This window comes from Oryzias latipes, chromosome 5 (assembly GCF_053564925.1).
Source record: "Oryzias latipes strain Hd-rR chromosome 5, Olatipes_Hd-rR_3.1".
Lineage (NCBI taxonomy): Eukaryota > Metazoa > Chordata > Actinopteri > Beloniformes > Adrianichthyidae > Oryzias > Oryzias latipes.
The window spans coordinates 34,151,119-34,727,834 of record NC_136241.1 but is presented as its reverse complement, the minus strand read 5'-3'; the positions used below and the strand labels follow the sequence as shown (position 1 = coordinate 34,727,834).

General features: G+C 41.3%; 6 protein-coding genes and 4 long non-coding RNA genes across 34 annotated transcripts in view; 5 read left to right on the top strand and 5 right to left on the bottom strand.

The window, feature by feature from the left end:
* arhgef10la (Rho guanine nucleotide exchange factor (GEF) 10-like a) overlaps nucleotides 1-10,362 on the top strand; it is a 176,789-nt gene extending 166,427 nt beyond the window's left edge. For all 11 annotated transcript variants that reach the window (XM_078947785.1, XM_023955304.2, XM_023955303.2 and 8 more), the window contains 3 exons: nucleotides 261-432; nucleotides 7,888-8,010; nucleotides 9,049-10,362. In XM_078947785.1, the coding sequence (XP_078803911.1) occupies nucleotides 261-432; nucleotides 7,888-8,010; nucleotides 9,049-9,593 (840 nt within the window). In that variant the 3' untranslated portion in view covers nucleotides 9,594-10,362. The remainder of the gene's footprint in view (nucleotides 1-260; nucleotides 433-7,887; nucleotides 8,011-9,048) is intronic.
* A 14,696-nt stretch (nucleotides 10,363-25,058) lies between these two features.
* On the top strand, nucleotides 25,059-40,766 carry LOC144992231 (uncharacterized). 11 transcript variants are annotated; one of them, XM_078947797.1, is made up of 6 exons: nucleotides 25,059-25,189; nucleotides 25,454-25,523; nucleotides 39,846-39,882; nucleotides 40,101-40,164; nucleotides 40,241-40,295; nucleotides 40,396-40,724. In XM_078947797.1, the coding sequence occupies exons 2-6, from the start codon at nucleotides 25,512-25,514 to the stop codon at nucleotides 40,495-40,497; spliced, it is 270 nt and encodes an 89-aa protein (XP_078803923.1). In that variant the 5' UTR covers nucleotides 25,059-25,189; nucleotides 25,454-25,511; the 3' UTR covers nucleotides 40,498-40,724. The 11 variants fall into 11 exon arrangements, 3 of the variants coding, with proteins under 3 accessions (XP_078803923.1, XP_078803922.1, XP_078803921.1); XM_078947796.1 differs by having other exon boundaries at nucleotides 25,062-25,177; XR_013656120.1 differs by lacking the exons at nucleotides 25,059-25,189; nucleotides 25,454-25,523 and adding exons at nucleotides 29,824-29,959; nucleotides 39,282-39,562 and having other exon boundaries at nucleotides 40,396-40,725.
* A 54,096-nt stretch (nucleotides 40,767-94,862) lies between these two features.
* On the bottom strand, nucleotides 94,863-99,310 carry LOC144992228 (uncharacterized). Of its 3 annotated transcripts, none has more exons than XR_013656111.1 (7): nucleotides 99,172-99,310; nucleotides 98,099-98,181; nucleotides 97,718-97,811; nucleotides 97,263-97,374; nucleotides 95,690-95,717; nucleotides 95,454-95,573; nucleotides 94,863-95,019 (listed from the first exon to the last, which is right to left on the bottom strand). It is a non-coding gene; the product is annotated as an uncharacterized LOC144992228 (long non-coding RNA). The 3 variants fall into 3 exon arrangements; XR_013656112.1 differs by having other exon boundaries at nucleotides 95,454-95,553; XR_013656110.1 differs by lacking the exons at nucleotides 94,863-95,019; nucleotides 95,454-95,573 and having other exon boundaries at nucleotides 95,576-95,717.
* A 35,718-nt stretch (nucleotides 99,311-135,028) lies between these two features.
* Nucleotides 135,029-137,579, bottom strand: LOC110015087 (uncharacterized). Its single transcript, XR_002290150.3, has 3 exons — nucleotides 137,497-137,579; nucleotides 136,789-136,898; nucleotides 135,029-136,653 (listed from the first exon to the last, which is right to left on the bottom strand). It is a non-coding gene; the product is annotated as an uncharacterized LOC110015087 (long non-coding RNA).
* A 62,809-nt stretch (nucleotides 137,580-200,388) lies between these two features.
* Nucleotides 200,389-462,595, top strand: igsf21a (immunoglobin superfamily, member 21a). Its single transcript, XM_078947780.1, has 10 exons — nucleotides 200,389-200,837; nucleotides 271,726-271,838; nucleotides 329,559-329,680; nucleotides 348,671-348,789; nucleotides 384,595-384,710; nucleotides 436,303-436,783; nucleotides 443,624-443,709; nucleotides 447,288-447,480; nucleotides 451,490-451,522; nucleotides 461,367-462,595. The coding sequence occupies exons 1-10, from the start codon at nucleotides 200,699-200,701 to the stop codon at nucleotides 461,441-461,443; spliced, it is 1,479 nt and encodes a 492-aa protein (XP_078803906.1). The 5' UTR covers nucleotides 200,389-200,698; the 3' UTR covers nucleotides 461,444-462,595.
* LOC111947480 (uncharacterized) lies at nucleotides 336,780-338,390 on the bottom strand. The gene is made up of 3 exons (XR_002873330.2): nucleotides 338,183-338,390; nucleotides 337,929-338,085; nucleotides 336,780-336,918 (listed from the first exon to the last, which is right to left on the bottom strand). It is a non-coding gene; the product is annotated as an uncharacterized LOC111947480 (long non-coding RNA).
* LOC144992227 (uncharacterized) lies at nucleotides 443,617-451,356 on the bottom strand. The gene is made up of 2 exons (XR_013656109.1): nucleotides 451,218-451,356; nucleotides 443,617-443,739 (listed from the first exon to the last, which is right to left on the bottom strand). It is a non-coding gene; the product is annotated as an uncharacterized LOC144992227 (long non-coding RNA).
* Nucleotides 462,596-464,022: 1,427 nt separating the features above from the next.
* klhdc7a (kelch domain containing 7A) lies at nucleotides 464,023-467,718 on the top strand. The gene has a single exon (XM_011475669.4). The coding sequence runs from the start codon at nucleotides 464,597-464,599 to the stop codon at nucleotides 466,856-466,858; it is 2,262 nt and encodes a 753-aa protein (XP_011473971.1). The 5' UTR covers nucleotides 464,023-464,596; the 3' UTR covers nucleotides 466,859-467,718.
* Nucleotides 467,719-474,008: 6,290 nt separating this feature from the next.
* Nucleotides 474,009-481,538, top strand: dhrs3b (dehydrogenase/reductase (SDR family) member 3b). Its single transcript, XM_004069312.5, has 6 exons — nucleotides 474,009-474,693; nucleotides 478,648-478,791; nucleotides 479,390-479,509; nucleotides 479,890-480,128; nucleotides 480,895-481,020; nucleotides 481,114-481,538. Exons 1-6 carry the CDS (start codon nucleotides 474,451-474,453, stop codon nucleotides 481,196-481,198), a joined length of 957 nt encoding a protein of 318 aa, XP_004069360.1. The 5' UTR covers nucleotides 474,009-474,450; the 3' UTR covers nucleotides 481,199-481,538.
* A 16,903-nt stretch (nucleotides 481,539-498,441) lies between these two features.
* Nucleotides 498,442-534,924, bottom strand: lrrc38b (leucine rich repeat containing 38b). 3 transcript variants are annotated; one of them, XM_020703612.3, is made up of 4 exons: nucleotides 534,764-534,924; nucleotides 534,534-534,625; nucleotides 533,384-534,021; nucleotides 509,595-513,959 (listed from the first exon to the last, which is right to left on the bottom strand). In XM_020703612.3, the coding sequence occupies exons 2-4, from the start codon at nucleotides 534,587-534,589 to the stop codon at nucleotides 513,712-513,714; spliced, it is 942 nt and encodes a 313-aa protein (XP_020559271.1). In that variant the 5' UTR covers nucleotides 534,590-534,625; nucleotides 534,764-534,924; the 3' UTR covers nucleotides 509,595-513,711. The 3 variants fall into 3 exon arrangements, with proteins under 3 accessions (XP_020559273.1, XP_020559271.1, XP_020559270.1); XM_020703614.3 differs by lacking the exon at nucleotides 509,595-513,959 and adding an exon at nucleotides 498,442-498,894 and having other exon boundaries at nucleotides 534,534-534,921; XM_020703611.3 differs by having other exon boundaries at nucleotides 534,534-534,919.
* Between the last annotated feature and the right edge of the window lie 41,792 nt (nucleotides 534,925-576,716).

Genomic DNA, 576,716 nt, shown 5'->3' with positions numbered 1-576,716 from the left:
TCATTAGAAATTCACCGCTGAGTTGTGGGCGGGACTGTTTGCACGGAGTAAGATCCATGTATGTCTTTGGAATCTGATTTGAATGAAGAAAAAAGAAATGCCGTTTTAAGTTTAATTCTTTTTTATACAGATCCTCCATTGTGAGAAAAAATGCCACAGAAACATGTTCAAAACACCTTTTTCCATTGGCGTGCGTCTTTCAGATGATACAAATGTGAGCACTGTGAACCTCTTCCAACAGCGTTCTTCTTCTTTGGCAGAAATCTGAAGTCCATTCAGACCCGGCCGTCAGCGTGGCTCACATGGCTTGTGCGGGTGGAGGGGTGTGGATGGCGTTCTCAGAGGGATCCTCCATCCGTCTCTTCCACACCGAAACTCTGGAGCTGCTGCAGGAAATCAACATTTCCACGCGCTCATCGCTGCTGAACGCCGGTACACACCCACACACACACACACACACACACACGCCTGTGCACAGGCTGACCTCCACATCCACAGGTCCCAGCTTTTGCGTCCAAACTTGTTGTGGTTTGACTTTTACACGATATGTGAACATTTTCTGATGCTCCTCTCAACAAGACAGTTTAGTTACTCTGGTTCAGAATTCCTGGGAATTCTGTGCGCAGGTTTGTGACGTTAACAAGAGTGAGTGTGCAGAGGAAAAGCAATGTTCACGTTCTTCCAGTTTCCTGGAGCTTCCTTATCTCGTTTCCACAAAACGCAGGAAATAAAAAGATCACTGTAAAAGGAATTCAGCCTGGTCAAACCCTTCTTTTGTCTTCTGCTTTTGTTTGCCAACTGCTGTTTGTGGGTTAAAATAGGAAAACGCTTTTATCATTTCCATTTTGCTAACTTTTCAGAAAAAAGTTTGCTTCTGGTTTTGACGGACAGCAGGTCTTTGTGTCGCTCTGCAGGTGTTGGACTTCATGAGCTGACCCAAGTAATGAAGCATCTTTTCAAAACCATAAGACAGACAGGCGAAAAGCCCAAATAATTAAAAATAAAAAAACAACAGGTGAGAAAAGTGATAAAAATGAAGGGAAAAAAGGAGTTTATTCAGCAGCTGTAAACCGACAGTTTGGAGATTTTCCTTATTAGGGTTAAATGTTTTGGCTTTTTTTTAAAGCAAATTGATTTGGTGCTTTTTCCTTCTTTTATTATCTGTTTTTTTCTGAGTGAATATTAAGCTTTAGAAAGCATCAGGTTGTCAGAAGAACCGTGTGCAGGTTTTTTTTTACAGCATAAACCTTAAAATCGGTTGTGGGGCAGTTCCAGCGTGTCGAAGGTGGGGTCAGGCGGTGACCTATTAGCTCATTTATCATACACACAGTGGTAGTGCAAATGTATTTACTGAGATTCTTCTATTCAGAGCCTTTTTTGGAATGTATTAAAAAAGGCTACATTAATGAATAAAGATAATAATGCTTAAAACACATTTTTCAGACGTTAAAGGCTTTGGGATCAAAGTTTTTCCCTTTTATTGGAGCTAAAACGTTAGGCAGAAGAAGCTTTGCATCCATTCTGGAGGAGGTGGTGCCACAGAGGTCACATTACCCCACAACCAGGGCTCTCCTTTCAAATATGCCGCATATTTAAGGGAGGGGGGGCTTTGGCCCCGGGGGGAATTAGAGCGTTTAAAAAAAAAAAAAGTGTGACTAAGCCGATGCCTTCAGGGTCCACCAAAAGAGGAGGATCTTTGACTTAAGTTGTGATTTGTTTGGCACACAGGAGGAAAGAGGATCCCCTGACACTCAAAGCAAAGATACCCAACGTGCAATTTTTATAGCTTCCTTCCATCACTGCACGGCTCTACGCTCTCTTAGGTTTCTCCTTGACTTATGCCGGGGCACGCCGTAATGATATAGCCCCTAATCCTCTCCCCTGTCATCTGATTTGTATTCAGCGGGGAATTGCAGCTGCAGTAAACAACAGAAAACTTCCTGGGACAGAAGAAACGGCCGATCCGTTCTCCACTAATGTCTTTAACAGGTCCTTAAAAAATAAGTCAAACAGATTCCAAAATAAAATCCTTGGTGGGAAAGTGTACGGAGACACTTTTCCTTGTAGACTTCCTGTTTTTGGAGTGAGAACGGGCTCCCATCATAACTCCACACTGCAGGGTGTGAAGAAAATTTGGAAAAGCAGGATAGCTGGAGGGGCAGTTCTACCTGCTTAATCCTAAATGCCTCTGCAAGCCCCCCTCTTAAAAACAAAGCTGGGTGCCCACATGCTTTGCCTCAACTCCAGATTTTCCGGTAACATTAAAGTGGGCGTCCGTGACTTTTTTCTCACAAACTGTAGTTCAGATGGACTCACGGTGGAGGCAGAGACAGCTTTAGCGTGCAGGTAACCTCCAACCGCGGCCTCCGTGGTTCCTTTTGTGCTCGGCATCCGCTTCCTGCTCCGGATGAGTCATCCCTGCAAAGTGTAAGGAATTAATTAATGGCACCGTTGAGCCATTCACGCAAATCATCATAATCCGAGCATGACACACAACAAACGTAAGTACGGCTCCACGTGTAAATAAGCATCCCGTTGGTTGTGTTCACATCAACGTTGGAGTAATTCAATTATGCTGCCATGGATATTATGGTAAATGGCTCTAAATATATCCAGGCAACTCCGGGAGCAAAAACCGGAGGGACCACTGAAGAAATGTAGGAACAAATCCATCCAAAACAACGTTTTTTTGTTTGTTTGTTTCGGTTTGTTTTTTACCCCTTTGCTGGCTACAAAGAAAGATTAATAAGAGTCTGTGGCTGTGTCCCAATTCCTTCCCTACTCACTATTTAGTCTGTTCGCCATTCTATAGAGCTGTCTGAATCTACTATTCCAAAATTGGGAGCCCTAGAAATTTCCCAAAAGTCTTTGCGAAAAACCAGTGTGCATCAATGCTCACTAGATCTGCGAATATAGTATAGTAGTAATATGTAGTATAAGTAGTGAGCACGATGTCCAAATAGCTTTTTAAGTTCAGGGCACTATATAGCTTTTTAGTAATTAGGGGTTAGGGCGGAAATTCAGACACAGCCTGTGATTATCCTCCACCTTCACCAACGCAGAACGCCGAAAAGACAAAAGACCCGTACGGTTGCAGCGAGTCTTTGGGTGGTCTTTGGGTGGTCTTTGGGTGGTCTTTGGGTGGTCTTTGGGTGGTCTTTGGGTGGTCTTTAGGTGGTCTTTAGCTGGTCTTTGGGTGGTCTTTGGGTGGTCTTTAGGTGGTCTTTAGGTGGTCTTTGGGTGGTCTTTGGGTGGTCTTTGGGTGGTCTTTAGGTGGTCTTTAGGTGGTCTTTAGGTGGTCTTTAGCTGGTCTTTGGGTGGTCTTTGGGTGGTCTTTAGGTGGTCTTTAGGTGGTCTTTGGGTGGTCTTTGGGTGGTCTTTAGGTGGTCTTTAGCTGGTCTTTAGCTGGTCTTTGGGTGGTCTTTGGGTGGTCTTTAGGTGGTCTTTAGGTGGTCTTTAGGTGGTCTTTGGGTGGTCTTTGGGTGGTCTTTGGGTGGTCTTTAGGTGGTCTTTAGGTGGTCTTTGGGTGGTCTTTGGGTGGTCTTTAGGTGGTCTTTAGCTGGTCTTTAGCTGGTCTTTGGGTGGTCTTTGGGTGGTCTTTGGGTGGTCTTTGGGTGGTCTTTGGGTGGTCTTTGGGTGGTCTTTAGCTGGTCTTTGGGTGGTCTTTGGGTGGTCTTTAGGTGGTCTTTGGGTGGTCTTTGGGTGGTCTTTGGGTGGTCTTTAGGTGGTCTTTAGGTGGTCTTTAGGTGGTCTTTAGCTGGTCTTTGGGTGGTCTTTGGGTGGTCTTTAGGTGGTCTTTGGGTGGTCTTTGGGTGGTCTTTGGGTGGTCTTTGGGTGGTCTTTGGGTGGTCTTTGGCTGGTCTTTGGGTGGTCTTTGGGTGGTCTTTAGGTGGTCTTTAGGTGGTCTTTGGGTGGTCTTTGGGTGGTCTTTGGGTGGTCTTTAGGTGGTCTTTAGGTGGTCTTTAGGTGGTCTTTAGCTGGTCTTTGGGTGGTCTTTAGCTGGTCTTTAGCTGGTCTTTGGGTGGTCTTTGGGTGGTCTTTAGGTGGTCTTTAGGTGGTCTTTAGGTGGTCTTTGGGTGGTCTTTGGGTGGTCTTTGGGTGGTCTTTAGGTGGTCTTTGGGTGGTCTTTGGGTGGTCTTTAGGTGGTCTTTAGCTGGTCTTTAGCTGGTCTTTGGGTGGTCTTTGGGTGGTCTTTGGGTGGTCTTTGGGTGGTCTTTAGGTGGTCTTTAGCTGGTCTTTGGGTGGTCTTTGGGTGGTCTTTAGGTGGTCTTTAGGTGGTCTTTGGGTGGTCTTTGGGTGGTCTTTGGGTGGTCTTTAGGTGGTCTTTAGGTGGTCTTTAGGTGGTCTTTAGCTGGTCTTTGGGTGGTCTTTGGGTGGTCTTTAGGTGGTCTTTGGGTGGTCTTTGGGTGGTCTTTGGGTGGTCTTTGGGTGGTCTTTGGCTGGTCTTTGGGTGGTCTTTGGGTGGTCTTTAGGTGGTCTTTAGGTGGTCTTTGGGTGGTCTTTGGGTGGTCTTTAGGTGGTCTTTAGGTGGTCTTTAGGTGGTCTTTGGGTGGTCTTTGGGTGGTCTTTAGGTGGTCTTTGGGTGGTCTTTGGGTGGTCTTTGGGTGGTCTTTAGCTGGTCTTTAGCTGGTCTTTAGCTGGTCTTTGGGTGGTCTTTGGGTGGTCTTTGGGTGGTCTTTAGGTGGTCTTTAGGTGGTCTTTAGCTGGTCTTTGGGTGGTCTTTGGGTGGTCTTTAGGTGGTCTTTGGGTGGTCTTTGGGTGGTCTTTGGGTGGTCTTTAGGTGGTCTTTAGGTGGTCTTTAGCTGGTCTTTGGGTGGTCTTTGGGTGGTCTTTAGGTGGTCTTTAGGTGGTCTTTGGGTGGTCTTTGGGTGGTCTTTGGGTGGTCTTTGGGTGGTCTTTGGGTGGTCTTTGGGTGGTCTTTAGCTGGTCTTTGGGTGGTCTTTGGGTGGTCTTTGGGTGGTCTTTAGGTGGAGACTGTTGGTGGTTAGAAGCCAAACCACAACCAAGCATCGCTCTAGGTGGAGACCTGGGTGGAAGAAGGCCAGCCAAGCCAAGCATCTAGAGTGCAGAGAGACAAGAATTCATGAATTTCAAAGCAAGAGAAGGTCTTTTTCAGACCAATGAGTGATCACTTTGTGTCCAAGTGGGAAGAAATTCCACAGAATTGAGCAGTAACACCTGAACGTGTCTCTGCTGATGTTTACTAATGACACGGCCAAGGATTGGCTGTGGAAGATCAGAAGACAACCTGTCATTAAACCTGGTTGGAAGGTCAGCGCTCCGTGCTTTTAGCCATCAGATCATCTGCAGGATGAGCTTAGATGAACTGGACCAAACACTCTGCTGGTCTGTCAGCACCTGAAGGTCCTCCAGCTGCGCGTCAGCTGATAAAACTTCCACTCCGAGGCTGACAGTCTCCTAAATCTTCAACGACTGTAGTTGCAGGCATGTTGGGGAGATTATGCGCTGACGTGACTGATTTTCCTATTTTATCCACAGATTGTGGAGGTCTTCACTACCACAAACCTACACGCTGCAGCTTTAGGCGCCGTGCTTTCACATTCAACCGTTTTCTTTGGGTTGTGGATCGCTCTTGTAATAGAAATCACCCAGTGGCCCTTTTGTCTGCATCAGGCATAGAATATTCAGTGTAATTCAGCGTTTCTTCATGGGCGTGTAACCTTGCACAGTTTTACATGAACTACGTGCAGAGAGCAATGGTACCTGACTGTGTGCAGGATTTATCCATTGCATGATGAGCAGAAAGACACATTTTCTGTCAGTAAATGAAAGATGCACGGTGACAGAAACAATGAAGATATTGCATTTTTAAACTCCTTCCCAGAATGATCCACGGGTGTCTTCACGCCTGAGCCAATGTGAAGCAACAAAACAGGAAGAGAAGTCCAATTGGAATCACGTGTGCACGAACAGACGTCAGAAACCTCTGAAGGTTTCAGAAAAAGGCTGTGAGTCCACTTCTGAATGAATCCGAGCTGTTTTTACCGGGGAGGAAAACGTTCAGATGAATTATAAGGGTTACAGCGAGTCGGTGCACGGCTGTCAGAAAAGCAGTGATTTGTTTTTTTAACTTCAGTCTTTTTGCATGCAACAGAATTTTGGAGAAGTTGTGGTTCTCAGTGGAAATGTGAGAAAGCCAAGAAAAAAAGCCCGTTTTGAAAGTATCTCTTATCATTCCAAAGCAGTACGGCTGCATGTCGGCTCAGATGCTTTAAACGCCTTTAAACTAAAGTCTGCACCCCAAACCCCGGGCTGCAGACCGGTACTGGTCCGTGGGACAGTTGGTACTGGGCCACAGAGAAAAAAAAAAAAAAACCTTTTTACAGTTTTATCTAAAGTCGGATTCTGGAGGAAGTTTTATTTGGGAAAACTCCTGGATTCTCTCCGTCACTTCTGACTCATTCTTGACGCGTGCCAAGTCGCTCGGTCGTAAATCCATCCGCTACTTTCCTAAAGGCCGTGTCGCACAGCCACTATATACGCACATTTGTGCATGTTGCAGGGATGAAAATTGGTCATACGTGAACATACGTAGAACAAGTGAGAAACGTTGTGTTGCCTTTACGTGAAACTTTCAGAGCGGGATCAGAAATTAACCATGTTAAAAGAACAAAAGAAGTACGGATAAACCACGCAAAGAACACGTAAACCAATGCAGAACATGAACCGTGCGTGAATATTGTGCTGGTTTTATGCAATTCATCAGTGAATCTGCAGTGATTGTTACATAACCTGATATGTGTGTCGTATACGTAAATAAAAGTAATCCGTCGGTGCGTGTAGACTTCCTCCTTTGGAGTGAGAAGGGCGGTAGGGTGTGAAGAAGAATATTTGGGACTGGGGGATGGTTGCCAGTGCCAGGATTGCTGGGGGGGCAGTTCTTCCTTCTAGGTAAAATATGCACAACCCGCCAAAAATTCTGAGCAGTTTAAATCTGAATTCACAAAAAGACCTGTCGGCAAAAACCCTCGACGGACGAACGCAAGAAACACGTATGAAGTACGTTGATCATGAAAGACCAAAATTTCATACGTGGAAAATGCGCAAAAGGTAGGTAGCATAGCGTAGCGTAGCTGTGTGACATGACCTTAAAGCGGCCGGGCAAACCGCTAAATAAAAACCTCCGAGCTAGCAAAGTCAACCCAAAACAAACATGATGTTTTGGCAGAAAAGAGTCAGTAAGGAAACAGAAGAAGGGCCGCCTTTCACTTCAAAATAAAACCAGGAGTTTCATTTATTGTGACAGTTGGTTCCACAGACCATAATAATAATGCAGATTATTCAACAACCGCCTTTGTAATGTTACAGGGATGCTGCTAATAAAGTGGAGGCTACATACAATTGGTTAGTGTGGAAATAATGTCTAACATTAAACCGATTTATGGTCTAAAAAGATTGAAGACCACTGCTCTCAACTACCATTTAGGCTTTTTCTAGCATTTGTCTTCTTATTCTCATCAAGCTGCACCCGTTTCTCCATGCAGTAACTGTGCAGAGACATGAAGCTGCTGCACCGGTGGGGTTTGTAATGATGAACCTGCAGGGCGCTGTGACGGAAACAGGGGGGCCTGCCGGCTCCCTCCAGCAGCAACGGGGTTCACACGTCTGCAGGAGCTTGTCAACCAAACCCCTTTCTTCTTGTGTTCTGCATTTAACTGGGTCAAGTGGGTCAGCGGTGAGCAGACGGATCTGCAATCTCCCAAAATACCAAGAAGTTTGTCAGGAAATTACAGCAAACTGTGGTGATCAGGAAGGAAACCTTTTTGCTGTAAAATTAGCCAGAAAGTCACTGTGGGTCGCTGCAGGTTGTTGTTTCCTTTTGTTCGCTAACACGGAAAATGAATGTCGTCCTGAAATGTTCTGCAGGTCAGAAGAACACCCGGGTCACCAGCCTCCTTATTTGTCAGGGGCTTCTATGGGTCGGGACAGCCCAAGGCGCAATCATCACCCTCCCAGTCCCCAAATTGGAGGGGATCCCCAAAATTACAGGTATGGAAAATGAACCTTTTTGTTATATTGCTCTTTATTTCAGGTTTATTTCAAAGAAGCAGTCTTAAAAGACAAGAATGAGTGACATCGCATATTTTCCACACTATAGAGTCATTTAGTGGTTTCCTCCTCCAAAGGGGGAACAAGAGAAAAGGTTTGAGAACCACTGGAGTGATTGTAAGGCGCACCGTCAATGAATGGTCTATTTTTTGAAGGTGTGGCGTCTATGAGGCCCAACGAACTTTAAGTCAAAGTCAAAGTCAAAGTCAGGTTTATTTGTCAATTTCCTCACATGTGCTTGACATACAAAGGAATCGAAATTACGTTTCTCACTGTCCCGTGCGTAGACATGAACAACAGTAAAGTGCAGATGCACAACAAAGAAACAGGCCTAATCTCTAAGTAATGATAAATAATAAAATGTGAAAACAATAAATATGTGAAAATAAGGTGCAGGTTGTTTAAAGCGACGTGAGCCAACTGTGTGCATTTACAGGTAGTGTACACTAGTTGTAGGTAAAGTAGTTGGTAGGAATAAATGTTATTTACATGTGCAGTTGCATATGCAGAGGTAGTTATTTGTCTCAGTTCAGTGTTAAGTGGAGACGTTAAGACGCATTAAGCGAGACAAAAGAGTCAGACGTCATTAAGTGCATTCACGGAGACTGTAGAACTTGTTTGTAACATGCTACACGCTAGTGTATTCCAAATACCTGGAACTCCCACCCTGACCAGACTGAAACAAACGTTACCACGACAACGCTAACAACCAACCTAGTGACACACAGTCTGACACCGCTACACTTTAGCCCCGTTGGAAGTGTTGTGTAGATTTGTTTTCTCAGTCCAAGTCTTCCTGTTGGATCATCAGGACTCATCCGTCTCTCGGCCTTCCTGGTTTGTTTTACATCTTTATCGTCGCTTTACAACCAGCAGCACCGATCAGTGCGTCATTGCAGGAGCTGTCAGGGTTTTGCTGAAACTGGAACTGACAACGACCGGATGTTCGTTGACCTTTTGGAGTTGTTCTCTTCACAGGAAAAGGGATGATCTCCGTGAACGCTCACTGCGGACCCGTCGACTTCCTTGTGGCCACGTCCAGCACGCTTTCTCCCGAGCTGCTGAAGAGGGACTCCTTCGGGGAGAGCCCAGACTCCGCCTGCGGTGGGGAGGAGCGCAGCAGCGACACCTCCTCCCAGGAGTCCCTGCAACGGTCCTACCAAGGGGAGGAGAAAGGCAAAGGGCGTGGCGTTCTGCTGCAGTACAAGCTGCGGTCCACGTCCGGCCTGCCCGGGTGGCCCTTAACGGGGCAGAGCGACGGGGCGTCCCAGTCCTCGCTGGAGTCTCTGGAGCACAGCGTGGAGGACGGCTCCATCTACGGGCTCAGCGACGACCCAGACACGTGGGTCCGGGGCCGGTCCTGTGAGAGGGACGGGGCCCGCAGAGACCGGGTGACTTCTGCTGCCGTCATATCCGGAGGAAAGGGCTTTCGCCGACTGAAGGGGGGGGCTACAGGTACCAGGACGGGTGGAGACTGTCTAGAAAATATTCTGATGGTGTGGCAGCTCCCTCTTACTGTATGATGCAGACTTCCTTCACCTTGAATGACCTCCTCCAAAAAGTCAAGGGATTGAAGTAGATGATGAGGCGGCGACGGCGCTGTGGCGGAGCTCGTCGCCGTGTCATTCGCCCCGGGGGAAAAGGAAGCGCAGGCATGCTGTTTGTGACAGGCGCTGTCAGCTCAAAGGATGCTCAGGATGGCGTGTCATCATCCTGCCGGGGGGGGGGGGGGGGGGGGGGGGGGGGGGCAAAGGTCGCCACAGACGCGTTCGTGTCATATTTCTCACCGGGTCCCCCTCCCTGCCTTGGCTAAGACTGATATGCCTCATGTGCAGCATTTCCATCTGCAGGTAGCGTCTGATTCAGGCTGCATCACAGCGCAGGTTCATCCTTTTCGCCCTGAAATCCCATCAAATGTGAATGTTTGGTGCTGCACTTCAACGTCCTGCTGTGGCTTTTGGGCTCAGATTAATGCAGATTTAATGCAAAAACCAATTAATTTGGGATCTCCATTTGCCGCCTTAAGTTGGTGTAATTATTTCAGATGCATCCGATCAAATGAGATTCTAGAGCAGCATCGTTCTAAACGCCAGAGATGGGCGTCATTATTCATCCTCATCTGTCAGCGAGATAGAAGAAAAACACTCACAGACTTGTTAATACTCAGCTCGCATTAGCTGGAACCCCCAGTCAGCAATCTGAAGCTTGATTTGAGTCAATGATATATTTACAGTTCAGCTGCTGGCGGTTTGAGGCAGGAAGAGAAATACGGAAGAAACCAAGAGATGAGTCTGACCCTGAATTTGCGCCGGTATCGCCGGTCCGTCTGCGTTGCGTGAGGAGTCCGTCTCACGACCATCGCTCCATTTTCATTGACTCCATTGCGTCCCATGTCCGTCCCCACCTCCCACCTGGATCCTGGAGGAGTGGTTTGTTCTGTCGCCTCCGGGTCAAGTAGTTCGTCCCGCTCTCTCCGCTCATCCAACTCTTAAACGATCGAACGCCGCGCCCCCTCCCTCCTGACTGAGTCCTTGTAAAATACATGTTTTGTGTCAAACAGGATGCTACATTTTTGAACCTCCACAGTTGAACTTTCAGCGTCGATGGCGCTGTTCTCCGCTGTGTCAACACGTTTTACTCTAAAGTTTTATTTTTAAATCCGGACCTGTTTTTTGCCGTGAAATTGACGCGCCAACGGAAACTCCTGCGTAAAGCATGCGTTGCGGTGCGGAGGGACGTACGTGGACCTGCAGACGTGGCGGAGGCGACGTGAACATTCTGATTGATTAATGAACGTAAACCTAACAAAGACGCACCACAGACGCACCGCAGACGGACCGCAGACGCACCGCAGACGGACCGCAGACGCACCGCAGACGCACCGCAGACGGACCGCAGACAGACCGGTGGATTTGCTATTTACAAAGCATTTTGCATCAGAAAGGAGTTTAACCTGCTTTACTGACATGATCGGTTCAGTGAAGAGCACGAAAGCCGTAGTCACATGCACACATATGGGGGTGTTGACTGCTGGATTTGGGTTGTCCGTGGGGGGGTCATAGAGAGGAGTGGCAGATGAGTCTTTTAGCATGGCCACCTTAAGGCACATTGTGAAAATGGAACGTCCCATTGTTGCTCCACGCGCTGAAGACGGTGTTCTTACGCCAAACTCTAGCTGTTGGCTCCTTATTGAATGCACACGAATGCACACTCGTCTCATTTCCCCGATTTCCTCAATTCAGGCTGCAGGAAGGAGCGTGCACGTATCACGTGAACGGCACTGGCAAACCCCCCCACAGACCGTCCGTTTCCACCCATAAGGTAATTGTGACTATGGCCTAAAGCTACGATTACACGGAAAACCAGGATCTGGAAGGCGCTTTTGAAGGATGGAGGCGGTGCAAAACGTCAGCAGTTTTTCTTTCTCAGCTCTATTCCGATGAATGAAAGACGTTTCATTCCAGCCGGGCACAAACTGCAATTGTTTACATCAAACTGTCGGTATTTTCATGACTTAAAAAGGACGCCGTCCAAACGTCACCCCCACATCGGAGTCCCTGATTGGTCAAAGCTCCACTGGTTTAACTTTTAACAGTCAGTTGAAAGTCTTAACCGCGCCGTGGTCTGTGTGAACATAGCATAATGTATGTGCATATATAATTATTAACAAGTATATATAAGGATGCATAAGTTTACACGTTTAATATCTCCTAAAATACAACTTAACATTGATGAGGGTTCAGTTTATTTACCGTCTACTTACTGTTCAGTGTTTGTATGGGACATGACCGGTGGTACTGCCGTTACCTTCAAAGAGTGAAACGCTTTTATTGCACAGGAAGGACAGAGCAGCGCTTGTTAAACCTGTTAATACGGCTGCAGAGCAGAGATCCGGCGGTACGAAGGGACTTAGCAACCGCGCTCTAAAGGAAGAACAACCGCTCAACTTTCCACAAAGCTCCGTGGGTTTAGGAAACACTGGAGTCATGGTCACACCGGATTCTGGCTGTCTCAATCCCTTTTTGTTTTGTTGTTGATAAATTGACTTTTTTTTTCTGACTGACACTGAGTTCACTTTACTTTTGTCTCTTTTCCCTCAACAAGTGCAGCCCAGAAACAATCACCTTTAAAAACACATTTTTCTATCGCTGCTGTTCTGTAAAGCAGGTTAGAAGACCTCCACTTTGAGAAAGAAAAAAAAAAAAGGACTCGGCGCTGCCGGAGTCACAAAGCCTTATTTTCGGTTGCCATGGCGACTGTTCTTTTTGACACCGAGCGGTGACGAGGCAGTCAGGAAATTTGGCAGGAAACCCAACAGGACTTTTTCTATTGTGTGGCTGGTTCTCTAAACCTGCAGCTACCTTCCCCCACCTGTGAGGGATGAATGGATGCGCCAGTGTGAGTCGCCGGCCCCAAGTACGCTCACCTGATGTCTTCACTGCAAACGTATAGAATCATCTGTTCCATTTCAGAAGCTCATTCACCAGCACGAATGGGTTTGCTCGCAAAGCGCATTTATGTGTCTTCTCCATGCACTGAATGTTAACACTCAAGGAGAAAAGCTGTGTTACTACTGGAGCTGTTAGTCTTCCTAATAAAGTTGTTCTCCGTTTTGTCAGGGGGGACTGTGACTCATTACTGCCTTATAGAAACTGTACGTTCAGAGTCGTTTGAATCGATTGCTGGACGTCTGCAGCGCGCGGGAACAGCTGGGATGTGACAGCGCAGCGAGGACGAGTGACGGTGGAAGAAACGCTGCAAGCATCCATCACAGCACAAAGACTTTGACCCACTCCACGCGCTGAAGTCAGCTGCTGGAGTGCGTGCACGTTGTCACCGTGCAGTCTGAAACGGCTTCAGAGGAAGGAAACGACTGAGGCGTCCGTATGCAGAGGGACATCCGTTCATTTAAGGGGCTGCAAACTTCCATTTCTAACTAACTGCAACCCAGCTGGAGCCACAAAGTCTGACTTCACCCTTTAGAAACACAAAATGAACATTTATGCAACGCCATGTCGCACAGCCACGACCTTCATTTTTGTGCATTTTCCACGTGAAACATGCGTCGTATACGTAATTCACAAGTGTTTCTTGTTTGGTGATCGGTCGATGTGCACAGATGTCTCTCGAGGGTTTTGGCAGACGGGTCTTTACTTGAATTCGGTTTTAAGATGTTTAATATTTTTGGTTGGTTGAGAATTATTTCATTTATGGATACTTTACGTTGTTAAATACGCAGTCATACGTACGACGGAGTTTTAGGGCCACGGCGAGGAAAAAAAATTCTGGCCAACATGACGAGATTAAAGTCGTCATGTCGACTTTAATCTCGTCATGACGAGAAAAAACTCGACACAAAGTTTCGAGAAAAAACTCGTCGTGTCGAGATAAAAGTCGAAATAATGTTTCGAGATTAAAGTCACAATGTTGCGCGAGAGAAGTGAAGCTGAGTCTTTCAGGAGTATTCAGTGTTATGGCTAATGTTAGTGAGCTAGTGGCTTTGTATTTAAGAGTTTACGACAGAGTTTTATGGCCACAAAAAAAAGTAATTTTATTAGGAGATAAAAACTCGTAAATTTACGGGAAAAAGTCATAGATTAACAAGGAGAAAACCCCGAAGTTGTCCGTTTATCGGAGCCTAGCTTGAAGATGAAATATGTGGAGCCTTTTGTGAAGCTTTATTTCCGGATTATAGGTTTAAAACAGAGATTCTGAGTCTTTTGGCGACTCAAAATCAGATTATTTTCAGTGTAGCCGTCTTTCCGGAGTTCGGTGTCGGTAAAACGGACTTTCATATGTAAAATAAGGAGCTCAGAGACACGTTTGGGTGTAGAGGACCGCTGCAGCCTTTATTCTCCTTTTCATTCACATAACCTGAAGTTCATCTGTCACATTACGTCATGAACCTGTCATCCGATCACCAATGCGGAAGTAAACAGTGTTACAAACGCCCACTCCTGCAGATGAAGCGACCCGTTTGATCATTAAAAAACAAAGATGAATGAAAATAGTCTGTTATATTAGCATTACAACGTTGAAAAAGGGAAAGTGCTTCTCCTCCTCAGACGGAAGCATCACACAAACATAGAGATCTTGTCTTTGGTGGAGGAAGAAAGGATTCAAGCAAACAGCTGCAGGGACAACCGATGGCTTCATCATCGGGCTGCAGTGATCCTGCAAACCAACCATCAATAAATACAACTTTAATAACTTGTAAATCAATCAAATTAGCCTCCAGACATTTGGAATGTTATCAATAAACATTCAGCTCACCTGTTCAACTGAGTTTAGTCGGTCTGCTCTGCATGCTGCTCACTTCCACAATAATCTCGTAAATTTACAAGTTTTTTTGCGACTTTAATCTTTAAACTTTATTTCGACTTTTATCTCGACAAGACGAGTTTTTTCTCGAAACTTTGTGTCGAGTTTTTTCTCGTCATGACGAGATTAAAGTCGACATGACGACTTTAATCTCGTCACGTTGGCCAGAATTTTTTTTCCTCACCGTGGCCCTAAAACTCCGTCGTACATGCGCCATTTTTCTGAGATGCATACACAAATTTTTGGTTTTCCACGACCGTCTCACACATGTCTAACAGACTTTTTTACGCATGTACCACAGATGTATGTCTGTTCCATCAGAATCAGAGATACTTTATTGATCCCACATGTGGGAAATTTGTTTGTCACCATAGCAACTGACAGCAGAGGGAAAAAAAGACTTAGAATTAAATAAAAAAGCAAGAACAAGAAAATGTAGCATAAATACAAACATCAAGGTATTATCATTTAAAAAGCTATTTACAGAACAGTGCAAGTAAAAAGATGTGCAAAAGAAATGTGCAAAATAGAAAACAACTAAATAAAGAGATTATGAAAAATGTGCAAAGGTTATCTTCTGCATTGTGTGTTGTTGTACAGGGTTATTGCATTGGGTATGAATGATTTTTGGTACCGGGCGGTTCTGGAGCAGAGCTGTCTGAGCCTCCTAGAGAAGGAGCTCCGCTGTTTGTCCAGAAGAGGGTGGAGAGGATGCTCTGGGTTGTCCATGATTGAAAGGAGTCTGTTCAGGGACCTCCTCTCCATCACTGCTTCAAATGATTCCTGTTTGCAGTCAATGACAGAACCCGCCTTCCTGATCAGCTGTTCAGTCTGTTGGTGTCACTGACTGCAATGCTGCCCCCCCAGCAGACCACGGAGGAGAACAAGGTGCTGGCCCCCACAGACTGGTAGAAGATCCCAGCATCTTGCTGCACACTTTAAATGACCTCAGCTTCCTTAGGAAGTAGAGTCTGCTGCAGGCCTTCTTGTACACAGCAGTGCGGTGGCTCCTCCAGCTCAGTCTGCTGTCGATAGTCACACCCAGATATTTATACTCCTCGACCGCTTCCACATCCTTGCCCAGGATGCAGAGGGGTTGTAAGACTGTCCTTTTCCTCCGGAAGTCGATCACCATCTCCCTGGTCCATACGTTGGTTTACGTGTTTTTTGCGTGGTTTATTCGTACTTCGTTTGTGGCTTTAACTTGGTTCATTTCTTATACATCTGTGGTGAACGTTTCACGTAAAGTCCACAACTTTTCTCACTTTTTCAACGTCTCACAGTTTTCATCCGTGGAAAATAAAGGCTGTGCGACACGGCCTTTATGGTACTATTGTGATTAGTATCAATGAAATATGTTTATTTATGCATAAAAGACAATAATCATTAACAGAATTTATTAAAGTTTAAAACCAAGTTAGAGGTATGACTTCCTTTCAAAGTAAAAGACACCCTGGACCAAATAGGATCATGTCAATGCAGCTAATGTTATAAAAGGCAGTGTGATGTCAACAGTATATCTATATACAGTATATAGATATTAACTGTTTATTTTATAGTTGTTGGTGCTTCTCAGCCAGAAATGAGTAAATCTAACAAATTTTAACTAAATCATAGATAATTAAGTGACCCTAATGTTTTTTTTTAGATCATCTGATGCAGTTAAAGTATGTCCATTAAGAGACGATCCACCTTAAGGTCTGCTGTGCCTCAATTGATTTTCTGAGGTCTGTGGCGCTTGGAAATCTGTCCAATTGTTCCACCTTATGAAACTACGATGAATTGTTGGGGCATCATGGGTAATGTAGTCAGGAGCCTGAGTGGAGCAAAGTTTGACTTTCTGACTGTTTTGATTTTCTTGATAAGTCGTATAATCTGAAGAAAATGTTACTTTTTAAGCTCGTGGCTCAGGATGCGCGCCGCTGGGTCAGATGTTTTCTCATTCCTTTATTTTGATCCTTTTGTGAGGATTTTCTGTCTCTTTCTCCACCATCGAACCAAACAATCACCCAGTTGGAAACATGCCAGTTTCTCTTGTCCAATCCTTGTGGCACAGCCTTCGACCTCAAACTATTATTTATAGTCTCCTCTTCCTCCAAACTCCACGTGGAGAAACCCGACCACACAAAGGTTTCCCCGTGAGGCTGACAGTGTCAGAGAGGGGGGCAAAGGGGGCTTCAGCAGGGCAGCAAATTAGCATCAAACGCCTAAACTAACTGTAAATGACGAGCGAGACAAGAAAGGAGAGTTCAGGTGTGACTCCGGCGTGTGACCGATGCCTTCAGAGACTGTAGGATCTTCGGGATCCGCTGAACCGATCCTCTGTGGAGGACTTTAATGAGGCCTTTGTTTACTTCAGCTGCTCCTTCTGACTCCCCTAAAGTTTGCCTCATTAGCCGCCGATACAGACATCCAGCTACAGGACGGGGATTACACATCACCTGATAATCCAGTTAAAAGTGAGGATGTGATGCTGATTTAATAACAGCTCCTCCGTGCGCCGGGGTCAGCGGAACGCCAAATCCTGGCCCAGAAGCAAAATGATTAAAAACACAGCGGCCGAAGCTCTCCTCGGAGCTCTGCACCGACCCGACCTAAACAATAAAAGCTGTTCTGCTCCTCTAATGGGAATCCACCAAACCTTTCTGTGGACATTTTCTGATAATTAAACCCGCTCCTGCAAAGAGCCCCGGTATCTCAAAGCCCAGCTTTGCGCCCCTGCAGCCGGCGGCGTCACTCGCTGCGTCTCAGGTAGATTTTGCATGGCTCGGTCAAGGCTAAACTGGAGCGGATGGAGCGTTGCAGTTTGAAGGTCTCCTCCTTTATCTGCCAATTCCTGGAAGCCGGGCCTATTTGCATTGCTTTTCATTTCCACGGGCTCGGTGGTGAGGATGATAAAGAACGAGGAGCGCACTGTTCAAACCTTTAACAAAGCAGGCAGCAGCTCCTGATTTGCATGAAAAAAATAGATGGACACAGCCCCCCCTCCCACCATCATCACCGCTCGGGGCGGATGCTTGTTCTGTGTCGCCCCTAAAGGACAGGCTGGGCCCACGGTGACAGCTACACATACGGGTTTCAACTTAAATGGGCATAACGTTCCGTATTAATGATGGTTGTGCAGCTTTGGACCATCAGCGGCGAGCGGCCTCCCACATGGCCAGTCAGCGCTGAGCCTCATCAAGTTCTCATTAAGTGAAGTTACACCTGCCTCTCACAGCATCCATGCCGCTGCACACTTATGTTTTATTTAAAAAACTTTTAATCGCCTGAAGCATTCATTCAATTTTTATCACTGTACATTTGTCCCCACAGAGATGGGTCACCTCAGCCGGCTGACAGCTTCACTGTGGTTTACAGCTATTATGTTTCAGTCTGATCAGACTACAAGTTAGGGATGTTACTATTTACCAGAGCTTTTCCTGTTTGGTCTGGACTTTAATGAAATATGTAAAATGTTCAATTTTACATGACTAACAACAAATGAGGAAAAGTATTACATTTTCTTTACTTTGATGTTTATGACCCCCAAAATTAGGAGTGATGGTAAAAATAGACCCAAGTAACAAACAACCGTGTCAATAGCGGGTATTTCCGTCACTCGCTGCAATGACAGCTCGTCCACGAGTGCGTCATGCGGTTCTACCTGGTCACTTGGGGGTCCGATCATCCAGTCTCTGCTTCAGCTGGACCCTGGTCCTGCTCTATGGGGTTCAGGTCAGGGGTCACTGCTGGCCAAACCATATGAGGCCACGCCCACTTCCTGAAGTCCAGCTGTGACAGTTCTGGCACCACGTGGTGGAGCGTTATGATCCATGAACAGGACGTTGGGGTGTTCTGGTGGAATGATGATGGTTCTGTGAGGTCAGAACCTGCAGTGACTGGACCATAGAACTTGGTGGTGCCGGTCCAGATTGTTGCTCCTCCTCCACTAAAGCCAACGCTGGGGAACACGTCAGCTTATCGCTGACGACCATCATTTATGTGTCATCAGTGGACAGGATGGTAGACCATTGCTGCATTCTGAAGGTCACATGGTGTTTAACCCTTGTGCTATCCAATGACCCCCCCCCCCCCCTTCCATTGACGTGTTCTCCCTACCATGACAAAGGTGGATAAAGGTGTAAAGATTTCATGTAATCCATGGACACCAGTGAAGATCACAAATCATTGAAGAAAAAAGGTTCAGAGCACTGTCTAGTGGGTCTAGATGACCCAACTCCCAATGGTAAAGTGCCTAGGATAGCACAAGGGTTAAACAAGCTCTGAGCTCAGAGGTCCTTGGGTTCTGATCGTGGTTGTGGTCTGTCACTGGCTGGGCTCCTGTTCTGGGTCTGTCACAAGGTTTAATTTAGTTTAATTTAATTTAGTTTAGTTTAGTTTAGTTTAGTTTAGTTTAGTTTAGTTTAGTTTAGTTTAGTTTAATTTAGTTTAGTTTAGTTTAGTTTAGTTTAGTTTAGTTTAGTTTAGTTTAGTTTAGTTTAGTTTTCCACAATGTGTCAAACGCAACAAAACCCCTCACAGTACAGAATGTGGAAAACATGGACATCCCCGAAGCAGCTGCTTTTTGTTAGGGGTCCAGCATTTCAGGTCTGACAGTAGTTCTGGGTCTTGATCCAAGTCTGCTGATGACACTTTGAGACGAGTTCACCTGCACACCTGACGGCCTACCACCAACCTGCAGGCGCTGTGGTCAGGTGGTGCTGCCTGTCCGCTCAGCGGCGTTGTCTTCATGACTGTTTGAATGGTCACCTTGGAATGACTCACTGACTAAATCGGCTTTTTAGACCCACAGAATGTTGACTTGAAGCCACATTGAAAGCTTTTTCTGTACGTTTCTCTTTGCGTCTCGCGGTGAATCAAGTCATTTCATTTTTGGCAATATATTTCGTAAATTCAATATTGATTTTCATTGTTTCGCGGATGACACTCAGCTCTATCTGTCCAGTAAACCCAACTCTTGTATTCCACCTGCCTCCCTCTCCTCCTGCCTGTCTGAAATAAAAACCTGGTTCACCCTAAACTTCCTCAAACTTAACAGTGATAAAACCGAATTACTCCTCGTAGGTTCCAAATCCACCCTTTCCAAAGTTTCTAATTTTAACATTTCCATCGATTCCTCTCCAGTTTTCCCCTCCCCTCAAGTAAAGAGTCTGGGTGTCATCCTTGACAGTACATTATCATTTCAATCCCACATCAATAGCATTACTCGGTCAGCCTACTATCATCTACGTAATATTAATCGTCTCCGCCCCTCCCTCACCATCCACTCCGCCTCCATTTTAGTTCATAGTCTGGTCACTTCTCGTCTCGACTATTGCAATGCTCTTCTCTTTGGTCTTCCCAACAAAACTCTAAATAAGCTTCAATTGGTCCAGAATTCAGCTGCCCGCATCATCACCAGAACCCCCTCCTTCCATCACATCACTCCCGTTCTCCAGCAGCTGCACTGGCTTCCAGTAGCCTTTAGGATTAAGTTCAAGCTCCTTCTCTACACTTTCAAAGCCCTCCATAGCCTGGCTCCCTCCTATCTCTCTAATCTCCTCCATGTTAACACTCCCTCTCGCTCTCTTCGGTCTTCTTCCTCCCTTCAGCTCTCTGTCCCTCCGGCCCGTATGGTCACCATGGGGAGCCGTGCCTTCAGTCGCTGTGCTCCCAAACTCTGGAACTCTCTCCCCCCAGACCTCCGTAACACTGACTCCTTTCTGATATTTAAATCCAGACTCAAAACCTTTCTGTTTAAGCTTGCATTTCCGGAACACAGTTTCTCATTTTCTGTCAGCTGATTTTATTAATGAATCCAATTTATTTATTGTTTTTTACTTGTGATTTTATTGTGTTTTACCTCTAGCTTTGTACAGTGACCTTGGGTGTTTTGAAAGGCGCTTTTAAATAAAATGTATTATTATTATTATTATTATTATTTCCATGCCAACATTTCTCTGACTAAATGAAAGTATCTGCATTCAGGTCCAGGTTTTCTCTCTTTTCCTGTTGAGTTTGGATGTCAGCCAGGCAGCATTTCAGAGGTAAATAATCTGCTGAGCGTGGCAGTCATTTGGGTTTCTTTTCACCACGGTGGCAAAAATGAAACTTGAAACCTCTTGTCTTCTCTTCCACTGCTTATCTGTGTGATATGCTGATGCGACGCTGCATTGGCTGCATCGCAGGAATGGTAGAGTTACCCTGCAGAATTTATGTCTGCGCTGTTGATTGTAACGATTGCTTTAACCTCCTGGTGTCTGGCCTTTTGACACACGGCTCTTCAGTCGGGTGTTTTCCTTGCCTCTCGTTCTTTCCTCACAGTCTCTGCTTCTCACTTGGACATCGTTTCTCTCCTCCTTTCTGTACCCTCACATGCCTCCTGTGGCCAGAAGTACATTCGTTTGTCACGTCACATATACAGTCTTTTTCAAACGGCATTTATTTCATCTGCTTCCGATTCACGATTTCAATACGGAAATACTCTAATGCAGTTTTGGGTGAGTTTTCACTGAGACGTGTTCTGATCTGACTCTCACAGCAGTTTCCTTTTGCCTGAAGCTGGGAGAAATATGGGCAAAAAGCAAAATGCAAGCTAAATATTCTTCAGCCTTTCAGTTTTGTTCAGAGAGAAGAAGTCTTTCACCTTCGGAAACATGCAAAGCGGGTCCAGAGAGTTCCAGAGGAACCACACGTCTGCGGTGGAAACTTTGTGGAGGTGCACGTTTTGTTCGACACAGAATGATTTGCATACACTGGATTTCTTCTCACTCTTCTGCATTATTTGGGATGTCTTTTCATGGGGAAACGTCAGGATGCTCAGTTAACTGAAGGCTTGCTAACGTGAAAATGAACAAGTATGCAGCTCCTGCACTGCTGCAGGTGGAGCTTGCTGCCCCCACACAACAGGAACAGATGCTGTGGTCCATTTTTCTGCAGCATCTCCCCTCACAGCAAAAACGTGCACTTCAAGAAAGGAAAAAGACCTTTTTGTTGCAAGAAAAATTCTGTTATTTTCTGTCTTGCAAGAAAAACAATCTTATCAAAGAAAATGTTTGAAAGCAAAATAATCTTAGTTTTAGAAAACACGTTCTAGTTAGTGACGAGTTTTTGTTTTAAAGAGGAATTCTTGGTAAGACCTTTTTGTTTACTCTACTCGCAGTATTTTTTCCTTCTTCTCTGTTTGTGTGTTTTACTTCATGTGTGTATTGTTTGATTTTCAGAATCCAGGATTAGTGATTTCTTCTGTCTCAGCGTCACAGCAGGTGAAGCTGGGAGAGTAAAATAGGTCAGGATGGATGGAGGTGAATCAGAAAAGAGGGCTGCTTTTATTCTGATATACAATCACTGGGATTTAAAATCTGCTTTAGTTGATTTCTCACTTCTTTGTTTTTTCTTGAGCACATCCAATTTCCTGGTCAGTCAGTGGGCCTCCAACACTTCCTTGTTTGACTTCCTGTGACGAGTTTTCCCACCGCAGTTCACCTTAAGGAGGCTGGAGCATCGCATTACAAAGCAGCCTTTCCTGCAGCCTCCTTCCCATCCCCACCAGGATCATAGAAAATGAAAGAGAAGCCAGCAAATCTACGAGGAAGCCAATGTCCAGTCAGGTTCTGCTTTTCTAACCCTCACAGAGAAGCAGTGGTTCAAAGAAGAACCTGCGTGTTGCATCAAATACAAAGACTTTTCCAAAAGTAATTTTCTGAAAGACGTGCCAGTGGTGTCTGCAGCAGCTCCAGCCAACACTGAGGACATGTCAATCAGGAGGCAAGTCTTGATGAAGCCATCACCTCAGGGAGAAGTTTGTGTGGCAAGTGCAAACAGAAGGAGAGTGGAAGAGGAGGCAGGTGAGAGTGTCTCCTGTATGAGTCGATACCACTTCATTTGAAATTTGTTTCCAGTTCTTCTCTTTTTCCTCCTTTGACCTCTGGTTTGGTTTACGCATCAGAAAAACTCAAGCGGGTTTTGATTCGGACAAACTTAGATTTTTTACTAAAACAAAAAAAAATGAGAACAATCTTTGGATTTATGGTTAAAATTTCAGAATGGAAACTGTCCAACAACAAACTTACTGAATTCAACTTTTAGCATTAGTAACATATTAGATACAAGCTTTTCCGAGACCCCATATCTTGTTACAATGAACAAAATTTTCCAAAACAATCAATTGTATAGAACTCGATCCATGTCTTCTGCCCTGTAGTTTATTATCGTTCCACCAGGGGGCAGTAGAAGGGCTCTTCCCACTCTTTTCAATATGGCCGCTTCCATGAAATCTTCACAGCGGAGTGTTAGGGCCACACAAATATATATATATCTATTTAATAAATCTACGACTTCAAATATTGTAAATCTAAGACTTTTTTCTCGTAAATGACAAGATTAAATTGGAGGTGAGCTTACAGAGCATCAATGGAACAGGTGAGATGAATGTTTATTGACAAGGTTCCAAATGTTTGGGAGCTCATTTGTTTGATTTACGGTTTATTAATGTTTTATTCATTACTGGGGGGTTTGCAGGATCTCTGCAGCCGTTGATGAAGACATCGGTATCCCTGCGGCTGGAAGGGTTCTGTGGTTTTGTTCGGGTCGTGTTCTGAGTGGCCCTCAGTCACACTGGTTCCAGGTTCATCATGATCCACAGCTGTCATCATTTTAGTTTCTTGCCCTCAGCCTATTGAAGTGTCTGGTTTTCAGGTCATCTACTCTGTTCTGTTTGTCACTTGCCTGTTGCACCCAGGGTTTTTTATCATATTTCAGTATATTTCTTAAATGTTTTTTTCTGTCAACAGGCCCAATCTCCCGCCACTTTGGGTCCTTCACCTCCAGGTCCTGACAATGGCTGTCCACTTCCAATCTTTACTTCCCCCACGAAAGACAAGATCACCTCCAGGTCTGTGTTTCCGTTTCCTTTTCCCTGAAACGACATGGGAAAAAAGCAAAGTTCAAGCCCAGTTTTCTCCATTTTTAACGTTCAGACTGTTTTAATTCCTCTTTGGGGTTCCTTGTGCGCCTGACAGTTACATGACGTAAGGGGACGGATGGACATGTGGGTATGTGAATGGAAAGGGCAGAATAAAGTAGCGGTCCTCTTCACCCAAACATTTCTCCGAGCTCCCTATTTTACAGACGAAACTCTGTATTACCAACACCGAACCCCCTAAAGCCGGCTACACCGACGAGAATTTGGTTTGGAGACGGTAAAAGGTTCAGAATTTCTTTGTTTTTGAAACCAATCCAGAAATAAAGCTTCACATATTTCAGCTCCAATAAACAGACACCTTTGGTGTTTTTCCTCATAGATTTTGTAAATTTACGATTTTTAAACATGTAAATTTACGAGAAAAAAGTCATAAATTTAGCCTGACTTTTAAAGTCGTAAATATACGACTTTATCCTCTCAATTTAACAGTTATGACTTTTTTTCACGTAAATTTAGAACTTTAAAGTCGTAACAAAAAAAAACGTGTTTTTGAAAGCTGGCCCTGATACTCCATCATAAAACTCAGACACGTTTGGCGGGAAAAGTTTAGCTGATTTTCTAAACTTTATGGTGAGAAAAACATATCAATTGTTCAGTTTTTTTATGACTACTCTCTCTATCTTTATCGAAAGAATGCTAAATTAGTTAATATAAAATTCTCTACAGTCCAGTTACACCGTGTTAAAAATGTGTGGATCAAATTTGAGACAGCAGGATAATAAGGTGTTTTTTCCTCAACGCTCATGTCAATATTTTAGCATCTTAAACTAACCAAACCTTACTAAATAAAATGGAAATAGAAACAGCATGGACAAAATAAAGCCTTCTTCCACTGTGACCTTCACTCATATATTTTTTTGGGAACTCTTCCTCCACTGATGACAACATTAAAGACGCTTCTTCCTTCTTTTTGCTCCGAGCACGGCTTAAAGCTCCACCAGGTCTGAGTCCAATTATTCCACACCTTTGAGTCTTAATTCCCTTGAAGTTCAATCAAGCCCTCTTTACCCTTAATTGCTGCTTTTTATATCAGGAATTAGTTGAAGAAATTAATTTGGTTTTCCTGATATGTTGGAGAAAAGCTGCAGGAGGACAAGTGAGCTTTGATGGTTTCATCAAGCAGGAGGAGAAAGCGGCCTCCAACATGAACACTACTCACCATAAATTGGATGTGGCAAACAGTGTTTGTTTCACTTCACAGATTTGGTCAGGTGATAGACCATGACCAGAACCTAAGGACCTTTGACCTCAGACATGGTTAAGCAAACGGCCGGTTTACCAGATGGGAGGGGGTTTCCAGACTAACCACTTGTCTCCAAGACCAGGTGCAGGTGACTCCACCAAAACCAAAAAGCGGCAATATTTGCAGAACAAGACCATGTGACCTTGAGGATGCAGCAATGGTCTACCGTCTTGTCCACTGATGACACATAAATGATGGTCGTCAGCGTTGCTGGAGAAGGTGATGTGAGCGATACGGTGAGGTCAACGCGTTCCCCAGCGTTGGCTTTAGTGGAGGAGGAGCAACAGTCTGGACAAGCATTAGCAGTCAGAGCAAAATCCATTTTGTTCTTGTAGATGGTCCAGTCACTGCAGGTTCTGACCTCACAGAACCATCATCATTCCACCAGAACACCCCGACGTCCTGTTCATGGATGATAACGCTCCACCACGTGGTGCCAGAACTGTCACAGCTGGACTTCAGGAAGTGGGCGTGGCCTCATATGGTTTGGGTAGCAGTGACCCCTGACCTGAACCCCATAGAGCAGGACTGGGACCAGCTGAAGCAGAGACTGGATGATTGGACCCCCAAGTGACCAGGTAGAACCGCATGTCAGTGCTTGTTTTTTGGGGTGATCTTTATAATTGTCTTTTTTTGGGGATAATAAATATCAAACTAATGAAAATGGAGTTTCTTCCCATTCGTTATTAATAATGTTAAAGCAATATGTATTTTAATTAAAATGTACACCAAATAGTAGTGATGTAAATATCCCTTACTTATTGTATCTGATCATCTTCATAAGGAGGGCTCTGGTTCTCTCCATAAGAGCTCCATCTGATCTGGTTCCTCTGCTTTTTGTTGTGCATTTAAAGCGTGGAGGCTGAAGGTGGAGCAGTTAATGGAGCACCGGCTGAGACTGTCTGTCTGCACATGTTCAGACAGGTGAGTGTAAAATGACACCGTGTTGTAATTCACCGTTTAATGGAGAAAGCTGAGGGTGCGTTGCCTAGCAACATGTGCGGTTCAGTGTAAGAAATCTGCAGAGTCTCTTTTTGCTCCATTAGAAGTATATTTGGCTTAGTGGCTTTGGCTGCATTAGAGTCGATGCATCTTTGAGGCGGTTCTCGCTGCTTTTACAGCAGCATTAGTGGCTGATTGAGTTTATGCTGCAGCTTCAACTGATTACAATAACTAGAGAAACATTCAAAGGTTGGAAATATGCATCAACAGACCAGCACCCGTATCTGACCAGAGGTATTAGGAAGCTAAAACGTGACAGACAGTCATGTTCTTTTCTCCAGTGATACTCGCTAGAGACCAGTGAGAGCAGAGAGTCCACATTTAGGCACAGCCTGCCCCTGTAAAGACATGCATTGATCCATCATGATGCTATTAGCCTCGGCTAAGGCTGTTTAACCGACAACTAACAAGCTAACTGTTTCATCTTCATGACAGTGGCACCCCCACCCCCTGAGTGTGCAGAAACGAAACGGCCGGCTTTTAAACCAGCGGATGTGTTATTGACCTTTTGCACCGGCTGCTGGGCATTCGCCCTGCGACGGGGAGATTATTGGATGGATTCCATGTTTTGGTCATACCACAGCCTCTGGGGGGGTTGAATTTATCAAATGGCTGTGGAGCGCAGCCGCGACTCATGTTCACCACCGCCTCGGGGGACGAAAAGACATTGTTTGGGGGACAGTGTGGCTCCTCTGCTCAGGTAATTGGTGTTCCAACACATGAAGTTCCTGGACAAGGCAGCAGAGGTGGATCCCACACCACGGCACTTTTGACCCTTAGCCCTCGTAGTGAGAATATTTTGATTCATCAACAACTTTTGAACACTTGTGTTCCGGAGATCCTGTCCACTGCAGTACCTGGATGGGGTTCTCAAAGTTGGGATTCCATCTTGACCTCATAAAAAGTCTAATCTACGGGATTTCAATTTAAAGCCAATTTGTGTACAACTGGTTTCGTTTTTGTGGACAAATATAGGCGTTCTGTGTTTTGGAATGAGACTGGATTGTCTTTGGAGGTCGATCCCAAATATCTTCACTGGTAACAGACACCATGAGTGAGGGCCTGAGGACTGACGTGTCCCAAACGGGCAGACAGTTGTTACTGAAGCCGATCTATCAACAAGCAAAGAAAAAGCTTCTGTGTTTGAACAACAAGCTTGACATTTTCAAAAGGATCCGGACTTTAGGAAGCTCAAGTCAGCAGACGGCTCGGTTTGCCCTGCAGGGATAACCGAAGAGCGATTACCAGAACAGAAACACATCATCACTTGAGTCTTAGCTGGAGGGTCTTTGAACCCCCATTTGGTCGTTTTGTTTTGCTGTTATCAGAACATGAAAATGTTCTTTATCAAAGCTTGAAATTAATTAAAAACAACGTCAGACACAACAAAACAACAAATGATTTATTACACTTTCATCATTTTACAAAAGCCCAACCAGAATGCTGAGTGTGTGTAAATTACAGAAAGTACAGCTGCTTGGGAAGTGCTGTGGATGCAGGACAGCCTCGTTTCGCAGCATCTTTTAGAATTTGATTTGTGTGTTTTGGTTGCGTCACACAGCTTATAGCGTTTGTGCAACAGCGTGAAATGTGAAGTCGGAGTGGCTTTGCAAGAAGCTGCTCAACCTTGTTGCCCCCAAGCTTTCTCATGGATGGCTGCCTGAGGACATGTACAAGCGTTTGCTGGCCTCGGCCTCCACTCTTAAGACTCGCCCAGCCCTCTACATTACACACTGTAAATAGCAAAGACCTTGGATCTGGGCCATGTTGACTTTAGCGCACACTAAGTTCTTGCCGCAGACTCTCCGTGTTCTTCTTTGGCTTTTCTCTCAGACTGTAGAGCGGGTGTCTTTCTTGTTTGACCATATGACTGATCACCTGGATCAGGTGTGTTTGTTCAGAAGAAGCAGCAAAGGGGGAAAATGAAGGAGGACACTGGCCCTTGTGGACTGGAGGTTAAGTCTCCTCTGATGACTGACGGTCTAAAGTACAAGGAGAACCTGGGGCAAAGTGAACAGCCACACCCCCAAACGATGACATCATTTTGATTTTGATTTGAAATGGTTTTTTTCAAGCAATCAAATAGAAATAATACACAAAAGCAAGACAATCATCAGTTATACATTCATACAGTAACTAATCAAACTTAGGATAAATAGGCATATTAATAAATATTGCTTGAAAGGGAGTGGAAGGAAGCAAACTTATATAATCCCACCCCGTTATACTATAACCATTTTATTACATGATTTATCATTATCCGGTTCCTAGCTTTTATCGGAGAGAATTAAGAATCGTAAAGTAGTCAATAAAGCACATGACACAGATGAATTACTTAATTATTATGTAAAAATAACTATTTCAGAAATCAATATTGCAAATTCAAATCAGTTATCTACAATATATGCAGATTATGTTACTTCTAAAAGTCATTCATATGATTAAAATATAATGCTATATCAGTAAAGTAGACACGACACTGTTTCAGAGATTTTCATAGCAAAATTTCATCAAGTATCAAAAGTTAAAAACATGTGCAAAATTATGTTACATTAGGAAAGATTTTTGAATCAATTTATCAATTTTTGAAGCAAGTGAAGTAACATCATTAACATCGATCAATTTAACCATTTTCAATAATTGATTAATCATTTGTTTTACTATTTTTTTTTTAATTTTTATTTTATTTTATAATAAAGTAATGCTGTAAGGGAAAAAATAAAAAAAGGGTCCATAAGCTGTCGACTGTCCAAGGTTGGAATTTCATCTTCTGCTGATTGTCAGCCGTTCTTCTGGGTACAAACAGAGTTTATAGTTCGTTTTGATGTTGTGTCTGCAGACATTAGATTAAGGTCATTATCCTTCTTCAGCTGCTATCAGCGGCGGTGAAAGTTGAGGTCAAGTTGTCTGCAGGTCAAAACTCTCTGCTGAGAATCAGGTTACGTCACACATTCGGAGAAAGCGATGAATCAAGGCGTCATATTTCTTGAAATTATTTGGCTCTTTGATTTATTATTGCATGTAGGTTCAGACGACCGTAATAAGACACTTCTCAAAGTCTTTCATGGTGTTCACAACCAGAACCTTGGACCGGTCCGGTGGACCGAGAGGTTTGACGTAAATCCTGCAGCTTTTAACCCAAGTGTTCTCAATCTGCTTCTGCTTCCTGAGTAGCCGTGCATGTTTGGCGATTTCAGCATTCCTTCTGGTCAGATGCTTGTTCAGATAAACAGTAGATCCTTTCAGATTTTTACATTGATTCATCAGAGCTAGCTTGTGTTTTTGATTCACAAACCTGATGAGGATCGCTGGTTTATCCGTCTCCTTTCTCCTGGGGAGCGGGTGGCAGTTCTCGATGGTGTTGAGATCCAGGGAAATCCCTTTAGACGTGAGAAATGTTTCGATTTGGTGTTCCAGAGACTCTGCACCGATCTCCGATTCAGAACTGCTAGCAATGCTAGCGCTATTAGCATTAGCAATGCTAGCTCCTGCTGCAATTCGCTTTGCCCGAGGTTTGATCGGCACTCCAGTGAGAATGACATTATTCATCCTGACTTGTTGTTCCACATCGTCCAGTCTTTTCTCCAGAATGTCGACCCGGTTTTCTCGTTGCTCGTTTTGAGCCCGAAATCTTCGGAAGTCTTCCATCAGTTCAATCAGCTAGCTTAGCATTCACTTGTTCCATAAAGGGATACAGCGTAGCTTTGATATCATCAAGAATCTTTTTAAGGTCTTCATATTCCTGGCTTTTCTTGGGGGCCATGGTCAGCTCTCTTTTTGGAGAAAATCAACTTTTTAAGTAATTTGAAGATATTTGTATAGCCGCCGTGAGCTGCCACGCGTGCGTTGTAACCCGGAACCATAACCATAAATCATAGCGGACAAAGCTGTAAAAATATTAAATGGGGTAAATATCGAAAAGCAATGTAAGAATCCACTAAGGAAGCAATTTTAGAACTTTTTGGGGATATCTAGTGGAGGTTTTGAACTTATTATGGGATGCCCACATGACCTATGGTGTAAACCTTGGCGGCCATTTTCTGGCAAAATCTGAGATTTGGTGATTTTCACGTTTTGCTGCTATATGATAGAGGTTCAAGCAATTTTAATTACATTTCACACACATGACGCCACCTTGAGTCTAGAACTGCCCCTGTGGTTTCGTTGACCTTTAGTACCAGATGATAGTCAGAGTGAGACATCTGTCGTTTCTGTTAAGTTTCGATTTTAAATTTTTGTCAGAGTGAGTGCTCTCACCATGCGTTCTCAAGTTTGATGGAGCACATTTTCACGGAGATGCGGCCATGTTCGTGCTGAGCTGGCTCTGTGCGTGCGAGCGTTGGGAATTTTCCGTCTTTGTAAGTTGATTATACATTTTTTTATGTTTCTTAGGAAGTTGTTTAGCTGTTTCTTGTGCAGTTTAAAGTGTTTCTTACAAGCTGTGAATTAGCATTTGGCCTGTCATACCTTCTTATGGAAAGCTAATGATTGTCTGTGAACACATTTTTTCTGTTTTATTTCAGTTACAAATAATAATATGAGTATTGTTCGAGATGAAGAGAAATTAAAGAAGCAACTCAAACCAAACTAGGAAGTACTCGTATTTGTTCGCTGGCTGTCTAGCAGCATCAAATCACATGTTGTGAGGACAGTACACATCTAGACCCACTAGACAGTGCTCTGAACCTTTTTTCTTCAATGATTTGTGATCTTCACTGGTGTCCATGGATTACATGAAATCTTTCCACCTTTATCCACCTTTGTCATGGTAGGAGAACACGTCAATGTGAAGGTGGGGTCATCAGGTAGCACAAGGGCTAAGCGACAAAAACATAGAAGTGGTTGCTATGGAGATAAAACCAACAGAAGAGCAGACATTTTGAATAAAAGTGGCTTTGACATCAATTTGTCACATGCGGCTCTAAATAGCCTCAATCACAAGTGGACAGGCGGGGGTAGAGGGGTGGGTGGCAAGGGCAATGGGGTGCTGTGAGGGCAGTGGCAGGTAGCACCTTTGGGTCATGCAACACCACTTGCGACTTTCATTCAAATATAAGTTCCACACCAGAAAAGTGGGGCCTCAGTATAAATATAACAAATCTTGACAACTAACAAAAAACCAGGCCAGCTATCGTTATGTAACAAACCCCCCCTAGTGGTTGTTTGGTTAACTAAAACAGGAAGTTGCCTCTTGATTGTGGCCAATGTTCTGCCATGGAAAAGGTAAGGGATAGCATCCAATGAGGTGTCCACTATCAGATATTTATGGACTTTGCAGTAGTAACTGTCCAACGTAAAGTATTATCCCTCTTTATAGCATGGTCACTTACAGAAGGAAACTAAAATCTATATATATTATTAGTACTTTAATCTTTTATTTTCAAGGTTTCAATTTGTTTTTACAAGAAGCGGACTATTTGATGCGTGACACGTTGTCATGGTAATGGATACAGAGCCTGTACCTGGTTCTGTTGCTGCTGGTGTATGGGGAGTGACAAACAGTGTGAATATTTAATTGCAAATGAGCTTGGGTCTCCTCTTCAGCACCTTTTCAACCTAAGCCTGAATGTGGGACATGTTCCATCCCTCTGGAAGACCTCGTGTATTGTTCCTCTCCCCAAAGTCAAGCATCCTAAATAAAACAAGGACAATTGGACTGTAGGACTGACCTCATACGTGATGAAGACCCATGAGAGGTTAGTGCTTCAGCAGCTGAAGCCACAGGGCCAGTTCGCATACAGGGAGAGATTAGGGGTGGATGACGCAATCCTCTTCTTGCTACACCGCACCTATTCCCACCTGGATGAAGGAGGCGGCGCTGTAAGAATGCTTTTCTTTGATTTCTCCTGTGCATTTAACACAATAGATCCTCACCTGCTGCAGGAGAAACTCACCAGGATGACTGTGCAACCATTCTTGGTGTCCTGGATCATTGACTACCTAACAAACAGGCAGCAATATGTCCTAATGGGGGGATCTGTCTCCAGGACCCTCAGCTGCAATGTAGGAGCACCACAGGGGACAGTGCTGTCTCCTCTTCTTTTCACGCTGTATACGTCCGACTTCCGCTATAACACCTGGACCTACCACATGCAGAAGTTCTCAGACGATACAGCTATTGTGGCCTACATCAAAGGAGAAGAGGAGAAGGAGTACAGGCGGCTGATGGAGGACTTTGAGGCCTGGTGCGGGGAGAATAAGCTGCAGCTGAACATCCAAAAGACCAAGGAGATGGTTCTGGATTTCAGAAGGAAAGCCCGAACACCTCAGCCCGTGCACCTACAGAGGGAGAGAGCGTACGGATGGTACAGACCTACAAGTACCTGGGGGTTGTGTTGGACCACAAGCTGGACTGTACTACCAACAATTCATGACTTTAGCATTTATTTCACTGAGGCCGTCTGTGCTCAGCTCAGCAGGGACTCTTACTGACTGCTTCCTCTGCAGCTTATGCCTGCACTTTTCTGAAGCTTTCAGGAAAGTCAGATCGGATCGCATCTACTTTATCACCCAAGCATTCGCCCAAAAGGCTTCCATGGTCTGAAAGGTTTAACACCCACATGCGGTTCAGACCATCTGAAAGTACGTCATGTTGTATGCAGCCATAGAGTGGGCCTGTCATCCTCCTTTCCATCCGTCTCCTGCCCTTGTGTCGGTTTCAGGCTGACTCCATTTACATAACACCCTTTCAAGGTTGGCAGCCAATTAGAATGACATTCTGTGGCAGTGACAATGAAAAGACCCAAAACACTTTAACTGAGTGCTTTTTGTACCAGCAAACATTGAAGTGATGAAGCATAACATACGTGTATATACATGTGTTTTTAGTCTACAAGTGGTTTGTTTTTGTTAAGACGGGAATCTACTTGTTTTTCTTTTTGCGTTATGTAGGTTTTATCTTTACTTTTAGCACAAAAGAGACGTGTCAAAGGGCGGTAAACTCTTCTTCAATCTAGTTTAGAAGGACACTTTGTTCTGAGGTGATAAAGCATCTGTTCTTTCTCCAAGTACACAAACTTTTTTCTTCTTCAGAACAACATAGAAGTGCTTTTGCGTTTTAAGAGCATCATTTCAATCATTTTAACAGTTCAGACATCAGTGTTTTGGAGATTATGTTGTGAGTCTGTGTGAATTATTTATATATATATTTTTAACAAATGGAATTGGTTTTCTGTTTTTATTCCTTATTTGAGATAGCTGTCAAAAAAGAGGAAAATAACGTGTCGACACAGTGAATTTCTTCTCAGGTTGAGGTGACAGGCTAAGTTGTTCCTGTGTCTTTTGAAGCTGAGACTGACGAAACAAACCGCTAATTTTCTTCTGTCGTCGTGTAAAAGAACAAAACCTCAAAAAAAGAAATGCTGGAGTCAAAAAAAACAATAATTTAAAAATGAAAAACAAATATTTAGAACTCGTACGGGTTTGAGATCAGGTCAGTGGTGGGGCTTTATGGGCAATAAAAGTTAGAAAAAATAAATAAAAGTTCAACATGGATATGAGAACAGTGCTTTTGACTGAGATTGGTTCATATTGTGCAAAGTGGCAAGAAACTGTCTTGAAAATTGTCAAAAAACTGTACACAAACATTTTCTCTCTACTGGTTCAATGGGCGTCTATGACCTTGATTTGCCTGCAGGTCGCCTGCGTGTCCCGTACAGGTTTGACCATTTTTCCCCCGCAGACAGTCTGTATCCACCAGTAAAAGCAGTTTGGACGAGGGGTTCACAGGAAGCAGTGTTTTAGAAACCGCAGATCATCACCAGAGCTTCCTTTGAATTTTGAATCAACAGAAGACGAGCAAGAAGAAAAGCTTCGATTTTGCATTTCTTTAAAAAAAATAGTTAATAGGAAAGCATTTTTCTCCTGAAAAACAGAACTTTATTAGACTGGTGCCTGATTGTGCAACAGCTAATAAAATGTATGAAGTTTCCTGTTTGATATTATTGCTAGTATTGTCTTTGAACGCTGAACATTCATTCATTAATAAACAAAGCGTAACCCTTGTTCTATCCTAGGCACTTGAACATTGGGAGTTGGGTCATCTAGACCCACTAGACAGTGCTCTGAACCTTTTTTCTTCAATGATTTGTGATCTTCACTGGTGTCCATGGATTACATGAAATCTTTCCACCTTTATCCACCTTCCTCACATCACGTCAATGTGAGGGTGGGGTCATCTGGACCCCAGAGGATAGCACAAGGTTTAATTATACTTTTGAGTTTTCTTCTTGTTGCATATCTGGGAATTTCATGTTTCTTCAAATTTACAGTTACATGTTTTTATTTTCCTAAACAAGTGGAAGCAAGAACATTTAAACTTTCCATTTTTCCTCTTAAACATTAGTAGGTCAAAAGTGGAATTTGTCGAATTGTGTCCAAATGATGCAGTTTGCGTTAATGCAAAATCTCTATTTCATTTTTGTAAACAGACCCCTGGGTTTTATGCATGTATAGTTTCCAAAAATGCAAAGCTCGTCATGATGCCAACACTGACCTCATTTGCGTTTTGACTTCAGCTCAGCACAGCAGAGATCTCAAACTACCAAAACAAAGGCTGCATTTCTTCACTGATCGACTGCAAAAGGTTTGGTGAAAAATCTGTCCTAGCTCCACATAAAAATATAAGTTATTGTAACCACTTGTCTGTGTAGCTGCTCTCTGCCCTCAGAGGGAGATCTGCAGATTATTAAGCAGCAGTACAGTCACCTCAGTCCAAGAAAGGAAATGGGCAATTACCCAGAATGCTGTTCCTGCTTAGGACCTGTGATTTGGCACCAGTCCTATCACTTAGTCATTGTGGCTGCAAGCTGTAGACCTTTAACACTAATAGGCTGGCATGTGTGAGCCTCTCTAAAGCAAGAACAGTCTTTTCTGTTTGGGTCCGTGTGTGAAGCCCAAACTGCTGAAATGTCACCTGACTCCAAACCTGCTCCAGCTCCTTTTTAAATAGTTTGTTCATTTCACCTGTAACCTGTCGCGACACACATACCATAAAGAGTGGGAATTCTTTACTGACCGTTTATTATATGAAACTATAGACAATAGGACACACTTGAGAACTTCTGGGTTTGGCGGATGAGTGACTAGATGCAGGCGTCTGCTCCGAACTTTTATAACTTTTATTAGTCAAATCACTAATTATCTGACCCCTCTCAGTAGCGTGTTGTCGTCACAACTCAACGAGGACATTTTACTGTGAGTATGTCTCGAAAAAAACAGAAGAGACGAGGAAAAAGAGGAAGACAGTAGTGCTGTCGTTTTCATCGCGGTGCCAACGGCTAAGCTAGCAGATACCAAAGCGGAGCTGCTGGCTGAAATGAACCCTTGTGCTATCCTCTGACCCCCACCCTTGCATTGACGTGTTCTCCCTACCATGACAAAGGTGGATAAAGGTGGAAAGATTTCATGTAATCCATGGACACCAGTGAAGATCACAAATCATTGAAGAAAAAAAGGTTCAGCGCACTGCCTAGTGGGTCTAGATGACCCAACTCCCAACGTTAACGTGCCTAGGATAGCACAAGGGTTTAAGACACCTACACCAAGTATGAAGCAAAATTGATAACCTTGATTAACGTGTCGTCCAACTGGAAAGAGCAGTAGACTGTACCGCATCTTCGGGCTACCTGAAGACGCCTAAAGCTCTACCCCCACTGCCTTCATCTCACAGCTACTTTTTGAAATGCTTGGTTCAGTTATTTTGACAAATCTCCCCCAGACCCATTGCCAAGCCGAAGCCTTCAGAGAGACCACGGCATGTCCTCGTTTGTTTTCACCGTTTCCAGACACATTTGTTGATAAATGCACTTGCATATTTGATCATGTATATGCTAATGCATATAAATTAATGGTTAAATGCTGTTTGTCATGCTAACTTTGAGACGTTTTCTGTGTGCATCTGTAAGAAGAATGCTTTGACAAAAGACTGGTTTTTGCAGGAAACAGCTGGTTTTAGGTAAATATACCAGTTTGTTTCAGACAGGTTTGGTTTGTTTGTTTGCATTGAAATTGTAATTTGAATTCAAATTTTTGGGAGAAAAATAGCAATTCGCCGCAGATCACCAGACAGAGAAGGTAGTAGGATGTGATTTTATTAAAATATATAATACCCTTCAAAATGTTTTTGTGCTCGGTTGAAGCTGATGCAGAAATGACTTCACAGAGCCACTCAGACTCAAATCTCCTCTTTACCTCCCACAGAGCCACATTCCTGCAATCATGCTCCTCTCCATGATATTTCTTTTTGCAGAAATGTTTTCGTGGACTTGCACTTATCTTAAACTGTCTGTCACTTCAGCTTTATGCACACTATCACAGTTTATAGTGCCAAGAATTATGTCTTTGCTCCACAATCTTATCTATCAGTTTGCTATTTTTTGCACAACACAGCCCCCTCGCCGTAAACTGTCTGCTTGATTACACACCAACCAGACCTTTTCTGCGCAGCTGTGATTGCTCCGTATTTCAAACTGTCTCAGATTGGTAACAACAGAAGTGACAGAATGCTTAAAAGATTATCTTTATAGTTCTGCCAACTTTAAATGCTTTGCTGTGCTCCTCTCAATGCAAAATATGACAGGTACTTGGTAGCCACTGATAAAATGTCATGTTTACTTACATCCGCTTTTCTGCAGCCGGGATTCTAAGGTTCAAGTAAAATGCCTCTGTGAAATATTTGGTTATTTTTCAGGATATTTTAACACTATCATCTTCATATCTGCCTCTTATGATTTTTAAAAGAATAACGATATATTTCAAATCTTACACAAATATATACTGTAGTTGAAGAATTTAACCATAGACAACTGCAGCTCTTGGATAACATCAATGCTTCTGTACCTGACCGTGTACCTCCTCTCTACTGCTGTACCTGACTGTGTACCTCCTCTCTACCGCTGTACCTGACCGTGTACCTCCTCTCTACTGCTGTACCTGACCGTGTACCTCCTCTCTACTGCTGTACCTGAGCGTGTACCTCCTCTCTACTGCTGTACCTGAGCGTGTACCTCCTCTCTACTGCTGTACCTGAGCGTGTACCTCCTCTCTACCGCTGTACCTGACTGTGTACCTCCTCTCTACCGCTGTACCTGACTGTGTACCTCCTCTCTATTGCAGTACCTGACCGTGTACCTCCTCTCTACCGCTGTACCTGACTGTGTACCTCCTCTCTACAGCTGTACCTGACTGTGTACCTCCTCTGTACTTCTGTACCTGACCGTGTACCTCCTCTCTACCGCTGTACCTGACCGTGTACCTCCTCTCCACTGCTGTACCTGACCGTGTACCTCATCTCTATTCAATTCATTTTTTTTCTTTACCGTTTTTCCCTTTCGGGGTCACTGGGCTGCCGGAGCCTATCCTGGCCACTATTCAATTCAATTTAATTTTATTTGTATAGCCCAAAATCACAACAACAGTCGTCTCGATGGGCCTCGTAAAAAGTGAAACATGAACTCAAAAGGATCATGAATACATAGAGTTAAAAGAGGAAAATACTAAAATGAACTAACAAACTGACTAAGCTATACTGGCATCTCTGCCCTTAGACCCCCCTTCGCGGTAAGGAAAAACTCCTGAAAAAAAAACAGATTCCGGAAAAATGAAGAAACCTCAGGGGTGCCCACATGAAGGAGGGATCCTCCCCCAGGACGGACAGGCGATTTACCAGAACCCTTAGAGAAGAATTAACTTATCTAACACTACAACTACATATACAAAAACAAAAACAAAGTCCAGCACACGAGCTTCATCCAGCTGTGGTTGGGGGGACAGTCAGGGGCGCGAGTCGAGCCGGAGACAGGAACCACAGCCAGGTGTAGGAGCAGGAGCAGAGACGAGGTAAACGGTCAGGAACAGGAGCACGGATGAACCAACTGGAGTCTGGAAGCACTCCCACTCCCCAGGAGGGGAGAGGGAAAGAGGGACAATACTTGAATCACTGCACCAAACAGAGGCATGGAGAACTAAATGATGAATAATGATCAAGAATAGAGGAGAGGAAGGGTAGAAGTAGATGAGAAAAGAGGACAGAACCCCAGTGCACCATAGTTACCCCAGCTTCAACTTCTAGCAGCCTAAAAAAAAATTGTTATTGTTATTAATTTTAATTTAAACACATTAACATTAAGTTAAATAATCTCTAAATACTAACTAGTCTGATATATATATATATATATATATATATATATATATATATATATATATATATATATATATATATATATATATATATATAATAGCATGTCCAAAGAGGAATGTTTTCAGTCTAACTTTGAATGTAGAAACTAAGTCGGCCTGCGTTCTGAACAATCTGGAGACTTCTTAAGGAACTCTTAGGACACGCTGCTAACAAGGAGTTACAGTAATCCAGGCTTGACGTAACAAATGCATGGATGAGTTTTTCAGCATCACTCTTAGAAAGTATATTTCTGATCTTAGCAATATTCCGCAGGTGAAAAAAGGCAGTTCTACACGCCTGAGATATGAGAGCCTTAAATGATAAATCCTGGTCAAATAAAACCCCAAGGTTTCTAACTGTGGAATTGGGGGCTATACTTACACCATCCAGGGAGACTATCTGAGCAGACAGAGCATCTCTGAGGTTTTTAGGACCAAGTATAATGACCTCAGTTTTTTCTGGGTTCAAGAGGAGGTAATTAATTGTCATCCAGGTCTTGATGTCTCTGATGCAGGCGTTCAGTTTCTCTATATTGTCATTCTGGTCAGGTTTAATAGATAAATACAACTGCCTGTCCGTCCTAGGGGAGGATCCCTCCTTCATGTGGGCACCCCTGAGGTTTCTTCGTTTTTTCCGGAATCCGTTTATTTTAATAGTCCTTCCTTACAGAGAAGGAGGGTCTAAGGGCATTGATGACTAGTTTAGTTTAGTCTGTTTAGTATTTTCCTATTGAATTCTATGTATTCATCATGCTTATGATTTTATGTTCACTTTACAATTACCAGTACGAAGCCCATTGAGATGACTGTTGTTGGGATTTTGGGCTATATAAATGAAATTGAATTGAATTAAATTTGTGTTTGAGCCTAAATGTTTCCTGTTGTCACCAAAGCGTCATTTACCTGGGGGAGGAAATTGAGACGCAGCTTTAATTTACAATGATGACCTTAGCCAGAGGGAGCAGACACAAACGCAAAATATTTACAGTTTGTTTACAGTGACCTAAAGGTCATCAGCTGAAGACGGGTCAGGCTGTGGCGTCTGCGCAAATTAATGTGAGACTTCGTCATTGTTTACGCACTGAACTCCTCCACAGACTCAGTTATTAACATGTCCGAATTTATTATTATCATTATTTATAATTCCAGCTTTTAACAACCAAAGAATTCAAAATGTGTAAAAGCAGAATTGATTGTGTCAGACTTAGCAGGTGTAGCTGTTATTGTGGCCATAAAACCACATAAACCCATCATGTCTTGCTCTTCATTTACTGTCTGGCTCTGCAAAGACATTTGTGGAACATTTGCTCCCCATAGCGGATCTGGTCCACATCAAGTCTTCTAGTCTGGAGTTTGAAAGAAAACAAATGCTACAGTACCAAACAACCATTTTAAGGTGGTGTTCATACAGAACGTGATTCCTGATTAGGTATTGCCAGCGACATCTCTGGTGCCAAAGGGTTAAATTTTTATTCTTCTTTCGCCGTCTTTTGGGACATACAGGAGCTCTCCAGGCAGACCGGTCTTGGGCGAGTCCTTCCAGCCGTCCCCATGTTTTCTCCTCACTCTTGACCCCTGCTTCCAGCTTTCTGCGCCGCGTCTTCCTTGGGGATTCCATGTCAGCGCCTGCAATGTAGTGCTGGATGCAGGTTTTTCAGGGTGTGGCCGATCCATCGCCATCGTCTGTTGGAGACGTCTTCCTCGCTGGTTGCCGTCCTCTCCCATAACTCTTGGTTGCTGATGATGTTGGGCCTTCAGGATTCTACTGGGACAGGGGTTAAAGGGTTAAAGTACATTACGTAAATACATAAACATGCACAGTATACACAGAGAAACAAAAGAAGCAGTCCGTTAGATTGTTAAAAATCCTAAACAAAGTTAACATATGACACAACAGCATGTGTCAAACTTGCCTCAAAGTGAAGCCAATTAGAAAAGATTTAGAGTTTTAGTTCAAAAGCTCCACCATAGATGAGGCCTCCAAAGATGACATACAACAAATACAACACATCCAACATGCTTGATCCCAACAGCATCTCTGATAGTTTCTCTGTATTTCTTTATTAGGGGAATGCACTTGATGACAAAAGTCCACCAGTTGAAGGTAACAAACATTATCTTAACTCTGCAGCTGAATTTTTAGATTTGATATTTGATCATTTTCATGTTTGTGGAGACTTTGTTGAACTTAAGGGAATATTGTGTAAAAAGGGATTTGTTGATATACTTTGTTGAGGGTTCATAGATAAAGGCTGAAAGTGTTGTTAAGCATTGGTTATTTGATTTTTTTTTTTTTTTTATATTTCTTTGTCATAATTTCAGATAAAACAGAAGCCGTTGGGATTGAGAGGGGAACGTCAAATTCCCGGGTTCTGCTTTGTGTTCGGTTAGCCGTTTGCTTCTTGCTATCACAAGCACGCCTCACCTTAACAGAACTCAGATTTATCCGTTTTTTCCTGCAGGCCGGCCAAGAAGATTTCACTTCTTCCACCTGAAAGGCTCAGAGCTGCCTTGGATGTAAGTTAAGGGATTCAGAATCAATGTCATCCAGCTTTAAAGCTGATTTGAGTGCAGAAGCTGCTCCGGGAAGTTTCAGTGTCTGCCGTGTTGTTTCTAGGATGAAATGATGAAATGCCAAATGCGCCGGCGCACGCATCTCCAATCTATACCAGAAACAGCATTATGGATGAGGAATGAGATGATGGGCTGTCTGTCCTGAACAGCTTCCACAGTCCTGTAACGCAGAAGCATCCAGGTCTCCGTGCGACGGATGACGGTTTCATTTCTCCCCTATTACCTTTATGGTTTTGGGTTTTGTTGCATCAAATCTATTTCCTCTTCAGCACATAGTCAGCACTGACGGTGTTGGACCCAAAATGCAGGAGCTCAGAGCAGGGAGCTTGTGGCCCGCCCAACACATGTTGTGTATTTGTTTTTTTTTGTCTGCTACTGAATAGCAACGATTTGAATAAAAAAAATACTCAGAAATGAAATGTTGGGCTTAATTTAGTTATATATATATATACCGTATGTCCTTAATCATCAGAAAAATGCTACAAGAACACATTACAAATACCCAAGACACTATTTTCAGGGAAGCAGCTAAATGAAAGACTTAAAATGTCTCAACCATTGACTGCACATGAGATTTGGACTGAGTAACTCCGCCCCCCTGGGATTTAAACCAGGAAGTGGCTCCAAGAACAAAAAGTCCCACAGACTTCCATAGAGAAATAAACAGCTGTTCCTCTGTCATTCTATTGGTGAGAATAACCGTTCTAGCTCTAAAATGTTCTTGATAATCCTTATTTTTTCATGATATTTTTACAGTAGTCCAAGTTACTGAAATTATAATCTGACCAGTCAATGGATACTTTTGATACTTTCTTCTGAGTTTTTCTTTAAAACATACAGTAAAGAGCTTGAGTTACTTCGAGAGTTCATGCAAGTGCAGCAGCTGTCTTTATGTGGCGTTGCCAGATTGGGCAAAAAACAGCCCAATTTGTGCAGGAAACTACGGTGGCCGAGAACCGCCATTGCAGCAACAAAAAAAGGAGCAAAACTAAAAAACTACTAGCAAATAATAAAAGCAACTAAAGAAAGGAGCAAAAAAAAAAAAAAAAAACTACCATCAAATAAAAAAAGCAGCAACTAAAAAAAGGAGCAAAAAAAATAAATAAATGCAAAAAAGTGATGCATCTAGAAGAACGGCTGCAAATTATTTTTTTCAACTTTATTGTGCAAAACAGAAGAACAATACAAAACACAATTTTACAAAGTAAACTTCAGATATGCCAGGGGAGCATATTAAGTGCATTTTAAATAAAGAAAGCCACGATGAAAGTGACATCACCGCGGAACTGACACCGCAACAGATCCAGGATCAGTTTGGAGGATCGGTTTGGCGAAAGAACACCAGAAGTGGATTGGCTTTTCCCACACCGCTGCTGAAAGGAGGAATACGCAAAAAGGAGGAATACGGAAAACGAACAAGTAAGTGAAATTGTTGGTGTTTAAATGTTACTATGTGTAATTTTGACGCTATTTGGTTTTAGCTCCGGGTTTATTCTGGTTATAGGCTTGCTAGCTGTGTGAACGTGATTCGTGGGCATATTTGCTGAAAGTGTTTGATTAATGTGATATGTGTGTGTAATTTTAGCGTAATTTGGTTTTAGTCCCAGGTTTTCTTCTGGTTATGGTTAGCCCCGCTAGTTGCGTTCATGCCGAACGCGATTCGCAGGCAAATTTGAATCTACCGCCTCTCTTGCCATAGTTACATTTTTTTTTATTTAGTTTTTTCTTGGCTGCGGAGCAAAGTCTCTGCTAGCCGCCTGTCCAAAAATGTGTTTCAGAGCTTGTAGTACCAGTTATTAGCTGCAGCCACATGTGTGCTAAAAACATGAGCTGAAAGCTCCTCCCACACAAGTGGCATCAGCTAGTAACTAGTACTACAAGCTCTGAAACACATTTTTGGACAGGCGGCTAGCAGAGACTTTGCTCCCCGGCCAAAAAAAAAACAACCAAAAAACGTTTCTATCCTGTGTTTTATAACACATTTAATGACCAAAAAAGCTGTGTATTTCCAAAATTGTTCTATAATACAACATTTCAAGAAAAAAGTATCAATATCTGTGATACTAGCCCAGTAATTATTCGGATCCATACCCAAATTTCCAGTATCGCCCATCCCTACCAATTAGGTGCCTCAATAAGAGTAGGTGACTAGTTGGCATAGAAACATTGGCTTGACTGCTTACCGATGACACGTCTCCAACGTGGCGTATTAGGAAAAAATTGTGACACATTTGACTTCAAGTGGTTGAAGCTGGAAGTTAACTAGCTTCCAGATCCAGTCTCTGGTTTAACCGTCAGCCGTGTGTTTCCCTCCTCTTGTATGTGAGAAGCATAAAGAGACACAAACGTTTCATTAGTGTTTGGTTTATTCACCGAAGCACGGATGACATTAGAAACTCAGACAGAAGAAGATTTTACATTGCATCATTTTGTACTGTGGTGTGTGTGTTTGTTTGTGTGTGTGTGTGGGGGGGAGGGGGCTATCTTAACATTGTCTGGGTTTTATACAAAATATTTGTGTAATTTATTTTGTTTAAAAGTTGATCATGTTTTTATGGCTAGCAGCAGTTGGAACAGTTATAGAAATAAAGTTTTATTTGTTTTAATTTTACTTAGATCCTATAGATCCTGTGGATCCTATATATCTTATAGATTTTGTAGATCCTGTAAATCCTAGAGCTTTTATAGATCCGGTGGAATCTATAGATTGTATAGATCTTATAGATCCTATAGATCCTATAGATTTCATAGATCCTGTGGAACCTATAGATCTTACAGATCCCGTGGATCCTATAGATCTTATAGATCCCATAGATCTTATAGATAGTTTGGATCCTATAGATCTTATAGATCCTGTAAATCTTAGAGCTTTTATAGATCCTGTGGAATCTATAGATTGTATAGATCTTATAGATCCTGTTGATCCTATAGATCGTATAGATCCTATAGATATAATAGATCCTGTGGATCCTATAGATCTTACAGATCCCATGGATCCTATAGATCTTATAGATCCCATAGATCTTATAGATAGTGTGGATCCTTTACATTTTATAGACCTTGTGGATCCTATAGATCTTATAGATCCCATAGATCTTATCCCTTGTGCTATCCTAGGCACTTTACCATTGGGAGTGGGGTCATCTAGACCCACTAGACAGTGCTCTGAACCTTTTTTCTTCAATGATTTGTGATCCTCACTGGTGTCCATTGATTACATGAAATATTTCCACCTTTATTCACCTTTGTCATGGTAGGGAGAACATCTCAATGGAAGGGGGGGTCATCTATGATAGCACAAGGGTTAGAGATAGTGTGGATCCTTTACATTTTATAGATCTTGTGGATCCTATAGATCTTATAGATCCTGTGAATCCGATAGATCCTGTGGATCCTATAGATCTTATAGATCCTGTGCTGCAGAGGCACTACAGTGGAGCTGATCTGCATACTTACCCCCCCAGATGGTGCAGTGTCAGGGTCCGGTCACTTCACTTATGCGTGATTTGTGGATTTACACTTGAGAGTTTAGTACCTGACTTGCTGTTTTGAATTTTTCATTAAGGGGGGAGGGGGGGTGAGACTGGAATGGGTAAAGCAGACGGCGTTGTGATTCACACTCACTGCACGCCGACAGCAGCGCCCTTGTTAAAGCGCTGCTTTAGGTGACAGAAGCGAGGAAGTTCCCGCTGCCTTATTGCCGCCGCTGCTTTATTTGTTAAACACTACTGCCTGTTTGAGAGGCCTTTACAGGAAGGCCCCACTGTTTTATAAGGTAAAAGATCCCCCCCTTACAAAAAACTAAACACCCACAGAACCACCACACACTTCGCTCATAGATTTCCTTAACTTTGTCCAGAAAAACCTTCCTTTAGGATCCGCGTATCAGAAAATTGGAAAATAAAAGTCTCTGTGCATGAAGGGGGGTTTGGATTCATTTTAATTTTAATTTTACCCAACAGTTAAACTTTAGATTACTCAAAGGTCAGCTCATTTGGATCAGTGTTATCACTGATTTCCACTCATCTCTTTTTCTGCCCTGCTGGATTTAAGCTATTTAAAACACAATTATGTTTCTGTTAATTAGCCCACATGGATAAGGCTTAAGATTCATTATTAAAGCGCTAAAAAAAACAAAAAACATTTTTGTTTCCATTGTTTTATATAATCCATTTTAGAAATGTTTGTCTATTGTTCAGGTTCTATAATCAGATGCAGCTCAGATCTTAAGTACGGTGGCCCTGAAGTCTAAATCACACCAAAAAAAAAAATCGTAATAATGATCACAACAACAGTTAAAAAACAAAACAAAAAAACAACATAACACTTGACAAATTATAACAAAATTCCTGAAACTAAAACACAGTTAAAGATATTCTAAATAAAAATGAAACATTTCAGAAAAAATAATTTCAAAAATCAAAATTAAATCTTAAAAAATAAAAATAAAAATTATGGGTTGTCTCTGATTAGATGATGACATTTGTCCATAATTTCCAACAAAAGTTATTTGCCATGAGGTGATGTTTGTTCTGCTCCACACCGATTAGAAAACTTTTATAAGAAAACAAACAACTTGTTTTGGGTTTTCTGGAATTTCACTAATTATTTATTTATTTTTTATAATTTGTTCTGCCTCTCTGATGGAGGCTGAAGACAGTCGAGCAGTGAAGGGCTGTTTATTCCAAAGATTTGGTGAAACTTCGTTATGTAACCCTTGTGCTATCCTAGGCACTTTAACATTGCGAGTTGGGTCATCTGGACCCACTAGACAGAGCTCTGAACCTTTTTTCTTCAATGATTTGTGATCTTCACTGGTGTCCATGGATTACATGAAATCTTTCCACCTTTATCCACCTTTGTCATGGTAGGGAGAACACGTCAATGGAAGGGGGGGTCATCTAAGATAGCACAAGGGATATTAAAAAAACAGATCTTTATTTCTGTGAAAGTTCAAAGTGTTGACTCTCCTTTCAGACTTTTATTTTGAAATTTCCTCTGAGAATTATTCAAATAATCTGAAATTGAAGCGGAATAAACTCATCTTCCAGGCGGTTGCCTTCCTGTAGGAGACACAAGAATCCCTTTATTGTTGTTGATGTGAAAACCAAATTAAAGTAGCGACTCCTTGTTCCAGCACAACAGACTAATACATGAATGAAACCCAGTTTAATTTAGACACTGTTCTCAGTTGTCCAGTGATGGGGGTGGGGTGGGGTGGGGTGGGGTTCAGCCGATGGTGCAGCTGAGGATCTTCTGGAGGTTTTTTTCCCCCACAGCTGCTGCTCAGCTGGGAACAAAACCAATCAGCAGCCTTCACCTCCTCCTTAAATCCCATCTTTCTCTGCTGCTGGACCGCACCGGCGCACCTCCCACCCCTCCTGGATGGGATGGAGCTGTGCTCCTGCCCCCAGAACGAGTTCTGTTTGCACGTAAACAAAGGTCAGGCTCAGTAAAACGATGTTCTGAGGTTTGGAAAGGCTTCCTCACGCTTCCAGTTTGACTGAGGTAAAATAGTCAGAATTACTTTCATGTCATCTGATTTTAATCACTGTGTTACAACCACAGATTAAGGTCTGGGGGTCCTCCCCCAAGACATTTTCAGCTGAATCCCTGGTTCTGCAAATAATTAAAGACCCACTTAGAAAAAAAAAAACTTCCTGGTTTTGGTGTTTGTAACCCTTGTGTTATCTTAGATGACCCCCCCCCCCCCCCCCCCTTCCATTGAGGTGTTCTCCCTACCATGACAAAGGTGGATAAAGGTGGAAAGATTTCATGTAATCTATGGAAACCAGTGAAGATCACAAATCATTGAAGAAAAAAGGTTCAGAGCACTGTCTAGTGGGTCTAGATGACCCAACTCCCAATGTAAAAGTCCCTAGGATAGCACAAGGGTTAAAATGTTCTTGTGGCATTTTTCTGATAATCGAAGAGATTTAGAAAGAAAATGAATATTAAAATTCTATTTCTGTTTTCAAATTGTTGTGAATCAGGAGGAGATGAAAAAATGCAGTTTGAAAAAGCTTGTGGTTATTAATTTGATTGTGATGCATCCATTGTCAGACAAACAGATCCATGTCCGTCTTTGTTTTTCACGTCTGAACTGGAATCTGGATCCAACCTGTACGGCTGGATACAGCTTTGACATGGCCTGCCATTTTTACCGCAAGCTAAAGTTGGGTTGAGGGTGTGAGGGGCTGTTAGCTAGCAGGAAAGTGTGTACACAGATGGATGATTGGAAGTGGGGGCAGGCTTACTCCCTTTCAACAATCCTACACACAACTCTGAGGTGATTCTGTGAAAAACTTTGTCATAGAAGACGACCCAGGTTTTTGGATTTTGCCTAAAAGCGGCATCATGATAATAAAAAGACGACTTTGACGATAGATCCAAAGATGATCAGAGTGGGACTGAAATGACTGAAGGTGTTCATAGAAGGTCTTAGAACAACAAACAAAAAAACAGGGACGATTTGGAAACTGCCCAACAGTTTAATGTTATAACATACAGAAAACTCCAACCACTGCTGTGTTTGTTGGTTTTCTTTTCATAAACATGACAGAAACAGAAAAATAACAGAAATTCTAAACCTAGTCAGAATTTACCAGCAGCTCCATTTCTAGGAAATTTTCTGTAAATTGGGTCAAAGGGTTGCATATCTTTTCAATTCCTTCCTTTCAGCACATCCTTGATGAAAAAAGAGAATAAGGGAAACAGAAAGGTCTAAACTCAAATCATAATCCTACATTATTTAACATTTCCCTGAGAAAAAAAAACGTCATACAAGCTAATTTAACTGAGAAAAAAGAAAAAAAGCATCAGTGCTTGCACTGAGTTCTTACAACCCTTCAGATGTTTTTCTCATCTAAAAAGGTCTGAACATTTCCCATAATTCCCAGGATTTGTCCAAAGGAATCATAACATTTAACTCTTGTGCTATCTTAGATGACCCCACCCTTCCATTGACGTGTTCTCCCTACCATGACAAAGGTGGATGAAGGTGGAAAGATTTCATGTAATCCATGGACACCAGTGAAGATCACAAATCATTGAAGAAAAAAGGTTCAGAGCACTGTCTAGTGGGTCTAGATGACCCAACTCCCAATGTTAAAATGCCTAGGATAGCACAAGGGTTAAGTCAAGGCTTGAAAAAAAAAGTTTGGATTCAACCTTCAAATTCTATTTGAAAAGACCTTTTAGATTCACAAAGAAGCATCAGTCCAGTGTTGTTTAAAAGAAACGTGTGTGTTTTCTTTCAAGATGTATTCTGGTGCCCTTTTAGCACCTAAATACCATCAGCCTGGCTGACACAGTAACCTTTAATGGCTGTTTCTAAATGGCAAAAGTTCAGAAAAGTAAAAGCGTCACAGAGCAGTTTCACTAATAAATGCTGTATTTAGAGCATTAGAGACCTGGGGTTTGTTCACAAATACCACCAAGAGCAACGCTTACCATCAAGCAAATTACTTTTGTCAAAAATATTTCTTGACCTGTTGGATGATTCAGACCTCTGCTAATTAATCAGCTGGCTCAGAATCAATCCTCTAGTTCGCGGCAGAAATGGATCATGAGGATCTTCCATGAGGAGATGAATTGAAGTGGACAGTGGAGACAGCCAGGCAGGAAAGCCACAAGCTGTGTCTGGTCCATTCCGGTCCGTTCAATCTGGAAAAGGGCCGCTGACGTGCGCTTGAAGAGCCGGACAGCTTCAGTCACGCTAACGGAGCTTCAGCAGATTGTTCTTTTCTATTGTTGGATCATTATGACAGCTGTGTTCCCAGGCTGTTCGCACCGAGCCTGACTGACAGGCCGAGTGCCGGGGAGCTGACAGGCTGAGCCCGTCCACGGGCAGATACAGATGTCACATGCAGCACTAGTCCATTTTGCAGCTGTGAGTGGAGACCGGGGTGGTCATCAGCAGCAGAGGGGCAGGGGACACCCGGGCTGGTTTCCAAAAAAAAAAAGACACTCAAGCGTCTGTGTCGTTTTCAAGCAGCCAAATGTCTCGGAGTCTTCACTGTCCGTGCTGCTGATGGGTAACGCTTTAGTCCCGAATGTCCTTACGGGGTGACACGGGTGAGTGAACGAAGGTCAAACCTGGTTACACAGGTGACCTGCAGGAAATATCAAGGCTGTAGACCGCCCAGGGAACCCGTAGAGTTGAAATGTTGGTGCACGCTTTCTCCTACGCTCATGCTGCGGGCGACGGGTCGTAGTGAACACTTATAAAACACGTAAGGTGAAAGTAGGTGAGATGCAGGCGTGCCGTACAGACTTTTCTTTTTTTGACCCTCCACCCAACGAGCCGTTAGTGCTCCACCCATGACACGTGTGCTTCATGCTGCAGCCTAACTGCTCAAAATGAGGAAATTGGACATTCAGATTGTAGTTTGTGTGGACTTCATGTGCGTCCTCCAGGCATCACGTGCACACCCCGTGTGCACGGTCAGTACTCTGACGTTATAACAACCAGAGTGTGGAGTAAGGGCGCCGTACGACAGCATCATGAGAACGTGTAACTTTCATTAGTCTTACAAATACTTCTCGATACATGTACCACATGCACGACAATGGTACATTCCATTTTTATGACGGTCTCTTGAGGTGGCCATACGAGTCTCAGGGGAACTGAATGACACACTGGTTGCTGGAGACACCTAAATAAAACACGCACTTTGACACACCATAAATGTTCGTCCGTTCACGTGATCAACGCGCATCCGCTGATTCTGACGCAGAGAAAATACGCTTTTCTCCATGACAGTCTGCGGACTTACGTCGATGGCGTGAACACTTCATTACTGTAAAGTGTGTACATCAATGCAACGCTGCTTTTTCTCCGTTTACTCTTAAAGAGTAACGATGGTGGAAGGCTAAAGCTCCAGCGTTAAAGGGCTCCGGACACCCCTAAAAACCCATGTGTGTCAACCCCCCCGTACAGGTGCTTGTGACTATAAGCTAGTAGAAGTTTTTTTTCTTTTACAGGTGGTCCATAAATGACGTGGAACAAAGAAGCTGTAAAACTGCCTCAGATAAACTAGATGTGACTAAAGTTCAGCATCTTTCTGGGGTTGGATAAAAAAAGACAAAAAGCTGTTCAGACCAGATCAACCCTGATTCTGGATGAAGAATGAGTACAGTGCTTTCCCAAAAAAGCGTTGGGGAAGAAGTCTATTGTTTGATGGAAAAAAAAGATGCTTGGAGAAGAAAGCGGCTCCATTCACTAAAGCATGCTGCTGATGATATAGAGACCTTCTCCATGTGGATAGCATGCGATGCCCCGAGGCTTCGGCTAAAAACCCCTTGAACCCGTGGGTGAAGAGCAGAACTGGGAAACCCATTTAACTAAACAGATTAAACGGTTAATCTGTGCGAAACACCTGATGCAAAATGCTCCGCGACACCGGCAAGTTGCCCGTTCCTCTGGGAGGATATAAACTCACTTCTCTGAAGCTGCAGTGCTTAAATAATTGAACACATAAAAGACTGCGTGAGGGATGGGTTGACTGAAAATCAATGGGATGTCCACAGCCTCGTACGTCTCTTTTCGCAGGGTTGGCACTGGCACGTCTGTGAAACGCTGCAATAGGTTCTCCTGCAGAGACCCTCTCAGGTGTCCGGCACAGGCAAACCTTCACCATAACGTCACCAAAGTCTGTCTTTAGGGTGTTTGAGTTGTTAGGGTTAAGTTAAGGAATAAAAAAAATGCACTTTCATGGCATCAAAAGAGAGGACACAGCACAATCCTCTCAGAAGTGCTGGACGAAATTTGACTCAATTATGAAGGACAAACCAAACAAAGATGAAGAATAATAGGAAAAATAAAGACACATATTCACAACATTGAAACTGGTTTAAAAATTCTCCCGAGTGCTCTCATACTCTGTGGCTGTTCAGAGTTCATCATGGCGACGGCTCGGGGAATGAGGCCGTCTTTGAGGCGGAGGATTTTGACGTAGATTTTACTCGCCCACTTCCTGCCCCTGGACCTGCATCTCTCCTAGAAAGAGGGGTGGTTGGGACCAATAATCCTCTCCACACACCTGTCGGTTCTCTGCAGTCGGTCCCCGTCGTGTCTGCGGATCCAGACCAGACCGTGATGGACGAGGTCAGGATGGATTATAGCAGAGCACCAGATGGTCAGCAGCTCCTGAGAGAGAGAAAAAGATAGACATCATTGCACAAAAAAAAGAAACTCTTCGCAACAAAAAAAGAAAACAAGTAAAGGAATCAAATTCCAAAAAAACATCAGTGCGGGTGTAAAGTGTTACAACTAAACTTAACTCTCAACCTAGCCACCAAAAGTCTCTTAATCTCTACAGTTCTGCAGTTCCGTCAGGTCCAACAGAAAAAAAAAAGGAGACAAATGTAATGAATATAAATAAGGTTCAGCTGACATTACAAAAGGGGTTTTTACAAATACACACCAAGTGTGTCAGAAGATTCACAACCCCCTGTTGTAAGAGTAAAATATGTCCAACACAAGAGGCCTTCAGCTCATATCTGTGTGCTCAGCTGTTGGACAGGACAAGTTAAAAAATAAAGAACCTCTACAGTTCTGAGAGGGTTTAGCTCCAAGTGGTTCTGGTAGCACCAGAGGTCTCGCCACCGTCTTGAATGAGTCCAATGATGATGGAGTCGTCCTTTCAACAAACTTTTACAAATTAAATAATTCAATTCAGGAGAGCATCATTTACATCCTTTCCAAATGTTGTTTTCTTTTGAAACTGAGGTTAAACCTTCCAAGTATCTGGGCCTGATATGACCCGCACATCTGCAGCAGCCGTTGGGTCAGAGCCCCCCCACTTAGAGGAACGGGTGGTGAAGAATAAGGCTGCAGACCAACAGGTGTAAATCAAGTTTGACTAAAGTTTGTGATTTTGGATGATCACATTTTTACAGAGAATTATCCTGTTTTGCAGAAACACCAAAAGGCATTTAGGCGTATCTTCTGAGCTTTAAAGGTTCCACGCCGTCAAAGCGCCGAGGCAAGCATTTCCATCTGAACAATGGTTGTAGTCATTTAAACGATGAGACAGAAACATCCTCCGTCTGACGGAGACACGACTCTGTGATTCACAGATGGGCTGATCTGACGAAGCTTTACGAGGGACACAAAAGCACAAGGCTTTCCTCTTAAAAAAAAACCTTTTCTGTATAATTAAAACTACACTGCAAATTTGGTTTACTCCAGGGATTTCATGTTGACATTACACCACATGCTCATATAAACACTCTGGATTCTGATTCAGCCAGCAGCTCAGTGAGAGCGCCATGGATCCATCTGCCATATTGATTATGTCAGCTGCAGTTTGTGCTTGTAGCTTTGCATCAATAATCCAGAAAACACTGTCTTTAAAATGGAAATTTTGCTTTAACTTAAAAAAACCCATCCTAATCATGATTAAAGTGATCTAAATAAATAATCATTAATGGACAGATATGATTTGTAATTAAACTACTAGCTGCTGGGTCTCTCCTCCCATAAAAACCTCTCGACACTGAGATCCGTAAAATTTGTCAAAGGTTTTGGCACAAGTTCTGTTTGAGTTTGGTCAGGTGCCATATTGCTGTCATTTCCCCTTTTAAAGATGATGAAAATGCTGTTTTTATTGTTGTTAACATATGTAAGTCAAATTAAGTTTAACATTGTATTGCTGAGTATTTCTTTATTCAAATCATTGTAATCCAGGAGCAGATGGAAAAATGCTATATGAAAATAGAGGGCGGGGCCACAAGCTCCCTGCTCTGCCCCATTTTAATGCATCCACTGAAACCATGAATGTTAGCTTGAGGTGTGAGGGGCTGTAAGCTGGGGATGGTCCTGCCTACTGTCACACAGACACATTTTGCGCTTATTGCACGGATGGAAATTGGTCATGCCGGAATATTCGTTGAAAAAGTGGTCTGTAGAAGAAATTTTCAAAGATGGATCACGAATAAACTACGTCAGAACCATAAAAGAAGTATGCATAAACCATGCAAAGAACACGGAAATCATCGTAGAACATAAACTATGCGTAGATATTGTGCTGTTCATTTTCATCAGTGATTTGTGGGTCAGTTACGTAATTCTAACCTGACGTGTGTGCCGTATACGTGCTATAAAAATGATACATTGGTGGTGCACGCGTGAAAAGTGCTGTAACCCTTGTGCTATCCTAGATGACCCCACCCTTACATTGACGTGTTCTCCCTACCATGACAAAGGTGGATAAAGGTGGAAAGATTTCCTGTAATCCATGGACACCAGTGAAGATCACAAATCATTGAAGAAAAAAGGTTCAGAGCACTGTCTAGTGGGTCTAGATGACCCAACTCCCAACGTTAAAGTGCCTGGGACAGCACAAGGGTGCGTGGCATGCTCGTGGAAAGCCACGACCAGTCCACAATTGCGTAAGATTTACACAATAATTGCGTATAAATTAGGTAAAATAAGCATAAACTGTGTTATTCTCAACTGACCCCAAATTTGGAACAGCTCCAAACCGAAGTCACGTAAAAACCAGTCGGCAGAAACCCTCGGCGGACATCTGTGCACACGCAAGAAACACTTATGAATGATGTATATCACGTATGAAACATGCAAGACTGAAATACCATTACAGTCAGACAACTCAGGCAGTAAAGGAGATTTATTCCATATTTCTTTTGGTTTGTTTTATGCATCTGAACGGAGCCTTATGCCAAAGACCTCCACGGAAAACTTTAGGCATTGAACTACCCCTAAGGCAGCTCACAGGTGGGAAGCCAGGGAGGGGGGTGGGGTGATGAACGCAGAGCTCGCGGAAATGAAAGACGAGGATTGGACCCCACCTGGAACTTAAGTAGGACGCTGAACAGGTGAGTTGATTAGACTGAACCACCCACGGGGAGGAGTAACCGGGTAAACGCACTGCTAGAGTTGCCTGCCTGAAATACTCCCAAGGTCGTTCACATGTGGAAAATACGCAAAATGTACGTCGTGGCTGTGAAACAGGGCTTCATAGCACAGTGATATGAACTCCTGCTGCTTTGTGGAACAGGGTGAGGTTCAGGTGTGAATCCCCACACATTAGGAGGGGCAGCTGATGTGATTACAAAAACCTTGGTAAAGGCTGCAAAAAAAATAAATCTCTGTAATTTCTCACGTCTGACTAAGAAAGTAGTTCTCAGTGGTGTTAAAAGGTCTTTAATTATCCCGACCAACCTCTTTATGACAGATTCATGTTAGTTTAAGTAACATAATCAAAAGATAAGTAAGTTCACACAAAAAAGTCAATACATGTTTTATTTAGTTGAATCAGTAAAGGGAAATTTAATCTGGATTAATTATAATCTTAATGTGAGGATGAAGGAAAAAAGATCTCTTGGCAAATAAGTGATTAACAGTTTTCTTTAAGTAGACATCAAAGCAGCCACAGACAAAAGCAGAACAGCAAAAGCAGGTTTCAGAAGAATGCTTTAAAGGAAACAAGAGGTCATCTAAAGGCTGGCAGAGTCTGCTGGAATCCACGGATGCTGCTGCACGCTGCAGAGTCCTTGGAGAGCATCATTAATGTAATTCCAGTTGACCTTTTGATCTTGTTGCGGAGAGCTGCGCTCTCATTCGGCGTGTTCTCATCTGTTTTGTGCTGGGTAATTGTGTTTTATCTGTTGCGCTGCTCTCAGACCAGATCTTGTCACGCTCAGCGGCTGCTCTGCTCTCAAAGAGGGCTTTTGGCTAAATCGGAGCTGGTGTCCATCATGTAGGGTCATACCATCTCACCCACAGATGAAGACCCATCTAAAATCAGACCAACACAAATAAGATGAAGGGCATGTTGGTCTGGTCCACATGCTGGAATCAACCTCCAACCACCGTTGGACGACATTACAGCCCCTCCTCACAGAGGAGAAACGCATTTCTTTACGTGGGCGGGGTCTGAAGCACAGAAATTTACATTTAAATGTAAGTTATGCCTGTTTGATAACTAACTCAACTAAACCTTTTGTAAACTAAAGCGAATGTTTTTATGTTTTTGGCAGATACGCGCTAACATAGATAACAGGTACATATCGATGACGTAATGGAGCCGTAGTAACGTCCGAATTTGAAAACACTGTTTTTCCATATCTCTCTGCTTGGAGGGATAAATGTAGAGATAAGGGAGAAGCCTTGGGAATATAGGGAAGCGATTTAGACTCAGCCCAGGTCTGTCCTGCTGTACGTAGCTGAACCATGAAGAACAACAAAGACCTCCATCAAGAGATCGCAGACATTCGTCAACTCCTGCCTAACAAGAATCCTGAAGATCCACTGGCCAGAAACTGTCAGCAACAAAGGAGAACGATGAATATACACACCAGTGGAAGAAGAGACCAGAAGGAGAAGATCGGATCTCAGCCTCCCCCTGAGGAAACCGACATTCAGCGTCATCCGTCAGAAGTAGAACAAATGAGGAAGATGAGGAGAAGGGCAGAGGTCCAGCAGACCAGTTACACCTGGAAGATCACCCAGGAAGCGGTTAGGCTCTGGGCCGATGACGTCTCATGTTCGGAGTTCCAGGTCCTATTGGCGCTGATGGCGGTTAGAGGCCAGCATCGCTCTTGGTGGAGAACGGGGTGGAGGAGGAAAGCCATTCATCATTCATGGTTAAGGCAAAAGTGTCCGTTATATGATTAAGAAGAAAGGCGGGCTTTTTAGCTATTGGTTTAAAGTGAAGGTCTGATGAATGCAGGCATGTAAAGTGACTCACTCATTGAAAATGTGCCAAAGCCTCACAAATAAACTGAATTGAAATTGAATTTTACAGAAATCTGATTGTCAGCCTGAGAAAAAATGAGCGCCAAGACTTTAGCTCGATTTAATTCCATATTTCTAAGAAGGTACTTCTGTGTATTTTGGTGTTAATTGTTCTCACCTGTTGTGGAAAAACACAATAAAAACAGCATTGCAGGTAAAGAACAAGGAGTACAAGTTAAGAAAAATGTATTTCAAAGCGTTTTTTCACAGTGTTGCGGTTCCTACAATGACACTGATTGGTGTGAAGCTCCGAGGCCCGCCTGTTGTCTTATTTACACTTCGTCAAACGATGTTAATCAGATTTCATTGTCTTTTTTTACACAGAGACACCCTCTGCTCCCCTGAAACTGAAGAGCCTCCCTAAATAACAAATCTCAATTTGACCTGTGGACAAAGGTGCTATTATCCACTTGATTATGTGGCAAATGAGAAGACTGTGTGATGAGAAGCTCTGTCACTCTTCTTTTTCTCTCCATTGTTTTGTCAAACATGTTGTCTCTTCGTCTAAATAGCACAAAAGGATCTGATTAACATAATTACAGTGCAAGACACAAACCCCTCTAGTGGCATTCATTAATAAAACATAATGTTGTACATGTATATGAAGGAATGAGATGGAATAACCAAGTGGGCTGTTCAAGCGGTGATTAGTGATTCTGCCTCGTAATAGACATGTTCTACACATTTTCCTGATATTTTTCAGCAGTTTAATGATTTCTGCCTGAAATTTGGAATTGGTCGATCACATGACAGCAGCTCCATGCAGCATGACTCAAGTTGACTCAGAAAGGCAGTTTTTTATTTATTTATACAAAGGGTTTACAGAAGGAAACATCCTGTCAGGAACAGAAGTAGTGTTAAAATGACTGAGCTAAGACGACATATTTGGAGATAAGTGAACACAAGTCATTTAAAGAAAACCTGCAGAAAGTTTCTGGTTTGATATGTAAATTCAGAAGCAGTTTATTGCATAACAAAAGTGAGTGTATACACCAAAAGGCACATATGGATTTACTGTTTCCTCTAATCCTAACTTGCTAATGGACTGGCACTAAAGCGTGAGGGCCCAGTCTGTAGCCCTTGTGCTATCTTAGATGACCCCCCCCCCCCCCCTCCATTGAGGTGTTCTCCCTACCATGACAAAGGTGGATAAAGGTGGAAAGATTTCATGTAATCCATGGACACCAGTGAAGATCACAAATCATTGAATCATTGAAGAAAAAAGGTTCAGAGATTAAAGATTAAAATACAGGCGATTTAGACAAGAAGATACGATACGGTATAATACAATAAGATAAGATTAAAGATGGTGCACAAGCCCTTCACCTTCTGCCCGTTAAGTATATCCATACATGCTTACACAAACTTCTCCAACCTTATTTTCTAAGCTTAACGGTGCTGGGTTGCATCCAGGAGATGATCTTGGACCTTCAGGATCTTTATTCCAACCTGATGAAGCAAACGACGGAGTTGCAGTTCACAATCGATGAATGACGAACGCAAAAAACTGTTAGGGATCAAGTTAAACACGCAAAATTTCTTTTCATGGATATATATTGAGTGTCTTTCTGCACTGGAAACTCCTTCAGTAACCATAATCTTACATCTCTTCCTCATGTCACCAACAGTGGGACGGTTAAACAATCCAGACAGTTCTGCCTCCTTTACGACAGACCAGGCTGTTTAATCAACGGGTGTGTGCAAAATGTACATAGTGGCTGTGTGACACGCCCTTAACCCTTGTTCTATCTTAGATGACCCCCCCCCCCTTCCATTGTCCTGTTCTCCCTACCATGACAAAGGTGGATAAAGGTGGAAAGATTTCATGTAATCCATGGACACCAGTGAAGATCACAAATCATTGAAGAAAAAAGGTTCAGAGCACTGTCTAGTGGGTCTAGATGACCCAACTCCCAATGTTAAAGTGCCTAGGATAGCAAAAGGGTTAACTGGAAACAAAAGTAAATTACTGAACTTAATGCTTCCTTATAAAAGATTAATTAAAACTCCTTCTGCAGCAATCAAAATCATACCAGTATTGTAAGTCAAATCAAGTCAACTTCTCCCTACAACTCTAATGCTACTGGGTGTCCTTTCAGGGGCAGCTTTGGGCAAAATGAGGAAGAACAAAACAGGTAAAAGACCACCTATCCTTGGACTATCCTCCCTCTGAAAGGTGTTCACAGCATCACGATCCGCATGGAATCCTGCAGATCCGTTAGCTCAAACCACTTTGGAAGTTGAAGTCACCTCACATGGAGGTAGAGGATGAAGCATATTACTGCCTCCTTGAGAAGTGAGCTCTTTTTCAGATGACTCAGTATAGACCACAGGCTCCATGTGAGCCTTCCCCTTTGAGAGAATAGCTTTAGAGATCACGCTAATAGTTCAGAACTTGATGAAAGGGACCTCATAATGGCACAATAGTCTCATAATGATTCAAATTAGGGGCCTCCGTCTCACATTGTACCGTCCGTTTTAACTGCGGGCTTAGCATCCATCTGTAAGTGATTCATAACAGCTCTTTATGAGTCACCAAGCCCCAAAAGACCGTGTGTAATAAGGACAGCTGAGGAGAATAAAAGTGTTTGATCACACACCAGTCCCCTGGTATGGCAGTCTAATCCAATAAAGGATCCTTTAGGAGGTCACACAAAAAAACTTCAGGCGAGTCACGGGGAAGAGCGAAAAATATGGATATTTATTTCCTTTATTGGCCATCGCAGCTCTACAGAGGCAGATATGTCATTCTTATAACTGGTAAGGAATTGAGTTTTATTGACATACAGCATGAATTGCCTTCAGGGCCGTTCTGATGTGTGAATTCTGTATGATGTAATGAGCAGCAAGGATCGCCAAGTCTTAGCCAATAAACAGGCTTTCCTATTGTAGCCTGCTTTACAACAGCTCCTCCAGGTTTCCTTGAGTCACCGTTAAATGGACTGCCAAACGAAGGGAGTCGTGAACCTGGCGGTGGGCTTCAGTCCCTCGGAAAAACGTCATTACGTGGAACAGGTTTCTCTGCTGGGGAGGGGGACTCCTGTGGTGATCTACACGCTCACATTAGCCCCTGACAAGAAAAGGTTGTTTTTGATGAAGCACTTTGCTGACTTCACCGGGATATTTACACAGCCGCTGGTGGAGGGCAGTAAATAAGTAGTGGTCAACCCCAAAGGCGCCAGACTTTTTTTCCTGCACTGAAGAGGGACAATTGAGATGATAATTGTGGTTCTCTCCTCCACCTAATCGTAATCACAGCTTTGGACCTCTTCTGGAATGTCTTCAATAAACGGATGACATTTGAGCGTAGTTTCGCTAAAAGGTTACTCGTTTCCCTCCTTAGCTATTCTTACTTCAGCCGCTCCAGTCAGACTTCACATTCAAGATGCTGCGGAAAACAAGAACGTGGTAATCATAGGCTCAGCGATTGGACGGTGTCATCTGTGCCGTGTTTATAGGTCAAAAGGTTCTTTTTTTTCCATCAGCTGAATTTCAGAGCACACTCATTTGAATTTTTTTGCCTCATCTCAAAAATGCAACAGATTTACTTTTACAAACCATGAGCAGCAAACGCCTCCAGCCTGATGAAAACATGTAAAATGCAAAGCAGGAACCAAGCATCTAATCATTAATATCGCCCATGCTGTCAGAGAGCGTAAGACTTGCATCATCGTATTGCTTTCTAGAGAGATTTTTCTTTGACAGGAGTGCAAAAGGAGAACTGCAGCACAAACAAATGGGAGAAACACAAAAGATGGAAAAAGCAGGGGAATGATTCTAATTTACACAGGACAATTGTCAAAGGAAGCCTGACAAAAGACACAAAAACACACATTTGTGGTATTTTTTCTCATCATTTAAAGTTTTCCCTAAAATTACACCAATAATCTTCCCTTTTTCTCGAGTCTTTCACTTGTATTTTTTATTTCCGGTGAAGTTTTGAACATAGAAAAGAACTTTTTCCTAAAAATGCACCATCAAACGAGGTTTTCTGAAGACCAGGGAGGATTGTGTAAAACCCCCATTGATCCATATTCACATTTGTGGACAAACAAAACAAAAAAACACACTTATGCACTCACTTTGCTTTTGGTAATAATCTAGTTAATCATTCTCATGTTTAGGATGCAGATGATTTAAAAACTGAGCTGATCCAATGCCTTTAACCCTTGTGCTATCTTGACACCCCCCCCCCCCCCCCCCCTTTTCCATTGACGTGTTCTCCCTACCATGACAAAGGTGGATAAAGGTGGAAAGATTTCATGTAATCCATGGACACCAGTGAAGATCACAAATCATTGAAGAAAAAAGGTTCAGAGCACTGTCTAGTGGGTCTAAATGACCCAACTCCCAATGTTAAAGAGCCTAGGATAGAACAAGGATTACGGGCTAAAGTATCTTGAGACCTTTAAAATAGTAGGAACCTCTCGCTACCTGATCTGTAATGGTTACCCTATCGACCCCTGTACGAGTGCACTGAATGCGTCTCCGCTAAAGTATGTCTTCAGATGTTAGTAACAATAATAACCATAAAAAATGTGTATAATAATCAAAAAACGTCATTTTAATGTTGACAAAAGAAAAAAGAAATGTTAGGAACCAGGACTTCACGATTGTCACTGTGCTTGTGCAAAATGCTGCCGCATGGCTAGGTCTACCCAGTGCGTGTCCAGCATGTGCCAATGTTTTCTTCGGCTGCGTTTGTCAGCAGTTTACTCCCAAGTGTAGGCAGGTACCGCCACCTAACGTGCACATTATTAACTCAGTTAACACATTATTGCACGTAATATTATTCTACAGTGTTGCGTTTAGGGGACTTTTTTTTTGTAATTCAGTCGGGTGAAACTCTCCGCTGGGAAGGAAAACATCAGTTCGTGTGATCACACAGTTATTTGTGCAGGATGGAGCTGCTGACATTTGTGTGAACACAAAGTTATTTGTTGTTTAAAGGGTTGTGAAGGAGGCAAAACTGTTGGGAAAAGCAACAGGAGCTAATCAAAGTGTTTATCTGTCACAATGTTGGTGACAAGAGGAAGTGATGTCAGATTCACGCATGCGGGCTACAATCCGGTTTCTAGTACAGATCAGGCAGCGACAGGGACTCAAAACAGAAAGTGACTAAAAAAATTCCCCTGAAAGGACAAACTTCAGAGCACAAACCTCATCGTTTTGGTCATTTCTTTCCTTTTTCAAATAATGTAAATATTGTATTGTTATCTGTAAAAAAATGAAGGGATTGCAGTTTAACATAAAAATATATCGTTATTAAAATATCTAGTTGGAGGATTTATAGTGAACAAAAAAAGCAGTTTGTGTGGTGCTCACTGAGAAGGTCAACAAAAAGCAGGAATGAAGCCATTTTTCTGCAAATATTTGTAGTTTTGATGGATTGGAAGGTATTTATTAATTTACCTTGTGCTGGTTGTGTGTGATGGAAAAAGCCAGATTATTATCACAAATGACGTGTGTGTTGTTGTACATTTGAAGAGACTAATTTCTGTTTATAACCTTGTGTTTCAAAGTTAGAGTGTTTTAATTTGCTTCAGTCTGCATCTTCATAAGTCTTTGCTTCTGAATTCTTTTTGAGACTTGATAAATTCTTCAGCTGTTTTCAGGTTCCATGACTCCCTTTCTGTGGAAAGTTCAATGTTAGATTATTTTCTGTTGAACTTTGTTAAAAGAAGTTTGATTTGTTGATGCAGATTTTCTGTCTTCCTCCTTTTTTGTGGACTTTTCTCTTCTTGTTTTCTTTATAACTGATTTTTTTGGGTGCCTCTGCACATTTTATTCTGTCCAGCCGTGTCTTAAAAATTGTCTTCATATTTTTCAGAGTTCATGGATGGAAATGTCTCTCAGAAATGTTGGCAGGAACTGACATTTTCTCTCCTCATCAAGACTTTAAGCTTCTGGGACTCATCTTCTTTCAGCATTTGGACACTCGACCTTCAGTGAAGGTAAAAGGAACACATTGTTTGTGGCATCAATAAGAATGTGAAAAAACCTTCACTAACAGGAACACACTTCACATTTTCTTAGCCGGACAGATTGAAAAACTGAGCTTTTGCATTCCTCATGCAACAAAATTTCAGAAAATCTTTTGTCGTTCCTGACCTAATATTCCAAATTTTGTATTTTGCTTGATGACCAAAATAATGTGAACATTTGAGTGAGCATACTCTGGGATTTTCTTTGTATAACTACAGTTTTAATGGCACATTGCCAAAGTGGCAAACTGGACTCGTTGTTTGAGACTTAATTCAGGTGAAGCAGGTTTACAGGATAACATCAGAATGAGCCGTTTTGGCTGCCATTGTCTTTGGGGGACTTTTTTTAACCAGACAAAATTCTATTTGGATATTTCATACATTACTGTTACGTCGACTCCATGCAAACATTTCAGAGGAAAAACTGCGGTAGAATATTTCAACGTCTACCTGTGTAAGAATTAAAAACTCTTTATCCATTTTTGATCACAGTACGACATAATTTGTGCTAAAAGAAAATCTTTTGCATTTTATTTTTGTCTTTTTTTCTACAAAAAGTTCAGTTGCCTTTTTTTTGTGTGTGATACGGACGCTGCCATGATGTCATCAGCCCGAGTCTGTCTGAGTCAACGTTTCCATGGCAACCACTCTCTCCAATCAGGAGTGAGCTTGAGGGAAGGCCACACCCCCTGCCACTTGAAAGTGGGCTACACAAAGTCTGTCAAACATTTTGAACGTTGGACCTGGGGGCCAACAGGCTCCACCTACTTTACTGAGGCCTCTGATTGTTCAGTTTTTTAGCTTAATCATGAAAAGACGCGGCTGTCGGGCAGGGATGACGTCATTACGAAATCGTGTGACAGCTGGGCGGCCACATGGTGGTGTCAGCGGCGGGCCATTCTGCCTGTCACTCGACTGCCAACCACCTGACCTTGAAGCTTAAGGTCAACCACTGACCGTAGAAAAATCGTCTGGTTGCTGTAAAATTGTAACTTTTTTTTTAAAACTTCCCCCACTGTGGTGTAAAAAATGCGACCGCCGCCTCCCGAGGACAAATTCAGCCACTTGCCGAGTTAGCTGAAAAACGTTCATTTAGGTTACATTTTGGGATAGATGACCCGAAGCATTAAGTACTGACAGAGAGTGGAATATACCTCCATGGTTTGTGTGACTTGGCATCTACAGAAAACTTGTAGGACACATTTTCTCCATTTTCTCTATGTGTTAAATATCTGCCCATAAAGACGAGGAAGGTTCCAGAGGCTTAACTGCATTCTCCAGAGGGACAATGATCCTGAGCCAAAGTTTCCTCAGAAGATTAGACGCTGTATGCTTGCCATCCAGCAGATGTAATTGGGTGCTTAAAAAGTTAATAACTTTTTTTTCAATAAAAGTGCTTGTCAGCTTTTTGGAACATCACATGTAATCTGTGACCGGGGCCCCCAACGCTTGCATGCTAATAGAAGCTATAGGGATTTAATTAAACCATTTTCCTTCCTTTCACCATTTTTGACTTCACATTTCATATGCATTCTAGCTTAATTTCTCAGACGGAATGATCTGAATAATGCCTTCGCATAAACGGGTCTGAATTTAATTAAAAGAGCCTGTTTGTCTTCCAAAATCAACATTCTCCTCTCGGAGTTAAAAAAAAAGGGTTTTGCAAGCCCAAACGGGGTGAGAGAAAAAGAAAATAGAGTTGTTGTCTGGAGGATTACTATCTGTTTTTAAAAGGGAGGGAAGTGACAATTACATAAATCACCAACATTTGGCTTTACATTTTCTCCCAAAGCAATAAATACATAATTGCTGCTGTTGGTTCTTTGTACGGGGAAATGCGATGCTTCTGAGCGGATGGCTCAGGGCTGATGACAGACCACCCTAAGGTTTGCTTTCAGCAGAGTGTAATTGAGAAATAAAAATCCAAATCAGATTTTTCAGAAAATGAAAAATTGATTCTTCATCGTGCATGCCGTGTTTTGGGAGCTGTAAGTATATGATAGGCCAATTGTTGGAAATCTAAGCATATTTATATGGTACTTTAAAAAAAAGTCATTACACAGTTTTTTTGTTTTGTTGTTCTAATAAACCAGCAAAATACATTGCTGTAAATAGAGGATGAAGGTTGGGGGAGGGGGTTATTCATGAATAATTGGAAAGTTTTACTCTAACATTTTCTGACGGAATCAAGAGCACGCCACATGTGAAGGCGGCTTCTCCTCCACTTGTTACTCAGAGTCACAGTGAAGTGTTGAGATGATGGCCTGCTAGCAAACACTCCAGAGCTCCTCTGGGTCCCTCCATGACAAAGCCTTCCAGAACTCAGCAACATCTGAGCACAGCAGGAAGTGCTTTGTTCCGTATTCATCCACCTGATAAACAGCAATAATCACCGTAATAACGTCTGCTCGAGGGCACTTGGGAGCCAGGGAGGATGGTAAGGGGCACAGATGTGGGGGGGTGTTGTTAATCTGAGTGGCTGTGTGGAGTTTAGGGGGACGGGAAGGGTGGGCCATGGCTGCTCAAACTGAGATAAGGATGTCTCCCCGCCACTGGTTACCACAGCATCAGGCCCCTTCCCACAAAACTGGCCAAGCCGCTCCCTCCCCCAGCCAAGGATTTTTGTCCGCCTGTGATAAGATGCTCCTGAGCCTTGCAAAAAGCGCAGGTATTAGCCCGGCCCGGTCGACACAAAGGAATGCGGCAGAATGGCGTGAAGGGCGGAAGAGGCTGAGCGCCGGCTAAAGCCAGCCACCATTCTGTGAGAACAGATAAGTGCTGCTCTGACAAGAGCCTCAGACAATAGGGGGGGACGGTCAGTGGCACCTCTGCCGGAGCAGATAAAGACGAGCTCACCACACACAGAGCCCACCGGTGGCACCACCAGTTCACCTGCAAGGGCAAGAACCGATTAGAATCAGTGATTTATCTCTCAATTAAGCTCAGTTTGTGTTAAGTATAAAAGTTTACGAGTAAAAACCTTCAGATTTTTAAGATGAAGCTGTAAAATCATGTTGTTACCAGAAAAGTGAGCCGTTGCTTGTTCTCCGCTCCCTGTTCTGTGGCAAACCCAATCAACAGAACCCGACTATTGAACTACGACTATTGGAAATGGAAGAATTATTGACTGCATATAAGAATGTTGGGGAAAAAAGATATCTTTAAAACACCGAATTCTTCTACGTAGTGTTGTTGTGTGTGTGCTAAGGGTATCGTTAAGTATTCGTAGGGCTAATTGAAGTTGCACGCTTACGACGTACGCACCAACGAGCTCCTTAAACAGTCCACAGGATTTGAGTCGGTGGGCAAAAAGAAACATCCGTGAGACACACCTGTGTCACCTACTTCAGCCTTACGGTTTGTATACATGTTCATGTGAGGTTTAAGGATCAAGGGGTTTATTGCCATGTGTACATGTAAGACAAGTACATAGGAATGTTTCTTTGGCACCTCTCAAGTCAGGGTGAACACAGTAAGACAATAAAATAACAATGCTAACAAGGTTCATAAATAAGATGAACAAAATTTAAGAAAGACAGGAGCAGAGTAAAAACTGACCTGTCACTATGCTGCAGCATAAACGTAGAAAAAAAAATGAACTTTTGATCTTTATGGTTTCATTAAGCGGTCTACAGCCTTGATATTTCATGTGGGTCACCTGCCTGTCCCGTACACGTTTGACCATTTTTCACCCGCAGAAAGCCTGTATCCACCCGTACGGACAGTTAGGACCAAAGCTTTAGATGTCTCCTTTGTCTACACCGTTATCCCTTACACTATATTGTGTCACGTTTTAAGGATAAATGCAGAATGTCGTAACCCTTGTGCTATCTTAGATGACCAACCCCCTCACATTGACGTGTTCTCCCTACCATGACAAAGGTGGATAAAGGTGGAAAGATTTCATGTAATCCATGGACACCAGTGAAGATCACAAATCATTGAAGAAAAAAGGTTCAGAGCACTGTCTAGTGGGTCTAGATGACCCAACTTCCAACGTTAACGTGCCTAGGATAGAACAAGGGTTAATAGTTGCAAAGAGTCAATTTCTCAGGAATCCTGGGAAGGCTTTCCTGTTGACAGAAATGCTGGGCGTGTCACGCTCAGCCGCCACATCCTGCCACATCCTTTACCAGAGGTCAGCCGTGGTATTCATCAACTCGCTGGAATTCTGCCGTCCAGGCAGGAGACAGAGAGCTCACACTGAGAAACAGTCATTGCAGAAACTTCAGGGGACATGATGGAGTTGGGTCAGTCGTCAACCAAATGACAAATCCCGGAGAAACCCCAGACCCCCCCCCCGAAGCACACGCCAAAAAGGCAAAGACTCTGCAGTGCGGGTGACGGCGTGCTGCACACGCCAAACTTTTGTCAGCATTTTTAAAGACGTTAGCCTCTTTGCTTCCTGTTTGCTGCAAAAAACCTTTGATCCTAAAAAACACCAGAGTGAAAAAACGTTGGCTGTGCGACGCTCCTAACCTATGGGATGGTACAGTTCAGGGATTTTGTCCTAATAATGCTCTCAAAGATCACAATCAAGAGATTCTACAGCTGAAAGATTCTTTAGTTGATAAAAATAACTTGTTTGCAGTGAAATTCAAACTGAAATCATTGTGAGAATGAGAGGAGTAAACTATGGGAAAAGGGACCAGAAGAAACAACTGTCCAGGAATACACAAGTCCAGTCCCTCCTCATGAAAACATAAAACTGGAAAACTTTGGGAAAAATGTTGTGAAACTACACAAAGACAACGTTTCTGATTAATGTGTGAAACCTGAGAAGAGACAGTTCTCTACATTTTTTTTGACCCACAAAGACGTTTTTGCACAGGTTCCCCCCTCAGCAGTCCTAAGAAAACACGGGCAAACACGGCATGAATTTGTATATCCTGCTTCCGAGTGTCTTTAGATTTCTTTTTCTATTTGTTTTAACAGAGTTGTCCCCTAAGAGCGCTGAAAAGAAAAGCAAGAATTGATGTTTAATTGCAAGCTACTAAGCCACTTCAGAGCCTGATCAGCACAGCAATGTCCAACTTCCACAGGTTTATCTGCAGTCACTGTTCATCATTTGTGTCCGTTTGGATTAGACAGCAGAAATTCAGTCCTGTTTATTTATGAAGCAGTAATTCCAACAGAGAAGGTCTCACGGTGCTAATCAGACAATAAATCAAGGAAATGTCATAATCCCAGTCATTTCAAACATTTCAATCTAAATCATTAGCTCCACTAGCTCCTTGTTGCTGATGGTTTCCAGCCTGCGGATCATCAGGATTCTTTTTAGACAGGAATTGATGAACGCTTGTGATCTCATGATGGTGGTTTTTGTTGTTCTCCATGTTCAAGATAATTTAAGATACTTCATCCGTCCCGCAATGGGGAAATTCCAGTGTTGCAGCATTACAGAGAGATAATGAGCAGGATGAGTATGTAATGATGAAAAAAAAGTCTACATGTGTGTCACATATTTACATAAACTTACAGCTAGATAAAATTAGGAATAGCACCAGGGTTCACATTAATGTAGTTAAAATTGCTTAACATATTTTAAAGTGACAGTGAATGAGACAGCAAATTATGAAATTTCCAGTGAGTTCATTGGGAGAAGCTCTGGTTATAGTCCCACGGCAGCAGGTCTGAATGACCTACGTACGGTGACCACTGTCGACTGACTAGAGCTAGCACTGTGTCACATCGGGGGTGGGCGTCGTACTCCGTCCTCTTTTCTCCCACCTTCTGCACTGGGTCACCCCAGAGTGGAGTTGGCCGCTCTGCAGGACAGACGGGAATGTCTTAGTGCGTGTTGTGATGAAGTGGAATCTCCGGATGTTCTTGATGTAATGCAGGTTTCCGTTGCAGGTTTTTACATCGACGTTCGTTCCTCCCTGTTGGTTCACCACTCTGCCAAGATCAGTGAGGCTCTTTCAATGGTTAGAGATGCTGCTGTGTGTCAGGTGTCGTTTGAGACGTTTATTAGTTAAGTTACTAAAATCAGGAAATCTCACGAATCTCACAAAGGCTACTGTAGCAAATATTAACATTGATGTTCTCAGGTGTTCAAAAACATTTTTGCCTCACTGTAAAAAAAACTCACAGGTTTTTGGATTTTGACTAAAAACGGCATAATCATGATTAAAAGCCAACTGGAAACGCTTTGAAATAGATCCAAAGATAATTGGAGTGGGACTTTTAAAAATGTCATCTGTGTTTTCCATCTCGCATTCTTTCACAAATGTGTTGTGGTTTTCTTTTTGAAAGTCTTTTCTCAGAGTTCTGAATGTCTTAGTTAAGTTACTAAAATCAGGAAATCTCACGAATCCTTTAAGAGTAGAAATGTAGTATTTTTCCATCTATTCTCAGACATTATTTGGAAAGTTTTTCTGTTTTCAGGGATTGCAGTTTCTGTGTCTGATGTTAGAACTGGTTTCCAATGAGACAAAGTAGATGTAAAAGAAACTGCAAAAAGAAACTTAAATCTCCAAATATGAGTTTGGACGTAAAGCTGATGTGAAAGTGGTTCGCGCTCTCAGCCAGGCCACAGTTTGTCAAAACTGTACTTTCTTTTAAGCGTCTTATTGAGGTCATTGCTGGTCTTTCAAAGACCAAGGCGAAGAGAGAAAAAAGTAAATTACACAGAAATGAAGAGTAATTGTGACTTCCTCCGCCTGCTTGATCCTCAGTGAATATCCAATTTTAAGAATTAAATTATCAGACTCGGTGAAGTGGTCAGTGCGCTGAAGGAGCCAGTATCTGAGGGACCAGCTGCTCTGTTTGGGTGCAGGGAAAGTTTGATTCATACTTTGCTCTGTTTCCATCCTTAAATGGACAGACTGGAGCTAATTTCAAATACTTTCTAATTACAGAGACGCTTTCGTAAAGGCAGCGAAACATAAGCTCTGGCCTCCATCCAGTGGAAATGATTCTGTGGCATAAATAGAGTCAAACAGACACTAATCTTTTTTTCTTAATTCCCTTCACCACAGAGCCACAGTTCAGAGGTCACCTAATCCTTTTCTTCAAATCGGGAATGGTTGCAATGAAACAATGATGGTGAAATCTGGACATGTCTCCCATCATCGAATGATGAACCACTTTCCCGTCAAGTATTCTAAAAATCTAATTTGGCCGGTTGAAATGGAATAACGCGCTGACCATTGGAAAGCAGAAGATGTAGAACCTGCCACTTGATCCGTCCTCAGGAAGAGCTGGGATGTACTTACAGAAATGGCGTTATGTCTGGAGCTGAGCTGAGCTGGATCTCAGCCATCAACCTCTTTTTCACAAAGTTGTGAAAGTGCAAACTTTTAATCTCAACTTTATTGTCATCATTCATGCCAGTCTGAAACTTCTTCAGATGAACTGTGAGACGGTATCTAAAAGGTGCATGGTTTTACATACAGTCAGGCAAATAAGTATTTGAACCCTGCAACCTCTCCTACATATAAACCATGGAGGGCTCTGACATTTTCATTTTAGCTGCATGTCCACTGTGAGAGACATCATCTGAAAAACTCTGGAAATCACTTGGCATGATTCTTGTAACCCTTGTGCTATCCTAGGCACTTTACCATTGGGAGTTGGGTCATCTAGACCCACTAGACAGTGCTCTGAACCTTTTTTCTTCAATGATTTGTGATCTTCACTGGTGTCCATGGATTACATGAAATCTTTCCACCTTTATCCACCTTTGTCATGGTAGGGAGAACACGTCAATGGAAGGGGGGGGGTGTCATCTGGACCCCATAGGATAGCACAAGGGTTAAATAATTAACGTGTATGCTACTGCTACCACTAAGTATTTGAACCCCTGTCTAACAGCGAGAATTTAGACCCTCAAAGATCTGTTAATTCGCCATGAAATAGTCCACCTCCTCTCCAATTATCATCCTAAACTAGAAGCACCTGTGTGAGGTGGTTAGCTGCATAAAGACACATGTCCACCCTACACAATCAGTAAGACTCCATACATGGTCAAGACCAAAAAACTGTCCAAAGACACCAGAGACAACATTGTAGACCTCCACAAGGCTGGAAAGGGCCATGGGGCAATTGCCAAGCAGCTAGGTGACCAGGGTCTGCTGGCTGTTAAGAGAACCCGTTTAAAGACTAAAGGAGACAGAGCCTTTGCCACGGTGGCCCCATCCCTCTGGAACTCTCTTCCACTCAGCCTCAGATCTGTGGACTCAGTGTTTTCTTTTAAAAAGCAGCTAAAAACATATCTTTTTAAAATAGCCTTTTCTTAATTTCTTTTTAACATGTGTTTTTACTGTGTTTTACTGTTGTTTTATCGTGTTGTACTGTGAAGCACTTTGTGATTTTTATCTGGAAAGGTGCTATACAAATAAAGTTTATTATTATTATTAGGTGAAAGAAGCTCCACTGTTGGAGAAATTCTTAGAAAATGGAAGAAGCCAAACATGACTGTCAAGTTCCATTGGACTGGGGCTCCATGCAAGATCTCCTGGTGGCGTCTCAGTGATCCTAAGAAAGGTGAGGACCCAGACCAGAACTACAGGGGATGAGCTGGCCAATGACCTAAAAAGAGCTGAGACCGCGTTTAACAAGGTTACTGTTGTAAGATGTCATGGTTTGAAATCATGCATGGGACAGAAGGTTCCCCTGCTCAAACCAGCACATTTCCAGGCCCGTCTAAAGATAGCCAATGACCATTTGGATGATCCAGAGGATCATGGGAGAAAGTCATGTGCTCAGGTGAGATAAAAATAGAATTATTTGTTCTGAATTCCACTCGGCGTGTTTGGAGGCGCGTGGACTTGGGATGACTGTATTGTAATAAAGAGAGAATGACTGGGGCATGTGTAGCCAGATTTTGGGAGACAACCTCCTTAACTCAGTCAAAGCATTGAAGATGGGCCATGGTTGGGTCTTCCAACATGACAATGACCCGAAGCACACAGCCAGGAGAACCAAGGAGTGAGTTCTGGAGTGGCCTAGCCAGTCTCCAGACCTCAACCCAATAAAAAATCTTTGGAGGGAGCTCAAACTCATACTGATCTAGAGGAGATCTGTGAGGAGGAGTGGGCCAAAATCCCTCCTGCAGTGTGTCCACACCTGGTGAAAAACTACAGGAAACATTTGACCTGTGGAATTCCAAACAAAGGCTACTGTAGCAAATATTAACATTGATGTTCTCAGGTGTTCAAAAACATTTTTGCCTCACTGTAAAAAAAACTCACAGGTTTTTGGATTTTGACTAAAAACGGCATAATCATGATTAAAAGCCAACTGGAAACGCTTTGAAATAGATCCAAAGATAATTGGAGTGGGACTTTTAAAAATGTCATCTGTGTTTTCCATCTCGCATTCTTTCACAAATGTGTTGTGGTTTTCTTTTTGAAAGTCTTTTCTCAGAGTTCTGAATGTCTTCCAACTGTCAGAGCAGCCAAACTGGAGCTTAAGTGTCGACACAAAAGCTAAACGGTGACCTCTGTCAAAATGAAAGGTCACCAGCCCGTGTGCTCCTTCCCTGAAGGCGTCCTGTCAGCAGCTATCACAAACAGCATTAACCCAGCTTGGTGGCACTCCTGTGGAAATCCCAGCAGTAATTTTCACCATCTAAATGAGCTGCCATTCTCTTGTCATCGTTGGCTCTAACTGATTCTCAGACACTAATCTCCTAAGCAGATATTCTAAGAGAAACGGCCACAGAAACACAGAAAAAACCCAAAGAGGCCAAATCTCCAGGAATGATTCCTTACAAAATTACATTTAGGTCATTAGATTCTCCAAAAGTTTGAGACTCCTGACATGAATGATAATGTTTATCATTTTATGCTGGCTGTATTTGACATTTGGACATAATCTGCATGAACTGTGGATTTTTCCATGTTCAGCACAGACATGCGGCGGACAGCGATGGCCGTATTCAGCTGTCATTCATCTTTTATGCATGGTCTGCTCTACTCTGTTGCTTGTTCCTAACTTCTTTAACAGTTTAAAATGTCCAATTACACAGTTGGGTGGCCATTATGACTACATAAGCAAGTGGAATGACTGAGCCTTTGAAATTGCTTTTCCCTGTAAAATAATCTTAAATCCAAATAGCATTATGCAAATCGTGACGAATATTAAGACAAAGAAAAGAAGTGCTGATTGGCTCCTAGCTTTACCATCTATGACGTTTGATTTCTCATGGCTAAAAAACGGTTTATTTCCAGGAAACAAAATGTGTCTAAGAAAAGTTAAATGCAGCTGGAAACCTAAACTTTGGCTTTTTTCTTTCTTTTTCCTCAATAATCATTCAAGCGTTCTGTGGAGCTCATTTTGGTCGCCACATCTCGCTCAGGGGTTCATTCATCACGCTCCACATCTGTGCCACGTGTGATTGATGCACGCGTTTGATGGCAGCCATCTGCAAAAACCAACAATGGGGGTGTTCTTGAACGTCGCCTTTACTTTTTGTTCTGCCACGTTTTGCTTGCACAAGCAGCCCCCACTCCCCCCCTCCCCTCACTACACGCCCGGATCATCTTTTTGGCTAAAGTAAAAAAGGAGGACAGCTCTTTTAGCTTATAGCTCTTTTCTCTGTAGCAGGTCATCAAAGTAGGCCATCAGCTACGTTCACGCCAAACACGATTCGCCAACAGGGGCGTCCAGTTTCAATGTAAAGTCAATGTACAGACGCCTCGATTGGTACTACGCCATGACAAGCATCAGTGCGCCACGGCGGTCTAGCAGCAGTGTGTTAACAGAGTTCAGAGTCAACTTTATTGGCAAAATGCAGTGCAAATACTAATAATTTAGCTTCGGTGTCTCATGCACTCATGTGCAAACAAGTTAAAGTATAAACTGGTGTAAAAAAGTAAAACTAAACAAAAAATATGTCGAAACAGATAAATACACTCAATCTGTTTGGGTGTGAACACAGGATCAGGGGTCACGGTGTTAGCACCTCCCAACATCCATAACCTAAATCTAAAATTCACCAGTGCTCAAAATAAAAAGTTAGTACATCCTTCCCAATGCATAAATCCTGCTAATTTTTGGATCATGAAAAAAAAGAAGTTATAAAGTTTTGATAGAAATTTCTACTAAGTTATCAGGAGACTTTGTGTTCTAGATGTTTAGTTTCAAATGAGTTCATTTGTTTAACTAAATGCCATAAGAACTGAAGCTGAAAGATTGTTGTTTGACTGATGATCTGAGTTGATAAAAATAAAGTATGCCGAATGTTTTAAACCTTTTAGCACCATGCTGGGTATTTATGGTCAAATAAGAGACCCTGAACCAAACCGATCTGTTGTTTCTGTTTTTATTCTGCAGTTCACCGTTTTTGCTGTCTTTGGGATGTCTGCTTGTTAGTGGTTCAAACATGGATTCTAACAGTAAAAATGGAAACATTTTTGTAAAGATTTGTGGTCAAACATCTGTGGAGACTGGATCCCCGCATGTGCAGGCCATGAGGGCGAACAGCTTGATGAGTGGAAATAGGATTTAGTGCATAAGCAGTTTTAAACAGGAACCTGCAGTTTGTCACGAGGCCTCAGGTTTTGATGGAAAATATTTTAGTTTCATTAAGGGAGACTGGAAGAGTTGATGCTACTAAATGATGTAAAGAGCTTTGCGGTTTCTTTGAAATCAGTTCTGATCAACAACATTAACCCTTGTGCTATCCTAGGCACTTTACCATTGGGAGTTGGGTCATCTAGACCCACTAGACAGTGCTCTGAACCTTTTTTCTTCAATGATTTGTGATCATTACATGAAATCTTTCCACCTTTATCCACCTTTGTCATGGTAGGGAGAAAACGTCAGTGTAAGGGGGGGTGTCATAGGATAGCACAAGGGTTAAAGCGATGATTGCTGTTCTGCTCTGAGATCTCTGGATCTCACTTTTACAATCTGCCTATTGCTCATATTTCTCTGTGCTGCATGTTTTGACACACACTGTTAGCCCACCTCACATTAGTGTACAACAGTGCGAGCCATTCGGGCTGAGCGCGTGTTCGCTCATTTCCATTTTCTCATTTGTGTTACTTTTGTTTTCGCTAATTACACAAAGCTTTTGGGGACTTGCTGATAATGTGGTGTCAGCTGTCACTGACAGAACCTGCTTTCCCTTTTTTATTACTGCCATATTATTCAATTATTCCATTTTTGCATGCATCTCCTGCTAAGGTCACACAGAGGTGGATTTATCTCTACTATTAGTCTGTGTGCAGCTTGTTTAGAGCCGCTGTGACTCCTCTCACCTATCCTGTTATCAAATTACATTGAAGCGTTGACACGTTTGTCTGAGTTCTATTAATGAAGGAAACAAGTGTTCCTCAATTAAGGGTCTCATTAGAGGCGTTTGATAAGCTCCCATGGGGATGGCGGGAAAAAAAACCCTCATTAAGTCCAGAATTTGGACATAAGCTCCAACACTGATTGTCACATTACCAGAGTCTGACAGATCTGAAGGCTGGAATATGGCCAAACATGTCGATGCAGCAGTGTGATGTGGCAGCTGCTAGAGAAAGGGAGCATAGACTTTGTGCAGAGCATAGTAAACTCACCCTCCTTGACCTTTCCCAACAGGGGCGCTTGACTAAAACAAATGATGAGCATCTGCTTTGGAGTCAACCGAAGTGGCAGAGAGACACAAACTCATCAGGCTTCCTGGATCAGCGGTGGATTTTACTCTTTGTCCTCCAGACCCCTTATGGCATGTCCTAACCCAATACAGAGCAAAATACACCACACGCTTTAATTCTGACCTTGGTCGGAGGATTCTTTGGTTGTTCAGAAAATATGTAGAGGCAAACAGAGCAGGGCAAGGCCAAAACCCAATCACATTAATCTTCTGTTTGTATCTTCTGCCTTCCTGAATAAATAAACTCTCACTCAGAAAAACAACATGTTGAAAAGGTGAAGTGACCTTCATAATCTTTCTTATTTTTATTCCATCTAATTCCGACGTTGTGTATTTGGCAAAGCTGCAGAAGGCATTTCCAGAGGGAAGAATGTCAAACAGAAAGTGCAAATCTTGCAGATGTGGATTGGTGATTTGTTGATTTGTGGGAAAAAGTCATTTCTCTTGAATTAAAAAACAGACGGAGATGCAGAAACATGAAAGGGAGGAATTGGAAAAAGGTTTCCTCCCTGTTTGTTACTAAAAGCTCATTTATAATCAAACATCTGCTATCCCTCTCACGATGTTTCCGATTGGAGTTGACACCGAATCACTTTACCAATATGACTGTGACATGGTATATGTAGTGTTGGGTAAATAACTTTTAAAGGGTAATTTATAACTTCAGTTGTACTTAAAGGGCAGCATGGTGGCGCAGTGGTTAGCGCTCTTGCCTCACAGCAAGAAGGCCCCCGGTTCAAGTCCCGGCTGGGGGACGTGAAAAACACAACATCAATGGGGGACCTTTCTGTGTGGAGTTTGCATGTTCTCCCCGTGCATGCATGGGTTTTCTCCGGGATCTCCAACTTCCTCCCACCGTCCAAAAACATGCTACATAGGTTGATTGGCAACTCTAAATTGTCCATAGGTGTGAGAGTGAATGGATGTGTGATTGAGGATATCTACCCTGCAACAGACTGGCGACCAGTCCAGGGCATCCCTTGCCTACACCCAAGTGGCTGGGATAAGCTCTGGCAACCCCGTGACCCCGAAAGGGAATAAAACGGTTAAAAAGATGAATGAAATGAGTTGTAGTTAAACTACATTACTCATTTCCTAATTTAAAAAGTAATTCCCTACGCATTACTTTTTTCCACTCACATACAAATTCGTAACCCTTGTGCTATCTTAGATGACCCCCCCCTTCCATTGACGTGTTCTCCCTACTGTCACGGTTTTAGGTTCTTCCTGTTTTATTTTGTAGCATTTCCTGTTTTGTTGTTTCTAGTTTTACCTTTCCCCATCAGTCCTGAGTGTTTCCACCTGTGTCTTGTTTCCTTCTATGTATTCAAGTCTTGTCTTTCCCTTTCTCCTGTGCTGGTCCATATTATGTCTTACCCCGAGTTCCTGTGTGGTACGTGTTTCAAGTTTTGAGTTTTGCCTGCCTGTAGCAGTGGATTTGTTTTGTAGTTTTTGGTTTATTTATTAAAGCTCCGTCTTCCCTGAAAACTCCTGCCTCCTCCTCTCTGCACCTGGGTACTTCCTCATCCTCCCCCCGTAACATTATAGACCAGCCAAATCAGTACCCAGCAGAGAGGATCTGTTTCTGGTGGACCCCTGAATGGTCCCAGATCCCCTCCTCTTTTTTCGATGGGAGTCGTCTGGCCGTGAGAGGCAGCCGTCATCGCAGTCGCCGCCGTCCTCATCGTAAGTCCTCTCCTGTTTCCTGGATGGAGCCAGACGTTCTTCGGCATCAGTCCTTCCTGGACCCTCTGGACGAGGATCTGTGGCTCTGGGAGGACTTTTACGGGGAGGATGAGGGGTTCGAGACCCAGTGGGCCTTGGACTGTCCCCAGCTCCCTGCCTCCTTCTTCGACTGGAGTCGGCTGGCTGTGAGGGGGGGACGCCGTCACCGCCGCCCTACTCGACACCCTGTCTCAGCTCTGGAGGTGGTCCCCGAGACACCCCGACCCATCCCTGCTCCCAGGAGGGTCCTAGACGGGGTGGTGCTGGACAGTGGGGTGCCGGACGCTCCCAGGAGGGTCCCGGACGCACCCCGACCTGTTCCTGCTCCCAGGACGGTGCCGGACGCACCCCGACCTGTCCCCGCTTCCAGGAAGGTCCTGGACAGTGGGGTGGCGGACAGGAAGTTGCTGCATGCACCCCAACCCCTTCCTGCACCAGACGCCTGGCCCGAGCCCCCTGCACCGGATGCCTGGCCCGAGCCCCCTGCACCGGACCCTGAACCCGAGCCCCCTGCTGGGGGGTCATCTAAGATGGCACAAGGGTTAAGTACCTTTACGGCTAATGTTTTTAGCACATATTAGCCTAATGCTAACCCGTCTTTCAGGTTTTGTGGCAAAGAAAAAAGCACTGACCGCACGGATTTACAAAACATATGAGCGAGCAGACGCTTCATAATAATCATGACAGTAATAAAAGCACATTTAGGAGATAGTCTCCTGCAGCTTCGCGCTGATTTTGCTGTTGGATGACAGCCTGAACCCCATCAACAGCTATAGCAGATTTGGCCATGCTAAACGTTTGCTGGTTGGACCAACACACTCAGCGGATAAAAGTACCTTACAGGATTGAATAAACTTGACCTGTAGGACCCCTATTTTACAACAACACCTTCAGATTGGCTGCTCTTTCAAACACATTTAATAAACTGTATCTTATAATTCGAAAAGTTGATCTATTTCAACCTGTTTTATATTTTCGTATTTTGAGCCTAGCTTCCCTTCAAAAAAAAGAAAATTTCTCCACTCATGAAACTTACTTAATATGAATAATACATATTTAATAAAGAAAGAAACATTATGAAATTATTCTTTTTTGACACTGTCTGCTCTTGCTCTGCTTCCTTTTGCATGAACTTTATGCTTAAGAAAAAAGTAGAATTTAAGTCAAGTTTCCACAAAACATTGGTTTCATAATTCACCTTTGTGGGTAATTTTAAAGACTAATTCAAGTCTATATTGAAAAGAGCAGCAGAACACAGACAAAGCAGCAGATAACCAGGATTAGACATATGTAATTATAATTGTATTGCTACAGTGAGTGAGCATATTCATGAATATCAAAATTCCTTAACAAAGAACCTTTTCTTTGACATCATGGCTGTTCGTTCCGTCTGTTCTTTGACAATTTAAGCTGCAGAAAAACAAGTGAAGCCGTTGAAAATCTTAAGTTGAGGGTGTTGCCCATAATAATATTAATAAAAAAAACACAATTTTGTCTCATGTAGGAGGAAAAAAAAAAATCAAATTTTTATTGAAACTAAAGTGAACTAAGGATTTTTAAGAAATATATATATTTTTGCTTTATTAAGTCTTAATTTTCTTTGCAGTTGAGATTTCTGCAGCCATATCCAACAACAGAAAGCCTCTTCCTTATTTTCCTGCCTTTCTTAATCAAACCAGGTCAGTGGCATCCATATGTACACTAAAATATATTTGTAAAATTAAAAAGAACTGGGACAAAACTGAGTGTGGCAATGTCGTTTAATTAATTCATTATTAGGCTTTTTAAGCAGCAAAATAAATAGGACAACTACTGTAATCAACAAGAAATGATCAAATAAAGGCTAACAAAGTGGCAAGGCAAGTTTATTTGTATAGCACAATTCGTACACAAAGTAATTCAAGGTGCTTCGGAGTAACCAAACAAGAACTAAAACCCAGGAGCAACATGAGGAAGGATAGACTACAGGGATGGAAAGTAGAGCAAAACCAGGCTTCAACAGGGTCCAGGCCGAGGCAGACAGCAGCAGGAGGCTAAGGAACGCACCCCACCCACACACCCCGCTGAAGCAGGGGATTCTGGGAGCTTTTAGAAACTCCCTACCAGCCGGGTGATCTGTGGAGGGAGAAGCCTCAATCAGCTCTGCGAGAGGCGGATTCGGCAGCAAAGGTGAAGCTGGACCTCTGCAGGAGCTGAAAACACAAAACACACACACAGGATTAGGGTCATGCAGGGTCATGCAGAGCTCCCCCACTCCCCCTCCTTGTTGCTATTTGTGTGCACGCTGTCCTGTAGCTTACAGCCCCTCACACCCCCAACCTCTAGCATTATGACAACTAAACGGCGAATAATATTGGAGCTATCCAGCTGCATTTAGCTGAGCTGCCACAAGAACATGTTAATTTTCATCCGAGTAGAAATAGTAGAAACTCAGGAAATGGCTGTAATGTTTCAGAACAATAATAGACTGAAAATCTCACACATTCAATAACGGTTGAATGCAGGAATAGCACGCAGCGTAATTAACTGTGTAACTGAATTTCAGAGGTAAAAATAAATAAAAATGCCACAAAGTGACCACAGCTGCCGGTGTTTTACTGTGTTTTTACAGGGAAATTTAAGGGCAGCAAACAGCAGTCAAGGCAAAGCTAGCAGACTGTTGACACAAGTGAAGCCTCACAAAGAGAAGAAAAGAAAAGGAAGTTGGGTTTAATTAATCCGTCTCTGCTATTGACCCGCTTTCATATGTAGCTCTGTCGCTATTTAACATAAACAATGGGAGGAAAAGGCAACATGACTGCACAAACAGCTAAGTGACTGACTTCTGCTGAGGCTGATTAAGTGGGAGTATAATTAGCACACACATTAGTGATTTTGCCAGTCGTCGGGGCATCAATCTAATTCATTTAATAACACTTGACGCTGCTGCAGCAGTTATCAGCCCTTTCATTCAGGCGCTGTAAATTTTCCTTCTCCAGAATATGCGGTAATAAATATTTATCCGTCTCTTCTTTCCCCCCGCAGGATTCGGGTGGAAGACGGCAGCGGTTGGTTCCTTTAAACTCACTAACAGGTGGCAAAAGGAGGAGAGACTGCGACAGTAAATGAAGTTACCCAACATTAATTTAGCCATAAGTCAAACCGGCGCTCAGATTCTCAGCTCACCCAGGATCCTCTGTATTTCTGCAGTCAGCTCTGCACCGTCTCCATTGACTGTAGTCCATGCATTTAAATAGGATATTAAACTGGCTGTATCGCATATTCTGTTGGTTACTGGTACGGTCTTAAATCTTTTTTTAGTGCAGAGATACAAATTTCGTATGTATTATCTGATGTGGTGTTCTCATCATATGTCAGTGAAATATTGCTTTTCTTTTTTAGTAAAAAGTTTCAGTCATGTAAAACACAATCCTGTGGTATTTTGCTCCCTGTGGATGTTTGAAAAGCAGCTTGTTAATTGAAATAATGGCTGCTTTCTCTAAACTAATCCAGGACGTTTTGTCTGTACTGTTACTGTACATCTGTGTGTATGTCATTCCGGATAGTCAAACTTAGCCTTTTAATGTTAAAATGGCCTGCCATATGTGTGTGTCCTTGGATATCATTAGTCAGTCGTCATAGTGCATTTGTTGTGTGTTGTACAACAGCCTCGGGGTCATACCCTTCACTTGTCTGGTAAAAATATCCAGACTGTAATTTGACTGCAAGGAAAACAGGAAGTCACACACAGGCGCCGCACAGCTGGCAAAGAATGGTGGCGGAGGGGCATTTTCTTCGTTTATTAAAACTGAACACAAACATTCATGAATGTACTTAAATCTGATGTTTTCCTGTTTCTACTTATTTCTTTATTATGGTATCTTCCGCAATTTGTCAACCATTCAACTATTCAAATGTTCAGTTTTTTCCAGCTATAACTTCTGGTCCTTCAAATCCTTGAACTTTTCCAGATATTCCAGGATTATATGGATTATTTGTCCTGTCCACAGTACCTGCTTGGTGGTGTGATGGCATGACATGTACGCTGTGCTGCACAACTTCACTGGTTTGATACCTTGTGCTCACATTTTCTCACGAACATATATTTTTTGTTATTTTGCTATTTTCACTTCATTTATGGTCAACTTTGATCATTTCTTTCTTTATTTCTTTTTTTGGGCCAATTATGACCCTTTAAGTTTCATTTTCATTCAGCAATACAGCATTCAACCCTGCTGTTTCATCTGGAAATGCAGCTCCTTCTAGTTTTTGTTTGTGAAAATATGAACTGAAACATAAACAGATAAAAGGAGGTAAAAGGAAATGTCTTTCAGAAAAGTTTGACTAATTGAGGCTTGAAGAATGGCTGAGGACATCGTCGTACTTGCTGGTGTCTGGAAAAGAAGAAACCAATGTCAGTGGAGGAAGAGGTTTGGACTGGCCACAGCCTGAGCTCCACCCATCAGCCCTGGAATCCACAGAGGAAGAGAAAATGAGGAAGATGAGGAGAAGGCAGATGTCAAGCAGACTGGTCACACCTGAGGGAGCTGGAAAGGATCGCCAAGGACAGAAGACAATGGCGGGGAGCAGTTGGTGGCCCAACCAGGGATCCAAGGACTAACTAACGACGTTATCAAGCCTCCAATCTACTGTTCCTGGATCTGACTTCAACAGGGAAGCATCAAATGTTTCTCCAAGGAGAAAGAAGGGACTTCTTCTTGGTTTTTGGGAAACTGAAAGCTAGTAACACAAAATAACCCAAATACAAGGACCAAAACCCGACGCATAATTTTTCAATCATCATTTTTCGTCTGCTCCTGATTCACAAGAATTTAACTCTTGTGCTATCTTAGATGACCCCCCCCCCCCTTCCATTGACGTGTTCTCCCTACCATGACAAAGGTGGATAAAGGTGGAAAGATTTCATATAATCCATGGACACCAGTGAAGATCACAAATCATTGAAGAAAAAAGGTTCAGAGCACTGTCTAGTGGGTCTAGATGACCCAACTCCCAATGGTAAAGTGCCTATAGGATAGCACAAGGGTTACATAAAGAAATGGAATTTTAAGCTTTACATATGTCCTCCATTATCAGAAAACGTCTACAAGAACATGGTAAAAGCAGAAGGTGAAACAGAAGATCACGGACTGAAACAGCGTAAAGTTTTGGGAAAGCAGGTAAAGTCGTCTGAAGGTTTCCATCAGCCACCTGCTGCCTTTGCTTTGTCCACTCAAGTGTTTAGGCTTTCAGCTTATTCTTCCCCCTGATGGGGGGAAATATCTGTAGTGGTACACAAGGAGAATTTAAAAACACGTTCAATCAAAAGCTTTGTGAACAAGTGTCTGTTCAAACTTTGTTGCACTTAATCTCCATGAGCAATGTACCAGAAATGAGCTGTTCTGCATTTGCATAATGAAAGTTTCAGTTCAACCTTTCCTTTGATCTGGTGTCTTAACTATAAACTACAATTACTGTAGGCATGAAAATTCCAGAAAAATCAATCTTTTTCCTTTGTAGCTGAAAAATGATCATTACCTAGCAGGGAAGTGAAAGGTCTGCTTTTAGAGATTTAAATGATTATTTCCTGCGGAAGCGTGTCTTGCTTATTTTTTTCCCCGAAAAGAAAATCATACCTGGAAAGAAGCGGAATCCAGGTTAACCATTTAATTATTCACGTTTCATCCGTCAGAAACCCAAGCCCAGATTTTATTGCTTTTTTTTGGGATCCGTGATGACAGAAATATTAGTTTAGGCAAGGAGTGAGGGCAGGCCTAAAATCTGAGCACAAGCTCAGAAAATTGGCAGGAACCTCTTATTGTGCACAAATGAGAGGAGCCATCCTTTGCTTTCAAAGATGTGGCAGAGCCTGGAGGAGGAACAGGTCTATATGCCCTCACCCCGGCTTTCTTAATGCTTAATCAGCCTCCCGCTGAGCCAAACTCCGCTAACACAGACGCTGTCACGCTGGGCCGTAAAGAGTCGGCCTGACTGTATTAAGTTTGTCATTGACATTTAATAAAAATCTCAGGCTTCATTTAGTGGCAGCTGGACATGCTGACTGAGGCCTGCATTTCTTTATGTAAATGAAGAGCATGTGTGGTTAATGGGTGATTTATTCTTTGCTGGATTTGATCAGACAGAAGATGGTTAAAGGTAACCCGACGTCCCCGAGGCCGCAGGGTTTGTGGGAAACGTGACACATGGACGCACCCTGAAAGTGGTGGACTTCTACTTCATGAAGAGCACAAGTCTTTCAGGGAAACTGCTTGGCTTTGATAGAGCAAATGCTCAGATGCCAGACTCATCATCCATCCAGGAAACAAACGCACAAGAACAGTCTCACAAAGAGACAGATCGTAAAGGTCTGAACTCACTACATCAGCTAAATAACTACTTTACAGAAAAAAAGTCATCATTTCACTAATAAATACACGTATTCCATTAAAAATATTAGTGCAGCAGGAAAACAAGAAGCAATCAATTTTCAGGTTATTCCAGGCCCTTTTTGAGCTTTTTTATTTTTATTACCTTATGATTTACTTTAATAATGTATCTTTAAAACTGTTATTTTGTGACACTGCTATGGATAAATCCCTTTAGCACAACCCCAGCTTCTATTTTGGTAACACTTTATATTAAGATTCCTTAACAAGCTTTGTTAACGCATTAACAAACATAATAATAGAATTTTTAGGGTGTTAGTAAGACATTTATTAGTACAATAAGTCTAATAAGGTTTATGAAATTCCTTAGTTAACACATTTACAAGCATTAATATTAGGATGGTTTTAAAATGCCAATGATGCATTTATTGGGTTTGTAGATACACAACAAATTTGTCAGTGTTAACCCTTGTGCTATCCTATGACCCCCCCTTGCAATGACGTGTTCTCCCTACCATGACAAAGGTGGATAAAGGTGGAAAGATTTCATGTAATCCATGGACACCAGTGAAGATCACAAATCATTGAAGAAAAAAGGTTCAGAGCACTGTCTAGTGGGTCTAGATGACCCACCTCTCAATGTTAAAGTGCCTAGGATAGAACAAGGGTTAATTAGTGACTAATCCAGAAGGTGAGGAAGAACAGCTAGCAGTCAAACTCAGTTACAATACTGTTGGTCTTGTCCAAACGTAAAATTAAATTAAATTAAATAATATATTTAATATATTTAATATTTAATAAATACATATAAATATAAAATTAACTTTGTTAACAGTTTATTAAACTAGTTTATTAACTTTTTCCTTATTAGCCATGATGCTACCGTCATCCGACACTGGTCCATGTGTTCTTTTGTGTTTTTTATTTGTCTAAATTAAATTATTATATTTCTTTTACAGAAAGATTTTTGTCTGTTTAGTCTGTTTTAAGTTAAAAAGTTCTTTTTACAAGCTGTATGCTTTGTGGTTGTTTGTGGTAAAAGCATTCCACACTTTAGATGAGGTGCTGCAAAACATTTAATAAACTGTTAAAGTTAATTAATACATTTTTTAGCTTGTAAACAGTTTAGTAATATGGACTTTGAAGACAATAGTCTGACTTTAGATGTTAATAAATCTTATTAACATTTTCAGGTATTTGTAAGACATCTATAATGCTAATAAATATCTTGATAGCATCTGACACATTAATAAAGCCTATTAATTTGTTAAGTTAGTTAATAAAACGTTTTAAGCTTATGAACACTTAAGCTTGTGTGAGACATCTATAATTCTAATAAATGTCTTACTAGAACCCCAAACAATAATAATACTTCTGAATTTGTTAACAAAGGTTGTTAATAAATCATAATAAGCTTATTAACACTAAAACACTGAAACATTTGTTTTGTATCTATAATGCCAATAAACGTATCATTAGCATCTTAAAACCATCCTAATAATAATGCTTGTAAATGTGTTAACTAAGTAATTTAATAAACCTTATTAGACTTATTGTACTAATAAATGTCTTACTAACACCCTAAAAATTCTATTATGTTTGTTAATGTGTTAACAAAGCTTGTTAAGGAATCTTAATATAAAGTGTTACGCTTTTTTTAAACAGACATTATTCATCAAATTCCACAATAATTCCACAATGAGCCTGAAACTGTCCAAAAAACTAAGATTTTGAAAATTTTACAGTTAAAATGACAAACATTTACATCAAACTGTTTTGTTTTTCTTGTTTTACAAGAAAGGTCAAATGTTTAGAGACAAAATAAAAATGTCTAAATTTAAAAATGAGGCAAAGACAAGGTGAACAATGTGAAAAATATCTAATAACCACTAAACTACAATATTCTACGACGTTCTTCTATTCATTTTAGGGGGTGTTACATCTAAATGACCCAATCGTTGTTGTGTTAAGCCAAAAATGTCTACGTTAAAAACTCTTTGAAACCTTTACGATAGATTTTAAATCAAAACTGGTGTGTTTGTGTGTGTTGATATCACCCCATTATTTTCAACAGCTGATGTGGCCAATGAGGGTTCGGCTACTAAATGACAGACTCAAATTAAGCAGCCGGCTTTGACCTTTGGGCTATCCTATGACCCCCCCCCCCCCCCCCCCCCCCCTTCCATTGACGTGTTCTCCCTACCATGACAAAGGTGGATAAAGGTGGAAAGATTTCATGTAATCCATGGACACCAGTGAAGATCACAAATCATTGAAGAAAAAAGGTTCAGAGCTCTGTCTAGTGGGTCTAGATGACCCAACTCCCAATGTTAACGTGCCTAGGATAGCACAAGGGTTAAAATGTACAAAGAATGTCAATGCTATCGTCATTTCCAGCATCTTTTCTGCTCTCTCTCCATTTGCAGCTCCAGAAGCGAGGAGGGGTTAAAGAACAGCATGTTTTGGCTCAGACACACTTTCTTTGGAAAAGCCCGCCCTGCAGAAATCCTCCTGGATAAACAGCTGAGCGGAGCATCGTGAGGTTAGCAAGGATCCAGAAAAAAAATACTCTGATGGTTCAGTGTCGTCGACTCAAATCAGATTTTTTACTGGCACAATATTAAAGTAATATCCCCTCTCCACATCTGTGATTTAGGAATGTCTAATTCTTTGTCTTGATCTTATTTTTTGGATTCCAGGTTGTGTTATTGAAGTGAAACTGCTTTTCTTTGTGTTTTGATTTTTATCCATCACACCCTGAACATTCTCTGTTGGAACTGCTGCCTTCAGGCAGAAGATACAGGGCAATTAAAACAAGGACAAACGGTTTAAAAAACAGCTTTTATCCAAGAGCCATCGTGGCCTTTAACGCTGTTAAATAAGGTTAATTTATTAACGGAAGCGTGCAATAGCTGGACAAGGTGTAACCTACTGATGTTTTCTATTATCTTATTTCGCAATTTTAGTTTTTATTTATTATGACCTTTTTATTCCACCAAATAATTGCACTGTTATGTCGTTGTACAACGTACAGTATAAAGATATTTCTATTTCTATGAACATTTACATTTAAAGAACCCGGACTGAACCATGTTTGGTAAAATCGTGTGGTTTGTCATCAGGTTCACAGCCTGTTGTGTGTTTGTCTGCAGGATAATCCAACACTGCCAAGCAGATTTCCATGGAATTTTCTGGAAAAAAGTAGAGTAAACCACCAGCATTTTGATTTTAGTTAGCTAAATATGTAAAGTCCACCATAGATTTAACTGCACAACAGGAACTGTTAAGTTAATGGCTGATAAACTTTTACTTTTGAATTTTTTTTTTTACAGATATTTTAATACGAAATAAAAAAAGCTTAATTGTTTTCAACTAATTATTTTTTTCTTCAAATGTCCCTATTTGTTCAGCGTTAGTTTATTCAGGGATTCTAGATTCATCTTCGCCCTCATGAGAGGCGATCCATCAGTATACATTGTTCCACCTTTGTGTTACAGGTCTTCTTGTTCAGGCTCTGGAGCTGGCCTCATAGGAGCCTTCAGCGCTCCCTTCTCATTTAATCACGTCCGTGTGATGTACTGGCTGAGAGCTACATTTCGCCCAGCTTCCCTAATCTGATGGCAAATAAGGGTGACATCAATCTCAGCGTGTCAGAAAAAGTAATGGCCACACTCCCTCTTCTCTGTTTGGTCTACATTGATGCAAGACAGCTATTCAGCCTCAACTCCCCTCTCATCCTTTCTTTACTTTTTCCATTCATCACAGGAAGCCCCAGCAGATGAGGACGTTTAACACGGACCGTGCATGCTGAAGTGCACACTGCGCCCTCAAAGAGGAGCTTCTCAGACTCTTGCCACAGGGGTATTTACGGCTGTGATAAACACCTTTAGCCTCCGTCACGCTGCATAACCCCCCCGTACAGGCGCTGAGGGTTTTTGGGTTGTCCGGACCCGAGTGGGGTCATAGAGAAGAGCGGCTGCATCTTACAGTCCCACTCCGATCATCAACGGATCTATTTCCAAAGTTAACCCGGTGGTTTTTTAATTATGATTATGTAGTTTTTGCCAAAATCCAAAAACCTGTGCCGTTTTCTAGGCCTGCCCAGGTATTTTTTAGTCTGCTCCTGATTCCCAATGACTTAAATAAAGATGTACTCAGAAATGTCATTTTAAGCTTAATTGTCTTTATAAATGTCCTCCATCCATCCACAAAATCATGTTAAGAGCACCAAAAAACAATTTTCATTGGAGCAGGACTTTATCCCGTGTGCAATCATAGATGACCCCCCCCTTCCATTGACGTGTTCTCCCTACCATGACAAAGGTGGATAAAGGTGGAAAGATTTCATGTCATCCATGGACACCAGTGAAGATCACAAATCATTGAAGAAAAAAGGTTCAGAGCACTGTCTAGTGGGTCTAGATGACCCAACTCCCAACGTTAAAGTGCCTAGGATAGCAGAAAGGTTACGTGGATCGCAGGTGTGTCTTGTGGTTGTGCAGAGGCTCATACAGCCACCTCCAAGTACGCCATGAAAAATTGGAACATACCATTGTTGCGCGTGTAGGAGGTGTATCCTGTGGTATTCACAAGACTAATGGAAGTTCGACGCGCTTATGTCGTACAGATGATGCTGTCGTGTGGTCTCTATACACTGCACTCTAGTCGCTAGTGAGGTGCACGTGCTGGCCGTGTGCACGGGATGTACACGTGATCCATAAGTGCCTGTAGCACGCTAGTAACCCTTGTGCTTATGCTTCTCTCTATGGTTTCACTGAGCGTCGAGCACCTTCATATTTTGTGCAAGTTTGACCGTTTTCCCCCCACAGACAGCCGTATCCACCCATAAGGACAGCTGTGTCTAAGCCTTTGATTGAACCTCTAAGTTTTGAGAAGACATTTCCAGACATTTGGATGAGTAAACTTTCCTGCTGTATCTGAAACACTGCATGTGCCCCTAACCAGGTCCTGTAAGGTTTTCCCGCTCTGACCCGTCCACCTTTACATCAGGTTTCTGGTTTCTGCAGAGCTTCTTAGGAAAGCAACAGAGTCCGATGAGCTGGAGCGCTGCAACGAGCAAAGACGCGGGAAACCTGTGGATCAGCTGCTTCAGGCATCAACATCTTCATCGGGTGTTTTTCCTCTCAGAGCTGACCCCATGGGTGCACGCCTCGTTGTTTCTGCATCTGCGATGCACAAGCAGAGATGTTCTAACGTCAAATCCTGAAGAACGCCTCTGAAATTAAAAACATAAAGTGTTTGCAACGCGTGCAGAGAATGGAAGCACTGCAAAAGTTTCTTAAACGTTTGTAAAAGCATGCACACATATTGTGCAGTTGATTTGAAATATGGTGCAGCATAAACTTCACATCAATTACTGTTGTCTTCACAGTTGTATTCACTGATGAGTGCTAATTTAATAACAGAGCAGGGAGAAAAAAAACATTCTGGGCTAACAGAAGCACTTTTCTGCTTCTCTGGATTTGCTATGAAATGTCTGACAACTGTGTTGATTACAAATCAGTCTGAGTAAATTCACGCTAGGACGGGCTTTAAAACCCTGTCACACACAACAAGCAGAGAGAAGAAGGGATGGGGAGCGGTGCAGAGACTGCTCCTTCTCTGAAGCCCTTTGAGAAAATGCAGCAGCTTCTGCAGCTCAGAAGAGAATGAAAACACAAACGCACAACAAGAGGAGGCTTCCTGTGCTATGACCCACAATTAGTCATCACGGCGATGCACAAGAGCGACTCGTCCCAGGAAAAGTCCAGACCTTTCTCCCACTGTGAGATGACTCCATTTCCACAAATTGAAAGTGAAGCTTTTCGATCCACCCGCCAATGAAGCCACAGTCCAGGCACGAAGAGGAATTATGTTCTTTGCCATCTGAAACAGGGGGGTGTGATGCTGTGAATGCAGAGCAGAGCGAAAAGGACCCGGACCCCCCCTCTTCTAAAGTTAATGCAGCAAACATTCCCCAAATTCTCCTAAATGTTATTGACAGACAGGGCTAATTAAACGAAATGAATTCAGTTTAGGAATCTAAATGAAGATCTCAGACGTCGTGTGGGATTGTTTCACACCACAGTCTATTTATACGCCATAAATCTATGCCACGTGTGTGTGTGTGTGTGTGTTCTTTACAGTGGCATTTAAAATTCATAAATGCATGTAGATGCATTAGCTCAAGGCTGCCTTCAGTGTATAAATGCCACTGGTAAATGTGAAACGTTGCCAGTTCATTAGAGGCCTGCCTGGGGTTAGTGCAGCGCCGTGTTCTAATATTGCAGAAAAACAGATTAAAATTGTTGTGTCCTATTTTTAAAATACACAAGCAGGCCAACTGTAAGTGAGCAGCGGTTAATTTCATTCAACAGAGGAACGGCGATGGGCCTTCTGCTCATCATAGATCACGGGGGGGGGGGTCAAATTTAGGATAGAACAAGGATAGAACAAGGATTAAAGGGTCGGGGGGGGGGGGGGGGGGGGGGGGTTGGGGGTGTCCAAAGTTTATTGCAAAAAGCAGAAATGTTGTTCCGTGGATGGTAACCAACAGGTTTGGACCATCCATCACATTTCGGTTTCTTTTCTTCATTTTGTCGTTTTTTCCAGCCCAGAAGATGAAGAATGACATAAAGAATCTCTGAACCTGTAAAATTATGAAACTTTTTTTGCTGATTTTAACAAAACAATGAACTTTTTTTTTTTTTTAATATTCCTGATGTGCAACACAAACCCAAAGTTGACTTGTAACGAACTGTCCCTTTAAAAACAAGTGACAACTTAAATCAGGATGGATTACCTAAGAGAAGTCCTTCTTTTGTTAGTTTTTGCTTTTTTTCTGCTAAATGTAATCAGTTCCTTCAAATAGAAACTAGAAGACATTTGGTAGATATGAGAATTGGCAGTGAAGTCATTGGTTGGAATTAAAGCAGGTTAAATTCAGGCAATTAAAACAAAACAGACAAACAAACATGTTGTTTGCATGATATAGGGCTCTTTACGGGGTTCATAAGACAATGGATTTAGTGAAACTTTGGAATTTTGATGTTGGAGGCTTCTGCTTCAGATGTTTTAGTAAATAAAACCAGAAAATAATCTTGTAATTTAATAATTTATTGTTCATTAGTCATAAAAAGATGTTCACATAGTGTGAGTCTATGCACATTTAGGAAATAAAGTATTTATTATAACAAAACATTCTTAATAAACAACGTTTCAATAGGTTTTTACTATATGGATTATTTAGAATGCTGTCAATGTTTGTCTAGCTCATTAGGGATGTTAAAGTCCTTCTTTTTCTTTTTAGTAAATTGTTGCCTAAATAAAAAAATGTGACGTTGGTTTGCGTTTGCATCAGAGCAGCTTCTCCTGCTCCATTGTTCTCTTCTCTCAGTCGCCTTTTTAGACAATTTTTTTTTGCTGCTTTGAGAACAAAAAGTCCACAGAAAAACACTTGGAAATAAAAAAGTGGTGAAAAACAGGTCAACATCACTTTTATTGTTATTTTCTACATGAATTCAACAGTAAAACTAATCTGTGTCAGAACAAATGATGCTGTAATAACTTCTAAATGTATTGGAGATCATGTAAAAAGTGTTCCTTCATGAAATAACATAACCTTCACCATCTGTAATCTCAGCACTGATCTCAGGTAGATATTCAGGTATGTTCTGTCTCCACCGTTTCCCTTTTCTTGTACAGAAAAGATGAGTGACTTGAGTGTGAGTCTGATGTCATCCATAGAAGATGGTTTACTTTCGACTTCAATCAAATGAAGTCAGTCTGGTTGCCGTTTTTTCGCGATACGGATGCCGCCTTGTTGGAGCCAGACATCGTCAAAAAGCAGTGTTTGGTCTGAGTCTGTCTGAGTCGCCGTTTCTATGGCAACCACTCTGGCTAATCAGGAATGAGCTTGTTGGAAGGCCATATTCCCACCACTTAGGAGAGGCTTAGGAGAATTTGTCAATTAAACCTTAGTACTGAGGGCCAGCAGGCTCCACCTACTTTTACTGAGGCATCTGATTGGTCAGTTTATAACTTAAACCACAAAAAAATTAAAAAAGATAAAATGATCAAGAAGATGTTAAAAAAAGGTATCGGATCCAGAACGGTTCTTCTTACCAATAGAATGACTGAGTAACATCTGTTTGTTTCTCTATAGACCTCTATGGATTTTTGGCTTTTTGGAGCCACTTCCTGTTTGGAATGCCAGGGGGGCGGGGCCACTCAGTCCAGTTCTCAGATACAATCAATGGAGAGGACTAAAAAACCTTTGAGGTAATCCAGGGGTCCCCCAAATCCAGGCCTGGAGGGCCGGTGTCCTGGACGTTTGCCAAGCAACCTGCCATTGAAGCTCCTTAAACACACCTGATCCAGGTAATCAGCAGCAAATGAGGCAGGGTTTCCGGAAAACAGCAGGACCCCTCAAGGCCTGGATTTGGGGACCCCTGATGTAATCTATTAATCACTCATGAGAACACCATAACCATAGTCTGGACTTTCTTGGATCATATTAATAAAGATGTTTTTTGCTTTAAGAACTCAGCGGTTTATAAATGAACCGCATTGTATTTGTTTGGACTTCCAGCCTTATCTTATCACAAAAGACATCAGCCTGTTTTCTCTGCTTCCCCTTAATGTGTTTGGAGGTGGTAACCTTTAGCAGCTGGATGTGCTGCAGCGCTGCTGGACACCAGCATGCAGTGCAGAGCAGAAGATCTCCGTCCTCAATTCAGCTGGTTCTGTTCATCTGGATCGATCGTTTGACTGTGTGGATTAGACACAAACAATCCTTATGCTGGGAGTTCAAATAGAAATACCAGATTGGTAAAAATGTGACTCTTTCCCGGGTCCCTGTCGCGGATGATGTTCCCCGATAAAGACGGCGCCGTGATATAAAACGTGCAGGTGGTGAACAAACATCCTGTGGTGAAAATTCTTGACATAAATGTGGAAAAATACAAACATATTAAGAGTGAGCCTGCAGTCCAAGCCTTCCGTCTCGCCTTTTCTCTAAAAAAACAAAACAAACAGTGGGTGCAGCATATGTACAACCTCAGGCTATTTTCATAAATAAAGCACAGTTTTAATATGTTTGCCTTTCACTCTGTTCATCTGTTGGTGTTTCTCAGGAAAACAAGAATGACTATACTAATTTAGTTAAATACGTCCCAAGGCAAAATGTGTGGAAAACAAGCAAACGTATTACCTAAACCTGATAAGGTCAGTTCTATTTTAGAAAAGCATAGTGTAATATTTGGGCAACAGCATCACTGCCGTGACATGCAGCATAATTAACACTTTCAACCATTTTGATTACGTTGAGATTCTTTTCTCCCCAAATGCGCTGATTGCATTAAAAATGTCTGTTTTCTGATGATAATGATGGCAAAGGGGGAAACAAATTATGAACTTCAGTTTTGTTCGGAGGCCAAATGGGGAGAAAAATTAACATTTTAATGACAGCCGTGAACGACTTTCTTACATTTTCCACACTATCCGGCACACCGGATCATGAGGAAGGCCCTGTTCCATGCAGAGACTTGTCACTGGTCTTGCCATTCAGAATAATAGTCCATGGAGCTCCACTCTGTCCACTTCTGGAGATCAAAACGAACGGCAACCCTCGGTTCTGTCCTGATTTTCACAAGCTGAACGCTGTTCCAGTACTTGACGCTCATCCACTCCCACTTATTGATGATTGGGCCTGTCACCATGCCGGATCTTGTCTGACTGAACGTGCTTCTCACCTTTCAGCTTTCCCTCGTCTGAGCTGGAATCTGGATCTAAACTCTACGGCTGGATAGTCAACGCCGTTTTTGATGCACTGCTAATGTTAGGTTGAGGGTGTGAAGCGCTTTAAGCTTGCTTGTTAACAGAGAGCTCTCAGTTATGGGCGATCGGAAAAGGGGTTGCACTGCCCCAACAATCCTGCCCACAACTCAGAGGTAAATTTCTGATGAACTCCCGCCCCCCACAAGAAGACAGAAGTCAGAATCTCCCTCTACAACAAGCATGTTTTAGGAAAATTGAGAAATGTGGTTTGTTCAGCTTCGTTTTGGGTTGTAAATAATGAAACAACAATAAACTAACGCCTTTCTTCGTTGGTACTTCTTGCAAATTAGATCCTGGATTTAAAAAATAATGAATCCGGTTTTCCTCCTAATTGTTGTTTGAAACAATCCAACACAGTTTTAGTCTGTTTGGATTCTCACAATCATCCATCTATTGTCTGTGGCGATTCCGACTTCATGCATAACTGACCACAGTAAGTCACGCTGATTGCATTTTAACGCTGCGTTTGTGACAAAAACAGAGGCCTTGATGATCTGCCGTTGGCGCCCAGCGGTGACACTTATTTCGGCCGGTGTGGAGACGAGTCCATCTGTGTGTGTCTTCTTTCATCTTCTTGTCTTCACTTTGCTGGAGGAAGAGTCTGACTAACCCTCCAACTCATCCACCATGAGTCTCCACCAAGATGACGTCCCTTAACCAAGACAGCCGAGCAGAATCTGAAGCAGCAGCTCGTTCTTACTCAAACAGATGAAACAGGCCCACACGCAGCACTGTCCTTAATCACGAGGTTACAATAATGAGATGTGATCCCTGCTAGCGCTTTACTCTGTATTGACAATAGCAGTTCTGTAGGGGGTTCTCAGGGTTGTCAATCAATATGACTCTGATTACTTTGGCGGGGTAAATGTCTGCTGGCGTTTAGGAGCTGTCTTTCCTTTGGTAATGAAGAAAACTCCTTCACCGATAATGGCTGCAACATCCCCTAACGACCATTATTAAAAACTCGTTCAGCGTGTTCAACTTTCAGGAACAAACACCTCAAACACTTTTGCTGTATTTGGTGGAAACAGGTGGTTTCCGGCAAACGCCTTCTTTCTTTTTCTGACCAACTTTTCTTCCTGTGTGGTCAAAGTGCAGAACGTGCTTCGCAGCTCGATGAGGGGAATTGTTCAGAGGCCTCATGAGGTCATGGATGTCCCAGGGTTTTAATGCTAGTCAGAAGCTTGCACTCCAAAAACCGACAAAGCTTTCATTACCGCAGCTCTGCATGGATAGAGATGGACAAACCGCCTCTCACATAGGTGCAAAAACGGGGGTAAGAGGTGGAACGTCCAGACTAGGATTGAGAGCCAGCTGATGGGTTTTTGCAATAATCTTTGCTGTAACTTCTACTCTCTGAGCTCTGGGTCTGGGGTCCTGATGTTACTGGAGAGGTTTTCTTCCAGCACATTTAATGGTTGAACCACTCATCAGATTTTTAGCAGAATTTTGACCATTTGGAGATTTAAAATGTTCAAAATGTATGGTAAAAACATGGCTTTAAGCCAGCTTTGACTCCCAAATGTTTTTTGATGTACAAAACAAGGAGGAATACTGTTTCTACCATAACAATATTGGTGCAAAAAAGCAAAGGACTTGGACTAACAGGTCATGTGAAAAATATTATTTTCAAAACAAATTAAAAAACATTGAATACAAGTAGAACTTGTTTGGTTTGATAAAATAATTAATGTTAGGAAAACATTTAATATTGAAAATAGCAACAAACCTTCACATTTAAGACCCCACTCCGATAAAAAGTGTGTTTTTAACATGTTCTTGTGGCATTTTTATGGAGTTAATTCAGTCTCAATAATCAGAAATGCACACAACCAGTTTTACAAATGCACACGCTCCGATTCACAAATGTCATTTTATGCAAACGTGAAAAATAAATTCGGAAATACACACCCTGTGTTTCACAAACACACAGATTGTGTTTCACAAATGCACACTAAATGTTTTACAAATGCACAATAAGTGTTTCTCACAAATGTGCACACTGTGTTTCACAAAAAACATTTTAGAAATTCACAATAAATGTATCAGAAATACACAGTAGGTGCTTCACAAACATGATTTTTAGTTACACATGTGATGTGAACTCACAGATCATTCGAACTGCAGAATGTGCATTCAAAATCCCGTTCTCGTTTGTGAATCTCCCCGTGTGTGTGAGAGATTTTTCTACGGTGAATATTGAGACTCATCTGACGGAGCGGGTCAACTAATCTCACCATTGGCTAGTGAATCTGTCAATCAAACTCATCGGGAAAGCAGGCGGGTTCGCTTTTAGCCAATCGAATGGCCCCTTACACTTTCTCTACGCTTTCTGCGGGTGGCAAAAGCCCCGCCCATATTTGATTCTGTACCAGTCGGTCGTTAGCGTGTTAGCCTTAGCATGGCTTGTCGGTTTATTGCCTTCGGTTGTCAAAATTTACTGGCTTGCGCAACTTTTCAGTGGACCTGGTAGCAAGGCAACAGTGGTTGAATGCAGTTGTCTTAGAATCCATCGAACTCTGTACTGGTCATGAGATTTAAAATGAATGTTTCACTCGGGATTGTTTGTACGTTATTCTCTTAGCTTTCATGCTAGCGTCATTTCAACACTCAGACACGGTTTTGATCATATGAAGGTGGAGGAGAAAAACCTGCAACTTCCACAGTAGGTTCTGTGGAGAAACTGGCATCACTTTGCTCCGTACCACATGGGACTACATTACCTCAAGTTCATCTCACTGTCAATCACAGATACCCAATACACCTCCCCTGCTCAGCCCGAAGTCACTTTGCTTGACCTTAATTTTATTTTTTTAATAACTCAAATGTCATTGATTTTATATTGTAACCATATACATATACACCTCTTGGCCAGGTCACCCTTGCAAAAAAGATCCTCATCTCTCTGGGTTTTATAGCTGGTTAAATACTAAACAACAAAAGATGGTCATAGAACAACAAAGTGCAAACATTCACCCTTTATTGCAGAGTAAAATTCAGAGAAAACATGGACAAATTAAAACATCAAAATTTAAGCAAATGTGGAATCTCTACTGATTTGAATTTTATTTAAACTGGAACTAATTTTCATAACTTCCTTACATACAATGAAGTCCCTTGAACAATACAACAGTATTGATTTGAACTCTGTCTTGCTCCCCTCAGTCTCTCTTCTTCTGTATGTAATTATGTCGCCTAAATTAAGTTCTAAACACACTGGACAGTAAAGATGTAGGTCCACTCCCAAACGGTCTGAATTCCACAATGGATTGATGTCGTCTTGCAGTTCCAACAATTGTGGACCCAGAAGAGGACTGTCCCATACCGGGACATTGATCCCAGGATGAGGTTCAGTCATGGATCCACTCTCCTCCCATTCAATCTCTGGAACCAGCATACCCTGACAAAAAAAAAAAAAAAAAAAAGATACTGTTTATGAACAGCACTGTTTTTTTTGTGTTTTAGATTATGTAGGAACAGTGACCGACTAATAATAACTTATATTGTTGCTGGCAGGCAGACCTCATATCTCCATAACTGTTTATAATTTGCAAATAAGTGAACCTTAACAAAGTAGTGACATTAGTACATCTGATGGCTCATAAGGCCATGCATTGTGATGCATTTTGAACTTGCAGATGTGCTATTCTTCCTACAAACAAACAACTTAGGGAAATTGTTTGCACCACACAACAATAATCCTTTTCATTCATTTTCGATGAAAATTCACTGTAGTCATTATGATTTCATGATACTCTTCTTGATACTTTCCACTTTAGTCAAACTGCACACAAATCAGTTGTCCAGTACAGTGAGATTAAATAAAGCATTTACCCGGGGATCAGAAACAGGGTTCTGGGTCAAGCCCAACTGCCACAGCTGATTTGGTGTCATGCTTTGCTCCGTCCTGATTGGATGGCTGTCCCACGCGTCACTAAAGACATCCAAACTGGCCTGAATGCGTGGTAGAAAAATGTAATGGCAGCAGAATACGTGATGTGACTGATATTGAGCAAGTCTTGGTCCTCAGGAGAGTGCAGGATGTTGTAATATAAACCAGTAACACTCACGAAGACATCACACCAGAGGAGCTCAATCCTGTATTTGAAAAAAAGCAAAAATAAATATTATATTGTCAGATTTATTTTTAATACATCATTCACTTTTATGTATCAGGGCTCCAGACTAACTTTTTTCACTAGGAGCATAGTGGCCCCTAACTGAAAATTTTAGGGGCACAACCAGAAAATTTAGGGGCGCATACCGTAAATCAACATTCTAACCAAATCTACTAATTTCCACTGTATTACAAATAAATACTTTAATAATAGATGCAGAAATTACAATGTGCTGTTTCTAATTCAGTGTCATATTTTATTCTGCACTTTTGAAGATGCAACATGAAGGTAAACTGACATCACCATCGCTGTCACGACAGTACAACTAAGTAAAAATAGTAAAAAAAATACCATACTTTTAGAATAAAAAAAAGTTTTTAGTAACAAGTGATTACCGTAGTAACCTTTCGTAATTTCACAGTTTCAAACAATACTTAAATGTATGTAAATATTAGAGGATGGAAATTCATGTTGGTGACACCAAATAGGTTCAGCCAAGATGCACAATAAGCGTGTTTGAGATCACCCAGATGGACGCAACACTGCACAGATCACCTGGTGTGTGACGTATATTTTTGTTTTTGCTCCAACATCACCTGTCAATCAAAACAAAAATATCACGAGAAAGGGGTGAGAGCAAGACACCAATCAGAGCGAACGCAGCTGGAAATTTAGTATTGAACTGACTAAAAGCTGCCCTACAGACTAAAAAACAATGCATTATGGGACATGCGTCCTGATGGGTTTTTTGTAGTTCACTGATCAATTAAAATAATTTAAAATACCAACTGATTAAAAAAAGGCTACATCCATTACAAAACATTAAAATAATTATAAAAGATGTAATATCACAGCTCATACTTAGGGGGAGAGGCATATTAAAACGAAATTGAATGTTAAGGACAACTCCTAATTCCTGGTCTCTTTCAGTCTCGCTGCAGCTTCGATTTCATGCGAGTTTGAGACCCCTGCTGTACACTCTGTCACTGGTACACTAGCTGCAGGTCGGAAGAACGAATCAATAGTTCGCTTGCTCATAGCTCAGACGCACATATCAGGTTGTGATGATATTTGTCTCCGTTTCCTTCCCACGGATGTTTACGCGCGCTCGATTATCTCTAGGCCCCGCCCCTCCACATATTTTAGCCACTTGCAGTGACTTTCCCTATTCTTCTCACACGCATTGGCCGCCTCAGGCATCACTCAATGAAACGCGAGTGTGTGCTCGCGTGTGCTCCAGTCTCATGAGTATTCGCGCGAGTGTGTGTGTCTGCCTGCGTGCGTGTGCGCTCGCGTCTCATTGATGATTTCATCTCTCATTTCATCGATCATTGACGTGCTCCTTTCATGTTTAATGTATAAAAAATACGGAGGGTGGAGGAGGCAAATTTACTGGTAGCACATGTGCGACTGGGTGTAAAATTCAGTCGCACACTCTCAAATTTTGGTCGCAAAATGCGACCAAATGGACGCAGTCTGGAGCCCTGTGTATATATTAAAGCTTCTAAAACTAGGTTCAACTCACCGTTGATTGTGTGTACACTTTTCCCACAATGAAGCCGTTTGTGTCAGTTGTACGTACTGTGAGCATCAACTCGGCTATGCCCACATTTTCTCCTCCGTGATCTCCTCTCACCCTGACAATAACATGAAAATCATGTCTCAAACACATAATTACAAATGCATCGCCAATACGGTACACATCAGTTTAAAATGTAATGTTCTTATGTATGATGCCAATAAGTAGAATTTCTAGGTTAAAAAAATTGCAGGAGTGGGTTACATGTATCACTGGGGAAAAAAATGAGGTGAGAGAGACTGTTAAGGGGGGGTAAAATGTTATTCATGAGGGGAAAGTTTTAGAGTTGCCTTTGTTTTCAGAGGAGTCTAAAAAAAGTAATTTTATTTTTGTACAAATAACCAAGTACTTATACTGCCTGATATGTGAATAAAATATTTCTTTATGAATGACATGAATACCTCAGAGGAAAGCCATAAACGTTCACAGCGTCACTGAAGAAGGCCAAGTGGGTGTCTGCACAGTTGTTGTCTGCTATCTTCTCAGGTACAAGATCTATGGAATACAAGTACAAATACTTTCAACTGACAGATGTTTACAGCGGCAAAAATGCTAAATTCCCAATTGACAGGTAAAACAGTAATACAATAGGATGATAAAATATGAAATAGAATAGAATAGAAAGGTATTTAATAATCCCTGAGGAAATTTTTTTTAAAATGGCCATCTTAAAAAAACACATAAACACACATGCATTACAAATAGAAATATCACAAAATAAAAAGATTGATAAAAAAAGGTAAATAATTGGAAAATCAGTGGGTAAAATTAAAAGAAATTACTTGTAAGATGCCCTGCCAGAGAGTTGTATTGCCTGATGGCACGAGGAACAAAAGATTGTCACGCTGTCACGCTTCAGTAATTCCTAGAGAATAAATAAAAACACAACAAACATGGATTAGATCATTTAGCTGTCTGATCTTAAATTACATAATTTTCAAATATATGAAAGGGGAATTTTTTAAAACACTCTTGCTATGATTACTTGAGCTTGTAGTAAAGAACACCTTTAAAAAAAATCAGAGACAAGACACTGATCACAGGAAGCCTGTGTGTAATACTTACAGTAACTTCTACTCTAATCACTGTTGACAGCTGATTTCTCCCATCCACCCTTTCTGTGACTACTTATCGACTACAAAACAGCCTAAAAACATAATGTTTGGGATTCTTGTCATTACGTCATTGGAAGTAAAGATACGGGGAATTTAGTGGCTGTCACTCTGACACAATCTCACAGGGCTTTTCAGCACAATACGGGTTCTAACGTTAGAAACTTAATGAGGCTTCTTTTATTCATCAGTGGATTCATGTCTGTTATATTTAAAAAATGCCGTTTTCATGAATGTCATATGAATTAACTTTGTTGCACAGTCCACCCCGTCTTAAAGTCTGGGTTGTGAAAATGCTGTGTCTAACTTTAACCCGGATCGCGTTTACATAAAGGCAGCACACGGAACAGCTAACTAGTTAGCATAGCATAGCATCAGTGTTTAAACAAATCGCCGTCTCCAAATCAATACTTTTTATTAAACTTTCTTTGCTGCTGTAAATCCGGCATTCTTTTCCCCTTAGTTCCTTATGAATCATGTTAAGAACCTACAGATCATTGGCTATAGACGCTAGCTTGAACCGACACCGGCTTGAACTTCACTCACAGGCAGCCACAACTTGCACAGGCTAAGCAAAACAAAGCTAAGCTAATTTGCGGTGGGGGTACTCTGCAAACGACTCGGCTGCAGTGTTCATAAAGCATTCACACATGTCACTTGGCAAAGGAGAACGCTTCAACTTAGTATTCAATAACATTACAGGACGTACAACGAGGGAATGATCAAATAAATGCATTACTTACGGGCTGAGACTGATCCAGTTCAGAAGACCTCTCCGCCATGTTTGCCGCCCGCGTCCTCCCAACTGCTGTGCTGAACAGCTCCCTCCCTCGTCACTTTGAAAGTGAGGAGTGTAAGGGGCCATTCGATTGGCTAAAAGCGAACCCGCCTGCTTTGCCAATGAGTTTGATTGACAGATTCACTAGCCAATGGTGAGATTAGTCGACCCGCTCCGTCAGATGAGTCTCAATATTCACCGTAGAAAAATCTCTCACACACACGGGGAGATTCACAAACGAGAACGGGATTTTGAATGCACATTCTGCAGTTCGAATGATCTGTGAGTTCACATCACATGTGTACCTAAAAATCATGTTTGTGAAGCACTTACTGTGCATTTCTGATACATTTATTGTGAATTTCTAAAATGTTTTTGTGAAAAACAGTGTGCACATTTGTGAGAAACACTTATTGTGCATTTGTAAAACATTTAGTGTGCATGTGTGAAACACAATCTGTGTGTTTGTGAAACACAGGGTGTGTATTTCCGAATTTATTTTTCACGTTTGCATAAAATGACATTTGTGAATCGGAGCGTGTGCATTTGTAAAACCGGTTGTGTGCATTTCTGATTATTGAGACTGAATTAACTCCATACATTTTCCCCCCACAAAATATCCAGTTGAAGTGCTGCAACAATCATATAAAAGTTAATCCAGTTAGACTTCTTGAAACAAAAGCATTTACCAATGAAGCTTCTGCTTATAAATATTAAATGCAGCTTTTTAAAGAAATTGCTTGAAAAACAATGTTTTCAAAATCAAGACTCAACAAGATATTTAAGATTTATTGTCTTCAAACAAATCATTACATCTTATTAGAAAGATCCTAATAATAGTTTAATAAATGTATTATTAGTATTTAAACTAGACAACAATAGTCAGCGAGTTTTTTTTAAATTTGCTGTTTGCATGCTGAATCACAGAACTATGACTTTTTCAGAAATGAATGAAATTGCTGGTGTTAATTAAGATAAAATGTTTCTTAGTGGTTTGAATTATTCCTTATAGAAAAATCCTCAACCGCACAGACTTCAGATATTATTGAGGCCGGGGTATGTTCAGAATACGTCAATATTTTATTCTCTAGGATTTGCAAAGAGATCCCATCAAACTGATCACCAACATTTACTATTTTTCATGCATCAAACTCCAAAAAAACACAAACTCCTAATCAGAAGGAGCACAATTGCTGCATCAACCTCTAATCTTTTTCTAAATTATCCTTTAATTTAACTATAATGTCTGAAAGTTTCTTTTCCCAATCAAGGCTGTTTTAAAAGCTTTAAAACTTTTCACTTTTTGCCAAAAAACATGTTTGAGATTGGCAGGTTTGTGAAAAATGTGCAAGAAACACCAGTTTCATGAGAAACTGAACATGCATAACGAGTCACACACACACAACTATAGCTGAATAATATACTGTTAAAACATCATAGTTCTACAGAAAAAGAGGACTAATGAGAAAATAGTCTTACTCAGATATGATCTTTTAGGAAGGGACATTAGGTGATAATGACAGAACGATCACCTCACTGTCATTGGCGGCCTCCAGACCTGAAAACTCAATAGGAAATTTGAATATAATTAAGCAGAAAATTGCAGCATTATGTCTGAAATTAAAATTTTAATAAATGAAGCAGGCTGGGCAAATGGCCTTTCGACGAGAGCCAAATAAATCTGTCCAGTTTTTTTGAAAATCACATATCAACACATGTTACCAAATAACCAGAACAGAGGAGAAAAAAGAATCCTAAAGACAAGCTGACCACTTTACCGCTCCAAAAACACACCAACAAATGTTCATCTAAACATGTGACAAATTTTAAATGTTTTAAATTTAAGACACAAAAAACAGAGCATCATGTGTTTGTTTTTTTAAACAATTCTTTTAATTAGTATTTTGCATTACAAATCGGGGGATACTTAGGTACAGATTATCACAGTGCAGAAAACATAACCCCTCCCTCTCAAAATACTGTACCACTCATTCAGACTGCATTTACATTAGAAACTATAAATTTTCAAGAGAAATCGTTTAAATGCAGTTTTCCAAAAGTGCATAGAACAGGGGGAATAACAAAATGGCATTACTGGGCTCTAATTTCTCCATATAATGTAAGGAGGGATTCCAGGTGGCATAGAGATCTTGTGTAGAACCCATCGAGAAAATATGAATTCTCTCCAAAACCAAATAGTGCGAGAGATTTTTGATCCACACCTTAAAAGCGGTAGGACATTACCAGCAATCAAGGTCCCACAGATGCATTATAGTTTGTCCTCTGTGGTTGAGATTAAGATGATGTAGATCTACACCAACTATTGCAGGAAGATTTTAGACTTTGTAGAACTTAGTGTGTCATTTTAATGCACAAACTTCATTACTTTAGGTCAAACTTGTCCTTTTTTTTCCACTTGTGATCCGACTTAAGTCCCAGTTTTGTATCAGTCGAACTAAATGTTCTTTAATGACCATCTAAAAAAGTTGTTTTGGGATAAATTGTTCCTGTTTTAAGACTTGGGTTGTGTCCGAATCTTCAGCGCCCTAGAAATATCCCAGAAGTCTCAGCAAAAACGAGTGTGCCTCAATGCCAAAGCCCGCAGTCTAACATTTGTCAGAAAAACCATTCTACCCTTTTTGTTTTTTCTGTAGTTCAACTTATTCAAGTTGTAAACCGATCAATCAGATGCCTCAATGAAAGTAGGCGGAGCCTGTTGGCCCCCATATGGTCAACTTTCTAATTCACAGATTTCATGTAGCCCACTTTCAAGTGGCAGCAGTGTGGCCTTCCAATGCGCTCTCTCCTGATTGGTGAGGGTGGTTGCCATAGAAACCTGGGCCAGTTATCGCTTACTGACGAAGTCTGGCGCCAACACGGCGGCGTCCGTATCACATTATAATGGCGACCAAATGTACTTCCATTGGTTGCAGCAGTGAGTTAAAAAATGTTTGAGTGATGTCATTCAGTCCGGTTCTCTCATACAGGTAATGATTGATGCTCATTAAATCGGCAAATCTAGACCATGATGCATTGCGTTTGCATTGCTGTTAAAAAAATGTAAAATAAAGTAGTGAGAATGTGACTGTATAGCAATAAAATCCAGGGCACCGGCTCGTCCCGCATTATGTCTTTTAGCGGTTAAGTGGTGATGGAGTTTGCACAAAGCGCTGATTTACAGCCTTTGTAATAAAGTGTTTTTTATACTTTAGAGAGCACAAAATTCAATGAGTTAAATCAAATCTATCAGGCATTTAAAGGTTGTGCTTGTGAGAAACCTTTACAAACAGAAGTCTCTTAAATAAACAGGGCTTCTTACATCGTCTTCTTTTGCCTGTGAAATGCTGTCAGAATGAGTAATGCACCACAGAGTCCAGCCAAAAGAATCCACAGCTTTGTTACTTTAAAATGATCAAGTTGTCCCCAGAAACTGAGGATAACCTCTTTCTGGCTGATCAGAAAACAAGACTTTGAATAGAATTTGCTCCAGAGATCACATTCCTCGTCTTTTCTGCTTTTTCTTCCGGTTAAACGTCATATTATTTAAATTTCCTCTCCTCACATGTCAGGCCTTTTATTACGGTGCTCCATTTTTCCTAAATACCTAATTTATTCCCCGCGGAGCACTTGGATCTCAGACAGCCAGCTTTCCTTTGGTCTCTGGAGTTTAGGGAAGGAGACGCTGAGCTTTAGGTGACAGACTCATGCTAACAGGCGTCGCTGCCTTTTATTCAGAGATGGTTTTTAATGAACGCTGGGACCAAAACACCAGAGCTACAGCTTTCAACATGACACACCAAAGTGTGGACATAAGGTTTAAAAAGAATATTGTGACTAATTTAGATTTTTTTTAAAAAGACAATAAAACCAACATTGTTCATTTTGCATTAGCTGGTACTGAAGTTTAAGCTACTTTTCATTCACTACATACTATAACATACTAGTTATAACAGTGAAAAATCATAAACAAAAAAATGGAAGGAGTTTTGTTCTACTTTTAAGTTTAAACATCTTTTCACACTTAACACAAGACAAACCTATCTCACTAGAAACCTTTGAAAGATTTAATGACCCGTTTAAGACGTGAATCTGGAATTCTGGAATATGTGATCATGAAAACATTTTTTTACAGCCAGTATCTCTAATAAAGCTGTAATGCGCGTTTGTAGTTGAATCCAACCACAGACACAAATACAGTGTATAGAAAAATATTTATTGTCCAAAAGGTTTCTGGCTGACTGGGGGCGGCTGGGGGCGGCTGCCCATGAGAACCAACAATCTGGCCGAGGCTAGAGGTCCATCTGAAGCATATAAAGAGAGTAGCTGATGAGGAGCAGGTGTAGGGTCAGCACAAGGCTTACGAACACCAAAACTATGATACCTGAACGGAACGTCGACAAGAACCTAGAAAGGAACAAAGAAATCAGAGGAGGAAGATGCTGACAAAGAAGAGGCCGTGGTAATTGGAAATGGAATAGAGATCTCTGGATAGGCTTCAAACAAGCAAACAAAACACAAACAAGCTTCAGCCAAACCTTTACTTCCTTCATTGGAGAATTGTTTTAATGCGTTGTACAGAAATTTCCCCAAACATTTTCCTTTTAAAAAAGGCTACCAAATGCCATGTTGATCTGGTAAATAAGATGCACTGACATGAAAATGAGCTTTAAGGGCCATGTTTAATGATACACCATGTCAGATATGTATCAGGAACTGTCACCATATGGTGCTGTGGTTCCCATATGGATCAAAACAGCCAAAGGTTTTTATCCCTTTTGGAGACATTAGCTGATCTCATGACATATCAAGCATTTACTATTCAAAAAAAACTCTTTATTTTTCCAAAATGTCAGATTTAGCAAAGCCTGGAAGAAAATGGAAAAGCCCATTGCTTGGACATTGTGAAGACTGCTGGGAGGACAGAAGAAAATGAAAAATGCCAACTTTTAGTTTATGAGATTTTGTCATTCAGAGGAAACAAATAAATAATAGACAATGTGGATTCATAAGCTGGGGGCATAAACTGAAGAGCAATAATGAAGGTGAGCTCTTCTGCTCATAACTGAAATATCTGCAAGAGAAAAATATCCAATGACAATGTTAATATCCTATCTGTGATTATATCATGAAGAAATTACATCAATTCAGGGTCCTGTTTTAAGACAAATACGCTAGTTTTTCCCTTCAAGAAGGCAAATGTGCTGGAGATCCACACTTCAACATTTTTCCATTTCTTGTTTACTTAGTTTGTGTCAACCGTCTACCGTGTTTCCGTACTATAAGGCTCACCGTCAATGAAGGATCCCTTTTGAGCACAGAACCATACGGCTGTTTTCAGACTGGACACATTTGGTTTGTTTAACCCTTGCTCTATCCTAGGCACTTTAACATTGGGAGTTGGGTCATCCAGACCCACTAGACAGTGCTCTGAACCTTTTTTCTTCAATGATTTGTGATCTTCACTGGTGTCCATGGATTACATGAAATCTTTCCACCTTTATCCACCTTTGTCATGGTAGGGAGAACACGTCAATGGTCATCTTGACCCCATAGGATAGCACAAGGGTTAAAGTGAGCCAGAGTTTTATTTCCCCAGATAATCCAGAACAAATCTTTAGTGTGAATACACCCAAGCGCACCAAGCAGTCCGGAACCGTCCTTGGACCCATCTTTCCAGGTGGTCTCGGTTCGTTTCCAATCATACTGAGCTGTGGCTCGCTCTGAGTTTCCTCAATCCGAATAGGCTCCGTGTTCAGGGCAGAAAAACAGGACAAAAACGGACATTGCATTATGGGATGTAGACAGAGTAGAAATGTAGCAGCTCACTAAATTCACTGAAATGTGGTCAGATGAATTCAGGCTTTTCAAAATAACTTTTAACGTGATATACATTGCTTTTCACTGTTTTCCCGAAAAACTGTTTGTCATAAACTCTCATCAGTGTACCTTCTTAGCTGACATCTCCTCAGTAACGGTCTTGCAGCACGCCTCCACTGTACCAAAATAAAAAGTGTTGTACCTGCCTTTGACGTTCAACATTGATCAGCGAAATATGAGGTATGAATAAGTGAACTATCCCAACAAGGACTGCAAAGCGCAGGACTTCTGCCTCTCCTTGCTTTGCCCCACCCTTGTAATTCCTGACCAATGAGTGAAGAGATCTTTAGTCACATGCTTTTGTTTACAAACTTTGACCTGGAACAAAAATCTCCAATTGATGGCAGCCTGAATACAGACCAAAAGCGAGGTTCAGGACTTGATCTGGACCAAATGCAGCGGTCCGGACCACCAGATTTTTCTGCTCTGAATACGCAGCAACAACCACTTTCAATGAAAAGTGTATAAACACATTTAATGCACGTTTTGGGCTCTCGTGTTGCTATGCAAGTTAAACCAGTTGAACTTTGACTAATCAGGGACAGGCTGTGACGTATGGATGGCGTCCCTTTCACTTCACTGAAGTGCCAACTGCTGTGACAATACCTGTAACTCCCAACCTTGTTTGCAACACGTAAACAGACTGATATCGCTGAAAAAAACCTTACCACCACTATGCTAGCATACAGCTACATGTCAGCCGCATTAGCAGAGCTAGCGTAATCACAATAACTTTCAACTTTGTTTGCAACTCGCAAAAAAAAAGTGACAATTTGACAAAGAGCAGTGCAACTCTCAAAATTGCTTCAACTTTAGTAAACACTACCAGGATTAATTATTATAAAAAGCGCTCAGGATTATAAGGCATTCTTTTGTTGTTTTTTAAAACCCTTGTGCTATCCTAGGCATTTTAACGTTGGGAGTGGGTCATCTAGACCCACTAGACAGTGCTCTGAACCTTTTTTCTTCAATGATTTGTGATCTTCACTGGTGTCCATGGATTACATGAAATCTTTCCACCTTTATCCACCTTTGTCATGGTAGGAAGAACACGTCAATGTAAGGGGGGGGGGGGGGGGGGGTCATCTAAGATAGCACAAGGGTTAAACAGCTTGTAAGGCCGTCTTAGAGTGCGGAAAATACAATCATTTGCCCCCAGGACTGTCAGAGTCCAACATTCCTGCTCTGTTCTTCCCAACTCTGTGTTCTGTTGTTGCTCTGCTAAGACTTTTGTGTTAAATACTTTTTTGATAAAAGCGCATCCAACCAATTAAAAATACCGGATTTGATCAAATAGTTCCCTGTTCCCAGAATTCATAGCATTGAGAGATCTGAAGAATAAACCATGAATTCTAGCAAAGCGATGGATCCTCCTCATTGTGTAGCTGACACAGAGTGAGCGACACATACTGAATATACCGGCTTACTGAGAGTCTTCTCGCCGCTCTACCTTCAAGTTACAGTGAAGAATAACAAGCTTTTCCTGGATGTATGTGGCTCATTACATTTAAGCCTGGGGAGAGTAATCTGTGAGATTACAAATAAGAGGTCCCTGCTGCTGGAAGGCAGGATCTGTGTGTTTCTTGCATGGGGAGATGGAATTTGGCAAGCTGCTGTCAAGCCAGTGGATCAAAGTCCTTCTCCCTCTGCAGTGGCTCATCACAACAATAGAAAATGAGAGGAGCAGGGAGAACAGGAGGGAGGCAGAGATCTTGGAGGAAGGCAGCTTACGCCACTCATGGTTGGGCTCACCGAGCGCACTCGCTTCCCATTTCAGATCCAAGGCCCACACTGAGCATGGCTCAATAAAACACTCCGTTCAGCAGCAGAGACGGGGTACTGTCAGTTTCAGGATATACCAATGCATTGTGAAAGTGACACATGAGAATGAACAACATCTCTTTGTAATATGTGAGCAAACGTTTGAAAAGGCTGTTTTTAGAAGCTGAAGAAACACTTTTTAAGCAAACTGTGATGTTGCTCAGGATGTGGATCATAAATGTTATTAAAGAAGAAAACATGGCAGCATATCAGCAATGTTTGGCTGAATTCAATTAATTTATTTAAAACCGAGTTTGGGATTTCTCATGTTTTATTTGGGGCAGCCGTAGTGCAGCGGTAGGGCGGTCGACCCATGATCGTAGGATTGCAGGTTCGATTCCCACCTTGCACGCCCATGAGTCAAAGTGTTCTTGGGCAAGACACTGAACCCCACCTTGCCTCTGGTGGCAGGCGGGCGCCAGTGCTTGAATGTGCGTGTGTGACTGGATGTCTGTGACTGTAAAGCACTTTTTCCTTGTAGGTAGAAAAGCACTATATAAGTATACGTTTGCCATATATCTCTCTTCTGGCCTTTGTTGGGTTTAGGAGTTCTTGCTGTCGACGCATTTAAAATAACCAGAAACGACAAAAAGCACAAATTTATTCTTACATTTATAACTATTTGTTTCATATATCACACGTGCATTTCTGAGACCACTGTCTCAGCATGATCCAAACTTTACAGCAAAACCCCAGTTTTCTGCCCTGCAGTGCAACATCCTTCCACTAGGGGCAGTAGAAGCGACTTTCCTGCTCATTTCAAAATAGCTGCTTCCATAAAATCTCTAAAACACTTGTCTGGAAAGGTTTTGCTAACTTCCTAAAACTTTATTTAGAGGAAACTCGTCTATTATTACCTGATTGTTTAAATGGGAAGGAAATGTCAACTTGTTGTATTGAAAGAATGCAAGGTTGGAGGAAAATTAATTCTTTATAATGCAGTTCCACCATGTTCAGAATGTGTGGACAGCGGCTAAACAAGATGCATTTTTTCCTGAACACTCAGGTCAATATGTTTGCAGACTAATATTGTTGTGAGCAAAAACGTACCGAATCTCTAAACGGATCATGATTGAGACAAGATTGCGCATTGAATAAATTATATTGCTTTTTTTGTGGATTTCATCAAAAGGTTTAAAAAAAGTCTTAATTGTAAAAAAAACAAACAACAAAAATACATTTTCTGTCATTTCTGTGATGAAGTGGGCTATACAGGGTTAACTCTGTCTTTACGGGGCTGTTGCCGGTGACATGAAAAACCACAGACACTTCATAAAAACGTGGCTCTTTGAGCATTTCTGCAAATTAATGTAATTTCCACAGTTTGTGAAGCAGAGAAAAGCACAGAAGAGTTGCACGTCTCTGTAAAGCTGCTTTTCTCTGCTTTAGAATCCACTGGAATCACAGTAATAATTGAAAAAGTAAAGTAGTTCAATAAACAAGGAGCAAAAGCTTCAGTGTTGATGGGTTAGCACAACATTCAGGATTGTTTCGTTAGACTCACACGCAACATTCCCATGTCCAGAGAAAAATCAAAAACAGAAATCTTGTCTTAACATATACCAAAGGTTTGAGAAAAATAAAAAAACAATTCATTCTTTTAATTTATTTTACTATGTTTACGCTTTTATGACATGTATTTGGTATAATAAACGAAGCTAAATGATCTCCTCTGCATCCTCCACGCTCGTGTCTTCCTTCTCTACATCCATTAGTTTTCTTCTGGACTTCTGTCCTTGCATCTCCAACCTCACATCTTTTTACCAACACCATGTTTTCTTTCCTTGCATTTATCTGCTACATTTTTTCATTTGTAGTTGTAGAGTTAGATACGTTTTAGAGTAGAGTTCTGGTACATCGCCTGTCCGTCCTGGGGGAGGATCCCTTCTTCATGTGGACACCCCTGAGATTTCTGCTTTTTTTTAGGAGTTCTTCCTTACCGTGAAAGACCGTCTAAGGGCAGGAATGTCCAGTTTAGTTTAGTCTGTTTAGTTTAGTTATTACCAAATGAGTTGTAGACCTGATTTTAAGTTTTTTAAAATTAGTGAAGCCCGTTGAGACAACTGTTTTGTAATATTGGGCATTATAAATGCAACAGATTTGAATTGAATTATCTCCAGAACATCGACCACGATTTGTTCCTCTGATGGATTCGTGCCTTCTCCATCCTGGTCGCTCCCGAAAAGAACCTCAACATCTTCAGACTTTTAGAAAGAGACAGGAGGCAGAGCTGGGCATCTGTTGCCGGTAATCACATATTAACAATTATCTGTGTCGAGTCAGTGATACGTTAAAGTCCTTTTGTGTATTTTTGCAATTAAATGCATCTGAATTCATCATTACTTTTTGCAATCAGCAACACAATCATCGTAACACAGAGTATGTTGTGCCCTCATCACCCACCAGCCTTTGTGGCCCCAGATGTTATTTTTAATAGTAATCACAGTCATTTCTTCTGTAGCTCACCAGCAGCGCTCACCTTTTGTCTTATTGATACCATTTTAGCGCATTGATCTCGTCCAAACGACCTTCACTTGCTGTTGGAAGTACATCTTGGGGAAGGAGATCAGTGAGTTACTGTCTCAATTTCTCGCCTCCATCTCAAAGGCAGAGGAGGTGACTGATGATTGAGCCTTTTTGAAACAGGTATTCAAAGTCTGGGAAAAAATAGAGCAAAAAACAAAAAAAAAGTCTCCTTCAAAAAAGTTAAATGCATGGCAGTCTGACTAAACAAAAGCAGCATTTCTTTATAAAAAAAATAAAAGATACAGGTGATTAGAAAAAAAAAGGTCCATCGTTAACTTCAACATTCTGTTTATGTCTGAACTTTTTTCCCGTTACATTTAAAAGAAAATCTTCAGTTTATTTTTCCCGTTCGAGGTGATGCTAAATTATGTGGATTCTTGGATTTAATGATGCTGTCATGGTGCCTCTGTCAGACCCCCCCCCCCCTCTCTGCTCTGATCCTGATCACCACCAGCTGTGGATCCTCAACTTTGTAATGTTTTTTTACAGTTTACATGTTTTGCAGACCGCATGTTTTTTACACTTTTGCAGCTGTATTTATTTAATACTTATTTCTTTATTTAATAAGAATCTCATTTTTGATAATAATTTTTCATAATAATTTTAGTAATATTTTTAATTATCTAATATAAATGTAATTTGTGATGTCCTTTATTGATGTTATATTATATAGATTATTTCTGAATGTCGTGTTGATGCCACAGATAAATGAAATTTCCCCATTGTGGGATTAATAAAGTCATCTAATAAAGTCATCTATCTATCATCAACCTCCAGCTCTTCTAAAGGAGATCCAGTGCCAGCATTCATCGCCAGTTCGTTGCTCCTCTACGGTGCTTAGTCTGGTCGCTCTTGTACTTTGCTTATGAAAGTTTGTCTCACGCTAATCTCATGTTTACGCCTGGCCTGCAGGAATCACATACCACGAGGATCCACCTGGTTTCCATTATCAGAGCTACTTCCACGCCACGGTGACCTTCATACTGACCGTTCATCTCGCCAAGTCCTTCCAGCAAGTTCTCTGCCGATACCCTCCAGCCACGCCACAGCCCAACACTTCAATCATCATCGTCCCCCCCTTTCACGGGACTCCAAATCTAAAGCCATCATCGGATCTACGTCCTGGAAAAAATAAACCTTTGAAATTCCCTGCTCATTCTCCTGTGATCCTTCCGGGTTCCAGCGTCTCGGTCTCGGTTTTCGAAATATAACAGTCAAAGAACCTGACCCACAAAGAGCAAAAAGAAAAGAAACCTCGAAAAACGTGTAAAAAGTTCCCCTTCAACATCTGCCATTGCAATTTAACCATTTAATATCAGAGCTGCCGCCAACGGCTGGAAATCAGCCCCACACTGAACCGCCGTAACTCAACCGATTATTCAATTAAACGAAATTCCAAGGGATTCTGACGCTGAGAAAAGCTTCAGAATCCGATTGCATGAATTTTAACATTAATGTTTTTTATTTCAGGTAGTTTATTATCATTTTTATCATTCTTGTAAAGGAGCCTATCTAGAGACAAATGCTACAAATGAGCTTCTACTAAAAGCGTTATGATACGGGCACGAGACTGCTGTTTTGTTGTATGTCTATATTTTCATATCTGTGCCTTTTCAATAAATAAATTCAACTTTGATTCAATGGTCAAAGCGTTATGGTTATTCAAAGTGCGTCAACACCAGAGCTAAAGCTCCAGTCAAAGGGTTAAAGTGTGGCTCCAGCCATGCACAGTGACAACAGAGTATTTCTGCCTCATGTTTTCCCAGAACGGCTCCAGAGACCCGTCACATGATGAGCAATGGTCTGCTGTTGCTGTGGGCTCTCATAGGTTGCGTTTCTCATTATCTGCTGTGAGTACGGAAGTCAAAAACATTGATTTGATTTTAAGGTTCAGCTGTGAACAGTAGAATCTGTGATTCAAAAAATTTCCTGACATCTCATCTGGCTAATGTTGAATTTTAAACATTCCCGTTTCTATGTGGACAGAAACAAATCACGAGTTGTTTCGTGTGGACTCAGATGCTCATACTTGGAGCCTCTTGGGCTTCTCCCCTATACTAAACCTCCTGTTCATGGCTGTTTTTGTGTATGGCGTGGTTTTGTGTATTGTGTGTGCTATGGCTCCACCCTATATCAAAGACCTCATAGCCTCTTATCCATCCAATCAGAACACTTCACTCACTAAATGCAGGACTGCTTGTGGTTCCTAGAATTAGTCAAAGTACGGTTGGAGGTAGAGCGTTTAGCCACCAAGCCCCTGTTTTATGGAATAAACTCCCAGCTCATGGAAGAGAGGCCGACTCAGTTTCTACATTCAAAGTTAGACTGAAAACATTCCTCTTTGGACAGGATTATTGTCAGACTAGCTAGTATTCAGAGATTATTTAACTTAAAGTTAATATTTTTGAATTAAACTAAATAACAATTAGTTGTTAGTAGACTGCTAGAAGTTGAAGCTACTTCTCCTCTCCCCTATTCATCATTTATCACACTGAGCTCTGACTCAAGTTAGATTGCGCAATCCCATTCAGACTGTGTTGATTGAGCATTTGCTAAACATATACTAAATACGTTCTGCTTTGTTCAAATGTTTTTATACTTTGTTGACATTTTTATTGCATGCACTCACTTTCCACATGCTAATAAAAGCTGTATTCATAGAATTTATTGTTCTCAGGGGTGGATCAACTCAGCGTTTTTGGCTACGACTGTTATTAAGCAAAAAACTAAAAATGCACTGAAAACAGGGATGAAATAAAACAGAGAGTAAAGTTCAGAATCAGCAAATAGACATAAAGTCTAACGTGACTTTCCGTTGAAAAACAAAAAACAAACGTAAAAACCTTTGTGTGAGTATTTTGTGGCCACAATTGCTGCAAATAATACAGCAGATAGAGAAGGGGGATCTTAGGCTAAACAGCGAGAGGTCACAGCAACCCAAAGTTGATGTTTCTCATGAACAGTGGAAGAGATGCTCGTGGGCACAAATAGATAAAGTGGACCAAAGATTGCAAAGCCAATTTCATGTGTGCTACAGTGCCTGGAAGGGCGCGCTGCGTGTCGGCCTTTTCCTCCAAGAAAAGGAATAAAAGCAGAAAAAAATCCACTGAATGAGCGCGGAGCAACATGAAGGCAGCATTCGGGATTTTTCTCAAGAGCACATTAAGTAAGAAGGGTTATTTGGTGAAAAAGGGTTTATCTGCATTATCAGTAATTTTCTTTTGTAGAGATGAAAAGTTGAACACTTGGATGTTTTCAACTGACCTGAAAACACCCATAATGCTAAAAAAGATGCAAGAGAAACTGGGATTTTAGGGGGAAAAAAAATCATAAGTTTTTGATCCACGGTTGATATTTTGCCCAGCATAAGACACAGACATTTATCAAACACATAATGTTGCTGTTATTATTAAAGTCCGTTCAGTTTCCAACGTTTTGTCTTTTAGAAAAGATCAAGTCAACGCCTATAACAACAGAATAGGCCAAATGTTTTTCCCTGGTGGCAACGCACAACGTTATTAAATGAATTTGATCGTCTGAAAAAGTCAACAAACTTTACTCAAATGTTGAGCTCCACGTCTGAGGGATATTTCTTTATAATACGTTGATATAATGCAGTATGATACACAATTATGTGTATAGATATACATTTGTTTTAAAAATAAAAGAGAGTTTTTGGTTACTAAGCTAAACTTCATTATAACTATTTGATCTTGATGATTAAATGACTGACTTTTATGTTTTGATCTTCTTCTGTTAATTGAAAACTTTTTTTTTCTGTAAAATTCTATTGGTTTTATGACATCACTTTATTTTCTACGTTTTGATTATCTTTCTTGTACAATAATGTTCTTTTTTATGTGTAAAATAAATCAAATCTAATCCAAAGTAATTTATAAAGAAGTTGACACAGTGAGAAGGATGGGCTCCAATATATAGATTAAATTAAAATGATAAAGCTCTAAAATACTTGTTTTCTTACCATTTATACCTATTTTTGCTAAATAACAAATGTAAAGCATAAATGACTGGTTTGTTGTAAATGAGCCTTGAGGATTATGAGGCTCATCCAGAGAAAACTTTTCAAACAAGATAAAAGAAGAAGAGCAAGTTTTTAAAATGTTCAGGCGCACAGGAAATGAGCCTGCTATCATTGAGCGATGAAAGATGAATTGTTTTGGGTTTCAATAATAAAAGATAAAGAAGGACTCCTGTGCTGCCTCCCATTTCAGCTTCTGAAAAAGCATGCCGTTCGTTTTGTCCTCTGAACAAATGGGAACTCATCATCTATGAGGAAACTCATAACCCACAGAAAAGAACATCAGAAAACTCGGCTCCAACTGTTTGGCGCCGGAGGGGCTGTACCCGCCGTCCTCACAAGCTGGTCCTTTCAGCGAGTGGGGGAGCAGGAGCTCCAGAAAGGCCTTTCATTATTCAAAGGTGCCTCTGCGTTTACCGCATGGATCCGTCACCGATGGAAAGGTCGGGTCATGCCGGGCTTCCAGGAGAACTGCTGCTTAGAGAGCTCGCGTCACGCGTTCTTCATGAAAAAAAGAAAGCAGACGTCTGTTCTCTTAGCTTCTGATGAGCTTTTATTTGCATAAAATTCTCTTTTAAGCAGAAAAGCAGCAGTGATAACTTTGACACCAATCAACCAGAAGCAGTTCAATTCTGACTTGAGAAGCAGAAAATGGTTTTAGGACCAGACTTTGTAGAGATTGATGATTTTGAGTTGAATGATCTTGTTTTTTTCATGTTCTGTCGTTTTGTTTTTCATTGCTTTACATTTTTGATAGTTTAGTCCTTAAGGTCTACAAACCCAAATGTTTTGAATACTCATAAAAACAAGACTTTAGAACTGTCGTTCTTCGTCTTTGGAACTTTTTATTCGTCGCTGCGTCCGATCAACTTGTTTGAGTGTTTGATAAAAACGTTTCCATTCAGAATAGTTGTTGTTGATCTCAGTCTATCGTGGATTTTAATTTATCTTCACTTCACTTTTAATCTGACTGTGGTGACTTTTAATTTGACTCACTTTGGGATGTTTTTCCGTGAAAAATTATGTTTAAATAAAAATGTACCTAACTTCTTTTGTAAAATTTGACTGATTGAAATTTCTTTTCTTCTATGATCCAAGTCTCCTGCTTCTTCATCGTTTTCTGACGGGTAGACCTAATCAAGCTAGAGCTTGTCAGGTTTTTTATGTCTGATCTACTGCATATGAAATTTTGTTAAATCAAATTCAATTAAATCAAACTTTATTTATGAAAAAGCACTTCTCATACATTGCGCAACTCGAAGTGCTTTAACATTTAGAACAAAAAGAAAACAACACAATATCAGAGTAAAAACCCAACCCACCCTTCTCCCTTTCAACTCCTCTGCGTTAACACTTGTGACCTATGACCCCACACACAATGAATACTGATGAAAGTAACTACTAAAAGAAATGTAAGGCTTGGCTCTGCTGTGAAGGACAGTATTTGGGAATCTTTTCATACCAGGAGCAGCTCAGCTGTGGGAACATCGTCGCAGTGCCCCCCCACACCGGGACAGCAGGGGGTCCAATTCACAGCCGTGAGGCTGCAATGTGAAGTTCCAGCTGCCCCAGCAAGGGCGACATCCACGGCAACAACCACCGACCAAGCCGGCAAGCCCTGGCAGAAAAGATCCGCGAAAAGAAACACTGGGGCTAAAATTATGATAAGATGCTATAATTAAAGACATAAGATGTATATAAAAACATAAAAGGAGAATAAGATTCATAAAATGACATTAAAACACATAAAATGAAATATACAAAATAATAATATATACAATAATCACTCACATTTGGTAAGTGATATATCAATACAAAAAAAAGTGAAAGACATTAAAGATCCTCTTTAAAGATTTTCAAAAATGAGAACTGAATAAACACCAATCAGGTTTCAGACCCAAACAGGAATTCCTTCTTTAACCCTTTTTCCAGTGATGCCTGATGTGGTCAATCAGAGACTTTCCTAAAAATAACCTATTTTATGTTGACCATCTCAGTTTCATTCGGCATCTACTGGAATGCAAAACTATTTTTCTTCATGACTGGAATTCATTCTTTTTGAACACCTTTACTCTGCAACTGTTCACGCAAAAACCAAAAAATAATAATAATTCAAGTGGATTTTGAAGCAGAGAAAGGGGGGCATTTGGGAGGATGGAGGGGTGTAAATGTCCTTAATTAAACACTTTGAATTTTTAATCAGTAATTTTTTAACTTTAAGGTTAACATACTTTTTGCTTCAGCATGAATGAAAAGCAGTAAACCGAAAAATAAAGTTTGAAGCTTACAGTAGTGATTTTGTTTACTCAATCAACGTAAATCAGCTGATTCTGCACAGAAAAGCGGCTTTCATAGCATCTTTGAAACCATTAAGCAACACACTAACATCAATGAAATGTACCACAACGTAACAGAAAGGGTTGCACATCGGTCTAAAGCTGCTTTTGCAGAACTCAGTCACACAAGGATGGCATGAAGGTGATACGGTAGTAAAAAGCGTTACTTAGGTGAGATCTGCAGTTTTAAAGGGTTCATTCAATGTTCTCTCTTTGCCAGGGGGCATAGAGGTCACCACTAGATGTTCAGTTTAAGTCTCAAAACGTTCTCCGTTTTTGGTTTCATCACAACCAAACTTTGGTTTAAGGAGGAGAGGAACGAACATGAAGAAGAATCAAACACAAGACGATGAGCCAGGTATGAAAGTTATGGATAAAGAAAGGAGAAAAATGGGTAAAAGACTCCATTAGAGTAAAGAAATATGAGGAAAGTAAGATGCTACAGAATTGTAGAGGTATTTAGTGGATCTGAATCAGTGACGTGCGGTGAGGTTAATGGCTGGTGAGGCACTGACGTCATCAGTCAGATTTACAAACATATGAACCATGAATATAAATAACTGAGTAACTTATTCACCATTTGATTGACAACAGTTAACGTTTTGTTTAAAATATAATTTCAACATGTTTTTTTTTTCATATACAAACTGCAGCATAGAAAAAAGCACAAACGTTATTATCGTCTTACCTTTAGTTGTAAATAAAGTCCATACGCCGCTCCTTCTGAAGAAAATGACTTGCCGCTTGCTATCACTTCTTCTAGTATTTTTAGCGTCATAATCTCAGGGCTCACCGGCGCCCCCTAACACGAGGCACGAGAACTGCAACATGAGGCACGAGAATGTCTGGCCTCACCCAGCGGCTTTTTCGCCGTCGTTTAGCGCTCAGCACAAGAAACACGTCCCTCACATACAGTTATTTATAAAAACAAGCACTGTGCATCATATACATCTGCTAAATTATTTAAACTCAGCTCATATAGTACAAGTGATTGAACCGACATACAGAGAGACAGCAGTACCGTCTGACTGCATAGGTATTGCGCAATCCAAGGTGAGGCTCAGCGGGCTGATGCCTCATCGCAGGTCACTTAGTATCTGAACGGCAAATGCGGAAATTCAGCGATTTTGAAAAGAAAAAACACCCAAAAATGGTACATTTAAATGGAAAATGACCGCAAAGCACAACTTACTGATTAAATATAATAATTGAATTTATTTTTTCTCTTTTCTTCCCATAATGACAGGTGAGGCTGTGCCTCACCTGCCTCTCCTGACTGCACGTCACTGATCTGAATCCAGAAGAAGTTGCTTAGCTTCGAGTAAGTGGAGCAAATTGGGGTTTAGTGCATCTTTTCCTTCAGAGTTACAGACTGGACTCATCTGAAACCAGAAGAGACCGGTACTTGCTAGAGCTGTCAGCGGGACACCAGCCTGCAGATCAAAGTTCACCATCATTCGTTTCCGTTACTGCAATTCTATGCCATTTTAATTCTATAGCTTAAAATCACAACCGCAGTGATCTCAATGGGCTTCGTCAACACTTTGAATCCAGAAACAGACGCTGAACAGAAGCAGACAAACGCCTCAAAGACCCACTTTCCCCACAGTCCTTTGGTCACACCCCACCCTCACAGAACTCATCTTAACCCGTCTGTAAGGCGGTTTGTGATAGTCGGGCCACATGTAGCTCACAAAGTGCCGGCTGTAATGCAAGCGAGGCTAGGCTCACTGGCTTCTGGGTCATGTCTGGCCCGTAATGCTTCCCCGGCTGAACCAAAGGTTCCAAAAATAGCAGAGATTAGGCCGGTGGAGGACAGATGTTCGTACATGAATATGTAAAAGTGTAAGAAAGGCAGCTTTCTCTGAGTACAAGCATCATGAGGAAAGAAGCTCATGAGGCAGACAAAGCAGAGGAGATGGGATGAATGAAGCCCAACACAAAGACTCGACGCCTTCAATCCTTCTGTTCCTGTGTTTGGAAGGTCACATATTTTTTAGACTTCATCCAATGCAAGCAGATGATGCAGTTTGCATTTCTGATGAAGGAACATGCAAAAGATGAATCTGTTCTATCAATTTATTTCATTTGTGAGCGAGAGTCACGAGCAGATGGTTGTGTGTTCAGGTGCAGGTGTGACACCAGGTTATGACTCATACAGGGTTACAGGTGGCCTCTACTCTATACTGTTTCAATGGCATAGTTTTAGTGATTAATTACAGTACAAGTCAAAAAGATAAATTCTGCTCAGGGTCTCTGGAAAGAAGCACCACTTCTGTGGTTCAGCCTTATTGAAACTCCAGGATTTTGATTTGTTTGCTTAAAGAAAACGATATCAGAACCTGATCAATAAATGATGGACCTCCAGCTGCGTGTCCTACTCTACAGTCTGGGCATGTCATGTCAGAAAACCTGAAGGATTCCTTGTCTTTGTCTAATCCCAGATTGACCCAATGAAGCTGGAATTAAACTAAGAGTCAGGACAACACACCATCTGCTCCAATCGCTTTTCTTTTCTTCTGCTTAAGATTGATTTTCATCACATGTTGCCCTCTGCCTGCTTTTATTTTGAAATGACCTGCCTCACTTCTCTAGTTCTGTTCTGGATCGGATGTTTTTGTGTTTTTGTTCCAGTTTATTTTTTATTTTTTTGCTTTCATAATGTCCCTCAGCAGTTGGGGTTTTACTGCAAACATTCTGTTTCCAGTTCAACTTTAAGTTCTGGCTATGAAAGGAGCTGAAAGCTAAAGTACTCAAGAAACATAGTTCTCATGGGAGCCATTCACATGGGTTGAGTTTACTTATTGTGAGTCCACAAACGAGGATTAAGAGGAGAATCATAACCGATTCACTGCAAAGAAGAAACACAAAATATGAAAAACACAAAGATGTTTGCATTCCCACCGCCCTGAGGGACCAGAATGGATCCAGGTGGGTCCAGTTATTCCACATGATGGTCGGTGGCTTTGAAACTTTGATCATCGGGTCAAAGTTTAGTCAACAAGCTTTACGGTTAACAGCAACTCCGCCCACTTCCTTTTTTTTTTTCTAACAATCACACATAATTTCATGATTTCAAAACAAATACAAGGGGGGGGGGGCTATGCAGGTTTGCTTCCTCTCAGTCCTTTTTAAGCAATAAATTCAACAATTTGACAGATTTAATAATCATTGCATATGTTTCAGGTTAGTGGAAGTATGTGTATTTATTATTATGAGTAAGTAGAATAGCATCATTTACATGAGTGGATGTACATGTATGTGTATCTACTTTGACTTTCTGTCAGTCATGACTAATTATCTTGTCATTACTTGAAATAAACCCATTCCAAATAAACAAAAATAAAAATATAATTATTTTTGTATAAAAGGAAGACTCAGTGACGTGCAGTCAGGAGAGGCAGGTGAGGCTGTGCCTCACCTGTCATTATGGGAAGAAAAGAGAAAAATAAATTCAATTATTATTATATTTAAGTTCAGTAATTTGTGCTTTGCAGTCATTTTCCATTTAAATGTATAATTTTTGGGTGTTTTTTCTTTTCAAAATCGCTGAATTTCCGCATTTGCCGTTCAGATACTAAGAAGTGACGTGCGATGAGGCACCAGCCCGCTGAGCCTCACCTTGGATTGCGCAATACCTATGCAGTCAGTCGGTACTGCTGTCTCTCTGTATGTCGGTTCAATCACTTGTACTATATGAGCTGAGTTTACATAATTTAACAGACGTATATGATGTACAGTGTTTGTTTTTATAAATAACTGTGAGGGACGTGTTTCTTGTGCTGAACGCTAAACGCCGGCAAAAAAGCAACTGGGTGAGGCCAGAAGTCCCCGTGCCTCAAGTTAGGGGGCGCCGATGAGCCCTGAGATTATGACGCTAAAAATAATAGAAGAAGTGATAGCAAGCGGCAAGTCATTTTCTTCAGAAGGAGCGGCATATGGGCTTTATTTACAAGTAAAGGTAAGATGATAATAAGGTTTGTGCTTTTTTCTATGCTGCAGTTTGTATATGAAAAAACATGTTGAAATGATATTTTAAACAAAACACGTTAACTGTTGTCAATTAAATGGTGAATAAGTTACTCAGTATGGTTCATATGTTTGTAAATCTGATTGATGACGTCAGTGCCTCACCAGCCATTAACCTCACCGCACGTCACTGGGAAGACTGAACTGAATTTTAGCAACACACAAAAATGTATAAAAGCTAGAACTTTAAAAAAAAACTGTATATACCTTTATGATGAAGAAGTGCATCTTCTGTCTTACGGAGAATAAGGATTTTGTTTCTGTTTTTGTTATTATTTGTTCCCCTCCTTTTACAAAGTCTTTTTTTTTTTTTTTGGCCAGCTTCCCACTCCATCGATTGTTTGGCTGGTTATGAATTTTTCTTGCTCCGGCTAATCACTGCGTCTCTCAGACTTCATGGTTTTAGTTTTTCTACCACAGGTCAGGTTAAATTACTTGGAAAACAAACGAGATGTTCCCCTGCGTTCATGTCCAGCCCTGAACCACAGACTGTGGGAGTGGGTGGGAAAAGGGGGGGTTGAAGGATTGATTGCATACATGTGCAACTTCTCAGGAAAATCAATGTTATGACCGCAAACGGAGGGCTGGCTTCACAATAGATGCCACCCTCCTCTGAACGGAGCCGAGAGCTGATTTTCTCATCAGTTTGACAGTCGCTCTGCAGACGTCTCAGCTTTTCTTCCAAACTCTCTGGATGCTCGATCCGCCTCAGTAGAGCTGAGTCAAAGTGGTGTTATTGAGGAGGGTAGCTCGAACATCTTCTGTCGAGCTCCAAGACGTCCAAGAAATCTCAATAAGTCACTTTAATAAAGAATTATTGGAATTACAGCTAATATTTATTGCGTTTTTAACCCTTGTGTTATCCTAGACACCTTAACATTGGGAGTTGGGTCATCTAGACCCACTAGACAGTGCTCTGAACCTTTTTTCTTCAATGATTTGTGATCTTCACTGGTGTCCATGGATTACATGAAATCTTTCCACCTTTATCCACCTTTGTCATGGTAGGGAGAACACGTCAGTGTGAGGTCATAGGATATAGGACAAGGGTTAACAAAACAAAGGATTAGTCTTCGTGGTTTACGTTTCACCGTTCTTATCTGTGTAGATTCATAAGGATTTGACTCGTAAAAAGCAGAGATGGAACAAAAACACAAATCTGATGTTTTCCAGGAGCAAACTTTATGTCCTTTGGCCTCCTGTCCTTCCAGAGAGCAGCTAATAAAGTTTTAAAACAAGCAAACGCTGTCATGGTGACTCAGTGAACAAAGCGAACAACCTGCCAGTCTGCTCCTAACTGACAGTTTTATTTATTTGGATTTTCAGAGGTTAACCTCACGGAAATTAAAACCAGGCAGCGACCAACGAGCTTTACACCAATTGCTGGCCATAATTGCTTTTTTTGAAGGATCAAAAGAATGTTGGTCTTTGAATGAAAATGAATCTTCTTAGCGGTGGCAGCACTTTTGAAAATGTTAATCGACAGTGCAAACCCCATGGGAGGATAGTTCCACACAGGCGTTTGAGCAAAATCGACAAAGACAGGTCAGAAAAGAAAGAATACGCTTGAAAAAACATTTGGAAACACGTCTTATTACACTAGAAAAAACATACATTTAAGCAAAACATTTTTGATTATTTGTACCACCAAGTCCAATCCCACATTTCTGAAAAAAAGGGGTTTTGAAAAGATCCCGCAGAATTCAGCTCAACCCTACGGTGGCCCTGAAGTACAAATCACATCAGAGAAGCTGAGAAATCAAAACTTCAGTCCGCAATAAAAAACAAAAACAAATAAAAAAGTAAATAAAAATGAAAAGCTTTGTAACACAAATAATTTCCAGAAATCACAGGGAAATGTTAACAAAAATGAAACAAAATAGGAAATCAGAAAAATAGGCAGCTATGGAAGTATAGTGCATTCAATAAAAAACACAAACAAACGGGTGATCTTTGTACTCGTGTTTGGTGTAGTAAAAGAAATAAAGAAATGAACAATGAGTTTTGAACTTTGAATGACTTAACTTGTTTTTTGTTTTGAAACAAATATATATTATTTTGGAAATAGTTTTTGTTTCTCGATATGTATTTTGCTGTAACCTTTTCTGAATTTCACCCTTTTTTTTGGCCATAATTTCTTTCAGGACCAGCTGTAGTCTTAAAGCAAGAGGATAAGGACACGTCTAAACCTCGCATCACTCTGAGAAAGAGTGATGATGTAAGGGATTTCTGTGGAGTTTGTCCTAAAAAGAATGAATACATGAGATATCTTTGAGTGAGTTCCTGCTATTTTTTGTCTGGGGACTTTCATTGACGATGCCTGCCTCTGCAGCTTCACATGCAGCAACGTCACGGCAAACCTCAAAGCTCAGACAAGATGGATGGAAAAACGCTGTCACTCCTTATCTGGAAACTTTTGCTTCCTTAAATGTTTAGGTTTTCGTTTCTTGAATTTTGTTTTGATTTCTAAAATATATAAATTTTTTATTTTTTGTGTTCTTACATAAATCAATATATTTTCCTAATTTGTTGAGTGATTTATCAATGTGATTGGCACTTCAAGGCCACCGTACTGCCAAGCTAATATAACACATCTTTCTTGTTACAATACAGTAAATCAATTAATAGGTTCATTTTTTGAAACAGGTTTATTTTTTTTGAAAAGACCCATCTGATTCACAGAAATCTGTTGAAAGACTAACCTATAAAAACCAGAACTGCAACTCCAAATAATCCACAATGGATTCCTTCAAGAGCTCCGAGCTAAACGGTTCACTCGCCTTCAGAGTTTGTCCATCTAAGCATTATCAAAAATCCTTCCAGCCTCTAAGACTTTGGAGGAAAAAAAGAGGAGAAAATCCCACAAACAACATGCTCAGCTGACTGGGACAAGAGTTTCCAACCCACGACGTGGAAGTGGGCCGTCTAGACAAGGCAGACATTAGAAAAGACAAACAGACAAGCCACAAACTCCAATTTTAATGATGAATGCACACAGACAAGTTGGGATTAGCATCTTTGCGAAGTGGTTCATTTAGATTTGATTCTATATTTCTGTCAGAGTTTGTGATTAAACTAAAATAAGGAAGAAAAAAAACAGAGACAGGCGACAAAAACAAGAAGATTTGATGAAATAAAGAGAAAACCATGAAAACAAACACGACAACCTAAAATCTGTGAAATGAAAACAAAATCAAGAGGAGGTTAGAAACCAGCATCTGACCAGGCTGAGGTATAAATAATCAACAGGTGATTAGGTTTTATTGCTGGGGCGTGTCTTGAACTAAAACTATAGATCAAAAGTTAAACCCAAAAGCTGCTGCCACACACCCTAAGCCCCGCCCCCAGAAACTCAAACATACGTAGAAACAAACATATTATTTATGTAACTGTAGTAATTAGATGAGTAAATACAGAAGATAGCAAGAATGCATAAAAACAGTAGGGTAAATAACTGAAATATGTGCAAACAATAATTGTAAAATGTATAAATCTTCTATATCCACAAATAAACTAAAGGAAATTAATAAAAACAAACAGTTATTTATTATGCTTTTTTTTAATTTATATTAGGTAAAATAAGTACATTTTTACACAGTTGAGGACAGGATTAAGGTCAACATCAAGAAAGAAGCTTTCAACAGTTTAATGCACAAGAGTTTTATTGGCTTTATGACATGATTGTTGTTTAAGGCGTCTTACCTTCAATAGTTTCAAAGAGACCCGATTCCACTTCCTCCTCATTAAACACCAGAGCAAGTATTCAGTTCAATAAATTCTACCTTTTATTATCCGTGTCATGTCGGCCCAATACCTCTGCTCAGTCGTTATGTGGGATAGGGAATCCCATGAGCTGCAACTACGTTTACTAATTGCTTCAGATTTAAGGCTAATGATTCGAGCTTTAGCTCTGGAGACGAGTCAAATCCAGTTTATTCACTTGCTGCTGGAATCTTAGTTACTCGTGGCGCTGGTGGAAAGAGTTCATGTGGTTTAAAACAGTATAGGCTCAATGTACATTACATCTGCTTAAAGTCAAAAGTACATTTTCTCATGCCAATATAACAACAACGCATTAGAACATTAATCAAAGTCTGTCAGTGGAAGGAAACAGAAAACAAGTTTAATAGGAAAAAAAATGAATTCACTGCAATCCAGACAAAACAAGTAAAGCTGAAATATTTCTTCTATTTATTCACTGCTGGATTTTTCAGACGTTAAATTCCCTCTCCGATCGTCTTCTGATCTATTGTCAAAGCGTTTCCAGTGGTATTTGAATTATGATTATGCTGTTTTTAGACAATTCAGTGCAGTTTGGAGCTTTATTTTCTTTTCTGTATGTCCTCCGCCATCAGAAAAAGGCCACAAGAAGATGTTCAATGCAATTCAATTCAATTCAATTCAATTTAATTCAATTTATTTGTGCAACCCAAAATCACAACAACAGTCGTCTTGATGGGCTTTGTGCAGATAAATGTAGGGTAAAACATAAAATCCACAGGATCATAACACACACAATTCAATAAAAAGATTCTAAACTGAACTAACTAAACTAAGCTGGACATCTCTGCCCTTAGACCCCCCTCCTCTGTGAGGAAAAACTCCTAAAATAAACGGATTCTGGAAAAAAACAAAGAAACCTCAGGGGTGTCCACATGAAGGAGGGATCCTCCCCCAGGACGGACGTGTTAAAAACACCAAACACCAAATTTAGAGCGGGTCTTAAAAAACTACACAACAGACACATCAGAAAATTCTACTTATGATATCCTGAATCAAACTGCAAAGAATCAATGTGAGCAATTCATTAGAAAAATAAATTCCTGATCCTTGTTCAAGGACTTTAAAAAAAAAATCTAACTTAAAGCATTTGAGGCTCTTTTCGTCATAAAAAACTCGTTTTGACATATTTTAAACCAGGATGCATTTTTTAATGTTTATGTACGGTTTCTTTGTTTTGTGGGCACAATAATATGTTTATGTACAAACTATTCATTTAATGAGCAAAAGAAGACAATAGTTTGTTGGTAAAAAATATCTTATTAAATAAAGTGATTTTTCGTTAACAAAAATGTTTTTGCAACAGAGAATGATCAGCAGCTCATAAAGAAAAGTTTAAACAGATTTTTTTTTAAAAACAGGTAAAATAAAAACAAAAGGACTTAGAAGAATCTGTTTTTTTAGATAAACTGAGCCAAACTTCCCATGGAGGTCTATTTGGACATCAATGTTGTTAAAAACGAATGTATTTTCTTTTTTGTCGTCTGTTTCAGATTTGCTTTAGGTTCGTCCGTCTGTGGCTGCCTGTGAAACTGTGGACGTGGGTTTGATCGCATTGCCAATATTGTTTGATGGGAGGATTGCTGATGCAGTGTGTGAGACACAAAGAGAGAAAATCTTTTATTTTCACCTCCATTTATAGCAAACACAAAAAGGCGTGAATGCAATGTTTATTTACGTTCTACCTTTGTTCTTTTCCGGATTGGAAAGCAAAATCGTTCCTCCGCTTCCCGTGTTGTAGAGACGCATCCTTCCATCAAAAGAGACTTTTCTTTGTTCTTTTGTGCTTCACAAACCTGGACTTGAAGATGTGAAGCAATCTGATTTAGTTTGTGAAAGTGTGAAACGGCAGCGCACAAACTGTGTTTGGGAAGAAGAAACAGAGTCGGCCTAAAAGTTTAGTTACAGGAGAAAGACGGACCAAAGAAAAAATGGACAAGCGGCAGCACACGAGCCAAACAGATAATCCAAAAAGACCAAAACAGGCAAAACCTGGAATGACGTGAAACAATATTAACTCGGCTGGAACAGGATTAGCAGTCGGTAAGAACCAAAGCTGAGGCGGAGAGGAAATACAGACGAAAGAAAACGCAAAAGCCAGAAGTAGACGGGTGGATTCAGACTGGACACACTTGGTTTGCTCTAGCCTGAACCAGAGTTTGTTTCCTCAGATGATGTAGAAGAATTTTTCTGTCTGAATACAGAACCAGGAACCGCTCTCTGACCCATCTTTTCAGGCGGTCTCTATTCATTTCCAATTGGACTGAGCATCGGTTCTGTCCGACATTCCTCAGTCTGAATACGCTCCATGCTCAGAGCAGAACTATGGACCAAAATGGCCACCGTAGCCAATCATAAGGCAGTGTAAATGCAGTAGCGGAGCAACAATGAGACACAGAAACTCACTGAAATGTGGGCGGATCAAAACAACTTTTAACGTGATCCACATTGGTTCTCACCGTTTTCCCGAAAATACATCCGTCATAAACAGGGAAGCGCGGAGGCATCCGTGCTAGGCTAGCGGCTAGTCCTCACCGGCCAACTATCCCAACAATCACGCTGGCCAACGTACGATCTCTGGACAATAAACTGGACTATATCCGCCTGCTACGCACATCGTCCAAGACTGCGAGTGAGTGCTGCGTCTTTGTCTTTGTGGAAACGTGGCTAACGGACAACGTCCCGGACTGTACCATCCAGCTAGCCGGGTTAGCATGCTTCCGGGCCGACAGGATGCTCGTCGAGGGGGGCAAGACCCGCGGTGGAGGACTGTGTGTTTACATCAGCGATGCTTGGTGCCGGAATGCCAGAGTGGTCTACCAACACTGCTCCGCCCTGGCTGAGTTTATGATCGTTAAATGCCGGCCATTCTACCTGCCGAGAGAATTTAGCTCCATACTGCTGGTAGCAGCATACATCCCTCCCAGCTCCACCACCAACAGGAGTGAGGCTCTGTATGAACTACACCAGCACATCAGCGAGCAGCAGACAGCACACCCTGATGCCTTCCTCATCCTGGCCGGGGACTTCAACCATGCAAACCCCAAGAGCGTGTTTCCACAACTCCATGGACATATCAACTTCCCCACAAGAGGTAAAAACATCTTGGACAATGTTTACACCGCACACAAAGGAGCCTACAAAGCCCTTCCCCTCCCCCACCTGGGCGCCTCAGACCACACCACTGTCATGCTAATGCCAGCATACAGGCCAAAGGTGAAAGCCGTCAGACCAGCTGAAAAGGTGGTTCGGGTGTGGCCTGAGGGATCTACTGAGGCTCTACAGGACTGCTTTGCCACCACTGACTGGAGTATATTCAAACAAGCAGCCACCTATAATGACATCACTGATCTCCAGGAGTACACAGAGACTGTCACATCCTACATGAGGAAGTGCATGGACGATGTCACAGTCACCAAAACCATCACCCTTCGAGCCAACCAAAAGCCATGGCTGACAGGAGACGTCCACAGACTCTGGAGGGAACGGAATGCTGCCTTCAGAGCTGGGAATGAAGCTGGTCTGAGAACAGCCAGGGCCAACCTGTCACGAGGCATCAGGGTGGCCAAGAGGGAGCACTCCAGGAAGGTGGCTGACCGATTCAGCGACAGTGGTGACACCAGGAACCTGTGGCGGGGCATCCAGACCATCACGGATTACAAGCCCGCCCCACAGGCCTGCGACTACTCTACCCCTCTGCTGGACCAGCTAAATACCTTCTTTGCCCGCTTTGAGGCAGACAACAGCATCCCGGCACAGAAGACTCCTCCCCCTCCCAGTGACCTAGTGCTGATGCTATCACGTGACAGCGTGAGGCGCTCACTGGGAAGGATTAAGCCACAGAGAGCCCCAGGACCTGACAACATTCCTGGCTGTGTCCTGAGGAACTGTGCTGATGAGCTGACAGATGTCATCACCGACATCTTCAACCTCTCACTGAGCCAGGCTGTTGTCCCCTCATGCTTCAAAGCCACCACCATCATCCCGGTCCCAAAGAAGTCCTCTCCCTCCTGCTACAATGACTACCGCCCGATCGCTCTCACCCCCATTCTCATGAAGTGCTTTGAGCGGCTGGTCATGCAGCACATCAAGTCTACCCTCCCCCCCACTCTGGACCCCTACCAGTTTGCATATCGGTCAAACCGTTCGACCGATGATGCCATCTCAACAGCCCTCCACTCAGCCCTCACTCACCTGGAAACAAAAGACTCTCATGTCAGAATGCTATTCATTGACTTCAGCTCCGCCTTCAATACAGTCATCCCCCAGCAGCTCATCCACAAGCTAGACCAGCTAGGACTCAACACCTCCCTGTGTAACTGGCTGCTGGACTTTCTGACAGGGAGACCACAGGCAGTTCGTGTCGGCAACAACACCTCCAGCACCATTACAATTAACACAGGGGTCCCCCAAGGATGTGTGCTGAGCCCCCTTCTCTTCACTCTGCTGACTCACGACTGCACCCCAACATCAAGCTCCAACCTCTTTATCAAGTTTGCGGATGACACAACGGTGGTGGGTCTCATCAACAACAACGATGAGACCCCCTACAGGAGGGAGGTGAGCAGGCTGGCTCTGTGGTACAAAGAAAATAATCTCCACCTGAATGTGGAGAAGACAAAGGAGATGGTTGTGGACTTCAGGAGAACTCCCACCCAGCACGCTCCACTGATCGTCAATGGTGCTGCTGTGGAAAGGGTGAGCTGCACCAAGTTCCTGGGGGTGCACATCTCCGACGACCTGTCTTGGAACCAAAACACTGCGTCACTGGCCAAGAAATCCCAACAACGCCTGTACTTCCTCCGCAAACTGAAGAGGGCCAGAGCTCCTCCCCCCATCATGCAGACCTTCTAAAGGGGGGCCATCGAGAGCATCCTGACCAGCTGCATCACCGTGTGGTACGGAGCCTGCAACGCGTCCTGCCGGAAGACTCTGCAGCACATTGTGAGAACAGCTGAGAAGATCGTTGGTGTCCCTCTTATTGGCCTCTCAGACATTTACCGCTCCCCCCTCACCCGCAAAGCCATCAGGATTGCAGGGGACCCCTCACACCCATCCCAGAGACACTTCAACCTGCTGCCATCAGGGAGGAGGCTGCAAAGTCTGCAGGCCAGAACCAGCAGACTAAAAGACAGTTTCCTCCATCAGGCGATAAGGACACTCAACTCCCTCCCTGCCCTCCCCCCTCTGGCCCCTCCACTCCGTCCTACAAGCCCACACTGAAAACTTTCACAACAGTTCAGACCACCACCTTCACCAAAGACTGCCGTCACTAACTCATCCACTTACTGTTCTCAGCACTGTTGTCACTTTAAACTGCCACTTTAACCATCTCATTGCTCCCTGCACTGTTTAGACTACTGTTATTCTTCTTATTTTGCTGTCTTTTTATCTATTTTTTAAGTCGTTTATTTATTTATTTTTTATATCCTGCTTGCACTGTGGGGTGAGAGGAAAGCAATTTCATCTGTGCTGTATGTCTTTATGGATGCAGTACATTTGACAATAAAGCCGACTTTGACTTTGACTTTGACTTATCAGCATCCCTCCTTAGCCATTGTCTCCATAGTAACGCCTTGCAGCAGGACTCTGCTGTACCAAAGTAAAAAGTGTCAGACATTCAGAATTGATCAGCGAAACAAAGTTTGAATCAGTGAACTATCCCAACAAGGATTACAAAGCAAAAGATTTCTGTCTCTTGTTGATTTGCTGCGCCCTCGTAACTCCTGACCAATGAGAGAAGAGATCTTTCGTCATGTGGTTTGTTCCAGGACAGGAAAGTCAACTTGATGGGAGTCTGAATGCAGACCAAGCACAAGGTTCAGAACTCAGATAGGGCCTACTTAAGCAGACTCGGACTTTTCCAGTCTGAATCCACCCTAAAAAAGGAGGAAAAGTCAAACTGAGCTTCAGCCAACATGTCAGTCTCAGGTCCATCCAGAAAGCTGCAATACGTATGACCGCATGAATGTCTTTGTGGATTTAAAAGACAGAAGAAGACTTTGTTCTGATGGTTGCTGTGCTCACATCGCTTTATACACAGGGAGAGAGATTTAGGCGAGTTTGGTCAAACATTTCATCTGGCATTTGCAATCAGACGTTGATTTACAAACCAACATAAATACATCCATCCATGCACACATTCAGCCCAGATACGCATTAGTTTAGCAGTGAATGCTCTGTCAGTGTGTGAAAACTGCTGAGATACGTTTCCTTAATGAAAATGCGTAAAATCCAGTGTAATTTCTCCCAGTAGCATCAAAGTTTCACTGCTGCTTTTTTGTAAAATGTTAAAGATCCAACTTTATTTAAAACCAATTTTGCAAAGGCAAAAGTTTTGCTCAAATCTTTTATACATCAACAGTTGCATGACATTTACATTATGGTTGATTATGAAACAAAATTCAGAATTTATGAAAGTATTATTACCACACATAAACTATTCTATGACACACTGGTCTTTTTTGTTTCATGCAGATGCGACGTTAAAGTCTGGCTACACGTGTCAAATGCTTCACAACCCTGAACCCTTTCAACACAAACTGGTTCATTTAGGTTCACAAAGCTTTGGTTTCTCCATCACTACCGAGCAAAGCAGGCTTGAACTCAAAACACCACACATTAAGGCAGCCTGCAGCAGAACTCCCATTTAAAGGCTGCCTGCATATGTTCTGGTCCAATCAGGGTGCACACCTGTCCAGCAACACACCTGCAATCAATTCACACAGACAGACACACACAGATCCACACAAAATAGTGAGCTTCCACTCTGACACAGGAACAAAGCACACAAAACAGAATAATAAGAATACGAATGCTCCCCAAAGCCTTTACACACAAAAATCTAGAATAATCAACGTGACATTACAGCTGGATCATATCTTTGGATCAGGAAAGTCCCAAATGACTGAAATAAGGACTAAGAATCCAGTCGGAGGACTCATTGTTTGAGTCCATTTCTTAGCTAGTTATGGTTTCACCAAACACATCCATCGCTGCTACATTTGATAAGAAATCCCATCAGAAACACCAAACAAATACTTAGATTCATAAAAATGTATCACAGTACATCGGTTGATGTTCAATGTACAGGTCAGAAAAAAGAATAAAAACAAATCATAAATAAAAATGTATCTGATTTCAGATCAGTTTAATATTTTAACAGCCTCTCAAACATGAAGTTATGAGTTTTTTTTCCATCAACTAACCATAAATGTCATTTATTGACTGACATGCACAGTTACAGCCCAAACTTTGGAATATATTGTAAATTTTGTTCTGTTTTAAACTATTTGAACTTTTCTGACCTGACGGCGCATCTATGGCTGCATTAAAAAACATTGTTACAGATGTCTTAGATGGACTAAATTAACTAAATCCCATTGATAACGCGTGTTCAGAAAATCCAAAAAAGTATATATTTTTTAGCTGTTGCATCATAGTAAATTAATTTATTTACTTGGATATGTATATTTACTCCAGGTACAACTTAGAAACTTAGGAAAAACACACAAAACCGTCAGGGTCATTCTAAACATAAAACATAATGTAAACAACAAACAAACATAAAGCCTGTATTGCTGATATGTACATTTAGATACAGAGCCTTTTTATACTTATTTAAATCTTTTTTGTATGTTTTTTTTATATGTATATGTATAATGTAAAAGGGGAGGAGAAACATGTTTTCTTCATCCTGTTTCCTTCAATTTACCTGATAAATCAAATTGAAATAAACATATCTATATACATAAACAAACACATATATGAATCAAACCCGGGTTTCCTGTATGACAGTCCTGCACCTTACCCACTGAGCTACCCAGCCACTATTATATGCACATATATACAACTATATATATGTATATGTATTATTAATGCTAAGGCAAACTGTTTTTATTATTCATATTTAAAATCCATCCCCTCCACAATCTCACATGCATTTTTGTGACAATTGTGTCAGAAAAAGCTACAGTTGTTTTTACTAAAAGATGTAATAAAAGTTAGAAGATTTAAAAACTGGTTAGTGTGTTTGTTGTGGTTTCAAGATGTTAAGAGGAGAGACTCGTGCGCCGAGAAGCTGTCTCTTTAACCCAATGCATCATTGAAGATGTAGTGCAAAAATCCGCCAAACGCAGAGACTAGCGTCTCTGAGCTTCATTGTTTTGTTCACTTGTTCAACGGTCTGACACCGGATTCAGTGGAAAGCTACACCGCTAAAGAAGAGCTTTAGCTGCTATTTTTGTTGGAACTGAGAGACTTTACGAGCAAAATCGGGACAAGGATGGTGAGATGTAATTATGGAAGCATCTCTTTGAGCGCTGCAGTGTGAAGCGCTGCTCCTCTGATGTCATCAGGAACACGAGCAAAGAACTTTTTACACCCATATAAAGTCATTAAAGCATCAAACGCTTAAACGTTCAATAAAGCAAAATATTCAAAGACTGGTGCACAGAATACAATGCAATTGAAATATTTCATTTAAATTCTTCACTCCCCTTTTTTAGGTCTGACTGTCAGCCGTGGCTGTTACATCAGTCAGGATATTACCTGGGGGGGGGATTGAGGAGAAAAACAGATTTCATATGTGACAGGTCTTATCTGTCCTTCACTAAACACATTTGCAGGTAGGGAAGGGTATGCTAGATTAGTCCGTGCATCATGCGGAAGATGAGCGACAAGGGCGGGTGCCGCGCTAGATAAAAATGAGGGAAATTTCACTTAGAGTTTGGAGGGAAGCTGCAGAAACTCACCCGCCGACGCCGGCAGACGGCTTCTACCCGACCGACCCGCCTACCCGGCCTGTAGTGAAGTGTTGGTGCAAAAACACGCCAAGGTTTAGGAAAAACCTGCTCACAGTGGCACAGCATCAAAGTTGACACCCCCACTGGTCCATGCCCCCCACCCCCAAATTCTGATGGCAGATTGGACTCCTGCAAAGCATCTTCAGCACAAAAGGAAAACTTCCTCTTTTGAGCACTTTGGCAGAAAGGACGAAGCATTTGAATTCCAGATGGGACAACAGAGTCCTGAAATACTGAAGAGGCTACTTGTTCACTTCAACAACTCCAGTAACTGTCTGTGGCAGACTGCCAAGATGCTGCAGCAGAGCCGGCGGAGATGGTCACATGACCTAGACAGATCCACCACAGCAGAGGTGAAGGTCTGCAGGTTTAAATAGAACTCTCTATTTTGATTTATAAAGCTCCTGTCGTGTCATCAGCTCGTATCACTGTCACTCTGTGAGTGATGAGAAAAAGCCTTGGAGCGGTTTTTTGGGAAACATGCTAGGTTTTATTTCAGTCCTATGGCCATCGGTGGCTACACTGAGTCAAAGTAGAATTTTATTCTGGAAAAGTCACCGGGGTTGAAGCAACATTGGTCACCCCCCTTTGCCAGCAAGCAGCGGATGTCCTCCTGGCACCCTACCCGCCAATTTTAACCACACCTTAGACATTTAGGGTCCCTTGGTGGGGAGGGTGAGGGGACGTCACTGTGAGTAATCAGGAGATGTCCCCTCAGTGCCCTACCCGCCAATTTTAACTGCACCCCCCTTAGCACACACACCCCTCCCCCCTCAATATATACATTCCAACATAAACACACACACATGCACACACACACCCTCTCAAACGCACATACACGCACACACATTTTGCAAGGAAGGTGGGACCTAGGACCATCTGTCCCCTGCCTCTTCCCTGGTGGGGGGTACGGGCCCCTTTGCAACGGCGGCCGTGTCCCCGGGGTGCCGGCTTCCTGGGCCCGGCGGTGCTCTCTCCGCGCGGCGGGGGGGTTCACATTACATCTGAGCCGGGAGTGTCCGTGTCCCTGGGGGGTGGGTTCTGGTCCTTGCTCCTGGGCGCTGGGCCCCGCCATATTTCCAACTGTGGCCGAGCCTGGTCGGGCCATATTTACAACACCCCTTGTGGGCCCTCTTTTTTTTTCCCCGGGGTTCCCCCCCTCTTGGGCGGGGGCGGCGGGCCCCTGCCCCGCTCCTCCCTGGACCAGCCGCGGGCCGGGCGGATGGCTGCCTGGAGCGCGGAGCGGGTCTCCCTTGGGGGGTCCTGGCTCGTACCTGGGGTTGGGGCGGGGGGATGCCCGGAACTCCTGGGTGGTGGTGGGGTGCTCGTCTGGGGCTGTGGGCGTCCGACTCCGGTGGGGCCCTGCGTTGGGTTCTCCCGGCGCGGCGGGGGGGCTGCTCTCCTGGTTGGGCTGGGGCGGCGCTCTCTCTCCCTCCGTGCTTCCCTGCTCTCTGGCTCTGGGGGCCTTGCGGCGGTCCGGCTGGCCCTGGCCTGGGTGGCGGGCTTGGTCGCCCGGGCGGCGGTTGTTCCCTGCCGGTTCCCGTGTGGCGTTGGGGGGATTCCGGCTGCCGCTGCTGCTGCGGTGGGGGTCTTGGGGTGGGGATGGCTGGGCACTCTCCCTCCTTCTTTCCACGTTCCACCATCCATTTTAGAGGAACATAAACACTCACCTGAGCACAGGTGTTAGCTCACCTTTGCACTTACAGTTTGCATGACTGAATGACTGAAATATTTCACACTAGTTGGTTTTAAGGCATAAGTATGCGTGTGAACACTATCTGTTTTGTATATATGTCGACAGGTGGACATTTTTTGCAGCTAGCAGGTGTGTTTATAACATTTGAGTGTGTGTGTGGACAGGCTCCGCCCTTATTGCACTACATTTGAACGTTACCATAATGATTAACAACCAGTAAACTTGTTGCTTTATGCTGCTTCATGGTCTTATCCCCCTTCCCCTCCTATTATCACCCCCTACCCCCCCTCTCTCTATCGTCCCTCTCTCTTCTTCCCCTCTTTCCTTTTCCGTCCGGTCCAACACCAAAGATTTTCAGACATGATTGAAATTAATAAAGTTTGGCCTCAATTACAAAAGGGGTTTATCCAGACATACCTTTGGTTTGTCTGAAGATTAATAACCCCTCTTGTTAGAATAAAATATGTCCAACACAAGAGGCCCTCAGCTCTCATCTGTCTGCCCAGCTGTTGGACAGGACAAGTTAAAAAAAAAAAAAAAAAAAAAAAAAAAAAAAAAAAAAAAAACATTGGTCACCCCCCTTTGAAAACTGGATTTTGGTGGTTTAGGTCCGCGCTGAGATTTTGTTTTCATGACCTACAGCCTCTCACGCAGAATGAGTGGAGTGACTAAGCATTATGAAACCCAATAACTGCTTTAGGCCTGGAGCAGTTTCTGTGATCCATTATGCTGACAGCCTTCCACATCACACATTTGTGTTTACTTTGTGTAGTTAAAGCTAAAAGTGCTGCAAAACAAATGATCTGAACAAAGGGATGCTTAATCAGGGGCCATGTTATGGATGACGTTTTGACATTTTTAATATACACAACCCTTAGTCATCAGTGTTATTAATGCTGTGAAGATGGATGGGCGCTGTCAGATGTTAAGGTTGTCTCAAAGACTGACGTAGGTGAGACGCAGACACACAGCATGTCTGTATAATAACCCATTTCTGATGGAACCACTATTCAGTGCTGAAGAAACAAGAGGTCTGTTGGTCTAAGTGGCTGAGAGACACTAGGCTGGTAAAATGAGGTCTATTAGACGTCTTTGGTGATTCATCATGTAGATGAGCTTGTTTATTTGTCTGTCTTTATTTTGGGGATTTCTCAGAGACCCACTCAGTAGAAAATTGTGTATTTGCTGTTTTCCGCATGTTCTTGGAGCATTTTTAGAATGATTGAGGACACTTGCACAGAATATTTAACATGAAAATTGCATTTCTTAGTATTTTCTTATTCAAATCATTGTGAATCACAAGCTTCCTTTCTGATCATCCACCTGTGGACAAATGGATCCAGTACGCCTTTGTTTTCGTCATCCGAGCTGGAATCTGAATCTAAACTGCACGGCTGGATGGATCTGATATCGCTCACCTTTTTGTTGCACCAGCCATGTGAGGTTGGGGGTGTGAGGGGCTGTAAGCCAGTGGGAGAGAGAGTAAACCTGGGCTGCTCATTCCTGGTCCTCCAGATCTACCACCCTGCCATTTTTCCAGCTCTCCACGCACTGCTTCCTCTCGATTACCTGGACCAGGTGTGTTCAGAGCCATCTGACTGAGCTAAGCAGCAGCTAGCACGGTTGTAGATCTGGAAAACGGGCAGGGTTGTAGATCTTTAGGACCGGGATTGAGCCCTAGTGTAAACTGGTGGATGACATGAATTTGGGGCAGCCTTACTCTGCACTATCATCCCTGCCCACAACTCAGAGGTAAATTTCTAATTTTTCTAATTAACATAGCTCCTGCCGCTCTGCAGAAGCTATGTTCTAGAAAAAGACAGGTTTTTTGATTTTGGTTAAAAACAGCATCAAAATTATGAAAGGGACTTTTAGAAGCAACGGTTCATTTCAGTAGCAAACATTATGTTTTTCTTTTTTTACCACCTCCTTCATAGCAATAACCATCCACTCAAAAACCTGACTTGTGCATTTCTATTTCAAGGAATCCGCCATTTCCCAGGTGACTTTCCAGATAACAGCAGCACAGAGAGCCTGCCATTTCAAACAGGCAGGGCCGTCCTGCCTCTTGGCATCTAATTACTGACACAAATCATCCAGAGGTGATGCATGCTCATTTGAGATTTGCATATAATTGATGATAACACTATATATATGTACCATGGGGTGCTGATGCTCTTACAAGATGTCTGCATTGGGGAAAAAATGATTTGAGGAGATTGTTAGCATAAATCAGGCGGAGCTCATGCAGCTTTATCTCCTACAACAGCATTGACTTGGGTTCATTCAAGGTTCATCCAGCCGTTATAATGTGGTAATATTGTGTTATGAAATGGATTTTGTAAAAGTTTAATACACACTTTAATAAACACTCTGTTTTCGTGCACTTTTGGCGTCCAGGAATCCCGGTTTCAGCAGCTGACGCACAGCTGATGTTGAAATATTTAGTTCCTTCAACTGGAAGGTAAACATCTCAGGGTTTGAGTTATCTGCTCACATGATTGGAAGGAAACCGCTTTTCAACACAAGTATTATTGATCTAGAAACAAGGTGAGCGAGAAAAGCAGAATTAAAAGCTTTGTGTAGCGCAAACATTTCTAATGACGGAATGATTAGAGATGATTTGTATGCAATCTGAATTACTATAAAAATGATGAGTGCATGGATACCTCACCAGCAGAGTAAACAACATCCTGTCAAAGTTCTTCCTGGGGTTTATCCATTTTGAAGGTGTCCACATGGCGTCTTTGATTCAAATATTTGTGCTCTGTCGCTTAGTCGTTTCTAAATCAATGACACAAAGAAAAGGACAACAGTGTCAACTGGACGAGGTTGTGGTGCGTCCGGGACCACCACTGGACGAGGTTGTGGTGCGTCCGGGACCACCACTGGACGAGGTTGTGGTGCGTCCGGGACCACCACTGGACGAGGTTGTGGTGCGTCCGGGACCACCACTGGACGAGGTTGTGGTGCGTCCGGGACCACCACTGGACGAGGTTGTGGTGCGTCCGGGACCACTACAGGACGAGGACGGGGACGGTGGCGGCGACGACGACGACCCCCCCTCAGAACACGACGGCTCCCAGTAAAGTCCAGGTGGCTCCCACTCCAGGCATACGAGGCAAACTGGGCCTGGTCAAAAACCCAGTAAGACCTCGTACGCTCGGCTTCCTGGCAGTAGGCCTCTAGCAGCCGCATGTCCCGCTCTGCTGGGTCCAGAAAACATGGCTGGTCCATTCTGTCACGGCGTGAGGGTGGCTAGAGAGCCGGTAGGACCCAGATGCAGAGGCGAAGGCACGAGGATCAGGGACTAGTGGTTTTAATACGCAAAACAAACAAAAGCGCTGCAGAGCAGGTTCACAGAACAAAAACAAAAACTTACTTGGCGTGGCATGAAACATGGACGAGGCAAGAAACAGGAACATGGACTAGACAGGCCAGGATGACATGAACACCATAACAGAGTTAATGGACCAGCACAGAAGGAAGGCAGAGACAAGACTTAAATACAGACAGGGCAGACAAGACACAGGTGAACATGATCAGGGCAGATGGGGACCAAAGGAAGTAAAACTCAAGAAACATGACAAGACAGGAAACCTTTCAAAATAAAACAGGAAACAGAACCAAACAAGACAGAACAAGAACTAAAGCAAAAACCAAGACAAAACAAACTCAAACCATGACAAACAGGAGAACATTCATCTGAGATGATTGCTTATTTCATGTGGCACTGAGGACTTTGGACTCCCTTTCATGTTTGAACTTTCTGTTTTGCGGGATGGCTTTTATGATCCATTAAACCGTTTTCACAGTGGCTACTTTTGGAACAAATAAATGTGGTCAGAGATGTGAGATTGTTTTGTCCCAATCTTCAAAAGGTTTAGTCTGGAAGAACATTGGACACTTTAAGCTTCTCCTAAGATCTACCATTTGATCTGAAGTGGCCAAAAGCAGATTAAAAGACCTGTTAATGATGGATGCGTTCTGGTCCGAGTCCCTGACCTTCCGTGCGTGACAGTGATGCGGCATCAGGACTTCACCACGAGACTCTGAAGAACAAGAGGCTTTCATTTATTTACTGATAAAACTCACCAGAGAGGCTTGTGATCCATCACCATGATCTGCAAACCTTCCCAAGATGCACTGCTTTCAATGTTATCTGAGGGCTGAAAAGAAGAGCCTGACTCATTCTTTACTGTAAAATCTGAACAGCTTGTTTTAAACTTAAGGTTTTGCAGCTTGACTAACAAAATGAGCAAATGACTAATACGCTTCTGAGTGTAGGAATGCCAAACAAGAGCTAAATGTGTGGTCACTAAACCGTCTGAGGGTCCAGAATGTTTATTAGAAACCAGAGTGTGGAAATCAGTTGTTCTGCCCCAAGCAGACACAGACTTCTACATGGATTCCTCCTGACACAATCCACTGTCCTTCGTTTTCCACAGCCTGAACTGATCTGAAACCATCAGTCTTTACTCATATGCACCTGTACAGGTGCTGCGGGTTTTGGGGTTGTCTAGGTCCGTGGAAGTTGTGTGAAGTGTTCATACAGATAATGGAAGCTATACGCATGTTTTGACATACGGGTGATGCTGTAGTACGTGCCCTTACACCGTACCACAGTAAGGTGCGAGTACTGGTTCCTAAATGACCGCATGCAAATGAATGATCTGGGTCTCTGCGACGCGTGGCGCTCATGTCACCCAAGCACTAAAGGGTTCACCTTTTTTTCTCCAGTTCACTATTCACACTCCCGTTTAGACTATTTATTAATCAGTAACTCTCTTTTAAAAAATATTCAAAGCTCCAATATCCATCCAATTATTATCAGTGATCATGCACCAGTCTCTGTAAACATTTCTAGGGAAAAATCCACACCCTCTGGTACAACCTGGAGGTTTAATACGTCTCTGTTAAAGGACCAGGAATTTCTTGAATTCTTTAAAAAAGAGTGGGCAACCTTCTTAGACTTCAACAATACTCCAGACATCCCACCGTGCGTTCTTTGGGAAGCAGCAAAGGCAGTCATGAGAGGGAAAATCATTTCTTATTCAACGCACAAAAAACGCAAAGAGAAAGCAGATTTATTAGAATTAGAAAATAAAATCAAAACCCTGGAGACTGCTTATGCTGCTTCTGCACAGGAACACATTCTGGGAGATCTGAAAAATTTAAAGCTGCAGTTAAATGACATCATTAATAAACAAACACAATTTCAAATACAAAGGCTACGACTTGAAAGATTTGAAAACTCTAATAAATCTGGCAAATTTCTGGCTAATCAGCTTAAAATTAACAGAGAAAAATCATCAATCACCTCTATTATGGACCAAACAGGAAATGTCACCCATGACCCGGTCAAAATTAATAACGAATTTGAAAACTTTTATAAAAACCTGTACACACCGCAGATCAATCCGTCAGAGCAAAGTATTGACTCATTTCTTAATAATGTAAACCTACCCAGGCTAAATGAGGATCAAATCACAAACTTAGATTCTCCGCTCTTGCCGTCTGAACTTCATGAAGCTCTGTTACTTATGCCCAATGGTAAAGCACCAGGGCCTGATGGCTTTCCTGCTGAGTTTTATAAAGAATTCTGGGAACAACTGGCACCAACATTTTATAAAACGGTCACATCTATTAATGAGAGCCAATCAATGCCACCTAACATGAACTCAGCCAACATAATTCTTCTTCTAAAACCAGACAAAGATCCCACTAGTCCTTCAAGCTATCGCCCCATTTCTTTAATCAATGCAGATGTAAAAATTATCTGCAAAGCACTAGCACAGAGAATAGAAAAAATCACTCCTCACATAATTCACTTCGACCAGACTGGATTCATCAAAGGCAGACACTCGGATGATAATGTCCGTAGACTAGTTAATATAATAGACTTTGCCACCATTAAAAAACAGGAAATGACGGTACTATCGCTGGATGCTGAAAAAGCCTTTGACAGAGTTAATTGGAAGTTCCTTATTGCTGCCCTCCATAAGTTTGGTTTTGGAGAAGCATTCATCAATTGGATCAAAATATTATATCACAACCCCAATGCATCAGTTAGAACTAATAAACAGACTTCAAACAGGTTTTTTATTGGAAGAGGAACCAGACAGGGCTGCCCACTCTCTCCTTCTCTTTTTGCTATATTCATTGAGCCTTTAGCTGCAGCAATAAGACAGAATGAGAGCATTATAGGAATAAAAACCAAACACAGCCATCATAAAATTAGTCTTTATGCGGATGACATATTACTGTTTTTAAGGAATTTACATTCTGTAAATGAAACAGCAATGATCATAAATGAATTCTCCTCCATATCAGACTATTCCATTAATTGGAATAAGTCTGTTTTATTACCACTCAACAGGAATATGGAACAAAGACTCACAATTCCAGTTAAAACAGGAAATATCAAATATCTGGGTATCTACTTTTCCCCCAAACTATCAGAACTGGTGCAGCTAAACCACACCCCATTACTGAAAAGCATACAGGACGATCTAACACGCTGGACCAACCTGCCTCTGTCCCTTATGGGCAAGGTAGCCACGGTTAAAATGAAAATCTTACCCAAGGTTAATTATCTCTTCTCAATGATTCCCACACAACCGCCATTAAAATGGTTCAAAACATTAGACTCATCCATATCAAGCTTTCTATGGAACAACAAACCTGCAAGAATTAGTCTAAAAACTTTAAAATCTGCAAAAAGCTGTGGAGGATTAGAACTACCTAATTTCCACAAATACTTTCTTGCAAATAGATTACAATATATCTTAAAATGGTTAAAAAATAATCCAGAAACCAACTCATGGTTAGACTTGGAACAGGTGTTATGTGGAAAGATCAACCTGTCACAGCTACCATTTATTAGCCAAACAGTTAAAAAACAGGATTGTTTCAAAAGCATTAATATAAATGCCACCTTAACAGCCTGGTGGGAATTTCTCAAAATATCAAAATCATCAATTCAACCGTGCAAAATGACACCCATCTGGAACAACCCGGACATCCTTATTAACAAAAAAATGATTCACTTCCCAGCTTGGCAAGCAGGGGGCATAAAACAACTAGAGCACGTAATTATTGATAGAAGATTCATAACCCCCCAGGAACTTCAAGACAAACATGGAATATATAACTTCTTGGAATATCAGCAACTTAAATCAAGTATTACTAAAAAGTATAAAATTAAAGACGACGATTTAAAGCTACCAGATGTAGTTACCACTCTGATTAATTTTTCAATGAATAGAACTCTCTCCAAAATATACAAACTTTTATGTAATTTAGATAACAATATTGCCCTTCCAACAAAAAAATGGGATGCAGATTTGAGCATCAGCACAGATGAAAGCTTCTGGTCAGAACTTTGTCTAAACACCTTTAAACTGACAAAAAGTCCAAATCTGCAGCTAATCCATCTCAAAACTCTTCACAGAATTTACTACACTGGACAGAGGATGTTCAAGATGGGTCTCAGTAACTCAGACATTTGCGAGCACTGTGATAATAATCTACCCGACAGCTACATGCACGCACTGTGGTTCTGCACTCCTGTCAGGGCTCTCTGGCAGCAGGTATGTGCCGATTTATCAGTCTGGCTTAAGGTTTCAATCACTGCCTCACCGTCACTTTGTGTGCTTGGTGACATGAGTGCCATCGATATAGAAGAAGGATTAGCATCTATCATTTTCATAACTCTTTGTATTGCCAAAAAAACTATTTTAATAAATTGGAAAAACAAGAAAAATATAAACATAAGTCAACACAGAAATCTGCTGTTTGATCATATCAGCTTGGAAAAAATGTCAGCCCAAAGCTCAAGTAACTTTGAAAGAATTCAGTCTCTCTGGTCTCCTGTGGTTGACTCCATGACTTAGGGGGTGGAGGGCCTGGTCGTCGCTGCTCCTTGCCCTTCTGCCGTGGTTTGGGGTGGGGGTCGGGGCTTCCGGTGCCTGGCGGGGGCGGTGGGGGGCTCCGTTGGTCGGGGGGTCGGGTCCGGTGCCTGGGTGGGGCGGGCTGGGGCGCTGCGTGGTCCTCTGGGCTTGGGTGTGGGGGTGCGTGGTGGGGGGGTGGGGTGGTGGTCTGGCTTGGCTTGGGGGGGTGGTCCCTTTGCCTGTACTGGGGGGGGTTGGCGGGGGGCCCTGCTCGGGTGGGGGGGGCCCAGCGGCGCCGGATGGGCTGCCCATCTGCACCTGGGGCTGGGATCGGCCCTTCCCTGGCTCTGGGACGGGACGGGACAACCCTCTCGGGGCCCCCGGTCGCTCTGGGTGTCACCCGCTTCGGCTGCGGGGTCTTGGGTGGGGTGGGGTGGGGGGCTTGTCGGCCCTGTCCTGTGGGGGGGCGTTCTGGGGGGGAGGGGGGGCCCATTATTAGTACGGGTCGGGGGGGCTAGCGGGTCGGGGTCTCCGCTGAGGCAATCAGTGGTTGCCTCGGCCGGTTGGCCTCCTCGGTCCCGTCGAGGCCTGACCAGAGCTCTTCTAGGGCCGGCGTCTGGGGGTGGGGGCCTGGGCTTGCTCCGGGGGGGGGGCGACGCTTTCTGGCTCCTCTCTCTCTGTGTGGGGTGGGTGGTGCCGGGCCTGGGGTGTCGGCGCCTCCGGGGGTGGGCCCCTGGGCTGGGTGGCCCTGGCCCCTTTGCTGGGGGTGGGCTGGGGGACGGCTGTTTGACCACCGGGGGACAGTCTACCAGCTGTCCCCAACTTACCCCCTTCCTTATATAACCTCATATTAGGGTGAGGGGGTGGGGGGTTTAGCCTGCGATGCGCCTTGGGGGGGGGCTACTTGGGAGTGGCCCCCCTCCTATGGTTGCCGTATGGAGTGGGCCCCCCCTCTTTCGGTTTTATTTGCACCTTAGACACGTAGGGTCCTTGGTAGGGGGGGTGCTTGGACATCACTGCCAGCAAGCAGCAGATGTCCTCCTGGCACCCTACCCGCCAATTTTAACCGCACCTTAGACATTTAGGGCCCCTTGGTGTGGAGGGTGAGGGGACATCACTGTGAGTAATCAGGAGATGTCCCCTTAGTGCCCTACTCGCCAATTTTAACTGCACCCCCCTTAGTACACACACCCCTCCCCCTTCAATATATACATTCAAACATAAACACACACACATGCACACAAACACCCTCTCAAACACCCATACACGCACACACATTTTACAAGGAAGGTGGGACCTGGGTCCATCTGTCCCCTACCCCGTCCCTGGTGGGGGGTGTGGGCCCCTTGGCGATGGCGGCCGTGTCCCTTGGGTGCCGGCTCCCTGGGCCCGGCGGTGCTCTCTCCGCACGGTGGGGGGGTTCATATTACACCTGAGCCGGGGGTGTTCGTGTCCCTGGGGGGTGGGTCCTGGTCCTTGCCCCTGGGCGCTGGGCCCCGCCAAACTTCCAACATGGCCGAGCCTGGTCGGGCCATATTTATAACATCCCTTATGGGCCGCCCTTTTTTCCCCGGGGTTCCCCCCTCCTGGGCGGGGGCGGCGGGCCCCTGCCTTGCTCCTACCTGGACCAACCGTGGGCCGGGTGGGTGGCTGCCTGGAGTGCGGAGCGGGTCTCCCTTGGGGGGTCCTGGCTCGTACCTGGGGTCGGGGCGGGGGGATGCCCGGAACTCCTGGGTGGTGGTGGGGTGCTCGTCTGGGGCTGTGGGCGTCCCTCTCCGGTGGGGCCCTGCGTTGGGCTCTTCCGGCGCGGCGGGGGGCTGCTTTCCTGGCTGGGCTGGGGCGGCGCTCTCTTTCCCTCTGCGCCTCCCTGCTCTCTGGCTCTGGGGGCCTCGCGGCGGTCCTGCTGGCCCTGGCCTGGGTGGCGGTCTTGGTCGCCCGGGGGGCGGTTGTTCCCTGCCTGTTCCCGTGTGGCGCTGGGGGAATTCCGGCTGCCGCTGCTGCTGCGGCGGGGGTATGGGTGTGGGGGTGGCTGGGCGCTCCTCCTCCTTCTTTTCACATTCCACCATCCATTTTAGAAGAACATAAACACTCACCTGAGCACAGGTGTTAGCTCACCTTTGCACTAATAGTTTGCATGATTGAATGAATGAAAGATTTCACACTAGTTGGTTTAAAGGCATAAGTATGCGTTCGTGAACACTATCTTTTGTGTGCATGTTGACATGTGGACATTTCTGCGGCTAGCAGGTGTGTTGATAATATTTGAGTGTGTGTGAACAGGCCCCGCCCTTTTTGTACTACATTTGAACCGTACCGTAACGATAAACAACCAGTAAACCTGCCTGCTCTATGCTGCTTCATGGTCTTACCCCCCTTCCCCTCCTATTATCACCCTCCTACCACCCCCTCTCTCTAACGTCCCTCTCTCTTGTTCCCCTCTTTCCTTTTCCGTCCGGTCCAACACCAAAGATTTTCAAACATGATTGAAATTAATAAAGTTTGGCCTCAATTACAAAAGGGGTTTATTCAGACATACCTTTGGTTTGTCTGAAGATGAATAACCCCTCTTGTTAGAATAAAATATGTCCAACACAAGAGGCCCTCAGCTCTCATCTGTTTGCCTAGCTGTTGGACAGGACAAGTTAAAAAAAAAAAAAAAAAAAAAAAATGTAGTTTGCAGTGAGCAGTAGGTCAGTGACAGTATTCCATGATTTGGGTCCATGATATCTTAAGGGAAATTTTTTCACAAGTTCTTTTGTTCACACCGACCTGTCGCCCGCAGCATGCCCGTAGAAAAATGTGCGGGTTAATCAAAGGGTCTACGATCATGATATTTTGTGCGTGTCGCCTGCGTGTCCCGTACAAGTTTGACTATTTTTCACCTGCAGACAGCCTGTATCGACCCGTAAGGACTTTTCTGACTGAGACTCTCACCTTGAACTAACCTTGTTTAACCCAAAACCTGACAGGTCACCTTCAAACTACCTTCTGTCAGACGTTCTCCTTCCATCAGCTCCAACCTGGTACAGACCCAAACTACCAGCTTCAGAGAAAACCAGCCAACATGTTTGTGAGGAGCACACTCAGCAGGTCGTTTTATCTGGACCTGGAAGTGTTCATTCCTGAAGGTGTTCTGCTTCCCTGGAGCTCATCGGAACTCTGATGAAGAAACACGTGAAGCTCACTTCACTCAGCTTAAAGCTATATGGACTTACAGGTGAACTAAAGACAGGAAGTGAAGTCAGGGCATCGTTTATAAGTTAACAAACTGAGAATTGCTAAGTCCAAACATCTAAAATGTTAGTTTTAGAGTTCGCTGCTCTATCAAAGAGAATTTTACTGGATCATTTCTGTCTGACTGAATCTTTATGCAACAAACATCATTCGGAAAAACGATTGAAAATACTAATAATATAAAAAAAAAACTTTTCTATTTTTCTTTTGAGTACACAAAGGTGTCCTTTATTTACACACTTTTAGGAAATTAACAAATGTGTTTATGTTCTAACAAGTATTATAAAGCTTCAAGAACATTGGAGGATTGCATTATTATAACTGCTAATCTTGATTAGAGAGTTTTAGTAATTACAAATCCACTTTCTCTGTGTAAATTCAAAGAAATTAACTTTTTTCAGAAATAAAAAGTAAACCTATTTACATAAAACCTGAGCAGATATTTCATTCAGTCTGTTTAGACCCTGTGAGGTTGGGTGACTAATTACTTTTCTCTTTCCTTCTGGTTCTGTGTTGCTTCACAAACATGAAGGTTAAAGACATTTACCTATTTACCCCAAGCTGTCTTTGCAAAGTATTAAAAGACAGAGTGGATATTAACCAAAATATGTCTTTGCTCTGCAAATATGAATTGTTATAACTTAGTTATGTAGTTGCATGTGTCTACTTAACTTTTGTCTGTTGACTGGAATTTGATGATACAATCAGCACCACAGTTCAGCGAGGAAGAACCGCTGTGGAGAGCAATGGCATTCATACATAGACATTGTTCATTTTCCACTAGGTAGAGGCCAAGTTTGTTTGTGTTGGAACGACTATAATCATAAGCTCAGAGTTAAACGGGCATCTCAGTGCAGCGGCAGCACCATGGTACCTAAATCATGTAATTACTGCTCCCCTGTAATCCAGGTATACAGTTTGTTCTTCTGCCAAGGCGAAAGATGAAGTGTCAGTTTTACCTCTTTTGTTGTTTGTTTCCAAACATTTTTAACTCAGTTCTTGGTGAAACGCTGAAATGATGAACCTCACAAGTCCACTTGGTCCTGTCACCACGAGTTAAACTGGACGGCCAGGATCCACTTGTAGTCATTCCTTAACCCTTGTGCTATCTTAGATGACCCCCCCCCCCCCCCCTTCCATTGACGTGTTCTCCCTACCATGACAAAGGTGGATAAAGGTGGAAAGATTTAATGTAATCCATGGACACCAGTGAAGATCACAAATCATTGTCTCTGTCAAGTGGGTCCAGATGACCCAACTCTCAATATTAAAGTGCCAAGGATAGCACAGGGGTTAAATGCAGACCTAAAATATCCTCATTTCTTGACCAAAAAGGGGTTTTTGTTCCATTTTGGTAAAATATAAATGTTGACTATGGGAAGAACCTTTGTGACAAAATTACCCCTCTTTACAGGTGGATCCCACTGTCTGCAGGTGAAAAGTGGTCAAACCCGTACAGGACATTCAGGTGACCCGCTCAAAATATGAGGTCGTCCACCGCTTGGTGAGGTTGTAAAAAGAAAATGTTCATGCAGCCATGCTGGGGGGACAGGTTGTAGTGGGCACTTGAAGTAGATGAGACGCAGATATCTCATTCGAATTTTTCCTTTTTTCAACCCCCCCTCCAAATCCAGCGGACTGTCCAAGGAGCCAGTTAGTGCTGATCATGTCTGGAGTTTATTCAGTCTCAATAATCAGAAATGCACAGAACCTGTTTCACCTGTTGCTTGGAAACAAGCAAGGCCAATTGTGTTTCACAGATTTGTGTTGCACATTTGCATAGAATAACAGTTGTGAATCAGAGCTTGTGTATTTGTGAAACAGGTTGTGTGCATTTGTGATTATTGAGACTGAATTAACTCCATATTCACGTGATACGTGCATGCTACTTGCTGCAGCATGACAGAGTGTGGTTTGTGTGAATACCCTATAGGTATGAATGCATAACATGCACACCACGTGCGTGCAGCATTTGCACATCACTAACGAGGGAGTAGTGGAAGGACATTGTACGACAGCAACACCCGTACCTCATAAGTCTCACCACACACGTGACAATGGCATGTTCCATTTTCATGGCCTCCCCTGAGGTAGCCGTACGGGCCTTAACAACCGTCGCTCCTCTTCACGCTACGTTCACACCGGGCATATGAAGCACGTTCTTAAAATCGCTCCACGCAAATTCTTGAAGATGTGTTTCACACTGGACAAGCAGGGAGGGGCTTCTTTCCCTTTTGGTACTATTTGCCAAAACATGTTCGCCACCTGCAGTTGGATGAGGCTTGGTGAGAAATATTAAAGGGGTGCAAATGTGGTGAATCACAATAAATAGCTGTAGTAGAATCATCCCTTTGTGTTTGTTCCTAGCAACGGTTACAGTTGGACTTTTTTGTCTGGTGTGTTTGTGCATCGGCTCAGACGTGGCGGTTTGACCAGCGGGCGCTGCAGCAGAGCCGCTCCGGCGGGAAACAGGGACATGAATGATGGGCACAGCGTGGAAGCTGTCAGATCATAGACATCATATCATTGTCTTGTCAACAGTTTCTCTTACATCTCTCTACAGGTATAACGCAGCTCTGCTGATGGATTGATCAGGAAGTGAAAGGTATGATTGTTTAAAATGGAATAAAAAAAGAAAATCGAGCTGATACTGCTTTAAATTAAATCCAGCTGATACATATTAAGACACATTCATACTTAACGTTTCTGCCTACGCTTGTAGGTTGGGATTAATTTTTTTCAGTTTTCCTGGATTTATTCAACCAGATCAACCTGTTTGAGGCAAGTTGTTAATCAAATCAACCCATATTAAACACATTTTTTGGCTATTTTTACACCCAGGTTTTTAACACAGCATGAGACTCTGATCCGCTCTGCTGTACGTTTTATTGTTTTCTTTTGCTTTTGTTTGCTGTTTTTACATTTGATGACATTTATACTTTTACTTTGTGTTTTTAATTGTTTTCTTAGCTTTTAATGTATAGCCCGTTATTTGGCTGCGGCAGCGGCGGAGCAAGTATTGTGTCTTGGGGGGGGGGGGGGGGGGGGCAGAAGATTTTTTGGCTATCAAAGTTTAGAATAAACAAAAACACCAAACAAATGTCTCCATACAAAAGGATAACACATATATTTAAAAAAATACATAAACAACCACCAACAAGAGCTACAAGTGAAGCAAAAAGGCTTCAGGGTGAACCAAGGCCACAATAACAAACAAAACCCCACCCAACTGAAATCTTGTTTTCCTACCTGTACAAAAGAAAAGGGAAAATCAGTGACAAACACTAACCTCCCTAAGCTAATAAAAACTGGAGAAAACATGTAATAAAGAAAATGGCAGTTCACCCCTACAGCATCACATAAGATAACTACAAACCAAAAGACTATACAGATTAGGCACGGACAAAACTACGAAAAACTACAAAACAAAGTGCAACACAAACTAAACAAGTGGTTCAGTCCAAAACAAAATGGAGAAGAGGGCCAAGCTGCAATGGAGACTGTTGCTGCAATGGAGACTGTTGCTGCAATGGAGACTGTTGCTGCAATGGAGACTGTTGCTGCAATGGAGACTGATGCTGCAGTGGAGACTGATGCTGCAATGGAGACTGTTGCTGCAATGGAGACTGTTGCTGCAATGGAGACTGTTGCTGCAGTGGAGACTGTTGCTGCAGTGGAGACTGTTGCTGCAGTGGAGACTGTTGCTGCAATGGAGACTGTTGCTGCAATGGAGACTGATGCTGCAATGGAGACTGTTGCTGCAATGGAGACTGTTGCTGCAATGGAGACTGATGCTGCAATGGAGACTGTTGCTGCAATGGAGACTGTTGCTGCAATGGAGACTGTTGCTGCAATGGAGACTGATGCTGCAGTGGAGACTGATGCTGCAATGGAGACTGTTGCTGCAATGGAGACTGTTGCTGCAATGGAGACTGTTGCTGCAATGGAGACTGATGCTGCAATGGAGACTGATGCTGCAGTGGAGACTGTTGCTGCAATGGAGACTGTTGCTGCAATGGAGACTGTTGCTGCAATGGAGACTGATGCTGCAGTGGAGACTGATGCTGCAATGGAGACTGATGCTGCAATGGAGACTGTTGCTGCAATGGAGACTGTTGCTGCAAGGCTCCCTTCTCATGGTCTGGAGGTCCAAGTGGTGCCTTTAAGGGTGCCTCCACCAGCTCTGGTCCAGTTGGAGGCCACACCCTTTCCAGCACACCTGAAAATAATTACACAGACATACAAACAAAAGACCCACAGAAGTCCCACTCTGATTCAAATAAAATACACAAAACAAACAGAACCAAACAAAACCAAATACGGCCACAGCCTTAACATATTGCTTAAATGAGCTTGAATTGATGATTTCCTAATTTTGGTCAATAATTATACTAGTTATGAATCAAAAATTGATAGAAATAGAAGAAATCTGGAAAACTTCACCTGCACTGTTCAGTTCCAGGTATTTCTCTCTGAGTCACACTGGTTGAGGTTTTGCCTAAAGACTTCCTGGATCCATTTTAGGTCAGGATCCAATAGGATCATTCAAAGTTAACTGACATTGACCATGAATCACATCGTCAGCCACAAATGATGATATGAATCGAACTGTTAGAATGAATCATTACACCCATATGTGCTCCACGTGATACACCTAAGTCTGCCAGTCACGTCGGCTGAGTATATTCAGGAATAACACCAACCACCATGAGGATAGTTTATCCAAAATTTAACATGATGGTTTAAAAAGCTTTTTAGCTTTGAAAATGTTGGTTTTAAAAAAAACACAACCAGAGTTATGACGCATAACTATGAAAACTCTTGGAATAAATCAGCAAAACTTTGCATGTGGTTTAGTGGAGCTGTTTTTTTTCTTCCAATTTTTCACTTGGTTTTGTCAGTTTTTGGATGCATGCCTTTCTATTTTGTCTCTATATCTTTGTCATAAAACAAAAAAAACCAAAAACTGTTGAATCTCAATTTATCACTTATCACTCAATTCATTAAAATAATAAAATAATCCCTGTAGTTAAGAAGTGCTGGGGTTGTTTTCTAAAACGATTAAAAGATTAAATGATTATATTGTAATGAATGGGAAGGTGTGTACAAACTTTTGGTCTGTACTGTATATATAAGTTATCCGAGCAAAAATTAAAGTAGTAAAAAAAATACTGTGGAGTAAAAAGGCTTAACACATTATTTTACTAAATTGATTATTTTTATCTCTTAAAGTTGTGAGTAAAAACTGATTTGTGCTAATTATTCCCAAGAAAAACAAACAACAATATGATAACAGCTTGTTCTGGTCGGGTTCAATTGAGGAGAAACATCAGGTAATCAAAGCTTCAGCTTGATTGTTAAGAAAACAAACTATAAAATCTGGTCTTTGAGTTGGTCTTGCTTGTAATTATTGTGATTGACAAGCCTTTGTGAAAGTTGTGATTGCTCAAAGGAAAGCAAGATAAAATCAACAAAAGCCATTTTCTCCTTTTATCGAGCAAAATAAAGATTCACTTCTGCGAGCAATTTCAGCTGAGGCAGAAATTCTGTCATGTTTGCAGAGGCAGGCAAACCTGCTGAAGGGAGCAACGGGTCCGAACGACCTGTAATGACGAACATCGTCAACGAAATCAGACTGTGTTCATTGTATACAATAAGAAGCAAATAAAGACGGGGTGAAGGTAGAGACTTGTGATGTCATCCCAGTCGCTGTGGTGTTGGAGCGTCGGCAGCAACAACACTCACAGTTATGAGACCGTCAGCGACAGAAATGCCGCCGCCCGTTTAGATGAAACCCAGAAAATGGATGTACACAGGAAAATGCAAATGTAGCAGTCTTAGAAATGTGATTAAAAACTGCACATGCAGCCTTCCCATATTGCGGAGGGAAATGAAAAATCGGCAAAAGAAACAACACAAACCTGGATGAATCTGGCGGTGATATGAATGTTCTCTGTCAACGGGAAAACAAAGTGGATTTCATGATAAATTACATTAGTGTCGTCTGTGCTTCATTCCACCAGGAGTGAGTGTAAGGTTCTATGTCCTCAAACACTGTTTGGTTTGATTAAATGAGGAATTTGTTGATTTTATTGCTACTGTAAAGGGGTTTCTATACTGTCTGTTGGATGTTTTGGGGCTTTTTTGAGCAATAGACTCTGTATTTGTGTTTTTTTTTTAGGGTTTTAACCTCTTGAGACCCGAGCTCTTGTTTGATATGGCTTTTTCTATTTCTTGGTCACAGGGCCCCAGGTAATCAGAATTAACCACCGTGGTAATAAAAGCATGTGATGTCCTCGCATGTGAACACCAGGTCTCAAGAGGTTAAAGAAACTGATCAAAGTTGGGAACAAATATAAAAGCTCTTGATGTGTCGAGCTGAATTTCCCTGGAAGTCCCACAGGAGGGAGAGCCAGCTGCTGACGGTGGGGCTTCAACCTCCGGTGACTCATTGATTTCCTTTTGCATTTAACCGTTTTTTCCGTCGGGATGTGGTTGAGAAGTCTTTTTCTCCTTTTCATTGTTTTTCTCGTTGGCGCTGAGCAGACAGCTTCAGTTCAGTTAGGACGCTGGACCTGTGTAATTACTGCCCAGGGCAAGTCTTTGCCTCCACACTCCCGTCTCATCTCCAGAGTGATGAAAGCTGCAGGGGGATCACCGATGTAACAGGTCATTACTCATAAAAGTCAGATGGGCAGTGTGCTGTGAAAACGGGTAACAAGACTAACAGCGTGTTTTAATAAAAGAACAAGTAATACTTATCTGAGACACTGAAAAGCTCATTATGATGCTGCTTAAGGATCGTTTAAGAACATTAAAGTCGCACGTTTTCATCTATAACTGCTCAGTTCTGGTTTGGTTTTGTCACGATAAATAGCTTTGTAGCTAACTCTGGTGCATCTGCAGCAGTGCTTTTAATGTGCAATGTCCCTATCGAATGAATACAAAGTAAATCAATGCAATGATCAAATGAAGGGTCATCTGAGATGTTTCCCTCTGAAACATGAAAAGCCACAAACCTGTGGTCGTCTTCTCCTTTTTCTTTGAAAATAAAGTACAGAAGAGAAGATTTATGGGTGCTTTAAAATGTTGAACCAAAATGTTTTTTTAATGTAAAAAAATAAAGAGGAAAAAAAATGATAGACCAAAAACCAATATTGGAAAAAAATCAACAGAGCAATTTTTAAAGGCCCCCGTCGAGCCTTTTTTCTCAGCGTTCCCAGTGGTCTTTTTGTTTTAATCATGATTATGCCGTTTTTTTTTCCCCCAAAAAAACCCATCTCTGTCGTTTTCGAGGACATCCTTTCTTCCAGCTTCCCCCTCTCCCTGCATTCAGCCCTCCAAGCGGTGAGATTTGGAAAAATTTGTATCTTAAAATCCAGACATTACTACCCCTTCGATGACATCATCAATACTTGCCGGTCATCTAAGTTAGAGCGTAGCTGCCAGCACTCAGAAGATTCCTAACATCGGTTTTAGAGCTTTAAAAACTGCAATGCAAAAATGTAAATGCAAACTTTTTTTTTAACTTGTTTTGTCCAACAGCTGAATAATTAATGGGAGCTGAATGCCTCTTTTGATGGACACATTTTACTTTTTCAACAACGTAAATGTAAACTTCTGTACTTGAAGAAATGTGTTTCTCCTCCGCACCACAAGCACGACGCGGATCACCCTACTGCTGGAGGGATCTCCAGCCCTAAGTCCATACGACCAGCCCGTAACCCCTGTGCTATCCTACGCACTGTACCATTGGGAGTGGGGTCATCTAGACCCAATAGACAGTGCTCTGAACCTTTTTTCTTCTATGATTTGTGATCTTCACTGGTGTCCATGGATTACATGAAATCTTTCCACCTGTATACACCTTTGTCATGGTAGGGAGAACACGTCAATGGAAGGGGGGGGGTCATCTAAGATAGCACAAGGGTTAAAAAAACAGCACTACAGCTCCAAATGGATTCAGCCGTACATGGATCCAGTCGTCTACCAGTGAACGCATCAGATTGGAGTGGAGCAGGGAGCTTGCAGATTATCTACGTCACAAATTCAATCTTTTTCAAACTGCAATGTTTTCCTCTGCTCCTGATTCACAGTGATTTCAATAAAAAAAATTCAGAAATGCAATTTAATCTTAATTTTCTTTGTTTATGTCTCCATCATCAGAAAAAGTTTAAAAAACACCGGGAACACAAATTTCATCAGATTGGTATGCATGTCCAATATTTGCAATGCTCTTTTAAAAGTACTGCTGTCATTTAATGAAGTTTGGGTCAGCTGAAGTTTCTATGTAAATACTATAGATACCATTCACATCAACACATTTTGTATTTGACTGCATAGCACATGTGATGCACCAAAGGTTTGGGGCCTCTTGTACCCAAAGGATAAAAACGTCTTGTTCCACACATGGCCGAGGTTTGTACCCTGATTCCCTTCTACAGAATGCGGCGTGCATGCCAACCTTGGCAAAAACGGCACATCAATAACACATACATCCTCTTCCTGGTTCAGGCAGGCTCCAGGGTGGATCTTCAGCCTCTGCTGCTTGTATTCGTCTGGTTTTCACTATTAAACTAGTGTCATGGTTTTACATTATCCTCTTATTATAAACGCATATGACATAAAACAAAACATAAAGGTTTCAATAAAAAAAAAAAGATTCAGGTTGGGTTTTAATACATTTTGCAAAGCTTTTAAAAGTGTAAATGTCCCTGTCCCTCTACTGTATTACATCAGACACTTGGCTGAACTTAAATCACACACATTTGTGTTTTTACGATTGCCAAAACCTCCATATAACCTGCTCAAATATTCATAACCTCTAAAAGACAAAGACAGAGGTGGCATGCAATACACACATTAAATTATGCGCTACCCTGTTAAAATATTTGTATTATCTTGTTTCATAAATAAATTGCATCATCTGTCACATTCCATAAAGGGATGAATTCACACAGCTCATCAGCCATCTAGGTTACACCGCTGATTGAGTCATGATGGATGCTTAGGTTCACATCAGTAAATTACCTACTGGGTGCTCGTTTTTCGAAAATAAAAGAGCCCTCTCAACTGGTTCCAGGCGTTTCCTCAAAACTGGGCAAAGTGGCTGATGAAAATAATCAAATGATGAATCTTTTTGACGGAAAAGATAAAGCAAAGAATGAAGAACATTTGTCCCTACAAGTACTTCCTTTGGTTAACCCTTGTGCTATCTTAGATGACCCCCTGTGACGGAGCGCCTCTAGATGCAGCCCCCTGCGCACACGCACACACACACACACAAGCATACCCACGTAGTTTTTCCAGTCCTAATAACCTAGACTATATAAGAGGGAGAGGTTAGTTGCCGCGGGCGGGCGATGAGGGAAGACATGAATGTGCTCCTCTCCTGTGTAATGCTGTTGAACGTATGTAAAATTTCACTGAGGATTATTGCACTTGGGGAATTGTGGAGGTAAATAAACCAGTTGCAATTGGAACACAACTGCCTGGATCTGTGAAACACCCATCCTCATCACACCCCCCCTTACAGTGACGTGTTCTCCCTACCATGACAAAGGTGGATAAAGGTGGAAAGATTTCATGTAATCCATGGACACCAGAGAAGATCACAAATCATTGAAGAAAAAAGGTTCAGAGCACTGTCTAGTGGGTCTAGATGACCCAACTCCCAATGTTAAAGTGCCTTGGATAGCACAAGGGTTACAGTAAAGAAACAAAACGTAAAGTCTTTGTCCCAGCTGCACATTTTCCTACGGGCATGCTGCAGGATAACGGTCGTAGTAAACACTAGACCACATGTAAGGTTGAAAACGCAGACATGTTATACCGATTTTTACTTTTTTCAACCCCCCCCAACAAGGAACCCACTAGTGCTGTTCACGTGATCCGTGCATGCAGCCTGACTGCTAGGAATGAGGAAAATAGACAATCAGGGTGTAGTTTGTGTGGACATGCTACGGCTGTCCTACTTACATATTACGTGTGTGAAGCATATGTATGCGGACAGTGAGGAGCCAGTACTGGTACCACGACTCGAGTGTGGCGTAAGGACACCGTACGACAGCAACACCCGCACAATACAACAATACAACTAATAGTCTTACCACAAACACAACAACGGTACGTTCCATTTTCATGATGTCTATTAAGAATAAGAGAACTGCACGACACACATGCGCCCCCCTTAAGATGCAACCGCTCTTCTCTACGACCCTCCACGGTCCCGGACAACCCAAAAACCCACAGCATCAAACGGGTTGACCTTCTGTACAGGTGACTAAGGCTTATGGAGCTTAATGAGGAACAAGTCGTCTTGTTTTGCTTTTTTAATACACACAATACACACATTGGACAAATAATAAGAATGAGACATTTCTTCATGTTTGACTGTATGACTTTAAGAATAAACTGAATTGTAAACGACTGAATTTGAGAGTTTTAAGTGGCCACATTACCTAAAATCTAAAGGACCTGCAAATCTTTAAATGCTGCAAGTGTGAACAAAAACATCTCACCGTCTTCCTGTAGCCCTCCCATCAGTGAACACGCTCCAGTCATGAACAAAACACAGTTTCTGTTTACCTGAACACAACGTCTCACAGTTTAAGACATGGTCCATGGTCTTCTTTAGCATCCATACTTGTCTTTATCCTCGCATCAGATGTTTACCTTCAAAAGGACATGAAGCTAAAAACATTAGTCAGAACAAATATTTAATTTAAAATATAGATTTCTTCGCTCTCTTGTGATGATGCAACACAAAGCAGCCACCCAAACCATGCTTCCTCCACCACATCAACAGCTTAAGCGCTAAATGCTCCATTTCTTCTGTTCTAAAAAGGTTGGTTTGCTGTTTTAAACCTTCTATTGTCCTTCCAGTCACATTAACAGAAGATTATCCATGATTTCTCGAAGCTGAAGTGTTGCTGTGTGACTGGAGAACATCCCGGACCTGTCAGGTCGTTACAGTGGGTCCGATCAATTCCAGAGAAATCAGTTTGTCTTTTGTGATGGTTGTGGTTCAATGAGCACACAGTGACAATCGGCTTCACTAACAAGTTCCTGCAGCTATCAGCGTAATGAATGATTTTAGTAATTTGTAAATTGTGTTGCTGATTTCTTGTTGATTACAACCATTACTGCTCACTGTGAATAAAATGGCTCATTGGAGGAAAATCTACTGCTCTTCGACCTGGATTTGACTGATGGTGAACTTGTGGAGTTTTCCACTAAGCCATGTGAGGGAAGCTTCTCTCATTCACAGGTTCTGCTCTTTCCCATAACCCTCCTTCTGTTTCTGATGGTTTTCTTGTTTTTTTGCTGACACAGGACAGCTTTAAAATGAAATTACAGGTGAAGTAGTAATACTGCATGTTCCCGATCCACCTCAGCTTTCTCCAAAAGCATATTCCTTTAAATGAAGCTCTGGAATTGAATATATTGTTCAGCTTCTTTGATTCCTTCTCTCACGTAATTAAAAACAAATCTAAAGGATAAACCTGACTTGTTTATTGAGAAGACTGCTTCTTTTTTTTCTATCTTTTAACCAATTTCTCCATCTTGTTACAGATTTCTTTACATTAAATACTATGGGTATTACCCTGAAAAATGTTTAATGATTTTCACAAATATATTACACAAAATTAGTTGAAATATGTGCTTTTTCCTCACTGAAATACACCAAAGGGTTGGGGGGGTTTCTTCTATCTTTTTTTAGGAATGATCATAAACAAGGGTGGCTCAGGGGTGTAGAGGTTAGCACTCTTCCCTCACAACAAGACGGCATGTAGGAGCTAAACCACAGTGTTAGCTCCTACATGAGGGGGGAGGGAGATCAGCTAATCCTGACATTAAAATAAAACGTCAACATCTTTATAGTTTTCATATTTTTGTAACAGAACTCAAATAATAATAGGATATTGGGTATAACTGAGATAAAATGAGGATCCGTTTTGCTGACACTACAGGACACCCACCTCTCCCAACAGACAATGGAACCGAAAGGGGAGAGGGAAAGCCAGCGGCAAACAATAAAAGGGAAAAACCAGCGAAGAAGAACAAATGAAGGAGGGGCTACCAACCCATCACTGAAGACAGGGGTAAAGAAACGTAGGGACAACCAATACTTTGTGTGATAAAAACAAGAAGACAGGTCTTTACCGTTACATTTGCATGTTCTCCTCATGCATGTACGGTTTTCTTTAGAATCAGTGGAGGTTCTTGTTCATCCAGGTGACGTGGTCTTGATGTTCAGGCATGGAATCTGGACGTTCTCCCTTTAAAAAAGCTTCACCGTCGATGAAGCCATTTGAAGGAAGCGTTTCAAAGCAAGAAAACTTTAAATCCAGACGTCACGACTCAACTTGAAGATGTGCCTCAGATGATAGATGGTGATTTGAAATAGCGACTCGTCGCATTTCGGGCAGACACTCGGCAGAATTGCAGGTTACTCCCCTATAGGGCGGGTCAGTTAATTAACCCACCTGCTGAGCGTCCTATTTAAGTCAGGTGTACAATTGTTCATTCTCTCTTACCTTCAGCGCTCATTCCTTGCCCCTCCCTCCTCCCCGGCTTCCACCTGTGGGCTCCGTTACGGGGGTTGTTACCCGAAAGTGTAAGGAAAAAATAATTGTCTCAAGGAATTGAACGGAGCCTTATGCCAAAACGAAGTTGTGAATCAAATTGTGAATGTCAACCTAAAGATGTTGTGAAATAAATATTCTTCTGCAAGAGTTGTCTGACTGAAATGTTCCCGGTCCTCAATCAGACTGGTCACCTGGCCAGGGTGAACCCCGCCTTCAGTCACAGGGATGAACCCCAGCAGCCCTGCGACTGAACAGCAGATAGAAAATAGACAAATTATGAATGTGGAACACGACCGACACAAACAAGCATCAAAAAGTTTGACCAACTTGTTAATCATCCAATCATCTGCATTTTTGATATAATTTTAAAATCAGCTGTCCTTTTGCCACAAGTGGTGCCATTGAAATGATTACTACATTGTTCTTCTGATTTGCTTCACCTTTACGGCAGATTCCCATGTTTGTGTGGAGTGCAGTGAAACCAGAAACTGAAATTCAGATGCTGTCATGAGCACTTCTCCCATCTTTAATCTTTAATGCCATTAAAATTTCAGCTTCTTTTGGAAAGGAATGTGGGGGGTTGCTTTTTCATAATTAACCATGCAACAACTCAATGTTCAATAAAAGAAAGAAACTGGACAAATACCACAACAGTCCCAGCCAAAACACATTTCCCATCATCCATCTGTTGACGCGCTCTACCTCTAGTCTACATCCCTCACAACCCCAGGCTAACTTTACTGGAGCAACATAAATGGCGAGTAAAGTTGTAAGTATTCCGCTGTACAGTCCTGATCCAGATTCCAGCTCAAACAAGGAAAGCAAAGACGTTCATGGGTCTTTTTGTCTGCAGCTGGATGCATCAGAATGAAGCGGGGAATCATCACTACAAGCTTTTCAAACGGCCAACAACGAGAAACTGTTAAAAACACCAAATTCAGAGTTTTTAAAGTTTAAAAAAAAAAAAATCCCTTTGTATTCAGGATAAAAAAAATAAGTTTTAAAGATTTCAAATACATGTCCAGTATTTTTATTGCTCTGTCATATACATAAATACATTTTCACCACACATGAAAAAACAAAACAACCATTTTCATTGGAGTGGGTCTTTAACTATCCAGTTACTATTGTGGTTAGTAGTTCCTGGGTAACAAGGAACCCAGTGACACTATTGCACCTTTTTCCCCACAACAGCTGTGCTTTGTTTTTATATACATCTGGAGCTGAAATGATGGTTAGGATGGTCAGAAGGTCAACCTATTGGTCAAAATGTCTTTAGTGTCCCCAAGACATCTAATGAAATCTTGCCCTTTACTTTTTGAACCTGTGGTTTTCTGTTGGTACATTCTCTTGTGTATTTCCGATTATGTAATTAGACCCTTCATGCTGACATAAAGACGTCTGGGCCGTCGGAACAAAACTCAAGCAGACATTGTGGAAATTGCTTCTTTTATTTATTCAGTGTTTTTTTCAAAGTGTTTTCATATTTGGTGGTTGTAGAAAATATAAATTTGCGTTTTTGTTTCACTTTCTTCTGTTTTAGGTACAGTTGGGTTTCCTGGTGGTGGTGGTGGTGTGTGTGTGTGTGTGTGTGTGTGGTAGGGGGGGGGGGGGGGGGGGTTACAGGACACTTTCCAGAAAAAAACAAGAATTCTGTTTTTATGATCAAATCTATATAATTGTTTTATATTTAATTCTTCAGGGCTCAAAAGTTCCAAGCAAACTAAACATATTTTTATTATTGACTCACTAAAATTTAAGAGTATTTGGCTTCAAGGTGAACCAATGAGCTTCCTCCTCCTGCCCAACGAAAACTTAAAACACTAATGTTACACAGCATTTGTCTTTTAGTTTTTTTTTTTAGTTTTAGTCACGCACAACATGAACAAAGAGGGACTCTGACACATCTGAGTTCTGCGGTTTTGGAGATAAGATCCACAGAGTCTGAACAGTCCAAAGTTCAAAGCTGCTCGTCATTTATCGTGTTTTTGAAGCAATTTCCAGTTAATCGAGTTAGAAAATCAGTGACACTCAATATAATGCAGCTAAAAGCAACTGTTTCCTGGTTAATATTTTGACCTAATGTTACTTCATTTCCATCTAATACAATTAAAAAAATTTTTTTGATGCTGGTGTGTCATTTTCTGCCCTTGGTTTGACTTCATCTTTCTACACATTGATGCTCAAACAGGATGGGGGCTGTTCTTCTCATGCTTCCCTGTTTTAGGTTCGCTTAGGAAGAAAATGATGGACAGCAGGTGAGAATCCGCTGTTTTTCAGGAGCCAAAGAGCTGACAGTTAGTTAAGGACACCATCTTTCCTACTGTAAGATAAAGATTCATTTCAAGAAGCTGATTGAAAAATGTAAACTATTTTTTGCAAACTACTGACAATACTTGCTGTTTATTTTCTTTTAATGATATTTTGTTTAAAGATTCCTTCATTTTTATTTTTCAGTTTTACAAATTCAAAGCGAATGAAAGATATGCTGAAAGACATTTTAACTCATCCATAAATGACCAAAAAGTCATGTTAACATTTTAAAGTTTCCACTTTTTATTTTTACTAATTGCGATTCAGTTTTTTTTGTCACATTCAACATTAACTTTCTAATAAAGAAAAATTGTTCAAATAACAGTTAAGCTTATTAATTTATATAAATAATGCAGTTCAAAGTGGTATTTTTTCATTTCTACTGGCAATTCACCCGTTTGTATCTCTGATGAAAACCCCCAAAAATCTGTTTATTAATTTTATCCGTAAAGGTCTGGAGACATTACAAACTGTCTTTTTTTCTCCAGCTTCTCAATTCACTCTAAAAATTGACCTTTAAAAATGTTCTTAAGGTGCCACCGCTTCATGCTTATTTTTTTATTACAACCCCAGCTTCCTTTAATTGATTTTTAAATTTATTCTACACAATATTTTCATAATAGACCTGAAGCAGAACAAAATAACTGAAATTTTGAAATGTAAATTTTTTCCTGCAAAATTCACATCAACATGTTTTTTATATTTTACAACAAAGATCAAGTGTAAAAAAACACGAAAATGTAAAAAAAATCCCCACAAAAAAACAAAGACAAACTAAAGATAGCTCCAAAACCGATTTCAAATCTTCCAAACATTTATTCTAAGGGATGTCACGATTACCTTTAGTCATGTTTTAACCAAAAATTTAAAAGCTAATCTTCTCTTTGAGGCTTTTACGCTGAATTTAGACTGAAAAGGATCCTACTGGCAGGTCAGCGTCATTCTTACGTCATTGTTCACGGCCCACGTCATTCTGACTTCTGAGACTTAACTGAGAGGGAAACTTCACCGTTGTCGATACAATAAAGACATTCCAACCTTTCTTTTGGTTTTAAAAGAGCAGAATCTTTGTCTCCTACTTCTGCACGTCTTAAAGTTCTCACCTGAACTGCTGGAAAGTTTCAGCTGAAAGAAAAAAGCCCTGAATTCAGAACAAAAATCACGGCTTCCATCTCCCATCTCATGTTTTGGAAAGGATTTCTTTTCAAACCGTCTCGGCTCTGAACTGCTGCCACCGACTTCTCTGCGAGTTTGTTTGTACTGCAGGTTCTGGCACATTACTCACTCGGAGAGTAAAGGCTATCCCAAATCTCCATTTCTCTCATTTCTCTGCCTTTGACCAGGAAATCGATCTTAGCGTGCCATCTTGAAGGATTTCTCAGTTCCTAAAATGCATCTGGAATAGAGAGACACACGCTGGAGCAACTTCAACAGATGCTCATCTAAGAGGAATCAGAAAGTAATATTTAAATATAAAAGTCAAAACATCAAACTGAAGCACATTTTAAAGGAAGAGTATAAGATTCTTGTAATTTTAATGAAGCCTTGATATTTTTTCCTTAACCTCTGGAGACCCGAGCTCTTGTCTGATATGCCTTTTTTTATTTCTTGGTCACAGGTAATCAGAATTAACTACAGTGGTAATAAAACCCATAATGGGATGTCCTCGTGTGCGGACGCCTGGTCTCAAGAGGTTGAAATCTATTTTCCAAGATCTTAAGAGATCCTACCATCGTCTTTTTATTTATAGCTACGTCAATTCAAACTTGCAAATATTGCTAAAGTTTGTTCAATGTTAAGAAAAATCAAGTTAAACTGGACTGGATCGTTTTGTTTGGATAAATGAAACAGCAAAATAGCAAAAAAATGAGTAATGTGAAATGTATGGGGTAGAATCGGAATCAGCTAAAGTGAATAAAAAAATCAGATTGTAAATTTTTAAAATTCGATTCAATTCAATATTATTTATACAGCCCGACAATACAACATAGTTGTCTCAATGGGCTTCATACAAAGTAAATAGAAACATTGAAAGTAGCTTTAAGCCTTGTGCTATCTTAGATGACCCCCTCCTCCATTGACGTGTTCTCCCTACCATGACAAAGGTGGATAAAGGTGGAAAGATTTCATGTAATCCATGGACACCAGTGAAGATCACAAATCATTGAAGAACAAAGGTTCAGAGCACTGTCTAGTGGGTCTAGATGACCCAACTCCCAACGTTAACGTGCCTAGGATAGAACAAGGGTTACACTTGAAATTATACACTTAAAAGAAATATTGAAAACTTGCAAAATAAACTTCCAATTTTCAATATTTCTTTCAAATTTGGAATGTGTACTTCCAAGTTTAAAGTCCACCTTTGCTCAAAGTTTCTATTGTTACCAACTAGTGTTCAGGCCAGATCCGGTCCAAAAACGACATAATCATAAATAATAGACCTCTGTTAAGATCAGAATGAGACTCTAATGGGCTTTGACCTGTGGGCAAAAATGTATTAATTAATAAATAAAAAACGGGCCTCTTTGGTTACGTTCATATCAGGCTCAAAAACATTTGTTCAAGGAACCCCTATGTGAACTATGTGAACAAACGCGCTTTGGGTTTCCGTGTTCAAACTTCACGTGTTCACGCATCGTAACACAAGCTTTTAGGCTCTACGTACAAAAAGCGCGGCTATTGAACTGGCATTGAACGTCAAACTTTGACCAATCAGGGACTCAGTCACGGAAATACCAACAGTTTGAAAATTGATCATGGAGGAGAATTGGATAATATGACGTCAAGTCTTTCATATTGTCAGGTGTCGGGGTCGCCCCCGCACACCTGCTTGAGGATCCGGTCTCTCACAACTGTTCAGCATCCAATCAGTGAACCTATTTTTAGTTTTAGTCCATCTCGCCCTCCAGCCTTTGTCGGTTCGTCTGCTTCCATGACGGATTTACCCGACCAAAGCCAAGGCCTACGCCAAAGCTCATGTCAAAGCTCACGCCAAAGCCTACGCCACAGAATCCAAGCATCAGCCGCAGAACCAGAGCAGATGTCAAAGAACCAAAGTCAACGGCGAAGAACCAAAACCAACACCAAAGAACCTAAGCCATACCTCTCTTCCTCATTCAATAACTCTCACAACTCCAAACTAAATCCCTGACTGCTTTTTTGGGTCCTGCTTACCCCAAACCTAACACACATATCGGAACAGAGCTGTGAAAGAAAACGCCTGGAGCAGGATTAACCACATTTACACCACTTTGACATTTTGCACCAAGACTCTTCCAACTGAATGTACATTTGCTAGTGCTGAGTAGTGACAGGTCAGTGTGCACGTTCTTGTATGTGCAACACGTGCGGGGTGTGAACATAGCATTAGAAATGTTACCCCATTGGTAGATTTTCTAGATATAAGCACAAATACTCTACAATGGGGTAAAAAAAAAGGTTTTTCTTATTTTTTTTCTTCTTATTTCTTTTTTCCAAAGATTGCTGCAACATTATTATCTTACATTTAATGTTTATCCAAATGGTGAAGCACTGCCTGGTGTTGCTCTGACTACAATAGAAGCAGTGAGGCGTGTCCCGGGTCGCCAGCGCTGAACCGAAGTATGAGATTAAGGAGGTGTCTCCGATACGCTCGGAGCCACATCCGGTTCTAATTTTTTGGCAAGAGCTAATAAATGCGTCAGCTGCATTGTTTGGAATGCGGCTGGGCTCTCCTAATGACAGTCGGTGGCAATTCAACCTCCGGTAGCTCTGTAATCAAGCCGTTGATTTTCGGGTCTTGTGTTGGATGCTGCTGCTTCATGTGTGAGGGTGTAATGAAGGCCTGCTTCCCCTGTCAGCACCAGCGTTAAATGTTTGGTTGTGCACAAATGATCAGCTAGCTGTGCAGTCATTACCTCGTCCTAATAGGCACATCTTGTTTACGTTTCTGACTGCAATTAGTTTGAATCTGAAAGCATTTTATGAGTGCCAGAAAGGAGCATCATGCTAAAGCTAAACAGGGAAGACCAAACGCCGTGATGCTCCGATCCCCGCTGCCTCTCAGAACAATGATGCAAACAATGTGGTCAATAAAGCCTAAGCACAGGTCAAAGTGTCAAGATGGCGTTTCTTCAGGACTGAATACGCAGAGTGGCGCTGTTCAAGCTGCTGAAAGTCGCTTCCATTTATCCAAACACTGATGCCGAGTTGTCCCACTTTCATGGATGGCCTTAATCTCTGCCCTTAGCTGAAGCAGATTAATCTCCACAGTGCTGCATTATCCCCTGTTTTACAGTGAGACACAAGCAGAGCTCCCCACATCTCCTCCTCTTTATACGCAAACATCATATCTGATGCCTTTTGACATTGATCTGGAGCTGAGAAATAACAAAAAAAATTATTCAGAACTTTACATGTATAAGCTTTATTCATCCACTAATGACAACCCATCTATATTCCATAAATATTTCATTAGGTTCAGGGTCACGGGGCGGTGGAGCCTATCCCAGCTGTCGCTGACGGAGAGATGCTGTGTTTGGTGGACAGGTCAGCCACCGATCACTCTGAATGGGAAGAAAGTGACGACTGAGCAAATACACTGGATCAAATTTGTATCCCAAAACAAGTTAAAACTTTAGAGAAAAAGGTTTTACTCGTTACGAGAGAAAAAATCAGCAAATTAGAAAAAAGTCTTTAAAATCCTTCGATCTTCTGCTTTTTTAACCTGTTCACTGCAAAAACGGACAATTGATGCTGCGGTTGCAAATACAACGGCCACCAGGTGATACTAGGCATAAGTGCAATCTTCGAGATTAGCTGCTGCCGCCCGATTTTTTTGAAAATCGTTGGCGTGTTCATGAATGTAGACGGCAGCAGTCAGGCATGTATGGCAGCCTGATTACGGGCCGGCAGCGGCTTTGCTTGGACGACGTGTAAATGTCTTTGGACGGTCCATATCAACTTCTACGGGGGTGAAGATAAAAGCGGGCCGTTCTGGACCACTGGTCATTCAACTCAGATTTTGAGCACAGATTATTATCTCATCAATTTACATTTTTTTAGACAACATGCAAAACAGTATCATCTGCCACAGGTCTCAGAGTCGCTGTGGTTCTATCAATGCCATCATGAGTTTTGTGCAGCATCAACGCCGCCTCTCAGCTTGGACGCACGGTGGCCGGGATCACCAGATTGGCGTCCGGTCATCCCCGCGCCCCCGGTCTGTGTCCAAAGCTCTCATCGAGTGTCCGCCCGGCTACTGTACAATTTCCAATAATATAATGAAAAATATCTGTAAGAAAAAGACATTGGGGATGTACTAAAATAAATAGATATCAATCATTCTAACAAAAACTGTTTTAAAGATAAATTACAGAGTAAAATGTAATGTAGAAAGAAAAGCTGAAAAAGGCTCTTTAATATTGAGGGTTAATTTTGTCTCAAGTATTGAAATTAGATATAAACATTCATATTTAGGTCTATTGTTCTGGTAAGTGGAAATATTATGCCTTGAAGTATGTGCGTCTATGTGGCCTAATTTCCTTAAATTGCCTTAAAGGAAAGCTTTCTGAGCACTCAAAAGAATTATGCACACGTCACTTCTGACCTGACAGTTTTTACCTTTTCACATTGTTATAATGTTAATTTTTTTATTTCTTTGTTATTGTTTAAACTTTATGTTTCTCTTGGGATATTGGCTTTTGGCCCAGATCTCCTTTAAAAAAGAGATCTCATCTCAATTGGATTTCCTAATAAAATACAGGTTAAGTAAAAAAATAAACTAAAATACATTTATTACTAAAAATATATTTACAATTTCCCACCAACATACCTGTTTTAAGAATTACAACAGTCCAACTGTTCTCATTTGTAGACCATAATGATCTTAAAGTAACACTAGAATTGTACATAATCATTCTGTAAATGTTTACCTTCAAACTTCTCTCCTGCGGTTGTTAAATGCATTTGTATTGCTATGAATAAAAAGAGCCTAAAATGAAGCAAGTCTGTTTTTGGGAAACAAAACTGTCACAAATTAAGCTTTTGTTTTGAAGATTGCGTTACAAAAAGCATGTTTCATTTAAAAATTGCTTAAAATAAGATTTTTTCAAGATAAAATGAATAATAAGATAAATAAGATATTCAATGTTAACTGTCTTAAAAAAGTCATTGCTTCTTACTGAGGAGTTAGTTAATTTGATCTTCTATAAAATGTCTACACATATTTAGACTAGAAACTAGTTTGGTGAGGTCTGTTGTTATTGCAGTATATCTACTCATTTTTCAAGGAACATTTTATTTGTTTTGTGATCCAATAAACTGATAATGTGGTGTTTATGTGCAACTTTCTGGCAATTTCTCCAAACTGGAGACAAAATGACCCAGCCAAGATGTTGGCTGGAAATCAGACTGGCGGTCTGCAGATGAACGCTGTTGACCACGTTAAGCCACAGCCATAGTTAATGCCCTTAATGCACTCTTTACCTTGACACTTTCATTGAGTATTCAAACCACAAAGTGCATGTCAAGCTGGCTAATTAAAGGTACCGAGTGATAAATATTTACCACATTGCGTCTCAGGGCCAAAGGCGGTGGACGTCAAATTCCTGCTGCTCTCTGACAAGTACTTTCTATTAATTATCCTTATAATTTATAAGCCAGGAAGTGTTTGATGTGCCGTGACCAAATATCGTAATAATGATGGAGCGCAGAGGATGGCAGCCCACTGGAAATCATTATTTATGATGAGACTGGAGGTTCCACTCTCATCAGCCACTCCCTGCTCTCCCTCGGCCCCGAAACAACCAGAAGCAAACAAAAGCATGTTGCCTTGTCACAGGCGTTTCATGTCAGACGCTTTCCTCTCATATACATTAAAGCAGAAATGTTGCTCACAGCTATTTTGTTGCTTTACTGTTGAATCAACCTCTGCTGAGATGAGTGAAGCCTGCAGGCCTCTGGATGTTCTTCCAGATACTCCAAAATGCTGATTTACTTTTCTCGTGTTATCTTGCTGTATGTTGGAAGGCTGCAATCATAACCAATCACTGGAGGTTACTTGATACAACTGCAAAGGATTGTGGGAGATATTCATCTTGTTCCTCGCCACAGAAGTGTAGTTCAGTGTTCCCTTTTCTGCATCACCTGATTCTGATCTTTCACAGTAGTTGGCTTGTAAATCACCTTTAGCAGCCGCGTTATCATAGCCTGACCTCACACTTACTTCATTATTTTAATCTTATTAAAATATAGAAAGCGTTTGTCATTTTCCTTTTTTTAAAATATTGAAAACGTTTTTGCTCTGGAAAAAAGATTTTCTTATCAAAAAATGTTTAAAAAAATTTAGGATTTTGTCTTGTTAGAAGTGAAAAAAATCTGCCAATGGTTGGAGCAGAATTTGTTTGGTAAGATTTTTTAACATGAGTCGTGATGTCCTGCCCTTTTAAAACTAAATAAAATCCTAAAATTAGCTATAAACACTCATATTCTGGCCTAATGCTCTGATAATTGGACAGTTCAGGTCATTAAATAAGTGTGTTTTAATCAAAAACGTTGAAAGGCAATAATGCCTGATGAGGTGTCAATAATCATAAATTAATAGACGAAGGAGGCCAGATCGCTTTGGACGATTGCTTCCACAGAGTGTATCATTTTCTGATACTGGACAACTTGAAGGGGATGGTCACTTAAAGAAAAAAAAATTATTATTTGTTTATTACTTTAATCTAGTTTACCTTAAGTTTAAATCATTTTTCAGGAGAAGTGGACTGTCTGTTACACACTCTGCGACACGTTGTCATGGTAATGCTTACCAAACCCGCACTGACCTCAGTGTTATGGCCTCGAAACCAGTCTCAGTCTGGGTAAAATGATCACAAAGGGGCAATAACTGATGAAACACCAGAAAGTTGAGGAACACAGGCTCCTCAGCCTCCTACTCTGCTCTGTCCTCCTCTGACTTAACCCCTGTGCTATCTTAGATGACCCCCCCCCCCCCCTTCCATTGAGGTGTTCTCCCTACCATGACAAAGGTGGATAAAGGTGGAAAGATTTCATGTAATCCATGGACACCAGTGAAGATCACAAATCATTGAAGAAAAAAGGTTCAGAGCACTGTCTAGTGGGTCTAGATGACCCAACATTAAAGTGCCTAGGATAGCACAAGGATTAAAACAAGTTGTTACATCTTACTGAGAAGTTGTAGGTCATCTAGTTTTTCTGGTGTCATTCCAGAACTAAGCTAAACAAAACTACTTGGTGAGGTTTTTGCTGTCCACGTAATGTGACGACTTAGTGGAAGTCTTAATTGATCTCACAGGTACACGGAATATATCTGCAATGAAAAATGCTGACAGATGGTAATGTGATGTCATTGCGTTACGACTTTGCAGCTAATTCAAATGCAAGCTTACACAATAACACTGTGGTGGCTCATTCAATGCAAAGGGAAGAAGGCAGGCATTGAAAGCACAGCAAGGCACACATACAGAGCGGCTATGCATTACCAGGAAGCTTATTTCTGAGACGATGCTATTTGACCATTTGCATTTGCATCACTGTTATTCAATCACAGGATTCTGCAGATAACAGGATCACATCGAATAAAAAGCCCATACTCATGACAGGGAAGTGTGCAGAAGGGTCTCTGGTAGCTGAATTGACTGGAATTGCTTTCACACCTTCCCACGCTGCAGAATTTGCATCATTTTTTGGATGATGTTATTTCACTACTTTAGTATTGATTATGCATGCAGTGTTGGAAAAACTCAGACCCTAAATATGACACTCAGAATATTCTAACATATTTGTGTTCATCAAAATGCAAGTTGCGTGCTCCAACTTCACCGCACAAAGGTCAGACCCGGAATTCTTAACGGACATCAACCACCCTCGCCCTCACAGAAGAGGTTATTCTTAAATTTATGAGAGAAACCGCATCGAGAGGCGGATCAAACACTTTCGGCATCTTTGGTTGACGGCTTTCTGCTTATGCTTCTCACATAATACTGGATGCCTTAAGGTGGAGTCATCGGTGCACCGATCAAGTATTTATGTTCCATTTCACTTTATTATCTTAATTTTTAGGTTTTCAACATGCTGACACTTTGAGGTTATGCTCACACGCTGGATTTGGAATAAAAGTTGAAACGTTCAGATATATCCAGGTGGTCTTTTAGCTGCACCTTGTAACCCTTAAAATAACCTTTTCCATATTTTATTATTAAGGTGATATAAGGTTTTCAGGAAGGAAAACATATCAACAATAAGTAACTTTTAATAAGTAACTGCAATTTAATTTTAATTTGGTTGGTTTTGGGGGATTTCTGGACCAAAATGAAGGAAATGTCCACGTCACCAGGTAACCTCCAGATAACTTATCAAACAAGTAACTCTTTGATGTCCAACTTTGCAGCAAAAATAAATATACTTACAGATGATTCTTGAAAACCTTTTTTTAAACTTTCTGATTTTAATTTGTATTCATGAAGACTCTGCTGGGGTAAATAATTATTTTTTTATATTTGACCTTTCACCTGGGGTCGTGGTCTTTCACCTGTTAGATAGATGTGAAATCCTTAGCTATACAACAACCATCCTGGACATTTTCTAACAGCTGTTCAGCTTGTTTGTCCACCTGAACCACCAGCATTTCAGAAAGGGGAGTGTTTTTGGGTTCTGTGATGTTATGTTGAGTTTACGCTGAAGATCCTGCAGCTAAAAATCTCCTCCATCTCCATCCATCTCATAGTCACCAGTGGTAACTCATCCATCCGTTCATTTCCTGAACTCGTTTTATTCTCTTTTGTAGTCATGGGGTTGCTGGAGAATATCCAGATACTGAAGTGTTGACTGATTGATTACTTGGTTTATTTCAAGCACTGATTGAAGACAATACAATACAAACAATCACACACTATGTAGAGTTCAGCAGTCTATTACAGGGCCTGGTAGTAATCCGTCTACGTGACGGTGTACAAACAAGTTTAACTTCGGTGGTAAATGCGTCTTTTAGACATACATAGAACGGTCGTGGAAAGCCACAACATTTGTGTATCCATCTTGAAAACAATCCGGCACAATTGCACGAAACTTACGTAATAATTGGCTACAAACTACGTAAAATATGCATAAACCGTGTCATTCTGAATTCACTTAAAGACCCGTCGGCCGGATTCCTCGACGGACATCTTCGCACATCGATGAATGGTGATCGCAACGTATATCATGAGCATGAGCCACCAAAGACCGACGTTTCATACGTGGAAAATGTTCAAAATGTGTCTGTGTGACACATTCTTTAAGGCAAGGAAGTGGACGACCAGTTTGGCTTTAAAGCTCTCCAAGAGGGAGGCTGATGTTATCTTTTCAGAAATATCTGTTCTGGTCAAACTGCAATTGCCGGCTTTGGTGGTGTTCAGAAATAGCAGGACAGGACAAGGGCACGTTATCTTTTCCCATGTATTCCTCTTTAGCCTCATGTCATAGGTTTTAAAGCATCCCTCACCAGTGGCAGACGATGAAGACACTCATCCCCCGAGGAGCTCCCAGCCTTCCTGCCCTGCGAATGAGTGAATCCCAAACACTGCTGAAGGACACATCCCCATTTTGTTCCAGCCACAGGACCGTTGCTGTCACTAGGCTGAGAGATAACTGGCTTACCGGCCCTGTCCTTTATATGAATGTCAGAGTGTTTATGCAGGGGCCGTGACACTCCAGGATGATCCACTGCGGTCTGCTCCTCACACTCCCCCAGTGTTTAACTGCCCCAGAAGAGCTGGTGCTCATATAATTCACCGCTCTAATTGTTATGTCACTGCCCGCATACATTTGAAGGGGAAAAAAAAAAAAGTGTTTTCCCTAAAGGAAACAACGATGGGTTTTCTTTGTCAATTATGATAAAGAGTTCCTTTTATGGAGTCTTCTCAGATGTTTTTAGCCATAAAGTTTGATATTTCATGGAACTCACAAATAGGTGACGCACTAAAACAAACAATGATGGGATCAAATAAATAAAATACCTCATTTTTCTTTCTATAAAAAAAGAAAAACATGATATTACAGTTGTGCGTGTCCTAGTTTACCTGACAGAAAGCAGGGCAAACAGAGGGGCATCACACAAAGTCGTGTGCCTCATGAATTTACTGATTGCTTAATTGATTGCTCACAAATTTATTTTTGAAACCAAACACTGTGACAGAAAGTTGCGTGGATTCTCTTTCACCCTTTAACGTAATGCTGTCGCTGGCGACAACAAAATAACACTCGTTCTTTGAACGTATGCAACTTTAAGGTGAAACCCGGTTCATCTGGGTTTTTTTCCGTCGATTGCTTTAATGCTCCAGTAAAGTGCCGCATATCAAGGCGCCTATTCACCACTTCCTAATTCCTTGGTATCACATTAATTGTGTAACAGTTGAAGAATTAAAGTCACTTAAAGAACGTCAACAGTGGAGCTTTAGCTCTAGTTTTAAAGGGTTAAATGAGATAAACGCCTGGACTCCCCCACCCCTATGGAGGGAGTCAGTGCCCCTCTTTATGCAGTTGTCACAGGAGGGGGGTCCCTGGGCTCCCCCCCATCAGATCCAGACATCAACCCCAAGTATCTTAATAGCATTAATTGATATATTTCTTTTGTTCCCTATTTTCATGTTTATTTATGAACCAGTTATACAATAGTCCTTTTAGGAGGTTACTTTAGCTTGGACCCCCCTTTGAAGCTTTCCATGGTATTTGTGTATTTTTACTTTATTTCGAGGGAATTTTGGTGTTTTTGGTAGAATAGGCCAGAGTTAGTCAAGGACCCCCAATGCACTTAGTTTTAGGATCGAGTCCAGGTTAGGACTAGAAACCGAAGACGAGGGGGTTAGGGAAGACCCTCAAGGGTGAAAGAACATCCTCTCATTGATGGATGATCTGTACCTAACCTGTAATCCAGTCCCTCTCAAATCAGCGTCTTTGGTCCTGAGTCCAGTCTGGGTGACACTTCAGGACCGGAACTTGAACCGAGTCCCACCTGCAGTCACCGTTTTGGTGTTTAAAAATGTTCTGCCTGCAGCCTGGGAATTGAAGATGAATGGTTCTACCAGTTTCTCCCACATATTTCTTCCAGGCGATGACAAAAACACATTTGATGGATGAGACATGTTGCTCAGATTGGTAATCTGGAGACCTACAATGTTTTTGAGTTTGTATTCCAGTAGAGTTGTTTGAAATCTTGACTTTGGTGTTTGTAGCCCTGATTGACATGAGGTCTGACCTTTGACCCTACCAGATAACCTTTAAGATTTTGTGTTCTGGCGGGTTGTTCATGACATTTGGAAAATAGTTTTTCATTTAGTTTCCCAGTTTGACAGGATTCTACAAAGGTTGTGAACAGAAGGATGGAGGCCTGGATGGGTCAAACCAGCCAAACTCTTTTTCACCAGAATTGATCAGTGTGCATAACCAGACCTGCACTACAGCAGCTAGTATAAACTGCTTAAGCAGCTTAAAATTCACACAAAGAATTAAAGGATGAATATATTATGTTGCAACCACCAGAGGTTCATACGTCAAACCCAAAGGGAAAACTAAGTATACGGGCACTGCTGTTAAAAAGTGATGTCACTGCAGTGCTGCGGCTTTAGAATCACTATTATTCTCTGACATGAACATTTCATTGATTGGATTTGACAGAAAACAAGTCAAAAATTTGGATGTTGACCAATATTCAATTACAATTCAAACACATTTTTACTTATTTTGGAAGAAAGAGGCTAAAAAGCCAAATGAAGTTGGAATTTTTAGCTTCCCACCTGACTAAAAATGTTCACAGGACGAGACCTTGACAACATGCTGGAGGGATTAATGACGATGGAAATGAGAGCTCCCACACTCCAGTGCCACTGGTTAGCATAATCCCACTAGTGGTTCCAGCTCCCATTCCAAGAGTCATTTTTTTTGTCAGGTTTCAGATTATTGGTGTTCTGAAGCAGCTAAAGAGACGGAGTCAACCAAGAGTGAACAGCGGGACACAAAGATTGTAATATTCTATTGAGAGGGGTTCAGAGGAGGCAGAGTTTATTCATGGTAAGTGGAAATGGAAAATATCCTGACTTCAGCTGACCCTTCTGTCGAGTAATAAATATTTCAGGATGCAGCTCCTCTGGGTCATTTGGAAACTATGCAGGAATTTATACTTCTTGTGACATTTATAAAACTTTGGTGGAGTCGCTGAAGTCCAATGTCAAAAAGGGCGACCATGGCCTTTAAAAGTTGATGTTTTTTCACGTTTGATGGAAGGTACATTTAACACAAATCTAACGCATGATATGCCGATATCATGTGTGCATACCTCAAAGGTACCTGGTCTAAAAATGTGTCACAACGTTACCTCTGGAGATTATTGCAGTGAGTGAACCCGCCGCAAATGGCATCTTTCAGTTTGAGAGCCCACCTTGAAGTAATCCAATTTAAGGCTTTAGCTACACTGTGCACAACAGTATTCACTCAAACTAATCCATACCACACCCACGTGCCTTTGCACAACTTGGGTGATGCACGCTCACGGATACTGTCACACTGTCACACGCCACACTGCACGCCGACACACACACCGGGGTGCAATCTCTCAAAAGACAGCCTGACATCACAAGAAACTCAACAAAACGTTGTTCGGATTTCTTTATCCCACTCTGATTGCCTTTAAGAAGAAACTTTTACATTGTCAGATGTAAACAAAATAACTGTTGAGCATTCGAACAACAGAAAATGTCATTTTATCCTATGTTTCTTTTTTTCCTCTGTGCGCATAGTTGGTAAACAAGTATGAGGTGTGTCTTTTCTGAGCAAGAGCGCGGCAGGATAAGAATCTGTACATGACTCACGAAGGAAAAAGGAGCGTGACAGTCTCTGGGGCGCCGTACCCCATCTTCAGCATCAGCGTTGCCTCGGGGCAAAACGGATGAGAGCGGGAGACTTGACGAGTACAAAGGAAGCTAAGAGGCACTAAGTAAATAGTCAAGGTTAGATTTTAAACACCAAGTATTTGAATGTTGGGGAGGTGCTGATGAAAGCTTTCCTCTGACCACGATTAAAGTCCTGCGTTCTCCGTTTTGCATGCTTGCCCGCCCTAAAGGGGCCTCATAAAGGACCCCAATTACAGGCTTTCCAAAATAGTGGGTGTAAAATCTAGAGACAAGTTATACTTACAGTCACACTGACAGTTGTCAAAGGGAGCATATGAAAGAGAGATTGTGCAAACTTGATGACTATTAATTTCTCGGCACTTCCATTATTTTTCTAACTTCAATAGAAATCTTGTAACGGCACATTGAACGTCACTGAAAAGGCACCGAGTCGACGATGAAATGCCTTTAATGTTGAGATGGATCAGCCAATTAGCCATTGTATCTCGCTGTGTGCTATTCAAATTCAGTGAAGTGAAATCAGAGTGGAGTGCGCCGGAAGAACACTGTCATTTATTGCTGCAGCCCACCTCACTCACCATCCTGCAGCGAGGTTCATCCGCTCACGTCTCAGACTCTGTCAGAAATAAAGCAGAAGTGGAGGTTGGACGTCAAACATTTCTCACAGAGTTTAATGAAAATTGGTTAAAAGATCAAATGTTAGCAGATTTTACAAGATAATTTCTCAATCTCCGCGTGCTTCAGAACCATGAGCCCCTTTCGGAGACTGAAAATTGAGGCATTTCTTTCTACACTTTCTTTGGATGTTACAGTCAGATAAGCATGCAGTGAAGAAAAGAGCCTGTTTGAAGTCCCACATCAGAGCACTCTTTCCTTGGTGCTTAAGCTCAAACTGCTAATGGTCAGGAGATAAGAACGTGCAGCTGATTTGTACAATTAACCTCCAAAAAGGTCACTTAAATTATCTCCAAAAAGCTTTTATAAAATGTAATTAGCCTCATGTGTTTGTGTGTTCTTTACAAACCTTCTCCCTCTCAGTCACCAAGCTTCAGGGTTTGGCATTTGAACACAGGCCCTGGAAGTCACTGACTAATTAGTTCCTGAGGATGGAGCAATCCATCTTTCTCGGGGAGTGATATGTCCACTCCTGCAGCTGTGGTCAGTGCACTTCAAATTAAAATGTCTCCAACTCCGGAAAGAGGAACTATCGCCGCGAGCAGCAGACATCCGGGTCCAAGCAAACAGCCAGCGTTTGAACTCCCAGTATTTGTTGACCTCTCTGCGCACTTGAAGCTGCAAGATGCGCAGAAATTATTTGCATGCGTCTCTGGTGAGTTTGGGAGAATCATTTGCTCGCATTTCTCAGGTAAGCATGAAAGAGAGGCCCTGATTGACCTCACTGCCTACAGGGGCTGGTTTTTCATGTCGCTAAAATGGTTGAAAGATGTCATCCGGTTGTTTGCATCATCACCGTCAGGCAGTTTAATTGGAAGAATTCAATGTTTACTAGGCAACAGTTTGGATGTGTAGACAGGTTTGATAATCAGCATTTCTCTAACTCTGTTGGAATTTCTTGCATTTTCTAAAATGAACATGAATTCTGCCAAACTTCCAGTATTGGAGAGAAATTCAATGAACAATTTACATTTCAAAACATAAACTTCAATAAAGAGCAAATTAAAGAAACAAATAAAGTTGGCTTTAGAAATTAACATTTTTAAAAGGTCAAAGAGTGCTGGGTTGTTTTTTTAAAAGGACAGATGAAAAGTCAAGTCTGAAAGGTCTTCTTACGTTTGAATCATACAGAACCAGAACTAATGTGAAGTTGTTTTTCTGTTTTTGGAGTTTAGTTAGGAAATTAAATATAATACTGAAAAACAGATTTAGGTCACGATTAAAAATGTCAAATATTTGGTCGATACAAGTGAAATGTATGTATTCATGTATGTGCGTCCCAGAATATGAATCATCTGTTCTAACAGGATTTGTGTCTTTACTCTAACAGACGTCTACATTCAGTTAGGATTAGTCATAATAGAGCAATTGCCATGAACACTGCCAAAGGTCATATTTTTCTAAACTTCTTCCAGGAGAAGCAAACACACGGTGATGAGCAGATACCTTTGCAGTTCAAGTGGAAATAAAGACGGACTTGCATCTGAATTCTAGAGGAAACGCCAGAGTTTACTCATTTAAGTTTCAGGAAGGATTTTATTTTGAAAAACACAAAGCAGATTGCTGCTGGATGACCCTGCTCTTTTGTCATTATGCTGCTCTTGCTGTTGGCGTCTGGCTAAGTGTCAGAAACTATCATTGTTCAACCCATAATGCTAATAAACGTCATTCACCTTCTAAATTAACTAACTTTCTCCAATTTTAAACTTTGTCTTAAGTAAAAACGTCTGCAAAACTGCAAACAAACCAACAGGGTTGTTTTTCTGCATGAGTTCAGAAGCGCATTTGTTTATGGTAATAACAAATAAAAGCTACATTAGTAAAGGCACATGTTAATTAAGCTATATTTATGCTTTCATCCAAGCTCCATGATTTCCTGCAAAGCAGAAAAATACTGTTCATCCATTAAATATAGACAAATAACGACGCTTATGATGCGTGTTTAATTCTTTTTTAACAACATAAAATGTCTTTTGTTTGCTATAAACAATCAGTGACTCAATAAAACAAATGTTTCATTAATTCCAATAAAACGTGTTTTCTTTGAATGCAGCAGCAGACCAACACTGTCTGTGGTGAAAGCCAAACAAATGAGACTGAAGGCAAAGCAATGACCTGACTCACAGGGTGGGGGGTCCTCCAGGGTTACAGAGACTGGGTGTGGGCTGTTTGACTAACTTCTAGTTCACAAAGTGAAATTTGACTGACAAGAAAAAAAGTGAGAATGAGAAAATCATTTTTGATGAACTGAAAGAAAAATGACCAGGACTTGGAGTTCAAGTTTTAAATGAGGGGACAATGCAGGACGCAACAGTTTTGAATCAAACCCGCACCGTTTCCAAGTTTGAATCAAAGCCAGAAGAACAACGAGCTGCAGTTCCTACAATGACCACTGCAGGCTGGTTTCCACAAGTTCACCCCAAGAATCACCTCATCTGCAGCCTGGGGTCACATTTTCATGTGTGCTATTTTTTTACATTTTTATTGATTACATTTCTTTTCTTTATCCTGGCGCAGTGGTAGGGTGGTCGACCTCTGATCGGAAGATTTCAGGTTCAATTCCAGCCTTGCCCGCCATGTGTTGAAGCGACAGTGCTCGGCAGCGGAGCCGCCACCAGTGTGTGAACGGGACTGTGACTGTTGGGTCTTCAAGGCAGGTAGAAAAGCGATATACAAGTACACGCCATTTACCATTTACCAACCTTTTGACATCAGAGATTCACCTCCAGTGTATACATTCTTTACACTCTCTTCAGCCGTTCCTGTAATCGACGTAACTCCAGTGGATTCTGAAGTGAGGAGAAGTGGCTTTGCGCTGATATGCAACACATTGCATCGGTGCAAAGCCGATAGAAATGCTGCTACTCCAGAATCTGCTGATTCGCGTTGAAGATTTACGGTTTAATCAAAGAGCGTGTTTTATTTAGGTCTTGTTGGTGACATAACCCGGCGTTAAAGGGTTAAACAGTAGTTTTTATTTTGTTAGAGCTCAAAGTGGTACAACTGTTCACGTTCATATACAAAATTAAATGAAATTAATGTCTTCAGTTTAAAAAAAAATTCCATTCAATCTGTAGGAAAACTCATAAATTCGCTGAATTTACAGACATCACAACATGAAGGTCAGAAAACTGAAACATTGTGCTTTTGATGAAATGTGTATGCTTTCCAGAAGTAGTTTTTCTAACATTTTTGTTGATAATTATCAATGTAACATCATTTTTCATGGCTTTAAAAACCGAGGCATGGCTGATTCTGTGCATCTCACTTTTTTTGAGCCCTGACTTCATCTCAGAATCTAAATGATTAATAAATGTAAACATGTTTGTAATTGGTCCAACACTAAGACAAGAATGTTATTTGGTAATCAAGCTATAATGTAGCCTAAGAAGCGGTTGTGCGTGTCGAATGAAATGTTTCGATTGGGATGGGCGGTGGGTGTAGAGCGAGTGTGTGTGCGGCGCCTGAAAGCACAACCATCCAGAAACAAGAACCGCATCTTAGTGCTGCAACACTGTCTATGTTTTCTCAGACATCAACAAATAAACAACACATTTTTACATTTGTGACAATCTAGTCACTGGATCCACTGTGAACATTCTCCTTTCACCATCAGTCGCACGCCTCAAATTCTGTTTGATTGCCTCATAAATATTCAGAAGACGGGTCAGGATGGTCACGTTGATGCAATAAAGTATTTTTGTTGACTCTGCTGCATCAGTATTCTAAAAAGCCGGTTAGAATTAAGGTCAAAAGCGAGTGACGGACATCTGCCTCCTGGATTAAGTTGCAGCTGTTTTTTTTTTATAAACTGTTGATGGTAAATTCCTTCACCATGGCAGATATTGAAAACAGTTTCTCTAATGTTCAAACGCCACAAACATGACAAAAAAACAACAACTGCAAACACTCCAATGAAAACGTAGAGCTTTAGATCTCCAGTTGTGAGTGTAAACAATCCTTTACCTTTTGGTGATCAGCATTAACCAGCTTCTCCACTTTGGTCTTTAGGACAACCTAAACTGTTAATACACTTTAAAATGTATTTATCAAATGAAAGACATTACGGGAATTAAGGTCACTACAGTGTACATTTTCCCAAAAATGATCATAAAGGAAGAAATAGAATTGTTCTGTAACTAACAATGAAAAATGTTCTTATCAAGATTTAAGATTTATTTATTTGTCTTTGACATTAATAAGCAATGAAATTGCATTTAGAGCATCAACAATCACCCTAGTTATTTCCAAAATGTGAAGGAAAGCTCCCATTTACCAAATAAATCCCCAATGAATAAATAACCAAAGTGCGACATCAGTACAAAAACATAGCAAGGACTAAACAGTGGACACAGGTGTTGTAGTCAATAGCAGCTTGATGGTAATGTGCAGCAATGCAAAGTCCAGTTTACAGTTATTTTTGAGGTGGATATGGTTATTCTGGAAAGGTGTGGAGTACAGTAAGTGCATTCTGTTGAGAATTGCTGCAATGCAATTCAGTTCACAGTTATTGTAGAGGAGGAAATAGCAATTACTATCCACAGGTAAAGGGCCTTTTTTGATTAGGAAAGTTTGATTTTGTTTAAAATAAGGAACATTTTTAAACGTTCCCATTTGTTTTAGTCACAACGCCTCACTGCTCTACTCTTTGTAGTGATACAACACGTAAGATTTCATACGATACATACAGATTGCGTTTGCATGGAATATTCAATACTGATTACTGCTCATTTTTCATTGGGGAATCTTTTTTCTTAAGCACAAGTTCTCCTAAAAAAATCAAATACCACCCAACACAGGCCAGATAACTTTATTGGGCAAGGTTCAAAAGACCAAACTTAACAAATGTATCAAGATAAATATGAATGAATAAGAATGTAAAAAGAATAAAAAAAGTGCACACTGTCTTTTTGGCTTCAGATTGGTGTTTATGAAGAGCGACATATGAGCATTTTCAGGTTTGAGACAACAGCGCTTCCATTTCTTCTGCCCTAGAAAACAGCCTCTCCGATGGAACAGATGTAGCAACAGTTCCCAGACATTTCTGCCCCCTGATCTTTTCTTCCACCAAAGCAAAGGCTCCTCAATCTTCGGGATCACGTTTGCTTCCACGTCTCAGATGCATGCATTAAAATGCACAGTGTTTCCTGTACGATTGCTCTCAGAAGCCAAAACCTGAGTGTCAAATTCGTGCCACAGTCCTCCCTGGGAAACTGAAAAGGGCATCAAGTGCAACTCACGACTCTTCTGGTTGTTTGAACAGTTTCATATGCAGTAAGCTGTTCAAAAACCCGGGGGTAACTCGCCTGTTACCCAGAGATACCCAGACAAGACACACCCCTCTTTTGTTTATTAATTAGTAAACAATACTTTGGCAAAGTACTCGATTTCAAAACTGGTGATGTGTTGTAAGTAATACTTTATACCTCAGTAAGGATAATTCCATCACTAACTCTTCTCGCTGGATAGTCCACTTGCATTCAAACAGCAGTGAACTGCACCAGGATTCTCTTGCAAGTAGGCCAAGGCAATGCCTTGGTACTGAAAAAAACAACTCTGATGCGAGTAGTATAGTCTGCATTTTACTGATAGTTATATTAAACTAATATTAAGGTCAACATCTTTCAGGTTTTGTAATGAAGACTGTTGTCTGTGAGTTGTATTACAAGCCGTGCTGTGTGTATGATCACATGTAGGTCGACTGTGATTTTTCCTAAATTTCCACCTTCCTTTTCCCTGAATTTTGTCTGTAAGGATCCAAATAAATTGAACAGAGCTCAGAGTTACATCAGCTTTGCGGATAATTGTTTCACCTTGAATTTTAGGCTACATTCATAATCCAGCATCACTTAAAAAATAATAATTTTGAGAGGATCTCAGTTTGCAGCTAAGAGCTTTTTAGGATGTTACGAACTGAATCTTCTTTGCTTTTCAGCTGCCCCCTATAGAGGATGCGACCGTGAATCATCCTCCTACATCTGCATCCTCTCCACACACACCAACCATCCTCAGGTTCTTCTCTACATCCGTGAACCTCCACTTTGGTCTAACTCCACATCACAGGTCTTAAACACCAGGCCTCAAGGACCAGTTTGCAACCATTTTGCCTTTGAAGCCTCTTATTGACTTAACACACCTGATCAAGGTAATCGGCGGCAGATCAGGCAGGATTTCTGGAAAACCAGCCTGGAGTCTGAGACCTCTGCTCGAAACCTCTTTCCTGGTAGCTCTGACCCTGCAATGATCTCCAGAACATCCTGATCCCAAAGAGAACCTCGACATCTTCATCTCTGTTGCCTCCAGCTCTGCTTCCTGTCTCTAAATCAACAACATGGCTGTTTTTCACCACAGTCTGCTACACCTTCCTTTGCTGACACTCTGTTGTCACACATCACGTGTGAAACTTTCCTCCACCTGTTCCAGCATGTTTGCGCCTCCTCACCTCTTTGCTCTGCTGACCCCAAACTTTCAAAATGTTGGTTTGAACTCCCTTATCTGAGTTTTTGAGCTTGGATAATTTGATGGAAAAATGTTTTTGACTTTTATTTTCAGTTGTAAGAAGTTCTTTAATAAAAGTTTCCAATCACCAAAGGCCTTCAAGGATGGATCCTATAAATCAGATCTTTTTCCAAATTTGCCAATGTAACACTGCAAAAACAGGCTCCTCAGAACTAAGTCACTGATTCTCAACCCATCAGCAGATTGGTTTAAAATATGCACACAAAAAAAACAAAAAAACACATTAAAGTAGGAAAAATGGTCATATGCCAAACTCCTATTTTAAGACATAAATGTTGGTCACTAAAACATGTTTTTTCAATGTTTTTTTTACTTTTCTAAAACACAGTGTTTGCAGTGAATGGCGCATAAATGAAACACTGACAACAAATTATATTTTTGGTCTAACAATGATTTTTTTTTTTTTAAAGCTGACAAATATCTTGCTGTGAGAAATGTTCCTTCAAACCTGCAAACGATTCCTGACATGTCTCTGCTGAGGCCAATTTTTCCAGGCACTCATCACTGCTGACAAGAAGAAGCCCACAGACTTTTCAACCCAGAAAATCTTCACTGCTTTGTCTGACCAGGATGGCGTTATCCTGTCAAAATGTCTGAGACTCTGAGCTTTGTCTCTTATAACTTCACAATAGAGATGTTTTACTTTTATTCAGTCAATTTTTTTTACTTTATCACTAAGTTGGTGTCCAGGTTTTGTCTGAATGCCATGTAACAGAAGTAGTCATGCAAACTGAGATCCTTTGACCAACTTTAAATGTCAATATTTCTTTCCTCCTGTATAACCCTTGTGCTATCCAAGGCACGTTAACATTGGGAGGTGGGTCATGTAGACCCACTAGACAGTGCTCTGAACCTTTTTTCTTCAATGATTTGTGATCTTCACTGGTGTCCATGGATTACATGAAATCTTTCCACCTTTATCCACCTTTGTCATGGTAGGGAGAACACGTCAATGGACGGGGGGGTCATCTAAGACAACACAAGAGTTAAATATCAATTTGATATACAAATGAGCCTGGCTGGAGGAGGAAATGCAGTTCTGCCCATCAATTTTTGAAAATGGACTTAAATTGTAAAGTATTTGGTCTTTAAACTCCAGCTGCTAATCGACAGAGAAAATACTTTTACAAATTCTTCATCACAGATGCTGCAGCCGCTGAATGTAGACATTTTGAAAAGAAGTCGTTTTTCTATGCAAGCATCAAATGCTTGTTTTTGTGTACAAGTAAACTGCAGTAAAATGTCAAGTACAACAAAAGAAACTCTTGTATAATTTATTTCAGTCAGACAGCAGCGAAAACAGATTTTAAGCTCATAAAAAGGACTTAGTGGAAGGACCATTACTATGCAGACTATTTTAGTTTTTTTCCATTTTTCTAAATCTAACTCATGTGAAAAACTATAAGCGGGAAAATAAACTAAAACCCTTAATTACCAATGATTAAAACCAATCCAATATTTGGATAGAAATGTGTTTTTAAATTCAATATTTTAGCATTTTCTGTAGATTTACCGTCTCAACCAAAAACACATTCACAAAGTTTAGCTAACAAGCACCACTTGGCTCCGAACTGCATTGGTCTCAGCCTGGGGTAAAAAGTACCAAAGAAAGCGAATAATAACAAGTTTCAGTCCACCCCTCAATGTGTTTATGAAGCTGCTGATGTAAGCTGTTTACTTTTGACTAGTTCAGGGCACCAAAGCATGCTTAATGCGTGGAACTCACAAAAAAGATGCTCATCTGGAAAAAAAAAAAAAATGGAATTTTATCCTGAGCATTTATAGCAGCTGGATTTGAAAAGAGAAGCTGCAGACAAAATGTGTGCAACCTTTGTGGCTTCCCTTCTCTCGAGCATGCAGTTTTTATCATACGTGTGTGACATTAGCCACGCACGTTTCTCTTTCGGCTTTTCCCATCAGGGGTCGCCACAGCGAACAAGTCGCATGGGAAACTTGGCAATGTTTTACGCCGGATGCCCTTCCTGACGCAACCTTCTCAAACCGGGCTTGGAACCGGCAGAGGTAGAGAAGGGAACAGGGAGCAGCCTGGAGTCGAACCCGGGTTTCACGGACGGAAGGTGCCGCAAACCAGCACGAGCTAAACTAGCTCCCCCGACATTAGCCACGCACATTCTAAGCAAAGCCACTTCAGGGGATTTTCTCTTTCAGTGAGTCATGTGGGGCCAACAGCTCCAGGAAAAACGAGTAACTGACAAAGATGTTTTATTTCTCCGCATCAGCATGAGCAGCAAATTAAGTGAAATTGTGCAGCTAAAGCACGTCTACAGCTGGTTCCAACCTGGTCAAACCCGCGAGCCTGATCTCGTCCCATTTTAAGAAGTCACCCCTAATCTGTGGTGATGGTTCAGGCGCACTGCAACGTGTTCCCCACTGGCAGACTTCTGATTCGTCCCCCGTGCATAACATCCATGCAATTCTGCTCCTGACAGATATGTGCTGTAATCTCTTTGAAAATGAGCATTTGCAACATTTAAAAACCTCAAAGCTGCAGATCGGAGACGTCTGACAGAGAAAATGACAGCAGAGTGCAGCGTCATAGATAGATGCTCTTTCAACTGTGCCTTTTTCATTTTTAATACAAACAATTAGCCTCTGCAGATCTAGTCAACATATTTTATTTTTTATTTTTGAAGTGTTGATTGCATATGGTAATATAGCTTAACTTAGATAAAGAAGATCAAAAGGTAAAGGACTACCTAAGAACTTTTTTGGTGTTATATGTATTCTTTTATTCAAACAAATGATATGACATGAAAATTTCTAATAATGTTGCAAAACGAATATGGATTTGCCCCCCTACCCCCAATGACACAAAACAAAACCTGTTTGTTCCTTTAACGCTTATGCTATCTTAAATGACCCCCCCCCCTTCCATTGAGGTGTTCTCCCTACCATGACAAAGGTGGATAAGGTGGAAAGATTTCATGCAATCCATGGACACCAGTGAAGATCACAAATCATTGAAGAAAAAAGGTTCAGAGCACTGTCTAGTGGGTCTAGATGACCCAACTCCCAATGGTAAAGTGCCTAGGATAGCACAAGGGTTACATTAAAGTTTGTCCCATCAGTTCTCACCTTGATGTGTGAAATCTGTTCTTCACATTTCAGGGGGGTTGGGGGGTGGCAGTGAGCTACAGACACATTTGGCGGTTTAACCCCCCAATTTAACCCAAGCAGAGAAACTCTAGGTCCAATTTAATTTTCAGAGTGTTTGGTATGGCTAGCATGGATTTGAACCCTTGACTGTATATGAGACTTGGACTGAGTGGCCCATCCCCCTTGGCGTTCCAAACAGGAAGTACCTGCTGGCTCCAAAAAAAGCCAAACTCCTACAGACTTCTATAGAGAAATAGACAGCTGTTACTCTGTCATTCTATTGGTCAGAAAAACCACGTCCAACAATCAAATGTTTGACAGATTTTTTGTAGCCTGCTTTCAAGTGGTAGGGGTGTGGCCTTTCCAACAAGCTCACCACTGATTGGTAAGCTTGACTCAGCTTACGATGACTCAGACCGACTTGGACCAATCACTGCTTACTAACGATGTCTGGCTCCAACACAGCGTATCGCGACAAAAATGGCAACCGGACTGACTTTTTTGGTTGGAACAGGAAGTAAAACCATTTCCTATGGGTGACGTCACACTCAGTCCAGTGCTCAGTTACAGTCAATGATTTGAACCCACAACCTCCTATAGTCTCAGGGCGGACGCTCCACCACTAGGCCAATGACAGCAGTCCCTTCTTTTCTGTGGATTTTCCTCAAATCTCATTCAGTCGTGTCTATGAATGACGTTAACCCTGGTGTTATTCTATGGGATCAAGACAACCATCGACGTGTTCTCCCTACCATGACAAAGGTGGATAAAGGTGGAAAGATTTCATGTAATCCATGGACACCAGTGAAGATCACAAATCATTGAAGAAAAGAGGTTCAGAGCACTGTCTAGTGGGTCTAGATGACCCAACTCCCAATGTAAAAGTGCCTAGGATAGCACAAGGGTTAAGGTAATATTTCTAATATCTTCAACCAAAGTTGTTATTTAGATCTCTTAAGTTGTTTTTATGACAACTGCATAAAGCTGCATAAGACCCCCCCCTCCCCTTTTTATATCTCTGATCCTTCCTGATATAGTTTCACGTGTTGGAAGCCCCCACACAAAGCATTGGACTTTTTGATCAAAGATAAATCCAGATGTTATGCATCTGTACATTTTGAGTTTGCGACTATTTTTGTTGACATTTCCTGGGACACTCATATGAGGCATTTTGGAAACTTTGTATTTTTTTATTGCTGTGCCGTTGCATTAAACTTACCAGCGTTAAATGGAAAAAAATGAAGAATTAGCCAAAGGTTTTTTGTTGTTTCTCATCTTCTTTTGGGGAACACTCCATCAGTGAAGACGTGTTTTGTTTTTGTCATCTCGTTCCTCGTGCAGAAACTTCTATACAAAAAAAAAGCTTCACAACACTCGACCTTCAAGAGGTGCAGTTTTCTTGTAACACACTGTTCTTTCTCAGCTTATAAAACCCTGAGACTCCAACAAGAACAATGCAATTAAAATCTTAAAAAAAACAGCAATGACAAGAAAGCAGCTAAAAAAACATTTTGAAAGAAAAAAACTACACTTCAGAGACAAGAGCTCACTTAGAGACTCTGATGCAGAGACACAAGGAAGGTGAAGACGTTGAGGTTCTCTTTGTGAGGATGGATGAGGAATGAATCCATCAGACGACCAGATCATGGTGGATGTTCTGGAGAGAAATGCAGTTTGGACACGTGGAGAGGAGGAACAGCGACGATGTTAGGAAAAGGATGCAGAAGTTGGAGCTAGCAGGAAAGAGGAAAACCAAAGTGGAGGTGGAGAAGAAGGACATGATGGTGTGAGGATGGAAAGAACAGGATTAGATGGAGGTGAAGGATTTACTGTGGAGACCCCTGAAGCGGCCAAAAAGAGAGACTTCAGATACAGACTTAACGAATGAGAGTGGAACCTCGATTTACACCGCCTGATGCTGATCTACATGCGCTGCTTCTCATGTGAACCCCTCCAGGGAAGAATGACGTATACATCCTATAGGAGAATATTTACAGTTCATGATGTTGAACAGTTGAAGACACAACGACATGTAAAAACAGTCTTTCCTGCCAAAGAGATTTGACCGCTTTTTTAATCACTGTTTGAGCCTCCTGAGGTCCAGGTTTAAACAAAGATCTTGTTCTGGATAAGGTAATACTGAATGTTAAGTGAAGTAATAAGCAGGAACATTATTGTTTATTTATTAAGGAGAATTCTATAGGACGGACAGAATAATGAACGTCACAATGTGGATGTTTGTGTTGGGGGAGGTCACAAAAAGTAATTCATTTGCATAAAACCATCAGGTGGGTTCTCCCATGAGCACTAAAATGTGTGATGGTGGAAAAAAGACAGACCATGTTGGATTCAATCCTTTGACAATGGTTTTATGTACAACCTTCCTCGTGTGTTAGCTTTCTGCTGGCATGCCTGCATGGGTCGGTTTTGACCCGCATCCTAAATCAGTTGTAAAGGAAAATCTTTTACTGAGGGACACTACAACACACCTTTGTATTTATTTATTTATCAATATTATTACCAATAGTAACGTATACTGTGGTGTATCTTTGAGAAAAGGACAATAAAGAAATAACGAACAACTGAACAAATAAATAAATATTTATATGGGTAAACAACAATCAATTCATTTTGTTGAGATAAAGATGATGGACAAATTCAAAAAGCCTTGAAGCGATAAACAAATTCTATTTTAGTACCTTTATGCTTTTTAAAACTAAAACTTGGTCAATGCAGACCGACTCCAAGACAAGAAAAGGTTAATTTAAATAATTTAGGATGTTAATCATTGGTTTTTCTGGGGAAAAAATGAAAAAGTACAGCATGGGATCTTTTAAAAATGGATTCCATCAAACAATAAAACATTTCTTCTTGCTTTTCCTGCTGCAGCTCCTCTGTTCACTGTCCTTGTGTGTGTTTCTTCCTACAATATCGCACAAATATCCTCTTGACAGTTTAATGCTTGGAAGCGGGCGAGTCTTGTCTAGCATTAGTCCCCTCATGAATTCCCACATGATTGCACCACTGCTGTTTGCAGGTGTCTGACAGAGTAACAAACACAGAGGTCGCATCAATGGTCTGTGTGCACAACATGCACAATTGATTCATGTCATCTTGTTAGATGGTCCCTGTGACAGACCAATTTAAGTCCTGTATGCAGTTCCACACTGCAAACATTACTGCCACATGAAGAGATGGAAGCAGGCCAGATTCCTGGAATCCAAACTTTGTGCAGGTTCAATGACGACCAAAAACAAAACAACATTTACCAGCTTTAAAATGAAAGTAACATTTTCTACAGACTTTTTTGCACTGATTAGTACTTTACCAGTTGGATTTTTATGCTAAATCATATATTATCATATATTATATTATATGATATATATATCTCATTAGCATGATCAAACATGTCCTTAAACATTCGAAGGATAGAACTTGATTTCTGTTTTGTCCTGTAGTTCATCATCATTCCACTAGGGGCAGTAGAAGGACTTTTCCTGCTCATTTATAAAAAAGTTGTTTCCGTTAAATCTCAAAAACACTTTTGGTGGAAAAAGTTTTGCTTTTTTTTTTTTACTTTATGGTGAAAAAACAACTTACACATTATTCATATTTTGATGACTATTTGCTGCATTAAAAGTATTCAAAATTTGTTGGTAATACATTTGTTTTAATCTAGTTACACCATGTTAAAATGGGTGGATCAAATTTGAGACAGTGGGTAAATAAGCTGCTTTTTTCCTTTGAATGTAAAAGTTTTGTGAGCAAAAACCAAATCCTTAAACAAATCATAATCAATACCATCTATATCTGATAAAAAAAAACTCTGTTATAATGTTGGAGTCTTGAGTTTGTAAGTATCTAATATATGCTTTCCAGGTTAGTTTTTCATCAATTATGACCCCAAGAAATTTATTTTCATAAATTATTTCAAGTTTCACCCCATTTATGTGCATGTCAATGTTAATATTTTTACCATTATGGTGACCAAATAACATCATTTTTGTTTCACTTAAATTTAGTGAAAGTTTATTAGTGCTTCATTACTCCTTCAGCATGAGGCTGTTGCACCCACAGTGCAAGAAGGAGCGGGTCATTCCTCCCCACAGCCATCAGACTGAACAACACTGTGTTAAAGTGACACTCCACGGTCCCGTGGGTGTTTTTCTTTCTTTCTTTCACCCACTTATTCATTTTCTTTTGTTGCAGCTGTTGCTGTTTTTCAATTGTTTTTTGTTACTGAACCGTTGTTTGTTTTGGTGTGTACTTTATCACCTACTTAGTTTTGTATTAAAAAAAAAGAAAGAATGTTATTTACAGGTGATCAGATGTTTTTTAAACTTTTGCAGCTGTATTTATTTGAGATTTATTTATTTATTTAATCTATTTACATCAAAACACAGCTTCGGTTTTTCCATCTCCTTCTTGCTGCAGATCATCCCCATCACCAAAAACATTTGTGTCGTCAGCACATCAAACTAACCGTAATTTATTAGAAACCTTAAATAAATCATTTATTTATAAAATAAATAATATTGGTCCCCGAACCGACCACTGAGGGACACCACAAACAATGTCCAAACATCAGGAAAAAGCACTTTCAACCTTTATAAACTGCTTTCTGTTGCTTAAAATACCTTCTGATCCAGTCTAACACTAACCCCCTAATGCCCCATCGTTCCAGTTTATTAATGAATATACAGTGGCTAACTGTGTCGAAAGATTTTTTTTAAATCAATAAAAACCCAGATTACATGTTTTTCATCATCAATTTGCATTTGTTATATTTTCTATAACATTCATCAGGGCCAGTGATGTTGATGGATTTGACCTGAACCCATACTGTCCTTCGTTCAGTTTCTTGTGCTTTTCAATGAAAGAGTTCAATCTAGTTATAAACATTATTTCTAGTATCTTTGATAACTGTGGTAACATAGAAACTGGCCTATAGTTTGTGAAGTGATGCTTGTTCCCGGTTTTGTACAATGGTATAACTTTTGCTATTTTCATTTGATTAGGAAATGAACCTGTTTGGAATGATAAATTAAAAATATATTCTAATGGTTTCAGGATTTCATTGACCACTGTTTTCCCCAAAGCCATATCAATGCTGTTAATTAATACTTGGACTTCCTTTCCAAATGTTCCTGAATCTGGAAGGTTTATGTTTTTCTAATTCAGGTCCCACGTCTACAAAAAAATCATTAAATATTTTAGCAATATCCTCCATTTAAACTATTTCTTTGTCCTTACTAATGAAGTACTTTGGATAAGAGTCTTCCTTGTTACCCTTTGTTTAAATAATAGTTAGTATGCCCCATGTTTTTTTGATAGTACTTCTGTTTTCCTCTAAAAGTTTTCTATAATATTCCTTCTTATATGTTCTTATGATTTGCGTTAATTTCTTTTTTTATTTTTTATATTTAATTTCTGTCTCTTTGGTTCGCTTTTTAAGTAGTTTTTTATAAAGGGTATTCTTTCTTCATATGCATTTTGCAGTCCTTTTGTAATACATGCAACCCATTAACCGTTTTATTTTCAATGTCATTGGAAAATATATCATCAATTAATGTTGCACAACTTGCAGTTATCCTACTTGATTTTGTCATTCTTGGAAATAAGCTAATGCTGTACATGGTATTAATAAATTCCTCAATGTTAAAATCCCCACATACAAAAATTACCTTATTTTTATCCACAAACATATCCATATTTTAGCCAGGTGTTCTGTAAATACAACTGACAACTATGTATTTTTTAGTTTCTTAAGAGATTTCGCTTGTTAAACATTCAGGCATATTGTCAACAACAGCTGTCATGCTACTCACTACTCTGAAATGCAGAGTTTGATCCACATATAGAGCAACTCCTCCACCGCCTTTGTTTAGTCTATTACAGTATCTGAGTTCATAACCCTCCAAATTAAAGTTTTCAACTCCCTTCTCTGCATTGAACCACGTTTCTGAAATTCCTATCCCACTAAATCGTTGTGAAAAATTACACAAGTATTCCTTAATGTTGTCAACATTTGCATACATGCTCCTGCTATTGAAATGAACAAGGGAAAAATTATCTTCACATTTAATGTTCAAGTTATAATGCTCATCGGTGTAGTAAGTGCAATAATCTGTGATGGCAGAGAAGAAATGGTTGATTGGGTCAATGTCATATTCCATGTCCTGTAAATTGTGATCAGTGTAATTCCATCCTTAAACAGTCAGAATGAGAACTTCTGTTTTGTGTTCTTGGTGTTGACGGTTGTGGTTGTATTGACATTTGTTCTGAGGAATAGTGCAGTGTCAGTGTGTAACCTAATTTTCCAGAAGCTTCAGAAATATTAGATGACATTTAGTATTTGTCCAGATCCTTGACGTCCCTGATCAAAACCACCTTAGCTTCCTCTGGGTTCCCGTTCAGCTTGATGAACACTTTCCAGTTAGTCATCCAGTTGCTTTGTATTTTTCCGCTTTTCTTCAGGTAATGTGCTTGTTTAGCGATGTCAGCATTGTGTTTTGTAAGATGCTCGTTTATATAAACGTCTGTTCATCTCAGCTTTCTGCCTTGTTTCAGCAGAGCAGTCTTTTGCTTTCTGTTGACAAAGCTCATAATAATGGCTGGTTTATCTTTCGCACTTTTTCTAGGCAAAGTATGGCAAACCTCGACGCCGTCACAGTCCAGTTGGATTCTTTTCTCCCGTAGAAAACCCACAACCTGTTGCTCCACGGAGCTGATGTCTTGTTCATCGGGCTCCCCGTCTCTGTTGGCGGTCACAGCTCTGGCGTATGATCTGGGTTTGACGCTCAGGGTGCTGATAACCACGTCATTCATCCGCATACTGTTCCAGCTCCATCACCCTTCTTTCCAGAAAGGCAATCCGCTGGTCTTGCTCTTGTTTCTGGACCCGCCAAACTTTCATCTCCTCAATGAAGTCCAGAATGCCTTCTGAAGTGTTATTGTATCAATGAAGACCAACAATAACTTATAGAGGGACCTCGCACTTTATTCACTTCCAACTTCTTAGCCATACATGAAGAACTAAGGCTCAGGTGAAAAGGCAAACTCTGTATCACTCCGCGTAGGGAACTATATTCATAGTATGTGAGACATATCACAACATCCCCTCTGTTTAGCTCAAATCTATATCACAAACAAAATAAAGTGAATATGCTAACCCTCAGATCACTGTAACAATAACAATAGCACATTCTGTGTCATGTTAATAGAAATTAGAAACATACATTCCCATTTGTCTTGAGCATCATTTTTTTTTTTTTTTTTACATCCGTTAGGGTCTGGAAAACAGCATAATAACAATACGAAGTAAAGAATCAACAGTTTTGATTTTTCCTCTTGTTTATAGATCAAAGTCCTTGTACCGAGATGGTTTGTTTATAACTCTACCAGATCGTGTGCAGGTCGGTGGTGGACTGTTCTGTCTTTCATAGTTTGTGGTTGTTGTGCATGGGGTTTCAGTGATGGTCTCTGCAGAGTCATTGCAATCCTCTTGATGCTGGGTTTGTTGTGGTGCCTCTGCAATTTGGTTCCTCCTTTCGTTGATCTGTATATGTGGTTTAAAGAGTTCTCTTAGGTGACTCCTGCAGCGTCTGATTTGATTTCCGTTGGGTGTTTGGACAATGTAGCTTCTTGGCTCGGTGCTCTTTTCCACTACAGTTGCTGGGTGCCACGTTCCCCTTTCTTTATTTAACACAGTCACATGTTGTCCTGGTTGGAGAGGTGGTAGCTCCTTACGACTGTTTCTGTCGTGGTGTTCTTTCATATTTGCAGTTCGTTGTTCTAGGTGCAGTCTGTGTTCTTCTTTGCCAGGATCTGTTCGACTTGGTAGCAGGGTGGTGACAGGTCTCCCAAAAATCAGTTCTGCAGGTGATGGTAGTTTACTGTCGATTGGTGTTGCTCTGATCTGTAATAGTGCCATTTGTAGATTTCCACCATATTTCAGTGTCTTCTTGACGATGGATTTGATGTGTCGTACATGTCTCTCGATGAATCCGTTACTTTTCGGGTAGTGAGGAGAGCTGGTGATGTGTTTGACTCCCCACTCCTTTGTGAACCGTTTGAAAGCTTCTCCTGTGTATTGTGTCCCGTTGTCCGTCAGTATTTCATCTGGACGTCCAAATAATGACACATACGCTTGTATTTTTTGTGCAACTGCATGACTTGATGTTGTGTGCATCTCATCCACCATAGGGAACTTGGAGTATCTGTCCACAGTTAATAAGTAGTGGCGACCATTCACCTCAAATAGATCTGATGCGAGTGATTGCCACGGCTTTGTTGGTACCTTATGTGGTTGAAGAGGTTCCTTTGGGTTTGCATCCTGGTATTCAATACACACTGAGCAGGATCTGCACATCTTCTCAATGTCGTCGTTCATTTTGATCCAGTATACGCTTTCTCTTGCGAGGCGACGTGTTTTCTCAATTCCTTGATGACTGGAATGCAGTTGTTTTAGAATGCTCTCCGTCATAGAGTCGGGAATCAGCACTTGTCTGCCTTTGAATATGACTCCTGTTTCTATGCCAAGTTCATCTCTGAAGGCCCAGAAGGCACGAAGATGTTTTGGTAAGTCCTGTATTTTTTCTGGCCATCCTTGAAGAATCACCTCCTTTAGTGCACTGAGTTTGAGATCCTTGCTTGTTTCTGCTCGAAGGGTGTTCTGTTTGTCAGGTGAGAAGTTAATTAGTGCTATGGTGTACATTTCAGGGTCTTCCGGTTCAAAAATCAGTCCGTCTATACGTTCATCCAGCTCTATTTCACTGCTGTTCTCTGGGTTGGGTAATCGACTTAGGGTGTCTGCGAGGACCATCTGTGGTCCAGGACGGTACATGACCTCGAAATTGTACCCCTGAACTTGGACTAGCATTCGTTGTAACCTTGGTGGAGCCGCGTGTAGTGGTTTTCTGCATATGGTTACAAGTGGCTTGTGATCTGTGATCACTATGAATCCTTTTCCGTACAGATATGTGTGGTATCGTTGTATTCCATAGACAATAGCAAGCATTTCTCGCTCAATGTTGCTATATCTGGACTGAGTATCTGTTAGTGTTTTGGATCCAAAAGCTATAGGTTGGTTATTTTGCACAAGGGCAACACCTAGGCCTTTCTGAGACGCATCCACTTCAAGTGTTATAGTCAAGCTGGGATCGTAGTATTTCAAACATGCGTCCTCAGTGATCATTGTTTTAAGGTCATCAAAGCAATTTTGGTAGTTTGTGTCCCATACCCATGGTGTGTCGTTCTTCAGTAGTCCTCTCAGGGTGTGTGCTTTGTCTGCGAACCTTGGTATGTAGGGAGACAGGTAGGATAGCATCCCAATGAATCTGTGTAACTCATCTTTGTTTTGTGGTGTTGGCATCTTTTGGATGTCTCTGACTTTGGCTGGGTCAGGTCGAATACCATTGGCGGTGTACTGGTTACCAAAAAATGAGATTTGGTTCTGTTTAATGTTACATTTTTCACTGTTGAACACCAAACCTGTGTTTGCAGCACGCTCCATCAGGTTGATTAGGTTCCTATCATGTTCCTCTTCATTTTTTCCATATACTGCAATGTCATCTGCGATGCTGACCACACCTTGCAATCCTTCCAGGATCTGGTCCATCTTTGCCTGAAAGATATCCTGAGACACACTGAGTCCAAATGGTAGACGCTTCCAGCAGTACCTGCCAAATGGAGTGCGAAATGTTGTTAACAGTTGTGAATCTTCATCCAAATGTATAGACCAGTATCCTGCCTTAGCGTCAAGCTTGCTAAATACTTTTGCGTTTGCAAATTTTGGATTTAATTCCTCAACTGTTGGAATCCTGTGCGGGCATCTTTTTAAACTGTCGTTTAGTTTTTTAGGGTCTAGACATATCCGTAGACTACTATCTTTCTTGGTACTGTATGCTAGACTGGAGCACCAATCTGTGTGCACTTCCACTTTGCAGATCACGTCCTGTTCCACAAGATTATCGAGTTCTTTTTTGAGCTTGTCTTTTATGTGAATACTGCATTTGCGTGGTGGGTCTTGAAATGGTTCAGCACCCTCTTTTAGCAGGAGTTTTGCAGTCCCACTGAAGTTACCAAGCTTATCAAACTGGTTTGCATAAGCCTTCTTTAAATCTTCTATGGTGTTTATGTGGAGCAATGGATTGGCTTTTTTAGGTTTTGTTGTGGTCTGGCTCTTGTTTTCTTTGTTAGCTGCTTTGCTGACATTAGCAATAGAGTCCACGTTCACAGTTACCAGGTTGAGTGCTTCGCATGTGGGCAGTCCAACTATTGCTGGACCTGGTACATCCACAACATAAAACATGGCGTTAATCCACTCTGAGTGCTTCCATTGACATGGGATGTTTATTTTCCCATAGCATCGGATCCTGTGTCCGCTGTAGGCTGACAGTTTTGCATGGCTCTTTTGGAGTCTGTTCATCGCCTGTCTGTTTCTGCCGTACATTTGTCTGTATGTACGCAGTGGCAAGGTATTCCCTGATGCACCTGTGTCAATTTTTAAACGAAGTGTGTGTTTCTGGCCAGGTACGTCAGGTGGTTTTATATTTAGGATTGTATAAGCCTCTTCTCTTGGCATTTTTGCATCAATGCTGTGCATACATTTTTCGCTGACCGTGACAGAGTGAAACTCTCTTTGATATGGGTCATCTTCACTTGAGTCTGTGGTTTGTATGGCATCTATTTTTCCTTTGTTTGGCTTTTTACGGTCATTCTTGTATGACTGGCTCAGATAACTTTTTTTGTGGTATCTGCCCATTGACTGTGGATGAGATTTATCTCGCCAGTGTTGGTTGGTATATTCTGTTTTTTTCTGTTGCTTTCTGTTTCTGCAGCATTTAGCCCAGTGTCCTGTGTATCCACATAGGTGACATATATCATTAAAAGCAGGACATTGTTGTGGCTTATGATCTGATCCACATCTTTGGCACAGCCTTCCCCTTCCTTTAATAATAGCATCCACTCTTTCCTTTTGCTCTGTTTTGCATACCTCAAGTTGGTGAAGTTGGAGATTTCCTGCTGTGAGAGCTTCATGTTTTCGTCCTTCAGTCAGGACTTCGGCCAGAGAACACCCTTGAGGCTTGCTGTAGAGCTCATTTCTGAAAGCTTCATGCGGCGTGCTGGCTATGATCAGCTCAATCAGGCGTTCATGGAGTTCTTCATCTGTGAATTGACATTTTAGTGCAAGAGTTCTTGCTCTGTTTATAAAATCATCAATACTCTCGCCTGCTTTCTGTCTATATTGCATAAGATGTAGTCTGTGAATTCTGAAGTTGACATCCAACTTTAATTGTCCTTCAAAAAACTTCCACAGATTTGCCGGGACTTGTTTTTCAGCCGGACTTAGTCCGCTAGCATTTAGCCTCTTTAGCCCCTCATCTCCGATGCCTCGGCATATTTTCCTGGCTTGTTTTACTTCATCTGAGATCTCCTCATCCTCTAGGTACAGGCACATTTTTTGCTTGAACAATGAAATTGCCTCACCCAGGTCCGGGTCGGACCAGTTCATAGTAGGAAGATGCGACGCCATCTCGAACCAACAGGCTACACGTGCAGTTAGCTAGCAGCAGCACGTCACTTATCCACGGACAAGTTGTCGCTTCGGTTCGCGTCGGGGAAATTCTTCTCCTCTCTCGTCTTTTTTTTTTTCAATCTCTGTTTTCCGCTGCCACCATGAAGTGTTATTGTATCAATGAAGACCAACAATAACTTATAGAGGGACCTCGCACTTTATTCACTTCCAACTTCTTAGCCATACATGAAGAACTAAGGCTCAGGTGAAAAGGCAAACTCTGTATCACTCCGCGTAGGGAACTATATTCATAGTATGTGAGACATATCACAACACCTTCTTGTTGCATCTTGACAGCAGAAATTTTCTCTGCAAGGAAATCAATCGATTTCTTTCGGTCACTGCCTTTTTCCGCTGTCTGGGATTTTTTGGGACCCATTTTCGTCCGGCTCTGGTGGACGCCGCGCCGGGCTCTGGTGGACGCCGCGCCGGGCTCTGGTGAGTGCCGCGCTGCGATCGTCACACTTTTTTTGTTGAGGAACTGCTCCAGACCTTGCCTCAAGAGACTGGGGAGGTCTTAAAGTGGTTAAAGCCAAAGCAGGTTACTTTTTATTCATTACGCTGAGTCAAGAACCTCCAGAGTGTCAGGGATGGTGATTGAATAAGACTCAGATGCAGGAGATAAATCAACAGACTGGATAAAAGAAACTCAAATTTGGAAAAAAACTAAAGCCTGAAACATGAAAAAAAAAATTGGAAAAAACGGTTCTGAAAGAAAACTATAAACTTAAATAGATTTAAGGAAACAGATTTGGGTATCAGCTTCTCCCTGGTGTGCTTATCCCTTGTGCTATGGGGTCCAGATGACCCGATCCTCACATTGACGTGTTATTCCTACCATGACAAAGGTGGATAAAGGTGGAAAGATTTCATGTAATCCATGGACACCAGTGAAGATCACAAATCATCGAAGAAAAAAGGTTCAGCGCATTGTCTAGTGGGTCTAGATGACCCAACTCCCAATGTTAAAGTGCTTAGGATAGCACAAGGGTTTTGCTACATGAGGAAGAGCAGAGACAAAAAAACTAAACATTATCTGGACAACACGACAGGATTGACCAAAAAACACAAGAAAAAAAAAAACGAACTAAATCCTCAAAGCTGACAGAGGGAGGGATCTGTCTAAGTCTTTGCTGGATGTCCATGTGGATCCAGGACATGATGAGTGTTTGACTGATGCAAACCTGCTGATACTTAATACAGACTTTAACACACTCATTAGCACCACAGTTCATTATAGCATTGTTGTATTTGTGTAGAGCAAATATAGATTTGACTTGGGCTGGTTTCTCCAACAACTGACTTCTGTAAAAAAAATCTGAGAAACAATTTTCATGTCAAACAAAGGCTGGACTGAATTAACCTACATGCACACGGTTGGATAATACGGTGACTGGAGCAGACCCAAACTCACCAGCAAATAGCTGTGGGCGTGTCCTGCAGGAAAAAAACCCGAGTCCGATGGATCCAAACCCACCACGCCCTTTCTCGTAAACCGAGATGAGGGGGCGTCCCTACAACCACCCACTTGGGATGCTCCTGAAACCACAGGTTTGTCTAGCAGACCACACCCACAGCAATCAGCTGACAGCGACATGCTGGTGGATAAGCTTGTGAGACTGATGACCAACAATGAAATCATCACATTGTTTCAAATGTATTTGGCAAAAGAATCAAAATCCACTCATTGTTTTAATCCGCTTTATCACGGGGCTGCCAGAGCCTAACTTGGCTACTGTTGGGCGAAGGGGGGGTACACCCTGGACAGGTAAAGGCCTTGACCTTTTCATGTCAGATCGACTAGTGGTTCACAAATTCAGCAGGTCTGAGATCTAAAAGAAGCAATTTCCTGTAGAACTGAGTCTGAACCAAAGAGGGGAAAACGGCTTTTAGCTGCCCTGCAGGTGGAAGTCGTACCATGGAAAAAAATCACATGACTCACCACCTGTTTGTGTTTCCAAGTCCAAACCTACAATGTTGCCCTGTTCTGTCAAAAATACTTTATTCTTATTGTTTCATTTTATGTCATTACATTTAGCTTTCCTTCTCTTGTATGCTACAGAAATCTACTTTCTTAAAATACATTACAAATCTGTTCTTCAAGATAACTTCTCTTAATATAAGAGAAGAGAATCTGCCAATAGAACCAGCATAGTTTCTCCTGGTGAGATTTCTTAAAGTAAACTGCAAAGTCTAAGAAAAAAAAGATTCTTAAAATTAACTTTAAACATTCATGGTTATTGTAAAAATTGTTTTAAAATAAGCGTGAATTGTTAAAGTTTCCTATTTTTAAAGATATTTATATAAATATACATGCTTACTTTTTTTTCTTAGACTATCGTTATTTCTAGACTTTCAAGACTAGAATGACACATTTTAGGGTAGCTGTCAAAAATATTTATGTAAATCGTAAATAAAAAAGTAGTTTCATTAGAGATATGACTTGAAATGTTTTTAAGATCAAAGGCCTCAAGATCTTTTGTCTTTCAACAAGTCGTTACATCTTCTCAAAAGTGTACTAAAGTTTCTATTCAGGTAGAGCTGTGTTGCCTTTTTATTTATCAATCTAGATAGAAAAGTACAATAATGTGTTCTCAGTAATCTTCTACCTCCTTTTTTCCCTATAGTATCATTCTAAGTTTGACACTTTCTTGCAATATTTAGCAAAATAATGTTTTGCTGGAGGTTGAGCCTTTGGGCTAACGTTGTCAACCACATCTCTCGCTTTCCTTCATCTTCAGCGTCAAATGTAAACCAACAAATAGAAGATTTTGTTGGATATCTAACCAAGTGGTCCATCAGCCTGCTAAAGAATAACTGAACCAGCACAACCAAGATGCTGCCATGACCCAGTGAAAGTCCTGACATTAACAAGGACGTCTTGTTGGCAGAGCAGATGGTTCACAAACGTCAAACATCTGGAGGAACTTTGTAGAGAACTGTTGGTCTCTCATGAGACTTTGGAAGATCAGATGAAGCGTTGAACTGTCTTGCTTCACCTTTGAAATAAATGTATCAGTTTGAAAAGACAAACGTTAGCTGGGTATGAACAATATTTTAGCGTTTCAAAGAAAAAAGTTACCTTCTTGATTTAAAAAGTGAAAGGTTTCCATGGACCCCCCCCCCTCCTTTTGGCTAATGGTTTGGATACCATATGGGCTGCAACATGTTCAGCTCTGTTACCCTAATAAATTGTTGTTGACACTGCCCTCTAGAGACTTGGAATAGGGCATTAGTACTGCAGGCCTTAACCAAGAAAGCATCCTCTTCACCCTGACAGGAGTGAAGGGCAGCATCGTGAGAGAATTACTGCCGCAGCAATTACACAGACTTATAGAAGCTAGAGTGAGTATATCAAGGGCACTTTTTCCTATTCATTTTAATTGTCTTGTTCAAATCATTACCGAGTTTGTTGCTGCGTTGTGTGGCAAAGGTTAGCAAAAGCGTGTGGACCACCAAGCTGCTGTCTTCAAGAAAACTGCTTTCCTGAAGCTCATGTATTAGTAAAGGTCTTCCCGGTTCAGTGCTACATGAATCAATACCGGTATATGGTTGTAATATATGCAGTCAGCTTAGCAGAAAATGGAAAACCAATGGCTATATTCAAAAAAATGCATCTTTTTGAAGGTTGATCTGGTGGGTGTCTTCCTTTATTACCAATAGTCTGAACTGAAAAGTCAGGGACTGCACTTCAACAGACCTTTTCATTCACAGCTCTATTCCAATAAATGACAGGCTTGGTCTCATATGGGAACACATTCATTTTTCCTCCATGATCAATTTTTAAACAGTTGGCACTTTGGCGAACTAAAAAGGACGCTACCCACACATCACTACCAAATCGGAGTCCCTGAATGGTCAAAGTTCGATCTGGTTTAGCGCGCTTTCAATGGCCGCGCATTTAAGATCATGAAAACGGTAGTTCCTTTTCATTTCTTCTGTTAATTTTTGCTTCTCATGCCCATTAAAAAAATCTAACCAAAATAAAACTCCGTACTACAAATCACCCAGGTTGGGATGTTTTTTTTATCCTCTGAGGTTAACAAGGGACTAACTTTTTACTAGGTTACTTTTAATCTAGTACAAAACAAAAAAAAAAAAAAAAAAAACACAAAAACAAAAATCATGAATTGACTTCAAATGAAACCACCATAACCCAAAAATGAGTATTGCTCCAAAAAGTAACCCAAAAATATGTCCCAACATACAGTATAGCCTAAGAATTGGGTGTTTTAAGAGTGCAGGCAGGTTGCATTTCCCTGTTATAGATGGGGTTTAAATAGAAGTATGAGGATATAAATGTATTTAGTGAGTTATTGTTTTACACAAGTGGACAAAAAGAAAAAAAACAGAAAAAAACATGGGATTGATTGTCTGAGTCCAGGAAGGATTAAGGAAAATAGTGTGACATAAAAGTGTTATCAGGAATAACAGTGCGTCTGTCGGGTAGGGTGGGGGTGAGGGTGAGGGAGGAGGAACGGGGAGGGAGAGAGAGAGAGACGTTTCCATCCGAACCGATCCGTTTCTGCAGAGCCCGTCGCTTCTTGCTTTGGTGCGGCTCGCTATTGTTCCAAACTGTGGGAGGGAACCGGGAAAAGAGGGAAAGAAAGAAGAAAGAAAAGGTTCCAGCTTCTTCCTGACGCGCATCCATATTTGGATGCTCCGCATCCGCCGCTCTCGGCGCCTCCTTCCCGGTCAACTTCTCCCGGTTTCTCCTCCTGGACTTGAAGTGCGTGATGAATAGTTTGGGGGCACCCTCCGTCCGCGCGCCTCTGGAATGGTGGGGATTACACCGTCTGGCGCTGGGGAGCCTGTGAACGCAAATGGAGTTTGGGATTTACTGCCAAATAAGGGAAAGATGACCGTCTTCTCGTTGTGCTTGCTCCTGTGCGCGGATCTGCTGGATTTCGCCGTCGGTAAGTCTGCGCCCGCGCGTCCTTTCTGACGCGGTCGTATCACCTGCGTGAAGTCCTGACAAACGTACGCGCCACCTGTGAAATGGAGGGGGGGGGGGGGTGTTGGTGGGTGACAGTGAATAAAAGCCGTGAAGTGGGCATTAACAGGACAGCCGCGGCGCGCGTGCTTGTGCCAACTTTCCTCCTCTGCGCCATCCAAGTGTCAGGATGGCGCCCGCGCGGAGCGGCGCTTCCGTGAATCAAGTTGGAGTCAAAAAGCCCGCGTGAGGACATGATGGCCCACTTCTGCTAAGTCTGAATACGCCTGCTGGATCACGAGCATCACGCGTGACAGTTCTGAGCCCCGCGCAAGTGGATGCGGCGGCGCCGCGCGCTCCGTCCTCCGCGCATCAGATCGAGTCTCTGAGTTCAGCTGATAAGTCGCTTCCTTCATGAACATCAAAGTGCCCCCCCCCTCTCCTGCAGATTCCCGCTGCGTGACGGTGGGGGCACATCAGTGTCGCGCGCTTTTGTCCTCCGCCGACGCGCGCGCGGATGGAGGATTAAAATCAGCGGTGGTCTCATTTGGTGAAGTCATTGATTCCAATCAGCGCACAAAGGCTGCTTTGTGAACAATGAGGAGATCGGGCTTCCTCCGCCTGATCTGCTGCTTCTGGATGAATGCAGGAGGCTGCTCCATCAGGCTTTGCTAAGCCCGCTTAAATCAGTGCGTTCTGTGTGACACCGCCTCCCAGACCTGTTGTTCTGATGGCAGAATCCCATCCCTGCATGCTGACATTCATCCGTTTGTGCTCTTCAGGAGTCTGCAGGACCTCTCTCTCTCTCACGCACTCATACTGATATTGGGGGGGGGGGGGGGGTGTGAGAGACTCCTGGAACAGCAGAGAACACTTCTATTAGAATGATAACCAGGTAACCTGTGCTGGATGAGGTGTTCAAGTGCTTGTGACCTTCACTGACCCAGCCAGGAAAGCAGCATCTTTGGCTGAATCATAATGTTATAAGAAAAGATGCCTCTGCAGACTTGCTAGCTCAGATTCCGAGCCTTCTCTGTGTAGGCTCATTAGATCTAAATGTAAAAGCATGTATGCCAATCGCTGTAAAAATGAGTCTGCTCATGTTTACTTGTCTCTTCAAGGACTGGCTTAAACTGGATTCAGATGTCTCATTTTCCAAAGTGCGTGTCTTCAGCTGGAGTTTGTGAAGAGCCGCTGTCAATGACTCCACTCTCAGTCTCAGAATGTCATGCATTCTTAATTTTCCCATCAAGTCGCGTTAGAGGCCTTTTTGAAGAGCGGCGGAGCTCCTCACTTTAAGATGAAGCTAGTTGGATGCTGCCAGTTTCAGGCCACGAGCCATTACTGCCTCTGACATGGGCTCCTTCTGAGGAGGCGCTGGCTCCTCTCCATGTTTACTGGAGTTTCACACACAAGTCGGCTTTAAGAGAGCAAACCCCTCTTTGGCTTTTGCTTTAAAGAGTCGCATGCAGACAAAGAGCCGGTCTCGCATAGTTTTAACATTCATGGGCTTTGACAGGAGGAGAAACTTGCACGAGTCTCAAAAATTCAACTTTATTTATAGAACACGTTTCCTGTTCCAGAACACCTCAAAGTGGTTTTTCATTGGCACATCCCATCAGAGGTCCCCACAGCGAATCATCTTACACTGATTCATATAGGTGGTCTGGCAGAGATGAAGAACACCCTTCCTAACACAGCCCTGTATTGTCACCGGGCTGGGGACTGGCACAGGGAGAACCAGACCTGGGCTTCCTTGTGGCTACATCTAGGCAGTAAAGCATTAAAGGTCTGGATGAAGCTTCTTGCCCACCCTGGGAATCAAACCCTGAGCAGTGCTTTACATACAATAAATGAGTGATAAAAAGTACCCATAGTACCCATAATAAAAGCCTCCCAACACACGAAGTACCAGACAGAGAAAACAGTCCTTGGGACCACCAGCAGACTTGGACCTGAGAAGAGGGTCATAAACTAACAATGAAGGTCCAATTTTCATCAAGACATTTATTTTCTAATAAAAGGATCTTAAAATCGACCCTGAAGCTGACTGCGACTGTTCCTCTAAGGATTGGACATTTTACTTCTTAAAATAACAAGAATTTCCCTAATTAGTGTCATTTTTTGGGATGCATGTGGTGAGAACTGCCTTGCACCGCATGACCATTCTGTCTCTTGCTGCAAAAACATTAGAATTTAGTCTGAAACTCCCACCCGGACAGGAAAGTGGTCGACCAAGAATTATTATTTCAAAAAAGAAAAGTTTTCTCAAACAAAGATTATTTGGTTGTTGAAAAACTTTCCTGATAACATTTTGATTTTTCCCAGTGAGAAAATTAGACATTTTTCTTAAAACGAGACACATTTGCCCAAGCTGCCAGAGAAGATTCAGCATTTAGCCCTGCTCAGATTCTACACAGTTGTGCCCAACAATGTTAGAAACAGTGAAGCAGTCACGCGCTGCCAGTTCTGTTGTCAGGAATCTTCATAAACGTGTCAAACATTACTTTTTTGAAAGACATATACATGTATCTGTGTACTTTCTGGAGCAGAATCGTTTCGGAGTCAAGCGTGGTGAAGAGTATAGACCTACATTATACATTATGTACATTATTCATTTATACATTTGTTCTATCTTTGTCCGCATCTTCTGTGTGAGGAGAAGAATTGATTTTGTGGAGCTCCAATGAGACGACCTCTTCCTCAGACTGAACCTCATTTTCATTTTTATTCAGTCGAAGCTTTTTATGATTAGTTCTTGAGTTTTCTCACTTCAGTGCATTTTGAAAGACAGTAGAAACCATAGCATCTCAGATCAATTCAGGGTCTATTTCCCAATAAATCAAAGTTTCAGTGGACTCAGTGTTATTTTTCTAATGCAGTTTTTTGCTGACAGAAAATTTTTCCGCTTAACAGCAGCTGTTTGAAAATGACAGACGTCTTTTGTGGCGTCTTCTGGTCAAAGTGGGACCAGGAGCTTGAGAAAATTGCTTCCCGCCATTCGCCACGGCAGAAACGGGCCGGTCTGTGCTGAGTCTGAGAGTTTTGAGGAAACTGTCAAAAGGGCCAAAACAACGTTATGGACTCAAACCACTTAGGGATTCAGTTGTATTGGCATTCTGAGCAACACGGCGCGTCCAGGTTAAACATTGATCTGAAATTCTGAAAGTCACGCAGACTTTAAAGTGACTTCTTCATGTGGAAAAGTCTGCAAAATATGAAAAAAGTCAATCTACCTTTTTTATTTATTTATGATTTTTTTTAAATTAAATCATTTTTCAACATCTTCATGCAGTAATTGTACATTTTTAGTGAAAAGTGATGGATGTTTTGAGCTGTTCTATTTAAATAATTGAAAGAGTTAAAATATTGCTCACTTTCAACCATTTGGAGCATTAAAAAAATGCCATTTTTGTGGGTACGAATAAAACGTACTCTATTTAAGTGAACTAGAGGTATACTTAGTCTAATCTAATCTGAGAAGTGAGGCGGCAGTTGAAGTTTACTTTATATATCATAAACTTTATATGTTCCACTTTAGTCTAATTATTCAGTTAGTATAATTAAACTACACGTACATGGTCATATGTGCTATACTTATAACCAAATATACTTAGTAAAAAACTAAAAAAAAGGAATGTAGGCCTTTTATCTTTAAGACAGTGAAAAACCTTTGAAGGAAATTGGGAATTTATTGAAAGTCAAATGTTTATCTGCTGAAAAGCCCGTTTTCTTGGAATATTTCTTAGTTGTACAGATTTTAGCAGCACATATAAAAATCCCTCCTATTTATCTCATTTACAAGGAAAGGAAGCCTTTATGAGATCTTGGTTCACTGAACTTCAAAGATTTCTTTAAGAGATTAAATAGAAATAAATATCCTAGACTATACTGATTAGGAAATTGAATGAATTTATTCAGATTGCTGCTTTTAAAACACTTTCCTTTAGTTCATTATTTTAACTTATCTCTGGAGGCAGAATATTTGCTCAAATCTCTAAACACGTTTTCATTTCGGATCAGGTTTAAAAATGTCATTCGAATGAAAAGTGAGTTTCTTTGAGCTCCAATCTGCTGAGCCATGGCTTGTGAGATGTTTGGCCTCACACTGCAGAGCTGTAGGTTGGTTTGCAGATGGTTTATAATAGCGGTGTTGACAGAATAAACAGACACTAGATCTGTGTCATATTTCATGGGCAATGTGGCTGTCTGCCACTGCTGGCTGCTTTGGACTCGGAGGATGGAGGAAGAGATATGGGCTGGAATATGGCTGTTGGTTCTAACAATAACCCCTCTGCGCATCAGGCTGCAGCCCTCAGCAATTACATAAAGTGATTATCCGCAGATCCAGAAGCCATTTTTATCTGCAGTTGTCTGTCAATGCTGCTGTTTACAGCCTTCCTCAAAAGTTGCAGTTTGAGCATCTATGGTGATTCTGTAAAAGTGCAACAAAATTAAAGACTCTTTCCACCAAGAAAAAAGGCTTTTGACAAATGTACCAAGTTGTGTTGGCTGTGTGTTTTTGTTCACAAAGGCTAAGCATCCAAACACAAAATCCTACAATTCTTTACAGCAGAAAGTGTCCTGCTATTACACAAACATCATTATGTATTCCTCTGCCATCTCAGATACAAAGAGTCGTCATTCGATACAAAACAAAGTCATTGCAACCTAATAATTCAAGAAAAGACGGCGACCTAAGCATGGCTTTCTTGTAGATTACAGTTTTACATTCCTGCTCTATAGAAGGGATAAAAGAGGAAGGTCTTACAGAGTTACGCTTAATAGATTGGAGTTTTTCAAATAAGTGTTATGATGGACAAAACCTGGGATGGCAACGTTTTTCCTCGCTTCCATTTGGCACACGTTGGTTAGACGGCGTTCTGACCCTGTGATGTCACAGCTTCTGTGAAAAGCCGAGCAGAAAGAGGAGGAGGAGGAGGCTGTCCTGCAGGCGGCGTGGGTGGTTGTCCGAGCATCTATTAGCAGAGATCCCAGGGTTCAGGGATGTCATGACCTGCAGAGGAACCTGCTCAGGTGAATGACACCTCTGAGTAAGTCTGAGCTCCTCCCACAACAGAGCTGAGGGTGTTCTGAACAGAACCATCCCCAAACCTTCATTAAAAGGAAAAATGGAACCTTTGACTGGTATAAATAGTATTTACAGTACACACAATCGTTGGGAGAAGCAATCCTCTCCTTCACTGATCATCAAGGATTAAAATAAGAGGGTTTCTTCTTTTCTGTTTTCTCCTCTCTTTTGTCCAGGCCTGTTTTACCCTGAAATCTCATTTAAGGTAATAAAAGAGTCACATCAAAACTTCAAACATGATGGTGACCTAGAAATGACAGCTTTTGTTGGAGTCTTTCAGGCAGCTTTGCACACGAAGCCTGTGGTGCAAAAACTGAAATACATTTCAAAGAAAAACCACAAGGACCTGAAGTCGTCTTTGTGGTTTCGTTTAGCACCTGCAGGACTTCAAGCCAGAGGTTTATTTTATTCCTACAAACGGTGTGTGCATGCAGGATCCAACGATAGAAAAGAAATAAAGGAGGTTTAATGTGGACTGGAACACTAAAAGGCTGCAGCAGCTCCCAGAAGTGAAAGCTGAAGGAATCTGCTGAGGACTGTTAGTTCCACTCAGCTTTTCCCGCCGTGTTGGTAGATCAGGAGGAAAGCAGGCCAGAAATTGATTAACTGATAGATTGGAGCAAAGTCTTTAGATTTAGCAGAGTTTTTGCAAACACACAACTTTGCCCTCTGGGTTAAGGTCAAGAGTGTTTAGAGAAGAAACTTTCTGTTTTGTTGTTCATAAATATGAATATAAGTTCTTATAAATCATTGAAAAAGAGCATTTGCTTTGCTGTTTTGTTTATTTTTAAATTTTAGTTATTATCCAGGTTTCTCGGGCTGTTTGCCATTTGATTGATTTTTGACTTAAGAAAACTGCCAACCAGAGACAAGACTGGCACCCCTCACCTGGGTTTGAAGCAGCCATAAGGATTCAAAATGATTGAATAGATGGATGGAATGTGCCAGAGGTCCACTGCAACTATTGTCCAGCTTTAAAAAGTTAAAAACCTCTAAAATAACATGTTTTTCCCACATTAGAAGTGAAATAAATCTGCCAAAAGAGCTAGCAGAATGTGTCGTGGTCAGATTTCTTAATACCCTGTGATGTCCTTCCCAAAACGATAATTAAACCTTAAAGTTAACTACAAACACTCATATTTAGCTTATTATATGTCCAATAATAAGCATTTATTGCTCAAAATAGTTTTATATCCTAAAACTATATGAACTTTAGCTCTCCAAAATTTCCAATTTTAGTACTAAAGTCCAATTATCTATATTTCTAAACCATATTCATCCTAAAGTACAGTAATTAAAAGGTTTCACATACATTTGTCTTATACATAATATTTAAATTTTATGATTCAAATAAAACGTTCTAGTTTTGCCAGCTCTAAGACAGGTTAGCAGGCGATGAAGAATCACCAGCTGAGGTGAATCCCAAGACTTTTTTAGCACATGGTGGAAAAAACACGAAACCAAAACCAGGAAGGGCGAGGAATGAGGCACAGAAAAGGTGGTCCTTAAATACTGTGTCTAATCATAAACGTGCAGGCAGCTGAGACAAAATGAGACCAAAATAATAGTCAAACAAGAAAATTCAGACAAATCTGTTGTGTTTCCTAAAAAAAGACCTCTCACTATCACAACTAAAACTTCTGCTTAAAAAAGAATTTAAAAAAAAGATGCATCATTAGATATTGCATAAAATAACAAGCTCAAGTTCATCAGAACATTCAAGATTTATTATGCAAGTTGTTAGATCTTCCTGAAAAGTTACTAGAAAGTTTTGTTTTGACTAATATTTCCATTCAAGATTCAACGTCTTTGTTTAAATGGCAGGGGCAATAACCCCAATGACCCCAACAATAACGCCACGGGTGGTCCGCAAGCAGCCTCGCACAGGGCAGTAAAATGCAAGAACCCACAAGGACACACAATAATAGATAAAAGAATAATCAAAATAGGATATTTAAAGTACAGATTTTGTGTTTTGAAGGTACAGCAGTGAAAAGTACAGCTGTTTGTTCTGTCAGTCCACACTTTACTGCCTTCAGTGGAACGTCTTCTGAGGCAGAAGCCAAAGCTGAATGAAAAAATTAAAGTCAATACCAGAAATGCTTTTTCATTTTCAAAATGAAGCTGCGTTTGTTGACTCAAACTGCTTTTTCTTTTTCGCCTTCAACACCGCTCATTCTGTCAATTAAAATGACAAAGAAAATGGTATTTGACATTTCATTTTCAAAAAGGTTGTTTAGTATATGTGTAGCAAAATTCAGTTAGAAATGTCAAATTTATTAAAATGGATGAACAGAAATACTTTTTCATTTTCACAATGTAACGTCATCAAATGATTCAAAAATAAAATTAAAAATCCATCCTTCAAAATAGTTTTCATTTTCTACTTAAAAACCACTTATTCTGAGTCATAATTAAAATGAAAATGCAAAGAGAGGATTGTATTTTGGTTTTCACATCCAGCCTGCGAAAGGTGTAGCAAAAGTCAATTCCACTCAGCATCTCGCTGTTCTTCATTTAAGCAGTATTGTTTGTGATTAAGAAAAGCATCAAAATGCTTCAGGAGAGACGTTCAAACAGCTTCTCAGCCTCTCTTCTGGATGAGGAGATGTGGATGTAGGCTGGCTTGTGTGGGAGTTTGAGGCGGCTAAGTGTGATTCCCACAGCAGCTGCTGGTTCTCAGACCAAAAACAGGAGAAAAGCTCTGCTCAGCCCCCCCAAAAAAGAAACACAGACTCGTTTTTCATTCTCATTTTGGCCATCAGCATTGAGCGGTTGTTGGAGTATTATTTTAGCTCAAAATGTTTCCTCAACTGAAGCGTTATCCCATTTTTCTATTATTCTTATTTCAACATGGAGAGCTTGGAGATAATTTTTCAGAAAGTAGCAGGCGGCATATGCAGGGACGTCCTGACAGGCTTTATCAGCAGTTTTGCTTTATTCTCTGCTTTCCACTTGCTGTTAATATGGATTATGCAAGTTTGCTTATCCTGTAAAACATGGCTGCTGAGTAACAACAACTGCCACTGTGTCCCGCATTACTGTACAAAGTACAAACTGTGTGAACTGCTTGGTATATAATACGTGACATTTATCTATGTATGCAAGCTTCATTAGAATGAAGCTCCAGCTTCCACAAACTCCGTGTCTCACAGCCTGGCAACGCTTTTTTCTTTTTCTTGGAGTTTTCTTGGAGGACCTGACGAAAACGATATTACTCAAAGTCACAGTGACCTCTGCTTGAAAAACATAAAAAGAGAAAAAATCTTTTTGTATCACAGTATGTACAGTATGTCAAGGTTATCTTGAAAAAATGAGGGGAGTCGGCAAGACATGCACGGGGAATAAATTACACCAAGTCGGAGATAAAATGGGTCACCGGGGACAATGGTTAAATTAAATGTATCCTGTCAGAAGTGCTCTCTTTATCAAGAAATACCGTTGTAATTTATGTAAGCTTATGCTTATTTAAACAAGGGGAAAAATAGTCGAATCTGATATATTTCAATTGAAAGCTTTGACATGTCGGGATGTCATTTATCAAAAATAGCATCTTTCTCAGATGAGCGATAGATGCTGCACCGCAGCCTCCGGTGAACTTGTTACCACAACGGATGGGCTGTAATGAACAAACAATGGTGCACAAAAATCTAACTAACAGACCTGCAAGCTGAGTCCAAAGGATTTAGCATCCGGCTTTGAGCGGCAGAAAGCTCTGGGATTTCACCTGTAATGTAAGCTGAACTTTTGTTTGGGTCTTGGCATCGCCAGCTGTGCCTTCACTCGCCGTGTTCTTATCTGTGTGACACACCGCTAAGTATGATTCCATGTTATGTTGGCGTTCCAACACCAGATTGTGTCGTGCACAGCTGGTGGTTTGTTTCTTTTAGGCCCTAAAAATGCAGAATTCTTCAGTCCTGGATGGTTTAAAGTTACACAGTATGTACTTTGATATACATATGCCATGTCTTCACATGTTTGTCGATGGCCTGCTGCTGCTCAATATTTGATCAAAGATCCACTCTGATCATCATCTGATCTATTTTAGTCCTATAATCAGGATTATGCCGTTTTAACCCAAAATAAAAAAGAGAACGGTGCTGTTTTCTAGGACATAGTTGTGGGCACCTTCAAATTAAGGCGTGACCATTGCTGTGGAACAGCCCCATCCCCTCTTCCCCTCACCATTGCTGAGAGCTCTCTGTTTACACACTGTCCCCGCTGGCTTACAGCCCCCCACACCCCCAACCTAACGTTACTGGTGCAACAAAAATGGCCATCAGAGCCATCCAGTTTAGATCCAGATTCCAGCTCAGGCGAGGAAAACAAAGACGTTCATGGATCCATTTGTCTGCAGGTGGATGCATCAGAAAGGGGCGGAGCAGGAAGCTTGCGGCCCCTCCCATTGATTTTTATGTCGTCACAAATACAATCTTTTACAAACTGCATTTTTTCGTCTGCTGCTGATTCCCAACAATTTGAATAAAGAAATAAGTACAGATGCATTTTTTTAAATTTTCTTTACAAATGACCTCCATCAACAGAAAAACGCCACAAGAACATGTTAAAAACACCAGAAACACCTTTTATATTGGCGTTCGTCCTTGTTTGCTTCAGTGTTTTTTTAAGGTTGTGGGCTTTCATGACTTTCTTTAGGTCAACTAAAATCATTCAGTTTGTCTGGCCATTGCCAGGTAGAAAAACAATTTAGTTTATAATTTCCTTTTTTTTTTACATCTTTGTTTAGATAAGTATTGATTTGCTACTTTGGGATTTTCTGTGCTATAGACAGCCTATTCGCATTTCAGCAGCTGCCATACCGTTTTTTTGTTTTTTCCAAATCAAACATGGAGAAATTGTTTTCTTATGGTAGTAATAATCATTATCAATAATATTAGCTGAAGTCTGCCACTTTAAAGTTGTAAGAATATCTATTTCCTCCATGTTAGGTTGAATTTACTTACATTTATCTCGTTTTAAAGAACAGATTCTGAATAAGGGACATGTCAATTTCAATGTGTAGGTTTTTGTCTTCTATAAATATTTTTTCTCCTGCTGCAAGCCCTCAATGAAATTGCTGATTACAGCAAAGCTAAGCTGTAAAAAAAATGCCAATAAGCTGCAGAAAAAGGAGTCAGTGGGAACGCAGGAAGACGAGGAGGGAGGCCGTAATCTGCAGACCGGCGTCACTCAGGCTGATCCCGTAAAACGGAAACACGGGTGGATCGTTTGGGGCTTTGTTGTTTGTTGTTTTTAAGACAAAAGATTTTTTTCTCCTTCCTTGCGTGCCAACTTTGTCTAAATGATCTTTCCTGAAACTCCGCTGCCAAGCTCAGAGAGAAGGCTTGGGTTGTCTGACATCAAAAATATGGTGAAAATGTCGCAGTCATGGGAGCCGGTATCAGCAGAACGGCGTTCCTGTCTTCCTCTGACATCTGTCATTTCTGATAAGACTATCTGGAAACCTTTGATCCACTGCAAAACTTATCATGCAAGTTCTGAGAATTGAATCTCCTGAACTCCACATGAATGACACCAACATCAGCCATTGTAGTGACGCCGGCATCATCGCCGGCTTTATGTAATTATTGTGTTTCAAAGACGATATTGTGCGGCGGTTTCATCTCTGAAATGATTACGCTCATGTTTTGCGAGTTTGATCCCTCTAAATGTTTATATGAAAGGAAAATTGAGATGATGTAATTTATTCCTGCTTTATAAAACTGTCAGTATTCATTTGACTTTACTGGGGAGCGCGGCGGATGCTGGTCTGCAGCTCTCTGGAAGGTGGCGGGAAGTATTGTCAGGACGCAGCGGTAATGACCCGGCGCTTTGGTTGCTGTTGATGTTATGCTTGGAAGAATGATCATGGAAGAAAGTGATTCATCAGAGGAGGAGGTGGGAGTTCCAGCTTTTTCTCTGTTGAGACATAAAATTCTGCTTAAATTTACGAGCGCCGATGCTTCACCTTTACTTCACATTTGCTGCATTACTGCAGAGTGCAGCTTCTGTTCTTCAAGGTCTTCAGACCTTTAGAAAGTTTGCCATTAAAAACTTGACTTTTCCCTATTTAGTAGCTCAAAAACACAAAAACTTGTATAAAAATCATGAGAGACTTGCTTCGAAGACCTTCAGATTGTTCCTTTTACTTTAGCGCCTAAGTGCTAAATGAAAATGTTTTTCTTTATGTGACAATAATTAGTCCAAACTAGCTTGAAACTGTATTGAAGCTAAAATGCATCCTGTCATTTTAGAAATTCATAGTTTTTGACATTTAATCCATTAAGATTGAACTCTATGATTTTTGTGATAAAGATATACTTAATTATGGAAAAAGGGCAGAAATTCAAAGATTGTTAATAACAAAAGACAAACTTAAACGCATTTTTAAGTATGGGCCAACTTTAGCTTTAATGCCACTGATGTATAGAAAAGACTATGCAGCAGTTTTTTTTCTATTCCCGCAGAATCAGTAAATCATGATGGTTTTTAGTATCATCAGCTCTGTACTTTACTTCTACTTGAGACATTCATCACCTCCACTGTCAGAGTTTAGGGCTTGATGGACCCGTGGGCAGAAAACCAGAAACTAGTTGGCCTAAAAAAGTTAGTTTAATGAGCTGCAACAAATAACTGAAAATACATTTAAAAAAAAGAGCTAAAACATCACAAACAGAACATGAAAAAAGGAGAAAAAAGAAACGCAAGGACGGAAACTGAAACTATGAGTTTAACCCTTTAGCTATCTTAGATGACCCCCCCTTCCATTGACGTGTTCTCCCCACCATGACAAAGGTGGATAAAGGTGGAAAGATTTCATGTAATCCATGGACACCAGTGAAGATCACAAATCATTGAAGAAAAAAGGTTCAGAGCACTGTCTAGTGGGTCTAGATGACCCAACTCCCAACGCTGAAAGGATAGCACAAGGGTTACATATGCTGAAGAAAAAGCAGCTGTCAGAACAGATATTAGAGAGGTATATAAATAAATAAATATATATATATATAGTATGTAGTATGAAGTTTATATGATGAATTTTCTGCATTTATATTATGTTCTGTGGGAACAACTGTCACAATAGATCCACATTTGGAGTAAAGACTTTTGTTTTTGTCTCTTAAATGCAGATTTTCTTTTATTTCTTGAGTTTCCTCTTTTCTGCCAAATCCGTATGTTTTTTGTTGACTTTGCTAGCTTGGCGGTTTCAGTTTAGCGGTCAGAGCAGCCGCTTCGAATGTGGTGGAGAGAATCCAGGAGTTTTTTAAAATAAAACTTGATGCCGGGGGTGCTCCTGGCCTGGTGGGGGGGGGGTGGCCTGACCCTCCCATGGTCTGGCTGGCCGGGGTTGGGGAGGATCTGGTTCCTCTTTTGAACACACGGTTCACTCTGGCAGCATGCATGTATCTCCACCATCACGTGCACGTGCACATGCACACTGCCACACTGCCCCCTGTCTGCTTCATCCCCCCTTCCTAACCCACAGTGTATTGATGGACAGATGTCTTCCACTCATCTTTGTGTCAGAATTTCACCTTTGATGTAATATTTGTCTTTCCAGCAGATCTGGTATAATTGTTACAGCTTAAAATAATATCTTATTCAAATCAGTGCTTGTATCCCCCACTTTCTCCACCGCTCTTCCTTTTATTCTCTTCCACCCCCCCTCTCCCTCCCCACACACACTAAATGTAACAAATAAATAAAAAATAATCAAAACAAAAAGGGGTTAATACAAATCTACACTTTGGTTTTCAGAAGTTACATAACCTCTTTTTGTGATAGTAAAACCTGTCCAACACAAAAAGCCTTCAGCTCTAATCTGTTTGCTCAGCTGTTGGACAGAACAAGTTAAAAAAGAAAGAAAAAAGAATCAGAACGGAGAATAAATTGTTTTATTTTATGTTCTCTGCGACCCGATACCAGCTGTCCATCAGACCGGTACCAGTATGAATGAAAGCGTTTTAAGTTTATATTTTATTGTTGATTCTACTCTATCGTGTTTCATAAACGCTTATCGTTTAAATCAGTGTTGATTTGTCTTCTATTTCCAGCCCCTTGTGTTTTGTTGATTAAAGATGTTCCACAAATAAAGTCTATAATCAAATAGTCAGTAAATAATAAGTTTAAATATTAAAACCATCCCAATGTTTATCCATATATACATTTTTTTTCCATTGCAGTGCTATTACTGGTCTTCAGAGCCTTAAAACGGCTTTCAGTTGTAAAAGTTAAGGTGTAAAAAACGGCATTTGCTGCTTACAAAGCTCCGCTGTATGCAAAGTCAGCAGCGACACATGGATCTTTAGAATGAAAAGGTTTTGATCCTATACGGCTGGGAGAGACTGACAGTGTAAATCCTGGGCTTCCAGTTGTATAATGCAGCAATGTATTTTTTATGAGGACTTTCTACACATTCACTGTCATCCATTCTCTTATGCTAATAACAGAAAAGTCAAGAAAAGCTTTTTTAGAAAACTTCCAAGCTCTAAAAAAGGACAAAAGAGGAGGGTTTTCATAAAACGTTTTGTTTAGCCACAGCGTTCACATCTGAACATGTGTGTTTACATTAAAAGGCGTGGATTTTCAGGGACAAAACAAAATGTTTGCTTCTGATTTGATGTTTTAATATCAGAGGCCTGAAGAGTTGAATCCAAACTTGAATAAATGTGCAGGGAAATGACGCTAATGTCTTTGTTTTCTATATGGAGTGAACTTGTCGAGCTTGCAAAAAGTGTTTTACATCGGATGGTAAATGTTTTGGAGGCACCTGCTCGGTGAATGGGCCAGCGAAGTTGGAAGTGAATTGCTTTCCTGTCATTTCAGCAGTTTGATTTACTCAGCCTCTCTGCTCAGTCTCCTCTTGTGACTGTCTCTTCTAAGGGGAATCAAATGTAAGAGAAAGCTCACATTAGTTCTCGTCACAGCTGGCTGCACATTGGGCCACAGTCTGCAGGATAGTGAGACCTCCATCATGTCCTACTAACACTGAGGGAAGGGAAATGTCAGCGTTGGGATGCTTTGCAATTGCAAATTCAGTAGAGTATATTATCAGTTTTGTTTGCCATTTCATGCAATCCCACACCCAATAAATAATACGAGTGCCTGGCCTCAATCTTTAACACGTACGGCAGCAGAAATGGGAAAAAATTCGGCTCAGCTTGACTGCACAAAGATTGGGTTAAATGTCTGCGATATCAGCTGCTGAACACCTGATGCCGCAGAAGCAAAGCAGATGTTATGCAATTAAAAAGCAGCTCTACATGCATCCGCTTTTTTCATTCTGAAAACAAAGAGCATGACACTACAGAGCTCCGTTCTTTTTCTTTTTTTCTTCCATCAATTACAGAAAATGAAGTGTCATTATATTTTTTTATACGCGATCCCCTTCTCCTGTCTTTGCAGCCCCATTGAGATTTTCCGAATTGAAAGGATTTTTTCCACATCTGTCACTCTCCTCCAAGACATTTTTCCATCCCCTATTCCCGCGCTTCCCTCTGACTGAGCCGCACTTAAAGCCGTGAGCGTTCAGGAAAATAATCACAGAATGAAAAGCCGGCGGAATCGAGCCATTTTTAGATTTGGGTTATGCATAGCTCGTATTTTTAAATCTTGCCATCTGAGGCGACATAGCTTTTGATATTAATCCTGTTGTTGAAGCTCCGCCCACGAGAGAAAACACCAGCTGATGGAGAGATTAATCCATACAGAGATTTGTCACAAAACTCGTATTCTTTTGTTTACGATCAGGAACTCATGAGACATGAAGTAAAAATAACAGCAGCTAGAGACCTGAAGAATACTGGGTGTTGCTGAATCCACGTTTACTATTTTAAATCCTGCTCTCCACAGACAACGAGACCTTTGTGAGAAGGTCTGTTGATATTACTGAGAAAAAAACTGCAGTTTATGAAGTAAACTTCTGTTTGGCTCAAAGAATTAAAAGACACATCGTAGCATTGGGCGGCATTTTTACACCACTTTTAATAAACGCCATGTTCTGATCTAAGTGACAAAAGAGCTTTTTTGATATTAAAAAAAGCTGCAGTTGGTAACTAGTTAAAAGTCAGATGTCACCGTCAGGTAAGCAGGTGAGAACCCAGAAACAGGAAAGAAACTTACGTGAAAATGGAACAAAGGATCACAAATTAATCACAAAAAAATAAAAAATAAACGCAAACAAAAATACCCACACAGAGTGGGTAAAAGGCATGAAACCAGAACTGTTATGTTCAAAGATTCAGGCACACCCACTCTGATGCATGTTGGGTTTTTGAAATGTTCTTTTTTCTGATGCTGGACGTATAGAAAGAAAATTAGGATTAAAACTGCATTTTGGAGTATTTCTTTATTCAAATCATTGTGAATCAGGAGGACAGGAAAAAACGGTTTTGAAAAAAGGGCGTGGCGGTGACGTGAGTGCTAGAACCGGCACAAGCTCCCAGCTCCGCCCCATTCTGATGCGTCCACCTGCAGACAAATAGATGACCAAGCGTCTCCCTCATCCGAGCTGGAAACTGGATCTAAACTGGGCGGCTGGATCGATATGACATCCCTCAACATTTTTGTTGAACTGGTGTAGGAGGTTGAAGTTGTGAGGAGCTGTAAGCTAGAGAGAGTGTCAACAGAGGAGCAGGCTCACTCGTGCCAATCGTCCCGCCCACAACTCAGAGGCAAATGTCTGATGAACTCCTGCCGCTCTGCAGAAACTATGTCTCTAGAAAACAACACAGGTTTTTCATTTTGGCTAAAAACGGCATCATCGTAATTAAAAGACCACTTTTGCAAATCGATCTAAAGATGATCGGCGTCTTCAAGCTTATGCAAAATGCTTAGTGAGCGTTGTAATATGATTTATCATCGCAATGACTAAAATGTTAAAAATACTCTAATAGGTGGTTTGAACCTCTTCAAAACAAACCAACATTTTTTTTCTTTTCAGTCTTCATGAATCCCCAGTTTAGAGAAAAAAAAACCAAAAGGACTCAGTCAGTTTTTTATTTCCTCATTCATGACGTTTTCCTTGGACGAGAGTTCTGCTGAATTCTTCAGGAGTTTGTAATGTTTGTCAAAACAACATTCTTATCGTTCCTGTTCTGCAAATTTCTAAAAGGCGTGATCAGAGGTGAACAGGATTACACGATGTGACCAAAGCGAGCTTTCACGGCTCGGGAAGGATGGATAAATCCTGCAGTAGATTAAAAGCCGAGAGGCTGTTGAGGACACAAGTGGTGATGGGATGAAAGAAAAAAAATGAAGTGGGTTGTAATTATGGAGAGAGAAGTAGATGCACCGACTTTACTTCTACTTTTCCGTGTTTTATTAAAACAACTATGACTTCAGGAGCTTTGCTTTTTGAGGTTCTTATTCATTTTTTTAATCAAGGTTAATGAGTGAAATGCTGTGTAGTTTCCCCTTTAAGCAATTTAACTATTATTAATATTTTTTGCAAACAAGAAAATAGGTAAGATTCAGTGCTACCATCCTGCAAAACAAAGCAAGACTTAATACTTTAAACATAAAATTAAAGATTGAGAATTTCTACCCGACAGTGTTGCATTGTGTCAGGAAAACGTGCGTCCTCTGTGGAAATCAGCCCCCCGTCACAGAGTGGGTTTCTGTCCAGCCGTCCTCCGGCGGTCCACAACAGGAACAGAGATGCTCAGCGTTGCAGGATGTTTTATTAATGACACGCTCTTTAATACAGGCCCCTGTCTGTGAGTGATGGTTTCCAAGACCTTTTTTTATGTTGGAGCATCATTACTGTAAGAAATGACTGTAGTCTTCACAGCAGAGTCTCTTCATCTTTGTTTATCTGTGAAGAAGCAGGCAGCTCATACCCATGGCAGCTGCTAATGTGGCTGGAGTCTTTTAGTTTATTTCATTTAGAAACTATGGTTTTCCTGTCCTTTAACAAAGCACCTGTGTGAGGAAATATGCTCTGAAATATGGAGCCAGGCTACATAATTCACAATACTAGTAAATTGTTCACTGTTAACTCTAAAAAGTGAAAGTGTGTTTTAGATTCAGGGAACAGCGGCATTTCAAAGTAAACTGACAAGCAGAGAAAAATGAATATGTAATTTTGCAGCTGCAGAAAATGCGTGCCTGTCACCCGAGCTGCAGCTTGGCTTGTAATTAGGGAAAGGCACATCCTTCCTTTTCTTACACATCCAATAACGTTGGATAAAAATTTGATAAATGTGGCTGATTATGCTCTGGAAGTTTTGCATAGGTCAGTTTTCCTCATTAAATCCTTCAGTTCTCCAGAGAATGACGATTGAATCAAAGCTCTGGTGGAGGTTCTATCACTGTGATGAAGAAATATTACTTTTTTTTTGTATTTGATTAATCTTAAACCCTAATAAAAGCAGATCAAAAATACCTCAACTTTCATCAAAAAGACATTTCTTTGTAATAAATCCAAAAAGAAGAATGTAATATCACCTTGGAGACTAATCGCTTTTTCGGGTGGGGGGGTTTGGTGTTGTGCATGGTTACCTTGGTTTTCCATCGTGTTCATCTATGAAAGTGCTGCAGCGTCCTTCCTTCACCGATGGAACAACATTACAGGAATTGCAACAAAAGTCTCTGCATTTGAATGTTGTATTAAATGGATGTTCTTTTGGTGATGCGCCATTCAAATTCAATGTCCGTTCGTAATGTTTTGTTTCCAGTTAACACTTGTGCTATCCTAGGCACTTTAACATTGGGAGTGGGGTCATCCAGACCCACTAGACAGAGCTCTGAACCTTTTTTCTTCAATGATTTGTGATCTTCACTGGTGTCCATGGATTACATGAAATCTTTCCACCTTCATCCACCTTTGTCATGGTAGGGAGAACACGTCAATGGAAGGGGGGGGGGTCATAGGATAGCACAAGGGTTAAATATATTTTGCATCATCACACAGTAGGTGAGGTCTACCATAAGCAATAAGCAAACTGGTCCAAGGTCAGGGTGAAGGCATGCAACTGTTGCAGGTTCAATGTCAGCAGGATATTCTGAAAACTAGTTCAGAAAACTTCATGAACCCTAGTAGAACGTTGGATCTCGGGCTGAGGAAGAGGCAGCTGCAGATTGGGTCATCTTCTCTAAAACCGCCAAATAACGCCCCTGCCTCGATGGAGGGGATGCCCTTGACCTTGCAGCACTTTTATTCCCAAGTGCGATCACAGATACGACGACGCCTGCAGCCAAGTCTATCCTGAAGTCATTCCCACTTTGCTTTTTAGCCAGAGTTTTTATTTTATTTTAAAATGCATGATAACCGTAACCTCTTCTCTGAAGACAGTTCTTTTTTAGAAAACTGAAATAAATTTGAATTTTTTTAACAACTACTTCCCGTAACACCTAAACTATATTTAAATAAATAACTATGATTTATATTGTTAAGCACAGTTGGCATGAAATAATATATTGAATATTCAATTGTATATTTGTTTCAATCGACTAAGGTAACTTTATGACTACAAAATATATATATGTTTTCCATCCGTTATCCTGCTCTTCTTCACCTGTTCCTTTCCATTCCAAAAGGTTGCAATCACGTTCTTTCGTTTTGAATCCAAGGGCAGCGTTGCAAAAAGCTACACCAAACAAGAAAGCAGCAACATCATTCTGTGAGCTCGGACTTACAGGGGAGCCGGTTATTAAAAATAGTCGTGCATTTTGTGGTACAAGGACCAAATTTGGCATAGATGCACCTCAGGATCCCCTCTTTCAGAAAAGCACGTTAGCCAAGAGAAAATACGAATAAAAATATACATATAAACAAGTTTAAAGTCTGCATTTTGTGCATGAACAACCCATATTGTTGAGAGTGGGGCAAAAAGACTATTTGTGGAGTAATTGTGCGAATGGCTGCAAGCTTTACAAATGGCCGCCATTTGGGATTTTTCTTGTGGCTAATGTTTTTTTTCCCTGAAAGTGGGTATCCTATGATACATCTTTGCCAAATTTGGTGCAAAATGTATGGTTTGTCTGAAAAATCATGAACTCAGTAACAGCTCTGCTGCTCCATAGTTCATGATGAGCGCTTATAGCTCAAAAGCAGCCATCTGCTCAGGGCTCCTTTTATTTCTTATTTTCAAAAAAACTAGTATTAAAGGTGTTTCTCAAGAAAGATGGTTCTTAAAAAAACAAGAATTATCTTCTAAAAGCATCTCAGTAAAGTGGTGGAAGAGAGTCCAGCCTGGGACTGGGAGATTGTGGGTTCAGTTCCTCTGTAAAGTCAAACCGTCTTCTTGTCTGGCACTTATCATCACGGTTTGGATTGAAAGGTCAAATCTCCAAATGATTCCCAAGTGTTTCCTAAAGGCAGACCGTAGGTCAAGAGCAGAGAGGTTTGTGACAGCTCTGCCAAATCCATGATGATGTTTGGTTTTTGCAGCATTAATACATCTTCTGATTATGTCCAACTTCCCTATGACATGCCGTCTCAGGTGCTGACTTTAAGCTGCGCTGATTACAAAGCTGGAAGCCTTTTTTTCCTTTGAGCCAAGTGGAAACCGTGGGCCCGATTTCCAAGGGAAGTATTGAAACAGGAATTGAAAAAGCCAGAGGGATAATAGAGTAGCCGCCGTTATTTTATAAACCATTTAAAGAAATGATGTGCATCGATGATATAGAACATGTTTCCTTGCAGTAAAAAATGCAAACTGGCTCCAGCTTTTTACTCAGTGAATTCACAAGGAAAGCAGAACACTTGAAGCCGTCTCTCTGCTTAAACATCCAAGCAGTTTCTTTCCTGGAGTCCAGGAGAGTCTCGTGCTACACACTTGTGTTCAGTTGGTGTCATTGATGGCGCTTGTTCAGACACTTGTAGATCCTATGGCTCTAAAAGTCTAGGATGCTTGTGTGGAACCTTGAACTTGTGATTGTTTGAGTAAGTCAGTAATTACAGGTTCAGCAGAAGAGATTTTGAAGCACAGGAAGAGTTCTTTGGGTCTTCAGTTGCAAAAAGATGTTTCTTCATTCCCTTAATGCTAATTTTTTTCAAACTACATACCATTCACCCAAGAAGTTTTTTTTTCTCTTGCATAGTCATGAATTCCATTGAATCATGATTAGGCGAATAAACATGATGAGTCATTCAAAGATATGGTAAAGCTTGTGAACAATACTTTCTTTACAGGAGATACATTCACATTTCTGCCACGGCACTAGCACCCATCATCATCGATCAAAGGAGGACGTCTTATTCAGGCTATGGAGTGTCGAGCTCCTTACACCTGGGAGGGGCTACGGATGAAGCCATCTTGGGAAATGATGGTTGGTGATTTTTCAGAGGAGCTGTGGATATTCCACATGAAACACTCAACATTTGATGGAGCTGTGACGCTGTGGGATCTCTGGTGGCGCCCGCTGTGCAGCGACCAAGGCAGCCAGTTCCTACCAAAAGCGCATCGCCATCTGGTTGTTGGTCTCTTGACTCATTTAATTTTAATACAGTGTTTTCATTGCAGTTTTTTGCAGTTATGTTAATTTTGATATGCCTCAAAAACTAGCTCCTTCAAGGGCAAAAACATTTTTTTTTATAAATTCGACTTTTTCCAAATTGTTGCGTTTCAATTAGGTGAAATTATCATCGCAAATCCAATTTACGCAATTTCATAGTCAATGGAAACCCAGCTACTGTCTTGTGCTGTCATTTTTATATACAGATAAATCCCAGCGTTGTCAGTACAGTGCGTTTTACTATTTATCTTTTTTTATCCGATGCACCATCTCTCTGTGGGTGGGGCTTATGTGGATATAAGTTACACATGTTTTTCTTTTTTAATTAATAATTCAATCCAAACGCTGTGAGACTGTAAACGTTCATAAAATCCATGTTCTGGTGTGTCCAGACACTCCTGTGATGAATGAAGTCACTGGCAGAGAGCAGGGTGTGGAGAAGCTGCAGACTATTTGATATTCAGAGGGCTTGTCTTCCTCAGTGCTAAATGTCCTTGCAGTTTAGTCACTATGGAGCTGACAAAAATGACAACAAAGCTTGAAATAGTCTAAAATCTCACTAATAATTTTTCTTTATGCTTGAGTGCTTCACCTCCTTCATGCGGGATATTGCATTTGGTTCCATTTAGAACTAAATCTAAGTGACCTAAAACAGATTCTGCTGTTTTAATCTTCCACTACACTGTGTATGTAATGAAGGTTTACTTTCACTTCCCTATTGTGTTGTTACGCTGAACATCTGTAAGAAATTGACACCAATAAGTCAAAATACAATTAATCTGAAATACTGAGAACCCTTTCTTGCCAAAGGACCAGTGTTCGGCGTTGTAGTGCGCCCTCACAGCACAATACTCTTTTGGGTTTGTGCCCGCCGAAGCGGCCCTCCATCACCACATGTATTTCTGCTTTGAACAGAACCCAGACAGAAGCAACAACTTGCCAAGTGTTCTGCAGCCAAGAGTCAATCAATAGAGATTTACAGAGGAACTTTTCACAGCCACCAAAGCATGACATATTTACTGTCGCCTGACTTACAGATCTTAGTGTCCAGCTATGCTGTTGTATCTTCAGTCATCATCCGCTCTTATATCGTACCTCAACAGCAAAGTGGGATGTCCAGTTTTCTGTTTTAAGTCACATTTTTTATTTTGAAGAATTGTTTTTGGGGGGAAACAAAGTTGCAAATCCGACTCCGGGTTCCTCCCATCATCCAAATACATGCTTCACAGGTTAATTGCTTACTCTAAATTGTTCTTATGTGTGACTGCAAGTGAGTACGGGTGCATGACTGTAACCCTGTGACAGACTGGTGACTGGTCCAGGGTGTACCCCGCCTTCTGTCAGCCCAGTGACCCTGAAAGGATCCAGCAGGTTAAGAAAATGGATGGATGGATGGAAGCTGCAAATCTTCTTTACTTTAGAAATCAATTATTGAAGTAAATAAGTAGTGGTCATACCTGGATCATTTTAGTTTGGTCATATAAGATAAAAGGATGTAAAAAGGGTTATTTGCAGAGTCTAATTTGTTAAGTTGTTGTAAAAAGAAAAAACATATATGACCTCACATGACCTGGGAGCTCGAGGGTCCTCTGATCACCAGGCAGACAAGACAAGTAAGGTTAATGGCCGACGAAGTATGCATTATCCCTTTTTAACGCACGTCGTGGCGGAGGACGGTTGCTTCCGCGAAGTGCATTAAAAAGGGATGATGCATACTTCTTCGGCCATTAACCCGCTTATACCGTGGTCACTTACAAAAGAAATAAATAGTAACCCGTCTTTAGTCCTTAATTCTTGTTTTTTTTCCAATAGCTTCTCTCACAAAAAGCGAACTATTTGTTATGTGCACCATGTAACAAATAATTTGCGTCGCGCCGCACCACAGCTGCGATATAAAGCGATATATACATATGCTGATCTTTCCGATGGGTTGAATAAAGCATCAGTTCAGAGAGAACGTTCACCTCTTTCTGCTTGTTTTTGTCCAAAGGATGAAGCAAAAGGTTGTTTTAAAGAAGCCGGGGCAGTGATACAAAACATTTAAGCTAGCTGACCAGAACTTCTTTGTTCAAGGTGCGGCTATCCTGTGGTATATCACTTTTAAATGCACACCCAGCAGCCAATCATAATCGAGTATTCACCCGGACCCTGGTAAGAACAGAGGAAAGCCGTTGTGGTGGATGTGGCAGTGCCAAGCGATGGGAACATCAGGAAGAAGGAACATGAGAAACTGGAGAAATACCAGGGACTCAGAGAAGAACTGGAGAAAGCCTGGAAAGTGAAGGTGACAGTGGTGCCTGTGGTAATTGGAGCACTCGGGGCAGTAACCCCCAAGCTGGAGGAGTGGCTAGAGCAGGTCCAGGCCCAACAACATGCAGAGGGCGGGTCGGGATAAGGACCAGGACAAGTTGCTATCATTTCAGATTTTCACTTCATATTGTTGTATCCTAAAATGCTCAAAAATAGACATTTGAGGTTGGCTTAAAAGGACCCAAAAGCAATGGCGGTGAGCACATTAGCTCCGCCTCTCTACTCTGCTGTTTCAGAGTGTCTGATTCATTCAGCGCAACATTCAGGACTGTGTGATGATGCTGCAGACTGTTTTTCACAACTAGACTGGATCTCAGTGAGCTTTTTGAATTCTCCTTAATAATGTTTGTATTTACATAAAGGTGGGAGTTCATTTTGTGAGAGTTTAAATAAATGTGTTTAAGAATATCTAAAGACTAACTGCGTGCCCTCAAATTGAGCTAAGCTCTGATCCGAGCAGATCCCTGGAAAAGCCTCAGACATCTCATCCAGAACAGTGCAGTGGTAGGAGGAGCTCAGATACTCAGCTAAGGACCCTCAGGGTCTCAAAAGCTCTGGTGGAGGACCTGAGCTTGGTGGAAAAACCATCCGAGGAGGGTTAAAGGGGAAATTATATTTATATTTTGAAATACCTTCAGTGTTCTGCTTAGTCTTTTACCAATTTGTGGTCAAGCCAGAATGTATGGGCATATTTAATAAACATTTTAGAACAGACTTCAAAAGTTTCCACTATGTAAATTGAAAAAAGCTGTTAATAGATTACCCACAAATCTAAAAAATAGAAGAAATAATGCTCTAAACAAAAATACATGGCAAATCTGATTACAAATCCAAAAGACATTTGAAAAGTGTTTAAATTATTTCTCCAAACTATCTTACTGATAATATAAATATAGAATGTAAATACTAATGAATATTTGATAAGTGATCAGCTTTGGTAGATTGTTTTTCCTGGGAACTGTGGGCGTAACACAAATTCCTGAGTTACGGGGAGAAGATTGAGATGAAAATTTAACAGGATTAATATGAATGAGGCAGGAAGTCACGGCAAAGACTTTATTTTGGATTTATTAGTTTGTAAAAAAATAACCCACCAAGATAGACTGATGTCATTCAGGGCACAGAGAAGATAATTTACTGCAATTATCAGAACACAGTATTGATAGAACTCCCAAAAGTGAGAGTTTAGCGTGCAGCAAAGGACTCCTATAGTCACTTCTGTAAACGTGACAGCAGAGAACAGCAGAGAAGCTGGAGTGCACGCTATGGCCCACAATAATTGTCCACTAAGAGCTACTTTTATTTTGGCATCTCCTACCAGCTGAAAAATCAATTAGCCCCCCCCCCAAATACTGTGCTGCCAAACAGAGCCCAAAGAGGGTGAGATGTGTGCAGCATTTTGTTGTGAGCTCATGAGACCCAGAATGCATACCAATTATGTTTGCACTGTGGAAGGGAGCGTCTGTATCTGTACATTTACGTCTTCACAGCCTCAAGTTTGCTTTTCTTCATTAGAAGAACTTAAATACCACAGACTGTGCTTTGTTTTCTAATGAAACCAAACGCCCATTAAAACTAATACGAGCCTCATAATGTTTGGTTACGTTTGGATGAGGAGCCTTGCCAAGCTAAAAGCATTAGCTACTTCAGATATTTTAGTAATGTCATTGAAAAAAAAGCTAAAATGTTGGATCTTTGAGGGAAAAATGTGCCGTTTCTCACAATGGCTTCCCAGCGTGATCAGCGCTTAGCAAGTAAAGTAGAATTGCAATTCATGTAATTGCATGATTTGTCAGTGAGTAGGTCTTGTCCTGCAATAAACTGTGAGGCATGGAAAAAGCTTTCATAATTCATAAGCGATGATTTGTCATGCATGTCGGGTCCACATTAACCAGGAGGGTGTCGTTATCTGCGCCTGAATCCGTCTCAAGACACCTCTTTGATTTTCTCTGAATGGACATGGACAGAATTATTCCACTTTCACTTCTATTTTCACTCCATTGCTATCAAAATTGTTTTCTTTGTACTTTTGGTTTGAAGTACTTTTCTGCTACAAACTCATTTACACAGTACCACTCCTATGAAGAGGCTCTCATGAAGAGAATCGTTTGCTCCCATTGTGCTGGTAACTTTTTGTAGAAACATGTAGCCGAACAATTGTTCCATCGGCCCACAGAAATTGAATAAAAAATACACGTTGATTGTACGGATGTACATTTAATTTTAATTTATCGTATCATTTACAGCTACTGTTTGATGTGCAGTGTTCCCTCATTTATTGCAAGAGTTATGTTCGCATATGACGCAGTTTTTATTTAAAAAGCCCTGATAAACAAAATCTACAAAGAAATCATCTTTATTTTTCTACTAGATGTTTAAAATCTGATCATATGTTGGTCTGTTGTAAAAGGGTTTCCAGCGGTACTTGAATTATGATGATTCCGTTTGTTTGAAAACATAGTTCCTGCAGAGCGGCAGATCTTCATTAGAAATAAACCTCTAAAGTGGATGTGAAGCTGTTTGGCGAGCTGCATGTACTCTTTTTTTTTATTTTTTGGGGGGGGGTTAACATATCCAAAAGTTGACTTTTACAAAACAATCGGTTTTGTTCTGTCCACATTTTATAAAACATATTTGTCTGAATTTAACTTGAGAATGAAAGTTTTTCCATACTGTAAATGCTGAGTAATAGTGATCCACTCCTCTATTGTTGTTGGTTTCTGTTTATGCCATCTTTTTTACTTGCTGCCAGCAGGATGTGTAGTTTTTTTTTGTCCATATTGTTCCGTCCACAGTCCAGTTACAAATGGGGGACCTTTCTGTGTGGACTCCGACATCCTCCCACCGTCCAAAATCATGCTTCATAGGTTCATTGGTCACTCTAAACTGTCCACAGGTGTGAATGTGAGAGTGCGTGGGTGTGTGAATGTGGCTCTGCAACAGACTGGTGACCTGTCCAGGATGTCCCCTGCCTTCACCAGCGAGTGGGTGGGATAGGCTCCAGCAGCCCCGAAAAGAACAAAACTGGTTTAGAAGATGAATGATTGTACATGGAAAATCAATAATAAACGTGTTCTGCAGATGTTTGTGAACTCCATCCCAGTGTTTTTGAAGAACTTAACAGTTCCACAAATTCATGTCCACTGCTCTGAGACCGTTTTTGACCTGCAGGGATAAAACATCTCATGATGTTTTCCCAACAGAATTCTCGCTAAGAACTGGACCCGGTTGTGACCCATTGCACCTTACATGACCTTCCCATTTTTTCTGTATGGAAATAAATGACACGCTGGAGGATTGACAAATGGTCTACAGCCAATCAGGACTAAATGTGCTGTAATAATAAAAAAAGACAAAAAATCTGTGAAACGGTGAGAGCACAAAAGATGACCTGCGATATTGCAATTGACCCTCTGCACTGTTGTTTTCTTATTGAAAACACTCCTTTATCACACTGGTCCACCTTATATTAGTTTTATATGACGATATATATCAGTTGCAAATTATTTACAAATTACTTTGTAAATAAGTGCATCTTTTTTTAAATAAAAGATGGACTGACCTAAGAGCGCTTTATGTGACAATGACAAAAACAATGATTCAGTTATTGACTTACATTTTTTGTTTGACACTGGACATTTCAAGCTGTGGAGTTCGTTCTTCAGGTTTCTGCAAACATAAATAAATGAATGGACAGCTGTTCCATTCACTGATTCTTTACCCGAACCGGTCAATGGGTCAGGCTGGGACTCCTTTTGCTTCGCAGCAGTCGTTTCTGGGAGCCTGATGTGCTTTTGTGGAGAATCCAATTGTCCATCTTAAGAAAATGTGGGAATTTTTTTGTAAAAGCTTCTCAAACTTCCACGTATTTTTCAGTACATGTGTGTGAATGACTTTATCAGAGGATCATAGCAGGGCCTGAACTTCTGTCGGACAACAGTCTGCATGCTCTGGCTTTGTCTTTCGCTCCCAGCACACATTTCATTCATAAAAGATCAGTGATAGCGCTTTGTTTGACATCAGCACATGTCTGTTGTTTGATGGTTCATCTCAAATGTCTCCAAACCCAGAAAAGTCAACAGCGCTTCTGAACACGCACAATAGCAGGCTTTGTTTTGGAACTGCGCAGCTCTCAGTGCAGCTGCATATTCCATCAATGAACCGGGCGTCTCTAAAGGAACGTCTGGCCCATACGGTGTTATTCATTTTTAAGCGATTCTGTTGTTTTAGTTTGTAGGGAGTGGTGGTAGATCAATAATTCCCTGTCTAACCATGCGCCTGTGCCCTTTACATAATCAGTCTCTCCACATTTAATTGATATTTTAATTCAGCATTGAGGGAGGGAAAATCCCCAAGGATACAGTTCTTTTACCATCAAAGCCGTATTTTACTCCTTTTTTAATTCTGTAATTTTTATTATATATATATTATAAACTATTTTTACTGAAACATTTTATATGTGTATGTTAATGTATATGGGATACATATGTATATAACTATTTTAGTTTTTTTTTACTTTTTAAAATCATAGTAAAAGACTAACTTGTTTGGATTGACAGCATCTATATTTTTTATAACCCTATTTGTCTTTTAGTGCTTAAAATTCGTTTTTTCTTTTTAAAGCCTGCATCGAAGATTTGTATATTTCACAAAAGTATTACTAGTAAAATAAAACAATAATTTTAAAAATTATTATTTTTTAACTTATCTATAGTATTTAGTTTGGCTCTGTATAGACAAAGACAGCTTCATCCTCTCAGTTCACCCGATGAACTCAGCCATGCAGTTTGAAACCACAGCAGTTTTTCTTATTTTTCTTATTTTACACATTTTTTAGCTTTGTCTTGCACATGACACCATCAGCCACCAGAGTTACAATTCTTTTCAGTGCATTCATACTTGACCACTAAATTGAACCGGACCCCAAAGAGCACCCCTGTACTTTTGAAATAGGAATCAGTAAATTTCACATCCTGCCACTGAAATCAGATTTAATACTCTGCACATTTAAGGCAAAGAAAAGGATTTGTCATTTGGTTTACTGTGTCGTAATGAATTACTTCACTTCCATGCAACTAGCTAGTATTGGTTGTTTTATGACTGTTTTTAGTTTGCTTTTAAATTAAAATATGTATATGAAAAAGGGTTGAATTTAAAATATCCTGCATTCGCTGTCAGAAAACTCACAACTTCAGTTTATAAACTTTGATGTTTACCAAAAGTTAACCATGACAAAACCTGAGAAGAAACAACACCGTGATAAAGCAGCCGACCTGAAGACCAGACGCTCATTTAAACTGAGGCTCATTAACACAAGTCAAGACAGCTGTCAATAATTGATGACCTCAGCCTGGTGTGACTGACAGGAAACTCTGAAACACGGAGCAAAGACCAAGGAAATATCACCTCAACATAATCTAAACTAGAGCAAACAATCCTCACATTCACAGTGGAAGATTCATTTTTCTTAAACTATAAATCTTATCGTGTTTTAGCAGAAACATAGGAGCAAACCTGAAAACCCTACAAACACAGTGAAAGTAGTTTGAGCAACATTAAAACAAATGAATGATTCATAATAACACTGGAAGAACAAAGCATACAATGTAAACAAGACACAGTGATTTATTATGGTATTCATTTGTTCTCTGCAGATTATTTACTCATCACAACATGAATCTTTATCCCCCACTTAATCTTTCAACCTCCTTTTTCATCAATTTATTGCATCTCCTCTCTCCATACTAGATCTTATGGTAAACTGGTGTAAAAGAAAAGGGCAATCGCAGGAATCTCAGAATATCTTTTGGCCAAGATTAAGACATATTTCTCTAAAGCACAATGTTTAATGGCTCATAATTGAAGTCAGCCACTGAAAATGAATGAGATAGACATTTTATTCTAATTAACGTGCCTAATGGGTTTTCCCATAAAACCAAGCCCTCCTCCAAACATGCATGCAGAAGCTGCCTCTTTCCCCCCTCATATTTTCAGGTCCATAATGCACACACTAATCCACGGAGATTGACAGTAATCATTAGATTAATGAAAGCATATAGCTGATACAAGCCTTCATCCTGGCAGGTGCCACATGGATAAAACTGTCGGAGACAATCTGACAGCAGAAGTCAATAATTCAGTGGATTTTATCATTCATACCTTCAAAGTTCAGCGGTGGGATGAACTTTTCCATCTGCAAATATTTACTTTTCTTGAGCTGGCACAGACGCAGATAGCGTTTGTGGTTTTGACCCTCAGTTAATGAACAGACACTGCTAAGACGCTGGCCTTCTACACATGAACAATTTATATTTACAGAGGTGTTATCAACCCGTGTGCTGAAGGCGTAAACATGCCGTTCATTTATTATGCAAGCTGCCAGGCTGAGCTGTGCGTCTGAGTGTGTGCACACGCTGAACGTTGATGTGAACTCCACTTTTCAGGTGAAGGGGGTTTTTAAACAAACATCCCAGAATAATATGTCAAAGACAGATAAAGTAACTCTTTATCTCCACGTGAGATTTATTCAGCTTCTTCTCCACATGCTGCAGAATAGTTAGCCTGAAAAAAAATTACCTTTAGTTCTTTTTAACCTTTGTCAAAGTTAAATTTAAAATGTACTATTTCTTTTAAATATTTATTTTACTGATTAATGTAAAGTGTAATTTACTACACAAATAAACCAAAGACCCACTCCGATGAAAATTGTGTTTTTGGTGCTTTTAATTTGTTGTTGTGACATTTTTCTCCTAATGGAGGACATAGATAAATGAAATGAAGATTAAAATTACATTCCTGAGTATTTCTTTATTTCAATTGTTGTGAATCAAGAGCCGACAAAAAAATGCCATTTGAAAAAGATCGTATTGGTGACATAGAAAATACGCTGCATTTGTCTGCATTCACTTGCAGACAAATAGATCCATGAACTTCTTTGTTTTCCCCGTCTGAGCTTGTATGTCGTTTTTTGCATTGGTATTGTAAGGTTGGGGGTGTGAGGGGCTGTAAGCTAGCAGGAGATTGTGTAAACAGAGAGCTCTCAGCAACAGGAAGGGTAAGGGGTGCACTTGCTCTACACCATTGGTTCTTCCAAAAACTCAGAGGTGAAATTCTAATGAACTCCTGCTGCTCTGCAGAAAGTATGTCCTAGAAAACGACACAAGTTTTTGTATTTTGGCTAAAGATGGCATCATAATGAAAAGACCACTGGGAACACTTTGACAATAGATAAGAAGATGATCAGAGTGGGACTTTGAGGGGTGGCTAAAACAATATGCTGTTGCTTTTTCACCCCACTTATGCAACGACAGTGTCACATTGTGTTTCCGTTACGCATGGAACACAAGCTTTCTTGAAATTCTAGAAATGTAGAAAAAATGCAATTCTGCGATCACACTTTTTCCATTTAATCATAATTATACGAAAAAACACAAACCAACTCACGCGATAAGTCCTTCAAGAACATGGCGACGCATGTGAACAATACTTTGATTGACAGCAGATGTATTCACATTTCTGCCACGGCACTAGCGCTCATCATCATCGATCAAAGGAGACGCTTACGTCTTATTCAGGCTATGGAGCGGGGAGCTCCGTACATCTGGGAGGGGCTACAGATGAAGCCATTTTGAGAAATGATGGTTGGTGGTTTTACAGAGGAGCTGTGGATCCAGCAATTCCACATGACACGCTCAACTTTTGATGAGCTGTGACGCTGTGGGACCTCTGGTGGCGCCCCCTGTGCAGCGACCAAGGCCGCCAGTTCTTAACAAGAAGCGCATCGTCATCCGGTTGTCACTCACGTGACTTATTTAATTTGAAAAAAGCTTGTTTCCGTTACAGTTTTGCAAATGTGTCAATTTTGATATGCATCAAGCGCAATAACGGTCCAATTTGCCAAATTTCCTAGTCAATGGAAGCGTAGCTACTGTTGTGAAAACAGACATGGTCCCAGCATTGGACCACTTCCAGCACTTGCTCTGTAGCCGTCCGTACTGGTGGTCTTATGAAACTAATGGAACTAGAAGCCATCCATCTCTGAGGTTCTTGTTCTCTACAGCAAATGGAGCTCATCAAGAAACACATTTATTAATGAGCTGCTGAGTTTCCGTGAAGACATTTTTAAATTAGGTGTTGAGAATTGAGACTTGAGCTGGAGACGAAGTCATGTGTCCCTAATGACCATGTCTGAACTTTTACTGACAAATGTAATCTATCAGTTACACTGTGCTGAACATCTACCATAGCCTTACTTTCATGTACATTTCTACTATAGAAAGACCAGGCTTTCCCTGTGGTCAATGTAAAACAATGGAACCACATTTAAAAACTCCCCATTGATCAACTTCTATGATCACACTTTTTCTGTTCTGAGATTTGAGCAACTTTCTGATTTTGTAATAGATTTTTTCAAATCTCTTTATACTTTCTTCACTTTGTTTAAAGTAGGATTTTCCATCCGGGCTTTTATTTTCCAAACTTGCTGAATCCCTTTCAGGGTCATGGGTTTGCTCGAGCCAATCCAAATGTTGAGCCAAGGCTAGGTACACCCTAACAGACTGACAGCCTGTTGCAGAGCTATATATTTTTGTAAAATCTTAACTTGCTTTGATGTATCTTTGTATTTTACAGTAATTTTCCATCTTTTATTGTTTGAAACCAAATCAATAAAGATAAACAAAACAGTTAGTTCACCGTGTAGCTTTACATCTTCAGTAGATGTGTTGTGTGTTTGGAAGTAAATTAAGCGGTAAATATTCTATAGGTTAATTAAACCATCACGGGTTGCATGCTGCCATGCTTTCAAATAAACAAGCTTAATGTGGTTGAAGTTTCTCTAAAGACAGTTTTTGATTTGATTTGAAATGGTTTATTTCAAGCAATCAAGTAAAAATAATACACAAAAACAATACAATCAGCAGTCATACATTCATACAAAGACGTATCAAACTTAGGATAATTAGACATAAAATTAAATATTGCTTGAAAGGAAGTGGAACGAATCAAATTTATTTAATCCCACCACTGTTCTATTGTAACTATTTTATTACATGATTTATCATTATCCCGTTCATAACTTTTATCAGACAGAATTAAGAATCCTTAGGTATCAATAAAGCACATGACAAAGATCAACTACTTAATTATTATGTAAAAATAGACATTACTGTTTTAGAAATCAACATAGCAATTGCAATTCAGTTGTCTAAAACAGTGTTTTTCAACCTTTTTAGAGCCACGGCATACTTTAACCTTGACAAAAATCCCGCGGCTCACCAGCATCTAAAAAAAAAAAAAAAGGAGAAACTCATAGCCTGTATTGATCTACAGCCCCTCCATGATGTCACATGCATTTTTGTGATAATTGTGGCAGAAAAAGCTGAAAGCTGCAGTTGTTTTTACTAAAAGATGTAATAAAAGTTAAGTTAAAAGATTTAAAAACTGTTTGATGTGTGTTCGTTGTGGTTTCAAGACGTTTAACAAGGACTCATTTTACGCTTAGACGCTGTCACTTTAACCCAATGCATCATGGGAGATGTAGTGTGAAAACAGCCGCCGAACACAGACAGACTAGCGTCGCTGAGCTTCATTGTTTTGTTCTCTTGTTCCACGGTCTGATACTGGATTCTGTGGAAAGCTACACCGCTAAAGACGAGCTTTAGCTGGTATTTTTGTTGGAACTGAGAGACTTTATGAGCAGAATCAGAACAAGGAAGTGAAGACTTTAACCACTTCTGATTGGTCAGACTGATGACGTGTGATTAAGCCTCCAAGAATGATTGGTGGAGACAGTTAAAGGGGCGGGACTATTCAGAAAACAGTTATACCTGCGTTTAAATCGCTGTACCGTCTTTCTTATCAAAATATCTTTAATAGAATCAAATAAACACGAAGAAAAAGTATTTTATGATCTTTCATATTCTAACTACTCAGTGTTTTATCAGGGCCTGTTTGGATGAACAAAGAGCTGATTTCCTGGAGATGGAAATGTAAATCAGTGAATGAGGGCAAGTTCCCACGGCACACTAGTGTGCTGCGGCACACTGGTTGAAAAACACTGGTCTAAAATATATGCAGATTATATTTATTAGAAAAATGATGCACATAGCTAAAAAATAACACTATATCAGTAAAATAGACATAACACTGTTTCAAAAATCTTCATAGCAAAAATTGATCAAGTATGAAAAGTTAATAATATGTGCAAATTATGTTTCATTAGGAAAAATCATGAATCAATTTTTTTGGAGCAATTGAAGTTATATCATTAGAAATCAATCAATTTAACCATCTTCAATAATTGATTAAGCAATTTTTATAATAAGGCAATGCTGTGAAATAAATTAAAAAATAAGAAAATAGGATCCATATTCTGTCAATTGTCCAAGGTTGGTATCCCATCTTCTGCTGATTAACATTTGCTTCATTTTCTTCCTGGTGAATTTCACTCAGCACCTGAGATGGATGGATCCATCTCTGGCAAGAGAAAAGCTCAGCTCTGGTTTATGAAAACAAAAGAAAGGTCTGGTCTTCTTTTTGAGAATTTGAGCAACTTCTGGAACATAACCAGCTTCTTTGACTTTAGGCTGTAGACAACATCACAGCACTGATACTGCACTTCCCGAGTGCTTAAAAAGATCCACATCAACTCAGGAAAAACCTTAGTCTTGAAGTTGCCTCTGGTACAGTGGATCATGAAATCCTTCTTGACAGATTGAACTGGATGGGATTAGCTTCTCTACAAGTGAAGGGATATATTATTTCCATCTGTGATCATGAATCTGAGGGAATCTCCATGTCATACGGCGTGCATCAGGGTTCGGTTCTTGGGCCTTTGCTGTTCCGCTGTGTTCTTACTGAGTCAGATCATTCCCCCTTATGAAAGGGTTACTGCCTGACGAGTTGTCCATAATCAAATATTAATGGACGACCCATGAACCCTGAGTTTGAGAAGCCAGTTGCTTCTGCTAATTCTATTATTTTTCTAAAAATTGACACATTGAATGACATTATCCCGCTTATACCATGGCCACTCTTAAAAAAATAAATATGTAATCAATTATTAGTACTTTAATCTTGTTATTTAATCATTTTACACAATACGTGGACGATTTGCTAAGTTGTGTGATGCGCTGTCATGGTTTGAACTGCAGCAGGACGTGTTGACCATGTCCACATGCAGGTGCTGTCATGTAATTGGCTTTTTAGGAATTTGCGTTAGTGAGCAGTTGGACAGGTGTACTTAATTATTTGTCCAGTGACTGTAATACTGAATCTCAGAGATTTGAAGCTGGTTTATCCCTTCATCTCCTGTAGGTTGGATGTATGTATCAGTCTTCTGACCGCACTTCCAAAAAACTGTCATTATAAACCTGCATCTCTACAGAACGCTGCTGCCAGGATTTGAACCCAAACCAAGAGAACTAACTAAATCATTCCTGCTGCTTCCAGCTTCCAGCTCCCAGCTACATGTGAGATCTTTTTTAAAGAGCTGCTGCTAGTTTATAAATCCCTTAATGGTGTGGGACCCCAACACTTGTCAGATGTGCTTGTGGTTCACAAACCCAGCAGGGCTGTAAGATCTGTAGGAAGCAATTAGCTGGTAGAACCTGGAGTCACAACCCAACAGGGTGAAGCTGCTTCCAGCAGCTCCCAGGAGGCAGCTTCCTGATGAATGCGCTTCATATGTTCAAGTCCAAACTCTTTTTTGCTTCTTTTGTTCTAATATTAAATACTGCAGTGATTAATGCAACGATTTCATACTCAGGTTTTTTCAATTTTCTTTTTAAATATTTAAGTTTTTATGTGGGTTTTGCTTTATCTCTTTTTCTTACATTGAGCCACATGACTTGTGTGGGCCACTGACCAGAACAGTCATTTCAGATTTAATTTTGAAATTAAGCAATTCAAAAAGTAATAGGCCAGTAATAAGCCCTTTCAAGGTAAAATTAGGCTCTAAAATGTTGTAATTAAAATGACCTCCATGGTTGTTAGAATGGCCTAAAGCTATACTCCACTTTTTGACTCTCTGTCTCTGTTTTACTTTCCAGCCTTTTGGATGAGAGCAAATATTTGAATAAAAAACTGATGTAAAAGATGACATATCTGTTTATGCTACAAGTAATAAGTAATAACTGTTTCTGCCGGTACCGATTACAGAAAAGAGGGCAATTCATTCTTAACCCAGCTCAATGCAAAAATGTCTTTTCATGTAGAAATTCTAAACTTCTGTTTTATTTTTTTCTACTTCTACCAACATTGACATTATTATTATACAAATTGGAACATCTAACTTCTACTTACAGGAAAATGTCATCTTAGTTTGTGAATATGTTCCAACTTTACCAAATATGTAAGAAAAGCTAGAAAAGTTCTTTCAAATAACTTGATTGGGGAAAATGATATGTTATCGTATCTCGGGAGCTAGTAAAGAAACTGTCAGGGAGGGGTTTACTGTCAAAGACTGTTCCTAACTGCAGTGAACAGAGGGGTTTCATGGGTTACTTCCTCCAATCATCTGCTTCTGATGGCCGTAGCAACCAGTGACCTCTGACCTCTGCAGGGGGCGTTTGATGATCGCTGACAGGATGCGAAGCAGGCTTCTGAATTTTAGTTCTTAGTCAGACAAACTGCTGTAAATGGTTTATTGACGTATAATTATGAAGCGCTTTACAGTTCACCCACGCACACACATATTCATACGCAAACATTGGCACCGACCACCAGGAGGAATGTGGGGCTCCTGCCCAAGGACACCCCCCACCCCAACACATTCTCACCCCAACTGGTGATAGAAGAAGGGACCCCCCCCATGTCACAACTTGTCCTTTATTGATATGCTGAAAATAAGAGATCCTGAAAATGCTGGTGATTGATTTATGTTTTGAACCATAAACATAATTACACTGTTATTTCATTTTTGACATATCAACAAAAAATGTTGGCTATTTTAAGTGAAAACCATGTTTCCAATGCTAAAAAATACTGTTTTTCTTTTCTTTGTTATTATTATTATTATTATTATTATTATTATTATTATTATTATTATTGTTATTAAGGCAGAAGTCAGAATCTGTGAACACATTCGAACTTTACCAAACTCATTCAATGGAAACAGGCAGTTCGTTGAAAAAGCATCTACATGCGGCGCAGAGGGGGGGGGGGTCCCTGTCTATGCGTCCCTATACAAAGAGTGAGAACGTGTAGCCCGCCCTGGATTATGACTAAATCTTAATTGGAGGCTACATTAACATCGTGAGGGACTTCATGGTCGCTTTGCTGAATTCTCCACTTCTCCTCTCACTGGTCATAAGTCTGTCTGGATTGTGTTTTTGTGTTTTTGTCACCTTGTCGGAGCATCTGTTCCCCACACGACTGATGTCCGTGTGATTACAGCTCCTGTTTATCCCACCTGTCTACTGTTTGTACTGTGCTTTTCTGGATTTAGAGTTGCTGTCAGAGCCTTTAGTTTGGAGGAAAAAAGTTCTCCAAAACGTCATTCAGAGGCAGGTGTCTTTTTATGATTCAGTGTAGTCAAATAAAAAAAGAATGCAACAAACATACTTGCTATGTATGTATTTAGATAAATCTACCAACGTACTTTCTTTTCGATTGTAGCACAGAGGATGCGGTTCTGACATGACATCAGAACTGGCAAAAAACAATATATATATATATATATATATATATATATATATATATATATATATATATATTGTTTATATATATATATATATTAATAAAAATAATTGACAAATGTGTAGGATAAAATGTGAAAGTTTTTTTTAATATCCAGCAATAGTCAGAGGACTTTCAGCAAACAGCTTCTACTAAAGTTTAGAAAACTGAACTGGAAGGAAGGAAGGGAAGCAGAGTCGACCTTAATCCAAAGTGGTTTCATAGATTTCCATAGATTTTCATTAGAATTGTTTGGAACAGACTCAGCAAAGGTTATTGTGTAATTTGTTTTTCTATTGGCCCTGACATTTCCAAAAAAGCTAATAATAAGACAGTCCTTGACATACTACCTTCTAACTTACTTTCCAAAGTAAATTAAGTTCTAAAACAAAGAAAAAAACCTAAAAGATTTCATTTGAACTGGCCTCAGAATTCATTTAGTCCTCATTTGATTTCCAAGTCTGTTCATAAATCTGTGTGTGTGTGTGTGGGTTTGGGATGTAACTCATATCTTGAAAGCCACAGAATCAACCGGACTTTTTCCCATAACTACTGTGACAACTGCAGGGCTTCAGAGTTACCTGCAGGTGGGGGTTAAGTGTCTTGCTCAAGGATACTTCCTCACTTCAGGACAATGATCTCGCTTACGCCCTTCAGCTGGAAGATGAGGTTGTTAGTAACTTGTGTGTGCATGCAGAAAGCATCATTATTTTATTGCTTGCAGAAAATAAAACATTAATCAGGGTTATGGAAAAAACAATTCTGCTTTTAAATAAATCCAAAAACAGTCAAAAATGAGGCTAAGTCAAATAATTAATTAATATCAAATCAGTCTTTGTTTTGAAAACCAATGTTGTTTTCTCAGAATCATGGATCTATTTTCTTTAATTGTTTTTCTTTATTTATCCATTGCTTCCAGTAATTTTTAAATGTAAGAATTTAATCAATTTAATTTTTTGATGCAAGTTGCAGTTCTGTTCAGTTTCTGTCACCAGGTATCTACAAAGTGTCATTATCACCAAATTCAATTGGTTTTGATTGAAAATTGAACAGTTTTACACGTTTCAATCCAAACACAAACAAAATCCAGCAATGAATTTGTAGAATAAGTTTGATTCAGTCTTTTTGCAGATACCTGGCCCTTATTTCAAAGCTTAAGGTTGATTAAGCAAACGTTCATCTTAAAAATAAAGAGAAAGAACAAAGAACATTTAGTGTGCCTGTATTTGCACATTGAATGATCAGGAGCCACTCTAACCTTGAATAACATTGCTTTCATTTATGATTATTTTTTTATTAAGTCCATTTGGGTTTTCCAGGTTTAGTCTTTCAGACTTGTTGATCAGCCTCTACAAATAACAGAGTCTCATGGTCCGATGATCTCAGAAATCAGAGAGGAGGCCTCTTGGTAAAAAGAAACCTCCTTCTTCTCATTTTTTTATTTCACTTTCACAGGATTTTAGCATTAGCTTTTATTTTTCTTCATAAATTGAGTCAAACAAACATCTGTTTTATATTTTCCTGACAGATTTGAAGCCTCACATAGAATTATGAATGCAGTGTTCCAAATATCAGTAAAAAAAAAAGTAAATAATTCACTGGAGTTCTTCAAATAGTCCCAGAAAAGACCAAGTATCCCACAAGTCTCTCTGTTTGCAGCGCGTGTCACATGCTGCATTGTGGCTTCTCATTAAGGGAAAAAAGCTGGCTGGCTGTCACGGTTGACACAGGTATTGCATGCACACCAGCACTGAATTCATGCCTGTGTTGGCACCTCGTCTTTGCTGTGACTGCCACCAAGTCTGGCTTGTCTTCCTTCCGCATGGCGTCGTGAGGCATCTGTGCGATGCGCTGACTTAAGAATGATCACATGTCTGTGGATCTCTGGCTGTCATGTCGGGATGCGATGGTTCCTGCACAACGGCAGACTACAGAGGAAGCCCTTTCTGATGATTGACTGATATGTTTTCTACTGTTTTCCATGTAGAACTTTCCGCGCTCCAGACTTTTGACTCTGGTTTGAGTGGGGTTTTTTTTCTGAATCAGGACCAACAAGACTTTTTACCACACAAAATGCACAGGAATGACTAAAACTCGAGTCCCAACTGCCTTTAGAGGTGGATATTGGCCGTCTGCAGGTGAAAAATATGCAAACCTGTACAGTGAATGCAGGTGTAGGAGTCCAGTGCTGTTCGTGTGATGAGTATGCGCTCTCTGCATTCAGCCTGACCTAGAAATGAGGAAATTAGAAAAGTGTAGTTTGTGTGGATATCCTACCAATGACAGTGCGGCGTAAGGACACTGTACGACATCATCACCCGTACATCCTAAATGCATAAAACTCCGATAGGCCTTACAAATACTTCACGCACGGCAACTTTCATGACACTACTTAAACCTGAAGGAAACTGCAACACACACCTGCGCTCCTCTTAGGATGCAGCCGCTCCTCTCCATGACCTTCCACTCACCCGGACAACCCCAAAACCGCAGCACCCATACCGATCAACGCCCGCATGGGTGCATGTGACCATGTCTTAAATTGTTCCGTTTTAGTGCTAAATTAACAGAATTGGTTTTAAATGGCCTTTCCTGCTGCTCCAAACGCAAAGTGAATGCCGATTTTACAGCGAAGTTGGCGTGCGCCATGGACCCATGTGTCTCCTGCAGCGGCTGCCCAGAGTGGTAGTGTCCGTTGCATGTTTTCCATTAAGTACCTTTCAGAACAGGCGCTCATAATGGACCTCTGGATAGATATTGAAAAAGCCATTGATTTTCCAATGAATCCTGACCAACTGCATAATTGTTTCCGGCCGACTGATCTGCAAACACGGAGTATGCATATGCCATTTTTGATAGTGGCAGTTAGTGAGTTGAGCTTCACTGATCTGTTATCCCTTCATTACATTCATTTGCCTGTTGAAAGTAAACTGTGTGCACGCCAGAGCAGGTCTGATGGCATTTTAAAGGCATCAAAAAGGAATAAATTAAGAGAACAAAATGGAAAGAGCTCTCTGTGACCTCGTGATAAGGGGAACGCTGACATGATGGTATTTATTGTTTTTTGGAGTGTGCATTCAAACTAATCACAATTAAGATATTTCAGTTTCGCAGGATCAAATGCCAAATACTTCAGCCTTTACCTTTAGGCCATGAGCTTTGTTGCCAGAATCAGGATGGAGCAGAGTCTTCACTGACAAGAGCAACTTGCAGTTGTTAATTGTTGCATTGGTATGTAATGTGTTACAGGCGTTTGGTCTAAATGATGATTGCTCCATCATATGAGTCACGAGCAGCAAGGATGGAAGGTTAATCCATCACTGAGTTCAACTAACTCTTCTGTATTTTCTGCTGCTTTTGATTAATCCAATGCCTGTCCTACTAAAAATGTATCCCTGAATTTAAAGTTTACATCTGACTTCAGGCTTTCTGTATCAAAGAAAATAATATTCTTAATCTGATTCAACATAATTCTGGATGCTAGACCAAAGAAGGCAAACAGAATGATAAAACTATGAATTCAGGGCGAGCTCGTCTTGCCTTTATCAAGATTTTTTCCAGTTAATACCATAAATGGTCCTTAGAATCAAGCAGGTAATGTAACACATTATAAATGCCACCACACATGTAAGGCAAGACATTTTCATCATCTGCTTCCTGACGGTATAGTTTGTTAACCGTGTATCCGGCACAGAGGTGGACAAAAATAATTTATTCCACACATTTTGAAAGAGTTCTTGGTGATGCTGCCTAATTTATTGAGTTAAAAATATCATCCGTATAGTTGAGAGTCCTAAACTTTCATTAAACAAGCTGTAAGTCTTCTATTGCAGTATCATGTGGACTCTAAGCTTCCGGCCACGTCCACTTTGGGCATTTGTGGCACGTCCAAGAACGCGCTGAGCATAGGGTTTTGTTTAGCAAATGGTGTTCCCACAGGTTTGTCGCTACCTGATGCTAGCGCCTGTACACACAATCGGAAGAGTCTTGGTGCAAAAGGATGAAGCGGTGCAAATCTGGTGAATCATATGTGAAAGACTTGGTGTCATATAATTCTAGAGGGGCACAAACCCTGATTGTTAATTTCTCCTTCAGGATCAACTTTCAAAAGGTTGGTACTTCTGTGTTTTGAAAAGGGAGCTTACCATATAAGTCACTACCAAATCCGAGTCCCTGATTGGTCAAAGTGAAACGCTCCTTCAATCACTTCTGTGTTTGTGCAAATCTCTCGCGCCCAAAACACGCATTTACGTACGTTTACATGGACTTTCCATTGCAAGCAGTTGCTCCATCGAGTGCTTCCGAGTCCCGTTTGATTATAGCATCAGTCATCCGTACCTGTATGGGGTTTGGCCCGTTCCTGACCAGTGACTTAGAGGCCGAATCCAAATTCTTCCCTACCTCAACATTTAGCCCTACGAGTGGAGAGTTACGGTAAAATAGCATCTTAAAAATGTAGATGATACTACCACTTGATGACATCATCAATAACCATGAGCTACGTTAGTGCGTAGCTGCCAGTGCTTGGAAAATACAAAAAAGTTTTGTTTTTTTTAACTTTTGAAAGTCATGCAAAAACAAAATGTCATTAATTACATTTAAATGTAAACTTTTATGCTTTAGAGCACTCCCACGTGAAGAAATGCATTTCTCACTGGACAGAGGATGTAAGATGGGTCTCAGTAACTCAGACATTTGTCAGCACTGTGACAGTAATCTACTCGACAATTACATGCACGCACTGTGGTTCTGCACACCTGTCCAGGCTCTCTGGCAGCAGGTATGTGCCGATCTATCAGTCTGGCTCAAGGTTTCAATCACGGCTTCACCGTCACTTTGTGTGCTTGGTGACATGAGTGCCATCGATGTAGAAGGAGGATTAGCATCTATCATTTTCATAACTCTTTGCATTGCTAAAAAAACTATTTTAGAAAATTGGAAAAACAAGAAAAATATAAATATAAGTCAATATTGTTTGATCATATCAGCTTGGAAAAAATGTCAGCCCAAAGTTTAAGTAACTTTGAAAGAATTCAGTCTCTCTGGTCTCCCATAGCTAACTCCATGACTTAGGGGGTGGGGGGCCTGGGCATCACTGCTACTTGTCTGCCCACTGTGGTTGGGGGTGGGGGTCGGTGCCCGGGCGGTGGGGACTCTGTCGGTCAGGGGGGTCGGGTTAAAATGTTAGCTGGGGGACGGTTGTCTCATCACCCGGGGACAGTCTACCAGCTGTCCTCCATTGAACCTCTTCCTCATATAGCCTGCGATGCACCAAGGGGGGAGGAGTCACTTGGCAGTGGTCCCCCACTCCTGGTTGTCGAATGGGAACGGCCCCCCCCTCTTGGTTTTAATTGCACCTTGGACATTTAAGGCCCCTTGGTGGGGAGGGTGATGGGACATCGCTGTGAGTAATTAGGAGATGTCCTTTCAGTGCCCTACCCGCCAATTTTAATTGCACCACTTTAGTACACACACCCTTTACCCCTCAAAAATATGCTCTCCAACACACATACACGCACGCACACACACATGCTTTCAAACACAAACACATACATTATACAAGGAAGGTGGGACCTCGGACCATCCGTCCCCTACCCCATCCCTGGTGGGGGGTAAGTTAAAAAAAAAAAAAGAAATGCATTTCTCCTCTGTGGGAACACGGGTCACCTTCCCAGTGGAGGGATAGTCAGGCCCAAGTTGCCACATCTCCCCCTTAAAACAAGTTCGGACACCACCACAGCTCCAAATGCCCTACAGTTGGGGCCAAAGGGAAGAGGGTTGGGGGCCTAACTCATCTAAAGCCATGTCAAAATCTGAAAACATCAAGAAGGACAGCTACTTCTGGTTTCAGCAGAATGAACTCAACTTTTTCACACGTTTCAATGTAAAGGTGCATAATATTATGAAGGGCTGTGAAGTTGTGTTTACCTCATTTAAAAAAAAAATGGTCAAAACATTTACCCCTTACTGTTAAACTTACGAAAACATTATTGGAAAAAAAAAAGTATATTATTTTCCCCCCTTTTTTTTGGTTCTATACATTACATGTCGATGAAGGTTCTCATTTATCCAGTTCATGTTGTCCTAAAGTTCATTCACAGCATCTGGACCTCAAATCTTCTTCTCTGACCCACTCCACCACTCATCAGTCATACATCACATGCATTTGCAGTCTCACTCTGGATTCATCTTCACAAAGCTGATCAGCTGCTGATCAGCTGCTGATCAGCTGATCAAAAGCGTATCGACACTTTGAAGAAACGTTCAAACGTCCAGCTGAAGCAGCAAAACGACCGTCTCCATATCACGGTTAAATTGGAGAAGGGGGCTTGGATGCAGAACTCTTCGTTCCGTGTGAAATCTTACTTTTCGCATTAGTAGCACGCATTTTAAGGATTTAGATATTACCTTAACAGCACATTTTACTTGTAGGGTATTAGAACAGGAGAGAATGGAGGACAGATGAGATTGTCTGGAAACAATGACTGAAGTGTTAAATATTTGTCTAATTTCTTTGAAGCAGATCTGTTAGATTGTGTGTTTTTGTCACTTATAGTTTACCTTTAAGTCTTCATTTTTTCCTTGAGAAACGGATGCTGATGACGAGTCTGCGGACTCCTGCCTGGTTAGAATCCTGTGGGACGACCACAATGTGAAAGCCTCAGTGTTATGATTGGATGTTGGGAAACAGGGAACCACGGGCGAAAATTCAATTACAGAGAAAAGCTCAAAGTATGGAAGAAAAGATGAGAACTGTCAGATCGAATAATAAGATTTCACTCAGTAAAATAATTAAGACAAGCTCCACCTAAAACCCGCATATTATTATTTATTTTATTCTCATCATTTTGATCAGCGCTATGTTTGTCAATCTACAGATACAAATTCTGCAGTTCATGAACTCGACACTTTATTCCCATAAAGTGCAGCAGCAGAATACGGCACCAGTTTGAACAGGAGGCACACAAAAACCGTTTGGTAAAGCGAGAAAACCACAGATTCAGACTTCCAGGCTAAGTAACTCTTTTATTCAACATTTAAAACTTAAAGCTAGTGTCTCTGTTTTATTTATTTATTAACGTGAACAACAACCTACAAAGACATTTTAACAGGAACATAATTTTATTATGCATTATACAAAGCGGGCTGCCAAGGGACTGTCTACAAAGTGCAATTACTTGGAAAAAGTGTTTTAAAAAAATAATCTCTGAAAGACAACCTAAACGAATAAATGTTAACCTCAAAATGATGTCGTCATTAATACTCATCATCATATTCATGCTACAACAACAATTTTGGAAGAAACTCATTTTTAGGAAGTTTTAGTGGAGATAAAATGCTCAACCGTTGTGAAGATACTAAAGCTACAGTCACTTTCTCACATGACTAGTTATCTACCTTATAAAAGTGTTCTGTTTAACTGTTAATGATAAAATAAGGTAAATAAAAGAAAAAATGAAGGAAAAACCTGGATCTGTTTATAAAATATTTCCTTTTTTTATGTTTATCGGATAGCGACTCGGTATCGGCAGAGACTCACTACCACATGACTTGGAACCGGATCGAGGCCAAAAACCTGATCGTGACAAATCCTTAATTCACTCCTTTATGGAAGACAAAATTCAAAACTCACAGCAAACACCTCAAACAGAAAAAAATAGGAAACAATGAGCTCCATACTTTTGCTCTCTTGATCTCAGGCTGGTGTAGAAATAAATGGAACCAGTTTCTTTTGCAGCAGACAAAAAAAAACAACATATTTTCTTTTGCAGGAGGCTTTCATCGATGCTGCTTTTTAACCATGACAACGGCATTTTGGATAATGACCTGAACGATGTCATTAGGGTTTCTCGTGCGGCGTTGAAGAACTCAGCTGAAGAAACGCTTTTGTGCCAAAACAAAAGTGGGGATGAGGATGTTAAGAGCCGTCACCTCCTGCATCTATTCATCTGGTCTGCCACTCAGAGGCCTTTTGCTGCTCATTAGAGCTCTACATATCTTTTAATGGGAAGGCAGAGTGGCGTTGGTCATGGGGTGGAGACACCCAGCGGTCATTTTATTTTTTTGTCAAGGTGACCTGAGTAGTTAATGGAAGTGTATCACTCACCACACATGAGATCCTTTATTACTGTGTCTCTTCTAACTGACTGTTTGCAGTCTGTGGCTCTACCTGGGCATCTTTCTCTCTGCCTTCAACCTTCTGTTTGTCATTCACTCAGCCGCATTAGCTCCTGCGTCTCCTTCACCGGAGCAGCGGCGCTCGTTGAAGCTCTCCCTGTTGTGAATAACGCGCATCAACTGCAGAGGTCAAATGGAATGGGTTTTGCAAGATAATGACCGAAGTGACGGTACCTGGGTGCGACCAGATTGTGGCGTGTCTTATCCTGTCATAAAACGACAGGGGAGGAGCTCAGCGGATGCTCGCCGCGTCCTTTAACGTGAAAGTCAGGAAAGCAATGTCAAAATGTTTTCATCAGCCGCTCCGCACGCCTTCCCGTCCGACGCCACTGCCTCCGTCATTTTCTTCTTCATCCGAGTAGGAAAAAAAAGCGCAGTTCATCCATAGGTTAGACGTTTATGTGCATCATTTACACGGTAAAGCTGTGACTGACAGGCAGCCAGAGTGGACCGCAGTGTCATCATCGGCGCAAAGCTAATATGCATTGCAGCAGCCTTCTCGTCATTGAGCGCCTTTCATACCTCTGCCCTGCAGGAATGTGTTATTTTTGCTTTTCCAGCTCTTTTCCTAAATTTTCAACTCCATCGTTTCACATCCTACCTCTGCGCTTAACCCTTGTGCTATCCTATGACCCCCCCCTTCCATTGAGGTGTTCTCCCTACCATGACAAAGGTGGATAAAGGTGGAAAGATTTCATGTAATCCATGGACACCAGTGAAGATCACAAATCATTGAAGAAAAAAGGTTCAGAGCACTGACTAGTGGGTCTAGATGACCCAACTCCCAATGTTAAAGTGCCTAGGATAGCACAAGGGTTAGGATCCCCAAAGAACAGCCCAGGGTAACAGAATTGGGGGCAAATCTCTGTCTTCCTCCCCTTTGTTGCTCTAAACACTGGATTTCGGGTCAAATTGCATCGACAGTTAATGAGCTGTTGCCAGATTATAACAGACAGCTCCCAAAATGATCTTTTAAAACCCACAAGTCAATGAGATATGTTTATTCCAAGTGAGCAACGCTCGAGGGGGGGCAGAATACCGTCTGTCAACAGGAGAAGGGGGGTCAACATTGATTAATAATTGGAGGATAAATCAAATAAACAAATGTGAGGAATTGCAGGACTTCTTCAGACTTCTTCCAATGAAGATTTTGCATGAAACGCTTTGATGGTATTGTAGATACTTTTTAAAGTACTTACTGGTACTTTTTGTTTACTTCTGTTACGACCAGCTTTGGAGATTCAGACTACCTTAGTAAAAATGAAATGAGAAACACATTTAATTCTTTGAGCATAAAGCTGCAGTGCATCAAGCAGCACGACTGCACAGCTGCAAACTGTCACCAAAATCACTATCAGAACAAAACATGGCTGCTTTAGGATTTCATGGTGAAGCAGTCGTCTCTTCTCCAACATGATCGCAAGAAAGAGCAGACTCTGGCATGCTTAGTCAACCATCTGAGAGCAAATCTGAATGGACACAAGTTTGTAATTTAAATGTTCCACAGACAAAAGATGCTATTTGCATATTCAATACTTTATCAAGGTAGAAAAGTAAAAATATACAGCATTTCTTTTACTTCAGGTATTATCCTCCAGCCAAGAACTGTTTGGTTTCACAGTTATTTATTTTCAAGGACGGAAAAGCCAAACTGCTCCTGCTAATAAAAACTCTAATCACATTGATAGCTGCTATCAACAATGAGGATGATGTTAATATGGCTTTATAGATAAGAACAAATTAAACAAATGGAATACAAGAGATCAAGTTAGCCCAACACCCATGTAGATAAAATAGATAAAAATAGGTAATTGAATTGAAGATTTTCTTTTTATCTCACAGTTTTCAATTCACTTGTCATGGCAGCTCAAAGAAAAAAACAAAAGATTGTACAATTACAACTCACCAAATAGAGGAAAGTAGTCTTTCCATGTGAAGAATTACACCAGGTTCTGGGTACTTTGAAGGGCAAACACAAATAGTAAAATGGTCAATGGCGTATATTTGAATAGTCCTTTTAAAAATCCCCGCAGGCCCAAGGTGCTTTACAGTCACAGAGCCATTCACCCATTCAAGCACTGATGGCGGCTCCGCTGTCGAACACTGGCGCCGCCAGGTAAGGCGGGGTATTGTGTCCATCCTAGGGACACTTTGCAGCTGTTTGCACAATGGCATCTTGAAAAAAACAAATTATATTTCTGCCAGTTTAAACAACTGATCTTTTCTGTTTACATTTTAATATTGTTGTATATTTGTACTTCAGTGTCTTCAATTTTGTGTCTTTTTGTTATAACTGACCACCAATGGTGAGAAGCAACTATATACTTCATTTATTTGAAATGACCATGAGAACAAAACCAGAGTTTCAAAACTGTCAGATGAAGAAAATTAACGTTAAATGTGTCTCTGGGTGAGAGAATGATGTCATGCTGCACGTGTTAGATGTGATTGAGGCCGTCTGACTCCCCTGTGGTGGGGATCTTTTTTCTCTGCAGATAAAATGGTCATTTTTTTGGTGGGGGTCAACTTTTTGGGAAGCGTGGAGAAGTAAAACTTTCATTTTTGCAGAAGTTGCAAAAGTTGTGTTTGTCATCGTCGTTGTGTTACTGTGGCATTGACCAGTTGAAGTAGGTCTCTTGTATGCCTCTTGTATGGCTTGAAGGTTTTTTTTTCCAGTCAGAGCTTTCAGGTGAAGATGCGTTCATGTTATGGGAATTGCTTACCGCGGTTGTTATTTAACACACGGCCTCACAGAAAAGAGAGGAAAGGATGAAGGTCAGACTGGTGCCGCATCCACAGCTGCTCCAGTCTCCTGAAATCCACCTCATTTTGGATTACTGCAGACGGGTTTGACAGGATGGTGCAATTATTGCAAATCCAAACTGTTGATGACGAAAACGGAAGCATTGTAAATAGTCAATCTCTGCTAATGAATTTGTGTGTTTGTGTTGGTAACAGCCAAAAATGACTGACTTTGAAAGAAGGTCTGAAATCCATCTTTGGCCTCATTAGTGTCAGAGGTTTCTCCCTTAGCCTTTAAAGCGTTTCTGCTACGCCTCAGGTGTTGGGGTCTAGTGCAGATGTTCACACCTGATTGAACCAGATCCCCATGATGGCTGCCTTGGGCCAATAGGTGAGGTGGCTGACCTTGTGAGCGGCTGCAGGACTTTGTCAAGGATACCCTCAATGTTCCCATTTAGAGTGCTTTGCTAAAGTGGGGAGTGGAGATGGATGAGCCCCCTCAGATAACATGTTGCAGGGACAGTAGGTGACAGCAAGGGTTTCCATCATTTCGCTTTAAACCTTCATTGCTCCCCAGAACTCATCCCCTCCACCCCGACAGTCTTATGATTAGACATTAAACGCATCCACAGTGAAAATGCCTGAAGCTTTAGTCCCAACTGCCCTTATGCTACGTTCACACCAGGTATGTGACGTTCATTCTTGAATGTGCCAAACATGCCTTCCTTAGCCCATGGTGTTCAAAATACGGGCATCTTCTTGTTTTTTTCTACTGTTTCCCTACAGTTGGAAGAAGCTTGGTGGGAAATGTCAAAGCGGTGCAAATATCACCAATCTTGCTCCCGGCGTTTTCTTTCACATGTCTTTTCAGATATCTGAAAGACTTGGCGCCATCGAATTTCTCCTTCATGATCAATTTTCTAATGGTTAGCACTTCCATGTTTTGGAAAGAACACCATCCTTACATCACTACAAAATCCAAGTCCATGATTGGTCAAAGTTCAACTAGTTTAACTTTAAATGTCTGTTCAATAGATGTGCATATTGAGCTCAAAAATGGTCTTAAAATGTGCATAGCTACACGCTAACACGAGTTTTGAATGCAGAATCCCGAAATTCCCATCTACGGACCTTTACATAGATTTTAATTTTAAGGCGGTCGCTTGAATGTGCTTTGCCAAAGGTGGTGAACTGTCTTAGCACAAAAGAAAAAATTGGGCAAACCCCGGGCGACACGTTGTGGTGAATTCCTTTACACACAAGGCACAAGGATACTTTTAAAAGGTGCTTTTTAAAATAAATCAATCTGATCTCTAAACATCCTCTGTGCCTCCAATGCAATGTAATGAGACACACACAGATAGAAATGTGAAGGTATCTGCTGTAAATCCATGATGTGAATAACAGGATAAATGATCGGCTAGTTAGTTAGCATGTAGCCTACTAGCCTTCGAATGTAAAGCAACTGCTAAAGAGTATGTTAATAAAAGACAAGTCCTGAATAGTATTATTCCTATTCGACCCTAAGCTACAATATCAGCTGGCTGTCTGTCTACCGGCCAGCCAGCTGCCTGAATGCCGGCATGACAACCAAAAGAGCTCCGTGGCGGAGCTAGGAGCTGTGTCCGGTGCATCGTTTGGCAAAGCAGCAAGCCTATGTGTCACAAATCGTATGATATTTTTCTTGTATTCATAAAGACAATACTTAATTGATCATTCTTGTTTTTCTTTTCCTTTCTTGAATGAATGTGGGTAACAGAGACACGGAAGGTACCGCAAAAGCGGCTTTTGCGGCTGGACGGAGAGCATATCCGTGTTTATGATTGACTTATGACGTGAATAATTATTTCGTTCGCAAAAATTAATCATTTCGAGGGGAACGAAATAGTATTTGGAGGGAACGGAATAGTTTCTTGTGGGGACTGTATATTATTTTGTGCGAACAAGATATTAATTTGTGGGAACGAGATATATTTTAATTTTTTAATGTAAGGACAAGGGCTCCGTATTGAGATGCAGACGTGTCGTATGGATTTATCACTTTTCCCAAACCATTTACAACACACGTCCCTTAAGGGTTGTACAAGCCTCAAGGAAAGACACACCTGTGCTCCCCATAAGATATGGCCACTCCCCTCCACGGACCAGGAGAGCTTAAAAACCTACAGTACGATCCCTGTAAGAGTCCATGTGACTGAAACTACATAACTAAAGACATACAGTAGAATGTTGGCACGAAATGGTTGGCAAGCGTTCAGCAGCTTAACAATAGGAGATCCAATACAACCATGGTACAATTTATTATGCATGTCTAAGGTAGACATACAAACAATGTGTTTATGTTGTGCAAAGTGTCTGTCACAGTGAGGGATGATGGGCACTCATGAAAGTGAAGCAATGCCGAGCAGGAAGCTGTCACTTTGACCTTCCTATCAATTAGCACGGCTGCTTGTGTGCCCGTCAGTGGTTATTTACAGGGCTCAGTTCTTACTTTACCTGATGCTTTTTGAAGCAAATTCAATTATTTCTGACACGTAAGGTAGAGAACATGTTTCCAAACAAGGATGTATGTAAAAAAAAGGCAACAAAGTAAGCAGAAGACGTCTCTGAGAGCGGAGCGTTTATCTGTGTGACACCTGTCTTCTGCGAGGAATATTCTCTCATTGCTGTTGGCGTCCACAATTATTGCGTCTGCAGAGGCGTGAAAGGAGCCGTCAACGCTGAGAAAACTTTTAAGTCATTTTTCTGTTGACCAGTTTACAGCCATATGCACCTGAGGATGGGACCGCATCCACGCTGTCCACATGTGATGACTTTCTCTTTGATCAGACCATTACACAATTCTGGATCCGACTGGCTTTGGCGCAGTTCTCCTACATTTAGTGACTTTGCTTTGATTTCAGGAAACCCATTTAACTTAAAATAGAGTTGGAAGAAATATATAAATGACAGGAATTCTAAAATATCTAAATTAATATATCATCACAAATCTAAACGTTTTTTTTTAAATCAGTCTTCACCACACTTTGAATTGTTCCATACATCTATAGTGTTAAAGTGCAGTGGATACACTTTAAACCAGTGTTTTTCAACCTTTTTTCACTTTAACCTTGACAAAAATCCCGCGGCACACCAGCATCTGATCTGATCTACAGCCCCCCCCGCAATCTCACGTGCATTTCTCTGATAATTGTGGCAGAAAAAGCAGGAAGTTGCAGCTGCTTTTCCTAAAAGATGAAATAAAAGTTAAGTTAGAAAATTTAAAAACTGTTTGTTTTGTGTCCGTTGTGGTTTCAAGACGTTTAACGACGACTCATTGTGCGCCGAGGCGCTGTCCCTTTAAGCCAATGCATCATGGGAGATGTAGTGTGAAAACTGCCGCAAAAGGGCAGAAAGACTAGCGTCTCTGAGCTTCATTGTTTTGTTCACTTCTTCCACGGTCTGATAACGGATTCTGTGGAAAGCTACACCGCTAAAGACGAGCTTTAACTGCTATTTTTGTTAGAACTGAGCGACTAAACCAAACTTTAGTTGCAACTAAATCGCGGTACCGTCATTCTTATCAAAATGTCTTTAATAGAATCAAATAAACACAAAGAAAAAATAATTTTATTATCTTTCATATTCCTAACTACTCAGCATTTTATCAGGGCCTGTTTGGATGAACACAGAGCTGAAATCCTGGAGATGGAAAATGTTTTTAGATCAGTTAATGAGGGCAATTTCCCACGGCACACTGGTGTGCCGCGGCACACTGGTTGAAAAACACTGCTTTAAACAACAGTAAACTCTGTTTTTCTAAAAAAACAAAGAAAAAAAAACAAACCCTTAAGCTTAACCATTACATCATTTTCTATGGAGCCGCTCTTTAACAAATTGAAATTATTAATATTTGGAGACCGGGTTGATTTCAAAATAATTCAAATCATGTTTAAAATTAAGGATAAGCAATAAAAACAGTCTGAGAAAATCAAACATGTTGATAAAACCAGCTGCCAGAAAAAACGCTGAACTTTAAGACTGGTCCAGATATGAATTAACAACTGGGAAAACATTGAAATCTTATCTTGATCAATAAATTAAAAGCAACTGTATAATACATTGATATAAGATTAATTGATATATTTTTTTTATGAATAATAGCTTGTTTCTTGTAATTCTTTAAAAATACTGTTTGTATAAATTTAAAAAATCTTTATGTGAATCAGGTTTTGAGCTGTTCAGTTGAGAATTACGTAGTTTATACACAATTATGACGTAAATCTTACGCAATTGAGCATGATTGTTGCGAGATTTATACGCAAATTTGTTCATTCAATCATTTTTACATGATTGTAAAAAATGATTTACAATCTAAATAACGTTGTCATTTAGAAAATGACAACGTAATTGTCATTTTCTAAATTTCATCTATCTAAATGGCTTTTAAGTTGGTTTACGTGTTCTTTGTGTGGTTTATTCATACTACTTCTGGGGTTTTAACATATTTCATTCCTGATGCATCTGTAATAATTTCACGGAAAGACCACAACTTTTCTCACTTTTTCCACGTAGATTGACGTATGTCAATATACCATATGCGTGCAATGTGTACAAATGTACGTAGTGACTGTGGGACACGGCCCTTAGTCATCGCTATACGTCTGTTTGAGGTTTTTAATTATAATTTTATCAGTAAAAAAGAAGCCTTTGTTAAACCAAAAAACTGTATTTCCTTGTTTTTATTCTTAAAGGTCAAACTAGAAGGAATGTCACTGATGTTTGACACGTGGGCAGAAAGTTGTCTTCTTTCCAGTTTGACAAACACAAAACTAGAACATTCTTTCTTCACAGATTCTGGGTCAGCTTGAAAAGTTAACGAGGAGCTGTCTGTCAACATTTCAGTGAGATTTAGAGATTGATGAAATATTTACCAACAAATAAAAGTTGTTTTTCAGCTAACAGAAAATCTAAAAAAAAAATGGCGACATGCAATCACCCCCTCTGCCATCAGGAACGTTCTAGGAGGCGTCTTGCGAGTCGCCCTGCTGCTGTAAAACACAAAAGAGGCAGATTCTGATATTAGATATTAGGGAAAAATAAATATAAGAGGGTTTTGTCTTTAAAAATACCTTAGGGGTTGCTCCAGCTTCAGTCTGACAAATATGAGTACCAAAATACGAAAAAAAATGGAGGGAGGAAGAAATGGAGGAAAATCCCTAAGTGTGGTTTATAACAATCTACGAAATTCAAAAATGTATGTTCAGCATTTAATATAAACTGACTCTGGGCCCTGGAATCAGTTTTGCCTCGGGCTGCAGAATCCTTTGGAAAGCGGTGGTGATACAAGAGACGCAGAGACTGAGATAATACTTTAGACTCTGCTTTTATTCTGCGGAGGGCAGCAGCTGAGAAACGAGAACCTTTGGCCAGATAGTAATTCATTATTCAGCATGTTTATGTATATTTCAAATGACTGATCCCAAACACAATGCAGAAAAGTTGTTTTTCATTTTAGACCTGGTCAGACAAGCTTTTTTGTGTTGTGGACTCCGCCTCATATGCTTTGTACCTCTGACATTTGTTCTGTTGTTCTCTAAAAAGATGCTGAAACAATAAAAACTGGCCATAAAAAAGAAGATACTATTAAAACATCTCTGAATATACTAAAGTAGTTGATTTGTAAATAATGTGTAGATCCATTGACTTTATGGGGGAATCGATCATTAGATGCCTCACTTTTGATCCATATCAGAATTGTTTTTAGAATTTGTGAAAAATAATTGTGATTCAACAAAAAAGAATGAAGTGGAACCTAAACACAAAGTATTTTGCTGACCCTCTGAGGTGACTCGCCCCGACTTTCCTTAAGGTTATCGTTTAGAAGCAAAGAGCGTAAGCGGACACATTGGCAGAAAAGTCCTCTTCACTGGATGCCCCATTTTTCCTTTTGTCCTCTACCTCTTGCTCTTTACCTTTACTGAATATTCACCTGAGCTGCAGGTTTGCAACCCCGATAATGACGCTGCAATCTGACTGTCGGCTCTAATGCTTCCATGTTTCAAGGAGATTTTTCTGAGGATCACTTATCATGACATGAAAAACCCCCAAAACAATGGCATTATCTTTTTATTAAACACAGATTGATCAAAAAATGAGTGGCATTCCTCTGGGAAACATAATATTTTTAAAAAGCAGCTCCTTTAGCTGCTTGGTTACATTGAAAATAAATACATGCCTTCTTTCTGCGTTCCTGTTATGCCATCCAGGGTCCTGGGCAACCTCCTTTCTTCTGTTCTTGGCGGAGAAGCAGTTTCGTCCTGGATGCATCAGCAGCCCCTCACAAGTCTAATAACTATGAAGTAATGATAATGAATGTGGGTGGGGGTCAGACTACAGGATCTCTCGACCTGCTGGATCTCATCTGCATGGCTTTGAAGTTCCCAGACAATATCATCATTATTGGCAGGATGCTGCTGCCCAAAGCCTCAGCGCTGCGTTTGTGGAAGTTGTTGATGGTGGTGTCACAACTTGGCAAAATGATTCACAAAAAAACAATTAAATTTCCTTTCACCTTCTGGTTTTATCTGCACAAAGAGGTTGTTTTTCCTGTACAAATGTAGAAACAGTTCTGTCTTCTCCAACCTTTGTTTTGGCACAGTTACCAAACGTGTGATTCATTGATCCCTCTTATGACTATGGATACATTTTCCCTTTCCTCTCTAACCAAGTTAAGCACAATTAACACAGTAGCTCTTTTAGCAACATTGCAAGGGGGGGCGTGTGTCAGAGCTGCACTTGGCTGAAGGAGCAGCTCTGAATACCAATCCTCTTCCTCTCACTCCGGACAAATGATGCCCATCTCTGCGTGTGCGAACCTCTCGCTTTCTTCTCTGCTTTCAGCCTATTTTTCCTTCCATTGTTTTAGTGAAATACATCAGCTCAAAGAAGAAGATGAGAAAAAAACAAGCCATTAGGGCGCAGCGGAGAGCACAATTAGCTAAATAATTGAGGTGCATAATGGATGTAGTGAGATTAAAGTAGTGGAATCCTCAAAAATAGCTTTAGAGTCTCAGCTTGAATCTTTTGTGCTCTTTCAGAGGAACTGTAAATCTAATTTATTGCCTCTTTTTTTTTTTTTTTTTTTTTTGCATTTGTCCTATTGAACTTGAAAAACTGAGGTTATCTGGCTTCGTAAAACCACGTCTTTAGTTTTTAGTACCGGAAAACCTACAGACCAGCCGTGGGCAACATTAATAACAGAGACGTGTGTGGACTGGCCTTGCTCATCTTTGTACTGATTGTGTCTTACTCCAGGCCCCCCCATCTGTCTGAGGGTCGCCTATGACCACATAAATGGATGTAGTTGGAGTTCCATAAAGGGGTTTTTCTCTTACAATGCTACCAGGATATGCAACCGGCGTCTTTTCTTGTGGGCGGGTCTCTGCTGTCCACACTTGCTGGCTTCATAGTTCAAAGACCCACTGGGATCATCTTTTGATTCACCTCTGAGTTGTGGGCGGGACTGTTGGAAAAACCCCGTCTACCATAAGTGAGAGCTGTCTGTTTACTCACTCTCCCACTAGCTTACAGCCCCTCACACCCCCACATCCAGCCATACAGTTTGGATGCCATGAAAACCAAGACGTAGGTTCCATTCTGATGCAGGTTAATGCATCAGAATGGAACAGATCAGGGGGCTTGTGACCACGCCCCCAAGTGTATTTTCTACATCACAAATGGAATCTTTCTCAAATTGGATTTGGCTGCTCCTAAATCACATCAATTTAAATGTTAAACCCAATTTTCCATATATATGTCCTCCATCATGAGAAAATGCTACACGAACAGGGTAAAAGCAGACTTTAGAAGCTCAGTGAAGTACTCAGAGAGGCGACATGGATCATTTTAGCAGGTGTAATATTTCCTTTCTTTGTCTTGTAGTTTGACACCAAAAAAACCCAAACAGTCCCAGCAGACTTGTGCGGGATGCACTGGGATCAGATTTGAGGCTGCAGATGTCAGCTTTGCTTCAGAAGGTGCCAGCTGCAGCCTGACGTCTTCACGACGCAGAGGGTTCTCATTGATTATTTACTGCAAAGAATGAAGAAAAACGAGACATAACTGCAGGACAGGAGTGGCGGTGTTAAAAATCTATGAGGTTTTTTTTTTTTTTTTTTCATAATCTGGGAAATATCAGAGCAAGGCAGCTAAATGTTCTGGCAACAGTTGACGGCCTCAAACATTTCCTCAGCTGGAGTCGTTCTGACCCGTGTTGTTGATGCTATTGCCATATTTGGATCCATGACCTTAATGTTTGATACAGAGTACCTGCATGCAGGACAGGAAGACTCTATGAAGGTCATCATTTTGGCCAACAGTGAAGTATATTATCTGGAACAGAGAGCAGAGGAGCTGCAGCGGCAGCCTCTAATCCTCTTTAATTTGTTTTCAGATGAGGCTTTGCAATACCAGCCTGCTTCCTAAGCGCAGATCGCATAAGAACATGGGCTGGGACAGCTGTCTACTCTTCTGGCAGTTTTTAATACAGGTCTGGCCACCCCCTCAGCCCCACCCTGCAGCAAATAAATCTGTTGCTTGGATGCGCCGTTTTTTTTTAAATGAATTTTTTGCGTCAAGAAAAGTTTCCTGTTACTTGTTGGTGGGTGGGAGCCAGATGAGGTTTCCTGCTTTATCCGGATGTGCTTCCTCTCCATCCCACTCAAAACAAAGCTGGACACCAGGTCTGGGTGGGTCCAGTTTGTGTGGGGTTAAAGAAAAAAATGCTTTCCAGCCCCGGCCTGCGTGTTTATCTCGCCAGTTCACCTGCTTAAAAGCAGAATTCAGAGGTGGATTGTTAGTGACAATTTCTTTGAGACAGAACTGACAGTCGTGGTGGGATGAGGGCATCGTTCTGTTGAAGTGATGAAATACTTTTTTAAGGCTCAGACAGAGACAGGGCTTCTAAAAGGTGTTGAACAAAGGAAGCCAGCAGAAGGCTGGTGGTGCAAGAAGAGACTGCCAGGACTTTAATCCTCCCTACAGCGCTGATAAATCGGCATGCGGGTTTCATTTTTATCCCTCTTACTAGTATTCTTGGCCCTTGAGTGATGAACGAACCCAGACCTGCCTTTGAGACCGGTTGATGCAACATCCAGCCGTGGATTGTGCCCTCTGCACGGCCCAGATTGTTGCTGAGACACTGGGCTAACAGGTGGAAGCTCGCAGAGTCTTTGCCGCTTCCCAGAGAATACTCAGATTACTTGTGTGAGGACAGCAGTCTTGTCGGAAAGCTTTGCTGAAATCATATAGTTTGGCAGTTTTCCGCCTGAAAAGAGGTCACTGAAAGAACAAGAAACCTCATATTTTCTTTCTCAAACTTGATGCATTTGAGAAAATGAAAAAAGTTACATCAGGATGATCTATATTCCAATAGTTTAAGACAATTGCTGTAAATCTTCCTAAAATATTGTGTGTTTATATGCTAGATATTAACCTCTCAGCTTTGTAATTATTGAAAAATGTACTTCTGTTGTACTTTGGCCTTTTTCTGTGTAAACGACTTGCCCGATCTCAAACAGTGCCTTACTTTTACTTCATCTGTATTTTCTAAATGCTAAAATCTTATAAATGACTTCTAAATATACATACAAATATTTTTCCAAGAAAGGAAAAATGCTTGAAAATTTTATTTTTTTCTTGTGCATTGGACAATATTGTTTTGTTTCAAGAGAAAACTAGTGGCGTTGTACATCCGGACGTCCTCACTGGCTGAGCGGCTGCTCCATGCCCCTCACTCAAACTCCAAATAAGAACACCTTTTTTGAAAGTGGCTGCTTTTCTGTTGGTTTTATCTCCGTAGCAACTATTTTATTTTTTGGTCACCCAGACATGACAAATAGATCTCTGTCATTTTTAGAAAAATCGGCAAAAGTAAATTAGCAACTGAGGTTTTTTGTGAACCATGCTTACATTCATATCTTATATCATATCGTTTTGTTCCGTTTGAGCCAAAGATTCATGTATTACATTTTCATAATAATGTGAAGGCAACAATGGAACGCCACTTCTGCGAGCTCACTCCGCAAACCAAGTAATTACACTCGAGGAGTTGGTATGATGGATCAAAATTTTTAGGAGTTTACATTTATAGGTGGGCCTAGAGATTTTTGGAAATTCAAGAGGGTGGCCTTTGCCTGAGATCAAAGTTAGTGATTCTTCAGTTGTTGTTGTTGCAAACCTTACCTGGTGGAGCGTGTGAGAAACTTTCTGAAGATTGGTCAAACGAAATGTTTCTTTTCTCATATTTTAGGGAAATGTGAAAATTGTCTCTTTTAAAAATTCATTTTATTTTATATTTCCAATTTTTTTTCACAGGACACTAAAGGTGTGTGCAAATTTTGGTGTGTATATATATATACACACAACAACCAAACAATCTGGTCCTTCAGTCCAGGACGGCTGCATCACAGAATAACATCCAACCATCGACATGAGAGAGAAAATTAGGAGATGTATTTGAAAGGTCACTAAGGTTAATAGAAATACTTAAAAAAATACCAGAAACGTGTTTAAGTCCCTGTACATCCCTGCTGGATGTTTTTGTGAAGCACATGAAGGACTCTTAACTGAAGATGTCTTAATTAAAGTCACTTTAAACTTTATTTATTGCCTCTTTTTCATTTTGTGATGTCATGGGGATCTGAATCTCCTCTTTTTGGGCTATAGGGGGAAAAAAAGGTGCTGGTGAGCTTCCGTGTGGAAAACAAGGGCAAACCAGTGCAACAATGTCAGGAACAGAGACAGAAAGAACATGAAACGGCCTTTTTTACAAAAGCAGCAGTTCTCTATGATAGATTGAGAGTGTGCTTTGTGTTCGCTGGCTGCTGGCTGCGTGCCTCAGATCTCCCCGTTTTACATTCAAAATGACGATCTCTGGACATTGCTCCGTCCTCACACTCATTTCCTGCCATTGCAGATGACCTGCGGTGACGCAGCCGTCTACGGTTTGAATGCACAAACAGTGGTTGATGCCTCTGCGAGTCTGGGTAACCAGGACGACTTGTTTCCTTGGTGATGGCATCAGAACCTCTTTGAGGCCATGATCACTATTATCACTGTTGCACCACGGTGCTGTTTACCTTATTAAAACCTGTGGCACTTAAAAATAGAACAACAACCCTTCAAACTTCATGCTTACTTTTCCCTGATGCTGTAAAAGTACTGAAGACACACAGAAATTAGTATTATCTGCAAAGCAAACTATTTGATCGTTGCAACAATTTTAAACCTCATGTTTGGACATTCAATACGTTTGAGCAGCTCTTCAGTTGGTTCACATTCTCTTTGCTCTACAAGGTTTTCTCTAAATCAGCACGGTCCAGAACTTTTTTGTCTCATCGACAGCGAGAATCTAGAAATAGGAAAATTATTATTAAAATGAGTCAAAATCCTTTTGCTCCAAATTCTTGATAATAGAAAAACTTTATTGAAGACTCAAATTTCACTGTTATTTTTGGTTCAATTCCATTTTAAAGTTTATTAATGTTGGAAAGTTAGACTGGCATTCATTGTTATTATTTTGGAAACAAATATTTAGATTTATGTTCTAAGAAAAAGAACTAGTTTTTCTGCTGATTTATTAAGATGAGCCAACTTTCTCTTTTTATTTACATTTTTGTCATGATGTGTCGAGGCGTGATCAGACCCAAACCCGGCCCATCCATCCATCCATCCATCCATCCATCCATCCATCCATCCATCCATCCATCCATCCATCCATCTTTTTTTCTTCTGAAAACAGTTTTATTTATTTATTCTATGAATGGTGAGACTCCAACCAATTGACCGTGTTCAAGCAAGTTTTAGTTAACAATTCATATTCAGACATACACAGTCAAAGGTCAATATCTGCCATTTTTCTCCATCCATTATCTTTCCTGAAAGCTACAGCAGATCCACACCTTTATGCGCTTATTCTAAACTAGACGCCATCAGTGTACTCATCCATTAAACCTTTAGGACTTGGCATTGTTAAAACAATGAATTACTTTTGCTGTTTACTTAAAGGTTTCTGGCATTATCATCTACAAAAGTTCAATGTTAAGCCAAGAAAACTAAAATCCACACAGACACAAAACGGCCAAGGAAGTGAGTGGGATAACTTGTTCTAAAAGCTTCTTATCTTATCCCAACACATTTCCACCAACTCCTTCAATAGCGCCTTGCACATGCTCCAAAATGCATGACTGTTTAAGTGCATCTGCATTCCCAATGACAGAGATACAGCTCCTGCCAAGTATGAACTGGTTGGTTTATCCATAAATTACAGAGATTGGCAGCAACTGAATAATGATAACAAATAATCTTCACAGCTGCAATAATGATGCTGGAAGGCAGATGAATCTATCTTTAGTTATCTGGAGTTAGGCAGGTTTTTTAATAAGCTCTCAGATATTAACATGTGCTTCCTTCTGCTCGACTGTTAAATGGCAGTGTCCAATTTCAGGTTTGTGTGGGACTTTCACTCTGGTATTGGATTATTTGACAGGTCAAGTCTGTCCAAAAACGGTTCTGATTCTAAAGAGAACACGCACTGAAGTACTATAAAAAAACTAAATGAGCTACAAAAGCTAAATGCCTATACATTGGTTTTATTTACAGTACACACCAAAGGTTTGGACACACCTTCCCATTCATTTGAATGAGAAAGTGTGTCCAAACTTTTGGTCTGTACTGTATTTTCAGCTAACATGCATTTTCATTTAGTTTTCCAACTTTTTATGATATTCTTATTTTACCATAAATTGACAGGCACCATGTTCCCTAAACTGAAGGTTTTCCTCTCTTCTTCAAGCATATGATGTTTTTCTGGTGGTTTTAGTCAGGACCATCAGTGTGCACTGAAGGATAGGCAAAAGGAGATGGATGGAAGGAATTGACGGTTTTTGGTTTGTTGTATGGTAAAATGTTTAGCAAACAATAAAAGAACATTACTTGCAGAACTAAGCCAGCACAATATAAAGTCATTAAAGTTCAAAAGCCCCTACCGCTACAAAAGAGTAACAGACATGTTAGATCAACAGACTGAGCATGACGGTTTTTGACATGATCTCATCATAAACTGAGCAAAAGATAAGGTACAGGAAGGTCAAGGATGATAGAAATTCTCTTTAACCTCAGCTTTTATTTTTTCAACTGTGACATTTTTGTTATGGGGCTGCACAGTGGGGAGGGGTTAGCTCCCCTTAAAGTAAGAAGGCCTTGGTTCAAAACCCAGCTGGGTCCTCTATGTGGAGTTTGTTTGTTCTCCTCGTGCATGTGTGACTTTTCTCAGAGCACTCCGGGTTTTCTCCCACAGTCCAAAAACATGCTTTACAGGTGAATTAGTTTCTCTAACCTGTCTCCAGGTGTGCATGCGTATGTGTGTTTGTGTGGCCCTCCAGTGACCCTTTCAGGGTCTACCCCACCTAAAACAAAAAGTAGCTGCCAATAGGCTTCAGCAACCCAATGACCCCGAAAAGGATTCAGTGGATTTTTAAGATGGATGGATGGATGAATGGATGGATGGATGGATGTGTAACCTATATTTGTATCACTATTGTTACAGCAGGACAACAAGGTGAACTCACTGAGAAGCTAGCTTGTTGGAAGATTGGTCTCTGGTTTTGCACTTTCAGTTATCTGGTTAAAGAGTTAAATGGTAAATGTAGTCTACTTAAATAGAGATTTTCTTCCTGTGCTCTATGGCCGCCTAGCATAGACTTTATATTGTACATGGCTTTGTGACACCGCCTGGGTTGAGTAGCATTTACTTTTCAAAGAGGACTGATAACATCTATTTTCTACGATTGCTGACACTCGCCATTGCAGCAAAAAAAGAAAAAAGTAACTGTACAAACAAAAAAAAAACCTGCAAATAAAGAAGCCAATACTTCCCATTCATCCAATAACCATTGCTTCCCTCGCCTTAGATTATTGTTAGGATGATTATTAATGATGAAAAAAAAAACAGTGGTTAGCTGCCGCAAGTATTTAGCCGTCCGTTGTTTCCCCTCGGTTGTGTTTTGGTCCCAGGCTTTCAGTACCTGTTGTTAGTTGTGTTTGTCGGGTGGACATTGTTCTGGAGTCAGACTGTGCTTTGGTTGATGGAACTGTGTTTTGCTGCATACTGGAGTAAATTCTCTTCACATCTTTCTGCACACTGGCTTCGTTCCCATTAGCCAAAGCTAGCAGTAAACCAAAATGCTCCGGTTTACCTTCAAACCTGGTGCTACATAGCCTAACTAAAGAACACATTAAAAGGTACACTTAGTGACATTGAACACCAACATCTTCACTACGTTCTTGTTCGTTTTCCAATCCGTACTTCTACTTATCACAGCAGTGCAGGGGGAAAAAAATCATCCCCGATAATCCACTTTTGTTGTGTGTTTTTTATTTGCAGCATCATTCTTTTCTTTTTTTCTTATTGGCAGTGTAGTTCTTTTGTTTTCAAAGTTACTTTTTTTTGCCAGGTCTTGGGCCTGGTTTTCCTTGGTATCTCAACATCACGTCTTTTAACCGTAGCCTAGAAAACGGCCTGTTTTTGCTTGAATAACAGCCACACCCTAACTTCCTGATTTCATGGGAACGATGCTCAGTTTTAAACACAACAATCTTTGCTTCTTTGAATCGTCCTGATAAAATAAGACGTGAGTAGAGCTGGAATGACCTGCTCCTTTCCTTTCACACTGTTTGATAAAGAAAAGGGAAGTTAAACAAGGTTTGATACTCACCCATTCCTTGGCCAGCTACAATTTCACAGTGCTGCATTTGACTAAGACGTGTGGGAGGATTGGGTGCATTTCCTTTCAGGCTCCAACTCTTCTCACGAATGACATGATAATTCCTAATGCCGGAGGCCCTTCAGAAAGAGAATCCACTGATAGAGTTCCCAGTGATTGCTATCCGCCATGGCGGCGCGGGCTTGTGGGAGGGTGCTGGATTACAAAGGACGCCTGCTGACAATCTTGAAGCTGAAGCGTGTCATTAAACTGCAAATCACTCTTACTGAAAAAAACAAACCGGCTCCCAGATTTCTGTTTACAAAGGAGGACCTGATCAGAAACCGTCCCCCAGATCTCTGAGCTGTGTGTCAGTCAGCTGACGGGGACATATCGGCACCTGACTGCTGTAATCTTCATTTGACTGCAGCGGTCAGTCATCCTCATCGGTAGATCGCAACATCCTTCTGCTGAATGTAATTGAAAGTTACATCAAACTACCGTTGAGCTTTTCCTGTTTAAAATAATGAGACTGTGATTTATTAAGGTTTCGTTAACGTGGACGGGTGAGAAATTGAAGGAAAATCATCTCAGATCGTCTTTGTTGGGTGCTGTGCTGTTAAAAATAATTGTTCAAACTTTGGAAAGTTTTACTGTCAGCTGCTTTCACAATAAAAGTACTTTTTTTTTTGGACCTCTGATTTTCATCCTTAAAGGAGCAAACACTAATTTCAGCAAAGAAATACATTTTAGGCAGCAAAAAGAAAAATTCACCAAGTATTTTTGTATAGTTACTATTTTAGATTACTAATTACATTTTATGGAAGACTGACGTAACAGTACCTTTTCAGAAAAATGTTACCACATTTTTTTACGAAAATAAGTCTTGAATGTTTTGTTGAGTCATTTGATCTTGAAAACGTGAAATGTCTGTAAAAACACACGTTTTTTTTCTTGACCTAATATATCTTAGACGTTTGCAAACAATGAGTGGTTTTGCTTTAAGAAACAGCCTTACTCGATTTATGGCAACAGGAATGACTCATAATCATTTTAAGAGAAATGTATCTTAAAATGATTAAATTGATTGTTTTAAAAGGGCGGGACATCACAACTTAACTTAAGACATCTTACCAAACAAGTTCTACAAGATCTGTTGAAAGATTTTTCTCAAAACATCTTCTGTTCAATTTTCTCTAACTTGTATTGAGAAGGACTTTTTTTCAGTGATGATTCTTTGGATTATTCATATTATTGCTGCATTACACTGTTATGACATGAAAGTTCTGGCAGCTGCTTCCACTTACAGCATCAGACCACAGCTGTACAGTAGAGCAAAGGTTTAAGTTTGTTCTTGTTATTTGTGAATTATTGGTCTAAATGTCCTAACGTCCACCATAAACACAGAATTAAAGAGCATTGAGTAATGTGAAGGCTGCACAGGTAAAAAAGGACAAACAATTTAGATAACGCAGAAAGAACTGATAAAAAACACAAGTTCGATCCATGAAAACACAAAGCGCTGCACTGATCATGACCGCACAGGAACAGACCTTGAATACGAGAACAATGAAGGCTGAGATTTATACATCAGGAAGAACCCCAGGCGCAGAGATGCCCCCTGAGATGATCCGCCTCTCAACAGCGGGATGGAAGACGCTAAAAGGCTGAGCTTTCATAGAATCCCATAACCATGAAGCTTTTCAGAGACAACAAAAACAATCCCAATCTATAAATTTTATAAACTGGAAAGTCCAGGACAAAAGTGTTTTTGTTTTTTCCATTCACAACCCAGATTCTCTTTTAGAAAAGATATGGATCACCAAAGAAAACTGACATAAAACAGAGCTGTTGCTTCAAATCATCCTTCACCAAACATTACATTTACAATAAATGTTATTTGTGGAAGAAACAAACAAAAAAAGGAAAATAGAGATAATCTGTTAGTTTTTCCAAATAAAACTCGAGGTCCGGCATGCTGGCTGCAGCCATGCTGCATGTGACTGCGGCTCTTAATGCGCAGACGGGGTGAACTCCATGCAGCAACCCTCCATGCTGCATGGTAACCACAGCTCCTCTAGTAATTCAGACTGAACGTCCTTCAAACCAGGTTCCACTTTGAGAAGTGCTGCTCTATACAGAAACATCCGACATGCAGGTTTTGGGCCAAAGTTGAGACTCACAACGTTTGTGCAAAGACCCAGTGACCCCAAGAAAGGACACTCCCAAAAGCGGTAGCCTACTAACAAAAAAACGAACACTAACCTTAAGGAGAATAAAAATAGGTTAGTTAAATTATCTGTCCACACAGCATGTCATTTTTTATGGAGAAATCTTATAATTACATATCAAAATCTAGAAACAACGAAAGCCTTAAAAGGAAAAATAAACTAAAAAAGCAAACCTTTAGTTAGAATTACTTCAAATTCGGAGTCATACAGCCCAATAACAAGTATATTTTGCTAGTTCAAAGCAAACAGTTTGCATTTTGTGAGTTATAATACCTAATAGTTCAGTTTGATTCCAGTGACAAAAAACTAGTGTAAAAAGTGGAAATGATTCTTTTTAGAACAAAACACCATCGAAATGAAAATACAAGTCAGCCCATCTCAATAAATCCTAATTAAATCTAAAACTGACACTTATTGTTATAACATAAAACAAAGTTTGTGTGTCCAAAATAATGGCAATTAATGCCCGTCTAACTGTAAAACAAAATTACACTAAAAATCACAGTGGAATTAGAGATATTTGAGTCAATATGGACCAAAAGGATTTAATAATTTTCAAAACCCCTAACGAGACAAAAAAAAAAAATCTTGACTGCCGATTTTGAGAAAAGCTTGCATAGAAACAACTAAAAACCTGCTAAAATATCTTGAATATCCAGAAACAAAATGTGAAATCTTCGCAGGAATCAATAGCTTGCAGTGAAGTGATGGTGTCCAGTTACATGTTGCAGAATTAGGCAGCATAGAGAAGCTCAACGGTCGATGTGATCTAAGTGATCGCAGGTAGAAGTTTGACAGGTGCTTAGAAAAGTGAGGAGGAGGAGAAACCAAGTGAGAGAAAAGTTCCCAGGATTCTGCTAAAGAAGAGGAATTTAAAAGAGTGCCACACGCAAGTTTTGACATCCTCTGCATTCTTTTAGATTTTATTGATAGGCTTTACACTTTCTGCAGTTTTCTTGGAACGTTATTTTTCCAAAAGCTGTTCCAGTACTTATTTTGGGCTTCTGCAGCTTGACAAAAGTCTTGACAAAATGCTCACATTGGAAATGGAGAGGCTGTCATATCCGGAGTGGTTTCAAGTATTAATATGTCAGCCATGTCTTTTTATTTTTTCACATTTCTCTTTGTTAATTTCTTCTGTCATTCATAGGAGTCACATTAAGTGTTTGGTACAGAGGTCCCTCTTAGAGGTGCTCTTATGGGAGTATTTAGTCAGAGATGGCGTGCATGAACATAATTACCAGTGCAACCTGTTGGATAAGTAAAGGTCAATAGCCGACAAAGTCTGCATTATCAGAAATTAACGCACGCCGTGCGTTAATTTCTGATAATACAGACTTTGTCGGCCATTAACCCGCTTAAACCACGGTCACTTACAAAAGAAATAAATATTCAATTAGTTTTTAGTACTTTATTCGGTTTGGATTGCATTTTTTGCAAAAAGCAGACTATTTGTTACGTGGTGCAGTTTCATAAAAGACAGATGATAAGAAGAGCAGAGAAAGTCCTTCGTCCTTTCATCTTCAGTGACCCGAAAGCAAAGGTAGGCCATGTCCGTAAATGCGGCTGCATTTCCAGCTGCTCCGTCACTGGCTGTGTTTGGTTTCCACGCTGCATCTGGGCAAATGGCTGTTATTAATGGGAGAAAGCATAGTTTGTAGCCCTCATTAGGTTTTGTTCCAACAGAGCCTCTGATGGATTAAGACAAGCTGGAGGCCTCGTCTCCCTCCACAACCAGCTAATATGGGCCAATTAAATGCCCCGCACTCTTTGGCCAAAGCACACTTATGAATTGACTCCTTCAGAGATCTCCAAGGATTCAGCTTCACAACAAAAGCATTCATTTTTAGAGATGTGTTGTGTTTGCGGAACCGTTTCATAATAACTAATTAAATCTATTTCAAACATCTCTTAAAATTAATATTCTCTATATGCTAAATTACCTTAAGGTACGTGCACCCTTTGCAAAATAAGGAACCATTTTTACATTAGTGATGCAACATCGAACTTGTGTACTGGAGCGTCTCAGTGGAACTTGCTTCAGAAGAGCGTAACGAGGTCATGTGACCGTTTCATACGGCGTTCTATTACGTCACTCGCTGTGTTGTCTTCCACAACTTCATAAAATGGAAATTAAATTTAGCAGGGTTTTCCTTTTTCTTTTTTTGAGAAAATAAATTGTTTTTCATGTTACATAAACTTTGGGCAAATGTTTGACTAATTTAGTTGAAAATTATTATTGAAAACTATTGTAACTTTTAGGAAAATCAGCTGCAGCTTATTATGACTCAATTGTAACAAATAATGCAGGCGAGATTGTGGACTGACTGTACATCAGTACAGACGACAGAGTTTCTCCCTTTTTTTTTTTTTTTTTTTTTTACATTTTTGGTTGCTGGTGTCCCTTGTGCTTTTTTCCTGGTTGGAAAATGCTGGTCTAACTGAACTCAATTTCGTTATTCTGTTTGTCCTCTATTAAAAAACAAAACAAACAAAAAATAATTTATTTTAGCACATGCCTTCTGTCAGTCATTTTCAATTATCTGTAATATTTACAAAACAATGTTTAAAAAGCAGGTCAGCATTCCACCTGACTCAATGCTTCAGCATACCCACATGAACAAATCAAATGTCCTTTAATTCAAAATGTACTGAATAGACCAACCTATGAGTTAAAGAAAACCACCCAAACACAGAAAACAGTTCAGTTCAGCAAAAAGGTTTTAGCCACTAGATGTCGCTGTGGTGAGCTGTTTATCGTTTTTGGGACAATTGTTCCAAATTATTTGATTTGCTCATTATTCAATTTCTGCCATCACTTCTTTACATTTTCTTTTAGTCAGAAAGTTTCATTATTTAGATGGAATTTTGAGAGGTTTCCACTTTGACGTACAAAACGCAATAAAACAGTTTTCCTTTCAGAAACTGGGCCCGTAAATGCAGGAATCCAGGTTTAACATTTCATAAATAAACTTAAACAGGACAAAAAACCACGGAGAAACACAAAGGGGGACAGCAGATGACTTGACAATGAAAAAATGAAACCCAGACACCTAAATATAAAAAAATAGAAAATAAATAAAATATATATATATAAAAAAAGCAGTGGCTGAATTTGACCATGTAGGGTTCTCCAGGGATAAAAAACTAAAACACGTTTCAAAGTAAAGCTTTGTGTTATTTGGAGAACATTATACCACTATGTACTTACGTGCTACGATACTAACCAAATACAGTGATGACAGTTGTGTGTCTACATTAAGTCGTGTGTTCTATATATTATATAGAAGCTGTGTTGGATGCTGTTGGATGATCTCCAAAGGATGACTCAAACACAACAACCTGTTGGTTGTTATGTTGTGCGAGCGGCATCAGCCTGCATTTTACCAAGAACATCAAGCATAACAAGACATACTGCTGTGCTGGAGCACTTTCAATGGAAATTTGGCAAATAGCATGTGTCTAATTTATGAAGTCATTTGGATGCCGCTGCATGGATTTTGAATTGCGTGGGAATTATGCCCTCGTACGAGCAAAGCAGAAACTGCTCCAGTTTCCTGTCGGAATCTCCTGAACCCCACTGAACGAGCGCACATGCTACTTTATGTGCTGTTTTGCGAATTCCTCATCCGTCCCCACAAGCCATGGATGGTTTCTCTGAGCTGCATTTTCCACAGTGCAACGTCGTTAATAAATTCTCACCATCCCTGAAACCACTCAAAGGCAGCCACCAGATAGAAAGTGTGAGAAATGTTTTACCACTTCTAACTAAACACTTGACTTAATAAATACTTGCTGAGGGCAGGCGCAGAGTGAGATCCTGCTGAGTTAAGAACATCCGCAGCCCTTTTTTTTTCTCATGATGCGTTTCTGTGGGAAGAGGTTTTCCAGCATGTGGCTGTGGCTGAGGATTTTCTGTCAGCGCATCAGCTCTGTGTTAATGACAAGCAGTCTATGCAAAGGTTTATCCGTTCAATTTGACTCTGGAGAGAAGATCCCCTCAGCTGGCTGATTAAATTAAGATTTTCTAATAAGCGTGTCTAGGTGCATTGGCATGTGAGACGAGCCGATGTGTGTGTTCTCCACCAGAGCTGATACCGAACACATCCGTTAAAGGCAGGCTATTCTACGGTGTAATGCTAATCTTGTCGTGTTTCAAAAGTATTGATTGATTTGTTTTATTCTGCTTGAGAGTTCTGTCCTATCCTCATAAAGCATTACTTACTTCATTTTAACTACAAATTATAAATGCCTTTTATTCTGAGCGTTTGTTTCGTTACCTTTTCTTTACCTGCCGGGGACATTTTCATCAGATTTGCAAAAAGAGAGGCTTTCAAGGAGAATAATTCAGTGGCTTTCTCGAGAAAAAAAACATCCGTTGATTTTTCTTCCCCTGTGATTTTATCAGAAGAACACGTCAGGAATACATGATGGCTTCGTTTGCTACTCTTGTTTATCAAAGGGTCCATGTTTTCGAACTCTGACCTGCTCTCTGGAATGCAACATAACCATAACTACGTTCACACCGCAGCGCTTTACGCTCAATTCCGATTTTATGAAAAAAATGTGATTTTTTTGCAAGGCCGTTCACATTTTCAATTAAATGCAAACTTTTGTGATCTCCGACCCAGAAGTGACCCGCATGCGCAGAAGAGTACTCTACGGGGAACAACGTCACTGTTGTCTGTGGAAGTAGCTAACGTTAACAATGGATGTCAACAACAGTGTTGTCAACAGCGGAGCTCTTTTTGCATTATTACATTTATCTTCACAAAGGAGCCAGCACAATTACAATCTTCTCATTTTAAGAAGGCATTGGAGCCAGGATCATCTGGACCCACTGTTGTGGAATGGGGATGTGTATGTGGGGGGGCCGCGCGCGTGTAAGAGAGAGGAGAGAGTGCGTGCAGCGCAGGAGGGAGTGAGAGGGGGGGGGCAGTGTGTGAACTAGCCTTATTTTGGCCTAATACTGGTTGATTAGACAATTTGCCTTAAAAAAAAAACCAAGCTGCACAGCAGCTGTGTTGATAAATGTTGTAATAGACAGGGACTGCACGGTCATGAAAAACCGAGAAAAGTTTTAGAAATTGAAAGTGCAATTTCTAGGTCCTTGAAAAGACATATTGTTAGTTTGTAGTGCTTTTCTGTTGCAGCTATTAAAAATATTAGGACAAAAATCACAAAAAAAATGGTAATGATTATTGAATGCTATATGCTTCCATACATTACTGCCGTTTTCAGCAGATGTCAGCTGTCATACAGCGCCTCAATTTTAACGACAAGGCAGACAAACTTGGGTGAATTCAGACGTGTCTTGGTTTGATTTAGCGATTACAATAGTCTGACTGAAATGTGTTTATCTTTAGTTTTGGAAATTCAGTGAAAGGTTATGGAAAATCATAGCTAAATAAGTGTACGAACCCTGAACACACCTGCACTTGTGGGTTTTTGTATTTCTTAAACATTTGAATGTCATGATTTAAATCCGCCTAACTGTCCAGTTTAGCACAAATGACAAAGAATCGGAATCTGTTAGGTTTAACCATATAACACCGAAAAATGTCCAAGGCAACATGAACTGAAACTCGCTCCTGTAACCTCCATAACTACCAAAAGTCAACAATTTTTAAAGCTTCCGTGATTCCTGCAGATTCGGATGCAGAGACAGGCAGCTTTGCACTCCGAGTCAAAATCCTTTGGTTTATGTTAAGTGCTTAAGCACTTTACCAACGTAAATGGTCTCAAATCAGCACAAAGCAGAAAATTGCATAAACAATTGAAGATGGTAAATCACAGAATGTTAACACTGGAGCTAAAGTTTTGGTGTTACAGGAGTAATGCAGGTTGCGAAAGTGAAGATTACCGGGATTTCCAGACCATAAAGGCACATTTAAAAGCCTTTTTTATTTTTTAAACCTAACTTTTTATTCGTAAATGGATTCCTTCTGGTTGTGCTGATGTGTCAAAATGTTTGCTAGGGTATTTTTTGTAAATATGTTAACACGGTTAACTTAGCGGTATCAAACGTTTTTTTTTTTTTACATATTGCAAACAAAGCCAGGTTATTGCCAACATGGCTAACAGGTAGCGTGTTACAAACAAATTCTACAGTTATCGTGAATGCATGCAGTTAATAAAGTCTGAGTGTCTGACTTTTCTCGGACTCTATTGTCTCGCTTGAAGCGCCTTACAGTTCAGTCTGCCTAAAATATGACATCATTTTGAAAATAAATTATTATCAATCAATATTGCACACAATACGGGACATACAGTCCATTTTTTGTACATCATCAACACGCAAACATTTTTTCTGAGACTTGTTTCAAAGCAACCATTGAACAGATGTCCCATTCCTCGGGCTGCTCTAGCTTCTGACTAAATGTACTTTCCTGATGCTCTGGTTCACGGTTTTCCATCTGTGTTTCTTCTCTTTTGCAGGTTATTTGACAGTTACCATAGAGCCTTTGCCCCCCGTGGTTGTGGGCGAGACTGTTACTCTCAAATGCAACTTCAAAACTGACGGCCGGCTGCGAGAAATTGTTTGGTACAGGGTGAGTAAGTCGACTTTCAACAGCATTCAATGCATTCAATATGGCTGAATGTGTGCAAAAAAAAGGCACAAAACTTACACAAAAAGAATATCTTTTACATAGGAAACACTTCCCGCATTTCGCAGCATTGTTAAATTAAAGAAATCAAAAATTTCCAATTTTCCAAGACAAATGAAACGATTTTTTCTTTTTTAAATGGTCAATGTGTTTCAAGATTTGCATACAGTTAAAAAATCAACACAATTGATGCACTGCAGGAATAAGAATAGAAAACAATATTGGGTACCCAACATTGCTCAACAATAAATGCACAAAACATGTTTCAGTCCCAAAACATCACTTCACGAAGACAAAAGAGGCAAATGGAATAGTTTGGTTTAAATCCTGAGTTTATTTCCAAGTCTTGTCAGAAATGATGGCTGTGAAAGACTCAAACACAGGACATGGACTCCATGAAAAAAACTCTACAGAGACGAACAAAAACCCCAGAAACAACTTGACCAAAGGGTGTCGACAGGAGGCAGTGACAGAAATCGCAGAGCTTTAACATGTTTGGAAATAACAAATCTAGAAACAGCTCCTGGTCCGGGAACTCATGACCAGGGAAAGGATAAGCCGGAAAACAAGCCATTACTTAAGACGAGAAAACCAAAATATATATAAATGCATGAATCAGAAACTGCAATTAAAAGAGCAACAACTGGTAAAAATGTAAGTCTGAATATGTATAGATTTTAAATGATCTTCTAAGATTTGACCATGGAAACCTGGTCTGTTAGTTAGGATGTGTCTTTTTTGAGCAAACCAGCTTTCTTCTAATAGAAAAACTAAGAAGTTTGATGGTATCTCTGACCTTAAATGAAGGGAATCCCTAAAAAAACACTTTTAAAACCCATAAAGGTACCAAAGGCCAGTGAACCAGGAGGTGCGTACCAGGAGTACATATGTTTTGGCTGATTTATTGATTAAAATGTTGGTGCTAGTACAGAGCAGTAGCAGTATCATGTATGCAATTATCAGCATAAAATGCAGTATTTAATTTTTAATCTAGCAAACATAAAAAGAGATTAAAATATGCAAGACATTCCTAAAGATGAGGCAGCAGGAGCAAAGGAAGAGGAGGAATTGGTTTATTCACTTAATTTAGAAGTGAATAAATGTACTTAGATGGAATGTTTGATGGTTTTGAACTCCATTCAGTAGCGGTTTTAGGCACGGGCAAACCGGGCAATTGCCCGGGGCCCAAATTTAAACGGGGCGCCATCCTCGTGGTAGGAATAAAAAAAACACACGCCACTATTGGTTTACTATTATCTGTTGTGAAGGAAACAGATAATGGTGAAGGGAAAGTGGAGGGGTAGTGGGCGCAGGCAGTGAGGAGCGCAGCCGAATTGCACAACACCTGGATCATTTCGATTACTCAGATCATGCTGATAATGTCATTATTTATTAACTATTGTAGACATTTTTATTACATGTCTTTATTTTCCATCTAAAATGTATTCTATGATAGTTTTCTCTCCAAGCACCGCTACTACTCCGCGCCTCTGGCATCGCCCAGCGCCCGAGAAGGACTGGTCTAATGAAAAAAAAAGTATAATTAAAGATTTATCTGCGAGCCACATGTGACCATCAAAAGAGCCATATATGGCTCGCGAGCCATAGGTTCCCGACCCCTGCTTTACATAATGCATCATGGGAGATGTAGTGTGTCTCTGAGCTTCATTGTTTTGTTCACTTGTTCCACGGTCTGACACCGGATTCTGTGGAAAGCTACACCGCTAAAGAAGAGCTTTAGCTGGTATTTTTGTTGGAACTGAGAGACTTTATGAGCAGAATCAGAACAAGGAAGTGAAGACTTTAACCACTTCTGATTGGCCAGACTGATGACATGTGATTTAGCCTCCAAGAATGATTGGTGGAGACAGTTAAAGGGGCGGGACATGCAGCAACCTATAGTGTGTTCTTGATTTAGGCCCACCCTGTGCGGCTGAGTTTGACACCCCTAAAACAGGAGTCTGTAAAATGCAAGCATTTTTTGTGTAAAATGGCCAAATAAAGATAGGGAGCACAAGAGGATATCATCATATTTGTATGTGTGTGTGTGTGTGTGTGGGGGGGGGGGGTGCCTGGGGACTAAGTTAGTGTAGAACCGCCACCGTCTTCATTTAAAGGTTTTAAACCTGACTTTGAAGACACGACAGTGTCTCGTCCTCTGAGGGACGTCTGCTGTGTAAAGCAGGAAGTTATACGGCGTTCTCTTCTGTTTTAGAGCATTAAAGAAGTTGTAACAATGACGCCAAAATGAAGTGTCATAAAAATGTCTTTGCAAGCCCTTCCACCATAAATAGGCTGTTTTAATGGTCATTTCTGGGAAATAAGTGGTGAAATATGTCCCTTATGTTTTACAACACCCAGATCTGTGTTGTGTCTTTTTGTTGTTGCTCCGTCAGAGCCAAAAGCTCTTTTGCATGTTTATCGCCGTGTTCGCGGAACAGCCAGCCGCCGTCACAACTGCAGTTGTTAGGAGGCAATCTGTTACTTGGGCAAGCAGTGTGAAGTATGGGAGTCATTGCTGGCTGATGCTCGGAATTAGATTTCTCAATCTGCTGGTCATCAGCATCATTTCTTGATAGTTCACAGCTGGCGACTCAACAGTTATTAAAATCCCAGAGTGCCGAAGTGTCGCTAACAATTAAATGGCTGTTGAAGGGGATGAGGAAAAAACAAAAGCCGTTTACCAAAATGTACGTCATCCACGTGTCTTTAGATTAACAGGAAATAAACTTAAAAGATAACCCCGATTGGGAGAAAGAGTCGTGTTTTTAATTTAGTTTGCATTTTGATCTGTTTATTTAGCACTCACTCATTGAAAAGATACATAGCTAATCTTTTTTTTTTTCCACTTGTGAAGTTAGTGATGTTGCTAGATTACACATCAAAGCTGATTTATTTAACTATTGTTGTGCATCTTTTGCTATGACCCGCCCAAAAGCACCAGAATGCTGCTTTTAGGCATTTTTGCTTTTGAGTAAATTTTTTCTGTGCAAAATAATTTTTTGAGCATACAGCAGTAAGTGTTGCGCTAAGAATACTGCTACAAAAATCTCTCCAAACGAGAGGACTTTGGCTGCAGATATCGACATCCAGAACCGGAAGTTGCCCCCAAATCGCTGGAACAAAACCTTTATCATGACTGGTGATCTTCAAAGTTAGGATTTTTAAGCTTTAGTACAAGTTTTTTCTTTTTTAACATCTGTAACGCGGCAGTGGCTCAGGCGGTTGAGCAGGTTGGCCAATAATCAATGTGTTGGTGGTTCGATCTCCACTCCCTCCAGTCAACTGTTGTTGTGTCCTTGGGCGAGACGCTGCACCCTCCCTGCCGCCAGTGTGGCTCCACCAGTGTGCGAATGCGTATGGATGTCCCGGTGATGGTCAGAGGTAGGCGTGTACCGGCAGCCCCGCCTCTGTCATTCTGCCCCAGGGCAGCTGTGGCCTCATCAGTGGTTACCATTACCAAGTGTGAATGATTAATATAAAAGCTTTGAGTGTCTGGAAAAGCGCAGATGAATCCAATCCATTTTCTTTATTTCACTATTGGGTTAGGGTTGGAGTAAGTTGTGTAGTTTCCACTTCCGGCCGATGATGCAAGCAGGTCTCTCTTTTTAGGAGTCAGTTCACACCTGGATCAGAAATCCTTTCGTCTTTATTTTTTGTTAGATTTTCAGTGTCCAGATAGCATAGGAAAAAAAGAAATACCATGGAGGACTTCTGGAGAAATTTAAATGTGGGTTAGTATTTTTCCCTTCCTGCAAAAACCTTTAAAATTCACTTGTTACAAAATTACCTCATTGTGATTTATAATTAAGTTAGAAAAAATTTGCATCTATAATAAGTTTGTAGTTGTTGAAATAAAGCACGTGCCTTTGGAAAACCCTTTGACCTTTGGGAGATTATGTCATCTGATTAGTATCTGTAATTTTAATATCTCCAGGATTATTTTTTGTACTTTTTTGGGTATTCCTATGTTCGGCATCGAGAGACTGTAACAGAAACTGCAGCAAATCTCTGATGAATTCTGAATCCATTACCTGAACTTGGCTCCCAAAGTTTCTGCTTTTTGTGACAATAAATAGCATTGACTCTTGGTTGTATTTATTGTTTGAATTAGAGGAGGAGAAATACTCAGCGGGGTAATCGTCATGTCTAATCTGAATTTGATCGGTGAAGAAACGCAACATTTCAACAGATGCTCATCTGTGGTTTGGAACTCTGGAGGATTCATTCTTAACCACGACGCGGCGACGCTACTGTCAGAACAAACAGGTTAACCGGATTGTCCAAGAGAACATTTCAAACCAGATCTCATCTTCATTCAAGTGGATTTATTCAAGCTATAAAATAGTAATACATACAAAAAATCCAATGTGGAATTACAATTCCTTCATCCCTTACTTAGGAAGATTCATAATAATGATTTAAAAAAAGAGATTTTCAGTGAGAAACCATCCTGAGAACAGAACCAAATTAAAATGTCATGTTGGTTATCCTGTGCACTCGTGAATCAGAGACTGTCAAAGAAAAATGGTTATAATTTCAGTGACAGATTTTTACTTCCTACTGCATTTCACAAAAAAAATCTTCAAGAAAAAAAGATGTAAAACAAACGATTATGTCCTAATTCATCTCTGAGCATTTTACAGATTTGGGATCATAATGGTAAACAAACACAGAAAGTCACAAAATCTTTACTAAGTTGAAACAGGGATCACGTTTGATGCACTGCCATCTAGTGGCTACACTGACAACTGCAACCAACACAATACTTTTATTTATTTATTTTTATTAAAAAATGTGTTATGTGTAGACAAGCTGTGTTACAGATATTGACTGTAAATGAAAAAGTGACCCCTTCTCCCATGGCGTTCCAAACAGGAAGTACCCGCTGGTTTCAAGAAGCCAAAATCCCAAAGACGCCTTAAGAGAAATAAACAGCTGTTACTCAGTCAGCCATTCTTTTGGTCAGAATAACCATTCTTGCTCTGACACCTTTGATCAACATGTTCTTGTTAATCCTTTTTTTTTTTTTTTTTTTTTTTTTTTTTTTTTTTTTTCTTAACTTGTCCTGTCCAACAGCTAGGCAGACAGATGAGAGCTGAGGGCCTCTTGGGTTGGACATATTTTACTTTAACAAGAGGGGTTATTAATCTTCAGACAAACCAAAGGTATGTCTGAATAAACCCCTTTTGTAATTGAGGCCAAACTTTATTAATTTCAAACATGTCTGAAAATCTTTGGTGTTGGACCGGACGGAAAAGGAAAGAGGGGAAGAAGAAAGAGGGACGTTAGAGAGAGGGGGGGTAGGGGGTGATAATAGGAGGGGAAAGGGGATAAGACCATGAAGCAGCATAAAGCAACAAGTTTACTGGTTGTTAATCATTATGGTAAGGTTCAAATGTAAAAAAAAAACAAAAAAAAAAGGGCGGAGCCTGTCCACACACACACTCAAATGTTATAAACACACTTGTTAGTTGCAAAAATGTCCACCTGTCGACATGTACACAAAACAGATAGTGTTCACACGCATACTTATGCCTTAAAACCAACTAGTGTGAAATATTTCAGTCATTCAGTCTGTTGAGCTGACACCTGTGCTCAGGTGAGTGTTTATGTTCTTCTAAAATGGATGGTGGAACGTGAAAAGAAGGAGGGAGAGTGCCCAGCCATCCCCACCCCAAGACCCCCACCGCACCAGCAGCGGCAGCCGGATTCCCCCCAACACCACACGGGAACCGGCAGGGAACAACCGCCGCCCGGGCGACCAAGCCCGCCACCCAGGCCAGGGCCAGCAGGGCCGCCGCAAGGCCCCCAGAGCCAGAGAGCAGGGAGGCACGGAGGGAAAGAGGGCGCCGCCCCAGCCCAACCAGGAGAGCAGCCCCCCCGCCGCGCCGGGAGAACCCAACGCAGGGCCCCACCGGAGAAGGACGCCCACAGCCCCAGACGAGCACCCCACCACCACCCAGGAGTTCCGGGCATCCCCCCGCCCCAACCCCAGGTACGGGCCAGGACCCCCCAAGGGAGACCCACTCCGCACTCCAGGCAGCCATCCGCCCGGCCAACGGTTGGTCCAGGGAGGAGCGAGGCAGGGGCCCGCCGCCCCCGCCCAGGAGGGGGGAACCCCGGGGAAAAAAGAGGGCCCACAAGGGGTGTTGTAAATATGGCCCGACCAGGCTCGGCCACAGTTGGAAATTTGGCGGGGCCCAGCACTCAGGAGCAAGGACCAGAACCCACCCCCCAGGGACACGAACACCCCCGGCTCAGATGTAATGTGAACCCCCCCACCGCGCGGAGAGAGCACCGCCGGGCCCAGGAAGCCAGCACCCCGGGGACACAGCCGCCGTTGCAAAGGGGCCCGTACCCCCCACCAGGGAAGAGGCAGGGGACAGATGGTCCTAGGTCCCACCTTCCTTGCAAAATGTGTGTGCGTGTATGTGTGTTTGAGAGAGTGTGTGTGTGCATGTGTGTGTGTTTATGTTGGGATGTATATATTGAGGGGGGAGGGGTGTGTGTACTAAGGGGGGTGCGGTTAAAATTGGCGGGTAGGGCACTAAGGGGACGTCTCCTGATTACTCACAGTGACGTCCCCTCACCCTCCCCACCAAGGGGCCCTAAATGTCTAAGGTGCGGTTAAAATTGGCGGGTAGGGTGCTAGGAGGACATCCGCTGCTTGCTGGCAGTGATGTCCAAGCACCCCCCCTACCAAGGGCCCTACATGTCTAAGGTGCAAATAAAACCGAAAGAGGGGGGGCCCACTCCATACGGCAACCATAGGAGGGGGGGTCACTGCCTAGTAACCCCCCCCCCCAAGGCTCATCGCAGGCTAAGCCCCCCACCCCCTCACCCTATTATGAGGTTATATGAGGAAGGGGGTAAGTTGGGGACAGATGATAGACTGTCCCCCGGTGGTCAAACAGCCGTCCCCCGCCCCCCCCCCCAGCAAGGGGGCCAGGCCCACCCAGCCCCGGGGCCCCACCCCCGGAGGCGCAGACACCCCAGGCCCAGCACCACCACCCCCACACAGAGAGAGGGGAGCCAGAAAGCGCCGGCCCCCCCCGGAGCAAGCCCAGGCCCCCACCCCCAAACGCCGGCCCTAGAAGAGCTCTGGTCAGGCCTCGACGGGACCGAGGCAGCCAACCGGCCGGGGAAACCGCCGATGGCCTCAGCGGAGACCCCGACCCGTCAACCCCCCCTGCCCCGTACCAATAGTGGCCCCCCCCCCTCCCCCAGAATGCCCCCCCACAGGACAGGGCCGACAAGACCCCCACCCCACCCCACCCCCAGACCCCGCAGCCGAAGCGGATGACACCCAGAGCGACCGGGGGCCCCAAGAGGGTTGTCCCGTCCCGCCCCAGAGCCAGGGAAGGGCCGATCCCAGCCCCAGGTGTAGACGGGAAGCCCATCCAGCGCCGCTGGGCCCCCCCCCCCGAGCAGCGCCCCCCGTCAACCCCCCCCAGCACAGGCAAAGGGACCACCCCCCCAAGCCAAGCCAGACCACCACCCCACCCCCCCCACCACGCACCCCCACACCCAAGCCCAGAGGACCACGCAGCGCCCCAGGCCGCCCCACCCAGGCGCCGGACCCGACCCCCCGACCAACGGAGCCCCCACCACCCCCGGCCAGGCACCGGAGGCCCCGACCCCCACCCCGGCCCACGGCAGAAGGGCAAGGAGCAGCGACGACCATGCCCCCCCCACCCCCTAAGTCACGGAGTTAGCTATGGGAGACCAGAGAGACCGAATTCTTTCAAAGTTACTTGAACTTTGGGCTGACATTTTTTCCAAGCTGATATGATCAAGCAGCAGATTTCTGTGTTGACTTATATTTATATTTTTTTTGCTTTTCCAATTTATTAAAATAGTTTTTTTAGCAATGCAAAGAGTTATGAAAATGATAGAGCCTAATCCTCCTTCTACATCGATGGCACTCATGTCACCAAGCACACAAAGTGACGGTGAAGCTGTGATTGAAACCTTAAGCCAGACTGATAGATCGGCACATACCTGCTGCCAGAGAGCCTGGACAGGCGTGCAGAACCATAGTGCATGCATGTAATTGTCGGGTAGATTACTGTCACAGTGCTGACAAATGTCTGAGTTACTGAGACCCATCTTGAACATCCTCTGTCCAGTGTAGTAAATTCTGTGAAGAGTTTTGAAATGGATTAGCTGCAGATTTGGATTTTTTGTCATTTTAAAGGTGTTTAGACAAAGTTCTGACCAAAAACTTTCATCTGTGCTGATGCTCAAATCTGCATCCCATTTTGTTGTCGGAAGTGAAATATTGTTATATAAATTACATAAAAGTTTGTATATTTTGGAGAGAGTTTTATTCATTGAGAAATTGATCAGAGTGGTAACTACATCTGGTAGCTTTAAATCGTTGTCTCTGTATTTAAACTTTTTAGTAATAATTGATTTAAGTTGCTGATATTCCAAGAAGTTATATATTCCATGTTTGTCTTGAAGTTCCTGGGGAGTTATGAATCTTCTATCAATAATTATGTGCTCTAGTTGTTTTATGCCCCCTGCTTGCCAAGCTGGGAAGTGGATAATTTTTTTGTTTATGAGGATGTCTGGGTTGTTCCAGATGGGTGTCATTTTGCACGGTTGAATTGATGATTTTGATATTTTGAGAAATTCCCACCAGGCTGTTAAAGTGGCATTTATATTAATACTTTTGAAACAATCCTGTTTTTTAACTATTTGACTAATAAATGGAAGATCTGACAGGTTGATCTTTCCACATAACGCCTGTTCCAAGTCTAACCATGAGTTGGTTTCTGGATTATTTTTTAACCATTTTAAGATGTATTGTAATCTATTTGCAAGAAAGTAATTGTGGAAGTTAGGTAATTCTAATCCTCCACAGCTCTTTGCAGATTTTAAAGTTTTTAGACTAATTCTTGCAGGTTTATTGTTCCATAGAAAGCTTGATATGGATGAGTCTAATGTTTTGAACCATTTTAATGGCGGTTGTGTGGGAATCATTGAGAAGAGATAATTAACTTTGGGTAAGATTTTCATTTTAACCGTGGCTACCTTGCCCATAAGGGACAAAGGCAGGTTGGTCCAGCGTGTTAGGTCGTCCTGTATGTTTTTCAGTAATGGGGTGTAGTTTAGCAGCACCAGTTCTGATATTTTGGGGGAAAAATAAATACCTAGATATTTTATATTGCCTGATTTAACTGGTATTGTGAGTCCTTGCTCCGCATTACTGTTCAGTGGTAATAAAACAGATTTATTCCAATTAATGGAATAGTCTGATATAGAAGAGAATTCATTAATGATTGTTGCCGTTTCATTTACAGAATGTATATTACTTAAAAACAGTAATATGTCATCTGCATAGAGACTAATTTTATGATGGCTGTGTTTGGTTTTAATTCCTTTAATACTCTCATTCTGTCTTATTGCTGCAGCTAGAGGCTCGATAAATATTGCAAAAAGCGAGGGGGAGAGTGGGCAACCCTGTCTAGTTCCTCTTCCAAGAAAAAACCTGTTGGAAGTCTGTTTATTAGTTCTAACTGATGCATTGGGGTTGTGATATAATATTTTGATCCAATTGATGAATGATTCTCCAAACCCAAACTTATGGAGGGCAGCAATGAGGAACTTCCAATTTACTCTATCAAAGGCTTTTTCAGCATCCAGTGATAGTATAGTCATTTCCTGGTTTTTGATGGTGGCAAAGTCTATTATGTTAACGAGTCTGCGGACATTGTCATCCGAGTGTCTGCCTTTGATGAATCCAGTTTGATCAAAGTCAATTATGTGAGGAGTGACTTTTTCTATTCTCTGTGCTAGTGCTTTGCAGATAATTTTTACATCTGCATTAATTAAAGAAATGGGGCGATAGCTTGAAGGACTCGTGGGGTCTTTGTCTGGTTTTAGAAGAAGGATAATGTTGGCAGAGTTCATGTTAGGTGGTAGAGATTGGCTTTCATTGATAAATTTTACCGTTTTATAAAACGTTGGTGCCAGTTGTTCCCAGAATTCCTTATAAAACTCTGCAGGAAAGCCGTCAGGCCCTGGTGCTTTACCATTAGGCATAAGTAACAGAGCTTCATGAAGCTCAGACAACGAGAGCGGAGAGTCTAAATTTGTGATTTGATCTTCGTTTAACTTGGGCAGGTTTATATTGTTGAGAAATGAGTTGATGCTTTGTTCTGATGGATTGAACTGTGGAGTGTATAAGTTTTGATAAAAGTCTTTAAACGCATTATTAATTTTTACCGGGTCATGGGTGACATTCCCTGTTTGGTCCATAATCGAAGTGATTGTTGATTTTTCTTTATTAATTTTAAGCTGATTAGCTAGAAATTTGCCAGATTTATTTGAGTTTTCATATCTTTCCAGTCGAAGCCTTTGTATCTGGAATTGTGTTTGTTTATTGATGATGTCATTTAACTGCAGTTTTAAATTTTTTAGGTCGCCCAGTATGTGTTCCTGTGCAGAAGCAGCATAAGCAGTCTCCAGAGTTTTTATTTTATTTCCTAATTCTAATAAATCTGCTTTCTCCTTGCGTTTTTTATGCGTTGAATAAGAGATGATTTTCCCTCTCATGACTGCTTTTGCTGCTTCCCAAAGAATACTTGGTGATATTTCAGAAGTATCGTTGAATTCTAAGAAGGTTGCCCACTCTTTTTTAAAGAATTCAATAAATTCCTGGTCTTTTAACAGAGACGTATTAAACCTCCAGGTTGAACCCGAGGGTCTGGGTACTTCCCTTGAAATAGTAACAGAAACTGGTGCATGGTCACTGATAATAATTGGATGAATGTTGGAACTTTTAATTTCTTTCAAAAGGGAGTTACTGACTAATAAATAATCTAAACGAGATTGTGAATGGTGAACTGGAGAAAAAAAGGTGAACCCCTTAGTGCTTGGATGACATGAGCGCCAAGCGTCGCAGAGACCCAGATCATTCATGTACTGCTTTAGAATACTTGCAGACTGCCATGTACGCTGGTTTGCTGCTGTGCTGAGTCTGTCAAGTTCAGGGTCCAAAACAAGGTTGACGTCTCCTCCTATAATGATTGTGGAGTCAGAGTGAACTGAGAGTGAGGTGAAGAATCTGTGAAAGAAGGAAGAGTCGTCAGCATTCGGGCCATATATGCTGGCTATGCAAAAGTCTTTATTCTGAATGGATATATTAATGATTACAAATCTGCCTTCTGGGTCAGTAACTGTATCCTTATGAGTAAATGTAACATTTTTATTAATCAAAACTGCAACCCCTCTTTGTTTGGAGTTGAAACTGGCAGAATACATAGCTGGATACTGGGAACAGCACAGGAGATGACCAGCTGATAAAGATAAATGGGTCTCCTGCAGCAAAGCTATATCTGCTTTAAGACCATCCAGGTGATTTAACACTTTCAATCTCTTTGGCCCAGAACCAAGTCCACGCACATTCCAGCTAACGATGTTAAGACTGCTCATAGCTGTTCTAACCGGGAGAGTGCAAGGCTAAATAGTGCGTGTGCCCGTCCGTGTGCGCGTGCCCGCTGTGCGTACCTGCTACACTGACAAGCGCTATGCGTTGTGGGTGAACGTATCTTGGCTATGAGCTGCATGTTATGTGCGTCCTGTGTGAGCCTAAGTGAGGTTTTTGCAGTTTATCAACGTGTGTGTGCGGGATCGCGTGTGCATGCTCTTATGCGCGCTAGTATGCGCGCGCGCCCGTTCCGTGCATAAATAAATACTCACCATGGTTGCGTTGACTTTACCTGATTCACATATGAGGACATGGGAAGGGGGGGGGACAAGAGAAAAGAGAGAGGGAAAGAGAAAGAACAAAAAACAAAAACAACGAAACAACAACAGAAACATGAATGTGAGAGAAAGAAAAAACACTTTTCCTGAGAGGTGTGGATTATTGATGATCCGATTATTTCCTAGTTAAATAAGTTTGCGGGTTTCTTCTGGGCAGCGCAGATGTCAGTGCGCCTCTGAAAGCCTTCAGCACAGCCAGGGTGTTACCTCTGGGTCCCGGAACAGCTTGCCATTCACAAAAAGTTTATCAACAGCAACCACCGCGCGTGCTCCAGCAGACAGGTGCTTCCTCCTCAGCGGGAAGAGGATTTTCCGACGGCGGAGGATCTCGCCTGGAAACTGATCATTCACGCTGTAATGTGTGTCTTTCAGCTCGCGCCCTCTGCTTTTTACCTGCATCTTTTGTTTATAATGTTCAAATTTAGCAACAATAGGACGGGGACGCTGATTGTCCGGCCTTTTTCCTCCGAGCCGGTGAACCCTGTGAAAGGAGATCTTCTGGACTTCTTCCTTGGGGAGTTTCAGGTGGACCTCTATAAAGGACTTAACAATGTTCTCCGGGACTTCCCCTGCCTCTTCTGGAATCCCTGCGAACACTAGATTGTCCCTCATGCTCCTCGCCTGAAGATCCAGGAGGGTTTCCTTGATGGATCGGTTTTCCTCAGAGAGACGGGCGGTGTCGTGGCCCAAGATCTTCACGGTCTCTCTGAGGGCCTGGTTCTCCGCTGCGAGCTCCTGCACCTGCTGTTGGCTGAACTCCAGAGACTCTCGCAGACCTTGGAATTCCTTATGGAGGATCTCCAGCAGATTTAAACGGCAATCAAGGCTGGAGAGCCTTTTATCAATTGAATCCAGGATATCACTCATGTTGCTGCCTGGGGAGGAGGCAGCCCCCGGGGAGTCTTCGGGACGGTTGCGTTTGGTGGACGGAGTGGCGGTGTTGGATTTCTTCATGAGGCAGGTATTGAAACACTCGTCGATGTAATTCTCCAGATCCTCCAGGTCCTCCAGGTCATCCAGGCTGGCAAATGCTTGACAAACTTTTTCAGATTTTTATTTTTTAAACTTTCTGGATTATTTAAATATGGCGGTGTAATTAAATAAATCAAAAATGTTTGTTCACAACTTACGCGCCGCCAAGTAAACTCACCACACTCCTCTCGTCGGCTCTCGCGATACTACAGCATCACGTGCTCCCTACCAAGGCCTCTTCTTCAGTCAGTTTAAGGATCACCTGGTCAATCGTTCAACAAAAGAACCAATCCTAATTTTTTTCTATGATATTTTTTCTGTAGCTCAAACTATTACTGACCAATCAGATGGCTCAATAAAAGGTAGGCAGTTTTGCAAAAAACATTTGAAATGTTTTTTTGACAGAGGTAGCTTTTTTTTTTTTACCAAAATAATGTTAATTATTCCTTTTCGTGTATTTTACTCCAACAAGTACTATATTCCTACATAAATCAGAAAACTACGGTGGCCCTAAAGTGCAAATGAAATTAACAAATCAGTCGAGACGCACATTTTAAAAATCACAATTAAAAAAGCAAAAAAAATATTTAAAAATCATTACATTTTAGATAACTTAACAACATCACAGAGACCAAAACGTAGAATAAAGCAAAAAACATTTAAAAAAAACAAAAGTAATTTACAGAAATCAAAATGAAATGTCAGAAAAACTAAACACAATAAAATATTAGAAAAAGGTAGGTGATTAGATGATGACATTAGTCCATCATTTCAACTGAAAATTATGACATGAAGCCAAACTGGATATCATCATCCAATCAGAAACGTCACATAGTCTACCTTTTTTTAACTTCTGATTGTGTCTTTCCCCTAACATTTCATTTTGATTTCTGTAAATTACTTTTGCTTTCCAAAATGTTTTTTTTTTCTTTTTAGCTCTTTATGTTTGGATTTCTGGAATTTTGGTTTGGTTTGGTTTCTAAATAGTTTATTTTAACATTTCTTTTCCTTTGTTACATTTTCATTGTGCTCTTCAAAACGTTTTTACGTCCAGTGATCTGTTGATGTGATTTGCACTTCCAGGCCACCGTAGAAAGCCTCGTAATGGTTTTATGTTTGCTTCATAAGCCTAACAGCCCAGAGAGTATGTAAGATTAAAAAAATAATAAAAAGCTTTACAGTAATGGATGTTCCACTGCCCAGCAAAAAATGCTTCAAGAGCAGATAAATGAGAGCTTTTTTTTTTAAATGTGTGTGATGCTGTGCTGGTTTTAGAGCGTGGTGAATACTGGCAGGCGACAGATTAAGCACGATGGATGTGTAATGCCGTCAAGCTGTCTTCTATGCTTTTACAGCATGCCAAATAGTAACGATGGATCCTTTGATAGGGTAGCACTAATGCGCCGTCTCTTCAGGAAACACGTATTAGCATGGCTATGCTGGCAGTGTACAGTTACAGCCACCCAAAAAACATGCACACTCTTGTCATGCTTGTTTTAATTTGAGTCACCGATGCAGAATGTCGGAGTTTTCCCAGTGGAAGCCAGGCCCGGCAGACATAGTGTGGTGGAACATGTGGTGTCTGTTAACCTGCCTGTTGGGTGCTGCTCTGCTCTACGTTTCATTTTGATCGGCCGTGTCCACTTCCCTGTCCAGCGAACCCACCCCCACACTCTGCCCATTACCGAGTTCTCGCTGACAAACCTCCTCCGGGATCTTCTCTCACCGTCACAAGTATCTTCTCCAAATCGTTGGGCCAATTTACAGCTGGTGTGTCTGCTGACCGGACCGACTCCATGAGTCATCTCTCACTGTTTAACGGTTTGTCCGTTTCATTACAATGATTTACACACAGCAGGATTTGTAATTTTGCTTTCCGAAGGATAAGCGCTGTGTTTCATATGCTGCAATCCTCCAGGCTTTCAGGAGGAAATATTAGTTGTAAACAACCAGACAAGAAAAGTCTCAGCTCCGCATCGTGGCTGTAGCTGCAAAAACTGAACCCCAAGTTAAAAAAAACAAAAAAAGACTTGCTTTAAAAGAAAATAATCTGATTTTCTGTCCTGCAAGAATATGACGGAGAATCGGGCCACCATAAAAATAAAGAAATTAAAAGGACTTACAAGTTCTAAAATGACGAGAAAAAAAAGTCAATTTTAGGCGGGAAAAGCCACTCTTTTTCCAAAAATACTGTAAATTGCATAAGCCTCAATACGTAACATACAAACGATATCCATTATTGCAGCCTTTTTTTTTTTATTATTGCAATTGATGTCCCATAATTCACCTGGACCTCTGCAGCTGCACAGTCAGTTTGCCGGTAAGTCTTCCTCTGAAGACATCCTGTGTTCTATAAAATCTTTTATGTGTGCTTTCATTGACAGTAAAACAATGTTGACTCACTGAAATACTTGGGATTTTCTCATTGATAAACCAGTGCTGAATCAAGGACAATGCGCTCCACGCCTCTGAATCTGACAGGAAGTGGCGGTGGAGGACCCACAATGCAGGAGACCAGGCTTGGGGACAGGAACGAAACTTTTAATAAACAGACCAGAAAAATGACGACAGCAACCAAAGAAATGGGTGACAGAGCAGATGACCTGACACTGTGGAAGTGAAAAAGCAGACACTTATATGCCCTGGGGGTAATTAACTAAATGAAGACAGCTGTGAACACACAATCTGGACCTGCTGTGACTGACAAAGGGCAACTCAGAACATGACCAAAGCAACATCCCAACCAAACTGAATAGAACCCTGTCAGAGTCACGTTTTTGGTTCTTTTGTTGATGTTTGCATTTTCTTAGCAAACAGACAATTGCTTCATAGAAATAAATATCTCAAAATTCTCAATTTATAACTTTTGAAAATATAACTTTATTATTGTAAAATGTTGATTTTTTTTCTCATAATTCTACATATTTATTTTCGTAAAATTTCGACTTTTTTCTCATAATTTTACAACTTTATTATCGTGAATTATTCGATTATTCTGTTATGCAAGAAATATTATTTTATCAAGAAAGTTTTTCTATAGTAAAATATTCTTAATTTGAGAAAACATTTCTTAGTGAACAGAATAATTTTTCTTAAAATACAAAATCTTTTTTATCCTGTTGGCAGATTTTTTGGATTTCTTTGCTTATTTAATGAAGATCTACCAATGGGGTCAGAAATTTTGACCGATTTCTAATCCGTCTGTTCTTGCCGTGTAAAGGTGTTTGTTTAGCTAAAGCCTTAGCCATCAGAATCCAGAATTCACCCGGACCATGGTATAATTAATTTATACGGTGACCTTAACACACGGTAACACTACGTATAACACCGTTGTCTATTACACCATGGACAGGGAAAGTTTAACGGACCAAAGACGCAACGGAGAAAACGTAATCTAACCGACGGTCGAGACACAGACACCCCACGCAACGGAAATGCTGCCCAGACTGAACAGAGTAAATCTGGGGTAAGGAGCCAACACGCTATGAACCGCAGATGGCGTATGGATATATAGCGCTTTATTACCATCCTTGAAGGCTCAAAGTGCTTTACAGTCACTGTCCCATTCACAGATGCACACACACGGATGGCAGCACCAATCAGAGGTCAACCGCTTTGCCTCTGCACCATGGCTGCCCCCCCTTACAAACGACCAAAGTGTGGCGCTATAGGTACTTTCTGAAAGCATCACCTGTACATCATAAGTGTGTGTGACTGATGGTTACAGGTGGATACAGGTGCATGTGACTAATAAGGCTTCAAACATGCACTGTTTGTTCAATTCTCACCTCCATCACTGGGAAAATTCATTCATTCCTACACAACAAGGAAAAACAATCAATATAAATGGGTGCAAATATATTTTGGTGGTGTTAGAAAGACATATGTAGATTTATTCTCCTTCTTGTTTGATTTTACTTTGATATTTATGTGGAGGCAATAACAAATCAATAGTGTGCAAATTCTCATAGGGGGCAGAAGGAACGACTCATAAATTTCTATGATGAGCCATTGAATGCTTGTCAAGTTTTAATGAAGCCATCTGCCTCTACACTTCCTAGTCAGTGCATCACATGTCAGATTCCTTTTCAGCTGATGCAACAGACCTCTAGTTCCACAGGAAAACTCAGGGATTTGGATCTTTTTGCATGTTTGCCAAAATGTTCACTAGAAAAACTCAAAATCTCACCAAACAATTTGGTCTACTATCTTGTTTAAATATCTTAATACTTTTAATATGAGACAAAACTATCTTAATAGTAACTTTATGTAATAACTTGGTAAATATTAAATATCTTGTTGAGTCATTTGATCTGGAAAACATCTCATTTTTGTAGCTTTAATCGTTTTCTTGACATAAATAAAACAGAAGTTTCATTTGTGACGATAGATAGTTGATTTTCTTTAAAGAAACATATTTGCCTGATTTTAGGTTCTATTTATTCTTCGCAATACAAACATGCTTACCAACAGAAGGACAGAAGTTTGAAAGGAAACATCATTTTAAATATAAGATTATTTTACTTTAAGATGGTTATGGTCTAAACATTTAACGACAGTCAGACTGTTATAGTTCTTAAAATAGGATAGATTTAAATATATCTACCTTAAAGATATAAAAACATCTATTTGAGCAACACATGCTTACTTTAAGACATAAAGTTTTTCAATTACCAGAACAATCAAACTTAAATATGAGGATTAATTGCTAATTTCAAGATTTTTGAATGTTTTCTACTATTTTACAATTTGCCTTGTTATTATTTTTTAAATAGTTTTTTTGTGGCAAAGCATGTCTATGTTTTTGGTACAAACCCAGCTTCATTTTTTTATTATATATTATACATCTTTATATCACACAGTAACTCCTAAAGGAATCAGAAACTGTCCAATAAACGTAGATCTGAGAAGTACATTTTCACATTTCATTATTCCAAAAATGAAAAAATAGAAATGTATCAAACTTAAAATGTTATATAACAAAGATCAAATGCTAGAGACAAATAAAAAAGTCATCTAGTGATTTGAAATGATTTACAGTCCACCTCTTTCATGCCACAAGTACATGCTTATGTAAAAAACTCAAAAAACCTGATATTAATCGAAGGGGAACTTTAACAAGTTACGTTGACTCTTTAGGCAAGGCAAGGCAAGGCAAGTTTATTTGTAAAGCACAATTCGTGCACAAAGTAATTCAACGTGCTTCACAAAACAGAAAAATGCATTAAAATCACAATACATCATAGAAATAATCAACGTAAAATTTAGCGAGTTCTCCTGCATAATTGCTCGTATGTTGCACTAATATATATGCTCCTCTAATGTTTTATGAAGCTAAATAAGTATCAATACGTTATGGTAGTGAATGGTGCAGAAATTCAGTCTATTATTAATATTTATTTTCATTAACATAATTTGCCTTTTAAGATGAAAAATATGTTGTTGTTCCCATATTTTGTCAAATACAATTTTCCCAATAATATGTTTTAATTATAATTGGGGAATTATATATTAAATTATTAATTATATTTTTTTTCTTGTTTATTATGTTTATTTTATTTTTATTTTTTTGCTGCTGCGACCTAAACAATTGATCACTTTATAGTCCAAAAACTATAATAACTATGTTCTAAACCAAAAATTTAAAAGCTCAAAACTTTAAATGAGAATTCTGAGTGAAAACTATACTAATGGGAGGGGAGTGTTATCAAATCTACATCAATGTAAATGACCAATGTGATCGGTAAACTCTTACCGATCACATATAAATAAAGATTCTGCTATCTTTTCTTTTTTTCTTTAGATTGTAACATTGTACCATCTCCTATAGTATTTTTTCACCCATACAGGACTATGTGGGACCTTTGGACAATTTTACAGGTGGAGCTCGTTTGAGTGATGGAGCTATTAGCTTGAACAGTAACACAAACGGACATCTTTGTTCATAAAAACACGGTCAGAACCCAAACACAGTCTTCTTCACTACAACCCTCACTGTGACAAAAAGCAGTAACTCACGCTGGAAAAATGTGTGTAAGGAACATTTCTGCATTTTTATTGATCTTGTTTTGTGAAGAAAACATCTTAAAACAGTCTGATAAGGTCCAGAGGAAACTGAAAGCTAGTAGGATTTTTTATAACAACGCGAAGTCCTGAAGTTGAGTTATGGCATCTTTTTAGCTAAATTTTAAAAAAACAGTGTCGTTCACTAGGACGTAGTATTGCAGAGTTGCAGGAGTTCATCAGAAATGTACCTCCAAGTACTGGGCGGGACTGTTGGCGGCTTCACTTCCCATCATCCTTTTATTTACACTCTCTTCCTCCAGCTCTCAGCCCCTCACACCCCCAACAGTAGCGGTGCAACAAAATGGCGAGGAGTATTGGAGCTATCCATCCTTTCTTGAGCCAGAGGCCAGTTTGGAAAAAACAGAGATGTACATGAATCAGCCATAGTACCTTCTACGCCACAGCCGCCAGCTTTTCTAACAGTATTTTTGTGTCCTGATTCACAACAACTTGAATAAAGAAATATGCAGAAATGCACATTTAAACATAATTTTATGTACATATCCTCCACCATCACACAAATGCCACAAAAACATCTTAAAAACACTAAAAAGCGTGATCTTTATTGGACTAGGTCTTTAAGACTACGTTTACACTGCAGGGCTTAATGCTCAATTCCGATTTTTTTGAAAAATTACGATTTTTTTGCAAGGCCGTTCAAGCCGGTCTCCCCCGCGCTTCTGACCACGGTTGGAAAGGAGAAAAAAAAAAGTAATCGCAGGAAAGTTTCAACACCACGCCCGGTTGCGATGAGAGCCCTTGAGTTTGGCCTGAATAGAGCTGTCACCCCAAATATGAATCCAATCGGTGACCTCGCTTCCCTTCCACTGACTGGTCTCAGCAGCATCGTCCGCCATGGTTGATGTTTATGTTCTCGTCCCGCCTACTTCAACGCAGAATGATGACGTTTGTAGCGTATCGATGACGTACGGGTCGGATTCATGTGGCCTGGCCGTTCAGACGGCGGTCACATTTAAAAAGATCTGATCTGTGTCGTTCAGACTGTCATGAAAAGATCAGATACAGGTCGCATAGGGGCAAAAGAATCCGAATTGGAATCGTTTACAGCCTGCGGTGTGAACGTAGCCTTAATAAGTTATTCTGACTCTGATTTTTTTTGTCTCTAGACTATTCCACAGCAGTAGTAGAATCTAAATGTACAGATACATCCATGTTGTTATGGATGTCTCCTCTGACTGCCGTTAGATGATCTTTAAATCCTAACATTGCATGTAAAGTTTCTCCTTCTTCACATACGTGTGCTTTTCCTGGCACAGCGGGACATAACGTGGGCTTTTGCCAGCAGGGTTTGGACTCCAGCCAGCTGCTTCTGCTCCACGGCTTTACGAGGAGCAGAACGCCTAAACGTGGAAACATGAGATCTTTCCCTACCCTGACCGTACTCCGACTGTACATCCCAGCTTACCGCAGAGTGAAGTACTTTTTGAAGCCTCACACCTATTTGTAAATCCCACAGAGCTGCTGTAATTTCAGATTTGCTAGAGGCCCACATTTCACAAATCCAAATAAAGCTGCTGGCATTGTCAAGACGCTATAAAACAACCATGCAAATGACTTCTCTCTCGCTACAGTCTACCAAGAAATCTATGAGCACATTGTCAGAAGGCGCTGGATTTAATACTTCTCTTTCTGCTACATGTTACCTGCACACTGAACGTTGAGGATACGTTACCACATCTCCGCCATGAAAGGAAGAGTATTATTTTCAGCCAACATTCCTGTAGCTTCGCTGCAGAAAGACACTGGAGGCTTCAAACGTTAAATCCAAGTTTAAAAATCTTCAAGGCACGGTTGCCTGGGCAACGGGAATCTTTGACTTCAGAGGAGAGCTCATGGAGTCAGTTCGCACAACAGACTCCTCTGGGGCTTTTAGGGAGTCGAACTTCCTGCTGTTTTATCCCCAGGTGCAGCGGCCTGAAACTCACCGCCTCAGGTAACCTCTGCCGTGCGCTTTAGTGGCAGATGAGCGGCGCAATCATTCTATTTCTGCCCTGTCTGTCTGTTTGTCAGGTTAAAGGGGGCATTTGTTAGCTTAAAGACTATTACACATCAGTATCAGCGAAGCTGGCTGGTGCCTCCAGGTCTTCGCTGGCCTCTGGCCATGGTTTGATCCGGCAGGAGCTGCTAGTGTAGGAACCTCTTCCCGCCGCCTCTGAAATCTTCCGATGGAGAAACATTTGCATGAAAATAAACCTGCTTTTTTATTCTTTGCTACAGATGATGCTGTCTTTTGGGTTTTATTGTAAAGTTTTTGCAAGCATATTTAACAAATGAATTACATTTGTCTTTAGTCAGAATAGAGGCTGAAGTGTGTTATTTATTAAGCCCTGCTTGGCCTTGAACTTTCTTGTTTTCCTTTTTAAAACTGTTTGTGTGGCTTCATTTAAATGTGCTTCATCTTGCAGCTACGCTTGGGTTCAAGATGAGATCCAAAGTCCAGCTTTGCATTTATGTTTATTCACACAAACGTGATGTTTTATTCATCCGAGTTGAAGAACAAATTGTGCCTTGATTAAGCCCACTGGAGCCATACGCACTGTAATGATAAAAGATTTTCCAATCAGCCGTCCAAGTAATTACTCGACACCCAATTTGGATAAAATTCTCTTCCTGTTCCTGAGCCCCTGATCGTCTTTTGGAGCTTTTGTGCCTCACACGTGTTCCTGTGAGGAGAGCTCACCTTCACTTGTCATAGTAGCGACAGAGCAGCAGGACTTGAGACGTGACACTCATGCTGGATTTGATCTGGCAAACAAACAACAGGTGAACCGCCCCTTTAAAGCGCGGCTCAAACCTTCATTATCCCGCTGCTCAGCGCTGAACCTGGTGCCCCCGGGGAACGGCACATGAGGCGATATGGATCACTGCACTGCAACCTTCCCTGTGAGGATATCACATGGGGCAAATAAGAAGCCTGTTTTACATGGAATGATAATTACACACTCTGTCAGCAAACTACAGGATGAATCCCTTTTGTTATCCGCGAATACAAATAACAGCAATGGGGCGGATTCTTGCTGTGCTTGTTTGAGAGCTTTCATTCATCAGCCGGTAGTGATGACAACGAAAAATTTTATTTCTATGCAGCACAAAACCACCTTGTTGTCAGCGTCTTTCAGAGCAGTCTCTCTATCTAATTAATTAGAGTAAGGATGGAAAATCCGTTCATGTGGCCATCCCCCTTTCTGTGCACTTTATGGCCAAACGGTGATATTCCAGCTTTAAAAGTAGAAGAAGACGAATGTGCGTCACTGCAATGTTTATGTAATAAAGTCGTAATTAGTGGTGCCTAAAATGAAAACACAAAGCAGTGTGACACCCGATCGTTTTCCAAACCTAGCAAAACGACAAATGTCAGCCATGAATTCCAAAATGTCCTGCCTTTTTCTCCGAGGTCTTCTGTCATTCTTGAAATGTTCAACATGCCTGGAAGATTCCTAATCCCCCAAACAGAATAAGAGTAGGTTTTTTAAAATCCATTTCTGCCATCACAGAATGATCAAACAGCAAAGTGATTACTTAGCGATTAGAAGTGGATCAAAGCCTCTTTGTGACATTTGCATTGGAGGAGGAAGTCATTTTCATGCCAGAGGAGTCTTAGCTGTGCCATCTACTTTGCCTTAACAACACATTGTGAGGTCCTGTGGGGGAAGGAATGAAGCAAAAACAATTACTTGTTTAGTTTATTTACTTGGTTACTTGCTTGCTGGAGTATTTGGGTTGATTGTGCTTAGATGTTGTTTCAAATGGAGTAAAAGACCCACGTACAATCCAATCAATGCCCCCAGAGGGGGACAGTTTGGTGTCTTATAGGATTTCTAACCATATGGGTTCTCCAGGTTTTTGGGTTGTCTACGTCTTTGGAGAGTCATAGAGAGGACTGGCTGCATCTTAAATAGAGGTTTTTCCTGCAATTACCTTGACTTTAGGGGTATCATGAAAATGGAACGTACCATCCTAATATCATGAAGTATATGTAAGGATAATGGAAGTTACACAGACTTGTGGTCTCCAAGGTGTGAGTACTGGCTCCCCACTGACTGCGCCCGTGGAATCTGCACATTACTTAAGTGCCCATAAGACCCCCTTTGAATGGCATACTACACCGATAGTCTGCTTATCGAGTACAGGCAGCCCGTATCCACCCATAAGGACAGTTTGGACAAAGGCCTGAACCATTTTGAGCAAAGGGAGGGTCCATCAGAAAGTTACAGTTTTTTGTGTTACCACTGATGTGGTCTTAGAGTGCGTCATCATGCTTAATAAAGATGTGTTTTGACAGATCTGTACTTTTCACTAAGATTTTTCACTTTGCAGATGTTTCATGGATGCCATGTCCATCAACGTGTTTTAGGAATGCATAACTGGGAATCCTAAGGCTTTTGGGCAGATTATTGCCATGTGCACCAATGATGGTCATACTTTACCAAAGAGGTCGTGAGGCTCCGAGTTGAGAGCAAGCTGGGCTCTTTGTTTCGTTATCGTGTTAGGTTTTCAGATGTTGAGACGTCAAACTACAGGTCATCAACCATCGTCCATCTTCACAGTGAGCAGTGGAGCTCCTGACTTTTTCTTCTGACGTTTCTTTATTCCTTCTTGTGCTTTTATGTCTTTAGAACAGATTTGAGCAAGAAAATACCAGTTGGCGTTTTCAGTAGTACTCCTGGGTGCTGCAGGGATGGAAGCATGTCTGTGCTTAGGTCTACCTTACGGCATGATTGTCAGCCTTTTTCTTTTTTTTTTATGACAGAGATACAAGTGTAATCAGAAAGATTTATTCCAGGCTTCTGTGTGCGTTTAGGATCATCTTGTACTTTTCCGTCCTCACTGCCGTGTGTTTACAAAATACATTTTGCTGGAGTGATCAATGCCACCCAAACCTTAAATGTTACAGTGACCTTTGTGGGGTGATTAGAAAAAGTCTGACATGTCTGGGACAATGTTTGCTCCTGTGGCCGGTCTGGCTCTTGTAAACTGTATTGTCTTACATCGTTTAACATTTATTTTTTGTTGTTAGATTAAAATCACTTCTCTGTTTTCCATGTACTTATCAATGCTTAACAGATGTTTATTCAATTTTCTTTTTGCCATATTGGAAACAATGCATTTCCAGATGTTAAACCTTCTGCTGGGAACCTCATGGGAAGTGATTTGGTTTTTTATGTCTTTGGGGGATTTTAGTCAACTGAGGAAGAATATAAACACTGGATTTTTTGCTCTATAGTTTTATTTAATGGACTTGTTCGGAAAAAGTAAAAAGTCACAAAACGTTAACCCAAACTAAGCTGAAGAAATAGGAAAATAAAACAAAATTCCCGCCTGTTTAAAATTCCTTTCACTCTTTCCTGCAGTTCTGACGGGGGGACCACACTCCCGCACAGACGGGGGTTCAGGGTACACTCATTTATCAGTTCAGACATTCCCGAGATCCCTGCATGTATTCAAGTCAGAGGGCGCCAAAAGTGGCGTTGTATACAGGCTCTTCTGTTTGGACCATTAAATATAAGTATGCTTGAGGGTTCTGCCTATGGCTACTTACAGCAATGAAGCAAACATCACAAACACAACAAGGTCCTTAAAGAGCGAAAGGACAAAGGCAGATGACAAGAGAAGCTTTGAATCTTTTTTTAGTGTGTCAATATTTTTCCCTCATCTTCTGTCAGGCCATCACAAATGTGTGTTTTTTAGGCGTTGTCCATAAAAACTCCATTGTGAGGTAACGGTTGTTCTGCTTGGGTTTTAAAAGTTGTCAAAAGACATTTTGAAGGTTGCCTCAGCGACATTTCAGCAGAAAAAAAAAGAACCTGACTCATTCACAGGAGGCTTAGTGTGATTAAGCAGAGGGAAGGTTTTTACCCAACTGGCATTCATAAGGTAGAAAATAAAACCTGACATGCAAGCAGAACTATGATAATCTTCATTTTTAAAGCTGGTTTACTCTGCTTTGTTTGAAATTGACTTAGTCATTAAAAAATAGAAACATCTGGTTGCAACACGATAAAATAATTTAGAGCCAACCTTTTCTTATTTGGATGATGATAAAGAGCTCATATGAAGCTTTCAGTGTGTCATCCATTTTCACCTCATTGTTCTGGAGAATCTTCCATTGTTTGGGGAGAGGATTGGCCTTTATGCTTTTCAGGTACTGCAGAAACTTTGCACTGTGAGACAATGGTTTTCATGTAACAAAAATGATTGTTTAAACCTCAATATAAAAAAGGATTTGCTCATAATATAATTATTATTAATAATAAAAGAACCAACTTTTTCCTCTGTGGCTCTCTTTAACCATGACACACATGTTCTCCTCCTTCACGCTGTTGATCAGTAATTCTTACTGATTAATCCAGGACTCCACTTAATTTAGCATCACCTTGAATGGAAAAAAATGAAAAAGTCTTTTTTTTAATCATAACTAAGTAAATTAAGACAAGCAGGGATTAAGCCTTAGTCCAAACTGCACTTAAGAGTCCTAAAGAACACTAATATAACACGTAATGGTAAGTAAGGGTGAAGTAGGTGACATGCAAGCCTGTTGTATATGGATTTTTTATTTTTTGACCCCCAAATCCTGCACACCCCGTGTGTGGTCAATAAGGACCCAGTACTCACAGCTTACCAGCAATTAGAGTGTAGCATCAGTGTGCCGTACAACAAAATCACCGGACGTCAGAAGTGTCTGTAACTTCCGTCATCCTGACTAATACTTCACGATACACTTACCACGCGCACAACAATGAAATGTCCCATTGTCATGACGTCTCTTGAGGTGGTTGTAGACGAACATCACACTTATGCTTCCCTTGAGATGCGGCCACTCCTTTCTGTGACCCTCCACGAACCCGGACAACCCAAAAACCTGCTGCACCGGACGGCTCGACTTTTCTACAGGCGCATGCGACTAAAGCTTCTGTCGATATAAAACAATAAGGGAATGGTGTTGTAAAGGAACAAACGTTTGTTTCTGGTGCAGAGATCCTCTGTAAGTGTTCTTCAGAGCAGCTCTGGGAGCTTTTACAGCCCAGCTGTCCACATCCACACTTCACAGAAACGAGAAAAGCCCTCGACCCTGTTTAAAGAGGTTAGCAAAGCTTTGAGCGCGACTCGCTACTCGGGTCAATGATCTTAACATGATACTAATCAACGAAGAAACCATTTAAATTCACGAAAGTGCACTTTTCAAAAGTTGGTGAAATTTGAGAATAATTCTATTTCCCACTACACTGTTAGCTTATCAGCATCATTTGAACCTTAGATTGCATTCTGCGGCAGATGGCTTCAGGGATCTCTAATGTGTTTGCAAAATGGAAATGGGTTCATTAATGCACTGTTCTTTTTTTTTTTCCTGAATCAAAAGCACACTCTTTTCAGAAAGTGAAAGAAACACTTTGAATGTGTAAATGATGGGTCTGAATGACCCGCTCACTGATCAGAGCAATAATATAGACTCAGTCATCATCAGGCCAACTCTGCGGCCAAGAAAAAACAATTAGAGAAAAAGCCTTTTTTCCCCGGCGGGTTGAATGCAAGCAGAGAGAGAAAGGTTTGGTAATAGATTTTTGTCAGTGTAAAATGAGACGCTGACCTCCAGGTTCAAGACACTCAAAGACATCAGCAGAGTGTTACAGCACACTCCCACTGGGGTTAAAGGATATTCATCCAGGACATCATTCTTGTGCTTGCTGAGAGTCACAGGAGCGGCCATGACAGCGGCTCCTCATGATAGTTATCACCGGAAAGACTCTGAGGGCTCGGAAAGACGAGATTGCATCTTTGCAATCAAGCAGTTTTTTTAAATGTCATCAAACCCCAGGATTTGGAAGCCTCCGTTCTTTTTTTGTTTTGTAAGCGCTTTAGCACGGACCGTGAGCAGGTCACCGCAGATGCACACATTTTACTTAAATACTTTTATAAAAAGGTTTACTCAGCTTGATGTGACACTTTCATTCCTCTAAGGGAGTATCTGATCTATACCAAAGAATAACAAGTTAAGCCCCTAAATGCACGATTAAGACTATTAACTTTACATTTCCCTTTCAAATAAATATTTTATTTGACAGATTAGGCGTCTGCTGGCCCTGGACGACAGGGAGGTGATTTCTCTTGATTGACGTTTTTGATCCACAGCTCTAAAAGAAATTAAATCAGAATAGTTGTTGACATTTTTGTCATGTAATTGTATCACAGTCATATTATTTCCCATCAGGTTTAATCTTCAGAGGTCAATAGAAAAAACAGAGAAAAAAGGGCCGAAAGATTCCCACGTCTGTGCACATTTTGAGACAAATCAATAAAGAACAAAAAGTGCAATCCTTTGGAACTAGCTCTACGTAAGTACTCGATCATCCATCCATCCTGTTTGAGCGACTCTTCCACAACACACCCCAAATCTCTCCAACACCTTCATATGTGCCACGATGAAGATATCCTCGATCTTCCAGTGGTTTCTTAATTATAACACTTAGCGTGGTTTTCTGAGGTTTCTGCAGAGCGGCAAGAGAATTTCACTAGAAATTCACCGCTGAGTTGTGTGTGGGACAGTTGGGACAAAGCACCCCCGTCCCTCTTCCCTTCCAAGAGTGGAGTGGAGCGGGGAGCATGCAGCCCCCCAGCGTATTTTCTGGCCCACAAATACAATTTTTTTCTTTTGCTCCTGATGAATAAAGAAATACTCAGAGCAATTTCATTATCTTTATTATATGTCCTCCGTCATCAGAAAATCGTCACAAGAACTTGTTAAAACCCCATTTCGGGTCTTTAAAGCCTGTTGTGACTCTGCAGTGTGAACATTGAAAAACAAAAAGAATTTTGATGCTAAAATGTACAGTTTGTTTTAAAAAATCCGTTCCGTTAAATGCCTTACACAATTTTTTTTAATTCTTTAATTGTCAGTAGAACAGTTGCAAATGTTTTCTGCACAGAAACTGCAACTTGTAACAAATTGCAGGGTTAAGTTTGCGTTTCCTGCAATGACAAACGCGGTGAAATACATCTCATGAGTCGTTTTGGTATTTTAAAACGCTTTGGCTTTGGAAGTTTACTAATTCACTGCAGCAATCAGCTGTAAAATGCAGTCTCGTTAAATGCCAGTAAACCCTTTGAGCTTTGATTACATCCCTTATTTAAATTTTTTAAAACATTGCCAGCTGAAGCGTTCTATCATGTTAATGAACTTGCTTGGAGTCTGTGTCCTGCATTGAAGAAAAAAAGTCTCCTGGGAAAGTAGGCCACTTACAAAACACTCCCCTTCAATGTGACAAAAACCCCAATAAGAGTTTGTTGAAGACGAGGACTTTTCTTAATTGTAACGGCGCGAGCGTTCTTTGACAGCGTTTGCTTTTGGGCGTCACGCCTTCGCCACACTCTATCCTGAGCAGCAGCCAACCAAAGGTTTTCATGTCTTTTTTCTTTTGAATTTTTTAGGATTAGACTTTCAAAAGAACGCTTAAAGTCCAAGAAGCCACTTTCATCTGAGGTCTTTCTCGAAATTATTCAGAAAGCTGTGCCTTGTTGCATTTGAGGGCCTTCATCTCAGCTCAAATTTTATATGGTTAGAGGAAACCTGCGTCCTCGCCAACCAATGACTGAGGTGCTCTGAGTCAGGCAGCGTTATGCTGAGTTAAATCCTTCATTTGCTCCATTTTTAGGGAGCACTGTGTGCCAAACATGCTCACAGTTTTGCATTTTTTTTCTCAACTGCGCTCAAGATAATTACCATGTCAGATAAATACAACTAAGCAGTGTTAACCAGACCCCAAAAGTGCTCCGAGGACAAAAGTCAAAAACTATACTTCACCATTTTAACGATTTAGAATCGTTAAACAGTCTCTGCTCCCACCAGAGAATCTGGCTCGGATTTCTGAAAGTAAAGGAGGATTTTCAAATCTGCATAGTTGTCTGCCTCAGCTGCCTATTTTAGGGGATTTTTTTTATTTTTTTTATCAGACAGGAGTAATCACAGGAGACTCATAGAAGTCCATGTTAGGTTTATGAGGGAAAACTGCCAGGCGCATTCAAGAATAGCATCAGCGAAGTACACTCAATTAAAAGCTGCATGTACTAATCTTGTTTGATATGAGCCCAACGCAGTTTTCCTGACATGTACACTAGAGCGGTAAATAACTAACAGATAGGCTTCTGTTTGCCAGCGGAGCGGGCCTCACGGTGCTGTCAGGAAAGTCACAAATCTGTTAAGGAAAAAAAAACAACAAGGGGGATTAGGCAACAATGATGACAACATTTTCCACAAAACTTTACTGTCAGGAGCTGGTGCTGTAGGATCCAAAATGATGCAGAAATGTAAACATTTAATAAAACCAAGGGAGCAACCAAACAGTGACAAAGCAGACCACATGTCCATGAAGGACTGAAGAGCAGACAAATACTGGGGGTCATTAATGCAACTAAAGACAGCCGACGATGAACATCAACCTTAATCGGATTTGACTGACACGGAAATCTGAAAACAGAGCATGACCAGTCCAGAAATAAGGAAATCGAAACCAAAGTGCACAATTCACACAGCACCTTCTCCCAAAAAAGGGGCAGATCCCAGAGGCCCCAACCCCTGGGAGGAGGAGACCTGGAGGATCAACGGAACAAAAGTGAAACCAAAAAACCGTTCAGGTTCCTGAAATTGAGGTAGGGACAGCATGGAGGACTCCTGTCCAGCAACAGGCAGAAGTAGGTTCAGTCTTGACAACTCTCCCCAGGAACCAGGAACATGAAGGGGAGCAGCCCGGTTGACCGTCCTCTGGGAGAGGAAACATGACCAAGGGGTATGAACAGAGACATGAAGAGGAGTGGCCCTACTCAGAAACAGGACAGGGAACATGAATGATTGGTCCTGGCAGCCTTCATCAGGAACAGATGCATGAAGAGGAGCGGCCCCGGTGACCCTACTCCGGAACAGGACAGGGAACATGAATGATTGGTCCTGGCAGCCTTCATCAGGAACAGATGCATGAAGAGGAGTGGCCCCGGTGACCCTACTCAGAAAGAGGACAGGGAACATGAATGATTGGTCCTGGCAGCCTTCATCAGGAACAGATGCATGAAGAGGAGCGGCCCCGGTGACCCTACTCCGGAACAGGACAGGGAACATGAATGATTGGTCCTGGCAGCCTTCATCAGGAACAGATGCATGAAGAGGAGCGGCCCCGGTGACCCTACTCCGGAACAGGACAGGGAACATGACGGAGCAGTAGGGTTGACCCTCTTCTGAACAGGAACTATGAATCAGGGGCGAAGGACTGGGGAACCATCATGGAACAGGACACATGGAGAAAAAGCAGTCCTGGCAACCCTTCTCACTAACAGGGAACCTGGTTTGGCCCCGGCAAACCCCCTCCATACCGGACAGAGGCCCGTGTGTGGGGTGGCATGACTCAAAAATGGCTACGGGAAAAATTCATCTGTCATGGTGTGGCACGATTTGCTGCAGTGGCACTGCACTCCTACTGGGTCCAGGGTGGTCAGGTCGTCTGCTTTGCCACCTTTTATAGTTCAGAATTGCAATTTTAAGCCTAATTTCTTTTATATGACCTCAATCATCAGGAAAATGCCATGACAACATGTTACAAACACCGAAAACTGGTCTATTTAATTCAGTTGTCAAAGTTAGTCCTTTTTTTATTCTCAATCCAAGAATGTCTGTCCCTACTTCTGATGGAGAAAGTTCCTCTGTGATAACACGCAGCAATGGAGAGTCGTGCCAGCTAAGGTCAACTTTCAAATGGTTGTTTTTCTCCTTCAATAGCAGCATTCAAATGAGCGCATCAAGAACGAGGAAGGCATGAAACTACTTTTACGGCATTAGAGAAATCCGCCCCCTCGGTTGATGTATCTTTTGAAAGCGGTTAAGCTATCGCAGAGGCAAGCCGTTTCTCCCTCTATCAGAAACAGACTCTGAATGCACCACTCAAACAAATTTGCTGATAAACGGAGTTGAGAACAGCGATAAAGAGATACACTGAATTGTAAAGCAGCTGTGATGTGTTGATAGAGTGCTCTGGTGCCTGCAGTCTCCTGCAAACATCTCCACAGGGACTCTTTAGAAAAGATAAAAAGCAGTAAAAAAACATCAGATGTGTCCATCTGAGTAGCATAAATGCAGACTCAATCTCCTGCTCTTGTTTGAGGAGAAGTCATTTGCACTTTTAAACTGTCAACATGTCATTTCCATTCCTGCCATTCAACCCATTCATACGGAGCTAAGAGTGCCGAACAAGAGCCAAATCTTCCACTTGTGTTGTGGACATTAAACTGGAACATCTTAAAAAGCAGCATGTCAACATGTTTGTTTTCCTCCCTCTGCTGGAACATAAAGATGTTTAACATTTTTGTGATTCTAAATGGGTTCCGTCCTCCATTGTGCTGTGAAAAGAGAACAGGATCTCTGCAGGTTTGCACGGCTCTCCAAACCTCAGCTCTGTTCCTTTAATGTTACCATGAAGACTTTCGTGAGCCTTTATTCTGCGTCTGATGAAGGCTTCAGAGAGTTTTCTTTGATAGTACTCAGGATATTTACAAAGAGCTCTGGTGCTCTGGCTTTTGTGTTTCTTCATAACTCTGAACTGCTTAACAAAGTGACACAAACACAAATACACACATTTGTTTGAAGGATTTTAAAGGGACAAAGTGATGGATTTAGAAGAAAATCTTAGTTAAATAAAGAATGGCGGACGTCCTGGTGGTTTGTGTCCATTCAAGAGCTGACCTTAGATATTTACAAAATATTCCAGTGTCATTGATGCTTGGCGAGGAACTCAACCGTTGGAGATTAATGTAGACACAGAGAGGAAGAAAAGGGTTTAATAAAGCTCACATGTTCAGGTAACAATAGATGTTTACACCGCTGTGATCGCTGGAGAGGCTGAACAATGATGGTGTCCAGAGAAAACATTGGCACTTCTTTCTGTTGTCATACAACATTCTCTAATGCTAAAAAAAAGTGTCGGTTTTTTTACCACGTTCCTCCTTTTATGCTTTTTTCTTCTTTGCAGAACAAGGATGTGGAGTTTGACCGAATCTTTCATCTGTTTCACATCAGGCAAACTCTTTCAGCCGTTTGGAGACTTTGAAAACTGCAGTCTCACACATTTAACTAGAGATTCGGTTCAAACTGTTTATCTTTTCTAAAGTGTCCCTGTGGTTATCAAACAGTCTATCACTTTTTGCAGAGGTGCCCCTTACTGAATGTTTTGGACGCTAATGCTCACTTAAAATCCTTTTTTATTTTAATTTTAATATGACTTTGGTAAACGCAGAAGCAGCACAGCTTGAAAGTTTGTTAGCGCATTCTGGGTAATGCGGCCACGTCGTACCATACTTCAAGTGTTTGTGAAGGAGTTCAGTGAAGGTCCACCAATGCTGCTTTGCTGCTCTTGATGTGGATTATAAATGTTACTTTAGAAAATTAATAACATCTGTATTTACTTTAACTAGATAGCCTCAGGTTGCAGACCCCCGGGTTAGATAAAATACATGAAAAAAGAACAAATTAATCAAATTCAAAGGTAAAAAAAAGATTAAAAAAGATTGTTTTTTTTAGCACAAACAAAAGAAAAGTACATGTAGTATACAAAAAAAGCAAAACATATATTGTACACGTGTTTACGTTTAAAAAAATCAAGCTTATGTGCAGAGAAGTGGGAGAAGCCTATAGACTTATAAAAAATGACCACTAAGAAGGAATCATTAAAAAAAAAAGATCAAAACACATCAACTAAACCAGCATAGCAAAACAAAATGTACATAAAGGAAAAACAGATATATTTTAGGATTTTTATGAACAAACTAAAGTCAACGACTAAACGAGCGCACACGTCAAACATTAGTGTTTTAAAGTCTCTGCTGTTTGCTGTTAGTGCACGCTGGCAGGTATAAACCTTCAAACTGAAATGATGTTAGCTATACTGAAGCACAGATGTGCCCATCATCCGAAACGTTGGAGCAAAACACGGAACTCTTTGCTGAATTGAAAAAAATTTATATTTGCTCTTGCGCCTTTTCTGAAGAATGGTCTGATGAGCAGAAAAGGCCCATCACTGGTGATCTAAAGGCCTGAAACACACAACCAGTTTTTACTGATGGTTGGGGAAGTGGCCCACATCCACACGGTACACACGGATGACCCGACGTGTTGGCCGCTCAAACACTTGTCCGGTTCGTCAAGGAGGGCAAAAGAGCTTTAGGCGTTCTCTCGTCTAATAGACAAAAATGAGTTTAGCGGGTTCACGTTGAGTGCACGAAAATGCTAAAGAGCCTTCAGAAGCGTCTTTTTTTTCTTTTGGGCGCAGCTCTCAGCTCTGACTGAGGTCTGAAAAAGGCTTTCGGCTACATTTCCAGGGAATTGTATTTCATCATTATTAACAAATTGCTGAAAATTTCTTGACAGGCACTGGAATTCATTATGTCATATAAACTCCAAAGTGCCTTCATCACACAGTTATTACCGACATCCACAAAGGAAGCATTCGTCAGTGGGACTTTAAGGACCTCAGCTCCAAATCACTGAAATGACAACTAAATAAATCTCCTGAAGTGTCTTCTGCGTTGCCATGTATAGAGGGGGGGGGGGGGGGGGGTGGGGGTGGTGGGGGTTTCAGCAGTTAGTTTGGGATCTTACAGCACACAAAGATGATTCTCCAAGATTTCGCAAGGTCTCCGGAAATAATAGCTTTTTCGTACACATGTATTTGACAACCCTTGCTTGGAGCAGACTTGAAGCAATATGTGGAGCACAAGAAAACAGACTAATGAGAAGAGATTTGAGGAAAAGGGAGCGACGAGAGGGAAAGAACAGACTCTTCTCCTCTGCTCTATGGCTGTCTTTTTGTGTTGTTGTTGTTATTGTCTGCCGCTGCGTTGCTTCATCACGCTGCTGTGAAGTCCCTGAGCCCTCACCAGCTGACCAAGACCTCCTTTAAACATGCTTTATGCTTCTTTGCTCCCCAGATGATAACAAGGCCTCCCTGGCACTCTTTCCCTTTTGTCTGGTACTACTAGTATCTAGTATCGTTGCCAGAACAAAGTAAAGCCTCAAGTTGTGACATGTAGTTTTCCTTAGCATTTCTCAGCCTTTGTTTTCAGCCATTTTTCAAGTTGGTTTCCCTTTTGGATAAAGGAGGCGTCGTCCTTGGATGGCATGTTTTAGAAGTTCACAGAGGACTAAACTGTGAGAGATATCCCCCCTTGTGAAGCGCTGCTGGGCTGAGATGCAGCTTGTGCTTGTCGTTAGAGCTGCTGGTTGCAGGAGGACAATGAGCGGCCGGTCTCTTATGTCATTTCTGATTAGATCGTCTGTCCAAAGACCCTGCGCTGTGTGGCACTCGGGCTCTGGCTTCAGTGTCCATCTCAGCAGTAAAAATGACACGAAGCGAAGGCAAGAACCAATCTGACCCGGGGCTTCATTTCCGTGAACTCCCATGATGTGTCGGGGTATCTATCCACCTCATCAGAGGGAGGCTTGAACAGTTTAAGACGAACTTCTTAGCAGACAAGTTTGAATGCAGTAAAACTCTGCTGCCGCCTGGGGGCAGTCTAAAAAATCACAGATGTCCCTGTCACATCAGCTGAAGCCTCAATTACAGTGGACAGAAAAGTTGTTTGTAATCGTGTCAGACTTTTTTTTTTTTTAATTTAAAGTTAGTCTCTGCTGCTTTCAGAGAAAAAGAACACATTTTCAAAAACATCGATGAACCGGAGGGGTTGACATTTCATAAAGATGAAAAAAAAACTGCAAAAGTTGTCATCTAAAGCAGGGGTGCCCAAATCCAGGCCTTGAGCGCCGGACTCCTGCTGGCTTTCCAGAAACCCTGCCTTATCTGCTGCTGGTTACCAGGATCAGGTGTGTTTAGCCACCAAGGAGCTTCAATGACTGGATGGTAAACAGCACTTTGGTGAACCTTGTTCTGTTTAAAGTGCTTTATAAATAAAGTTGAGTTGAGATGAGTTGAGTTAAACATGTAGGATACCGGCCTTCCAGGCCTGGATTTGGGGACCCCTGGTCTAAAGAGAGAAAATAAAAAGATGAATCTTATTCTTATAAATCCAAACATAAACTATCACTTTAAAGTCCCACTCCGGTCCTCTTTTGATCTATTTTCTAAGAGTTCCCATTGGTCTTTTGTTTATGATTGTGTCGTTTTTAGCCAAAATCTAAAGCCATGTCCTTTCTAGTGGCAGCAGTTCATCAGAAATTCTTCTCTGAGTTGTGGGCGAGACGGTTGTAGCCGAGCAACCCCGCCCCCCTTTCCTTCACTAAGACACAAACACGGATCTGGTCGTCTGCAGGTGGATGCATCAGATTGGAGAGGAGCAGGGACATGGTGTATTTTCAAACAATTTGATTAACAAAATACTCAGAAATGCAATGTCCTCCATGATCGGAAACATGCTAAAAGAACATGTTACAAACACCCAAAACACCGGAGAGGGTCTTTAAAAACATTTCACGTGTTTATTACATTTAGTTTTATACATCGTCAGCATTTATTGTTTGCGCATCTATTTATCTTTAGAACTAATTATGTGTAAAACATTTAGAATGTTTTGAACAGCTGCTTTTATTTGATAGGTTTGTTATAGATTCATTCCCGGCACCACATCATGTGTGTTGAATGTTTCCTGCTCATTTATTGCATTTAGTGAGATGAATTGCCTCTGCTGTGAGTGCCACTCATCCTCGCTGAATGACACATCATGAATAATTTCACCATCCTTCGCCCTCTTGACCTCATGCTTACGTGGAGGTGACTTTAGGACTGGACATCCTTTTCTGTATTCACCGGGCTTTTCTGTCTCTGGCTTTAGGTTGCAAACAGAGACGGTTTTAATCAGAAGTCTCATAGTGCTGCCCTGCAGACGTCTCAGTGATAATAATGTCTGCTTTTCTTCTGTATCGATAGCAACACAACACCCTGGTGCACACTTCATTTCCAGCGAGGGCCATGTGCTGTGGACAGCCGAATTTGTCTTTACTGAAGCACAGGTCTGCCGGCCATATTGCTTCACATGGGAGCTTTCAAAGAGCAACAACTCACAGACCAAAGAAAAAAGAAGGAAAAAGATCATTTTACTGTTTCAAAAGACAACTGGCAGTCCTTATGTGTGGGCAGACATCTGCAGTCTAGTTAAAATTAATAAAGGAGCAAAAAGTATCCCTGAAAGTCCAGGGGCCTCATTTCTAAAACTTTGCGTAGGATTTGCGTCAGAAGTGGCGTACGGATGAAACATAGGACGTGCGTACGCACAGAAATATTCAGATTTATAAAACCGTGCGCACGCACATCCCACAGATTTTTCCCTTAATAAATCACAACCAATTCTAAATGCAGCGCAGCTTTTGCGGCTTCATGACACGCCCATAGTTGCCCATAAATAGTCCGTGAAACGCCCACAAATGAATATTCATTGATTGCGAAATCATGGCACACACCGAGAGGAAATCAATAAAACGTAACTTCATTCAATGTGAAGTAGAAGTTATCGTTGGCGAGGTGGAAAAGAGGAGAAAAGTGTTGTTTAGAGGGCACAGTGTGGGCATTACTAATGCCAAAAAGGCACGTGAGTGGCAAACGGTGGCAGACGCCATAAATGCTGTAGCCTCACAGCCTCGGACCGTGGCCGAATTAATAAAGAAATGGTCGGACATCAAAGTCGAGGCAAAAAAACGTCTAGCGCTCCATCGCCAGAGTGTGTCTGCCAAGGGTGGGGGAAAGGGGACACCGCAGCGGACCCTCTTGATGAGAGACTGGCAGCAATTATTGGGGAATCCCTATTAAGTGGAGTGGTGCATGAGGCGGAGGGGGACACCGACGCGCCAGATGTATCGGGTGACACTTGGGAAACAGTACATAGCTGCAAATTGAGCTTTCTTGTTTGCCTGTTCACCCGCCGTGTATGGAAACTTCATGGAATCACGGGACAAAGCTATTATGCCTTTTAACACGTCTGGCATTACCCGGCTAAGGGTCGGCTGAGATATTCCTGACCTGTCAGCCAATTCCCTCTGAAAAGTGCCAGTCGCCAGGAATCCTAGTGTTGTTAGGACTTGAAGTGGGACAGGCACGGCGTGGTTCCTCCGAGTGCTCCTCTCTAACGCCGGGCCCAAAACCCGCAGAGGTCCAACAGGACGGCTCGAGGAAGTCAGAACCGGCTCATAAGCCACTCGTCCTCGTTTGCCAGCAAGTCTTCTTGCTGTCTAAAGATGCGTTCACTCCGAATTCTTCCATTTGCCACATCTTCTAAGAGCGCAAGATCAGCCATTGTGCGTCATTACGCATTGTGATGGGGCATTTTATTTCCCTCCATTTAATTACATCTGACAAGCTACAGATGTCGGTAATAATCCACGTGGAAATGGGAAATTGATCAGCAAATGTAATTTCTTGTTGCTTTCTGAATGGTTGAGACATACGCCATACATTGTTTTATCCAAAATAAAACAAACTAAAGGCATATGCATGAATACCATAATTCCATAGCTTATGAAGAAATGTTTTACTATGAAAACAACTTTCCCCAGTGGACAATTAATACATCTATCGGTCGATAGATAGAAGTTTTGTATCTGTAGATAGATCGATAGATAGATCGATCAATCTATCTATCTATAGATACAAAACTTCTACCTATCTAATTGCACCTATATCTGCTCCTCCAGACGGACACATTGACGAGAATATCAGTTTTGTACATTATTTTGATCTGTTAACTTTATCATTTATGAGGATAAATTGCACAACATGCCAATATTGCAGAACATATTTCACTTTTCTTTCTGCAAATAAGTGTTCATTTGAATTTTCTGTTGTAATTTTCGTTTTTTATTTTTTTATTTGTTTCACTGCTGATCGATCAAACTGGTGTTGGTGTAGCTGTTAATTGTTAGACTTGCTTTGTGAAGTCTTCATGTTATTTCTGAGAGGCAGTATTGTCATTTTCACTTTCACGTGTTTCTTCCATCTGCCGACGGTGTCGCCGTTTCTCCTTTCACCCGTTTTTGTGCGTACGCCTGGGTCAGAGCTTGCGTGAAGGACCGCACATTTTCCCGTCAAGTTTGCTTTTTATAAATCTCAACTATTGCGTAGAGAGTGGCGTACGCCTTCTTTTGTGCGTACGCAACGTTTACAAATGAGGCCCCAGATGAAATGAAGTCTGAGGCTGCAGGGTCATAATTTTCTTGTGTTTGTTCCCTTCAGGCTACTAGTTGTTAGCTGACCTCACAAGGCTTGGCAATGAGTGTAATTTTAAATTGGCTTGGTGTAGGTAATTTTCATGCATTTTAGTAAATAAATGTTTGAAACATCCACAGCTTTTTCTGCTCTGTGTGGCTATACCTCTTACTGTTAACCCCCTTTAACACCGGAGACTTCGCCAACGACACCTGAACAACACACAATCTGTCATGTGCGGTGGGGTGGCTCGAGAGCCGGTTGGACCCAGAAGCGGAGGCACGCGGATCAGAGACTAGAGGATTTAATTAACAAAAACCAAACACAAAGCGCTGCAGAGCAGGTTTTCGGAACAAAACAAAACTTACTTGACGTTGCGAGGAACATAAAACGAGAACGTGGCGAGGAACATGGAACTAGACAGCATGAACACCATAACAGAGGTAATGAACCAGCACAAGAGGAAGGCAAAGACAAGACTTAAATACAGACAGGGCAGACAAGACACAAGTGGACACGATCAGGGCACATGGGGACCAAAGGAAGTAAAACTCAAGAAACAAGACAAGACAGGACCTTTCAAAATAAAACAGGAAACAGAAAACAAGACAGAACAAGAACTAAGACGAAAAACAAGACAACAAACTCAAAACCATGACACAATCTTTGACAAACCGTAAATCTTTGATCATTTTGCAAATAACAGTAATCAGCTGATTCTAACCTGGAGATAAGCAGCTTTTCACAAATTGGTTTTGCACCTTCATGCAACACTCAGCCAAGGATGAACATTTGTCAGACGTGAATATACTTGGAAAAAGTGACAAAAGTTGTGGTCTTAACGTGAAATTTTCAGGGATGTTTTAAGGATAAACAATGTTAAAATCACGGAAACGTACAAATAAACCACGCAAAGAACATGTAAATCCATGTAAAAGCCAAAACTCATCAGTGATTCATGGGTCAATTGCGTAATTCAACTTGACTTTTTCGTCCAATATGCCATATGACTTGATTATATTATTATTTATATGGAGACAATAAGAAGAAGGTCTTTGAATTTTATTTTGTCCTCCTCACTGTAATGCAGGACAGCCACAGAGCAGCTGAAGTGCCGCTAAAAGCAGCCGTCATGCTGTTGACGGTGAAGCTCGCCGCACCGGGAGAGAACCCGAATGAGGTCATGAACGTGTAGATGTGATTACAGGCGCTTTTGTAGAGCTCTTTCAAATAAATAAACCTGATCTCTCACCATCAGATATACAGTAAACAGTCAATGCATCCATGAAGCAATAAAGCTCAAACTTTTGACAGTAGCTCCTCCCACTTACATCAGGAGTTTATGAACACATTTTTGGACAGCGAATTAAAAAAAGTGACAAATGTGAATTTGATGACCATATCATGTTCGGTGTGAACATTAGAGTTCATATTTGAGACAAATTCTGCAAACATTTGAAGTGAAATTTACTGTCAACCTGAAAATATGAAGTCCGACAAATGACCATCAGGTTTCCAATGGTAGCTTTGCCTGTTCGGAATGTATCATGCATTCACACGTGTAAGCCTATTTCCCGCACATAAACTCATTTATGAGTGCTAATATGTATAAATGCTGATATAATAAATGCTTTCACTCATATTTTTATTTATTTTGGTTGCAGTTGTTGTTGTTTTCAGTTGTTTTTGTTCCTAAAAGTTTGTTTTATTTGGTGTGTACTTTTTTATAATTATACTTTATTAACTTTTCAAGAAAAGAGCACAACACAAACCAGCACAGCAGACATCTAAGAGTAAAAGGTGCACACACAATATAGGTTACAATAGCATGTTGGGATGTTTTCTCACAACAGTTACTAAATACTTAGAAATATAAAATGTGAGCCTCCTTTACAAAGTATATCAGATAATTCTGGAGGAAGGTGATCCAGATAAGGCTGCCACGTCTTGTTGAAAATGTCGGAGTTACCCTTTAACAGAGCACTGAGGCGTTCCATTGGAAAAACTTTTTAAAGTCTCTCTCTACCACTGTGTAACGGATGGAGGTTGCACTTGTATCCATTGTAGGTGTGTACTTTTTTACTAATTTATTTTTGTTTATATTTTCAAATGCATACAAAACAAAAGTGGATCACATGTTTGCAGTGGATCACATGTCACTTTTGTAGCTGTATTTATTTAATGTGAACGTCATTTCTGAATGTCCTTTTTGCTGCCGCAGATAAGTGAATTTCCCCATCGTAGGATAAATAAAGTTATCTAATCTAATCTAATCTAAAAATAGCGCCCATTCTTTTGGCCATGTGTGTCCCTTTGTAGCAGATCCTTTATTGTGGTGGCAGCATCCATGCATGGCTGAATGTGGAGGAGTGTCTGCTTGTGGACAACAGTGGGAGAGGAATCCAGAAAAGCAGAAGTTGTGCATACGACTGCTGTTTGAACGCGTTTTATCTTACAAACGCCAGCTTGACGTGCCGTCTTCCTGAAACTGTGTTCATCTATGAGCACGGGCCTTTCCATCTTTTATTTATCGTTTTCATTCCAATAACGGCCGCAGCAGCCAAACGCAAGCACGGCGAAGCCTTGTAAAGTTGTACACAAGCAGACATGTTGATAACAAGGTTTCAGCAGAGGTTCAGTTTGGTTCTTGTTCCATTTAGTCTTTCCAATCAAATATTTAAGATATTCTTCTCTTTTCAGTTTAAAAATGCCCTTTTTCAGGTTGACCCCGATAACCGGGATCGGGAAGATTTTTGAGGCTGTAACATCATCTGAAGCTGTTACACCACACGTTGATAAAAACACCGACACTGAGGCACGGAGACTCTTTTAAGGTTCATTATTCAGGTTACTGTAGGCCATAACCAACGCTGTGCATCTTGCCCAGAAACTCCTATATCTCTCCCACCAAGAGAGCGCTCCCCCTACCTTTTTACTCCCTCGCTCCTGCACCAGCCCTCCTATTTCCTTATTCGGCCCATGGCTGAACGCTATTGGTCCAAACTTCCCAATGACAGGCTGAGCGACAGACCTGAGGGCCAACCAGCATCTCTGCTTGATGCATTCAACTCTGGAACTTAGAACGCAACCAAACAGCCACCAAGTCCAACTCAGTCCACTACAACACTTATGATGGAAAAAAATGAAATGTATTCAAGTCGATTTGATTTGTATAGCCCAATGTTAAAACAATAGTCGTCCAATCCAATCCACTTTTTTATAGAGCACATTTCCCAAACCAACAGGGCCGAACAGAGTCTAAAATGAGATAAAAACACGCTGTGTTACAAACCAGAGAATAAAAATGGCTTTTAAGACACTTAACACACTTCCCAGAGGGCGCTGTTCTGACATGAGGAGGCAGAGCGTTCCACAGCTGACGGCCGACAACAGAGAACGATCGCTCTGTCTCCTCATGGGCTCCACGAGCTGGAGCTGAACCTCTGACCTCAGAGGACGAGCTGGTTTATAAATCTGAACAAAGTCAGAGATGTATTTTGGGGCCAGTCCATGTAGAGCTTTAAAAACAAACATTTTTTAAATTAATCCTAACAGGACGCCAGTGCAAAGACGCAAGAATGGGGGTGATGTGCTCATATTTTTTGGTTCCTGTTCAAAGTCGTGCGGCGGAGTTCTGGACTAACTACAACAGGGAAAGTGGCTTGTGGGAAATCCCATCATGAAGTGCGTTGCAGTAGTCCAGCACGACCTGCTCGTAAAAATTAAAAGGTTGAAAGGGTTTAACTTTAGATAAAAGCCACAAATGACAAAAACTTGATTTTAAAACGCCATTTATCTGTTTGTCAAATTAAAAAATGACTGTCCACAATGACGCCAAGGTTGGTGGCTGTGGGCCTCACGTAATGCTGAATGGGCTCCAAGTCAAGATTGACCCTGGCTCCAAATATCATGACCTCTGTTAAGTTAAGTTTAAAAAGGCAATGCGCTTCATACCGGTAATTGTTTAATAAACATGAAATCAGCTGGTTTTCTTCTATTAGCTAAAAAAAAAATCTTCCTTTATTTTAAAAATCTGTTGTCCATCAGTCTTCTTAAAGATGAAGTCCACATCAGTCCCATCACTCTTGCAATTCTCTATTTAAATTTTCAACAGTTCCTCTAATTGGGATTTTACAGAAAGCACCAGCTTCAGTTTAAAGGATCTCACAGTCAATGCATGAATCTGTGTTTTTAAAAACCTTCTGTCATCAGATTTTCCCGCTGATTAATTTCTCTCCTATATTAAAGACAGACGGCGCTTCATCTTCATAAACTGCCTTTGAAAATATGCATGTAGAGAAGTCAGATTTCATCCCCTCCGCCAAGCAAATTCAGCCTCGTGTTTATGCGTGGAACGTTCCCCACACATCCATCAGCGAGCACATGCAGATGTTGGTTCAGGTATTGTGGCAGAAGAAAGTAGAGGAGAATTCAGGGCGGATTTAGTGGATTCACGAACACGTGCAGACTCAAAAATGTCCACGGCGGCTTTCATATCGTTAAACACCATCTGTCTTCTCAGAAGCACCTCAGAGTCAAAACCATCTGTGAGACGAAACAAAAAAGGCAAAAATATAACCGATTCTAGACACCAGTTTGATTTGATCTAACCGGTTTTTTAAGAAGAAGAACACTTTTCATTCAACTTTCATTGCTGAAGCCCATTTTATGATGTGCGGAAACAAATTCAATCGGATTTTTGTGATAGACGCAATAAACTTTATTTGTAAAGGACCTTTCAAGATAGAAATCACAAAGTGCTTCACAGTAAAACACAGAATATAAAAGAATTAAGAAAAAGTAATTTTAATAAATATATAGGTGTTTAGCTGCTTTTTTGGTCAGAAAATGCTGATTCCATAAAAAAGGTGACAAAAGTATATGATTTTTTAAAACGAGTCCTCAGCTGCACGTCAGGCATCATCACTGATAGAACTTTTTTTTGACAGTTAATATGAGAGCCACAGATGGATACCGGCAGTTTCTCTGTCTCTGTATTCCAAATTCAAACTCTCCTTCCAGTGACGGCATTCAGCAACTGAAGGACGCGTTCGCGTTTAGTCAACACTCAAAAGAAGGAAATTCAACGATACAAAATTTTTAGCATTTAAAGAAACATTTTGTCAGTTCAGAAACATGTGTGTGTGTGGTGAAAAGGAAAAAACACAACTGAGGGAGGCTGTCACCAGGAAAACTTTTGATAAATGAACAAAATTAAAAAGAACAAATGTATCACTTCTATTTTACTACAACAGTTTAAAATAAAAGTCTGCAAGACATAATAATGCTGCCTCATGCTGTATGTCAGGGAAACACACCATTATCTAACTTTCTGGTTGCACTGGCCAATACTATTATAGACGACGATTAAAGCCTCACGCTAGGTTTACACCGGGCGTCAGCCCACAGTGTTCAAATCTTGCTCAAAGCTTTCTCTTTCACAGCTCTACTCCGATATTTGAAGGACTTGGTATCATAGAATTCAGGCCAGGACGATGATCTGTCCACCATGATTCATTTTCAAACAGTTGACACTTCTGTGAACTAATGTAAACGCGTTTACATTGACTTTTTTTGGAGGTGGTTGCTAAAACGGTGGAAGCGTTTTCCAGACCCGTGGAGGGTCAAAGACAGGAAAGACGTACAGGTGATGCTGTCGTACGTTTTCTTTAAGCGATATTCTAGTTAGTGTAGCAAGCTGCTCGCGGGGGGGGGGATGGCACGTGATACGTAAGTGCACGTAGGATGTTCCCACAAACTCCACTGATTTCCTTTTTTCTGATGGTCAGGCTGCAGCGAGGAGCGCCCACGTATCACATCAACAGCACTAAGGCGCATCTTGGTGCAGCCTGCAGGATTTGGGGGTGTTAAAAGGAAAAATCTGTACACAACTCCTGCATCTCACCGACTTGACCCTCAGAACAATGTGGGTAGAATGTGTTTGGGCTCTTTTGAAACCGCCGACATGTTACCACGTTGGCTGTAGTACTGAAAAGCCTCTCTGAAGGTGAACTACTGTCAGGTATGTAGGAATACTTCCTTGCATGCTTTGGTAATGTGAGAATGTGATTTGGTGGAGTCTCCAGCGGCCCAAGAGGTCTTCCTCAACGTCTTTCAGGGAAGTCTTTTTTTTTCTTTTTTTTAACTTGTCCTGTCCAACAGCTGGGCAGGCAGATGAGAACTGAGGGCCTCTTGTGTTGGACATATTTTACTTTAACAACAGGGGTTATTAATCTTCAGACAAACCAAAGGTATGTCTGAATAAACCCCTTTTGCAATTGAGGCCAAACTTTATTAATTTCAAACATGTTTGAAAATCTTTGGTGTTGGACCGGACGGAAAAGGAAAGAGGGGAAGAAGAGGGAGGGACGTTAGAGAGGGGGAGGTAGGAGGGTGATAATAGGAGGGGAAGGGGGGTAAGACCATGAAGCAGCATAGAGCAGCAAGTTTACTGGTTGTTCATCATTACGGTAAGGTTCAAATGTAGTACAAAAAGGGCGGGGCCTGTCTACACACACACTCAAATGTTATCAACACACCTGCTAGCTGCAAAAATGTCCACATGTCAACATGCACACAAAACAGATAGTGTTCACGAACGCATACCTATGCCTTTAAACCAACTAGTGTGAAATATTTCGTTCATTCAATCATGCAAACTATTAGTGCAAAGGTGAGCTAACACCTGTGCTCAGGTGAGTGTTTTTCTAAAATGGACGGTGGAATGTGAAAAGAAGGAAGGAGAGCGCCCAGCCATCCCCACACCAAGACCCCCACCGCAGCAGCAGCGGGAGCCGGAACTCCCCAACGCCACACGGCAGCAGGCAGGGAACAACCACCCCCCGGGCGATCCAATCCGCCACCCAGGCCAGGGCCAGCAGGACCGCCGCGAGGCCCCTAAAGCCAGAGAGCAGGGAGGCACGGAGGGAAAGAGAGCGCCGCCCCAGACAACCAGGAGAGCAGCCCCCCCGCCGCGCCGGGAGAGCCCAACGCAGGGCCCCACCCGAGAGGGGCGCCCACACCCATCACCACCCAGGAGTTCTGGGAATCCCCTCACCCCAACCCCAGGTACGAGCCAGGACCCCCCAAGGGAGACCCGCTCCGCACTCCAGGCAGCCACCCACCCGGCCCACGGTTGGTCAAGGGAGGAGCAAGGCAGGGGCCAGCCGCCCCTGCCTAGGAGGGGAGCACCCCGGGGAAAAAAGGGGGCCCAACAGGGGTGTTGTAAACTTGGCCTGACCAGGCTCGGCCACAGTTGGAAATTTGGCGGGGCTCAGCGCTCAGGGGCAAGGACCAGAACCCACCCCCCAGGGACACGGACACCACTGGCTCAGGTGTAATGTGAACAGCCCCCCCCCCCCCCCCCCCCCCTACCCCCCACCAGGGAAGGGGTACGGGACAGGTGGTCCTAGGTCCCACCTTCCTTGCAAAATGTGTGTGCATGTATGTGTGTTTGTCAGGTTAGTCTTTTGCAATACGCTACACAACGATTATAAATGATTAATTTATAGCTGTAATGCTTCTTAAAATCACATCATTTCACTTTTGGAAATGTACAATAATAAACAGAATTATAAATATCTATAGTTAACATGCAAAGATTGAATTTCATCACCTTTCAAAAATATAACTTTAAATATTCCTTTGTATAAAATAATATCAAAGTTTAAAAACAAAACTGATATAAGCATAAACTTGAAAAACTTAAGTTTTCAAAAATTATTAAAAACATTTTTTTTCCACAAAATCAGTTTTAGTTTGTCATGAATTCATGTTTTCCAAACTATAAAACAGGCTCTTTTTTTAAATGTTAAGAAAAATCTGTCCTAAAAATCTTCGCTTTTAATCTTTTCCAATTGAATAGATTTTTTTATGATCAATATTTTGGAATAACTACATTTAAAATAATCTTTGGAAGGGAGCAGCCATGTTAACTTTTTATTACAAACAGGCAGAAGTCCACACAAGCTTCATTAAGTAGGTTTTGTGTGGGAAGAAGTAACGAGCAGCTAGTGTGCTGCAGTGAATTAGAAAGTGGATTAGCAGATTTGTTATGGTGGACACAAATATTCTCTGGGGCCCTGCTGGGCACACGACTCTGCTCGTTATAGAGAACACACAAATTCCCTTGTTTAATTTAGCAAGAATGCAAATGGAAAATATCGATTTTTCAGGCAAAGAGGGCTTAAAAAAATAAATCAAGGCTCCTTCTAGCTGTTTACTTTCAGGAAATCTGTTTTTTTATTTGTTGGTTTGATATTCTTTTGTGGCTCTAGCAGGGTTTGCTTTTTTTAATTACACTAAAATGAAAAACATTTTAAAAATGTAAAAACTGACTTGATTTTTGTGTCAGTTTCTTTAGAAGGAGCAGGATTTCTTTAGATAAATAAGTGTTTTTCCCTAAAGTTTACTGTTAGTATGTTGCCAGATCGATTTGCCCGTTTCCAGCCCAAAAGTCTTCAAAAAAAAAAAAACAGACCCCACAGAAATAAAACACACAAAAAGTGGTTAAGGAACACAAGTCAAATTTTGAGGCATCTTTTAGTGATATTTAGTCGAAAACATAAAATAAACTTCTATTGAACTTTATTAGCAACCACTGAAAAACAAAAGTGAGCTCACTAGCGCTGCTCCTTTTTAATCCTCAAACATAAAGAAAAATAAAAATAAAAATCAGAAGATGTGAGGAAGACCTTGGTGCTGCCTCACCTCAGCCTGAACCTGAACAGGAAATGAACAAAATACTGACATTTTTAAGAAAATAAAAATTAAATTAAATAAAATAAATCAACCGTAAACCTGGCCAAATTATGCCCACCCCCCAAAGCAATTTAACAACCAAATCCTGATTCGCAAAGACCTGAATGAAGAAATAATCAGAAATGCAAATGTAACCTTAAAATTATTTATATGTCCACCATCGTGACAAAGAAGGCAACAAGAACATTTAAAAAAAACACCATTTTAATCTAAATGGGTCTTAACAACCCAAGGTCATATTTAAGCTAACTCTCTGAAATAATTTCAATTAAATACATTTCAATTTCAATGAAATGAATCGCACTTGAAGAGGTTAAATTGTGATTTTCAAGGTGCATCAGATAACTGCGACTCAGACTAGTTAACCCTTTCCTGTCGTCACAGGAAACCTCCAAACTGACTGGAAAACGAGCTCATGGTCTCTGCAAATGTTAACATGTCAGACAGAAAACTGTGGGTTTTAACTGAGCAGCGGCTGAGATGCCACTGACTGAATGTGGAAGCTGGAGCAGATTATTAAACCGTTAGTTAATGTGATATAGTTAATGTGCAGAAAGCACGGAAGTGAATGAAACTCGGCGGCTGCATGGAGGCGGAGCTGGCAGTCTGTGATAAACAGCTGTGAAATCAAAACAGCTTCCTGACACGGCGGAGCCGCTGGAGGAGAACGTTGTTGTCATTCCGAGGAGCCGTGACTAATTCTAATATTTACTCCCACTTTGCATCGCAGGGTCGAAAAGTCCTGCAGGTCGGGCAAACAGCAACAGCGCGTGGATTTTTCTTTCTGCAGTCGATGGTTTGCAGAGTCAGAGTCTTCTATAGCTCTGGGACATCACTTAGAATTCCATGTGATCGTTCTCTCTTAGCAGCCCAAAGTCTTCATAAATTGTGAGACTGTGCGGGTCACTTAAAACAGAGTATAATCAGAAAGCTCAGAGCTTCACCGGGACTACAGCTCTTTTCTTCGCTGTCCTTGATGGAACACTTTGATGTGAAGAAAACCTTCATTTAACATAAAACAAGATGTGTGCTTCAAGTCTAGGCTCAGGTATAAATATTCCTGAATAAGTTCTGATTTTGGAGCATAAAGTACAAAAAAACCTAAAAATGTCATTTCTATTGTGAGTTTTTTGAAAGCCTAATTGAGGAGAAATGATTTTTTTCCCCCCGTTAACAGCTCTGCCATTATCACTCTTGGAAATTTCCAAACGTTTTGCACTTCAAACCTCCATATTTTTTTTGACAGCAGTTATGCTAAACTTAGATTTATTTCCTATCCAAACTTCATGGCGAGTGCTCGGGAATCACATGCGGTTCGGCTCTGCCACATCCATCAGCAGCCTAATAACCAATATGCTGCAGATAAGCAGTCTCCAAAAAGACTGACCCAGTTTGATCTCATCAACCCTTCTGTCAGCCCCCAGACAGCCCGTCTCCCACCACATGACAACCATAATAACCGTCTCTGGATGGCCGCGTCTCTGATGGTTTTAGAGGCCGTGCTTACGTAACACTTTTTCTGCATTTTGACGCTAAAACCTGCAGCTGGTGGAGGAAATGGAGGATTGCAGATCTGCAGCTTCAGGAAATCTATTATTACTAACGCAAGACTAAAACAGAACTTTACCCTGGTTTACCCGGAATCTTTTTGGAAACATTCACACTTGTAGCAAAATAGATGATATCACAGCGGGATAGACTGTCAAAATTACAATAGACGGGGCCAAATTTCTCTTCTAGGGCTTAATTTGTCTTTTCTTTCCAAAATCCACTAACAAAACCAAACCACACATGTCCTATCCAAAGGAATCCATTAGGAAGTTATTATGGGATGGCCACAATTTGGCGATTTTCATAATATGGGAAAAGAAAACTTTTCCTTTGAGCGATCTTCATGAAATTCCACACGCGTATAACCAGGTTTTGAAAAATGACTGATGAATAATCTGCTCCGTCTCCAAACGCAGCTGAAGGTTTGTTGACCTTCGACCTCACGAAAAGGGCCGCTATCCCAAAAAAAAAAAATATATATTTATAAAAATCAGCAAGATCACAACGTCGCTTGTGGCTTAAATTTTTGTTTGTGTTGGTTTGAAATTCTGTCACAACTATTGAAGCAGATTATTGGTTTTGTTTTGTTTGTTCTCCTTAAATTTTCGTGGAGTTCCCAGACGCGTCGACCGGAGCATCAGAGCCAACTGTAAATGTTTGCATCATCATCAGTTACTGCCCAACCTGAACTAGCTGTGCTTTCCCACTGAGAGTAATGACAGACAGAGCGAGCAGAGCCTGTCATTGGAAGCATGAAATCCCTTTAACCACATCCTCCGTCGCTGGGCAGCCAGTGAGGGGGGGAACACAGCATGGGGGGGGCTCTAGACTCACAAGTTGAGATCCAGGACCACCAATGCTTCACAGAGAATCTGCTTGAAAGTCTGTGCAGCAAAATAGCCGACACTTTCTGCCATCTTCGGGCAACACCGTAGCATCAATCTTCCTTAAAGTTGGCAGCACTAAGTGCTATCGGCACTAATAAAGTTAAAACATGATCTGCTTTTAGCTCATCTTAGAGTTCAGTGCTTGGTTTATCGCACTTCCTCTGCACAGCTCCGGTATGTTATGCTTTGTACTGCATAAAGGTAATGAAGGGGAATTTCACCCGTCACCTCACAGGACCATGATGCATTATAGCTGTGCCTTGCTGCTTCTTCACCTCAGACACCTGACGCTTTCCGCTGCGCCAGGTTCTCTCCTTTCACCGTAAAGGCACAGTGGTCAACTAAAGTGCTCTCCAAACACAAACAGTAAATACAGAATTAGGGAAACAGAAACAATAAACTGTCACTCAGTGTTAACAAAACTAAATTCACGATTTTTGGAAATCGCCACATTCTTGCAGGTTTAGAAATATGTTCTGGAAAGAGTGTCTGAAATCAAGTTCCTTGGAATAATTATGGACGACAAAATCAGCAGGAAACCACAAATAAAGCAGGTCAGAGCTAAAACTGCTAAAAGCATAGCAGTGTTAGGAAAAACGCGCCATACTCTCACTCACAAAGCACCTTTACTAATATACTCATCCATAAAACTAATATAGTTACAGTACAGTGTAGAAGTTTGGGGAAATACTTATATTATAATATATTCTTTTAGGGTGGCAGTTTAGCTCAGGTGGTAGAGCAGGTCGTCCAACAACCAAAGAGTTAGCGGATCAATCCCCGCCCTCTCCAGCCAGCCGTCACCCCCCGAACACGGCCAGCCTGCAGCTCACTGCTCCCCCCAGGGGACTGGCAAAATGCGGAGAACAATTTACCCAATTGTACCGTGAATGTTTTGTACCTATCTGTAAATAGTAATAAGCATATTGGTTATGCACATCATCAGGTTTTGTAAAAAGGGGTGGGAGCAGACAAGATTTCTCTTCAACCCACTCCTTTTCAAGCACACTGTATTGTTTTAGGTCTTTTTTAAACCATTGTGTGGATTTTTCATTTGTGTTTGAACTAAACTGAACTGAAACATCTCCTTTGCATGTTTACATATTTTTATGTAACCCCTCGTTTAGACATTTTTAGTAATAAGTGCATATGGAGAGCCACCTTAAGAAGGTAGAAGCATATTTGGCTACAAAATGTGCTTTTATTGTGAAATTATTTTATTTTCCTAAATGACACAAAGACATTGTTATTATACGGTCTGAATTTGGATTAATTTTCTCCTCACATGAATAAATTACACACATTATACATGAGACAACCTCCACTGCTAATTATGTCCATGTTTAAAAAGACAATTTGCAAGATAATAATATTTGAGAAATTAGCATGGATATGTGGGAATGTGCTTCGCTCTTCTCTGACAATGCTCTGTTCCTCGCCTTTTGTTGCTGGTTGGCTGAGTCTTTTTAAAGAGGGACTGATGGGAAAACAAAAAAAAAATCTTATTAAGACATTGCTTGGGAGTCATGTTGTTGCCCTGTGCCAGTGTGTTTTTTCCTTTCTGATCTGATTGAAAGGGAAAGGCTTCTGTGCTCTAAATGAAAGTGATTACCATCCGCTGACAAAACACCATGTCAGAGGCTTTCAGTTGTTGCTTCTAATTAGTCGATTCTGTGCATAACAATAAATGAGATAATGACACGCCTACTATGACTGGAGGGATTATAAAGATCCTTTTAGAATCTCAGAAAAACAAAACGTTGCTGTTATTTTACGGTACCCTCATGTCGGCCTTGGTAACGCCAACACTTAAGTGACTACCTCTAATGAAAGATCTATGTAGACGTCATGATGATGAAGCTCTTTTTGGCTCAAATAAAATAAAAAATACTGCGTAGTTTTCTATGACATAGTTTCTGCAGAGTGGCAACCCCGCCCCCTTTCCTTTCCCCGTCGCTGAAAGCACAGAGCAGAGAGCTAGTGGCCCCGCCCAGCGTTTTTTTCTAGGTCGCAAATACGATCTTTTTCAAACAGCATTGTTTTGTCTGCTCCTGATTTACAATCATTTGAATCAAACAATCCTGATGTTTAAGCTTAATTTTCTTTATTTATGTCCTCCACCATTTGAAAAATGGGACAAAAACGACAAAAAAACAACTGTTTTCTTTATTATGTTCTTTAAACCACAGGGCAGGATGTGCGTTGGATCTTTCATATCTGGTCTGTATTGTGGTAACAGAATTTCTGGGGGTGTTTGCTGATGCAGCTGCAGCCTATAAATAGGGCCGGTCCAGGCAGGCAGCAGTATGGAGAGCTCTGAGTAACCCCTGAGACCCGGTCCTAATCTAACCCAATGATGGGAGGCATCATTAAAGTGGAGGTTCAGCCGCATGGCCAAAAGGATGCAGGGTTCCCTCCAAGACAGCTTGGCACTGTGACATCTCAGGAGAGGCATGCCATCCAATTTTGATCCTCTTTTAAAAACATCCCATTGTTGGCAGCCTCTCATATCTCCGTTAACCTGGTGGCCATTTCTCCAGTCAATATTTGGTGTCCGACACAACAACGGGAACTTTTTATTCCCTCTTTTGTTATTTGATGGAAGAGAAAGAACAGATTATTTCATCTCTGCTGATCATCTGTGTGTTTAGTTTACTGGTCTGAAGAATTCAAGTCTGCAGAATCAAGATATTTCAGGATAAGGATTAGAGGAAAGCAGATGCTTCGCCAGGCGTTGCTTTCGAAAGATGAAAACTGGAAACAAACATTACTCATATGTGTGTAAAACAAGGATGACTGTTGCAGAGCTTACTAGAAGTTGACAAGCAAGCCAGAATGAAAGAAAATGTCTTTGTTCTGCAAAAAGAAAATCAAATGTTCCTGTTTTGTGCAGATTTTTCTGATTTATTTCAGGGGGGTTTCCGGGTCAGTGTTCATTAAGAGGTGAAGTGATTACAGAGCGATTGATATGGACAGGGTGTCATGGAAAAGAAGGCCAAAATATTGCCTGTGGGCCTGGGGGTATCCAAAAGAAAATGTGATATCTGCAGCATCCAGAAGATCTTTCAGGGGAATAAAAGATGCACTCTTAATGCTGGGATTAGCTCGACTGTAAAAAAATAAATAAAATAAAATAAAAAAGCAGACTACTGGAAAAAGATGATCTGCTGAACAGCCCTGCAGCCCAGAGCAGAGTTCAGAACACATTTGCATCAACTTACGAGTCTTTTAATGCTAAAGTGAAGCTCAATGCATTTAAAAAGACGCTAAGAGAGCTATATTGTATGGTAACTGCAAATCACTCTTTCCATTTATGTAAGCTCCGTCAAACGCCGATTTATTTCATGGCTTGAAAAGTGGGCTGCTCTAATTATTTTTGAACTTCTGCAGAATTGTTGTACCCTTCAGCTCAACAACTCTCTTTACATTTCTTAGGAAAATAGCATTTCAGTTTAAATTTAACGTCTGCAAAATTCTCTTTTTATTCATAAATCTTATATTGGGTTTTTTCAATCTATATATTCCATAAAGAGTTTGTAGTAAACCGGTTATGTCTTCAGACATTCAGTTTCTCAGGTTAGGATGGACTTTCCTTAGAAGAAGAGTTTTTTTCAGCTGTGAATTTATCTTATGGATAAAGTTTACAGATATTAGTTTTTATCTCTTTCTCCTGTTCAAATGTCTGTGTTTAGCTGCAAAGTTTCTGTTTTCATTAAAAATTTCAACAGTTTAACTTTTAATTGTAAATGTCAGTGATTGATTGGTTGGTTGGTTGATTTAGTTAATTTAAGCATTAATTGTGGACAACACAAGGAAAATAATCACAGATTGATGGAAGGGGCTGTTCTTCACTTTGTGATGTCACAATGTGAGAACCCGCTCGTTTTCGTGGATTGGGAGGGGGTGGCGCTCAGAGAGCAGCTGTTTAAAGGAATGCTCAGAAATGCATGAATGGATCAAAAAAACACTTTGGGGTTGTTTTTTTCTGAAGAATGAACATTATATAAAATAGTTAAAAGTTGATTTTGTATGATATACTGTGGGTCCTTTTAATGGTAACATCGAAATAAAAAACACACCAGCTTTTTTTTGTATTGCTGTCAAAGGAAACGTCTCTTAAAAAGGGCTTTCAGATCCTCAGACATCACTTCCATCTTTCAAATGTGGGATAAACTCATAATGACAGTAATTTTCTGGCTGTTGATGAATGTTTAATTGTAAATTGACATCAGGGATTCTGCTGTAAGAACCCCCAAAAACTGGATTAACGTTTGAATGAGTCCATATTTTGTTGTTTTAAATGTAATACTGTTAACAACCCAGACATCTTTGTGGAAGATGGTAAAAATAAAAAGATTTGTATTCTATAATTATTAATTACAAAAGAAAATGAGGTGACAGAAAAGTTCTAAGATTTACATCCTGTAATTAAAAAATCAAATAAACTTAAATCTACTGCCAAGCTCTGGGAACTAAAGATTTAAATATTTATCAACCAAAACTTCTTATAGGAATGTTCAAGGAAAGTAAAAATTTGATTTAGGTTCACATTAAAGAAATGAGTGTATACAGAAAGCTTTACAAGATTATACAATAAAGCCTTAGCAACAAATGTAATTCAAAACAAGATTACTGACATTGTTGCAGGCTTGTGAAATGATCAATTTACATCTTTTTTTTATGAATTATTCTAGAACTGGAGTTAACACACAAAAACGTTTAAACGTGGGTTTTTGGCAGTCAGCATGCTCACAAACCCTCCTTTATGAATTATTACCAAGCATAGTAATGTGATGGGAAAACCAAGTACGTTAATCATGTGGTAGTACTCTGTACATAAATCAGAAGTACATTTCATGTCACCTTATGCTGCTTAGAAATGATTTTAAGTGAAATATGAAAACATTACACATTTTCTTGAAGTAGGGAGGAGCTGAGTTTTATAAATAATGTCTTAAAAGCTGCACAGTTAATTAGGTTTGATGCATAAACGATCAAACTTAATTGTGAACATTACATAAAGCTCAAAGGTTTCATGTTAGCACATGTGTGATGCCACAAGAGCTTACTTTAAACATGAATTTCTGCGAAACTGTACAGTTTTTTTATGCATTTGAGGACAAATAAAAAACAAAAATGTCACCTCATCTAATGTTATAGTAATTCAGTCAGCACTGAAAGTTCTGAATCCACTTCTGCAGCTGGAGACACGGCTGTGCCATGACCTTCTCAGTTTGACCCAGTACAAACCTGTACATGAAGAAAAAGAAGAGCAGAGCTGCTGACCTGTTCCCAGGTCTGATACGTGGACAACACCTGAGTCAAGATTAAGATCCCAGAACTGATCTCTTGTGCCTCGTTTCCACTGGGTGGTCCGGTCCGGTCCGGTCCTGTCTGATATTTTAAGCGGTTCAATTATAAAATGGACCCATTAGCCGGACCACACCGTACCATATTTGGGCCTCTGTTGGTTGTAGGTCCATAGAAAAATGGAACGGACCGGTTAGGGCGGAGCTACTGCTGAAACCTGCTAATTGGCTGAAGGTCATGATGACAAAGAATGAGCTGATGGACGACGTCCATTGTTTTTGTTGTTAGCTTCACCCCGCACGCCCCATGATGGTCCTTCTTTGAGTTGACCTGAATTGCCTAAACCATTCGAAACCGGACCGTACTGGACCGGACCATACCGCTCAGTGGAAACGAGGGATTAGTGCCGTACTTAAGAACTGAGAAAACTGCTTTGAGAAGAAGTAAAACGTGCTAAAAATAATAGATCGACTCCAGCTAACTGCTTTTTTTCAACCTAGTACTTTGATGGAATCATCCGGAATAAATGAGAATTCATTGACATTTTCTTGAGTACGGAAATGTTGTCTTGATATAATGACATAATTACTTGGTTATCTCTGTAATAATAAAGCGTGGTCACTCAGGTTGCGTAGGGTGCATGTCTTTGTTATCATATGTAGTAATGCAGTACAAAAGGGCAGCCTTTAGCGGTGACATCATGCTGTGTGAATGGTACTTACCTGCTGGGACCTGAGGTGATGTCCACAGAAACCAGGGCTGTAATTGCAGTGGTGGCTTAAAGCTGGCTGGTCTGAAGGAAGAATTTTCAAACAAAGCTTTGCTTTTAGCGGCTGACATTTACCTGCTGCTTTTGCCTGCTCTGTCAGTCAAAGGGGGTTTTCACTTGGACGTCTGAACTCTATACCAGAATAGGGTTTTACAGCACAAACTTCACAAACAACACAGACAAAACTTTCCATCTTCTATTCCTGATGCTTTTTGTCCTTTTTTAAAGTTGCCAAAGTTCAGAAGCTCAGAAGTGGGGACAGGATAATTGAAAAAGCACAAAAGAAACAGAAATGTTGTCATTTTAGGAGTTCAGTTCAACCTTCACTTGGTTAAATATACATCGACAAAGCCAATCTACCTAGATGGAACCAAAGTAACTAAAGTACAGAGTATCACAGATGTTCTGTGTTACAAATAGAACCAAAAAATAAAAAATGTAAACATGCTTTACTGCATTGGACTGCAAAAAATTCTGCCTCACACTCAAAGGCCTGATTATTATGATCAGTCATGTTGCTATGGTTACAGTTGGATGGAATGGCAGCAACTACGATCTTTGAGACAAACGTAGAAGAACTGAGGGTCAGTTTGTGTTGCCTTTTCTGTGCAGACTTCGCTTCCTTTTTTCTGAAACCTTTGTTCAGCATTTGGTGTTAAAAGTATCTGAATGTGTTTGTTTCATTTTCAGAGTGTCTAAAACATGACCAGTGACAAAAACCTGGTGAGCCCACCGAACAACAAAAGTGTTAGGGAGCACAGCAGAGCTGAGAAACACTGCGATTAAAGAAGCACGAGGTTCAGACAGATTCACTCCCATCTTCCCCTTTGTACTTCCTGGACCTGAGAAAATCACATGATTTGGCTGCAAAAAGTATTTTTCAGTGGCAGAGAAAAGCAACACATTACAGATCATGAAGGTAACATCTAAAGCTTTAGTCCCAACTGCCCTTAGGGGTGGATACAGCCCATCTGTGGGTGAAAAATGGTCAAACCTGTACAGGTCTGACCTATACCTCCTTAAATCTGCCACTCCTGCGCCCTGACTGTTAGAAATGAGAAATATTTGACAATTAGTGTGTAGTTTGCGTGGACACACGGTCAGTTAAGAGCCAGTAGTCGCACCTTACTAGCAAGTGTGGCATGAGGACACTATATGCCAGCATCACCTGTACATCATAAGTGCATGTAACTTCCATTATCCTTACAAATACTTCACAATATGATGTACGACAATGGTATGTTCCACTTTCATGACATCCCCTAAACATGAGACTCAGGGGAACTACGTGAAACTCCTGGGTTCCCCTTAAGATGCAGCCGCCCTTCTATACAACCCTCGACAGACCCGTACCACCCAAAAACCCACAGAAGCTGTGCGTGTGACCCAGGCTTTACATATGCGTCAATAATCTGCATTCTGAAGGAGATAAAGGAAGCAGTAGAGAACTCTTCCAGTTTGATCTCGACAGCCTCTTGGTTCGTATCATCAGGATCTCTCCACACGAAGAGAAAGTTTAGATGCACCAAACTCAGAAGGGAGGAGCCAAAAGTTGTCTGCCTTCCTCAGAGGTGGGAGGTTATTTGAGTTAGGCCAGATTCAAGAGGAATAATTGCTTGTTTGTGTGAAAATAGTTTCACTTTGTCTCCTCTGTGTGTCTAAAACAGACAAATCCTGAAATGGCGTGACATTGTTTACCTGCTGGAGGGATTGGATTGGATCAGAATGACAGCGTCTTCACAAGCAAATGGAGGAAAGATCCTCAGACTCAGCAACAATTTTCTTCTTCAAAGCAGTATTAGTGACTCCATTAAAATGCTGTCATTCCCTTTCCTTTATGGCTGCCGGTTGCTTCTGAAGAGAGGAGAAATCACAGCCATTCAAATTCTGAGGGATTCTAATCCTGCTGTGACTATTAAACAGGAAAGATCTACTCCGTGGCTTACCCTGCCTCCAAAAAAAAACAACAAATAAGAGAGACCGGTGTTTTGAGCCTCCTAACCGAAAGCCTCTGCAGTATCTCAGGCATGTCATTCGACGAGCAAAGGAATAGACTCCTGTCACACACAGAAGGCTGCGCCACGTCAGTCCTCGTTAGGATTAAACTGCGAGCATGAGCACAGACCTGCAGGCACCTGAGCGACCGACTCTGCGATGTTATCATGTCAGCAGCTTTTAAATCCTTCATTCCACCCATTATTAGGAATGACTTTATCACAGATCAATAAGGTAATTGCCTGCAGAAGTGCAGACGACACTTCAGGCAATTACTGCACTTGTGTAGGTATACAACAAAGGTTGGACTCGGGATTCAAAAGACTGTTTGATCCACGATTAGGGGAATCACCTTGATTTTCTTTTTGCTTTGCAGGTGACAGATGGAGGTACCATCAAGCAGAAAATATTCACGTATGATGCAATGTTTAATACCAACTACTCACATATGGAGGACTACCGCAAACGTGAAGACTTGGTGTACCAGTCAACCGTCCGGTAAGCTAAAATCAATTTCAATCAATGCTCTCTCAAAAAGACATGTATGGGAAGGGTTGTTTATTTATTTATTTTTTTTGAGACAATTTTCTTTTATATAAAAACAAACCAGATATTCATGTATGAACCAATGAACTGTAGTTCAGAGCCTTCACTCCTCTGGTGCTGATCAGGCAAGACCACGATGATAGGATCAGGAATGGGTCGGAGTATTATTGCTGTAAGACAGAAGGATACGGAAAACTGAGTACTAACATGTGGCCTTATGCTTTTTCAAACCAGAGATGCACAGTTAGCAGGAAGCAATGGCCATACCATCGGTTAAGGCTTAGTCCCAGCCGTCCTAATGGAATTTTCATGTTTTCAACCACCTCAGAGCCTGTCCATGCGTGCAGCATTTGTGCGTGGTCAATAAGCGACTGGTGCGCTCACCTTACTGACGACTAGAGAGTAGCGTAAGGACACCGCATGAGAGCATCACCCATACATCGTAACCAACTTCATTTATCCTTATGAATACTTCACGATACATTTATCACACGTGCAACAATGGTACTTTCCATTATTATGATGTACCTTGCAGATACACTTGCTCTCCTGCCTACAACCCTTCACAGACCCGGGCAACCCAAAAACCCACAGCACCCGTTTGGTTGCATGTGACTAAGGCATAAGCTAAACACGCAGAGAATCTCTGATTTTTGTAGACATTTACTTGAACATAGTATGTAAACTGAGCTGCAGTTGGATGAGCATCATTAGACACTTATTGGCGTGATTATAGTGCATTCTGGGACCAAACAACATGGCTGGGAACCCAAATCTTTCTCTTTGCCATTTTTTCAACTCTACTTTATTCAACTGCACATGTTAGGATGTGAGGGTGCAGCAATACAGCGGATGTGCCCGGCATGAATTACACCTTCAATTGCTAACGAGAAAACGTCACAACGTCCATTTCTCTGGAATCATTCCACTTCTGTCATTTTCTTTTATGTTTTCTTCAAGCAATTTTTCTCTGTCTTTGTAATTTCATCTTATGCATTTGGCCCTTTTTTCTTTCTGTTTTCATATTTTCATGTGATGTGACTGCCCAGCTGAAGATGATTTATCTGGACAATCCCACTGTCCCTTTGGGAGAGTCGGCATCATCTCGATGGGATGGCATATTTTCTTAGACACATACAAACATGGGAAAATGAGTCCACACCGAAGCAGAAGAGACGAGCTTCCAGTCACTGAGTCACATAGGAGCCATCAGACGCCATACCTGTGCATGAATCGGAATCCGCCCGATGGCGTAGTCAACCCCACACAGATGCAGACAGCAGTCAAGAAAAAACATCTATAACTTGGAATATCAAATTAATTTAAGGCCAACAAGAAACAAAAAACATTTCTGTTGACTCAAAGAAGACTAAAAAGTCATACTGTTCTTCTTTATGTGCAGCAAATAAAACCCTTATTTTTAAATGCATGTTTTTGATAAGCATGTATCATGCTCCATTATATTTTTGTTATTTAACTGCAAGTCTCAAGGATATTCTTCTTTCGTTTGTGATCTGGCTTTGAATTATTTGTTGTTTTGTTAAAGGCATCGATTTTGATGCTGGAGCGCCTCGTTTTGTTCAAACAGATGATTATTTTTCAAATAAATGATTGTTTTTATCTTTCAAAATATAAATTAGTTTATGTAAACAAACCCCCCCCCCCAAAAAAAACCCCACACATTTTCAGATATGAAACTGCAGTTCTGAAGGATCACTAAATTTGAATCAAAAACTTGAGATTTGTTATAATTCTTTTATTGAAAGAACATTTATTTTGTATTAAATTGATTACAGTCATCAAGGACACATGCTATTTAGATTGATATGTGAGTTTTTTTTTATTTTATTTAACGCAGTAGATGCATAAGTGTTGGTGTATTTGCAGCCTAGCAAAAATGTTAAAGACGATGCATTTAGTATCAGTGAAATACTAGCCTGAAGCAACTGTTTTCCTTTTTACCTTATCTGCCCACAGAATCATCTTTTTCCCTTTTAAAAATGATCTTTCAATTACAAACTTCTTAAATACCAAAGTTCTTTTGTGGTCTAAATCTGCACAGAAAGCATCCTCCCCACAGAAACGGGAACATTTCAGCTTTCAGGGAGCTGCTTTGGACTGGAACCGCCAGTCTGCGGTAATGGACCGTTGGCATTACTGTCCCAGCATTTGTTGGAATATTTTGAACACTAAATGAAGAAATCCAATTCCCCCTGACAGGTTTACAGACTCTGATGCAGCCAAACAAAAGTTCCTGTTCAAGCTGCCTTCACTTAAGAAAAAAACAGGGTTTGTGTTGAACTCAATTTTCTTACATTGTTGAAGCTATTCTGATTTGTAGCTTATATAAGAAAATCTTCTTTCTCTTTCGGCTTTTCCCATCAGGGGTCGCCACAGCGAATCATCCTTTTCCACCTCACTCTATCATGGACATCTTCTACCCTAACATTAGCCAACTTCATGTCCTCTGTTAAGACATCCATGTATCTCCTCTTTGGCCGTCCTCTTGCCCTCCTGCCAGGCAGCTCCATCTCCAACATCCTTCTACCAATATATCCACTATCCCTCCTCAGAACATGTACAAACCATCTCAGTCTGGCTTCTCTGACTTTGTCGCTAACACAGGCAACATGAGCCGTCCCTCTGATGTACTCGTTCCTTATCCTGTCTAACCTGGTCACTCCTAAGGAGAACCTCAACATCTTCATCTCCGCTACCTCCATCTCAGCCTCTTGTCTCTGTCTCACTGCTACCGTCTCTAACCCATAGAGCAGAGCTGGTCTCACCACTGTCTTGTACACCTTTCCTTTGAGTCTTGCTGACACTCTTCTGTCACACAACACTCCTGACACTTTCCTCCAACCGCTCCAACCTGCCTGCACTCGCCTCTTCACCTCTTTTCCACACTCCCCATCACACTGAACTGTTGACCCCAAGTACTTAAACTCCTGCACCTTCTTCACCTCAGTCCCCTGTAACCTAACGCTTCTACCTTGATCCCTCTCGTTCAGACACATGTATTCTGTCTTACTACGACTGACCTTCATGCCTCTTCTTTCCAGAGCAAACCTCCACCTCTCTAGCTGTTCCTCCACCTGCTCTCTACTCTCACTGCAAATTACAATGTCATCCGCAAACATCATTGTCCAGGGAGATTCCTGTCTTACCTCGTCTGTCAGCCTGTCCATCAGCATAGCAAACAAAAATGGACTCAAAGCTGATCCTTGGTGTAGTCCCACCTCCACCTTGAACTCCTCTGTCTTACCTACAGCACATCTCACCACCGTCATACTTCTCTCATACATGTTCTGAACTACTCTGACATACTTCTCTGCCACTCCAGACGACCTCATACAGTACCACAGCTCCTCCCTCGGCACCCTGTCATACGCTTTCTCTAAATCTACGAACACACAATGCAGCTCCTTCTGACCATCTCTGTACTTTTCCATCAACATTCTCAAAGCAAAAATGGCATCAGTGGTGCTCTTACGGGGCATGAAACCATACTGCTGCTCACAAATCTCCACCTCTTTCCTAAGCCTGGCTTCCACTACTCTTTCCCACAGCTTCATTGTGTGGCTCATCAACTTTATTCCTCTATAGTTGCTGCAGTTCTGCGTGTCACCCTTGTTCTTAAAGATCGGAACCAGAACGCTTCTCCTCCATTCCTCAGGCATCTTCTCACTCTCTAAAATCCTATTGAACAACCTCGTTAGAAATTCCACTGCTGTCTCTCCTAAGCACTTCCATACCTCCACAGGTAGGTCATCAGGACCAACGGCCTTTCCGCTCTTCATCCTTTTCAGAGCCTTCCTAACCTCATCCTTTCCAATCTCTGCTACTTCCTGCTCCACAACAACCACATCTTCCTCCCTTCTTTCCCTGTCATTTTCCTCGTTCATCAGCTCCTCAAAATACTCCTTCCATCTTTTCTGTACACTCTCCTGGGTTGTTAGCACCTTTCCGTCTCTGTCCTTAATCACCCTTATCTGTTGCACGTCCTTCCCATCTCTGTCTCTCTGTCTGGCTAGTCTGTACAAGTCCTTCTCTCCTTCCTTTGTGTCTAGCCTGTCATATAGCTCATCGTAAGCTTTCTGTTTGGCCTTTGCCACCTCTCTCTTCACTCTACGCTGCGCTTCCTTGTACTCCTGTCTACCTTCCTCAGTCCTTTCTACATCCCACTTCTTTTTAGCCAACCTCTTCCTCTGGACGCATTCCTGTACTTCCTCATTCCACCACCAAGTCTCTTTACCGTCTTTCCTCTTTCCAGATGACACACCTAGCACCGTCCTACCTGTTTCCCTGATAATTTCTGCTGTAGTTTCCCAGTCATCTGGAAGCTCATCCTGACCACCCAGAACCTGTCTCAACTTCTGCCTAAATTCCTCACAAGTTTCTTCATTCTGTAGCTTCCACCACTTGGTCTTCTTTTCTGTTTTCCCTCTCTTCTTCTTCCTGACCTCCAGAGTCATCTTACACACCACCATGCGGTGCTGTCTGGCTACACTCTCTCCTACCACCACTTTGCAGTCATTAACCTCTCTCAAATGACCTCGTCTACATAGGATGTAGTCCACCTGAGTACTCCTACCTCCACTTCTGTATGTCAGTCTATGTTCCTCTCTCTTCTGGAAGTAAGTGTTGACTACAGCCATTTCCATCCTCTTTGCAAAGTCCACCACCATCTGTCCCTCCAGATTCCTTTCCTTCACACCAAACCTGCCCATCACCTCCTCATCACCTCTGTTGCCCTCACCAACATGCCCATTAAAGTCTGCTCCAATAACAACTCTCTCTCCTCTGGGGAAACTCTGTATGACCTCATCCAACTCACTCCAGAATCTCTCCTTCACTTCTAACTCACAGCCAACCTGTGGCGCATACCCACTGACTACATTCACCATCACCCCTTCAATTTCTAACTTTAGGCTCATCATCCTGTCTGAGACTCTTTTCACCTCTAGAACACTGTTTACAAACTCCCCCTTCAGAATCACTCCTACCCCGTTTCTCTTCCTATCAACACCATGATAGAACAGTTTGTATCCTCCTCCAATACTACGTGCCTTGCTGCCCTTCCACCTTGTCTCCTGCACACACAGTCCATCTACCTTCCTTCTCTCCATCATGTCTGCCAGCTCTCTGCCTTTCCCTGTCATTGTGCCAACGTTAAGAGTCCCTATTCTCAAACCTATGTTCCTGCCTTTTCCCTTCTCTCTCTGGCCACGGACCCTTCTGCCTCCCCTCCTTCTTCGACCAACAGTAGTCAAATTTCCACCGACACCCTGTAGGTTAACAGCATCGGTGGCGGTCGTTGTTAACCCGGGCCTCGACCGATCCAGTATGTCTCAAGTGTTGTGGATGATTCGCATAGTTATTTTGGCATTTTTTACGCCGGATGCCCTTCCTGACGCAACCCTCTCTATTTATCCGGGCTTGGGACCGGCACAGAAGTAACTGGCTTGCAACCCCTGTGGCTAGATTAGCTTATATAAGAAAATAAGAAATAAAAATAAAATAATATTGCCGAAAATAAAATAAATTTTGTAAATCTTAGTGGCATTTTAAAAAGTAGACATTTGATTTAAAATTTCCAAAGAAATATTTGTAATCATTCCAAATACCAATTTTTGCGAGTATTATGTTTGATCATTGCTTCAGTTCTATTTATTTACTGCTCTGTGATTATTCCCATTGACTGTATATGAGAACTGAACTTAGAGACTCCGCCCCCCTGGCGTTCCAAACAGGAAGTGGCTCCAAGAAACCCAAATCCCACAGACTTCTACAGAGAAGTAAACAGCTGTTACTCAGTCATTCTATTGGTCAGAAGAAGCATTCTTTTTTTTTTTTTTTAATTCTTGATAATCTTAATATTTTTTATTATATTTTTGTGGATTTAAGTTAAAAAGTGACCAATCAGATGACTAAATGAAAGCAGGTGGAGCCTGTTGGCCCCCACATCCAACGTTGAAAACATTTGACAGATTTTGTGTACTCTGCTTTCAAATGGTAGGGGGCTCACTCTTTTTTGTGGTTGCCATAGTAACGTTGACAATCACTGCTCACTGACATCATCCCATAGGAAAAATCTGTTGCTCATATGTTGCTTGATCTCGTCTCTTGAGATCAGTTTGAGCGTCTCATATTCGTATCATTCTGTGATCATTTGCTTCTTAACTCTTGCTCCTAAGGGTCCCTTAGGAGCAAGAGTTAAGCTATAATGAGAAAAGACATCACTGAGACAAATGAGGTTGAGTTGAGACAACTGTTAGAGCAATAATTAAGAAGTGGGAGAGACGAACCTAAGACGTTCATGAGACAAATCTGAGAAGAATGAGTCCTAAAAGAGATCTCATCATTGTCTGTCTGATGTCTCTATCATGTCTTAATCATTTCTCTTAAATGTCTTACCAAAGCCGTTAATGAGAATGATATTTGAGATGTATTTGAGAAAGAAAAGAGAAGTTATTTTTATAGCAGTGGTATCCAATCCTGGTCCTCAAGGGCCACCATCCAGTAGGGTTTAGATGTTTCTTTGCTCCCCAGATGTGAATCAACAGGTGATTAACCACCTCCTGCAGAACTTGAGGAGGCAATTCAACCACTGCAGTAGATCTGTTGGAGCAGGAAAACAGCTAAAACATCCATAACAGTGACCTTCAAGGACCAGGATGGGAGACCACTGATATACAGTAACAGTAAAAACAATACTAGAAATGTAAATGCTTTACACTTTATTTGGGCAGCACCATCATCAGTACAGCATTTGAATTGTGGTAGCAGTATTAAACACTTTTTAAAATATTAAATGCATTAAGTACATGAACTGTGGCGTACTAAATGTGGCTGACATGATGGTAAAGAAAACTTCCATATTTTAAACAACAAACACACTGACATCACTGCTGAGGTACAAAAAAACAAGATTATGTAACCACATAAAAAAGTACCTGATAAAAACATTCTCCTAAACTTGCAGCCTACCAAATCCATGGACCAATTTGAGAACCAAATTAAGATAAAAAATAAGAAAAAAGATGGAAGAGAAACCAGTCCGCATACTGTAGATCATAGCAGTGGCCTTAGAACCTGCTCTGCCCTACATTTGTTGACAACGGCTTTCTTGAGCTTGGTCTCTTCAATTTGTTCCCAACCAGGTAGAGTGGCACATCTCAGGACATAAGCTGTAAGACAAGAACATTAAAATCTGGCATGAACAAATTGATAATAGACCGCACATAACAAACAAAGATAACACTTCAAGCTAGAAGCAAACTGTAGTTTTATAAAAGCAGCTGCATAATGCTACCATAAGATTACGTTTCTGTCATCCCTAAAAGCAGCCACACGTCGCTTGAGAGGACATCTGTTTCAGTTAAAAGAATTGAAATGCAGCATACTATGGGCATTAACTATTTAACAAATAAGGTTCAAATCTGTTTCATTTCATTTTTCATGATACAGTCCAGATCAAACATTTAAGAAATGATCAAGTCACATTTGCATGGTTGGCTCTTAACAAGGGAAAAATAATAACCATGTCTTAATTGGGACGCTGAGGGCTGATCGTGTCAGACAGCAAACTGTGGAATAAGATATTTCAACGAATATATATTATGGTATCATTAAGAATTTTGTGGTCAATATTTTTTGGATTGTTCAGAATATTTCCATTAGTTTTTTAAATTAGAGCACTTTGGCTTAGGTCTTTGTTCTGTTTGAGACTGAAGAATTATCCCTTAGTGGTACAAAAGTAAAGGTTGGAAAAAAGTCTGTTATACTTGGAAAACTTCATAAAGCCACCCTTTAAATTGTATTTTATTTCTTTTAATGTGACACAATCTTACTATTTAAATCAAATTACCCCAAAATAAGGATTTTCAAAGCTAAATTTTAGGTTAGCCAGGGCTGCTCATTCCTGGTCCTTGGGATCCATCACCCTGACTGTTTTCCAGATCCCCAAGCCCTGCTAGCTGTTGATCAGCTCAACCAGATGTCTCCACATACTGATTGAATGAACACACCTGGTCCAGGTAATCAGCTGGAAATCAGGCAGGCTGGTAGATCTCAAGGACCAGGGATGAGCAGCCCTGAGTTAGATTAATACAAGATTAATAAGAATAATTAACTGCAGGTCATGATTAACTAACCACACCCAAAAATGAATCGCATGACAGCACTCATAAATATGTACCTTTGCAGAAACTCCAGGGTTGAAGCCAGCTCAGTTGGATAATGACGGTTAAAGCAGAAGTAGCTTCTGAACATCAGGCACAGTGCTGCAATGTTGTTGTGTACGATGGAGCGGTCCCAACTCAGCATGAACCTCCTTGGGGAAAAGAAAGACTGTCCTAAAGACAGAACAATGGATGAAGTAAACATGTCACTCATGTACAGTGTACAAAGACAAAACCTTTAGAATAATTTAACACTGGAAACTTTACTTACCACATACAATAACAGTTGGAGTCAACGGCACCTGCTGCAGCTGGACCTCGTCTGCATCTTCTACAAGAACATGGCATCCTCCTCAAAGTAGCAGAGCAGAAGAAAGAGCATCTCTTTAACATCTCATCTCTTCTGAGCAGCCACTCTGCTCTCCCCGCATCATCTGCAGCCTTTTAGAGTTTGGAAAAACGTCTTGCTTTCATCATTTCTGCAACAAGAGTGCAAACCATTTCTTTCCTTAGTCTTGGGCCAGGTCTCTTTCCAAAGACTGCACAAATTCCTCAAAAAACTTACTCCATGGAATTTCAAAGCTGTCCTCCCAGTCAATGTATGTACAGTCCTCGGCTTCTAGAAGATGTGGATGACGAACTCCTCGGTGACTATAACAAAAGTGATGATGATTGTGTTGGTGAGGTCTCAACAGATGACGATGTGCTGTTCTCTGGCGTTTGGTCTGCAACAAAAAACAAACAAACAGTATAAGTGTATTAAGTTTACACTGTACTGTCAGTGTGTTACCCATTCACATTCATATCCACTTCCGTGCATTACAAAAACTCATTTGTAATGTTTGAGACTCACATTTCAATTTCCAGAGAGCAAGACGTTTCCGGGCTTGAACAGGTCTCAAAGCTGGCAGCAAGTCAGCCTCTTCTATGAATCGTAGATCCTCATACAACTCCATTTATTCCAATGGACTGCAAGTGTTCTTCCAGGATGTCTTTTGTGGCTCTGGTAGGACCTCCATAATGGCAGTGTGGAGGAACATGGGTTCTGATTCACTCATTTTCACGTGTATTTAGATCACCTTGAATCAGAGAGGGGAAAAAAACATCATGTACACACATTTTATACAGCACAAAGTAAGATCTGGAAAGGTTTTTAAATATGATTTATGATTCACTAAAATCCTCGTACATATCAGTGTTGACATTTGTTGGCTTAGCTACATCTGTGCTCTCTAAACATCTTCACCACTGACAGAGGGCTGAGAACATGTTTCCCTAATATGCATACTTACATTTTCAGATTATGCTTTCTAGACATGTGAGCAGTTAATGATGACTTTATTTAAACACATGTCCATAACCAGTTTCAAAAGATGGCATGCCAGGCCAAACGTCTGCAAGATGATCTTTTAAACAAGATAAAAGCTTTTTACAGCGTAAAAATTGAACATACAGTGAAACTGCACATTTTGAAGTTTGGAATAATGGAAATGGTCTGTGGTGTCGTCACACTGTGAATGGGATGAACCCTGCAGACCCTTAACTGAAGAGCAAAATGTCTTCCAACAGTTACTTAGCACTCACGCGTTTGGAAAAATATCGAGGCTCATTCTGTAAACTCTGCACTGCAAATAACTCTTCAATGTCTCTATTTTTTATTACAAAAAGCACAAGTAAACCTTTGTAAAAAGTAATAATTACTTATACAGCCAAAGCCACCGCGAGTAGCCCAGACGTCTGCATTAGTGGCGGAGCTAGCTTAAAACACCTTTAGCATTCAACTGAGTTCAGAGTTGGAGGGAAGAAATCGCAAACTTACCGTGCAAACTTCAAAGATTTTACTTGAATCTTTTCCAGACAAGCAAAAAAAATGTTGGAGATTCACCTCACGGATTGTTAAAACGCAGAAAAAATACGACAAACGGTCGTCAAAAGTCTCTCGTTCTCTGCACTTCTCCCGCTTGCAGATTCCGGCCCGTTGGTGACGTCAACCACAGAGTTTTCCCTCCCACCGTGATCAGCCAATCAGAAATCTGTGTCAAGTGATGCTGTGATACAGTTTAAAATTCAAATCGGGTTACTCCAGGCTTCTGTTAGTTCAATATGATGCAGACTAAAATCAAGAAAACAGAAAATATTTTCAGCTTGTAAGGCTGCATGAAGGGTGATTTTTAAAGACAAAGATAAATTAACTCAAACTGAACCCCATAAATCTGTACCGCCCTAAAGTTGATTTATTAATTTGATTATTTTTATTTGTGTATTTTATTTGTTTGTTTCAAATGTAAAATCTATTTTTTGTTCACTTTAAGGTGATCCAAATATGATCCCAAATGTCCTTTATTTAGTTCAGACATCAATGTGTTAAATGTTTTATACCCACCAACATATAAGTGTGCGTATATGCACTTGTGCGTGTATGCATGTGTGCCAGTGCATGCGTGTGTTTGTGTTTAACTAAACCTAGCATCATTAACCCAACATACATTCTTGTTCATTTATGTTTATCTAAGCAGTCAAAAAAAAAGTTTATTAAATCGACACTGCAACGTTGTCTTGAAATTTCATGTTTTTTAAAAAGTTTCAAAAATATGTCTTTTGAGGACATGACCGTCTTAATGATTTAACTTTTTTTTCTTGAAATTGTAATTAAGTTATATAAATATGTAAGCAATAAACAACTTTTTTAAGTTGAACATAAATAAAATAAAAAATATTATTTTCTAGAGATGAACTGTAATGGTGTCATCATGAGACTCATTTTAGGGCTTGTACTACTCTAATTTTTCTTTTTGCTGAGACAATAAAAAAAAAAGGCTAAAACAAGATCTAAATTATTGAGCAACGAGAGACAGAACCATTGATGTCTTTCACTGAGACATAACTGAGATAGGAATTTGAAGTAAGGATATCAAATTGAGACATACTTGAGCGCAACATAATATGGCTCATTTTTCTCTCAATTGAGATCTGGAGAAGAGACAGTTGTGAGAGAATTTTGAGATCTCAAACAGTGCTCACTGTGAGACTTATTTCTCAGGAGAAATGTTTGAGAAGAATGAGAAAAGCAGTTTAGTCTCAAACAGTTCTCATTTATGTCTAGGAGACGTAAATGTGACAGAAACGAGATCTCATCTTCAGTTTTGCTTTGCTATGGGATCTGGCTCCACCATGGTGGCGGCTGCTTTGACTTCATTTGGTTGGAGCTGAAGGTGAAAACCCTTTTCTGTGGATGACTGGACACTGACTCACACAGTTCTGTCTTTGTGTTCCACGTGACAAACTTTTTATGAGTTGTGTTGGTCTCTTTGCAGCCACAAACTGTACATTTCTTGAGAATTTGCAATCATGATGCCTCAAAACCTCAACACAATTTTAACATGTGATCCCCAGTTTATCATTATAACACCAAAAAAAAAAAAAAACATTTATGGCATGTTCCAAATTTGAACCCAAATGCATAGATGGATTATTTGTTATTGTCACCTTTACTTTTGAGTGTTCAAAAATAAGTGCTCTTTGGTCAGCATTACTCATCCACTCATCCACTAAAAAACAAATAATTTACAACTAATAACCTGTACATTCTTCAGTTATTAAAAAACAACATCGTAATTTACAACAAATAAATAAAAGGTTCACAAGTATTTAAAAATGACAACACATGAATTTACAACAACTAAAATATGTATCAGTCAATAAAAACAATAATTTACAATTAAGAAAGAGTAATAATGATAAGAAATATACTTAAACATCTCATCACCACATCTATTTGTAAATGCATAGCTTTACTCTTTCACTAAATAGACATTTTTTTGTTCAAATTCAATCAATAAAAACTAAAAGCATGCTTTTGGGAAATATGGATGTATTGGAGTATTGTTTACCTCAATTTGCCTTTCAAACCAAGTTGAACCCGTTTTAGCCTCGATGTCTGTGGACTTTCCAGACGTCTTTTAGACGATTTCGGAAACCAAACATGCTCACCGGGACTGCAACCCATTTTTGGGCGTCTCAATGGGCCTTTTAAGGTTCTGTAATCAGCGGAAAGCCTTCCCTGCTACCCCTTTGTTTGTTCTCGCACTTCCTTCAGTAAAACCCTCATCGTTTATGCCTTTGATTGTCTGTTCGTGTTTGCATTGGAATCTATGAAAGCAGTGATGGCAAACAACTGAATTGCAGCTTTGTTGATATGAACAGAAAGATGAGCCACATCAGCACATGCTATATTGGAAGCAGTGAGCACAAAGCCAATCACACTTCCTCTGGCACTCACACAATCATAGCATTATCCTTATCATTATGTTTCATGCTCAATCTTCAAGGAAACATGGGTGATTACACACCTCACTTTGCATCTGGTCCACTAGACAATTTGTCTCTGCTTTTCATCTAGTGCAAAGTGTTCTGCAATTGCCAGAGCAGAGCCGTTCACTCGAAATGCTGTAGGCCAGAAAGGGAGTCTGACAATGTGCTTGTTAATTTGATGCAGAGTTTGACTGGATGAGCTATCAGAAGCCTCTCTGTCAGGACTGCTCTTTTTCACTCTCCTTGCAGGCAGTGGCATTGCTTTGCATCTGTAGGCGGGAGGAGTTCTGGAGGAAGGCCTGCATGACAGGAAAGAGCTCTCAGATGCATCTCCTCAGGGACAATCAATCTCTCTTTGCAGCATGCTGTTTTTGCTGCACCTCCATGGGGGCCCATTACTATTGATCCCGGCTGTGTTTGCCTGGTTTTTGGTGCAGATATGAGCTTTTAAAATGTGTGTTTATTGTTCTTTGATGTAAATTCCTCCCTTATGCAACTTCCCATTAAATACTTTGCCATAGACTTGTAGTTAATATACTCATGTTTGGCTGCAGGAGAGGCAGTTTTGATTAATGGGTGGTTTGCCTCTTCCAGCCGTCTCCCTCATTGCGTGTCATTGAGATGACATGCTTTGTTTGCAGCTGATTTATCAACTCAAGAATAAAAAAAACATGTCAAAATATTGTCTTGTTTGTTTAAAGACGTTCAAAGCCACAAATTGCCACATGTAAGAATGAAAAATTTGAATAAAGAGCGAAAACCAAACATGGCAGCAAACTCTTTGTTTTGAGGGAACAGAACTGACAAATTCCTTAAAGACTTACTCCAATGGAAATAGTGGTTTTGGTGTTTTTAACATTTTTTTGTGGCATTTTTTCTGATGATGGAGGACATAGATGAAAAAAAAAACGTATTTGTTTCTTCAAATCGTTGTGAATCAGGAGCGGGAAGAAAAAAACGCAGTTTAAAAAACATGAAATTTGTGATGTGGAAAATACTCCAGGTGGGCTACAAGCTCCCTGCTCCGCCCCATTCCGATGCACCCATTTGCAGACAAACAGATTCAATTCAATTCAATTCAATTCAATTCAGTTTTATTTGTATAGCCCAAAATCACAACAACAGTCGTCTCGATGGGCTTCGAAGTAAAACATGAAATCAAAAGGATCACGAATACAAAGAGTTCAATAGGAAAATACTAAAATGAACTAACAAACTGACTAAGCTATACTGGCATCCCTGCCCTTAGACCCCCCTTCGCGGTAAGGAAAAACTCCCAAAAAAACCGGATTCCGGAAAAAACGAAGAAACCTCAGGGGTGCCCACATGAAGGAGGGATCCTCCCCCAGGACGGACAGGCGATTTACCAGAAATCTTAGAGAAGAATTAACTTATCTAAATCTACAACTACATATATAAAGTCCAGCAGACGAGCTTCATCCAGCTGTGGTTGTGGGGACAGTCAAAGGCGCGAGTCGAGCCGGAGACAGGAACCACAGCCAGGTGTAGGAGCAGGAGCAGAGACGAGGTACTCGGTCAGGTACAAAGCAGAGACGAGCCAGAGATGAGACAGGATCCACAGCCAGGTGTAGGAGCAGGAGCAGAGGCGAGGTACTCGGTCAGGTACAAAGCAGAGACGAGCCAGAGATGAGACAGGATCCACAGCCAGGTGTAGGAGCAGGAGCAGAGGCGAGGTAAACGGTCAGGAACTGGAGCACGGATGAGCCAACTGGAGTCTGGAAGCACTCCCACTCCCCAGGAGGGGAGAGGAAAAGAGGGACAATACATGAATCGCACTGCACCAAACAGAGGCATGGAGAACTAAATGATAAATTATGATCAAGAATAGAGGAGAGGAAGGGTAGAAGTAAAAAAGGAAAGAGGACAGAACCCCAGTGCACCATAGTTACCCCAGCTTCAACTTCTAGCAGCCTTTTAAAAGAAATAGTTATTATTAAGTTTAATTTAAACACATTAACATTAAGTTAAATAATCTCTGAATACTAGCTAGTCTGACAATAAGCCTGTCCAAAGAGGAATGTTTTCAGTCTAGCTTTGAATGTAGAAACTGAGTCGTCGTGAACGTCTTTGAAATGAACGTCTGAGCTGGAATCTGGCGCCAAACTGTACGGCTGGATAGCTCCGATATTCCTTACCATTCTGGTTGCACCACTAATGTTAGGTTGAGGGTGTGAGCTTTTGGATTACTTCTGGATTGTGGGGACATTTCTGGATCATGGAGACATTCTGCACATGCATGCTGCCCCTTCAGCTCTCCATTGCCTGCCCTCCACTTCACCAATTCTGCCTCCCATCCTCTCATCACTGTGAACAGTACTCTCTGCTTTCGCGGCCTTCACTCGGCCTCAGACGACAAAGACACTGGCTATTTTTCATCTACATTCATTCTTGGAAAACTAGCATCATACTTACGCCGTCTCCCGTCTCCTGCTAACAGTGGACACGACCCCCACTCCTCACACCGGCTCCTCCTCTTCGTTCCCAGGATCCACACAGAGTTCGGAGAAAACTGCCTTTTCCTCTGCTTCTCCTTTCTCGTGGAATTGCGCTCGGAACTCTGCGACTGCAGGAACACATTTTCATAAGTTGCTTTAAAACAAAGCTTTCTGAGTGTGTGACTGAAGAGTGTGCATGTTATGTTTGAGCTGATTTTAAATTAGTTTTATTTCCCCGTTTTTCTCTTGTTTGTTTTTTATTGTTTGAGTGTGTGTGAATGTGCCAATGCCCGTTAGCAAGGTCTCTCTAGAAAAAAGATTTTCTATCTCAAGGGACTTCCTGGTAAAATAATGGTTAGAAAAAAAATAAGCCCACAGCTTTGATCTGTGACGTGTTGATGATGCAATCAGCAGAAGAAGTCCTAGACAAACGTGGAGGAGCAGCTGAACCATGAACCCAGACACGAAGACGTGGTTATCAATGTTTTTGTAGAACTCTTCACATTAAATACTCCTTAAAGCATCATCTTTGTCTGCCATGCATGTAGATAGGATGAACAGACAATGCTTCCATGTAGAGATGAGGCTAAACACTTCAGGCTGTAGCTCCTCCCACTTGCGTCTGGGGCATCAATTTTCCAACATCATTTTTGGACAAGCATCCAGCAGGGAATTGGACGCACGGCAACAGAGAGGCGTCCGAAGTAAATTTGACGTGTGAACCGTGTTCGGTGTGAACGCTGCTTTACTCCACGCCAACAGTCCCGGTCGCAACTCAAAGTCAGATTCTAATGAACTCCTGCCGCTCTGCAGAAACTGTGTCCTAAAACGACAGATTTTGGCTAAAAAAACGCATAACTATAAATAAAAGACCACTGAAATGTCTTTGAAATGACGATCGGAGTGGGGCTTTAAACTGCTGTTTAAGTCGACTCTGCACGGTCACAACCGGAGGAATGGCAACAATCTTAATAGCGACCATCAATATTTAATTTCACATTAAGTGGCAAATTAATTCCAACAAATATTCCTAACATTAGCTGACCCACAAATGGTGAATAAGTAACAGCAGCAAAACAGCTTTAATACTCCCACAGTCACATGTTCCATTTCTGTGCAGAGATTCTCAGTGGACCCCCCTCTGGAAGGCTGAACATCAAAGATTAGAGCCCCAGCTAAAAATTTAATTACCCGTGTCTTAATATTTAACAGAAGTTACAACCTTTCCCTCTTTTTACACTCACAGCTCTGATGGATGTGACTTACTGTCAAACAGGATGGGACTTCACACTCATGGCGGCAAACCTGACATCTTGCATGGGGGGGTTTCTGTGTGGACCTTTGGCTCAGCGTCCACGCCTCAGATGATCTTATCTGCGGGTTTCTGTCATCGTTCTTGGTTCCCTGCATTCTCTGTCTTGATTGGAGTCCATGAATGCTACGGTTTATAACCCAACCGATGCCTTTGTTTGCAAAAAAAAACAACAAAGCATTGAGGTGCATCAGCATTTCCCAAGACAAAGCCAATAACCCCCCCACCACCCCTCATCCCCCAGCACACAGGCTATTTTGGTTTTTCTATTCTCCTCATTTTTACTCTGGGCTGTAAAAAATTAATGGAAAAGACAAAAATCTTATTTTCCTCTTTATCCTCAAGAATCCATTAAAAAAAATACTTTAAACTTAAAGACACCACAGCCTTTCCAACACGTGATTTAGGTAAAAAAAAAACTCCACATTACAGCAATTTGATCATTTCATTTGAGACTTTAGGAGGAAATTCATTATTTAGATATTTTAAAAGCTTAGAATATAAATGGTTTAAGGCTTCTCACTCTATTTTGTATTTGTTTGAATGCATGTTAGTGTAGTCTGTGGTCATTCTGGTCATCAGGCGTTTCTTGTTCTGGAAAACGGTTGAGCTGTTCGTTGTTATAACATCGACCGCATTGGATGGATGGATGGATGGATGACACACTGTCCTCCTTACATTATAGGAATATTTACACTCTACACTAATGACTTAAAAAAAAAGTTATAATTAACAATTGATCGAATGTTTTCAAAAAAGAGGTTTTCATTTTCATCACATGCTTTCATATTCAAACCCAGAAGAAGATATGGATCTGATGGTTCTGACTTTGTCTTTCAACAGCAGCTTTTTTGAATAAACCTCTTAATTTCAGCTGCACGACCAACTGTCCACAACTGAAATCTGATGTGGTGGTTCATTAGTGGGCAACAGACATAAAAGCTCAAGACTGAAATCTTTAGGAAAAATATCAATAGTTTGTCACTCAGCACTTTAGAAGAGGACGTGTTTGGCTAGCAGGACAGATCTGCTTATTATTGGTTGGTTATTTTGTTGTTTTTTTTTGCTTTCTAGTTATTTGATTTATTCTGTGATTTTAGCCAATTTTTTATATATATATATATTCCTTCAAAGACAATGGAATAATTTTGTTTTTTTTGTTAGGATTTTTCCTCCATTTAAGCTGTTTGAAGCTAAATATGACTTTTCAGCCAATTATTTGGGTTGTGAAATAAAACTTGTCACTCTCATGAGGGGCTGGTAGTCTCAAAAACGACAAAAAAGGTCGGTTCTCCAATGAAGGCGTAGTGAGATCCTCTTCATGTGTACGATCAATATCTCAGCCGCATGTTTTCGTCATAAGGTGATGCCCACGTTGTCTAATTTAACACATCACTACTACATACAGACACTAACAAAAACAACAGAAAACTTTAAATTTAACATTGTGAAATTGAGACAATTGAACAAAAAGAAAATATAAAAAGAGAATATATTAGTTTTTTATCGTTTATTTAGAGGGTTTTCGTAAAAAACATAGGATGTGTCTTTGTTACAGCATGGTTCTATTTAGTATTAAGTAAAATGCTACAAATGTGTTAGCTTTAGAGAAATATGTCCTTTAGTAACATTAAAAGTGAACAATTCAAGCTGTTCTCAAAAGAAATCTATCCACACACACACACACACACACGTGCACACGCAAACACGTGCACTCTCCAAGCCAAACTCATTAAAGCTGCTACGAGCTCTCTAACAACGTTCCAACAAAGGTCCCCAGCAGAAACACCCAGGCGGCAAGGACAATTGTTCCGTTTGGTGGGAATAAATCACAGGAGCTAACAGTGACTGATGGTGTCTCACTTTGCTTATCACTGTTGACAGAAGAGTCAAGCACCAGCTACAGATTGGGTTCCCTATTACTTTCAAAAAGGGTCATATGTTGTCACAGAACTCTTCCAGGCTTCTTAGTCTGTAAAGAACTTCAGTGAGATAAAACTGTCATTATTAGCTTTATATTTAACTTGGTTTCTTTTTTTTTTTTACTTGCAATCTACTTTCTGGAGATAAAATGTGCGCACAGTTTTATGCATTTTAGCTTGGTGTGTCCATGTGTTCTTCAGTATTTTTGTTTTCTTGGATTTAATCAGAAATTTAGCACTTAAGTGTCACAATTTCCCAACCAAAGTAAGTTTTTCTTACATTTTCTTCTTACTTTGAGACGATTGGTTAATAGTAAGACAGGAAGAACAGATATAGAGCTCAGTGATACTGAAATGTAGAAAGAAAAGCCTAAACGTTTGGGCATTTTATTTTCAGACTTCATGATTGATCCCATCTATCGATCCACTTCTGAAAACATATTGGAAAAAATGTCCTTTTTATTCACCAGTAATTTTTTTTTGTTATTGGTTGTTTGTTTATAACTGTATATTATGTAAACGAGACAAATGGCAAACCAAACCAACAGAAAACCCGTCCAACAAGAATGTTGGATAACCTGAAAGGGGGAAAACGCTCATTTAATGTTTCATCAGTTCTTATGAGGTTTTATTCTGTTATGTTGCTGCATGTTGCTTCAACATTTGTAAGGGAAATAAACCTTTATTTACTGCTAAAAAAAAGAAAAAAAAATGAACTGGTTGCTGTGGACTCAAAGTGTCATGTTTGTACTTTACAGGCTGCCAGAGGTCCGGATCTCAGACAACGGGCCTTACGAGTGCCATGTGGGCATCTATGACCGGGCGACCAGGGAGAAGGTGGTCCTGGCTTCAGGGAATGTTTTTCTTACCGTTATGTGTGAGTAACCGCTTCCGCTCTGCGACCTCTTCCTCCGAGCAGTCAGTGTATATTTTAGAACAGGATCCTGGACTGGAACATGAGGTGCATGCAGAGGAACCTTTGAAAGTCAGCCAGGTCAAAGATGGCGAGAAATACTGAGCATGCGTTTGCGGTGAAGACCTGCAGACAGCAGGCAGCTGATGGCTCAGGACATTTAAAGACTGGAGAAACTTCTCTGCAAAGAGAAAAATTGAAATTTGAAGGATAAAAGTCATTATGTGCAACAAAAATAAGCTGATATTAAAATAGAAAAAAAAACAAAGAAATCTAATACAAACATGAGTGTGTTTGTGCGGCTTCCACAGTGAGAACTGCTGAGTATATTGAATTACTTTATCTGAACATTTTCAAACACTGCGCTTCAAAATATCATGGTTTGATTTTTGACGAGAAATCAAACACAATATTTGTAAAGTGTCGATTTAATAATTCCGTTACATGTTGGCTGGAGCTTTTCTTATTTTGCAATCAAACAAATGTTTTCTGAGAGATGATTTCTGGCTGTAGATGCTGCAACGTCTCCTCTGGATTCATCGGCGTGGGTACATCAGCCGAGCAGCACGCCGTCTCCTGTTACGTATCCGCAGCTCCCGTTACGCATGACGGAGTTATGCAAAACACAGCACGCCACATTACACCACCCTGCAGACAGTCTGTGGGGTTTATTTCTAAAGAGATGCAGGTGTGGTATCATTGACTCTGGTTTTATTCGCTTATTTTTATATCTTGCATGTTCCAAATAACAAGGTTGACAACCTCTGTTAGATACGACCCATTCAGTCCACCCATGAAGCAGCAACAAAGGTTTGACTTCTGACCTCAGCAGCACACTCACTCTGTTGAGCCTGCAGACCGTCTCTGCATCTCTGACTAATCTGCACAAACCCCGTTTTCATACGGACACACCTGCCGGCACCGAGCCGGTGGGGCGCTGCTTTGACCCAACCAGCAAGATGAGGATGGTGGGAAAATAATCCTTTTTGCCAGTGGGAACGTGGGAAACACCGAAACGCCGCAGGTTTAATGGAGTCCCTTATTTCATCACAGATGAATTATCCTCAGTTCATAGACTGGAAGCGTTTTCCAACTTTTAGGGTTTGTTGAACAGGTGTGGTTTAATAATTTAGGCCTAAAAACATTTTTGTTTGCAGGTTTCCTCAGAAAGTCTTTTTACTTTAGAACCGTTTGCCTTATATCAGTCCTGTTTTTTTTTTTTTTTTTTGTGAGCATAAATTACTAAAACACTGTAATTAGCAGAATTATCATAATCATTTCAGAATAAAAAGTTGGTCTTTGTTTATGTTTGGTTTCACAAAATAATTTCTTTGACATTTGTTTGCATTTTCAGAACCCACAGAAAAACAAAAAAACATTTCATTTGGTCTACATGTCGTTTTGTGGTGATTGTGTTTTTTTTCTCCTATTTTGTCCTATTTTTATACTTTTTTTACTGTTAAACAAAAACAAGAACCTAAAACAAAACACCTATGAACCACATAATTAATTGGGATTAATTGATCAAATACATTTAAACTGGTTTTTATTTTTTAAAATTAAAATTTCCCACTCATACCAAGAAATTTACCAAAAATTGTAATTACTGCGCAACAATTTTAAATGAAAATATCTCAAAATTAGTTTTTTCTCAGCAATTATTAGGTTTAAAATCATTGCGATTGAAGATAGATTAGTTAATTGATTAGGTAATCGCACAAAAACAGTAATTGCATGGAAGCTCTAGTTACAACATCCTATAAATGAACAATATATTTATTAATACATACATTCAACAATAGATGATAAACTAAACAGACAGGAGACAAAATCAGGGGGGAAAATAAATGGAGAACAAACGGAGTCAGATCCTAATCGATCGTCTTCTATTCATGTATTAGCTCATGTTTTCATCATCGTAATCAGATAAATGTCCCAAGTCATTTATACAGCATTTGCATTAAGTTTTTCATCACTCAAAAGCAATAATTTAAATATTCTTTTACTCCATCTGTTTAAAAACGTCAATCTTATTATAAAGGGAGTCGCTGAGGTTTTCAGTGAGATAAACTTGTTTTAGTGTATTCGCTATTATTTTATTGTTTGTGGTTTGATATTTTTCTAATTTATTTTGGTGATCATTTTCATATAATTACTAATAATACATGAAGTACATTTTTTGTTCGCTCTTGAAGAATTTCAAGCACCGCCTTTTTGTATTAGTTCACCAAACAACAACTGGTCTTTCATGGTTTAATCACCACAAAATCCAAAATGCAGCTTCAAACAGAGATAAAATCTTAGTGAAAGAATTAAGAATTCCGGATTTACCCCTGAAGAGTTACTCAATAGAGTGAAGGTTTTCTGGAATGAAAGCAAAGTATTGATAGCCTGTGGGAAAAGCTGATCTACAGCTGGCACCAAAGAGGGTCAACACTGCTGACCTTGTCGTCCAGCGCTGCAACCATTATTCTGCAGATGACACTTGGGAGTCGGATTCTGCCAGTTTTCTACACCTGACAGAGGAAGTGTAGCATTCAAGTTTTTCTGTGTTTTGAAATCTAAAGGAACCTGCTTAAAAGAGGTCAAGGATGTGAGGAGGAGACAGAGATTTTGGTCATTTGATGCTTTGCAGCTTGAAGCAGCTGAGGAGGAGGTCATCACTGGATTTTTAGATGGTTTCTGATATGTGTCCTCATGGTTGGTTAGTTAATAGTTTTTTTTTAAGAAGATATATTGTACCAGTTTCTTTCTCCAAATAATGAATTATATTATAAGAAACCACTGTTTTAAAAATGCAAATGTTTTATCAGGCAACCTCAGCACCACTTTCCTTACAGCTGTTCTTGGTTAATGGAAATAAGCCTCCAGCTTCACTAATAGTTATATTATATTAAAATATTTAGTCACGTTTCATTAAACTAAAATTTCATAAAAGTCAACAAAAAAACACAAAAGAACGACGTTTTGGGTATTTTCCTTTGGGCTATTCTTTCTTATTCATTTTAGTGACAGCAGAAAAAAATCCCCCCCTCTTTGTAAAATCACACTGTGGTGTTGCAGAAACTTAAAGCTCAAAACATGACAAAAATGTGACCAGTGAGGGCAAATAGATCCAACAAAAGCTGAAAACACAACACTAATGAACAGAACTGGGATTAAACGCACTAAAGTAAAGGGCTCGATCTTCACTGATGTTCCATCTGCTTAACGGAAAACGCAACAGAACGGCCACATAACAAGAACGTGTAGCATTAACATGAATCAGGAATGTTCTAAAGATAAAACTGCTTTCATTTCCATCCAAATGATTTGACTCTGATGCTTCACTCTGTACTCTAAAATGAAATGTGGTTCAGTTGCAAATGTCTTATGCCGGAATGTTTTTCAGGTTGTTCTTGAGGAACGCGTCAGCTTAAGGACACAATGGAAGCAAAAGCATTAAAAATCAACAACTGTAAAAATATGCACCATAAATGCCTTTTCTGTACAGGTAACATTGATTGATTTAAAGCAATAAGAAACAAGGAAAAAATGACGATAAAAACACGTAAATCTATAAAATAGATGAGAGAATAACTCATGCATTGGTTAGAAAAAGTATCACAGAAAATGATTTTGACCACTTTACACACAATGCACAGACACACACACATCCCAGTGAATCTATTGATTACAATGATTGTCAAACAGATATAATCCTGCCATCATTATGTTTCACTTACTTTTTTCATGGTAGCCTTAAAGCAGTTCTTCAAATCTATCTAAATTTATTCATATGTTTGCATTCAAAGTGCAGAGTATTTATCAGATTATTTTCCAAAAATTACTATTGAACATCACAAAAAGTTACGAAACTGAAATGCTTATTGACTGTCATCAGAAAGTGTTATACATCATAGTCCCCTCATCTGTATACTATAAAACATTCCCTTGTCTGTACATGCTCTTGAATTTACGGATACTTGTGCATTATTCGGTGCCTAACCTGTTCCGGAGGTTATTGCTGTACGCTGACACACAGAAACTTTTCTTGTTGGGATTTCAGTTTGGAATGAGCTTTTCTCACTGAGCATCAGCACGTCTTTTGAACATCTAAGGCTGTAGTCCCAACTGCCCTTATGGGTGGATACAGTCGTCTGTGGGTGAAAAATGGTCAAACCTGTACGACACAAACAGGTGAACCACAGGAAATAACAAGGTACTAGAGCACTCAGTGAGTCTGTGAAAATGCATCTTTTTTTTTCTTTTTTTAAACGGGCATGCTGTGGGCAACAGGTCGTAGTGAACACCAGAGCAACACATAAGGGTAAAGTACTTACACCAAAGGACAGCATAACCCGTTTGCCATAAATGCGTGCAACTTACGTTAACTTTACGAATAAATCGCATCACACTTACCACATCAGTGGTGCGTTCCATTTTCATGACGTCCCTTGAAGTGTCCTTCTGAGCCTTAAGGGTGTGAGACACACTTGTGCTCCTCTCCATGACCCTCCACAGACCCGAACAAGCCAAAAACCAGCAGCACCTGTATGGGTCAATCGCTGAATGGGGTCAACCGCTGTAGGGGTCCATGTGACTAGGGCTTAAGACAGGGGTGTCCAAATCCATCCGGGTTCCTGCAGATTCTTCCAGAAATCCTGGCTTATCTGCTGCTGATTACTTGGATCAGGTGTGTTTAGCCAATAAGGAGCTTCAATGGCAGGTTGGTTGGTAACGTGTAGTACACTGGTCCTCAAGGCCTGGTTGGACACCCCTGGCTTAAGACGTTTCTAAATGTTTCACAGCACTAGAGTTCATAGAAATATTAAATGTACTATTAGTAGTGTGTCTGAAATGGCTATTGGATAAGGCTCAGGGCGTTCTTAGAGCTCTCCAACTGCACCACAGATCCTTCCTGACACACTTAAATGTTTCAATATTTGTAGTCCAAGTTGTTTTAGAGTCCATCCAGAAACTTAAATCTTTTATTTCAAAGCAGTCTGAGGCGGTGTACTCAGTTAACTGTTTCTGGGTGGGACGAAGTGAAAGATGTGGTTTTGGGGTAGCCGAGTCCCCAGACTCTGCTGGGTCTGAAATCACCACTCGACTAAAGAGGAAGAAGAATGGCCTCTGGCGTTGTGGTTAAATTCCATCTAAACTGAAACAGAATTATTCATAACCTATTAGTGTGTCAAGTTCAGTGGGAAGTAAAGAAAAAAGTAAAGAAGAAAAAGAGGAAAGACTGTAATTACTGTAACAGGAACCACATACATGAAGAGGATTTCTTCTTTCTCTTTCGGCTTTTCCCATCAGGGGTCGCCACAGCGAATCATCGTCCTCCACCTCACTCTATCATGGACATCTTCTACCCTAACATTAACCAACTTCATGTCCTCTGTTAAGACATCCATATATAAGTCTGTCCTGAACAGTGTGTTGCCATCAATTACTCAAATAGTTAACATGTCTCTTCAATCTGGAATATTTCCAGAGGCCTTAAAAACTGCAGTCATTAAACCTCTCTTGAAGAAGAGCGGTCTTGATCCCACTGTACTGAATAATTACAGACCTATCTCTAATCTGCCATTTTTAGGAAAAGTCCTTGAAAAAGTTGTCTACCAACAGCTCACTGATTTTCTCTTATTAAACAATTCATTTGATGTTTTCCAGTCAGGTTTTAGACCCCATCATAGCACAGAAACTGCTCTTATTAAGGTAACCAACGACATCCGCCTGAACACTGATGATGGAAAAGTCTCTGTCTTAATCCTGCTAGACCTGAGTGCTGCCTTTGATACTGTTGATCATGGGATCCTTTTGCACAGACTCCAAGACTGGGTTGGCATCTCTGGATCTGCCCTAAGTTGGCTCAAGTCTTATCTAGAAGACAGGAAATATTTTGTTGAAATTGGGAGTTGTGTCTCAGACTACATGGCCTTGACTTGTGGTGTGCCCCAGGGATCGATCCTGGGACCCCTTCTGTTCAACCTCTACATGCTGCCACTAGGGCAGTTAATACGCAGTAATAACATATCTTATCACAACTATGCAGATGATACTCAGATCTATGTGTCACTGACAACAGGTGAATATGGGCCGGTGGATTCTCTCAACCACTGCCTCCAACAGATCAGTGCGTGGATGCAGAACAACTTTCTACAGCTAAACTCAAACAAGACCGAAGTTATTATTTTTGGCCCACAGAAACAAAGAGAAAGAGTCAGTAGCTACCTTCATTCTCTGTCTCTTAAACCCTCAAATCAAGTCAGAAACCTAGGGGTAATCATGGACTCTGACCTGAACTTTAACAGCCATATCAAGTCAGTAACATCAGCGGCATTTTATCATCTGAAAAACATTGCCAAAATCAAAAACATAGTGTCAAAACCAGACCTGGAGATACTTATTCATGCATTTGTCTCCAGCAGGTTAGACTACTGTAACGGCCTGCTCACCGGCCTCTCCAAACGAGCTGTAAAACAGCTTCAGTACATCCAGAATGCTGCTGCTCGAGTCCTGACCAGAACCAGGAAGTATGATCACATTAGTCCTGTGCTCAGGTCTTTGCACTGGCTCCCTGTACCTGAAAGAATAGACTTCAAAGCAGCTCTGCTTGTGTACAAGTCTCTCCATGGCCGAGCACCAAAGTACATCTCTGACATGTTAGTGCCATATGAACCATCTCGTACTCTGAGGACCTCAGGGGCCGGCCTCCTGTTGATTCCCAGAGTCAGAACTAAACAAGGGGAATCAGCGTTTCAATATTCTGCAGCTAAAATCTGGAACAGCCTCCCTGAAGTCGTAAGACAAGCCTCTTCTGTGTTCATGTTCAAATCTAGACTTAAAACATTTCTGTTTAGCCGTGTATATGACTGAAAGGTCCTATCTGCACTTTTCTTTCCTTTCCTTCCTTTATTTTTAAATCAGTTTTCAAATTTTTTCTTTTCTTTTAAAGTAAATTTTACGTTGATTTCAATGATGTATTGTGATTTTAATGCATTTTTCTGTTTTGTGAAGCACCTTGAATTACTTTGTGTACGAATTGTGCTATACAAATAAACTTGCCTTGCCTTGCCTATATCTCCTCTTTGAACGTCCTCTTGCCCTCCTGCCAGGCAGCTCCATCTCCAACATCCTTCTACCAATATATCCACTATCCCTCCTCTGAACATGTCCAAACCATCTCAGTCTGGCTTCTCTGACTTTGTCCCTAACACAGGCAACATGAGCCGTCCCTCTGATGTACTCGTTCCTTATCCTGTCTAACCTGGTCACTCCTAAGAAGAACCTCAACATCTTCATCTCCGCTACCTCCATCTCAGCCTCTTGTCTCTGTCTCACTGCTACCGTCTCTAACCCATAGAGCAGAGCTGGTCTCACCACTGTCTTGTACACCTTTCCTTTGAGTCTTGCTGACACTTTTCTGTCACACAACACTCCTGACACTTTCCTCCACCCGCTCCAACCTGCCTGCACTCGCCTCTTCACCTCTTTTCCACACTCCCCATCACACTGAACTGTTGACCCCAAGTACTTAAACTCCTGCACCTTCTTCACCTCAGCCCCCTGTAACCTAACGCTTCTACCTTGATCCCTCTCGTTCAGACACATGTATTCTGTCTTACTATGACTGACCTTCATGCCTCTTCTTTCCAGAGCAAACCTCCACCTCTCTAGCTGTTCCTCCACCTGCTCTCTACTCTCACTGCAAATTACAATGTCATCTGCAAGCATCATTGTCCAGGGAGATTCCTGTCTTACCTCGTCTGTCAGCCTGTCCATCAGCATAGCAAACAAAAAAGGACTCAAAGCTGATCCTTGGTGTAGTCCCACCTCCACCTTGAACTCCTCTGTCTGACCTACAGCACATCTCACCACCGTCATACTTCTCTCATACATGTCCTGAACTACTCTGACATACTTCTCTGCCACTCCAGACGACCTCATACAGTACCACAGCTCCTCCCTCGGCACCCTGTCATACGCCTTCTCTAAATCTACGAACACACAATGCAGCTCCTTCTGACCATCTCTGTACTTTTCCATCAACATTCTCAAAGCAAAAATGGCATCAGTGGTGCTCTTACGGGGCATGAAACCATACTGCTGCTCACAAATCTCCACCTTCTTCCTAAGCCTGGCTTCCACTACTCTTTCCCACAGCTTCATTGTGTGGCTCATCAACTTTATTCCTCTATAGTTGCTGCAGTTCTGCGTGTCACCCTTGTTCTTAAAGATCGGAACCAGAACGCTTCTCCTCCATTCCTCAGGCATCTTCTCACTCTCTAGATTCCTATTGAACAACCTCGTTAGAAATTCCACTGCTGTCTCTCCTAAGCACTTCCATACCTCCACAGGTACGTCATCAGGACCAACGGCCTTTCCGCTCTTCATCCTTTTCAGAGCCTTCCTAACCTCATCCTTTCCAATCTCTGCTACTTCCTGCTCCACAACAACCGCATCTTCCTCCCTTCTTTCCCTGTCATTTTCCACGTCCATCAGCTCCTCAAAATACTCCTTCCATCTTTTCTGTACACTCTCCTGGGTTGTTAGCACCTTTCCATCTCTGTCCTTTATCACTCTTACCTGTTGCACGTCCTTCCCATCTCTGTCTCTCTGTCTGGCTAGTCTGTACAAGTCCTTCTCTCCTTCCTTTGTGTCTAACCTGTCATATAGCTCATCGTAAGCTTTCTGTTTGGCCTTTGCCACCTCTCTCTTCACTCTACGCTGCGCTTCCTTGTACTCCTGTCTACCTTCCTCAGTCCTTTCTACATCCCACTTCTTTTTAGCCAACCTCTTCCTCTGGACGCATTCCTGTACTTCCTCATTCCACCACCAAGTCTCTTTACCGTCTTTCCTCTTTCCAGATGACACACCAAGCACCTTCCTACCTGTTTCCCTGATAATCTCTGCTGTAGTTTCCCAGTCCTCTGGAAGCTCATCCTGACCACCCAGGACCTGTCTCAACTTCTGCCTAAATTCCTCACAAGTTTCTTCATTCTGTAGCTTCCACCACTTGGTCTTCTTTTCTGTTTTCCCTCTCTTCTTCTTCCTGACCTCCAGAGTCATTTTACACACCACCATGCGGTGCTGTCTGGCTACACTCTCTCCTACCACCACTTTGCAGTCATTAACCTCTCTCAAATGACCTCGTCTGCATAGGATGTAGTCCACCTGAGTACTCCTACCTCCACTTCTGTATGTCACTCTATGTTCCTCTCTCTTCTGGAAGTAAGTGTTGACTACAGCCATTTCCATCCTCTTCGCAAAGTCCACCACCATCTGTCCCTCCAGATTCCTTTCCTTCACACCAAACCTGCCCATCACCTCCTCATCACCTCTATTGCCCTCACCAACATGCCCATTAAAGTCTGCTCCAATAACAACTCTCTCTCCTCTGGGAAAACTCTCTATGACCTCATCCAACTCACTCCAGAATCTCTCCTTCACTTCTAACTCACAGCCAACCTGTGGCGCATACCCACTGACTACATTCACCATCACCCCTTCAATTTCCAACTTTAGGCTCATCATCCTGTCTGAGACTCTTTTCACCTCTAGAACACTGTTTACAAACTCCCCCTTCAGAATCACTCCTACCCCGTTTCTCTTCCTATCAACACCATGATAGAACAGTTTGTATCCTCCTCCAATAGTACGTGCCTTGCTGCCCTTCCACCTTGTCTCTTGCACACACAGTACATCTACCTTCCTTCTCTCCATCATGTCTGCCAGCTCTCTGCCTTTCCCTGTCATTGTGCCAACGTTAAGAGTCCCTATTCTCAAACCTATGTTCCTGCCTTTTCCCTTCTCTCTCTGGCCACGGACCCTTCTGCCTCCCCTCTTTCTTCCACCAACAATTTCCACCGACACCCTGTAGGTTAACAGCATCGGTGGCGGTCGTTGTTAACCCGGGCCTCGACCGATCCGGTATGTCTAAAGTGGTGTGGATGATTCGCATGGTTATTTTGGCAATTTTTACGCCTGATGCCCTTCCTGACGCAACCCTCTCTATTTATCCGGGCTTGGGACCGGCACAGAGGCAACTGGCTTGCAACCCCTGTGGCTAGATTTAAATGAGTAAAATGGCTTCATAAATAAGAAGGGTGTTCTTTAATGAAGAAACTGGATTGTGCTGTTTTGAATGGCTAAACCCTGAACTGCTGCTCCCTCCATGCAAACTTGCAAAAGACCTTCCTTCTTCAAACCTATCTGCGCTCCAAATAAGGATTTTACTGCATCTGAAACCTTTTGATTAACCTCTTAATCTGTTGTCACACAATCCTTTAACACACACTTTGTCTGGACGAGTTTTTGATTTATTATTAATTCCTGTGACATTGTTAGTTAAAGTCTCAAAAAACGTTGAAGAATATTTTATGCGCATGAGATCTAAAAACACAGACCTCCAATCAGTGGAGTATTTAAAAAAAAAAAAAAAAAAATCCTGTTACATGTTTACTTTGTGTCTCCAGTGTTTCAAGAGTAAACGTAGATTTTTATGGAAACAAAAACACAAACCATTTGAATGTGGAGGTGGAGTATCTCTCCTCATAAAGTTAAGATCATGTTTTTGCTTTTGTCTGGTGACAGAAATAAAATCTTTCATTCCTCTGTGGCATTTTTCAGGATTAAAGAAGGTTGTTTGTGGCTCCAATTTTGGCCTGACCTTGCAAAGCCGTTTGATTTGCATCCAGTCTGAGAAATCTCAGCCTCTAGTTCAGTTTTCTGCTCTTAGATTAACGTTTGATCGTGACTTCTCCGCCCCGATGAAAGGCGTCTTAATGGCTCGGTGCTTAAACATCTCGTCACGTAACTCCAGAAATCCCTTCATTTAACCTTTTGCGAGGCGTGAAGATGTGACTCAAAGGATACCCTTCATTAGGTGGCGCCACTGTTATTTATAACTTTAAGCAACAGAAATGAACACCAAGGTGTTGAGAGACTTAATTACTTTCTCATCCCGTACAACCGAGGTTTGCATCAATAATGGATGCACAATTTTAATTAAACTCTGTGTACATCCAGGTGCCTGTTTTGAAAGGAGAGTCATCGGCATGCAGTACAAACTGCTTATCAACCGATTTCTGCACAAAAAAGAGTTTAGAGCCAAATCGGTTGACTTTAATGATCAGATGGGTTGCGATGCTGACAAGACTGAAATCATTGGCCCCTCTAATATTCTTTGGGAAATCCATCTTCTTCCTTGCAGAGGTTGAAAGTTTATCTACTAAACCCAGAAGCTCAGCTAAGGGTTGTCTTGCAGGGGCATAGAACACAGGTAGACTGTTGTACCTGTTTTATACTATTGAAGGAACTCCTTCTGGTTTTCTATAGAGGATATCTGGGTCTTTTCAGTGATACGCAATGCAGGGGGGGGCAAAGGGCCGGACCAGGAGCAGATGTGTGGAGGGATTTGGTAATAAGAGAAAGAAAAAATAACATGCAATCTGGACAAAAACTTGCCTTAATTTTGATTGAAAATTGATATATTTTAAAACAGAACATTGTGGAGTTTTTATTTCAAAACCGGGACTTTTGTTCTCATTTTAGTGCCAATTGCACCAATGGGTTGATGTCGGGGAAAGACGCAAACTTAGAGAAATGATGCCTTCATGTCGTGTTGGAATGATCGGAAAAATGTCAGTCAGACTCAGAAAACACAAGAACGTCAGAAAAATATGGAGTTAATTCAGTCTCAATAATCAGAAATGCACACAACCTGTTTTACAAATACACACGCTCACACAATGACATTCACAAATGTCATTAACTCCATAGAAAAACAACAAATCTTCCAACACCACATGAATGCAAAATGACTTTCTGCACCTAAAAGGTCCATTTATATGAGTACGACCTATGGGGACACGGCAGAATAAATAGTTTGACTGGCCGCATATATTTATCATATAACAACATAAAAAATAACAGTCTGAAGCTTTAAAGTCCCACTTCGATCATCTTGTGATCTATTTTCAAATGTCCGTAGTGTTTCTTTAATACCATTTTTAGTCAAAATAAAAACACTTGAGTCATTTTCTTGGACGTAGTTTCTGCAGAGCGGCTGGAGTTTATTGAAAAATTCATCTCCCCGAGTTCAATTCAATTCAATTCAATTCAATTTTATTTGTATAGCCCAAATTCCCAACAACAGTCGTCTCGATGGGCTTCGAAGTAAAACATGAAATCAAAAGGATCACGAATACAAAGAGTTCAATAGGAAAATACTAAAATGAACTAACAAACTGACTAAGCTATACTGGCATCCCTGCCCTTAGACCCCCCTTCGCGGTAAGGAAAAACTCCCAAAAAAACCGGATTCCGGAAAAAACGAAGAAACCTCAGGGGTGCCCACATGAAGGAGGGATCCTCCCCCAGGACGGACAGGCGATTTACCGGAAATCTTAGAGAAGAATTAACTTATCTAAATCTACAACTACATATATAAAAGTCCAGCAGACGAGCTTCATCCAGCCGTGGTTGTGGGGACAGTCAAAGGCGAGAGCTCTATGTTTACATGCTGTCCCGCTAGCTTACAGCTCCACACACCCACAACCCAACATTAGCGGTGCAACAAAAATGGCAGCAATATCGTAGCTATCCAGCCATTCAGTTTGGATCCAGATTCCAGCTCAGACGAGGAAAACAAAGACGTTCACAGATCTGTTTGTCTGACAGAGGATGATCAGAATGGAGTGGAGCAGGGATGATCGTTTTTTAAATGTCGTTTTTTGCATCTGAATTGAGTAAAGAAATACTCAAAAGGCATGAGTTTGCTTTATAAATGGCCCCCAGTATCGGAAAAATGCCACGAAAACACACTAGAAACACCAAAAACACAATTTTCATCAAAGTGGCTCTTTAAACAAAAGATACCATTAATATACCTGATGTTAGTTCAGGACTCACTGAAGCTCTTTTAGAAATGTAGCTGGAGAGTTTGACACAGCCAAGTGCCGCCGCCGTCCCGCTTCCAATTAGCTGTGACTGTGTTGTGGCATAAACTGAAGCTCATCTTTGCAGTCATAGTATCTCATTTGAGGCTGCAGCCCAGTTTTCCATCTAACTAATTTAGTTCCTCGTTGTGTTGACGTTCAGCGGGCTCTCATCAGCAGGGCGGCCGGCGCACGTCACGACTGCCGCCTGGTTTCTTTACCCGCAGATTTGACATATCAGACAAATAAAAAAGCGACGAGACAGTCCAAACGTTCCGTCTGCTCACAGTTTCACTAGGAAGATAAAACATGTTTTAACCATGACATGAACTTTGATCCTGTTTTCAGTTCTTTTGGTTTTTATAAGCATAATAGCTGCGTTTGCTCTCTCCATATGTTCACTACACAGAAAGACGCCCTGCAGGCACCTTCAAAGTTTCTCCACTTAGATGAGGGGTTGCCTGAATTACACCCTGCTGCTTCCACAGCCATATGGCCGCAATGTTAAACAACGTGTTCTGAAGCTGTGCTGAGTACAATACGCTTCTGCAGAGACAGACATTTGAAAAACTATGGTGTTTTTCTTCAAGCACTCAAACACCAGTGGTGGAGGCTCCAGTCCACTCTTAGCAGTGTATTCCCCTGTTAGACCCCTCAAAATCAAGGGGAGGTTGGTGTTTAGAGAGTCAAAGCTCCAGAGTTGTTAAAGATGGTTTGATGAAAGGAAACTTTCTGCTCATCGGCAGCTCTTTTCAAAGTGATATGCAGCTCCACACAAGTTTACATCTTCAAATGGCTTGGAGAGTCTTTAAACCACCGCTGGAGAATAACCCTGTGATGTCTTTCATGATGAGGCCCTTTCTTGCGTGAGCATCCCCGGTTCAACGCGGCCACCTGACACTCAACAAGGTGCGTCCCGTTGTTTGCTGGTGGTCATCTGTATGCGGTGAAGTATGAGAGTCATTCCCTTCACTCCCCCTCACTGAAGATGTCTGCTCCCCCTGTTGTGCTCTGCTAACTACCAAGGTCCCCTTCTTTTGAGCTCGGTTGACAGAGAAGGCGACAGAGGAGAAACAGCTTTTCTTCCCAAAAGACAAGCCTCTTAGAGCAAAAGGATGAGGAAAAACTACCTTTGTCTCCTTCTTTTACTTTAGTGTCGCTGCGCCTGAATGAGGCTTCACAAGCTGTTTTCAGCAATTCAACAAAAGGGATTTCCTTTGAATGAAATTATAAAATGTAAGTCGTTTTTTTTGGGGAAAGTAACACAAGGGCGATGGAAGTTAGAAAGGTCAACGTCTGTTACAGCTGTCGGACATGGTTAGGAGACTCCTAATGGCTCCCCAATGCAATGTCAATCCAGTCCTGTGAAAAAAGATGATTTTCAGAGATCGCAGGAAAAGAGACAACCTGTTAGCTTCCGTTTTAATACTATTTTCATTTGAATAGTTTTTATAGTCCTATTGAAAATAATAAAATTCTGCAGTAGTGAGGGATTTTGGTTCATTGGTTCAATTGAAAAAAAAAATCTTATTCTAAAATAATATTTTTAAACAAAACTGCAAAAAATAATTCAATTAAACTACTTTCAGGCATTATCCTGGATAGAAGTTTGCATGTTGTTTCTTAATTTATCAATCCCCGCGACCCGGGACCCATGACCAGGACAGATTTGTGGGACAGTTGGTAGCGGAAAAACAAATGCGACCTACATTTCTATCCATGTTATTTAAAATCTGATTCTGAAAGAAGTTTTATTTTGAAAAACTCCTGGATTCTCTCCACCACATCCAACTCGGTCACGTGTGAAAAATCCATCCGCTGCTTTCTTAAAGCGGCTGGGCAAACCGCTAAAACAAAACCCCCAAACTATTATAGTTAACAAAAAAGGTTTCTTTTGGCAGAAAAGAGCCAGAGAGGAACCACAGAAGAGCCTTCATCTTCAACATAAAAGAAAGCTGCTTTTTACAGAAAAAAACTGAGTCTTTACTCCAAATATGGATTTATTGTTGTTCCCACAGGCCATTATAATAATGCAGAATACAATATTCAGCAACCAGCTGTTTTAATGATATGAGGAAGCTACAAATAAAATTGTTTATTGTGGATTTTTTCAGTCGAGGCTTAAGTTAGCATTGGATATTTTTAGCTTCCACTTCAACGGTTAAAGGAAAATCTATCACATTTGAAGGGTTCCTACATAAAATTTAGACCACAAATAAAGTTTAAAGCAGCTGCAGATATTTTGTTGAGGATGAAAATAACTTTAAGGCCTGTTCACACCGGGACGAATTTCGCCGGCGATTTTCGCCGACGTTTAACGCCTCGTGACTAAACAAAGGACACCAATGAGAGTGTGCACACCGACGTGAAAAAACGCCACGCGTCAAAGCGTCAAAAAAAAGAAACGCCTCGGGTTCGTTTTTTTTTTTCAACGCGTCGAAATCTACTCGACCAATGAGAATGGCGCTTTTGCTCACGTGTCTGGAGCTTCTGAAGTTACAGTAAATCACAACTTGGGGGCGCTCAAACACAAAACTGCCTTGCTGAGCACACATACCAGCGAAGAAGTTAGACGCCAAGTAGCGTCTACACTGCCGCGAAGAAATAATGACGGACATTCTAAAATATCCCCGAACCAAGCACCAGTTGGAGCTACTGGTGCTTGAAATATTCATGTTTTCTTTGTATGATTCTGACAAGCGCGTAAATATTTGCTCTCTTCTTCTGAGTGAAAAGCGACTTTAAGAAGCGTAAAGTTGCGCAGCGCCACCTTGTGTACAGGAGTATTTCTGTTTACATTAAGCGCCATCTAATGTCAGGGAATGAAATTGCATGTTCGCTCGGCTCATCGTCAGCGAAAATCGCCTGGGTGTGAACATAAAAGACGTGGCGAATAACGCCTGGCGAATATTCGTCCCGGTGTGTACGGGCCTTTAGCCTCAAAAGTAAAGAGAAACTGGAGGCTTAAAATAATAATTCTTGAACTCTTTTCTCTTTTGCATAATTTCAGACTCAAACAACTTTTATACTTAACATTTAAAGAATAATGTCTAGGGGGGCAGTGGATGTCTTCATTTTAGCTAAAGATTCCTTGTTGGGTACATTAGTCACCAAGCTAATTAAAAAGAATTTGTATTTATGTGTTTTTTGCAATACTTCAGCTCAACTAGAACCTGTAGGTTGGAAGACGTTGGAAGTTGCTTAATGTTTTATCATAGCATCTGCAGAGTAGTCTGCTTGTTGTGCTCTTTAAAGTCATCAATAGGGATACGTTCAGCATTATTGTATATTTTATCAAGCACTCCTGATAGGAAAGTATAAACCTGTGCAGATAAGATGCCAGTGTCACTTAGCTGCTCTTCCCATGGTACAGAGTACTTTGTGTTATGCTCTGAGCTGTCTGAAATGTGACACTCTGTCACATCTGTACTTTTCTACAAAGGACTGGGAGACGGGCGAGAAATGTATGGGGAAAGGGGGAAATAAAGATTTTGGAGCCCCAGAAAGCAGCCTCTGGGTACGAATTGAATGGATTTCCTCTATTTGTACGTACCCACTTTTTGAGAACTGAATAGGATTCAGAGCACGGGGAGCTGGAGGGGAGGGGAAATTGAAGGGGAGGGGGGGTCGCTCAAATCATATCATCGTATAGAAATCCATCATATTAGAGGAAGGAAAGGTAGCCCCCATTAATTCTGCAAATGTATTTTGGTCTGAAGGGATCCAAGTCTGAGAGGTTTGTTTCAGCATCGCATGTTGAAGAAAAGTTAGTTTTTGATGTTTGAGCAGCTAATAATTTGCTAAATTAGATCAAAAATGATTCTAATTTCTGTCTCACGTGAATTGTTTGGGATTGGTGTTCTGGCAGCGCTGAACATCACCTTGTATCCATTTGGCAGGACACATCAGTGTCAGCATCATTCATCGCCTCTGTTGGATGGACCGCTGATGTTTTGACCCAACAGTCCCGTCAGATGATTTCCTCCACCCATTAACATGTTCCAAGGACTGAAAGTCACTCAGTAACACGTAAGGAAGAAAGAAAAATCCACAGTGGAGATGATTTTTGGGGTAAATTGTATCCTGCTGATTTGTAAAAGCATTCCAAAAATGTTTCTGCTCTTCATTTGCATACGCAGGTACCTAAAATATCTGAAAGAATTATGCAGACGTATAAAAATAAAGATAAAAGTGAAAGCTGGGGAGCTGGAACATTTGTAGAAGCTCTAAATAACTGCATTATGACTGCATTCTGTCAGAAGAAACATCCACTAATTGGCAACTCTACTATTTTCTCCATCTCCTTATTATTTCAGTTGGAGTAATTGCACCATAGAGATCAATATCAAAACAGGAGGAATTGTCAGGTGAAACGCCTTCAACAGAGAGTCGTATCTACGGGCAGATAATACCTCCCCATGTGGAATACATTTGTTTGTTTATTGATTGAAGTCTCACAGCCAAAGCACGGCCCAAAAGCTAAAAAGTAGCTCCTGTAATTCTGCTGCCAGGACCCGCCTTCACAGCACTGATAAGCAGCAACGTTTCCAATTGTGCAGCCTCCTTGTTATTACTGAATTCATCAAGTGATGCCTAAGCAGCTGTGTTCCTTTAGAGGGTGGGCCAGTCACCTCTGGTGTGTGTGTGTGTGGGGGGGGGGGGGGGGGGGGGGGGTGCTGTGCAGTTTAACACAAAGGTCCAGATGCATGAACAAAAGATGACAAAAACACATGCACAGGCTGTTTTGTGCTTTTATGAAAGAGGAATGATTGGTGGATTTGTGTGCAGCCGACTCTTTCTGCAGAAGTTCTGCTGAAACGCAGATACAGTTGTTTCGTCAAGCTCCATTTTGCAGCAGGTCGTACTATGAACTTAGAGACATGCCGTGCTGAATCACGGGAGTTTGTTACTTTACAGAAATCTTTAAACACAAACAAGAGGAAGAATTTCTGTGGTGCAGAAGTAGAACGTCTGATCGGAGGATTGCAAGTTTGCTTACCGCCCGTGTGTCCTTGGGCAAGACACTGAACCCCACAACGCTTCTGGTGGTTACGAGTTGTTGCCAGTGTTCGGCAGTGCAAGGTAGAAAAGGGCATTATAGGTATACTCCATTTACCATTTACGCCATTTCTCCTTAACCTTGATAATGCTGCATTTGAATGAAGAGAGATTTCTGTTGCAAATGAAAATATTTGGTTTTCAATTTTTTTTTTTCCTTTCAATTTTTTTTTTTTGCTTTCAAAAAATATTTTAGCGTTTGCCAAACACGTGTTTTCACATGCGTTGTGTCACATCTCCCTTTTTTCCTATCTTTGATTTTGCTGAGATAAGTTTCAGTTTTTTTGTGACACAGCTGCCATCAGACAGCTTCTAAGGATTGAAAGTCACTAAGTAGCGCATGAAGAAAAAAAGAAAAATCCGCAGTTGAGATCATTTTCGGGGTAAATACTATCATAATCTTCCTTAAATGATTCTCGAAAAAAGGAGCTTTTCTGAACCAAACCTTCTCTTTTCAAGCAAAACTACTTCCTTAAAATAATGTTGCAACTGAACATGTTTTGTATTACATGTACTGAGGCTGAAAACAAACAGTACTTGTGATAAAGTGAAATGTTAGGATGTTATTTGGGATTTGAACCTGAGCCATTTGGCTGTGAGGTAAGAGCACCAACCACTACACCACAGCTACTGTCATTTCAAAGCTATTAGGAAATAATAACAAGAAAAAGATTAACTGCAACTGAAAAGACACAGTAAGAGAGGAAGTGGCCACTGAAAGCACAAATCAGAAAGATTGTGTTATGTTTATAGTTTGCACTTTGAAGTGCTTGCATGCAAAAAAAAAAAAAAAGAGCAATCTTCTTCTCTAAGAAGCCTCGTGTTTACAGAAAAGCGAAACCGAAAAAAGTCTAAGCCAAAGTGGCCGGTGGAGCCGACACAACTCCTGCCAATTATAGCACATATTTGGCAGCTCGGTTAATGTTCATTTCAAACCCTGCTGGCTCCCATTCGCACTGGCATGGGCGACAGTGGGCAGGTGACGCCTGCGTGGAAACATGAAGACTTGTTCCAAAAATCAGACTTTTAGTCATCAAAACAAAGAAAAAAAGAAAACACTTAGCATGAAAGAAATTAATGCTTTATTTAAAATATAGACATAAAAGAAATAAGCATCAAGTGCTGTGCACTTCTAAGCAGGAAGAGTCCAAAATATGCTGTGTGTTGTGATCCATTGAGACTCAATCAGCAGGAAGTTGCATCACACTGCTTAGAATAACAGAACGTTAGCCACGTGTGCCACGGAGGGCTGGAGATTTGTCCTGATAGATCAATGCATATCTTTTTTTCAGGTGAATATAACTTTATTTGCTCAACTTCATTTAACAAATGGCCACATTTGGGTCATTTTTTTGTTTCATTTGCATTTTGACGCACGCCAACATAGAAGTCAGCTGCTTTCTTCCTCCCTGTGATCCTATTCCACTCACTAAAGAGAAGTTTAGCTTTTACAGTTTTCCCTTTGATCTTTTATGAATTGGAGTTAGGTGATCATATCAGGCCGACTTTTCCTGATGGAAGCCGGGTCTCCCATCTTCTCACCATCTTTAAGTGGAACACCTTTTCTTCTGAGACAAATGATGTTTTATATTTTAAAAGAAAACGTTTTGAAGAACAACTTCTCACTCTTGGACTACAGGTTACCTGTTGTATGCTGCAGAAAGGAATTAAAAACTAAAATAGGAATTGTTAACTGTTCTACCTCCAAATGATGAAGAAAAAAACAAGGTGTTCACAGCTTCACCTTGTAGGTGAAGGTTAGTAAGTGCCCCGCCCCCCAGTGAAGCCCGGTGACAGCAGGCGTTCATAAATCAGTCCTCAGTAAGCAGTGTGAATGCAAACAAGCTTCCCATTTAACCACAATTTATGTCCAACCTGGAAGTTTTTATTGTTGCAGTTCCACAAATGACCACTGGAGGCTGGTTTCTAAAAGAGGGCTGTGTCAACAGTGTCCGTTCTTAATTGAAAATAGTTCAGCCAATTCTTAGTTACATTACCAATTTGTTTCGATTTATGGGTTTAGTTTTTTATTTTCCTTATTGAGTCGCATTAAATTATAAGATTTAGACCGAATCTAAGTTCTACTCCTACCCCTCCGGCTCCCCCCAATTGTAGGGGTATTTGGAGGGATGGGGGTGTCTGCTGTGCCGCGGAGCAGAAACACATTTCTGCGTGTGGGTGTGCTCTAAAGCACATAAGTGGGCATTTAAATGTAAGCTATGACTTTTTAAAGTTATCCAACTGATGTCGGCCGTGGGGCAGCGGTAGGGCGGTCAACCCATGATAAGGTTAAGATTGCAGGTTCGATTCCCGCCTTGCACATCCATGTGTCGAAGTGTCCTTGGGCAAGACACTGAACCCCACCTTGCCTCTGGTGGGAGGTTGGCACCAGTGTTCGGCAGCGGAGCCGCCACCAGTGTGTGAATGTGTGTGTGACTGGGTGAATGGGTCTGTGACTGTAAAGCCGTGGGCCTTGTAGGTAGGAAAGCGCTTTATAAGCATACGCCATTTACCATGATGTCGTGCATTTTCTGAGCACCGGCAGCTACTCGCTAAAGATCATCCATGTTAGCGAGCAGCTGCCAGTAGGAGTGATGTCATAGAGTGGGAGTGACATGCGTATTAGAAGTACCATTTTTCTATGACTCTCCGTTTGAAGGGCTAAACGTCGGGGTAGGGAGGAGCCGGAGGGGTAGTGGAAGAATTCAGATTTGGCTTTATTTGTGCATGTTTCACCTTTCCAACAAATTTGGAAGGACTTTATTTCTTTTTGTCTATATGAAGAGATGTATGTCACTATGTTCTTGAGGTCTGTTCCAAACAAAAATACAGAATATTAAAAAAAAAGACAAATAATTTTTCTATTAATAACTTTAATTTAAAGTAAATTCTGTTTATTAAAGAGTCTTACTACAGGACAAAAAAAGCTTGTAATATTTTCTTGAAGCCTCTTTTTAAGGAACATATTAATAGATTATTTTTTTCTGATATAAAGTTTTATATTTTTGTTTTTATTCGTTGTAACATTTATAAAAGACTGTTTGTGACCTTGAAGGCATTCCTTTAAAATCTTGTATTCTTTTTTTTTTTTTATAGAATTGACTTTTATATGAATTTCATAACTAGAAAGCCCAGATAATAAGAAAATCCAAAATCTCTTGAATATTTGTAAAATATATATCCTTTTTTGAAGAATTTAGTTGTAGAAAATCACAGAATGGCAGAAATGGAAACGGAATTTTAAAAAGAGGACCAGAAAAAGAAGGAGGTTCTTTCAAAGAGCAACAAAACAAACCTAAATAATCCAAGAGAATCACAGCAAGAGAACAGAGGTGTGATGATTACAGACAGCAAGCAGGTGTGGAGAAAAAAAGCTTGAACAGGAAAGAAGACAAAACATGAAATAGAACAAAAAAAAAAAAAAAACAGAATTGAAGCCAAAAACTCCCGTTTACAGTTGTAGGTATTGAAGTTGGTGGCAGCGAACAGAAGAATCCTCCGGCGCTGAACGAGCGTGTACCGATTGTGCTACAACAACTTTCAGCTTTCTAGTTTACTTTTCCAAAAGCCAGCGTTTGGTGATGACGTGATCCGCCTGAACAATTTTTGAATTTTATGCTAATCAGGAAGTGTTCAGTGTTGCAGTTCCTTTAAAGACCACCGGAAGCTGGTGTCAGAGCCGAGCAATTTCTCATTGATTCCCATGTCAAGACGTCAAAAAAATAAAATGTAAGCGCAGTGTGTTTGCGTGTGGGGGTGAATACATAGTGTCTGATTTTGTAAGAGCTCATAATTGTAGATTAGTTTTTTGTTTTTGATTGGCAGCAAAACTTGTGTTACTCTGACCCGCCTAATAAGTCACAGATGAGGTGGGAGGAGCCAACTCCCACTTCTAGTTACATATGAGTCACACCTTGATATGGATCTGCATAGAATAACTATAAAATACACGCACACACACTCGTTCTCACAAAAACAAAAGCAGTTTTGCATTCCGCCGAGGACGATTCGATAAATTATGCATGCATCCTCACAGGACGCACACAGGTCTGCTCACAACAACATACACAAACTCACACAAAATGCACTCAACCTCTACAGACAAACACTCACACGGGCCAAACTCAAGACTGAATCAGAGCAATTTCAAGGGTGAATCAGAGCAATCTGGTCATCCTAATTATGGTGTGTGGTGTGGGAAACTGGTAAGGCACTTGAGGAAAACTCTAATCAAGACCCCAGGCAGCGGGGTGCAGTGATGGAGTGGCTCTCTACATCTGCGGTTAATATGAAAGCATGAAATTGCAAATTCATGACCCTCAAATGCAGTGTGTGCATCATCTCTGAGGTCAGCCCCAGTCATTTTCTGTGTCCGTGCCCCCTCAAACTCAGAGGAATGGAGCTTTGCCCATGGGAATCGTAGGTGCTGGATCATGAGTCAACGCATGTGAAGCAGCAGGTGTAGTAGGGCATGGCAGTTTATGTCCTTTTCCTTCTTATATGTGCATAAAACATAATCTGGAGGTGCAGTTTCACTGCAGCTTTTTTACAGAATCAAATGTGCCGTAAGTCTCTAAATTTGTTGCTATCCGTAGCTTGATCACTTGACGTTTTACTGCGAGTTGAAGTGTTTTTGTCATTTAGTTTGGTTCAATGTGTCTTGAAATGAGGCTTAAAAGCTTGGAAACAAAAGTCTTATGGCAGAAAATGTTCATTCCAGAGATAATTTGGATTGTGTTTCATCCATCTATTCACCTTCTGCTTTGTAAAGGAGGACAGTTTACCCGTCGCTCTCATTGTTAATCATCATGAAAATATTTTGTATTCTTATTAAAAGAATACAAAATATGATGAGATAAAAAAATGAGATATGTGCGTAGTAAATATGTCGCTGTCCTCAGTAGCAGCTATCAAACAGATAAGTCTGCAAGCTACCAAAGTTTTAAAGTAGGAACTTTTTATATCTCTCTTTATATCACTTTTTAAATCTAGTTAAAATCTTAATCTGATTTTAGGTTTGAATCTATGAAATAAATAAAATAGGTTTGGGGAAATAATTACTGTTTTCATATTTATTTAACTTAATCCCCCACATGGTGAAGTCAAGCCTTTATCAACTATGTATATTGAATAATGTTTTTGCATTAAAAGATTTATCTTTCCAATGATTCCTTCAGCTTCTCTGCAGATCGATGAGAGATGTGAGGAAAACATTTCTCTACACAGTTTCTAGATGCAGCAGACATGACCCTGGTTTTGGAAGAATTCAAATTGATTCAGAAAAAATAGTTTTTATTGGTAAATATTTGCAAATGTTTCACTGCATTTTTGTCAACTTTTTATATTAAAACTACAGAAATTATCTTAAAAAGAGGGGGAAAAAATCAGTTTAGAGACAGATAGCAAAAAATGGAAATTGCCATTAATTCAAACTACTTTACTTTAAAAGTCTAAACTTGTAATGACATAAGAAGGACTGATGTTGTATTTATGTTCCTACATCTAGAAATTCCTATAGAAAATGTTCTTTTTGGATCAGTCGACAATTATTCATTTAATAAAATAGAACGAACACACTGCAGTGTTGGTGCTCACCGTTTCATTGGCAACATAAATGCTTTTCGTTTAAGCCGAGCCTCAACAAAGACTTTTATTATTTTTAACTTTTTATAATTATTGTATGTCAAAATAAAAGGCAATTATGCAACAACCAACTGGTTTCTATACTTTCAGACTAAAATCGGATCATTCTGAAGCTTCTCTTGACTGAAACAACTATAAATCAGTGTTTTTTTTGTCACAGCAGTACCTCAGGTTTATATAGATTAATTTTAGTTCAACTTACTTCACACATGTTTTCTGCATTAGAACACTTTATGCACAACTTTTAAAGGACACTTTTCCATTTTGCTGCTGACTTTGCAGAGATCACTCCTGTTTTGTGCAGAAAAAAAAAGACATTTACAAAAACTGAACATGTTTTATTCACTTTTCTGCTTTTGTGTGAAATTGTTATTTCAGCTCTGAGACCAGAAGGACAAACTGCAGTCCACCCCCCACACCCCCCCCAAAAGCATGCCATGCCAATTACTAAAATATATGTTTATGTTCAATTTTTTTTCAATTCAATTTTATTTGTCTAGCCCAAAATCACAACAACAGTCGTCTCGATGGGCTTTGAAGTAAAACATGAAATCAAAAGGATCACGAATACAAAGAGTTCAATAGAAAAATACTAAAATGAACTAACAAACTGACTAAGCTATACTGGCATCCCTGCCCTTAGACCCCCCTTCGCTTGAGCATTTTCTTTCTTTTCTGGTGCAAGGATGTGCTAAAAAAAATGTACACAACAATAGGAAACCATGTAAGATGGATTTTGTTGAAAGCTGAGATAATTATATGCTTGTAATAAAGTGAGAGTTCACTGTTAATGCATTTCTGCTGTGCAGTTGCTTTTAACATCTACCTTTGAGATTAAGTAGGCTTCACTTATAGGGTTTACTAAAGAGATTTCTGTTCCTAACCTTTATTTCAATGTATGGAGGACAAGTTTAATCTGCTTAACACTTTTTACCATTTTAATGTAAAAAAAACACTATAACTTAATGTTTAAATTGCTAAAAAAAGAACTCAAAACATTCCCATTGAGGCCTTAAATCCTTCATACCTGTTACTTTTATTTAACCAGCGGATTTCTTCTTATCTAAAAATGATTTATTTATGTATCTATTGATTTATCTACTTTTTTGTTTGTTTGGTGGTTTGTATTGTCATTTGTTTTTCTCTTTAGCTGCCATTAACTTCTCCTCCATTAAATTAATAAAGTTTAACTCAATTTAAATTCAAATGACAAGCATCTTCCACAAGGAAAAAAAAAAAAAAGTAAAATCCACTTTTATTTACATTTGAAAATCAAGTAGCATGTCCAAAAATTGTATCTTTATTTTGAAATGTCAAAAATATGCTTATTTGCTTTGAAATAGTCCATTAGTGCATGGGTGGATAAACTTCCTGACTCATGGGCCACAAAGGGTTCTAGAATTTGACCAAGGGGCTGGACCAGGACCAGATGGGGGGGGTGATTTAGTAATCCAACTTAAAAAAAGAAGAGAGGAAAAAATATCAAGCAGTCTGGACAAAAATATGCTTTAGTTTTGATTGAAAATTGACATCTTAAACAAGGGAACAACGTGAGCATCCCCCTCACTCTGTGTGTGTGTGTATGTGTGTGTGCGTGTATGTGTGTAATAAAAAGGTACAATTAAAATAGGTGGACCGGGGCGATACAGACTCCTTCATTCTTCAACAGCGGAATCCGATCGCCCAAACGAGACGGTTTTTAAATGTCATTATACTATAAGGACATTTAATTCTACTATTTACTGCAGCAGGGAAAAAGGAAAAAAAAATGTGTGACGTAACAGATCCAACAGGTGGTAAAAATAACAAACTAAGACTGTAAGAGTTTACGGTTTGTAAACGGAGTTGCTCTTTAAAGACCTTTTGCTGTAAAAAAATTCATTCTGCTTTTTTTTCCCCATCAAAACCAGAGATTAATTAATAACTAACTGGATGTCTTGCATGGCTTTGCAGTTCTGTACTGTGATTAACACCTTTGTGAGCAATCGAGTGATCATTCTAGAGTTAGAATGGAAAGCTTTATGAGTGTTACGCTTGTGAAACGGCACAGAGACAAAACACCATTGAGAGAATCGCATGTATTCTTAGGTGAGGCGTTTTCTAATGTATGCCAGGTTTACTTGATTACTTTCCATTAAATTCTGATATAAAGTTGCTTGTTTTTTTCTCTTTCAAAACAAAAGATTTGTTTGAATCTGGCCCCAAAAAAGGTCAAGGAAATAAAAAGTCATCCTTCTGTATTTCTTTAGTCCATTTTACGCAGAAACAGGCATCCATGGCCGGTCATTTGTCTTGCTCATAACCGCCCCATCAACAAACCTTACATGTCAGCTTGAAATATGATTTCTTCTGGTTGTCCCTGAATGCGGCGTATAGCATATCGACATTTGTGGAGCTTGTGGCCATCTGGCTGCAGGCATTTGATGTAGATTTTCTCAAAGGCTTCCTTGGGGATTGTCGATGTGGTCTGGGAATGAGAACTCAATGATGGATATTTCTCCACCTCAAGTGGCTCTCTTTGGCCCAGTATAATTTTACAGTCTCATTTTACCCCCATGCTCTGTAAATTAGGGTCTCATAAAAAAATATCTATATCGCAGCTAAGCCTCACTGACACATGGATCAAGAAATCAGTCCGGCACTGGGGATTTGGGGGTGAATTCTTGTCAGTGCCTTGTGAAATGCGGGCCTGCTATGAGAGGGGCGACAGATGCTGAGGAGAGGTGGAACGTAGACAGATTGTCTGCCTACACTTCTCCCCTCACACAGAAAGCATTAAGTAAATATGAGGCTTAGGTATGAGGGTGTCAGTCCCCACATTATTAATGCTGCAACTGATGCAGGTCAGGTCCCATCTGCCCCAGTTTGCCGCCAGAAAGATTGTAAAAAAGAAAAAAGCTTTTGGGTTTTTTCTGTCCCGGCAACACGTCCCTTCTGTCCCTCTTGTCCTTATTATAAATCTAAAGATTTAAGTCCAATGAGACAAGTCCCATCCTGCCCGACATATACCTCCAGTCATATGGGAGCAGAGCACCACGGTTCTCCCAAGTCATTGTCTATCTGCTGGAAATCTGTTGTAGGTCATTTTTGCTACATCTTCCTCCTTGTAAACCTTGGGGATGTTATTTCTTTCTTCTTCATGCCAGTGCTTGCTGCCGTGTTCATTTGTGGTTGATGAACTGCCGTGAAGGACACCTGTTGATGCTCGGTCATGTATCAATTACATCCAGACGACGACACAGAATAATCATCTTCTGTTTTCAAAGCCCGCTGACCAGTCCGAGCGCTAGAGATGTTGTAATGCATTTTAAATAACATCCCTGTGATTAATGGGCTTCAGGACCGGGGAAATTGTCCAGCGTGACACTTGCTTTTGTCTCCGCGTGTCATCCTCTTCCTCTTCTTGACACTTGGCGGGAACTCCTCCAGCGGCCGGTTGGCTGGCTGGCCGAGACGCTGTGATGTGAGCAGACAGCGCAGTAATACGCCAAGCAAATTAACAGAGAGGGGCGTAAATGCAAAAGCACATTGTTTTTTTCCTCCTTTACATCCACACTGTACGGCCGATTTGAAAAGAAGCAGACCCAGGTCTCTGTGTTGAGGCATTTCAACCCCTTTTTCCCCCCTTTTCCTCTAGAGAGGGCTAAACTTTGATTGTTTTCAAGTCTCCCTGACAGTCCTGCTGCATCCGCCTCCCTCTCAAATAGGAAACACAAGCTGGTTCATGCAAGTCATGATTGCACAGAACTTTTTTCACTTTCCCCCCTCAGACAGATCCATGCATTTAAATTTGAGTTTGTCTTTACAAAATCATGAATTTCTATACACCTCTTGGCCGGTAGCAATCCAAAATCAGGAATAAAGCGGCAGGAGGTGGAGTTCTGTAGGTTTAGTCTCCGTGATTCACCAGGCATGAGTTGTTGCAAGCAAAGTAGGGAAGGAAGTGCTTTTCATTTTAACAAAAAATTGTGTGCACCCTGACTTCCAATCAGATCTGTGCTCTGCTTTAATTAATTGAATTTGCATTAAAAAAAATAAATCTGTTTTTTGTTATGTTACATGGAATTAGTTACACAATAATTTAGAGGCGGTCAACAACAAGATGCAGCGAAAGAAGCAACGGCAGAGGTCAAATTAATTTGGTTTAACTGTTTTTAAGAGCAGAAATATAATTCAATTCAGTTTTATTTATATAGCCCAACATTACAACAATAGTTGTCTCAATGGGCTTCATACCAGAAATACAGTAAAAGAATGTAGTATGGTCACGAGATGGTTTTATTATTACCACTCTCTTTTTTAAACAATGATAACACTTTTAATAACCTTAGAATATATATATTTTTGATTTTACTAATTGTTCCTTTTAGTAGTTGCAAATTAACGTGTTATTTTCATGACTGAATAAAGAACTGTTCATTAGTTTTAAATTAGAGTCTGATTCACATCATCCTTTGATCTGTTTTCAAACCCTTCCCAGCGTTTTTTTAATTATGATTATGCCGTTTAAACAAAGACCTGTGTCGTTTTCTAGGACGTAGTTTCTGCAGAGCAGCAGGAGTTCATTAGAAATTCACCTCTGAGTTGTGGATGGGACTGTTGGCATGGAGCAACCCCGACCCCCCTTCCCCTCAGTGTCGCAGAGAGCTCAGAATATTTTGAGTGAATAAATACTCAAAAATTACATTTTTATCTTAATATTCTTTATATATATATTTATATTTATTCATCATCCGAAAAAAGTCACAAGTCTTGTTAAAAACACCCAAGACCGGATTTTCCTCAGAGTGGGTTTGCATTCTTTGAGGCACTGACTAAAGAGCAAATTTAGTTTTACATGTGACGATGACAAATATATCTACATGGATGACATTTAAAGTCTGTATTGAATAATACTAATTGAAAGTGATAGAATTTGAAACTCATTTGCAGTTTTTCCCTTTCGTTTTTCTAACTAGTATCCCATTTCTGTCACAGATTGGCTCATGAGTGTGAAGTGGTGGCTCTGGTTTTAGTGGAGCTAAAGTGTTGTTTTTTTCGGGTCCCACTCAAGCATCTTCTGGTCCGTGCTCTTCCTTCCCATCTCGGTTTGTAATTTGCACTCCAAATGCAGACGTGGACTCTCTTTTGCATACTGATGATTTTTCAACTCGTGTCCTTCTTTCACAGTCTCACAAAATGTATACCCTCTTTATACCAAACGTGGTGCTGAAGGATAGGCCTTATTCACTATTTCTGAATCAAACCCATGTTTGTGTTAAGTTTTGTGACCCTATTGAAATAAATTATATTTGTTAGAAACTGCTAATAGAAATGTTTGCTGTAAAAGCTTTTCAGAAGACGATTCATGGAGACAAAGCATGAAGGACAAATGCTTTGTGAACATGTTGCATGCATTTAAAGAGGCAAATGTTCTGGCACAGCAGCACTATTTGGCTTTTGTCAATTCAAAATGACATATGTCTCTCTAAATTTATGTGTTAAAGAGTAGGAAAGTAAATGCAAAAATAAAATAAAAAATCATGGGTTTAAGGTGAACTCGGAGGGAAAAAAAGACAAGTTTTAGATTCCAGACGTCACAGTTCTCCTTTTTTATGGTTCCAGCTAAGTTTCTGTTTTGGCCGTATCAAAGATTTAGTTGCATGAATTACCTACATTTTATTAACTGAGGCTCAAAAGTCAATTTACATTTACCTGAGTTCAGGAAAAAGTAAAGACATTTTTTTAGAGCAAACAACAAATTTAGACTTTATTTGTGCGTCTTCTTTTCTTTTCGGCAATCCATAACAGTCATATCTGCCGGCTGGGTTTTGTTTCCAGGTAAAAGGAAGAGAAAGTGGGCGAGTTAAGTTTGTCGTCTAGTGCTTTATTTATTTATTTTTTCCCCCCCACACAGTGGAAGTCTTTCCCTTTCTTTTTCACAGCTCTCTTCCCATTGGCTGTGGTGGGTTGTCTGTCATGAACCCTTTAATAGCAGAGATTTCACACTAAATATCTGCACCCCTGAAACGGGGGGGTGCAGGAACGAGTACATCAGAGGGACGGCTCATGTTGCCTGTGTTAGCGACAAAGTCAGAGAAGCCAGACTGAGATGGTTTGGACATGTTCAGAGGAGGGATAGTGGATATATTGGTAGAAGGATGTTGGAGATGGAGCTGCCTGGCAGGAGGGCAAGAGGACGGCCAAAGAGGAGATATATGGATGTCTTAACAGAGGACATGAAGTTGGCTAATGTTAGGGTAGAAGATGTTCATGATAGAGTGAGGTGGAAAAGGATGATTCGCTGTGGCGACCCCTGATGGGAAAAGCCCAAAGAGAAAGAAGAAGATCTGCACCCCTGAAACCTCTTGTAACTCTCTGTTTATGCAATTTCCCTAATTCCAATGGGTTCTACTCTCTGCATCAGAATCAGCCGTTTCGCGTTGATTACATCAACACCTTAAAGTGTTGAATTTCAGCGCGAAGACGCTTTTCTCCGTTTCAGAATTAGTCGGAATTATGAAAATTGCATAAACGATTGGAGAGTGACGATAATTCAGTGAACGTCAACACTGGAGCTAAAGCTCCCCCCTTAAAGGGTTAACTGCACAAGTGAATGTAATGAAAAATAAATGTAACTACTCCTTAATGTTAAATAACTCATTATTTATTTATTATAACATTTTAAAGTGACAATTACAGTTGCATGGAAAACATGTTTTCTTGTTATTCTACCATAAATCCTTTTAAATTTGATTCTGTCCGGTTAGGTTATATTGACAGTGTTTGAGTCCTAATGTATAGTTGCCCAATCCGATATTTCAAGTCTACTTCCCCCTAGATATGAATAAATACACACCAATTTTTATTTTTTATTTTAAGAAATTTAAAATTTGTATGCTTTTGCGGGCCACATAAAATGGCATGGGGGCCACATTTGGCCCGTGGGCCTTGAGTTTTGACACGTGTGCCCTAAAAGGGGGCAGCTGAGAGAGGAAGAAGAACATAAACTTTGCTTGGAAAACATTTATACTTTAATAAAAATGCTTTATTTATGCCAAAAAAGTATTCTAGAAGTTTGTGTGAGTCATTCCTAATATTTCAATGAAGCTGCAGAGAAATCATGGATGAGCTTGAAGCAAGCTGGGACAATTGTCTGTGGCACTCATTTGTGCAGCAGGGGTGAAGTATGAACCTTTTTCCTGCACATTTTATGTAACATTTTTGGAGAATTTGCTCCAGAATCAAACCCATCACAGAAACCGTGGCTCTGCTGCCCCAACCAGATGATGGGCTGCAGATCTATGGAGTGATATTGTCACGGTGTGGGGTTGGCTCGAGAGCCGGTAGGACCCAGATGCAGAGGCGGAGGCACGAGGATCAGGGACTAGTGGTTTTAATAAACAAAACCGAACACAAAGCGCTGCAGATCAGGTTTTCAGAACAAAACAAAACTTACTTGATGTGGCGAGGAACATGAAATGAGAGCGTGGCGAGGACCAAGGAACTAGACAGCAAGACATGAACACCAAGACAGAGTTAATGGACCAGCACAGGAGGAAGGCAGAGACAAGACTTAAATACAGACAGGGCAGACAAGACACAGGTGAACATGATCAGGGCAGATGGGGACCAAAGGAAGTAAAACTCAATAAACAAGACAAGACAGGAAACCTTTCAAAATAAAACAGGAAACAGAACCAAACAAGACAGAACAAGAACTAAGACGAAAAACAGACATAACAAACTAAAACCATGACAGTTATCTATGGCACCACGTTGCAGACGAAACTTTCTAAGTTGGAAATATTAAATCTTTGCTTTAACTTTTTTTTTGCCTTTAAAATTTTATTTTTGCTATTAATTATTTTGTTAGTTTTTTCCTTTACACAAATTTTTATGCTTTAAAAAAAATGTTTGCGTTTGCAACACAAATCGCATGCTTTGTGTCTCATCTCACTTTTGTCCTATCTTTGATTTTGCTCTCAGAAGTTTCAGTTTAGCGTGACGAAGCTGCCATCAAACAGCTGCTGCTTGATTTAAAATGTCTGCAGCAGAAAAAACATCTGAGCTTCGACTGTCCAGCCGAAAGTTACATTTTATTATGATAAAAAATTGTATCTGAACTATTGTTTTGTTTTCATCAATACATGTTGAAATATAAAGAAAAAATAGCACCTTTTTTATGAGTAATTTTCTGTTTCACTTTGGACAAAAGCACACAAGTTCTTAAAAATAAGACGCTGTAAAAATGAACATAAAGTTAAAAATGCTTCTTCTGTTAAATATATTGAGTCTACTTTTGTGAGCCATCGTTCTTTTGCTTTTTACTGCTGTTAATCTATTCCAAAACAATTGTGCAGCATAAAATAATATGCGCTTTAAATCACTTTTCTTTTTTCAAACAGGTCTCAAAGAAAATCAAACGTTTTACAAATATTTTGCTCTGGAAAATTTGTGAAAGCAAATAAATGAAGTAAAACAAAACATTTGAAAGCAGAAAAAAAAGAAAAAGGTAAAAGCAAGGAAGCATTTGAAAGCAAATATTTAATATTTTCATTGCGAGTTAGAACGTTTTGTGTGCAACGTGATGGGATAAATGTGGCTCCATACAGATATGCTCATCACAGTCACACGTCAGGAAGACATCGTCTGTTAACGAGGAACTAGCAGCCTTTTTCTCTTCACCTTTGTATCTGCAACATTGGCTGAAGAGGCACTGGACTCAGGTCCATGTTCTTCTAGTCCTATGTGTTTCTGAGGACTTCAATCCTAGTATTATAACAGGGTCATAAAGCATAAACTCTGGTCATATTTACCAGATGTTTACCTGATGCTTTTTAGTCTTTAAATCACTTTTGCAAATACTCTGAATCTCTGTTTTTTTTTCCAGGTGTTCTTCTCCTTAAGTGAGCTTCTCTCTTAAGCACACACGTCCAGTGTCATGTTCATGCATCACAACAAATCCCAAAATACAGTAAAATAGGAGAAATGATCACATCTTTCTGGCCTCAGACTGGTGTGAAAACTGTCAACATCAAGATTTCAGCTAAATAAACTTGGCAAACAAACAAAAGACGAAGGAAAAGGAAGATCTGACGGACTGGAGCGGCATCGCTGCCACTTCAGCAGCTCTGTTGACGTCATTTCAGTCCAATTTCACACAAAAAAAAGAATTGGGTGAAATATTTGCTGTATCTATCCATACAAATGGAAGCAGGAGGCACACATTGTAGATAAGTATATACATTTACAGATGCCATTTCAAGTCCGGCATAGATAACTCAAATGCACAGTTTTGTAAAGATTCAGCTTCCATTTAGCTTGTTCAGAGATGGATCCTGTTCTGGAGCACAATGCGTCGCCTTTTTCACGCAACTAATCCAGAATGTTTACCTTCACGTCTATGGGCGGTGAAAGTTCACCTATCCGCCATCGTCTTCTGACAGTCCTGTCACATGTTTGCACACACACACCCTATAAACGTACATAGCCAGAGTGATCAATTCCTTATAGAGCGGGAAAAGCTTTTAAGGTATTAAAAGGAGGGCTGGAGCCTCTTATAGGAAGGAAGAGAAGTCTTGTGGGTTAAGTTCTTATTCGCTTTATGTTTTCAGTAAACAGTCTTAAGAGTAAACTCTGAGTGGATTCACTGACTAAAAACAAACCCAGCAAACCAGCTCGATAGAACTTCAAATGAATGTTTTTCAGGCTGCGTTCTGCTTTGTGTTTTCCTGCTGTCCTCCGCCTGCTTACAGCATTAAACTGCCCATGTCTAAAGGAAATAAGAAGTGATATCCAGAGACGTGGATCAATACTTTTTTCTACACTGTAATAGCCATGAAATTTGATTATTTAATTTCTTCTCGGGACTTGAATCAGTACAAAAACTGCCTTTGACATTCTGGTGTCTTTTTTTGGGCCGCATAGATAAAACCAAAAGGGATCAGCGTGATCCTGATGATCTTTGTGATCCGCTCAGTTGGTGAGCCCTACGTCATCTGACTGCTTTTGTGGTGGAAAGCACCCATGTCATTAGAGGAACTGAATTATTTATCAGTTGTTTTAAAAGCAGAGATGCAGAATCCATGTAAAAGACAAAAAAAAAACAAAATACTGATAAAATATAAGGGGATTATCAAACCTTTAACAAGCGGGAAAGAGAGATCTGCCGTTTAATGAAGTATGAAGGGCTTACACTCCATCATCACAAAAAAACATCTTAATCCTCGCCGAGGTTGTTGTGTTTGCAAACACAGTGTGCTGCACACTTGGTTTTGGGATTAATCATGTCAAATATTTTGCCACGGCACGTTGCTGTCTTAGACAAACACAGACACACACACACAAGGCAGATAACAACACAATCAGTGTGCAGTTTCCTGAACTAACTCGATCAGAGGGGCTAATTAGTATTATTTTTTTGGCTGTATTAACCCCAAACCTTAAAGACCAAAGATGTCGAGTAGCATCCCCTGAATAACAATAAGTACATTGTTGGTGTTAGACGACATCTAGGAACTTAAGAATCTATCTATCTATCTATCTATCTATCGATAGATATCATTTTTCTGATTCAACCTTCGGAGTTTTTAAGAGGATTATTATTTATTTTCATTAGTTTGTTTGCAGACCTATTGGGCTTCAGGGGTCGATTCCTTTATTTGGACTAATCTGGACTCATGCTGACACCAACAAATCAATACTCCTCCTTAATAGCATCATAAAAATGTTGTTTTTTAGTGAATAATCTTTGTGATAAATAATAATTTAATGTATGTTTATAGGAAAGTTTCAAAGGAATTCCAAGTCATGAATGCCTGGAAGGAAGTGGAAACAGGCAAAAACACAATCTGTTAACATTTACTGTCATTTTTTTTAAATATAGTTATCAGTGTTCCAGATCTCCAACGCTCTAATATTCTCTTGCATTTTTTATTCAGACTTTTCATATTTGGCGCATCCCTATGCGAGCGTGATCGGTCAGGCGCAGACACCTCAGACGGCTTATCATAGTCCAGGTTGAGACGGGCTTGTCGGTAAGCTAATGGAGTGTCCTAAGGTTAATTTACAACCATATGAAATCCATCAATAAGCAATTAAGAGCTGTAGAAACACACAAGCACCCGGGCCAGCAGCTAAATCCCCATGAAAACCCCCACCTACTTTTCAATCAATTAATTGCTGTGGCATGCCTTTAAAAAGCATTTACACATAAAATTGGCACATGAGAGACACGCTGCTGCGACTGTGACTTTTTTTATTGCCCCGCTTGCCTTCCATTCTTTTGCAATTGTGAGTTCTGAAGAGATTCTTCTTTCACCTCATAACATCCTCAACAGATTGCACAAATTCTGATTCTGATTAGAGCTTGAGCCCATTGAAGTATTCAGAAGAGCTCCCGCTGCTAAATCCAGAGGGAAATAATATGTCAGGCAACTGTTAAATTCCTGTGAACGATAGACGATGAAAGGCTTCTGGAGGAAAATGCGTGGAGAGCTCGTCAGGTTGCGCTGTGAAAAGGGCTTTTCACGTCCTACAGTCATAAAAACTCGAAAAGGACGGCCATTGTTTGCCGCAAAGCCACTAATTCAGGGGGGGGGGGGGGGGGGGGGGGGTTCAGATGAGTTCTGACCGAATCTGCCGTGCGAAAGCAGAACCACAGATCGCGTTCTGTAGATGTGGGAGAATTGTACCCCCCTCCCCCCCTCAGAAGTCTACCTCACATTTACCCTCTTCACTACCGTGACATGCTCTCTGGATTCCCTGGAGAGATCTTGATAGCAGGTTTGTGATATGTATGCAATCTCACACTTTATCAGCCCCATCCGACTTCCAGGAGCCCTGGGGAGCTGAGAGCATATTATCCCAATCATTTAGTTACCGTTTCAAGTGGATATTTTCAGCAGATTTCTGCCTTCTTTTGATATAAAATTTGATAAAGCAGGTGCGTGGATGTTCTTTTTCTGCCCTCTGCCTTTGCTGTTACCCTACAGTGCCGTTTCCATCTGTAAACCCTTCCTGAGGTTTCATCACGCATGGTGGGAGGCTCCAGATGTTTGTGAAAAAGGATATTTTGTAACAGAACAGAGATGTCTGAGCTTGCACTTTGCATCCAGTATTAGGATACTGTTTCACAAAGCTTCTCCTCCTCCATCCCCTACAGCACCTCCAAACAACATATCAGTGATGGCAGAGAACTCTCCAGCCCCCTTCAGTCGATACCAAGCCCAGAATTTCACTCTTGTGTGCACTGCAAAGGGAGGGAAGCCAGCCCCATCGGTGAGTTCAAGACAAACCGCACGCCCTTCCTTCACAGCACGCCGGTCTCTGCTGTTCACACAGGAGAACTGGTCCAGGTTGTCGAGTGGTTTTTATTTATGGTGTTCAGCTCACAGACATGTCCTGTGTTTCCCTGAAGACGCTCTCAGAACCACATTTCTCTGGATTTATAGACATAAATGTGCTGCGATTCCAGGGGAAATTCAACATTCGGATGTGGCTCATTGTTATTTCCAATTGGCTGGGGGGCTGATTACTAAACCCGTCTCTACTTTTCATAAAGCAAAGAGGATCACGTCCCGGCCACAGACACATTAACCTCATTAATGGTAACATTCGGGGAATTTAGTCTAATTAAAGTAACATGATGATGACTGCTCTGCGTGCAGTCTCTCCACGCCTCCGTGCACATCAACCAAATACAAGTACACACAACCTCACAAGTACACACAACCTCACGTGCACCATTTCACGTTCTTTGTTGACCAGAGCAAAGCAAATTTGATCTTAATGTGGTCAGATGTTTGGTGGCTGAAGGACACTGCTTGAGAGCATCCTGCCACTGCTGGTTCCCAACAGGCCATTAATCATAGATGTAAAGTAATGGACTCCGAACCGTGAGCTCACCTATCTGCTGCAATTATGATCACAGCGAGAGGTGAAAACAAGGTGAATCGGATTTCCGCTACTTCCTGGGTGATGGTGTTATGATGAGGTTCTCCCCTCTTTGTGTCTCGACACAGACGTTTAGGACGTCCTAAACTGATACACCAACATAATTGTTTTCTTCAATCTAAAATCCAGATAGTTTGGTCATCAGTTTCGATATTCCTGTACACTAGTTCTACTAGATCATACTTATGCGAATAAACACAACTCACGCGATAAGTCCTTCAAAAACACAGCGACGGATGTGAACAATACTTTGACAGCAGAGATTCAAAAATCTCCCACGGCACGGCGAGCTCCGTACACGTGGGAGGGGCTATCGAAAAAGCCATTTTGGGAAATGGTGGTTGGTGATTTTACAGAGGCGGTGTGGATCCAACAAATCCACATGACACGCTCAGCTGTGTGACACTGGAGCTCTGGTGGCGCCCGCGGTGAAGTGCCCAAAAGCAGCCAGTGGTATGAGGTTGTTGGTCATGTGACTCATTCATTTCGAAAAATTTGTTTCAATTGCAGTTTTGCAGGATGTGACAATTTCTCAAAAACCACTTCCTCCAAAGAGCAAAACGTTTTTCCATAAATGCGAAATTTTTCAAATTGTTTAAAAATGCATTAACACAAATCCAATGTGCGCAATTGTATAGTCAATGGAAACGCAGCTACAGTGAGTTTGGATATTGCAGATGTAATGTGGAGATTTAGGAGAAACTGTTTTTTAATCAAAGTGTCCCTGGTTTGCTGTCCTGATTGTCACATAAACACAGCCACACAGTGACACAAGCACAGACATCACATTTCCATCACCAATGTGTTCCATGGTATCATAAAAAAAGACTCCATGTTAATATTGTCACAAATTATGTGGACGTCACAAGTATTTAACCATCCATGTGTTCAATATGAGAATGTCCACCAGAACCAAAATGATCATGAACGTTCTATTATTTCTCTGCCTGTTATGGTTTTTTTCTCCACTTGGTGGCGCAGTGGAGCACTTAAAGCACCTTGGAGCATCAGCTCAACAGCCAATAGGTTAATATATTACAGTAAAATTTGGTTTGGTGCAACTTCTGGAGGAGATGCAGAGGAACAAATATGGCACATTTTCAGAAAAACCGAGGATAAAGAACCTAAGATGACAGAAATTCAAACAGTTCGTAAATTAATGTGACCATGATAAACCACATAAACTAAAGGCGAGAGAGCAGATGACCTGACAGGAAACAACTGACAACCCTGGCACTTAAACACTCAGCTGTGGATGATTAGCAACTTGAATCTGGTTTGACTGTGGCGGAGAAAAACACCTTTAGTTCTACAAATCACAGTCCATGTTGTGTGGTATACAAAGGAAAGTGGGGAATATGGTGTAAATAGGGAGGAAGAGTTGGAAAGAGAAGGTGAAATCAAGACTTAATGTGGACAAACCTTTCTGAACAAGCAGCTTTTCATGATAAACACCCAAGTGGAAACTGAAAATTCTTTGGTGACAATGAGACAGTACGCGTATTAATAAAATAGGGACGGGTATGCAGGATGACAGAATATATTGAAGAAACAAATAGGGAAACTGCATGGGGATAAACTGGAACATGCACAACATGTTAAGTAACAAAGTTATTTATGATTCGTTTTAATTTTACATAAAAAAACAAAGTTGTTAAAGATTTAGGTGGTTATATGGTTGAAAACAACAGAGAGGGAAAAAAGTAATAAGAGGAAAATGAATCCTGACTGATCCACACTCCAGACTGGTAGGTGTTAGTAAAGCACCACAAAGCTGTTTGCAAACCACCAATGCAAAAGAAGAACCACATTCCAGCGCTGTAATAATAATAATAATTAAAGCTACAAGTAGCATTTAGCGGGCCCGAGCACGTGCGACCGCACGGCACGAGCGACCGCCCCGTGAGCAACGCCCTGCTCGAGCCATTCTCGTCGTTTTTTCTTGTCCATTCTGGAGCTCCAAGCTATTGTTAATACGACAGCAGCCTGGGGGGGGGGGGGGGGGCTGTAATCTGTTGCCTTAAGGGACAAAGACTTTTGCATATAGCATGAAAAAAATTCAAGCAATGATGATAATTGCTATCACTGTCCCTAAGGATGAGAACAATAGAACTCATTCAATTTCCACTACAATGTCTAGATGAGTGTCAGCTATGTCTGATAACTTGGCCAATTAGCTGGACCGGGATCTTGCAAAGTGCAGGTGGTTAACGTCCAGTGTGATGAGTCTGTGGACGGCAACAGTACAGCATAGCTTTTGGTTTCCACAAGAGAAGAACTCCTGACACATCTGCCCTAACAGACAACTACAAGAGGAGTTGAAATGTATAACACGGTGAAGGAGTTTTTGTGCAGAAAAAGGTACAATTAGAAAAGCTGGTAGCAGTGACTGCAGATGGGACTCCTGCTATGATCAATAGACAAACAGGTTTCATCACTCACTGTAAAGCTGACCCAGACTTTCCAAAATGTCTGCATTACTGCTGCGTCATTCACCAGCAGGCCTTATGTGCAGAAGTGATTGGCTCTGGACATATAATGACTCTTATTCTGAAAATCGTAAACAACCTCAGCTGCAAAGCAAAACAGCACAGGATTTTTAAGGTGCTATTGGAGGAGATGTCTGTTGAATATGGTGAATATGAACATTGTGAATCTGAACTTGCATTCTTGACTGACATTACTGGAAAACTAAACCACTTGATCTGTGAGCAGCAAGACAATGGCAAAACTATTTTTTTTTGACCAGCCTGCCTTAGCCAGTGTTTTTCTTGTGGGGATCTTTTCTGCCAGGGCTTGTCAGCTTGGTCAGTGGATGTTGCTGCAGTTGTCTCCCTTGCTGGGACAGCTGGAGTTAAACACAGCAGCTCACGGCTCTGAAGTGGACCCCGTTGCTGTCCCAGTCTGGATGGGCACTGTGGCGATGTTCCAATGGCCAGGCTGGCTCCTGGTATAAAGAGATTCCCAAATGCCATTTCCTAACCGCAGAGCCAAGGATGTGTTTACATGTTTAGGTCAAAAATGTGATGGACAGCTTCATGTTGTCTATTGATGTAAGTTTAAACCTAAACATGCCACCCTGTTATTAATCCAGTTGATATGGTTCTCCATCTGTGTCTAGGTGATAGAAAAGCATTTTTTTTTATATTTAGAGCTCTAAGCAAACAAACAGTTGTCTATATAAAAGAGCTTTTACAATTGTGCACTTTTAGCAGGTCTCTGAGTTCATGTGACCAATGTATGGTGGATTTTCACAGACCTTGTTTAAAACGGAAGGTGAGAGAGACTTAGAGAAATGGCTTCATTGTTCTGGAGTTCTTTGTTTCATCCACAGAAGAGTAGAATTGGTGATTGATTTTGAAAAGCTGCTGAAAAAAGTATCTTTTTCAAATTGCAATTTCTAACTTGGGTTTTACATTTTGTGTTCCATTTTTTGTGCTTTATTTGGGAAGCATTTGTTATTTGTTTGGTGTTTTTAAGGTTCTGCAAATATACACATCATTTTTTAGAGACATTTGTTATCAGTTGTGTTTGTTGATTTGTAGTTTAATTTCATTGGATGTATAGATGTCGTGTGGGGGGGAGGCTCGAGAGCAGGTAGGACCCAGGCGCAGAGACGGGAGGCAAACGGGTTCAGGGCAAGTGGGTTTATTTAACTAACAAAAAGCGCTGCAGAGCAGGATGACAAAACTAAAAACAAAAACTTACTGTGGCATGGCAAGGGACATGGACGCCAGACAAGAAGACGTGATCAACATGAGCAGAAGTTAATGGACCAGCACAGGAGGAAGGCAGAGACAAGACTTATATACAGACAGGGCAGACAAGACACAGGTGAACACGATTAGGGCAGATGGGGACCAAAGGAAGTAAAACTCAAGAAACATGACAAGACAGGAAACCTTTCAAAATAAAACAGGAAACAGAGCCAAACAAGACAGAACAAGAACTAAAGCGAAAAACAAGACAACAAACTGAAACCATGACAATAGAAAGGAAAAGAAGTTCGAACATTGATTATAAAAAAGGATATAAGAGATAAAAAAAAAAGAAAAAGGAAAAGAAAAAAGATGGGATGGTGGGGCCTGTAAGTGGCACCGACAGTCCTTTGGTGGGCGGGGGGAGGGTCAGCTGGGGGAGTTGGGGTTCTGTTCAGCAGGCTGACTGCAGTGGGGAAGAAGCTGTTCTTGTGGCGCGAGGTCCTGGTCCTTATGGACCGGAGCCTCTTGCCAGAAGGGAGGGGCCGAAAGAGATTATGTCCTGGATGAGAGGGGTTGGCTACAATCCTGGCTGCCCGCCTCCAGGTCCTGGAGATGTGCAGCTCCTGGAGAGACGGGAGGTGGCAGCCGATCACCTTCTCTGCTGAGTGGATGACGCGTTGCAGCTTGGCCTTGTCTCTGGCCGTGGCCGCAGCGAACCAGACTGTGATGGAGGACGTGAGGGTGGATTCGATGATGGCGGTGTAAAAGTCTACCAGCATCTTTTCAGGGAGGTGAAACTTCTTCAGCTGCCTCAGGAAGTACATCCTCTGCTGGACCTTCTTAGTGATGGAGCTGATGTTCTGCTCCCACTTGAGGTCCTGGCTGATGATGGTTCCCAGGAAGCAGAAGGACTCCACAGAGGTCACCGGGGAGTCACAGAGGATGACAGGGGGAGGGGGGCTGGGGCCTTCCTGAAGTCCACTGTCATCTCCACTGTCTTCAGAGCATTAAGCTCCAGGTTGTTAGCGCTGCACTATGACACCAGCCTGGCTATTTCACTCCTGTAGGCCGACTCATCTCCGTCAGAGATGAGGCCGATGAGTGTGGTGTCGTCAGCAAACTTCAGGAGTTTGACAGACAGGTGACCAGCTGTGCAGCTGTTTGTGTACAGGGAGAGTAACAGGGGTGAAAGGACACAGCCCTGGGGGGATCCGGTGCTTGTGGTCCGAGTATCTGAGACGAGCTTCCCCAGCCTCACATACTGCTGTCTGTCCGTCAGGAAGTCTGTGATCCACCTGCAGGTGGAGTCAGGCACATTCATCTTGGAGAGTTTTTAATACTAAAGATGTATGAAAGACATACCGAAAAAATATGTCTTTCAGTGTTTAACTGGCTGTCTTTGGATTATGCATGCCTGAGTAATGACCATTCTTACTCCTCATCTCTCTGTTCACTGCTTGCTAATTTACATAGCAGGGGTCCCAGCAGGAGGGGGCGGGGTTGTAACACGACTCCTTCAGCAGAGCCAGGCTGAGAGAGGCTTTGACATGTAAGATGTTAGATGTTAGAATGCCAGATGTTAGAATGACCAGTTCATTTTATATCTATGAAAATATTCAGGGAGCTATGGGACATGTTCAGCTTTAGGTCTGTGAAAATTGGTGTCGATTGTTGAAACATAAGTTACCATAAAAAAATGTTTGTTTGGAGTCTAGACAGATTTAACACAGGTTTTTGGATGAAAAGGATTTTTTATAAATCATCTGTTACACTTTTAAGTCTGAAAAAAATATGGAAGGCAGCAAACACAGATCCCTACCGTTTTTAATTTTTTTGTGCTGATATTTGAAAGATAAGTTATGCAAAAAAATAGGTGTTTGCAGTTTTGCCTAAAAAGACGTTTTCGGACCTTTTTGGATGTAATGCTCTCTAAGATGTCACCTGTAACTTCAATCATTCTGAATTTTTTTAGGAAGCAGTAGCACATAAATGCCTATGAAAGTTGAATTCTTGGTGCTGATAACCTAAACAGAATTTATGCTAAAAATCTTTGTTCAGTCCAAAATTTCATTAAAAAAATCAAGTGATGAAGTTTCTCGTAGACCCTATAGTGTTACATATCAAAGCTGGAGGTTATTAAAGGCATCTAATTCTGAAATCTCAGCTTCCTGAGACAAACGGCTGATTTATAATAAATTTCTATTATTTGGGTGTACATAATCGACCACTTCCTGTTAAACAGGCACCGTCAGGTGTACACCCATGAAACTTTACATGATGAGAGAGGACCCTTCTGAGTATCTCCAGTTTTAATTTCATGCACATCGGACAAAGCAAAGAGAAAATACAGGGCAGAATGTGCCCAATGCAATAACTAGGTGGCGCTATAGAGCTCGTCCAAGATTGTCATATCCATGGGTTCAGAATAGAAGCTTCATCATATCCATTGAATTTCAGTGAGATTGGACAAGGAATGTGCACGTGAGAGCAACTTTTGTGTGCATAGCGAGATGCCCAACTTTGCCGCTCTGTCACGACCACACCCCCGCATTGAAAGTTATGGTTTTTTGTCAGAGTAAACTTCAATGGCTTTTCAACAGGTGGACGTCATTTTCAGGTGTGTCGGCTCATCCTACTCGGAGCAGTGATGCTCCAAGTAAAACATGTCATTTCCTCTTGCCAGCAGGTGGCGCTACACTTTTTCCAGATTTTTTCACTGCAGATGTGTTCAGAGTCAGACTACAATCATGCACATCAATTTTGGATCAGATTGGATTATGCATGGCTGAGTAATGGCCATTTTTCTTTTCATGGCGTGTTTTCGAAACGACCTCCAATTTTGACGCGCCGCCATGGTCACAAACATCCATAAAAACTTAAAAGCTTTGCAATTTAACATCGGACATGTGTTTAGTTTACAAAACCAAAGTTTGGAGTCATTATTCATAAATCTCTAGGAGGAGTTCGTTCTAGAAGGAGGCCTACAAATGTCCAAAATAGAGCAAAAATGACATATTGACACCAATATAGCAGACTTCCTGTGCGACTGACAGCTTGGTACCAAGAGACTTTTTTGTAGGTTTCCATCTGATGAACATGTCCTGTAAAAATCAAGCTTGTATGTTAAAGCATATGCGGGGGCTCGGGACAAATGTCACTGTAGGTGGCGCTGTCGAGCCGTCTTTGTGCGCCCATGCCAATCTCCTGTAAAATACGAAATTTTTCGCGACTCCTGATGTGTGTGCCAAATTTGGTGAGTTTTGGGGTATGTTAAAGGCCTCAAAAAGGCGACTCTTCCGTCGGAAGAAAAAGAATAATAATAATTAAAGCTACAAGTAGCATTTAGCGGGCCCGAGCACGTGCCACCGCCTGGCACGAGCGACCGCCCCGTGAGCAACGCCCTGCTCGAGCCATTCTCGTCGTTTTTTCTTGTCCATTCTGGAGCTCCAAGCTAATGTTAATATGACAGCAGCCTGTGGGGGGGGGGGGGGGGGGGGGGGACTATAATCTGTTGCCTTAAGGGACAAAGACTTTTGCATATAGCATTAAAAAAAAATTCTTAAATCTAAGCCTCGTTTAGACCTGCTCATTTTCTCATCAAGTAGAAGAAGGTTTTTATCAGATTAAGAAACAAGCAATGATGATAATTGCTATCACTGTCCCTAAGGATGAGAACAATAGAACTCATTCAATTTTCACTACAATGTCTAGATGAGTGTCAGCTATGTCTGATAACTTGGTGAATTAGCTGGACCGGGATCTTACAAAGTGCAGGTGGTTTAACGTCCAGTGTGATGAGTCTGTGGACGGCAACAGTACAGCATAGCTTTTGGTTTCCACAAGAGAAGAATTCCTGACACATCTGCCCTAACAGACAACAACAAGAGGAGTTGAAATGTATAACACGGTGAAGGAGTTTTTGTGCAGAAAAAGGTACCATTAGAAAAGCTGGTAGCCATACCTGCAGACGGGGCTCCTGCTATGATTGACCGACAAACAGGTTTCATCACTCACTGTAAAGCTGACCAAGACTTTCCAAAATGTCTGCATTACTGCTGCTTCTTTCACCAGTAGGCCTTATGTGCAGAAGTGATTGGCTCTGGACATATAATGACTCCTATTGTGAAAATCATAAAAAACCTCAGCTGCAAAGCAAAACAGAACAGGATTTTTAAGGTGCTATTGGTGGAGATATCTGCTGAATATGGTGAATATGAATATGGTGAATCTGAACTTGTATTCTTGACTGACATTACTGGAAAACTAAACCACTTGATCTGCGAGCTGCAAGACATTGGCAAAACTATATTTTTTTATTGACCAGCCTCCCTGAGCCAGTGTTTTTCTTGTGGGGATCTTTTCTGCCAGGGCTTTCCAGCTTGGTCAGTGGATGTTGCTGCAGTTGTCTACCTTGCTGGGACAGCTGGAGTTAAACACAGCAGCCTCACGGCTGTGAAGTGGACCCCGTTGCTGTCCCAGTCTGGATGGGCACTGTGGTGATGTTCCAATGTTCAGGCTGGCTCCTGGTATGAAGAGATTCCCAATTACCATTTCCTAACCGCAGAGCCAAGGATGTGTTTACATGTTTAGGTCAAAAATGTGATGAACAGCTTCATGTTGTCTATTGATGTAAGTTTAAACCTAAACATGTTTCCCTGTTACTAATCCAGTTGATGTGGTTCTCCATCTGTTTCTAGGTGATAGAAAAGCATTTTTTTATATTTAGAGCTCCAAGCAAACAAACAGTTGTCTATATAAGAGCTTTTACAATTGTGGACTTTTAGCCGGTCTCTGAATACATGTGACCAATGTATGGTGGATTTTCACAGACTTTGTTTAAAACTGAAGGTGACAGAGACTTTGGAGAAGTGGCTACATTGCTCTGGACTTCTTTGTTTCATCCACAGAAGAGTAAAATATGTGATTGATTTTGAAAAGCTGCTGAAAAATGTATCTTTTTAAAATTGCAATTTCTAATTTGGGTTTTACATTTTGTGTTCCATTTTTTGTGATTGTATTAGAAAGATTTGTTATTTATTTGGTGTTTAAAGGTGGTACATATTGTATATACACAATCTTCTTAGAGACATTTGCTATATGTTGTGTTTGTTGTCGTTGTAGTTTAATTTCTTTGGATGTATTGAAAGGAAATGAAAAGAAGTTGCAGCATTGATTAAAAAAGCATAAAAGAGACATTTACTGTCTGATGTTACATCTGTAGGAGTGTACTGAGGCTGGGTTTTGTTTTGGAGCACATTCATATATTTTGTTTGTAAAAAAAAAAAAAGATAAAATATAAAGTTAATTGTATTTTGGATGAATAAAAAAGCAATGATTAGTGCTAAGGATGTATAAAAGACAAACAAAACAAAGGAAATTGCTGTAATTTAGTGTTGAACTAGGCTTTCTAACTGTTCTACTTTCTGTCTGCCACTCCTGGCTAATTTACATGTGAGCACACAGCCGGGGGTTGGGGGGGGGGCTAACTCCACTCCTGCAGCAGGGGAGACTGATGAAAAGCTTGAGGATGTAAGATTGAATAAATAAAATCCTAGAGTTGACCAGTTCATTTTATAAATGTAAATATTTTTTATTTTGGTGCTGATAAACTAAACAGAAGTTATGATAAAAATATTTGCTTGAGTCAAAATGTCCCAAAATTTGCTTTTAGCACAATAGGGTGATTAAGGTGGTTAAATGTTTCTCGTACGTATAGTGCTGCTTTTCAAACATGGAGCTTTGTAGGACGCATCTAATTCTGAAATCTCAGCTTCCTGAGACAAACGGCTGATTTCCTATGAAGCTTGATTAAATGATCATGCTTCATGATCATTTATGAACATATATAGCTCGTCCAAAATTGTCATATCCATGGGTTCAGAATGGAAGTTTCATCAAATCTATTTAATTTCAGTGAGATCAGACAAGGAATGTGAACGTGAGAGCAACATTTGTGCATGGCGAGATACCCAACTTCGCCGCTCTGTCACGACCACACCCCCGCGTTGAAAGATTTGTTTTTCATCAGAGTAAACTTCAATGGTTTTTCAACAGGTGGACGTCATTTTGAGGTGTGTTTGCTCATCCTACTTGGAGCAGTGATGCTCCAAGTAAAACATGTCATTTCCTGTTGCCAACAGGTGGCGCTACACCTGTTTCGGATTTTTCCACTGCAGATGTGTTCAAAGTCAGACTACAATCATGCACAACAAATTTGGATCAGATTAGATTATTTATGGCTGAGTAATGGCCATTTTTCTTTTCATGGCGTGATTTCGAAACGACCTCAAATTTTGACGCGCCGCCACGGTCACAAACAACCGTAAAAACTTAAAAGCTTCGCAATTTAAGATCGGACATGTGTTTAGTTTACAAAACCAAAGTTTGGAGTCATTGTTCAAAAATCTCTAGGAGGAGTTCGTTCTAGAACGAGGCCTGCAAATGACCAAAATACAGCAAAAATGACATATTGACACCAATATAGCAGACTTCCTGTGCGACTGACAGCTTGGTCCCAAGAGACTTTTTTGTAGGTTTCTATCTGATGAACATGTCCTGTAAAAATCAAGCTTGTATGTTAAAGAACATGGCGGGGCTCTCAAAAACAAACATGGTAGGTGGCGCTATTGAGCCGTTTTTTGTTCACCCATGCAAGTGCTGTGTATCTAAGTTGGAGATATGTAAGAGGCCTCTCATTCTGAAATCTCAGCCTCGTGATACAAACGGCTGATTTTTTATGAATTTTTAATTATCTGACTGCAACGCAATCAACCACTTCCTGTTTGGCACTGGCTTGCGCAGGCACCGTCAGGTGTACACCCATGAAACTTTAGACGATGAGAGAAGACCCTTATGAGTATCTCCTGTTGTAATTTTATGAATGTCGGACAAAGCACAGAGAAAAGATAGGTCAGAATGTGACATAAAATGTATTTGTCAATATCTAGGTGGCGCTATGGAGCTCGTCCAAGATTGTCATATCCATTGGTTCAGAATGAAAGCCTCATCACCTGTATTGAATTTCAGTGAGATTGGACAAGGAATGTGCACGTGAGAGCAACTTTTGTGTGCATGGCGAGACGCCCAACTTCGCCGCTCTGTCACGACCACACCCCCGCATTGAAAGTTATGGCTTTTTATCAGAGTAAACATCAATGGCTTTTCAACAGGTGGACATCATTTTGAGGTGTGTCGGCTCATCCTACTTGGAGCAGTGATGCTCCAAGTAAAACATGTCATTTCCTTTTACCAGCAGGTGGCGCTACACCTGTTCTGGATTTTTCCACTTCTGATGTGTTCAGAGTCAGACTACAATCATGCATATCAATTTTGGATCAGATTGGATTTTGCATGGCTGAGTAATGGCCATTTTTCTTTTCATGGCGTGTTTTCAAAATGACCTCCATTTTCGACGCGCCGCCACGGTCACAAACATCCGTAAAAACTTAAAAGCTTCGCAATTTAACATCGGACATGTGTTTAGTTTACAAAACCAAAGTTTGGAGTCATTATTCACAAATCTCTAGGAGGAGTTCGTTCTAGAGCGAGGCCTGCAAATGTCCAAAATGGAGCAAAAATGACATATTGACCTCAATATATCAGACTTCCTGTGCGAGTGACCGGTGGGTCCTTTCAGACTTTTTCGTAGGTCTCCATCTGAAGAACATGCCCTGTAAAAATCAAGCTTGTACGTTAAAGCGTATGCGGGGCGTCGGGACAAAAGTCACTGTAGGTGGCGCTATCGAGCCGTTTTTCTGCGCCCATGCCAATCTCCTATAAAATACGAAATTTTTCGCGACTCCTGATGTGTGTGCCAAATTTGGTGAGTTTTGGGGTATGTTAAAGGCCTCAAAAAGGCGACTCTTTCGGTAGAATAATAATAATAATAATAATTAAAGCTACAAGTAGCATTTAGCGGGCCCGAGCACGTGCGACCGCATGGCACGAGCGACCGCCCCGTGAGCAACGCCCTGCTCGAGCCATTCTCGTCGTTTTTTCTTGTCCATTCTGGAGCTCCAAGCTAATGTTAATACGACAGCAGCCTGGGGGGGGGGGGGGGGGGGGCTGTAATCTGTTGCCTTAAGGGACAAAGACTTTTGCATATAGCATGAAAAAAATTCAAGCAATGATGATAATTGCTATCACTGTCCCTAAGGATGAGAACAATAGAACTCATTCAATTTCCACTACAATGTCTAGATGAGTGTCAGCTATGTCTGATAACTTGGCCAATTAGCTGGACCGGGATCTTGCAAAGTGCAGGTGGTTAACGTCCAGTGTGATGAGTCTGTGGACGGCAACAGTACAGCATAGCTTTTGGTTTCCACAAGAGAAGAACTCCTGACACATCTGCCTTAACAGACAACTACAAGAGGAGTTGAAATGTATAACACGGTGAAGGAGTTTTTGTGCAGAAAAAGGTACAATTAGAAAAGCTGGTAGCAGTGACTGCAGATGGGACTCCTGCTATGATCAATAGACAAACAGGTTTCATCACTCACTGTAAAGCTGACCCAGACTTTCCAAAATGTCTGCATTACTGCTGCGTCATTCACCAGCAGGCCTTATGTGCAGAAGTGATTGGCTCTGGACATATAATGACTCTTATTCTGAAAATCGTAAACAACCTCAGCTGCAAAGCAAAACAGCACAGGATTTTTAAGGTGCTATTGGAGGAGATGTCTGTTGAATATGGTGAATATGAACATTGTGAATCTGAACTTGCATTCTTGACTGACATTACTGGAAAACTAAACCACTTGATCTGCGAGCTGCAAGACAATGGCAAAACTATTTTTTTTTGACCAGCCTGCCTGAGCCAGTGTTTTTCTTGTGGGGATCTTTTCTGCCAGGGCTTGTCAGCTTGGTCAGTGGATGTTGCTGCAGTTGTTTCCCTTGCTGGGACAGCTGGAGTTAAACACAGCAGCTCACGGCTCTGAAGTGGACCCCGTTGCTGTCCCAGTCTGGATGGGCACTGTGGCGATGTTCCAATGGCCAGGCTGGCTCCTGGTATAAAGAGATTCCCAAATACCATTTCCTAACCGCAGAGCCAAGGATGTGTTTACATGTTTAGGTCAAAAATGTGATGGACAGCTTCATGTTGTCTTTTGATGTAAGTTTAAACCTAAACATGCCACCCTGTTATTAATCCAGTTGATATGGTTCTCCATCTGTGTCTAGGTGATAGAAAAGCATTTTTTTTTTATATTTAGAGCTCTAAGCAAACAAACAGTTGTCTATATAAAAGAGCTTTTACAATTGTGCACTTTTAGCAGGTCTCTGAGTTCATGTGACCAATGTATGGTGGATTTTCACAGACCTTGTTTAAAACTGAAGGTGAGAGAGACTTAGAGAAATGGCTTCATTGTTCTGGAGTTCTTTGTTTCATCCACAGAAGAGTAGAATTGGTGATTGATTTTGAAAAGCTGCTGAAAAAAGTATCTTTTTCAAATTGCAATTTCTAACTTGGGTTTTACATTTTGTGTTCCATTTTTTGTGCTTTAATTGGGAAGCATTTGTTATTTGTTTGGTGTTTTTAAGGTTCTGCAAATATACACATCATTTTTTAGAGACATTTGTTATCAGTTGTGTTTGTTGATTTGTAGTTTAATTTCATTGGATGTATAGATGTCGTGTGGGGGGGAGGCTCGAGAGCAGGTAGGACCCAGGCGCAGAGACGGGAGGCAAACGGGTTCAGGGCAAGTGGGTTTATTTAACTAACAAAAAGCGCTGCAGAGCAGGATGACAAAACTAAAAACAAAAACTTACTGTGGCATGGCAAGGGACATGGACGCCAGACAAGAAGACGTGATCAACATGAGCAGAAGTTAATGGACCAGCACAGGAGGAAGGGAGAGACAAGACTTATATACAGACAGGGCAGACAAGACACAGGTGAACACGATTAGGGCAGATGGGGACCAAAGGAAGTAAAACTCAAGAAACATGACAAGACAGGAAACCTTTCAAAATAAAACAGGAAACAGAACCAAACAAGACAAAACAAGAACTAAAGCGAAAAACAAGACAACAAACTGAAACCATGACAATAGAAAGGAAAAGAAGTTCAAACATTGATTATAAAAAAGGATATAAGAGATAAAAAAAAAGAAAAAGGAAAAGAAAAAAGATAAAATATTGATTTAATTGCATTTTGAATGAATAAAAAACAATGATTAATAGAATCAGAATCAGAATCAGAAATCAGAAAAAGTTTTATTGCCAGGTTCAGTAGAGCGCACTTTACAAAACGAGGAATTTGACTTGGTGTATAGTGCAATTAAGAATAAGTTAAAAATTAAGTTAACAACAACAACACACTATATACAGTAGAGTAAGGTGACTTAAAGTGGGAGCACAGATGGGCTGGGATGGTGGGGCCTGTAAGTGGCACCGACAGTCCTTTGGTGGGCGGGGGGGGAGGGGGGGTCACCTGGGGGAGTTGGGGTACTGTTCAGCAGGCTGACTGCAGTGGGGAAGAAGCTGTTTTTGTGGCGCGAGGTCCTGGTCCTGATGGACCGGAGCCTCTTGCCAGAAGGGAGGGGCCGAAAGAGATTATGTCCTGGATGAGAGGGGTTGGCTACAATCCTGGCTGCCCGCCTCCAGGTCCTGGAGATGTGCAGCTCCTGGAGAGACGGGAGGTGGCAGCCGATCACCTTCTCTGCTGAGTGGATGACGCGTTGCAGCTTGGCCTTGTCTCTGGCCGTGGCCGCAGCGAACCAGACTGTGATGGAGGACGTGAGGGTGGATTCGATGATGGCATCGTAGAAGTCTACCAGCATCTTTTCAGGGAGGTGAAACTTCTTCAGCTGCCTCAGGAAGTACATCCTCTGCTGGACCTTCTTAGTGATGGAGCTGATGTTCTGCTCCCACTTGAGGTCCTGGCTGATGATGGTTCCCAGGAAGCAGAAGGACTCCACAGAGGTCACCGGGGAGTCACAGAGGATGACAGGGGGGAGGGGGGCTGGGGCCTTCCTGAAGTCCACTGTCATCTCCACTGTCTTCAGAGCATTAAGCTCCAGGTTGTTAGCGCTGCACTATGACACCAGCCTGGCTATTTCACTCCTGTAGGCCGACTCATCTCCGTCAGAGATGAGGCCGATGAGTGTGGTGTCGTCAGCAAACTTCAGGAGTTTGACAGACAGGTGACCAGCTGTGCAGCTGTTTGTGTACAGGGAGAGTAACAGGGGTGAAAGGACACAGCCCTGGGGGGATCCGGTGCTTGTGGTCCGAGTATCTGAGACGAGCTTCCCCAGCCTCACATACTGCTGTCTGTCCGTCAGGAAGTCTGTGATCCACCTGCAGGTGGAGTCAGGCACATTCATCTTGGAGAGTTTTTAATACTAAAGATGTATGAAAGACATACCGAAAAATATGTCTTTCAGTGTTTAACTGGCTGTCTTTGGATTATGCATGCCTGAGTAATGGCCATTCTTACTCCTCATCTCTCTGTTCACTGCTTGCTAATTTACATAGCAGGGGTCCCAGCAGGAGGGGGCGGGGTTGTAACACGACTCCTTCAGCAGAGCCAGGCTGAGAGAGGCTTTGACATGTAAGATGTTAGATGTTAGAATGCTAGATGTTAGAATGACCAGTTCATTGTATATCTATGAAAATATTCAGGGAGCTATGGGACATGTTCAGCTATAGGTGTGTGAAAATTGGTGTCGATTGTTGAAACATAAGTTACCATAAAAAAATGTTTGTTTGGAGTCTAGACAGATTTAACACAGGTTTTTGGATGAAAAAGGATTTTTTATAAATCATCTGTTACACTTTTAAGTCTGAAAAAAATATGGAAGGCAGCAAACACAGATCTCTACCGTTTTTAATTTTTTTGTGCTGATATTTGAAAGATAAGTTATGCAAAAAAATAGGTGTTTGCAGTTTTGCCTAAAAAGACGTTTTCGGACCTTTTTGGATCAAATGTTGTCTAAAAGTTCACCTGTAACTTCAATCATTCTGAATTTTTTTAGGAAAACTAAACCACTTCAACTGTGATCTGCAAGGCAATGGTAAAACTATATTTTTTATGGAACAGCCTGCAGTGTTTCTTGTGGGGATCTTTTCTGCCAGGGCTTGCCGGCTTGGTCGGTGGTTGTTGCTGTTACCAATCCAGTTGATATGGTTCTCCATCTGTGTCTAAGTGATATAATCAGAATCAGAATCGTTTATTGTCATTGTACATGGGGATACAATGAAATTGCAGCAGCCTTGGAGTGAAGGAGTTACATAAAATAAAAATAAAAATAGAATAGAAAAAGAAATACTGTATTTACAACTCTTAACAAAAAATGAACAATATGGACAGAAACTGTTAAATATTAAATATTTGTGAATAAAATAGAAAGGAATTACATGAGTTGCTGTGAGCACAGCTTAATAAATATCAAGTTATTGCACAGTGACCCGGTTAGACAGTCAGGATATTGCACGCATTGTAGTAAAATTAGAGTGAGGTGTGGTTGGTGGACGTATGTGCATTCCGTATGATAATTGCCTATGGAAAAAAGATGTTTCTTAGTCTGTTTGTCCTGGTTCTGATGGACCTGTACCTCCTTCCAGAGGGCAGCAGTTCAAACAGAGGGAAAGCAGAATGGGTGGAGTTAGTGGTGATGCTAGTCACTCTGCTGATGCAGCGAGACTGGTAAATGTCCTTCAGTGAGGGGAGGGGGCAGCCGATGATCCTCTGCGCTGTCTTTACCACTCTCTGGAGACTCTGCCGTTCTGCTTCAGTGCAGTGGGAAAACCACACTGTGATGCCATAGGACAGAATGCTCTCAATGGTTGAGCGGTAGAACGTTACCAGCAGCTCCTGGCTGACGTCGTTCCTCCTAAGTTTTCTCAGGAAGTGCAGGCGTTGCTGGGCCTTCCTGATGACAGTCATGGTGTTGTTAGACCATGTGAGGTCAGCAGAGATGGTGGTGCCCAGGAGGGTGAAGCTGTGGACCCTCTCCACACAGTTTCCATCGATGTAGAGTGGGGGTGGATCTGTTCTGTTCTGCAAACTGGTGGGGGACGAAGATTGGAGGGAGGGAGTCTTTGATGTGTCCCAGGAGCAGCCGCTCCAGACACTTTGTGATTACAGCAGTGAGTGCAACTGGGCGGAAGTCCGTGAGGAAGGCTGTGGATGAGGACTTTTTGGGTATCGGGATGATAGTGGATGACTTCAGGCAAGCAGGGATGAAAGCCTGAGCTAGCGACAGGTTGAAGATTTTTGTGAAGACCTGGGAGAGTTGATCGGCGCAGGCCCGCAGAACCTTTCCGGGAACTCCATCAGGTCCCGCCGCTTTCCTGGGGTTTACCCTGCTGAACATCCGTGCCATCCGTGCCACGTCCATAAAGGCATTGTTTTTATATTTAGAGCTCTAAGCAACCAAACAGTTGTCTATATAAAAGAGCTTTTACAATTGTGCACTTTTAGCAGGCTGAAAAAATTATCTTTTTAAAATTGCCATTTCAAATTTGGGTTTTAAATTTTGTGTTCCATTTTTCTGTGCTTGTATTGGAAGGATTTGTTATTATTTTGTTTAAAAGTGCTACATATTGTATATACACATAATTTATTTAGAGAAATTTGCTATAGGTTGTGTTTTTTGGTTTTGTAGTTTAATTTCATTGGATTTATATTAAGGAAAAGAAGTTGCAGCATTGATTAAAAAAGGATAAAAGAGACATTTACTGTCTAAGTCTTATGTTACATCTGTAGAACTGTACTGAGAGTTGGGTTTTGTTTTGGAGCACATTCATATGTTTTGTTTGTAAAAAAAAAAAAATAAAATATTAAGTTAATTGCATTTTACATGACTAGAAAAGCAATGATTATTCATAAAAATCTATGAAAGACATACAAAACAAATGAAAAAGCAGTCTGCCCTCCCTCTTGTGTCTAAACTATTGTCACCTCACTTCTGGGTTAGTTAGCATATAAACAGGCAGCTGGTGTGTGTGTGTGTGGGGGGGGGGGGGGGTGAAATTTGACTCCAGCAACAGGAAAGATTGAGGAGCAGGCTGCAGCATGAGAAAAAGACTGAACCATGTAAGAGGAAATGACATCCTACAGTTGACCAGTTCATTTTATATCTGTAAAGAATATTCAAGAAGCATTTAGACATGTTCAACTATATGCGTGTTAAACTTGGTGTGGATATTTGAAGCATAAGTAATTTTAAAACACACTTGTTTGGAGTCCAGACGGAAAAAGCACAGGTTTTGGGATGAATCAGGATTTTTTTAAAATCATCTGTTTCACCTGGACTTCTGAAAAAAATATGGAAGGCAGCAAACACAGATCCCTACATTTAAAAAAATAAATGGTGTTGATATATGATGATTAAGTTATGAAAAAAAATAGGTGTTTGTAGTTTTGCCTAAAAAGACGTTTTCGGACCTTTTTGGATGAAATGTTCTCTAAAAGTTCACCTGTAACTTCAATCATTCTGAATTTTTTTAGGAAGCAGTAGCACATAAATGCCTATGAAAGTTGAATTCTTGGTGCTGATAACCTAAACAGAATTTATGCTAAAAATCTTTGTTCAGTCCAAAATTTCATTAAAAAAATCAAGTGATGAAGTTTCTCGTAGACCCTATAGTGTTACATATCAAAGCTGGAGGTTATTAAAGGCATCTAATTCTGAAATCTCAGCTTCCTGAGACAAACGGCTGATTTATAATAAATTTCTATTATTTGGGTGCACATAATCGACCACTTCCTGTTACGCAGGCACCGTCAGGTGTACACCCATGAAACTTTACATGATGAGAGAGGACCCTTCTGAGTATCTCCAGTTTTAATTTCATGCACATCGGACAAAGCAAAGAGAAAATACAGGGCAGAATGTGCCCAATGCAATAACTAGGTGGCGCTATAGAGCTCGTCCAAGATTGTCATATCCATGGGTTCAGAATAGAAGCTTCATCATATCCATTGAATTTCAGTGAGATTGGACAAGGAATGTGCACGTGAGAGCAACTTTTGTGTGCATAGCGAGATGCCCAACTTTGCCGCTCTGTCACGACCACACCCCCGCATTGAAAGTTATGGTTTTTTGTCAGAGTAAACTTCAATGGCTTTTCAACAGGTGGACGTCATTTTCAGGTGTGTCGGCTCATCCTACTCAGAGTAGTGATGCTCCAAGTAAAACATGTCATTTCCTCTTGCCAGCAGGTGGCGCTACACTTTTTCCAGGTTTTTTCACTGCAGATGTGTTCAGAGTCAGACTACAATCATGCACATCAATTTTGGATCAGATTGGATTATGCATGGCTGAGTAATGGCCATTTTTCTTTTCATGGCGTGTTTTCGAAACGACCTCCAATTTTGACGCGCCGCCATGGTCACAAACATCCATAAAAACTTAAAAGCTTTGCAATTTAACATCGGACATGTGTATAGTTTACAAAACCAAAGTTTGGAGTCATTACTCTCAAATCTCTAGGAGGAGTTCGTTCTAGAGCGAGGCCTGCGAATGACCAAAATACAGCAAAAATGACATATTGTCATCAAAATATCAGACTTCCTGTGCGACTGACAGCTTGGTCCCAAGAGACTTTTTTGTAGGTTTCTATCCGATGAACATGCCCTGTTAAAATCAGGTTTGTACTATAAAGCATATGGAGGTGCTCGCGAAAACAAATTTTGCAGGTGGCGCTATCGAGCCATTTTTGTTTACCTATGCCGTTCTCCTATAAAATATGAAATTTTTCGCGACTCCTGATGTGTATACAAAATTTGGTGAGTTTTGGGGTATGTTAAAGGCCTCAAAAAGGCGACGGAAAAGTCGGAATAATAATAATAATAATAATAATAATAATAATAAACCTAACAGATACAATAGGGTCCTTGCACTCCGTGCTCGGGCCCTAATAATTAAAGCTACAAGTAGCATTTAGCGGGCCCGAGCACGTGCGACCGCATGGCACGAGCGACCGCCCCGTGAGCAACGCCCTGCTCGAGCCATTCTCGTCGTTTTTTCTTGTCCATTCTGGAGCTCCAAGCTATTGTTAACACGACAGCAGCCTGGGGGGGGGGGGGGGGGGGGGGGGGGGGGGCTGTAATCTGTTGCCTTAAGGGACAAAGACTTTTGCATATAGCATGAAAAAAATTCAAGCAATGATGATAATTGCTATCACTGTCCCTAAGGATGGGAACAATAGAACTCATTCAATTTCCACTACAATGTCTAGATGAGTGTCAGCTATGTCTGATAACTTGGCCAATTAGCTGGACCGGGATCTTGCAAAGTGCAGGTGGTTAACGTCCAGTGTGATGAGTCTGTGGACGGCAACAGTACAGCATAGCTTTTGGTTTCCACAAGAGAAGAACTCCTGACACATCTGCCCTAACAGACAACTACAAGAGGAGTTGAAATGTATAACACGGTGAAGGAGTTTTTGTGCAGAAAAAGGTACAATTAGAAAAGCTGGTAGCAGTGACTGCAGATGGGACTCCTGCTATGATCAATAGACAAACAGGTTTCATCACTCACTGTAAAGCTGACCCAGACTTTCCAAAATGTCTGCATTACTGCTGCGTCATTCACCAGCAGGCCTTATGTGCAGAAGTGATTGGCTCTGGACATATAATGACTCTTATTCTGAAAATCGTAAACAACCTCAGCTGCAAAGCAAAACAGCACAGGATTTTTAAGGTGCTATTGGAGGAGATGTCTGTTGAATATGGTGAATATGAACATTGTGAATCTGAACTTGCATTCTTGACTGACATTACTGGAAAACTAAACCACTTGATCTGCGAGCTGCAAGACAATGGCAAAACTATTTTTTTTTGACCAGCCTGCCTGAGCCAGTGTTTTTCTTGTGGGGATCTTTTCTGCCAGGGCTTGTCAGCTTGGTCAGTGGATGTTGCTGCAGTTGTCTACCTTGCTGGGACAGCTGGAGTTAAACACAGCAGCTCACGGCTCTGAAGTGGACCCCGTTGCTGTCCCAGTCTGGATGGGCACTGTGGCGATGTTCCAATGGCCAGGCTGGCTCCTGGTATAAAGAGATTCCCAAATACCATTTCCTAACCGCAGAGCCAAGGATGTGTTTACATGTTTAGGTCAAAAATGTGATGGACAGCTTCATGTTGTCTAAACATGCCACCCTGTTATTAATCCAGTTGATATGGTTCTCCATCTGTGTCTAGGTGATAGAAAAGCATTTTTTTTATATTTAGAGCTCTAAGCAAACAAACAGTTGTCTATATAAAAGAGCTTTTACAATTGTGCACTTTTAGCAGGTCTCTGAGTTCATGTGACCAATGTATGGTGGATTTTCACAGACCTTGTTTAAAACTGAAGGTGAGAGAGACTTAGAGAAATGGCTTCATTGTTCTGGAGTTCTTTGTTTCATCCACAGAAGAGTAGAATTGGTGATTGATTTTGAAAAGCTGCTGAAAAAAGTATCTTTTTCAAATTGCAATTTCTAACTTGGGTTTTACATTTTGTGTTCCATTTTTTGTGCTTTAATTGGGAAGCATTTGTTATTTGTTTGGTGTTTTTAAGGTTCTGCAAATATACACATCATTTTTTAGAGACATTTGTTATCAGTTGTGTTTGTTGATTTGTAGTTTAATTTCATTGGATGTATAGATGTCGTGTGGGGGGGAGGCTCGAGAGCAGGTAGGACCCAGGCGCAGAGACGGGAGGCAAACGGGTTCAGGGCAAGTGGGTTTATTTAACTAACAAAAAGCGCTGCAGAGCAGGATGACAAAACTAAAAACAAAAACTTACTGTGGCATGGCAAGGGACATGGACGCCAGACAAGAAGACGTGATCAACATGAGCAGAAGTTAATGGACCAGCACAGGAGGAAGGCAGAGACAAGACTTATATACAGACAGGGCAGACAAGACACAGGTGAACACGATTAGGGCAGATGGGGACCAAAGGAAGTAAAACTCAAGAAACATGACAAGACAGGAAACCTTTCAAAATAAAACAGGAAACAGAACCAAACAAGACAGAACAAGAACTAAAGCGAAAAAAAAGACAACAAACTGAAACCATGACAATAGAAAGGAAAAGAAGTTCAAACATTGATTATAAAAAAGGATATAAGAGATAAAAAAAAAAGAAAAAGGAAAAGAAAAAAGATAAACTATTGATTTAATTGCATTTTGAATGAATAAAAAACAATGATTAATAGAATCAGAATCAGGAATCAGAAAAAGTTTTATTGCCAGGTTCAGTAGAGCGCACTTTACAAAACGAGGAATTTGACTTGGTGTATAGTGCAATTAAGAATAAGTTAAAAATTAAGTTAACAACAACAACACACTATATACAGTAGAGTAAGGTGAATTAAAGTGGGAGCACAGATGGGCTGGGATGGTGGGGCCTGTAAGTGGCACCGACAGTCCTTTGGTGGGCGGGGGGGGAGGGGGGGTCACCTGGGGGAGTTGGGGTACTGTTCAGCAGGCTGGCTGCAGTGGGGAAGAAGCTGTTCTTGTGGCGCGAGGTCCTGGTCCTGATGGACCGGAGCCTCTTGCCAGAAGGGAGGGGCCGAAAGAGATTATGTCCTGGATGAGAGGGGTTGGCTACAATCCTGGCTGCCCGCCTCCAGGTCCTGGAGATGTGCAGCTCCTGGAGAGACGGGAGGTGGCAGCCGATCACCTTCTCTGTTGAGTGGATGACGCGTTGCAGCTTGGCCTTGTCTCTGGCCGTGGCCGCAGCGAACCAGACTGTGATGGAGGACGTGAGGGTGGATTCGATGATGGCGGTGTAAAAGTCTACCAGCATCTTTTCAGGGAGGTGAAACTTCTTCAGCTGCCTCAGGAAGTACATCCTCTGCTGGACCTTCTTAGTGATGGAGCTGATGTTCTGCTCCCACTTGAGGTCCTGGCTGATGATGGTTCCCAGGAAGCAGAAGGACTCCACAGAGGTCACCGGGGAGTCACAGAGGATGACAGGGGGGAGGGGGGCTGGGGCCTTCCTGAAGTCCACTGTCATCTCCACTGTCTTCAGAGCATTAAGCTCCAGGTTGTTAGCGCTGCACTATGACACCAGCCTGGCTATTTAACTCCTGTAGGCCGACTCATCTCCGTCAGAGATGAGGCTGATGAGTGTGGTGTCGTCAGCAAACTTCAGGAGTTTGACAGACAGGTGACCAGCTGTGCAGCTGTTTGTGTACAGGGAGAGTAACAGGGGTGAAAGGACACAGGCCTGGGGGGATCGGGTGCTTGTGGTCCGAGTATCTGAGACGAGCTTCCCCAGCCTCACATACTGCTGTCTGTCCGTCAGGAAGTCTGTGATCCACCTGCAGGTGGAGTCAGGCACATTCATCTTGGAGAGTTTTTAATACTAAAGATGTATGAAAGACATACCGAAAAAATATGTCTTTCAGTGTTTAACTGGCTGTCTTTGGATTATGCATGCCTGAATAATGGTCATTCTTACTCCTCATCTCTCTGTTCACTGCTTGCTAATTTACATAGCAGGGGTCCCAGCAGGAGGGGGCGGGGTTGTAACACGACTCCTTCAGCAGAGCCAGGCTGAGAGAGGCTTTGACATGTAAGATGTTAGATGTTAGAATGCCAGATGTTAGAATGACCAGTTCATTTTATATCTATGAAAATATTCAGGTAGCTATGGGACATGTTCAGCTATAGGTCTGTGAAAATTGGTGTCGATTGTTGAAACATAAGTTACCATAAAAAAATGTTTGTTTGGAGTCTAGACAGATTTAACACAGGTTTTTGGATGAAAAAGGATTTTTTATAAATCATCTGTTACACTTTTAAGTCTGAAAAAAATATGGAAGGCAGCAAACACAGATCCCTACCGTTTTTAATTTTTTTGTGCTGATATTTGAAAGATAAGTTATGCAAAAAAATAGGTGTTTGCAGTTTTGCCTAAAAAGACGTTTTCGGACCTTTTTGGATCAAATGTTGTCTAAAAGTTCACCTGTAACTTCAATCATTCTGAATTTTTTTAGGAAAACTAAACCACTTCAACTGTGATCTGCAAGGCAATGGTAAAACTATATTTTTTATGGAACAGCCTGCAGTGTTTTTTGTGGGGATCTTTTCTGCCAGGGCTTGCCGGCTTGGTCGGTGGTTGTTGCTGTTACCAATCCAGTTGATATGGTTCTCCATCTGTGTCTAAGTGATATAATCAGAATCAGAATCGTTTATTGTCATTGTACATGGGGATACAATGAAATTGCAGCAGCCTTGGAGTGAAGGAGTTACATAAAATAAAAATAAAAATAGAATAGAAAAAGAAATACTGTATTTACAACTCTTAACAAAAAATGAACAATATGGACAGAAACTGTTAAATATTAAATATTTGTGAATAAAATAGAAAGGAATTACATGAGTTGCTGTGAGCACAGCTTAATAAATATCAAGTTATTGCACAGTGACCCGGTTAGACAGTCAGGATATTGCACGCATTGTAGTAAAATTAGAGTGAGGTGTGGTTGGTGGACGTATGTACATTCCGTATGATAATTGCCTATGGAAAAAAGCTGTTTCTTAGTCTGTTTGTCCTGGTTCTGATGGACCTGTACCTCCTTCCAGAGGGCAGCAGTTCAAACAGAGGGAAAGCAGAATGGGTGGAGTTAATGATGATGCTAGTCACTCTGCTGATGCAGCGAGACTGGTAAATGTCCTTCAGTGAGGGGAGGGGGCAGCCGATGATCCTCTGCGCTGTCTTTACCACTCTCTGGAGACTCTGCCGTTCTGCTTCAGTGCAGTGGGAAAACCACACTGTGATGCCATAGGACAGAATGCTCTCAATGGTTGAGCGGTAGAACGTTACCAGCAGCTCCTGGCTGACGTCGTTCCTCCTAAGTTTTCTCAGGAAGTGCAGGCGTTGCTGGGCCTTCCTGATGACAGTCATGGTGTTGTTAGACCATGTGAGGTCAGCAGAGATGGTGGTGCCCAGGAGGGTGAAGCTGTGGACCCTCTCCACACAGTTTCCATCGATGTAGAGTGGGGGTGGATCTGTTCTGTTTTTTCTGAAGTCCAGGATGATCTCCTTGGTCTTGGTGGTGTTCAGGATGAGGTTATTAGCCTGACACCACCTTGAGAGTTTCAGGACTTCGTCTCTGTAGGCCGTCTCGTCGTCCCCAGAGATCAGCCCCACCACAGTAGTGTCGTCTGCAAACTTCACCACGGTGTTGCTGGTGTGGGCTGGTCTGCAGTCTGCTGTGTACAGTGTGCACAGCAGAGGACTCAGCACACATCCCTGTGTGGAGCCTGTGCTCAGCGTCCGGGTGGAGGAGAGGTGGGGGTCAAGTTTGACTGTCTGTGGTCTGTTTGTCAGGAAGTCCTTGATCCACGTGCAGGTGAGTGGGTGGAGTCCTAGTTCAGACAGTTTGTTGACCAGAATGTCAGGAATGATTGTGTTAAAGGCTGAGCTATAGTCCACAAAGAGCATCCTGGCGTAGGTGTCTCTGTGTTCCAGGTGGCTCAGCGCAGTGTGGAGGGTGATGGAAATGGCATCATCCGTTGATCTGTTTGCTTTGTAAGCAAACTGGTGGGGGACGAAGATTGGAGGGAGGGAGTCTTTGATGTGTCCCAGGAGCAGCCGCTCCAGACACTTTGTGATGACAGCAGTGAGTGCAACTGGGCGGAAGTCCGTGAGGAAGGCTGTGGATGAGGACTTTTTGGGTATCGGGATGATAGTGGATGACTTCAGGCAAGCAGGGATGAAAGCCTGAGCTAGCGACAGGTTGAAGATTTTTGTGAAGACCTGGGAGAGTTGATCGGCGCAGGCCCGCAGAACCTTTCCGGGAACTCCATCAGGTCCCGCCGCTTTCCTGGGGTTTACCCTGCTGAACATCCGTGCCATCCGTGCCACGTCCATAAAGGCATTGTTTTTATATTTAGAGCTCTAAGCAACCAAACAGTTGTCTATATAAAAGAGCTTTTACAATTGTGCACTTTTAGCAGGCTGAAAAAATTATCTTTTTAAAATTGCCATTTCAAATTTGGGTTTTAAATTTTGTGTTCCATTTTTCTGTGCTTGTATTGGAAGGATTTGTTATTATTTTGTTTAAAAGTGCTACATATTGTATATACACATAATTTATTTAGAGAAATTTGCTATAGGTTGTGTTTTTTGGTTTTGTAGTTTAATTTCATTGGATTTATATTAAGGAAAAGAAGTTGCAGCATTGATTAAAAAAGGATAAAAGAGACATTTACTGTCTAAGTCTTATGTTACATCTGTAGAACTGTACTGAGAGTTGGGTTTTGTTTTGGAGCACATTCATATGTTTTGTTTGTAAAAAAAAAAAGATAAAATATTAAGTTAATTGCATTTTACATGACTAGAAAAGCAATGATTATTCATAAAAATCTATGAAAGACATACAAAACAAATGAAAAAGCAGTCTGCCCTCCCTCTTGTGTCTAAACTATTGTCACCTCACTTCTGGGTTAGTTAGCATATAAACAGGCAGCTGGTGTGTGTGTGTGTGTGTGTGGGGGGGGGGGGGGGGGGTGAAATTTGACTCCAGCAACAGAGCAGGCTGAGGAACAAGCTGCAGCATGAGGAAAAGCCTGAAGCATGTAAGAGGAAATGACATCCTACAGTTGACCAGTTCATTTTATATCTGTAAAGAATATTCAAGAAGCATTTAGACATGTTCAGCTATATGCGTGTGAAACTTGGTGTGGATTTTTGAAGCATAAGTAATTTTAAAACACACTTGTTTGGAGTCCAGACGGAAAAAGCACAGGTTTTGGGATGAATCAGGATTTTTTTTAAATCATCTGTTTCACCTGGACTTCTGAAAAAAATATGGAAGGCAGCAAACACAGATCCCTACATTTAAAAAAATAAATGGTGTTGATATATGATGATTAAGTTATGAAAAAAAATAGGTGTTTGTAGTTTTGCCTAAAAAGACGTTTTCGGACCTTTTTGGATGAAAGGTTTTCTAAAAGTTCACCTGTAACTTCAATCATTCTGAATTTTTTTAGGAAGCAGTAGCACATAAATGCCTATGAAAGTTGAATTCTTGGTGCTGATAACCTAAACAGAATTTATGCTAAAAATCTTTGTTCAGTCCAAAATTTCATTAAAAAAATCAAGTGATGAAGTTTCTCGTAGACCCTATAGTGTTACATATCAAAGCTGGAGGTTATTAAAGGCATCTAATTCTGAAATCTCAGCTTCCTGAGACAAACGGCTGATTTATAATAAATTTCTATTATTTGGGTGCACATAATCGACCACTTCCTGTTACGCAGGCACCGTCAGGTGTACACCCATGAAACTTTACATGATGAGAGAGGACCCTTCTGAGTATCTCCAGTTTTAATTTCATGCACATCGGACAAAGCAAAGAGAAAATACAGGGCAGAATGTGCCCAATGCAATAACTAGGTGGCGCTATAGAGCTCGTCCAAGATTGTCATATCCATGGGTTCAGAATAGAAGCTTCATCATATCCATTAAATTTCAGTGAGATTGGACAAGGAATGTGCACGTGAGAGCAACTTTTGTGTGCATAGCGAGATGCCCAACTTTGCCGCTCTGTCACGACCACACCCCCGCATTGAAAGTTATGGTTTTTTGTCAGAGTAAACTTCAATGGCTTTTCAACAGGTGGACGTCATTTTCAGGTGTGTCGGCTCATCCTACTCGGAGTAGTGATGCTCCAAGTAAAACATGTCATTTCCTCTTGCCAGCAGGTGGCGCTACACTTTTTCCAGATTTTTTCACTGCAGATGTGTTCAGAGTCAGACTACAATCATGCACATCAATTTTGGATCAGATTGGATTATGCATGGCTGAGTAATGGCCATTTTTCTTTTCATGGCGTGTTTTCGAAACGACCTCCAATTTTGACGCGCCGCCATGGTCACAAACATCCATAAAAACTTAAAAGCTTTGCAATTTAACATCGGACATGTGTCTAGTTTACAAAACCAAAGTTTGGAGTCATTACTCTCAAATCTCTAGGAGGAGTTCGTTCTAGAGCGAGGCCTGCGAATGACCAAAATACAGCAAAAATGACATATTGTCATCAAAATATCAGACTTCCTGTGCGACTGACAGCTTGGTCCCAAGAGACTTTTTTGTAGGTTTCTATCCGATGAACATGCCCTGTTAAAATCAGGTTTGTACTATAAAGCATATGGAGGTGCTCGCGAAAACAAATTTTGCAGGTGGCGCTATCGAGCCATTTTTGTTTACCTATGCCGTTCTCCTATAAAATATGAAATTTTTCGCGACTCCTGATGTGTATACAAAATTTGGTGAGTTTTGGGGTATGTTAAAGGCCTCAAAAAGGCGACGGAAAAGTCGGAAGAATAATAATAATAATAATAATTAAAGCTACAAGTAGCATTTAGCGGGCCCGAGCACGTGCGACCGCATGGCACGAGCGACCGCCCCGTGAGCAACACCCTGCTCGAGCCATTCTCGTCGTTTTTTCTTGTCCATTCTGGAGCTCCAAGCTATTGTTAATACGACAGCAGCCTGGGGGGGGGGGGGGGGGGGGGGGGGGGGGGGGGCTGTAATCTGTTGCCTTAAGGGACAAAGACTTTTGCATATAGCATGAAAAAAATTCAAGCAATGATGATAATTGCTATCACTGTCCCTAAGGATGAGAACAATAGAACTCATTCAATTTCCACTACAATGTCTAGATGAGTGTCAGCTATGTCTGATAACTTGGCCAATTAGCTGGACCGGGATCTTGCAAAGTGCAGGTGGTTAACGTCCAGTGTGATGAGTCTGTGGACGGCAACAGTACAGCATAGCTTTTGGTTTCCACAAGAGAAGAACTCCTGACACATCTGCCCTAACAGACAATTACAAGAGGAGTTGAAATGTATAACACGGTGAAGGAGTTTTTGTGCAGAAAAAGGTACAATTAGAAAAGCTGGTAGCAGTGACTGCAGATGGGACTCCTGCTATGATCAATAGACAAACAGGTTTCATCACTCACTGTAAAGCTGAACCAGACTTTCCAAAATGTCTGCATTACTGCTGCGTCATTCACCAGCAGGCCTTATGTGCAGAAGTGATTGGCTCTGGACATATAATGACTCTTATTCTGAAAATCGTAAACAACCTCAGCTGCAAAGCTAAACAGCACAGGATTTTTAAGGTGCTATTGGAGGAGATGTCTGTTGAATATGGTGAATATGAACATTGTGAATCTGAACTTGCATTCTTGACTGACATTACTGGAAAACTAAACCACTTGATCTGCGAGCTGCAAGACAATGGCAAAACTATTTTTTTTTGACCAGCCTGCCTGAGCCAGTGTTTTTCTTCGGGGGATCTTTTCTGCCAGGGCTTGTCAGCTTGGTCAGTGGATGTTGCTGCAGTTGTCTACCTTGCTGGGACAGCTGGAGTTAAACACAGCAGCTCACGGCTCTGAAGTGGACCCCGTTGCTGTCCCAGTCTGGATGGGCACTGTGGCGATGTTCCAATGGCCAGGCTGGCTCCTGGTATAAAGAGATTCCCAAATACCATTTCCTAACCGCAGAGCCAAGGATGTGTTTACATGTTTAGGTCAAAAATGTGATGGACAGCTTCATGTTGTCTAAACATGCCACCCTGTTATTAATCCAGTTGATATGGTTCTCCATCTGTGTCTAGGTGATAGAAAAGCATTTTTTTTTATATTTAGAGCTCTAAGCAAACAAACAGTTGTCTATATAAAAGAGCTTTTACAATTGTGCACTTTTAGCAGGTCTCTGAGTTCATGTGACCAATGTATGGTGGATTTTCACAGACCTTGTTTAAAACTGAAGGTGAGAGAGACTTAGAGAAATGGCTTCATTGTTCTGGAGTTCTTTGTTTCATCCACAGAAGAGTAGAATTGGTGATTGATTTTGAAAAGCTGCTGAAAAAAGTATCTTTTTCAAATTGCAATTTCTAACTTGGGTTTTACATTTTGTGTTCCATTTTTTGTGCTTTAATTGGGAAGCATTTGTTATTTGTTTGGTGTTTTTAAGGTTCTGCAAATATACACATCATTTTTTAGAGACATTTGTTATCAGTTGTGTTTGTTGATTTGTAGTTTAATTTCATTGGATGTATAGATGTCGTGTGGGGGGGAGGCTCGAGAACAGGTAGGACCCAGGCGCAGAGACGGGAGGCAAACGGGTTCAGGGCAAGTGGGTTTATTTAACTAACAAAAAGCGCTGCAGAGCAGGATGACAAAACTAAAAACAAAAACTTACTGTGGCTTGGCAAGGGACATGGACGCCAGACAAGAAGACGTGATCAACATGAGCAGAAGTTAATGGACCAGCACAGGAGGAAGGCAGAGACAAGACTTATATACAGACAGGGCAGACAAGACACAGGTGAACACGATTAGGGCAGATGGGGACCAAAGGAAGTAAAACTCAAGAAACATGACAAGACAGGAAACCTTTCAAAATAAAACAGGAAACAGAACCAAACAAGACAGAACAAGAACTAAAGCGAAAAAAAAGACAACAAACTGAAACCATGACAATAGAAAGGAAAAGAAGTTCAAACATTGATTATAAAAAAGGATATAAGAGATAAAAAAAAAGAAAAAGGAAAAGAAAAAAGATAAAATATTGATTTAATTGCATTTTGAATGAATAAAAAACAATGATTAATAGAATCAGAATCAGAATCAGAAATCAGAAAAAGTTTTATTGCCAGGTTCAGTAGAGCGCACTTTACAAAACGAGGAATTTGACTTGGTGTATAGTGCAATTAAGAATAAGTTAAAAATTAAGTTAACAACAACAACACACTATATACAGTAGAGTAAGGTGAATTAAAGTGGGAGCACAGATGGGCTGGGATGGTGGGGCCTGTAAGTGGCACCGACAGTCCTTTGGTGGGCGGGGGGGGGAGGGGGGGTCACCTGGGGGAGTTGGGGTACTGTTCAGCAGGCTGACTGCAGTGGGGAAGAAGCTGTTCTTGTGGCGCGAGGTCCTGATGGACCGGAGCCTCTTGCCAGAAGGGAGGGGCCGAAAGAGATTATGTCCTGGATGAGAGGGGTTGGCTACAATCCTGGCTGCCCGCCTCCAGGTCCTGGAGATGTGCAGCTCCTGGAGAGACGGGAGGTGGCAGCCGATCACCTTCTCTGCTGAGTGGATGACGCGTTGCAGCTTGGCCTTGTCTCTGGCCGTGGCCGCAGCGAACCAGACTGTGATGGAGGACGTGAGGGTGGATTCGATGATGGCGGTGTAAAAGTCTACCAGCATCTTTTCAGGGAGGTGAAACTTCTTCAGCTGCCTCAGGAAGTACATCCTCTGCTGGACCTTCTTAGTGATGGAGCTGATGTTCTGCTCCCACTTGAGGTCCTGGCTGATGATGGTTCCCAGGAAGCAGAAGGACTCCACAGAGGTCACCGGGGAGTCACAGAGGATGACAGGGGGGAGGGGGGCTGGGGCCTTCCTGAAGTCCACTGTCATCTCCACTGTCTTCAGAGCATTAAGCTCCAGGTTGTTAGCGCTGCACTATGACACCAGCCTGGCTATTTCACTCCTGTAGGCCGACTCATCTCCGTCAGAGATGAGGCCGATGAGTGTGGTGTCGTCAGCAAACTTCAGGAGTTTGACAGACAGGTGACCAGCTGTGCAGCTGTTTGTGTACAGGGAGAGTAACAGGGGTGAAAGGACACAGCCCTGGGGGGATCCGGTGCTTGTGGTCCGAGTATCTGAGACGAGCTTCCCCAGCCTCACATACTGCTGTCTGTCCGTCAGGAAGTCTGTGATCCACCTGCAGGTGGAGTCAGGCACATTCATCTTGGAGAGTTTTTAATACTAAAGATGTATGAAAGACATACCGAAAAAATATGTCTTTCAGTGTTTAACTGGCTGTCTTTGGATTATGCATGCCTGAGTAATGACCATTCTTACTCCTCATCTCTCTGTTCACTGCTTGCTAATTTACATAGCAGGGGTCCCAGCAGGAGGGGGCGGGGTTGTAACACGACTCCTTCAGCAGAGCCAGGCTGAGAGAGGCTTTGACATGTAAGATGTTAGATGTTAGAATGCCAGATGTTAGAATGACCAGTTCATTTTATATCTATATAAATATACAGGTAGCTATGGGACATGTTCAGCTTTAGGTCTGTGAAAATTGGTGTCGATTGTTGAAACATAAGTTACCATAAAAAAATGTTTGTTTGGAGTCTAGACAGATTTAACACAGGTTTTTGGATGAAAAGGATTTTTTATAAATCATCTGTTACACTTTTAAGTCTGAAAAAAATATGGAAGGCAGCAAACACAGATCCCTACCGTTTTTAATTTTTTTGTGCTGATATTTGAAAGATAAGTTATGCAAAAAAATAGGTGTTTGCAGTTTTGCCTAAAAAGACGTTTTCGGACCTTTTTGGATGTAATGCTCTCTAAGATGTCACCTGTAACTTCAATCATTCTGAATTTTTTTAGGAAGCAGTAGCACATAAATGCCTATGAAAGTTGAATTCTTGGTGCTGATAACCTAAACAGAATTTATGCTAAAAATCTTTGTTCAGTCCAAAATTTCATTAAAAAAATCAAGTGATGAAGTTTCTCGTAGACCCTATAGTGTTACATATCAAAGCTGGAGGTTATTAAAGGCATCTAATTCTGAAATCTCAGCTTCCTGAGACAAACGGCTGATTTATAATAAATTTCTATTATTTGGGTGCACATAATCGACCACTTCCTGTTACGCAGGCACCGTCAGGTGTACACCCATGAAACTTTACATGATGAGAGAGGACCCTTCTGAGTATCTCCAGTTTTAATTTCATGCACATCGGACAAAGCAAAGAGAAAATACAGGGCAGAATGTGCCCAATGCAATAACTAGGTGGCGCTATAGAGCTCGTCCAAGATTGTCATATCCATGGGTTCAGAATAGAAGCTTCATCATATCCATTGAATTTCAGTGAGATTGGACAAGGAATGTGCACGTGAGAGCAACTTTTGTGTGCATAGCGAGATGCCCAACTTTGCCGCTCTGTCACGACCACACCCCCGCATTGAAAGTTATGGTTTTTTGTCAGAGTAAACTTCAATGGCTTTTCAACAGGTGGACGTCATTTTCAGGTGTGTCGGCTCATCCTACTCGGAGCAGTGATGCTCCAAGTCAAACATGTCATTTCCTCTTGCCAGCAGGTGGCGCTACACTTTTTCCAGATTCTTTCACTGCAGATGTGTTCAGAGTCAGACTACAATCATGCATATCAATTTTTGATCAGATTGGATTATGCATGGCTGAGTAATGGCCATTTTTCTTTTCATGGCGTGTTTTCGAAACAACGTCGAATTTCTACGCGCCGCCACGGTCACAAACTTCTGTAAAAACTTAAAAGCTTTGCAATTTAACATCGGACATGTGTCTAGTTTACAAAACCAAAGTTTGGAGTCATTATTCACAAATCTCTAGGAGGAGTTCGTTCTAGAAGGAGGCCTGCAAATGTCCAAAATAGAGCAAAAATGACATATTGACATCAATATAGCAGACTTCCTGTGCGACTGACAGCTTGGTACCTACAGACTTTTTTGTAGGTTTCCATCTGATGAACATGCCCTGAAAAAATCAAGCTTGTACGTTAAAGCGTATGCGGGGCGTCGGGACAAAAGTCAGTGTAGGTGGCGCTGTCGAGCCATTTTTGCGCACCCATGCCAATTTCTCATAAAATACGAAATTTTTCGCGACCCCTGATGTGTGTGCCAAATTTGGTGAGTTTTGGGGTATGTTAAAGGCCTCAAAAATGCGATTCTTCCGGCAGAAGAAAAATAATAATAATAATAATTAAAGCCGCAAGCGGCGTTGTATGGCCCGCAGACGCAACCCGCCTTCCACGCCCAACTCTACGCATGACCGCCGTCCTCACCTACCTCACCGACCACAAATGAAAAGCTAGTCAAGGCTGGATTTGCTAATTATGCTAACTATGCTAACTATGCTAATGTGGCTAAAAGTGCTAGCATAGCGATCAGCATCATCAACTGACTCAGAAAAACACATTTCCTAAAATGATAATTGTGCTAACTATGCTAGCTATGCTAATGTGGCTAAAAGTGCTAGCGTAGCGATCAGCATCATCAACTGACTCAGGAAAACACATTTCCTAAAATGCTAATTGTGCTAACTATGCAAGTTATGCTAACATAGCTAAATGTGCTAGCATAGCGATCAGCATCACCAACTGACTCAGAAAAACACATTCCTCCATTGGTGAGAGCTATATGTCATAAGTTGATAAAAAAAAAACACTTTTTCCAAAATGGCGGCTTTTCTGTTGATTTTATCTCCATAGCAACCATTTTGTGTTTTGGTCCCCTCGAGAGGACGAACAGATTGACGTCAGTTTCGGACAAATCGGTAAAAGTAAAATTTTTGTTGTCCTTAGCAACAGGGGTTTTATGCTAACCACGCCCACATTCCTTATATGTCCATATCCAGTGTTTTTCAATGTATTCAGTTTCAGGCATTTATGCATGCATTCAATATTCACTGTATTGTATTGAAATGCATGGGAGTTATAACAGTGCGCCACTTTGCTAGCTCGCCACGCGCACGCCGTTCAAAATCTACAACTTCTAATTCCAACATTTTTTCCACAGTAGCTTGCCATTGATGCCCAAAATGTTTCGAGACAATCGATGAAAATTCCAACGACAAGTTTACGTTTGAATCTGGTGGTAAATGTGTTTTTTATAGAAAATTCAAGATGGCCGCCTTTTCCCAAGGTCAAAGGTCGACGAAACTCCAGAGGTGATTGTAGACTTATTCTAGGGACATGCGCGTCAAATTTCATGAAAATCGCTCGAAAAAAAGTTCATTTTTACATATTGTGTAAGAACGCGAAAAACGCAAAATGGCAGATTTTGGCACAAAATGGCCGCCAAACCGTAGGTCGTGTCGCCATCACATAATGATTTCAAAACTTTCTTTGGATATACCCGACAAAGTTATCTGGGTTTCGTTAGCCGATTCTTAAAAATAAAATCAGAAAAAAACTTTTTTTTGCCGAGTCAGCACTTTTTTTTGCGATCGTTTTTTGTCTACCACGGCCACATTCCTTTATCAATTTTGTCGTATGTGACATTGTTTTGTTCAGTGTGGGCCAGGGTATCGCATATTTCAGTTTCAGGCTATTCCGATAAAATATGTGCGAGCTAGCTAAAATAGCGACGGTTGCGAATTCGCCACGCGCACGCCGTTCAAAATCTACAACTTCTAATTCCAACATTTTGTCCACAGTAGCTTGCCATTGATGCCCTAGAAGTTTCAAAAAGATCGATAAAAATCCCTTGGACGAGTTTTCGTTTGTATCCATTACTAAAGGTGCTTTTTTTTGAAAATCCAAGATGGCCGCCCCTTGCCAAGGTCAAAGGTCAACAAAACTTCTTTGGTAGTTGTAGAATCGTGTTTGTGGCATGTGTGTGCAATTTCGTGAAAATCGCTTGAACAAAAGTGTCGTTTTCCCATATTGTGAAAAAACACGAAAATCGCCATTTCTCTGAGTTTGCCACAAAATGGCCGCCAAGCCGTAAGTCGTGTGGCCATCCCATAATAATTTCAGAACTTCTTTGGGATATCTCCAACACAAGTGTTTGGGTTTCGTAACTGTATTTCAAAAAAAAATTTTTTGGCCCCATAAGCGATTTTCGGCCCATTCATTTTTTTTACGGGAACGCTCGCTGTGATGTCATCGACTTCGGGGGGGTGACGTTCTCTTTGCCGAAAATTCATTTTCAATTTATCCCAGGTGTGTGCCAATTTTGGTGAGTTTTCGGGTATGTGGCGGGGGTCAAATTTGAGCTCAACGGATCCGTTAGAAACAAGAATAATAATAATAAACATTCGAAAAACAATATAGAAGTTTTTGCAGTCAGGTGGCCTATGTATTTCAATGCGGCCTGTCTTTTACTATAGGCTGGGCATGTCTTTTTGGCTTTAAACCCGTTCTTTGAGGGCTTTTTGGGGCTTTTTTTGGCTTTTTCGTGTTTTTGTCGTCATTTTTGCGACTACAATTTTGTCGTTTTTGCGTTGGTGTTGTGCGTGTGTGTGTCTATTTTTGTTGCGTTACACAATTGTCGTGTCGTTGTGTGCTTTGGGCGACTTTTGACCCCATTTTTTGGCGTTTTAACGCGTTTTTTTGACGTTTTGGACCTTTTTGGGGGTCGACCCTCGTAGCAGTTACAATATGGTCCTTGCACTCTGTGAGTGCTGCGGGCCATAATAAACCTAACAGATACAATAGGGTCCTTGCACTCCGTGCTCGGGCCCTAATAAACCTAACAGATACAATAGGGTCCTTGCACTCCGTGCTCGGGCCCTAATAATAATAATAATAATAATAATACTAGAGTTGTCAAACTCAAGGTAAAAGAAGAACATGTGACCTAGTTAATAAAAAACTATTTAAAGTAAAAGTTGAACAAACAGCATAAGTAGATTACAGAGAAACAAGAAGAAAGATTTTGCAGCAGTAAAGTTTTGGTTTTGTGAAAAAAAAAAAATCAGAAAAATTCTTAAATTTTGAAAAAACTATTTTTGTTTTTATGAAAGTTAAATTTCTTTAAAAGATGTAAAATCTTTTAAATATATATATCTATATCTATATCTATATCTATAGATATAGATATATATGGTGATTTGGCCATTTTAGTGAGTTGGCACATGGGAGACTAAACTTTCACATTCAGAAGAAAAGAAGTACCAATTCATCATTGCCACAATATCAAATATTAACAAGAATAAAACTGTGGTCCATACTGTCACCACTGAGCCAGACATTAAAATGATGACCTCTGTGGTCAAATCAGGTGTTTTTGCTTTCAGAGAAGCTCAGGATTTGCTCATGTTTTAAATTGTCTTTGTTTGTGTATTGTGCTTTTGGATGAAAAAGATATGTGCTTTTTGATCGTGTGGAGGTTGAGATGTTAATCAAGCATGTTTGAACACCCACAGAGACCGAAGAGGAGCTTCATTAGCCAGGATAAGTGAGGACACCTGTGTTCAAGCAGCACAGGTGTGCCGGCTCTGAGAAGTTTGGAGTGCCCCCTTCACACAAAATTACCAAAAATTAAAGTTCCTCTCTGACTTATTTCATAACGTGTATCAGAAAACACTAGATTCAAATTTGTGCTTAAACTTGTTAAGAGTTACCAAACTAAAATTATTGTCTCTGAAAGTTTTTAGTCTAAATCCAACAGATTGGATGTTTAGGCTAAATGCTGTTCAGTGTAGGGTTGAGTCCACAAAAAGGGTTAGGGTTACATTAGCAGTTACATTAGCTGTTAATGATCCTGTAAATTGAAGAAAATGTTGCATAAATATTTCGGAGCGAAAAATGCCTGATTTATTATTGAAAATGAAGTCTGTGGGTTTTATCTCTGGGTACCCTGCTTACACCCAACAGTAGCTGGGATAGGCTCCAGCAGCCTCTTAATCCTTAAAGGGATTCAGTAAGAAAAAAAGATAAATATTAGAAGTAATAAGTATACACAAAAGACTTTCAAATATGATTAAAATGAATAATGTTTGGCCTTGATTACAAAAGGGGTTTATTCAGACGTACCTCTGGTTTGTCAGAAGATTCATAACCTAAAATGTGTCCAACACAAGAGGCCTTCAGCTCTGATCTGTTTGCCCAGCTGTTGGACAGGACAAGTAAAAAAAAATAGAAGTACTTAGTACTACGCTAATTCTACTATTACATTAACTACACAATGAATATTCCAACAGATTCTGACATGGAGAAAGGTGTCTTTCTGCCGATATATAACACTTAATAACTTGAGCTAAAGCTCAGGAGCTAAAAGGTTAACAAAGATTAAAGCAAAACATATAGCTACTAAATTTGTATGAGAATCACAAAAAGAATTTTCACAAACTCACCACCATCTACTTTATCAGAACCGAAGGTCCTCAAAGTTTTACATTTAAAAAAAAAAAAAAGGTTAACTTGTCACCAATAGTCGCCAGTCATCTACCGCCAGCGCTCGTAACATATATAACCACATCGGTTTAATAACTTTAAAAGTCAGAGCACACCCGTGTAATGAAATGCGTGTCTCCTCCGCACAACGGTGCATCCTGGATCAAACTACCAGCAAAGGGATACCCAGCCTTATGTTGCTACAGCTCCTCCTTAAAGAAAAAAAAACTTTTGGACACCACTACAGCTTCAAACACCCCTACAATTGGAGTAATGGGGAGGAGCCAAAGAGGAAGAATTTGGATTTGGCCTTGGTTTCTCATGAGACTCTCGTTACCTTGCAAAAGTGCAGTCAAGAAGACCACAGAAAGGGGAAAGCATCAATGGGAGCATTATTCCAGGCCTCAGACACATTCACCTCATTAACGGTAATCTTGACCTGACCTTCACCTTCCCCTCTGATTTTTTTAGTTCAGGAATAATGAAACTTTCAATATCATATTTTTGCCTTGTCTGTGACACGATAAAAAAGTTCATGTAACTTTGTCACAGCGAACTGAATGTCTACTTTACTGCAGCATAAAGCAAGATCTGCTACAACCAAATACCTTTAGTGGATAAAACAAATGCTAAAATGCCAGTGTAAGGAGGAGACACAGATCCAAACCATCAAAATTCTGTTCATTTCTCACAAGAAAAGCCGTACCCGACTGGAACTGTGAGATGACTGTGGGATTAGAACCACTGATGTGAAGACATGAAAAATAATCTCAGTGCATAGAGGGATCTGCCCAAGGGGTGTGGATCTATAGCCAACAGAAATGCGGCAGACAAACAGAAGTGACTGTCAGAGCTGCTATCCAGAAAGAGACAAGAAGCATCTAAGAATACATTAGGAAGACGGCTCGCTAGGATGAACTGATATGAATGCCCGAGGCAGCTCAAGATAGAGGTTGGTGAAGAAAGTCATTGGGTACATCCGGACCCTTTAAAAAAAATCCTTATCTAATTTTCTTATGCTCTTTTCCTTGACCTCTTTGGAAAATGTCATAGGATAAAGGAAAGGACTTTGGAGGAATTTGTAATGACTCAGGAAAAGGAGATCTCAGGATCGAGAGAATTTGCTTCAGGGTATATAATGCTAAAGACAGCATTGGGCCTTATCATCCCTGCCACTTCTATAAGTGCCGACCATTTCACATCTTTAGGGTCCTTGCTGAGCAAAATGACGAATTTGGAAGTACCTAAACCTTTGAACGGACTGTGAAGGGTTGTGCAGAGGTATGTCAGTGCAGCACAATCAATGTAGACACTCCACACAAAAGCAAAAGAGGCTAAACTCCATCACAGCAGAATTCTGTGAATTCTGAGAAAAGTCAGAATTTTCTATGCCCTTTTTTTTTTTTCTTTCTCCATGGCCCTAATCCTCTTCCGTAAGCAAGTGTACGGAAAAAAACTCGTAATTTTATGAGATTAAAGTGGAGGTGAGAATACAGTGCAGCAGCAAGTGAACGCCATGCAGCAGCAGAGCAGACTGACTAAACTTAGTTGAACAGGTGAGCTGAATGTTTATTGATAACGTTCCAAATGATTGGAAGCTCATTTGTTTGATTTACGATTCATTCATGTTTTATTTATTGATGGGTGGTTTGCAGGATCTCTGCAGCCCGATGAAGCTGTCGCAGACGGCGTCGGTATCCCTGCAGCTGTCCACTTGAATCCTTTCTTCCTCCATTAAAGACAAGATCTCTACGTCTGTGTGACGCATCCGTCTGAGGCGGAGCAGCACTTTTTGGGATTGTCAACGTTCTAATGCTAATATAACAGACTAGTTTCATTCCTCTTTATTGTTTTCTGTTGAAACGGGACGTTTCATCTGGACGAGGGAGCGTATGTGACACTGTTTACTTCCGCATTGGTGTTCGGATGACAGGTTCATGTCATAATGTGACAAATGAACTTCAGGGTTTGTGAATGAAAAGGAAAATAACGGCTGCAGCGGTCCTCTACACCCAAACGTGTCTCTGAGCTCCTTATTTTACATATGAAACTCCGCTTTACCGACACCGAAACCCCAGAAAGACGGCTACACTGATAATAATCTGATTTTGAGTCGCCAAAAGGTTCGGAATCTCTGTTTTTTAAACATATCCGGAAATAAAGCTTCACAAAAAGCTCCACATATTTCATCTTCTAGCTAGCTTTGGTGTTTTTTACTCATTAATCTAGGACTTTTTTCTCGTAAGTTTACGACTTAAAAGGCGTAAATGAAAAATAAAAAAGACAGAGCGTTAGATGCAGATGTCACTAATTGGAGAGCTGGGTACATTTATATTTTTAGACAAACGTATATTTGTAAGAAATTACGTTATCCATTGAGAAAACACCCTAATCTTGTCCAAATATCACGTAGCTCTCAGGAGCGCCGAATAGTGAAAACTATTTCCAAAGTGTTTCCAGTGCTCTTTTAATTATGATTGATTTATTGATTTATTTTAAGCATTGTAGTCAAAGCAATAAATAATTTACACAGATTTATAAAACTCATTACAGAAATTATTGAATGCATAGATGAAACAAACAAAAACAAAAAACACTTAAGTCACATTTGCTTAATTAAATACAGTGATCATTAACTGAAGTCAAGTAGAGCTTGATTTATTGCTTGGAATGGAGCAGGAAGAGGCAGTCTTATATAATCCCACCCCTTACTGAGTTCTATAGTTTTACATATTTTTTGTAATCCGGTTCTGATCCGATAGATTCTTTTCAAGTTACTGAATCCAGTGCCTAGTAATGATTGATTATCTTCAGAAAACACTCATTCATGATTTCAGTAAACAGTATCTGTAACCAATATGTAATGATCATTGATAATTAGAACACATGATCACATTAAACCAGTAATTATTGCTACACATTGCAGATCAAGTAAAGAAAATCAATATTATTCATTGTAATTAAAACATTTCACTAATCATTATTGCACATTACAATGTAACACTCATTGATTGTAATTAAAACATCTTTGATTATTTCACCACAATCAAGTTCACACATGTCTTAGGAATTATTCAAACACCTGTTGATCCTTAAATCCTCTTATCTCCATATCCTGAAATCAGAGTTTCTTTCTACATTTTCTCGACTATTTGGATATTTGAACATTGTTTGAGTTCATTACTGAACCCGTTCCAAAGATTAGTGCCACACACCGACACACAGAAACTTTTCGTTGTGGTTCTTATCAGTTTGATCTTGAAGTTCCTCCATCCCCTTAGATGTTCCTCCTTCATTTTCTAAGAACTGTTTTTGGATGTTGAATGGTAACGATTTTCCACTGGCTCTGTATAGAAGATGTGTGGTGTGAAAATCCACAAGGTTATACAGTTAAAAAATTCTGGATTGATCAAATATATTTTTTGTATGATCAAGATATCCGGCTTTATGTAAAATTCTGACGGGTCGTTTGTGAAATAAAAAGAGAGGATGTAGTGAGCTCTTGTAACCCCTTGTGCTGTCCTAGGCCCTTTAACATTGGGAGTTGGGTCATCTAGACCCACTAGACCAGAGGTGGGCACTGAGGGCCGCAGTCCTGCATGTTTTCCAGCATACCCTGCTCTGGCATGTTCTGATTGGCTGGACACACCTGAACCAGGTAATCAGCCATGAGTAGGGCAAGATTATTGGCTGGACACACCTGAACCAGGTAATCAGCCCTGAGTAGGGGAAGAGTATCTGGAAATCATGCAGACACACCGGCCCTCGAGGCCTGGAATTGCCCACCCCTGCACTAGACAGTGCTCTGAACCTTTTTTCTTCAATGATTTGTGATCTTCACTGGTGTCCATGGATTACATGAAATCTTTCCACCTTTATCCACCTTTGTCATGGTAGGGAGAACACGTCAATGGAAGGGGGGGTCATCTAAGATAGCACAAGGGATAATTATTCCCCCAAATTTCTATACAGTAGGTGAAATTTCCGTCTTTTTAAAGAGTTTTTTCCTTACTGTGAAGGGGGGGTCTAAAGGCAGGGATCTCCAGTTTAGCTTAGTCAGTTTGTTAGTTCATTTTAGTATTTTCCTGTTGAATTCTATGTATTCATGATCCTTTTGATTTTATGTTTAACTTTTTCAATTACCGATACGAAGCCCATTGAGACGACTGTTGTTGTGAATTTGGACTTTACGAATAAAATTGAATTTAATTGAAATATGGTAATATTAAGGAGCAGTACAATAAATATCTACTGTTGTATTCTAATATATGTTTGGATCCATTTATGATTGAAATACTTTTTGAGACTTTAGTTTGTATGTGTCTCATGTGAGGCTTCCAACTTAGTTTGGTATCAATAAAACCCCCAAAGAATTTGATTTCTGTAACACTTTCAATAAAGACATTTATTGTAATGGAGAGCATCGCATTGGCTTTGTAATTACCAAAAACCATCACTTTGGTTTTATTTAGGTTCATAGGGTAATTTGTTGTAATCCAGCCATTATTTGATTTTGTTTAACTCTGTGTTCACCACATTAATAAGTTCCCTATTTTTGTCTCTGGGATAGAATATATTTGTGTCATCATCAAATAATAGGAGTTTTAAAAGTTTAGAAACATTGAATGTAGTGGGCCCAGAATTGATCCTTGTGGGACACCACAACTTATCCCTTTGGCTTCTGATGTAAATTCATCAATCTTGACATTGTTTTCTTCCTGTTAAATAGCTTTTGACCCAACTTAGCCCTAGTGATAATAATAATAATAATGGATTGGATTTATCTGCGCTTTTCAAGTCACTCAAAGCGCTTACATTGTGTCCATTGTTCATTCACTCCTCATTCATACTTGGTGATGGTAGCTACTGTTGTAGCCACAGCTGCCCTGGGGCAGACTGACAGTCCTCTTACACCATACACTTCCAGTTTGTCAATTAGGATGTCATGATTAAGAGTGTCAAATGCTTTTTTTAAGTCAATGAAAATTCCAGCTGCATATTTCTTTTTGTCCAGAGCGCTTGTGATTTCCTCCACAGCATCAATGATAGCCAATGAGGTTGATCTGTAGCAACTCTCTATTTTCTTCCGGAAATGCATGTCCTTCTATTTTTATTAATTAAGACACACCATGATCATCATCATCCGACAGCAGTGTTGTTCAGAATCAGCTCAAAACCATGAATTCCTCTTAACTGGCTTTAGAAGCCCATTTTTTTACAGAATTTGTGCCTCATTGCAAAGATGTTGTGCATATAAACATAGTTGGTCTTTTGGAAACAGCCATCTCAGGTAATCATCATCTCAGAAAAGGGAGGTGCTTGTCTCCTGCTCTCCACTCATCTCACCTGCTCCTCCTTCCCAATTAAGCACACCTGTTGCCACTTACCTGATTTCCCAGTGATACTTAAACCTCCATCGAGGGCTTTTTCTTTTTCCACTTTTTGGCATCTCTTCCTTTAATCCTTTTTCAGCTATTCCCAGCTGTTTTTGAGACTCTTTGGAAGACTTTTCCAGCTTTAATTTGCTCCGTCTTTTTAATGGCCCTTCTGCAGAAAGCTTCCATGCATTTCGGTTTATCTTGCATTCTTTGGAAACGTTTGCCTTTTTCTCGTGCCTGTTCTCTTCTTTGTACTTCACCCTGATGTTCTCATCAGTTTTTATTTTAACTTAATTATTAGTTAAAGTTTTAGACGGTTGCACTTCTGATGCTATTATTGCTTCTATCAGAAATGGTCGCAGTGGCACGTTTCTGCAGCTTACATATGTGGAAAATATCTGCCATTAGGGTTCAAGATCTGTCAGCATCTGATGCAAGCTGGTGACATATCAATAATTGCTTCCCAGTGCCACTATTAGAACATCCTCAGAGCACAAGCAAGTGCTGATTGAAAAGAGGAAAGATAATGATGGTTAATAATAAGCGGGAAAACTGATTAACTCATGGCAAGGATCTCTGCCTCTGCCTCTCCCCTTTCCTCGCTGCTTCTGCTGTGTCATTGAATCGTCTTGCCGCTCTGATAATTACTCTTTTGTCCTTTTTGACACTTCAATGATTAATTGCAGCAACATAAATGTATATATGGACCAATATGTGATTGTTATATTTTCCAAAGGGTTTGAATTTGTAATGTTTGTGAGGTGGGAGAGACTTGGCAGTGCACAAAGTGCAGGTGCTTTCATCACTGTCTATTCACAGATAAATGCAAAGCTGTTTTCATAGCAGCCCAGCTTAATTTCACTTCTGTCTCGGCATTGAGTGCAGACTCCTGCTCAGAATGGCATCTCTTATTCCGGTGCTAATTCACTTTAGAATGAAATATAAGTGGCTTGTGTCTGGTTTCTTTGTCTGTACTTATCAGACTATGAAGTATTTGGGGATTTGCAACAGTGCTGTGATTGATAATCACTTTATTGCGTGCAATGACACTGTTGGAGAATAATACAACTGCAATGCCAAACACACTCAAATCCTATTTTACATGAGACTAGCACTACTTAGCAGGTCCCAGCCCGTATTAATGTACCACCTAACAAGCCAGCGTTTGATTGGAGACATTGTTGGCGGGTATTACATATCTGCACATGTTTTCCATTCTTTTCAAGGACAGATTTAACGGTCTTATTTCTGGTGTCATTCTTGAACTTCAAATAACAATCCTCTGGCCCATAACTATTACGATGCACTCTAAAGATTTTTCAGTATTCGCACAACAACTATAAAGAGATGGGCGTTTCTGTTTTCACTGCAGCCAGCAAATACGTCCTTGGAATTTGTAACTGTTTGGAAGTAAACAACCTTTTGGAAAAATTAAGAAAATAAAACAAAAAAAACTGATATGGACTCCATAAATGTCTGTAACCGGGAGGCAACACGGGTTTGTTTATTACTGAAAGAGAGTTACGCTCTGGCCAGGGTGGAAAGTAGTACTTGTGTGCAAACATTGACTGTATCTGAGAACTGGACTGAGTGGCCCCTTCCCCCCTGGCGTTCCCAACAGGAAATACCCGCTGGACCCAAGAAGCCAAAATCCCAGAGGCTTTTATAGAGAAATAAACAGCTGCTGCACACAGTCAGTGATACCTTTTTTTTTAAACATTTTCTTGATAATCTTATTTTTTATGATATTTTTTCTGTTGTTCAAGTTATAAACTGACCAATCAGATGCCTTAATAAAAGTAGGTGGAACCTGCTGGCCCCCACGTCCAAAGATCAAATTGTTTGATAGATTTTGTGTAGCCCACTTTCAAGTGCTAGGAGTTAACTCCCGATTGGTGGGAGGAGTTACCACGGAAACAATGACTCACAGCACTGATTGGATCAATCCCTGCTTAGGGACGACATCTGGCTCCTTCATGGTGGTGTCGTATGTTGAAAAAATGACGACTGAAGGCACTTAATTTGGTTGGAGCCAGAAATAAGCCATTTTCTATGAGTGACGTCACTCACTCTCTCCAATTCTCAGAGTCGATGGTGCAAAATATTCACTCAATTACATTTAAACAACATTGTTACCGAGTAGATTTTTTGTACTGTTACCAAAGTAACAGCACTGTTACAAGCACTGGTTTACCTGAAAATCCCCTCATTGGTTGTTATCTGAGCAGAGTGAGGATTCTTCCCTAATAGATCGTCTTTGCTCAAAGTTAAGGGCGTTGCTGCATTTTTGTTGTGAAGGTGAACTCACCTGTACTCCTCTGATCGTTCAGTTTGAATCGGACATCAGGCAAATCGTCTGGCTCCAGGAGCTGCAGCCGTGTTGGCATTAAAACATAGGACTTTTTAAAATAAATCAGCGTGGTCTGACTCTTTCTGTCTGCATAACGTTTGTTTGAACAAATGATAAAAGGTCAATTGGGTTAAATTCAAAAAGCATAGCAAACCTGCTGCTGTTCAAAGTATCTAAACCATTAGGTGTTTTTGCTTTGAAATGCTTATACATTTGACAATTGATTAATTCTTGCCTTTAGGCTTCTCTTGTACACTTTATTTTTACTTCAGTAATATTTTGCATGCTATGACATTTCATTTTCTCATTAAATATTGAAATTAAAGACTTTCCCACCTGTCATTATGCATGTTTGCACTGTTTGGCTATCTGCATATTGAACTCTAACAATATTTAACTTCATCATTCATTATCAGTGCTTTATTAAAGTATGTTAAACCTTTCATAGTAGCTGCAGTTTACTTATTAAAATGTCCACATTAACCAACCAGAAGCTGTTTAAAAAAGCGTCTGTAGTCATTTCATAAAAGATTAAATGTTTTTCTGTTTCGATTATTTTTAAAGATAAAACAGGAAAAAGGCTGAAACAGAGCTTTGTTAAATAGTATTGAATGTATTCTCAAACCTTCATTCATTCATCTTCTGAACCCGTTTTGTTCCTCTCGGGGTCACGGGGCTGCCGGAGCCAAACCCGGCCATCCATGGGCAAAGGCAGGGGACATCCTGCACAGGTCGCCAGTCTGTCGCAGGGCTATTCATAAACAGCAAAAATCTAGCCTACTGTCTATGTGCCTTCTCTGCTGAAAGGCAATGATCCCTGTCATGGCTAAAGTTATAGACCAGAATTAAAGAATTGAAGCCTCAAATGCTGATTCCTAACATGATAGCAACACTTGGTAAATGGCGTATACTTGTATAGCGCTTTCCTTCCCTTCTTGGAAAGTCCAAAGTGCTGTACAGTCACAGTTCTATTCACACACACACACACTTATGGCAGCTCCGCCTTTGAACACTGGCGCCAACCTACAACCACCAGGATCAAGGTAGGGTTCAGTGTCTTGCCTTGCTCAAGGACACTTCCACACATGGGCGCACATACCAAATACCTATGCACCATGACCTCACTCTCTTGAACCTTTTTAAACAAAAATTAAATCAAGTAAATGTAGCTCATATGCTTGATTTATAATTGCATACATTTGTTTTTAATCAAAATCTTCTTGAAATGTTTTGCATATATTAAAGGATCTTTTCCTTTTAGTATACAGCTACCCTGCAGGTCACTGAAAGAGGATTTAACCTTTAAGTTTTCAATTGTTAAAAAATAAAATGAGTGTAAAAATGTTTTCATGTATTTAGCAATATGTAATGAATATTTAAAATGGGGGGAAAAGGCTTTCATTACCATTTTTAAATCAACTAGATTCTCAGTTTTCAATACATCAGTACTTAGTAAAAGTACACATTTCTGTAACCTTTTCTTCTGCCAGTGAACCATTTTTGGTGATAAGAAAGAAAATCAAAATCACTTTGCTTCAAAATGAAGAAAAAAAACACACATATTTTACCTTTTTATTTTTCTTTTTTTATCAATATTAAAAAAAAAAATGTTTTGGATGACACACATTTTATTTCTAAATGCAACTTAGTGACTCGTTCTGGTTCAGTGTTTTGTTCTTTTAACCTGCTTTGAAGAATTGACCTTTTTGTTCTGCCTTTATATTTTTATTGAGTTTCCTTAGTGTTATTAGTATTTTTTTATTTTAGGTTTAGTAATAAAAGCTGATTGTAACCCCTCTTTGAAGGTAAACCACATTTTCTTAAGTAACGTTTCATTCTATAAAGATGCCTAATTATTAACAGTTTCCTATTATTTATATCTTTTAACAAAACCTTTATTTTTTTTCTTGCCAGCAGACAAAGGAAGGGAAACTATAATGAACAAACGCCTGCTATTTTGCAGATGGCAGCAGGTCCACTGTTGCACTGAGGCAGCCTTAGTGAAAGCTGACACAGCAAAGGAGTTTAGCACTGTGTTAAGTCATAAGGAAGTTTAATCAATGTCCTTTCTGCCTACAAATTGTTTTGTTAATGTATATGGAAACTAATCAGTTATCAAGATTTACTGAATTAATTCCCCGATAGGCCGGTCTATAGCCAGCACAGGTGTTGCTGTGTACACACAGTATTTTGTTGAACAGAAACTACAGAGCAGGTGCCTGGATGTCTCTAATCTAGTGTGCTCTCCCTCCACCTGCTGTGATAAGTAATGAGGTGGTTCAGTGCGCGCTGAAGAGCAACATTTGCCAGCAGATGCAATGGGGTCATTGTGTTCAGTGCTAACTGTTATGCTTCCCGTTGGGCTATTGGATTTTTAGCCATGGCTCAGCAGCTGAGGTGACCACCGATAATTGGTGATGAATATTTCAAAGCTCATTTAGAAGAAAAAAAATGGAAGTGATTAGTTGAAAATAAAAATCATAAAGCAGATCTAAAAACGAATGTAGTGATCAAATTATTGAGACTGCATTACTATCCAGGAAGGTTGGAGCTTTAAGCAGCTGATACTAAATGTCCATCTAAACATTAAAGACAAACGCAGATGAAAATAATGTTTTAAACATGTTTTCTGATGATGGAGGACACTGAGAATGCTTTGAAAATGCATCAGAAGATGAGTGGAGTGGGAATTTCATAAACATCTACAGGAAAACTACTTTGTATCTCTCCTACAACAGTTCAGAAAATGGGAATACCAATTTGAAAAAAATGGTCTTATAGACAGTAAGTGTTGTTTAGGTCGACGTGACCCCCTCACAAACTAAAGGTAAAAGGTTGCAGCAAAACACTAATTGGGGAAAGGTTGTTAAAGCAGATTTTTTATTTATCTGTGGTAATGACGACAACCAGTATCGTTTAATGGTTTTGAGCAAGGGTAATTACTCCCATGTGTATTTGTAGCAGCAGCTCTGACAGACTGCTACAGTTTATAGTGTTTGCTATAAATACTGAGCCTTAACCCTGCAGCAAAATGTAGCCTGTAATGTTCTGTCACTTCTGAAAAAGCAGAACTCCAACAAGAGGACAGGCCAGCAGAGTCGGTGCTCATCCGTCGTTTATTTGAAATTAGTTAAAATAAATTAGAATGGACGGTAAAGCCTCACTGTAAAGGTTTTCCATTTCCATTTGGTAAATGAGGTTCTGTGAAAATATCTGAAAATGAGATTTAAATTACTTAAATATGTCACTAAAAGTCTGTGCACGAGTCTTTTGTGTGATGCTTGTCATTCTTGATTTCAAAATATTAAAACACTAATGGATATATATATATATGTATACATAGAGAGATACATAGATAATATAAAATAAGGCCAATGCTACTTTTGATCTTGAGAAAATTGGACGTCCCCCAAACTGATGTACTTTCCGTACTTCCTGTCTGCAGCTGGATCACATCAACATAACAGAGACACAGAGACACAACTTGCAAAGTAGTATTACCGGAGGCAATGAGGAGACAGCCTTGTTTCCATGCTAATGCAGCTACCTGCTGAAATGTGAGCTTGAGTTCCCCTTCAGGAGATTAGACAGCCGGATATTTTAATAGAGCTATGGAACAGGGAAAGAAATCCCATAATAATAGGGAGAACTTCAGTTTATGGAAGAAATGGCAGATGAGATTTTAAATAACTGGTAGAAACATGAGTTGTGACAGTGGGGACAAATTCTGAAGAGAAGTACAGATTAAATAAATAACATTGCAATGTTTTATTTTGTAGGAGTGCATTAAAGCTCTGCAGTTTTCAATATAACCTTTTGAACATTGAGTGTCCTGCCTTTTTCCACCAAATAGCAAACACATAATTTTAGATTTTCTTTTAGATTATTTTCCTGGAGAATCAGATCAAAAACATTGAAAATGTTAAAGAACTATAAATCTACACACAAACCCCCCCCCCATGTTTTAGACTTTGAGTTCTAGGAATAGAGGTGATTGAAATGTTCCCCCAATACACTAAAAAAAAAGGAATAAAACAATTGGCAGAGTATTTTTTATGAGACTTTTCTCATTTACTTTTCAGCTGTAATGAGAGGCTACAATAATTGTGCAGAATCAAACATGCCAGTCACATGCTGCATTGCATGTTCCTTCAGACAGAAATATTCCAAATGTAATCTGCTTGCTGCTGTTTTCACATTTCTCCAGAGATTTACTTCAAACTCCAGTTTAATTGCTTCACTTTGCGGAGCTTTCCTGAAGCAACTCTTGTTCTCCTGGTGGTACGCTTCAGGATGTAGTCTTGATTGGTAGTCCGAGTATACACACACACACACACACACATACACACACACACAGTTTAGAACCCATCTTTCCTTGTTAGGTTTACTAACCTTAACCTAACCAGAAACAGTCATGTACTCTATTAAAAAAAAAAAAAAAAAAAGATTTATAACTCAGTAGTCTCTGTTTTTTTCTAACTTACCAGACCTTTTTGATCTACTGTCATAACAACTCGTGTCCATGTCAGCAGCGCGGCATACCATAGTGTTTTATGGCATAAAAACTGCTGAGAAAAAAAGTCCAGAACAAAAATATCCAGTGTTTTCAACACTGCCAAAGCTACCTAATCATAGAAAAAGAAATTTGATAAATCAATGCAAGCTTATGCAGGAAAAAAACAACCGGCTTCTACGCCTGAAAGTCTGTATGCACAACATAAGTGCACGTTGCTTACATTAACCTTACAAATACTTCACACTAACCACACGCATGACAATGGTACGTTCCGTTTTATGTCCCTTGTGGTGGTCGTACCAAGAGAACTACAAGACACTTCTAAGATGCAGCTGGATGCATGTGATTAAAGCTTACTATTGTATTCTATTGTAAAGGGAGGTTAAGGACGTATATTAAACTTAGAAAGTATTAAACAAGTATTAACCAATCTTTACACAAATTATGGGATGTTATGGGGACTCAAATGGGATTGTATTGTAGGATTAACCCATTTACTTTGCTGGGATGCTGAAACTCCTGACTGTCTTGCATGTGGACATCATGGGGCAAACAAGTGTAGGACATTTTTTATTTTATAGAAGTTAAACTTTGGAAAAACGTTTCTTTTTTCTATTAAAGCCTTTAAAAAATGGAAGCCCCACCCTGCTGCATCGCCAGATTTGACCTGAAGATTTCGGCCAATCAGATCAACCAGAAAGGTTACCGCCCCCAAGTGACAAACACACACCCTGAACACTGCTCACAAACCCACCGAGCGCAGTCAGAGCTTTACGCTCATTCGGTTCCTGAATACAGTAGCTTGGTTAGGAATTCAAACGTGCAGTTTTAAAATGCGGGGTCGCTCGGTTAGCAGTAAGCCTCTGCGGTTATAAGAGTCGCTCGCTCTGTTCCTGAAAAAATCGCTCAATTATCTTTGCGCTCGTTCAGTTAATGGCAGCCATGAGACGCCATACGTTTCACACAGTAATCAGTAAAAAATTGCAAAAGTTTCGTGTTAACGTTTAGAAAAGGTGTTTTTCAATCAAATTCTCATGAAATACATGGCTCTAACTTTAAGGATATTTAGCCACAAATATTCACTCCTTCCTCCTGTCTCCTCTGCTTCAATCCTCTTTAGGTGTACTTCAAACGTGATGGAGAACTAATAGAAGTGATTTCCTATGTTCAGCCCTCCACCAGTGAGCAGGGGGGCACCTCGGCGGGGGTGAGGGGGGCCCGGCCGCTGATCAGCAGGGACCTGGACGACACCAAACTCCACCGTTCCCTGTCACTTCTGGACCCAGAGGGGCGGTCGGCCCGCCTGTACACGGAAACCCCCCAGCGTTTCCACACACAGGGCCAGCAGGCCTACCAGCCCAGCCCCGCCACAGAGACCATCCCAGAGACGGTGGTGAGCCGCGAGTTTCCCAGATGGGTGCACAGCACGGACCCTCTGTACTACTTCAGCCACATACATGTCCCCCAGAGCGATGGCTCTGTGGTGGTGCAGGCCAAGCTCACCTGGACCCTCAACCCCCAGCTAGACAACGACGCTCTGTTCAGCTGCGAAGTCAAGCACCCGGCGCTGTCCATGCCCATGCAAACAGAGGTCACGCTAGGTGAGCAGTGTGCAGACTGAATGCTTCTCATGCTCTCTCGTGTTTTCCACCACCTTCACCTTCTATTCTCATTACTTCTCCTTCGGCCGCTCAGAAACACTCCACCAGCCTTCGCACACACTTACTCTATTTCTCTCGCAGGTTGACTCTCCTGCAAATATACTCTGAGCAACACTGATTTTCATTTGATGCAGCTTAATTGTGTTACAGCTGAGCAGATTGCAAGTTTAGTGGCGAATGCACAAGTCCGAGTGAGTGACAGGCCAATTCATCGAGCTGTCTGCTACTAGATTGAGTTAAACCAGGACCGTTATTGAAAAAGTCGGCCCAAATTAGAGAAGTCAAATAGGAATTTAGACATGCTGACCAATGTTACATAATTGTAAAGACTCTCTTGGAGATGGTACACTTCGCTGAACTTCAATGAACGCCTCCCTAAAGCTCTGGCCGGTGGCACAGCTAAAATTCAACAGTTCCGTCTCACGAATGTCCTCTGAAAAACTATAAAAGCAGAAAAAACTGTCATGCAGAAACTTCTTAACCTAAAGAAGGATCCAAATTCTGTTTTGGAATCACTTTTTTGATATGGCGTTTAGCATATTCCATTAACACTTCAAAGGTAATATGTTGGCATAGATCTCCTGGAAATTAGCTGTGCAGTCCTGACAAGATAAACCGATAAAGCTGCCACACGATGCTGGCAGCAGTGGAAGGTGAAGAGTCTGAATGAGGAGATGTTTGCTCCGTGCACCATGTCTCTACCGTCACTATTTTATCTAACGCCAACAGCTTCCCACTAATTAAAAGTGCCTTTCTCTCTATGCTGGTGTTTGCATTGCATTAAGTTATACAAGCTGTCCCCTTGAAGTAGAATGTCCTTAACAACTTTAAGATAAGAAAAAATATGCTCTAAAAGTCTCTGGTGAAGCACGCTAAGCTTTACGTTCTGCCCCGGTGTGTTCCATCAGTGTCGAGGGAGACTTTGAAGACCATGGACGCATTTTCGAGCGAGTTGAGGGAATGTAAGCATAATTCTAGTTCAGGGCTGTCTCTGCTGTGGTGGGTGGGGCTTCTGCAGGATAAAGTTAAGGTGGTGTTTTCCCAACAACGATGAATCATACAAGTAGAACAAGGTAATGCATGCATGTTTAAATCAGACACCAGGCATACCAACTGCCCTTACAGATGGATTCAGGCTGTCTGCTGGGAAAATTTCTTTAACAAATCACTACAGGGTAGCAGCAAGAAGTCTGTTTGTGCTCGTTTTTTCTACGTGTGAACCCTCGTAGTGAAGACTTAAACAACACGCAAGGCTAACGAAGGGTGAAGTAGGTGAGGCTCAGGCGTGTCGAACAGATTTTCATCATTTCAAAACCCTGAAACCCTGCGAACTGCAGAGGAAGCCTGTTATAGCTGTTCACTTGATATGTGCGCGCTCCTTGCATGACTATTACACTATTGACTATTAAATGAAAGAAATTGACAATCAGCGTGTAGTCTGTGTGGACATCCAACGTGCACAACCTGTGCGTGAAACGTTGGTGCCTGGTCAGTAAGGGGCCAGTACTCACGGCGTACGAACGACTAGAGTGTGGCGTAAGGACGCCGTACAACAACATGACGTACCTCATAAGGGCGTGTAACTTCCATTAGCCCGCCGAACATTTCACAATACACGAACCACACGCACAACAATGGTACGTTCCATTTTTATGACTTACCAACCTCAAGGGAACCGCAAGACACACCTGCGCTCCCCCTAAGAGGCAGCCGTTCCTCACTCGGACCCTCCGGTGTGTGTAATCAGGGCTTTACATAGAAGGACTCCATTAAGTTAAAGGGATCATATACATATAAAAAGCAATATGTTGTGTCTATAAATGAACAAGATGGAAAGTATGTTGTTTTTTTTAACTTTTATTTACTGAAAGCGATCAACAACAAAATGAATTCTATTTTGTTTACCATACATCCCTGCATTTGTGTCTATGTCAAAGCAAGAAACTCGACAAAAGTTAGTAGGTAAAAGTGTGAAGTTGGTTGTTTGTAATTAATACATTTATAGAGGTTTCCCTTAACAGAGAGGAAAACCTTAAACCTGCATCCGGTTTAAAATGCAACAGTGAAAATAAACCAGCAAGAAATCTCTGACAGAGAAACATGTTTCAACTTTTTTAACCCCATTACTGTTAAAGTAACAAGCAAACATCAATGAGGGATGAAGACCTTGTCCCATAATAACTAGTGTACAGCATTTAAACCATATACCGTATTTTCCGGACTATAAGTCGCCCTTTTTTTCATAGTTTGGCAAGGGGTGCGACTTATACTCCGCAGCGACTTATATTAGAAATAAATTGAAATAAATACATTGTTAACCCTCCTGTTATGTTCATTTGTGAGGAACAGAAATGATGTTTCTGGGTCAATTTGATGTATGGGGTATGTTAAGTGTTAAGAGTATGTTAAGTGACTCAGAGAATCAGCAAACTTTTTTTACAGTAAGATCTTGAAGGCTAACAACATAATATTCTATTTTCCAATGATTTCATAGATTCAGAAATGCAATAAAAATGAAAACTGTTTCTACAAAAACAGGATGAAAACAGAGTATTAGTTGGCAAATGATGCTTCATGAAAGGAATAAATAAATAAGTATGAGAAAGAATTACTGTGAAATTATTAGATAAACAGTCTGCTATGATTGTGTCATATAAGGTTGTGAAAGTTAAAATGCGACTTATAGTCCAGTGCGACTTATCTGTGTTTTTTGCTACTTTATAATGCATTTTTGGGCTGGTGCGACTTATACTCCGGTGCGACTTATAGTCCGGAAAATACGGTAGTTTTCTCTGATGAATCATCTCAACTTGTTTCTTTTCTGTGAATAAATATTAATTTAGTTATTTTAAACTGATGCTTATTTTTTTTACAAAACAAAGTTAACTTTGAAGAAAGTAGTGTGTAATTGTGCCCCCTGCTGGTCTGGAGTCCTTCTGCTTTTGCCTCGTCTCCACACAGAAAGAAATGACTTCCCAGATTTCCTCAGGCGCTCCACTTTTTCCCTTTTTTCCTAATGCAGTTCAGTCGTGAGGTTAATTAATTCCAATCTTTAAAAAGCCTCTTTCACCGATCAGTTATCTTCAAAACAAAGGTGCTCTCTAAATCTTCTTAGTCTGTGAGAAAAAACAAAAAAAAAGGAAGCCAACCTTTAATGTGTAAATCAGTTTTCTCTATTACTGTTATCTTTGAGATCCTTTTCTGTGAGAGATGAAAGCAGGAGCCTCTGCGTATCTGGAAGTGCAAGACTTTACTTTATCCACATGAGTTTTCAGGTTGAATTTGGGGTTTTTGGCAAACAGTAGGGGTCTGTGATGCCTGCATATGTAAGAAACTCAAGAGCTTGAAAGTTGAGCTCAGAAACATTTTCAAGCTTGTGTATTTCATTGAACAATATAAAATGGAGCTGCGCCAAAGCCTTTCTTTTGGGAAGACTTTTGTTTTGCAGTTTACAACAGCTTCATGCACACCAGTGTTTGTGCAGACTGCATGCTACGTGTTTACTCCATGGACAACCTAATTCAGTGAAGCACTTAAAAGGACAGCAATTTGTATTATTTATGTGTCTTTTATGGTGCAATGAATGACCTTGTCTATCCCAGAGGAGGCTTTAGTTAGGGTCCGGCCATCTTATTAATCCCACCGCTGCTGCATCCCCCTGACAAACAGTGATGCTCATCAATCCAGTCAGTCATTTGTCTGCAGTGTCTCTTATTGCCATCATTTGCAGATCCAAGCATCGTCGTGTCTGCACCCCTCTGAACCCGTCACCTGTTCTCCGACTTCATCTTTCCGTTTGTGCTGTTGCTCTTTGAAAATGGCTGCCATTAGAACTGATGATGTCAGAGTTTCAATTATCGGAAGCGTGGCACCATGTTTTGCCACTAAAATTTAACATGACTCTTTATTTATTGGGTTATAGGTAAAGCCCACAATGCTACAGGAATCGATCCATCCATTCATTTTCTAAACCTGCAGTCCCTTGGTCATCGCTGCCTTTAAAATATATATATATATATATATATATGTATATATATATATATATATATATATATATATATATATATATATATATATATATATATATATATATATATATATATATATATAATTGTTTTTTCTAATTATCTATAAGTTTCACATAAGGTTTTTCCGGAGCTGTTTAAAATATTTTTTGACAAAAATATTCAAAACGTTTTATTTCTATATTTTTTGGAAGGAAATACTATTAGTTGCAATGTGGTTTTGGGGTATGAAAACAACAAGGAAATTGTGTTTAATACTAAAGTCCCAGACATTTGCTTGTTTATTGTGGTTTTACAGTCCAAAAACTGAAAAACATTTTCTGATCCGTGACCCAAATTAGGTTACTAAACAAAACAGAACAGACAACCTAGGATACCTACCCAGGACCCAGACTTTGACACAGACAGATCTTCATATCCACAGGGACAAGGCAAAGGTCATGAAGGTCAATATAATGCCTGACAATCTTGTAAACTGCCCCTGGTGGAAGACACTGGGATAACCTGTGTGAGCAGCATCATCTAGCGATGAAAACATCATAGAAAGAATTCTGAAGACAGGAGCCACCTTCATCTTTCTGAAGAAGGTATGAAGATCAAAGCAAAGTCAGTATTTTCTGCTCTGAGTCAGTACGTCTCTGTGGATCTGAGAGACGGACAACTAAACAGCCAGAGATAAATACCAACATCAGGCTTTACTGAATCCTCCAGCTGAAGTGAACCGACTGAGGTAGAAACGCCAACCTGCATGAGGCAGAGAACTGGCCGGCTCTCTGCGGGCAGAGACCCTCAAGAGGTGGACATGGACCCTCTAGGAACGCGTCCAGCACCACAGAGAAGGAGGATGAGGAGAAAACATGCAACACTTCTAAAATGCTTCAGAAAGGATTCCTGGTTAAGTGGCCTCATCTTCACTCATTCCACATGTTTGGGGTCAGAAAACAGAGGACAAATATTTTTGATGCCAATAAATAATAACTGAGATCATTTTTGGCCCATTCTGGAGTTCTGCTATCACCATGGAGGAGGATGTGATGCTGCAGGCGGGATTTGAACGTCTTTCAGGACCTTCATTCAAACGTACGCGCTTTGGTTAATGCGAAGCAAGATCTTCTTCTTTCAGCCACTCGACACCTGAATTAGTTCTGATTCCTCGTTCGTAGCATCGTTTGAAGATGACAGGTTTGGGCGCTCACCTTTTTAACACGACCAGTTAATGTGAAAATGTCCCACAGATCTGCTGTACAGACGTGTTTTCTTGTTTTTGCTCCTTCTTGAAGCCCACCTGACGCAGGGTGCATAGCTGCTTTCTTTCCGTTCTCTGACCTTTCCTGATATGAAAACAATTCCTTCCTGCTAAGTGAAGGAGTCGAGCTGCAGAAGGGGGGAGGCGGGGGGTCTGGTCGGATCGAGGCTGTGTCGTTTTCATCCCACAAATGCAAGGGATGACGCAGAATGCCAACTGTCCCTGCTGGAGCGAATCCCAGAAATCAGACATATGCCTCGCGAGCTCCATGTGACTCCACGACACTAGAATAAAAAAAAATGCGGCATTCTGCATGAGAAAACGTCCACAGCGGCGGCGAAACGCCATCAGCCTGTGAGGGAGAACCATGTCTTTGGTTGGGATGTCATGTGAAAATTTTCCATGAATCTTAATACTCCTCAGGGATTTTCTCCTCCATTTTTTCCTGTAAAAACTAATCAATTTATGCAGAATAATGATGAGTGTCTTCAGTATTTAAATACATTCAACACTTTCCTCTGAATTCAGGAGTTTTTGAACTGTTCCAATGCATAAAGATAAGTGGAAATGATGTTGTACATGGATAATACAGCATGCTTTACCCAACTATTTGATATTGTAAGTCCATAAACAACAGCCTAATCCAGGATTATAACTAACAGAAAAAAAAATCAGTAATAAATTATCGTTGGTGAACAGTTTGTTGGGGATTACTGACTAAAAAAAAACTCTGCTCATATTTTTTTGTTCATTTTTCACTAGCCTATATCACTGAAACTCAATATCATCACTGCTAAAAGTTCAAAGTAAATTAACAGCAGAGCTAAGAGTGTGGGCTCACAGGCATTAATAATTGCGTGTCCTTGGCTCTCTTCTCATTGCACATGTTGTTCAGTCCATTAGCTTTACATATAGAGCTGCACTTCCTGTGATGCAGTTATCTTCAGAAGAGCTGTTAATCATCCCAAATCATGCAGAAACAGCTTATAATGGCCTTCTGTCATGTAATGTGCGCTTTAGCGGTTAATAAAATGATTTGCCTGTTTTTTTATGACATCATGGATATTTCTCATCTCGTCTTGAAACCTCCTGTCTTCAGAGGAGTGGTGACTTCCTGTTGCCTTTCCCGCTGTGCCCTTTTGTTTCAGGTTGTAGAAATGAAAGCCATCTGGGGGCTGCTGTCCACACCAAGACAAGGGAATTAGCTCTCTGAGTGTCCCTTATCTCGCCTCCTGCACACCCCACCCTTTGCACTCCCATTCTCTTCCAGTAATGAGTATCTACCCAATTTAGTTCCTTTTTTCTCCAAAGGGGAATAAATCCGGCACAGTCCTTTGGATGAAAGAACCTGCAGTTCCCCCGCCTCTCGCTCTGTGACCTTAATTGACAGGAAATTGTATTTGTCTGCCTCTCCGTGTGACAAAACAGGTGTCCGGCGGGATTTGCTCTTGATGCTCAGAACAATGACCTTTGTCTTCCTTTCTTCTCCTTGTTCTCCTCTCTTTTTAGCTGCTCCAAAGGGTCCCAAACTCTCGATGACCCCAACCAGGGCAAAGGTAGGGGATACGGTGCGGATCATCGTGCAGGGATTCCAGGTAAAATCCTCTGGGTTATGTGGCATGGGGCTGTAAGAAACCAAAAAAAAAAATTGGGGGTGTGGTTATTGTTCAGGTTTTTGAAGGAGATTGTTTCCCCCTCTGCAATCAGTTTTTTTTACCTAAATACATGTTATGTAGTGCTCCTCTTCTTATCATTCAGCTCAGAAAAAGCAGCTTTTATTGATAAGCAGTTTTCCTTGTGATCGAACTAAAGCAAAAGCACAAAAAAAGTACTTTTAATTTAATCTCATTAAAAGGAAATAAAATGCCGATCGTCTTCTAAGAATAAAAAAGTCACACCGAGCTTTGTGGTATTGTATGACGGAGTATGAGGGCCAACATATTAATAAAAACATCTGTTTACAAGAATAAAAACATAAAATTATGAGAAAAAGTTGTAATTTTACAAGGAAAAGTTGTGCTTTTTTCTGGTTGGTTGTGTAAGACTCCATCCAAATTAGATGCCAACTAAATCCATCAATGCACCTATTTATGGCAATGCATAAGGCTTTATCATAAGAATCTGCGTTCCATGATGCATTTGGACCTGTACCACTGTACTGCCGACGGCGTAAAGAGCTGGAAATCCACTCCGTGTGTCATGAATATTCCTCTGAAAAGGGCCCAGTTTCCTGCAAATTCTTTTAATGTCCAAATACTTACAATAACAACGTTGACTCACTCACCATTTCCTTATTTATGAAACCCACGCTGAAACAACCGCTTACATGCGCTCTACGGCTCTCATACTGATTTGAGATATTGGTTCTTTTTTGGTTGTTTTTTTCTTAGTAAACAGCCTTTTGCCTCATAAATGTATGACTTTAATCATTTAAATTCTCAACTTATAACTTATGAAATAATAACTTTATCATTGTAAAAAATTGACTCTTTTAATCGTAACTCTACGAGTTTATTCCCGTAAAATTACGACTTTTTTGTCATAATATGTCTTTATTCTGGTAAATGTACTAGTTTTTTAGTGGCCCAACACTCATGCTTATCCCAATAACATGACCAAATATAGCAAATATAATTTAATCCATTTGATTAAAAAACAAAAAGTTTAAAATTGTTTATAGGTGGAAGCAACATAACAGTCCATATATGGAACCTAACAGATAGTTTAACCCTGGAGAAACCAGTGTGAAAGAACATCGTAACGCCAGATCTTTTTTCCCCCAGATTATTTTATGACTAGGTCAGGATATTTTTTACAGAATAAATCTTTCCACAGCCACCTTAAAATGTACTTTGGTGTGAAACCATAGTGTTTAGAGAGAAGAGAAGAAAGCAACAAACGGGTGGAGCTTTTCACTCCAAAGCAGGAAGTGAGGAGAAGTTTGAAAATATTCTGGCGTTCCTTAACAAAACTGGAGCTGGAGCAAGGATACATGTAGAGATGTGAGGGAGTTTTGGGTGTTCCTACCTCTAATGATTAACCAGTTCACTCGTTTCCTACCCGTAACAAAAAAAGGGAAATTGAACTAAACAAAATAAACGCTTTAAAGGGATTTTCCAGAAACAAAGCAGCTTTATGGGTTTGAATTGCTGCATTTTATGGTTTGTCCCCAGTAAACCTAAAGGAATTAAAGTTTGTGGGGCTTTTTTTAATTTCGCACAGTATGGTTAAAGTGAATTTACTTCATTTGAACCAACAAAATGATCTCGATGTCTTGATTCCGCTTTCCCTCCTGTCCATAGCATACAGTGTGTGTTATTGACAGAGAAGTCAATAACACACACTGATAAATAGACTTGACTTCCTGCCGTGAGTGTCCTGTGGGTCGTAGTGTCAGTGAAGACAGGCCTGAAGCGGTCGTTTGAAAAGGAAAATGCTGATCCTGAACATGCCACGTGTTTGTCCAAAGCCGGGTCCTCTGCTGTTTGTTCAGAGCGTCACAGACTTACACACCTGCCTCTGTTTGCCCAGTGACCTTGGGATTCTTTGAAAGCTTCCTCTTTGAGCAGGGTCAGGATTGGTTATTACAAACAGGTCTGACTGAGCCTCAAAAAGCAAGTTTCCCTTATCCTTCCACAGACCTGTGGGCTTTAGAGGGCTTCACAGGTAGATAAGATTGTGTGTCAGAGTTCTATTATTTTGTTTTCACCTTTTTATTCTATAAAAAATGCCTCCGTCCGTGTTTGCATGATAATTTAACACCAATAGTTGGGAAGCCACAGTTCCCGATTTAAAACCGAACTGTTTTAAAAATGAATGGTTGTGTCTGTAAGAATCCGGTGAGTTTATGTTGAAACGCGGGTTGTGATCAATTTTTAAAGGATTCATTATTGCTTGTTTTATTACATCACACCAGGCTTAATAAAACGGAAATGTTTCTCTTTATTGGTTCTGAGGTTTTCATTATTGTTAGGTCACACACAAATCATAAAACAAACTAAAAGAAATAAAAAAAAATAAGGTTTGGACCAAATTGAGGGAAAAGTGAAATGTTTCATCCTTAATTAATACATATTTTTAATTATATTGATTTAGCAAACAAATCTTGATTCTGATTCTTGCTGGAGGTTCCTAGTGGTCATTGCCTGCACGGCTTAAGGTCATCATTACTTAAAACATACTTCTTTAAATTTGAATTTAAAAAAAAAACGGTTGGGTTTTTCATTCATACACAGCAAAAACACAAATGTTTTTTGGTGGTTTCTTTAAATTCCTTACGACACTTTAATTAAGACGGAACAAACTTAGTAACATTTCAAAAAGATGTTACAACTGGTTTTGAGACAATCAAATAAATCCCGATTGTTGAGCGATTTGAAAGCATCTTATCTTATGCAATATCTCTAATTAAACATTTTTGTGAACGTTAAATAATTTTAAGCAGAGGCTCACCACAGTGAGTGGTTTTGTTTCAGAGACAAAAGTTTGAAAGAAAACAGATTACTTAAAATCTGAAGACACATTTATCCTAAAATGTATAATTCTAGTATTACTTTAAGAGGATTATGGTCTAGAAATAAGGATAGTAGAATTGTAACATACTTGGGGGGAGGGTGTAAAAATATACCAACTATAAAGATATAAAACTTTTTTGGAGCAACACATGTTTAATTTAAAACATAATATTTCCCAGTGCGATATAACTAAATTTGAGTTTTCTAGCCAATTTTCAAGATTAAATTCTGTTTTAAAATAGCAGTACAACCAGGTTTGTTGAATTATTTTAAGTCAAATTCAAGAATTTTTCACTTTTAGCAGGAGAAAATCATCTTATTTCTTAATTTCTGTACTTCTTTTGAGATGGATGTTTTTTTCCAGTGTAAAAAATTGCAATGCAAAGTAGAGCAAAAGGATTCAGAGGGACATTTTTTAACCTTTTTGATTTAGTTACCCATCACACAGGAAGAAAAAAAATGCATTTGAAAAATGAAGTGTTGATTATTAATGCATGTTGTTAACTTGCTACCGCATTAGGGAAAAATTGGCGCCTGTGTTATTCATGTACGCTTTGCTTTAATCTCTTGGCTGAGGCGCAGACTTTCTCTGAGATCCCTTTAAACCCACTTTCTTTTTTCTTCTCCCTGGTTTTGTCTGTTTCCATCCCACATGATAGAATGAGGTTTTCCCAGAGCCTCTCTTAACCTGGACGCAGGTGGGGGGCCATATGCTGGATGGCAGCACGGAGCGCGAGGGAAGGGAGCTGGTTCTTGAAAGAGTGCCGGCGGAACTGAACGGCTCCATGTATCGCTGCACCGCACAGAATCCTCTGGGTTCCACAGATACGCACATTCGCCTCATAGTCTTTGGTACGTACCTCTGCGGCGGAGAAACGCCGTCACAGTCAAGTGAAGAATGGATGTCACAATATCTAGAGTTTTCATTCTATGGCTGTTCTAAATCAGAGTTTACTGAAATATTCCAGAAACAAATCTGTTCAACTGAGAATCTACTAAAGATGTCTGGCTTTTTTTTGGACACATTCAAACTGTGTGTGGGATTAGTTGGAACAGTTTAGGTACAAATGAATCAATTAATAATTTAACCTTTTTGGCAGGAATGACAGACCTCATTTTTTTTTTAGCACAAAAACAAACAAAGTTGGCATCGTGGACCAAAGACGAAATCAAAAGAGCCTTGCTGTCAGCAGTTTTCTTTGTTCAGAGGCCCAACTGAGGTTACATGTTCTTCAGAATTTGGATGTGTTTGATGTACTGGTGTTGATGTGGGACCTGGATAGCCTTCAGTCTCTATTAAATCTGTGTGTTCTGCTCCTCCGGTACTGTTTGCTCTGGAGAATCCTGGAGGAACCGGGTCTCGCTGGTCAGAGCCTCAGTATACAGAGATTTTTAATGACTGCTGTTTCTGCATTTATTAGATGTGATTCTTCTGTGTCTTTGACACGCGTAGACATAGCTGTGACTCACTTTTCATCTTTTAAACTGTTTTAAAAGCTTTCCAGTGGTCTTTTAATGATGATGATGATGACGTTTTTCGCCCAAGAAGCAATAAAACGTGTTTTTAGGACATGGTATCTGCAGAGCTACAGGAATTCAATAGAAGCAAAAATGGCGAGCGATATTGGAGCTGTCCAGCTGTCCGGTCCTGAGCCAGATGCCAGCTCGGGTGAGGAAAACAAAGACATGGATCTATTTACCCTCATTTCCACTGAGCGGTGGGCGAACATTTCCACTCAAAGTTGGACCGGCATGGTGCGGGTCGTAGACCGATTGCGTAGCTTTGTGTCATAGTCGTGCGACTACAGCAAAAGCAAAGCTATCAAAAACAACAGTGAAGGTCATCCAGCTGCTCTTTTATTCCGCTTGGTTTTCAAAAATGTTTTTATATGAATGTCATTTAATGTTGTTTAAGAGAAGAGGAATATGCTGGCGCTGGTTCGGCGCTTTCTTTCGTCATAAAAACCTTCCGCCAATCAAGGGATTTCACCTGTAACTCCCCCTTTACCAGTCCGTTCCATTTTAAAATGGAAACACTCAAAATAATGGATTGTACCGGACTGTACCACAGCTCTAAGTGAAAACGGGGCTTTTGTCAACGATGATTGCAAATACGAAAATTTATCGTCTCCTCCTGATTCAATTGAATAAATAAATGTTCAGAAATGCAATTTTGAACTTAATTTTTTTCTGTATGTTCTCCATCATCAGACAAATGTCACAAGAACATGTTAAAAACACCAAAAACTCAATTTTCATTGGAGCGGGGCTTCAAAAAGTTCCAACTTGGACTTGGTTTAAGTGACATAGCTTTTTTTTAGGTCAATATCTTCACTGTATCCAAAGCACTGTGGCTTCATTTAATAAAACATGAACACGCTTTCCTCACCATGTAGGCGCTGCAGCACTGCCACTTTAAATACAGAGATTTGAAAACCCTGACAAGAAATGAGACGTTTGAAATCTGTCTGCAGAATAATGACGCTGTGTCACGAATTCCTCGGGTTCCAACTTTTAACCTCTCTTGACAGGAAAATGTCAGGAAAAAACATTATTCTTTGGCATATTTAGTGCATGTTGCTCTTTCCCCTTTTTATTATTGTGCAAAAGCTTGCAGTGTGCACACATTCTTTTGGAGAAACAGTCAGCTGGACTCACTTTTTGTACTTGAGCAACTCTGAAACAAAGCGTCCATCTTTTTTTATGTCCTCCTGCCAGAAACATCCCAGCCGACAGGGTGAAAACTGTGTCACGAGTGCACAAATTACTGAGGAGGTCTAATAAAAGCCAGCTTTAAAGGGAAAGAGCCACTTTAGAGAGGTTGTTACCTTGGCAGGCGTTTTGCTAGAAGGAGCACTAATGTCTATTTAACACCCTGACGCATCCAAAGGTGTCATCGGATACGTGCCTAGTATGGCCCATCTGTCTGTTTGCTCCTTGTAGATTGCCTCCACTTATGCTTGGGGGAAGTAAATGGTGATTAAGTAACCTTGGCACCTTCCCTGGTGGCCTCGAGATGAGATAGTTCCTTCCTCCTGGGCCTGAAGAGATGTTTGGGGACACTGCTCAATTCACCAACTGTTTGATGTACGCCAACAAAAATAATGGATTATAATGAAGACCTGGTTTGGGAACTCACAAACAACCGAGCAGCATTTGCATCCTGCTGATTTACAGCCCCGGCTTTCTCTGCCGCCTATACTCTGAGACAATGGCAGAGTGAGTCAGCACAAGTCAGAGGAAGGCAGGCGGCAGGAAACGCCACACAACCGAACGGGAGACACACAAGATGGGAAATAAAGTTAGTCAATTGTGCAGTGGCAAGCACATGGGTGCATGAGGAAAGTGCACGGATTAATGTCAGTGGGTGGTTGCAGAGGGACCGGGGAGGTTTCACTCGCTCCTATAACTTCTCTCTGCTTATACATGAAGTCTGGCTTCCAGGCTTCAGCTGCAGCTCGCACTTCAGTTTAGCTGTAAATTTCAGAATCATAACTAGAAATGTTCATATTTATCGAAGACCCTCTCCGGTGAAAATGGTGTTTTTAACGTGTTCTTGTGGCGCTTTTCTGATGATTCAGGACATTTACGAGGAAAATTAAGCTAAAATTTGCATTACTGAGTATTTTTTTTAATGTAAATTGTTGTAGATCGGGAGCAGACGAACAAATGTAATTTCAAAAAAATTCTAAGTGTGACTTAGAAAATATGCAAGCTCCCTGCTCCCCCCTTTCTGATCATCCACCTGCAGACAAATAGATCTATGAACGTCTTTGTTTTCCTCGTCTGAGCTGGAATCTGGATCTAAACTGTACAACTGGATGCTTCAGTATTGCTCACCATGTTTGCTGCACCAGTAATGTTAGGTTGGGGGTGTAAAGGGCTCTAAGCTAGTGGGAAACTGTGATGATGGGAAGTAGGGGAAGGCTTACTAAGTGCCTATGGTCTTGCCCACAAGTCAGAGGGGAATTTCTGAAGAATTCATGCTGCTCTGCAGAAACTATGTCCTAGAAAACTGCACTGTTTGTTTGTTTTTGGCTTAAAATAATAATCATTTTAGAACGACGACTACGAAGACTTTAAAAAAGTCCAAAAGATAACTGAAGTGGGACTTTAAATACACAGATACGTTATAAAACCACATTTTAAAGTAAATCAGACAATTATTTTGAGTGAACAAATAAATGTGTCAGATTATAACATGATAAAAAGCTCCTCTGTCGTTTGTTAAGTTGGACCCGTGTGTTGGTGGTTTCCTTGTCAACGGCGCTGCAGCGCAGTGCAGACAAAAGAAACATTCCGAGTTCTGCTCAAGGTTGTTTTTTCTGTCAGTCAAGACAAAATAAGGCACATTAGCAACTTCATCCCCGGTTAGGAGTCTGACGCCGAAGGCTCACACCTTTCTGAAGATGAGGAGAAGGAAAAACTCAGTGTAGTTGAACACGCATGTGCAGTGAGTGATGTGTGTATCAGAGGATTTGATTTGCTGTCTGCATGTCAATCAAGTGACAAACGTGACAGCGAGTTGGCTGATTGGTTGCCTTTTTTTTGTATCTTTAATAATTTCACATATGGCTCACGATCACTACCTTTGGTGGATCAGGATCGACGCATTGGGCCCGCTGGTTCAGATAGTCCTGGTGGTTCTGTTCGTGGATCCATGAATCCTCTTCAGTCTGCATCTAGGAAACTTTCTTTAGTTTCCTTAAAGGTTCCTTAAATGTCACATGGCTGTCTTTTATTTTCTTTCTGCTGCTTCTCATTCCAGCAAACTTCTTTTTCTTATTTTACTGATCACTCGCTGTCGCCATAGCAACCACATTGTCTGATTCCATGTTTCTTCTCTTTGTCTTCCCAACAGAAAATCCAAGCATGATGAAAAGGAATCAGAACAGTAAGTGTTTCTCTTTTGAGTGAGAGGGCTTTTTTTTATGATTTGTGTATAAAACATTAAACTGCATTTCATTTTTTTTAACATTTATAGTGTCGACAGGTGGAAATGTTTGATTCTGTTTGTGTTCCACATCTAAGTAACAAGAGGGAGATTGAGGCAGGATTAGTCCATGACGGTGTTCAGCAGCAGCAGCAGCAGCAGCCGCCTCTCCCCGTGACTAATCTTGCCTGTCACTTTTGGTTGAGTGCGAGATTATTGGCGTTTCATATGTGCAGTTGTGGCTCTTTTGCGGCTTCTGGGATTATCGTATGTAAAGATGAGGGATTGTGAAGAGAAGCCGCAGAGATGTGGCAACCACCTCTCCATCTCTGCTGCTTTCCGTCTCTTCCTCCCACTTTCCCGTTTAATCACTCCGTCGGTCCTTCCCGCCTCCCTGCTCTCCCGTTCTCCCAGTGTCAGTCTCCCCAGCAGCATCATCAATTTCATGTTGTTGTTTCACGTTTGTCGCTGCCTCATTTTTCTCCTCTCATTATGTTTTCTCCACTTCCAGCACATCATTTTTTTCCCTTTATTTCTTATTTTTGCACATTTCGCCTCTGGCTTAGCTCACAACCTCCGATTTGACGCTGATTTTCCATCACGGGGAGTGTAGATTATGCTGTAGTGTGGGAAACATTCAGCTCTGACTAAATAACAAGAGTTTGGAGCCTTGACAGATGGGCCTCTGAAGCATGAAGTGCTTCATGACTCACCACCACTAAATTGAGAGTGCGACCTTATAGAGATAAAATCAAAGCTGGGATGCGGTCAAAGAAAAAGGGTAGAAAACCGCGAGAGAACCATTTAATTGCTCTCTTTTTCTTGTTCATTTTAATGAACATGTAAGAAAAGTGAAGTAAGACTGGCTTCCAGCAAATTCTCATTGATCGATTTCTCTGCACAAAAGACTAAACTGCTGTCACATTCCTACAACCTGTGAAAATGTTAGACAGCTTTGCTCCATGTCGGGGTCACCTGCAGTCTTAAGTCTTTAGCTTTACCTTTTACTTTGAATGCGTAAGTTTACACAATAAATCTTTTTAGTCATTTTTGTGTTGCATTTTTCTGTTTTTGTGTTTGTCTGATCAGTACAGGGATGTCTGTTCTGCCCCCTAACCCTTTTAAAGAGGGCATTTGTGTAAAAGACACCGTATTCCCTCTGGATCACGTGATATAAATGTTTCAGGGCAGCTTCACTACGGTGGCCCTGAAGTAGGAATCACTCAATCTTCTAGACATTTTAAAGATCACGACAATTAAAAAATTTAAAAAAAGGAAAAACAACAGCATTGCGTTTTAAAAATCTAAGCAAACTTCCAAAAACTAAAACGTTAAAAAAAAATGTGTATATATATATATATATATATATATATATATATATATATATATATATATATATATATATATATATATATATATTTATGTATTTCGGGAAACAAAATACTTTCCAGAAATCAAAATAAAATATTAAAAACCGAAACAAAGTAAGAAACTGTAAAAGGTATTCCAGGAGACCACAGATTGGATGATGAGGAAAGCAGAAGGATGTTTTACCTGAACTGTAAAGACTTCATTGATCAGTGGGCGTGGCCGGAAGCGTAAAGATATATCTTCTGTAGGAAGATACCGCGTTGCTGAATAACTTCCTCTTGAAAAGGTGAACAAACATCATCTTTTAAATGAATCGGTTAGTTCAAAAGGGGCCCAAGTCCAAGACATTTGTTTTTTCCAGGAAATGATTTTAATTGCATAGCTTAAAGGGAGGTTACACCAAATGATTCATACTTTACCCAGATTTAGCACCAGTTCATAGCTTACAAATGCTATAATATGAAGTACCTCACTTTTATCATTTCAGAGGACTAGCAAACTAAAGTCTCTGGACTTGGGCCCTTCTTGAATTAAACAGGGGCTCTGCCATATTGGATAACTAGTGCTGCCATCTATGGGATAAAGCTAAACTCATGCAAGAGAGGCCCAAGTCCAGGAATTTTGCACTTAATGCATATAAATGTCGAGCATAGTCAATACATAACAACAGACTTGTGACTTTTTTGCACATAATCAGATCTGTTCTATAGTCTTCAAGGGAAAAGCTTTTCCCTTGAAGACTATAGAACAGATAATATCTCTATTTTGAAGAATTATGGACTTGGGCCCCTTTTGAACTAACCGATTCAATTAGCGATGTCCCATGATACCTACCTTGGTTTCTTTTTTTTTGCATCATTTTTTTAACATTTTATTTTGATTTCTGAAAATTATTTTGTTTTCCTTTTTATCTTGTTTCATGTTTTTAGAATTGTGCTTTGGTTTTCTTGTAATGTGTTTTGATTGTAGACTCAACGTGTGTGTTTTTTTTTTTTTATTGTGACCTGATTTGCTTTTTTAATTGTGCTTTAGAGACCGACCCAATTCGATAAAATTTGTGTTTTTAACATGTTGTTGTGGCATTTTTTTGATGATGGAGGAAAAAATGAAGCTAAACTGTATTTCTGAGTGTTTCTTTTATTCAAATGGTTGTGAACCAGGAGCAGAAGAACAAATACCGTTTGAAAAGATCGTATTTGTCACGTAGAAAATACGCTGGGCTGATGCATCTACTTTCAGACAAATAGATTCATGAACGTCTTTGCTTTCCTCGTCTGAGCTGGAATCTGGATCTACCTCTGATTTTGCTGCACTGCTAGTTAGGCTGAGGGTGTGAGGGGCTGTAAGCCAGCAGGAGAGAGTGTAAACGTATAGCTCATTTGAGGGTGACGGGAAGGGGGAAAGGGATTGCTCCTAAAAAAAAAGGGACTTTAATAGGTTTCTGCGTCGATTCATTTGTTGATGTGATTTGTACTTCAGGGCCACCGTACGTCACCGATGTTAGGGGTTAAAAACTTTTTCTCTTCATGTGAGCCGAAGTCTTCATGAATATAGTTTTTATTTTCATAAAATAAAATAAAAATGTACTAAACTGAGATTGGAACTTCAGTTACAACTTAGAAATGATAAAGAAATCCTAACCATCTGTATTGTCGTTATTGTTTAGAGTGACAAGCTGTTAATGGTCTGGAAAATGTTCTTTAATGACATAATAATTACCCACTGCATAATCTCTGGTGCATGTGTCTGAATCTGATGCCCAAGCTCGTCATAGCTGCGAGTGAAAACAGCTTCCCGGGCAGATGGGAGGCAGAGCTCTCCTAAGCTGAGCTGTAGCCATTCTCAGAAATCCAGAGCTCTGAGAGGAAGAAGCTTTAACCTCTTCTGTACTTCCTCTGGAAGAAAACCTCACCTCTATGTTTTAGCTCTAGTTCCTTCTTTTCATTTCACTGCTTTTACTTTTATGGCATTCATATCCTACGGATGCAAATGTAGGAATGCAAATGCGATGGCGAGCGCTGAAACAGGAGTGAGGAACAGAGCAGGAACAAAATTAGGTCAAAATGGACACACAGACAAGTCAAATCGGTGTACCACACGGCCCGAGAGGCGGCTGCGGCGTGCGGGCCGAACGTCCAAAAACCCGCCGCCGTCCATCAGTCACAAAAAACTCCATTTCCTTCATTAACTCCGGTTTTTAAGCATCTGAAACAAAAATGTTTTCTGTTCTTAAAAACTCAAATTCAGGTTTGACCAGTGACAAAACTAAATCACGACGCTCTATTATGCTATAATAAATATACAAGACAATTCAACTTTGAGTAAATAGAGTAAATAGCCTTCATTAGAGCCAATTTCCACTTTATTCTAAAAGAATTCTTTAATTAGTGAGTTCTTAATGAGAGCAAAAACAAAAAAAACTTCGTTTTTTTTTTTAACACGTAATCAAATGTCCAATAAGAATTCATAAAAATCAGGTAAAACCACAAACATGCAGCCGGAACAGTGTGGATGAAGATCTGTGTTTGTCTGTTTCGATGTGATGGAAGCCATAGAATCAAAGTGTTGATCCAAATAAAGCAGCAATGTTGCCCCAGACCAGGACAGGAAGAGATTCCAATGATGACAGTTTCAGAATTGTCTGAAACCCTCAAAGGTTCATGCTTTCAACAATGCTTTAGTTTGTGAAGCAGCATTTTGTTCAGTAAACCAGTCCACGGCATCATGTTTGCATGTGTTTCCGGTTTTTTCCCCTCTATATCTTTCCTTTTATTCAAAGCTGCTGGTCAGATGTTAAACTTGTCCAGACAGATAAGAGCTGTTGGACAGATTCTACTGTTACAACATGGGGCTATAACTTATAACTTTAGGCTAAACTTTATTTATATTGATTATATTTATATCAGTTTTTTGTTGGACCGAAAGGCGCTTTATAAATTAATATAGTTTGAAGTCTTGAAGTTTGATTATAGAGGAGCGTACAACATAGCAGATAGAGAACATCCACCCGCCGGGCAATTACGTCTGCCACCCAGGCCAGCAGGACCGCCACGGGGGCCCCAAAGCCAGAGAGCGGGGACGCACAGAGGGACAGGGAGTGCAAACTCAAGATCTTCCAGAAATATAGCCCCACACCCATAGTGACCCTGCCCCCAGAGAGCACCCCACCACCGAGTGGTTCTGACCATCCCCCCACTTCACTCCAGGCATGGGCCAGGAGAAAGCAAGGCAAGGCCCGGCCACCCCTACCCAGGGGGATGACGCTAAAGTAAATGGTGGTCCCCAAAGAGCGTTGTAAACACGGCCTGACCAGGCTCACCCACTGTTGGTATTTTAGCTGCAGCTAAAGCTGTTTTGGGAAAAGTCCCGCCCCTTTAACTGTCTCCACCAATCATTCTTGGAGGCTTGATCACATGTCATCAGTCTGACCAATCAGAAGTGGTTAAAGTCTTCACTTCCTTGTTCCAATTCTGCTCATAAAGTCTCTCAGTTCCAACAAAAATACCAGCTAAAGCTCGTCTTTAGCGGTGTAGCTTTCCACAGAATCTGGTATCAGACCGTGGAACAATTGAACAAAAGAATGAAGCTCAGCGACGCTAGTCTTTCTGCATTCGGTGGCTGTTTGCACTACATCTCCCATGATGCATTGGGTTAAAGTGACAGCGTCTCAGCGCACAATGAGTCATCGTTGTTAAACGTCTTGAAACCACAACGAACACACATCAAACAGTTTTTAAATCTTCTAACTTAACTTTTATTACATCTTTTAGTAAAAACAGCTGCAGCTTCCAGCTTTTTCTGCCACAATTATCACAAAAATGCACGTGAGATCATGGAGGGACTATAGATCAATACAGACTATGAGTTTCTCCTTTTTTTTTTAAATTTTTAGATGCTGGTGAGCCGCGGGATTTTTGTCAAGGTTAAAGTGTGCCGTGGCTCAAAAAAGGTTGAAAAACACTGATCTAATGTGTGTTTATGAGCGTGTGTGTGCGTGTGTGTGTGGGATAGTACACTTATCAGCTGTTTTAACCAAACTAAGCGCAGATGATGAAAGTTAAATTCCAACACCTCCAAAGTGACCTAATGTTGACACAACCCCTGCTTTCTCTGCTCTATAGTGTCAGTTCCTCTCATGTTCTTTTGCATTTGCATCGATGGGAGAATTAAGGTCAAATATATTCCCTAAATTACAAAAATAAATTCAAAAATATCATGAAACAATACTTTGTAAGTAAATAAAACTAAAATAAAGAAGGAATAGGGAATATAGGTTGAAAAAAGGAAGTATAAAAATGTGCAAACTGTTGGATAATCAAAAAAGCTAATGAAAAGATTATGGATCAGTCAAAGATGTAAAACTGATATTTCAATTCCATTATTGTAAGTAATTATTGCAAAACCGTTTCCCTGGGTTTGGTGGCATTTATTGGCGGGTTGGTTTCTGCACCTGTTTAGGCATTTTAGGTGTAGCAGATTAACTCATCTGTTACAGGAGGGAAAAAAACGAACATCTTGCCACAGAAATGAGTCCCAGTTGTCAAAGAGAAATCAATTTGGCAGAAATGCTCAGCAGTCTGAGCCAACAGTTTCAGGCCAGCATATGGCTGTGTGACTTGAATCCATAACTTTAGACTGGAAAGGGACCTGAAAATATGATTTCCTTCCTCGTATGAGGCACTAGGAAAGTGAGATTAAACACTTTTTGCAAAAAATAGCTTTTTATGGCTGATTTCTTATGAATTTTGAATGAACAAAGTGTCCAATTATATCCAAATTAAGAAAATGCAAATGGAAAAGCAGACTAACGGGGATGCATTTAGCTGACAGGCCAAGCTGTTAGTTAGCCACCCAGCAGTGCAGCGAGTCGCTGTGGTTGTGACTGTGCTTTAGCCACAGTCTTGGCAATCTAAACTGTTTATGTCAGCGTAGAAAAACCTACAGCCCATAACAACTTTCCACCCACAGCCTCCTCCGTTCCACAGCGAGATATCCACCAGGGAGCTTCAGGAAGAGCAGAAATGAGAAATGAGAAATGCTTCTGCTGACCTTGGATTGACAAGTACAGTTAGAACAACATAAAAAAAGGGTTTATTCCACATGCCACCTGTTTTATGTATAAAGGTGGGGCTGGGGACACTTCGCCGGATGCTGGCGCCGTGGCATAACTATGCTGCGGATCATTATTTGCACCTCAAAGAAGCTTTCCTATAAATATTTCCGTGGTTTGAATTTATTCATGTGCCTACAGAATTGTGTGTAAGTGTTATGCAGAGCACACAACCCTCACGAAGTCTGTATAAAATTGCAATCATTAATATTCAGCCTATTTTTCTGGATAGCTTCCATGTTAAAATATGGAAAAAATATTTGGAGGAGATTTACAAACCAAAAGACACATTTCTGTCATTATGAAACCAAAGCTGAATTAAAGAGAGCGGTGTTGCATGGCCCATAGGTGCCAATGGCGTGTTTCCTGTTGGTGTTATCTCCATAGCAACCATTTCATTTTTTGGTCGTCTGGGTGTGACGGACAGGTCTATGTAGTTTATAGAAGTATCTGCAAAAGTACATTGTTGGATTTCCTTAGCAACAGAGGATAATTGTTAACCACGCCCATATTCTTAACAACGTATGATGTATACCAATTATTCACGTGTTCAATTTTTACAATCTTTTGGTAAAAAACTTGTAAAAATTTGTGAGAAACGGGGAAACATTTGCCAGCTCGCCATGTGAAATCTATAAACTCTAAAACCAAGTAGCTTCCTGATGATCCTGGAGGAGTTAAGAGGTGATAGATCAAAATCTATAGTTTCTCGAGTTTTAATTTGTAGGTCGTACCAAAAATCCAAGATTTGAGGCCTCTTCCTGATAATAATAATAATAATAGTTTTTCATTACATGGCACCTTTGTTTGCACCCAGGATCGCCATACAAGTAAAGAACAATAGATAAAACAAATACACAAATAAGAGTTATTTAAATTCAAATTATAAATTAAGTGGGATCGACATCCAAGTCTGAAGATGTAGGCTTTGGGATTTTTAGAAAAACTGAGGGAGTGAGTCCACGTTCCATAAATCGGAGGGAAAGGCTGAGGAGATGAGGCGAGCGGTGGGTCCAACCAGCTGGAGGGGGGAGGAAGACCTGAGTGGGCGGGGGGGATAAGGTCAGAGGGACATGGAGGGGTGATGTTATGGAGGGTTTTACCGACTTTGCCACAAAATTGCCAGCACGGCATACGTCCTGTGGCCATCCCATAAGAATTTTCAAACTTTGGACAAAAATCATTTTTGTTTTTTCTATTTCTCCTGTTGTGATGTCATCATGGGTGGGGGTGGGGGGTTAAATGTTGGTGAGTTTTTGAACATGTGGCAAAGACAGAAGAATTCAACAAAAATCAATCCGTCCCTGCGGTTCAGGACTGATGCAGGACAGAATTACACAGATGAAGTCTGTTTATGATGCGTATTATTTTTGTATCTCTGATTTACACAAAGTAAACAGTCCACACTGAAGGACTTGTGCACACGGTTACACACAGCTGTTCCGCAAATATTGCAAAAACATGAAATGAACACAAAGAAAAAAAAACATTTCATTTTATTTCACAAGGACATTTACAAACAACTGCAGGCACTGAAAATCAGAGCAAATATCGTCTGACAGACAAACGTTTCTACGTCCGTCTTTTGGAGGGAAAAGCTTGCAACCCAACGTGTTTTTATTTTGTTTATCGTGCCATGTTGAAAATCACAAAACTCCTTTTTTTTTCCTCCAAACTGTTCTGATCCGGCGTTTAACTTGAGCATGTGGTTTTGACCGTGTTTACATGCCTGGATGCTCAGAGCTGCTGTTGTGTGACTGGCTGCTTCCATGATTGCATCACTGTGCAGTTCAACAGGTGTAAATAATGTTGTGGTGTGGGAACCGCAGAGATCAGGTGTGCTGAACAAGATGAAATTCAGACCAAAAAATGCATACATAAAGTATGGCATAAAGTCGAAGATTGGATATGGTTATTAAAGGAAATTCTTAAAGAAGTGAAGAAGGATTCAAAGGCAAATTGAAAGAGAAATATATGGCATAAATATACAGTTGACCTTTGTCAATTCTGCTAATTAACATGTTTCTTGTACCTGTTTACAAACCCAAAGCACAAAGATTTAAAGATAATCTCATTCAGAAAGATTGGGTTCACTCCGATAACCCCAGAAAGGTCAAATATTTATTTTAAAAAACACATGGCGGCACAAAGTTCTTAAAGTCCCACTTCGATCATCGTCTGATCTATTTCCAAAGCCTTCCTGGTGGTCTTTTAATCACAATGATGCCATTCTTAGCCCAAATCTAAAAAACCTGTGTTGTTTTCTAGGCCATAGTTTCTGTAGAGCGCCAGGAGTTCATTAGAAATTCACCTCTGAGGACCATGAAGCAACCCCGCCCCCCCTTCCCCATTAATGAGAGCTCGGAGCGGGAAGGCCCGGCCAGCAAAGACAATCGTGAACGTGAACGGCATTTTTTCGTCTAATCCTGATTCACAACAATTTGAATAAAGAAATACTTAGAAACGTTATTTAAATATACTTAGTTTTCTTAAAAAAACGTCCTCCATCACCAGAAAAATGCCACAAGAAAGTGTTAAAACACCATTTTCATGGGAGCGGGTCTCTTAATTAATGTGATTATTTGACAAAGTGCAGCTTTCAGTGAAAAAAGATTTCTCTGGGAATGGAATGGTTTATAATGCATCAGTCAGTAATGTTGAATTGCGGGCGGCCGTGATGCAGCGGTAGGGCGGTCAACCCATGGTCGTACGATTGCAGGTTTGATTCCCGCTTGCAAGCCCATGTGTCGAAGTGTCCTTGGGCAAGACGCTGAACCCCACCTTGCCTCTGGTAGGAGGTTGGCGCCAGTGTTTGGCAGCGGAGCCGCCATCAGTGTGTGAATGTGTGTGTGAATGTGTGTGTGTGTGTGGGTGAATGAGACTGTGACTGTAAAGCGCTTTGGGCCTTTGAAAGAGGGTAGAAGGCCCTATATAAGTATTCACCATTTGAATGATGCATAATGTTGTGTGTAAATTAATATATATGTATTTAAAACAAATTAAGGAGAAAATAATTGTTTACTAAGCTGAACTTGGTGATAACTTTTTCATCTTGATGATTCAATTGTTGACCAGATCTTTTGTTTTCTTTCAGTAGAATTCTAACCCTTCTAATTCCATCACATCATTTTATTTTCTGTTTCTATGTCCTTGTTGGACAAGAATGCTCTTTGTATGCGTATATAAATCAAATCAAACGCACAGAGCTTTACCTTGAAACAGCAAATAGCAAAACTCCGATTCTCTCTGCCTTGCATCGTCTTTGAAAAAGGTTAAAGATGAGAGGATAACAGAAGGCCATCTTTCTGTTCTCTGCTTCTTCAGATGAAGCCACACCCACTCGTGCGCTCGGACTGACGTGGATCGCCGTCGTCTTCACAGTGACGGTGGAGCTGACGTGAAAACCCCCCTTCTGCACACATTTACATAAACACACACACGGCCCACCGCCCTGAGCCTTCTACAGTCATCAACAGACCCTCCATGAGTCCTTCAACCAGGAAACAGCGCCACCACATGGCGGCGTCACATCGTTTGTTTGTTTTTTTTTTAAACAAAATAATAATCAAGGATAATGTCAAAGAACTCTGTGATGAACACGATGGTAACCTCTTCCTGCTATATAGCCCCCACTCTCTTACCCTTTATTGTTTCCTGACCCACATATGCCTGTTGATTAAAGAAAATCTGTTGGTTTAAAAGGAAGGAAAAAAAAGAATTTGTATTTTATTTTGATAAGTCTCCGTGTTATTAGTGTTGATTGAAACCTAAAAAAAAAGGAACTGGCTTCGACGGCGCCTCCCCATCAGCCACTCCCATCTGTCACATGTCCTAGGATGCACCAGATTAGCGACAAGCTGATAAACCACAGGAGAACAGACCCACAGATGCTTCAAGGCGACCTTCTTTTTTAATATTTTAATATCTTTTTTTTTTCTTTTTTTTTGATGGCTTAGAATGTACAACAAGATTTAACTGGATTGAGAAAACCTGGACAAATCTCATTTTTGAGTGTATTTTGTGTACATCTGTGTAAATACTGAAAAATAATTAAAGAGGTTATATGGGGTTATGGTGAGGGGCGGTTATGAAACTGTCAGGAGTTCACACTTCTTCACCTTTATTTGTACGTCAGTCAACTCTGTTTTTTGAGATATCCTCGGCTGTGAGGTTGGAAACATTTATTGTCCTTCTGTTTCTTGCTTAGAACTTTTCTATCTGTACGACAGGTCTCCAAGAACAGAGTTTGAAAAAAAAAAATCTACCATATGTCTACTGTTTTGGGATTGTGGTGCATGTGAGGTTTGAAGATGATTTCTCCTTTTGGTGTGTTGCAACTGACAGCACTGCAACTCTTTGTCACTAGCCTGTAATCCAGCTATTTACCTGTAAGCTACATTGTGTACAACACTGACTCTTCCCCAGACGTTTGCAGTTGGAGTTGGATCATTTTAGCCGCCGTTCCGATGAGGAGCTCACCTGAGGCAGCTTGTGTAAACAGGGTTGTTGCATTTGTTTCATATCACCTGCATTAAAATGAAGAGATCCTAAAACCCGCAAGCCTTGACTTTGCTTACAAATGCTTTGGTGCAGTGTTTGGGATGTATGTCCCACTTGCCTCCTTCAAGTAAAGAGGAATTATTTAAAACGGGAAGGACAGACAGAATTTGTTTAGTCTAATTAGAATAATCCTATCGTATCAGATTTTTTTTTCAAAGGCTTGTTTGTACTATTGCTTAAGCGAAACTTTTAATGGAGATCCTCACAATGTGGTTAAGGCTTTGCAGTTTATACACTTTTGTAACGAAGGGTGGCTTAAAGCTGAATAATCCTGCCTCTTTTCTACGTTGCACAAGAATCGCCATGTAAGCAATTCTGAGGCATGTATTAAAGGATTAGGGTTTAAACTGCATGGGAGGCAGGAGGAGAGATGGTTGAATAGGAGATGTTTCCATTTGGGCCATTGTCTTACCTTGTCGACATGTAATCCATATTTCACATTGTTAACAGGCAGTTTTAGACTTTATTTTAACCTCTGGAGAGAACAGAAGTACAAGTACATCCTCCGTGGGACAAAACTCGTTTTAGGATTTTCTTTTCTGCCGCTTTTGTCCTTCAACTTTCTTTTAGAGCAATAAAATGTACTTCTGGAAGCTTTAGAAAGTGCAAATAGTTTAATAAGAGGATCCTGTATGTGCTGTCCAGCTTGACAGTGCATACGAGAAGAAGAAGTGTTTACCTAAATTTAGATAAAGAAAAAAAAAAAGACATGCCTCAGGAAAGAAAGACTTCTCCTCAAACTCCCTGTCTCCCTCCTGAGATTCGAAGGCAAGCGCTTTTGTTTTCCCATCTTCTTTTCTCAACAAATGGATTTCTTGGAATTGTAATTGCAAAATTTGGGGCTTTTCTGTTTGTTTTCGTGTGTCTTTGATGGTTTCCTTTATGTTTACATGCTACACATCCATCGGTGATGACAAACAAAAGAGACGTCTCTCTGAGCAAAAGCTGGAAATTGTTTCTCTGGTTTGCGATGGTAAGAAAAGCAAGATGCCTTCAGGGTCTGTCTGTGAAATATTCAGGAGGGAAGCATGCTGTGCAGAATCCAGTTCCTCTCTGAGAAAGAGGTTCAGCTATCCGATGACCAAGTGGCACCCACAGCAGAAAGCATCCGACGGTCCCGCTGTAGGAGGCTCCACGTGATGCCGCTCTATCTACAGGGTGCTGGTTAAATAAACACAGTTTATTGCAGCCTTGCTCCAGGGTGTTATGAGCAACACAAATGACAGCCTGACAGCAGCGACTGAGTGACACGGCCCCACTGCAACACACGCTTGCAGCTCGTGGAAACGAATTACCGGGTTTCTCTTCTGGCATGTTCTTTTGTGTCTTTGTTCAGACGGTCACCCGTTTTGTTTTGTGTCAGTATTACCATGAAACTGTCAAGTACGTTGGTGAAAGCAGCCTTTCCTTGTAATTTCTTTTTTTTTTTAGGTTTTAGTATCTAAGCAGGATCTTTGTGTGCAAACAGACATATCCTGGTTATGAAGTATTTGATAAATGTCACCTATCACAACTCTCCACCCTTTATTCAAACCAAGCTCTCCTCCATCATTTTTAGACTGGAGGGAGGGCCAGGTAAAATTTACCATGATATTACTGAAAAGGTTTTTTTTTTAATTCCTAATCATTACCATTCTTTTTGTAATTATCATCGCAACTCAAACGAGGGAAACTGTCGCTACTTTGATGGTCATGTTGATGGCAAACCTGGTGAGTCAGCAAATTAGAAAACCAAATTTGAATCCAGTGGTATTTACATACTGTATGTTTGGTTACGACATCTGAGTCTGCACAGGTGAAGCATGAAAGGAGCCCCGCCCCTGGAGAGCAGGGCTTGTAAATAGAAACGGGAGAACGATCCTTATACACTTGATCCTGGAGGCGAAGAGGCGCAGTCATCAGATCCCAGCAGCTCTTTTACAATGAAAACCAGACGGCTCCAGTCAGCTGAGGGCCATTGACAACACCGTTCAAAAGGATCAGTTAACCAGCCTATGTTTTCCCACATTTTTTTTCCAGCCATGCCCATCGCAGAGCTTTTGGGAGTGCAGTTCGACATGCAGCTACTGTTGAAACTGAGTGTCTCTGTGCTGGCAGCAGTGCTGCTTTCTTGGGCCTACAGGTTCTACAACTCCAGGAATGTTGGAGAAACTCTGCAGAGTGGCAAAGAAGAGGAAACGCCACCGCATGCCACCTGCCAGAACTGCAAGATGAAAATACAGCACCAAAGCTTAGAAGATTCTGCCAAGCAGGCTGCATCTGTCCACACAATCTCTGCCTCTGTTGACCTGACATCCGACGAAAACAAGGAAACGGCAGCAGAGGCTCCTCCACGCCAGGACGAAAACAAAAAACACAAGGAGGGATTTAGCTATTCAAATACTGACCAAGACGAGTGCAAGGATCCAAATCCCTCCCTGGCTGCCATCAATAATGCTGCGTTTTGCTTCTCTTCAACCCTTCAAGAGCCGGCAGAGAACTGCACTGGCAGCCTCTCTGGACGCCGCTCGCCGTGCATTTCAAAGTTGCAAGGTGGAATGAGTGTAGGGAGAGCGTTAAGGCAGGACCTGGAGCGCCAGGAGGTCTATTCCAGCTTCCTTTCCAAGGCAGAGATCAAAGTAGAGGATACAAACATTGTGCTGGATGGATCAGGAGACCAAATCGTGCACGGAAAGATATATGAATACTTTGTGGAGACGTCCTCTCACTCGGTAACAGATTCCAGTTACAACAGAAACTATGAGGCAAAGATGGTGGAATTTGGAAACCCATGCAGCAGACTCATGGAGTCCCCCCCCTTAGCGAGTTCCATCATCGTGGCTGATCTGGTGCCTCAGCAAAGCAGTGTCACGGATGCCGCTTTGCAAAAAAGCCCCAAGCTGAGACATCCAGAGAGGCCCGCCCTCCTACGTAAGGAGAGCTATCAGTTTGCAGCAGAGGAGTCCGAGCTTCTCTTTCCCCTTGAGAATCCACCGACTCCAGTGACTCACTCCCTGCTGGATTTAGCAGGCAATGAGAATAACTTCCCTCCAACCGTCAAAGATAGAAGAAAACGTAAAGCAGTGGAAGATCTGGAAACTGTAGCGGGGGCTCCATTCATGAATTTTTCTGCAGAAATCTCAGATGGTACAGATCTGGAAAACATAAAAAGCAAACTTGATTTGGGTAACTGTTTACAGGCATTTTATTTAGCCAAGAAAAACGGCAACGTCTCTTTACAGCAAGCAGCTCTGAGGGTTATGTCAGACAACTACCTTCAGGTGCTCAGGGACCCCAACCTTTATGGACGCCTTATGGCAGGCGAGCGTGAACAAATTCAGAAACAGAGAACGAAGGCGAGACGCTTCGTTGTTGTTGCAGACATGAACCCTCAAGACTGGCTGGGTCACACTGAGGGACTCAGAGCAGCTGTAGAACAGAGGAAAATGTTGAGTCAAATGTACTATTATGATGACTACAAAGACTCCTGGCATCCATTGTGCCCGATCCCCCCTGAGGTTATCTCTAAAGCCTGTGCCATGTGCACCATGGATAACTACTTATTTGTGGCAGTGGGTTGCCAAGGCACAGACAGAGGAATGCTACCCTCAAAGCGAGTGTTCTGCTACAACCCTTTGACATCCATTTGGAAAGAGATCAGTCCTATGAATGAAGCCAGGCCTCGCTGCAAACTGGCAGCACTGGAGGGATGCATTTATGCCATCGGAGGGGAGTGTCTCTCAACAGTGGAGCGCTACGACCCGCGACTAGACAGATGGACATTTGTGGCGCCGCTGCCTAACGATACGTTTGCCGTGGCACATCATGTGACAGTGTGCGACGGAGAGCTCTTTGTTTGTGGAGGTACTCTGAGGTGTCTACTCCTGCGCTACAATCCCAAAGCCGACACCTGGAGGGCAGGGGTCATGGTAGGAAGCAAAGACAGGGCAACAGACATGGTGGGCGTGAGGAGATGTCTGTATCGGTTTGATCTGAACCCACTGCTGGGTATCAGTGTGTACCGCTACCACACGATGGCGCGACTGTGGTACGAGTGCAGCTCCAAGCGGCTTTCTCACTGCCCGGCCTTCCAGTGTGTGGCCATGGATGGAACAATCTACTGTATCAGCCAGCAGTTCACCATGAGATTTGATGCTGACGACGTCTCGCCAGCTTTCGCAGAAGAGCATTTCGGTGTCCTCTCTGCAGCCAAGGGCATGCTTTTCCCCTTCGTCCTGTCACTACCTGATAAGAAACCTCGCCAGACAAGTGTGTAAAAAGGATTCGGAGGTTCTTTTTGTGTTGGTGAGAAGATTACCTGATGACTGAGTATCCTCACAGGAGCATGCTTTACATCAAGTTTATAGTTGATGGTGTGAATTTTATTTTGCAGAACCCGCCCCGCCCCGAAAATGTTATTGCAAAACTGTGAGATTGCACTGTCATTTCCTTGAGGTGTTATTGAGTTCCTCTTTCCAGAAAGATACAATGCATTACTTTCAAAAATGACTTTATTCTTCACGGGTTGCAAATTGCACAGAGACTTATGCTCCTTACATCTCATCCCTGGCGGCAGATGTAAAGTATTGGATTGTAAATGCTCGTCAAACTAATGTTTGCTCAGATTTATGCGGGACTCACTGCCATGTTGATTGTTTTCTTTTATGATTTGCCACTCCTTGCTGCCATTACGCTGTTTTTTTTACATTGTCCCAGATGCTTAACCGCTTCACTGTGAACAATAACTCATTACAAAAAATCGCCGTCTAAATGAGTTCGTTCAGCTCTAACACACACAGATAGAGCAATATTGTGATAATCTATCACTGTGCTCTTCTGTGTAGGGCACAAATATAACTTACACAGTGGTCTGGATACAAACCCATTATCTACATTTGCTCTTTAAACATGACATGATGTAAATCGTCATGCCATACATTATGAATAGGTGTGCTTTTGAAGCATCTATCACTGTTTGAACGTCTTCCAACACTTGCAGTCATTATAGTTATGTGCCTATAGTTTGTTGTATCTGTTACTCGTTTGATTGCTGGTCTGATGTACAAACAGGACAGATTTACTTTTGTATTTATTATAAGTAAATAAAAAAAAGGAAATAAATCCTTTAAATCAGAAACTTTGTGATAAAATCTCTTTGCTCACATAATGTGATGAATAAAATAGCACATCAACGCATTACTGAGCAAGTGTTCAAAGAAGAGTTGGATAAATAGTCAGTCACTTATCTTTAGTTAATTTACAACCAAACTTCTGCTAGGGAAGCTGGAGGCCTCACAGTGACATGCAGCTATAGCGCCATCGTGTGGATAAGGAAGCTAATAAAAAAGGCTTTGGCTGAGGAATCCACAACATGGAGTCATGTGACAGAAATACGCCGACAGAGTGACATGGAGCCGAGCGAACAGCAGTGGAGAAACGCTCACCACAGCAGGAAGAAAATGGGAATCAGACACAGATGTTTGACAATCTAACTTCAATTCTTCCAATGTAAACACCTTTATTCTGTCAGGTGCTTATTTAAAGGAAGATCACTCTTTGGAGGTCTCCCAGCATCTGGTGGGTTCTAATAGGGCTGCTACATCAGGAGAAGCCCTAAGGCTGGTTTGAAGGCAGAAGTTACTTTTTAAAACGGATCAACGGCTGGTAGGAAGCAGCTCTGTCACAGGGCCAGGTCCTTTCACCGTAGTTACTGTATGATTATCTGAGCAGAAGTGCGATTGGTGAACCTCCAGGTGGCAAAGCAGCCCTTTAAGGAAGCCCCAGTTAGATCCCGCCTTATGAACAGTTCGTAATCAAAGGTGTCACCACTGGACTCTGGCACAGCAGTCTTGTGAGGTGGACGGAAGCAGGAACTCTATCTCCAGAGAAACTGCAACCATCACGCTTATTAAAAAATGGAAAAGAATATAGCATCTGGTTTGCTTTGATGGGATTTGGTCTCGTTCCCAATGCTGGACATGATTTGACTGGACAGCACTAAATACAGTTAGGCATTTTTGCACCTCCGACTTTTTGTGCTTGGATGCTTGACAGTTTGCAATTACCATCTGGTAGCTAGAGCATATTTGTGTATTATAAATGATCTTGATAGAACCTGCTTTGGTTTCCTGTACCATGGTGAGGATGCTATGCGGTAGTTTTGGCACAGTTTTTACTCTACAGGATTTTTCTAAATTAAGATTTACAGGACAGGACCTACTCTTTCTCAACAATGCGCATGATCCTAACTAGCCTTTAAGTACCTTTTAGGAATGATGATTTTACACATTTTTCATGACTGCTGAGTCTAACCAGAAACTTGCATTCTTGAGGAGTTTTGTCATGAGCCTTTATCATGGCAGACAATATTATGCATAAGTGTCCACCGTCTGCAGCAGAAAATCCTGACTTGCAGGGTTGTGACAGGCCTTCAAATGGTGTTAATGCCCTAAATGAGCAGTTAAAGGCTGACCTCAGCTCTCACAGGAGCACAGAGACGTCTGGCTTAAGGTCCCAGTGGGACCGGCAGTCTGCACAACTGGGCCTGTCGGCAGTCTGTGGCTCTGGAATGAGCTGTGTCAAAGGAATAAACAGACTTTGCAAAGAGAAACCAGCAAAGGGGGGTATACAGGGACTTGAGCCTTACACAAGGATCAGCAAAGCTCACGCTTTACTATTGATCCGCACGGTTTATAGTATTTGTCCTAGTCATATCTCCTCTCAGATCCTATAGAAGCATGCGGTGACTCAACCTCACATCAGTGTAATTAGTCTCTAGCTATACATTTTCCCACCAGAACACTGAGCTGGTGTTAGCTGAACCAGGCCATCCTGATCCCATTGCTAAATATACGTCTACCCACTGAGGTCTTTCAAAACGCTCCGTAAGCCTGCAGAGCTTTAGCAGCGTTTTACATTCAGCTAGAAAATATCATCTTTTTTGTTTTGATGTGCTCAGTCAGGACAGAGCACATCCACTCATGAAAACCCCAAGTTCTACATGATTAAAGGGTTTACTGTCATAAAACAAAAAGATTCTTATCTTGTCTGAGCCAACAGGTAAATTTATGGGTTGAATCCATTGTTTTCCTGTTTCTGTTTCTTTATTCTAGTATCTTCCTCCATTTTTTGCCGCTTAACTCCTTCTACAATTATTCAGCTATTTCAACCGTTCAACTATTCAAATGTTTTTCTCTTTCAGCTTTTTCAAGCTATGACTTTTGGTCCTTCAAATCCATGAGCTTTTCCAGATATTCCAGGATCCCCCCCCTCCATTGAAATCCACGGAATCATTGGTGCAGAAGCTCGCTGGCATTTTAAAAAATATATCTTTTTTGTAATTGTGCCGTTTTCACTTTATTCATGGTCAACTTTGATCATATCTTTATCTATTTATTTATGCCAGTTATTAGCCTTTAAGTTTCATTTTCATTCAGCAATATAGCATCAACCCTGCATCTCCTTCTGGTTGTTTTTCAAATGCTCTCAAGAAACCATATTCATAAAAAGAATTAAGAGCAACACTGTTTCCTTCTAAATTTGATACTTATTGATGGTTCTTTTAACAATTTCTGTTTGATGCAGTCATAATGTGAAAAACCTCAAATGCATATTTATTTCTGTTTTTATCTCACATTTAAAATCTGAAATGTTCCATTCCTGACAGGCGGCCTAAATCTCAGCACTTGTTTCTTTACTATAGAATAAATGAAACCAAACTGGACAAAATAAAGTGTTGGGGGGAAAAAACAACATCTTCCACTTAGCAAAGTGTTTTGATCAGAAAACTTCTAAATGTTTTCACCTGAGAGGAAATAGATTTTATAAAAATATAAAACAAATGTGAAATACAGCCCCCAAGTTGGACAATTTAGGATGGTAAGATGTTTTAAACCAGCTGCTCTCCAAAATGTGAGACTCTACATAGCGAGGCGTTAGCTCAGAGGAGACGCAGCTTCCTGAGAGCCCTGCTGGCAAGCAAGCAAGTTTGTATTCAAGCAGGACCAAAACTGAAAACCACCTGACCGCAAAACAATATGTGCACAGTGTGGTTGAACTGGTATGTGGGCAGGCAGAAATCGGCCATCTGCGGGGTGAGGAAGACGGGGACCCGAGCTCAGGGGAACAGCAGATGTCCGGCCAATTTCCTCGCCAGCCTTTGGCACTGGGCTGCTTCCAGGTTGCATATTTCCAATATTCACTCTGCGAACCCTCGCTAAAGTCTCGCCCACAGAAGGGAAGTGACACGTCACAGCGGTCCAGCTGGGAATTTCTCCTCAGTAACCGGAAAGGTCAAAGTAGTTTGGATGGTCGAGGATTAACCAGCAGAACAAACAATCGCTGAAATATCCATTCTCTGCAGTAAAGAAGTGCGAGATTATACACGTTTGCGCTTTTTAAAGCAATTACTCAAACTTTATATGAAAAATGTAATATCTTAACTCAAAATTTAATTGTATTAGTCGTGCCACATTCAGATGGTAGGGTCAGAATTTGGTGTCAACAACATGAAAGCATGGATCCATCCTGCCTTGTAACAACGGTTCAGGTGGTGGTGATGTCATGGTGTGGGGGGGTATTTTCTTTGGGCTCCTTAGTACCAACTGAGCATGGTTCCAACACCACAGCCTACCTGAGTATTGTTGCTGACCATGTCCATCCCTTTTTGACACAGTGGACCATCTTCTGATGCTACTTCCAGCAGGAAAAAGCACTGTGTCATAAAGCTTGAACCATCTCAGACTGGTTTCTTGAACTGGACTCAGACGGCCTGAACAATCACCAGACCTCAACCCAATAGAGAACCTTTGGGATGCGGTGAATGGGAGATCGGCATCATGGATGTGCAGCCAACAAATCTGCAGCAACTGCGTGATGCTGTCATGTCAACATGGACCAAACTCTCTGAGGAATGTTTCCAGAACCTTGTTGAACCAACGCCACCAAGGATTAAGGTGGTTCTGAAGGCTAAAGGGGGTCAATACTAGCAAGGTGGAGCTAACAAAGTGGTCAGTGGAATGTATGTATGTATATATATATATATATATGTATATATGTGTATATATATATATATATATATATATGTATATATGTGTATATATATATATATATATATATATATATATATATATATATATATATATATATATATATATATATATGTGTGTGTGTATATATATATATATATATATACATACATACATACATACATACATACATACATACATACATACATACATACATACATACATACATACATACATACATACATACATACATACATACATACATACATACATACATACATACATACATATATATATATATATATACATATATATATATATATATATATATATATATATATATATATATATATATATATATATATATGTATGTATGTATGTATGTATGTGTGCGTGAAAAAACCGGATTCAAATTGCAGTCAGTATATTTGAGAACACGTCCTTGACATATACATATTACATAAGATGATCCGACTCTGGCAACAAAGAAAACCACAAACCTTCAACAAAAGACATGCATGAACAAACATAAAGAAAAAGAAATGCTTTTGACGAGCAAGGTCGAAGCAAAGGTTAGGTTTTGTGAAAGATCAAAGCTGGAGGGGGGTGGGTTTGTGCTCCTGAGAACCTTTGGTGGATGAGCTTTCTTATAAGACTTTTTTTTTATCTCAGCCTCATCAGGTATTGGAGGACAAAGAAAGGATAGCAACTCAGTATAACAAAAAGCTATGTTTGATTTTCCAGGAAAACATTTCTTCTGTTAACAGGAGTTTATGGTGACTTTTCCAATGGCTAAGACATGAGCAATAAGACTTCTGCACATTGAATCAGTGTAATTTCAATGCCAATAGCAGAGCCATGAACTGCATAGTTACCTGCTATTTGAAACCCAACCAGGAATGTCTGCATTCATCAGCTCAGAGTACACAGCTCCAATTACCACAAGAAGGATTTCAGCAGAAAAAGCAGCAAAGCCATTTATTAAAATTGCAGAACCCGTGTCTGTGGTACTGCTGGTCTGCTCTGCTGAAGGTAAGTCATTAGGGGGAAAATGCTTTTCATCTTTCAACCTCTTTTCACCTCGTCTCTCTCTCCCTAGTATTTTCTGAGTCTGGTTTTTCCACAATATTTAGCCAAGAAACAACAGGAATACATATTTATTTTCTTACTTGTGGCTCTTCGTCATCAGAAATGAATCTTTCCCAATTAAATCTATGATATCCTAAAGTATCAGCAATACTGTCTGAGCCTTGTGTTTTCATCAGAGATCATTTGCTTCCAGCTGCATTTAGGATTGAGTGACATTTCTGTTGTTAGAAGTAAAAAGGGAAGAAAATGCTGCAGTGAGGACTGACTCAGAACACTCATCTGAACTTTCACTGCTGATCTGTAGATGGCAGTGATGCCACGAGAATAAATAAACAGCACCCTCTCAGATATTTACATCTTTCCATGTCTGGATGCATTTTAAAGCCATTCTCCAGATAATGTTTGGACACGGGCGTCCACTTTTACTGAAACATTTAAAAAATGCCTTTTGGGCTCCATTTTTATTAGCTTGAATGTCTCAAAAACTTGCAAACATCTGGATTTGTGTAGTCCTGGAGTTTTAATCAACAACCTCCCTCCTGCTTTTTTTTTTTTTTTGTCCAGAGAATGAGCTTTGCACAGAGCACCCATTGTAAGGCTGCTCTTTAAACCTTTTCCAGTTGCTGAAAAAAGCTCCACATTTAGTGACTCCAAGTAAAAAAAAAAAAATACAGCATCTGTGCCAAACATCACAGACTGGAATCCTGTCTGAGGTCCATTAAGTCCTGGAGGATCTATTTAGGAGTCATTTTTCTGTTTGCCATCCTGCCAGGCTTCAGAGAGGAGCACAGAAAGTCGGAGTCTGCCTCGAAAATGATTTTTTCAACAGCCATGCTCATGGAGTTCTATACCTGGAGCCACCCTCACTGCTTCTGCTGTATTACAGAAACCAGCTTGGTCTGGTAGCTTTTACTGCAGTTAGATAAATGGTCACATTTATGATGAACAAGGAGGATGAAATAAAAGTTACAGAATCAATTGGATTTGCCATCCATGTGGGCCACATTTGCTTTATTTATCAGAAGTTCAGAGTGGTGAAGTTTGATGATTGACTTTTTATGTGTATTCTTAATGAAACTTCTTGTCAGTGTTTCCTTCTAGTAAAGAAAACGGCCTAAACTGAGGAGGAACGTGGGATTGCAGCGCCGTTGGCCTCCAGTCATGTATGTGATGAGGTTAAGTTCGGGTCATCGCGATTATGAAGTTAGACTTTCCCGAACTGGATGGAGCTCCCACCTGAGACGCAGCGGGCTATCGCTGGAGGGGAGGGAGGGAGGGGGCAGAATGAGAGGGGGCCGCTGTTGTTGTAGACACGTGAAGGGGGTGGGGAGAAGGCAAGTAAGCAACCAGTCGGGGCAGAGTCGCTCCAGAGGAAAATATTCATCCCCACTTAACATGTCAATCAGGATTAATGGCCTTTCCAAACCTCCCCTCAGTTCACGCAGGTCCTTTCGGCAGCACAAGGGAAGCAGGGAAGGGGCGCTAAGATATAAAAGGCAGGACAGGAACTAGACGCCTCCAGGAGCGCAGCACTTCCAGGCGCGCAGTGGTTCCAAGAGCGCAGCAGTTGCAGGCGCGCGCAACGCGGAGCGCCGCCGGATTAGAGTTTGACGCCTCTGTCTCCTGACGGCGTGGGGCTGACAGCTCCAATGATTTCCTCTGAGAGCCTGACGCCAGTCGAATGAGATGCCATAATTGCTTTTGGTTTCTTTTTTCATCCGTGGAATCCCGACAGTGAAACTTTGAGACTGTGGATGACAGTGACAGCAGAGGCAGAGGGCTTTACGCTGAAGTGTCCCAGGATGGAGCTGAGGAGCGCGTGGCGCGTGCTTCTCTTCCCGATTCAAATGCTGTATCACATCCTGAAGGCGAGTCTCTGCTCGCTCTTACCAAGCAGAAAGAAGGACTTGAGCAAAGAGGTGGTGCTGATCACGGGCGGAGGTCGAGGCATCGGTCGACACCTGGCCAAGGAGTTTGCCAAGCAGGGAGCCAAAAAGGTAGAGTCAACTTTCAGAGCACAAACACCCCCACTCTGCAGAAAACCCATGTACTCTGATTGTGTGACCTTATCACTGTGGAGGGAGCATGCTCTGTAAAGTTTATGTGAAGGTGAGGTGGAGCGATGGGGGCAGCTTGATCCACACTCATGCCCCACTCTTCTGGACCCATGAGGAGAATGACAGTTTTATTTGCAAATTGGATTATCTCACAACATCTCATGATTAAAATAACAGCTCAGTTGGTAAAACATACCCTATAAAAACAACATTTGATTTTCGTTTTTACCCATAAGGCCCCTGTAGGCACGGCTGACCCTTCCTCTGTGCACATGTGACCTGAGCAGAGATCTTCTGGAGGCACAATGTCGAAAACTTTGCTGAGAGTTCAGCGAAACACTAACTGCCTCCTTCTGTCTTCCAAAGCTGTATCCTCGGGGAAAACAGCAGATATGAAGCGTTACTCTGCAGCCGCACAACAAAGGATGTCACTGTGCCTTTCAGCACCTTATTGTTGGCTACGATCAAGGTGTGAAGGCTCTGAAAACAACACCTGTGGTAACGCGTAGGACAACTGCTCCTCGCCTGGAGGGATGCTGAAAGGAAATAGGGCGGTTATTATGCAGTGAGCTAACCTCTATGAACTCGCAGTCACCCCAGCGTGAGCACATTTATGACCGGCGGTTGGTATATCCTTTTCCCTCCACTCTTGGTGTGTTTTTGTGGCGTGAGCAAGAATGACTTCAGTGTTAATGAAAGAATTCACCAGATAATGAGTAAGAGGCTCAGGAGGAGGAGGGGGGGGGGGGGGGGCTTTTTTATGGGGAGGGGGCAAAACAAAGCTCTGAAATAACAAACCAGAACAAAATGTTGTTGTTTTCTAAAAAGGCAGTAAAAATGCAAGAAGGCTTTGGGCGTAAATGATTGACAGATTTAAATTGCACATTTCTTCCAAGTGTTTTTCCTCGCACCGACCCAACAGTTGTGTGTTTGTTGTGCTTTTGCTCATCAGGATGACATGAATAAATCTTTGTGAGGAAGATGAAGCTCAGAAACTCACCATGCAGTGTGCTGCTGATGTGCTGGAGGCGGGAAGCACACCACTCCCAGCTGGGTATTGCCCTGCAACTGACCTTGCTGTCTCCGCTGTAATTAGACAGCGGCAGGCGACTGCCTCCTGAACTCCCGCTGCCCCCTCTTAGAGCTCCCTCCCCGCTTGTCCATACAATGGGTGTGAAAGGCAGGGCTTGTCCCCACCCTCACGTTTAGATCCAGCAGATAGAGCCTCGCTGGAATCCAGCTACTGAGGACACAAACATCTCAACTCGGGCATCGGCGTTACCCATGTGGAGGATTTTAATCCAGCTATGCTCAAATTGTGGATCAGAGAGTCTTTCTTAAAGCATGAGCTGACATCCAATCTTGTTAGGGACGGCTTGTTAGAACAATCAGCAGTTTATCTCCAGCTGAGGCCTCGGCGTGTGTGTTGTCAGGCGGTTTTCCATCCAATTTGGCCGACGCTTGTTTGCTCTGAGGGTCCCGTGTGTTGTAACTAGTGGAAAAGCTAATGAATTAAATTAGGTTTTAACAGCAGAAAAATACTTTTAAGAGCCGACTTTTAACGAGCACTCTTGGCTTTATTTGTCTGGCTCAAATCCTATTAAAAGCTTTCGGTTGTTTAGTAAAAGTCGTCTTCTTTCACTGATGACTCCGCGGGGCTTCCAAATGAAGCAAAACGATCTGAAGTAACATAAATGAGGCTCTTTCACAGCAGGGGGGGGGGGGGGGGGGGGGTCATAAGGTCGTAATACATGCTACGCAATAACATGTGCAGTTCTGTAATAACACAAACATCACTGGGCTTCAGTAGTAAGGAGACCAAAGGGGTCCAGATGCATTCACACCGGAATCAGACTTGTTCTCCATCCTGTGGTCTGTTTTATTGGAACAAAAGTTAAAGTTCTCCTGAATTCTGGTGAGAAAGGACGAGGTCACCGATCACCTCCAAGTGAACCCTGGTGCTTCTCAGCAACAGGGAGAAGGTAGACGGACTAACCCATCCAAAAGCAAAAAGGAAACAGAGTTACTGACGTTAGGGCAGGGAATGTACAAACCCATAAAGCCAAGAAAATCACTGATGTAGAAACGCTTTAGATTGCCTGGATAAATACAGTGTAGTGAGAAGAAGCAGGTTCTTAATCAAAATAAAGCACTACGTTTATTTCTTTGTCCCTTTTTTGCCCTGGTCAGTGGCCAATTGGTGTAATTGTGCAGCCGTCATTTGGATATGCTCCCAGTAGTGCAGTGTGAAAGAAAAGCAACTGAAGACATGAAATGTTTCCGCATTTTCAACTAAATTAATGGAATTTGCTCTAAAAGGGTCTTCAAGAAAGTTCAAGTTTCTTGTTAAAAATATTACACACACACACACCCACTTTTATGTTGGGCATCATCTAGTATTTTTCGTTTACTGCATCTGAAAACTTGACGAAGTGACTCCTCGCCTCTGGCGTTCCAAACAGGAAGTACCAAATCCCATAGACTTCTATACAGAAATAAACAGCTGTTCCTCCGTCATTCTATTGGTCAGAATAACCATTCTGGATCTGGGACCTTTTTTTAATATCATCTTGATAATACCCTTTTTTTTTTCATGATAAACTGACCAATCAGATGCCACAAAAAAGTAGGCGGGCCTGCTTGACCCCCACGTCCAAAAATCAAAAGGTTCGACAGGTTTCGTGTGGCCCGGTTTCAAATGAAAGGGGTGTGGCCATGGAAACGTTGACTCAGACCGAATCAAAACCAATCGCTGCTTACCGACATTTTTTGGTTCCAACACGTCTGTCGTGATTGGGTTGGAGCTGGAAGTAAACCATTTTCTGTGGGGGATGTCACACTCAGTCCAGTTTCTACCCGTTTCTTTTTCAGTGACACAGAACCTTAACCCTTGTGCTATCCTAGGAACTTTAACATTGGGAGTTGGGTCATCTAGACCCACTAGAAAGTGCTATGAACCTTTTTTCTTCAATGATTTGTGATCTTCACTGGTGTCCATGGATTACATGAAATCTTTCCACCTTTATCCACCTTTGTCATGGTAGGGAGAACACCTCAATGGAAGGGGGGGTCATCTAAGATAGCACAAGGGTTAAAAGGGAAAAAAACAACAATATTTGTTTAAAAAATCTATGAGTTTTATTTGACTTTTAATTAATGTCATGTTTCTAATCACGGCTTGTTTTCTTTATGTTTCATGCTGTAAATCAGAAGAGGATCTCTGAAATAAGTCAGTGTGAGTCCATCCTAAACGGATGTTTACACATAAACACTGTGGAGAAACAATGGAGAAAGGCAGTCTGAACGGTGGTCCAACAGACAGACATGCTGTCTTTTGTGTGTGTGTGTGTTATTACTTTGTGTGTGACTATGTTAATACGCACACATACACACACTCACCGTGGGACTCTTGAATACACAGGATCGCTTTCCAGAGGACTTCTAGCTCAAATATTAACCTTGGTCATGGGCAACTGGCCAAATCCCACATTGGCGTCCTCAGCACTTCACACACGCACCGTTTTCAGAATCCCTGACCAGAAATGACAGGGCTCATCTGCCCAACGGCCCGTGTAATCTCTTTGAGAATTTGTGTTTGAGAGATGAGGAGGGCTCAACCCCTGATTTCATTACCTTTCCCTGACCCTAAAGACTGACAGATCTAATTGCCCAATCATCAGTCCCACCACCACCTCCTCCACCCAGCCCCTGTGCTCCTGGGCTCAGAGGGCCAGCATTCATTTAGTCTGTAGGAAGATAAAGAGCTGGTTCTTCACTACTATCCAGCTCAAAAACTACCAATGAAAAATCTCTGACATCTTTGCTAGACAAGTTGCATCAAAGCGGTGCTGCAAACTGTGATAAAATGTTCTTAAAAGTACTTTTGTTTGGTAGGTGATCTTATGGGGCAGAACAGAGAAGACTCTGAAAGAGACAGCAGAGGAGATCGCCCTCTCGGGTACTGAGAGCCATTACTTCCAGTGTGACGTGGCCAACAAAGAAGAAGTTTACAAGCAAGCCAAGTTGGTGAGAGAAAAGGTACGCCAGTTTTAGTAGCTATTTACTTCATAGCTCTCTGTAAAGTCCCACTCTGATCATCTTTTGATCTACATTTAAAGTGTTCCCAGTGGTCTTTTAACTGTGATGATGCAGATTGTATCCAAAATCGAAAAAACCTGATGTTGTTTTCTAGGACATAGTTTCTGCAGAGCGGCAGGAGTTCATTAGAAATATCGTAACTATCCAGCCGTACAGTTTAGATCCAGATTCCACCTCAGACGATGAAAACAAAGACGTTCATGTCTGACAGTGGATGATCGATGATCAATGATCAGAATGGAGCAGAGCAGGGAGGTTGTGGTCCACCCAGCATATTTTCTATGTCACAAATACAATCTTTTTTTAAACTGCATTTTTTTGTCTTCCCCTTGTTCACAACAATTTGAATAAAGAAATGCTCAAAAATTCAATTTTAAGTCGAATTTTCTCTACATGTCCTGCATTATCAGAAAAAGGCCACAAGAACACGTAAAAACACCAAAAACACAATTTCCCTCATTTTCATGTGTACACATTCCAGTTTCACCTGCAGCATTTGAGTGGAGATTGTTCCTCACTCTGGTTTTTCTAACCTCAGGTGGGAGATGTCACAATATTAGTGAACAACGCGGCCGTCGTCCACGGCAAAGGTCTGATGAGCAGCGACGACAACGCCCTTCTGAAAACCCAGCATGTCAACACTCTGGGGCAGTTCTGGGTAAGCCAGGATGGTCCTGAAGAGAAGCGGGTTTACCTTTTGAAAAGGGAAATTCCTCTGTATTTTGGTTATTGCATGGCAGTGGAGGCAGCGGGCCACCCGGACCTGTCAGTCACACCTGCTTTTAGGGTAGGTTAAGTGGGGTATTTCCAGCTTGCCTCCCGGTCCCTGAGACAGAGCTGTTTTGAAGCTCATGGCATTATTTATTTTGAATTGAGATCAAAAAGGCTTTGACATTTGCAGACAGTAATGCAATTATGGAGTAAATGGAAACAGAAACATAATCTGCAGTGTTGTTTCATTTTCTCCGGGGAATAAAGAGGCATCCACCTCTCTTCATCTCCTCTTCGCTCTCTCTTTCTCCTGGTTCTGTGCTTCAGACGACAAAAGCCTTCCTCCCTCGGATGCTGGAGCTGCAGCACGGTCACGTCGTCTGCATTAACTCCATCCTGTCTCAGTCTCCCATCCCGGGGGTCATAGATTACTGCACCTCCAAGGCGTCCTCGCTGGCGTTCATGGAGAGCCTGACGCTGGGCCTCCTGGACTGTCCGGGCGTCAGCTGCACCACGGTGCTTCCCTTCCACACCAACACAGAGATGTTCCAGGGCATGAGGATCAGGTGAGCATAAAACAACAGCATGAAGAGGAAACAGAAATAAACATTTGTGTCGTCCACATTTGCATTTTGTTGCTCTCCTTAATCTTTAACTACGTCTCTTGATGGGTTGCTGGCAACATGCGGTGACAGGTTTTTCCTTTGTGTACCTCTGTCATTTACCCCATCCGCCTCAAACACAAGTAGAACCAGAAGGAGCTGCATTTTCAGAAAATGCAAAGGTTGAATGCTATATTGTTGAATGAAAATGAAGCTTAAAGGCTAAGAATTGGCACAAAAAAACAAATATAGAAAGAAAGAAATTATCAAAGTTGACCATAAATAAAGTGCAAACAGCACAATAACAAAAAAGATATTTGTGAAAATTCCAGCTGTTGTGCACCACAGCTCACAAGTCATGCCATTACGCCACCAACTAGATACAGTGAAAAGGACATTTTATCCATAAAATCCAAGAATATCTGGAAAAGTTCAAGCCACATCCTGAAAGAGCTGAACATTTTAATAGTTGAATGGTTAAAATAGATGAAACATTGTAGAAGGAGTTAAAAAATGGGGGAATATACTAAATAAAGAAAGAAAACAGGAAAACACTGGGTTCAAGGCTTTATAGCATTCAACCAATGACAAATCTTGTTGAAAATCTTTCCAATGAAAAATAGACCAAACTTAAAAGGAGTACGAAAAGTTTTATGTTAATGTTTTGAAGCTAACATTCCTTTTTATTAAGGTTCACATGTTCTGAAGCCTGTTTTTTGCTGTTTCCAAGGTTTCCTCAGCTTTTTCCACCTCTAAAGCCTGAAGTAGTTGCTCAAAAGACTGTTGATGCTGTCAGAACCAACAAGGCCTTCATTTACCTGCCCTGGACAATGCATGCCCTTGTCATCCTCAAAAGGTAATCCATTTGGGTAGTCTAGATGCTTGCTCTCTGCTCTTATAGTAGCTTCTTAAGCTTAACACCGTGTCCTCGCTCTGTTTTTCTCTCCAGCTTCATGCCACAAGTTGCTCTTGAAGAAATCCAGAAGTTTACTGGGAGTTATACCTGCATGAACACATTCAAAGGGAACACATGAAGCTGGCTTGCTTGCATTGAGAGAAAGCTCCGGAAGGTAATGAAAGGAAAATGGACCTCAAGGATTTAAAAGTGGGAGAATTGACCCATAATTCAACACACTGCGGACATACAGGGCTGTTCCATCTGCAGATAAGCGTCAGTGCATCCTGAACTCGTGTGCACATGCAACCATACAGGTTTTGTGTAGTATAGATGCCAGAATCCAAGCCTCAAGCCATAGGTGTGTAACAGTAGTTATTTTGGAGGGCTTTTGTGACACCAGTTTGCTATTTTTACAGTTCCCTTTTATTCTGTTTTTAATGTGTCTTATCTGAACAATAAAGTATAATTTTAGAGTAGCTTTGTCTCTTTGTCTGCATGATACAAAGGGGAAAAAACAATTTGCAGGAGTCATATTTTTGTGTCTGCGTTTTGACAGGTATAAAAATGATCCCATCTTTGATTTATTCCAAGCAGGATATCGTGTCAAAGAGGATGTCAAAACAAGAAAGGCACTCCTGCTAGGCATGCGGGTTATACCTGTGTTTGCTTTCAGACTTTAGAAAACAGTGTGGCATACATAATAAGAGTAATTCTCCATGAGGATAAAGCCTTAACTGCCCCTACAGGTGGAGACAAGCTGTCTGCAGCTGAAAAACGGTCACGGAGTCAATGTAAATAAACGGACGGTCGTGACAGACGCAGACAGACAGGCACTATGTAAGGGTGAAGTAGGTCAAAGCTGTAGATTCCATGATCCTTATGAATGCTTCACGATACACGCACAGGCGAAACATGCACGACAACGGTACGTTCCGTCTTTATAACGTCCCTTGAGGTGGCCGTATAAGACTAAAGGCACTGCAAGACACACCTGTGCTCACCTTAAGATGCAGCTGCTCTTCTGTACGTCCCTCCATGGACAACCCAAAAACCCACAGCCCCCCCATAAAGATCCATGTGGCCAAGGCTTATAGTCAAATTGAGTAGGTGTTCCTTTTTGCATCTGAATGCAATTGTTTTTCACATGGGAAAACTCACAAAGACGGAGACTCCTGGGTTCGTATGACTTTGATCATGAAAACATCTGTGTTCCAGGTATGTTTCCTTTTACCTAACGTGCAGATCTGAGATCTACCTTCAGACTGGTTGGTATTTAAATCAAACTCCTGTGTGAAATGGCCCAGATTCACTCAACATGCAAAAAGATCAGTAACAATGGGATATCAACAAAGAGCTTCATGAACTCATTAACATCCAAACCGGTAAAGTAGACAGTTAACCCTTGTGCTATCCTAGGCACTTTACCATTGGGAGTTGGGTCATCTAGACCCACTAGACAGTGCTCTGAACCTTTTTTCTTCAATGATTTGTGATCTTCACTGGTGTCCATGGATTACATGAAATCTTTCCACCTTTATCCACCTTTGTCATGGTAGGGAGAACACGTCAATGGAAGGGGGGGTCTTCTAAGATAGCACAAGGGTTAAGGGCACTCCCTTTGGTCTGCATTCACTTTCCTTTAATCCATCCATGTGTTCCCCGTTTGTCCAGTACAGGGCCACACACAGACCCTCACTCACATACAAGACAGTTTGGAGTCAAACATGTTTATGGAGTGTGTAAGAAAAGCCGGAATGTTTGGAGAAACCCGCACATGTATGTGGAGAGCATGCAAACGCCTCACAGAAAGGAGCCAGCTGGGGTTTCAGTGTAACTACCAAACCACTGTGTGACCCTGATTTAACCCAAGTCTGTTATTTTCTTTTAGGCAAGTACATAAAAGTCAATAAGGGATTATATACCCATTTAATTTCTAACCCAACAGGCCTTTGTGGGTCTCTGCAGTGTAAAATTGTGATCAAATCCACTTAACTGGACTCCACCATTCTGACTTCATTTAAGAATAAATCCACCATGTAAGTGGTTCAAGTCTGATCACATTTTAAAATTCCCAATACATTTTTACAATCTGATGGATTTTTTTCTTCCCTTTTTTATAACAATATTTAACACAGCACTTACCTTTTAGTTGATGAATTGCCAAACTTTATCTAAACACATTTTTGGACTTTACATATAAACAAAGGCTTTCATTTACTGAAAAATGCAACAAAATTGACGATAAACTGTCATGACTGATGAAGACAATGAATGCAATCACAGAAAATGGCAAGCCGTTCTAACAGATTTAAAAAAAACAATTAATCCACTCGAGATAAACCTCTATTATTTAACATCATTCAAATCCTAGCTTGTATATTTTCCTGGAAGGTGGGGGTATTATATATATATACTGAGGTGTTCCTGTACTTGTATATCTATCTAGCTATATCTATATCTATCTATATAGGGGAGGCGACAGTGGCTCAGGTGGTTGAGCGGGTCGTCCAATGATCGAAGGGTTGGCGGTTCGATCCCCGCTCCCCCCAGCCAACTGTCGTTGTGTCCTTGGGCAAGACACTTCACCCTCCTTGCCTCCAGTGCGGCTCCACTGGTGTGTGAATGTGCATGAATGATCCCAGTGATGGTCAGAGGGGCCGTAGGCGCGAAATGGCAGCCACGCCTCTGTCAGTCTGCCCCAGGGCAGCTGTGGCTACAACCGTAGCTACCATCACCAAGTATGAATGAGGAGTGAATGAATAATGGACACAATGTAAGCGCTTTGGGTGTCTTGAAAAGCACAGATAAATCCAATCCATTATTATTATTATTATATATATATACACATCTATATCTATATATATAGATATATATCTATGTATAGATATATACAGTACAGACCAAAAGTTTGGACACACCTTTTCATTCAAATGAATGGGAAGGTGTGTCCAAACTTTCGGTCTGTACTGTATATATGGGGGGACCAAGAAGAAGAGCTTACATCTGCATTCTGCTCTGATTGGAGCAGATTTCAGGTGCGAGGGGGGAAAAAAAATCAAGCAAAAGCACAAAAACAAACAAGTGATATGGGAGGGGAGCTGCTTCTCTGTTTCAACAGTTTTTTTGTGACGAATAAGCTTTAAAGCCTGATTGCAGTGATAACCACTGCAGCCATGCTGCAGGGGCTGACCTCTCATTGGTGCATCACAGGTACAAGGGTAAGTAAGTTCTGTGGCATAGTCCCACGTGAGTATGATGCATGTGTAAATGAGTGGACTGTAAAGCGCTTGAAGAGGACTCTAAAATAGCTGTCAAGCTACAAGCCACTAAGTAAATGTGTGGTCTGTTTTTCTAAATTGTGATGCGTAACAACATCTATTAAAAGGTTTCTGTTTTTGTTTTTCCTTTTGTGTCCTCTTTGATTTAAAAAAATATATTTTCACAAATTTAGTCCAGATTGTCCTGCGCCGTAATTCCTCCAAAGTCAGTTTTTATTTTATTTGACAGAACCTTCACAATTTTTCTTTTAAGTTTGAGCTAAGTTGATGTTTTTAGTGAAAACAATAAAGTGGTGCCGGTGGTGCAAACCTCACATGAATATTTGGTCCTGGGAAGGCGCATTAAACGTTTAATAAAACGGGATTGAGAAAGCTTCTTCCTCTTCCTCTTCTTCTTCTTCTTAAACCATGTTTCTGCGTGTTCTTTGACCGTGTTTGCTCCTTGCCGTGAGATAAATCAAAAAGCCAAAAATGTGGGACAGAAAAAGCTCCTGCAGCTTTTTTTTGAAAATTTGTTTTCACTTAGATCCACATGGAGCAAAGCTTGAGGGTTATATGCATTTCAGCTTCTATGAAACAGAACAATGAGCCTTTAAGGTTAACAACAAAAAGGTTGAAGCCATGCAATGATCACCAAAGTTTGAGATGCTGGACCAACCCTGTAACTTTCACTTGAATCCCCCGATGCCTGACATCAGGGCAGCACGCCGTGATCAGGAGGGGTTGGTCTGTTTCTCATTGTGTCTTTGGGCCGTGTTATGAAAGCAGAGGAAGAAGGAGCATGTTGGGAGGGAAATAGGTCGAGGAGGCATGTTGTGCACGAATGCTGGAAAAGGAGGGCTAAAATGGTTCTAAATCTACTGGGGAAGGTTCAGTGCAGGGTTAGCCAAATACAGAATAAATCAATTTAGGCCGTGGAAAGTCTTTGCTGCTGAAGGCACTGACCGCTGGGAAGGCTGACCATGTGCAGGTGGAAGCAGAAGACAGAAGGCAGGAAGCGGAGCTGCCTCAGCTGTGACTGCGTTCCCAGGCTTCGAGACATTTCCTTTATTATTTATGACTGTTAACATGAGCTCTTCTTGCACTTGTGTTATTAAATGTGCTACAATCTTGTTTTGTGCTTTAAAAAAAACAAGAGCTTTAGTGAAACGTATTTTCCTTCAGACAGTTCAGGCATGTGCAATCCCTTTGGAGAGTTGGCCTGCAATGATCCATTAAATATGTCATGGGCGCCCAGCTCTGCAGTCCATTTGGCGTGTGGAGCGGTGATGCTGAACGCATGCAAAACCTCAGCTTGTTCCAGATTCTGTCATTATTCCCATCGCAGTGACTCTGCTTTTTCCTGGCAGATGGTTCCCGGTGACTTTGAAGTGTCACATGACTCTGTCGCAGATGCAGCGGAAATGTTTCCAAACCACTTCATTCCCCCGTTCGCCTTACATCTATTTAATAGCTCTGAAGCACAGAAAACTTCAGAGAGTCGCTGTAAGTTTGGTAAACTGCACACTAGCTGTCAGTTTTGTTCAACCAGCCATAATGCAGTTTGCAGCAAAGCTCTAGAGAGAATTCCTCGAACTCGGAGCGCTATCAAACATGTGAGCAGCCAACTATTACCCCGCAATAAGTCTGGCTGCTTTGTGGACACAGTCTTAAAATGAACGGCTAAAATGTGACTGCAGCGAGGAGGCAGCAGAGTTCAGCAAGGTGTTATTTGTTACAAGACCTTATCCGCTTTCCCTGAACAATCCCGTTTGGCCTCTCCGCCGTTTGCTGCAGGATCATCCATCACAGGGTAGGTAGTATGATAAAAGGGCTCAGACCTAACCCTCAGCAAGTGGCCAGGCGCGGCGCCTCAGCTGACCTGTCACACTCCAAGAGTTATTGTACACAGTTGTGTGAAAGGTTAAAGGAAGCTGCAAGTTCGGCTGACAGTCCTGCAAAATGCACACGGAGGCCAGCAGCTTTAGCAAATGAATGTAGACGATAACTCCCAGCCTCTGGGAATTTAACCGCTGCAGCAACAGGAGCAGAAGGGCTTCCGATCAAAGACCTTTGCATCCATCCTGCTATAAAGCTGTGTGGCTGTTGTTCGATAATAAAGACACTTCACGCAAAAAGACACAATGTGTTGAAACAGTCCCTTAAGCAGTCCCTATTCAGAGTTAAACATGTACTAGTAACTTTGAAATATGAGGAACTTTTTACACGAAAGATGAGCAGAACATCTTCTGCTGTAACTGAAAGTCTAAAAGCAGTTCACTTTCTTTGTGTTCTTGCACCACATCATTTCTCAGTGTTTCTGCTTGATTAAGGTTTAGGGCAGGGGTCGTCGACCTTTCTGAGGATGAGGGCTATTTTATGGGGTCTGAGTAGCATGAAGGGATATACAGAACCTGTTTACTGCACTATTCCCACACAACAAAACCACAGACTAGTATAGTAATAGCGATGATAATAATCAGCAGTAGTTATTTTAACACTATGAATTGATTGTTCACATATTCGTGGTATTTATTTAAACAACATGAAAAAGAAGAAAAACATGTATGAACATGAAAAGTTGGTTTATTTCTGTTTTTCTGCTCAAACATTTGAAAGTCAGGAGGAACACAGATGTATCACTGCTAACATTTCTAAGCCATGAAAATCATAAATCTTCTTGTCCGAACAAGTTTTGAGTTTTTTTGCACACTTCATGAAAGAAAATGTAACATTTTCTGCAACATTTTCAGCTTAATACTGTTTTCTCAATAGTCTCTGTGATTGGTCGGATCATTTACTATGTAGGTGCTGGGCCTGCATCGCAAATGGGGCTGTTGGTGCAGGGAAACACCTCCCTTCCCATCGCCCATAACCGAAAGCTCTCTGTTTACACTCTGCTGCTAGCTTACTGCCCCTCACACCCCCAACCTAACGTTAGCGAGCAATATCGTAGCTATCCAGCCGTCCAGTTCTGATCCAGATTCCAGCTCAGACGAGGAAAACAAAGACGATCCTGGATCTATTCTTCTGACAGTTGGATGCATCGGAATGGAGCGGAGCAGGGAGCTGGTGGCCTATTGTACGTAACAACCAAGCTTTACAAACACCATCGCTTCGTCTGCTCCTGATTCACAACAATGAGAATAAAAAAAGAAAAACTCTTGTTTCCACTTTTAAGTCACTTGTACCGTTAGGATCTGCCTCGCTGACCTTTTGACACGTTTTATCTTTGGATTATTTATTGATTTGACATTGCGTACAGAACTTTGGACCTTCTGGAATAGCGGTGGAAGGTGCTCTGGAAATTAATTAATACTTAAATAACTTTAAATACAACTTTAAGCTTAATTTTCTCTATATAAATGTCCTCAAAAAGATCTTAAAAGGGCAATAGTATCCGATGAAAATGTGTTTGACAAAATGTCTACAAACCTCAGGGATCTGAAGCATTTTACCATCAAGTCACAAATCATATATAGCATTTTAAGATTTCTTTAAAGGTTCCTCCATGAACCTCTGACTGATAAAGCTTATTTATTTAAAGGGAAAAAGGTGATTTTTGTCATTTATTTGATGCTACACAATTTAATACGATAAAATATTGTAAAAAGAAAAAAGTGAATATTGGGCAAATTGTAAATTGTTTTTGTTTTGTTTTATTGACAGTTTTTCTTCTTTATTATTTTAAAGCACATGGATGTTCTTGTTTTTCAGAAGCAGACGTTTTGAGCAGTTTGTTTTTTGACTTACTGGATGACTGCTGCAGAAGACAAAATCAGATCCCTCTGGGACACGAACTCCACTGTGAAACCGAGAGCTCTCTGTTTCACATGTGGTTTCCAGTGTTCTGCTTTTGAACAGCTCACAGGGAGAAAGTGGGAGGTATGCTGAAGGGACAAACAAAGCAAAGTAAGGCCTCCTTTTCACTGCAAGCAGAAGGCAAACACTCAGAGGAAAAAGGGTGTGGGAGGGTGAAACGCAGTTCACGTTGCACGGATGGGCTCGGGATATTTATAAAGCCCACCAGGCATCACGTCAGGAGAGCTCTGCCGAAAAATGTTGTTCCCAGATGGACCGCTTCAGCCGGATTTATTTATTACAGAGCAGCTTCTCCATAGGTTACGCAACGTCGTCACAGCATGCTTGAACTCTGCGGTTTGGTGTCTGCTGCCAGCAGCCTGCCTTGCTCAAGGTGAATCGGATGTGGGTCAAACGGAGGGCACCGCTCTCTCATCTCAACATCAGAGCAGAGATGAAGTGAGCTCAGCCTTTTAGAACTTAGTTCTCATCAAGACAAAGGGAGGCATGACTATCCAAAACACACTGATAAAGCTGACAGGAAGGAAACCTGATTGAATGCCAGGCATTTTCTTTAGCTTATGTCAAAAAAAGGTCATTTTTAAATGTATTTTTGGCAGAAAGAGTCTCCATATATCACAGGACTGTGTAACACAAAGACCTCCCAAGCCTGCGTGCAGGTTATGCGATCAGAGTCGGCGGCCTCTGTGAACTACACCTGAACTTAGCTAAATGGAAACAGAGCAAACACAGAGTCTTCGTCAGGATGAAAGCATGTCTTTGGAAGGGTGTAGCTGTGGTGGATGATGTGGGTTTTCACGCCGAACCAAAGAGCTGGAAAGCACTTTTTTTTGATGGGGAGTCCGCGTGATGTTTTGTTATCCGTCTGAGAAGAAAAGACAGATTCTAGACTCTCAGCCACAGCTTTATTGTTGTAAAGTAGAAACTGCACCTTTACCTCAAAATGTTAAAGACCCACTCTGATGAAAATCCTCTTTTCAACATGTTCTTGTTGCATTTTTCTGATGATTTTATTTAAAGAAAGTTAAGATCAAAGCTGCGTTATCTGAATATAGATATTTTTCAGAGTAAAAGTCACATTTGTTTTGCATAGTGTGGCCAGCGGTGCGACTTAAATGTGAATTATTTTTATAAGAAAAAAATAGCAACCGCCACTAGAGGGCACTGTTGGTGTATTTGCTACTAACAGCAACATAGAAGAAGAAGCGCCGCTCAGTCTTAACGCCGAGTTTGGCGGAACAGTTCCAAAGAATTTAACGGATTTAGAGATTTGATTTTATATCAAGAGTTTAGTTAACCTGTTAAAGTGTTTCTAAATTCTATGGCTCTCTGAATAATTTTTCATATGTTGAGGTAATAGATTACACAGATGTTTCATGAAGCTATTTAAGCATCAATGTGTTATGTTATGATTTTGGCTTTCTTTTGATTTTTTTGGCTGCTGCTTCTCTGGAAAAACTTATAGTCCAAAAAAACCCAGTATTAATTTATATTAATCACTGTGAATGAGTAGCAGAAGAAAAAACTGCAGCTCAAAAAAGATCATACAAATGATGTTGTGCTGGCCCCAAGCCCTCAGGGAGCTTTAAGTTATGGGGGACAGGAATGGGGGCGGGGTATTTCTAATGAACTTCTGCCGCTCTGCAGAAGCTGTGTCCTAGAAAACGGCTTTTACGTTTAGGCTAAAAACAACATCACAATCAAAAGACCCCTGGGAAATTAACCCACTGCTCCCCAGGTTACCCCCCCCCCCCCCCCAAACACGTCAGAACGTGTGAAAACAAACACACAGAGAAAAGAAAAAAGGTCAAAAGCACATCCTTGCTCAGAGGAGTGTGGGACGCAAAACCCCGACAGCCGTCCTCGTGCATTTGTCATGACACCGGCTCCTAAACATGGATTTGTGTGTTTGTGTTACCACTTGCGTGTCACACAAGAACTGTGAAAACTCAAGAGAGTTTGGAAGAAAAGGGGGTGAAATGAGCCATGGAGAGGTACGGAAACAGCCAGTTTGTCACACAGAAGCCGAGAAGAATAATTGCCTGCTCGAACCCTCAGGGGTGAAAGGTCGGCTGGGAATGTGTGTGGGGGGGGTCACACAGCCTGCTGTAATTAGCCTGCAATTGGACAAATAATTCTTCCCCCAGATCACTTCGAGCTTGTCAGATTTGGACTAGTAATGACCCTAACGATATTTTAATGGCCTTTTCGGAAAGCCTGATTGCATAAGAGGGTGTGAAATAATGCTGGAAGATCCTCCGAGTGTCATGCCGGGCTCAGACGATCTGCTTATTTTGCACAGAAAGAAGTGGTAAAGCATCATCAAGAAGCTGAATAATCGCTTCAATCATTCCCCAAAGCATAACGGATCTAAACGGGGGCATCTGGGGGTAATTTGGTTAAAAGGAGGATTTATACGAGGAGTAATGTGCAAAGCAGCTTGCGCCTCTGAGGAATGACTGTATATTGTAAAATATTTCATCAAAATGATGAAAACTGAAGAGAGAGCTGTTTCCAATTGCCACAAAGCCTGAAGCAGCGAGCAGAGCTGCAGTTACTTGTACCTTATATGGTGAAAGGACAGGCGCGAGTACGAGTCTCCAGTTTGATCAGAACACAACCGTCACTCTCGCTTTCTTTCTGGACCCGGATGAGCCAGACTGGACTGAGGCTGAACTGAAAGTGAGGAATTCTCAACATCTGGCTTGTATCTACAGCTTACGCTCATTTGGATGCCGTCGATCGTTTCCAGTAGATCCACAAAGACCGAATTGTTCGGGGCTTGGGCCCTGTCTGTCTTGCACTCAGAGGGCGTGGAGCTCTGGCGCCTAACATCCACAGCTGGGCCTGTCTGTCAAGCTTTCATGAGGTTTCCGCAGCCGGAGACTTAAAGACGGATTCGGCGGGTCACCCACCGCATCACTGAAATGAACGAGCGTTTCAGGTTCGAGTCACTACATGAACCATCAGGGAACACCTGGTTTTGTTGAACGCTTCCACTTTTGGCGGCTTTCGGCTGCATCCGCGAGGCAAAGGATATCGCTGTGCAGACCTTCATGGAAGAAGAGATGACAAACTCTCTGCTCAGCCTGCAAAACCAGACTCTGGTGCCTCTCCTCCCCCAGCAAGGTCCCACACTGCACTGCAAGTTTGACAATTGGGTTCAACACCAGGTCAAGCTCTGGGTTTGACAATGGGCCAACCAGTCTTCAATGGGAGTAAAGCAGACAGCTTTCCAACAAAAGGCTCAGTCACACAGAGGGGATTCTAGCTTCATGACCTCTCATTTAAGACGCTGAAATAAAAAGAAAACGAGAGAAACACTTCCATGCTGAAACCTCACTGCTTCTGTTGTTTCTGGCTGTAAAATCTCTCAGTAACCATCTTACTCATTCACTTACCGCAGCCTCTCTTCCTCCGAATAATATTTTCTTTTCGTCACCAGATATGTTTTGTTTCATGGTGTAAATGTGCAGACTCTCCATTTTTTTCTCTGGAAATCAATTGCTCCACACCTAGAAGAAAAGTAAAAAAAAACAATAACAGGCAAGGGTTTGGAATGCATGTATGGGTATGTGATTGTTGCTCCTTCATATAATCCCTATCCAGCATGAGTGGTGAGATAAAAGTGGAGTTATTTTCCGTGTGAGAACGCTGCAGCACGGCAGGCAAACGCCGACTGAAGGACATGGATCTTGCAGACTGAGTGTGTGAACTCTGGCTGAACCCCTGGGTGTACTGTTTCAGGCACGCTCTGACAACCTCGCCCCAATGACCCGGCTCGCGACTGCACAGTTCACAGGGAGGTCCTCTACTCACGCACAGCAACCCTCCTCCTCCTCCCCCCCTTCAACCCCCTTCACCTTCCATCCTCCCACTTCTGTCAGCTTCTCTCAGTCCTTTTCTTCGTGCTGTTTTGCTTCTCCTTCTCCTTTTCTCCACTTCTATCACTGCTGGTATCTTGAAGAGCCGAGTCCCGAGACCTACTCTCTGTCTCTCCCTGAGAACGCCGATACGCTCACATTCTTATCAACTTTGCAAGTTCCCTTTTGTGCACGATAAACACTCCTCTTAACAGCACATAGCTGCCGGTTTCCATGACAACAAGATAAACTGATTTACCTTTGAGGAAGGACTCAAAGATTGATGTGGAATGAAACGGCGAATGGAAACACTTGTGAATCAGTTTGAACTTAGTCTTAAAAACCTCATGTTGTTACTTTAAGTTTAATGTGTTTTACTCCAGTGTTGTACCCAAGATGGGTTTTTTTTTTTTGTTTGTTTGCTTTAGCTATGCTTTTGGGTCCTTCTGTCTGTGTTGGTTTCCAGTCCTGTATTTGTTTTGTTAAAGATTTTGTCCTCCAAAACTAAGCATGTGTGTCCAAATTCCCTCACTAACCCCCAAAGGTCTATATAGTCCAGGACTATCCAATGTCCTGGATTTCAATCCATTTTGGACCCATGCCAACAACTTTTTTGTGTTTTTTTAAAGGGCCTGTATCATGCAAAAACAACTTGAGCTTTTTAAGTGTGTGGTAATGTTTTAATACCGCACAATAATAAACCCCAAAGCGGTATTTTGATCCATTCACGCATTTCTGAGTATTTCCTCTAAAAACTCGCTCTCTGAGCACCGTCCCCTCCCCATGTTGTGACGTCACAAAGTGAGGAACAGCCCCTTCCAGGAAGAGTCTGTGCCACCAGCCCCGCCCCCAGGATAACACACGCCCACTTTCTCTGTGGAGCTAGCGGTGATCGGCTAAAGGTTTTCCTTATTTATACACAATATACATATCCCTCTTTGCAAAAGTTGGGATGATGTTTATTTTCATGGGATAAAACGCAGACACGCTGCTGAGGCCGGCTCTAGGATGTCATGAAATGGGCGGCACCCGCAAGGAGCAAAAGGCGGAGCCTCAGAGATCGAGTCGTCTCACTTCCCGGTATTAAAATGAACTGCAAAAATAACTGATATTTCATAAGAAAAATTGTCAGTTAGTGTTCCAAAGGTAATACATTATCATTGTATTGTCCTTGGTCAGGGTGGGGGTCGGTTGCTTGTCTGGGGCTGGGGGTGCTCTCCTGGGGCGGGGCCCTGCGTCGGGCCCTACCCGCGCAGCGGGGGGAGGGGGGTCTACTGGTTGGGCTGAGGTTTGCATTCTCTGTCCCCCGGTGCCTCCCCACTCTCTGGTCATGGGGGCCCCCGTGGTGGTCCTGCTGGCCCTGGCCTGGGTGGCGGATGTGATTGCCCGGCAGACAGTTGTTCTCTATCTGCTGCTGTGGGGGGGTCCTGGCTGCCGTTGCTGCTGGCAAGGGTCTTGGTGTGGGGATGGCTGGGTACTCTCCCTCCTTCTTTACACATTCCATCATCCACTATTTCGCGTGTTGGTCTGAATGCATAAGTATGCGTGTGTGACCATCAATTGGATTGTAAACATGTTGACATGTTTTGTATGTGGGCTTCTTTGGAACCCACAGGTATGTTTGTGGCATTTGTGTGTGTGTGTGTGGACTGACCCCGCCCCCTTTTGGATTTGTATTACTGCTTCACGGTTCTACCCCCCCCCCCCTTCAATAACCCTCCTAATGCCCCCCCCCCCCGGTATCACTCTCTCTTCTTCCCTTCTTGTCTTTTCCGTCTGGTCCAACCAAAGACTGTTAGAGATATGAGTAAGATGAATAAAGTTTAGCCTAAATTACAAAAGGGGTTTATTTAAATATACACCCAGTGTGTCAAACATTTCATAACCCCCTATTGTAACAGTAAAATATGTTCAACGCAAGGGGCTTTCAGCTCTCATCTGTCTGCTCAGCTGTTGGACTGGTCAAGTTAAAAAATAAATAAATAAAAAGTAAATGCGTGAAAATACCACTTTGGGATTGTTTTTAGTGAGGAATGAACATTAAAATATAGTCAAATGTTGATCTTGCACGATATAGGCCTTTTAAAAGTGTATTATTTCTGTTATATTGCTCAGTATGTCATGTTGATCTAGAAGGTCTAAACAAATGGATAAATCCAAAGACTTAGCTGTTGTGTAACTGAAAGTGGAACGTGCGCAGATGTTTCCTTAAATCCCTCCTCCAATACTGTTGCAGTGGCACAGAAGTTTTGATTGAGCTCCTCTACACCAGAGTATTTTATGATGACAAATGTTGTTGAATCACGTTGTGACTAAACTGGACAGCGTGAGAGCGATGGTGAATTTTTCATGCTGTGTTCAGTGATTTGGGTCGTGTCACCCAGGACATGTGATGATTGTGGGTGTCAGAGCTGAAGGTTTTGTTCAAACTGAGGACGTGCAGATAACATGTGATCAAAAACAGCTCGCTCTGTCTGACTCGTTCAGCTCTTTGACTTCCTGCCGAAAAACGACCAACAGGCGAACACTTCATAAATCTACGGAGGACGCCATCCTTATCAATCTGTGTCTGGTGCCGTGTCACAGGTCTCCAAATCTCTTTGCTGATCACCCCACCAGTCATCTCATTAACTCCCCGCCAACCTTCTCCTAACCCCGGGTACAAGCCCTACTCTTGACATTATGGGAGGGACCACTTATCCACTCAAAGAGCCCATGCTGTGCTGCCTGTGCAAACGGCCTGATTAGTTGGCCCCCCCTGACTGGCTGTTTGGTCTGTGATAGATTATTCCTCATTTGTCTTTTTCAAAAAGCTTCTTCTGTTTCCTCTCTATCCCCCATTTTTGTTCGCATAATCAGCTGATTCGAGTCACAAGGAGCTGAATGAGCAAAAAAGTTTGTTTTTTTTCCACATCCAGGTTCATTTTCTTTGATCGGTCTCGGTTTCACGGCTCTGCCGGCGTGTTTTCTCTGTGACTGTACACTCTGCTTTTTTCCATTGCAGTGCTGCTTGTGTTACCAGTGAAAACAGTAACACAAGCCTTCAGGACCAGAGCCTGAAAACAAGTCCTCCTCTGACTGTCAGACAAATATTTATAGGGGAAGGTGGCTCTCCTCTCACTCCCATTCTCGGAATGACCTCCGTTTACCCGGGGCATGGCCCCGTTACCCACACACCCACGGAACTCCTGCTGGAATTGGGTTTGTGTTACAGGGCCCCTGGGGGGCTCGCAGCAGGGGCTGGAGGCCGTCAAGAGCAGGCCCCTCCAGCCATGGACAGCTCCTCCGCTCTCGCAGAGTCAGCAAGAGAAAGACCTGAACTTGGAATGACCCCATCAAGCAAAGTCCCCGATGGGTTCATCTGCAGGCCACAGCTCCGGATCCCCTCACCCCTCAATTTTCCTGCTCTTCTGTTTTTTTGGGACCTGTTTTTCCAGCTAGACCAATACATTTTCCAGAGTAGACCCCCCCCACCAGTCCTTCCTGCCTTCCTTCCTCCCTTTGTCTTGCACCCCCCCCCTGCTTTGGAGTCACATAGTTAAATCCTGTTACTTCTCTCTCAAAGCAGAAAACTTGTAAGTTTTATTGCTGCTCCTTTTCACACCTGCCTCCCAAATGCGCTGCGACCGAAAGGTCACACATGTCAGATTCAAGGGTTTGCTTTAAAAAAGAAGGAATGTTTTCAGTGTTTCAGCATGAAGCACATGATGCAACACAACTGTGCTTTTATGAATCACTTCCAAGGAGACAAAACACTTTTTTTGGTCAGATTCTGCCATTTGCAGAAGATAAACAGTTGAAACAGAGCGTGATAATGAAGCAGTGTTTAGTCATGACTGGAATAGTTTTAAATTTGTTTAAATCTGCAAACATTTTAGGAAATGTTTACACGCCGTGTGGAGGGAAAACTTCTCAGGCCTTAGTCACATGCACCTTTACGGGGGTTGATCATTCCAGATTCTGTGGGTTTTTGGGTCAGAAAGAGGATAGCACAGGTGTGTTCTCCAGTTCCCTTGAGGCTTGTACAACCACCTTAACCCTTGTGCCATCCTATGGGGTCCAGATGACCCCACCCTTCCATTGAGGTGTTCTCCCTACCATGACAAAGGTGGATAAAGGTGGAAAGATTTCATGTAATCCATGGACACCAGTGAAGATCACAAATCATTGAAGAAAAAAGGTTCAGAGCACTGTCTAGTGGGTCTAGATGACCCAACTCCCAATGGTAAAGTGCCAATAGCACAAGGGTTACAGGGCGCCGTGAAAACGGAATGTACTATTGTGGTGCGTTTGGTAAGTATTATGAAGTCTTTTACAGGTGATGCTGTCGTATGGTTTCCTTACGCAACACTCTAGTCGTTGCAAGTATTGGTCCCTCACTGACACAGCGCAGGGTGAGGATGCGATACACAAACGCCCATAGATGTCCACACAAACTACACTCTGATGTCTAACTTCCTCAGTTCTAACAGTCAGGGTGCAGCAAGGAGCGCGGGCTTATCACAGAAGTGAGGGACAATGCCCGACGAGGTGGGCATTATCAAAAATTAACGGCCAACGCGGAACATAAGTCGGTTCAGGCTGAACCATGGGTTTGTGACTCTGGAGACCTTTGACCTCCAGCGTACAGCACGACTTCAGCATTACCAACATATTCCTGTGTAGCTTCAGTCTGCTTTGTCTTCAGATTCTGACCTGATTTCTGAAATTGATCAAACCGTCTGGTTTGCCTTCACTTTTTCTGCTGAAAGGTCACGTTTGCGTCGCGTCGGACATTTTTATCTCATCTTGTCACATGGATTATGATCTATAATCATCTGGTGGTGCCACTGTAAAACGCTGATCAAGAAAAAAAGGAAAAATAGCCGGGACTTTATTCATCTATCCATTTTCAAATCTCGCTTAATCCCACGATGCTGGAGCCTATCCCAGCCACAAGGGTTCACCCTGGAGGCTTCCTAGGATTTTATTTTCTTTGTTTGGATTTCCTGCCTGTTTTGTGACATTTTGCTCTGTTTTGTGCGGAAAACCCCTAAAAACAGACACTGCAGTGCTTGAAAAGTTATCCAGTGTCCCCCTGAGAGCTCTCTGAGTCAATGAATAACCAGGTCTGGGACCAACGTCACTTGGAGCTGAACTTCTCTGCCTGAACTTTTGACTCCTCAGCATCTTGGACTCCGTTCTTGGACTTTTTCTTCAAGGCTCATGGGATGTGAGCTGGCACAGAACCCGGCATCAGCAGTGGTCCCAGAAAGGCATAAAACAGACTCTGGCAACCCTTCTGTTTGGAGTTTTTCATAGTTCATCTATGATGCCCGTGAGGACACACAGAGGGTTAATGTTTCATAAAAACAAACAACAATTTTGAATTTAATGCAAAATGGACAAATCTTTGGGAGAAAAGCCGGGAAGCTTTTTCTTCTCCTGTCTTTTTAATCATGAAAACGTGAGAAGATACCGGCCAAAGTCAGTGGACCAGATGTGATATTTTACAAGATCTTTTTGTTCCCAAGAGTTTTATCATAATCATTGAACTGCCAGCATGAGAAGTAGCTGATGCAAAAACGAACCTTCAGAGACTGCTGCAGTATGCGCATGCGCTCACACCGACCACATCAGAGCAACCACAGACGGAATGGCGTTCAGTGTGTGAAAGAGTTGCTCCCTCGTGTGGTCAAAATATGTTATTACAACTTTCAGAGAAGCACTAAATTTCTAAGAACTTTTACATTTTCCTGTGATAAGGTCAGAATTACACATTAGTTCCTCTAACTGACAGTGTTATAGTGAAATACTTGCAGTCATTGTTCAATCATTGTATTTGAAAACTGAAATAATGGGGTAGAAAAGTTTGAATATTTAAGCAAAGCAGTTGTAACATATTTTTTATTCACAAATTGAGGTATTTAAAAAAGGAAGCGAGTTAAAAAGTTTATTTCTCCCCTTCAAAATAATGCAGTTTAATCAAAAGAAGCGTTTGCATTTGTCTTCAGGGGCTTCCAGGGGTCAAACTGCAGACATTTACAAACTTTATGAGGCTTTTTTTACCTTTTTTTACAATTTTAACTCAATGTAAAATAAGTTAAAATACTACAATTTCAAATTCAGTATCACAAAGTTTTTATTTTACTTTATCTATAGTATGTTTGCATTTGTTTGAGTGTTGCTTCATGGGGATGAAACCAACTGTCACAGAGGTAAGTATTAAATCTTATTTCTTTTCAGTCGTAGGCATTTTATTTTGTGGTTCAGTGGAAAATCTTCTCTCATCGTTGGACTTTTTGGTCTTGGGAAGGCAGAACCCTCGATATGAAGATGTATATGTGTAAATAGTGTATAAAGGGACCCCGCTTACTTTCAAATTTCAGCTTAGCGACAGTTTTAATTAACTCACGTTTTCAAACTGTGCATTTAGAAGAATGTCAAATTCAAACCTGTGAATGACACCTGGCTTTTATTTTGTATTATTACAGGACAGGAAAAGGTCTCTTTTGGACGGATGTGGGCATTCAGTCCTTTGCAAGACAAAGATTTCCCATTGCTTTTATTTCAAAGGTGAAAGGACAGAAAGCTGTCCTCTGTTTCCTCCTGTCTGAGTCTCTTTTTAAAAGTCAAACTTCCAAATTTGGCCACATTTTTACTGATTTCAGAAAAATGACTTATTTTTTCCTGTGATTAATACAGACTGGTGGTCAACATCTAAGCATCTGAGCATCTGAACAACTATAACAAAACAAGGGAATCTTCTGAAACTTCAAACTGCAGGATGTGAAGAAAGGAGGACCTTTCCTAACACCTCATGGCAGCGCCGGCCCAGCATGAGGACGGCTGAAGAGCAGCTCCAACGTCAGTTGATGGAAAGGGATGAAGCTTTAATCCCAGCTGGATCTCTGCGAAGTTAAAGGGCACAGCGAAGAAAGAAGAGGATTAAGATCCAGCCTGACAGCTGACTGCAGAGTTCTCCTAACGGTTGTGATGAGAGCAGCAGACAAGAACGTACCCCCTCCACACACACACACACACACAGTGAGAAACAGACTCACTCTCACATAAGAAATGAAAAAAATGACTTTAAAAAAAAAAAAAAAAAACTTTACTATGAAATACAATTTCAGTGTTTTTTGCTTTGAAGAAAAGAAACCATTTAAAAACACGTCCGTGTTAAAATAATGTATTTTACGACATTTATTCTGGTATAAATCAAAGTTGGTTTGATTGGATTTCAATCCCTGGATTATAATCTCTTTTGCAACATTTGGTTTCCTGCTAAATCTTTGTTCTGTTTTGTTTTGTCTGCTCTCACAAGGTAAAAGGTTGATCATTCACAGCTGTCTTCATTAAGTGAATTATCCTTGGTGGGTATCTAAGTGTTTGTTTTTTTGGGTTTTTTTTTATTCTTCCTTGTCAAGTCTTCTGCTTTGGCCTTTTTTTTTGTCTCATGTTTGAGGTTTTTTTTATTAAATGTTTAAGTTTCCTCAATCAAGCCTGGTCTCCTGCATTTTGAGTCTTACTCCACCAGATCCTGACAGTCTGTCAAAGACTATCGTCACCCTAAAGCTGCATAGAAGTAAAACACATCAAAATAAAAATCGAGTCAACAGAAGAAACTTCAGGGATGTCATGCTTGCAGCTTCACACCAGAATGCCAAACAAGTGTTGGTTCCTTAAATTAACAATATTGTTAAAACACCAATATCACAAATAATATTATTATGATGCTGAATAATGACTTTACAGTAAGACACATTTTGACTAAGCAGAGTACAGCTTGGTGGATGTTTTCTTTATTTAGTTATTTATTGTTAATCCACCCAGGTCTTAAACACTCCCCACTTTTACGGGCATTTTATGTTTGATCAATCTGACCAATTAAATGTTGAGCAACAATATTGACATTTTATTGTCTGCATAACTTGCTCAAACTCTCAAAGGTTCAGAGCAACAAAAAAAAGACAGGAAAAAATTAAACAAATAAATAAAAGAAAGAAAGGAAGACAGACGCAATGACACAGTCTGACCACTAGATGGCAGCATTGACCTGTTTTATTCACAATTAAAGCAGAAGTCACATAAAAAAAGGACTTTTCAGTTTAGCTCTAGGAATAAAAAGAATCCAAAACAGTTCAGTTTTTGCTGTGCCATTTTCAGCATTTACTCTTTTCAGTTTAAAATAAAACTATTCTCAGGACTTTAGAAAACATTATAATTTTAGAAAACAATCATATTATTAGAAGAAAACTGTTTAAATGCCCTTTTGTGTTTGGCTGCAACACTACTTTAAAGTTTGCTGCTACTTCTTATAGATGTAGGGATGGAAATGTTTAATGTTTTTTTTTTTTTTAAATCAGCTGTTCTGACTTTTATAGACTTCAAATTACTTTATACCTGGGGGGTTAAGGTGAGAAACTTTGAATATACAGTTTCCAACCCCTTTGATGATGTGGGGAAGTAAACTGGTCAATAGGGTCCATAATCTCAATGAGGAATGTCAGAGGTTGTTGTTATTGTAAATGTCAATGTAAATGTCAAATTACACATGATCTTCAGCACTCTTGCCTGAGAAGGCTGTGGTTCAAATCCCACTGGGGCCTTTCTGTGTGCAGTTTGCATGTTCTTCCCTGAATTGTCTGTAAGGTGCAATGGACTGATAAACCTTCCAGGAGGAACTCAACCGTTGCTCCACAGCAGCTGGGTAGACTCCAGTGACTGCATAGAAATAAGAAGGACGGTTTATTTCTGCAGCACTTTTTACACATAAAAAGACAAAGAGCTTCACAATGTACAGTAGAAAACAATAAAAATTGAGAAAAAACAAGTAAGATACGGAAGAAATCCAGAACAAATACAGGAGAGTAAATGAAGTAGAAGTTAATCTGAATAACTTTCGTATTTTTTTTTTTTAAATCAGCCACACAGAGGGTCAAAGGCATTCCAGATTCTGGGGGCTTTTGCTTGGAAGGACAGGTCTCCCCGACTTTTAAACCAGGTTCTCAGCAGGTTAAAGAGACACACTGATGAAAATGGTGTTGGTCACATTTTGCTGCAGATGGAAGACGAATATGAAGAAAATTAAGACTAAAACTGCATTTCTGGTTATTTGTTTATTGAAACGGTTGTGAATCAGTCCCTGTATTTTCTTTAAAAAAATTTAAATGAAGGAATATTTTTGGGTTTGTTATTCATTTGAGGCTCGTAGGTGAGAGAGTAGAAGATAATGTCTGAGAAATTCACAGCTCATCCTGTGGCGTGTGAAGGCGGAGCCTGTAGAACTAACTTAGGATATGGTGTCACCTTAAATCACATTTTGGGGTAGAAAGGAGGATTCTCCCTGTTTTCTATTGTTAGTTATGATGCTGGCACCAATGTGAGAGCGAGGCTCTGAGTCTGTTTATCTGTTTGTGGAAAAATGAAAGAAAAATGAAAGAAAGTGTAAAACAGGACAAAGACTCGGATCAAAGATGCTCTGTAGTTTCTCCACAAAGGTTTTTTCTAATATTAAAACAGAAACTTGCAGACATGTTTCTGCTTGTGGTGATTGAGGCTTTAGAGGTCTTAATCCTAACAGGTTTTGACGGGCACTTTAGCCGAGTCGATTTCTGGGTTGAGTTCTGCACACAGAGTTTAAACGTAACACTTTCTGACAGAGTCCTCCCTCCCGATCAAGCACTGGGGAAGTCATTGCTGTGAAAGCCTCGCTGCACAACAGTGACATCTTCACAGACGTCCTCCGATTTCGTTAGCCTTCAAATAGCTCACTTCTTTTCCGTTAAACATGGAAGGACGCCGTACAGCGACTCTTACACTGACCTCCCCCTGGTTCTTTGAAACAAAAGAACCAAACAGGCAGAGTTGTTGGCCCTTCCTTTCGTAAAGATCTAAAGCCTTAGTCATGGCGAAAAATGGTCAAACATGTACTTGGGCACACGAGTGACAACATTTTAAGATCATAGACTGTTTGGAGAACCAATAGAGCCAAAATGTTCATGCACATTTTTCCTTTGGGCATGCTGCGGGCGACAGGTCGTCATGAAACGTGCAAGGGTGGGTAAGGTAGGCGTGACGCAGGCATCATTTGTTCAACCACCGAAAATCATGCAAATGTTGCAAGGAGTCTTAGCACTGTTCACGTGCACGCTCCTTGCTGCAGCCTGACTGTTAGAAAGGAGGAACTTATACAATCTGAGGGTAGTTTGAGCGTCCTACGAGTGCGTCCTTACGCATCACACGCACAACCCGTGCAGGCGTCTTTTGTAGGGGTTCAATACTCACACCGTACCACCCCCGTGTGTGGCGTACAGCATCACCTGTCCGTCAGAAGTGCAATTCCCATTCTCCCGATGAATACTTTACTGTCCTTTGAGGTGGCAGTGTGAGCCTCAAGGGAACACCGCTGCTCCTTTCTACGACCCTCCACGGACCCAACCCAAAAACCCGGAGCCCTTGGGGGGTTAACCCCCGTACGGGTGGGTAGCTCGGTTGGTAAGGTGGGAAGCTAACATGGAGGACACCAAGGTTCGATTCCCAGAATGAACAATGGTACTGGGGGTAATTACCATATGGCCAGCAATCAACATCGCCAAGTGGGGGTCCCTTAATGCCACTGCCTCCCAAGCGCAGTGCAGCTGCAGTTCACCGCTCCCCCAGGGGAAGGGTCAAATGCGGAGACGAATTTTCTTTTGTGGGTTAAATAAAGTATAATAAAATTAAAAAATTAAATATACATGAGCCACGGGAATAAATACTGGTCCGAGCTGCGTCATCAGAATAGTAAACTAAAGGAAGGAAAAAGACGGCTGAACAGCTGTGGGTCAGTGAGACAGTTCTGCATAGAAAGACAGAGTTTCTGAGTTACTTCCCGTCTGCAGTCAGTGGAAAAGAGTCATTCTTCTCCTGGCAGTGTCACTCACAGGGAAGTAGTGCACGTTCTGCACGATTAGAAAAAGCTGAAACTAAGCACAATGTCAATTCCTCTCCCATTACCCAAGAGGAAAAAAGACTGTGTCACTGTGTCTTTTGACACAGTGACAACCTGTCTGCTTAGTGGCGAAGGGCGCCGCGTCCTCCTCGGTGGAGGACGAGCGTCAGAGATCCCAGAGCGTGTAAGCAGTGACTCACTCTAATGGCTCGCAATTAGAAGATCAATCTGTCAAATTTAAACAATCCACCTAAATGTGGAGAAACAAACAAACTTGAGGGTAGAGATGGAAAAAACTGAAATCCTTTAGTTCAGGAAAACAGGAAACAGAAGCTTTTGCTGGTTTTGTCTTTCTAGTAGGAATGGAACGATCAATCGATTTATTTTCCCACAATCCAACCAGAATATTCTGTCTGAGGCAGTTATTAATTATACCATTATAAAACCATTTAAAAATGGAGGAAATCAATAATTGATATTGGAAAATATCATTCAGATTGAGACATGATGGGTTTATTCTACTGAAAAGTAGAACAGACCAAGTACATCACAGCAGACAACACACACGGGATGGCAGCAAAAACTGAATACACCCAAAGTGTTTCCACACGTTGGACGGATCAGACTGGAAAAATCCGGACAGAGTCCAAGTAATTTGGTCCGGAGTGAATCCTGAACCCTGCGTTTGGTCTGGATTCAGACTGCCGTCAAGCGGACAAAGCCACCTGACTAGAAACCTCTTCAATCATTGGCCTGAAATTACGAGGGCGGGGCAAAGCAACAAGAGAAAGAATAATGGAAGTCCCGCACTTTGCAGTCCTTGTTGGGACAGTTCATTGATTCAAAATTGATATTTTTTTTGATACAGTTTGAAGGTCTGTACCAACGCCAGGTACAATACTTTTTACATTGGTACGGTGGAGGCATGATGCAAGACGGTTGCCAAGGAGACGATGTCTAAGGAAGAACGCTGATGAGTGTTTATGACATCTAGATTGTCAGGAAAACAGTGTGAGAAGCAATAAGGATCATATTTAAAGAGTCTGCATTCATCCGACCAAATTCCATTGAGTTGCTGTGTCTTATAAGCTTAGTTGCTTCGTTCCTCCTCTGTAAATCATGTGACATGGTGTACACAGACTGAATTTACACTTCTTATCCTGCAAGAGGGCTGCACGGTGGCGCAGTGGTTAGCGCTCTTGCCTTACAGCAGCCTGTTCATGCTGGACAAGCACCTGGGTTAATCAGACAATCCATTCCCCATCTTTCCACATGGGGCCAGTGAGGCGGTCCAGAGATGTTCTTCAGAGGAATCGGAGAACGATTCCTCGATTGTGGCCCTGCGACAGACCAGCGACCTGTCCAGGCTGTCCCCTGCCTTCGCCCATGTGGCTCCGGCAAAAACAGGTTTAGAAAATGAATGAATAAATACCCTGCAAGAAATACAGGGAATCTGGAAAACTTCACCTGCACTGTTCAGGACCCCCGCTATGGTTGAAGATTTAGCTACAGATGTCTTGGATCCATCGATCCATCCATGGTAAAATGAATCGTTACTCCCCTACTTTCTATCACTCTCCTGACTCGTTTTCGTAGTAAACCTCCATCAGCAGTGTGAATCCACCAGGGGCTGAACACCCCCTTTCTTCACAAGCATTCATTTCATCCCGCAGTTAATCTATTCTGTTGTCCTCATCAGCAGCTCTTCTGAGAGACACTCAGTCTCCCCCGTTGTCCCCCCAGCATCTTCCCTGCATGCATAATCCAAACAGATGTGGACTTCCCTCAGCGCTCCCCCCAACAGCCATGTGCCCCCTTCTCACATCAACTAATCCCAGCCATGCCTGTGATGGCAGAGAGCGCCATCTGCTCCGCTCCAGACCTCCACATCTGGACCGCTGCCTGCCCTCCTCCTCCTCCTTCATATCTGCTGTCTATACTGTTTCCATCACTCACTGGGAATTCAAGAAGGATTAAAAAGCTCATCAGGCTTTTATAAACTTAATCTGTCTGTGTCACAAACAGGAATGTGGCAGATGTTAATGTAAAAGCAGGGGTTTGGCTGGTTTTTATTAATCCCGACCATTGTTTTTCCGCTATAATTAATTAAATTCATATTTCACCAGAAGGTGTAGGATGTTAGGGTCACACTTCACTTTAAATAAAAAGAATTTTAAATAGAAAAACTCAAAATTAAACAACTAAAACCAAAAGAAAAACTTAAATATTTGGACAAACCTACCAACCGATGAAAAGGCATAAAAAAAAAACGAAAAACTGAAGGATGACATCACAGCAGAAGAAGCCATCAGAAAGAAACGGAGCCACAATCTCTCCCAGGGCTCAAAATAAAAAATAGAGAAATCCACTAGTGAAGCCAAAACACGTGTCAGGGATCTCCAAAGGAACTTTTGAAATTATTATGGGATGGTTACAAGACCTACGACTTAGCAGCCACTGTCTGTAAAATTCTGCGATTTTGACATTTTCCCACAATATGGGGAAAGAAAACGTGGGTTCAAGCAACTTTCATGAGTTTTCACAGACGGCATCAGGTTGACCTTCGACCCCTCAGGAAGCGGCCGCCATCTTTAATTTTCCAAAAATATCAAAAGTTGGCTTTTTCCTTGCACAATTTGGTTATTTACCGATTTGTTTATACACAAATTGTTGGCTCAAGCTGAACGAAACAACGCAACATGTGATATGACCATATTAGGAACATAGTTAGCAAAAAACCTCTGCTACCACAAAAAATGTCCTTTGGTTGATTATTCTAAAAATCAACAAAAAATGTTTTCATACATTTCTTATGTCCTGCTATGGCCAGGGTGGCTGTGGACGCAGCCCCTCCCTCCCCCCCTGGTTTGTAGGGGGCAGATAGGGGGTCATTTAAATAGCAAATGACGTTGTTATTTTTCTTTTAAGTTGAATTGGAGGTGTTTGATTCTGAAATTATGAACATATTTGTAAAAATGCAAAAAATAATGTATTTTAACGGACCTGCAGAAAAAAATTCAAATAAGAAGTTGATCTAAGGTGTTTTTTTTTGCATTTGTTGATAAATCCCACCACAGAAGTTGTGCTTTTTGTAAAGTAAGGCATGTGACTAAGCTTGAAACCAACAAGCAAGTCAAACGTGTGCAGATGTAGAGGTTCTGTTTCAGGAGTTTCTGCAGGAAGCTGAGAGAAAATATATGTCATACCATCTTATTAACCCTAAACAGCATTAATTTTGACTCGACTTTGAAGAAAACAAGCTCGGCTTATGGCACCCTGCAAAATCTAGAACCAAAATTCCAACACTATCTTTCCAGAATGAGTGCAGACCTGCGGCTTGTAGTCATCTAAGCCGGAGCTTTTGCTCCGCAGTGATTTGTTTGTTGAATGTTCAGGAGGCCGATTGATTGTCTGCTGTTTAGACTCTGTCAATGATACTTGCAGAGGCTGTTGAGCCAGATATTGATTAAGCCATTCATCTGCATCATCACCTCCAGACTCAGACAGGTCTGTGCAACTTGACGGCGTCTGTGGTTCTATGGTGATCTGTCACAAACACGGATGCAGATCTGGACTTTTGCATGACGACAGAGCTGGCAGCTCGTGTCCATCACCAGCTCGTTAGTCTATAGCTTTAAGAAGTAGACTGCTGCTGAGACTGAAAGGCTTTACACAAAAAGGGAATATTTCCATTGCATAGGAGGAAGAAGAATCTGTCCACTTTGACCAGTCAGGTTCAAACCTCTCAAAATGTAAAGCGGTTATTCGTATGAACAAATTCAATAGGATAAACTGACGTCTTTGTTTTATTTTACACCACGTCATCTGCAGACGAGGACTTTTATTCTCAAAAAGAATAGAATTTGAGATGGAGCGACTGCCAGAATGTGTTTTGTTGCAGCGGATGAGCACTTTGCCAGGAGCGTGCTCTGATGCTCATGGCTGCTCATGACAGCAGTGGCTCTTCCTGCTTTAAATTACATTATGGACCTCTCAAAAAAGAAAGAAAAAGACTGAGTCCCTCTTATATTTCTTTATATATAAGCAGCTGATGAGTTTCAACATTGAATTTGGCATTAGTGTTCTGTCAAAAGTGGCTGTCAGATCCATGTCAACCCATGTTCTACCTGTTTCTTCCCCCCCTGTAAACTTGATCGGTTGAACAAATATGAAAGGTAAAGAGTTGGGAGTCAACTTTTAAAACAAAAAGCGTTGGCTGAATACAAAATATTTACAGAATATAAAATGTGGATGTGGAATTTGTTATTTTTCAAATATTGTACAAATAGCCTGAATAATTTTTAGGCGTGTTTTTGAAATAAAGTAAACGTTTACATCAGTGAAATCCTGTCTGCTCGGTATTGCCATCACCATCTTTTGTGAACCTTTTAAATCCGTCGGCCGCAGACGGCGTGATGCTAGCTTTCCTTTCAGCTGCTGCTGCAGCTCCTCGCTCTTCATCCTCATCGTGCTGTTTGGCTTTAAAGGGCCGCATCAGCGCAGAGGGGCTAAAGGTTTTAGCAGATGAACTCCCTTTTTATAATTTAGTCACATTCACTGCAAACTCCAGTTCATTTGTCGCTCTCTGTCGCTTTAAAATACCTCCACAGTGCCGACATTTTAAAGAAGCCGCGCGACCATCGATGCATGTCGCTTAACCAAACTTTGATTGTGTTACACACCACCATTCAGCCTCTCTTTAACCCACGTCCACTGAAGGCCAGATAGATTCTGTTGCTGAATAAATGGTGCATGGATGTTAATGCAGGATCAGGAAAAGCCATGGTGTGAAATCGAACATTTAAAACAGTAACCTTAAAACATCTACATTAAAGAAAATGTTGCTTTCCATTTCTGCTGCTCATATTTGGAAGATTCCTTTACCTTGTGAGTTTACCAATTTGTTTGATTTGAAAAAAGCAAACACTGTTGGTCATTTTTTGAGATGAATTATAACAGATTTGCAGTTATGAAAAGAAAATGACAAATTTAGTTTGTTTTTCAAAAAGTAAATGTTTCTACTTTGACAAATGCCTTCTTTTCTTTTCCAAAGCAAAAGAAAAGGATTCAGAAAAAGAACAAGATGGTGTTCGTAGTTGAACACAACTAACAGGCCTTAGCGGTGGGCCCTTTTGAACTTTGCAAACTGACCTTTCTTCTCCCCAAACTCTAATCCTGGTGTAAGTCAGGAGGCCATTATTCATTTAGAGCTTCCTCTGCGAGGGTTGGATTCCTTTCGTCGGCGTGCAGCCGGTCTCCTCCTTTGTAGGTCAGTGAGTGAGGAAACTCAGCTGGTAATAAATGAGTAAATATGAGAAAGAAGACAGAGATCAGCCATTCTTACTCACTGGTGTCTGTCATTGATAGAGGTGATGTGCGAACAGTTTGTGTTTTTCTGAAATTCCTTATTTTATTTATTTATTTTTAATTAACCAATGAGACCTCTCATTTTACGACTTTTGGTTTGACTCCCGCTGCTACATTCATCTCCTTAAAACTCCTAATTGACTGAACTGTCATTCAGGAACTGAATTTCTTTTGCAGGGAAGTAAAGATGGAAAAGGTTGTATGTCTGCATTTTTTTATGGAATGCCAGATTGAGTTAGTTGATGCGTGGAGAGGGAGGGAGGCGAAGCAGCAACACTGAGGGGCCATGCATCCCAGCATCCCTCCCTCTCCCTGTTCCCGCCTCGCCGTCCAAGAGCTCAGGCCTCTGGCTGTGTAGCCATGACAACACAATGAGGTAAATGGTTGCAGGAAAATCATCATCACAACCACCACCCTCAGACCGCTCTGCAGCGGTGCATGAACACGCTTTGCCTCCGTCTTTCGTGCACGATAATCCTCATCCAACGTTGTAATTCCTGCTTGGATTTGCAACGAACGATCTGCTGTGTGCCATTCGGCTGCTCTCCGACCAACTAACATCTCAGGTCTCGTCGCTGAGGGCAACTATTTTCCTGATAGTTCTTCGGCACAGCAGCTGCGCTTATAAAATGTTCTCAGCAAAACTGCATCCTCACAAAATTTGGAAAATGATCTGAAAATTGTGACAAATTACCCCAAAAAGGTCCCCTGTTTTCTAAAGGGCTTTAATTTGAGCAAATAGAATGATTTTTCATTTAGAATGTTTAATTTATTGGTAAATGAATCTATTTTTCAGCTTTAATTGAGTTATTTCAGTCTCTGGGACTCTGAGTGCACGTGGCAATAGAAAAAACGTGCCGAATGCCTGTTACGTAACAGGACAGTGATCTGTTTTTTCCTCCTCTATTTCCTTCTGGGACTTTAATTTGTCTAACACCCCGTCCAAAAATAGTTCATGCACGTGCACACCTGCCGTGTGAAAACGGCACGGTAAAGAAGGCTTCTTCTGAATTCAGTCGACCGCAGCAAAGTGAGGCTTTGCCGTCATTTTTGTGGATACACTGGGGGAAAAAAAATGCAGCCGCTTCTTCTTTTACTTTAATAAAATAAACCTGCTGATACAAATCAATTTCATGATCATTCAACAAATTTAGGCTTCCAAGAGAGAGAACTTATTCAAGATGAATAAAAGCTTTTAATATTCTCCTTTCCCTCATCAGTTATGCAGACAAATCTCTTCCCTTCAGTGATTCTCCGATGAAAGACGTGAATAATAAGGATGTCTTCTAGTACAGATGCAGACCAGAGAACAGAAATATTTGATTTTTATTACGATGGATTTTCTGTTCAAACATCAATATACAGCGACACATACACTCTGTTTGACAGGTGGAAATGCATTCAGCCGCCGCAGCAGCATCACTCTCCCGTCCGTCACATGGCCTGAATCAGATGTGAGCCACTCTGACCATTGTCTGACAAAGCATAACACGGATTTAGTCATTCAAACAAAATTTTAGGAGCGACCTGAACGACAGCAGCCACCACTGTCTTTCACTTCCAGTGTCTGCTATGCCCGAAAAAATTATAATACTGGAGGCTGAAAAACATAAACGCTTTAATCTGAAAGGTTTGATAGAAAAATAGACACGACATCTGAAACAGCACCTGTACAGAACTCAGCAGTGCATGCGCCCGTGTGCAGATACCCCCATTTAAATCAGTAGGAGAAAAGAAACATCATGCTATGGTCCTGAAGCTAACAACTAGGCTAATAGAATCATGTGTTAATGAACGTTAACTACATAGTAGTTGGAAATAATAGTGTATAAAAAAAAGTGTCACTCTGTGCGTTTGTATATTAAAAAAGCCATTTGCCATCTGCTGAAGGGGAAAACCACTCAGCTGGATGAAGTCCCTCCGCCTGTCTGACTGAAATGCGGAAATGTTTGTTTGGTTTCTAAAGACAAAAATGACACACTCCAGACACCTGGGAATTCTTCATGTTGAAAATGAGCTCGGTAACTGATTATGTGCCACATTATGTGCAGCAGAATATTTCAAAGATGACCTTCAGTGGGGAAAGGCCTTTAGTACTTTACTTTGATGTTTTCACTTTTTTTAAATATTTTTTTTCGGTTATTGTGAGAACTGGAACGAATGAGTTTGATGTCACCCATAGCAAATGGCTAACATTCAGCTCCATTCAAAGGAAATCAAATCTGTCGCCACTTTTTCTTCATGTTGGAACCAGAACCTGATCTGCAACGGACATGCAAATGTTTTCTCCTTGATGCCAGCTCACTCCCCAGACCACGTGGATACCACCACCTAACAGACATATTTTCACTCAGTTCACACAGAAATATTGTGGACAGTTAATTTGGCTGCAGAATAATTATATAATTCATTCAAATGGCTCAACTGTTGCGATGTTGGCGACAAAAAGAAGCAATGTAAGATCTGCACCAATCGCGGGGCCTCCAGTAGAGATTGGACAGCAACAAGCAGTGATTGGTCCAAGAGGGTCTGAGTCATCGTTTCCATGGCAACCAATCAGGAGTGAGCTTGTTGGAGGGCCACAGCCCCACCAGTTGGAAGCGGGCTACACCAAATCTGTCAAACGTTTTGATCGCTGGATGTGGGGGCTTCGTCTAATTTAATTGAGGCATCTGATTAGTCAGTTATGACTTGAATAACTGAAGGGGGGGGGGGGATCATTCCCTTTCTTTTTTTGCCTCCTTGTGAGTCAGAAGATTCCTAATCCAATGTCGTAACAGCAAAATACGTCCAACACAAGAGGCTTTCAGCTCTGATCTGTTTACTCAGCTGTCGGACAAATTTCAAAAATGATTTAAAACAAAACACGAAAAAAAAAATAGGGGTATTAAGAAGATGTTAAAAAAAGTTTTAGAGCAAGAATGTTTATTCTGACCAATAGAATGAGTAACAGCTGTTTATTTCTCTATAAAGTCAATAGGATTTGGGGTTCTTGGAGCCATTTCCTGTTTGGAACGCCAGAGGGGAGGGGTCACTCAGTCCAGTTCTCACATACAGCCAGTGGTTATTACTTTAACAAATCAAACCTTTTAAAATATATTTGTGTAGTAATTTGTTTATGGTAGATTATTTGTTTATCCATATTTATCATCCATCTTAAGTTTAAGTCCAAAAATCTGCTTCTTTTCATACTCTAGGTGAAAAGCCAACTGGTAAACAAATAAAAGAAATACGTTTGATTGCAGTGCAGGGTATTGTGGAATAAAATGCTAAAAACGTAAATCATTTGATTCAATTTGATTGATTTTCACTTCCTGCATTTGATTGAGGCATAGTTGTGATATCTATTTCAAGTTTGGCCGCTGGTTCCAGAGAAACACATGAAGCCGTTTTGATCCTGAAGCCGTGAAGCTGTGGCCAAGTGGACGCTCCCACCTCCACCAGCTTAAATTCAAACCAAATAATGCTTAATGATAATGCTTGAATAGTTCGTTTGGGGCAGAAATACATCCGTATTTGGTTCCAACGTTACACTGTCAATACAGATGTGTCAATTCAAACACAACATGTAACTTCACATGTAAATAAAAACATACTCTTGACAATACAAGCTGGTAACAACATACATTATGGTGCAACACATCCTTTACAAGAGAATACCAAGATTATATCAGTTTCTAGTGATTTTCATGTGCTTTCACTGATGCCAATACAAAAGAATATCACAGCAATGAGTAAGGCCACATTTGTTATACGTCGTTTCTGCCGAATGCCTCAGAATGTTACACATTTAAGGTTAGAACTCTCTGAAAAAGGTCAGACAGCTGCTGTGTCCTTTTCCTTTCCCTCACATGACCCACACAGAAACGACGTCTCCGTTCGCTCATGGCTCCGCTCATGTGTCCATGGCTTTTTTTTTTTTTTGCATTTAGAAACTTGACATTCTTTCTGCTACATGTCACTTTTTATTAAATTCATGCCTTACAAAGGAAAATGTGAGGCGAAACAATAAAGCAGAGCGGAGATGTGCATTCAGAATCCAAATCAGCCAGGATTCCAACGAACAGAAAGAAAGAAAGACTAAGAAAAATCAGGGATGATCTGTACAACCACTTCTCTGCACACAGAGGCTGCTGATGCTGTTATGAAAAAAACAACAAATGACATTGTAAAGACAATATACATAGATGATGCTCAGATAAAAAATAAACCTCTTGTTTATTGTGCTGTACTGTGAATAGTCATTATTTTAGAGGTGGCCTCCCTGCTAGACTAGAGGCTAAACACCCCAGGTATACGAAGACTGCTGGTTAGATCACAGACAGACAGGAAGAAAATGCAAATCTTTGGAGATCTATAACTGCTCGAGTACAATGTGTTTATGCAAAGTGCAATTTGTTCCATTTATTTTAGGTAGCACGTCATCCACTACATAGTCCATATAGATTAGTCTAGTCTTTGGCAGATGAAGACAATATCAGTCTATATGCTGCAACTGGCCCTGCCAAAAAAATAATAACAATAATAATAATAACAACAAAAATCACGATTTAAAGTGCGTTGTTCAACACAAGTCTAAATAGATTCTAATTCGTATAATTTCCATCCTTTTTGAGATTATGCCATAAATATTTCTCTATACACTTCAACTCTGTAAATACTCTTGATCCTATGACTATACGGGACTATAATTTTGCGATTATACATCAAAAATACAGAAAGTGTGATTTGACACGCTAATATCCCCGCCTGTCTGCTGATGCCTTCTCGTTTCTCTGGACACTTTCCTTTTCAAAAACAGTGGATCAATGAGATTTCTTCTGAGCTCCAAATTTGAGCGTTGGGGAGGAGGCCAATTCATCAGAGAAACTGGGAGGCGGAGTACATCTCCAAGTGGCTTTACAGATGGCTGAGCTTCGGGGGTCGGTGGTCAGCACGGTTCACTTTAACGGGATCAAGCCCCAGGAAAAAAAAGTCAAGCATTTGAGAATTTTGTACCTCCGAGCTGAGTGTGCAGCATGAATACGAGCTGAGAAGTTATTGGGTCTTCTAAGACCACGGTGACAGCACAGCAGCGACCTGGTCTTTCTGCATTTTATTGTAAGCTTCTTTGCTCTTGTTACAAAGGTCATGGCCCCAGTGGATTACTGTGTACTTTTTGACATTGACACCCAGAGAATATAACTAACCAGGAGCTTTCACAGGCAAATCAATAATCTCTTTAACAGCATTTTACTAGCAGAGCAGCTCATTAGCTTCCCAGGTTCTCATTCCTTAGGAATGTCTGTAATTTCCAACATCTCTGTGCAAACTGGAAAACACCAAAAGCCTGTTGTGAATGTTCATCAGGTAGGAAGTTATATTGGGCAAATACTGTTGAACTAGAATTGCGTAAAGCATGGGGGGGACCACGCTTTAATCCGTTTCATTCCTCGGTCTCCTCCTCGTCTCCCTTGGTGCCTTTACTCCAGCGCTGGAAGCAATGAACAGTTGAAGCCAGGAAGAAGCTGGTCATAATGGCCACCACAGACACAGAGATGCCAGAAAAAATGATGATGAGCAGGTCTCTTAAAGTCAGGGTGGCCTGGCACTCACGGAAGCTGTCCATTGAGAGCTGGGTCAGGGAAACCTGCCGGCCGTCCATGGGGAGGGAGCACTCTATGCCTTCCACCCCTGGATCGAAACAAGAAACAGCACAAGACAGTTAACCAGACATCCCAGTAAACACTGTGACCCCCCAGTCACTCTAGCACAGCGGTGTCAAACTCATTTTCACCGAGGGCCACATCAGCATAGTGGTTGTCCTCAAAGGGCCAGATGTAACGTATACATGTAACTAATTGTAATGAAAAATAAACGTAACTACTCCTTAATGTTAAATAACTCATTGTTTATTTATTATAACTTTTTAAAGTGACAATTACACTTGCATAGAAACATGTTAGCTTGTTACTCTAGCATAAATCCTTTTACATTTGATTCTGTCAGGTTAGGTCATATGGACTGTTTGATTCCTAATGTATAGTTGGCTAATCCAATATTTCAAGTCCAATTCCCCCTAGATATGAATAAATACACACCAATTTTTATTTTAAGAAATTAAAAACTTTTATCTTTTGCAGGCCACATAAAATGACATGGGGGCCACATTTGGCCGGCGGGCCTTGAGTTTGACACATGTGCTCTAGCATATACTTTAATGTGGCCACCCACCATTGATACTTATTCCTAGTTTATGGATTAATTTGGAATCCACTTTTGGATTTTGTACATTAATTCTACTCTAAAAAAAAAAAAAAGGAGTCTGAACTTCTCATTCACACACTTTGCTTTGTTTAAACTACGGACACAAACATTTTTCAGACAAGTTAGGCTGGCTGGCATTCTACATGACAACATCCTGGATTCAAAATATGCCAAGAAACGACCATGTATAAAGAAAATGTATTTGTTATTTTTTAAGCAATAATATTATTATTATTATAAATAAATACATCTCCAAAGTACAAATAGAAAAACACACAATGGCAACGTTCCCACTGCAGGCTGAGACGACCCAATTCTGATTTTTTTGCCCCTATGCGACCTGTATCTGATCTTTTCATGACAGTCTGAATGACACAGATCCGATCTTTTCAAATGCGACCCAGGCCACTTGGGTCTGTGGTCCTGAATCCAATACGTAGGCCACATGAATCCGACCCGTATGTCATTGAGACGTTCCAAACGTCATAATTCTGCGTTGAAATAGGGCGGGAACTAGAACATAAACAACATGCACGCACACAAGCGCGGCCCCCCCACATACACATCTCCATTCCACAACAGTGGGTACAGATGATCCTGGCTCCATTGCCTTCTTAAAATGAGAAGATTGTAATTGTGCTGGCTCTTTTGTGAAAATAAATGTAATAATGCAAAAAGAGCTCCGCTTTGATAACACTGTTTTTGACATGCATTGCTAACGTTGGCTACTTCCACAGACAACGAGTGAAGTCGTTCCCCGTTGAGTACTCTTCTGCGCATGCGGGTCACTTCTGGGTCATTTCACGGTCACACAGGAGATCACTAAAGTACGCATTTAATTGGAAATGTGAACGGCCTTGCAAAAAAAAAAAAAAAAAATCTGATTTTTAAAAAAAAAATCGGAATTGAGCATAAAGCCCTGCAGTGTGAACGTAGCCTATGATGAGCCTGTTTCCATGGTCCTGACTTCTTATGGTAGATTTGTTTCAACATTTTTTTGTTACAACTCGTTAAGTATTCAGTTGGTGACCATTGTGAGAGTATTGACACCTCAGCAAGATGTGGAAAAAATGCCATAAATAGAAACTAAATAGTAATTTTAAATCAATTTATTAAAAAGTTGTGAGTTTTCTTTGGTTAGTACTTTGCAAAAGAAAAACTTGGCCCAAGAAAAAAGATAGATTACTTTTACTTCCTGCTGAGAAGGAAATTATCTGTTTCTGTGAGCCTGAAATAAACCAAATACTACAGAAAAAAATGTCCTTCAGTAAAAAGAAAGAAACTCCTAAAACAAACTAAACAAAGGAATATAGGTGCTGGATTAATAGTGAACAAGCAGAGAGGCGGATCAGTGCACCAGAATTCACTGAAATGTGAATCATACAGATAATGTAATGGGAAAACAATTTAATGGAAACAACAACCTAAATCTGTCTGTCAAAATTAAAATATGCAAATTCGAGCCTCAGAATTCTAAACAGATTGATTAAAAATGTATGTTAATAAATGAAAAGGGAAACAAGATTTATAAAACATCTTTTTTGTAAACTTGCCACCTTGTTAAAGAAGGAAAGCTGTCATCATTGGGCAAAACGGAACTAAAATATTGACATACTGTACATGGAATAAAAGGAAATGTTAAAAATGTTGGAACTAGCTTCTTTTTTTTTGGTGGAAAACTTTTGGCCAGTTTACCTTAAAGAAAAAGGGATCTGACTTGTGTAAGAAGCCCCCTAGTGGTTACCTTGTGAAGAGATCTGGCTCCAAAAACCTTTTTCAACCAGCGATCAACTGATTTTAATTCATTTCCACACCTGCTGCTTGTTTACTCAAATCCTTCAGAAAGTTTTAAAGTCCAAAGTATGAGTTTCTGCTCATCAATTTTGTTTTTGCCTTTCATGATTTCATGTGAGTCACTTGTACTTCTTGGGCTAGTCCAGGTGATTTTTTTATTGAAACCTTAAGTTTCTGTCCAGACTGACAATGAGTCACTCCCTGCACCACAATAGTTCATGAGGAAATTGGAAGTAAAGAATGTCTGAACTCTTTGGGTTTTTTGTGACATTTCAGCAGCATTACAGCCCATCTAACCCAGACTGATCTAGGACTCAGTTGTTCTTAGTTTTGCAACTAAGCTTGCTGTCTGGTTTGATCCGTACATTATATTTGGTTTTCCTCCTCGGCTACATGTTTCAAATACAACTAAAACTCCCATTTATTAAAATAACTAAGCAAAATAAGATTTGAGATTCACTAAACCTTATCGTCTGAGCACAAATTTTCTTAAAGCAGGGTTTTTTCTCTGTCAGTCTGTCAAGAACTGGTGGTGGAGGACCCAAAATGCAGGAGACCAAGCTTGGTGACAGGAAATAAAACATTTAATAAACAAACTGAAACATGACAAAACTATGGGGAGAAACAAACCGGTGACAAAACAGAGCAGATGACCTGACAAGGATGAACAAAAACCAAGACACTTAAATAGGCTGAGGGCAATTAACTGAACTGAAGACAGTTGTGGATCATGAACCTGAAAGTGGAGTGACTGACAAGAAGGAAACCAAAAACATGACAAAGAAAACCAAACCACTGAATCCTTACAGTCGAATCAAAATTTCTGGGCTTTTTAGAGGCTAAACCCTCTAAATTAGAGTGTAGATTTAACGCCTTAGCCACATGCACTCATACGGAACGTTGAAAATGGAATGTACCATTGGTGTGTATGGTAAGTGTACCATGAAGTATTCGTAAAGCTAATGGAAGTTACACACACTTTCGTAAGGGTGATGCTGTCATACGATGTCCTTGCGCCACACTAGTCATTAGTCAAGTGGCCCATTCCCGAGTTTACGCAAAGCTACACATACCAGATGTTGCCCGCAGGACACCTAAAGGATGCCCGCACAAACTCAGCTCTGATTGTCCCATTTCCTCATTTCTAAAATTGCACACAGTGGGCACACCAGAAAAACCTGTATGACACGCCTGCGTCACCCTCACGTGCTGTCTAAGCCGTCACGTCGACGGGTCATATGTGCATGAACATTTAGGCTCTACGGGATCACAGAGCAGTGAATGACATCAAAATTTCCACCTGCGCACTCCATACAGGCTTTCCCATATTTCACCCGCAGACAGCCCGGATCCACCCCCATAGGGGCAGTTGTGACTGCGGCTTGAGGGGATGGTTTCAAACCAAAACAAAGATTTGCTGAACCTTAAACTTTTCCTACTAAACTCTGCCATCCTCCATTGTTTTGTTCCTCTTAAGGACATTTGTTCTTCCACTGACACACATTTATATCCCAAAGGACATGAGAACACGTCAACACCGATCCACAGCCTCCCTTTTACTGTTGAGAAGGAAAAGGCTAAGCTTGCCGACTTGCCTTTCATTCACAAAGGACCATCTGATGCTGGAGTTTTGATCTTTTATCAAAATTCATCTTCAAAAATTGACACACATTCTTTTTGTCTGTCCTCAGTAGCTCAGTGATTGCATTCAAGTCCTGCAGAACTCTTCAGCTATGCTGTCCATTATTTAATAAACTCATTACTTATTCTGTCCAGCCTGGCCACCCCCAGCAGAAAACTGCTACCTCCAGATCTGCTTTGTGTCTTCTTGGCCAAAGCCATTATCTCCACATCATACATCATCGCTGGTCTCAGTACCATCCTGTATACCTTCCCTTTCACTCTGGGTGCTATCCTTCCATCATAAATTAAACCTGACATTGTCCCCACTCTCCATCCAGCCTACTCCCCCTGTCTGTTGCTTTGGGTGGCTGAACACAGAGTTTCAGAGAGTGACCAATTTCTCTGTCAGTATTCCCACATAAATGCTTAATAGATTGTTTGTTTGCTGTAACAACAAAAAAAAGGTTAGATTCATCCAAAATCTTGTTTTATTAATTTTTTTAACCCTTTTGCTATCTTAGATGACCCCCCCCCCCCCCCCTACACTGAGGTGTTCTCCCTACCATGACAAAGGTGGATAAAGGTGGAAAGATTTCATGTAATCCATGGACACCAGTGAAGATCACAAATCATTGAAGAAAAAAGGTTCAGAGCACTGTCTAGTGGGTCTAGATGACCCAACTCCCAATGGTAAAGTGCCTAGGATAGAACAAGGGTTACAAGATCCATTCATAGAAAGAGCTGCAAGGTGTGACATGAGCACATTAACAGTGCATATTGTTTTGCTGTTGCTAATTATTTTTGGTTTTATGTCTCAGGAACTTTTGCAGGCACACATTTGCATGGGTTAGTAAAGGAAAGGGGTTAGTGAAAAATAGCTCTTTAATTGTTGTAAGCTGTTGATTGTGTATTAGAACTGGACTGAGTGACCCCTCCCCCCTGGCGTTCCAAACAGGAAGTACCTGCTGGTACCAAGAAGCCACAATCCCACAGACTTTGATTGAAGCATAAAAGTCTCTTATCATTTGGATTTGGGATTGAAGCCCAAAAGAACCAAGTAGTGGCAACATCTGCAGGAAACGTTGGTACCATTTTGCTGCAGACAGCTAAGTTTCATAAAACCAGGACGGACGGGAATTATATGATGTAGTCTCCACACAACAAGGTGCTTTATTAAAAATATAAATCCTCCCAAATAAATACATTCTTATACTTTTGCTTTTAATGGTTGGGGCTTTGGCTGTCCTGTCTAGCATATGAAACCATAGAGTACTTGACATTGAACAGTAAATTGGACTGAATTCTAAAGTCACGCTCTGTGCAGGAAGGGACGGACCTGCTTTTACGTCCTCAGATAGCTGGCTGCAAATGTCTGCTGCAGACTGTGACTTTGGTTGCAAAGGCTTTTTGCTAGATTATAATCTGCTGGGCACGACAAAGCTTGACGTGGTACCAATTGGTAGGTTGGGTAGGTCCTTTGTAGGCACACAGTTGAACAGGCTGACGTCTGTGACAGAGAGACAGGCGGTGAACAGGCTCCTGCCTGTCACATGCAATCCAGTGCATCTACTTGTACAGGATGGAGCAGCGTCTGTGACGGGTTCTGGGTACACACTGTATACAGGAATTTCTCACAGACATTTGTAACTGCATCACACCAAAGTAAGCACTTGTTTTTCCATACTTTTCTCATTCTTTGGTTTCTAAAGTTTGTAGATAATGCTTGATTTGATTAATTTTCTATTGGGATGAATTGAATCCCGATTATATGAAACCAAGAATTCTGCTTCCTCACAGTCAATGTTTTCTTAGAGCTCAGGAACTGCAGGCAGCTCTCTGACCAAAAATGCAGAACAGACAATCCCCTGCAGGAGGCTCACCATGACGGTCCTTCACCGTCAGGCGCTGGTGTCCACCGTGGGACTGGATGGGATCGCAATGATGTGGGTCAGATGTCCCAATTCTATACACATGTTTAGTAGCACTGGACAAAGTTTATAAGCTACTACCTCCTTATGTTTTCTATAATTTGTTTATTTTATTGTATGATCCTGCTGACATTACCATATAAAAAGAAAATATATACAAACAACATCCCAAAAAGTCTATTTCCTGTGTCAGTGGAGTCCTTGGTGATATTCCCTGCCCCCTTACATGTTTGTGAGATTTACAAGGCCACAGAGAAGAACAGGGTGCTCCCACAAATAACCAATCAAGATGCAGTCTGCTCCTGTGCTGTTTAGTAGCTGTTCCATTCCAGAGGCGCTTGACTGACAAACTGTGGATAACTGAAGACTTTCTAACCAATCTTTTATGTTGTGGCAATGAATGAGAAGACAAGTCTTGACTTCGATACGTGAAGCTTTATTCACTCATATGCCAAAAAACTGAAATAAAGCGGGCAAATCATCTTATATATGAACACTGAATCAGACCACGCCCAAAGCAACTGCAAAGCCTGTTGGGTGTGAAGCCCAGAGGCAAGGATAACCCCACACAGCCCCCCCCCGAACACCCAGAAAGGAACTCAAGTGTCCAAACCCATTCTGCAAGGGCGTTTAATGAGTCTGCCAAAACGGCTATGTCGACCCGCAGCCTGTGGAGCCAACTGTGGGACGCTGTTTGTAGAGCGTGGCAGATCTGGGGGTCTGGAAGGAGGACGCCCCCGGCGAGGAACTCGAGCTGGCTGCACAGCGTCGCCTGTCAACACAAACGCTGGTTTCAGCCGGTCCACTGTCACAAAGTCTCTGCGCCCACCCATGTCCAGGACAAAACATTTGTCCCCCTTCTCCAGGACACGAAACGGACCATCGTAGGGGGGATGAAGGGGCGAGCGGTGGGCGTCATGTCGGACAAAAACAAACTGGGCTGACTGGAGCGATGCAGGCATAAATGACCGTGGGACGCAGTGGTGCACGGGGCCAGGAGCCGACGGTAAACGGGGGCCCGGGGCAGACGACTCTAATAAAAACTCCCCAGGAATTCGGAGCGGCTGTCCAAACACTAACTCAGCGGAGGACGCGTCTAGGTCGGTCTTAGGAGCTGAGCGTAGCCCAAGTAGGACCCACGGCAAACGATCCAACCAACAGTCATCTGTGAGCGCTGCACGGAGGGCAGCCTTAAGAGAACGGTGGAAACGCTCGCACAACCCGTTCGCTTGAGGATGATAAGCCGCAGTACGGTGCACCTGCACCCCGAAAGATCGCGCCATTCCCGACCAAAGCTCCGAAGTGAACTGGGGGCCCCTGTCTGAAGTAATGTCTGACGGTAGACCAAAACGAGCAACCCAGGCAGAGAGAAAAGCACCGACCACGTCAGCAGATGTAGTGGAGGACAGAGGAACTACCTCAGGCCACCTGGTGGTCCGATCCACCATTGTTAACAAATGTGTGAAACCCTTCGAAGGAGGCAGTGGGCCAACCAAGTCCACGTGAACGTGGTCAAAACGCTTGGCTGGGATCGGGAAAGGTTCTAGGGGGGCTTTTGTGTGCCGGTGAACTTTGGCGCGCTGACATGCAACGCAAGCTGCGGCCCAGCCCTTCACATCCTTACGCAACCCAGGCCACACAAAACGGGAACTAACCAGCTTTACAGACGCACGTACACCTGGGTGGGAGAGGGAGTGAACAGATTCAAAAATGCGCTGCCGCCACCCGGCAGGAACCACCGGCCGTGGCCGTCCCGTGGAAACGTCACACAGGAGAGTTAGACCACCATCTTGCCACACAATATCCTCAAGCTTGAGGCCCGAACTACCAGAGCGGAGGGCAAGAATATCTGCATCACCAGGCTGCTCGGCGGCCATAGCAGAAAAATCCGTCCCAACAAGCACCGGGGAGACGAGTACGCGTGAGAGGCAGTCAGCAACAGTGTTGGACTTTCCGGCTACGTGACGTATGTCAGTCGTAAACTCAGAAATGGCTGCCAGATGGCGCTGTTGGCGCGCAGACCAAGGTTCACTCACCTTAGCCATGGCAAACGTAAGTGGTTTATGATCCACATAGGCAACGAAAGAACGTCCTTCCAACAAAAAACGGAAATGTCGAGTTGCCAAATACAGTGAAAGCAACTCGCGGTCAAACACACTATACTTGCGTTCCCGAGTCTGCAACTTGCGGCTAAAAAATGCAAGAGGCTGCCAAGCGCCCGCCACTCGCTGCTCTACCACAGCACCCACTGCTATATCTGAAGCGTCAGTAGTCAGCGCGATCTCAGCATCTGGGTCTGGGTGCGCGAGGAGTGCAGCCTTTGCTAAGGCTGACTTAGCTCCGTCAAATGCAGCAACGCGGTCTGGGGTCCATTCCACAGGGTCTGTGGCTTTCTTTGAACGCAAACTGTCATAAAGCGGTTGTAACAGGTGGGCAGCCCGGGGAATGAACCTGTTGTAAAAGTTCACCATCCCCAAGAACTCCTGTAGGGACTTAACCACTTCAGGGCGGGGAAATTTAGCCACGGCCTGAACTTTGACGGGAAGAGGAACCGCACCCTGCGCTGAAATTCGATGGCCCAAAAAATCAATGGCTGACAAACCAAACTGGCATTTAGCCGGGTTAACGATCAAGCCGTGGATTTCCAACCGCTGGAAAACTTCCTTTAGGTGCATGAGATGCTCTTCAGGGGAGGGGCTGGCCACCAAAATGTCGTCTAGATAGACGAACACGAACTCGAGACCGCGTAGCACGGAGTCCATTAACCTTTGAAAGGTTTGGGCTGCACCTTTTAGACCGAAGGGCATGCGCAGGAACTCAAAAAGACCAAAAGGAGTGATCACTGCAGTCTTAGGCACGTCTTCTGCCCGCACAGGAACCTGATGGTAACCGCGCACCAGGTCCACTTTGGAAAAAATTGAGGCGCGGCACAAACGAACCGAAAAATCCTGAATGTGGGGAATGGGATAACGGTCAGGTGTTGTAGCGTCGTTCAGACGGCGAAAATCCCCGCACGGGCGCCAGGAACCATCTGCCTTGGGCACCATGTGGAGGGGCGACGCCCACGGGCTGTTAGAGCGCCTCACGATACCCAGACTTTCCATGGTGGCGAACTCCTCCTTAGCGATGGAGAGTTTTGCCGCATCGAGGCGCCGTGCACGAGCAAAAACTGGCGGGCCCTTAGTGGGGATGAAATGCTCCACGCCGTGCTTAGCCACAGTGGAGGAAAAGGCGGGGGTGGTCAAGGATGGAAACTCAGCCAACAAACTCTGAAAAACGTCATCGCATGACAAAAAATGCGCGCGCATGACAGGCCCAGACCCCCCAGCTGCACATGGGACAGTGGCAAAAGTGATCGCGTCTATTAGTCTGCGGTTAGCCATGTCCACCAACAAACTATGTGCACACAAAAAATCTGCACCGATAATGGGAACAGAAACGGAGGCAACGACAAATTCCCAATTGAACTTACGTCCATGAAAACATACAGTTGTCCTTTTGGTCCCAAAAGTCCCGATAGCAGATCCGTTAGCCGCACACAGCGGCGGTCCACCGGTGGACATCTCTGAGCCGGAGGGGGGAACCAAACTCTTCTGGGCGCCAGAGTCCACCAAGAAACGACGTCCGGAGCAAGAGTCCGTAACAAACAGCAGCTCTCCACGTTCGCCAGCACTCACAGCTGCTACCGAGTGCCGGCTGCTGCGTTTCCCGAACTCAAAAACGCACATGGCGGGACACAGCGCTTTGCTTTCCTTCCGAACCTCTGATGGAAACGGCACAGGGAGGTCCCGCGGCGCGCGCCCTCGCCGACTGCAGACACCGATACCGGATCGTCCTCCGTCTCCTGCATGTGGGCATCAGACGTCACGTGCTGCACGGCAAAACGCCTGGTAGCCAGTAGAACTCGGTCCGCTTCCTCAGCCAGTCCTCTGTAATCTCCCGCTGCCAGGCGAGGAGAGTTGGCCAAAGCCGCGCGCACGGGCGGTGGGAGCTGCCGCAAAAAAAATGTGCGGGAAAAGAAAACCGCCCTCATCCGAGCCGAGCAGCGAGAGCATGCTGTCCATCAAGTCCACAGCCGAACTGTCTCCCAGGCCCGACATGCTGAGGATCTTCTCTGCTCTCTCTGAAGCAGACAGGCTGTATCTCCGCAGCAGAAGCTCCTTCAGAGCCGCGTACTTCTCCTGCGGGGGCGGGCTGCGCAGCAGCGGCATTGCCCTGCGTGTGGACTGCTGATCCAGAGCAGCCACCACCAAGTAGTACCTGGCGTCATCCGTGTGCACCCCGCGCAGATGAAAAAGGGCTTCGACATGCTGGAACCAGGAGGCGGGATCGCTCTGCCAGAACTCGGGCAGCTTCACGGCGGCGGCAGCTAGCATGGCCGGGTCCCCGCGCGCGGGAGATGGCGAGGTCACTGAAGATGACGTTGAAACTCGCGCGTCTGCTGGTTCTGACATTATTCACGATTGGGGTCACCAATGTGGCAATGAATGAGAAGACAAGTCTTGACTTCGATACGTGAAGCTTTATTCACTCATATGCCAAAAAACTGAAATAAAGCGGGCAAATCATCTTATATATGAACACTGAATCAGACCACGCCCAAAGCAACTGCAAAGCCTGTTGGGTGTGAAGCCCAGAGGCAAGGATAACCCCACACAGTAACCAAACTTCAAGCTTGACCCCATTTGTCACTCTAATTAAATGGAAACTTCCAAAGTTCCAAGAAGCCAAAATCCTATTGACTTCTATAGAGAAATAAACAGCTGTCACTCATTCTATTGGTCAGAAAAAACATTCTGATACCTTTTTGTACACACTCTTGATAACCCTAATTTTTTCCATGATATTTTTTCTTTAGTTCAAGTTAATTAAATTATAAACTAACCAATCAGACGCCTCAACAAAAGTATGTGGAGCCAGCTGGCCCCCACATCCAACATTCAAAATGTGGGACAGATTTTGAGTAGCCAGCTTTCAAATAGTACGGGTGTGGCCTTCCAACAGGCTCACTCGTAATTGGCTGAGAGTGGACTTGGACCGATTAAGACCAATCACTGCTTCCTGATGACATCTTGCTCCAACGTGGTGGCGTCCGTTAAGAACGCCGACTGAATTGACGTCATTTGTTGGATCTGAAAGTAAACCATTTTCTATGGACGACATCACTGAGTCAAGCTCTCAGATACAGTCAATGAGGTTTTGTCCTAAATATAATCATTTTTTATTGTCGATTGAAATACATACTGTTTGTGTACTTAAAAAATGGTTAGTTCCTGTCACCAAATGAAAGCTAACCGTTATTCGGCAACTTCCGAATAGATCTTCAAAGAGTCACTGTCAGCATTAAAGATGTGTAGATCAATACCAACACATTTTAGGGCTCATAAATAACCTGCACCACCTTTGTGCTCATAAATGCAGTGGCTGCAGAGCAGGCCTCTGTCCAGTAATGCATTACAAATCACTCCTTTACACCACCAGGTACGTCTACCCACACGGATGCATTACAGTCTTGGCGCAGAGCTTTGATTGATTGCTTTTAAAGTTACAAGCAGTTGACAGGATATAAGCTATCCCCTGTTTCAGCTGAGATTGATCTACTTTGCCATCACAGACTGATATTGGGGATTCATTTTGCCCCGCGCTCTCAGTACCAAACGATTGATCTCTGCACAAACATCTTCCTTCTGTAGATTTTAGCCCCCTTATTGGTTTCTGAAGCACTGGTAACCATGAACACATGCAAACTAAAAAAACCTTCACAATATTCTGGTTTTACCAGTAATATTAGTCTACAAAGGAGTAAAGGCAGAGTGGTTACAAGGTTAAGGGAAAATCTAAATAAAAATGTTTATATACCTGTAGAATGAAAATCAAGTTTAGGAAACGACATGTTTAGGTACAAATTTGACCCCTTGATGCACAATGATGCAAATGTGCATTAAACCACGTTGGTGGTTTAAAAATTTTAATCCAGAATCTATTTGAAAGCAAAAACATGTGACTTTTTGGTTGTTGCTGGAAATAAATTCAGGAGTCAAGGGGTTAAAAAACTATAGTTTAGAAAAAGGTCAGTTATCTTTGAATTTTCTCTTTTCATTCTTTTTTTGTGTGTTTTATAAATACGGTTCCATTAGATTGGAGATAAGCAGGCTTTTTTGAGCTGTAAGATAAAAAAAAAAGATAATATGTTCAGTATTCAAATTTTATAAGTTTTGAAAGATTAATGAACATCAAACCACCCTCTATGATCACTAAAACATAATTATTCACTTCCTGGTGCTGAAAGCAATAACTCCTGCATTTGCCTCCGTTTTTTGTTGTTGTCTCTTTTAGTCATTAAGACACAAAGATGCTGTTCCTTTCTTTGATTTGTGTTCTCTCTCAGAAACTTTGAAGTCATCTTTCGTTTCTTCATCTCATAGCTGATGCTCTGTGTTGTTCTGTCCACCTTTTCCCTCTCTGCCTCTTATGTCAACACTTTCTCCGTCTCACACCAGCTTGACAAAAACACGAAATTAGGCCAAGATAAAACAAGCAAACAGCCTGTGGTACTGGAACACATATTTTCCCATCTCTTACCCATGGGGGGTAAATATAGCATTTGGAGTACTGTGGCATAATTTGTGTGCAGTGTTAATGCCATCATATTTCTTAGCTGTTTGTGCAAAGTGACATTCCCCCAGAGGAGCAAGTGGATAGTGGGTAAAGGAAAATTCTGACTTAGTCTCAGGTGTGGCGTGAACTGCGAATTTGCAAAAAATACTGTTCAGGTCATGGTTAGTGTTGATAGCGATGCCATGGCAGGCCTCTGCCTCCATCCCTCATCTCCTATGAGAAGTTGGCCTGCCCTGCCCGGTAGGCAGTTCCAGCTCCAATTACTCAGACCAATGTGGCGTAGAACTGTGTCACTCTGAATTATACATGGCCTTTGTTCATCCTTAACCTAAGAGCACAGGAGACAGCAGTGGAGTATGTTTACACTCATTCCTCCACTGAAACATTTATGAGGCTGAGAAGTAACAAAGAAAAACCTAAAACACACAAAATATTACAAACATATCTCTGCTTACAGTTCAAAACATCTGACTAACTATTCAATCATTTTTGATTGTCAAATAAATGAAGATGCATCTTATCCAAGAAGAAAAACAGTCCTAATCCAGGTGACTTTTTCTGCTATGGAACCATCGTGGATGAATGAGTCTACACAGATTTGTCAAATAATTGTTTATCCTCAAGCTGCACATGTGGTCAGAGACAGTTTACCAGTATTTTTATAGATTAACCAGCCATCAGCTCATCACACTCACCTGGAATGTTTGAAGTGTTCTCCACTAAGACTCCAAATTATCAGGGATTTTTTTTTCAAATAACAAAATAAATAAAATAAAAAGGATAATTAAATTGGATTTGGATTTACAACCCTGGGTTTTGCAGCTGCAACATTATGCAGCCTTTCTGAGCAGAAACTATAAATTCTTTGGGAAGCCTTATGCAAAACCAGCTCAGTTTTTTTTACGTCTTTATTCTGTTCAATTAATTTGCCTAAATGTTTTATGTATGGACTGTACAGTTCTGACATTTTAAAAGCATCCGGTTTACTTGATCTATTTTGTGCAGACTACATTTCAAAAGAATAATCCAAGTTTACCAAAGAAAATAAAACACACCTCTGATGTTGTTTAACATACAACCAGTGTATACGCTTTTTTATCTGATACCATAAAGAAATGGTCCACAAGTTTTGGGCTGCAGTCCGGTTCTGGTCCGTGGGTCACTCAGTACCAGGCTGCAGATTTTTAAAAAATACAGTAGGTAATTTTTATGATCTCTGTTGTTTATTTTCAGATTCTGAAGGAAGTTTTATTTTGTAAAACATACCAGATTCTGGATTTACAGAAAATGAAGATTAAATCAAATTAAGCTGCTGATTTGTGGAAACTTAATAAAAATGGGCCATTTAGGAATTGTCCTACAGCAAAGCTAAATTAGAGAGGCCCATGTTAAGAAACATCCGCACAGAAAACAACCGTCTGTGCTAAAAACAATCAAGCAACATTTATTTAAGAAACTACTGCACAAATATTTGCTGCATGCCAGCATCATTTGCAGGATCCTAAGGCTGAAGCAGCAAAACCTGATCTATTTAAAACTACAGTTTTAAATTATCCTCAACACCTGGGCAGGTACAGGTAAGGAAAAGTGGGTCAATGATAGGGAGGGTGTTGGAGTTCAACTGCCACATGACAGCGCCCAGCAACACAAAGCAGGAGGTCATGAACAAGGACACACTGTTCGGTTTGTGAATTTTCTCAAGTGTCAGTGTCTAATATAAAGTCTGAAGTGACCTCAGCATAGCATCAAGCACAAAGAAAGCTTGATAAAATGATAAAAGTCAGAAGGCTTTAAACTCATGATCTTTAGTTTGAAAGCAGGGGGCAGTCGTTTGGCCTCACAAATGAGCCAAATAAGTTAGCATGGCAGAATACTGCTGTGACAATGAGGTAAAGGCTGAAATTAAATGGTATATTCATTCATCCTCTGTCCCTTCTTGTCCCTTTCGGGTTCAAGGGGTTCGGGAGCCTATCCCAGTCACTTGTGGGTGAAGGGAGGGGACATCCTGGACAGGTCGCCCGCCTGTCGCAGTAAACGGTTCATACCTTTAATACATACAGATTTACATGTCTGAAAAAAGGATAATGAGGATGGGTGGCATATAAAGGCAGGCGATTTAATTTTCTTGATTTTTACAGCAATGAAAAAGTAAAACACAAGTCATTACTGGAAAGAATGAGGGGCTTCAGAACATCAGTTTTCAAAGTGATTGTTTCACAACTGATTTAACTAAAACTGCCCTGACACTAATATGGTCAAAGTATGAGGCTCACATGCTGGACTTTAAACATGTAGTTGTAGAGTTAGATAAGCTAGTTTTCTCTATGAGTTCTGGTACATCGCTTGTCCGTCCTGGGGGAGGATCCCGCCTTGATGTGGACACCCCTGAGGTTTCTTCTTTCTTTTCTGGAATCCGTTTTTTATTTTTTTATTTTAGGAGTTTTTCCTTAAGGAGTGTCTAAGGGCAGGGATGCCCTGATTAGTTTAGCCATTACCCATTGAATTCTATGCTCTTTATGATTTATGTTTATTACACAACTTCCGGTTTGAAGCCCATTAAGACAACTATTGAATAGATTAGAATAGAATAGGTCTATAATAATCCCTAAGGAAATTTAAAAAAGGCCATCTGCTCACACTTAAAAACACACACACACATTAAAAACATTAAAAATAGTTTTTAAAAAAATAGCAAAAGAGTAATAGATAAAAAAATTAATTGGTAATTTTAAAATCAGTGGGTAAAAAATAAAAAAAATAAAAATAAAATACAATAAATTACTTCCAAGATGCCCTGCCAGAGAGTTGTATTGCCTGATGGCACGAGGAGCAAAAGGTTTCTTCAGTCTTTCTGTGGAGCAGCGCTGGGACAGCAGTCTGTTGCTGAATGTCCTCCTCCTGCTGGTGAAGGCCTCATGTTGGGGATGTGAGGGATTCCTCATGATGGCCCTGAACCTGCTCAGAGTTTTCTGCTCTGCCACCTCCTCCACCGGATCCAGCTGCAGTCCCTCCACAGAGCTCGCCCTCTTGATGATCCTGTTGAGCTGCAGATGTTCTTCTTGCTGGTATTGCACCAGCACTCAGCAGCATAGAGGAGAGCCCTCTCCACCACCGACTGGTAAAACATGTGCAGCAGTTTTGTGCAGATGTTGAAGGAGCGCAGCCTCCGGAGAAAGTACAGCCTGGACTGGCTCTTCTCGTAAAGCTGGTCCGTGTTGGTAGTCCAGTCCAGCTTGTGGTCCAACACACCCCCCAGGTACTTGTATGTCTGTACCATCCGTACGCTTTCTCCCTCTAGGTGCACGGGCTGAGGTGTAATATTGGCCAACATGAATGAAATTTAATTGAAAGTGGACATGTTTGACAGAATGTAATTTTCTTGTTTGATCAAACAGATCTCACACACAACATGTTAAAGTTCACATCAACGTGTTGAGAAAAATGAATTTCGCTCAGTTTTTGTTCATCTTATTAAGTAAAAATGCCCGCAGTGGTGACGCTACTTTGAGTAAATCAATACTGTGACGCTTATCAAGCTCATTTACTAATGAGTGTCCATCTGTTGTTGCATAACCACTTCTAATGCGATATCCCAGATAACAGGTCACAACCTTTTTCTGCAATCGGAGCTCCATCATTCCATTAATTTGATCTGGCAGTTTGCTGACTGCATGTGTGAACCAGTCGGGTTTGCTAAATCCAACTGTCTGATATTCAGTAAGTCGCACACTCCTTTGGGTCAGCAGGTGGCGATGAACTCTGCGGCTCCTCTGGGGAGGACAAACCTTTTAATGAGGATGATCAATCTAAAATCTATTTGTTATGTCACGGTTTCATACTATAACCAGTTTGGATCATTTAATCATTTGCTTGGGGAACTCAACACTTGTATCATTACTTTCCAACTGCATCTCAAAAATGTTCGACACGGTTCCAGGATGGGCAAACTTTCTTCTTTTATTTATGGCTTTTAAGGGAGTCTGGATTTTTAAAAACGTTTAACAAATTTGATTTGGTCGTTGTTTTGTATGAATACTGTAACAACCTTGATAACTGACCAAGCTGTGAAAAGTCCATGTGATACCATCAAATGAGACAACGCAAAGAGGAAAAGATGGTTTAAGTACGGGAGTTGCTCAAAGAAGCTAAGTTTAAAATATTTCTTTCCACAATTTTTAGGCAAATTTTAGGAACAGAGTTAGGTTAAAAGACCTGAAGTAACTTGGAATTTAGGAATTCTGGGAAAATAACCCTTTTATTTTGTGACACTTTTCAGACAAAACAAGCAGATCGAGACAACAGTAGCCATGGATGACTTACACTGATTCACAATAATTAATAGCTTCATTGGAAAAATGTTAGGGAGCAACTCTCTACTTTAAAAATTAAACCGCTTCCTGTTATCACTCATCAGAACATTACGGTTATTAAGGTTCACAGCTGGATAATGTTTTCATAAATTAAATTAGGTATTAATCTAAACAGCAGCTGGACAAGGAAAAGCAACTTTATTATATAGCACCTTCACCCTGAGGCCATTCAGTGTTTGACAGGGAAAAGCGACGTTTTTTCATTTTGACTGTTGGTGGAGAAATATATCAGTAAATCAGCTTAGATGCTGCTGTATTTTGGATAAAAAGATGCAAGAGAGCACAGTCAAAGTATATATATCATATGTTCAGGTAGTCTAAACTTCCTTTGCCGGTCCAACACAGAGCAGACACAAAATCAGTAAAATCAAAACAATTCAGAATACAAAAAAACAACAAAATAACCTAAAAAATGTCATCATAGAATTTAGATTAGCTATTTAACAGACTGCGGCTGGTATAAAGTCCCACTAGCTCTGATGCACCCAGGTGTGATACTTGTCTAAAACTCCAAGTAGCTCTCTTTGTCCTTGGCGGTAAAGATCTGAATATGTGGAGTCTGTAGACATCAGTAAAGCTTTGAACCATTATTGTAAATTGTGAACCAAACCAAGAAACTATGTTAAATGAAAAGATGAATTCCATGAAACCTTTAAAACAAAAGCTGAAAGAATGTTGGAGTTTTCAAAGTTTATGTAGAAAAATAAAAACGTCGCTGCTGGCATTTCTAAAGAGGTATTTAGTGTTAAAGTGAAATTATGGTATGGAGATGGAGGAAACAGTTGATCAATTCTTTGGTTTTTGATGCATTTAGGTCCAAACGATTTACCTTGCTCATTAAAAAAGTGTCCAGTTCATGCTGTAGCACGTCTTTATTGGTAGTTTCCATAATGATGGTATTGTCCAGAAATATGTAAAAACAATGGAAAAATCTGCAGTTGCCATTTCCTCACTCATATACTCCTCACTCAAATCGGAAGTATCTTCAGAAAAGAATGTACCTTCTGCTCCTTTTTCCTAAAGTAAAGGTTACTTAAGGTCCATCTGAATGTTTTAAATCATTCACAGCAAAAACATCTGGGGTATTTAAACAATATATATGGGAACATGGTACAGTTCCCCAAAGAGACAGGATCCTAGATCCTAAAGCGACTAAATAGCACGGTAAAAACAAAAACACAAATATTGTCTATTATTCCAAAAGTTATCTGAGAGGGACTCCAGCACAAGACAGCATGCTTCACGTCTCGTCTATAGCTGAGCAGAGCTGCTAGCAGAACAAAAACAAAATGTTCTGCTCATTTGCAAGACTGCCCCAAAAGAAACACGCAGAGATGCATAAAACGTGTTCAAGCCCTTTGATGATTTGATTCATCGGCCACGACATAAGCTCCTCTTTGAATGTACAAGTCAAAATTTCACAGCCCTATTACCCTCGAAACAGAAGCACACGTGACTGTCAACATTCTTCACGACCTCCACCTGAGCAACCCCCCCATTTCTAAAATGCATACAATCTGATTTGAATGAAATATTCGATGGAATAGAATCTTTGTCATAGAACAGCAGCACTGTGCGTTGTACGTCAAGACTGTGAAATGCGTTTAGTCCAGTTTTATTGCTGAAACAACTCATGACAAACCGCTGTCTGTGTCCTCTCCAAGGTCATAAATAGTGTTTTTTTTTCCCACAGAGTTCCTCTTCAGTAGGATGTTGATGTTCACCAATTAGAAAGACACATTTAAATCTGTTTTACATTCACAATTACACGACCACTTAAAAGCCCCTTGGAGCCGTGAGGATTAAAATACTAAATCATTTTTAGTATGCAAGATATGTCTTGCCACCTCATTTAATATTCAGCACCTGTAAGTGTTGGCACTAAAGTAATCCCTTACAGATTCTATTGTCATCACTATTTACCGCTCCAAGAAGAGGCTAGCCCCTCTGTCTTGAGGTTCCTCTGAAATCAGCATGCAAGATTACGTAGCAAAAACACCAAATCATCCATCCTGTTATGTAACTCATCCGTGACTAAATCGCTGTGCTAGATGGAGTCGTGAGTATAAAAATCCTAATGGATAAAGAAAACAGAAAAAAAACATGAAACACCACTATGGATTTAGTTTGAGTGTCACCGTGGATTGGAAATAAAAATGTTGATTGAATTGATAAACACACCCCCTCACTTGTTTGTTCTGTTTTAGCTCAGATCACATGAGCTCTATGGACTTTTCAATTGATTGGATTTATTAATAACACACGCTTGTCACTTTTAAACAACTATTTTCTGCTATTACGCACTCAGCCTCACACATTATGTTCTGTGGGGGTGGAGGAAGAAAGAAAATAAATTAGAGCAAAGGGGAGGGAGGGGGAATTCCTCTTCTCCAATATAAATAGAGCAGAGGAGTGCTATGCTTATGGATTTGCTGCACTGCTCGTGGATGATTTACTCATAAACACTTAATTTGGGTCAAGCACCGGAAGACAAGCAGACTCTGGCGTTAACACTCACCGTTTGGAAGCTTGTGGCTGTTCTCCATCAGCCATTCAAAGAGGTTGGTAAAATTACAGTTGCACACCCATGGGTTGCCCTCTAGCCTCACCACCCGCAGGGAGGGCAACTGTTTCAATGCCCCCACCTTCAGGGTAGACAATGCATTACGTTCCAGTTCAAGTTCTCTCAGAGAGGTGAGGCCCAGGAAGGCATCCTCGTTGACATTGCTGAGATACGGGTTGTTTCCCAGTCGCAGTTTGATCAGGCTCCGGGTCTCCCCGAAAGTCCCCTTGGGGATTTCAGTCAAATTGTTACTGCCCAAGTCCAGGAAGACCAGTCTAGAGGAGGTGCTCAGGGTCCCGGGTTCTATGTGTGAGAGGGAGTTGTTCCGGAGGTCCAGATAAACCAAGTCACTGTACAGAACCAGGAAGTCCGAAGGAATGCGAGGTATCCAGTTGTCAGCCAACAAAAGCCTACGGATGTCCAAAGGGATCTCCTCGGGTAGCCGGGTCAACCCACGACCGCTGCAGTCAACAGTGTGAGGATCGGGGCAAAGGCAGATCGCTGGGCAGTTTTCCCCCAGGGTCCATAAGGCAGAGGACAGCAAGACGAGGATAGTGTGAAGCCAGCAGACGCATGGCAACATGGTCAGAAGGGTGAAATGTGTTAGGAAAGAAAACACTTCGATTGGGGACGAAGAGGAGAAGGGTGGGGGGGGTGACGGCAACAAGGTGGGGGTCAGAGGGCAGGAGATTGGGATGAGGGAGGGGAAAGGGGTGGAGGGGATCAGTCCTCCTGAATGAACATCCTGACGTTATGGAGATGGATTACTGAAAGAGCTCTGGAATTGCGAGACAACACAACGGAGACGACAACTGGTTTCCAACAGATCATGTAGCAAGCGGCAAAGGCAGAAGAGCAGCCTGCCTGCTGTGAGTGGACAGAGAGGGGAAGACGGGCAGCGAGAGAAAACGTGCCTGACACAAAGAGGAGTGGCGCTCCGAGGAGCAAAATGGGTTCGAGCGATCGTAGACTGAAGGAAAGTCTGGGACACACACAGGGGAGAAGAGGGGGGTTGAGGAGGAAGCCGAGTCCGCCACACTACCCTACAGTTGGTCTGGCGGCAGGGACAGACAAAGACAATGAGGGCTCTGACACAAAAGGATATATGAAGGTGTGATTCAAGCATGACAAGCACAGAGTTATATCGTTGCATTCCTCCATTAGTCCGAGGTCCGAGGATCAGAAAAGCCCGACGATCTGAAAAGAAAGAGAGAGAAGCTCACGGAGCATCGCTCAAGTGTGTGGTGGTGGTGTTGTTTTTCCCCCCTCCCCTCAATTTTCCCTCTATGTCTCCCAGAGCCCGGCACATGCTGTAAAAAAAAAAACCACACACACAGCACGGGTTAGGGTTCCTCTGTCCGTCTGCACCGTCTCAAGGCTGCTTCAACGAGAATGGAAATGTCCAGGCAGGAGCCCCGTGGATGCAGCGCTGAGCTGCACAGCCATGCCAATCCAACGTCTGCCTCTGTGTGTACCACAGCTTATCTCATGCCCTCTCCCCTCTCCTCATTTTCAGGGGGGCGTGCCTGAACTAAGCTGTCAACATGTGATGTCACTTCCCATAGTGGGAAGAAACGATTGGTTGGATGAGACTATCAAAAATGCAGGACTAGTAATACGTGATACTTAGGAGAAGATGTGTAGGTCAGGAAGAAAAAGAAAATCATCCTAAATGAACCACAAATGCACCTGGAGAACATTTGCAGATATTCACCTGCATGTTAATTAGGTTTATCATGTAGAAAATTATTTTTAGTGCAGGGTTTTAAGGTGCCACAAAGACAATTTCTCAAGGGAGCGAGTAAACAAAGGGTTGATGGTAAATGAAGGCAGGCCTGCCCACAACTCAGAGGCAAACTTCTAATGAACTCCTGCCGCTCTGCAGAAACAAGGTCCTGGAAACTACCGTTTTTTTTTTTTTTTTTTGCCTAAAAACGGCATAATCAGGATAAAAAGACCACTGTAAAAGGCTTTGCAATCAAAGCTGATAGGAGTGGGACTTTGTCTTTTCAAATCTTTATAGTAACATAAGTCCAGTATTATAGAATGAAACGTTTAAAAAAATTGCACTTAAAAGAAAAAATCTGTGAAACAGGTAAACTGTGTCACAGCGTAGGGCCACTAAATTTAAAATCTTGATGGCCTGTTGATAACATTTAGAGTTTGGTGTGTTTCTGAATTTGTAACAGTTGCTGTGTCTGCTGTTTCAACAATGAGAGGTTACTTCAGAAGGGCGTCCTGAACCTGCAATGTCAGGAAGGGTGATAAGCAGGCCACAGAAGACGGTGCAGAGGGGGGACCGGTGGTTGTCTCAGCCTCATTACAGCTCTCATCTGCCATCTCTGCTGGGGGGCTCAGAGGGCATGACCCCACAGATTCTTGTATGTATAAAGATGTTTTATTTATCCATTTATTTCGGAGAGCTCTTCATTATGATGATTTGCAACAGTTTTCTGACCTGTAAAAAAACCTGACATTGTTAGGTACTGGTGGTGTACAGCAGTGGTATTGTTAGGCCTTTTTTGGGGGGGCTGAATCGCCTCTAAAATATTCTTAAGACCCCCTTATATTATTTAAGGATTTGACTTTTTTAACACATTACTTTTTTTACATAAATACTCAGAAATACAAATATTAATGAATGTAAACGTATCCGTATATGATCATAAATCTATTGGTCCCATTCAATTGACAGTGTTGAGCTGAGTTCACACCACACACGATTTGCGCGGCGACCAGTTTTTAGTGTCAAGTCAAAGGTACAGACGCGATCAAAGGTCCTGCGGCGCGAATTGAGCGACATGCCTGCTGCGCCCCTACCCGCCTAAAAGGAGGGGGGGGGGTTATTAAGACCTAGTGGTGTATACTGTAGAGATGTTTTGCTCAAGCGTGCGGCTCGACTCTGTATCGATCTTTCAAAGCCAAAGTGTCATTGTTGGCGTATCGAGCGCTCGCTTGAGATGGCGTTTGACTTTCAAAATGTATCTTCATTTCACCCTCATGGATTGCTGACCATCTTTGCCAGTTTTGAAGTCAAAGCGGGGTTCTTATAGAGAGGCAGAACTCATCCTGTGTTTGTGGCGATAAGATTGCAGTAAAGAGTCGGTCACTGTGTTTTGTTTTTTTAAGCGTCTTATTTGCAAGTCAGTGTTGAACTTTTTTCTTGGCCGCATGGACCCAGAGGAAGGGTTAATGTAACACTTTTGATTAAGGATACATTAGACTGGGCAGATTCGTCTCAGGGAGGAAATGTGGAGATGCAAAATCACACAGGACTCCTTCAGCTGATTTGAAGTTGATATATTTACAGTGAACAAGCTACAAAATAATTGACAGACAATATGTACAATGCGAAATAACCATATATATATATATATTTTTCTTTTAGTCCAGTGTCCAACAAGTTCACCCTTTTTGGGTGATTCAGAAATAGTCTTTGGAGTCAGCTGAGTTAGCTCCGATGATTGGTGCTTGAGCAATGCCGGTAAAGTTATTGATGAGGGTTCATGTGATTGTATCCTACCGCGTTAGTAGGGACAGTTGGCGTTTTTGTCCAGGTGGGCTCTGTTAACTCGCCATCAGCAGATGGGAAGAGGATTCCTCCCGATGGAAAAAAAACCTGGCCTGTATAAACAGGACCAAATACTTATTTAAAACATGGAATTATGTTTTAAAAATAAGTTCATGACAAAAGCTTTCCAAATATGCATTTTTCCTGTGATTTTCTGATCTGATTCTCTGATCAGAAACAATGCAATCACTACAACATAATTCATAATCATCAATTCATAATAATTAACATGCGCATGATTATTAGTTCGGTTTGTTTAGAGTACTCACAATTGATTTTAAAATAAACAGTTCATATAGTTTTCCAAACAATTTGTTTTGTTTACATGATCTCAAACCGGGATCAGCTGTGAGATCAGCTGGCGCCCGCGCCTGCTGACTCGCACACATACAAAAGAAAACTGTCACTCACCAGTTGCAGCGTGAGAAAAAAACGAAAGTTGGAAGACGAGTTAGATGGCTGTCTGATGCAGGGCGTTGTGTAGCAAGGATATTGCTGAAACTCCCGAATGTATGCATCCTGTCAACCATCCCCGCCACTTATTTATAACTGAATGAAACACGGAAGTTGAGTGTGTCGTCACGTTCGGAAGTCTCGCGAGAGTTCCCGAAATCGCGTGTGCTTTAGAGGGACAGTGCCAGGAAAACATGTGGGTTACATCCTCCCCGCTTTAGACATTGCACGTCCACGTTGCATGGGACCCTAGCTGGGTTTCGATGATTGCACCGCAGCGGCATGTTTTAGGGCTTCTGTATACGCATTAGACACGCTTTGAAACAGTGTCTGTACAACAGAAATAAGTGGGTTACCAAGCACTGAATAATTAAGTCGGCGTGGTAATTGACGTTGTCGAGTAGAGCGTCTAAGGGTTAACTCTGCGTCTGTTTGATCATTAAGCACCTCAGCAGAGCTAGAAGTATTCTCATTCATTAATGACTCAGATTGGCAAACACCTTCAGCCTCAGGATCCAGAGACAACCCAGCAGCAGGTAAGTCTTCAGGCACTTCATCGTTCACAGGCATTCCTTCGAGTTGTGCAGACTCATCACCGGCTGGGGATATGTCCTCTTCCTCGATGGGGGTTATGATTTCGTCGATAGCAGGTAAGTGTCCATCTGGTGAATCCATAACTGTTAAAGCCGTGGTTGGTAGCTGAGGATCAGACTCAGGTGGGACAGCAACATCTGTAGAATCGCTGAGCCCTTGCTGTTGCTGAGGTCTAATAGTGGTTTCCACTCCGAACTTTGCTGGTAGTACAATTGGACATTCTGAGAAGACTGATTCATTATCTTCCGTCTCCAGGAGAGCAACGGGATCAGAGTGAGTTTGGCTACGAGTCTTAGGTTTTACTAGTGGGATATCTGCATCGTCAGGTTCAACTGGACTTGCTGGAAGGAATCCACAGGGCAGCAACAGGTCTCTATGGAGAGTGCGGGTTGGGCCAACCCTAGTCTCAGGTCGTATTGTGTAGACAGGGAGATCGCCTGCACGTTTGACTACAACATACACCTCTTGCTCCCACTTGTCTTCCAGCTTGTGTTTCCCTCGGAGTCGCACATTGCGGACGAGAACTCTGTCGCCTGGTTCTAAGCTGCAAGGTATCACTCTTTTATCAAAGCGGCTCTTGTTTTTTTCATGCGACTTGAGTGAGTGTTTTGTTGCCAATTTATAACTTTCCTCTAGATGGTTCCGAAGGCTTTTGACATATTCTGAGTGTGATACAGCAGGGGGTTCTCGAACTGGCAACCCAAAGGCCAAATCCACTGGAAGGCGAGGTGATCGACCAAACAGGAGTTCATATGGTGTGAACCCTGTGACCTCATTTTTTGTGCAGTTGTACGCATGTACAAGAGGTTTTACATACTCTCGCCACTTGGACTTTTGCTTGGCTTCCAGTGTGCCCAACATGTTTAAGAGCGTCCGGTTGAAACGTTCGACTGGATTTCCACGTGGGTGATAGGGTGTAGTTCTACTCTTTATTATCCCAGCTATTTCACAGAGCTCTTTGATTAATTTTGACTCAAAATCTGGTCCTTGGTCTGAATGCAAGCGCTCTGGAATGCCATATGGCACTATGAAGTCATTCCAGAGACACTTAGCAACAGTCTTGGCTTTTTGGTTTGGAGTGGGAATGGCTACTGCAAACTTTGTGAAATGATCTGTGATGACTAAAATGTCCTTAGTGTTTGAACTGTCAGGTTCAAGTGACAAAAAGTCCATACACAGCAGCTCAAGTGGACGAGACGTTTTAATGTTGACAAGTGGAGCGGCTTTCTCTGTCGGTGTCTTACGTCTGACACACCGGTCACATGTTTTTATTGTCCGTTCCACGTCCGCTGCCATTCTGGGCCAGAAAAACCGTTGACGAAGCAGATCCAGGGTGCGTTCTATGCCCATATGGCCCATGTCATTATGAAGGGCTTTAAGAACAATAGGCCGCAGCCTTGGGGGAAGAACTAATTGGAGAACAACACGACCCTCCTCTTGTCGTTTCCTATATAACACTCCGTCTTCCAATTCCAGTCGGTTCCACTCTCGTAGCAGTAGGGGTAACTCTGGGAGCTCCTCTCTGACCCCGGGGGGAACTTTTTCACCAGTGTTGAGTTGATGAACAACTTCACTGATGGCCGAGTCAGCCTGCTGCTCTGCTCTTAAGTCATCATGAGACATTGAAGGGATGAGTGGAAGGCCACTACTGTTCTCATCAAAACCAGCTGGAATGGCATGAGCAGTGACAGAAAGGGATTCAACCAATGTTATGCTAGAGTGCAAAAGGTTTGGCTGGAGACTGGTTCTCGCAAGGCAGTTGTTACAAATGGCATCCACTACATCAGAGGAGATCTCTTCAGTAGTTCCAGCCCCGCTCAACTGATTTGTCAGACGGTGCACCAACTCCTGCTCCTTACAGGGGTAATCTTCTTCTGGCTCATCCCTACAAGCGTATCTCGAGAGGGCATCAGCATCTGTATTGTGACAGCCAGCACGGTACTGCAGCTTGAAAGAATATGTGGAAAGTGCAGCCAACCAGCGGTGACTTGTGGCATCCAATTTTGCTGATGTCAAGATGTATGTAAGGGGGTTGCTGTCCGTAACAACTGTAAAGTTGGCACCATAGAGGAAATCATGAAATTTCTCCGTCACACTCCACTTCAATGCCAAGAATTCCAGTTTGTGAGCTGGATATCTTGACTCACTCTGGGATAAGCCTCGGCTGGCATAGGCTATGACTCGCAGTTGGTTCTCCTGTTCTTGATACAAAACTGCTCCCAACCCTGTTGTGCTTGCATCTGTATGCAGGATATAAGGCAATTTAGGGTTGGCAAATGCAAGAACAGGTGCAGAAGTTAGCTTATTAATTATAGCCGAAAAAGCATTTTGGCAGTCTATGGTCCATCTCTCACCAAAGGAGTTCTTCGGGTCCAGATATCGCCCAGGTAAGTTTTTTACTTTGGTGGACCGACGAACTGGTGGATAACCTCGGGTAAGTAGATTCAGCGGTTTTGCAATAGTGGCGTAATCCTTAATGAACCGTCGGTAGTAACCGGCAAATCCAAGGAAAGACCTTAGTTCTCTCAAGTTCTGAGGAACTGGCCAGGATTTTAATGCGGAGATCTTCTCTGGATCGGTTTCTACTCCTTTTTCAGATACGACGTGGCCAAGGTAACGGACGCTGGTTTGGAAGAATTTACATTTGTCTGGGGACAATTTCAAACCATAATCTTTTAGTCTGTTCAAAACCTTGAGTAACCGGGTTTCATGCTCTTCTAACGTGGGTGAGAAAACTATAATGTCATCAATAAAGACAAGAACTTCATTGAGATGCAAATCCCCCATGCATTTTTCCATTAATCTCTGGAATGTGCTAGGAGCATTGGTTACTCCTTGGGGCATGCGATTCCACTCCCAGAACCCTAGGGGGGTGACAAATGCAGTTTTCTCTTTGTCTTCTTCATTCATTTCGATCTGATAATAACCAGATTTTAAATCCAACACACTGAACCATTTTGAACCACTCAAAGCTGCAAATGACTCTTCCAGATTTGGCAAAGCATAGGCGTCTTTAATTGTCTGAAGATTTAGTTTCCTGTAATCGATGCACAGCCTTACGTCACCATTCTTCTTCCGGACCACAACTATGGGAGAGGAGAATGAGGACTCAGACTCCCTGATGACTCCTGCTTCAAACAAATCGCGCAGATGCTTTCGAACTGCTTCCAGATCTTGTGGATGGATTGGACGAGAGCGATGCTTGAAGGGGGTCTTGTCATGCAGTTTGATGTGATGTTTGACTTTGTCAGTGCAACCAAAATCTAAATCGTGTTGAGCAAAAACTTCAGGTATTTTGTTGAGCTGTGTTGTTATGCGATGTTTCCACTCGGCTGGAATAGGCGAGTCTCCGAAGTTAAACTCCATGAACGTATGGTTTTCTTTGGCTGGAGAACTGACTTGCTGTGACAAGATGGTAGGTGCGTCATCAATGTCACCAATAACTGACATAGCCGGAATTAGAATATCTTGTTTGGACTCATTCTTAACAATAACAGGAATCTTGTATGGAGGATATTTAGGAAGTTTTACTAGACATCTTTGGACACTCAATCCACCAGGTAAAGGAATAGATGGATGTTCAATTATTGCCCATTTATTTGTAGGGGATGTTTGAACCTTGGCAGAACCTTCCAGAACTAAGGCCTGGCTGGATTTAATCAGAACTGGGGTCTGGCTGTTTAACCGCACAGTCCCTGCTTTTCCCGTTTGGTTTTGCTGGTGACGGAGTTCTAAGATTTTCAAAACTGCTTTATAGCCACAAGCACTAGGCTGAAATTTCGTAAATTCACTGTTGATATAGGTGGCATACAGCCCTTCAAGAGTGTTCATCCCAATAAGTACAGGAGATGGGCTCTCTGGACGGACGTCTGGCACCACTAGAGCTAAAGTTTGCACTTCGAGCTCAGTTCCAACAAAGTCTTTGGGGAAAAGAACAGCAAGTTCTACATATCCCAGATAGGGTACAGATTGTCCTGCAGCTCCTTCAACTTCCAATAAATGCTCCAAAGGCTTTACAGGTTGATCTGTTAAGTTTTCATTATAAAATGACACAGGGATAGTGGTAACTTGTGAACCTGTGTCTAACAGACAATGACAGGTCAATCCAGCAATTCTTAACATGGCAGAACACTTGGAACCGATGAGACCTTTTGGAAGTGAACTGCTCTTTACAGTGGATTGCACTGCACACTGGATGGTTTTCTTTGTCTTGGGACAAGGTTGGTCTTGGGTCCCTGTTCGTCCCTCAACAGGCACCGACATTAGTTTAAATGGAGATGACTTTGTTTTTGTGCAAACAGTTTCTTCTTCTTTGCCACGAGTGCTGAGTTTGGCTTATTTTCACATTGTGGCCTGATGTGTCCATCTTCACCACATCTAAAGCAATAGCCTGGTTTAGGATGGGACGTGGTCCTTCGAAACTGCTGGTTATCAGGCTTTTGTTGTTGTGTGGTGACTGCATGCGTTTTCGGTCTTACCGAAGAGGTAGACTGGCTGGCTGTTAGTAGCGCAAGTTGTCGCTGAACATCAGCTAGTTGACGTGCCAGTTGTTGAGTGATGCTAGTTAATTTGGCTACTGCTCCTCCTTCTATGTTTTGAGCAAACTGTGCATGAGTTGAAACTTTTTGCTTGGTCACACCTAGATGTTGCTTCATTCGTTGAGCTTTGGCTGTTTCTCTGTCTTCTTCTGTGCGTAGAAGTAGTAGTAATTCTGCAAAAGTTGGTGGTTGAGGTTTTTTCTGTTTGAGTTGAAGTCCTGTGATTAAATTGTCGTCCCAGCATCCTCTGCAGAACTGATTAAGAAGATGGCGTGGTATGTCATCCTCTGCGGCTCCTCCTCTCTTCACAGCAGAGTTGAGTGAAACCTGAAGTCGCTGCAGGTAAGTCGAGGGCTTTTCACCAGCGTTCTGAAAGGTGTCCATGAACTTAGCGAAAAGTTCATCTCCGTCTTGCACTGTAGCATAAGCAGAGTCAAGAGTTTCCAAATAAACAGCAGGCAATGCATCAGAGCTGAGATGTTTTATTATGTCAGCAGCTGGTGGTAGTAGACTGTCAACGATCTTCCTTGAGCGCTGGAGATCAGAAACAGCAGGGTCCTTCAACAGCAATTCCACTCCAGACCTCCAGGTTTCATAATCTGTTTCATGGTTTGGTCGAGGGAATCTTCCTGAAAATGGTTTGAGTCTTTGCTGGTGTGTAACGTCTTCACTTTTGACAATATGCTCTACTACATACCGCTGCACCTCAGGTGGATGAAGGTCTGGACCAAAATTAGACAAGCGAGGGATCGAATGAGATGCAGACTTTGGAGTTTGAGGTGGTTCAGGCCCTGGGATGTCTAAGTTTGAAGCCCCAACATCCGATGGTGGAACTCCCAATGATGGACTTGAAGGTTGCTCTTTCACCTGTGAAAGAGGCTGAAGTGCTGCCACAGAGTGACTAATCTGAGTCATTGTAGCCGCCAGGACCTGTGCGTAATCCATTCCAGTTAATCGTGCAAGGTCCTGGAGTTCTGATAAGTATGACGCGGTTTTGGTTTTAGCAACACGCGCTGAACAGATTGCTGATAAATCAAAAATGCAGAATGAGGAAACATGATCTTCAGAAACTAAATTATGTGGTAATTTAGGGCGTAAAGCCTCCACAGCTGCACCTGAGCAGTACTCCACTACAAGTGTATCATCATACCCAGAGTTAGAGTCAGAAATTACCTTTACCTGATTAATTTTTCCATACTGTTTCAAAAAGTCTAATACTTCCTCATTTTCTTTAGTCACTGTAACCCCTTCAACAAGAACAGCATATGGTATTTTAACCCCACAGCTGAGAAAAACATCCATGAATCAAAGTATATGCAACAGTTTTGAAGGATTAAAGTGATTTAACACTCCACAATTCCTCCTAGCTAGCTCGCCATAAATTTACATGTAACACTTTTGATTAAGGATACATTAGACTGGGCAGATTCGTCTCAGGGAGGAAATGTGGAGATGCAAAATCACACAGGACTCCTTCAGCTGATTTGAAGTTGATATATTTACAGTGAACAAGCTACAAAATAATTGACAGACAATATGTACAATGCGAAATAACCATATATATATATATATTTTTTTCTTTTAGTCCAGTGTCCAACAAGTTCACCCTTTTTGGGTGATTCAGAAATAGTCTTTGGAGTCAGCTGAGTTAGCTCCGATGATTGGTGCTTGAGCAATGCCGGTAAAGTTATTGATGAGGGTTCATGTGATTGTATCCTACCGCGTTAGTAGGGACAGTTGGCGTTTTTGTCCAGGTGGGCTCTGTTAACTCGCCATCAGCAGATGGGAAGAGGATTCCTCCCGATGGAAAAAAACCTGGCCTGTATAAACAGGACCAAATACTTATTTAAAACATGGAATTATGTTTTAAAAATAAGTTCATGACAAAAGCTTTCCAAATATGCATTTTTCCTGTGATTTTCTGATCTGATTCTCTGATCAGAAACAATGCAATCACTACAACATAATTCATAATCATCAATTCATAATAATTAACATGCGCATGATTATTAGTTCGGTTTGTTTAGAGTACTCACAATTGATTTTAAAATAAACAGTTCATATAGTTTTCCAAACAATTTGTTTTGTTTACATGATCTCAAACCGGGATCAGCTGTGAGATCAGCTGGCGCCCGCGCCTGCTGACTCGCACACATACAAAAGAAAACTGTCACTCACCAGTTGCAGCGTGAGAAAAAAACGAAAGTTGGAAGACGAGTTAGATGGCTGTCTGATGCAGGGCGTTGTGTAGCAAGGATATTGCTGAAACTCCCGAATGTATGCATCCTGTCAACCATCCCCGCCACTTATTTATAACTGAATGAAACACGGAAGTTGAGTGTGTCGTCACGTTCGGAAGTCTCGCGAGAGTTCCCGAAATCGCGTGTGCTTTAGAGGGACAGTGCCAGGAAAACATGTGGGTTACATCAAGGTTAGGATCACGGTTAGTTTGGGTTAAACCACCAAAGGGTTCCTAAGTGCACCCTTTTGAGATTCTAACCGGCTCCACAAACAACCCACACTTAAAGTCAGAGAAGATCATTACTGACTGAGGAAACCGGATCAGATTCTCAAGGCTGAGAAACTTGGTTATTTTATATGCCAACTTTTACTGTGATAATTTCCATTTTTTCGTCTTGTTATGCACATTTTAATGTATATTTTGTGTTGTGGTTGCAGTGTTGTGCGTAGTTTCATTGTAAATTGTTTAAAGTAAAAAAGATTAAAAATAATTATATAGTTGTAAATTGGATTAGTTTTCTGTATTCTATAATTTTATTTTTTACATTAAATATTAAATAAAAATGTATTCATACAATGCACATATTAATAAAAAATGGGTTTTGAACATTAGAAATTCATTTTGTGCATAATTTTATCATCATTGATGATAAATTAAAGCCACAAATATATCTGAAGAGCTGAAAGAGTCGGGTCCTTTTAGAGAGCCGAACCAGAAGAGCCGGTTCTCTGTACGAAGAGCCAGAATCCTCATCATCACTTTATGGGCAGAGGAGTCTTTGATTGCATTGCTGCTGTGGTCACATTGTTTTCTTCACGGTTTGGTTGAACATTTCATTTACTGACATTTGCAAATCATATAAATCCATGTATCCACACATTCAGCACAGATAGGCTGACAATGTAGCAGAAGGATTTCACAGCTTTATTTCCATTTGAAATTTGACATTTTAAAGATATCATTTGTTTCTAATCTGCAAACAAACAGTATATGCTTTACAATATTTTATACATGAAATGTCAATATGTGACAACTTCACTAAGATTATTCATAAAAGAAAGATATTTTGGAAATCCTAAGTTTCATTGCTACACATGACTTGAAGCACAGAATGACATGTTGGTCTTTTGTTCCCTCCTGATACAGTTTTGTAGTCTGACCAATAGATGTCATTAGTTTCAGTGTGCCAAATGCTTCACAACCCTGAACCGTTTCAGTACAATCGGATTCACTTTGGTTTCGCCATCACTCATGGTGTAGGACCCCAAATGCAGGAGACCAAGCAGAAACCTAACATTTAATAAACAGAAAATGCCCAAAAACAACGGGAGAAACATGGAGAAACAACAACAACAAAAAAAAAGGGTGACAGAGCAGAACAGAGCAGGTGACCTGAAGACACTTAAATAGACTGGGGGTAATTAACTGAAATGAAGACAGCTGTGGATCATGACAAACCTGAAACTGGTGTGACTGAACTCAAAACAGAACATGAACAAAAACTACAACTGACAAAAACCAAACCAAAGTTCACAATCCTCACAGACATGACCTTCTTCAGTTACACGGATAACAGTTTACAAGAAGACATAGACCCTGATTACGAGTTTATTCCTCAATTAACATGCACGGCAAATACAACTGCACAGAGAACTTTAAAAAGTGTTAACCCAGAAGAATTTGACAGAATAAGAAGGTAAACCAACCTTAGAGCCATCGTGGACCATTTGAATATGGACTGATTCATTTAATATCATATCAATATTTGTAACCTCGTTCAGTCAGGACAATGATACTGATTTTTATTTAACAAAAACAAGCAATATTAATTGTAATGGATTATGCAACAACGTAATATATTCTTATCACAGTCGGAAAGCACACCACTTTTTTTTTTTCTTGATGTTTGTCCCCCGGGCCATCAAACTCTTTAACCACCACTTAGGAGGGGGGAGGGGGACAGAAAGGAAAGGGAAAGGGCCTGAATGACTTTTTTTTTTTTTTTTTTTATATACTGTTTGCAGATATTTAAATTGTTTCTTACTGTTCTAATCTTCCTCATTTTTCTAGTCACTGTGCTGCTTTTTCCTTTTTCCTATATGTATGTCAACCAGTGCTGTATGCGATGGAGATGTCAATTTCCATGCGGGAACCTCCCAAATGGATAAATAAAGTTGTCAAGTTGTCTATCTATCTATCTATCTATCTATCTATCTATCTATCTATCTATCTATCTATCTATCTATCTATCTATGATGTGCAATAACGATTCCTGGAATAATGTAATGGATTCTAGTGAAAATCAATAAGCATGTCATTTTTGCTTTTATTAATACTTGTGAATTTACTAAATATTTTAACCTTGCTTTAACCTCCCTGCTCTCTGGCTCTGGGGGCCTCGCGGCGGTCCTGCTGGCCCTGGCCTGGGTGGCGGTCTTGGTTGCCCGGGGGGCGGTCGTTCCCTGCCTGTTCCCGTGTGGCGTTGGGGGAATTCCGGCTGCCGCTGCTGCTGTGGCGGGGGTCTGGGTGTGGCGGTGGCTGGGCGCTCCTCCTCCTTCTTTTCACATTCCACCATCCATTTTAGAAGAACATAAACACTCACCTGAGCACAGGTGTTAGCTCACCTTTGCACTTATAGTTTGCATGATTGAATGAATGAAAGATTTCACACTAGTTGGTTTAAAGGCATAGGTATGCGTTCGTGAACACTATCTGTCTTGTGTGCATGTTGACATGTGGACATTTTTGCGGCTAGCAGGTGTGTTGATAATATTTGAGTGTGTGTGAACAGGCCCCGCCCTATTTGTACTACATTTGAACTGTACCGCAACGATAAACAACCAGTAAACCTGTCTGCTTTATGCTGCTTCATGGTCTTACCCCCCCCCCCCTCTCACTACCACCCCCCCCCCCCCCCCCCCCTCTGACATCCCTCCCTCTTCTTCCCTTCTTTCATTTTCCGTCCGGTCCAACACCAAAGATTTTCAATCATGGTTGAAATGAATAAAAGTTTGGCCTCAATTACAAAAGGGGTTTATTCATTCATACCTTTGGTTTGTCTGAAGATTAATAACCCCTCTTGTTAAAGTAAAATATGTCCAACACAAGAGGCCCTCAGCTCTCATCTGTCTGCCCAGCTGTTGGACAGGACAAGTTAAAAATATATATATATATATATATATATATATATATATATATATATATATATATATATATATATATATATATTTTAACCTTGGAAAATAAAGTATGAATAAAACAAACAAAATGTGACTATGTAATGAAAGAAAAAGTTCTGTTGAAAATCTATAGGGGTGGGATTACATAAATGTGCGTCTTCCCATTTCCTTTTAGGGGATTTTTCTCAAATTGTCAACTTTAACATTTAATGGTTTCAAGGAATAATGTACTGTACGTATAAATGCATATATATTCACTTGTGATTTTATACTACCATTATTTACACATGTTTATGGATCTGTAGGGATATGTGTGTGTGTATACATGGATAAATATGTTTGTCCCCTTTAGTTTTTTGTTTGTTTGTTTCTTTGATTGCTTAAAATAAACAAATTCCGAATATTTATACTAAATTGACTCAAGGTTTTCAATATTAGCACTTCTGTCAGCTGATCAATAGCTTTTCAATAATCGTTCCACATCATAGTTTTCATTTAAAACATCAAAAGAAATCCTGATCAATAATTTTTTATTGAGCTCATAGATCGACTCATTTCTCTTGGTGGCTTTCCCCTTAAGAATAAAAAAACACAAGAGTAAATCAATGTATAAAAGTAGAAAACGTTTGTTTATCAATGTGTGCTACTACTGGATAAGTTCAGTGTTTTAGCCTCTCTAATGTGAATAATTAATGAGAATCATAAAATAAACATTGTAACTGGGAGTCTGTGGCTGCTAAAGTGCCTGAGTAAAAGTGGTGCCAAGAGTCTAATGAACAATTTGTTTGCCATGAAAACCCTTTTTAATGAGTTTGGTACATGATTTCATTTCCTGGCTGTCGTGTCATCATGTTGTCTATCCCGTTAACACTGGAGCTAAAGCGTTCTTTGAACTATTGCAACTCTTTAACAGTTTACGCAATTTCTGCAACACATTCTAAAGTTGAGAAAAGCAGCTTTGCAGTGCTTTGCAGCAGTAAAGTGGTTACAAAATTAACGTAAACCATTGGAATCACAAAAATTGCGTAAATGGTTGAAGAGTTATGGAAGTCTGAAGAGCGTGTTTTGACTACGTCTCTGGTGTAAAAGAGTAAATACCTTATTCCAACTGAATAGGATTTACTTTTTGCTCCTGTGCAAACTCAAGCATTATTTCTATAACCCTTTTTCAATCAACCTTGTTTCAAAGATTTGTTTAACCCTATTAAATAACAGGATGTATTTAGACTGGAGTAGTAATTTGGTCCGTACCGAGACCGCCATCAAGCGGACTTCCTTGTCTCGAACCAAAGCTTGTAAACAAAACCACGTTAAAGATCTCTTTAATTATTGGCCAGGAATTACGAGTGTGAGGTAAAGCAACTAGAGGCACAGATGATGGAATGAAGCGTTTTGCAATCCTTGTCTGGATAGTACAATTATTTAGACTTCATATTTGGCTGACCAATTTGGAAAGTTTGTATCAATGTCAGGGACAACACTTTGCTACTTTACTTGCTACTTTGGTCTAGCTGAGGACCAAAGTAGCGAGCAGTAGCTGCAAGGCTGTTACTGGCAAGAGGATGGCTAATGCTGTGTTCACATCATATAGGATTCACGTGGCGGAGGCAGCCAGTCTTATTGTTTAGTCAACGGCATAGATGAGATCTGAGGTCTTGCGCTGTGATTGGAGCGGCGGGCGTGGTGTGAGGGTCTGGTACCGATGGGATTTGAGTGGCACAGTGTGAATTGGGAGGCGGACCAGATTTTAAAAAAATTGGAACTCTGGGGAGGTCGCCACGTAGCATCAATTAATCAAGTACTCAACTTTTAGCACGCAACGTTTTCAGTGACAGCTGGTAGAAAACACAATATAGTAAATCGATCCATAGTTTTTTCTGAACTTCCATTCATTTTCTTAAAGCACTGTTTTCCTTTCAGGGCAGCAGGGTTTCAGAAACCGGCCAGGCTTCTATCCAGCCGGGTACACCATCGGCAGTCTGTCGCAGGACTGGGACGATTGAGCTCGCTATGCGGCTCAGGAGGCCAGCTGGCGGCTAGACACAGAGCAGATGCTGAATGGACAGACAGTCTGCTCTGGTCTCCTGGACTTTATGATGTTGTTTTTATTTTTATCGAGGCAATGATAAAGAAATTCCCTAATTTTATTCTTGCACTTATTTTTTCCCTCTCGGGTTAATGCGGGACAGCAAGCCTTCAAGCCTTCGGTCAGAGAGGGATGGAAACTCAATGGAACCAGCCGTCTTCTAGACACAGCAGCGGTAGAGAAGATCACTGAATGGAGAGAATCTGAAAGATTCCAAACATGGAGACGGGATTACCGATGTTTTTGTAGAGCTCTTTAAAATGAATAAACCCGATCTACCATCTATCTATATATAAACCGTGTTTTCCACATTGTAAATTAGCAAAACACGGACCCTGTTCCATGTAGCTATCAGGCTAACAGCATTAGCTGGTAGCTCCTCCCTCACATGGCTGCGGCGGTAAGCTTAAAGGAAGTCATTTTTGGTAGGCAGCGAGCACAGAATTGGCCATGTGGTGAAAGAGAGGCGGCCAACGTGAATTGGTTGCGCGAATCACATTCGGTGTTAACATAAGAAGGTATGCTAGTAAGTGCTTATGACCTAGAGATTGTCTTCAGAAACATTCACGTTGAAAGTTGTTTTAATCATCCGACCACATTTCAATGAGTTGCTGTGTCTCATCGTTGTGGTGTTATGGCATTTATGGTGTTAATGTTCAAACAAGTGGGGAGTTGGACACCAATTTTTTTCTGTCTGATCACACGACACAGATTGCTTTACATTTGTCCCTGGCTCATGGGTTGCTTCTTTCCTAAGCTGTTTACATCAAGTGACGACCAGCTACGGTGGCCATTTTGATCCAGTCGTTCCATTCTGAGTACGGAACATATTCAGACTGAGGAATCTCATAGCAAACTGAACCTCAGTCCACTTGAAAATGAACCAAAACCACCTAGAACCACCTAGTTCATGGTCCATATATATTTATATATAAATATGACATCTAGAAACAATCACAGAAACCAATGAATTGGTTTACACTTCAGCAACAGTGATCCTTGCGATGCTTGACTACAAGAGCAACCATGGGAGGAAAAAAATACCCACCATGGAAGCAACGGTTAGAGGCCAAAATTAAGGTAACCCGGAGGGATGTGAGCAAGCTGACAGAGGCTCAAAGAGGTACAATGAGAAAGCAAGTACCAAAGAGATACAGCCAGATGCCTGAAGGACTGGAAACTGCCAAACAAAGGCTCCTAGCCTTGAGCAGCCGCCTAAAGAAACACACAAGAGAAGCTAGACGGATAAACAGGCTGTTCGCAACTTAGCCTGCGAAAGTGTACGCAGAGCGGGAGGGGTCAAAACAGCCGAGCAGACACACCAAGGCTGGAAACTGAACAGTACTGGAAAAGCATATGGGAGAAAGAGACAGCACATAACAGCAATGCCCAGTGGCTGGTCTCTCTGAGTAAAGAACATAGGAACCTCCCTGAACAGAATCCAGTAACCATCACAGTGGCAGACATCCAAGACAGAGTCTCAGATATGAAGAACTGGACAGCACCGGGCCCTGACATGATACATGCCTACTGGCTAAAGAGACTCACCGCACTCCACGAGCGCCTGGCAGCACAAATGAACCAGCTGCTAAGAGATGGGACTCACCACTAATGGCTAACGGAAGGGCGAACGATCCTGATCCAGAAGGATCTCTCAAAAGGGTGCAGTCCCATCCAACTACCGGCCAATAACCTGTCTCTCCACAATAAATATATATATATATATACATATATATATATATATATATATATATATATATATATATATATATATATATATATATATATATATATATACATACATACATATATATATATATATATATATATATATATATATATATATATATATATATATATATATATATATATATATATACATATGTGTAGATATATATATATATATATATATATACATATGTGTAGAGATAGATATATATATATATATATATATATATATATATATATATATATATACATATGTGTATATATATATATATATACATATGTATATATATATATACATATATATATATATATACATATATATATATATATAACCGGCTGGGTAGCTCGGTTGGTAAGGTGCAGGACTGTCATGCAGGAAACCCGGGTTCGATTCCCAGGGAACGAACAATTAATGGTAATGGAAAAAAATGGCAATGAAATGGGGCAATTACCATGGAAATGGGGCAATTACCATAACCCAGTGAGGGTCCTTTGGCAAGACCCTTAACGCTAATGCCTACCTCACAACATGAGAGACAATGAACCACATGTCATGCCGGCTCAGACGTCGCCCCGCCAAACAAGGTCTGCGTCAGGTGCTGAGGGACCAGAGCACCCTGATGGAAAGTGGGCTACTGGAACAAGACGGAAATGGACTAGATGTGAGAACAAGGTTCTGTTAGAATGCTACTACTCAAGTAATCCCACCCAGAGAGGTTACAAGCAGAGAATGTGGAATGAATGGATGCTTCGAAACCCACAATCAAGGCTAACTGCCAAACAACTGGTAGCCCAGTGCTCTAACATACACAAACGGCAACTCCTATCACAACTTGAGATTGAAGCGATACAATAAAATGCCACGGGAGAGCCAGAACAGCAGGTCAGAGAGGAGGTTTTACCACACTCCCACCCTGAGATTGGGTACACAGCCCCAACAACCACAATTACGCTGAGCAAGGCAGCAACTGACCTGAAAGACAAGATCATGTCTACAATGAACACTAGGCAACCCCGACACCAGCTACAACGGTTAAGTGATGTACCGCCTGAAAGTCTACTGGAAACTGTGAATGAAGCATTGAGGGCAATTCCTACCACAACCATCGCAGAAACTAATGAACTGGTTTACACTTCAGCAGCAGTGATCCTTGAGATGCTTGGCTACAAGAACAACCATGGAAGAAAACAGTGACCACCATGGAAGTAACGGTTAGAGGCCAAAATCAAGGCAACTCGGAAGGATGTGAGTAAGCTGACAGAGGCTCAAAGAGGTACAATGAGAAAGCAAGTACCTAAGAGATACAGCCAGATCCCCATACCTGAAGCACTGGAAACTGCCAAACAAAGGCTCCTAGCCTTGAGCAGCCGCCTAAAGAGGTACACAAGAGACAATGAAGCCAGACGAATAAACAGGCTCTTCGCAACTCAACCTGCAAAAGTGTACGCTCAGTGGCATGGTCAAGACAGCCGAGCAGACCCACCAAGGCTAGAAACTGAACAGTACTGGAAAGTATATGGGAGAAAGAGACAGCACATAACAGCAATGCCCAGTGGCTGGTATCTCTGAGAAAAGAACATAGCAACCTCCCTGAACAGAATCCAGTAACCATCACAGTGGCAGACATCCAAGAAAGAGTCTCAGGTATGAAGAACTGGACAGCACCGGGCCCTGACATGATACATGCCTACTGGCTAAAGAAGCTTACCGCACTCCACGAGCGCCTGGCAGCACAAATGAACCAGTTGCTAAGAGATGGGACTCACCCCGAATGGCTAACGGAAGGGCGAACGATCCTAATCCAGAAGGATCCTTCAAAGGGTGCAGTACCATCCAACTACCGGCCAATAACCTGTCTCTCCACAACATGGAAGCTCATGTCAGGCATCATTGCAACAAAGATAAATAGGCACATGGATCAATTCATGAGTAACACACAGAAGGGCATTGGTAGAGACTCCAGAGGAGCCAAACACCAACTCCTGGTCGACAGAACAGTCGCTCAAGACTGTAAGTCACGACACACCAACCTGTGCACTGCCTGGAATGATTACAAGAAGGCCTATGACTCAATGCCACACACATGGATCACTGAATGCTTGGAGCTGTACAACATCAACAGGACTCTAAGAGCCTTCATAGGAAACTCAATGAAGCTGTGGAAAACCACCCTTGAAGCCAATGGGAAGCCACTTGCGCAAGTGTCCATCAAATGTGGTATATACCAAGGTGATGCTCTGTCCCCACTGCTGTTCTGCATAGGTCTGAACCCCCTCAGCCAAATAATCACCAAGACTGGCTATGGATACCGACTCAGAAATGGGGCCAACATCAGTCACCTCCTATACATGGATGACATCAAGCTATATGCTAAGAGCGAGCGTGACATTGACTCCCTGATCCACACCACCAGGATCTACAGTACTGACATTGGGATGTCATTCGGGCTCGAGAAATGTAGCCGGATGGTGACTAAGAGAGGCAAGGTAGTCCACACAGGAGGGGTCTCACTCCCAGAAGGAACAATAGCAGACATCGAGGACAGTTACAAGTACCTTGGAATTCCACAGGCAAATGGCAACCTGGAGCAGGCAACAAGGAAAGCTGCAACAGCTAAATACCTCCAACGAGTAAGGCAAGTCCTGAGAAGCCAGCTCAATGGCAAAAATAAGACCCGGGCAATAAACAGCTACGCACTGCCAGTTATCAGATACCCTGCAGGAATAATAAGATGGCCAAAGGAAGAGATACAGACCACGGATGTTAAAACACGAAAGCTCCTCACCATGCATGGAGGGTTCCATCCCAAATCCAGCACCCTGAGACTGTATGCTAGCCGCAAGGAAGGAGGCCGAGGACTAGTGAGCGTAGAAGCCACTATCCAGGATGAAACATCCAAGATGCATGAGTACATCAAGCTCAAGGCCCCAAATGACAGTGTGCTGAGTGAATGTCTCAGGCAATGGAGAACAGAGGATACAGTGCTGGAGGACAGATCCTCATGGGAGGACAAACCCCTGCATGGGACGTACCACCGGACCATAACTGAAGTGGCTGATATCAAGAAGTCCTACCAATGGCTAGAAAGGGCTGGCCTACAGGACAGCCCCGAAGCACTCATCCTGGCAGCCCAGGAAAAAGCCCTGAGCACCAGAGCAATAGAGGCTCAGATCTACCACACCAGACAAGACCCAAGGTGTAGGCTGTGCAAAGAGGTGCCTGAAACAATCCAGCACATAACTGCAGGGTGTAAGATGCTGGCAGGGAAAGCATACATGGCGCGCCACAATCAAGTGGCTGGAATAATATACAGGAACATGTGTGCAGAATATGAACTGGAAACCCCAAGATCAAAATGGGAAACACCTCCGAAGGTGGTAGAGAATGAGAGGGCAAAGATCCTGTGGGACTTCCAGATCCAGACTGATAGGATGGTAATGGCGAACCAACCAGACATTGTAGTGGTGGATAAAGAACAGAGGAAAGCCGTTGTGGTGGATGTGGCAGTACCAAGCGATGGGAACATCAGGAAGAAGGAACATGAGAAACTGGAGAAATACCAGGGACTCAGAGAAGAACTGGAAAAAGCCTGGAAAGTGAAGGTGACAGTGGTGCCTGTGGTAATTGGAGCACTCGGGGCAGTAACCCCCAAGCTGGAGGAGTGGCTACAACAGATACCTGGAAAGACCTCAGACCTCTCAGTCCAGAAAAGCGCAGTGCTAGGAACAGCTAAGATACTGCGCAGGACCATCAAGCTCCCAGGCCTCTGGTAGAGGACCCGAGCTTGGAGGAGAAACCACCCGCAGAGGGTGAGAGGGGCGTTTTTATATATATATACATATATACATATATATGTATATATATAGGCTCCTGCATTAAAGCTCATTTGGATTTGGTAGATGAACCAACTCAAATGACTTGTAAATTTTCTATAGGTGCATGTCTTTTTACTGATTAATTTTGTCACACAAAGCCTTTTGTTAGATTTGTCTTTTTAAAGTGCTCCATTCAGTAGAGATGTGTTAGGCACTACACAGAGGCTATAACATTAATGGAGCTCTGCCTGAGGCAAACACCTTCTGTTCTGATAAATTGCTGTTTTATTGTGATTTCATTTTGGTTTTGTTAAATGTATCAATGTCAAGTTAGATTTTGAGTTATTCATTCATTCTTCTTGGTTCCTACTTTTCATCTCATTGCAACCTCACCAGTTTTGAGTTTCTAATCAACACAGCTTTTTTTGGTTCAGTTAATTAGTCCCGTTGGGTATTCTGGTTATTTAAGGCCTTGGTTTCATTCACAGCAAGCTCTATCCACGTCTCGCTTCGATATTGTAATTTTGGCTAGTTTAGTTGTGTTAGTTTGTCCTGTGTTTCATTCAGTGTTCTTAGTAAATTAGCTCCACGTTTCTTGTCTGCCTGCTCTTGCAGGCTTTAACATAAACTTCAACGAGACAGTAGATTCTGTTGAATTGCCCCTTCTGTACCTTCCCAGTCTAGTAATGGAAAACAGGTGTTTCTAAGTATTAATTCACAAACTTAATGGGTTATGCTTTGTGTTTCAATTTTCATTAGCTTGTAGCAAGTACAGGAACAAAAGTTCTGCCCAGATCTCTGGCACAGAATAAAATATTAATATTTTTACAGTAATTTACTTATTTCAAGAATATTTTCTCTATAAGAAATGAATTACTGCTATGCTTGTTGGGTCACTGAAAATTGTATTTTTTTTCTTCCCATGACCGTGTTCTTTTTACCTTGAAAGCCTGAGGGAATTAATTAAATATAAAGTGTCTGTATGAGGAATGGGCAGCAGACCGCTTCTCCTACAGCCTCTTGCACAAATGGATTTTTCAGTCTTTATGGCAATGACTCGAAACCAGGGTGTTTAAAGTGGAGTATGTGTGATGTGGTTGGAGAATAAGACAGAAGGTCATGTGACCTTGTCACTGATAACATCAATTTGGCTTAATTTAAATTTCAATAAAGGGCTGTCCTCAAGGTCAGTTTGTGTGAAACTTCCAATTAATATGTATGCAGCGTGTGGATAAAAGTACGGATAAACGTAACTAGTATGTACTTTTTATTTTAGTTTAGCTAGTTAAGCTGATGGTCTTCTAGCGAGTTAAGTCTGAAGTATTCGCCATATTGAACTGAACTGAACCATTTTAGTGACCTCTGAGGAACCTGTGCAGGTGCTTTGATTTCAGTTGGTGAAACTCAAACCACAATAGAGCACATTTTGATGAAATGTCGGATGTTTTCCGTCCAGAGACGGTTGATAAAGGAAAGGAATAAACTGGGAAATCCAATATATTTTAGGCAACACCAGCAGTTATACACTTTGATTTCTTTCTTGAGGACGACGAAAACGATTACCGAAGTGTATGGCGGGTTGAATAAAATGAATAGGTTGGGTAATCCTACACTCCATACCATAGGTAATGCACCTCAACAGTGTGTGCAATCCACCATAAAACACAAGGAGAAACTCAGTTAAAAAAATTCATGTCCTGCAAAATTTGGGTTGTTTCCTGGGGAACACCCCACTGGTTTGTGCGAGGAAAGAAGAATCAGTGTTTCTTGTCTTGTGTAACCGCAAACTGTATGGGGAAGAGAGAATGCAGCTTGAGGGTAGAGGTTAGACGCTTCTGGGACACAAGAAAATACTCATAGATTGGTTAATTTTTTTTTTTAGAAGTACTAGCAACGTAGTTTGAGAACATAGTTTTTGTTGTGTTTTTCCAGTCTAGTTAGGTAGTCCCCCCCCCCCACACTCCGACTCTCATCCCTACACAGTAGGTGGCGGAGATAAAGCTTTTGGTGCCATTTCTCCAGATGACTCTAATTTTTTGAAATCCTGTTTTCATGAGCTGGAACCCCAAGTTATGTAAAACCAAACAAATGCATAGGACTCGTCACACAACCTTGTGGTACACCTGTGCTCATGGTGATGATGGATGTACAGTGGTTATTCATGTTAGGGGTAGCTTGTCAGAAAGTCCAGTAACAAAGTAGCACATGATGGGACTAATGCTGAGGTCGCTGAGTTTTAAGGGAGGACTTGATTTGAAAGGGCGAAAATGTAAAATAAGCCTTTTTTTAAACTATTACTCATGTTTATTGCCTTAATTTATGTCGCTCCTAATCAAGTTCCACTAATATTCTGGGTTTTTTTTCATAGGTTTTTACCAGGGATAAATAATGTTTTCTTTTTTTTTAAATGCAGTTTTTCTTTTACCCAGATCTCAGTTAATTTGCTAAAAGACTCTCAAGGATTCTAACAGTGACTCTTACTAAACGTATATTGTAAGCAGAAGCAGTTTGAGTTGATTTGCTATGACTTGTTCATGTGGAGCTGCTGCTGAAATTAACCAACTGACTAAATGCATCGGAAAGTGGAGTCGCAGGAGTCCCAGGCCAGTTGCAGATGAAATGATGCGGTCCTGGGTGAGCGGTTGTAAAGGACAGAGAGCACTGTAGTGGCAGAATGCATCAGCGGAGGATTAGTTTAGATTTCCAGAGCAGAGCTCGTGTAATCTTCACAGGATGTTAGTGTAAGTTCATTGCTGTTGCATAACACACAGAAACAGATGAACATTAATGAATTAATCTCCGTTTAAATTTAGCATTGCTACTGGGGTTTAATAACACTCTTCCAGAGATTTCAGAGAGTTTGCACACATCTGTTTGTCTAAAATCTCTACAACTCCTCCTGACCATTCTTCCATGCGTAATGATGTCATTTCTGCCCCCGTACCCTCAAATGCTTTCAGCTTCCAGCAAGAATAAAAGCTAGGTTAGTGCAAAGAGAAATCCTAACTGAATAAAGTGGAAAAACAACCCTGTGGGTTATTTTTGTAAGTGTGTCACAACCATTATGAGTCAACAGTGGTTCTCCCAGCGTGTGTGCCATCAGTAGGAGGGCCTTCCCTGTGGATCGGCCAGTATGGGGGCAGAGAAGCTGATCTCCGTCCTGCTGCAATTAAAGAAGCCCCCATCAATAAATGATGAATGTCAAACACAGCGTGATGTTTGGCCTGCTAAGAAGACTAGTATCCTACTGTATGTAGATTTGGTCGCAGCAGGGCAGGAAACAAAGGTGGCACAGAGGAAACCGAGACCACGGGGCCCAACAGAAAATGTCAGTAGGTCTCTTTCAACACTTCTGGGACTGCAGCAGTGGACATTCAAGACGGAACGGCAGCTGTCACTGCGTAAGCCAACCGCTGACATTTGGGATTCTTGGAAGGCGGCCTTTGCCGTGGCAGGAGGAGGAGAAACGAGGAGTTTCTCATGTCCAAGGGCACGGTGGAAAAGGTTGTTCGGAGCAATCAGTGGTCATCACTGCAGCACCAGGGAGTATTACTGTAATTTAATATGGTGCAACTTAATCCAGTGTTGTGATCTTGGAAAAAGTTAAAGGAGCTGTTTAGTGCTGTGACTGCTGGTATTTCATGTCCTCAGACACGGGTCTACAGGACGACCAACACAACAATGTTTGCTTTTTTAACTGCCATCCCAGATTCGGAAAGCAAAGCTTTTTATCACAGAGAGGAGCTACTTTTGTTCCAATTTCACTACTGAAGGTGAGTGGGATGAGTCAGAGCCCCTCTGCATATAGGAAAAGCCCACAATGGCCAACATGCACTCTGTAAAAAAAAACAAAAATAAATAAATTCCCAGCTTACATTCCCGCTGTACTTGTTTTTGGTGGGAAAAAACATCTACGACGCTCATATTTTATGTTTCTGCTCTTTATCACTTTATAATGGCTGACTAATGGTCCAGTGAATGTAAATGGCATGTTTTTCAATTCATTGTCAAAACTTGCCATCATGAAGAGGTTGTCAATTTTTTCTAATAAATTATGTTCAACAACTGAAACGTGCATTTTTCGAGCAGCCCCTTGAGTTTTTTTGTATCGCATTGATTTTGTCTCTTTCTGTTTTTACATTAATTGTAAATGTCACCTTGGATGAAACGCTACAGAACTTTAGTTTGGTAAAAATATTAACCGACAAAACGATAGAAATTAAAAATATCAAACTTTCTTTCAAATGTTTGCCTTCTTTTATCTTTTGATAAAACTCGTTAGTTAATTCTGTCCTTAACACATTCCACTTTGCAAAAACATATCTACCGTAATACATTAGAAGTTATGCTTTTAAGTCATTTTAATGAGGTGCTAGAGGGGCAGTTCTTAAAGACTCAGGGGCAAACGGTGAACATATGAGAGGTGGAAAGGGTCAGATCCTGAAAACCGCTCCTTTGCTGGCCGCTATAGGTTAGTAAAAAGATTGTAACGCATTTACAGAGGTACAGCTGTAGACGTTTTTACACTACTAAGGTTAAGTGTTGAGGGAGAAGGACTTTCATCTGTGTGCAATTCTCTTTATTTTTATTTTTTTATCGTCTCATCTTGGGGCATACATTTTGGATCACACCTTTTGTGGGCCTTCCAGTGTTGTCCAGTTCTGTCCAAGCAGAAATCGTGTCCTCATCTCTATCCTACAGGAGAATTATGTAAATATACTTTGTCAGACCACAATATCTGACATTTGACAACAATCGGTTACAACTGAGACACAGTGGCTGGTTTCTGGAGAGTCCAATAAGATGGAGCCACTTGAATCTGCTAGACTATTGAGCCCATTATATGTAACCCACAATTGTATACATTATAAATATGTAGGAATATAAATAAAGAATAGTAGAATAAAACAAGCCTGCATGTTACCTGCATATTCAAAGTCATCAAGTGATATCAATTACTTTAATTTAAAATTATAAAATATCGAAAGGTTACTAGTATCCAGTGGTAAACAAATCATTTGTGTCTTTAGCGGTACACTGCGACCCAGGGATGCTATCTACCATGGTCGCCCTTTATCAACTCCTCTGCAGGGGTGAGGGGAGGAGGAGGTGGCGCCCCCCACCGGTTAGACCGGCACAAGTCATCTTTCTATTGGCTATTGTTTTATTTATTTTTTTTCATTTTTTTCATTTTTGTTCTTTTGGCTCCAGAAGGATTACATCTTGACAACAACCTAATGTAATATCACTTTACCCTCGTAGGAAACTGATGGCAAGACAAACTCATGCATGATCAACAATGGAAAGAATTGGTGCTTTAAAATATATACATTTTCTAAAGAGCCTTTCTATGTTCATTATTACAAAATGAAACGGCAAACAATTTATTGGAACTTGCACATTAACTGTAAATTATTTTGCTAAACTCTTTCTTTTGATGCAGCAGTTTTGCTTTCTTTAAGAAACTGGGTCTGAATTCCTCCTATGCACGTCTTAAAAACTCCACCTTTGAAGTATGCCACTTGTTTTTTTGGTTTTCTCCTTCAGTTTAAATGGTGAATCTAGAATTCTGTGATCAATTGAAAAGGTCTTCATGTTTCCAGCGTGCATTACCTCTGTGGCCAGCAGGATGTTGTCTGAAATATCAGGTGTTTGGAACTTAACTCGCCGTCTGCAGGTGTGAGATTGATCAACCTCCAGCTCAAGGTTTAATAAGTTAACCATGCTTTCTGGAACCGGCCCCTGATCTTTTTTTTTTATTGTTTGAGACTGAAAACGGTACACCTTGCTGATGGAAAAGTAAAGGTTGGAAGTTTTTAATACTAGGAAAACTTCACAAAACCACTTTTTAAATTGTGTTTTGATGCTTTACTGCGGTCCAAAATCACGGGTTTAAATTAAAATGGCTTAAAATGAGCCATTCACAGCAATTAGGTTAAATTACAAAACAATTATTTAATAACAGGTCCTGGTTAAATAATTGCACACAAGAATTCACATGACAGCACTATAAATGAACAAATGTCATCGGCTTTTTCAATCATTTTATTTGCAGCAAATTACTGCTTAGAAATGATACATAAATCTATGCAGATTTTTCTGCACTAGCAGCTTCACTGATCAGTTAATTTCAAGCAAATTCATCAATAAAAACAAAGAAAATATATCAAAAAATGAAACTGTTATAACAAATCCATGTAACCCTTGTTCTATCCTATAGGCCCTTTAACATTGGGAGTTGGGTCATCTAGACCCACTAGACAGTGCTCTGAACCTCTTTTCTTCAATGATTTGTGATCTTCACTGGTGTCCATGGATTACATGAAATATTTCCACCTTTATCCACCTTTGTCATGGTAGGGAGAACACGTCAATGCAAGAATCAGAATCAGAAAGCCTTTATTGTCATTGTTACACAAGAAACTTGTGACAACGAAATTTCCGGTGCTCTCCAGCTGCTTAAACAATAAAAATAGATAATCTTCTAAAGAACCATAAAATTGTGTTTAACTGGAAATTTACATATGTACAAAGCTACATAACTTTTCTTAATTGCACTATATTGCACATGGGAATTGTTAATATTGCACATTGGCTTCAGATATTGCACGAGTTACAGTTTTTTGTGGGATTCACATTTATTTAGGAGGTTGACTGCTCTGGGAAAAAAACTGTTCTTGGGTGGGGTCATCTAAGATAGCACAAGGGTTAAAGATGGTTTCATAAACTGATTGGAATTCAGGAAAATGATGCCGTCTTCTGGACATAATTATAGAAATATTTGCCTTTACATACAGTACACAGGCACTACTGGAGCCTGGATGAAAAACAGACAGAAGTATAGAATAATAAAGACTAAATTTAACTTCCTTTGTAAATGAAAAAAGGCTTTGAGACACAAAGTAATGTCCAGATCTGGAGAAACAGCCATGTCGGTGTGTCTGGGTTTGTTCTAAAAAGGCGGAGTGAGCGTTGAGCTCTCACTGGGATGTTTTGTCCTCAGAGTCTGTCAGCTGCCTTTGCCTTCAGGAGGAGGGGAGTGAAAAGTTTTATATATTTACCGCATCTGCTGAATTCTTTCATATTAAAAAAAAATCCCTTTGAGAGACTCACAAAGAAGACTGGACATGACAGAATTGTGGTTGTTGTATCATAGAATGATGAATCCTTGGAGTGAAATTTCATACCACCACCAGCCTCCCTCCGCTATAATTGAAACTCGTGCCCCCCCCCTCCCCCCCAAAAGGCATAACCTTGTTTCTTGCAGTAAAAAAAAAAAAAAAAAAAGACTTATTTGCTGGCCGGCTATATTTGGTGGGTTCTGACACGGCAGAAAATAAAAGCGGCAACATCCTGCAGCCTCATGGAGGGCTTGTGATTAACAGTGAGCTTCCAACACCGCCTCACCTCAGCATGGGGGATGGGGGGGGGGGGGCAGGTAAGAAAACGAGGCAGAAAGAGACGCTGTCAGGCTGAAAATAGCAAACGGAATATTAAATAAAGCATCAGTTCGTGACAGCTTCTCCTGCTTCCACTCACACGGCGGTTCACCACCGGGCTTGTGGTGTCCAACCGCAGCTCTGCCCCAACTTGTCAGCTGCAAACTGCCGTGAGATGATGGACCGATCTCTCAGAGGGTTTAAATTAGCCTCGTGTAACTGAGAAGCTCCTTCTGCAGCTGCCTTATTGAAGAAAGTGTTTGTTTTCCACCAGCGTTGAGCTGCGCACTCGCTTGTGTCTGCATTTGGATCGCATAACTCTGCTGCATTTAGCCTCCATCCAGCAGGTTCTCTTTACCGGGACTCCAAAGGCTGCAGCTCCTTGAGTCTCCACCTCTCCCACCCCCACGGCGGCAGCAAGCCACCTCGCCGGAGGATTCCAGGTGAAGGAGCAACAAACTCCTCGGGAGGCCGTCAGAGAACAGTTTATCACGGGTTTCTAACCTCGCACCCACATGTCAATCATTAAACTGTTTAGCAGGATGTTGTGGTGTCAAAAACATCAAGAGAGCAGGAATTTCTGCTCCGGATGCGGGAAATCATTAAGTCTCATTTCAACAGTTGAACAAGCTAACTGCAAAGTTGTGATGCTATAAAGTGTTTGCAGGGTGCAGAGGGAGCAGCTATAAGTCGATCATAATGAGATCGATTCTACAAACATACATTACACATAGATTAAGCCTCCTCTGCAGTCTATAGAGGCATAACAACTGCTGCACCATTATTGCTGCTTCTATCCAATAATATCCTCAATACAGTTGTTTTAATCCCCTAATGTATTTCTAACTTTATTAAAAAAAACATTCTACAGTGGTTTTCCTGTCAAGGTGATGCTAAATACTCTGATTTTTTAAAAAAATGTGCTTTTGTGTTTTTTTGTTATTAAAACTGCATTTCTGAGTATTCCTCATCCGTATCACTGAATCAGGAGCAGACCAAAAAAATTCGGTCTGAAAACAATCTTATTTGTGAAAATATGCTGGGCGGGGCCACCAGCTCCCTGCTCCTCTCCACCCTGATGCATCACTTGCAGACAAATGAATCCATGAACGTCTTTGTTTTTCTGGATAACTGATATTGCTCGCCATTTGAAGTTGCATCGGTAACGCCGGGTTGGGGGGTGTTAGGTGATGTAAGCTAGTGGAGGAGGGTGTACAGAAGTGGGTGATGGGAAGTGAAGGTGGGCTTGCTCTGCGCCAACAGTCAGAGGCACAACCCGGAGGTGAATTTTCTACTGAACTCCTGCCACTCTGGAGAAACTGTCCTAGAAATCAACATAGGTTTTTCTTAAAGGGGCTAAAAACCACTTGGAATAATTTAAAGATAAATGTGGGACTTTAACAGTGATATACTGCATGAAAAGGTTAAACCAGCCATTAAATGTCTGAACATGACGTTCGGTTAACTTGTTGAAGGATTTTTAACGGTTTGAGGCATTTTGAACTTGACTTGCCTTATAAATCGCATCCTTCACCGTGTAATTGATCTTCTGCAATTTGACCACAAGATTTTCCCATAATGCTCAGTCAGCAACATCTGCAGACCTACAGCGGGTCAGCTCTTGTGAATCATGGATGTATCCAGTCGGCTGGATACACACACATTGACTTTCAGAGGTAACCTTCACTTCTGCGGTTCTAATAATAAACATTAAGCCAATTTGGGAACAACAGCGAAGACTCGTCATTCTGCAGAAAGCGGATAACGCTGGGAAAAGGCAGATGCAAGAATACCATCGGGTGGGAAGTTGACCGTCATGTAAATTCATCTTTATCCACATATAGCTTAGGACAGGAGAAGGGGGGTTCGTGACTGTAAACTCTGGTTTAATAGGAGATCAAGTTGAAGGCTGCAGCACCTTCAGACCAGTTTGTCACCTGAGGAACCTCTGGAAGCCAAAGACGTTCAGGAACCTCCATCTTTACCAGCATGACTGGATTTGAACTCCACAAAGTTCAATGCAGTTTTAATGAGCTTTGCTTAACTTGATATTACAAGAACATGCAAATTATATTTTATCTGACGGTTTCAAATAAAGTAGGGAAGAAGAAGAATGGAAAACTTAAAAGTTTAGCCTGTTCTTGGCGTCGGTGTACCATAACCATTTGGTCTGCAACCACCGTTCGGGGTTCTTCCACTAGTGCTGACGTCACATCATGTGATTGGCTGTCCGTTGGTCCGATGACGTGTCAGACAGTGATTGGTCTGGACAAATTACAATACTACCATAGAAGAAGATATTATGCGGTCCGTTGTAAACAAACAGAGCTCCAACATGTGGCGAGATTATCTTCTAAACGTGCTTTTATTATTGTTATGATTATTATTAAGTGCATTTGTAGCCGAACGGACTGCGGTCCGAACCCTTCTGCCTGCGAACACGAAGCTGCAAGACTCCAGCTGCTCACGGTTCACTTGTGTAGAGCAGCCGGTTCATAGAATAATGTCAGACACAACTTATGAGGGGAAAGAACTTTATATTACAAAAGGAAACGTGAAATGAAAATAGGTAGAGCCCGAGCGGATCTCCACGCTACATAGTTTGTCCAAGTGGGGCTACCGTAGTGTGACGTCATCCTCAGTCGAAAGGACCCCGAATGGTTTTTGCAGGCCGAATGGTTATGGTACCTACAGAGGAGACGCGTCTATCAACTGGACTGGGAACGCGCTCAGAAGAGCTCAAGGAATTTGCCTGGGAGAGGGAAATCTTTGCTTAGACTCCACAACCCGGTACCAGATGATCAGCAGAAGATGGATGGATGGATGGATGGATGCAGCATTTGCAAAATAAAATCCCTAAATGCTTTGTAAAAGTAAGATGGGATAAAACCAAAACCTAAACAGACCGAAAAAAAGCATCCAACCCTGACAGGTTCAGCTCAAAGTAAAGATAAAAGTTAAGATCACAACTGGACTATGATCAACTACAAGCTTTTCTGAAAGGAAATGTTTAAAGACCCTCATTGGAGTTGATCTGATATTTGAAGAGTTCTCAAAGCCCAAAACCCATCTGAGGCTGCTCAAACACACCTGGCTTTATGAGGTCTCTGCAAAGGCGACTAATCTGAATCCAGCGTGTTTTTGAGCAGAATGGCAGAGAAAACATGCAGGACGCTGCGCCCCGAGGACCAGGGTTTCAAAGCACTGACCTACTTTTTTTTTCCATCTGCAACTGTTTTTATTGGGATCAAGCTTTGATGTGCTAAAAGTGGCACACATTGTGTTCCTGTGAATGACGTGTCTTTGAAAAGCACAAATATGAGAAGAAAATAATATAAATTATAGTGAATAATACCAATCTTTTTGGAAATATCGGTTTAAAACCGCCAAAAGAACATCAGGTTTGCGACACATCACATGTTTTCGGCACTGTGAAGACGGTACAATCTGAAGATGAGGGCCAATAAACTACAAAATAGAGTGCAGGTTTGTATTGATGCTAAGATGGAAACATCATGATGAGGATTCAGCAGTTCTGCAGGTCATTATGGACCACAGACTGTGCATCAGATTCCATCTTTTGAAATCTGCAACTCACAACATCAAGTAAATAACACATTCAGTTGGTGGCTACTTTCTGGTTTTATCTTGAATAAGACTAGAAACTGTTAAGGACAGACATTTATCAACTTGTATTTAAAAGACAAAAAGATACTTTTGCTTTTTGTAGATGTGTAAAAAAATGCCAAGACAGAAAAAAGCTGTATTAAAAAAAACATGAAAACATCACATGGAGATGCAAAAAAAGCTTCTAGAGGCAGACGGTGCCTCATCATGTATGAACATCTACAGATGCAGTGAGCTGCTCTCCAACTTCTAAACGCAGTGTCTTTAAAACAAAAAAGCTTCTTCTAGTGACAGAAGTCCAGCATTTGTGTCACATCAGGCATTTTAAAGGCTTGGAATGGAATGGAATGGAAATGGAATGGAATAGAGAATCTGTCATGAATAATAAAGAGTGAAAAAACCTGATCCCACTGGTGGCAAATAAAAGGGTTTTTGCAAACATCAAACTCTCACTCTGATCATTTTTTAATCTATTTTCAAAGAATTCCCAGTGGTCTTTTAATTGTGATTGTATAAATATGCATAAACATGTTAAAATCACCAAAAAAACACAATTTTTGTTGGAGTGAGTCTCTGTAATGAGTCCGATTACAGGCCATTGTTTTGATTTGACTGAAACTGAGGAAATGATGTTAGTCTTTGTGACTAACAAGTATTATAGTTTTTAGTCACAACTTAACCCTTTTCCTTTATTACCATTTGAAGTATTGCATTCTCTCCTAAAGTCTCTTCCTGGGACAAAATATTGTCCCGTTTGTGGAGGAGCTCGTGACACCCGGCTGTGCAGAGGAGCCTCACAACATGGACTGAGGAGGGGAATGATGGGAGGTTTGGGTTAGCGCTGTAAAGCACACAGATGGACCAGACCATGACTTCAAGATTAAGAGAACATCTGTTTCTCATGTAATACCCAACCTAGAGGCAAACCAACGTCTGCACTCATGTTACAGCAAAGCTCTGCTCTTATGTAAACAGTTGACTGTGAGCCGGTCCTTTAATACGTTTCATGCAATCTATCAAAACTATTTATTTGGTTAATGGCTTCAAGAGAAAAGCATTAAAGTTTCAGATTAAATGCCACTGGCATGAATTTTAATCGTTTAATCGTTTCAAAAGTGCATTTATATTATTTCGTCTCGGTGTCAAACATTGGCCGCTGCACGAGACGGTCCAGACGTCACGGTCAAAGTGAACCAAGTCCTCTGTTCTGCTGAGTTAACGGGCAAATTAAACTGACCTCAGTAATGGTCCAATAACACTGTTGGCTCTTTTATTTATGTATTTATTTTTTTGTTTTTTACTGAAATTTACATTCTAAAATACATTTTCCTTTTAGTTTACTCCAACCCATTCAAACTTTACCCAAAAAAAAACATTTTAAACTAGAAGGAGCTGCATCACCAGAAGAAAATGCAGGGTTGAATGCTATATTGATGAATAAAAATTCAACTGAAAGAGTAATAATTGGCAAAAAATAATAAAGAAATTGTCAAAGTTGACCATAAAAAGCTGAAAGAGCTGAACATTTAAATAGTTGAATGGTGAAAATAGATGAAACATTGTAGGAGGAGTTAAGCGCCAAAATATGGTGGAAGATACTAGAATAAAGAGAGAGAAACAGGAAAACAATGGTTGAAGGATTTATAGTATTCAACCAATAAGTTGATCAATGTTTTTGCCCTGTAGTTCAATATAATTCCACTAGGGGCAGTAGAAGGGCTTTTCTTGCTCATTTTGAAAATGGCTTCTTTTTAGGTGGGATCCATTTGACTAATTTTCTAAACTTCATGGTGAGGACATTTAATGACTACTTGACTTATTGAAATAATGCTAAATTGGTTGAAAATAAATGATTTATAATACAGTTCTAACACGGTAAAATTGCATGGATCAAATGTGAGACGGTAGGTAAAATAGGTGCTTTTTTCTGACACTGATGTCAACTGTTTTGCATCTTGAATTAATATTGCTGTGAGAAAAAAATGTCTTAAATCACCGCATTTCCTGTTTAAAAAATAAAAAAATATATATCGCTGAATATTTTATGTGGGTTCTATATGGGTAAAAGCATCTTAATTCCAAAACAGAAAAGAATTGTCTGTGAATTTTTGGTAGTGGAATTTACAGGGTTCAATTAAGATAAATGAATTCCTTTGTTGTAAAAGTTTTTTTTTTTTTTTTAATAACTGTTTCATGTTTATCCTTGTTCCAAAACGCCTTTAGTGCAAACTAAAATATACATGTATGTATGAAACATAAACCTAGAATGGAACTAATGCTAAATGCTTGATATGCACTTTAAAGTATTTCAGAAATGACAAATCAAGTGTGAAACAGAAAAACAAGGGTTTGTCTTTGCTGGCTCCTGGGCTGCAGCCCAGTCATGGAGCACTTAGGTGAGCTGGATAACATTTCCTGTCGTCTGGTGGGTTAAAATCTGGGAATCTGCTGCTGCAGTCAGGTACATTTCACCCTTCAGGCTAAAATGGAGACCAGCCTGTTAGCTTATCAGCAGTCGTCCAACAGGCTGCACTGACTTATTGACGCTGATGTTTTATGTTTTTGTGTTTCAACAGAACCAATTCTAGCCATGTCATACGGTGTGTTTTGTCAATCTTGTGAATTTTTAAAAACCACTGGCTTGCTGGCATTTGCCACAGTGCAGCATTGGCGAAAAACTCCAATCTTTGCAGGCGCATTTAAAGCACAGAACTGCATAAAGCACAGTGCAGTAACCTGTACACTGAGGGAGGAGGGTTAGGTTCCTCTGTTTCATCCCAGCAGAGAAAAGTGGGTCAAAAAGCCTCCACGGATTGGCTGAAAAGCACAGCAGAGGCTATTGTGGAGATGTCTCACTTTTGGTGAGCTCGGTGGCCCCGGGGCCGCAGATGCGGGCAGAAATAGATCTGCTCTGACTGACGGGCCCCAAAATCAACGAGGGGATTCCATTGAGAGCTTTTTTACACTTTCATTGAAATGCACAGTGGGCGGCCGGGTGTGAACTGGCAGTCTAAATAACAAAATAAACACTTTCCGTCACATTTGCAAAGACAAGCAGAAGAGAGGGACTCATTGCATGAAGCTTGAACGCTGTAATGTGCTGATGGCTTGATGTGAAAGTGTCACATGGAACCCAATGACCTTGCCTTTTTGCCAGAGGGACGAGTTGACTGACGGCCTGTCTTCTGGAAGAGCATACTGCCTGTGAAGCAGAAAAAGTCTTCTGGATCTGAAGGAACGGCTATGAGAACGTTGACTGCAGCCGCAGCAGCTGCTGAAACTGCCGCTCTGAGGGCTTTGAATTACCAAAGACAGCTGAGGCAAACGGTGCAGAGCCGCTCGTCTTAGTGAGGTTGGCTACATCTGACGGCAGAAGTTGACTTCTGTTTTCTGCAGAAAGAACAGACCACTGCTCTTTCAGGCTTTTTCACCAACTATTCAACCGCATATCAGCTTCAACCCAGTTCTTGGGTTTTTCATCTATTTTGTTAATTTTTGGATGCAAGGCACATTTTTTGGTTTATCGTAGTTTCATTAAACCCGCTTTGCTCCCTTAACCTCAGAGTTGGGTTAAAAACAACCCAACTTGGTCTGTAGGGTAACTTGAACCTTTGTTGGATCTACTTTTGGTCCCCAGGTAAGTTCTTTTCACTTGCATACGGTCACTCTGAAATATGGCTTCAAATGGTCCAACATCACAAACACTCACTCAGTGATGGGGCAGCATCTACGGCGCCAACATGTGACATGCCAGAAAAATCCCTGGGAAAAGTTGGCTTTGCCTCTGCGCCCTTGTTCCAAAAACGTTCTTATGGCTCATTTTAAATGCAGTTTTAAATTCCATGAATTCTTTATATATTTTTTATTTATCTATATTTGTGTGATATTTAATCAACAGTTTAAGTGTCACAAACATGCCCCTCAAACATGACTGGTGCTGAAGTTTAAACACCAGAGAAGCTTTTGGATGTGTCGGTTGGCGGGGCATTTTCTCTGTGGAACCAAAGCCCTGGTCTACGGGGGTCTGATGCAAACGGGTGCTGTGGGGAGCGGCTGCATCTCAAAGGGGAGAGCAGGTGAGTCTTGCAGTTACACTGAGGCTCATACGGCTACCTACAAGTTGAACAAATGTAAAAATCTGCACATGCCTGTTTTATCTGTACTTCCCCCTTACACGTTTCAGTGTTCGCCTGCAGCATGCCCGTAGAAAAATGTGTGAACATTATGGCTCTACGGATTCATCAAGCAGTCTTTGACCTTCAGGGGTGACTGTGTTTTTTGTTTGTTTGTTTTTTACCTCTAAGAGCAGTTATGACTGAGGCTTAAATGGCAGACAGGCAAACGTAACACAAGTGTGATTTCTGCCTGGTCCTCACACACCAACCTTTTCCATCTACGCTTCGCCATCACGTTGAGTTTGGAAGTAGACACTCTAATCTCACCATATGAATACCGCCGCGTCCAAGAGCGAGGTTGCAGTCCAAGGTTAAAAGTGTTTGTGTTGGCAGCGCCATAAAATATGTCTTCTGTGTCGAGTCCGCCCAACAGGAGATGGAATGAGACGGCGCGCTCGGCGTTGTGGCACTCGGGTGGAATGTGTAATTTCTTTCAAAGGCGCATTAACTTTGAGAAAGCTAATGAAAAAGATGGAAACACAATGGCAGCTTCAACCCACACAAGTTGAAGTCCTGGGGGGGTGAGACTCGTACGTCACTGTTTTTTCTCCCGTGTCTCCTCCCTCATCTCCAGACGGTCCGTCCGTCATCCCTGCATCCGCCTCCAGCACTTCCATCGCCAAGGAAACGTGGGTGGGGCGCTCGCCCTTTTTTCTCCTTTCAAAGATCATTGTCAATGTCACCCCCCCCCTCCTGTTCACAACTAGTCAGCAAGTGTAAGGATGTTCTGTCAGCACATGCCAATCCAAAGGTACACAACAGACACACAAACGCACATCAGAGATGACATTTGAGCGTCGTGCGGCGTTTCAGCGGTCCTCTAAATCAGCAGCGGAAGTCCTACTTTGAAGTGATGAATAGATTCAGGGTGGCATTTACAGACACGACCTCCGTCAGCAGGAGGACGGCATGACTGGATCTGCAGAAATACGCAAGACGGGGAGAAAACCTGCAAACACAAATGTGTGTCGTTCTCCCCGCGTTTACCCAAAGTTCAGGCTGGGGGGGTGGGGGGGGGGGGGTGACAAGTCAAAGAAACCTGAAGCAAAAGTCCATGAAAAAGAGAATCCGAACTATTCAGAAGGTCAGTTTATTGTACTTTTGTGTGCTTCAAAAGTCTTTGAAAGTTTTTGCCTCACAGATGCTCCAGGGAGCCACAAGAACACTGAAAATGCTTTCCGGTTATTTCTTTTACATCTAATTGATTAGGTTTAGCATTTGATGAGTTCAGTTCTTTTTAACAAACACCCAAAAGTGTGCATTTTTACCCACTGTTGTTCAGTCCAGCCTGTTGGTCAGAGGAAAACAAAGAAGTTCAAATCCAAGAACTGCCACTCAAACAGGTGGAATGTTGTTTTTGAAAACCAGTGCAGATCCCAAAACCGCCATGAAGCCCAACTCTGAACTTGGTCTGTTTTAGGACTCGCCCCATGCCACCAACTGCGCTAAAGTACAATCTGTATCTAAAGCAGGAGACTGAACGAGGCGCCGTGTCGGCCGCTGCAGACTTCCGTTTACATTTCAAAGCCAACACTCGTTTGTTCCTTCACATCCATCTGGGATGAAGTCACAGCGCTGCAGGATTTGCAGGGATGCTGCTCCCAGCTTCCACGCTTTCATGTCGACTCTTACTGTTGCTATTAGTAGATGGTGGTAAAGCCTGTATTAGTTTCACCCCCCCCCCCCACCCTCTCACCTGCTTGTCCTGTGGGCAGGGAGGTCAGCGTGACACCAGCACCGGGAGGCTTCCTGCTGGACGTCCTGCAGAATGGATGACTGTGTGGCTCAGAACAGAATCTTACGAAGTGTTCTTACACTTTTTGCAGCTTCAAAAACAACCAAATACTATAACTTGCATTAAGTAAAAGTAGCAAAAGCTGTGTTATGTCATTATTGCAGCTAAAAATCCTACTTAACCATCAATCCGTTTAACATTTGGCAGCTTTAAAAGCACAAACACGTCTGCAAAACTGCAAAGTTTTGAACGCTCTTTCAAGTAATCAACAGCAGGTTGGGATAAAAACTGTAAACGCGTGCATCAGGACCCTTTTTTTTCAACAGGGATGGGCTGGGAAACCAAACAGGATGCAGTGGACGAGGGACGCCTCCCTCCCTCATGTAAGGACACTGCAGCAACAACTCAAGACATTAAAGCCCCCCCTCTGCTTTCATCTCTAAAAGTTCCCCTGATGTGGGCGTCCATGAAAAGGGAGAATAGTTGACTGAGACTGGTGTCCCCATCAATCCTCCAACCATGTGATCTGTTTTAGTCATGCCCTCCATCTTTAATCGCAGTCCTGCTGCCGCACAAATGTCAGCATGTGTGAGTGCAGACGTTTGTGGGACACGCATGAAGCCCATACGGGGGAAGGATGACCCGTACGGGTGCAGCAGGTTTTTGGGTCGTCCGTGGAGGAGTGACCGCATCTAAAGGGGAGCGCAGGTTTGTTGTGCAGTTGTCCAACACATGGGGAAAAAAACCATACCGTATATGCACAACATGCCAGCGTTGTACGTGTGGTAAGTGTATTTTGTAGTATTGGAAGTAATGGGAGTTCCACACACTCCGGGGATGCCGTCGGAGAGTTTGCACCACTGTAGTCGGTAAGGTGTTTCTGTGGTGTTTAGCACAACAGACCTACAGGAACCAGAACTGAAGCACCAACTGAAATCTCCTGCAGCCCTTCCCCCCTCCCCCACCATGCATTCTCAACTTTTTAATCTTGATTTTTCCATCTGAATAAACACGTGTTGGACACGTGCACATCTGTCGTCAACAAGTTAATCATTTAAGTGCCCATCTGGCTTTACAAACGCTTTATTTTCATCAGTTCATGCAAAAATCTGTTTTCAATTGCATCAGTTGGATTTGTGTAATTTTCCTGAACTCCCTGAATGTGTTGTACTGTTGTCACGGATGCAGATTTAAGCACACTGTGTCCCCAAGGCCTCCTGGGCTCTGGGTAATCCGGCACATCGTCGCACCGGTCTTTCATCTGGATGTCACCAGCAGATGGGGTGGTGTGACTGCCATGCTAACCACTCATTTGGGGGTCTGTCGCAATAACTACTCATGTAATGAAACACGGAGCTACGAGCTTCTCTGGATTACACACACCCAGTAATGTGAAGGACGGAGGACACACTCTGCTGTAGAATGTTCCTTCTCCATGTCCACCTGACCACGGAGCAGAGACAGAAATTACCCCCCTGCATGACATTTATTTCAGTGTAGTGACGGATGTTCCATTTGCCCCTTTGTTTTTTCCCCCGGAGGCCCAATTTCAGTTCCATTTTCTTTGTTGAGGAATGTCATCAGCTCAGACCAAACAGGACAGGATAAACTGAGTGTCTGTTTAAATCATTCATGCCGCTCACTCTTACAGCAAGATTGCAGGTTGTCTAGACAGGCCTTGGAGGGAGGGGGCAGGTCCTCCTTCAGTTGTCAAACACTGCCCTCTTGTGGGGGAAAAAAGCACACATTTTTTGTTTTTGTTTATTTATTTTTTTGTCCTCCCACCAAAACTATCATTTCTAGTCAACTAAACGACGCATCGCTTTTAGAAACAGATGCAGAAGGAGAGTACAGCGTCTTTATGATTACCAGAGAAATTATTTCCTTATTTTTGTGAAGATATTAAGACTAAAATTAAAATAAAAATATATTTGACAGTAAAATCCTTTTTCGCCTAATTAAAACAGAAATGTTGGGCTCTTAAACCTGAAGCACCAGTTGGAGCTGATCTTTGCTACCAAACCCCACAGCGAGCCAAAAGACGGCGTCAATCCCCCCAGTGGTTTACTGAAGTATGTGAGAAATGAATCTTTTTTTAAGCAGGCTGCACTGCAGATGTACTTTTGTTTTCCACCAATCTGGCAATTACAGGCTGCAGAAAAGAGACCAAACGGATGACGGCGTGTGAGCATGACGAGACTTCCCGATGGAGCCGAGTTTGGCTTTAAATATGGACGTTCCGTTTAAATTATCAGGGGGCTTCAACCTCTGATGTATTGACGCACCAACTTGCTGATTTCATTACATAAATAACTCAATTTGTGACCCAGTTCAGTTAAAGTAACAAAAAAAGATCATTTTGTTTCTATCGTTTCCTTTGGGTAAAAGTTGGAGACCAGAGTGATCCATTTCTGCATCAGTTTGAACCCTCAGAAATCAAACTCTACTAATACTTAAGTTAATGATCACTGTATTAAATCAAGTAAATGTGATTCAAGTGAGGTTTTTGTTTTGTTTTATTTTCTGTCTTGTTAATCTATGCATTTCATCATTTCTGTAATGAGTTTGATAAATATGTGTAAATTCTTTATTGCTTTGATTACGATGCTTGAAATAAATCAATAAAATCAAAAGTGAACAACACTCTCCAGGAGGTAGGCGTATCAATATCCAAGTCTACCATAGAAAGACGACTACATGAAAGTAGATCCCGAGGGTAGACTGCAAGATGGAAGCCACTCATAAGCCTCAAGAATAGGGAGGCTAGATTGGACTTTGCTAAAAAGCATCTAAAAAAGTTCTGGAAAAACTTTCTTTGGACAGATGAAACCAAAATCAACCTCTACCAGAATGATGGCAAGAGAAAAGCGTGGAGAAGCTCATGATCCAAAGAACACTACATCATCAGTAAAACACGGTGGAGGCAGTGTGATGGTCTGGGCATGCATGGCTGCTAGTGGGACTGGGACACTAGTGTTTACTGATGACGTGACACAGGACAGAAGCAGCCCAATGAATTCTGAGGTGTTCAGAGACAGACTGTCTGCGCAGATCCAGGTGAATGCAGCCAAACTAATTGGACGGCGTTTCATAATCCAGATGGACAACAACCCAAAACATACAGCCAAAGCAACTCAGGAGTTTATTAAAGCAAAGAAGTGGAATATTCTTGAATGGCCAAGTCAGTCACCTGATCTTAACCCAATTGAGCAGCATTTCACTTGTTGAAGACTAAACTTCAGACAGAAAGGCCCACAAACAAACAGCAACTGAAAGCCGCTGCAGTAAAGGCCTGGCAAAGCATTCAGAAGGAGAAAACCCAGCATCTGGTGATGTTCATGAGTTCAAGACTTCAGGCTGTCATCGCCAATAAAGGCTTTTCAACCAGATATTAGCAATGAACATTCTGTTTTCAGTTGTTTTTCCAATTACTTAACAGCCCACTAAATGAAGGGATTGTGTTTAAAAACTGCTTTAGTTTTTCACATTTTTATGCAATCTTTTAGTTCAACCCATGAAATAAAAGCTGAAAGTCTGCACTTCAATGGCATCTGAGTTGTTTTATTTCAAATTCACTGTGGTAATGTACAGAAACTAAATTAGAAAAAAATGTGTCTCTGTCCAAATATTTATGGTCCTGACTGCATCTCTGGTTTGTCAGAAGATTCATAACCCCTGTTGTTAAAATGAAATCTGTCCAACACAAGAGGCCTTCAGCTCTCATCTGTTTGCTCAGCTGTTGGACAGGAAAAGTAAAAAAAAAAAAAAGTTCAGGCATAAAGAGATTGAGAGCTGCAGCTCCTTCAGAGATGTTACTTTTGATGCCACACCTTCTAAAATGACAAAAAAGGCGCGTCCACGCGTCTCTGCTCCAGCAGCCAACTTTATGAGGCCGGTAAATAAAGGATCTCTTCTGGAACACTTAAGATTTCTAAAAGACTTGAACAAAAAAGTGTTTTTTTATTAATTCACTGAATAAAAACATGGTATAATAATGATAACAATAACAATAATGTTGGCTTGTTTCTCAGTTAATACAGAATTTAAAAAGATGGGATTTGGGTGATTAAAAGGAAAATATGCGCTGGAATTGAGTATTTTAAAG

What these genes read in the sequence shown, in the direction of transcription:
- klhdc7a (XM_011475669.4), top strand. Translation starts at nt 464,597, where the DNA reads ATGTTTTCCCACATTTTTTTTCCAGCCATGCCCATCGCAGAGCTTTTG.
- lrrc38b (XM_020703612.3), bottom strand. Translation starts at nt 534,589, where the DNA reads ATGGAGGAATGCAACGATATAACTCTGTGCTTGTCATGCTTGAATCAC. An exon ending in TGCTTGAATCACACCTTCAT is followed by an intron (nt 534,022 to 534,533) that starts ATATCCTTTTGT and finishes AACACATTTCAC; the next exon opens with CCTTCTGACCATGTTGCCAT. An exon ending in CAGCCACAAGCTTCCAAACG is followed by an intron (nt 513,960 to 533,383) that starts GTGAGTGTTAAC and finishes GTTTCGATCCAG; the next exon opens with GGGTGGAAGGCATAGAGTGC.
- dhrs3b (XM_004069312.5), top strand. Translation starts at nt 474,451, where the DNA reads ATGACAGTGACAGCAGAGGCAGAGGGCTTTACGCTGAAGTGTCCCAGG. An exon ending in CCAAGCAGGGAGCCAAAAAG is followed by an intron (nt 474,694 to 478,647) that starts GTAGAGTCAACT and finishes TTTGTTTGGTAG; the next exon opens with GTGATCTTATGGGGCAGAAC. An exon ending in TTCCAGGGCATGAGGATCAG is followed by an intron (nt 480,129 to 480,894) that starts GTGAGCATAAAA and finishes GCTGTTTCCAAG; the next exon opens with GTTTCCTCAGCTTTTTCCAC.
- LOC144992231 (XM_078947795.1), top strand. Translation starts at nt 29,906, where the DNA reads ATGTTCGTGCTGAGCTGGCTCTGTGCGTGCGAGCGTTGGGAATTTTCC. An exon ending in GTTGGGAATTTTCCGTCTTT is followed by an intron (nt 29,960 to 39,845) that starts GTAAGTTGATTA and finishes TTTCTTTATTAG; the next exon opens with GGGAATGCACTTGATGACAA. An exon ending in GGCTCAGAGCTGCCTTGGAT is followed by an intron (nt 40,296 to 40,395) that starts GTAAGTTAAGGG and finishes TGTTGTTTCTAG; the next exon opens with GATGAAATGATGAAATGCCA.
- igsf21a (XM_078947780.1), top strand. Translation starts at nt 200,699, where the DNA reads ATGGTGGGGATTACACCGTCTGGCGCTGGGGAGCCTGTGAACGCAAAT. An exon ending in GAGAAATTGTTTGGTACAGG is followed by an intron (nt 271,839 to 329,558) that starts GTGAGTAAGTCG and finishes TTTGCTTTGCAG; the next exon opens with GTGACAGATGGAGGTACCAT. An exon ending in TCATCGTGCAGGGATTCCAG is followed by an intron (nt 443,710 to 447,287) that starts GTAAAATCCTCT and finishes CCCACATGATAG; the next exon opens with AATGAGGTTTTCCCAGAGCC.